Here is a 576,716-nt window from a genome sequence, read left to right as displayed (position 1 = left end):
GTCGTCAGGTAAGCACAAGATGTCGAAGAGACGTCATCGCTCTTCCGACTCCCCCCGACGATCGCGCAATGAGGCCGGGGGTTCAGATGACACCGCCCACACGGCTCCGTCGGAGTCGCGGGCGTCGCGGCCTGCTTCATACCCTCCGGTCCCTAGGAAGGACGTGACTCCGGAGGAGATCGAGCGCTTCCTCATGGCCATGAGGTCGCTTTCTCCTCCGACGGGCTCCGCGGCGCCTTCGGGCCCAGCGGACCTGTCCGGGGGCCCCAGCCGGTCGGGTGCTTCGGCCCAGACGCTGACGGGTGCTTCGGGCCTGGCGCTGCAGGGCCCCGCTGGATCAGCTTCCGGATCTGGGTCGTCGTCGGTTGACCTGACGACCTCACCGGCGCCGATCCCTAGGGTGTCACCTCCGGCGCCGCCTTCGGGCGACGCCATCCCCGATGCCTCCCTCGATCCGGTTCCAGCATCGGAGCGGCGCCGCTCACGATGCCGCTTGGGGAGTTCTACTTCAACGAACCGGCCCCATCCTTTGACAACCCTGACTAACAGGAAATAGGTGATGAGGAGTATTCGGAGGGGTCTGAGGACCCTCTGACACGTGCTTGTCAGTCCCAGCAGGACGATACAGGCAAACTTGGGAATGCCAGTGGTCTGGACACTTCACCTGACACTGGCTTTGTCTCACCTCCTACCGTGGCTATGGAGGAGGGGCCTTGAGCTCCCCGTCGCAGCCGTGAGGACTAACCTCCTCACTGAGGTCCTTAAACCGCTGTCAAGCTCGGCCGAGTCTCTGCTGCCTTTTAATGAGGCCTTATCAGACATTCTTCTGGGCACTTGGTCAGGCCCACTACAAGTCTGCCTGTAGATAGGAACATGGCCAGATGCCAACGCCCGGCCCCGGACGACCATTTTTTCCTGTCTACCTATCCCACCCCGAGAGCCTGGTCATCCAGGCCTCCAACTCCCAGACCGCATCCTGACGGCTCCGCCTGATAAGGAATCCAAGAGGTACGAGCAATACGGCAAGAAGGTATTCTCCTCCCTGAGATTGGGACTGCGGTCTTCCAACACCACATGCCTCTTTGGCCGCTACACCCACTCTACACCCACGCGCACTGGGCGTGCCGATTGCACGCCGAAGGCACGCCAAAGGGAAGCCTGTTTGCGCCCGTCCGAGCCTGGACCGCGCCCAGCACCAGGACCCCTGGCTCTCGACGAGGCCAGCGCACCCAACGGACACCCTCCACGCACTCAATGCCGGCTGAAACTCCGCCTGCTACTGAGCCAACCCGAAACGCACCCACGAACCCTTCACCTGCCAAGACTGCAAATTCACCTGCCTCTGACCCGGTTCTGCACCCGCCAAGCCTTGCACCAGCAACAACCACCTCAAGTGCATCCTGCTGAACACCCGCTCCGTCCACAGGCACACCGTCGAACTCTGGAACCTCCTGGACACAACAGCACCAGACATTGCCTTCCTCATAGAAACCTGGATGAACGCCCCCCCCCCCTGACATCGCCATAGCTATCCCGGACGGCTACAAGATCACCCGGAGGGACCGAGCCAACCAAACCGGAGGGGGCGTAGCCATCGTCCACAGAAACACCATCCGAGTCACAACCAACTCCGACGACACACTCTCCGCCGCCGAACACCTCCACTTCCAGATACACACCGACCCCAGAACTACCCTTAGAGGCACTCTCGTCTACAGACCCCCGGGACCGTGCACACAATTCAACGAAGCCATCGCAGACTTCGTCAGCCTGCACGCCCTTATCTCCCCAGACTACATCCTCCTAGGGGACCTCAACTTCCACCTGGAGAACATCACGGACAGCAACACCACCACGTTGCTGGACAACCTTGCCAACCTCGGACTCAAGCAACTGGTGAACATCCCCACCCATTACGCCGGCCACACGCTCAACCCCATCTTCTCCTCCAGCAAGCACATATCCTTCAGTCACTCCACCGGACTACACCGGACAGATCACAGCTGCGTCAACTTCAACTTCAGGAGAACCACGACCCACCACCACCCGCAACAGGTTCCCCGCAGAAGCTGGAGCAAGATCACCGCCGACCAGCTCACCACCTCCCTCAGCCAGAACCCCCCCACCAACACGACAGACCCCACACAGTGGCTCACCAACTGCGCCGACGACCTCGCACCACTGAAGAAACCACCCAGCAGACCCACCAGACCCGGCAGCAAGAAAGCCTCGTGGTTCACCAACAACCTCAAAAACTCCAAGAAAACCTGCCGCACCCTCGAGAAAGCCTGACGGCATGACCAGACAACAGGAAACATGACAGCCCTCAAGAACGCCACCTGCAAACACCACCAGCTGATCCGAACCACCAAAAGGACTACATTCAAAGAACGACTAGACAACAACACCCACAACAGCAAGGAACTCTTCAGCATCGTCAAAGAGCTCTCCAATCCCAGCACCTGCAACAACGACATCACACCCTCGCAAAACCTCTGCGACTTACTAGCCTTGTTTTTTCACCGCAAGATCGCCGACATACACAACAGCTTCGTAGCACAGACCACGCACCCAACCACCAAACCAGCGCACCCAACCACCACCCTCTGCACCTCAACCTCGGTCAGCACCGAAGACACCACCCGCACGATGAACACCATCCACTCCGGCTCTCCTACCGACCCATGCCCACACCACATCTTTAACAAAGCCGACTCCATCATCACACCCCAACTCCAGGACATCATCAACAGCTCCTTCGCATCCGCCACCTTCCCGGAGAGCTGGAAACATGCCGACCTCAGCGCCCTCCTGAAGAAACCCACCGCGGACCCCACGGACTTCAAGAACTTCCGCCCCATCTCGCTCCTCCCTTTTCCTGCCAAAGTCATCAAGAAGACCGTCAACAAACAACTCTCCGCCTTCCTCGAGACAAACGGATCCCTCGACCCCTTGCAGTCTGGTTTCCGAGCAAACCACAGCACCGAGACCGCCCTCATCGCAGCGACCTATGACATCAGGTCCCTGCTCAACAACGGGGAAACAGCTGCCTTCATCCTCCTGGACCTCTCAGCAGCCTTCGACACTGTATGCCACCGCACCTTGATACAGCGCCAGAATCCAAGGAACGGCTTTGGAGTGGATCTTCTCGTTCCTCGCCGGTAGAACCCAGAGAGTCCGCCTCCCGCCATCCAGATCCGCGGCCACCAAAGTCATCTGTGGTGTCCCGCAAGGATCCTCGCTCAGCCCACCCTCTTCAACGTCTACATGAGCCATCGCACGCCGACACAACCATAACATCATCTTCTACGCCGACGACACCCAGCTTATCCTCTTCTTCACCAAAGACCGCGCCACCGCCAGAGCCAGCCTCCAGGAAGGAATGAAAGATGTCGCAGAATGGATGAAGCTCAGCTGTTTGAAACTGAACTCAGACAAGACGGAAGTCCTCATCCTCGGATCATCCCCCTCTGCCTGGGGCGACTCCTGGTGGCCCCCTGCCCTGGGCACCGCACCCAAGCCAACAGACCACACACAACCTGGGCTTCATCCTGGACTCCTACCTCTCGATGACCAAGCAAGCCAACGCCATCTTGTCATCCTGTTTCAACACCCTGTGCATGCTCCGAAAGATCTTCCGGTGGATCCCCACCGTAACCACAAAGATGGTCACCCAGGCCCTCCTCACCAGCCATCTGGACTACGGGAACACCCTCTATGCTGGAACCACAGCCAAACTCCAGAAAAGACTCCAGCGCATAGAGAACGCCTCAGCACGACTCATCTTGGACATCCCTCGTCACAGCCACATCTTCGCCCATCTGAAAGACCTGCACTGGCTCCCCATCAGCAAGAGGATCACCTTCAGACTCCTCACCCACACACACAAGGCCCTCCACGACATGGCCCCAAATACCTCAACAGCCGCCTCACATTCTACACACCCACCCGCCAGCTCTAATCCGCCAGCCTCGCCCTCGCCCTCACCCTCACCACCGTCCCACGAATTCGCAAAGCCACTGCCGGAGGAAGATCCTTCTCCTACCTGGCGGCCAAGACATGGAACTCCCTCCCTACCCACCTATGGATGACCCAGGACCACCTCTCCTTCAGGAAACAACTCAAGACCTGGCTGTTCGAGCAGTAACGACCCCCCCTCCCAGCGCCTTGAGACCCCAGCGGGTGAGTAGCGCGCTATACAAATGTGTTTGATTGATTGATTGATTGACTCTCTGTGGGACACGGTCATGGACGTGCTGCCAGAATGCCCGGCGGAGGTCAGGGCTAAACTCACCCAAGCCCCTGCGGAGGGTCGAGATGCAACAAGTTTTTCCATCCGGTGTGGGCTGGATACCACTGACTCACTGGGCAGAGCGATGGCAACGACAGTAGCGATTCGTCGCCACGCCTGGTTGAGGTCCGCCAACTTTTCGCCCGATGTCCAGAATACACTCATGGACATGCCGTTTGATGGCCGTCGCCTTTTTGGCGACAAGGCAGACCATGCGCTTGAGCGCTTTAAGGACTCCAGGGCTACGGCCAAGTCCTTGGGCCTCTCGGCCCGCACCAGCAAACGGGTGCCTTTCGCTCTTTTTGTGGCCAAGGAAGGGGCGCCCCCACACGTGCTGACAGCCACGTACCGCAGACTAATTTTCAATGTGGTGACGGCCGTGGAAACCGCCGTGGCGGCGGTCGGGGACAACGGCGAGGTCAGTCCACACCTACCCCTGCAGCATCCGCCTCAAAACCCTCCTAGTCCGAGCTTGCAGGCCCATGTGACGCCAGTGGGGGGCAGGGTTCGCCATAACCTCCTCCACTGGCGCACTGTCACATCAGACAGGTGGGTGCTGCAATTCGTCCGAAGGGGCTACTCCCTCCCCTTGGAGGCGACCCCTCCAGCCATGCCACCACAATACCACCGTGTGTCGGGGGATCACTTGCGACTTCTGCAAGAGGAAGTTACGGCCCTCTTGGCCAAAGGGGCCATTGAGCGCGTACTTGGGCCAGAAGTAGGGTGTGGTTGTTACTCCCACTACTTTCTGGTGCCCAAGAAGGGCAAAGGGGGCCTACGCCCTATCTTGGATCCACAGAACGTCAACGACTTCTTCCGGAAGGAGAAATTCAAAATGCTGACACTGGCTCAGGTCTTAGCTGCCCTGGACCCAGGAGACTGGATGGTAGCGGTGGACTTGCAGGACGCTTATTTCCACATTCCCGTCCTGCCGGCCCACCGGCGCTACCTGCGGTTCACGGTAGGCCACGAGCACTTTCAGTTTACCGTGCTCCCCTTCGGCCTTACCGGCGCCCCACGGGTGTTTACGGAGGTGATGGCGGTGGTCGCAGCTCATCTGCGCAGGTTAGGGGTTTCAGTCTTCCCCTACCTCGATGACTGCTTGTTGAAGGCGGGCTTGCCCCAGACAGTCGTCAGCCATCTCCAGACGACGGCAGACCTCCTGCACCAGCTGGGGTTCTCCATCAATGTGCCGAAGTCACACCTGTGCCCCTCCCAGAAGCTCCTCTTCATTGGAGCGGTTCTCGACTCGGCGCAGTTTCGGGTTTATCCTCCAGAACAGCGGGTTCGGCATATTCAGGCTCTGATTCTGATCTTTCAGCCTTTATCCCGAGTCTCGGTCAGGTTGACGCAGCAGCTTCTGGGACTGATGGCCTCCTGCATCCTTCTGGTGCATCACACACATTGGCGGATGCGGGCTCTTCAGTGGGACCTGAAATTTCAGTGGGCTCAGCATCAGGGCAACCTGTCCGACCATGTCCTGATCTCAGAGGGCACTGCGAGACAGCTGCAGTGGTGGCTCACGGACCGCGATTAGATCAGCGGCTAATACCTCTCCCTTCCCCAACCGGAGCACGCAGCCCCTCCAGGGTTGGGGAGACCACATGGGAGAGGTGGAGATCAGAGGCCTCGGGTCTCCAGCGGAGTCCCGGCTCCATATCAACCTTCTGGAGCTGCGGGCGATTCGTCTAGCACTGAAGGCGTTCCTCCCCTCTGTCCGGGGTAGTGTAGTGCAGGTGTTCATGGACAACACCACCGCCATAAGGTACTGCAACAAACAGGGCGGGTGAGGTTGTGGACCCTCTGCCAGGAGGCTCTGTGCCTCTGGCAGTGGCTGGAACATCGGGGCGTGACCCTGGTGGTTCAACACCTGGCAGGTTCTCTGAACGCCAGGGCGGACGAACTCAGCCGCCGGTGCATGATGGATCATGAATGGCGTCTGAACTCGGACGTGGCGCAAGGTCTCTTTCTGCAGTGGGGAGAGCCTTGGTTAGATCTATTTGCCACCGAAGAGAACGTGAAATGTTATCAGTTCTGCGCGTTGGAATTTCCAAAGCGGCAATCGCTCGGAGACGCTTTTCGCCGTGAGTTGAGTTGCGGTCTGTTGTACGCCTTTCCGCCTATACCACCTCTGCCCAGAGTGCTGAAGAAGATCAAACGCGACCGGGCCCAAGTCATCCTTGTGGCTCTGGGCTGGGCACGAAGGTACTGGCTCGAGCTACTCAGTATGTCAGTCGATCCCCCGGTGAATGAATGAATGAAAATAGATTTATTGAGCGCAACTAAACCCAAAGGCATCAAGGCGCTAAAGATGGTAAAACTGTTTGGTCAGAAGGAGTGCGAGCAGGTTATTGGTAAGCTTCCTGAAAGAGCCAGGTCTTAAGTGCTTTGCGAAAAAGGGCATGGGAAGTAAGCTCCTTGAGGTCATCAGGTAGAGTGTTCCAGGTCCTGTTCAGTTGCCTCTTCAGCAGCAGGGGACGGTCCTCCACCCAAACCTGTCCAGTCTCCACCTCCATGCTTGGAGATTGAGCGGCGTCAGTTGAGGCCATTTGACTTGCCTTCTAAAGTCTGTAATGTGATTCTGGCAGCCAGGCGTCCCTCCACAAAGTCGGTATACGCCTGCAGATGAAACAGATTTGTGGCATGGTGCACAGAAAAGGCTGTGGATCCTCTCTCTGCCCCTCTTTCTGAGGTTCTTCTCTTCCTTCTTTCTCTTGCCCAGCAAGGCTCTGCTCTGTGCACTATCAAGGACTACCTTTCCGCCCTTTCAGCCTTTATAAGGCTGCCTGATCAACTAACTTTGTTCAAGTCCCCTATTGTAACACGCTTTCTGAAAGGCATCAGACACATGTTTCCCCTTGGTCCGTTTGTGATGCCTCAGTGGGACTTGAACCTTGTTCTTACCTATCTGATGTGCGCTCCCTTTGAGCCACTTCACAACAGTCCTCTCCGCCTTCTTACTCTGAAGTCTGCCTTCCTGGTTGCCATCACCTCTGCCATTAGAGTGGGTGAGCTCCAGGCTCTTTCTTCCAAACCTCCTTTCCTTTCTGTCCATCCGGACAAGGTTGTGTTGCGGACTAGACCCTCTTTCCTGCCCAAGGTTGTCACGGCCTTCCACATCGGGCAGTCTATCACCTTGCCCACCTTCTTTCCCCCTCTGCATCCCTCAAAGGAGGAAGAGCGGCTCCACTGTCTGGACCCAAAACGTGTGCTTTCATTCTATCTAGATCGCACACACCAACTATTTGTTGGCTACGTGGGCGCTAAGAAGGGACGGGCGGTACACAAGCGGACCATCTCTCGGTGGGTCGTCTTGTGTATCAAGGCTTGTTACTCCTTGGTGAAGAAGGAGCCTCCGGTTGGGCTTAGGGCCCATTCCACTCGGGCCATGGCGGCTACCACTGCCCTGGGTCGGGGAGTCCCCTTCCAGGACATCTGTCAGGCAGCTCCGTGGGCCTCGCTGCACACGTTTGCAAGTCACTACTGTCTGGACAGCCAAGTCCGGAGGGATGGCTTCTTCTGACCGTTCAGTCCTTCAGGACTTTCTGGTGTGATTATTGGTTCGCAGATACACCACCAGGGTTGGTATTGCTGGGGTATCTATTCTAAGGTAAGGAATCTAATACTAACCTGTTTCTTTCAGATGAACAAGTTACTTACCTTCGGTAACGATATATCTGTAAGAAACAGTAGTTAGTATTAGATTCCTTACCGCCCCACCAATCCCCGTTTCTGCGAATCCGATATCTAGGGTTAAGGTCATTCCCTTTCAGGGGCCTAGTTTCAATGGCACCAGTGTTGGTTTTTAACATGGCTCTGCGTTTTTGCCACGGAAAAGCTGTGTATAAGAACTGACGTCAGCGCGCGGAGGCGGCGTCTAAGTACTCCAACAACGTCATCACGGCGCCCGCGACGACGGAGGCGGAGCCGCGGATATATCTTTACCGAAGGTAAGTAACTTGTTCGTTAGGCACTCTCCTTGCAGAACTGTAATCATTCAGTCAGTACCTAAGTATTCATGCAGCGAAGTAGGCCTTAGGACATGGACTGGTTCAAACCCCTATGCACTATGCATGCAGTCTTCTATCCACCTGCACATTTGTCTTTCATATCTTCAATTCCCCAGTCTGTATCCCTACACTTCCCGGAAACACTCTCTCATTGCTCTGGCACTGTTGAAGTGACCCATTTAGCGGTATGTACTAATCATTCACTGCGCTAAAACTTAAGCACTTATAGATTCACTCAGACACTCTGTTTACAGTACTGTAATCATTCACTCAGTAACCAAGTACTCATGTAGTGAAGTAGGCCTTTGGACAAGGACTGCTTCAAACCCGTATGCTGCATGCATGCAGTCTTCTATCCACGTGCACACTTGTGTTTCACATCTTCAATTCCCTAGTCTGTATCCTTACACTTCCTCCAAACACCCTGTCACTGCTGTTGCACTTTTGTAGTGACCCATTCAGCAGTATGTACTAATCCATTTACTGCAGTAAAACTCAAGCACTTATATATTCACTTAGACACTCTCCTTACAGTATTCTAATCATTCAGTCAGTACCCAAGTACTCATGCAGCGAAGTAGGCCTTAGGACATGGACTACTTAAAACCCCTATGCACTATACATGCAGTCTTTTATCCACTTGCACACTTGCCTTTCACATCTTCATTTCTCCACTCTGTATCCTTACACTTCCACCAAACACTCTGTCACTGCTGTTGCACTATTGTAGTGAGCCATTCAGCAGTATGTGCCAATCCATTCACTACACTAAAACTCAAGCACTTATAAATTCAGCCAGGCACTGTCTTTGCAGAACTGTAATCATTCAGTCAGTACCCAAGTACCCATAGCGAAGTAGGCCTTAGAACATGGACTGCTTCAAACCCCTATGCGCTATGCATGCAGTCTTCTATCCACCTGCACACTTGTCTTTCACATCTTTAATTTCCCAGTTTGTATCCTTACAGTTCCACCAAATACTTTGTCACTACTATTTCACTGTTGTACTGAGCCATTTAGCAGTATGTACTAATCCATTCACTGCGTTAAAACTGAAGCACTTATAAATTCATTTAGGCACTCTCCTTGCAGAACTGTAATTATTCAGTCAGTACCCAAGTAGTCATGCAGCGAAGTAGGCCTTAGGACATGGACTGGTTCAAACCCCTATACACTATACATGCAGTCTTCTATCCACCTGCACACTTGTCTTTCATGTCTTCAATTCCCCAGTCTTTATCTTTACACTTCCAGGAAACACTCTCTCATTGCCCAGGCACTGTTGTAATGACCCATTCAGCGGTATGTACTAATCATTCACTGCGCTAAAACTCAACCACTTATAGATTCACTCAGAGAACTCTGTTTACGGTACTGTAATCATTCACTCAGTACCCAAGTAGGCCTTAGGACAAGGACTTCTTCAAACCTGTATGCTGTATGCATGTAGTCTTCTATCCACGTGCACACTTGCCTTTCACATCTTCAATTCTCCACTCTGTATCCTTACACTTCAACCAAACACTCTGTCACTGCTATTGCACTATTGTAGTAACACATTCAGCAGTATGTGCTAATCTATTAACTGCACTAAAACTCAAGCACTTATAAATTCAGTCAGGCACTGTCCTTGCAGAACTGTAATTATTCAGTCAGTACCCAAGTACTCATACAACGAAGTAGGCCTTAGGAGATGGACTGCTTCAAACCTCTATACAGTATGCATGTAGTCTTTTATCCACCTGCACACTTGTCTTTCACACCTTCAATTCCCCAGTCCGTATCCTTACACTTTCACCAAGCACTCTGTCACTGCTGTTGGACTGTTGTAGTGACCCATTGATCAGTATGTACCAATCTATTTCCTGTGCTAAAACTCAAGCATTTATAAATCCAGTCAGGCACTCTCCTTGCAGAACTGTAATTATTCAGTCAGTACCCAAGTACTATACATGCAGTCGTCTATCCACCTGCACACTTGTCTTTCACACCTTCAATTCCACAGCCTGTATCCTTACACTTCCAGCAAAGACTCTGTCACTAGTGTTGCACTTTTGTAGTGACCCATTCAGCAGTATGTGCTAATCCATTCACTGTGCTAAAACTCAAGCATTTATAAATTCACTCAGGCACTGTCCTTGCAGAACTGTAATTATTCAGTCAGTACCCAAGTACTCATATAGCGAAGTAGGCCTTAGGAGATGGTCTGCTTCAAACCTCTATACAGTATGCATGTATTCTTGTATCAACGTGCACACTTGTCTTTCATGTGTTCAATTCCCCAGTCTGAATGCTGACTCTTCCACCAAACACTCTGTCACAGCTGTTGCACTGTTTTATTGATCTATTCAGTAGTATGTACTAATTCATTTACTGCGCCAGAAATGAAGCACTTATAAACTCAATCAAGTACTCTCCTTGCAGAACTGTAAGTACCCAAGTACTGATGCAGCTAAGTAGGCCTTAGGACATGGACTGCTTCAAACCTGTCTGCACTATGCATGCAGTCTTCTATCAACCTGCACACTTGTCTTTCACATCTTCAATTTCCCAGTTTGTATCCTTTTCATTTTCAGGAAACACTCTGTCACTGCCCTTGCAGTGTTGTAATAACCATTTCAGCAGTATGTACTAATCTATTCACTGTGCTAAAACTCAAGCACTTATAGATTCAGTCAGGCATTCTCCTTGAAAAACTGTAATCATTTAGTCAGTACCCAAGTATTGATGCAGTGAAGTAGGACTTAGGACATGGACTGCTTCAAAGCCCTATGCACTATGCATGCAGTCTTCTAATAACAACGCACACTTGTCTTTCACACCGTTAATTCCCCAGTTAATATCCATGATGTTGCAGCAAATACTCAGTGTCTCTCCTTGTACTGCTCTAGTGATGCATTCAGCACCATGTACCAATGCATTCACTGCTCCAAAATCCAACCACTTATAAATTCATTCAGGTACTCTTAGTTCTTGAAACTCCTTTGCAGTATGTATGCACTTCAGGTATCAGCTACACACTTATTTTTTATACTTAGTCATTGTAGATTGTATTTGTTTAGTAATAGAATAGTATATTTTATAGATTTATTTTTATAACATTATATATATTTTGATAATAAATTCTATTTATCAACACTAAAAGAAATGAATCATTCCTTCAAAAAGTGAAAAGAGGAAACAACATAAAAAAGCTTATCATTTCAAGAGAAGTCATCCACAAGATTTACCTGAACAACAATGTTTGGAGAAAAAGAAAAAAACTCCTGGCAAGACAACAAAGGATTTTCTAAAAAAAAACTATCAAACACTAAGAATAGTGTGGGGAATGTGAAAAATAAAAAGAATGTGTCTGCAACAAAAAAGAAAAACAAGAGAAAAAAACAGAAATGATGGGAAATCATGTTCTAATGTAACACTGTATAGTAAAAGAAGGAACAATCAATTTCAGGAAATTAGAAAAAGAACGTTTTACAATAGAGTTGTCATAAACTTATTGAAGGATATGAAGAAATGTAAAAGAAAATCAGCATTTTATAAGAAGAAGAAACATATTGAGAGTATTTTTGAGAAGGCTTTTGAATGAAAAAAGAAAATTTGTATTTTAATAATCAATAGAATTCAATCACTAGATAAGCCAATTTATATAATGAAGGCCAAAAGTAAGTGCGAGAAGATTAATTAACAGAACTAATTTTTCTGATTTTTTTTAGGTGAATGGAAACACAGTTCAAGTTCTGAGCCTTTTTTTAATGAAGAGAGTTATCTTCAGAGTAATGATTTGTTGCATGCAGTAGACACCAGTGGTCGAGCTTATGAGGTTAGAAATGGATGTCCTATTGAGAAAGAGAAAATTGTTCCCAGAAATGCAGAAGAGGTGTTAGCTGATGAAGTTTTAGGGAGATGTCCTGAAGCTCCAGTGTACACTTGAGATTGCAGTAGTATTTGTAATGTACGACCGGAATCTATTAATTTTTTACGCAATTTCTTACGTAACTATACTAAGAAAAGTGTTAAACAAAAGATTAAGATATTGCAAGGACTAGACCCTTGCAGACTGAGAGAAAATACTGGTTTGCAAGGTCATTCTCTGGCTTGTCTTTCTAAAAAAGTATGTCGAAGTGTTTTTTACCATTTCAGGATGTTAGCAGTACATCATACTCAAATGAGGAAATTAGTCAGAACATTGTATTATGCAAAAAGTCCAGCACTAATGTTAAAAAAGTTGAACAGTACTCTTCTGCGTGGATCAGTATCAGATGCAAGGAATGTTTGTGAAGAAATTGAGGTTAGTTACTTTGGTCCTGAGCAAGAAAAGGCAGAAACTGATTTTCAGGTGAAAGGCCAAATTATTCTTGTATTTGTTGTCGACGAACTCATTATAAAAATCAGACTAGGACTGTTGATCGTATTTGTTTAATCTTTTGTTTGAGAGTGACTTGTCTGGACTTTCATATGCAGTCAACCATATATTGAAAACAGGTGTAATTCTGCAAAATGTTTCAGCAAAGGAATTTATGGATAAAGTACACCAGAAAGATAATGTTTTGGAAACTCAGCTGATTCATCTCATGGCATGTCAGTGTGGTAATAATGAGTATACTGGTACCATCGTCATGGAGAATCTAAATGTATGCTAAGGAACTTAGGAACTCCTACATTGTACCTTACTCTAGGCTGTGCTGAATATGCTTGGGAGGATTTATTTCAATTTCTTTGAGAGGCAAATCCAAATATAGTATATATTGAATACAAGTCACCTGGAAAATTGTGCTCTTTGGATCCAGTTGATGTATGCAGATATTTCAATCATAGATTTGAAGCTATGATGTCTTTTTTCACCAATAAAAAAAATCCTCCTCTTGGAGAGGTTGTGGATTTCTTTTGGAGAAAGGAGTATCAAGCAAGAGGTGCTCCTCACATACATATGCTAATATGGATCAAAGATGCCCCCAAATTTGCAATAGATTCGGATGATACTGTGTTGTCTTTTATTAAAGAATATGCTACATGTGCAATATCCAGAAGCACAGAAGAAAAGGACTTTAGACAACAAGTCTAACGATTCCATACCCATCATTGTGGGAAATACTGTCGTCGAAAGTACAAGTCAAATGAAAAGTTTTATACCAAATGTTGTTTTGGTTTTCCACATTCTGTAATTTCCAAAGGAAGAGTAAGCAGTTTTATGTCAGCTGTGCGACATACCTTGACAAGAAAGTCTCCAAAGAATACCTATAATTTGAGAAGAAGTGAAGAGTCAAAATATATAAATGATTATAATCCAGTTATTCTGTCCATGTGGAATGCTAACATGAATATTCAATACGTTGCGGACAATTCCATTGCTGTTGCTCGATATGTAACATCCTACATAACAAAATCAGAAAAGACGGAATTGAAGGAAATGTGGAAAGAGATTTCTCACGAGAAGAGTCTAAGTAAGAAATTATACAGTTACAGTTTGAAGATGTTATCTCATCGAAAAATCGGAGCGTATGAATGCTCAGATCGCTTATCATCTGCAAGTCTATACTCCAAATCTAGAAGAATCATTTGGGTGAGTCTAGGTCTTGCTGCAACAAGAAATCGAGTACATAAATCTGTACAAGAAATTGAATATTTAGCTGAAAAAGAGCCGGAAAGTACAGATATTGTGAAAACAAATATGTTGGATACATATTATCCAAATAGAAGTCATCATCTTGAGAACATTTGTCTCTATGATGTGCTGCAAAACTATACTTTTGAATGGAATATTACAGAAAACATCAATAATGGTATATATGCTGTGATTGGTTCTGAAGGATGTTTGGTGAAACAAAGAAAAGGAAATTTGATTAATCACCGAAAACTGAGTTGCGATACTCCTGACAAAAGAGAATTTTACTATTTAGCTCTTTTGCAACACTTCAAGCCGTGGCGTTCAGAATTGGAATTACTTGGAGATTTTTAGAGCTACGAAGATTCGTTCAATGCAACTAAAGATGTGAAAATGTTGAACAATGAAATTGGGCAAGAAGCTACAATTGCAGCTAAGATTGCTAGAAACGGTTCTCAAGACAGTCAACCTTCTGTTCCGTTGAGTCAGGATCCACTAGGAGAACCAATTTTTCAAAATGAAGCAGCAACTGCCATGGATGAGGTGGAAACAGCAACGTATCAAGCTCAAGAAGATGTAACAAACTTAGGAAACTTAGAAGAACAACAACATTTTTTTTTTCACAACCAAAAAGAACAACTAAATTTTGAGCAAAAAGAAATATATATCACCAAGTGAGAGAACAGATTGACCATGGATTACTTCATGAAAAGAAAGAGTGCTCATGCACGTCATTTCAACCTATCCGAATGTACGTGAGTGGACAAGCTAGAACAGGAAAACGTTTTTTAATTAAAGTAATTACAACTTTTCTACAGAAAAAAAACATGTCTTGTGTTGTCACTGTTCCAACTGGATTGGGAGCACACAATATTAAAGGAATTACTTTACATTGTTTACTAATGCTACCAGTAGAGCATGATAACAAATTGGAATACCACAAGCTATCTGGAGAAGCTTGTTGTGAAGTTTCAAGAGTCTTGAAGAAAATGAAACTTCTCATTATTGATGAGGTAAGCATGGTATCAAACTTAATGCTTGCCTTTGTGCATTTAGGAATGCAGCAAATTCTTAAAACAGAGTACGACCTGGTATTTGGAGGAAAACTCGTTATAGTTTTTGGAGATCTACTACAACTTACTCCTGTAAACAGACAACCAGTATTTAAAACACTTGCGCATGAAGATACCAGAAAGTCTTTGGGTAGCATTGGAAATGTTAACATTTGGTCATATTTTGAATATAAGGAACTTATTACAAATACGCGACAGGTAAATGATGCTGATTATGGAACTATTCTTCAAGATATAAGAATTGGAAAATTGACTGAACATGGCAAACAAGCTTTACAGAGACGATTCCTTTCCAATTTGTTTCCAAATGAAAATATCGTTCCTGAGAAAATGTATATGAGAATTGCAGAAAACAAATCTGTAATCTGCTTAATGCCAACACTGCATGAATGTTCTATATTCAATGAGGAAATTTTAATGCTGGAAAATGACGAAATTATGAAATTGGAAGCTATTGATAAAATAGAGCATGAAGGAATCACTATTATTTTGACAGAAAAGTTGAAGAGAAAATTGGATTCTTTAGAGAAATCGATATCTAAAACTGCTGGTTCAGAAAAGAATCTATATGCATGTATAAACTGTCGGGTAATTTTACAACAAAATTTGAATGTGGAAAAAGGTTTAGTAAATGAAGCAATGGGTAAAGTTGTTGATTTTGTTAATTATCTAAATAGAGATGGTATTGAATTTTTGAAAATCAAATTTGATCAAATTGAAGAAGTACAACAATTTAGTCGTTGTTCAGCTCGGCTTTTTCTTGTAAAAGATTTGTATGTTCGCAGAAAACGGTTTCCTGTTTCTTTGGCGTATGCGGTGACCTCAAGGTTTAAGCGTAGATAGTGCTTTGGTGAATATTGGAAGTACTGTGTTTAAAGAGGGTATGGCATATGTTGCTTTGTCCTGAGTCAGAACTTTATCTGCATTGTACTTGATTGATTTTGATGAGAGAAAGATTAGTGCAGATGCAAATTGTGTGAAAGAGTATAATAGGTTAAGAAGAGAATATGCTCCTAATTTAGGTCAATATCCTGTATTTGAAAAGCGTGTGGTAGGTCAAAAAAGAAGATATGAGAATGTCTGTAGTGAAGGTACAGGAAAAGAAAAAAAACAAGATAAAGTTGTGATTGCAAGCAAAATGAAAAAGGACACTGTTGAAGAGATTGTTGGTTATCAGTTTGAATTCTGGTGTCAACTGCTATGCTAATGTAATTGTTAATGTTGTTTTTTTCTTGAAAGTTTGCAACAGCAAATTGTTGAGAATCGGGAAAAAAGATTTTGTTCTTTGTTGTATTCTGTTTATGAGAAATGTAGTAGTCATAAAAGTAAAATACAAAGTGTTTCTGATATTCGAAATGTGTTGGACATATGTTCTTGTTGTACTCAATTCATGCCGAATATTCGATGGATGAGGGACCGACTGAGGGCACTGCACATGATCAACAGTTGGAATGTTGGGGTTGACCAATGTGGCCGGGAGGGTAGGGTTGGTAATAATAGTCACCACAGCTTCCAGGGGTATGGGGGGACTTCACTCGATATGCCCTGCATACCCTGCTTGTTAGCGGGTAGTGCCTCAATTGCGGGCGTGTCAACCATGCTAGGGGCTTTCAAACCCAGTTCTTGTTCGGCGTTGGCAATCTCTTTAGTAAGAGCCCCCACAGCAAAAGATAAATAGGATAATATTGATTTTGAATGTCTAGGCACTTTGGCATTTTTTCCCTCCTCCTCGCAGTTAGGGGCTTTCTTGCGCTTACCCATTTGTGGTAGTTGTTGAGGGGGTGGCCCCGCCCCGCCTCCTTCTGCCTCGGACTGCCAAAGACTGCCCCGCCCTTGTCCCGGGCTTCTCCCGGTCACTCCAGCGCGCGACTCGCGGGGCGAGTGGCGTTCCCTGCTAATGAGGTGCCTCCGGGCGCGTGTCAGGCATCACAACATCCGCGTCCACCCCCGGGGCAGCTGGGTGATGTAGTTCCTCAGCTGCTGCTGCACCAGGTGGATGGCGGTGAAGGAGCTGGCCATTTCCCTCACGGCGCGTTTCTGGTGCCTCCAGGACAGGGTATCGCTCACCCTGAGACGTTCCCGTCATGGCAGGCGTGGTAAGCTCAACAGTGGCCCCCAGAGCGCTTCGGCACTTCCTGCTAATGAGGCGCCTCCGGGCGCATGTCAGGCGTCACAACCCTCGCGTCCACCCCCGGGGCAGCTGGGTGATGTAGTTCCCCAGCTGCTGCTGCACTGGGTGGATGGCGGTGAAGGAGCTGGCCGTTTCCCTCACGGCACATTTCTGGTGCCTCCAGGACAGGGTATCGCTCACCCTGAGCCGTTCCCGTCATGACAGGCATGGTAAGTTCAACAGTGGCCCCCAGAGCGCTTCGGCGCTCCCTGCTAATGAGGTGCCTCCGGGCGCGTGTCAGGCGTCACAACCTCCGCGTCCACCCCTGGGGCAACTGGGTGATGTAGTTCCCCAGCTGCTGCAGCACCAGGTGGATGGCGGTGAAGGAGCTGGCCATTTCCCTCACGGCGTGTTTCTGGTGCCTCCAGGACAGGGTATCGCTCACCCTGAGCCGTTCCCGTCACGGCAGGCGTGGTAAGTTCAACAATGTAACTGTATTTTTTCTTGTCTTCCACAGATGCTAATTTTATGATATATACTTATTTTATTATTCATTACTTTTAAGGTAAGTATAAGTAACTATAAAAAATGGTCAATTGGCTGTGCTTCTACACAGCTGAAGAAACAAGAGATGGATGGAGTTCACATGTGTGCAAAGATGGATTATATCTTTTAAAGATATATGATAAAGTTAATATGCATACTGTGTGTCCCTGGGGACCCACTATCTCAGAAGATATATTAAAAAAGTGCCGGAGAGTTTTATTACAGAGACCTACAAAATGAGACATGGCTTCAGAACAGCTCTCTGCAACACACCTGTATGGTATTGAATAGAAAGACATGTTTGGCTAGTAGAGACCAGGGACTTTCAGGATAAAAAGAGACCAAATTTCTCAACATAAAATACGTCACAGAGTGTGTTTTTAAATACTCTTTCATATTTACAAAAACAGGATAAGTTACTGTGTGTAGGTTTTCTTCTATATGTAAATATGTCCTCATCATACCCAATACTTTGTGTTGAAGGGGTGTTCTATAGGTGTTGCTGTGTTTATTTTGGACATACATAAGCAATGACTAGTTTCTAGTTTTGTTAAAAGTTGAGTACTGGATAGTTCTTTAAGGATTGATGTGTGTGAAAACACATGAAGTATTCAAAAACTAGTGCAGAATGGTACCTAAATACACACAGATTCACAGTGTTATTCTAGACAAGCAACAGTATCCCTTGCATTTTACTAAAACACATTTACTAGGTTGGAAGGCGTAAGGTGAATAGACATATTCTACATTTTTTAGTACTGCATTTTGGTATAAGAGCCTGAGTCATTTTCCATAGTCATAAGGAGTGACTGGTTTCGAATTTTACGAAAACGTAAGAACAGGATATCTTTATAAGCAATTATATATATATAACCTTATGAACTACTAAAACTCTACTGTTGGAATGTTATTAGACAACTGTATTTACATAATATTTTCTTTGGGCCAAAATAGTTGGTAACCCTACTTTTGTATTATGTAGTAAGAAAACTGTTAAAGTGACGTGTTTATGTTTTTGTGCAAGGACCTAGAACATAACAGATTTGTTATGGATAAAGAGGAGAATATTACAGAAGAGACATTGAAAATGAGCAACAGTTTAATTGAACTATAAAATCAATCTATAAAAGGCAGCGCAACTGATTCAGAGGACATCAGTACTGCAGATATCACCTGTGAATTTGAAAATGAAAGCAATGATGCTGATTTTTTGGAAGCAGTGGATGACGTAGAGTTACTGGTAGCTACAAACTCTGAAATGGCAAACCAACAGTATGATATGGAAGAAGTACCAGATGAACTTCTTTTAGAAGCTGTGCTAAAATATGAAGTGTCTGAAGAATAACTTCACTGTTTAATAATAATAAAGCATTCAGCAGTATGTACTAATCCATACACTATGTTAAAACTGAAGCACTTATAAATTCAGTTAGGCACTCTCCTTTGTAGTGGATCAGCCACTTTAGTGGTCTGATGCTCTGTGATGACCCTCGATCACCACCATTGTGTACTGACTTTAGTGTGCTATGTACCCTAGCCTTAATGTAGGATGGTCTTGCATATGCCTATTTCTCTTCTGTTCTATACTCTTGCTGTTTTTAAGTAGAATAATCTTGCCAAAGAATAGAAGGTATGGGATGTCGAGGTACAGTGTTATTGGTGATGGTGCACACATGTGCTCCATAGTGGATACTGAGGGATTAAGTGCATAGTGTTATTTGAGTTAGGTGGATTAGGACTTTAGCCTATTGGCTTTGACGTGGTCCAATATCATTCTGTTTTCCAAGTAGTAAAGGCCTATGCTTGAGCAACTCCATATTCTAAACTGCAGCAATCTTCTGAGCCTCTTTAGGTGAGAGGTTATATTTTAGTTTCCATGTGTTGTTCACCAGCAGTAAACCAGAGCGGACCGGTTCTTTATCAGAAGAATGTGCTCTCTCACTGCCAAAGTCATAGCAAAACACTTGGCCAGCTGTTTGTTGTGCTCTCGGTACGAGGTGGTACAAGAATCCAAAGAGAACTGTAGGCGGAGTTAGCTAGAAACTTTGAAGCCGCATTCTATATTAGAGAAAGGGGGCCCGAGAGAGGGTGAGATGCTGGTCTGGTGGTTTGGCGGTCTGATGATACATCAAGGTGCAGACGTGCAGTCGTGTTTGTGGAACAGAGAGTACTGACCCAACCAGAGAGGGAAAGAGAGACGGACCCTTCTTCAGATGCAAAGATGCCTAAGATGATGGTGAGGTGTTCCATGTATATCTAACTTTATCTAACTATGCCTTTTATTTTAAGGTTTTATGTATATGTATGTGTTGGTGATTGCTCTAAATGTTTACTGTGATATTTAGTTATTTCTTCTTCCTTGTCATCCTATTATCATGTAATAAAGAAACCCTAGAGCATACAATTTGTTTGTATTCCTTGTGAGGGAAGGTCGGGACCCTTTTTTACCAAGTACTTACAGAGGGATGGGCGATTCCCCTCTAATGGGTAATTGTTGATATGAGAGGGAAATCGGCTCCCATCAAGGATGTCTAAATTTTAATTATTCTATCCAATACATTGCTAGGAGGAGCATGCGCTGTGTACCCTCTCAGATGGGGAGGTGTTGTGATTTGCTGCATACCCTCTCAGATGGGGAGGTGTTGTGACTTGTTGTTGTTATTTGCGAGCTCCTCGGCAATGGTCTTATATGTTGTTAATGTTTATTCCTTTCTTGGGTACGTATTGTGAAATGTGGTGTCTTTCTGGATCCTGAGAAAGGATGTGGTAAGTAATGGCCTGGTGACCGACAGAAGCACCACAACATACAGAGAAGTAGGTCATTACACTCCTTGCAGAACTGTAATTATTCAGTCACTACCCAAGTACTCATGCAGCGCAGTAGGCCTTAGGACATGGACTGCTTCAAACCCCTATACACTATGCATGCAGTCTTCCATCCACCTGCACACTTGTCTTTCACATCTTCAATTCCCCAGTCAGTATCCTAACACTTCCATCAAACAATCTGTCACTGTCCTTGCACTGTTGTAGTGACCCATTCAGCAGTATGTGCTTATACATTCACTGTGCTAAAACTGAAGCACTTATAAATTCAGTCAGGCACTGTCCTTGCAGAAGTCTAATCATTCACTCAGTACCCAAGTACTCATATAGCAAAGTAGGCCTTAGGAGAAGGAGTGCTTCAAACCTGTATGCTGTTTGCATGCAGTCTTGTATCCACTTGCACACTTGTCTTTCACATCTTCAATTCCCCAGTCTGTATCCTTACAGTTTCACCAAATACTCTGTCATTGCCCTTGCACTGTTGTACTGACCCATTCAGTAGGAATGTACTAATCTATTTACTGCACTAAAACTCAAGCTCTTATATATTCACTTACACACTCTCCTTACAGTACTCTAATCATTCATTCGGTACTCAAGTACTCATGCAGCGAAGTAGGCCTTAGGACATGTACTGCTTCAAACCCCTATCCAGTATACATGCAGTCTTCTATCCACCTGCACACTTGTCTTTCACATCTTCAATTTTCCACTCTGTATCCTTACACTTGCATCAAACACTCTGTCACTGCTGTTGCACTACAGTAGTGACCCATTCAGCAGTATGTACTAATCCATTCACTGCGTTACAACTGAAGCACTTATAAATTCAGTTAGGCAATCTCTAAGCAGAACTGTAATCATTCAGTCAGTACCCAAGTACTCATGCAGCGTAGTAGGCCTTAGGACATGTACTGCTTCAAAAGCCCAATCCAGTATACATGCAGTCTTCTATCCACCTACACACTTGTCTTTCACATCTTCAATTCTCCACTCTGTATCCTTACACTTCCACCAAACACTCTGTCACTGCTGTTGCACTACGTAGTGACCCATTCAGCAGTATGTACTAATCCATTCACAGCGTTAAAACTGAAGCACTTATAAATTCAGTCAGGCACTCTCATTGCAGAACTGTAGTCATTCAGTCGGTACCCAAGTACTCATGCAGCGAGGTAGGCCTTAGTACATGTACTGCTTCAAACCCCTATCCATTATACATGCAGTCTTCTATCCACCTGCACACTTGTCTTTCACATCTCCAATTCCCCAGTCTGTATCCTTACACTTCCAGCAAACAATCTGTCATTGCCCTTGCACTGTTGTAGTGACCCATTCAGTGGTATGTACTAATCATTCAGTGCGCTAAAACTCAAGCAGTTATATCTTCACTCAGACACTCTCCCTACAGTTCTTTGATCCTTCAGTCAGTATCCAAGTACTCATGCAGCGAAGTAGGCCTTAGGACATGTACTGCTTCAAACCCCTATTGAGTATTCATGCAGTCTTTTATCCACCTGCACTCTTGTCTTTCACATTTTCAATTCTCCACTCTGTATCCTTATACTTCCACCACACACTCTGTCACTGTTGTTGCACTACTGTAGTGACTTATTCAGCAGTATATGCTAATCCATTCACTGTGCTAAAACTCAGGCACTTATAGATTCACTCAGACTTTCTCCTTACAGTACTGTAATCATTCACTCAGTACCTAAGTACTCATGCAGCTAAGTAGGCCTTAGGCTATGGACTGCTTCAAACCTCTATGCACTATACATGCAGTCTTCTATCCACCTGCACACTTGTGTTTCACACCTTCGATTCCACAGTCTGTATCCTTACACTTCCAGTAAACACTCTGTCACTGCCCTTGCACTGTTGTAGTGACCCATTCAGCGGTATGTAATAATCATTCAGTAAGCTAAAACTCAAGTCATCAGTGATGTCATGAGAGATTTCACTGACCATGTCATGAGTGATGTAAGTGACATCATCAGCAGTGGATTGCGGGCGCGCAAGTTATAGTTAGCTGAACTAACTATAAAGGGGTAATTTCAATGGTTTTGTATGAGTGAAATGTCTAGCTAACTATAACATGTGTAAAACCTATGTTTTTTTCAGTGAATTACTAAAGTTTTTAAATGCTAATTCCTAACCTTAACGTGGCTGAAACCTATGGTTTTTTCAGTGAATTTGCAAGGTTTTTTAAATGCTAATTCCTAACTATAACGTGCCTTAAACCTATGTTTTTTTCCGTGAATATATATATATGTTAAGTATATTTGTAAACCGCACTATAAGTTTCTAGGGTATCCTAGCACTGAGCAGGTGTGTGCCGCTATGCCTGCCTGTGGTAAATTGGTTAATCGAAAGGTCAGGTCTTCAGCTTTTTGCAGAATTCAAGAAGAGAGGAGGAGGCTCTGATGTGGAGTGGGTGGTAATTTCAAAATTTAGGAGTGATGTAAAACAACAACCGCCCTCCTGATCTACTTCTGTGTATGAGTGGACTGCATATCGGAGGTGTCTGAATGGCTGGTGGAGGGAAATGCAATAGTAAGGTAGATGGAGGCTACGTTGTGTAGTGCCTTAAATGTGTGATGAGGAGTTTGAAAAAAGCTATTTTGTGTATGTATATCGGAATCTAGTGGAGCTCCCTGAAGATAAGAGTGATGTGAGTTCTGTGTGGGAGTTTAAGGGTGAATCTGGCTGCCAGGTTCTGGATTCTAGTGAGTTTCTTGGTGATCCCAGCATAGAGGGTGTTTCGAAGTCCAACTTAATGGTGGGTAGAGTGTGAGTGACAGTTTTTCTAGTGTTGCTTGAGAGTCATTTAAAAATCTTCAGCATCTCCAGGGTGTGAATGCGGGATACAGTGATGGAGTTGAGGTGCTTGGTGTGGGTCCAAGTTTGACTGGCCACAAGTTAGAGTCTCATGTGAGGGATTCTAGGAGAAGATCACTACTTCTGTCTTGTTGGTGTTGAGCTTGAGACAGTTGGCTTTCATCCAGTTAGTGATGTCGGTCATGTATTCACTGAAGATTGAGGCCAACCAATGAACCTTGAGGCACTCCACAGATGAGTTTGTGGGCTTCCTAAGAGTAAGGTGCCAGGCTGACATTGTGTTTAATCCGTTAAGAAGGAGTGTAACAAGCAGAGATCAGGGGTCCTTGGATGTCAATCTCCTGCAGCTGCCTGATGAGGGTGGGATGTGATACTGTTGAATGCTGCAGTGAGGTCCAAGAGAATGAAGGTCGCAGTGTCTCCTCTGTCAAGGTTCATGCAGATGTCGTCTGTGGTGGCAATGAGTGTTGTTTCTATTCTGTGGTTGGGCCTCAATCGGCACTGGATGATGTTGAAGAGCTGGTAGTTGCTGAGGTGATTGGTGAAGTGTCGGTTGAGTAGTTGCTCTAAGATTTTTGCCGGGTATGGTAGGAGAGAGATGGGCTGAATTTAAGCTTCAACTTGGGCACCTGTTTATATCTGTAAGTGCTTCCTGTTGAGGTTTAATTTTTGTGACAGGAGCATCGTGCCAGAATGAATCCTGCCTGCATATTTATCCACAAAGATGCCACCGTATTGTGCCATACCTCTACTCTACTGGAGTTCTTTCTACTGGCTCATCAGTAAGTGCTACCTCGTTGGGTAAATGTATAGTGCTTTTGCTACACTACAGCTGTGTAAAGGGCCAGATGAGTTGTCTCCAGTGACCACGTATGTCTGTAACTTTGCCACCGCGCAGAAAGGCGCCGAGGTCCCTCGAGTGAGCTAGCCATCATAGTGAGGAAAGGGTGGGAAGACATTGCATACCCAAGTGTGTGTGTGGCGGGGCCAAACGGGCGGGGCTTCTATGAGAGTTCACATGCCTCTTGTTTATAAAGCGATTCAGAAAAGGGGGTGGTGATGAACAGAGTGTCTGAATTAAGCAGACCACTCTTACCCAGTCCAAAGATCAGGGCTTGATCCATCACCGTTATTTAGCTCACTGCACCATCCCAGCTCAGAACCTGGCTACATGCAAATTAGTCTGTCCCTGGCCCAGTGCATCATGGGAACAGGGCAGACCAGACTACCAAGCCAATTCTTCACTGGAAAGGAGACAAGCCCTTTATAAAGGGTCAGCGACCGATCAGAGCAGCAGATGAGAAGAAAGCAGCGTCCTGGTCACAGGAAGTACACGGGGATTGTGCTCGAGAAACTCGTGGATTCAAAGACCTCCATCAAGGATTACATCTAATTGTAGGCGGTAGATATAGGGAACGTGCTCACTAGATGTTTGGGCTGATTATTTGAGCTTCAACTCGGGCATGTGCAAATAAATCCGCCCGCAAGCAAATTTTTGGCAATTTCGGGACATTCGCGGATTGCGAAATTGCCGGAAATTCGCAAATTCCGCGAGCGGAACTGATTTTGCGCCCATACTTAATATGGAGGTGATTTTGTTACAGAAGAATTCAGAGAGCTTGTTGAATGTTCTTCTGAGTGGGTCATGTTGCTGGAGGCAGCAGGAGGCCTGGTGAAATCTTTGATTATGGCAAATAATTCCTTGCTGATGTTAGTACCTGTGACTATGTGATCAGAAAGACCTGTATGCTTAGTATTTTGTATCTTTGGGTGGTAGTGTCTTAGAGCTGATTTAAAGATGTTGTTATCTGTTGTGTCTTGGCAGTACCATTTTATCAGCTTGAGTTCCTCTGTTTACCAGCAGTCCTGTTGTCACGCTCTTGCTGTTGGTTTGCAATTGAGGGGAGTCAACTGTCGGTGTGTGCAGTGATTCAGGTGTCGGTAAATTGCTGGTGTGTTTGTGTGCTTGGGCTGGTATGTGGAGTGGGTGGAAGCCAACTCCTCTTATGTGCTACTTTTTCAGCTGCAGTGGAAGCTTCCAGAGCTGGTCGGTCTATGGTGGTGTGGGAAGGGTATGCTGAAACGGACACTCGCTCAATCTGTCCAACTCACAGATACAGGCTTGTCGTATCTGATGGTTCAGATTGAAGATAAAATCAAGTCCAGTAGGTGTCCGGTGGTGTGGGTGGGTGAGGCAACATGCTGGGTGAGGCCAAGGATTGTGAGGTTTTCTAGAAGGGCAATAAAGTTTGGGTCATTGCAGTCTTCTAGGTGAAGTTAAGATCTCCAAGGAAGATGCTGGTGTCGATGATATGGAGTGCGATGAAGTCTGTGCTGTTGCTGGCAAAATTGGAGTGGGGTCGTGGTGTTCTGTATACGAGTGTTCTGCCAAGGGAGCTGTTGGCTACGCTCTGTATCATGAACATGATGTGTTCCATGTAGCTGGTGACAGTGAGGAAGAACAGATCCGGAGTGTGTTTGTGCAGTAGGTCCCATATCTCCTTGGCATGCTTGGTCAGTGAACAGATGTTTAAGAGCCTGCAAGAGAGTGTGTCGCATTTTGTGGGTAGTGTTTGGTCTGTGTGAGTGTGAGTGGATGGCTGGTGTGTGTGAGTGTGATCGACTGGGGGTTGTGTGCTGTTGGAGAGAGAGTGGCTGGTCTGGGGTGTTAGAGATTCATCAAACCATGCCAAAGTTACCAGTAACTGCCCAAATGTCTTTAAATAATGCCAAATGTATTGACAAATGAACAGTTTTTAAACCTCCCCAATTGTGTCTTGATTTGATGAAGCTGCATGAATTTAAAATCTCTATAGTATGGTAAACATTTTAAAGCCCTCATTATGAGTTGTACATTATTTTCTGATCCTGTCTGAACTGAAGTTTGCACATGTATCGAAATTGCAAGTTTTGTGATAATTAACACACCCAATGCACTTTTCCCAAGGTAAATTTTGGCAGATAAAATATGCCAATATTTACAGAGGACAAATGGCCAGTACATACAGGTATATGCAGATTTTGGTAAGCACAACACCAAAATCCTCATTTTATACCCCATTGAAAGTGAACGAATTGGAATAGGAGATAATTGTCACAACTTTTGAAATTCTGATACCCAGTGATAATTATTCTATCTACAGCTGGGAAACTCGTAAATGTGAGGCAAATTGTCAGGGAGCACAGACAGGGGTGGGCAATTCCAGAGGTAATACTTCACAAGATGACTGGACAATGTAAATACCAGGCTGCTCAAACGAATACTAACAGTACCTACAGAGTATCCCTCCTAACCTCAAAACACTGGGTGCAATGAGAGGAAGTGCTTGTAAAACCAAGATGAGTAGGGCAGCAAAATGATAGCTATCACATTGTGACAGCATGATACAAGGGCTGTTGTAAATGAATCTCGAACCCTAGTATAAATTTCCCGATTCATGCCCTTATATAGGTATACTTTATCATTTCCTCATATTTAGGCATAGAAATCATTACCATATTTGGACTTAACCATACAGCCCAAATACTGCATGGATACTTCCACTAAGCTCCAAGAATTAACAACGTTTTCTTGGAAAAACTCGCCTTCAGCAGCCAGGGACTTCCCCCTGCTTGAATAATAAGTTCTCCTAGAACTTCCGGCGTTTTCCAAGAAATGAGCCTTTGAGTGACGTTATTAAGTCCAAACATGCGTCAAACTCGGCACCTTCAAAGTATAAATATGCCTTGATTTGCCTAAACAAACACACAGTGGTTTGGAGCAGATTGACTATCTACTTGCCGGACGCCCTGCAGCAGCAAGTGCTGAAGGAAGCTGACCCTCCAGCAGACGCACTGCGAGACTCAGCAAGAGAAATCCAGCTCCAGTGTTCCAGGCTACCCTTGCGGGTATCTGGGAAATCGAGTCCCGAGAACGAGATACAAGACCTCCTTCATTCCAGACCCAAAGGTACGGAGCATGTTAGACCTCTTAGAGAATTATTGGAATCAGATTCCTGGCAGAGAACTCCTAAAACTTAAGCTACTCCTCTTACACTTCCTCCCTCGTACTAGACTAGGTAAGGTACACCAGGTTAGGCGTATTGCGAAGAGTATTTTCAGTCATCCTTTTATCACTGTAGGTATTTTATGTATTTTATACATTTTATGCACTTTATAGCTTAGAAACCATATCATGCTTTTACAGTACTACTTTATAATACTGTTCGTAATATATGCATTGTACTTCATAGTAAGCTTTACTATTGTAGCAGTTCATTTTCAATGCTTGAGAAAGAAGCCTGTTCAATAAGTACCTTTTTATTGAAAACGCCCATCTCTCTATTCCTCTTGCACCTCTGGTGAAACTAAGCATGCACGATTGACTGAGGGAAATAGTTATCTATTGTTTCCGCGACTCTAGAGATTTGATTTCTTATTCTTGGGAAACGAAGTTGTCATGTTTTATGTGGTTGTCATAAACTAATCCCTTCTTGTTTATTTGAGAAAGTTTCTAGTGACCTCTGAGCTAGCTGGAACTCACAATTAGGTCTAATAAACCCGGGAGAGACCTAGTAGACCTCAGTACTACGTCTAAGCTACAGGATATATTATTCCAATGCGCAGAGCCTATTGGGAAAATAGGAACTACACTACATTGCGCCCAACATTTGGTAAGGCGATGATTTAATGCTAGATACTAGAGTTACTCAGTCGTGCTTTTCACACAGACCCCTCTTTCCCTTAAAAACTCCAATAGACGTCTGGAGTGGGTAAAAGGGCATACTATCTGCCAAAACTTAGTAGGACAAGAATCCTATGTATTAGTTTTCGGTTTATTATTCAACGTTCAAGGATGCAGTGTTCCAAAATATTGTGCACCTAATCTTTGCTTCCTTGGAAACTTGTTCTGCAAAACTTTCAGTAAATAAAAATATGAGTGACGACGAAAGGGAGAGAGCTAGAATGGAATGAAATGAAAACAGATTTATATAGCGCTACTAAGCCCAATGGGCGTCAAGGCGCCTAACCCAAAAGAAACTAGCTATTACAAATATACACTCACTGTGGGTAGGCCTTGAAAAAGCACATGGTTCTGAGCGCTTTTTTAATAAGGGACAAAGAAGGTTGGATCTTGATCTCCAGAGGGAGAGAGTTCCACAATCTAGGGGCGACAATGGAAAATGCTCTACTACCCCAGCATACCTTTCTAGCACGAGGGACCACAAGCAGATTCATCTCCGATGATCTGAGGGATCTACTAGGCATGTAGCGAGTTAGAAGGGCACCTAGGGGGTCCAAAGGACCATCTGCAAGAGCTCTGTAGACCAAGCATAAGATCTTAAAGAGATCCTCAGTTGTATGGGGAGCCAATGCAGGCTGCTTCTGGCCATAGTGGCAGAGGATGCATTAGGAAGAGCCAGAACAAATCGAGCAGCCGCATTCTGTACGACCTGAAGGCGCTGAATGAGTCCCTTGTTGGAGTCTGCATAAAGTGCGTTGCAGTAGTCCAACCTGGAACCCACTAATGCAACCACTGTCTGCTTGCGTGCTATTGGAGAGAGATAGTGAAGAATTCTTTTGAGGATTTTAATGACTCCCCAACAAGTGGCCACTGTTCGATTGACCTGTAGAGTCATGGACAATGATGTGTCAAATATTACGCCGAGGTTTCTGGCTGACTGGGAAGGAGATGGACAAGTTCCCAAAGCTGAGGGCCACCACTCATTGGACCAAACATCCTGGTCTTTGCCAAAGACCAGAATCTCCGTTTTATCGCCATTCAACTTTAGGGAGTTCTGGATCATCCAGTCCGAGACTGTCTGCATGCAGATCCTAAAGTTGGTGGCGGAGGTGGAAACAGAGTGGGCCAGAACACCATGATTTTGGTGTCATCGGCGTATGACACAACCTCCATCCCCTGAGATTTTACTAGCCTCGCAAGGGGGGCCACGTAGATGTTAAATAGGGTCGGACTCAAGGCCGACCCTTGTGGCACCCCATACTGCAAGGAATTAGCAGGGTAGAGGAACTCGCCAAGCATGACTCTCTGCTCTCTAAGATGTAAAAAAGAGTGCAGAAGGTTCAAGGCCGGACCCGCAATCCCTGCCTCCCTCAAGCGTGATGTTAGCGTAGAGGGAGACAGGGTGTCAAACGCTGCTGTGAGGTCCAGTAAGACCAACACCGTGGTTTGACCCGAATCCACCTTCAGGCGGATATTGTTTACCACTATAGTGAGTGCTGACTCCGTACTATGGGCCTTTCTGAATCCATGCTGGGAGCTATCTAGGAACCCAGACGAGTCCAGAAAGGTAGAGAGATGTAAATTCAGGTGAGATTCGAGCATTTTTGCGGGAGCGGGTAACAGGGAAATGGGTCTAAAGTTCTTCAGCTGTTCCGGGTCCAGGGTGGGCTTCTTCAAAAGAGGCTTCACTATTGCCCTTTTCCAAGCTGAAGGAAAGATGCCTTGAGTTATGGCCCCGTTCATCAATTCAAGGAGGGGCAGAAGAAGAGTAAGCCTGCAGTCCTTCAGAGTCTTCAGAGGACATATTGTATTGCTTGTGAAATATTTATTTGCTGAGTGCGTCTCGAATGCTTGTTTGTCGAATGGTTATTACAGAGTGCATTTGGGAGTGCTTTTGGTCTCGACTGCTGCCAAATATCGTAGCGCTTTGACTGTGCGCTTTCAACCGCTAGCCACTGCTGCAGAAACTTTAATCTCCCCCATAGCGCTCCATTGTTCCCACTGCCTGTGCCCCAATCTCGCCCTGCCTTGCAGCATTTGTTATTGTTGCTGCCATTTTGTTTGTTGTGCCGTCCCAGACCGTCCCTCCACCTCGCTCCCGCCTCCCAGCGTGCCCCTCCCACCCACTGAAGCTACAGGCCGTCCTCGCCCTCGTGGAGAGCTGTGACCATCCTGTCCTGCACAGAAGCGGTCGCTCCCATCACCTCCTCCACACCTGGTATCGTAGCGCTTGACTCTGCCACTGCGCTTTCAACCGCTAGCGACAGCTATTCTTTCGTGCAGTTCTGGGCATTGTATTGCTTGTGAAATATTGTGTTGCTTGGGAAATATTTATTTGCTGAGTGCGTCTCGACTGCTTGTTTGTCGAATAGTTATTGCAGAGTGCATTTGGGAGTGCTTTTGGTCTCGACTGCTGCCAAATATCGTAGCGCTTTGACTGTGCGCTTTCAACCGCTAGCCACTGCTGCAGAAACTTTAATCTCCCCCATAGCGCTCCATTGTTCCCACTGCCTGTGCCCCAATCTCGCCCTGCCTTGCAGCATTTGTTATTGTTGCTGCCATTTTGTTTGTTGTGCCGTCCCAGACCGTCCCTCCACCTCGCTCCTGCCTCCCAGCTGCCCCTCCCACCCACTGAAGCTACAGGCCGTCTTCGCCCTCATGGAGAGCTGTGACCATCCTGTCCTGTACAGAAGCGGTCGCTCACATCACCTCCTCCACACCTGGTATCGTAGCGCTTGACTCTGCCACTGCGCTTTCAACCGCGAGCAACAGCTATTCTTTCGCGCAGTTCTGGGCATTGTATTGCTTGTGAAATATTGTATTGCTTGTGAAATATTTATTTGCTGAGTGCGTCTCGACTGCTTGTTTGTCGAATAGTTATTGCAGAGTGCATTTGGGAGTGCTTTTGGTCTCGACTGCTGCCAAATATCGTAGCGCTTTGACTGTGCGCTTTCAACCGCTAGCCACTGCTGCAGAAACTTTAATCTCCCCCATAGCGCTCCATTGTTCCCACTGCCTGTGCCCCAATCTCGCCCTGCCTTGCAGCATTTGTTATTGTTGCTGCCATTTTGTTTGTTGTGCCGTCCCAGACCGTCCCTCCACCTCGCTCCCGCCTCCCAGCGTGCCCCTCCCACCCACTGAAGCTACAGGCCGTCCTCGCCCTCGTGGAGAGCTGTGACCATCCTGTCCTGCACAGAAGCGGTCGCTCCCATCACCTCCTCCACACCTGGTATCGTAGCGCTTGACTCTGCCACTGCGCTTTCAACCGCTAGCGACAGCTATTCTTTCGTGCAGTTCTGGGCATTGTATTGCTTGTGAAATATTGTATTGCTTGGGAAATATTTATTTGCTGAGTGCGTCTCGACTGCTTGTTTGTCGAATAGTTATTGCAGAGTGCATTTGGGAGTGCTTTTGGTCTCGACTGCTGCCAAATATCGTAGCGCTTTGACTGTGCGCTTTCAACCGCTAGCCACTGCTGCAGAAACTTTAATCTCCCCCATAGCGCTCCATTGTTCCCACTGCCTGTGCCCCAATCTCGCCCTGCCTTGCAGCATTTGTTATTGTTGCTGCCATTTTGTTTGTTGTGCCGTACCATACCATCCCTCCACCTCGCTCCTGCCTCCCAGCTGCCCCTCCCACCCACTGAAGCTACAGGCCGTCCTCGCCCTCATGGAGAGCTGTGACCATCCTGTCCTGTACAGAAGCGGTCGCTCCCATCACCTCCTCCACACCTGGTATCGTAGCGCTTGACTCTGCCACTGCGCTTTCAACCGCGAGCAACAGCTATTCTTTCACGCAGTTCTGGGCATTGTATTGCTTGTGAAATATTGTATTGCTTGTGAAATATTTATTTGCTGAGTGCGTCTCGACTGCTTGTTTGTCGAATAGTTATTGCAGAGTGCATTTGGGAGTGCTTTTGGTCTCGACTGCTGCCAAATATCGTAGCGCTTTGACTGTGCGCTTTCAACCGCTAGCCACTGCTGCAGAAAACTTTAATCTCCCCCATAGCGCTCCATTGTTCCCACTGCCTGTGCCCCAATCTCGCCCTGCCTTGCAGCATTTGTTATTGTTGCTGCCATTTTGTTTGTTGTGCCGTCCCAGACCGTCCCTCCACCTCGCTCCCGCCTCCCAGCTGCCCCTCCCACGCTCCGCCCCTCCACTCTCCATTTATGACAGATGGACCCACGTGCAGCGTTCACGCGCAGCGGTCACGCCCCATGCGCGCTGAAGGTGCGCCAAAGGTAAGCCGTCAATGCCCGTCCACGCCTGGACCGCGCCCAGCGGCAGACCCCCTGGTCCTCGCAAACCTCACGCCACCCGCATAACGTATGACGCCGCCACCCTCTTAGCCCTTAACCCCGGACGCACCCCACAATGCTACGAAGCTGCCCCAGGAAGTACCCACGGTCCCTTCGCCTGCCACTCCTGCAAATTCGCCTGCATCAAGACCTACACCAAATCCTCGACCTCCAAACACAGCTCCGACTCCAACCACCTGAAATGCATCCTGCTAAACACCAGCTCGATCCACAAACACGCCACAGAACTCTGGGACCTATTCGACACTGCATCACCGGACATCGCCTTCCTTACAGAAACCTGGATGAACGCATCATCAGCACCCGACATCGCCATAGCCATCCCGGACGTGTACAAGATCATCCGAAAAGCCCACACCAATAAAACAGGAGGCGGCATCGCCATCGTCCATAAGAACACCATCAGAATCACGACCTGCTCCGACGATAACCTTGCAACCGCCGAACACCTCCACTTCCAGATCCACACCGACCCCAGGACCACACTTAGAGGCACCCTCATCTACAGACCACCAGGAACCCGTAAACAATTCAGCGAAGACATCACTGACTTCATCAGCCCACATGCCCTCCCCTCCGAGAACTACATTCTACTGGGAGACTTCAACTTCCACCTAGAAAAGAAAAACGACAGCAACACCACCACCCTCCTGGACAACCTGGCCAATCTCGGACTCAAACAACTTGTTGACACCCCCACCCACTTAGCCGGACACACGCTCAACCCTATCTTCACCTCCAGCAAACACATCTCCTTCACTCATACCACAGCTCTCCATTGGACGGACCACAGCTGTGTTCACTTCAGCTATTAAACGACCACAACTCACAACCCCCCACAACCCATTCCTCGAAGAAAATGGAACAAAATCACCACTGACCAACTCCTCACATAGCTCAACCAAAATCCTCCAGCCCTCTTATTGGATCCAAACGAAGCTGCCACCAAACTCAAACAATAGATCACTCACAGCGTTGACGAATTAGCACCCCTAAAAAACCACCAGATCAAACAAGGCAGCAAAAAGGCACCCTGGTTCAACGATGACCTTAAGAATTCAAAGAAACTTTGCCGCACTCTCGAAAAAACATGGAGAAAAAACCCAACCACTGACAACCTGACCACCTTCAAGGCAGCCACCCACTAACACCACCAATTGATCCGATCCACCAAGAAATCAGCATTCAAGGATCGACTCAACAACAACGCCCACAACAGCAAGGAACTATTCAACATCGTCAAAGAATTTACCAACCCCACCGCAGCCTCAAACGACATTACTCCCTCCCAAGACCTCTGCAACTCGTTATCCTCTTTCTTCTACAACAAAATCGCCGACATACATAACAGCTTTAACAACAGTTCGAAAGAACAGCCCACCCCAACAAACTTCCAAAACCGAAACGCTCTCTAACAACCTTAGCGCCTGGAACCCAATCACCACTGAAGACACCATCCGCCTAATGAACTCCATCCATTCAGGTTCGCCAACGGACCCCTGTCCCCACCACATCTTCAACAAAGCAGACTCCATCATCGCACCCCATCTCCGTGATGTTCATCAACTGCTCCTTCAACTCCGCTACCTTCCCGGAGAGCTGGAAACACGCCAAACTCAGTGCCCTCCTGAAGAAACCCACAGCTGACCCCTCTGAGCTTAAGAACTACCGCCCCATTTCCCTCCTCCCATTCCCTGCCAAGGTCACTGAAAAAGCCGTCAATAGCCAGCTCACCGCCTTCCTTGAATCCAACAACTCCCTCGACTCTTCACAGTCCGGCTTTCGAGCCAAACACAGCAACGAAACCGCCCTCATTGCAGCGACAGATGACATCCGAACGCTGCTGGACAACGGAGAAACAGTTGCCCTAATCCTACTCGACCTCTCCACCGCCTTCAACACAGTCTGTCATAGCACCCTCATACAACGACTCAGCAACGTCGGAATACAGGGAAAAGCCTTATACTGGATCATCTCGTTCCTCGCCGGGAGAACCCAGAGAGTCCGACTCCCCCCATTCAAATCAGAGGCCACCGAAGTCATCTGTGGAGTTCCACAAGGATCATCACTCAGTCCCACCCTCTTCAATGTTTACATGAGCCTCCTCGCATCCATCGCGTGACAACACAACCTCAACATCATCTCCTACGCTGACGACACCCAGCTGATCCTTTCCCTCACCAAGGACCCTAACACCTCCAAAACTAATCTTCATGAAGGCATGAAAGAAGTAGCCGATCGGATGAAAAACAGCCGCCTAAAACTTAACTCAGACAAAACTGAAGTTCTCATCCTAGGATCTTCCCCCTCTGCCTGGGACGACTCATGGTGGCCATCGGCCCTGGGCACAGCACCCATACCCACAGACCACGCACGCAACCTGGGCTTCATCCTAGACTCCTCCCTCTCGATGACCAGACAAGTTAACGCCGTCTCATCCTCCTGCTTCAACGTACTCCGTATGCTCAGAAAAATCTTCCGTTGGATCCCCACCGAAACAAGAAAGACTGTCACCCACGCACTGGTCACTAGCCGACTGGACTATGGAAACACCCTCTACGCCGGAACTACAGCCAAATTACAGAAAAAACTCCAACGCATCCAAAATGCATCTGCCAGACTCATATTGGACATCCCTCGCCAAGCTCACATTACCGGACACTTGAAAGACCTCCACTGGCTTCCTGTCAACAAGAGAATAACGTTCCGTCTCCTCACCCATGCTCACAAGGCCCTCTACAAACTAGGACCGAATGCCTCAACACACGACTGTCCTTCTACACACCCTCCCGCCAACTAAGATCCTCCAACCAAGCGCTTGCCGCAGTTCCGCGCATCCACAGGTCCACCATGGGAGGAAGATCCTTCTCCTACCTGGCGGCCAAGACCTGGAACTCTCTCCCCACCCACCTCCGCCTCACACCGAACCACATTCCCTTCAGAAAGGAACTTAAAACCTGGCTATTCGATAAATAATGCACCCCCTCCCACAAGCGCCTTGAGACCCTATGGGTGAGTAGTGCTCTATACAAATACTTGAACTTGAACTTGAACTTGAACTAGGACATGGGTCAAGAGGCGATGACGATTTAGTCCGATCCAACAGGAGCTCAAACCCTTCAAGGGTAAGTTGCGGGAAATAAGTAAGAATCTTGGAAGGGTCTCTCGGCTAAAATTCTAGATTGACCAGAGTTTGGAGAGAGGTACCCCCCAAGGTGTTCCTCTTAGTTTCCAAAGCAAGATATATATCTTCAATTTTCTTATGGAAAAACTCAAAGATATTGTTACATAGCTCCTGCGAGCCCACAACTGGATCAGGCACCTGAAGGGAGCAGAGGGAATCCACGATCTTGAAAAGCTCCCTAGAAGAAGTAAGGGAGGTGGTGAGATTAGAGAAATACTCCTGTTCTTCCCTGAAGACACTGGCTTTGTAATCTCTTATCAGACACTTGTGTGCCTCCCTTTCAATAGGATCCCAGATCTTCCTCCATCTTCTTTCTTGTCTTCTACAACTTTGTCTCAGAAGTCTTAGTGATTCTGTGAACCATGGGGCAGAGGGTTTGCGACGAGCCAAGTATCGATAAGATAAAGGGGCCAGTTCATCAACAGTTTTAGTGATGGACCTAGCAAGCCCATCGGCTGCCTCGTCCACATCTCTCACAAGAGAGTACTTACTGGTCTCTATATATGGAACAAGGGCTTCATTGGTAATGTTCCTGAAACTCCTTTTCGGACCTCTGGTGTTGGTGGTTAGGACAGATAGTTCTGCCGGGCCATATACTAGTAAAAGAGGTACGGCCATATGATCTGACCAAACTAGAGGCACCGGAGTACCCACTGAAAGTCTAGAATCATTAGTGAATACGCCGTCTAAGATGTGACCCGCACGGTGGGTCGGGCTATTCACCAGTTGGGTACACTCACAGGCTCCAAGATAGTCCACCAACATAGCAGTGTCAGTGTCCCTTAAGTTTTCCAAATGAAAATTAAAATCCCCTAGTATTGTCAGATGGGGTTTACCAAAATAAGGTTCAAGAATCCTCAGAAGGTCCCCGCTGAAAGCAGCTCTAGGACCAGGAGGTCTATAGATAAGGATTCCAGAAAAAGAAGCTGAGGGGGCACATAAAATGGAAAAATAAAGTGCCTCAAAAGGATCCGAGGCCACTGACAAGGATTTTATCGTACAGGGCAAAGAAGATTTACATAGAACGGCAAGTCCCCCACTCTACGTTTAAATCTACCCTGTCTGAACAATTTGAAGCCTTCGGGAATGGCCAGCAGTAGATCGTGACCCGACGACTCAGAAGCCCATGTTTCCGTCACAAACATCCATTCCGGTTGTCTGTCCGACACGAACTCATGAAACGCGATATTGTTTTTGATGAAGTAGTGTGAAGTAGTGTGGCTCACTGGTTAGAGGCGGCAGACCCGAGAGCAGAGGACGGCCCGGGACCAGGGTTCGATTCCCGGCGCGGCAGGTTTCTGGACCAGGGTCAGTGGACTCAATAATTCTCTCGCCTCGGTGCCCACTCTGATCAGCGATCACACTCGGCAACTCTGGGCATTAGCTTGCCTCATCTTCACTAACGGCCCCACCAGACCGCCGGGGATGCCTGGTCTCACCCTGGAGATACCCATTAAGGGACCATCTCTCAGGGAAGCCAGGAAGGGTTTCGCAGCGGTCGAAGCGCCTTGGGACCCTACGGGTAAGTAGTGCGCTATATAAATGCCAATACATTTACATTTACATGAGAGACCTCGCGTTAACCAGGAATCCCATTTTAGCCGTCGTGTCCCCAGATGAAATTGAGGCATTCAAAGAACTCCTTTTAGAAGAAACAGATGGTAGAAGAACCGATTTACAGGTGTGACAGAGAGGGGAGTGTATTACACCCTCGCGAGAGAACCTGTTGGTACAGGGCAAGTGAGATGGTTTAAGAGCTAGTATCTCCAATAGGGAGTAATGATAGGTTACCTGCGGAAGTGTGCGAGAGTGTCCAGCGTCCAGCCCGTCCTCAGCGCGGATGGGCGCAGACAGGCTGAACTCAGGCGTAACTCCGGCGGAAATCCGGCGTCCCCGCTGCGCATGACCGCTGCGCGTCAGCATGACCTCCTTTTAAAGCCATCTAGCGTCCTTATGATGACTAGAATGAGCGAGGTCCCAAATGGCACCGGCAGGCATCCCCAGGTTCGCCCAATATGGCCGCCATGGAACGATCAGAAGCCGGGAAGAGGGCCCGCCCAACAGCGGTGGGGTTCAAACATTTATAGTGCAAGTGGGGGGGCTAAGAATTAAAAACAGGGGATAATGCTCAAAAGTAGAAGTTAAATCAAATACAAAATCAGGAAGTTTAAAATATCGCAAATGGCCGCTTTTAAGTCAGGGACCACCCGCAATGCGTAGATAGCGCTTAGTGTCAGCTAGAAAGAGAGAGCGCCTGATTTTCCCTCCTTTTAAAGCCTTCTAGCATCCTTATGACGACTAGAATGAGCGAGGTCCCAAATGGCACCGGCAGGCGTCCCCAGGTTCGCCCAATATGGCCACCACGGAACGATCAGAAGCCGGGAAGAGGGCCCGCCCAACAGCGGTGGGTTATAAACATTTCTAGTGCAAGTGGGGGGGGCTAGGAATTAAAAACAGGGGATAATGCTCAAAAGTAGAAGTTAAATCAAATACAAAATCAGGAAGTTTAAAGTATCGCAAATGGCCGCTTTTAAGTCAGGGACCACCCGCAATGCATAGATAGCGCTCAGTGTCAGCTAGAAAGAGAGAGCGCCTGATTTTCCCTCCTTTTAAAGCCTTCTAGCATCCTTATGACGACTAGAATGAGCGAGGTCCCAAATGGCACCGGCAGGCGTCCCCAGGTTCGCCCAATATGGCCACCACGGAACGATCAGAAGCCGGGAAGAGGGCCCGCCCAACAGCGGTGGGTTATAAACATTTCTAGTGCAAGTGGGGGGGCTAGGAATTAAAAACAGAGGATACTGCTCAAAAGTAGAAGTTAAATCAAATACAAAATCAGGAAGTTTAAAATATCTCAAATGGCCGCTTTTATGTCAGGGACCACCCGTAATGCTTAGAAAGCACTCAGTGTCAGCTAGAAAAGAATAGAATAGCAGCTCAAGCGGTGTTAGATGACACAACTCCCCAACAAAATGACCCGGATGCTATATTCATCCCGGTAAATATAAGGAAAACCATAACTATAAAACTTATAGAAAATGGGGTATCATCGAGAGGTGGTAAATTATATTTGTGATAGAGGCACATGAATATCGACAGACAGAGTTATTCTATTCATGGATTACTTTTCCACAAGCAAATCCAGTAACACGGGAGTTCCACTACTACAAAGCAGAGGAACCTCCAGCGGAATACGCTCCTTTAGAGGATGTTGAAATTCCACTAACTTGTCAAGAGCATCAGCTCTGGTTTAATGGCACCCTAAAACATCAAAATCATATTACCAGGCTCGGTCCACTAGGTAGACCAGGAGCTACACGGCCGGTACTAGCCAGCTATACACCACATCCTGACATTGAAGAAATGTCAGATTGAGAACTTTTAGCTCAACTAAAACAATTAATAAAAATACATAGACAATTGTTGGTTCAATATGTCATGAGGACTTTAACATTCCAACCAGCAATAAAAATTCCACAACACACCCCGTACCAGGGGAACATAAACAAAATTACACCACAGACTATACAGTCAGTCATTTGCAAGTTATCCGCCAAAAGGGAACAAATTCCGTTTTGGCTAGCACAAAAAACGACTTGAGGCAGTATTTCCCAATAGTACACCTCCTGAAAAACACAGAATTCTGACAATCTGTTTACCAATGGGGATTGCACCGCATGTGGAGGACTGTGACACTTGGGGTACAGTCTTTGCTTCAATCTACACAAAAACACATGGTGTACCGTCCATGGCAGTAATACCAGAAGTTCTGAGACAAATTCAGAATGAATATGGCCCAAAACCATCCCTAAATCTTGGTATGAAATTACTGAAAGATTTCAAACAGGTCTCAGCTATATTATTAGCTAACATTAGAGGTGAAGCAGCATCCGTGGCAATCCGCCAGAAGTTAAAAGAAACAGATATAGCAGACCAACCAAATGAACTTGCAAGAATTATTGAAAAATCCTATGAAGAATTAGGTAGAGATAGTTTGGGTGGAAAACCAGTAAAACCCGAATTAACAGAAAATCCTAAAAAGGTGTTTATTAAAAATAATCTCACAACTCCAAAGAAGAAGTGGGAGAGTAATAAACAGTCTCTTCCTAGAGAAAAATATTCTCAGCCCAGAGGGAGATCTCCCCAACAGAGAGACAAGTCTCCCCAAAGGCCGCCCTCTGAAAAAAGATATAATCTTAGAAATAGGGATAATTTGAAAAAACCTGATAGATATCAAGATGATGATACACGTCCCTCTCGACCTTTTCAGACATCCTCGCAGAAATCGGAAAGAAGAGGACGATCAGAACACAAAGAAGAACGCGTCAAGTCCAAAGACAAAGAACCTGTTCACCAAAATAAAAAGGCTACATTTTCGAAAAAGAAGGTAGCAAGCATAAAGGTCAGACATGCTGAGGATCTTGAGGACACAACTCAAGAACGGGGAGTGGGCTCAGACAGTGCAGCAGAAGTAACCATAGTTCGCAAGATCCTGAAGGATCATCTGGAGACAGTGGACTTGAATAAATGCATTCAGGTTGAAACTGCAGACACCAGGGTTAGTGTACCCCATAAGTTATATGAAGTAACACTCCGGATGGAGGAGGACATAACTAGAAAAATAAGAGCACTCTTTTGCGAGAAGCTCTCTAAGGGCTATGACATTCTTCTAGCTGAACAAGACTGGCCACCTGAATTTGTAAGGGAGTTCCCACATGGCGAAGAGATAATTACGTACGCATTCTTACAATCTATAACACATTTGGATGAAAAAGGTGTGCAGCCGGTTTCCCTTTTTTACTGAAAAGTATCCCACGTTGCCCATCACAAGGCTTGCACCCAAAGAAATCTCACTGAACAAGAAGAAAATATTTACTAAAACGGAATCACTCACACGCAAGATAAAACAACTACGTTTGTTACGCCAGACGGTGTGGCTGGACAGGATAACGCCAATGAATGTTGATGTATTATGAATGAAGGATTTAATGTACATTGGTTCACATTTGTTGGTATTGTGTACTTACAAACAGTACACCAAGTCGGATTTGATCAAAATAATATTGTTGCATCATGGGAAATGTAGGAACTCAGCGCGAGGGGGAGGTGGAACACAGTGACCAATTACGTAACTTCACTGAAGGGGGAAACAGGATGGGACGAGGAATAAGAGGGACGGAAGTGAGGGCGTGACGAATGGTTTTTGAAGATGTAAGTTAAAGGAGGAGAACCGGGTTTTAAACATCACGGCAGGTATGAATGTTTTTCCGCTAATAATGATATACTAGTAAAAGAAGCATAGAACAACTAAGTTTGTTGGTCACTGGGTTTATAGAAGGAAGATAAGAGAGAGTAACAACTAGTCTGTTTAAAAGCAACATGGAAAAAGGTGGAGGCACCATTGTCATTGTGTTAAAATAGCAGAGAAGTAGCGTTTGAGGTTATTCAAACATGTTTAAAATAAAGGGTTGTAGCCATCCATGATACTTAACACTGAACAACAATTGAAGAAATAATAAGTGTATGTTATAGATGAAATCAATGTACTGCTCATATGCACATGTACTTTAAACTAATGGCATATATTTTTATCGTTATCCGTAGTTACCCCTGAAGAAGGGCATTTGGCCTGAAATGCATCAGGTTTTTAATAAACACTGCCTGGAATGTACAATGCACTAGTCATGTTTCAGTATGAGGCCTCGGCACGACAGTAACATTAGAAGCTTGGGAAATGGCATAAGGACGGTTGCGTGCGAGTGGATGAAATGTTGAGAAACACTGGAAGTTGAAGACTGAAAACGATAATGAAAAAGACATATTACCTGTTAAAAAACGTAACGAACTTACGCGGAAAATAAAGCGCATCACAGCAGTGCGACTGGACGTGGGGCTACATGTTGCCCCACACTTTGGGTTGAAGAGATAATTATGCCAGCCTTTGTCATATAGATATATATAGCCTGTACGCTGTGTTAAGTTAGCATGAGCTTTTATAGGAGTTTAAACGCCATTTTACCTTTCTGCTGCTTTTGCACACGACACATAGCTGTTGCTTTAGCTTTGAGCCTAGTAGAATGTTTTTTTTTTTATTTTTATTTTTTGAGAACCTTTATTTGTGTAGATGGTTGAATACAAATACGGGCCTACAACCCAGAGGGCGGCCACGGAACAAACTGGAAAGCACCAACATCAGTAAAAAGTACGGAGTGGTTACGCAATACTACACAATGCTGCGAGTCCGCAATGCTAGCTGAATAGAACCACTCGGCAAAGGATCAGAGAAGGTTAATTTTTATAGTAAGAGATTAAAGGATCGGTTGTATAATAAGCATCCTGCGCACACGGCGGGGAACAAAACTAACAACATTTCAATAGGGAGTCCGTAAATCTGTCATCAGAAAGGTCCAAAGCGTGCAGGCCATAGATACCCTTGCAATTATTCTTCAGTAGTGTCCACCCGTAACCTCATGTGCCCAAGGACAAACAGAACTTCACTCTCATCACAGTAAAAACCATCAGAGAGACGGATAAAATTGCAATCACTATACAACCTGACCCTGAAAGTAAAAGAAATCAAAGGAAACTAGGAGATAGGAAAAGGGGGACTCGAAGTTACTGTACCCGCCCCACGGCGATACTGGCGATCAACAATCCAGACAGCAAACATTCTTAGAGGCGGGGCGGTTAGGACAGGATAAGCAGAACCTGAAAGTACCTTATTATGTAGGAATACCCAATCCTCCCCCCAGTCACTCACCCCGCGGGAATCACGCACAGACTTCGAGACCCAAGAAAAGGACACAAAAGAGCCATAGAAACAAATAACTATCTAATAGACCCCCTTCCACCCGCCCCATCCTGCCTGTCGCCCTAAACATGAACCCGAAATATAGAATGAGATAATATAGGGAAAGGAAAGAAGACAGATAAAAAGGAAAAAGGGAAAACCAGGGGGGAGTATACCATTTAACAGGGCGCACGGCCCCCACCCCCCGCCCATACAAACAATTAGTGCAGCCCAAAACAAAACTAGCAAGTTTTCAGGTAGCCATACATGTTAAGGATTCGACAAATTATCACAATTTGAGGCAGTCCAGAACTCCGTGCTCCGAGCAGCAGTCCTCCGGGTTAAGAACCAGGCTCACCCCAGTCCTTTCTTAGCTATCGCCACAATGTATTTCGAAGTAGCGGGCATAAAACAAAGCGGTGAGAAAAGGCCGTGGAACAGCCGCTGAACAGCCAATGGAAGCAACCCATGAGATCTCATCCGATGATGGTAATACAAAAATTGTGCACGGCAGTCATGTACACCAGTGTCAAAGATCACCAGCAAATCTTCCCGCATGCGAACCAAGACATCGCTTCCCCCACTAAAATGCGGGAAACAAACAGCAACCACCTCGGGCATGTCCGCATCTCTGAGGGACGGCCTGGGAGTAATGGCAGGCACCACAGTGTCGTGCAAACAGGATTCTCGGGCCAGGGTCACTTGCCAAATCTGCAGCGCTCGTAGGACGTCGACAATCGTGGGGTCGCGTCCTCCAGTGCAGACCCCAGGACAGTGCAGAGGTACGGCATCAACATCCCGGGGCATTCCACGGCATACGGCCTCAGCCGCCATTTTGAGCTTTCAGCGCCATCCCTTCGGAACCAACTCCTGGGGTGGGCTCACAAGCAGGGCGCCCGCGGGATCCCCCTCAAGCACCAGAACCGCACCCTCGATGCAGAAATGAGAACCACCAAAAGAGGAGGGATCCGCCGGCGCCACCGCTCCGCTGGAGCAACTCTCCGCCACCGAGCAATGGGTTTCGGAATGGCCGGGCAAGGCAACAAAGGGGGGAGCCACCAACACGGCGTCCCCCACACACAACTTGCTGCACCTCACCTCTGGAACACCGGACGGTAGTCCCAGGCGCGTTCAGTTGCCTCTGGCCTTTTCGCACAACGGCATCTTCCGGGCGGCCTCCATCCCCCACCCGTGGCCGCCACCGGCAACGTCTCGCCGGCAACTCGCTTAAAGCAAGGCCCCGGTCTCCACCCCACGGAGGCCGCACTTCCCGAGAGGACGCTGCTGTGGAACCACCGAGCGCCGGATCCACCAGGACGGGTTTTAAGTGTCAGCAGGCCTTCATCTGTAAAATGTTATCGTTTTTGGGCAGGATGGGTGGCAGGATAGATGAGTTTGGGCAGGGAGGCCGGCGGAGCCGAGCTACCGTGCGGCCATCACGATGTCGAGCTTGGCTCCTCCCCCCTAGTAGAATGTTTTTCATTCATGCGAGAATAATATGTTGTTACTCTGATATCAGCCTTGCTTGGCGAGCTGTGTCTGTACAGTGAGTGCAGAAACCTTCAAGGATATCTCAACACAGTGGTTGTTGTGAGCACTGATCTTCGCACGTTCCTAGACATAACATACATGCAGCTGCAGCCAAGTTCTGGCTTTAGGCTCGTTTTATATTGCTTTACACGAGAACATAAACACACACTTGATGGTGCTTCGCATACAGAGAGCTGGTGGCTGATGATGTTATCCCTTACCACTAGGATCTTGAGGTATGGGACCGCTCTGCTAAAACCCAAAGAGACCTTCTTAGATATAATATAATATAATATCTAGGGAGGGTGAGAATTAGGTTTTGTTAAACCCTATTCATTTTAGCATAATACCATGCTTTCACTGTTTGTGTTCTATGGACTAGTGACTATGCTGATTACTTTGTTTCTTATAATATGTTTGCTTGTATTAGCTAAGATACTGCGTTTGAGAACCCTGCATTAGTGATTAAACATTTCAAATATGCACGTGTCCTCTTTTACTCCTTGTTCTGGATTGAAATGATGGTATAACGAAAGAGTGTTCATGTGTTCCACGTTACCTGAGGTGTACTAAGTCCATGATCTGGTTTGTCTAAGCATTGGGAGTTTATGATGACCAATGAGACACTGTAGCTAGTCTGGTAAGGGATTTTTGGGTACTAAGGTGAGTTTTGGCACACCCTAATTCACTGAGGTTCCAAGCCTCTATGCACAGTTCTGTCTGAGCATGGAATCCCTGAGACATGGCGCCCAATCGTTGGTGGTCTTATTACAAGATACTTGAGTAGTACATCATTCAGTCTTTAACCCCTTCACTGTTGTTTCCGGTTAACGGCGGTGTCGGACAAACCTACCTGAATTCGTATAGGTCCTTTCAAGCTTGAATCTTACTAAAACGGTTTCATTGAGTTCCTACCCAGTTGTGCTACAAAGTTTCCTTTGTACCTTTTTTTTTCTGTGTCGCTATGGCTGCGGTGGACATTGCGCAACATAGCCGCATTGCGGTGCACAATCATTTGCAGAATTATAATGTCCCCGAAGATGGTATGGCCCTGATCATGGTGGTGAGTGCAGAGGTGGCTTACCCGTATGAGATTTTCTACTCATGGGTGACCTTCCCAGCTATGAATGCATATACTCGTGTGTTCGACACGTACACTCCCACGGCTGTGCCAGCAGAATATGCACCATATTGGGCACTTGGCCTATTTTGGCTGGATTTACGCCTCATCCTCAGCACAGAGCATGTAACGTGGCTGAGTTAAGATGACTACATGTGGTTGCAATTAGTGTGATTAGGTCGTCAGTGCAATACATTGCCTTTAATCTCCAGGGCAAGGCCCGGGTGGTGCGGCGCTTCCTGCCGGACAGGGCGGAATGAAGCTCAGTCCCGTTATGGTCAACGCTGCAATGGGCAAGCGCCTCCAAGAGAAGGATGATTTTCCTTTCTGCTTGCCGAAAGGTTTGACCAACTGGAAGCAGTATTTCCTAAAAAGGTCTTCTGGTGAGAAACACAGGATTCTGACAATTAGCTTACCGAAGGACTTGACCCCTGAAGTCGGTGACTGTGAGACCTGGGGAAAGACATTTGCGGCGGTCTACACGAGGTGTTATGGCACTCTGTCTATGACTGTCCTGCCGACGGTCCTTAAACGTGTTCAACATGAACACGGACCAGAGGCTGCGGTTAAATTGGGTATGCGTCTCTGTGGCGCCTTTGATGTGGTTTCCGATGTCATTCTTGCTCATGTCAAGGGGGATGCGGTGAACTTTCAGGTTGCCAATGCTTTGCAGGCGATTCCCGATGCTGAAGAACCCCGGCAGTTGGCGAGGATTATCGTGGCGGCTTATAAGACCGTGGGCCGCAATAGTAGGGGTCTCAAGCCTTTTTCTACTAAAGAGACAAAACAACCCCAAGGGCAGAAGTCGCAAACCGATAACCATCCCAAGACCAAAAAACAAAATTGGCCTAAAAAACAAAAACAGGGAAAGCAACAACAACAACAGAAACAGGAGTCTCGTCCTACGTCTCCATTGCCTGCGCCTACAGAACGTGTTTATGACTTGCGCGCTCGTGCGATGATAAAATCACCTCATCGTTTTCAGGTTTCTGACCAACGCTCTCCTCGTTCTTTTCAGGAGTCATCGTCCTTTTCGACCGGTGGTGGAGGAGGCGGCAGGGGTTGGAGTGGTCAGCAAGGACGTGACCAGCCCCGCCCGAAAGACGGTAAAGGCAAGCAGGACGATTCTACACCAAAGATACCCCAGTTTCAGAAAAACAAAGTCGCCACATACAGATATGCCACAGATAGTGAGAACCCAGCTTCGGAATCTGACATGGGCTCTGACCTTGCTGGACAGCGCGGCAGAGATTACCATAGTGCGAGAGGCCCTGCGGCCACTACTGAAGGTGACAGCGACTGACCATTATGTTGTTGTGGAGACAGCTGACACTAGAGTAGCTCCCCCTGACAGACTCTATGGAATTGTCTTATTCATTGAAGGTGACATTCAACGTACCATAGAGGGGGTCTTTTGGGAGAATCTTACGACAACTTATGACATTTTGTTAGAGGAGGCTGACTGGCCCCCACCTTTTGTGCTCGCGGCTCCAAGAGGGGAGGAGGTAATCCTACCCAGTTTCGGGCACACTGCCTCGAAGGAGCATGCGCTGACTTTTGCAGAAGAGTGGGCTAAAGCCCTCGCGCCGGCTCTGTACATACACACTGTGGATGGGATTCATTTTCCCACGACCACGAAATTCCTTTGCGGTCTATGCCTCAGCCTCAACCTCAATATCCCATAAAGCGCAAAGCGAAGGCTTCCGTTGCAGAAATCCTTGATCAATTGGAATATCAAGGTGTAATTGAAACTCGTGTGTCACCGATGAATAACCCTCTTTTTACTGTGACCAAGCCTGACGGTTCATATCATTTGGTATTGGATTACCGGCATTTAAACTCGCATTGCCTTAACTGTGCAGTACAGAATACTCACAGCTCTGCTTTAGTGGAAAGTCTCGCGCGTAAGCGGTTTAAAACCACGCTTGACATTTCCAACGGTTTTTATGCCCACCATTTGGATGATCTGATTTCCCAATGGACCTCCTTTCCTTGCGGCGGTGTCCAAAAAACATTTCAAGTGTTTACCGATGGGCTACAAATAGTCCTGGAGTGTTTGCTGCCTGGATAGTCTCTCTCTTAGAGAGAGTAGACCCAGAAGCTTGTTCATATGTGGATGACATTTATCTCATGGATGATGAACTGTGGGAGCATCTGTGTCGAGTTGACCGCTTAATTTGTAGCTTTGCGGACTACGGTTACAAATTTAACTTTGCAAAATTGCACATTGCAGTGTACACAGTGTTGTTCCTGGGCTACGAGCTCAACAATGAAGGTCGAGGATTAGCTCCTCACTTCTTGGAGAAATGCGCACATTTGCGCGCTCCGACAACCCTGAAAAAATTACAGTCTTTGCTGGGATTTTTGCATTTCGGGAGGACATACATACCTGAATATGCCCAGCGTATCAAGCCCTTGTATGCTTTGATACAACCAAATTTTACAAAATCAAACTGGCTGCCTGAGCACTCGGCTATACTACAATCTTTGCAGGCCGATCTGCTCGCTTCTAAATACTTATTGACTCGTGATAATCACACCAACCTGGCGATAAGAATCATCCCTGGGACTGTGGGTTTCACATACCTTGCTTTTAACGAAGGAGATACAGTAACTATTGCTTACAAGTCACACTTGTACACTTCGGCTAGAATGCGATTTTCCACTGTGGACAAAATTTTGATGGCTGTACAGATGGCGATTCTGAAGGAACGCGCTCTGTCACAGGAAAAATGCATGTTGGTGGTTACCCCCTGTCCTGCTTTGGAGGCAGTTACGAAAGCCAGTGTACCTAATTCTAAAGCTTTGCACCATCGGTGGATACAATCGGCAGCATCATAGACGTCTCCGGATGTCACGTTCATTTTTTATGCCTCCTTACGGTCGCAGGAGTTTTTGCAATATGAGTTTGTTCATCCAGCGCCTTTGGCTATGCGGCCTTTGGAGGATTTCCATTGCATCATATACACTGATCGTTCGGCGCAGGTTGCGCATGGTTCTAAACACGCCTACGTTTCCGCATGCACCATTGTGGTGGGTGCCATGGTGAACGATGAGTTCAAGTCCAGAGTCGTGCACACGCAGACTCTAGGGGACTGCGCCGCACAATTGGCAGAGCTTTGCGCTCTGATGCTTGCATTGGAGTACGCTGATCCTAGTGTGACGACTCTCATTCGTAAGTGATTCTTACTACTGTGTCCAGTCTTACAATGAGAACTTGTTCTTTTGGATTCAGAATGATTTTCGTGATTCCAAGGGTAGAACAATAAAACATAAAATGATCTCAGTCCGAGTGGCTGAGCTTAAAGAGCAGTTGCCACTCGTGTTTGTAATTCATACTCTCGGTCACCAGCGCGTGGGAGTTCACCCTGTTGGCAACTTGCTTGCTGATGAAGCAGCGAAATCAACAGTATCAACATATTTAGTTGCAGCTGTCACATGGTCCAAAAGTAAGATTGATGATGATATCTTGGCGGCTGTTGCTGCCACTGAGAAGGGAGGTAAATATCCTATGGGGTTCCCTTCGAAGTACACATACCACTTAAGTCCCGATAAGGTTCCTTATGTGAAAAATTCTGAAGATGGGGAGAGGTTGATTCCCAACTTGGATCGCAGAAATACACTGATCACAGCGGCTCATGAAGGTGTTGCGTCTGCGCAGGCGGGTGTTTCAGCCACTGTGTCTCAATTACAACAATGTTTTGGTGGCGGGGACTGTACAAACAGATGCTTGACTATGCCCTTCAATGTGACATTTGCCAGCAGATTAAGCCTTCAACTGCTACTCGTCCGCCCCAAACACAGTTGTTCATTTCTAATTAACCATTAGGTTGTGTTTATTTAGATCACTGTGGTCCTTTTTCTTCTGATACTGCGTATAAGTACATCTTAGTAGCAGTTGATTCATGTACACGCTTTGTATGGGTCTGGCCTCAACGCAGCGCTGTTTCACGGACTGTCATCAGGGATTTGCATGTCTTTGTAGGAATTTTTGCCTGTGGTACCTTCCATTCGGATCTGGGTCCTGTTTTTGCCTCTAAGGCGTATAAGGATGCCATGGCTTCGATGGGGGTCCAAGTCAAGTTTTTGTCTCCATACCGGCCTGAGGGTAATAGTCTTGTGGAACGAATGAACCATGACTTAAAGCAATCACTGACTGCTCGAGTTATAGGCACTGGCAGAAACTGGCTGGCCCATCTTAATGGCGTGCAGCGTGCTCTTAATAATCTCCCTAGAAGGTCTCTGGGTGGGCAGACCCCATACGAAATGCTCTTTGGTATCAAGATGTATGTCCCGGACCTTAACCGTTTAGACACCGTTGGTTCGGCTGCCTCCTTTGACGTAGATGAGCATTGCAATGTTTTACAGACTCTACAAGAGACAAGAGACAGTCTTGCAAAGGAACATTTGCCCTCCACTTCGGATGATGCATTGCAGATCCCGGTAGTTGGCTGGCTACTCCAAGTTGGAGACCTGGTTCGGGAAAAGATCGATAACAAGAAGGAATTTGGTCCCTCATACCGTGCTCCGGTTCCCGTGCTTGGTGTGAAGGGCACAAGAACAGTCATTTTACCACCACTTCCAGGTAGTAAAGAGAACAGGTATATCTCAATTGACAATGTCAAAATACACAGAATGACTGATTCTTCTTAGCATGACACTGGCAGTCTTATGTCCTTCGATGGTGGGAAATTAGGTATTGACCACTGCTTCGGATCGTGCACCGGAGGTGGCCCTTGAGATCCCTGCAGTTTCAAGTCCTTTATTGAGTGCTTGCCTGTTACTCACCTTGATGATACAGACTACACCTACCCAACTGACTTATCGATGCCTGATTTGCAAACTCATTTAGCCACAGAATCCAGATTTTCATTTGACACTATTTCACATACTTCAGGGTAGCCCACAAGGCTAGGAGCCTACGCGACTTTGTTTAAAAAACATTTCTTGATTCCCCCTTGGACTTATATGTGGCTGGGGCTTTTTGCTCTCTATCTTTTTATGTCAATTGGTTTTGTGTTTTATTTTTTCCGATTTATCAATGGACATTATGTCGAGGAGAGAACATGCATTAGACATCTGAATGGAACTTTGGCTCCCCACTCCTCATCACATTCTGCCCACAGATTGAAGAGAACCTTGGCCTTTGTTGACATCACCGCATGGCCTGTCCTGGATGGGATAGCCTGGGATGCAGTTAAATTTCAAATCCATGGCCCGACTGAAGTTATTAATGTTCCTAATGTGCTTAGAGTTAACATGGGGGATGTGGTTTAACAAAACATACGTTCTGATGATCAGAATGTTCAGGCCGTAGAGGCTTTGTTTTCTGATTTGAAATATTATGCTGCCTTTGATGCTGAAGATTTATATTTAGAATCTGCTAATTATGGTGATTTGTTCTGCTTCCAACATTTTGGCAATCACTACTTACATAAAACTAATTCTAGGAGAAGTACTGTGAATTATACCCAGTGGGAACATTGCCCGGCTCCTTTAAGAGGCAGCTTGAATACATTTTTGAAAAAGTACACTTATTTTACTGACTTTAATCAGTCCAATCCCGCTTAATTTTATTTTAAAATGACAGATAAATCCATGTCCAAAGTTAGACTTACCGATACTAAGTTATTGTATTCAAAGTCCTTTCTAGACCAGCTAGCTGTTGGTGGCTACGAGTTGTGGAAGGAAACTATTGACCTTAAATCAGTTTGGCGTTCTAAAAGTTGGCAGGTACGATGCACTGAGGCTTTGCACTGTGCATGTCTCATCCCAAATCATATGTTGTTTTTTATTTCTACCATCTCACAGACAACATGCTTTGGATTGGCTACTTCTAAAAAATTAAATGCTCCTTCCATCCCTGATTTGGAAGAATATTCGGGTTGGGAAAATTCAACTAATTTTTCAATTAGAGAGTTGCTGGCCCATTGCTAAATTCATCCTTTAACATATCCAGTTTGGATCCCAAGGGTTGGTTGATGTGGCACAGAAGTGCAGATTCGTGTCAACACCGTTTTTTGGGTCTGGCTGAGGGCTTTACACAGGCCAGAGTAGATCCCAGTTTTGAGAGTGACCATTCTGTAACCACCTATTCTGTGGGCAAATTGGGTCAGAATTGGCTCAAACACTCTACATTGGCATCAGTCAAACTGCATTTGCCTAAACTGACTGATGAGGTTGACTTGAATGACTTCATAAAGGGCCCGGCTAAAGGTAGATCTAAAAGATGGATCTATGCCGTTTATAATGAACTCTGGAAAACATCACAGATTAAAGCGGCTACCCGCCTTAGGGCTATTGATCAAGCTAATTTAGAAAAAGTGCTTGCAGTAGTGGATAACAGCATTAACACCCTTTCCTCCCGCATTTACACATTGGATAATATTGTGTCATCTGTTGTTGAAATTGTACAGGATGAAGTGTCTGTTTTGTACCATGTTTAAAATCAATTGCGTTCTATTATGCAGTTTGCGTGGACCCTGCAGACACTGAAAAATGGAAAAGTGCCTTGGAATTACATTAATGTCTCAGCTCTATTTGCCCCTTTTAATTTGACTGAAAAACAACGTTTGCTTTCAATGAGAGATGCTTCTTTTTCCATGTTACATATTGAACGCTTGGAGTCTTTACCCTTTTCAGTGGCAGAGGCCACTGCTGCTACGTGGCTTATCCATGGGTTAATAACTTTACCATTTGCACTTTTCCAGTTTACAAATTGCATGAAATATTTTGCCATTGGTAGATACGAGCCTCTTGGTAGATCATATTTACATGAAGCCTGGGCACTCCCTTTCACTGGTAAAACACAAAAAGTCCCTAATTGTCTGGGAGTGCCCTCTGTCGTGGCCCTTTGTTCCTAAAAGGACCTAGCGTAACTCCAACACAATTGTTGTGTCACACCTGGTCCTGTCCTTCGACCTGGACCCCACTGACAGTTATGAGAACAAGACTTAACTACTCGAGGTCCTATAAACACATTAAAACTTGCAAAAAAACAGATATATTTCATGTGGCATTCAAAAAAAGTCTAACTGTATTTGTGTCATTAAAAATAAAAATTTATTAAAATCTCATTACTTTACAGTACATCACAGTTTGCATCATTATACGAAAACATTACAATAAAAACCAAAGAGTCGACGCAGCGTTTCGGTGTCTTGACCTGTGTGTCACACCTTCTTCAGGACCGGTTTAAAATTCACTAGAAAGAGAATGCCACAATTATACGACACGACAGAGGGCACTCCCAGACAATTAGGGACTTTTTGTGTTTTACCATTATCCTACCCTGTCCCACATTGGCATATAGGGGATCTCCCTCTTTTTTTCTTGTACACTCCCTTTCACTTACAGATGCCTTAGGGACGGAAAGGACGTTTATCTGAAAGGGGAGGAGTGCACTGAAACACCAGATCACTCATTAATGTGTAGACACATACAACTGCATGGCTCTTGTAATCAGGAACGGCCTAATTTAGCGTGTGTTTTATAAGGTACACCCATGCCCACTATAGTCCCGACTTTTACTTTATTAGCAAATGGTAGTTATTTTCTTTTAAATACTGATAATTGCTGTGGGCATTGAAAGGCATAGCTTATGTTGTAACAGTCAGTGAGCGTGTGGTTTGCTCTAAAATTGTGTTGTATCCACCCACGCCTGGGAACCTGGATGTTTCCATCTGACCGAGGATTCTGACCTTGAAGTCAGAGTTCAATAAGATGAGCAGAATAAGAGCCTTATTGTCACAAAAAGAAGTTGCACTGACATCTGCTCGCGAAACATTTGTCCTTCACGTAGCTAACACTCACACAGAAGTGCATGCTTTATTAAATACTGACCTTCCTTTACATTTCGGTGAGCTGATTCATACAATCTTTAACGCGTCCTCCACTTCAAGGCTGGCTCATTTTTTTAAAGTAGTGAGCAGTGGTCTAGTGTCTTCTTTCCAAAAGATTCTATGAGTCATTCCTGTTTTCATCCATTCGATCTTTTCCAGCCTATTTGGTGGATTTCCCGTTTTACTGGCGCTGGCTGCTGGCTTTTTGTTGCTGTTTTGTTTTATTCAAAATGGATGCCCGTCCTGTGTTCGCAGATGAGCTGGCGCAGTTAGCACTGTTTCGGAACAGGATGCTTGAATACTATGGTGCGCTGCCCCTTGCCACCTTAAGTGCAGCATATAGATTATCGTTTCGATTTTCCTATTTCACCTGTGTCCAGCCTGTCTTTCATTGCCTGAGCTGCGATTTCGACTGGGCCCTGGATTTGTGTCTCTGCAATTTGGTGTCTCCTGAAGTGGATTTTAATCATCTCATGAGTCCCTTAGTTACTCATGAATTGCTTTGTTCTAGCGGAGTGATTTATGGCCTTTGCAGCGATGCATGGAGTACTGGGTCGTTGGAATATATTCGCAGCGGCGCAAGATTTCTTGGCACACAGCTTCATTGAAAACCCACCGAGTTTTCCTCTGATGGTACTAGAGGCTCCAGTAATTGAAGAGCATGTATGTTCTTTCTCACTATTGAATTGGATGGCTGAGTTATTTTCGGATGATAACAGTGACTTCCTTTTGGAAGCGGTTGCTGCCTATTTTGCATACTCAGTTTTAGGCTGACTCCTATTGAGGCCTATAATGTCATGATTATTTCTTTCTCTCAAAATTTTTTTTTTTCGAAATTATGATGGACAATTTTTTATATCAGACCTTTTGGCTTTAATAACAGTGGACATTACATTGTCATGCTGGTGAGATTTTGGTTTTTTGGGCGGACTAAATTATTTTTTCTCACCTACTCGAATTTGAACTGAATACTTTATTGAACTCTGCTTTCAACATTGAGTCCCTTATCTTATCTTTTTTTATCTTATCCGTGCTCGTATCAAGGGAGGGTGTCATATAGATATATATAGCCTGTATGCTGTGTTAAGTTAGCATGAGCTTTTTATGAGTTTAAACGCCATTTTACCTTTCTGCTGCTTTTGCACACAACACATAGCTGTTGCTTTAGCTTTCAGCCTAGTAGAAAGTTTTTGATTCATGCGTGAATAATGTTGTTACTCTGATATCAGCCTTGCTTGGCGAGCTGTGTCTGTGCAGTGAGTGCAGAAACCTTCAAGGATATCTCAACACAGTGGTTGTAGTGAGCACTGATCTTCGCACGTTCCTAGACATAACATACATTCAGCTGCAGCCAAGTTCTGGCTTTAGGTGCGTTTTATATTGCTTTGCACAAGAACATAAGGACACACTTGATGGTGCTTTGGATGCAGAGAGCTGGTGGCTGATGATGTGATCCCTTACCACTAGGATCTTGAGGTATGGGGCGGCTCTGCTAAAACCCAAAGAGACCTTCTTAGATATAATATAATATTCTAGCTAGGGAGGGTGAGAATTAGGTTTTGTTAAACCCTATTCATTTTAGCATAATACCATGCTTTCCCCGTTTGTGTTCTATGGACTAGTGACTATGCTGATTACTTTGTTTCCTATAATATGTTTGCTTGTATTAGCTAAGATACTGCGTTTGAGAACACTGCATTAGTGAATAAACATTTCAAATATACACGTGTCCTCTTTTACTCCTTGTTCTGCATTCAAATGATGGTATAACGAAAGAGTGTTCATGTGTTCCACGTTACCTGAGGTGTACTAAGTCCATGTTCTGGTTTGTCTAAGCATTGGGAGTTTGTGATAACCAATGATACACTGTAGCTAGTCTGGTAGGGGATTTTTGGTACTAAGGTGAGTTTTGGCACACCCTAATTCACTGAGGTTCCAAGCCTCTATGCACAGTTCTGTCTGAGCACTGAATCCCTGCGACACCTTCTCTAATCACATTCCAATTCTAAAAAAAAACATATGCCAGAAAATGTGCAGTAGTCCGAGCTCCAGCATTATATAAAAATCACGAGGATGGGATGAGGATTCTCCTCACCATAAAATCCAGTTAAAAAACCAGCCCACTGCACAAAGGCAGGACCCAGTTAAGCAAGAAGCTAAAAAACAGGTCAGGGAGATTTTGAATCAACTTGAATACCAAGGGGTGATTGAAACATGCACCTCGTCTATGAGCAATCATTTGTTTCCTGTATCCTGTATCCAAACCAGACAATTCCTATCGTCTAGTATTGGATTACAGACACTTAAACTCTTGTTGCAAAACAGTTGCAGTACAGAATTCACACAGTGCAGCACTGATGAATAACATTGTGCGCAAAAAATATAAAACAACATTAGATATTTCAAATGGATTTTTCAGTCAAAATATTGCACCAGAAAGCAGGCATTTGACCGCTTTCTCAATTTTGGGGAAACAACGACAATTTTGTCGTCCCCCCCAAGGATTCAAGAATAGCCCAGGGTTGTTTTCAGCAAGAGTAACGGAGTTACTCCAAACGTACGATGATGAGGCATTATCTTATGTCCATGACATTTATCTTACAGATGACGACTTGGACAAATACTTGAAAAGAGTGAACACCATAATACTTGGGTTCGCTTCTGAGGAGTATAAATTCAATATTAAAAAATCAAGAATTGCCCACCTCAATGTCATATTCTTGGGATATGAGTTGTCAAGTGAAGGCAAAAGCCTAGCAGCAGTTTTTAAATGACACTGTGCAACAAACATCTTGTCTTGGCATAGCAAAAATAAAGGATCTAAATAAACCGTCTATACCAAAGCCCATACCTGAAAATAACAAAACCACAGAAGGGGAGATAGACGTACAATATGTTTTCAAATTGAATAGAACTAGTCCTAATTGGAAAAAAATGTTAATCTGGCCCACAGACGCCAATAACTGTCAAGTTAGATTCCTGAACAAAACACAGGGTTGGATTCTTAACAGGCCAGATCCAAGATACTCCCAGAGACAACATCCAGGGATAGTAACAACATATAGTGTAGGGAAACTATGCCCTGAATTGCTGAAAACTTCTACACTTCCAGAAATTAAACAACACTTGACTTTACTTAAAGAAAGCAACGATTTGTGAGATTTCTTATTAGGACCTCGCAAACCACGGCAAAAACATTTCATATACACCGGTATATATGCTGCGTACAACGAAGCTTGGAAATTAACACAATTAGAAACTGCAGAAAGAATACGAGAAATTGATCATATTAACTTGGAGAAAGCTCTCTCTGTAGTGGACAATGGGTTAACTACTCTGTCCTCCAGAATATATTCATTGGACAGCATTGTATCCTCTGCAATTGACATAATGGAGCAAGACTTGCTAATGTTACAACATGGCCAGTCTCAATTACGTTATATAATGTAGCTTGGCTGGACATTGCAAATTTTGCGTTCAGGCTACGTGCCATGGAGGCTTATCAACACAACATCATTGTTTATTGGGTTTAACCTCGCAGATAAACAAATCTCTTTGGCACAAAGAGGAGCAGACTATATGGTGCTGAGCATTGAAAAACTGGAAAGATTACCATTGACAGTTTCTGAGAAACCTGTAATAGAATGGATAATTCATGGCACCATCATGATTCCAGTGACGATTTTCTAATTTCAGTATTGTCTACAGCATATACCAGAAGGCCTGTATGAAAGGTTGGGTAAAGAATAAATTAAGTCAACATGGACATTACCATATACACACAAATGTTGGAATAAGGGGAAAGAAGTATTCCTTAGTGGGAAAAATTGTAAAAATTCACTAAGTGGTACACTTCTGTGCCAGGGTATTAATTTACACGGAGCCTGTGATGGTTCTACAAATAACCTTTCATGCCACCTGTACGGTACTCCCTCCACACTGATAGAACCCGTTTTCAGGCAGCTATCCAATGGCAGTTACGTTATGTTGAATGACCACAGCTGCTGTGGAATGGTGCCAGGAAAAGTTTATCTGGTTAGTGTGTCGTCCATGGTCACTTGTTGTATGCAAGTATTGTATCCAACTCGCAAGTCAGACAGTAAGACGGCAATATGGCCTTCACTGAATATCTCTTCTATACGAATTGATACTTTAAGCAGACCAAAGTCTATTCTTTTGGAAAAATCTGTGCTACTGACATCATCAAAAGAAACAAATGATCTGCAAGTTGCAAGGACATCTGCAGATATACATGCATTATTATCAACAAACTGCCCTGTACATTTCGCAGAAATGTTAAGTTAAATATTAAACATGTCTGATACCAGTGGCATCGCACATGTATTTAAGACGATTTTTTCGGGTCTGTTAGCACCATTTGAAGCAGTCCTCAGCATTTTTCCAAATTTCGTGCACTCTGCGTTCGGCAGCCTGCCTCTCATCTTGGGACTCATAGCAGGAATACTATTTTTATTTCTTCTGCTCCAATATGGCAAGTCCAGTAACCGGCGATACTCAGAACCTCATGGAACAAACAATGCGTGTCCAGAGGAATTGTGAGAGAATAACACAGATTCTTGGCTTGGTTCGTTTAAGAGATCAGAATACGACATGGCTTCTCTCGTTCAGACCAATCTGGCAAGATTGCATCTTACCTGTTCTACGATGCCTGCTTTGCTGAGAGGAATGCGTGTTAGATATTTGTCTTACACTTCCATCAGTCCTGCCATCGGATGTCGACGCCTTGCTACGTCCGTTAACGACTCATGCATTGTATTGTCCCCATCGGCTACAAATCCTGATGACGGCATTCATTGAGATCTCACCAGTAAGTCTAACTGAGGGTGAGGTACGAGAAACACCAGGCACACGGGTACCATCTGATATGACCATTGCTAACGCGGCAACAAGAGCTGACAACAATTCTTCTCATCTATGCACATTTGGTCTGCTAGATCAAGTGGTTTCACTTTCACCTACTGTGGTAGACGATTTCTTTGCCAGCCTAGACAACCTGATGTTTTCTCCTGACAACGAGAATAACTTTTGAATCATGCACACAGTGTTCTCTGAACTCTGAAATTTGGACTTCATTTTTAAAAACAAAGACTTCTAACATTTGGAACTCTATTTTTCACAACAAATTGAATTTTTTCTCTTTCCAAAACATTGAACTTTTTGCCACAGACTAATTTGTTTAAAGTAGAACTATTCCTAGAGAACAAGAAATTCAAGTCATTTTTGAAGACTGACTAAAATAACTATTTGGCCTCGTCCCTATTAATAGAAAGATTGCTATGACATGCTATGTTATGAAATGATCTCGACTTTTCTTCTGTATTTAAGAGACGTTTTCATAAATATAATCTCATGATTCTTTTCAAATTGCATAAATTAGACTAAAGCTGTATGCTTAGAAATTCTTCCCTTAAGTATATTGCGTACTATAGAAATGCTAAAAATATTTTTTCTGCATACTCAGTTCAAATGCATCTTTATGTATTGGGGTGGGATTGTAAACATTAGCTTAAGATATGTTCAGTGCTTGCTAGGTTAGCTTTATTGAACTTAAAATCGTGGAGTGGGTGTTGTAAATGAATCTCGAACCCTAGTATAAATTTCCCGATTCATGACCTTATATAGGTATACTTTATCATTTCCTTATATAGGCATAGAAATCATTACCATATTTGGGCTTAACCATACAGCCCAAATACAGCATGGATACTTCCACTAAGCTCCAAGAATTAACAACATTTTCTTGAAAAAACCTGCCTTCAGCAGCCCGGGACTTCCTCCTGCTTGAATATTAAGTTCTCCTAGAACTCCCGGCATTTTCCAAGAAATGAACCTTTGAGTGCCGTTATTAAGTCCAAACATGCGTCAAACTTGGCACCTTCAAAGTATAAATATGCCTTGATTTGCCTAAACAAACACACAGTGGTTTGGAGCAGATCGACTATCTACTTGCCCGACTCCCTGTAGCAGCAAATGCCGAAGGAAGCCGACCCTCCAGCAGACGCACTGCAAGACTCTGTCATTTCTCTTGCTGAGAAATCCAGCTCCAGTGTTTCCAGGCTACCTTTGCGGGTATCTGGGAAATCGAGTCCCGAGAACGAGATACAAGACCTCCTTCATTCCAGAACCAAAGGTACGGAGCTGATTAGACCTCTTAGAGAATTATTGGAATCAGATTCCTGGCAGAGAACTCCTAAAACTTAAGCTACTCCTCTTATACTTCCTCCCTCGTACTAGACATAGGTTAGGTACACCGGGGTAGGATTATTTAGAAGCACCAGTTGAGTATTTTCATTCATCCTTTTATCACTGTAAGTATTTTATGTATTTTATACATTTTATGCACTTTATGGCTTAGAAACCATATCATGCTTTTACAGTACTACTTTATAATACTGTTCGTATTATATGCATTGTACTTCATGGCAAGCTTTACCATTGTAGCAGTTCATTTTCAATGCTTGAGAAAGAAGACTGTTCAATAAATACCTTTTTATTGAAAACACCCATCTCTCTATTCCTCTTGCACCTCCGGTGAAACTAAGCATGCACGATTGACTGAGTGAAACAGATATCTATTGTTTCCGAGACTCTAAAGATTTGATTTCTTATTCTTGGGAAACAAAGTTGTCAGAAACTAATCCCTTCTTGTTTATTCGAGAAAGTTTCTAGTGACCTCTGAGCTAGCTGGCACTCACAATGAAGTCTAATATACCTGGTAGAGACCTAGTAGACCTCAGTCCTACGTCTAAGCTACAGGATATATTATTCCAATGCGCAGAGCCTATTGGGAATATAGGAACTACACTACAGGGCCAGATACCATGCCCACTAATACAAATAGAATATGATGATATAAAAACAACTGCTAATATTGACACCTTTCACTTAGTGTTGTCCATCTCTATGAACTATAAAAGTACTTTTTTGCATTGTAATACTAAAAATGATACTCATCTATCAATAAACGGAAAGCAAATTAGGCTGTAGAAAATTATCCTAATCACATTTTGGACTCAATTAAATTTTCTTTAATTTAACAATACATGGTCTTTTTTTAACAGTAGTAGTGAACAATTAAAAAAAACAGAGGGTACTATATTTCACATCATCCCACCAGCACTGGGTTGTCCTTCATCCTATTGGACTATGTTGGCCCCCAGCGTTCGTCGGAGCCACACTGCACTTGAGACGCATGCCTTGTGGTGCCCGTCACACACAAAAGTTAGCGCGCTATTCCAACACGCTTCTTCCTGCTGGCTCCGTATTGGTCACACTGCAATTAGTGGTAATGGGAGCCTGCCAGCCCGGGAGATATAAACATGCTCTCCACCCGACTACAATGCCACAAGTCGGGTTGAGCAGGAGCCAAGTGGGTGCAAGTGTGGGTAGGGACCCTTGACGGAGTAAATGGTTTCTTATTTTCTTGGGGATTTGACGTGAAGAACTACTGGCAGTAAGAAGCAAATACTGATTAGATGTCTTCACTTTTAGTTTTATTCTTTACTACCTAACTACTTTAGGGTTTGACTACAGGGCCACCCATTTGACCTCCTGCCCCCGTGGGGTCATATGTTCCCAAACTTTGGGTGAGACAATATGAGAAACAAATCAGTTTTTAGTTTGAGCCTAGCAATGCTGCTTGCTTTGCCAGGCATGCAGTATATAGTATAACGCAGAGGCTTCCTGGAAGCTCCGCCCACTCTCTGTGCATCTTTTCGATTGGCTTAGGTCCTAAATGCTGCCTTGCGATTGGTTTTAGACTAGTTAGTCCCTCCTTATGAAGAGCATGTCATTATTTGTATCTTTCCATGGTTACTGGTCCCTTTACTTTCAACACTATTTTCTTTCCTATCGCCCTCCTCTTCTCCCGCAGTCCATGACTTCTGCCGCTGCTCCCTCACTCTCGTTCGTGCCTTTTTGCCTGCCCGCCTTCAGTCCCATTTCCAATGCAATAGGTCTCGCGTAAATGCGAGTCCTACTGCATTGCAAATGCTTGGTTTTTTTCTTCTTTAGTGGCGACTGGCCTTGTTACAAGTGCCCTGACACGTGGATTTATTTATTATTTGTCCGACGCACTTTCTTCTTTGCTTTGAATGGTGCTTCGCTGTTTCTTAGTTGCCTGTGGCCGTTCTCGTTCCCTTTACGCAGATTTATGATCTTCTCCTATCACCAGGCCTATGTCTGTGTGACTTTGCTCCCACCCCATCCCGTTTTCCATGTTCATCACCTCCTACCTCCCTCCTTCTTTGATTTTTCTCGGAGCGTGTTTTTTTGTTTTTGTTTATTAAAATATTTTATTTTTTATATATGAATCAATAGGAGACACGCCAACGTCAACGCTGATCTCAGGGGCGGCCTTAGGCATGTGCAAGCTCTGCACCTGCACAGGGCCGCCAAACCCCAGGGGCCACCACGCCAATATACATCCTTAATAAGATAATCCTCTGAGGATGGACACATATTTGCGCGGCGGCCCCTGGCAGGGATTTGGCTGCCTCCGGCTCTGTTCCACTTCCAAACACCCTGACCACCCCCTCTTCACTGGCCTCCGTGCCTGCGTTCCTCCTGGTTCCAGATTGGTTTATTTTTTTCTCTACCCTTAAACCACTGCTAGCCCACTGCATTGCAAACAAAATGAAGAGAATTCGAGTACATGAATCTGGTTATTCGAAAATCCTACTAGAAGCAGCCGCAGGTACTGATCATCTAACGCCTTTTCTGGACGTTTTATTAAAACACCTTCCTGAGATCCAGGGGGCTCCACCCCGCCCGGACCCCCTCTTCCAGGGCCCCCTACCTACGCTTCCTGCCCAGGACCGCCATGAGCCTAGAGCCGTCCCTGCTGATCTCCAATCTCTGTGGTGTTAGGATAGCAGTTGCCGGAGGTCTCACGCGCTCCTCCTTTCAGCACGCTATGACAGCCTTATTTCTTCCATGAGGCTCACTCTGCTCCACTTTACTTGCTGCACGGGCCACCGTTCTTCCTTCTGGTTAGTATTAAGCCTCCTTCCTCTGCCTTTGTTTTGTTCTTACTCCCCTCTCATTTATATAACTCCATTTACTTTCAGTAATGTCAAATACCTTGCAGTTCTATTTCCTCAATACCAAGGTTTCCACTTCCGTGATCATTTTATGATTTGCTACGTTTTTTTCGGTCTCACCCTCTGCTTGATTGATCTCTGCTCTGTAAAATTAACTAGTAAAACTGGGGTTATATACAACCCTTTTAGAAGATAATACAAAATATTACAGACAAATAAAGAAACCCTTCTGCACATTAGCAAGAACGTAACAGTGGGTTTGAGGCGGCTCAGATTTGCAAGTAGAACCAATGAGGGCACGGCAGTAGGCTCTACCCCCAGGGGAAAACAAACATTTGCAATGCAATAGGTCTCGCATTTGTTCTATTTAGAGTTATTGGCATTGTAATGTTATTTCCGATTTTTGTGTTTGTTTTGTAGTGTCGATGTATGTGGTGTATAGTCTAATTAGAAGAGTTAGATTAGAATGGTTGTTGATTTAGTGCTGATGTATTAAGAGTTGTGTAGTTTATTGTGTAGCAGAATTATGTGGTATGGTGAATAGACATATTTAAGAAGTGAAGAAAATGAAATATAAAGGAACAATTAGTGGTGTATGTAGTTTATGGAGGTAGTTATTGGTATCAAGAGAGAGGATGAGAAATTTTGTGTAAGAAAGAAGGAGTGCATAGGTAATAGATGTTTCAAGAAGTATTTTTCTTTATTAGAAACTAGTTTAAAAAGAGGATTATTGTTAGTGTTTTGTTAGTGATGGTTTGAAGATAGTTGTGTATGAAACGTTGTGTAAAGATGTGTAGTTAAGTATTTTATTGATGTGGTGATATTGTATGTGATAGTGAGATGGATGAGTGATAGAGTAGTAGAGAAAGACAAAGGTATAAGACAAAGGGGTATTTGGAGGGAGGGTGTGAAATGTATTAGTGAATAGTGCAAGATGGTATAGGAAGGTAGTATATGTTTGTAGGTAGTAAGGAACAAAGATAGACAATGTGATGGAGGAATAATATGGTGTTATGGTATCTGTTGCTTAACATTTAAAGGTGTATTTTCCCAAATAATTCCGTAAAAGGCAATAAAATGTTTTTAACTAGATTTTTTTAAATTTTTTTAGACAAACATAGCATTTAAAAAATGTTTCTAAAAAGAGCGTGTTAGACACACAGACAGTGTCAGACAGACAAACAGTGTCATACAGACAGTGTCATACAGAGTGTCACACAGACAATGTGTCGCTCAGACAGAGTGTCACACAGAGAGGGTCACACAGACAGAGTGTCACACAGACAAAGTGTCAAACAGACAGAGTGTTAGACAGACAGTGTTAGATTGGCAGACAGCATGTTAGATAGACAGACAGACAGAATGTTAGATAGATAGACAGACAGAGTGTTAGCTAGACAGATAGACAGTGTTGAATAGACAGACAGAGTGTTAGATAGACAGAGTGTTAGACAGATATAGTGTTAGATAGTAGATATTAGAGTGTTAGACAGACAGATTGTTTAGACAGACAGACAGACAGTTACATAGGCAGACAGAGTGTTAGAAAGATAGCTAGACAGACAGAGTGTTGGATAAACAGACAGTGTTAGCTAGACAGACAGGCAGTGTTAGACAGACAGAGTGTTAGACAGGACGACAGAGTGTTAGACAGGACGACAGTGTTAGATAGACAGACAGAAAGAGTGCTAGACAGACACAGTGTTAGACAGACAGACAGAGTGTTAGACATACAGTGTTAGATAGACAGACAGGGTGTTAGACAGACTGACAGGGTGTTTGACAGACATACAGAGTGCTAGATAGACAGACAGAGTGCTAGACAGATTCGTAGACAGACAGACAGAGTGTTAGATAAATAGATGGACAGACAGACAGAGTGTTTGGATAGACAGAGAGAGTGTTAGCTAGACAGACAGACAAAGATTTAGATAGACAGACATAGTGTTATACATAGCGTGTTAGACAGACAGACAGAAAGAGTGTTAGACAGAGTGCTGGTTAGACAGTGTTAGACAGACATACAGTGTTAAATAGACAGACAGGGTGTTAGACAGCCAGACAGAGTGCTAGATAGACAGACAGACAGAGTGCTAAATAGACAAACAGAGTGTTAGATAGAAAGATAGTTTTAGACAGGCAGAACCTTAGACAGACAGACAGAGTGTTAGACAGACAGAGTGTTAGACATTTAGAGTGTCTATCTAACTGTGTCTGTCTAAACACTCTGTCTGTCTATCTATCTAACACTCTGTCTGTCTGTCTAACACTCTGTCCATCTGTCTAAGATTCTGTCTGTCTAACACTCTGTCTGTCTGTCTAACACTATGTCGATCTATCTAACACTCTGTGTGTCTATCTAGCACTCTGTCTGCCTATCTAGAACTCTGTCTGTCTATCTAGCCCCCTGTCTGGCTGTATAAACAGAAATAGTGTGAGATAGACAGACAGAGAGACAGAGTGTTACATAGACAGACAGAGTGATAGACAGACAGAGTGTTAGATAGACAGACAGACAGTGTTAGATAGACATACAGTGTTAAATAGACAGAAAGAGTGTCAGATAGACAGACAGAGTGTTAGCTAGACAAACAGAGTGTTAGATAGACAGGCAGACCTTTAGATAAACAAACAGTGATAGACAGACAGAATGCTAGATAGACAGATAGAAAGAGTGTTAGATAGACAGACAGTGTTAGATAGACAGAGTGTTACAGACAGACAGAGTGTTAGATAGACAGCTAGACAGAGTGTTGGATAGACAGAGTGTTAGATAGATAGACTGTCAAGGTTGGCACTCTGCAGGATCCGTTCGCCGTGATAAAGCTCCAACTCCGGACCTCCCGAACACCCTGATATGTAAACACAAGGTGTTCAAGTGATACGGTGTGGGAAAAAACCCCAAAGGGAAAAAAACAGGAAAGGAAAGGAAGGGGACTGCTGGGAAAGGGAAGCTGTAAAACAAAGTGCACACAGGTTAATACAATTCCTCAAGCCTACTCTCATTAAATTATCGCTAAATAGAAAGGAATGTCACCTGCCCTGTTTATGCTTCTGAGCTTCCAACCAGCAACATACTCCTTACACCTTCCTTCCTTAAACAACATAAAGACCACCATTAGTTTATACTGTTTATCTTTGCAACATGATTCTATGTATGAAACACTAAGGAAATGTACATACCCCTGGGGAATTAAACACCCCGACATAAAGCAGCAATTGTTAGTTTAGGCACTAACGTGCCTACAGATCCTCTCCTTTAGGTAAGTGATTCAATGTTATCAAACCAACTCCCAAGGTGATTCCCAAGCAAACAATCCAGATTTCCTTATCCACACCGATGGAAAACAAAAGTGCAAAGAAAAGTAATAAGACAAACCAAACACGGTAGGGCTTAGTTCCAGCACTACCGCAGCCCGCTTTGGTATTTGTATTCCAAAATAGAGCTCCAGGCGTCATATATTCATGACGGCAATGCGGAGGAGCCCCCCCTGCATTCCGCCACTGGACTGACCCACTTGTCCACTGATAACAGCGTTCAACCGCTTTCACATCCTCCCTCACGGAGAATTGCCTTAACAAGCCCAAACAAAACGAGAACAGAATATCTCGCAAAGTCCAAGAGCTAACCACTCTTCACAAATTCCAGCAACGCCCTAAACAGGAAACGCTGAAACGTTACTGGTTCGAAGTCTTCTCAGCATGCAGCAGTTGGAGAAGACACAGCCTCGAGGAAACCATCTGAGAACGCGGGCCAGCGCTCCCGCAGGTAAACGGGTCAAAATCAAGTTTGCTCACTTCCCGGCCCGGACTCACTATATCCCACAGCAGCAAAGGCTCATGGGAGATGTAGTCCGAGGCTCGGTCATCATGGGATATGTAGTTCAGGTAGGCGCGAGTCTAAACCCTGACATAGACAGACAGAGTGTTAGACAGAGAGACTGTTAGATAGACAGACAGGTTGTTAGACAGGCAGAGTGCTAGATAGACAGACAGACAGAGCGTTAGATAAACAGACAGTGATAGACAGAAAGCTAGATCGACAGACAGAGTGTTAGATAGACAGACAGTGTGTTAGATAGACTGTGTTTGATAGACAGAGTGTTAGATAGACAGAGTGTTAGATAGACAGTGTTGGATGGACAGATAGAGCGTTAGATAGATAGACAGAGTGTTAGACAGACAAAGTGTTAGCTAGACAGACAGACAGTGTTAGATAAACGGACAGAGTGCTAGATAGACAGACAGAGTGTTAGACAGAGTGTTAGCTAGACAGACAGACAGAGTGTTAGATAAACAGACAGCGTGTTAGATAGACAGACAGACAGAGTGTTAGACAGATAGAGTGTTAGAGAGAGAGTGTTAGACAGACAGACAGAGTGTTAGATAGACAGACAGGTTGTTAGACAGATAGAGTGCTGGATAAACTGACAGACAGAGTGTTAGATAGACAGACAGAGTGTTAGATAGACAGAGTGTTAGACAGTGTTAGACAGACAGAGTTACACAGACAGAGCGTTACACAGACAGACAGACATTAGACAGACAGCAGAGTGTTAGATAGACAGAGTGTTAGACACACAGAGTGTTAGATAGAAAGACAGCGTGTTAGATAAACGGACAGACAGACAGTTAGACAGATAGATAGACAGTTAGATAGACAGACATACAGTTAGACAGACAGACAGTTAGACAGACAGAATGTTAGACAGAGTGTTAAATAGACAGAAAAAGTGTTGGACAGATAGACAGAGTATTAGATAAACAGACAGACAGAGTGTTATACAGACAAGCAGACAGACAGTTAGATAGGCAGACAGACAGTTAGACAGACAGACAGTTAAACAGACAGAGTGTTAGACAGATAGACAGACAGATTCACAGAGAGTTAGACAGAGTGTTAGACAGTTAGATACACAGGCAGACAGTGATGGACAGACAGACAGAGTGCTAGACAGACAGACAGAGTGTTAGATAGACAGACAGAAAGACAGAGTATTTGATAGACAGACAGAGTGTTAAACAGACAGACAGATAGACATACAGACAGTTAGATAGGCAGGCAGACAGACAGAGTGTTAGACAAACAGACAGACTGTTAGATAGACAGACAGAGTGTTACATAGACAGACAGTTAAGATAGAAAGACAGTTAGACAGACAGACAGTTAGACAGGTAGGGTGTTACACAGACAGACAGTGTTACACAGACAGACAGTTCAATAGACAGATAGAGTGATGTTAGATAGACAGACAGAGTGTTAGATAGACAGACAGAATGTTAGATAAACAGACAGACAAAGGAAGCGAGAGTTACATATATACATAAAAAGAGAGATACAGACTGAAAGAGAGATAGAGAGAAAGAGAGAGCTATAGGTAGATAAACAGATCAAGAGACATCTATGCGGATGTCGAAACTTTATGAAGAAGTCTTTCTGACTTTCTTTACTTGCTCGCCAGAATTCAGGGCAAATTATCCCCACCACTTAAAAAAACTTACAAGCCCCCCACTGTTGAGCAAATGTGACAGGAAGCAGAGGGCAGTGTTTGTGTGTAGAGAGTTTAGTGTGTTTGCAATGGGGCAGCATCTGAGATTTGTCGGAAAAATGAACAACATTCTGCAATTGTAAATGGGATAACATGGCTTACATGTTTCAGCCCCTTCCGATTGTAATTCATCACAATTTATATCTAGAATTGGAACATGAGACACCGTCCCATCAATAATTTTGTAAACCTGGTTTCCATCCCTGTTGCACTTTTCAGCCTCGACATTGCAGTGGTCCTCCTGGGTATCACAGCGGTGCCATTCAAGGCTGTGCAATATCTTTTCATTGCTAGGTGCCCCCTTCTGTGACTTGCCAGGGTTTACCTGGAAACCATGCCTCTAGTGCTTAGATATGGCTTTAAAAAAAGTCCAGGCCAGCTGCTCCAACTAGGCCGATCGGGGTCTAGTACTATATTGCAATCCGAGTCTGGCACGGGTTTAACCAGGCTCGAATGGTTCTGGAGTGGTGCCATGACTAGCACGGATTGAGAGGGGAGAGGCCTGCACCTAGTCTTAGGAAGAATAAAAACAAATAATACTTTAGAATCTTTTGTTTTGGGGCAAACTGCTTGTTTCATTTTATAGTAGCGCTTCATTTCTAAAGTCCAAAAAGCAGCTTTGCACGTTAAATTCTTTACCCGGCCTCCCCCTGCATCTTGGTCAGGGTTCCTTATATCAGGAATCTTCGCGCTTCAAAAGAGAGCTTTAGGACTAACTGGTCCAGAGCCGCACGAGGAAAAGTCTCTGCGTCTAGTGCTGGCTCTGACCCTGGACTGATATAAGGAACCCTGACCAATTTAGAAACAGAGTGTTTAAGAATAACGCCACTAAGTACTTCACAAGTAGTGTAAGTAATTTATTTGTTTTCCTTTTTGTTTGTCCTGACGAATGCTCCACAGACCCGGCTGGGCGAAGTTGAGCAGAAACATTTCGACTTTGTCATATAAGTGATAGAAAGAGATCCAGTAACACGATCTGAAATTATACCCACTCATTTTTAACAACAAAACCTCACCATTTTTTATTAAAGTTCGCCCGTGGTCAAGTTTTGCCTTTTAGACATAACCCTCTAACTTCCCTTTTTTCTTTTTTGGGGGTGCCCTTTTTATCTCTGGACACTACTACCTATACCAGAGGTTGCCTCAGGTTGAGGCTGGCATGAAGCACAAATTTGGACACCCAATGATAATGCCGTAACGCGTATGTGGGGCGGATAAATGATATATACCGCACAACTTACATAGCGTTTGTGAGGGTGATTCAATCCAACCTACGGGTACGTAGTTACAAGTCACCATTCTCTCACTTGATCATGTGGTATATAGAATTGGGGAACTGAATGGACCAGAATTCCTCCTCCCTACCTGCTGATTATGAAATAAACTGTGCAGCAGCAACATAAATGCAGTAAACGAAGAAGAAGAGACTGACTCTCTTCCTGCAAGGGTAACACTGATCCAAGTTCTTACAGCTGCTGTTTAATCTGACTTGCTACAGAAGAGACGGAACTGACTCGCACAGGTGTAGAAAAGTCAGACCAGCCTCACCTCCTCGTTGAAGAGAGTCAATAGACTGAACTGACCCACCCACATGCAGTAGAATCTGAACTAACTGACCTCCATGCATCAGGGACTGAACCGGCTCCCCTCCCTGCAACCAGAGATAGAACATGAATTGCCTCCCTGCAGCAGACATAGATATGGCCTACGTCTCTGCGGCAGGGGCTAAGGGGTGACTGTCTCCCTCTACAGAGTGGAGGCTTCCCCCTGCTATGAAAGGAAGCATGACACTCCCTGCAGAATACGTGACATTCGGATCCTTCCATTCTTACCTAGCTTCCATAGTTTGCTGTGACTGTCCTTCCTGAATGGAAAGGTTGCAACCCACACACTTCCCTTCACTAATGAGCACACAACATACCATAAAATGTGAAACTGACACCTCCTGATTACCACCGCTCCACTCTGCAGAACAAACACCTCCGTCCAGCAAGGAGGTACTCTCATTGATCAGCGGAGTGATCCTGCAGTAGGGGCTGACAGAGGGGCGGGAGGTCCCTGCCGCACATAGAACTCGACTGTGGTGCCCTCAAGGGGTGTGTTGGCAACCAAAGAAGCAAACAGCGCTCCTCTCCCACAAGAACTGTCCGTCTCTCCCCTGAGGCTGCAACCCACAAACCACCTTGGCACAGACAAGACCCAGAGGAGGACCCCGAAGCATATGTCACTTCACCACCAGAAAGACTCATTTGTTTTTCTCTGTTGAGCCTGTCTTCATCTGCACTTTAGAATTAACAGGACTGTCAAGTGTATGTCTTTAGTGTACTGAATTGGGCTTGAGCAGGACCCTGTTTAATAGTGAAATATGTCTAGCCTCAGTAGACGTTTATCTTGACTTATATAACAAGTATTGTCACAGTCGATAGGCCTCGCCTTTGGGACTCATCAGGGCTTAATTTGTAAAAGGTTAAGTGCCAGCGCCAAAAGTGTTGTCCGGACACTGCGGCCTTTGCTACTGAGTGCTAGGGTTCAAATACTAAGCCTGTGTAGTCTCGATTCTCCTCATGTCATTGTCTCCTCTGTCCAATCACAGGCACTCCCTGCCTTTTTATCTCACTGTTGGAGTTCTTCTCATCCCTATTTTCTTCTTTGGCCATTGTTTTTTCTCTTCCTCTTCCTTTCTTCCTTCCCTCCTTTTGTGTTTTTTTGCTTCTTCCTCTGGGTTAAAATTGGATGAGGAAAAATAAATACCATATCCCAAAAATTTGTGCTGGTGGGCCCCACCTGCAATCACCTGCTCAAATTAATTAGTGAGATGTTTTGGCTTTGCCAGTGCCTTTTGTCGATTCTGTATGGCCTTGAAAGAAAGCTTTATGTGCTGCTGCTGTGCACATTTGACAAAACAAGCATTGGCATAGCCAATAGGTCTTGCGTTTGAGACCTTTATAAGTGTTTAGACATGCAACAGTTGATGTTGTTGCACCAAGGATATTGTACTGCATAACTAAATACTTATGAGGTCCTAAAGGCAGAACCTATTGGCTATGCCAATGCTTGTTTTTGTGTGTGATGGCTCAGGCGCAAGCATCACTGTCAGTAGATAAATTGTGCACAGTAGGGGCAGATGGCCGGACCAAGAGTGTCACGCGAGTATATAGGCTTCCTGGAAGGAAAAGTACACCTTCAAACTTTTTTTTGTAGACGGCTTTCAGTATTTTATATTGGCTTATAGAAACATTTGGTATTGGCTTGGGTTCTACAGGAAGGACAGAACTGGCAAATAAACCACCTGAGTGGTACAATCACAATGTATATTTAACCCCTTGCATGCCAGTGACGGAATCACTCCGTCACGAGACACAGACGCGCTGTGCTGATGACAGAGTGGTTCCATCATGGCGCGGCCACTCACCCACACTGCAGCGATTCCGCGCCTGCGCGACCGTTTTATTGAGCTGGTGGGGCCATGACAGAACCACTCCGTCACAAGCACAGCGCGCCTGTGGCTCGTGACGGAGTGGTTCCGTCACGAGCATCGTGGCGCCGAGCGCTCCCCCTCCCTCCCCCCCAGCGCCGCGGCGGAATTACCACTGTGACCGAGGGGTTAATCATGAAGCGCACTTTTAATGATATATGTGCATTCAGAAATCAGTTTCTCAAATGAACTAGTATTTTGGTGTTTTAGTGACAACAGTCTGTTGTGAAGAACAAGTTGGAAACACACAAATGCTGCAGTTTTACGAGCTGCAGAAGAACAGTGACACTGACTTGAAGTTCCCATTATTCTGAACCTTGGTCAGGACTTTGTGAAATCTAGAAGACGACTAGCATGTCAGTAAATCAGACAGGTGGTGTGGCTGGCTGGTGCCTTGGAAATGCCAGTCTAGCTGGAGAAGAGTCCGCCACTTGCAACATGTTGTTTCTCAGCTCTACATGCCTTGTAAGTCGCACACCTTGGCGCTTATTCTTATTTTCCCATAGGCCTCTAGCCTTCTGGAGATACTGTGCCCACTCACATATGTTGCTAGTGGCTTGGGTCTGCTGTGAGAACTTTGCTCGAGTATTCAGACATAGTGTATTGTGTACAGACAGATTGGCAGTCTGTAGTTAGTTTTCCAGAGACTGGAGTCATTTGGTTAATTTTTAAGAGAAATATTTGCGATTGTTAATTCTAATGAATCGTTTTATTTGAGGTGCATATTCAAAAGAGGGAATGCTACTATAGTAATGTTGAGGGCTTGTAAACATGGTCTTTCTACAAACCTGGCTCAATGAAAGTAGGGTACTGATTAGCCTAGGATTTGGCATGGGCATGCAGAATACCATTAACAGTGACCCAATAAAAATCAGAGCGAATTGCAGACAGTTCTGCCGTAGCAACGTTCCACCATTTAAAGTGAGTAAACAACTGAAATATTGTTTGTGCAAACCAGTCCACTATGATTTGGAGTGCCAGCAGTTTCACAGGTACTGAGAACGGTAATCTTCCCTCTCCCCATCCCTCAGCATCCCCTTCAGGGGCAGCATGCACTTTAATAACAAGACTCAGTGGCAGTGTGCATTACACTGGTGTCTGTCCTGCACTGACGTATGTCAGCTATACTCCGGGCCACTGGAATTATGTGTTTGTGTAGGCGCGGCCTTTTTTTGTATAATTCGCAATTTGCCACATTAGCCACATAATCTATCATCTACTGTATAATTGCAGATTTTAAATTCAAATCTGTTTATCGAATTTTCTGAAACACAGGATGAACAGTACATGTGCATAAAAGAACAGTGGCAAAATAAACAACTATCCAGACAGAAGATTTTAAAATAAAGTAATGATTCTAGCTTAAAGGGTCTAAAAGTTACTAAAAACGCAGCAACACATTTTTACAATATTTGGGAGATAAACCAAACCTAATGATGCTCAACCTATGCCCAGACACTGCTAATCAATCAATCAGAGACATTTATAGAGCGCACTACCTACCCGTGGGGTCTCAAGGCGCTAGGGGGGGGGGGGGTGCCGTTACTGCTCGAACAGCCAGGTCTTGAGCTTCTTCCTGAAGGAGAGGTGGTCTTGGGTCAGGCGCAGGTCGGCCGGGAGGGAGTTCCAGGTCTTGGCGGCCAGGTAGGAGAAGGACCTTCCTCCTGTTGTGGCTCTACGGATGCGTGGGACGGCGGCGAGGGCGTGGCTGGCGGATCGGAGGTGGCGTTTGGGAGCGTAGAAGTTGATTCGGTTGTTGAGGTAGCTCGGGCCTTGATCGTGTAGGGCTTTGTGTGCGTGGGTGAGGAGCCGGAAGGTGATTCTTTTGTTGACGAGGAGCCAGTGCAGGTCTCTCAGGTGTCCGGAGATGTGGCTGTTCCGTGGGATGTCGAGGATGAGTCTGGCTGAGGTGTTCTGGATCCGCTGGAGTCTGTTCTGGAGCTTGGCGGTGGTTCCGGCGTAGAGTGCGTTGCCGTAGTCCAGTCGGCTGGTGACGAGGGCCTGGGTGACGGTCTTCCTGGTCTCCGTGGGGATCCACCAGAAGATCTTCCGAAGCATGCGCAGGATGTTGAAGCACGACGAGGAGACGGCGTTGACTTGCCTGGTCATGGAGAGGGAGGAGTCCAGGATGAAGCCCAGGTTGCGTGCGTGGTTCGTTGGTTTGGGTGCGGTGCCCAGGGCGGGGGGCCACCAGGAGTCATCCCAGGCGGAGGGTGAGGAGCCCAGGATGAGGACCTCCGTCTTGTCTGAGTTCAGTTTCAGGCGGCTGGTCGTCATCCACTCGGCTACCTCTTTCATCCCTTCGTGCAGGTTGGCTCTGGCGGCGGCGGGGTCGTTGGTCAGGGAGAGGATCAGCTGGGTGTCGTCGGCGTAGGAGATTATGTTGAGGTTGTGTTGGCGAGCGATGGCCGCGAGGGGGCTCATGTAGACGTTGAAGAGGGTAGGGCTCAGCGAGGATCCTTGGGGGACGCCGCAGACGACTTTGGTGGCCTCTGACTTGTACGGTGGTAGGCAGACTCTCTGTGTTCTTCCGTCGAGGAAGGAGACGATCCATTCCAGTGCCTTCTCCTGGATTCCGACGTTGCTGAGGCGTTGCACTAGGGTGCGGTGGCAGACCGTGTCGAAGGCCGCGGAGAGGTCTAGGAGGATGAGGGCCGCTGTTTCTCCGGTGTCCATCAGGGCTCGGATGTCGTCGGTGGCGGCGATGAGGGCGGTCTCGGTGCTGTGGTTGGCACGGAAGCCGGACTGTGAGGGGTCGAGGGATCCGTTCGTCTCGAGGAAGGCGGCCAGCTGTTTGTTGACGGTCTTCTCGATGACTTTGGCTGGAAACGGGAGTAGTGAGATGGGGCGGTAATTCTTGAGTTCGGTGGGGTCTGCCGTAGGTTTCTTGAGTAGAGCGCTGAGTTCGGCGTGCTTCCAGCTCTCGGGGAAGGTGGCGGTGTCGAATGAGGAGTTGATAATGTCCCGCAGGTGGGGTGCGATGACAGCAACGGCTTTGTTGAAGACGTGGTGAGGGCAGGGGTCGGTCGGAGATCCGGAGTGGACAGAGTTCATCATGCGGACGGTGTCTTCGGTGCTGATCGGCGTCCAGGCTCGGAGGGTGGTGGTGGGCGGCGTTGCTGTGGTCGTGGCGTGGGTCGGTTGGGTGCTGAAGCTGTTGTGTATGTCCGCCATCTTGTTGTGGAAGTAGGAGGCGAGGGAGTTGCAGAGGTCTTGCGATGGGGTGACGTCGTTGTTTCCGGCATTGGGGTTGGAGAGCTCTTTCACGATGTTGAAGAGTTCCTTGCAGTTGTGTGCGTTGTTGTCCAGTCAGTTCTTGAAAGCCGTTTTCTTGGCGGTGCGGATCAGTTGGTGGTGTTTCCGGGTGGCGAGCTTGAGGGTGGTCCTGTTGTCCGGTGTGGGTGCCTTTCTCCAGACATTCTCGAGGGCTCGGCAGTTCTTCTTGGAGCTCTTGAGTTCGTCGGTAAACCATGGGGCTTTTCTGCTGCCGGGTCTGCTGGGCGGGGTCCTCATGGGGGCGAGTTCGTCTGCGCAGTTGCTGATCCACATCGTGAGGTTGTCGGCGGCCTGGCTGGGGTTCGCTGAGCTGGCAGGTGGGTGCTGGCTCAGGGAGGTGGCGAGTTGGTCGGCTGTGATCTTGTTCCAGCTTCTGCGGGCAACCTGTTGCTGGTGGTGGTGGATCGTCGTTCTTTTGAAGGTGAAGTGGACGCAGCTGTGGTCCGTCCAGTGGAGTCCTGTGGCGTGGCTGAAGGCGATGTCTGTGCTGGATGAGAAGACGGCGTCGAGTGTGTGTCCGGCGAGGTGGGTGGGGGTGGACACCAGCTGCTTGAGTCCAAGGTTGGCGAGGTTGTCGAGCAGGGTGCTGGTGTTGCGGTCATTGTTGTTCTCCAGGTGGAAGTTGAGGTCCCCCAAGAGGATGTAGTCGGCGGAGCGGAGGGCGTGCGGGCTGATGAAGTCTGCGATGTCCTCGCTGAATTGAGTGCGTGGTCCCGGGGGTCGGTAGATCAGGGTGCCTCTGAGGGTGGTCTTTGGGTCGGTGTGGATCTGGAAATGCAGGTGTTCGGCGGAGGTAAGGGTGTCGTCGGTGCTAGTCGTGATGCGGACAGTGTTCCTGTGGATGATGGCGATGCCTCCTCCCATCTGGTTGGCGGTGCGGTCCCTCCGGGTGATCTTGTAGCCCTCTGGGATGGTGATGGCGATGTCGGGCGCTGAAGAGGCGTTCATCCAGGTCTCCGTGAGGAAGGCAACGTCCGGGGCTGTGGTGTCTAGGAGGTTCCAGAGTTCAATGGCGTGTCTGTGGACGGAGCGGGTGTTGAGCAGGATGCACTTGAGGTGGTTGTTGTCGGTGTTCGGCTTGGCCGGTGCTGGTGCTGGGCAGGTCTGGATGCAGGTGAACTTGCAGGCCTGGCAGCTGAAGGGTCCGTGGGTGCGTCGTGGGGTGGCTCGGTAGCATCCTGGGATTCGGCCGGTGTTGAGTGCGATGAGGGTGGCGGCGGTGTACGTCAGGCAGGTCGGCCGGGGTCCTCGTGGGCCAGGGGTCCTGGCACTGGGCGCGGTCCAGGCGCGGACGGGCGTAGATGGGCTTACCTTTGGCGCGCCTTCGGCGCACAATCGGCGCGCCCGCTGCGCGTGACCGCTGCGCGTTCGCACGGTCGCCATATATGGCGAAGTGCGCGGGGGGGCGGAGCAGCTGGGAGGCGGGAGCGGGGAGGGTACAGAAAGAAAAGGGGCGGGGCTAGCAGTGGTGGCGGGAAGCGGGGAGCGGGGAGGGATGAGACGGGGCATCAGAAGGAGGCAAACCAGGAAAAGCAAAGGGGGAGAAACAAAATGCAATTAAAACAGCAAACAGCAAACTTTAACAATTATAGATGGACAAAAAACAAAGACAAAGTCAAAGACAGGGGCACAGGGCAGGAAGCGAGTGCAGACCACGCGGCCCGGAGGCAGGGGGCGTGGTCTCGCGGCAGAGACGGGGCAGGCGAGGCACAGAGCGGGAAGGCACACGCAGCAGCTGGTGGCCATGCGGCGCGGGGGTGTCCTAGTGCTAGGTCACACTCGAGTTTAAAAATGAGAAAATAATGAATACTATCACAGAATGTACCACATGCTGCATAATTTACCTTTTCTTGCCGCTTAATTAAGTCAACCCTGCAGCACAAATTGGCCCTCTGCTGCTGCACAATTCCAGTGGCTCTGGCTATACTTCAGTTAGCCTCGGGCAGCGGTTCACAATTATGACATGCTGGCAGTGAACTACTTTAAGCAAAATGATATGCATCTATTGGCAAAATACACAACTTTTTTTGACACATCCAATTTAACTCGCTTTTATATTTCTCTACAACATATTAATATTGCTGATTGAAGAGCAACTCGATCAATAATAAATAATGCTTTATAGTAGGGTACTGATTGTTGCCCGTAACTTTACATATGTTTTTATTTTAAATTGTGTCACACCACCCACTTGCAATGATTTAAAAAACAAGTGAAACTATAAGTCCTACAGTACTAGTTGCTATTCTTGTTGCTAGAACCCTAGTACTCACTGAAGGCAGCACACATATTTGGGCCACTTGAAGGAACAAAAAATTACACTACTGGACTATACTCACCAATAGCCCATATATCGTATTCATAAATAATAAGTCAGTCGGCAATGGAGAAGGTTCAATCATTTATTCTGCAGATACAGGCCCTGACAGGGGAGCCTCAGTCTACATGACCCTCGAAGGTGCGCAGAGGAGACTGGTTACACACAAGCACAGTAAAGCATATATACGATTCACACATAGCATGATATCACCTTACTAGGAAAGATACAACTTGTCAGTGAGCCAACAGGAAGACCCATATAAGGCACAATTGATTGCTAGTAGCTGAGCCTAAGCTATTCCAGGGGCAGGTCAGTAAGGTGCCTCCCTTTCTATCTGTAGCTCAGGGAGGACAGGAACGGACTCTGCTAGAATGTGCGCATCCCACAAGAAGGGCAGGTGTGACATTGGGTTTCCCTCAGCTACAAACTATCGAGTAAGGCAGACAGCTAGGTCTGCCACAGTGGTTTCAAGCAGAAAGCCTAGTCACGTGGTTTCTGGGAAACCACGTTAGGAGAGAAGAGAAACGAAACAAAATGGTTTCGGTCCTACCAATAGGTTTGGGCAGCACTACAGTGAATCACGCCTGACAATAATAATGCTATGTGAATAAAACAATGATACCATGCAGTTATAAGGTTATATTGTATATACTAGGCCAATAATATGTATTCATTCTATTCATATCCCATTAGACAGCCCTTTTGGCCTATTATAGCCAATATAACTAAATCTACTCTACAAACACACCCTCATCGATCTGCATTAGATCTGAGACCTCCTTTTGAATCATCTGTTTGTCGATCTTGGCCTGCCGAGAAACAGTCAAGGCAGACGTTATTTTGGCAGCACAGAAAGAACAGCAGGCAGGGCCACAATGGAGACATAGGCAGCAAGTAAATATGACTCCAAAAGTTCCAGCAAGAATCATAAATATCTTCCAACCCGAGGTAGATAAGAGACCCCAGAACCATCCACTAAGAGACCAAGTACCATTGTCGACATGCGCTTCACTAGCTAACCGGTGTAGTTTCTGAATACCAAGGTGTATGGTAGGGGCTGAATCAGGAATGAAAACACAGCAAGAGCTGCCGATCACGCGACTGGCTCCGCCTCTATCTGCTAGGATGACGTCAAGAACCATTCGGTTCTGGAGCATAACAAGCCACGTAGCCTGAAGTTCAACAGTAATATTAATAAGTGGAGAAGTGTGGCTCAATGGTTAGAGCGGCAGACACTGATGCAGAGGTCTAGCCCGGGACCAGGGTTCAATTCCCCGCCTCGGCGGGTCTTGGGCTCAAAATTCCACGGACCTGATAATTCTCGCCTCAGTGCCTATTCCAATCATGGAGTCTCACTCTGCAACTCTGGGCTATAGCTTGCTTAATCTCCACAACGGCCCCCGCAATGCTAAGGATGCCTGGCCTCCACCTTGGGGGTGCCCAGGAGTGGACACCTCACAGGGAAAGCCAGGAGGGGTTCCACAGCGGTATTCATACAAGCGCCTTGAGACCCATGCGGGTGAGTAGTGCGCTATACAAATATCAATTTACATTTACATATTAGTCAAGATCCCAGTGGTGGTTTGAACCACGTTTTCCACGATCCTCGACAGGCATCTAATACTAAGGCTATTGAAAATCGGTCCCCAAAAGGGAGTCAGACCTATAGAAATATCTTCGAATTGTTGCACGGAAGTGTCCGTCTGATCAGTACTATCAGTATCAAAACTCCTAATACTTCTATTAGATTCTATTTCTCGTCAAACTAGTTGATGGGTCTTATGATAATCAGATGAGGCAATATACACGGGGGTGTAAAGAAATGAGAGGTAACACCGCCCTGCCCATTCCCGAGGAAGCCAAGTATATGCTTTTTCACTGCACACACGAAATATACATTTGGGGGAGTAATCACAGGAGGAGTACTGAATGTATGTAAGACATATGTGTAATTACATCTATCGCTTCCTACCCTAACATGACCTCGACCCTGTCTGCAAAAGGGGGAAGTACTATTTATAATGGGGATTGGCAAAGCCTTATCATTAGTGACATTTCGTTCCTTAAAATGCTGAAAATACATGGTGGAATTCTCCACAGTTGGAAGTCAACAGAAAGGGTGAATGTAAAGAAATAGGACCTACAGTGAAGGGTAGGGGCTTAGAAACGGGGCTTACCACAGGGATTCCAGAGAATCCTACTGATACGTGATTTTGGCCAGACAGAGCAGCCCCTGGGACCAGAGTATGGCAAACTGAGCTATTCCTTGCCCCAGTATCCACTAGAAATTTTCCCTACGTTCCCAACAGTTCCCCCTGTACATAAGGTCCCTCCTGGTCAACTGGTACTGCAAAATGCCCCCCGCTCTGTCCTTGGCTGTCTCATGCATAATCCTGTCCGTGGTACCCATCATCCCTGTAATTTTCGTTGTAGTACTGTCTGGCTTAGGGGTTGTCAAAATAATTTGTTCGAGAATCCTCACGGTGCATCTCTTCTCGTCTCATACTGTTACGATCTATATTCCCTCAGCCCCTTCCTCGTCCTCTATTACCTCCATACTTGGCCAGCCAAAGAGGGCAATCTGCCTTCCAGTGCCCTTCCTGTTTGCCAATGTTCGGGGGACCTCCTCCACCTCTTCCTGCCATTGCTCCCCTCTGGAATGAGCCACGCCCTCCCCGTCCTGAGGTCTGTCCACTGCTAACCTGCTGTACCAGAACCCTAGTCTTCAAGTCTTTTGTTTTCTTTTCTGACTTTTATTTACTTTCATTCTCTCGATGTTCATAATATTGAGCCATACTAAGAATCACTGACGGGGTAGCCGTAGTCCACATGCTCTCGGCTGCCTGGAGACGGGACATAACTTCAGGGAGCAAATTCGTAACAAACCTATTCACAAACAACCGTATCCCACCTTCCGTGAATAGGTGTTGCCTACTAAATCTATAAAGACTTTCTCAAACCTGGTAAAGAAATCTGACACGCTTTCATCCTTTTTCTGTCTACAGGCCATCAATTTGTACCAATCAACTTTTCTAGGAGGGAGGAGAGTTTGCATATATGTAATAATCTTAGCTGGTACTGCTAGTACCTCGTCTCTAGGTTTTTCCCCGGGTTTTCGTTCTTTGTCCCAGGTTTTCAATTGGTCCCATGTTCCTCCAACTCGACGGCATGGTCCAGGTCATGTATTTGTCTCCAAATGTTTACCGGGATCAAAAGGCCAAAGAAAAGCTCAATATCAGGCATTGTCATGATAGCGGAATTGGCGGCCTCAGTCAATTCCTTATAATAAGCAGTGGGATTTTTACGGGGAGTCGGGGAGCTGAGCTTTTAGAGCAAGGACCTCGCTCCGTTTCCAAGGGGTATAAACCCATTGTTCCTGAAGCCTAGTATCTACGCGTGCCCTAGTTACTTGGCCACCGGCATCCCTTAATTCAGGCAATTCAGGATAAAAGAGGGGATGTACCTCTCTCATGGGGTGCTGTGCTCCCCAATCAGCGCACTTCCGGTGCATTCATTCGCGATACGGCACCAGAATTGCTACGTTCTGATATACTTCGTCAGCTTGCAATTGAAATTTAAAAGCTTGATCTCTGATATCGTGCAGCGTCTGAGGAGGTATTCCTTCCTCGAAACACTGCTCCCATAGTGATATCAATTGGATTGCCATATTCTCCAATGCCAGCTGCTGCGCAACTGGTTCAAAGTCTTTCATGGTACTCCAAATATCTTCCAAAGTATAAATGGCGTTCCGCATCCACTGGGATGCTTGAATCACTATGGCCTTCCTTTCTTCAGTACCCAGTGACGACCTAGTGTAGACTCGCTGATCAATCAAGTCCGGTCTAAGGCGTTTGGGTGTAGTATCTAGACAAGCCGTGTATCGGGGATCTATAGCGGCTTGAGTCATAGGCGAGAGAAATACAGGGTGCGAAGGGGAAGGGACAGCCGCGTCCGGCTGCAGGGATATCAAAGGTGAGGTAGTTGGTCGGAGAGGGGGAAGTAACGCACTTCGCACTGATCCATCAGCAGGGGCCGTGGCAGCCGTTACCGATGCTCCAGCGGCCGATGCTGCTCCTTTCTGACCCGTTCGTAACAAAGGCACGGCTGGATACAATCCTTGTGGGGCATAAGGAGGGGGTGGTCGGGCTTCCAATAATTCCTCAATTTCATCCCCTATCTCTGGTCGGGCCACATAACTTTTATCCGTTTCTAGGCGAAACTGCCTATCCATTTGTGCGATATTTTCTTCCACCTTCCCTTTATCATAAGATATAGCATTCTGGGTGACTGTCTGTCCTGATATAAGCTTTCCCAATTTCTCTTCTCTTATTCGTCGTCGTTTTGCCTCCTTCAACCACAGGTTCAAGGAGTCAAACATTGACTAACCGCTTTTCTTCATAAACAGTTTGCTTTGGATGTAATTAATCTTTTTCTCATCAAATGACCCCGTTAGAGCCTATTGCAAATCAGAATTATCCTTCGTGTATTTATTCCAAATCGTATTAAACAAAATCGGTGTAAGACCATGTGTCACATACATATCAAAACTGGGGCTGCCTTCGGGAGGGGCAGGCTGTCTTTCTTCCAGCCGTTTATTTCACCGACAGCAGCACCCAAAACATATCTTACTAAAACAAGACATTGTAATGTTCACACAATTTTATTCATATACTCCAAAAGTCATTCCCATTCAGACGCGTCCTCTTCACCATTCACACTCTAATATTCCTCTATTTTCTTGACATAATGTGCTATAAAGCGTCACAAGGCAACAACCCTTTTCAGTACTAAATACATATTCTATGCAGATGACATGTCTTCAGAACAAACAGAGCCCGTCGACTCCTGTTCGGGGAACCGATTCAACAGAATTCCAGACCAACAAAATTCAACAATCAACAGGAACAGTCGCTAGACTGTTCTGAGATCATCTGGTAGGCGAACCACGAACCCTCTTACAGGCCATCCCATGGTCCTGTTCTGGTTGGGCCGGGCGTCTGGGCACACAGCTCCAGAACTCTAGCTTACCCAGTTGCTCCCAGGGCTTTCCCGAAGAGGATTAACTCAGTACCCCGCTAAGGGACCAGGTGTAATCTCAATTTCTCACCGAATAAGTCCGTGAGGCGTCTACACGCCCAGCCCCTTCGCAGCAACATCAGACCCTCAGATTCCCTTGTGGTCCGGCTTCCCCGGCCACCTTCAGAATGCAGTTAACCGCTACCGAGGAAAACACTTCTTCCAAGTGTTTCGTATCCGAACACAATCTGAAATTCACTCACCTGGTGCACTCAGTTCGATTGCAAATTCTCCACTGCCGACTCCTAGACAGACCGACACAGTCTGTTCTTCTCTCAGGTTAGGCCCGTAGGTCTCCGGCGGAGGGTCTTCAGCAGCTGGGAGGGGTACTGGACTTGAGAGTGGAATTTCTTGTTTTCGTAGCATCAAACAGGTGTTTCAAATCAGGATTCTCTTTCCGTCCACCCACTCGGCCAGAACTCCTCCCTGTCCCATCTACTCCTGTTTACAGGAGGGGACGACCCTATCGCGGAGTCCCGGCGGAGTCGCCAACTGAAGGAACAAAAAATTACACTACTGGACTATACTCACCAATAGCCCATATATCGTATTCATAAATATTAAGTCAGTCGGCAATGGAGAAGGTTCAATTGTTTATTCTGCAGATACAGGCCCTGACAGGGGAGCCTCAGTCTACACGACCCTGGAAGGTGCGCAGAGGAGACTGGTTACACACAAGCACAGTAAAGCATATATACGATTCACACATAGCATGATATCACCTTACTATCAAAGATACAACTTGTCAGTGAGCCAACAGGAAGACCCATATAAGGCACAATTGATTGCTAGTAGCTGAGCCTAGGCTATTCCGGGGGCAGGTCAGTAAGGTGCCTCCCTTTCTATCTGTAGCTCGGGGAGGACAGGAACGGACTCTGCTAGAATGTGCACATCCCACAAGAAGGGCAGGTGTGACCTTGGGTTTCCCTCAGCTACAAACTATCGAGTAAGGCAGATAGCAAGGTCTGCCACAGTGGTTTCAAGCAGAACGCCTAGTCACATGGTTTCTGGGAAACCACGTTAGGAGAGAAGAGAAACAAAACAAAATGGTTTCGGTCCTACCAATAGGTTTAGGCAGCACTACAGTGAATCACTCTAGACAATAATAATGCTATGTGAATAATACAATGATAACATGCAGTTATAAGGTTATATTTTATATACTAGGCCAATAATATGTATTCATTCTATTCATATCCCATCACACTTGGCAGGAACAGCTTGTCGACCCACCCATCCATTCAAGAATGCTGTTGTATAGACTGCCTAGGCTGTCATTATTCAGTTTCATTACTCTACTGTGGAGGTAAGCTGGCCAATGTCACCATGGCAGTCCCTTAACCCTTTTGATGCTCATGACAAAACGGTTCCGTCATGAGCATCGGTTGAGCTGTGCTCATGACGGAACCGTTCCGTCATGACCACACCCATTTGCATTGGGGCTCAGCACCGGGGGTAAATCGGGGCCGCACAGATGAGGTTAAGTACATCTGCTATGATGATAAAAGTCAAGTCAATAATAACTTTTTTTAGGTCAGTTTGACCTTAAAAGGACGTCTGAAATTGCATACAATTCATTTACTTTAAAACAATGTGGATAAAAAGAGATAGAGCAAGATTGGATACATACAATAAAAACTGTTAAATAAAACATATAAAAATATGACTTGACACAAATGTGTGGTGTGATGTATTCAGGCAACTCCAGATGAGGGAATCGGATCATATGTAACAATAATTTGATCGAAGATGGAAACAGTACTGGAATTTGAAAGTGCATGTGCGAGCTGTATTAATTAGCAGGTGACAGGTTCATTTATCAGAACTTGATCTTAGCCACTAGGAACAAATTCTTGGAAATAACAAGCCAATATAACAGTAAAACCAACATGTAAATAGGGTGCAGCAATACAAATGTTCTCAATTTTACAGTGGTGATGGAAGACCCTTTAAAATTCCTCATTTAATTTATGCAAAGCTTTGCACCTTATTTTTTGTACTGATTTTAAAAGTGCTCTGGGGGTACCCCACATTGAAAATAGAAAACCTGCTAATGAGTATACTATCGGGATACTAGAATCGTATTTCAATATTCTAAAAGCCTTGCAGCAGTGCCTGGTACCAAGGCTTCTACAAATCTGTACCAGCCACCGTTTTCTCGCTTCGTTGTAACCAGGGCAGCTAAAAAACACATGGAGGGCTGATTCTGTGGGGCAGTTACATGCCGGGCACCCCAAAATTTGTGTGCCCCCCCACGTGTCCGTAAAAGAACGGAGTGGCAGGACCCTGTGTCTGAACTGTAGATAAAGCTTTCTTGAAGAACACTCATCACCTCTCTAAGTTCCTCCCTGTATTCTGCAAGTTCTGGACCCACAGGCGCCGCCAGAATAGGAGGGGTCTGAGGTTGGATTCGTCGGCTATAGCCCTTATGCCCAGATCCAGTCGGAGCAGCGTAAGAGGGGTTCTCTGTGGGAGGCTAAACAGTTGCATGAGGAAGGTGTTTTCTGTCTGTGTGAGACTCTAAAACCTGCGATGTCCCCATAATTCTGCACCATACAGCGCCCCCCCGGCTTGGACCTTGTACATTTTTATGGCAGAACTCACGGGTTTATGGCTAGATTTTCAAAAAACCTTCGTTAAGCCCCCTGATGATTGCACCAGGTTCAGGGTTGATTTTTTAATTTGGGCCCCCCAGTCCATAGATTCTGTAATGGTGATGCCGAGATAATCAAAAGAGGGAACTCTCTCTAGGGGCTTGCCATTTAAAGATGGATTTGGTTCAGTGCTTTTGGCTGAGTTAAACGCCATAAATCAGTTTTTTTGAAGGTTGATTTCAAGCCTTCTTTTCCTACAGAACGCATCAACTCTATTGAATACCCTCTGTATCCCCATAGGCGATTTAGATACAAATAGAGTGTCGTCGGCAAACATCATAGCTGGGATTTTGCGTGATGCCAACTTAGGGACGTCTATATCTTTCTCAGTGAGCAGAAAGTCAACTAGCCCATTTATGTAAAGGCTAAAGAGTGTCGGGCGAGTACGCATCCCTGACGAACACCTCTATTTACGGGAATGGGGGCCATACGTTTTCCTTCCTTGCCGTATCTAATTTGGGCATAATTTCCCTCATGCGACTGCTTTATAACTTGACAAAAGTAAGGCGAAAGCCTCATCTCATGGAGAACTGCCCACAGTTTCACCCTTGGAACCAGGTCAAATGCGGACGTCAGGTCTGCAAATATAAGGCAGAGGCTGCCACCCTCCAGACACACGATCTTCCAATGTAAAATATGTAGCCTGAGGATTTGATCCAGTGTGGACATTTTTCTCTGACCCCAGCCTGTAGGGGAGTGAGTATCTTGTGTTCCTCAATCCAGCTCTGCAGACGGAGCAACAACACGTGTGTGAAGATTTTTTGTATAATATCTATAAGGCTTATTGGCCTGAAATTTGTTGTTAACAGTGGTGAGCCCTTTTTGTATAAGAGAATTATTTCGACACCAGCCCAGCTAACAGAGATCTTTATACCTTCGAGTATGGCATTGAATAGTACCCAGAGATATGGTGTCCAAACAGTGGGTTCACTGAGGAATAGGTCCCCAGGGATCTTATCAAATCCGGTAGCTTTACCCGGGGCTATTTTGGAGAGGGTGCCAGTTATCTCATTTAGGGTTATAATGTGGGTGTCATCCGAAGTTCTGTTGGTGAGCACGAATGCAGTTGGGTGATCGGTCCCCGCTGAACAGCCCCTGCTGGCTGAGTTATCCAGTGTCTCCCCCCTTGGATAGAGGGACTCAAAATGGTCCCACCATACATCTGCCTCCAGGTTTGGCTCTATCGGTGATTTAACATCGGAACTGCCTGTGTTTTACCACTTTCCAAAAGGTCCTCATGTCACGGGCACCCAGGGAGCTTCTCAAGGTGTCCTACTTGTCACTTTCCCATCCCTTTTTAGCCTCGTTGACACTGACCTTGTTGGCCGCTCTAGATATTTTAATTATAGGGCGGTCATTGGCCTTCATAGATGAAATCAGGGCTGTTTTGGCCTTACGGCATTGGTCGTTATACCAAGGGTGGGGGGGTTCCTATTTGGTCTGATGTTTTTTATAGGAAAGAAGAAATCAACCCTGATTGCCATTAGCCTAGTATGGTTCTGGGGGACCATATGGGGCTCGATTCTGGTGCCATTAGTAGGCACAGAATTTGATGCAGTCCTGAATACCGGCATAATAGCTTCATACAGGGAGCCTAGTCTATCTTGGGACTGGTTTATATCTGCCCAATGCACTCTCCTCCTACAGTTTGAGAGGGACAACCTGTCATCAGTGGGGGAGAATACACCTGTGGCACTCCCGGGATTAGGCTCATTTAGTTCTAATTCAAGGACGTTATGTTCACTATCATGTTCTGCCTAGACTTTAAAGTCAATTACCCTAAGCCAGGATTTAGAGTCAATTACAATGTAGTCCAGTAAGGAGCCTCACCCATTTCTAGTGAAGGTGTAATTGCTAGATATATCGGATTGTGTTCTTCCGTTACATGCCCTTAAAGAGTATTTTAGAACAAGGCAATTCATCTGCATTACCAGAGGGGACCAAATTTTAACTGGTGGACACGTAGTCTCCGGGATGGCCCAGTACTTTTCTTCTTCACAGAGACTGTCCTGGAGCATGCCATCTGATGGCTCAAACTGGCAATTGAAATCCCCTCCTATGATCACCATGTGGTTATCAGCAATGGTGGCTAGAATTGTCATTAGTTCCTCAAGTGTTTTTGACTCTTGACCCTGGCTAATTTGTCTAGGGTATACATTTAGAAGGGCTATGGAGATCTTTGGGGAAAGTGCAAAAGGTCCCACAGGATATCTTTTGAAGATGATTCTCTCTGTTTTGCTGAACAGCCTAAATGAACTCCCACCCATGTGCTTAGTCCTCCCGAAGGTCTCCCCTTTCTACTAGATGTTGCAGGAATATTAAAGGTAGCAAAACCCATTTTTGAAACGTCCCCTCTTGCCCACGTCTCCTGGAACAAGCAGATCTCATGTTGATCGATGAAATGGCCCCATTCGGGGTCGTCTGTCTTACTATTCAGGCCTGCTAAGTTCCAGGATAAGACCTGCAGCCTTGGGCAATCAGGGCAGTTAGTTTTGTTGGCAACTGAAGTGGTGGATTGGGGGAAAGGCCCACAGGGACCGGAATCAGCTTTTGTAAAGGTGCCTCTGTTCAATAAGGGGGATTGGTTGCAGGTCAGGGTCATGTTTGGGCCCTCATGAGTATTTCCTGTGGAGCCGCTCATGCTCCAACAGTGTTCTCCTTCCCCTGGCAACGTGCAGTGCCCTGTATCATTCTCGTGGGTCTCAGTTACTATTAGAGGGCAGCCCAAATGCACTTCGGGGCTATTTGCCTGCACCTCAAGTCAATCCACTCCTTCTAGGCTGCTAAATCTGTTTGTTGTGGTAATATTAAAAATTGGTTGCCTTGGCCAGTAGTGATCCAAGGCAGCTTTATTATAGCTATAGTTTTCATGTCTCCGGCCCCACCCATAGTGCCTTGTATCTTGGTGAACCCTCTCTGGGGTATAAAAATAACCCAGTGGGAGGGCTTGAATAGTACCCATTTGTCTCCCATCCTCTCTATTTAAAATTTCTTGGACAACGCAAGGGTTTCTGAAATTAATCACTATACAATCTCCTTGCTTGTCCTTAGGCCTCCAACCTAACCATCCAACTCTGCGTGTGGGTAAGATCCCACCTGTATCGTTGTACCAGATGTTCCTGTGGTTGGCTAGCCATTGCATGCATTTGTGTTTTAATTCTTGGTGTGGTTCAAGTTGGCACCTTCCAAGCTCGGGATGCCTACAAGGATGAGAAAATATTGGGTTGAAGCCGGAGGGAGGTTTATAACTGGGGAGGGAGGATTTTCTTTAGTAGCTTCTGTGCATGTGGGCAAGTCTACCCCTACCCATTGTTTGTTCAGCTACCATTGCCTGCTGGGTTGTTGGAGTAAAGGGGGTGGATTTGCTCTATTAGCATTGGTGATGGGGGGCCTCTCTGTGTTGGCGCTAGTGGGGGCTGTTGGTTGCTGTCTCTCTAGATTTGGTGCTTGAGTAGCTGGGCAATCATTATGTTTGGTGGCTAGAGTGACCTTTGTGGTGTCCACGGTAACCTGCTCTTGGGTTCCAATATCAGGTCAAATATTCCCAGGTACTGCCCCCCTTTTACTTGTTCAGTCATTAAGGAGCGGGGCTAACTGGTCGACCCTTTCTATGAGTGATTTGAATTCATCCTTGACTATGTCCCTCACTTGGATTTGCAGATCCAACACTAGCTTAGTGACCAACACTGGCTGTTCGCGGGCTGTTTCAGTACTCTTTATTAGTTCACCCATCCCAGTGTTCCTATTGACTATTTTCTCTCCCGTGGCTTTCTTCCTTCTTGCCGCTGTTTTTGTTTGTGGTTTAGGTCTCCCTTTTATAGTGGATTGTGTAGGTGATTCCACCCTGGTTTGGTCAGAGTTGATTACTTCAACTATTGGGGTTTGAGCCCTGGGCGAATTGTTTATCAAAACTCCTGAGGTTTGCGATGTGTAAGAATCTGCCATAGGAATCTCCAAGTTGGGGGTCAAGGAAAGATGTCTCTCTGTCCGCTCGATTTCAGTGGCCACTGCTCCTAAAGCCTTTTCCAACATCCTATCTATAGAGGTCAGTTTGGTTTTAGGTTAAGGCATGGGAAGCGCCTTTTGTTTCTTTTCTGTACAGACTCTTTTCCCCATTCTACTTTGGTTCTAACGATTGCCTTTTATACTGTAGATGATTTAATTTGGGTACTAATAATTAACTTGGAACTCGGGTTGAAGGGAAGGCTACTTGGAAACAACTGGCACAAAAAACATAGTGCGTGAGTGCTCACACATAAAGTGCAAAGTGCAAGTGCAGTATACCAGATGCAAGAAGCAATAGTGCAAGTGCGGACGTGCACGCAGAAGTAGCCCCAGTGTGAGTCAACGTGGGTTTAGCAGAACTACCAGATACGAGTGCCTATGGGAAAAGGCTCTATCTGCAACCCGATCACTTGGGGCATTCAGCAGACCAGTCAAATTAGTTCAAATCCAGTTTAAAACCCAATGTTCTGGTGGAAATAAAGTCCTTGAAATACAGGTTGACTAAAAAGTCTAAATGCAATCTAATAATTGGTCATTGGTTCTAGGAAAATGGTTAAAAACATAAAACCTTATTTAACAGTTCCATTCAGTCAACCCTGCGAAAGGTTGCCCCCGTTAATTAAACAGTCCGTGTAGGTTAATGGCAGCGTTGACAAGAATGCGGACCCCCAGGGGGAAGCGGCAAGGGAAGCAAGACATGAGGGAATGAGGGATATGTCTTACCGGCTTGACCTCCGATTGATTGTGGTACCAGTTCCATTGCCTAGGACAAGATAGCTTGTGGCCCAGTGAAGCAGCCAAGGGGGGTGTCCCAGCCCAGCTTCCTTTGGTCTCTGATAGGCCCGCCCTTGGCCTGGGCACGCCCGCACGTGTCCCGTGCTGTGGGAGGTCTGCTTGCCGGTTATCGCCCCTCTTGGCGCCGCAATGACATCCTTGATGGGTGCCCAGAAGTGCCCGCCGAGAGTTGGAGTCCTTAGCCTGGAGCTATTCCCCTCATGGCAGGATTTGCAGCTGAGTGCCTAGTAAGCCGTTCCCCTCACGGCTGATGACAAGCTGCTGCCCTGGAGAAAGCGTCAGGGAGGTATGGAGAAGCTGTTCCTTTACAGCAGTGTCAGCAACCTGGTAAGTGCGTCCCGCGCCACGGGAGGGCTGCTCGCCGGTTATCGCGCCTCCTGGTGCCAGAATGACATCCTCAATGGGCGCCCAGCAGTGCCTGTCGGGAGTTGGAATTCTTAGCCTGGAGCCGTTCCCCTTACGGCAGGATTTGCTGCTGACTGCCTGTTGATAAAAGGCATTTGATGGGAGCGATATTGCACATTTATTTGCAACATTTATTGTTTCCACATAAAACTACTTGAATATAACTAGCATACTCCAGGGTAAAAGATATAGCCATTATTCCTATATCTTCTGAGCCTGACTCTTGCTCCCTCGGGGTTCTGACCACCAAGTGTCTTTTTGGTTTAAATAAATAAAAAAAGATTGCTAAAGCGCTTTAAGCCACATGATGGTTGGTGCCTGCCAACTGAGTCCACATACATACAAACCATAACCATGAGTAAACGAAATTGCCATTTACAGCGCCAATAGCTTTAACTGCAGCAAATGCAAGACCCATTGCATTGAAAATGTTTGTTTTAATAGCATTTCCCTATATGCGTGTATGCAAGAGAGAGCCCTGCCTCCTGTGTAAATGTTGGAAGTTTAAAGCAACATATAACTTGGGCACAAAACGATGAAAGATAAATATAGCATAGTATGTTATCACGTATGAATTCACCTCCTAAATATTGTGTGAGGTGAGCGTACAAGCACCAGAAAGGCACACATTGCAGTGATCTGCAAGTCAATGCTTATGTTGAGTTGCATGGAATGAATTTGGAACAGTCACTACACACAATAGTAAGGTGCATGAGAAGTTGTGCATGCCACATTTTAAATAGCCATGCAATGACACATGATAAAGGTACAGCACCATATGCAGAGCTAAGAAATATATACGCAATCTGAAATTATGTTCTGTTTTACCGGGTCACACCAAGAGTGATAAGTATAATCTGCCGGGTCATGCAGTTGTTAATCGCATGCTACACATGATTAATCAATCACGTGAATTCCTGCGCCACTGGGGGAGTGTTCCATAGTTGAATCCACCCTGACGAAATCCCCAGACCTTTTTAGACCTGTTAGAGTAGGGCTAAAACATATTGGTTGACCAAGGTCATAGCATCATTAAATCCTACAGTCACCTTTCATAATTTAGTGTTTACTGTCCCCATCGGCTCAGCGAATACAGGGATACCTTAGAGTGGGTGAGGGATTCTCATCTTCTAGTTACACCCCCTGGTTTCCTTTTCTTTAAAGGACTCCCTGAAATACAGTTGAGTCCACCCTGACCTTACAGAGTCAAAGTGAACCCGATGATGAAGCATGACACTAATAGAGTGTGTGAGGATTGCATATAAAAAGTTACTTTTACCTTTCCCTCTCCCAGTGGGGTGGAGTCTAGGTATGGTAAGCACTTCCTCCCATTGCGCCCAGTGCTGTGAGGTTAGGAGGGATACTCTATAGGTATTTTTAGTTCAGCTTTGGGAGGACGTATTCCCCTTCTCCTTTCTTAGGTTAAAAAAATCTCCCACCCTCCAGAACTGGTGAGTGTTCTCCACGCTCCCAGCTCCTAGGTTCTAGTACTCAAATGAATACTCTGTTGTCAGGGATTGCTCGTATGCAGAGCCAAAGAGAGAGACAGGAGACAATCAAACGTACAGGGTAAAAGGGTTTGCACAAAGTAAGGCAGGTACTGGTGTATAAAAAGGGGTTATTTAGTAGCTTAGGGAAAGCCCTTTGGAATGGCACCAGCAGATTGCTCTTAAGAAAAGTCATGTAGCAAAGTAATAGATTTTGACAGCTGTTATCGAGACTGATGCACTAAGAGCAAGGTGGACCTGGGTGCAATAACAGAAGTCTTTCCCTTACACGATGAGGAAGAAGACCAAGCCAGAGATCACACTGTAAATGGATAGGGAATTGTAACAAAGAGCGGACCGAATCTGAATGGAACAGAAATCCAGAGTGGAAAGAATAACCAGAATACAGGATAGACAGAGATCAAGAGCTGGAAACCAGGCAACATGAAACAACAGGAGACAGAGACTGAAGACAGATACTATATTAGCACTAGCTCACAGAGCCATAGAGATGACAAGGACAAGGAGTTATGAACATGGCTTAAGAAATCTCCAGCAAGACTTCTGATAACAAAAGCAGGCTGCACGCAGGAGGTATGGGGGCACAGGGAATTTTAAACTAGGAATCCTAACAAGGAATTCAAGAATGTACCCAACAGGCTCTTGAACCAGTAATGCAATGTCCTGTTAGTACATAGAAAAAATACATCAAATTTGAACACGATCAGAACAGTAAAACACAAGTGGGCTTGTGTCCCCAGGCCTAGTTCTTCGGGGTATTATGACATTGGACTCAGTAAAATCACCAAAGGATGTGGTTGCAGCAGCACCTAAACATCATCCCTCTGGCACTCAATGCTCCCCTATGAAAGACCTAGTCTGCACTTCTGTCCCCTACTCCCCATATTTCACTCACTCGCCCTATCCCATACTGGGCCCCACACATATTTAAAACCAGCTCAGAGAAAGTGGTATATGCATTTATTAAATCACAAAGAACTAGGAATTCCTTGTGCCTCTATGACTGGTCAATTTGACTCAACAGAGACATTTCTGATTTATTGAGGTTCACACGTGAATTTCCCATACCGCTTGTACTGTGCAACTTATAGCCAGTTCTTACGTGTCTCTTCAATTTCATGCATATTTTCCAAATTGTGCTATAGCTATAAGGAATACAAAAATACCTTTATCTACTTTCAAGATGTGCAAACCTTTCAAAGCCCACCTGACAGCTTTCTAAAATACTAATATCCCTCCTCCGCTTCCCACAATGGATGTATGACGGTACCACGCGTACTTTTACAAAGCGTACCGTTACCACGCTACTTTTACCACGCAAGTCGTTACAACGACATGCGTGGAGGGGCGCTGGATAGTAAATTATTGAATTTACTATTCCAACTCCAGTCCCCGTGGACTCTAGGGAAAGGAGTTGGATAGTAAATTAAAGTATTTACTATCCTGGAGCGCCCCCCAGCGCATTTCGTTGTAACGACCTGCGTGCTAAAAGTAGCGTGGTAACGGTACCACGTTGTAAAATATGCGTGGTAACCGTTGTATACCTCCCACAACCCCTCCATCCCCAGATCACTCATCTATCTCTTGCCATACCCCCGAACAAGTCTCATCTGCCCTCACCATTCACCCGCTGTTTCCCTGTGTGGCTTTGGCATAAGTGTTGTCGGATGCCAGAGAGAGCAGAGTTTCCACATAATCTGGCACCAGGCAACCTCTCATTCACACAATGAAAACAATAAAAACAAACAACATACGGAGTAAAGTTCTACATTAATGTCAAGATTGCTGTAAATCAGTGTGTCAAGACTTGCCTAGCCACTAGTCAAAATAGAGGGAAAACCCCAAAAATCATGTCAGGAGGTCAGACGCAATGTAAACACTCACGTTGGAAAAGACGTCATGTGGTTCAAATAATTTTCCTTAAGCGGTGTTTAATTGAACTCCAAAATAGCAGCGTAAACATGGCTAAAGGAAAGGGACGCGGCAGAATGCAAAGTTGCCGGTCTAGTGTTTCTTCGCTCACAACCGATGCAGCAGGTGAGGCGCGCGTTCTGATAACGAACTGCGCACTTCAACTGGAATCGTCCACGAAGTCAGAGTGAAGTTCCGGAGTTCCGAGTTTTCCAGAGAAATCTTCAATTTTCATCCGAAAGGGTTCAACATTCGCACGCGCAACGAGGGACAAGAAGCAAGAATCTTCACGCCTCATTCTAGACTGTAATGAACTGCTTTTGAAGCGTCTAGCGTCCTCAAGTCGAGGCGTTATCAAGTGACAGAACTTATACGCCGGAAGCTGTTTTCTTTCTTCTATAGTTTACTCATAGCTAGGGTATTGTGTCTTCCTGGAACGCTATATATTTTTGTTGTCGAGCCACGGAATGCTACTTTAAATGGACTTGTTACAGAGCACATCCCAACTCTGTCAGGTACATCTTATATAAGATCAATCATAGAGTCACACTAAACAATTTCCGTAAAATATTCTTGATAGCTAATGATACTGTGTTTTACATAGGTTAATAGAAAACCCGAGTTCAGTTGAAAATTAATAAGAGAGAAGCAATTGCCTGTGGTCAAAGGGTAAGCGTTTTGATAGAGTAATAAATGACTTTGCATGTAAAATAAGTTGCATGAAATTAAATAGGGTTTCCTTACAGGTGATAACAGAAGACCCAGAACACCAATACGAAGAGTGTACTCCATCACTCGAGGGCAGCCTCTCTTCTCTTTTGTTATTTTATCCACTTCCCCTTTCCCTTCTGTTTTAGCGGTTACTTTGACATTGCAGTGTCGGGTGACTTCTGAGGCAGAGGGGCGTTGGGACTAAGCGTTGACTCCTGTGGATTCATCAGGCCTTCCTGACAGATTGAAGTGCCAATAATATCCACCTGAGTCGACATGGCAGAGGGGATCAGACTTAAAGGCGTTGGCAGGAATTCTGGAAGGGTTGCAGAATCAGTTAACCCACTCTGTTGAGGAGAATAGAGCGTTAAGAGAGGAGGTTAAAAGTTCCCAACAGGAGACTCACCAAATTAAATTAAAAATGGAAGAGTTGTTGGCAGGTACCACCCCTTTGCCTGGAATCCATTCTAGTATGAGTTCAGCTTCTGAAGTAGCCACACAAGTAGTTCATTCAGTAGCCCCGGTAGTGCCATTGGCAAACCCAGAGAGATTTAGTGGGGATCCACATAAGGCCCAGATTTTTCTCACCCAGTGCTCATTACATTTTCTATGTCGGGCAGTGGTGTTTAAAGAAGATCAAGTTAAGGTTGCTTTCATGCTGTCGTATTTGAGCGGTGATGCCGCTGCCTGGTCTATGCCTTTGGTCTCTCGCAATGACCCAGCCCTGTACAATTTTGATCTTTTCAAAAAAGATTTTTTGAGAATCTTTGACAGAAGAACTGCTAACCAAGCTATCGACAATGAACTATTAGACCTTAAACAAGGGAATCGAGACTTAGTGGCCTATATTGCACAGTTCAACAAATTAATTGTGGAAACAGATTGGCCAGAAGAAAAGCGCTCAGCAATTTTTTATCGAGGGCTCAAGGACGAGCTGAAAGACGCTTTGGCTCAGATACCGAAGCGGCCGCAGGACATTTCAGAATTGATTGACTTAGTCCTCTAACTTGACCACCGTCAATTCGAAAGGAGATCCAAGAAAAATAAGGATTTTAAACCCTACGTTCCTCGTTTAGACCGGATCAAGTCGGAGGGCAACAAGACGGAAGTCAACACGAGCGAAGAACCTATGCAAATTAGCTCCATCAGGGGGCCCTTGTCTAGAGAAGAGAAGGAGAAGCGGCGCAACAATCAGCTGTGTTTGTATTGTGGTACTTCAGGGCATTTTGTAAAAGAATGCCCGAAAAGACCAAAGACAAGTCAAGGGGTGAAAGACAGATTCCATCTGTAGAAGGAGTTGCCCTGGTGGGATGTTGCAATGAGTCATCTCAGGAACCTCAACAATTGATTAACACATTACAGTCGACAGCGCCACATCTCACGGTCTCATTCACGGTGAAATTTGGGCTCCAAGAAATCCAGGGAGTCTCGGTCATGATCGACTCTGGGGCCACCGGAAACTTTTGTGATTTACGCTATGCTCAGGAAATTGGAGTCAGAACCATCAAGAAGAGACATCCAGAAATAGTAAAAGCTGTTGATGGTACTAATCTCACCTCCGGTCCCATCATTAACAAAACAGAAACTTTGGAATTGGTGGGGTTGCAGGGCCACCGTGAGTTCATAAGATTCAATCTTATAGACGCCCCACAATTCCAACTCATTTTTGGATTGCCATGGTTGTCGGAACACAACCCTTCAATAGATTGGGAACGAAGAACAGTGAAAATGACTTCCGAACATTGCCTGAAGAATTGCTTTTCGAGAATTAAGCCTAAAAGTGAATGGTCACCGGCTTCTCAGCTCGCTCAACTTGGCAACAGGATTTGTACCACTATAACCCAAGAAATTCCCCAAGAATATAGTGATCTTGCTAATGTGTTTGATAAGAAAAATGCAAAGAGACTTCCACCTCATAGAGAATATGATTGCAAAATTGAACTAGAACCCGGAGCTGTGTTACCGTGTAGTCGCATTTATGCGTTAACAGAAGCCGAGAATGTATACCTGAAGGAATACTTGGACGAATATTTAAAGAGTGGATTTATCCGGCCGTCCCAGTCCCCTGTGTCATCGCCTCTGTTTTTCCGTCCAAAGAAGGATGGCAGTCTTCGGACCTGCATTGATTACAGAGCGTTAAATCAAGTTACCGTAAAAAACAGATACCCCCTTCCTCTAATTTCTCAGCTGTTGGATCAAGTTAAGGGGGCCAAAATATACACCAAACTTGACCTTAGGGGCGCGTATCATTTGGTAAGTGTGGCCGAAGGTGACGAGTGGAAGACGGCCTTCCGGACCAAATACGGCCTGTTCGAGTTTCAAGTGATGCCTTACGGACTGAGCAACGCTCCAGCCGCGTTCCAGCACTTTGTTAACGACGTCTTGCGGGAATTCTTGGATCGAGTTGCGGTCGTTTACATCGACGACATTTTGATTTTTTCAAATAATGTCCAGGAGCATGTGCAACACGTACGTGCTGTGTTACAGAAGTTGCTTGAGAACCATCTCTACATTAAGTTAGAAAAGTGCTCTTTTCATTCTGATCGCGTGGAATTCCTGGGTTTTGTGTTGTCAGCCGACGGCGTGGAAATGGATGACTCTAAGGTTCAAGTCATACAAGAATGGTCTTCTCCAAGAAGTGTAAAGGAAATGCAAAGTTTTATTGGGTTTGCTAATTTTTATCGCAGGTTTATACCCAATTTTTCTGATAAAGATTCACCTATCATTCAACTATTAAAGAAGGGGAAAAAGTTTGAGTAGTCGGATGAGGCAGAAAAGTCGTTTCAGACTCTAAAGAAGGCTTTTGTTACGGCTCCAATTTTGAAACACCTTGACTCTGAACAACCATTTTATGTAGAAACAGATGCGTCAGACTTCGCCACGGGAGGCATATTATCTCAGAGAGACAAATTAACGGGGCAACTCCACCCGGTAGCCTACTGATCGAGAAAATTGTCAGAGCCAGAATGCAATTACTCCATAGCCGACAAGGAGTTGTTGGCGGTGAAAGAAGTTTTTCAGGACTGGCGTCATTACCTGCTGGGGGCGAAACATTGTGTGACTGTATTCACAGATCACCGCAATTTACAATTTTTGAAGTCCGCTAAAACTCTTACGCCACGACAGCTGAGATGGTCTCTGTATTTCTCGGAGTTCGACTTCGTAATCCCCTACATACCGGGATCTCAAAATGGCAAGGCAGACGCCTTGTCAAGATTGAATTCTCCTGAAGAAACTAAAACTTCACGTCCAGAATTAATCATTCCCTTGGAAAAGGTAATAGGAGTTATCCAGTTGGAAGAAATTACAGAAGAAATTTTGAAGAATCATTCCACAGAACTCACAAATTGGTCTATGTCCGACGACAAGAAAACCTTGATTAATGGCCTTCCCTTTTATGATGGCAAATTGTACCTGCCATCCAAAGAAATGCAGGAAAAGGTCTTAAAAAACTTTCATGATGATCGTCTTGCTGGGCATAAGGGGGTCAAAAAGACTCTGGAACTAATAAAACGACATTTTTGGTGGCCTGGCATGGCAGCTCAGGTGGGACAGTATGTAGCAACCTGTGAAGTGTGTATTAAAGGAAAATCTAATCGAAGTGCTCCTCACGGCTTATTACAGCCTTTACCTAATGCTCCAGGCCTGTGGCATACTGTGTCATTAGATTTAATCGTAGATCTTCCACCTAGTTTGGGGCATGCAGTCATTCTGGTGCTTGTTGATTCCTTTTCAAAGATGGGTCACTTCATTCCCCTAAAGGCTGTCCCCACTGCTCCTCAGTTAGTTCAACTGTTCAATCAACATATTGTACGAGCCCATGGTATTCCACAAATCCTCATATCAGATAGGGGTACGCAATTCATATCCAAATTTTGGAGAAAATTCATGCATAGCCTTGGAATCGACACACGATACTCGACCAGTTACCACCCAGAAACGGATGGTCAAACGGAGAGAGTCAACCAGGAGCTAGAACAGTATCTTCGGCTCTTTCTGTTGGAACAGGAGAGTAATTGGTCTGAGTTGTTGTGGTCGGCAGAATTTGCCTATAACAATGCTGTGCATGATTCCACTGGGTATTCCCCGGTCTATTTAAATTCAGGAAGACACCCGAGACTAGTTTTGGGCAAAATGGATACAACAGTGCCTGCAATCACTGAAGTCATAACCGATTTAAGAGTAGCTTATGATAAGGCCCAGAAGAATCTAACTAAGGCTAAAGAGTCATACAAAAGACAAGCAGATAAAAAAGAAGAGCAAGGTCAAATTATGAGGTGAATGATGAGGTGTGGCTGTCCACTAAACATTTGAGATTAAAAGGGAACAGGAAGTTTCAACCCCGATATTTCGGACCATTTAAGGTGTTAAAAATCATAAACCCAGTGGTAGTTAAGTTACAACTTCCAAAATCATTAAAGATACATCCAGCCTTTCATGTTTCCCTACTTAAAAAGAATCCAAAAAATGTTAGACTTAAGGTGGCTCCTTCTCCCATAGATGTAGAATCTGGAGAAGAGTTTGAAGTTAGCAGGATTCTAGACTCTAAAATTTCCAGAGGGAAGTTACATTACTTGGTTGAATGGAAAGGTTATGGCCCTGAAGAGAGATCCTGGGAACCTTCTTCAAATGTACATGCTCCAAGATTAGTCCAAACCTTTCATAGAATGTACCCTACAAAACCAAAATTGGGGGGCCCTATTTTGGAGGGAGGTACTGTCAAGACTTGCCTAGCCACTAGTCAAAATAGAGGGAAAACCCCAAAAATCATGTCAGGAGGTCAGACGCAATGTAAACACTCACGTTGGAAAAGACGTCATGTGGTTCCAATAATTTTCCTTAAGCGGTGTTTAATTGAACTCCAAAATAGCAGCGTAAACATGGCTGAAGGAACGGGACGCGGCAGAATTCAAAGTTGCTGGTCTAGTGTTTCTTCGCTCACAACCGATGCAGCAGGTGAGGCGCGCGTTCTGATAACGAACTGCGCACTTCAACTGGAATTGTCCACGAAGTCAGAGTGAAGTTCCGGAGTTCCGAGTTTTCCAGGGAAATCTTCAATTTTCATCCGAAAGGGTTCAACATTCGCATGCGCAACGAGGGACAAGAAGTAAGAATCTTCACGCCTCATTCTAGACTGTAATGAACTGCTTTTGACGCATCTAGCGTCCTCAAGTCGAGGCGTTATCAAGTGACTGAACTTATACGCCGGAAGCTGTTTTCTTTCTTCTATAGTTTACTCATAGCTAGGGTATTGTGTCTTCCTGGACCGCTATATATTTTTGTTGTCGAGCCACGGAATGCTACTTTAAATGGACTTGTTACAGAGCACATCCCAACTCTGTCAGGTACATCTTATATAAGATCAATCATAGAGTCACACTAAACAATTTCCGTAAAATATTCTTGATAGCTAATGATACTGTGTTTTACATAGGTTAATAGAAAACCCGAGTTCAGTTGAAAATTAATAAGAGAGAAGCAATTGCCTGTGGTCCAAGGGTAAGCGTTTTGATAGAGTAATAAATGACTTTGCATGTAAAATAAGTTGCATGAAATTAAATAGGGTTTCCTTACAGGTGATAACAGAAGACCCAGAAGACCAATACGAAGAGTATACTCCATCACTCGAGGGCAGCCTCTCTTCTCTTTTGTTATTTTATCCACTTCCCCTTTCCCTCTGTTTTAGCGGTTACTTTGACATTGCAGTGTCGGGTGACTTCTGAGGCAGAGGGGCGTTGGGACTAAGCGTCGACTCCTGTGGATTCATCAGGCCTTCCTGACACAGTGCATACGTTTTTGCTGAATTCATCAGCAAACTTTCCTATGAAAACAAAATTGAGAAAAACTTATTTTTAACCTCTGCATGAAACTACAGAAAAATAGGTATGCAGGACCTTAACCGCATTCGCAAAGCGAATGCCAAATTCAGTGCAGCTCAATCCGCGAGGGCCAATGTTATAGGTAAATTAATACATGCTTTTTTCAATGAAAATGTTGGCTACACTGAAGCTATACTGTGGTGACTATATTAAAAGAAAGGAGTAGGGTATCTAGCCCTACAAATTGAATAAAACAAAGTCATATAATAATTAATTAGAAAATAATGACCTGAACAATACTCTTTTTCTTTATAAAATAAGCAAACACAACGTGTTGTTGCTTGGTAAAGCAAACTGTTACAATAGATTAGAAAGCATGTTCTCCATGTCCTTTGAAAATAAAGATTCATTCTCCTCGAGGAGGTTGGCCGTACAGCCATATAACACCCCAAAAATATTAAAATTAGCAATTCATATACTAAACATACAAGGATCTATTTTTTTATTTTTTTATTTTTTTTATTTATCTTTCTGGTCAACGTTATGATATACTTTCCCTTTAACGCCTTTAAAGCACAAGCTTTTTGAACATCCATCCATCAATCCAATGCTTCAACCAAATGAATCCATTACTCCACTTATTCTGTTCTTTCATCAGGTACTCTGTTGACTGCTCTGCAGTGGGAGAAGATGACTCTACTCCTTGCCTTATGGCTTCACCTGTGGATCTTCCCTTCTGCTGTTGCTGATGCCACCACATCAACAGGCTGCCAGCTCACGTCACCCAACATTCAAGTTTACTACAAGGAAGGGGATATTATGTTTGGGGGACTCTCTCCAGTTCATCAAACCATTGTTCCTTCTACATCGTCCAAGCTCTTCACTAAACCACCTGGTGATAGGCGCTGTGTAGGGTAAATGCCTGTGATTTCCAACATATCATTTAGAGTCTGTCTGTTCTATGCAGTGTGCTATAATTCTACATCTCTACACCAAACAGCAAAGACAATATAACCACATTAATGTGCCCTTAAGTCGTATCTTAGGAAAAACAATAGTTCAATAGGACATTAAACAATACCAAAGAACAATATGTCTCCATTAATTCAAGACACATTGTGATGTACTCATGACAAGGCAGAAATATATTATGAAAAAAGGAAAAGCAGGCAGTAAATACTGTATAACAATGTGTTCAGTATTTGTGTTCTTTATATCAAGTCAAAGATCACTTTATTCGATTAAATAAAAATCATAAAAGTATGCTATACAAGTACATAAAACATCATACAAAACTTTAAAAATACTGTACATTTTAAAATTCATTAACAGTGCATATAAAATGACCCAGTGCACAGGAATTTCATCGTTATATTTAAATAATTCATGAACCCGTTTTTAAGAGTATATGAAAGATGGAGCAGAGCTTGGAAGTTAATTCATACTACCAGGTATGGACATACATTTACATTAACTCCATCTAGGCTCATATGAGATCTCTTCCGTCTAGCACGAATAGAAGCAATCAAAAAATTGGCTACACAGAACATCACTCGATGATTTTCCATTAATTGTAGGAACAGCAATGCAGGTTTCACCTGTAAGAACCCCATTTCCCTCAGAAGAGGCTTGATGTACTTTACCCTACCTTCCGAGAAGAAGGGGCAAAAAAAGATAAAATGTAACAAATCCTGGTCGGAAAAATTTTCGCATTCACATGGAGCATTTTCCATTGGCGTGCACCAATTTTCATATTTACCCAACAGAAAATGTGCCTGGTTGAATCTAAATTTGGTTAGCAACCAACGGTGATAGGGACGTGTGACAGTAGTCAAATATGGTTGCATTGACATTGAACTGAGCAACAAAAAATGTGATCTTACTGTCGATTTAGAAATTTCAATCGACTCTCGCTCCATTTCACGGCACCTAATGAAATTCTGTTTTACCCAGTTTATGTCATCTTCATTCAGATTTTCCGGATGTAAGTATAATTCCGGGCGACCCAGGAGTGCGGTAGATGTTTTAATGTATGCCAGCCACTTGATATCAGCCACTCTGTCCCGCCCCAAACAGTCCTTAATAATTTTATGGTTCAGTGTTAGTTTGGGGTTAAGCCAAGTTCTGATCCATAATAAAAGCGGTGCCATGTTTAACATGTCCGCAATATAGCCCATACCCAGCTCTACATGGACCGCAAATGAGGAAGTGGATTGGGGAAGGCCTAGGAGGGCTCGCAAGAATTTGTTTTCCTCTCTCTGGATCAAAGTTAGGTCTTTATAACCCCAAATTGCTGCCCCATACCTGGCTATGGCCATAGTTTTAGCTCTGTAAATCGCCAAAATGGCCTCAGGAGGTTTCCCACCCAATCTTTTAGCGAAGCCAAGTATTGCAGCCGATGACTTTTTCACTGCTACTCTTTTATTTGCCACTTGGGGGGCCCAGCTGCCCAGGTCATCAAACACTACACCCAGATATGTGAAAATTTTTACTTTTGATATTACTGAACCATTGCACAAGAGCGTCTTGGTATTATTCTTCCCTTTCCCCACAAACATCACATGCGATTTCTCCACATTAATTACGAGTTCCAGGTTTTGCATAAAATTCCCAAAGGAGTTTAAGAGGCGTTGCAAACCTACGGGAGTCCTTGACAGCAGAACTGTATCATCAGCATATAGTAATACTGGTAATTTAGTACCCCCCATACATGGGACGTCTGCAGATGCCGCCGCCAAATTTACACTTAATGCATTAATGTATAAAGAAAATAATATTGGGGCCAAAATACACCCCTGTCGTACTCCCCTCCCGGATTTAAAGTCAGCCGTGCACTTCCCATCTTGTGACATGCGTATAACCGCTTTCAGGTCCCTATGCAGATCGGCCATGAAGTACACCAATGCCTGGTCTAGGCCCATATCCAGGAGCATAGTCCACAGTGTTCTTTATATCATTTGTGCACATTTTTTTTTTTTTAGGTAAGGGATCCAGTGCTCACATAAAAGTGAAAAAAGAGTGCATTGATAAGTGATATGAGAGAAAAACATGCAGCACACACAAAAGACATATGAATACGTTTTGGGTTTCGCCTGCACAAAACTTGTACTGTGCTTGAGAAATCTATTGTTAATATATATCTTAAAAGGGGCTTACATCCTGCCCCCTTTTAATAGGTTCCTGTGATTGCCACTTACTTTTCCTCTATATCTATTAGCTTTAGCATACTTGTTCCTGTTCTTTCTTGTGTGTTTGCTTTCATCAGTGTCCTGAGGCCCAAGTACTGTTTACATTTGCTTTTGAAGCGGATATATTTCTTTTAATTTTAAAACGTTTAGTCTACTTCTACTGAACCCCAAGGGCTGCCAGAGCGCTTCACAAACATTGTTGTAATATAACAGCAGTAAACCTTTGCTTATGTAGATGTCAATGTCCTCCGTCAGCAGTGGGCTCCTGAGCGGCCTGGGTGCCTTCCTGGTTGCCTAGCAACCTTACTCCATGGAGTGGGTCTGCTCATGGCTTCCCCGGGCCAGGAATCCCAAACCATCTCTATAGAAGCTGATTCCCAGCCCCGCCTGCTGCTAAGCGCTTTGCTTTTCACCAACGCGGGCTCCATTTGCAAGGTCTGCCAACAGCCAGATCAATGCTCCTGGAGTCCGAATGTCCTACTCCAGGGCTGCAAGGCCGGATCTTGTTTTTAAAAGTTGAGAATGTCACACAAGTGCATTGTTGGGGAAACCATCTTCATGGCATGGAGAACTATAAATGATGCCCATGCCAATTAGGTCTCAATGAAGACGACTCATAATCATATAACCCATCTCCCAATCAGTGCTCTGGAAACATTAGTTAAGTATGTAATACACAGACTACCCTATTGACAGCATGCTATCAGCTGCTGGTGCTGAGAAGCAAGTGTACTGGGTGAGCTCAATGCCTCATGTTTTACCCCTATGGTGCTTGTGGTGGCATCCGTGAGGCAGATTTGCGAAGGCAGTATCCAAGAATATGGAAGCTGAATGAGTAAACATAGGGAAATACAGACATTTATATATAGAACTACAGAAGGTTATAAAAACCCTTGTGTATTTTTCCTTTCTTTCAAATTTCATCTCAACTGTAGGGATCTTTCATCCAAAATACCTACTCCTTTTGTAAAGAATGCTGAATGATTGTATATCGGTGCTTGACCGGTTACTTCTCCATAGGGGTGGCTGTGCTTCCCCAGAACTTGGGTGTGGCTAGAGGGTCATAGACTGCTCAAGTCTGTACATGAGTACAGTAGTCATTGTCAGGAGGTTTTTAGAGACACAAAATATGCAATTCCTACACCAATTCTGTCAATAAGGTATTTTTATACATGCCACTTTTTTATTTGGGTCTTAAGAGTTTAGAATCTTTATAATATCACCTCTGTCCCCATAAATGCACACACTCGGGGTACACGAAGACTCGTAGCTAAAGTGATGAACATGCATTCAGATGAACTGAATTGGTTCACACATCCAACCTCATTTTAAAATGGATTTAGATCAAGCGATCTTCCATCATAGAGGTGATCTGCAATAACTCTACATCGCCATTGTCTGATTTCTCACTTTCCGGTGCCCAATCTGATCTTTGTGGTGCTGCTTCAAAGTCCAATGTTTTTGTGAGATCACTCTTTGTCTTTCCTATGCCATGTGGTTATTTCTTCTAACGCAACTTGTTGTTCCACCCTAGCCTGCTCTAATGTTGGCTTATCAGAGTTAGATATCTCTTCCATCACAATTCTTTTATTGTTCTTGCCGCAGCCCATTGTAATGTTGTCCCTTATTCTCGTACACTGCATCGCAGACAGTAAGGTATTATTATTTTCATTAAATCTATCTGTGTGCATGCACACCTTTTGCATGTCACACCTTTACCTTCTGGCACTCAGTAACCCCTTTTCAAATATTACTTTCTCATATCAGTTTTACACCTGCTCACCAAGCTTAAAGATACAGCAACAACAAAAATATTAACAACAACATAGGTGAAACCTAATGCATTTACCAATGCGTGTTGCTAATATTAGAGTTTGGAGAATGGATTCTAAAGACATCCATTGTAGGTGGCGCTTTGCCCTCTGGCAATATGAGGTCCTCATCAGGACGGGGCATGAGCACCCAGTATCTGGGATGAAGGTTGGGCGGGAATCAATCCCAGAACAAGTATGTCCTGCAACATAATGAAGGAATAAATCCTAGGGGATCCTGGAGTGCCCCTCTAGAAGGGAACAAGCTGTCCTACTTCACATCAATTGAGCCAATCAGCTAAATTGGAAGATGGCTTCCAAATTGGTCCGGTATAAGATAGGCCACCTCACGACCAATACAATTTGGCAAACATGAGTCTGCAATGGAGCAGAACGGCATGTAGATGCCGCTGTAATCCAGGCGAACATCAGGCTGTGTCACATCAGTATGCAGTTTGGTATGGATCACTAACAAAAATAATAAACATGTGCAAGGCATTAGACCGACAGAATGATTACTGAATTCAGATACCTTCTTGATATGGTTATTACTTCTGTATTAGGAGAGTATTCAGTAAGTCAAAAGGGGAATCCCTGGAGTCAACTTATTCACCTCACCCCCGTGTCAACAGGGAGAAGGACCTATAGTCCACTGTGTATCAGGGAATATATAAGGATTTCCACAAAGAAATAAAATCGTTCACAATCTAATTTTATTAAAACCATATATCTAAGCAATAAAATACAAGACAATTTAATACAAAACAATTTAAAATCCAAGGAATGTTCCTTGAAACGATCATAAGCAATTGAAACCAATACTTTTCAGACACAATTAAAAAATACACAGAACCAGTAGAGACATGTGTATAAGATTTCAGCAGTTACTAGACAATAAACATAAGACAAAACAATATATCATGACAAACCCCTCGTATCGCTGTGGCTACCGAATGTCTCTGCCACTTTGTATCAATAGATCCACAGGCCTAAAACATTTTAACTTCTGTAAACATTAGTGATAGTGTTGAGTATCCATCTAGTGTTTACCAGGCCCTGATTGGATTCTTTATATCAGAAAAAATGCGTCGACGCGTTTCGGTGCAGTACATTTGATTCTGTGGCACCTTCTTCAGGACTTCTCTTGTTGGGGTTTCAAGAAGCGGTTAATTACACCTTATCTGTGGATGTATAGGAAGAAAGGTACGGAGTCATTTATCGTACAGGATACCAACCATTCTTCATTCAGTATACTATGACTATCTATCTCCTAGGTGGGTGCTTGTTGTTATGTTAGGAGAGTATTCGCCCAACACCAACATAACTTCTTCTTCAGCGGGAGATAAGTACATTATGAAAAACTCAACCGGCCCAAAATCGCATTTAAGTCTCATTTTTATATGTTTTAAGACAGCAGGCATTACATTGTTTTCAACATCATCGAACGGTATGTAAGGAGATGGTAAAATCCTCACCGTAAGCTTGGCAAGCATGGGTTGTTCAATGCTACCATTTAATTGGAATAGACTATCAAACCAAGCAATTTGTGGGTGTTTGGCTTGAGGTTGGAGACAAGATGAACTAAACTCTCTACATTTTGAATGCAAAGTTATCCTTTGAAAATTCAGAGGCAGATTTACTAACATTCTAAGTAGCTTAGCAAGGGAACTTACTGCAGTGCGTTGCATGAAAGGCATACATCAGAAATGTGGGTCCGTCCACATTGTTTAAGTCTTGTACTGATTTGGGAAAGGGACGTATCCCTGTACTAATTTTTCCCTAGCTCTCCTCCTTGATTTTGAATACATCAGAAATATGCCATATTTACAAAGATATGGTGCATTTCTGCTGCATTTTTGTGCTGGCGGTCTGTGTGCAGCCTAGCGTCAATGCAGGCACCATTGCACCATGAGGCAAAGGTTCCTGCATTACGGGCAGGATTGTTTTTGTGCAGGAAGGGACACTTCTTTCACAAAAACAATTCTTAAAGGCCTCTGCTATGGCTCCATTTGATGTGTGCGTGATGCCTGATCTGTCTAGTATTGTCAGTACCCATGAGCATTCCTTATCCTGCCTGTCCAGACATGCCAGAAGCTTACTGGCTTTATCTCCATGTCATATAGGTGTCACTGTGTCACCAGTGCATGTTTACATGCCAGATCCTCTGCCAAGGCCAGCAGGTCCTGTTGGCGTAGCTGCAATTGGCACCAGTGCTTGGCACCCCTCGTGACTTGGGCCACATCCTCTAGTTCCTCGATTTCCTTTATTATGGAACAGCACTGCAGTCTTGTTTCTTTCTTCTTCCCCCCGTGTGAGCACCTGAGCCCTCCTCTGACCACTGTCTTGAATGCCTCACACAGCGCTGATGTGACCGAGCCCTGATTTTCTTTGCAGTATGTCGGCACATCCACACAGTTTGTCCTGTGTTTTTGCCATCCCGCAGGTACCAGCTTGCTGGTACTCACGACTCTGCAAAGGGGTCACCGCAGATGCTGCTCATGTTTCCGGTGAAGAGAGCTGTGATCTCTAATGTCCTGCTGAGGGGGACTTTCTCCGCTCCCTGGGCCAGTCTATGGTCATCATTCACTGTCCTGCCTGCCACTCAACAACCCTCAAGCCAGTCTCATGTCTCCTCTGGCATGGCAAAGTGGCAAGTCTTTCCTCAACAATTGCTTTTAGCTTGGTGGAGAAAAGCATCATGTACTTGACTTCTTTGGCCTGCAATGCTTTTTTAACTTCATCAACGTTTTCAGTGCACCTGCAGGGTAACGTCCGGAAAGAAGCACATCACAGCATTTCCCAAGTGTAGTCATCCAGCGATTAAACAGTCTGCAATATTGCATCTCTGTAATTTAGTATCTGTGCTATTATCGTACGCAGAGGGGCCCCAAGCTTGGGGGAGGTCCCAGCGATCGGAGGGCCCTCTCAGCAGAGAAGAAGTTGAACAGTCTTTTGGGTTTGAGCTTATAGGCCCTCCAGGAAAAGGTCTATGCTAGGACCCTCTGCCACTTTAGGGATGCTCACCATTCCTATGTTGTTTCTCTTGGCCCTTCCCTCCTCACCTTCCAGCTTTGCCACCATGTTGGTACTCTGGTTAAGACCTGCAACTGTTCCTCTACTCAATTTGTTGTTGAAAGTAGTCAGTTGGTGTACGTCTCTGCCACTGCTACTTTTTTGGATATCTATGGTTAATGCGCCAAGTTTTGGCTCAATAGGTGGTATAGAGCCCCGTAGATACTGGATTGCAGCCATTATGGAGCAGAGTGAGACCTCCCCCCGCTGCAGTCCTCCATCTGCCCCTCCACCATCTGCCCGCTGTGGCTGCGTGCCAGCGAAAGAAATCTTTACTGTGTACTTATCCAGCTGTTTTGTTGCATGGACCAGTACCTTGCGGGAGCCGAGTAGTGTCACTTCAGGCAGTGCCCAGGGAGTCCCTCGACGCTGTCTGCACCCCACTGCCCCCATGGCCACTCCTCAAAATGGCAGTACAGACTCCAATCATGCAGTAAGTTGAACACACACAGTGCTGCAAGTCTTCTTTAGTATTAGTAAATATCCGCTAGTTCTCCTTTGTGCAGGCAGTGTCCAGGTGCCACTTCTGTGGGTAAAGTGTACTTTTGAGTAGTGGCTGGTAAATGTTTTCTGAGGGGGCACCAGGAGTCCGGGTGGGCCCCACTGCTTGAATAGTTGCCGTTGCTCGGGGGGACAATCTTAATTCCAGGGGCAGAGCAAGACACCACCCCACTTCAGATTCGATGGTCTTCCCCCACCCCTAGTCTCTCCGGAGGAGGTAATGCGTGCAAGCGAGAAGCCCCTCAATCAGCCTGGTAGTCTATATGAGAGGCAAGAAGACGCAGGGCTCTAGGCTGGTCAAATGTATCCTCTAGCCTCCACTGTTGACCCTAAACCATCTCCTGTCACGCCACACTGGCAGCACTATCTTGATCAGCCCCAAGCTTATTTGATCAAAGTTGTTAGGCCCCAGGGCCTGCTGTCTCACAATAAAGCCTTCCTTTCTGGAATGCACTCTGAGAGCCAGGAGCTCCACTATCTACCAATTTCAGATAGAAAGGTCAATCTCATCGCAGCGGGGCCCTCCGCCGCCTGACCCAGGGCAGGTCCTCCCCTCCTGCTCACAATCTCTGTAGTGACAGGCAGTTTCTGGTTTAGCCACCAGCAGCTGGGCAAGTCTCCATCCAGCAGCGCAAATCGATCTCAGCGCCTCTTGGTCTCTTACCAGCCTATCGTAACTGAGTCCACCATGCACAACCTCGGCTCGTTACATTCCGTCAATGTACTTCCTTACATTAGCTATGGCTGCTGCAGTTCTATTGTGATCCTTCCTCTCTTTCAAGAACCAGAGCTTCAGTCGGGTCTGCTATCTCCGGGGCTTCGGTGCCGGGCCATCAGGTGAGCTGGTCCCCCAGTGATTATTCGGTGTCCAAGCACAGCAGGAGGGGTAAGAAGAGGAGAGGGGGCAGGGTCCCCCAGTCACTGGTCTGAATCATCCAACTCCCTACACCGTGTTATTGGGCCTCTCATGGCCCATCTGCCATCTTCATATGTCGTGTAGAGCAGGGATCCCTTTTTAATGATGCTGGGATCAAAGTTTTGAGAGTTTTATGGAATTGCACAGTTCTGGCAGGATTGTACACAGATGTCAGGGGATTTCTACCAGGCGGCTTTGGAGCCTTTCAAGCTTGCAGACATCCTCACCAGCAGCTAGTCATGCCCCGATATTTGGAAAAGTCTTGATCTGGTTCATAACCAGAACTGTACAGGGAGGTCAGAGTCTCCTTCTACATATGGGTCGCTTCTGGCCTTGCACCCTTTGCAGACTCTCGCAGACAGACTTGCTTCTAGGTTCTAGGAAGACCCTCAGATCTTCTAGCAGAAAGTACTGACTACAGAACATGTCCTCCCCTCTGGGATACTGGTTGTCTGGCCGACACCAAACCTTAAAACACAGCAGTACTTTGAGTGCTCTGCGGAGAACTACCTTTTTTGTTTGTGAAAAACTTGTAACTGGACCAAAATAGGGTGATTTGCATCCCATATATATATATAAATTCTTTAGAAAGGGGATGTGAATCCACTGTCTAAAGTTTCAGAACTAGTTTGGGGGTGGTTCTTTTTCAAATGTCCTTTTTTCACCGTTCCTCATATACATCCTTTCTGCACAATGTTGGCTCCCGCAACAGCTAGCAATGATGCTGGCTCCTATCAAAAACAAGGCTACAATGAAGGGGCTACAATGCAACTTGCTTCTGTCCACTAGTGTGGCGGTCAGTGAGAATTCAGAAGAAACAAACATTAAAGTACAACAACTCCCTTGCTAAAAAATCTCATGTGCTTTCCACTCATGTCTGCTGCTTTCCCCACCCAGTCCCAAAAACCTGAGATAAGGGAATCACACGCACCTCAATCAGGGATTCCCTTGTGCTCTCTATTCCAGTATAATAAAAGTATACTCACCCTACTGCATCAGTCGATGCTTTTTCCAATTATTACAATTGAAAAGGACATGCAAGTAATGAAGCACAAAGATGGAAACAGGAACGTGTTTAAAATCAAATTACATGTTGATTGGAGCAAAGTCGTTGCTCTGGGTTAGACTTGCTTTTTTTTTTAAAGAACTGGCGTTATGCAATTGACTTTTTATGGTCTGCTTTCTTTTGAGTGCAGTAATTGGAAAAACCGAGGATTGGAGATACACATTGTGAGTGTGGTTTCGTGATTTTGGAGTAGAATAAAAAGAAGCTGCCGATGGAGGGAGGGTCTGATTCACAAAGGCCTGATTCACACCCACTTTGTAGTAAATGTGCAACTTTTGGTATTTGCAAACTCCGGGTCTGAATCCAAAGGGCTTTCACAGTTGTGGAGGAGTTTTGGCACCAAGGGCTCAATCCCCACAATGAGAATCATTGCAGAGAATCCAATCCGAGTGCCAGGACTGCCCCATGACTGGGGCGCCTCGACCAAGAGTGAGGAGGCCATTTGTGAATCTGGCCCCTTGAGTATAAATTTACTAAAAAAGTGCAAGTTACATGTCTACAGCCCCAGAGTAATGCACTTGCTAATTCTTGTGAGTGTGTGTGTGAGTGACATCTCTTACTAAACCCTTCCCTGATCCCCTGTTACTTCTCCCTAATCCTATCCCCTTTAGTAGAAAATCTGCCTTTTTTTCCCATCCACTACCCTGTGTCCCTCCCACATTGACTACTAAGATCTATACTTACATGTGCAGAGACTCAGCCGTCAGGACACTTAACTCAGTTCACATAATTATAGGCAAAACATATATTTTGTAGTATGTTTTGTAGTACTTTTTTAGTACTAAAAACATACTACAAAGTGCAGTTTGAGAATGAGGCCCTCCTGTTTTTGAGAGCTTTAAATGTTGCCAGTCCTACTTCGGGTCCATTAACGGTAAAAGCAATATGTAACATTTTGTGTAAATGATAAATTGTAATCTTTATATCATTATGATTTATCTTTTATTTATTGAGGAATTACTCCCAATGAAGTTACAACCAGAAGCAAAAGCATTGAAAATGATAATGACTACAGTGAATGTTTTCAATTAAGAAGTTCAAACATAGGAGGGTACAACTTTGATGCTGTACTTGTTAACTGATTTGACAAGACTAAAAATCATGTAAACAATTGATTTAAAAATAATGTAAGTAAAAAGAAGTTGTTTCCTGAACTTATTCATGAACACATTGGGCTCGATTCCGATCCGGTAAAATGCGCTCCGAATCGTCGTACGGAGCAATTTTCCCCGTACAAATCGTACCTGTACACGTCCCCATACGTACGACGAAGTACGATCCGTACCAGGAGCCAAAGACCGTACGAGTCCTACAGGACTCCGTACGACTAAAATATCCGTACGAGTATCACTCGGAACCCGCTGTACGTGACATCGCTACGGTTCACGGCTGGTTTTTACGACCCAGCAAGTACGATTCGTGTCAGGTACGCAACGTACAACCCATTTTTTTACGGGAGCTGGAAACAGCCGTAAACGCATAGTTTGCGCAGTAACAAGTACTGAACACCCCCCCCGGGGACGCCGCGTACCCTCCATGATCGCCGGGGTACGCGCCGTACCCCTGCGATCATGTGGGGTACACGGCGTACACCCAGCGTACATGGGGTTCGCACCGTACCCCATGTACGGTGGGTGTACGGTGTGCACCCCATGTACGCTGGGTGTATGCCGCGTACCCCACATGATCGCAGGGGTACGGCGCGTACCCCGGCGATCATGGGGGGTACGCAGCGTACGGTGTGTATGTGATTGAGCGCTTTTCCGTATGGATCGCCCTTACCTGACGCGGACCGTACGAATAGCGTCCTGATCACCCGGTCCGGATCGTACTCGCCAGGTCGTACGGTGTGTTTACGAGTCGTACGGAAACGGCTACGAATACGAATCGCACGGGGGATTTTTTTTACCGGATCGGAATCGAGCCCATTGTGTTGTGAGACATCTCAACAAGGTGTTCCTGTTTATAAAGGTTTACAGACTTTTATCATTGCTGTATGAGAGTATGAACGAAAGGTAATTTTCATTTCATTTTTATTTGTAACAGCTTTGATTTAGAAACTTACCAATATGTCCTTGCCATGGTTTTTGCAACCAATGAAATTAACAAAAATCCTGCAATTCTGCCTCAAATCAACTTGGGGTTCCAGATTTATGACTCTTGTCATTCTGAAGCAGCTGCAATTGAGGGGACATTATGGCTGCTATCAGGGCATAGGACGACTGTCCCAAATTACAGCTGTGCGGCCAAATTAAAAACATCTGCCATCATTGGTGATCTTCCATCTGCATCAACCCTTCCTATGGCGAGAATCCTTGGTGTCAGCAGGTATCCTCAGGTATGATATGGACTCAAATTGTATTAGTAGTTCAGTAGCGATTCACTATAGCGTATTTCTGTAGCTATGGTGCAGTGAGCTTTCATACACTGAAGTATGTTTCATATTTATGTTTGCAATGCCTTCTTAATAATTGCTTCTGTGAGGCATATTGTTTAAAATATTTGTAATATATTCCCAATTGCATCACCTAAATTTCCTCTATTCCAAGAAAAATGTTGATGATGCAGTATTCCTGGTCCATAATAATGGTAATACCTTCCTAATTCATCCCCTACCTTGCTTCTACAGTAAGGAAATGATTAGTAATGTAAAATATATTTTTCTTTTTATTATTACTAGTGTAAGCATCAGTGTTTAAATATATGTAGGAAAAGCCAATCCTTACTCACCTTCAGCCACTGGAACATTTTGGGTAATTGCTGACATGTGCGATACAGAGTTTAGGCAACTAAGAATGCACGCTATTGTAAGTGAACACTGATTATTACAGTGCCAATGCACAGAATTCACCTTCAAACCAGAGCTTTTGGTTTGGTGCTAGAGATGATTGGTTTTGACTCCGTTTAATCTGTGTTTTTTTATCTCAGAGCTGCATTGCTTTTGTTAATCACTAGCTGTAAAGCACAGTTGATCATCATTCCCTGTGCAACAGTTTCAGGGACTTTTTTTTTAAATGAACTAATATTTAAAATGTCTCATTATATTTGAGTATTACTAATTTGTAAATTTATGTTGTGCCCCTAGACCTTTTTGGTATGAGGGTAAGGTCAGATAACTGACACATTCTGACATTCTGGAGTATAACACATATTAAATAGATAATACAAATCAAACAAGTATTAACAGTATTAATATGAATATGATAGGAAAGGGACTAAAAGTGTATATCAGATGGGATCAGCACTGAAGACAGCTACTTATTGGGAAGATTTAGTCTGACAAAAAGGATATTGTAATTGTTTGCGGAAGAACATGAGACTAGGGTTTGGGATTAACATGCTCTTTAATGATTTCCAGATACTTGCTCTTGAAAATGAAAGATGTTTAACCTGTAATTTTATGATCCTAGGGTATTTGAAGAGTGTTTTGTTCCTACTGTGCAGGTGTCTTTAGCCACTAGAAATGTTGAGGTAGTCAGTAAGGTTGAAAGGAATGTTTAGATGTTGTGCTTTGTACTTGAGGATTCCCAATATGATCTCACCTGTCACCTCATTTCTTAGTCAATGAAGGGCAGAAAGAATGGGTGTAATATGGTCATACTTTCTCAAGGATGAGAAGAGTCTGACTTTAACATCAACCATGGCATTCAGTGGGGTAAGAGATCATTTTGGCAGAACTGCCAAGATTGCATTACCAAAGCCATGTTGTGATGTAATAAAGCCTGAGCATCAACCTTTAACCTCATAGCTGCTATTAAACATTCCTCCCCAGTGCTGCGCTGTCCATTAGAACTAGTGCTGAATGGACGTTCAATGGTCGTGCGCAGCACTGGGGAGGTAGTGCTGCCGCCGGCCAATGCACCGAGGCAGCACTTAAGGGGTTAATTGTTCAGATGTCAACAATGGTATTATGTTCTTTAGAGAGAAGCATTGAGTATGAAATCTAGAGAGACTATGGTTGTAGAGAAGAACAGAATGACAGCTCTTTTAGTAGATCAAGTTCAACATTGTTTTTGGGTTTCAGTGAAAATAAAAAAAAATAACGTTGGTGGTCATCAACCCTTGTGGGCTGATGAGTGCAGTGTAATGTGATGATGGCATGTATCAATGAGGTTTTGGTATAAACATATTTACAGCACATTGATGAAGCAAGACTTTGGTATACTAACACAAATTGAACTCAATGGCTCAAAGTAAAGATTGAAAAGCAAGGGAGTTGGAACGGAACCATTATGAAGTATCTTATCCCAAACAGGAGTGCAAAGACAACTTGAAGGACCAGGTACATATATTCGTAGGTTAGTACAGAATTAAGCAAATAACCTGGAGGTTAGCATACAACTGCATTGCCAGTTGAAATCACAACATTTCAGCCCACTCTAGAACCATCAACTTCCTAGAACTGCTCCAAAAACTACAAACCTTTATCAAAATTTACAAAAAGAATGACTCAGCACCCACTAGTTATCATAGTTTCTAATTATAGGCAAATCAATTAAAGGTATAGAATGAAATTACAACTAAATCTCATAATCCACAGTCTCATTTGGAATTTTTACTTAAAAGTTTATTCCTTTATTCATGATCTTCTAATTGTTTTAAATGTCTTCTCTTTATTTAATCATAGACAACACATTTCATCCTGAAAGGACTTCTTCAGGGATACAAACACTTGAAATATATACAAAATTTAAAATCAATATATAAAAGCAAATCGACATAATACAAAATGCGACAAAAAACATACATTCAAAGAATCACCATATTGGTTACAATCATAAGCAGTAAAACATAATTTTAATAGGAGGAAAAATATAGACGTTCTCTACATGAAGGGCTATATTCACTACTATATTCACTATTCACCACACCATGCACAGCTTTCATGGTTATTACATTATTAACCAGGATTACCGTGAGGCTAAAAGCCATAGAACTATTTACATACAGATTGCCAGAAGTTATGTTCATTCTAATCACCATAAAACTAATTGTCATAGCATAACTGGGGTAGAGACATTTAATGGGGGACATAATCAATTTACTGGTATGGAAAGTGTTTCTAAGCTATTTAAAAAAAAGTGTAGACCTAAAATCTCCTTAAGTTAGTAATCAACATGAGTCCACAGCCAAATTATACCTTCAGCTGGTGTCTTCCTCTGAGTGAAATAGTAGTCAAATTAATCTTCCTTGCGTTGAAAGTAAGTAACGCCTTTGAACTTAGAACACTCTATGTTCTTCCTCCAAAGACTATGGTGTGTAAATGTGTAGTCCCTAAAGGCAAAAAGACCCTTTTGCAGTCTTATAATAAGTGTTAAGCCAAAGCTTTAAGAATAAGGATAAAACATAAGTACACTGTTATGAGTGCATATTAAAAAAAATTCCTCATAGTGCAAACCCTAATCTTCATTGACTTCATAGGTGATACAAAAATCATTAGACACAACTCAACATCCCCCTTTTAAAAAAAACGAAAATACCATGCAATCCAAGAAAACTTATTTGAGAAAAGAAAATCCTTCACGTATAATTGAAAGGCATACTCTTCTTACAAACACTTATCCAAATCATAGAACTTCCCAAATTCTCTACCCACAATTTACCTGGCCTAGAACCTTCCTTCTCAGAAGTTGTGCCAGAAAATGAATGATGCCTGTTCATTATGTCACCTTTTCCACTCACTCTTTGAACTCTGACTGCACTCCCATATTTAGGATCTCCTTTAGGTACATGTCCAGGTTTCTTAACATGTACACAATCCTCTACTTAAAGTTTACTGGCCTTGACTCTCTTCCAGGCATCAAAATCTTTTTTGTTTTACTTAAGTGAATCCCACTCTTGCTCTCACTCCTACATCAAGATCTTCCACAGTGATACTCTGCCTAACCCACCTAGACATCCAACATAGAAAAACATTTGTGGTTGAGCTCTTCACGCGTAACACTTTAAAAGGAAAAACCCCAGTTTCAAAATATGGTGTGGTGCAGTAGATCTCACAGCATTGACTACAATGCAATTTTTAGCTAAACCCCACTATATACATTGCCCCAACACTCTATGTATATGGTTGACATAACTATTAGTTTAGGGTTATACAAAGAGCTTTTTGATTGCCTAACACCAATCGATTTTAGACATTCGGACACTTCAGTTCTGACAAACTACATGCCATTGTCAGACATTAATTTCAGAGGAATATTAACTCTCAAAAAACATCTTTGAAAAAAACAACTTATAAGTCTTTTATAAACTTAAATTCAGGCTATTTATGTGATAATCTACAGGTCATAAAGCAAACCCAGTATTCGCTGGCAGTGAATTGCAAGGCTAACTGGATCAACACCTAACTTCTCTCATGGTACAGACAGAAGATCGACTGGCTGGAGAGGAGGTGAACTTACTGTATGATTCGTGTCGCAACTGTTACATATGATGCACCCCAGAGTAACGATTTCAATATCGTTGTCCATATTGGACCACCCATAAATTACCCTAAAATGCTGTTTGGTTATTGTGCACCCCAAATGTCCTTTGTTTGCACTTGAAATCTAAGCCATACTCAATTTTCCTAGAGGTATAAGTTTATAATTTCTCATCAGCACATCATCTTCCATGGTCAACTCATCGGAAACCTTTTCAAATGGTTGAAGACTAACAACAATGTTCCTGTCCCTGGGCCACCCTAATTCACTAAAACGCATCACCTCACCAGGTGCCTGATCTTCAAGTAATACTGTGCTTCATTCTTTCTCTAACAGCTTTCAAGGGCATTGTAATCATCACTCTTACCTTCCACACGACCAACTTTAATTGGGAAACATGACAATTAGTCTGTACAACCATTTTTTGTCAACAGGTATATAATAATAATAATAATAATAATAATAATAATAATAATAATAATAATAATAATAATAATAATAATAATAATAATATTAATACCACATATAAAGCACATGGCTACTTCCAATGAAGTGTCCCAGAGGTAGTGGGCTTGTTTCAGAGATAAAGAGTTGTCCATGCATAAGGAATCAACTAGATTCAAATAACCAAGTTTTCTGTTTTTCCTAAAAATCCTCTCAGAAGGAGCCAGTTGGAGTTCCAACAGAAGTAAGTTCCTGATTTTAGTGGGCGAATAACTAAAGGCGCAAACACCAATTCTTGTTTTTTTAAATCTTGGAGCCGTAGCCAGTTTAGTATTGGCCAACCTCGGAAATACACATTGTGGCATAAGAGGTAACCCTATTCTGTAAATAGGATGGGCCTTAAAATGACAGTGCATTAACATAGTAACAAAGAGTCTTGAAAGGGATTCTCTGTTTCACCAGCAGCCAGTGTAACTTCTTTAATGTGGTGCTGATAGAAGATCCTCTTGGAAGACCAGCAATGTTTACGCCGCTGCATTCTGCACCCATTGTTGCCTGTTCAATCGCATTTGGGTGACCCACAGATGAAGAACATAGCAGTAATCCAAACAGGATCTAACCAGGGCCTGAATTACTGTTTTCTGAGCAGACTCTGGGAGAAAAGGAAGAACTTTATTCAGAGGTCTTAACATCCCAAAGCTCTTTCCAGCAAGGGTGGTGATTTGGCATCAAAGGAGAGTTTCTCGTCAAACCAGATGCCCAAAATCTGCACCTTGGGTTTGGGAGCTGGTAAAAGGCCAAACATTTCTGGCCATCATGCATTTGACCAGATATTATGGTGTTTGCCTAGTAGCAGAACCTCAATTTTTCCAGTAATAAGTTTTAAGCCACTAATGGCCCAACCACAGAACAATGTCTGAAAACATGTGCATAGGGAGGAGGTCGTTGAAATTATACTGTAACAATTTTGTCAAAAGTCTTGTAATCCTAGGGGTGAATTCCTTCACATTTCACACTGACTATAGGTATTAATGGCTTGTAGTCAGTCCATATAGTACATTTCTTTACCACAAGTAGATTCTCAACTTTGTGATTGGCAAAGAACATGCCAATACTTCCCTTTCAATAACTGAGTAATCCATTTCTGCTTCCTTCGATACTCGAAAATTATATAACCAATGATTTTAGCTCCTTCAGCATCTACCTTCGTGAACATGGCCCCAATCCCAACGTTACTGGCATCAGCTTCCAATATGCACAACATATCAGTGTTGTAAGGGTTCAATATCTGAGAAAATCATCTGATCCTTGTTCTAAATAAAAACTTTCTGACACTTCGAATTCCATGAAAATGTTACACCTATTTTCAGTATGTTTGTCAAAGGTTTTATCCTATTGCCATAGTCTTGGATAAAACAGGCATATATTTCACAAACACCAAGGATGAACTTTAATCCAGCCTTATCACTAGGAGCAGGAGAATGAACTATACTCTTAACTAAACTGAGTTTGGGTTCAAACATGTCCCAAGTACTCCTATTTGTACATCAGAAAAACATTTTTTGACATCTAAGCACATCACCATGTTCCTAACATTTGCTTTGTTGATGTATGTGTTGTTCTGCCTCTGAATACCACATATATACTTTGAGAAGCCTTAGCCAGCACACGACTGCCTACATTTAGATACTTGCATCTTTTTCTTAACCACTCCCTGGTGACATTTAGCACCCACACCTTCCTCTCAGTGATCACCCTTGGTTTGGCGCCAGAGACTCTTCATGTCACCCAGGAATCTCTAGCATGCACTCAGATTATACCAGTATGCTCTCCTCTATCTACCATCAGTGACCCTTGCTGGTTCTTACACCCTTTTAGGTGGCCAGTCGAGATCATCAGTTTGCCTGTTGATACAACTAGCAGGCCCTCAAAACCTCAGAATATCTCGGAGACTCTTGGCTGGCCTTCAGACACTAACTACCTGCTTTCAGTATGATCATACTTAGTCAGGGTGGGCTTTATTATTTATTTGATTTATTTATAAAGTTTAATATAGCGCAAACAAGATCCCAGGGGATATCATAGCACTTTACAATAGGATGGAAGGAAGGGCATACATGCAAGATCAACATCAAATAAGAATAGGCAACAAGACCGAACACAAAATTACAGGACAATTGCGTCAGGGAGATTAAAACATTAAGCAAATATTTATCGGGTTACGAAGGGTGAACCAATTTGTGGTAAGGAAGAGCAGTACCTAATGAAGGTACAATGGTTGTAGGATCAAAGAGTTCGAGCATGTTAACTAGCCCAATTAAGGTAAGAATATGTTCATTAGGAATCTTTTTGTTTCCAGTTTGAAAGCAGTCGTTGAGGAGATTCTATGTACTTCCTGTGGAAGAGAATTCCATATCTTTGGCCAGAGAAGGCTCAGTGACACATTCTCTTTTTGCTAAGCAATAGTTGTTTCAGGAGGAAAGTGTTAGCACTTTTTGAGGCACTATCGCCACAGGACAGTTCGAGCTTTTGCACTAGATATCTGGGAGTTTTGAAATGAAGGGTTTTGTGAGTCAGAACGGCAATCTTTAACTGAATTTGGGCTTTGTAGGGAAACTTTTAAAGCCATTTTAGGACTGGGGATATGTGCTTATTTCGTTTGGCACCTGTAACCAGTCTAGCTGCAGTGTTCAATGATGCCCTTAGTGGAGCCAGGGTGTATTTGGGTAGGCCACAGAACATAGCGCTGCCGCAGTCTAACCTCGGCATGACAAGCACTTGGACCACCTGTATGAAATCAGTTTGTGGAAGGAATGGTTTGATCTTTCTGAGTGTCCTCATCAAGTGGTTAGCTCCCTTGCATATATTGCTGATATGATTTGTCATATTAAGGTGCTTGTCCAGGGTGATTCTGAGAGATTTGGCTGAGTCTATGATGAGAGGGGTGCAGTTGAAAGCTGTGAGGTGATTCACCAAAGATCGAGCTTAGGGATGTGATTCGGAGGAGAGATGAGCAGGAACTCAGTTTTGGGGGTGTTGAGTAGGAGACAGTTCCCAGTTAACCAATTTTGCGTAAACTTTAGAGTAGTGTTGAGTGAGATGATGTTATCTTGGGATGAGATTTTCAGATAAAGTTGCGTATCATCCGCATACATGTGGAAGAAAATGCCTGTGGAATTTAGTAAATGTGCTTATGGTTCCAAGAAAAGGTTGAAGAGGATTAGCATTAGGGCGGACCCTTGGGGGACACCCATAAGGACTGGAGACGGTTGGGAGAGGGTGTGGTTTGCCTTGACTCTTTGTGATCTGTGGTGGAGGAAGGACCAGAACCATTGTAACACCAGGCCAGAGAAACCCATCCTGTTCTTCAGAATGGATAGGAGGCTGTCGTGATTAACCGTGCCAAATGCGGAATAGAGGTCTAGGAGGATCAGGAGGCAGGATTCGTTTAGGTCAAGCATTTTTAAAATGTCATCCATAACGTGAGTGAGAGCCGATTCAGTGCTGTGCCCCTTCTGAAAGCCATATTGATGCTGGTCCAGGAGTTGGAAGTTCTCAATGTGAGCACAAAATTGGGATTGAACGCATTTTTCAAGGAGTTTGGCTAGAGTGGGGATGTTGGAGATAGGGTGGAAATTATTGAGGTCAACTTTGTCTGCATTAGTTTTTTTAGTATAGGTGATACCTGAGCTGCTTTTAGGTAGTCAGGGATTGTGCCTTGTGATTGAGAAGTATTTACAATCCTTGTCTGGGTGGGGATGAGTACACTCTTGATTTCTTTGAAGATGGCCGATGGCAACGGGTAAATGAAGTGGTTAGACAGGTTTATATTCTGAAGGATCTTGTTGATGTTTTTTTCACTGAATGGGGTAAAACTGCCCCATGACTCATTGTTCTTGGTATTCAGATTGGTAGGTTTGTGCTTTACTAAGAGGTCAAGGGATGGGGCAGACCCAGAGGAAGGCAGTAGGGCCTTTTTAGAGGCGAGCTCAATGGTGATGAGCCTTGATTTCTCAGTAATGAAGGCAGCTAGATCATCACATGAGGGTGGGCTGCTTCCAGTCACAGTGGTCGGGACCTACCACTGATTGCTGTTTAACCAATTTGAAAAGGTGCTTAGGATGGTTAGCAGATTGATCGAGTTGGAGTCTGAAATATTCTTCCTTGGCGCTCTTGATTTGTTTTTTGTAGAGGCTCCTAACTTTCCTACGGAGTTTTAGTTGGTCCGAGGACGGTTTGGCTCTCCAAGCTCATTTAACTGCCCTAAGGTTGTGAAGTTCTCTGTTTGAATTGTCGTTGTACCAAGGCTTGGATATTTTTGTTGATGCATTTTTTGTTGAAGTGGAGCAATGCCATCCATGATTTTAGAGATGGTTGAATAGTAGGAGTCGGTAGGAGACTGAACCACCACCAAGTCAGTTTGGGAGGAGGAGAGGGCAGATTTACAATGAAAACACTTGTAACTATGAGTGGCAGAAATGCCTCTGTTATAGCTCTGTTTGCAATTGTGCCGCTCATAATGGGGACATTAGTCATCAATATATTGCAGTTAATGACATGACATAGAAATTCCCTACTGATTAAAACCATTTAAACAATAATAATATGTTATATTATTTTGATCCCCAACATTAAAGAAAAAAACAATGTTCCTATGCATTTTTTTCAGTAAGCTGTCGTGGAACATTTGCAAGTGTTCCATAAATCTAGGTTTCTCACTGGCTGGGCTTTCAAACTGGTCCTGGCATTCCATTGCGGTTGCAGTGATACACCTGGTGACAAGCACCGTCTTAAGACTTGTGTCTGAATAAAGAGACATGGTGGCCATTTACCTGTTTGTGTTGACTATGAAGAATGCAAATGTTTTCGTGACAAGTTGCAAGGCTACCTTGTACTATTAGGCTAACACCAACGCAATGAGAACCTATGTGCGGAATATATGCCCTATTATACAAACGATTGGTCACTTCACCTAAGGAATTTATATAGCAGACCTTAGCTTCCCAAAACCTGCTAGCTGCTGTTACCTATTTTCCAAATAGCTGCAATTAAGCACAGGTGAAACGAGCCATGCTCGTGTGGATTTAAGGCCCCAGTGCCAGTGGGTGCTGCCTGGAGGCTAGAGGATAGCAATACAGCAGAGGAACGCAGGCCTGTGCATTCCAGCGATTATAAAGTAAGTCCTATATCATCATGAAACAAAGCGATAACTGAGAATACTGTTATGGAAGCCCAACTTCCTTCAGATATTGTCTGTTTAATAAGTGGAGAACTGGATTTGTGAGAAATTGTGCTGGCTTTTCTCTTCAGTGAAAGACAAACTGTGAACATATGACTGCCTCTTGTCAACAGGTCATATACTCCTGTGATCTTCTCTTTTGGGAGTTCCTGTCTGTTCAGGTGACTTTTTCAAGGAATGTTAACTTTTATGTTTCAATGCTGTGCCTTTTTAACAGAAATGGTTATCAGTGATAGACAATGATATACATAGTGTATCTATTTCGCTATCTTTGCATTATACTATAACCATTATACAATAGAACAGAAAACACACGTGTTATTAGTTGCCCATATCCTGCTTTGAAATCTGTGAGTTTGCCTGCTACAAATCAATGACAGGTACAGCAGTGTTATCTTCTACTTTGCACCTGTGTTTGTATCTTACTTATGAATGTCCAACACACACAGTGATTCTTTCACCATGTTTCTGATGCAATATGTCACTCCTCCCATTGAATGGGAGGAATGGATATATTGTTGCTAAAAGGTAATGATTTCCCCTAAACAAGAAACAAAGCCCTGTTACTTAGTGTTTTAGGGATATGCCAGCACTTATTTAAATACCTTTCAACTGCAGTAAAAGCTCAAGGGATAATTATACCAAAAGTTTATAAAGAAGCCAAAGTAAGGTTAGAAACAAGATTTTCCAAATCAGTTAATGTCGCTATGAATCATTGCCTGAGGCCCGCACCACTTTCCTGTTTGCCCACCTGGTGGCTTCTCTCATTGTGACCCTGCAGTGGTGGGACTCAGTCCCTCAGTGTGCATCCGTGCAGAGAAGAAGGGGTCAGACACCATTGAATTGGTGAGAGACTCTGTCAGCGCTGGATGCTGATACTGAGCCATCCATGGCCTGCAACGCTTTTCTGTTTACCCATCTGGTGGTTTCTCTTGTTGTGTGCTGTGCGGGTGTGGGACTTTGTGCCCCAGTGTGCACCCATGCAGAGGAGGAGGTGTCAGATGTCATACTAATCGGCAAGGACTCCCACGGGACGCTAAGACTGGGCTGTCTGAGGCCTGCACTGCTTTCCTGTTTGCCCACCTGGCGGATTCTCTCATTGTGGCCCTGCTGGGGTGGGAACTCGATCCCCCAACATGCACCTGTGCAGCAGAGGAGAAGGGGGCCAGATGCCATAAAATCAGCGAGGGACTCCCGCAGCACGTGTTCGCAGCCGGAAGAGGCTGGGCTGGGCCACACCTCTTGGCTCCATCTTTTGGCGGACACTGCAAGGTACAAGCAATTCCTCGGCTGTAATTCCACCACCGACTTAAATTAGTCCATTGTTTTCTTGTCAGCAATTCTCAGTGACTCATTGGGTTTGATTCTTGCAAAGAAGTAGCTATGGGGAAACGCAACACAACTCCTGTGCCACCTACCACAAGTACTAGTTGATTGATTTCTGCAGCATGCTTTTGGCGTAATAAGTAGAGAAATTAAGCTTGCAGAGAGAAGATTGTCCTTGTCTTCATCACTGCTTCCCCATATGGCCATTGTACAGGAACCAGTGGCTCCAGATGCAGCGACTCGGCAGGCACTTCAAACTATAGTCCCGCTTACCCCAGTTGTCTCCGCTAATCATCCTCAATCTTCAGACGAAAATGTGGGCGAGGAAGAAGGTCGGAAGTCAAAGGATGGGTAAAGGAAAAGAGCAGAGGCTGGTACAAAATCAAAAAAGCAACAACTTGCTCCTCAGAAATGCCTGCAAAATTCTGGACAGGATCAAAATATGTTGATTGAAGGTAGGGCCTCACCGCAGATTGAGGAGTTTCACTGTCACATTGCAATCATTTTTGCAGATGCTCTGAAACCTTTAATGATTTGTTTGGGGAATATTGAAGATCATCCCCTGTCCATGATTAATGCTATCAAAGAGGGGCAGCGGCCAAGCCCTCCTGAGAAAGGGTTGGCGACCCAGGAATCTGACCATCTACAAGCAAAAGAAGTCCATGCTACAGGGATCTTATCTAATGCTTCTACAGACCCTCTAGAAGACCTTAGTCTTTGCCACCGTACTTGCATTTATAGGCTTACAGATAAGCAATGTGAATGGAGAGATAGGAGTATAGACCTCCTAGACTTAGCCCGGTGCATCAGCACAATTATACTCCTAGGACTTTGAATATAAAAAATTGACCGCAGGCTGCCACTTTTCCTAAGCCTAAAGGTGTGCCTCAAAGTTTGGATTTACCTCCTGAAAGCATATACCATGGTCCTTGCGGGAGTTCCCCCCTTGACAGAAGGCACATATTAGAATTGTCAAAGCCTTATAAACAAAGTTGCCTGTTGGTGCACAAGAACGAAGTTTGCCATCTAGCAGTTACTAATAAAATAATAATGGCCCGCAGAGTAAATTGGGGTGACCCCACAGTAAAATCCATAGAGAGGGATTATGTAGTTCTAAATTTAAAAGATCCTGAGTACATCCATTTCTTACTTTCAAGCTTGAGTATTATGAGTATAAACTCTTGTAAAATAACTAGGACACTTTTATTCACGCCCCCAGGCTACCTTCCCAATGCGCAGCATAGTCGAACACTGAGAAGTCTGCAAAGATCACCACCTCCAGCATTATTTGTCCATCCTAACTGATTTGGAGTATTATCAGGGCAGAAAATGACTGATGCCTGGAGCTCTCCCTCATAGCAGGTTTAACTGGCGTTCTAGTTTCTTTCCTGGAACATTGAGGGGGGTCAGGATAAACTTAATAATGATGATTAGGTGACTACATCCAAAAGTATGACATTGTATACTGACAGGAAACTTGGGCTATTGACTCTGTTGCCTTAAATGGGTTGAGATCTTACTGCTCATATGCAACACCGTCACTTGCTGGGAAAGGATAGAGGGGTTTTGTTATCTTTTTGTCATGTGCTATTAGAAATGTGAAGTTTATATTAGTAGCATCTAGCCCATGTTATCAAATTTTACGTTAACATCAACACCTGGGATAAATGTGATTTTAATAAATTTTTATTTGAACTACTTTTCTTCACAGCCTATTCAGATCATAAAAGAATTTGGGAGGATACTCTTGGAGTCTGTGCACAGACAGGGAAGCACAAACATTTGAGTCATTTTAGCAGGCAATTTTGACATAAGCAAATGCACCCATAGTGGGGATCGTATTTGCGTGCTCACCAATGTTCAGGGGGACACTATCAGTCACTTTTCACATTCAATTTATGGAGAATCTCTGAACCAGATAATATTAACATGTAATCAGGTTTTTGCTTCCGATTTTTATGTCCAGGGCAATCCAAATCCTTCCACATTTACAGGAAGGGGCATGGGGAGCACCATAGATTTCGTTCGTTTGACAAATGTCTTTGTATATAACCTTGGGGTGCCCTCTCTCACACAGCGATCATAACATCATCCTCATATGCTTTGCAGTTGACCTGTTCCCTGTGGCATTAAACACAAATAAGTTGTTTGTCAGCTACTCTGTGAAAAAAGGGGTGTGAATTAACTGGAGCAAAGTTGATTCAGATATGTTTCCAAGGGCCAGATGTACGATCATTAAGTTTAGCGAGTTACAAATTGGGCAAAATTGCGACTCGCAATTTGCAACTCGCTAAACTTGATGTACAACACTGTCTCAGACACTGTTTGCAATGCTCAATGGGGTCAAAAATTGCATGCCTCATGAATATTAATGAGACTGTTGCAATTTGCGACCCCATTGGGAATGGCTAGCACTCCCAGGGATGGTGGCCTGCTGGGGCTAGCACTGCAGACCACCATGTCTGTGACTGCTGTTTTAATAAAGCATCTTTTTCTAAATGCAGCTTGTTTTCCTTAAAGGAAAATGGGATGCATTAAAAGAAAAATGAAACTTTTCGGTTTCATTTTTTAAGGGCAGGCAGTGGTCTCTGGGACCACTACCTTCTCTTAAAAAATATTTGCAAACCCATTCATAAAGGGGTCCCCTGGGGACCCCTTCCTGTGTGGCTTAGCACCCTTTTGATAAGGGTGGGAAACCACAAATGTTTTGCCACCGCAAATGTGGTTGCAAAACAGTGGTACATGGCAATTGCTATTAGGAAGGGATGCCCTTGGAATGCTCCTTCCTTATAGCGAGTCGTTAACCATATTTTGTAAGTCGCTATTAGGTTAGCGAATTGCAAAATAGGGTTAGTACATTCCCATGAGGCACAGGGTCAGAGCTGATTTGCATATAGCCAGTGTCTAACCCAGGGTGGTGTGGAATGCAAAAAAACGATGGATTTAGGCCCGGATCCTTGTACTGGGGTGAATGTATGACATTGTTCAACATTCTGTCCATCAACTGTGTTTTTTGCAATTTTCACCCCGAGTGTGCTGGGTATACTCAGACGTGAGTCCCAGGCTCTCCACACCACTGGAGTCAAGCTATCCAGGCTGATGAAGGCTGATATCCAGAAACCGGTCCTTGGATGCTTGATTCCGGTCTGGGAAAGACATGGCTTGGTAGTTCGGACTGGACTGTTCCCATGAGGCACAGGGTCAGAGCTGATTTGCATATAGCCAGTGTCTAACGCAGGGTGGTGTGGAGTGCAAAAAAATGATGGATTTAGGCCCAGATCCTTGTACTGGGGTGAATGTATGACATTGTTCTACATTCTGTCCATCAACTGTGTTTTTTGCAATATTCACCCCGAGTGTGCTGGGTATACCCAGACGTGAGTACCAGGCTCTCCACACCACTGGAGTCAAGCTATCCAGGCTGATGAAGGCTAATAGCCAGAAACTGGTCCTTGGATGCTTGATTTCGGTCTGGGAAAGACATGGCTTGGTAGTTCGGACTGGACTGTTCCCATGAGGCACAGGGTCAGAGCTGATTTGCATATAGCCAGTGCCTAACCCAGGGTGGTGCGGAGTGCAAAAAAACGATGGATTTAGGCCCAGATCCTTGTACTGGGGTGAATGTATGACATTGTTCTACATTCTGTCCATCAACTGTGTTTTTTGCAATTTTCACCCTTAGTAGAATTGTGGCATACAATTTATATGTAAATAAGTCACTGAATGAGCACCCTATTAAATCTTGGTTTAATCCCGAATGTCCAGCTGCTCTTAAGGTGTTAAAGAAGGTTACTAACAAGGCTCCATGCAATATAGATGATATCAGAGAAGCTAGTTATAAATATAAGCAAGTTCTGGGGAATAGGAGGCATGAAATCATAATGAAGGCTTGGGAAGCCTTAGAAAAAGCTTCTCACATGAAAGACAGTAGATATTTTTTGGGAACCAGTGAATCGGACTTTCTTTGTGGGCAATCCAGCAAACGGTTTTGAGTGTCATATCCCTATACAAGATTGGAGCAACCATTTTAACTATGATCTTAATCCAGATTGTAAGGGGGACGGTTCTAGGACAAATTCGCTAGCAGTTAAAGAGGATTGGTTAATAGACATCATATACTAAACCACTTTATTATTTACTGAGTTTAATTTGTCTACCGGTTTTAATTAGTAGACAAATTATACTCAGTAAATAATAAAGTGGCTGCTATTAGAGTATATTGTCTATCTAAATTGCACTAGGTCACACTGTGAGGTGTGGCCTGTTTCACTTCACTTCACTGCACTGCCTCTTTTTTTGGACACTTTCCTTTCCTTTGAAACACAATGACCACCAATGATGACAAAAGTGGGCACAACTGGTGAGTACCGAGCACTGGCCCTGGTGGTGGTGCACATGTGAGGGGTAATTTTGCCACTGTCACATTTTTCGTAGCACTGGAAGTGTGAATGATAGGGGGTCTAGTTAAAAGGAGAAACTTAACCCTTTCCTGTTTTGGCAACTGTCTTTTATAAAGTTTTTTTATAAGGATTGTGTTTAGCAAAAGTGCTAAACATGTTGCGGCTACCTTATAGGAGTTTTTTGAATGCTATATGATAAATCATATCACACACGGTTTAGAAAGCAATTAGGAGATATGCACCTTTGAAACCAGGTCTTGTTGTAAAGATTATTTTGTGAGTAGAGGGCGGCCTGTTGTTTCTTTTTCGCTCTTAGGCTCCTTTTGTGAACATACAATTTGATTATGCCTGTTTATTAATATACATTATACTACATTTATAATGCACTTACCTTAAAAATATTTGTTATCAATGTATGTCAATCACTTTCATCAGCAGTCCTCGTAGCATGGTGAATTGGGTTGTGTGGTGGTAGTACTTCCTCTCATCAGAGCTGTCAACATTCGGTTGGATAGGAAGTCCCTTTGTGGTTTCTATGTAGTGCAACACTGCACAAGTTACTATGATTTTGCAGGTCACTTTAGGTGAATATTGCTGAACCCCAGCACATTTATGTAGGCAACAATATCTAACCTTTAAAACTCTCAAATGTCTTCTTGAATGCTGGCCTGGAAAGCCTGTGGGCAACATTGTATCTTCTTTGGCTATACTTGTAGCATTTAGGTATGGGGCCATGATCCTGGTACGGAGAGCATATCTACTGTCACCAAAGTGTGTCTGTTAATTTTAACAGCATTGCATTCAAGAAAGTACACAAAAACAGGAAAGTGAACTCTGTGAAATGCATCCTTGTGTAGCTACGACACCCCAATAGCTACCAGAAGCAAAAAGGTGAAGGCAGCAAAGTACTTAAACATTTGTAGGGGTAGATTCACTCCTGTTTGAGTCCATAGACAATAATAGGTCTAATTCACCAATGAGATCTAAAACAACATTGGTGCTCAGCCTGTACGCATATGAATCAGCCTGCGAGTATGAAGTGACTCCTGTCTTTGTCTTCTAATCTCCTGGTGTGAAACAAAACCCCTCATACTCCTAGTGTAGCCATTCTGAAAAAGGTATTTCCTCTCCTCTTTATAGTTTGCTCCTAATAATCATCTGTTCTCACTTGATGCTAATTTACATATGCAAAACCCCTTTTTTTGCGGCTATTCACAATTTGCAAATTGTTAATACATTCCATTGAGGAAACTCAATTTGTAAATACGTAATCAATATTTTCAATTGCAAAAAAGTGAGTTAGTAATATTGAGGTTGCATCACTATTTTTGTGAATTGAACTGAAAACCGCATTGATACATTTCATATGTACCTTTTTTGCAGTCTAAAACAATTTGCAAGTGCTTTATGAGTCTGAAAACCTTGGTACGTCTGCCCCTTGATAGGATATGACCTATACATGTGAAAAAGATTAAAGGCGGTCTTTGAGATATCTACGTATAAGTTATTGAGAGCTGTTTTTAGCTAGAAGTAATGTGAAAAATGTGTATGATGGAAGGTGGAACAAAGTAATTAGTTATGCAAAAGACATTGTTGCATTTTTAAACATGAACTCACTGAGGTGAGAAAATGCCTATCTTGCCAATATATAGATTTACCTGAATGTTTGATCACATAATTGTGCCACATTGAAATTAAATGAGACTCGTTAATACAACGAGGAAGTGAAGTATCCGCCTTCAACAAAGCTCTAACAGTGGATAGTATAATATTACTGTATGTTTAAGTTTTGGAAATAGACATAGATAATAAGGCTGATAAGAAAAATGCATAAATTGCATTTGACTGCACCAATAACCATGTAGGACAGGGAGCTGCTAGCCTTTCTATACCATAGGAATCCTTTTTTTTTTGTTGAAGTGCCCAATGATAAAGTTGAAAATTAGATAGAAGAACTCTACCATTCACTGTAGAGCAGTGGTCTTCAAACCTTTTAATGCTTCCCCCCAATACAAAAAACATCATTGGGGCGCCCAGATATTTTCACAGTTATTCTAATAAATTGGCAATGTTTAAATATGTCTAGACTGATTTAAACATTACAGTTAAGTTCTGTTAAAAATGAGCAGAAGAGGCAAAACAGAGGGCAGGAAAATGAGCAGTAATGGCAAAACAGAGGGCCTTAATATGAGCAGAAAAAGGCAAAATAGAGATCAGAAAATGAGCATAGAAGGCAATACGGAGGGCAGAAAAATGAGCCGATATGACAAAACAGAGGGCAGCAAAATGATCTATTAAAGTCAAAACAGAGCAGACGAGGGCAAAACAGAGGGCACTCAGACATCTACTCACAGACCCACACAGAGACTCATGCACCCTCTAACGGACCTATACAGCTACTTTGAAAGGTTAGAAGTTACAGTTAGGAAATAAAATGTAAAAACCTTTGAAATTCATTTAAAAAGCAAAGGTTACATGGATGTTACAGTAAGGAAAAAACATATTTATTTTAGAAATTCACTTAAAAAAACAAAGGTTACAGGGACATCACAGTTAGAAAATAGAATAAAAAAAATCCTTTATAATTCACTAAATAAAACAAAGGTTAAAAAGACGTTATAGTTAGGTTCAGATTTCCCTTGCACAAAACCTTAGAAATTCAGCAGTCATAGAAACCTGACTAACTTACGCCCCCGCAATGCACTGCTTATGACCTCACATATTATATCACTCATGACATGGTCAGTGACATCACTGATGAATCTCAAATGATATCACTGATGACCTCACTGAAGACATCATCTATAAAACCACTCACACTCACTCACACACCCACACAGCCTCTCATATACCCACTCACTTACCCATACAACCGCTCACTTACCCATACACCTACTCACACAGCCACTCACTCACTTATACAGTCATTCACATAGCAACTCAATCACCCATGCAGCCACTCATACACCTACTCACCCACCCATACAACAACCCATAGAGCCACTCACCCCTCCATACAGTCAATCACACAACCACTCAGTCACCAATACAGTCACTCACACAGCCACTCACTTGCCCATATAACCACTCACACACCCACTCTGCACCCATGCAACCTTTCACAGATCCATACAGCCACTCATACAACCACTCATATAGCCACTCACACCCACTCACCCACCCATACAGACTCTCACAAACTTCCTCACTCAGCCACACAGCTAATCACAAGGCCACACACTCAACCATACACCCACTCAATCATTGATACAGTCACTAACACAGCTACTAACATACAGATTCAGACAGCCACACAGCTGCTATGTTAGAAATAGTATCACTCATTAGTAGTTCAGAAAGAATAGAAGTTTAACATATGCACTAGTATGCATCTTTAAGTCTCAGAAAACTTTGACAAAACACTATTACTCACTGAATGATGTCATCAGTGATGTCATTGACCATGTCATTATTGATGTAATATGTGAGGTCATAAGCAGCGCATTGCAGGGGCATAAGGTAGCCCAGGTACCTATAACTGCTGAATTTCTATGGTTTTGTACAAGTACAAAGTTGTCTTTGTACATGATTGGTAGATCCAAAGTGTGTGTGTGTCTTTCACAGGATCAACACATGTCCCTTTTGTACTTCACAACAGCAGCATACAACAGTAAATATGTCATAATGTTGAAATGTCCAAATGAAGATAAAATAGTAAAGGAGCCTAAAGCAAATGAAAACCCCCTAAATATATTTGTATGACATTACAAAATAGACACACTTTTAAAAATGTTGAGGTCACATTTTCTAAAAACAATCAAAGATAAACAATGTTAATCAACACAGTAGTCTTTGCCCTGGATTTACCTTAACCTACCCTTTCAAAAAAATGTCTAGCACAGACGTTTATTCTCATTAGAGTAATGTGAATATATAGGTGCCAGATCAATATCGGAAACCATGTTGTATCCTATTGTATGAAATTTGATATATATTCTTATTTTTTTTAACTGAAATAACAGTGAATTGGATTGAATATATATACTTTCATTCATGTAAAGAAGTTGTCAATAACATCTTGACATAAGTCCATTCCTTCCTCTTAACCACTGTCATCTTTATTTGGCATTTCAACATCTTCACTTAGTGGCTCATCATGGTCTTCTTCCTCTGCAATGTATGGGACGTTCCATCTCATGTCTATGTTGTATAACATGCAGCATGCAATGTTGATTTTGCATACCTTATCGGGTGATTAGGGGAGGGTTCCAGCAGTTTTATCCAGACTTTGAAATCCTGTCTTTAGGAGCCCAAAAGCCCGCTCCACTGGCCTCCGTCTTCTTCTATGGGCCTCATTGAAGCAGACTTCCCCTTGTGTTCTTAGATTCCTCAACGCTGCTAACAACCATTGCCAGTTAGGATAAGCTGAGTCACCTATCTGAATTGAAAAAAATAAAAGGCAACATTTTATGTAGTTTTTTTATCATTAAACTTGAAATTATAAAATAAATGTATAGACAGATTGCACATACCAGCAAGCCAGGCCCTCTCAGGTCCAAGTTGTGATATTTGCAGGGGTATGGTGCTGTTGCATAGTACAAAGGAATCATGTGTTGATCCTGGAAAATGTGCGCACACGCTTATGATGTACAAATCTGGTAAGCACACAACTTGCATATTGATTAATGGAAGATTTTCTGATTGCGGTATTCTTGTTCTCTGCACTGTGGTAGCATCAAGGGAAAATCAATTGCTGCAACCGCATGTGGTAGGTGACGCTAAGTATAAATATCTCTATTCAGATAAAAAAAATACTTATTTTGCTGAAACAGTTTGAAGCTGTTGATGTTTCTCAACTTTGAAGAAAGAACATTTTGTAACACAGCACTGAAGTTGGTTGTGACATTCCACGAGATACTGCAACAGTGTATTGGAATGATCCTATGACCACAAAAAGGAGTACTGCCATTAATTTCACTATTGGTGTTATTGCTGTGAGATTCCTTTTGCGAGGCAGAATATCTGGCTCCAGCTGATGACATATATCAATAATAGTTCATTGGAATGTTTTGATTAAGTACCATTCTTCCATGGGGGAAAGGTCTGGAAATGGTCTCAGATCTTTAGGCTATCGTAGCCTCACTCTCCCTGGGTACATATGTCTGCAATTAACAATACAAAAATGTGTTAGCATATTTCTCTAACATATTTTTTAAATAAAAAACACATTTCATTTAGTTTTTAAAATACATTTTTTACAAAATTGAACACATCATTAATTCATTTTCTTTTTCTTTAATTTAAATTTTGTTTATGTCTATTTCTTGGTAAAAATAAATGTGTAAATAATACATTTTAATGTATTCTTTACATATTCATTTTTTTCCAAACATTGTGTCAACTGAACTGTATATTAAACTAGACAACTATCACATTCAACCACAGTAACACACTGCATTATACTCTTTTTGTCAAAACAAATGACTACCATTAGCCTTTTGTAAACTATTCATCATTTCCAGTGGGGATGACACATTTAACATTCACAAAAACCCATTTTCACAATCTAAAATGGCAAACGCCTGAAATTGCTGTCAGAATCTTTCCAATGATATGGAAGTCAGCAGAAGTTGACCGCATAGTGGGTGTGAAACTGTATGACAGACACAGCTATAGGCTAACGCGTGTTAAAGCATAGTACAAAAGGTAAAGTATGCATCCATCTCTGACGGCAATCTTGCCCATCGTGTAGATGTATGCATTGTTTTCAGAAAAGCTCACTTGCCTCCTAACAGTGCAACCAATAACACCTACTCAACTTCTACTGCTGTTTCTGACCTGTGGGAGCCACAATGCCAGGAAAAGCCATAGACAGGGACCCAAACTTCTCACCAGAGGAGCTAGAGTTGCAGGCTACTGAGGTCCTGTCCCTGTACAGCCAGCTGTTCGGCTCACCAGTTGAACAGGTAAATGGTTAAAATGAAAATGTAATTCTTTCTAACTTTTTTTTATTAAAACACAGGTTGTAATGTCCATTTTAGTTCCTGAGTAAAGTGTAGTGATTGAAGTAAAGTTTGTGTTTTTTTATTACATATAAACATTATGGTGTGTATTTCTAAACACATCACAATTATACAACACCACAACATTAGTATCTGTTCTGTGTTTGACGTCCTATTTCCTTTTGGTGTGTGTGTATGCGACGCTGTTGAAACTTTTTAATAATGCTGGTAATAGATTTCTCCAAATTGTGTTCTATCAATACAAACAAACAAAAAGTCACAAAATCTTTTTTCTTAATACTTTGTATCCACATGTCAACTTCCACCAAAAGAAGGACATCTGGAAGGTTATCACTAAAAGAGTGAAGACCCTGGGGGTCTACAAGCGGTGCAGTATTAACTGCCATAAGCAATGGGAGGACCTAAGACACTGGACCAAGAAGTCAGCAGAAATCCAGCTCAGTCAGTCCTCCCAACATGCGAAGCATGTACGCTGCACTCTGACTGCCCCTAATGGATTGCATACTTGCGGTGGCCAATGCTCAGCTTGATGGGCAGTTTAGAGCCTGACAGCAGCATCAAGAGAGCCAGTTTGCTTGAGCTTTTTATTTTAAATAAAAATTGTAACTGCAACAAAATATGGCATCAACATAAAGGTTGACACATGTCCAGCACATAAGAAGAGTTCTTGGCGGTGTAAGGTTTGCACACGGTGTATGGTGATGTGTTTTGTATATAATGTTGTGGAAAATAATCTATACTACTATTATAAAGAGAGAACTTGCACCTTTGGGCAAGGTAAACTCGAAAACTACACCACCAATCTGAACACCCAAAACATCATAGAAAACCTCAGGGCAAGCAGAAGGACATAGGCTACATAAGAATAAAAAATAAACGTTTAAAATATTTACAAAGAAAAAAAAGTAGTCCCTTGCAAGTAGCGCCGGCCGCGACGTCTGCGTGATGGGAGTAGCGTCCTTCACAGCAACAGGAGGAGCGAGGACATGATTAGCGTCTGAGTGAGGGGAGGAGCGGAGTTCACCACAGCAACAGCAATACCGAGTGGTGAGAAGCAGAGGAGCAGTGGCAGCGCGGGGAGGTAAGTCGTGATGGGGGGGGGTTTACATAGCCGGGGCAGGAGGGGGGGGGGGTTTACATAGCCGGGGCAGGAGGTGGGAGGCGGGAGGCGGGAGGCGGGCGGGCGGGAGACTCGAGACGGGAGGCAGGCGGGAGACTGTAATGCTCGAGTTCGGCACACAGGGATGCTAATGCTGAGCAGACACCAAACAGATGTACGAATGGTTTTGAAGTTTTAAATACAAAAAGGTATTTCCCCTCGATCATGTGCATCTGATATTTATCGTTCAGCTACCAATAGACGACTATAATTACATACCAACAAATTAGCATTGCTCAACACTCACATTACGCAATGCTGATTTCACTCTCTCTTTACTCCCCCAGTGTTCGTCCCTTCCGGGTTCTGCTTAAAGCTACATCATGACATTGATGGGGGAGGGTGCTAAATACTCGGAGCTCTGGCAGCCTTTCCTGTCCCTGCTCGCCACAGAGTTCAGAGACATCACTGGGAATGAAACGCAAATGTGTATTCCTTGAGAAAATGACCTTCTGTCTCAAAGTAAACAATATCTTCCGGATATTGGGCAGAGGAAATAAGTTACGAGGAATATACAGAAAAAAATAGGACATCTCATCAGACATGGGTTTTATGACTACATAAAAACGCATTCAGAGAAACGGATATACGGTGAAATGCTAAGTGCACAGATGGCATTAAAATTGAAAAAGAGCGAAATTAATGATTAGAGGGATAGGAAAAAACAGGATTGCAATGCAGTCTGCTCGCTTCTAAGTATGTTATACAGGCTTCTGCATTTGAAATTCAAATGTGTCTTTTTATATATGCACAATGCTGCCACCAGCCCCTTTCTGCCCCAGGCAACGCTGGGGCGGGCTGCTAGTATCAATATATTTGTTATCACTACCAAAGGACTGTTGTGAGCAGACACATACCTGCCTAAGATAATTTTACACATGAGTCTGTTTGATGTTCTAATGGACAGTGGTATAAAAAATGCCTACATTTTTAATTGTGTCAGGTGTGAAGACCCATCACAATTTTGAAGGATGTTAAGTTAGCTCTGTTGTAGGAGGCATAGCATAAAATGCACTTATGATACAGAGGATGGTTCAAACATCACAATTGTGTGTTGGTATTATAAAGAAACAATAGTGAGCATGTGAGCCAAAATGACTAGAAACTTAAGATTAAATGGCTACCCTTTTTAAAAAAAAACATATTACAAATAAGTTTTCAATACAAAATAAAATGTTATTTTTGTTACAAGTGACAGATTTGAATGAGTTTTACTCCTTCACAAAGGTGCATGTTAGCCAGTCTGTTGTTTGAAAAAGTGAATCTGATAGGCATACATTTTTGAAAAAACTGACTGGAATGTGGACACATTTGTGAAACATTAACACATATCCCAAAACATTATTTTGATGTCCTTTGGTATGTCCAGATGATAAATCAATAACAAACAAAAATAGGTTACTTAAAGGCACTTTTGCAGATTTAATGTGCCGTCACATATATGGCAAAGTAGCCCCTTTGGAAACTCAATATCCGGCACAATCAAATGACTCATTAGGATATTTTAGAAGTGCGTCAAGGTTTAATCTTTTTAATATTGTGATTTGCATTTTTTTATTGAAAAACTATATATGAATCAGTGAATTTGGAATTTACTGTAATGTTGTACCAATTTTGCCTAAAATGAAAGCCAGAATATTTTTTACTTTTTTTCACAATGGTAAAACAAAATAAAAATAACTTAGGATATTTTGGAGTAAATCTGAAAATGATTTAGCAAATATTTGTGACATAAGTTTACTGGTCAAAACAATAAATCAGAATCATTTACAGGTGTTGAACAGTACCTTGAGAGGATTAAAAATTGTTAAGAGAATTGATGAAAAATAAAATATGTGCAATAATGGGAAATAACAACACTCCCTACATGCAGGAGATAATGATAAATATAAATCAAAGTTTAAAACCTTGAAGCATGTGAAATTTGAAAAGTTGGAAAATGCTTTGAGAAAATAATTCATGACAAGTTATATTTACACAGATGCAATAAAACTATTTTATATGTCTACCTCATCTTCAGGAGCAGGCGATGGGGAAGTTGCCCAAAAAGGAGGGAAAGCAGCTGGCCACTGTGTTTTGGGTGGTGAAACATCTGACAATGATGGACACAGTGGCAAGTAGGGTGAAGGGACTGGAACAGAGGACACCAGCTCGCCTTAATCTTCGGAGGCCTCTACAAGTGCCTAGTCCCTAGCGGTGATGGATCCTACAGGAAGTATACCAAATTCATCTTAGTCTGCCAACCAGATACCCATCTCCACTCTCCTTCTTGCTCCCTCTCCCAATTGGCCAAACCCTGCCCCTTAAAAGAGCTGGGTCTCCTTTGCCACAGGCACCTCATCCCCTGCCCCTATCACTGTGCTGAGTGAGGAGGCTATTAGGCTATTGGCCATTTATGCAGCATCCCTGCAGGCCAGATAGTGAATGGCATCCAGGGCCTTAGCTGCCAAATGCAAAAAACGGTTGCATTTCTGGATGCCATTCACAGTTCAAGGCCTGCCATGCATCGATCACTTGCAGAAAATAGCCTCCTCACTCACCCCAGCCGCCCATCTTGCCCATCGTCCTCAAGCATTTGATTTTGTAGAATCAAAGAGGGTACATCTATAGGGCGATCCTTTGAAAGGTTCAAACTTTAACAACCTCCAGCCAACACATAGGGTTTACCTCCTGAGGAGGATTTGCCCCTAACACCACGGACACCTCCTGTAAGTAGGGAAGTAGGGTCTTTGGGTGTACAAAATTGCACCACTCAATCAGTCCATTAAATAAGAACCCAGGCTAGGTTGTTGGTGGCACCAGGTCATATGGCTTATCCTTTCCCAAGTAAAACTGTGCGTTTGTTGGGCAACTTAACCATCTGAACTGTGCAAGACTGATTCTGTGCACACCATAAGGATATGTTGGCGGATGTCCTACTAGCTCCCAGAGCACCATCTGTACCCCTAACCTTACAGGGAAACAAATGGATGTGCAACCTCAGAACATGACAACCCTGACACCTCAAGGAAATCATGGTAACAAATGTAGAATCCTTTCGCTTAGTTACCTATACATACTCAAAGAGATATACAAGCAATGCACAGTAAAGCGTTTCAACAGTTATTGAAGCATTGTGATTCTTGAGTAAAATACTTGTGCTGCAATAATCAATAGAAGGAAACAGAATAACGTGTTTATCATTTTGAGAATGGTGAAAAAATTGATTAGTTACACCATTTTGCTTATTATAGAGAATATATGCTTGCATACAAGTACTGTACTATATTGTACTCCTGCCTAGTGCATCCTATCATGTCTAGGGTATGTAAATCTGCCAAATCCCTGTAGGGGGATCTAACTCCCCGTTACCTGTGGGTTAGTGTCATCAAGCTGCCCGTGTTGGTGATGAACTGGACAGCATCCTTCACATGAGGTAAACAGGAATCATCTGAACTGTAATTCCAGCACTGATCAACCTCTAAATGCCAGCAAAATGCTCCTCTGTCTAAACAAAGGATTTGTGTTATATATATATATATATATATATAGATATATAAAATAACATCCTCCATGTTACCGTTTGGAAGCCACAGCCAGGCCGCTGTTGTTTGCTCTATTGTGATAGGTCTGTCGCTAAGCAGCCAAAACAAATAACGTCTTGCATGATGAATTTAGCCCTTGTACAGAATGTTCAAGGTGTTCTGATAGAGTGCCTACGAAGTGATAGTGAAAGCAAAACTGAGTTCGTAGAACATTATCGTGTATGTGCACACAGATGAATGTGTGTCAAATGTCATCCAGTTCAGAGAGAGAAGGCAACTTAAGAATATGAGCATGTAAAATGCAGGCCTGGGTGGAATTCGAGGAGGGCTTCTACGTGGAACTCCACAGAGTAAAAAGAAATTCTCTGCCTTGCTACGTGGAGTCCCGCTAGTGGGTGGAGTTTGCCAGTGCTCTGGTTTGCATTGCGATGGGAGTGCGGAGTGTGTCCTTGTGTTCTAAATCGCGTGCAAATGGCACAATGGAGTCTCCATGGGCACGGCCATATTGTGTTTCTGCTCTCTTTTATGGTGCTGGGCCTAATCTTAATATCTCTTTAATCTATCTAATCCGCCTCATTTAAAACGTATCTACCTCTCATTTCCATATTTTATATTTGTGTGTGTCTTTTATGTTTTTGGGAAATCTTTTTGTGTTTTTCGTGAATTTTATATTTTGTTTATTATTTCCCCTTACTTTCTAATTTCTTCTTTTCTTCCCCTTCCTTTTCCTTCTTTTCTTCTACCCCACTCAGCACCATAACAGAGGGGCAGTTTCCTTGCGGGCAGCACAGCCGCCCAGGTGTGCAGCCCCCGGTGATCTTTTTAGAGAAGGAGGTGGCAACACTATTTTTTTGGCGCAAACCCACCTCCGCTCTATTCTGGCTGCAGGAGGCAGGCTTGGTAGTGGATACGCCCTGCGGGAGCATCGGCTACTTGGAGGATAGTGCATGCAGCGCACCAGCCAGGATCGGCGCACCGCCCAGCAGCTGATGTAACACTGGGCGGACATTTTTGACCGCAAACAAGACTTTCTCAACCTGCAAGGTGTCGAGATTCCGGTGCTCGTGAGTATATTAATTATTTGTTGTGTTTGTGTTTTACAATGGTAAAAAATAAATTCCAAATAGCATGCTGCTTACACTAAGAGGTAAGTTATGTGTAGTTTATCCTGATATATTATTGTGTCATCCAGTTTCTAGTGTTTGATAGGCAGGTGCTCAGCGCTACTCAATCGTACTCTTCATTGGCCCTGGTTTTAGCTGATTAATTAAGGAGCCCTTGCAGACTGTTCTCCTGTCACTATAGTGAATCAATGAGTAGCGCATTCTCTCTGTGACTTTTGTTTCTGTAGCTCGCAAAGTTCCAAGTTATTTATTTCACACTGATGTGTAGTATGCATCACGTCCTTTGTCCTGGTCTAGCGCAACCAGATAACCACAGTTGGCGCTTTCTGCTTCTTGGCTTTTTATTGTCACTTAAATCTTCAAAATTGCATATATCCCAATCTACTGATTGGATTTTTGTCATTTTCGTCTTAAATTATGTCTTAAATAATACTTTATTTTTGTAAATTGGTGCATCTATGCATTGTAAAAAAGGGAGATCGAGTTGGTCAATTAAGGCGGTTGAGAAATAGTAATAGAATCAAAGATCATTCACTGCAATGATTTGGTTCCAATGTAGTTTTTGTATGGGCAACTCAATGAGAGTCGAAAGACTCGAGTCAAAACTAGCAGTACTGTAGATGATCTGTTTTAGTGAAGTTCCATGTGACCGCCCTTGCTTGTTATAAAAAAAATTGTGGTGATTATAAAATGAATCGCTAGTCTATTATTTTATCTTTTTAATTTCTTTCTTCAACACCCAAGCATAAGCACAAGAAGAAGGACATTACTGAGGATCCGGGGGGAAGTTAGTCAGCTGGTACGGACCACCAGTGCCTCTGCCAAGGGCTCTGCTGATCCCAGTAAGTCCTTTCATGATTGTAGCGGACTTCTTAGGGTAGGATCTTGATGTATTGGAATGTTGGTGCTGTCTATCATAAAGATTCAGATAGCAATCCCAAGTGAGCTAGTATTATAAATAAAATTCACCATGCATGTTGGTTGAGAAGGCTTTCCTTTTCCTGCTCATGCTCTAACACAGTTGAGTTCACAACCCCCCTATGTAGTGTGCTGCTGTCTCGTTCATTTATAGTTAGAGTATACAAGCAGTTTTCATTAACCTTGCAGCATGGCTGGAAAAAAAGAATGAGGCTCCACTCTCATTGCATTTGCCAACTAATGCCACATGTGTTTCATTGACTATTATTCCACCCCTGACTTGTCTAACTTTGTGAATCAACTGCCCAGAGAGATATTTAGCAGCTGCTACTGTGCTGACTGAATGTAGTGCTGTATTGCAGTTGTATTTGGGGTTGTGTATCTGGTATCTAAATTATTTGTAATGTTTTATACTAGCTACACAGAACATTGTTGATGCCGGCTCCAGTGCCATTGTAGGAGGAAATGGTCAGTTGGAGTGGGAGAAGCAGGAGTAGGGACGGGCACTGGTAAGTCACATAATTTCTTGAAACTACTATGCTCACTAGCTATTGCCAGGGCATCGTCATCAACATATGACTGTTAAGTGAACACCCCCCCAGCTTTACCAGCCACAGCTGTGGTTGAGTTAATATTATGGTCTCTAACAGAAGGTTAAAAGAAAGGAAATGGTATATGAGTGAAATGGTGGGTTGGTGAAAGGGTGCGTGTGTCAGTAAAGGGATGGATAGGCGAAAGGATGGTTTGAAAAAAGGGTTTGGCTATTGAATGGATGGATAATGGATTGGATTTTTTTCTGAAAGACTGGATGAAAGAGAAAGTAAAGCATAATCATGGTGGCTATGGGTGAATTAGAATGAAAGGATGAATTAATATTTGGATTGTTTGGATGAATAAAGCAATTCAGTTCTTCTCAACAGGAGCATGCTGATCACCTACTTTGCTTTCTTGGTTTATGTAGTGCTGTCATTCAAAGCTATGGTTCTAAGTAAGGTGTATTTTTTATTCTTTCTTCTACTCCCTTGACTCGCTGTATTTGTTAAGTGAGCCTTATGTATCCCATCCATTATTCATCATCCCCCCTCCTCCCAATGGCATTTTTAACCCTATGACCGAAGTGCAGTATGGGCCAATTCGTGACTGCAGTGTTGGCTGTGTAATGTGTGCCTGCTTCAGTTAATGCAGCATTTACACTGTTTTCAATGATTCGCAACCCGAACACACAAGGTGTGTTATTTCCCTTCGCCAACTCCTTCACCTCTTAGTACTTCACTCCTTTATATTTTTCTATGTTCTTCCGTCCCAGCCTATCAAATTCGAAAATCCATTCTTAGCATGTGCCATATTTAATTCTATAGCCATGTGAAGTAAAGTGATTCCAGAATATATGTCATGGTTTCCCATAACAGATTTATTAAAACTTGTTCAGATTTTCCCATTTGAAATTGTACAGTTACTGAATAAGTCAAAGATGATGAATCAATGATCAATGTAGTGGCCCCTCTATTCTATATCAAAAAAGCTCTACCCTACCTGTCTAATTCCTCAACCTTATCCCCTGCCATAGAGTAAATAAAGTTTATTTTCCTTGCTTACTGCCCGGTGAATTAATTTGTTGGAAATATGTGATGGTGGGCGAGGCCACAGAGTAAAGAGGGAGTAAGTACATGATTTGATGTCAAGTTTGACATATGTGATACACAATGACAAAAATATATTTACACATTTTGAGGTCACATTATATATTTTTTCCCCAATGCCTACTTTCTCAGAAAGTATAATATATTGATATATGCATTTCATACATGAGGTGTGTGATGTATTTTATTTATTATTCATCTGCCTCTTTGGAGACAGGGTAGAAACAGAAATGTATTTGGCGAAGAGCTGGGCCATTGGAATAAAAAATAGATAATTGTCAACTACAGCTGCAGACAGTAGCAAACAAGCCAACGCGCGGGCTGGCAATGAGCATGGTTTCAGTATTTTAGCACAACACCCAACTTGTACTTCATATAGGGCTAGATGTAGGTAATTCCCATTTACAGACTCTTAAATACCGAATTTTACAGAATCGGTATTTAAGAGTCTGTAAATGGGAAGGGGGCAGATTTTGGTAATTCCGAATTTAGGAATACCGAATCTGTAAGATTTGGTATTTACCGATTCAGTAAATACCGAATTGGTATTGCCCTTTGATTCCTATGGGCCTTGAAGCCCATAGGAATCAATGGGAAATACCGATTCGGTATTTACCGAATCGGTAAATACCAAATCCTGCAAGGGTGTAGGGGGTGTCACTTTGACACCCAAGAGCACCCCAAGTACAGGCTTGTGTGACATGTGGCACACATACATGCTCTAAGGGCATGTCTGTGTGTCACATGGCACAGGTGTGCATACACAGATGTGCATGCACACCTGAATTCGGTATTTTACCACACAATAGGATTGTGTGGTAAAATACCGACTCTTAAGGGCCTCTGGCACTCTTAGGAGTGTCAGCTACATATGGATTTACCGATTCGGTAAATATACAGATTTGGTATTTTACCGAATCGGTATATTTACCAAATCGGTACAATTACCGAATCGGTAAAATTACCGATTCGGTAGGCCCCCTACATCTGAAAAGTCTAATACCGGTCGGAAACGGCCCAAATCGGCCGTTTCTGACCGGTATTAGGGCTCCTACATCTGGCCCTGTGTGCATAATGTCGTACCCATTAATGAGAGGTAATTTATTTTTCAACCGAAAGTGTCTGACTCTTTATAGTTACTTGAAAAGCCTTTAGAAGACAAAAATAATCAAAGTACTGTTTTTTAATCCAGTGATGTTATTCTACCTAATTTTTATGCAAGAAAGGCATGTGTGGGTGTAACATAAAGTTGGCCTTGTGACTCTCCTAATCATAATCACATCAAATTCCAGTGGCCCTAGGGGACCAACAATGTACTGCTACTGTGCCACCTAGTAATTTAAAACAATTGTTTGCACAGAGCATTAGGTGTAATTTGTCTTTTTTGTATTTATCAATATAGCCTCTCCTGCTGATCCAGCCGGACCTCCCACCAGGCAGGAGATAGCAGCCCATTTGCAGGGGCAGAGGCTGGAGCATATCTAGCTAGAATATCGGTGGCTGGCGGCCCTGGAAGGGGAGGTAGAGAAAATAAGTGTCTTTCTGCCCACCCTCAGTGCAGGCGGTCCCCCTCAGCCACCAGCCTCCCAGCCATACCATCACCGGCGCCGCCACCAGTCAACTGCTGCCAACCCCTACCACACTGGCAACAGGCCCTTGCTGCGCCGCATCCCGCAGCGGCTGAACGCCATTGAGTACTGGCTCACGACGATGGAGCAGAGACGCCACCAGCTCTAGATCAATATCCATAATGCCCTCTTCTAGCCGTTTTAAAAAATATATATATAAGTTTTGGGGGAAGTACTTGTGTTTTTTTTTGGCCAGGGTGGAGAGGTATGGAGGGAGGTGGGACTGGAGTGACTTTTTCCTTGGACATTTTTTGTTTTGGGTCAGTTTTGTTTAGGGAGAGGGTGGGCATGTTGTTTGGGTGGAGAGGGAGGGTTTCTTTGAAAATAAATAAAGGGGTAAAAATTTTATTCAATCTAAAATTAATCCTTAAATTGTTAGTTTTACTTTTATTTGCACTGCTATCTTCAGCTGTTTTTACTCAGCCTGTTTGTGTGCTTGTACCTTAAGAGAGAGTGTAGTGCTTAGTTATAGAGTTATAAATCTCCAACTATCTTGACCATTAGGAGGGATGCTGCCAAAGTTACCTATACTGTCTATAACAACCTAGAAAAACAACAGTAGCAGTTAGTTTCTTATTTACTAAATTAAATTTCATCCATACTAGTTCTTGTACATGAATTTAGATGAAACAATAACAAGGAAGGCATCACAACTTCACACACGAGATCCCACTTCTGTTTCCACCCAGGTGAGCTCCAACTGTAGGATTAATCTGAATGATTGATTGATTTATTGATTATCCATCAGAGGCAACTAAATGGAAATAGAAAGACAGAGTTAGTGGGTTATATATTTATCAAAGATTTACAAAGAATTGAGACTACACGATGAAACAACAAGAATGACAGTGCTACACAAAATAGCAATACTGGTAAGTCTTGGCTAATGTGGAGCTAGTAGTATTATTTGTGAAATCCTAAAGGGATAAAAAATTGAATCAAAGTATGGAGTGAACAAGCTTAGATTGGGCATTTACGGTTACGCAACACACAGCCCACATGATGATTCTGACGACTGATGTTCTACATTCTGCATCTAAAATATGGATCACTTTTCATGCACACATGGGTAACAGGGCAAATGTGGGCTATTGCTTAGATGATCCTGTATTAAGTTTATGTTGCTTTCACCACATCTGCCCCACCAAGTTTGCTATCCATTGATAGTGTAAATTAAGCCACACCTCAATAATCACACAGGTCCAGGGAAGAGGTTTAGGGGTTTGATGAATGAATGGGAAAGGGGATTTGGGGAAAGGTTTGACAAAGACAAATACTACAACACAGGGACAACATTCAGCTGGGCAATGAGCACCAGCACATCATTTGCCATTAATCTGTTGTTACAAGGAAACAAAAGAATGAGTACAGATAAATGCATTGCAAACAGTCCTTCCGCTCCCGAGACCCAAGTTATCAGATATCTAGGCTCTGTCTTCAAGGTTGGGGAGTGAGCCCACCTGCCCACTTCTCTTAATATGATTGTTAAAAGAAAAATGATACTGTGCAAAATTAGGTGGTGCATCTGTATTCTCCTCACGAATGTCCAATCTTTGGTGCCTGTCTGGACTGGTCCAGTAGGTAAGCATGAGTGTTATTGAGCTTAGTCAGCTTTTGCATTTCGTTCATGCATAAGACTAGAAGAAAGTCTGTGGATTGTAAAAGAGAAACTGTATTTTAGAGTCAAGGAGAAGGACAGAAGGAACCAAGCTTCATGAGGAGCGTATTGAGAAGACTCTGAGGTAGAACAAAAAAACAAGAATGAGACTCAGAGTTTGATTTTTGCCACAAGGCCAACACACACACACACACACACACACACACACACACAAACACACAGGTTGTTTGTCACAAACGCACCTCTCTCTATTCCATATAGCTGAGTACCCGACCTCAGACTCTTGGTTTACCTTTGAACTGAGGTTGATAACTTCTTGCTTCTAGCTGTTGATGATGTAGTCTTGCAGCTCCCACCCTTACTTCTTTCATGATCCTCCTCCTGACTTTGAGTAATACGGAATTTTACATAGGTTTTTGTATGCTAATTAAAGTGACTGTTGTGGTCTCTGAAGAAACTGAAAAAAGAGAAGACCCTACAATTGAAAGGGCCAATCACCTCTGAGGAAAAAAAATGATCGTCCACTACCCCAAACATTACAAATCAATAATCATCTCAAGAGATTTCCGATATTACAGTTCAACACACCCTCCTTCACTGTCAGCCTTCACATTAATCATCATTTACAGTCACTTGCTAATCTGATCACTTATAGGTGCAATGGTGGTAGGTACACTATCTCCCCTTTAATGCAAGCAGCAGATTGGAATTTGGCATTCTTGACAATCAAATGATTGTCTGGGGCAGCCATCCTAGATGATGAGATATACAGCAGGAAAATAGGAGTGGACCATACAGGTTTATTAATTTTTGCTAAGTAAGTTTGTGAAGGCCAATGACCTCTACAGAAAACATTATCACACATCACCCAGGCCCCAAACATTGGAAATCAATCATCTCATGCAAGTTCCCACGTTCCCACATTACATTTCAAAACCTTCCCTCGCTGTCTGCCACCACATGAATCAGAAGTCATCATCATCACTCACACAGTTACTCACCATTGCAATAGTTGAAGTTACTTCTTCCATTCCAAGCACGGGTACTTTATTGTATAAGGTATTCACTCATCTTGGATTTAGGAAACACATTGGAATTTGGTATTGGCAGGCAGTCTTGTAGATAATAAATGATCTTCTGGGGAAGAACTTCTAGTGCTAAGTGTTGCAAAAAGGGATAGGCAATAGGCATTTGAAGGAGGCAAGCACTGTCCCATCGTCATGAAGGAATTGTGTAGGCTTCTTCAAAACACACTCGTCCAACCACAATACGGCAATATATGCGGCTAATAGAAAAGGTGGGGCAGCATGAATCTGATAAAAAAATAATAATGTTCCTCTGGCTACATTTTTTTGTTGTTTCTTTGTGAAAATAAAACTCATTTAATGAGTAAAAATTGAAAAGTTCCATAGGGGCACTGCCATACTTAGTCCGGAAAGGAGAGTTCATCTTCAAACTCAGGTGCTTCACCCAAAAGTTAGTTAGCTAACATGTTTGATTCAATGTCAGTCCAATCACCCTCCTCCTCATGTGCTGCTGAATCAGGAATGGTGTAATTGGGTGGTATAAAATGTTGGTTCATTTTAATCATAGCAAAACACACAAGATGATGGACAGAATGTTGCACAATGGCAAAACATTCACCCCAGTCACAGTTCTGGGTTTAATCCATCGTTATTTTTCTCACCAAGCCACCCCAGTTCAGACATGGCCATATGCAAATCAGTTTTGATCCTGTGCCTCATGGGAACAGTCCAGACTGAACTGCCAAGCCATGTCTTCCCTGGACCGGAATCAAGCATCCTAGGACCGGTTTCTAGCTATCAGACGTCTTCAGCCAGGATAGCTTGAGTCCAGTGGCTTAGTGAGCACGGAACCCACATCTGGGCATACCCTTCCCACATAGGGTGAACAGCAAAACACACAAGATGATGGACGGAATGTTGCACAATGGCAAAACATTCACCCCCAGTCACAGATCTTGTTTTAATCCATTGGTTATTTTTCTCACCAAGCCACCCTATTTCAGACATAGCTATATGCAAATCAGTCTTTACCCTATGCCTCATAGCAACAATCCAGCCTGAACTGCCAAGCCATTTCTTCCCTGGACCGGAATCAAGCATCCTAGGACCGGTTTCTGGCTATCAGCCGTCTTCAGCCAGGATAGCTTGACTCCAGTGGCTTAGTGAGCATGGGACCAACGTCTGGGCACACCCTTCTCACATAGGGTGAACAGCAAAACACACAAGATGATGGACGGAATGTTGCACAATGGCAAAACATTCACCCCAGTCACAGATCTGGGTTGAATCAATCTTTATTTTGCTCACCAAGCCACCCCAGTTCAGTCATGGCCATATGCAAATCATTCTTGACCCTGTGCCTCATGGGAACAGTCCAGCCCGTACTGCCAAGCCATGTCTTCCCTGGACCAGAATCAAGCATCCTAGGACTGGTTTCTGGCTATCAGCCATCTTCAACCAGGATAGCTGACTCCAGTGGCTTAGTGAGCACGGGACCCACGTCTGGGCATATCCTTCCCAAATAGGGTGAACAGCAAAACACACAAGATGATGTACGGAATGTTGCACAATGGCAAAACATTCAGCCCCAGTCACAGATCTGGGTTTAATCCATTGTTATTTTAGTCACCAAACCACCCCAGTTCAGACATGGCCACATGCAAATCAGTCTTGACCCTGTACCTCATGGGCACAGTCCAGCCTCAACTGCCAAGCCATGTCTTCCCTGGACCATAATCAAGCATCCAAGGACCGGGTCCCTTGCTCACTACGCCGCTGGAGTCAAGCTATCCTGGCTGAAGACAGCTGATAGCCAGAAACCGGTCCTAAGATGCTTGATTCTGGTCCATCATTCCGTCCACCATCTTATTTGTTTTGTCATTTTGATCATAGTCAATCTCTCCATGGTTCGTCTCACTGTAACAACTGCACCAACTGCACTGAACACACTTTCAGCAGACACTCTGGCGACAGGACAAGCCAGAAACTTCCTTGGCAGCCTGCTGAGTTCTGGCCATTGGTCCATCACCCCATCATGGATTTTGATTCACATAAACCTTTTTTGGATCATCCAGATACTTCTGGAACATCCTGTGAATGGTCATTAGTGCTGCAACTTTCTCAACCTGTTTTGACATTGCCTCTGCACTAGGCTTGAGCCTTGTCAATTGAAACCAACACAATGCAGAGGTTGGGTCCTGTCCTTCTGTTGTTGTGGTTGCCGGTGTTCTGGTTGATGATGTTGCTGGCTGTTGTGAAACAAGACTGCTCTCTCTGAAAGTTGAAGGCAGCACCCCAGAACTGCCGGGCGGGGATTTGAAGTCCCAGCCATTCTTCTTCTAAGTCTCCAGCTTGTACTACAATCCACCTCTTGTATTTTAAAACATCCCTTTCAGAAAAAGGAATGAAAGTGGATAACTATTTTGTACCATTGATCAAGAAGTGTGGCACAGATATACGCTTTAGACTTGATGCAGCCTTGTATTACAAGCCAAATGAAGGATTAAGGTCTCAACCAAGGCATGCGCTTCAGTATTTTCACTCACATCTGCGGGGGCTAACCTTTCTTCTTTACCTGGTCCTGCAGGAGATGCAACAATGGGATAGTTTGGCCAATTGTACTATACCCCTTGCTAACTTCATGTGTGAAAACCTTGAAAGGGAGAAGCATCTGTGAAAGGCTTTTGACCAGGACCTATTTGCCGCATCCATGGTCACAGCTTCCCCAACTGCAGCCCATCCTCTTTGATGACATAGTCATTGGTCTGTTTGTGCTGCTCAAACAGACATTGCAACATGTAAAAGGTTGAGTTCCAATGTGTTGGCAAATGCTGTATCAGGTCTTTGAATGGTGCTCTAATATTATGCTGAATAATCGATAACTGTTTCCAAGCTTTAAAAGAATAGCTGAAATTAATGTAGATTCATCTGCAGGCAGTCGGTATGTTGCTGACAATGTCTTCTTTTTTGAGGAAGTCTTGTACCAACTGGTTGATACAATGGACCAAACACAGGACCCTGAAATAGCCTCCATCTGAAATGGCCTTGACCATGTTACTGCCATTGCCCGTTGCAACAAATCCAATTCTGGGACATCTGAGTCGCAGCCATTCATACACCTTGATGTTAAATTCCTCCAAGGTGTTTACAGTTGTATGTGATTTCTCCATTGCGAACATGGCCACTGTTGCACGCAGTGGAACGCTCGCTAAACTTTCTTTAGGGCTAAGATCTGAAGAAATCTTTTGCTTTACTCCCACAAAAGAGACCCAATGTGAAGTGATGCACATGTAATCAGTCACCTGGCAACGTTGGCTGGTGGACGGTGTGAACAACACTGTGCTGCAAAGATTCTCCAACCAACTGCTGCACATCCTAATGCAGTGCTGGAACAGCAATTCGCGAAAAATAGGTCCTTCTTGGTACCTTCCATTTTGGGCAGATAGGTGCCACAAATTCTAAGAATCCCACTCCTTCTACAAAAGAAAAAGGGAGGAGGTCCAGCGCAAATTTTTTTGCCAACTTCTCATTGTACAACCAGGCAGTTGGGTGTTTCTGCTCATAGGGCCTCTCCTGTCTAAACATGCCTGCAATAGTTACCTGGATTGTCTTCTTTTCTTGGGTCACTGAAACAGGCATCTTTTGAGAAATAGATGTTAGTTGTAGACTCAATGTGCATAGAGGTGGGGCAGTCACTGCATGCCGTGGTGTCTCCATCTCACTCTGAATATTGTGCCATTGTGAAGTCACAGAGATGGGTGGATCTGCTGGTGCACTGCTGGGGACAGGGCTGCTTTGCATGAAGATATCACCTTGTTCCTCCTCATCGCCTTCTGTAATTATTGGGCTTATAGCTGATGTTTCCCGGCTCTCTTCACTACCACCACCACGTTCAGCAATTTTTTAAAGATGCTCCCCCCACTTGATTGTGTGGTTCTTTTTTAAATGGGTCGTCTGGCCTCCAGTACCATAATGGCTTACCTAGATGAGCATTTATGTGCTAAATGGTGCATACTGTAATGTGCTCCCCCTCTTTGGTAACCGTAAAAAAGTCTCAAACTGGAAAGGAGTACTTTTTTATTGGGCTACTGCCAATGCCTAAAGATGAACTGGAGGTAGGTGGGTATATCGTTGATTGCACCTGTGCTTCTCCTGAGGCAGGGTTTGGTGCATATCTCAGCTGGGGCTTTGCAAATATGAGAGCTGGTGGCAGTGTTACCTGTGCCACATACGTGAGAGCAGGTTGAATAGCAACGTCGGACTCCTCTGTGTCACCTTCCACCATAACTACCACATCATCATTATCCTCTTCCTCATCTCCTTACATAAGTCAAAGTCTTTCAGGAAATGTTCTTTTCTCTTGCCTCTCCTGTTGTCTCCTGGACTCTGTCTGGGTCCACTCCATGTTCCTATTATCATCATTAGAAGTGATGTTTGGAGAAGATTGTGCAGTATTATCCTCCTTTTCCTTGCTGGAGATCTGGGAACCAATTATTCTAAAAGACGAGGGTCAACTTCTTGCTCGGAAGGAAGATGTACCTCCTTTCCTGCTCCAACATCAGGCAAATGTACTATTGGTGGCTGCTCTCCACTTTACATTGTTTCCTGAATTGATTGTATACTACTTTGTGAAAGGGACAAATCCAATTCAACATCACTACTCTTCGGCGTTGACATGTTTGCACTGGCTGCCTTACTGACAGACATGGTCCTGGGCTTAGGTTGGGGTGGTGGTGCTGTTGATTCAAGAGTGCTGCTGTCAGCTTGCTCACCAGAAGCCAGTGCGGCATGCACACTTTCTGGTCAGAATGCCAGTGGTGGAAATACGTTTCTTCTTCTCCTCCCCACTGGCCACTTTCCTGGCAGCACCTTTATTTGAGGCCATCTTAAATCTGTCAGTTTGCCATGGCACTTAGCTTCACAAGCGGAAGAAATGCTTGTGTTGCATAGTCAGTTTTGTGTCAGGTCGAGCACAGGCCTTCTTTCTGGCAGTACTGTCGGTGATGTCTTTTCTTTTGTGTACCTAAAAGCAAACAAGCAGGAAGAACACCAGTGAAAAGAGGCATTGATGCAGTTCAATTAGTAGTACAAACGAACAATATCATGTATTGTGGTTACTTAAGTTATTTTAAATAATTAGCAATACAATTAAACTGCCATCATTCTCAATCATCCATACAAGCCTATGGCAAAGGTCCACACTCGCTGGACACACAATATGGCTGCCAGCCAGTGCCACATGATCATCAATAACAACAACACTGAGCAAGGAGGCATGGCCACAACAAAGAAGACATGCAGGCCTATTGCAAAAACACACTGGCTGGATACACAAAATGGACACCAGCAACATGGTCACAACAACAAGAACCAGCAGGGAGGCATGGCCACAAGCAAAGAAGACATGCAGGTTTATGGCAAAAGCACACTGGCTGGCTACACAAAATGGCAACCGACCACATGGTCAAACAGCAAGCAAGGAGGTATGGCCACAACAAAGAAGACTCAGAAAAAGGGGGTGGTGATGGACAGAGCATCTGAATTAAGCAGAATACTCGTACCCAGTCAACAGATCAGGGCTTGATCCATCACCGTTTTTTAGCTCACTTCACCATCCCAGCTCAGAACCTGGCTACAAATTAGTCTGTCCCTGGCCCAGTGCATCATGGGAACAGGGCAGACCAAACTACCAAGCCAATTCTTTTACTGGAAAGGAAACAAGCTTCCGGGGACCGGTTTCTGGCATTACAGCCGTCTTCGGCCCGGCTTGCTTGAATCCCGATGGTGCAGTGAGCAAGGGACTCATGTCTGAGCATACCCTACCACGCTTGTGGTGGACAAAACGATTCAGAAAAAGGGGGTGGTGATGGACAGAGCATCTGAATTAAGCAGAATACTCGTACCCAGTCAACAGATCAGGGCTTGATCCATCACCGTTTTTTAGCTCACTGCACCATCCCAGCTCAGAACCTGGCTACATGCAAATTAGTCTGTCCCTGGCCCAGTGCATCATGGGAACAGGGCAGACCACACTACCAAGCCAATTATTTTACTGGAAAGGAAACAAGACATACAGGCCTATAGCAAAGCACACTGGTTGCTACACAAAATGGCCCCCAGCCACATGGTCACGCCCTTATGCATCAGTTTTTCAACTTGCTTGTGAAATCTGAAATATAAAGTCCATAAATTCAATGGTATATATGTAGCAGACAATGAAAGTAATCCTTCCAGCTCCAAATCCCAATGAAAAGTGATCAGTGGTGGGAATGCAGCACTTCGAGCAGCCTCCTGGACACGAACATGAAGTTGAGGTCTCTGAGACATACCTTCCAGTTTGATTTTTTTTAAATGGCTTCTTGCACAAAAGAAAACAACTCCAACTGCCAAATTGAGAAGAAAATCCACTACAAATGCCTTTCAGCTGCATCTCCAGCAGAAAAGCTGCTAGATCGCTCCATTTGCAATCACAATTGGCACCAAGAATAATAGATTGGCACCGGCGTGGCAGGAAGCCGTGCTCTTGAGAGCAAAGTCTTGTAGGAGCTCGCGAGCAGTGCAAGAAGTCTTGCGTGCACTCGCAAGCGGCCTGAGACTCTTGGCGCTCGCCGTTGAGAGATAAAACCAAACTTGAGCACTTGAATGGCGGATTTCAGGAACTCCGCATTACTCCACGGAGCGGGGAGTGCCCGGATTTCGCAAACTCCAGGAGCAGAGCGGAGTTTACTGACCCGCCTTAGTAAAATGGCTTTTCTTTACCAGGCCTAATGTATCCACGTAACACTTAAGCCCCACCTCAGGTCCCTTTCTCAACCCACATCCCAACTTCTAGCGCCAGCACACTCACTTCTTTTCAGGCACCCACTCCAACAGACACACATAAACACAAACAAACAAACAAATGCACAAACAACATATGCACACTATTGAGACTACACCCAAAACCACAACTAGCACACACCCAGAACCACCACAACCACCATCACACCCACAACCACCATCACATCCACAAGTACCATAACCTGCACCACACCGATACCCACCACAACCACCACCGCACCCACAACCACCACCACTCCCACAAGCATCACAACCATTACCACAAGCCACCTTCATACCCACAAGCATCACAACCACCACACCCCAAATCACTACCACACCGACGGGCACCACAACAACACCAACCACCTCAACAGCACACTCATCAAAACAAACACACTCACACAAAAGCACACCTCTACCCAAGACACCCACCAAAACTAAATGCAAACACTCCCCCAAAACCAAACATCATCCAAAAAGCACAGATCCATAAATACACAGCATATACCAGACTCACATGCAACTCTCAAACATACAAACACAGGCACATCACGTACTCAAGATCCCTCTACCTCCAAAACCTAATCCTCTCCCACCCCTCCTACCATTTCTACTACTCCTGAATTCACCTCTCACTTGTCCATAACCCCTGTCAAACCCAAACCCACCCCTCCCAAGAACGATCTTTGAGGTTCCTGCTCTATGACCAATAGATGCCCCTTCCTGAGGTGGCTACCCCTTGGCAGAATGTTTAGGAGGCAAGTTATTGGCTACAAAACCACAGCCTGTAGGACTTGGAAGCCCTTTAGATCTCCTTCTAAATAATTGTTTTCAAAAACACTTCGAGAGACGTATCATCTTTATGGATACAAAGATTTAAATTTTACTAAGGGAACACCTTGCAAGAACAATTTGCGTTCTGCACAATGATTAAGCATATTAGCTTCATCACAAAGAGGTATTTCCTCCTAGTGATACTCACCCAGCTTTATGTGGGTGACGACCTCACCTCGCCCGGCAACCGCTCGGGAAATTGAGGCCCCGCTCTGATGTGTAGAGAAAAAAGAGGGCACAGTAGGTGCATAATCCTGCTATGTCCAGCCTAATCGCTATATACACATATACCCCAATGGAAGTGTGATAGTAACCCCTCTAAACTGCCAAAAATGCTCCTATCAATCTACCAATATAAATTAAAATAGTAGGTAGATGTCCTAAATGGGAGAACTGAGGTAGTAATATGAATATTACAATGGCAACCCAGTGACTATTGTAGTATGAAGCACTGGGTTTCTATGATATCAGCAGCAAAGGACTGCCGTCATCCAGGAATAGACCCAAGTTTACAGTAAGTCTAGGCACTGTAAATATCATGAAGGGTAGCTGCAAAACCTAAGCAAACGACCCAAACAATTTTTAGTCAAAACATACTGTCAAGGGTAATCTCACACCCACTCGCTGCTCGCACTGGCCATGTAACTAAGAAATACCATTCACCAATCCCTACATGCTTGCTCAGCTCACCTTTCCGTCGGTGCCCCACGTTCAAAATCGAGCGGAAGGGAAGGCACCGACGGGTTCACCTGGTCCATATAAGTAACAGAGCTTCATTAGCTCATCAACCAATAGGAACATGTGACATTGCCGTGTGAAAACTAGTCGGCAAATGACTCCGTGTGGTGCGAAAAAAAGGGGAGGGGTGGTGGGGTGGGTGTTCTCACCTGCTTAAGTGGGAGGCTAATCTCTAGGGACGCTCACAGGTTTAATCAGTCGATTCCGGCACTAATTTTAACTGCGCATGCGCAGAGGTGCTCAAGGATACCATTGAGGGAACACTGTATTTTTGCGCATGCGCACAACTGTGCAGAAACGCCGAGAGGCTCTCTACCAATAAATGTAAAACACCTCTGTTATGTACAGCGCAACATCATTCAACGTGCCTGTGTTATACATCTGCTTAGACTAAAAGCAAACAAATTTAGAACTAAAGGCAAGAAAAGATTGTAGACAAGAAATAATAGAAAGAAAAACTCCTTAACTCTCTTATACTACAAACATTGTGTGGTCAGACTACGATGAGTCATCACAGTTTGCAGAGGCAAAGAGATAGAAATCCTCTTAATATAATTAGACAGTGTCCATTTTGTATGTTGAAACAGGGGGACAATGCTATAAGCGATGGGGTTGAAATTAGAGTATTATAAAAGTTGGTATGGTTTAGACACTTGCTTATCCAGACTGTATTCTTGGTACGTCTAGGAAGTACTTTAATAAGTGCAATTTGCTGGTAATTTAGATGGTTACGTAACTGGACAGGCTTGGAACCAGCCAAACAGAAATGGGCAAAAGAAAAGGCAGCAAGCGAGGGGAAACATACACAATTGAATTGGGTGAGCTTTGCTGATGCAAACAGTAGATGAGTTTACATCTGGAAATAACGACCCGCAACGGAAAGTTGCTCTAAATACGAAAAAACAAATGTGCAGGGGGTCAAAGGGGAAATAATTTAACGACCTGTCGACTCATGCCCCTAGGAACAAGGTAAGAAACACACGAAGAGAAGACCAGGTCTGAAGTGGTGTGGTGTCCAGAGCGGTGAATGTGGATCACAAGGGAAAGTGTGTGAAAGAAAGGATTGAGTATAAACTAGGCCAAAAGAACCATCAGACCACCCATGTTGAAGTAATCAGGGTTCCCAAGGCCTACATGTCCCGAAGATAACCCACTTACATTCAAGAACTGTTGGCACGGAAGCTGGAAAAGTCAAAGAACAAGTTTATTAAGACCCCATGGGGTGGTGGTACACTCATACAGCACCCTTCGGTAATGCAAGAGGTATCACACCGAACATCGGTGTGACCCTTCTTTTATATGATTCTACAGGTAATAAAACGTACACGCTGCACAAAGTTACAGAACATTATGTACATATAAGGGCATATTTTGGAATACTGCCAGCTCATTGGAGGGTTTCAAACCCACTGGTCAGTTTATGGCGCATTCCTGAGGAACGACTGGTCAGTTTGAACTGCGCATGTGTGGCTTGACCAGTACTAAAAATAGCCTGTTGCTGGGCAGACTGAAGTGGTCAGTGGAACGGACAACGGACTAAAAGGCACGCCGGCCACGAGGCCGTTCATAATCTAAGATGGCCGCCAACACATACAAAATGGCGTTTCTACATATAGCTAATTTAAGCGGGAATCGTGTAGCAAAGCTAAGCGCTAACCCAGCCATCGTCAAAATACGACAGACGACCCTTTTAGCGTTTAGCTGAAGCTACCTCATAGTGGACATAGTCAGGGTGTTCATCCTCTATGTCAATTAACATTATTTGTGTTACTTCTTTATGAAGCATCATTTTGTCATGGCCAAGAGCTCGTCTCGAGGGTACACAAACTGACAAGCACATAGAACAAAAAACTGGGCCACACTGGATACATAAGCAAATAGAAAACAGAATTCCCACAATAATACATAGAATCGTTAACAATTTCCATCCCCAGGTGGTGAGTATTGACCAGAACCATCCTGACAGAGTCCAAGTACCATTATCTGGATGTATTTCAGCCGCTATCTTATGTAGTTTAGTGATGGCATCGTATACAGAAGGTGAATTATCAGGAATGTAAACGCAACAGCTACTTCCGATTATTCGACATGCCCCCCCACGATCAGCTAACACTACATCCAGAACCATCCGATTCTGAAGCGCAACAATTCTAGAAATCTGTACTTCTTCAGTGATATTTCCAAGTGCAATTGCGGTATCATTAGCCACAGCCTCAACAACACGAGTTAGTCGTCGGATCTTTCGACTGTTCAATGCTGCCCCAACGAAAGAGAACAAACCCAAATTGAAGTCCACATATTGTTGCAAGGCAGTGTCCATTTGGTCAACATCATCCAAGACAAGGGAGCGTTTATCACGATTTAAAACAAAGTCGTGATAGAGGATGTAGTTGTTGTGATACATGGGTGGGGCAATGAATACAGGCGGCAATACAAAAGACACGTAGCAAGTGCCTGACCATCCCAAAGGAAGCTGATGATAACCCTTCATTCCACAGATGAAGTAAGTATTTCGGGAGGTGACAAACGATATACCAGTAGGACTATCAAACGTAAGTGTAGTGTTACATTCACTTCTCCCAACAGAAATTACACCTTTATTACGTATACATAGGTCTGCCTTGGTAGCGATAACGTTGATAACATGTGCACTCGATACATTGATATTTCGCTGGTTGCTATACATTCGTGAAGCAGACACATTGTCAGGGCGGTACTCCTCATATTCAAATCGAGTACCCTCAGCTTGTGGATACCCATCCCGATCATGATGACACAATTTATTCAAACGAAAAAGCACTCCCCCTTTTGTGGGCCATCTCAAAGTAAAGAGGAGAGTATAAAATGCATTACAGGACCCATTATGCGAAAACGGTAGGGGGATGAGTGGAGTACCCCCTTTCTTCTGATGCCCAGGCAACATCCCACACACCCAGCAATTTGAAGTGTTTGTCATTTGTGTGTATGATGTAGGATCTGAATAAAACTATTGTTCAGATAAGTCTGTCGGTGCCGTTCTTCATGATAGGGCAGGGTGAAATGGAAATGTTCAGATGGAGCCGGGGTAGTTGGCAGCAAATGTTCACGTGCAGGTACCACAAGTTCGACTACCCAGGCTATTACCGCAATAACTACGATAGTCAGAACAAAGAAAATGGCACCCACGAGTCTCTTATCTCGTACTGCTGATAATGCCATAGTTCTGAAAACCTTCACTGAGTCTCAATAATTCGATTTAGTCACAAAGTTTCACATACACATACGTGTATACCTAAAAAAGAAAAATGTGGTGCTGAACTCCGAGGTAGCCGCTGTTTTCTTCTCCGGGCCAAGACGGGTGTCGCTACACTGGAAGAACTGATCCCCCCCCCTCTTGGAATTCCCGGTTTCCGTTTCACAAACCTGGAGCTGTAACCAACCAGTTCAAAAAGGCAAAAATCTTCTTATCGAGGGCGCAAGTTGTAGCGCTCTCGTCCGGCAACAGTGTGGTCCGGGAAGGCTCCCTCAACTTCGGCCGACGTCACAACTGGGCTCTTTTCTTTCTCCAAGATCTCTTTGTAGTCAGTCAACACAGCCGGAGTCACCAGGTCCGGAGAGACACGGCGACAATGTGTCGAATGCACCCACCGCTTCCTGTTGGTCACTCGTACAGCGGTGCGGGTTGCAAGGAGGACCTGTTCGGGGCCCTTCCACCTGGGCTCCAGACTGCTTGCTCTCTCAAAGGAGCGAATCATCACGTAGTCACCAGGGCGGAGATCATGGCCCTCTCCAGTAGAGTTGTCAGGGAGCGCTTCTCGAACCTGTTGGTGAATAGAGAGCAAATCATTTGTTAATCGTGCCAAATAATCATTCATCATAACACAAGGCACATCATGTATTAATCGCGGCTTGGGCACCCCCCAGATATTCATAGGGCGCCCAAACACCACCTCATAGGGCGTAAGGCCAGTTCGTGAATGGGGTACTGATCTAAGAGAGAGTAGTGCTAGCGGCAAAGCATCTGGCCACTTCAACGATGTAGACGCCACAATTTTGGCCAGCTTAAGCTTCAACGTTGCATTGTACCGCTCGACCAGACCTGCTGACTGAGGGTGGAATACAGTGTGGAACTTCTGCTGAATCCATAACCCCTTCAGTACATATTCCACAATCTTTCCAACAAAATGAGGCCCATTATCGCTCCACAGAAACTTGCAAACTCCAAAGCGAGGAAAGAATTCCTAAAGCAACACCTTAGCTGTTGTCAAAGCCGTGTTGTCTTTCGTGGGGTAGGCCTCAACCCATTTGCTAAAAGCACATACCACCACTAGGACGTACTTCAGGTTATTGCAGCGCTCAAGTTGGATGTAATCCATTTGGAGTACCTCAAATGGGGCAGAAGGTGGAACGAACCCTCCTTTCGGAGCATGAGTCCCCTTTCCAGGATTGTGTTGCAAACATACCAGGCAGGTCTGCACTACTCTCTTTGCAGTATTAGCAATCTCGGGATGTTCCCAAACTCGTGTTAAGAGCCGAGTGATTGCAAGAGCTCCGACATGCGCCAGTCCATGTGTCATCTGGACCATCGCCTGCAAGTAAGCTGCAGGCAATTTCCACTTTTCCATGTCTTTGCTTCTCCAACAACCCTCGTCATCTAGTACCCCATCTGCTGCCCATGTCGCAAGTTCAGATTCAGTAGCTGATTTTTGAATGTCTAATATTTCTGCTCTAGCATCACTCCATCGCTCAGCCTGTGATTGTACCACATACATGGGGGAGCTAGTTCGGGACATAGCCGTTTGTCTAGCTATGCTGTCTGCAAAGGCATTTCCTTGACCCACTTTATCCGTAATCTTTTTGTGGGCACTGCATTTTACTATCGCTACTTTCTTTGGGCTTAGCAGCGCATTTAGGAGATCACGCACTAGTTCTCCGTGCATAATGTGCTCTCCGTGAGATGTCAAAAACCCACGTTCTCTCCAAAGTACCCCAAAGTCATGTGCCACTCCAAAGGCGTACCGGCTGTCCGTGTATATGTTCACACATAAACCAGCACTCAGTTCGCAGGCTCTTGTTAAGGCTATCAGCTCTGCTGCCTGAGCCGACTTTTGTGGTATCCTAGCTGTTTCTACCACTGTCTTAAGTGTCGTAATCGCATAGGCTGCGGAAGTCGTACCATCTGGCAGCCTCAAACACGATCCATCAACCCACAGTTCCCCATCCACATCTGGAAGTGGGACATCCTGTAAGTCAACACGACCCTTTGTCTGTTCCTCGGTCAGGAAAACACAATCATGATGTTTTTCTTCCTGACCCTCCTCAGCCCGATAGGGCAATAAAGTGGCAGGGTTCAAAGTAGCGCATCTTTTCAGTGTAATGTGTGGCGCCAAAAGTGTCAGCTCATATCCTGTTAGCCGTGCACTCGTGAGGTATTGGGTCTTTGTTTGGTTCAACAGAGCATCTACTGCGTGAGGAACTAACACCAACAGTTTATGTGATAACACTATTCCCTCACTCTGTCGTATGGCCACTGCTGTTGCTGCTACCGCTCGAAAACACCCAGGCAACCCTCGTGCTACAGGATCCAGAATGGCAGAGAAGTATGCACATGGTCTCTGCTTATCCCCGTGTAATTGCACTAATACTGACAACGCACACCCATCATTCTCGTGCACGTACAATGTAAAAAGTTTCGTGTAGTCTGGTGTGCCTAACACGGGTGCGGAACAAAGGGCCTGCCTCAACTGTTCAAAAGCCTTCTGACATTCATCTGTCCACTCAAGGGGCATTGGTGTAGCTTTGGACAGTAATGCTAGCAAAGGTTTTATGATATGTGAAAAACCCATAATCCATTGTCTACAGAAAGACGTCAACCCTATGAAGGCACGAACATCTCTCTGCGTGCGGGGGACTGGTGTGTCTAATATTGCTTGAATTCGATCAGATGTTAATGCACGCCCCTCCTTAGACAACAGATGACCGAGGTAGGTCACCTGAGGTCTACAGTATTGAAGCTTCTTCTTCGAAACCTTATGATTATTCTGTGCCAAAAAGGAAAGCAACGCAAGTGTACTCTGTTCACATTGTGCATAAGAGTCGGCAGCCAGCAGAAGGTCATCCACATACTGGATAAGAGCAACGCCAGACTGCAATTTAAAGGAATCCAACTGTCTTTTCAAAGCCTGACTATAGATGCTAGGACTTTCACTATATCCCTGGGGAACACGACAAAATCTATACGATTTATTATTTAGCGTAAAGCCAAACAGGTATCTGCTATCAGGATGAACAGGGATAGAAAAGAACACATTCTTTAAATCAATTACACTAAACGTGGTGGTCGTTGGTGGAACCAAAGTAAGCAGGGTCGTAATATCGGACACCACCGGGTATTGAGGAATGACAATTTTGTTAATCTCTCGCAAGTCAATAATAAATCGATAGAGTTTGCCGTCAGTGTCTCTCTTAAGAATCGGAAGAATAGGACTGTTGCAAACATTATAAGGGACCTCCTCTACAACCCCTGCAGAAATCAAATCCTGAACAATATGTGTCAATGCAATTTCACCTTCTCTCGAAATCTTATACTGTGGCACTCGTGGTAGAGGGGCCCCCTCCTTAACAGTAATATGTATCGGTGGAATACGCATCTCTCCCACATCCGTATCTGAGATCGCCCATAACGTGTGCGGGAGAGAGGCCAAAGCTGAAATATCTGAGATTGCGTAAAACCTGTCGGGGTCAGGATAATTGTCATTCAGGATAACCCGCACTCCCTCCGGAGCGCAACGTATTGTCGCTCGAAAATATTTAAGCAAGTCAATACCCAGTATATTGTCTGGGGTATGGGGTGATAACAAAAATTGACCAAAACTAAAGTATTTGTCAAGACATAGTGCAAGGGGCTTGGACAATGGGCTGGGGGAGGGTGTGCCATCAAACCCTACACATGTAATCATTTCGCCAGACAGGGGAGCCCTCGGAACCAAGTTTTTCGACAAAGCGCTACGGGTAGCTCCTGTGTCGACTAGAAATTGATCAGTAGAACCCAGAATACCCGCTGTTACATATGGACCCTGCTGATCTACCGGCACTTCAACTGATTCCTTACCCCATCCTACGCAGTCCTATGCATGCACATAATCCTGGTGTTCCACATTCTCTCCCTCTGATATTGATTCCGCCTATCAAACGTATTTCGTTCATCCTGGCCACGGCCCCTCTCCTCAACCTTTCCACGATCACCTCCGCCACCTCTTTGTCCTGTCATCATTGGAAACTGAGGTTCCATATGTTGGGGTGATACATGAGTTTCGCAAGTACACTGTATGATATGGATGTATTTCATTCCCAACCATGGGTGTACACCCCGTTCTTTAAGTTGCAGTAGCATATTTTCTTATAGGTCCTGATGAAAGCTAGAGTAAACACTCTTTTTAGCTGAAACTAGTCGACCACTTTACACAGAGCAATTATGTAGTTTCACTCACTTACTACTAGGCGCACCATTTAATTTTGACACCTACACATTCTCCTCAGTTTAGGTAGTCAATTTTAGCGAGCACTTTTTCTAGAGCACTGCACTTTTTCCAGATTATTTTGAGCAGGACTGGGCTGAAATGTGGCGCTGTATTTTCCTGCACCGTCACTTGACGATATAGGCGGTACATGGAGCGACCACCAAAATAATTTCCATATGATGATATACCGCCACATGGGTGGTCTGATGGTTCTTTTGGCCTAGTTTATACTCAATCATTTCTTTCACACACTTTCCCTTGTGATCCACATTCACCGCTCTGGACACCACACCACTTCAGACCTGGTCTTCTCTTCGTGTGTTTCTTACCTTGTTCCTAGGGGCATGAGTCGACAGGTCATGAAATTATTTCCCCTTTGACCCCCTGCACATTTGTTTTTTCGTATTTAGAGCAACTTTCCGTTGCGGGTCGTTATTTCCAGATGTAAACTCATCTACTGTTTGCATCAGCAAAGCTCACCCAATTCAATTGTGTATGTTTCCCCTCGCTTGCTGCCTTTTCTTTTGCCCATTTTTGTTTGGCTGGTTTCAAGCCTGTCCAGTTACGTAACCATCTAAATTACCAGCAAATTGCACTTATTAAAGTACTTCCTAGACGTACCAAGAATACAGTCTGGATAAGCACGTGTCTAAACCATACCAACTTTTATAATACTCTAATTTCAACCCCATCGCTTATAGCATTGTCCCCCTGTTTCAACATACAAATTGGACACTGTCTAATTATATTAAGAGGATTTCTATCTCGTTTCCTCTGCAAACTGTGATGACTCATCGTAGTCTGACCACACAATGTTTGTAGTATAAGAGAGTTAAGGAGTTTTTCTTTCTATTATTTCTTGTCTACAATCTTTTCTTGCCTTTAGTTCTAAATTTGTTTGCTTTTAGTCTAAGCAGATGTATAACACAGGCACGTTGAATGATGTTGCGCTGTACATAACAGAGGTGTTTTACATTTATTGGTAGAGAGCCTCTCTGCGTTTCTGCACAGTTGTGCGCATGCGCGAAAATACAGTGTTCCCTCAATGGTATCCTTGAGTACCTCTGCGCATGCGCAGTTAAAATTAGTGCCGGAATCGACTGATTAAACCTGCGAGCGTCCCTAGAGATTAGCCTCCCACTTAAGCAGGTGAGAACACCCACCCCACCACCCCTCCCCTTTTTTTCGCGCCACACGGAGTCATTTGCCGACTAGTTTTCACACGGCAATGTCAAATGTTCCTATTGGTTGACGAGCTAATGAAGCTCTGTTACTTATATGGACCAGGTGAACCCATCGGTGCCTTCCCTTCCGCTCGATTTTGAACGTGGGGCACCGACGGAAAGGTGAGCTGAGCAAGCATGTAGGGATTGGTGAATGGTATTTCTTAGTTACATGGCCAGTGCGAGCAGTGAGTGGGTGTGATTACCCTTGTCAGTATGTTTTGACTAAAAATTGTTTGGGTCGTTTGCTTAGGTTTTGCAGCTACCCTTCATGATATTTACAGTGCCTAGACTTACTGTAAACTTGGGTCTATTCCTGGATGACGGCAGTCCTTTGCTGCTGATATCATAGAAACCCAGTGCTTCTTACTACAATAGTAACTGGGTTACCATTGTAATAATCATATTACTACCTCAGTTCTCCCATTTAGGACATCTACCTACTATTAGTAATTTATATTGGTAGATTGATAGGAGCAGTTTTGGCAGTTTAGAGGGGTTACTATCACACTTCCATTGGGGTATATGTGTATATAGCGATTAGGCTGGACACAGCAGGATTGTGCACTTACTGTGCCCTCTTTTTTCTCTACACATCAGAGCGGGCCTCAATTTCCAGAGCGGTTGCCGGGCGAGGTGAGGTCGTCACCCACATACAGCTGGGTGAGTATTACTAGGAGGAAATGCCACTTTGTGATGAAGCTAACATGCTTAATCATTGTGCAGAACGCAAATTGTTCTTGCAAGGTGTTCCCTGTTTAGATGGTGTTTGTTGGGTTATGTGGTTTCCTGTGTGAATATAAATACATTGTATTTTCTGTTTTTTTTGACAGGGAGAAGATCTTTGTCCTGTCATCATTGGAAACTGAGGTTCCATATGTTGGGGTGATACATGAGTTTCGCAAGTACACTGTATGATATGGATGTATTTCATTCCCAACCATGGGTGTACACCCCGTTCTTTAAGTTGCAGTAGCATATTTTCTTATAGGTCCTGATGAAAGCTAGAGTAAACACTCTTTTTAGCTGAAACTAGTCGACCACTTTACACAGCGCAATTATGTAGTTTCACTCACTTACTACTAGGCGCACATTTTAATTTTGACACCTACACATTCTCCTCAGTTTAGGTAGTCAATTTTAGTGAGCACTTTTTCAGGAGCAATGCACTTTTTCCAGATTATTTTGAGCATGACTGGGCTGAAATGTGGCGCTGTATTTTCCTGCACCGTCACTTGACGATATAGGCGGTACATGGAGCGACCACCAAAATAATTTCCATATGATGATATACCGCCACATGGGTGGTCTGATGGTTCTTTTGGCCTAGTTTATACTCAATCCTTTCTTTCACACACTTTCCCTTGTGATCCACATTCACCGCTCTGGACCTGGTCTTCTCTTCGTGTGTTTCTTACCTTGTTCCTAGGGGCATGAGTCGACAGGTCGTTAAATTATTTCCCCTTTGACCCCCTGCACATTTGTTTTTTCCTATTTTAAAACATCCCAGTATTTCAGATATAAATAGTACCCAACAAAGACACTGTTCCTGAAAGGAGTATTTTTCCTGTATTATCGGGCAAAATAGAAGGGTTGTTTCCTTTATGGTATGCTCATGATAGGATGAACAGAAAGTGACTTTTCTTGTAGTCGTGGCTGTCCAGAAAGCAAGCCAAAGCATATCAATAAGGGAGACACATCAATGACTTGAAATGTGATTTCTCCCCAGCTGAACCGCCCTTGTCCTACCAATAGAACTGGTGTTTTGGATTAAGGCCCAAATTCCAAAGTACAGCCATCTACTGAAGGAATGGCATCACTAACATGTTTACTTACGAAGGGTAACATCTTTTGCTTTGCATGAAGAATGTATTTGAAAATGTTTGTGGATTCCAAAATTCATGAATACGACACATGCGACACATGCGTAGATAGGTGAACAACCCTACTGATGGACGAACATTACTAACATTGGGAAAAGTGAAACTAAAAGTCTCAAATGCGTGGCACTGTTTCAACTGAAGCCAGGCACTCTTGGAAAGTTAGCCATGTCTTGAAGTTGGAAGCACAGCTTTATAATACAGAAGGAGCAGGATCATAAGGCCCGCTACACATGTTGATATTCACATTAGGATTACATTGTGATGCTACAAGGCACACTACTAACATATATCAGGTTATGTATTTTCTATGGATAGTTGTGAATAAATGATGGGATAAAAACCAAATGCTGTGTGTTGGGAACAAGATTGCACTGCGTTTCAAATCATAAAAAAATACCTGACCCTTTTCATGAGTTGTCTTATGATAGCTACTGCGCATGTCTGTCGGGTCAAACACACAGCAGCCTGTTTATGTCAGTTCACAGGTTTTAGATGACCAGGGAGGAGTTTGATTCAACATTTCAGGCCTTGATGTTAAATACATTTTGCAACCACTTACAGGTTTTAGATAAATAAATTATTACTACTAGGAGTACAAGCTATGCACAATAACTGACTGACTTAGACAATAAAATGCTAACATAATATGTTATAAAACGAAAATGTGATTTTCTCCCAACTAGATTAGTTATGGTGCAGGACTCTCCATACTGAGTGATAAAATGCAATTCCCTTCATTTCTCCGGACTCTTGCAAATGGAAACTATTTGGCCCAGGCTTTCATCGAGCTGTGTCTTCATTTTGGATGGACATGGATAGGAATACTGGCTTCAGACAATGACTTGGGTCTTGAGCTTGGCCAAAATCTACTGAAATGGGCTCCTCACAGTGGAATTTGTGTTGAATTCTATGAAACCTTAGCCACAGTGACAACACAGAAATCATTATCTCATGTGGTCAATGTGATACGACGATCTACGTCAAGAATCATAGTGTGCTTCACCTTTGCTCCTCAGATGATCCCTTTTTTAAGAGAAATCTCTGCACAGAAAATTGTTGGCAAAGTTTGGCTTGTTAACACCAGTTGGGTTTCTTCTCCAGTTTTTTCCCAAAAAGACTTATGGCCAATTCTGCATGGCACAGTGGGATTTGCAGTATATAGTGGGGAAATGCCAATGTTTAAGGAGTTCCTCTCCAGCATCCATCCATCTAAGTTTGCTGATGATATCTTTATGAAACAGTTCTGGGAGCAAGCTTTTAGTTGCCAGTGGCGGGAAGATTTGAATAGCACAGTTGCTGAAAGTGAGACGGATGGAAAGAGATTCTGTACTCAGAAAGAAAAACTGGAAAGTCTTGATGAGTCAGCTTATGATGTGCATAACTTCAGGTTCACTTATAAGGCATATACCGCAATCTACGCCTTAGCGCAAGCGCTACATGATTTGAAATATTGTATACCTTCAAGAGGACCATTTGCTAACATCACCTGTGCTGATTACCCAGAATTTCAACCTTGGCAAGTAAGAACCTCCTAAATCTATAACTCAGTGTGAATGTATTACTTATTTTCAATTTGGTATATGTTAATTTCGAGGTCATGAAAAACTAAATGCATTAAACCCAAAAATCCCATTAAAGACACTCTGTCACTTACAGTATTTTAAATATAACTGCACAAAGTGAGCACTGCAGCATTTACTAAACTATTTCAATCCGTTTAGCTGTGTAGATAGTAGACTTGGAGTCTTCTGCAGTCTTTAGTAAATGTTGAGTTGCCCACGGTTGTGACAGTTATTTTCCTTGTTCTGGGATTAACTATTATGATGGCAGTTTGCGGCAAGCCATGACCCAGACCCTTGTAACAAAGATCCTTGATCCGCTGGGAACATTTTATTTTTGAGTGGTGGCATGCAAATCAATTTCTGTGCATGCTATACAGTGTTTAATTTAGTTTTTCCCCGTGGTTGCAGGTGTGGCCCATTGACAAGCATTTTTGGGGGATAGTGTTGATTTTTCCTTAACAGACTTTAATCCAGAGCAGGAGAGAGAAAAACAACACAAAAGGGGAATGTAGAAGGAAGAGAAGCACAGGAACTCAGGGGCATATTTACAAAAAGTGACGCATCACAACGATGCGTCAAAAATCTTGCGTTGTCGCTGCGACAACGCAATTCGACTCAGATGCGGAAAATCTTCAAGGTGACAGACCTTGGTGTAACACGGTAGCCTGTGTCAGAAAAACTGACATAGGTGCCGCAAAACTGCTGCAAGTCAGCCTGACGGAACTGCAGAAAAAGTCACGTAAGGCTGATTTGTGGCACGCAACGCCATTCCGACAACACTGCGACAGTTCACACTGCATGAAGTGGCAAAAGGCACCCGGGAATCCATGCTATTCTCCACAGAGGACCTAACAATGGACCAGGAAGATAACCCCAGTAGCCAGGACCCCCTGGCAAACACCTGTAGCAGAAGCCCAGATGCACAAGCTGAGACTGGGGAAAAAAGGAAACGGTGGTCCAACTTCAGTCTAGAGGAAAATGAGATACTGGTGACGAAGGTCAGCAACTACCAGCACCAGCTCTTTGTCAGTTCCAAGCTGCCTCTTGATAAAAGAGAGGTTATATGGCAGAAAATCGTCCAAAAGATCAACAGCGTAGGCCAGTCCAAGAGGACTGTCATGGACTGCAAAGAAATTTGGCATGGCTGTAAGTACTGGACAAAAGAAAAGCTTGCAGCAAATCGGAAGGCAGCCTCTCAAACTGGAGGAGGCAGCCCAGCAGACCAGGAGGTCCTGGATGACCTGGAAGAGCGGGTGGCACTGTCATCCCACAGGAAATCATAACTGGAAAATCTGGAAAGGACAATGCAGGTCGAGGTTGAAGAGCAGACAACTGGTAAGTCACAATAAGTGCACAGCTGTCAGTAATGGGTCATAGTGGTGATTGCAGCTAGAAATGTCCCTGTGCCACAGTCTGACGTATGCATCTTGTTGTCCTTATACTTTGTCAACAATCACAACTATTCTCAATGTAAGTTAATCACATATGACAATCACATTTTGAAAATGTCAAATCAGCACTGCCATGTTCATATGTGATGGAGCAGATATACTGGACATCATTTATGAAGGGTCTTGCACCACCTGTACCTCACTTTTGTGAATGTCCAAAGTGAAGACCCATTGGTGCAAGGACTACACAAATGACGTTCACAAGGTGACGCATATCCCTACATGCGTAACTTAGGTAATACAGTGGAACGTCGTGCTACATCTTGCCTGATCTTTCTTGAGGTGTGCCAGTGTGTTGGGGTAGTTTGAGATCAATGGTTGGCGGACGTGTGCAGCAGGGTCCTTATATGTATGGGTTGGCGTAGTGGTGGCCCAATGGACTCAATGATAACCGATTAGATGGCCTGGATCCATTTATGTTGTGGATCAATAATGGTGATGGTGTATGGTGGGCATGGTGAATATTTGACATTTACAATGATGGTTGGTCCAGGTGAATCCGGTGGTGTGGCTGTAGTTGAATCTGTCTACTGGTGGAGGAGATGTGTTTGACTGTGTCTTCTCCAATGTGGCTTGATGTGGCTAATAGCTGCTTCAGTTTGATGTCAGGAAGTTCACCCAGGAGGCGGTGGTGTTCTGGTCACTGGGGTTGTCCAGGTGGAGCTAGAGTTTTCAAAGTAGGAATGTTGTTGGTGAATGGGAGAGCGTGGTGTGCAATGATGTCTACAATGGCATTGGTGAATGGGTGTCCATGGGTCCATGGCCCGGTGTGTTGCAAATGAAGGTGCCAAAGTGGATGTTGTTGTGCTTGGTCTGGTATTTTAAGTTGTGTAGTACCGCTGGGTCATTGGAGTATGTGGTTAGTTGGAGTGTATTTCTTTCTTGTAGGAGATGGCAATCCCACCTCCTCGATGGACATGGTGGGCCTTGCAGCTAATTAAGTAGCTCTCACTGATGGTCATTTCTGGTAAAGAACAGAGGTTGATACATGTTTTTGTGAAGCATGTGACATCTGAATAGGTTACAGCAAGAAGGTGCCACATTTCTGCAGTGTTTATGTATAGGGACTGCATGTTGTGGAGGATGCAGTGGAGCTGGTTCTGTGGAGTGTTAATTGGCTGGGTGGCACGAGGCACAGGTGTGTTGATGTGGCAGAAAGTATGTTTGGAGTTTCGACTGGCGCATGGTGCAAGATAAGCATACCGTCTTGCAAGATGGCAGGTGGCGTTGCTTCCAGAGTAGATTGTGAGGAGAGGAGGGTGCCTGTGTTGCAGCAGAGGAGTGTATGAGAGGAATTGTCCTTGCTGGTGAGTGTGGTCCAGGGGCAAATGGATGCAGACGGTCTTATCCATGGCTTGCCTTCGTCATGGGAGACGTACATTACAACACAGTTATCACATTGGAATGTCAGTTCAAAGTAAATTCAGGCACGCAGTTCCCTTCACATTGCATGTCATATCAACGCATTGTGATGCAAGTAATGGAGATTCATCATTTCCAGGTTAGGAAAGGCATTCTGGTGTCAGATAAAACTGTAAGGGAGTTTCCATGTGATTAAATATAACATTTAGGGTGTCTTGTGGGTTAAATAATTAAATATAGTGTTATTTTTGTCTGGATAAAATCAAAATTTGTATTCATTTTGGGGTAAAAAATGAAAGTTTGTGTGTCTTCTGGGGTAAAAAAAATTAAATGAGGATGTCTTTGGTGGGCAGAAATGAAATTAGGGTATCCTTTGGGTAAAAAAATGATATGAGGGTGTCTTTTGGGGCAAACAAATTTAATTAGGGTGTCTTTTGGGGTAACAAATGAAAATAAGGGTGTTTTTGGGAAGCAAACAATGAAATTAGGGTGTCTTTTGGGGGCAAAAAATGAAATGAGGGTGTCTGCTGGCCTCAAATGTGACACTTAAGGTGGTTTTGGGGGTCTGAGATGAATCTCAGGGATCAGGGGTTGTTATGTGTTACAAGTGTTTCTTTTAGGGTTGCACTCACTGCAGTGGGAACTGTAATTTACAATGCTACCCTATCCAGCTATTTCTCCACTGTTGCAATAGGATACCTCTTTTTATACATTGTATTGGAATGCAATGTAATGGTATGCATTGCAACCATAGATATTCCTTTGGTATACTACTGGTCTGCCTGCTGTGCATGGATGCACAGCATCTGGCATTGAGAAATTATGTTGGGGCACTGGACAGTTGGGAGGTGGAAAAAGCCTGAAAAGACACTGCAGGGGGCATGGATGTGGGTGCGTGTATGTGTGAGTGGGGTTTGGCATCACATTACAAAAAGAAAATTGCAACAAGGCTTTGTCCTGCGTATTCTGTGCTCCTGCTTCTCTGAGTCTGCTTTAAGGAACAAGAAGCAGTCAGCCAGGCACCCTCACCAAAGTGAATCACACGGCCGCAATGTGGCATTATATTTGCTCATGTACGCAGGGACATTGTGTTCAGACAGGGGCTTGAGTGGTAGGCATGTTCTCCATGCGTGGTGTAATGCTTCCTGCATTGCAAACAGGGAAGTGCACATGACTGTTTCGGGCGGACTGAGAGGTCCGAAGAAACAGTCTTTGTGCACTTTAGTGGGCATACCACTGAGCCCTAGGCCCACTTGTGAGTAGAGCAGTCCCAATTAATTAAATTAATTCTGGGTTTGTAATGCGCTAGAATTGACTCCCGAAGGAGTATCTCTGCGCAGTAGATTGCTGGGGAACCCGTCCTGGCTTTCCCTGTGAGATGGTCCCTACTGGGTATCTCCAAGGTAAAACCAGGCATCCCCGGCATATGTGGGGGGCCGTTGTAGAGATGATGCAAGCTAATGCCCAGAGTTGCCGAGTGTGATCCCTGGTTAGAGTAGGCACCGAGGTGAGAATTATCGAGTCCGCTGACCCTGGTCCACGACCCTGCCACGTCGGGAATTGAACCCTGGTCCCGGGCTGTCCTCTGCTCCCGGGTCTGCCGCCTCTAACCAGTGAGTTAATTCTACCTTTAGTTTTTCTTTTCTGTGTTAATTCTTGTTTAATAGTATCAGTAATGGTCGTATAGCTAAAAATAATTTGTTCAGGTGTGGAATTGGAGTCTAAGCAGGTGTAGACTGATGGCAAGGCTCTCTTTACTACCCTTGCTGTCACTAGCTCTTGGTCAACCTTACCCCATTTTAGGGAAAAGCCATTAAGCCTATCGATGTTCAAATAGCGTTGATCCAGATTGCTCCAATAGTCCACATCTACCGAAGGTGAAGGACTGCTTACAGTCATACTATTAGGAAAGTGATCACTTAAAGGGCTAGTAATTGTCTCAAATTTTAAGAGTGTTGGTGTACTACAATGGGGGTGAGTATATAATCAATTAAAGTTGTCTCTCCTCTCCCATTAAAGGTTGGTGCAAAAGGAACTGGGGGGTTGACCAAATCATTGGCAAACCCTAAATCCAGAGAGGCCATAAGTTTGTTCATTCGCTCTCCTATCTTCGTATGTACAAAGTGTGTTGGATAATCTCCTGCCTCATCCTGAATCCCGCAAATTTTTAAATTACTATTTTTGCATAAGGACAAGTTAAAATTGCCACCCCAGATCGTTACTAGCAGTTTGTCAGAGTGCATTGAACCTAATCATTGGATTAAGAATGATACCTTGTTTAAAATAACGATTAAATCGATTGGGTTTACATTGTTATAAAAGTTTACCAGACAGTAAACGGACATCTTATTTACAAACATCAGAATTACCTGGTAGTTAGTTTCTAGGGCCACTACCTCAATTTTTTCCATGGGCAAGATGTTTGAAATATACATTAATAAACCCTCTTTTGGCCTGCCAGCCGCGGATTGTATAGCAGTTGAAAAAAAGGTTTTATATCCTAAAATGTGAGCAGGAGTACAGAGCCAAGTTTCTTGCAGCCCTATTATGTTGTGCTTAAGCACTAATGACAACCAATTTTCATCTGCAAGTAGAAATGTATTAAAGCACATATACATTTTTTGGGATTTTTCTTTTTTTTAAAACACGTAAACACACACTAAAGGACCCACCACCCCTAAATATTATAAAAATACTCTATGAATAAAAAAGAAGTAAATATATTAATAAGAACACCTAACTAACCTAACTAAACTAACTAAGAGTACCTACATTAACAATGATAACTCTACAATAAAATTAATCCTAATTATAAAACAATACACAATATATGACAATGTGTACAAGCAGCCCTTCAGATCAGGCTAATGAGATGGTCCACACTCTGCTTCATTTTGTATATTTTGTACCACATCTTAGCCATCTGTTGCTCAAGTCCATCCATTTTTTAAAAAATCCACATCTTGGCTAGACATTCTATGTCCGCAACACTGTCCTGACATAGAGGGGAATGTATTGACAGCTCCTGGTGCTGAGGTCGAGGCTTTAGATGGTCCAGGATGTTGGTCTGAAAGCTTGCCATTCTTCCTATTCTTGGCTGGGGTGTTGGTATTCCAGGTATTAGCTGCCTTCCGCTTGTCATACAGGCGAGAGTTCCATCTAAACCCCTTCACTACCTAACAAATGTGTGAGCATCAGGTCTTCAATATGCGGAAAAGCCTTTTCTCTTCTGCACTCATGTTATCTATATGAAAAGAAGGACACATGTGTTAGTCAATCTGTACATGACTGACAAATGTAGTTAGGAAATGCATGCTATCATTTGCGATGATTCCAACATTAGGGCCAATCATCCGATCACTGCTTGGCACACACAACCAATACAATACCACTCAGTTGGTTCATCACATACTGTGCAGTCTTCTGAATGTGATGATTCTTTGAAAATCATTTTCACACTTAAAAACTAATCAATTTATGAAGAGCCAGAGAAATGAGAAGCCATTTAACATACATCATGGCCTTTGATCATTTCCACCAAAAATGACATTATCTGGCTCCCCATGTACAAATCATGCAGTCATGTGATCCTTAATCTGCAACAACAGCTGAGATCAGACAATGTCACAGTGTGTCGTGGATGAAGATCATCTTTTCTAGACATCTATGCCACTTGACCGTTCATTTCACACATCCACAGAGTAATGAACTGTAGTAGCAATTTCCATGTTTGAAAATATATATGTGGTTGGTGTCTCAACAATGATGAACCTCAGAGATGATGACACTACTCATGTTGACTGGCATACAGCATGTCATGTAGTACTAGCAGGGTGAACTACACCTGAGCGTATTTATCAAGCATACATGCACCTACCTTAAAAACGTTGACTTGGTTTTGTGTATATTGTTCAATCTATGACACACAAAACATAGCTACAGTTTGATTACAGCTACTTAGTCCTCACGATAATGGACCATGGATTCATTACAGCATCATGAATTAAGTCTTACGGAGTAATGATTGCGAGGGCAATTTTGGAATACAAGATGTGCCACACTTGTGTGATGACTCAATTAAATATTGTTCTTGACACAGCCCAAGGATTACCCCATCCAAATACATAAGGCAGACTGCCATTCCTATAGCTCATTTGCATACAAATGAGTATGGTCTATGGATGTCGTTTGAGAGTGCATCATTGATCAGGTATTCCTAGTAGTATATATCAGACATTTGAGGCATGGATGACAAATAACAGTCAAATAACTAAACTTGTTCACACTTAAATGTCAAAATCGTGAAGAGACATATGACAATGATGAGCAGTGAGCATGGCCAGTTTGTGCTTGGTTGTTCTCTGTGTTATTACATTGACTCTATGTGAAAAAGCATTGCAAACCATGTGCTTCCCTAGACCAGCTGATTCCGACCTTGCACCCACACTACAACCCAGGAACACCATCCTGTTCAACGATTGGGCACAACACCACTACTAAGCATGGGCGTAAAATCCGTTTAGGTCGCGGAATTTGTGGATTGTTTGCAATTTCGCCATCCGCGAATCTCGCGAAATTGCAGAAAAGTCAGCGAAATCGCGACGGATTTTCAAAAACTGAAGTACATAAAGCACTTACAGGGTTACAGCAGGTGCCCAAGTTGAAGCTAAATTCTTTGTAACCATTTACAAAATGGCTACAAAGAACTTGGGCACCTGCTGTAACCCTGTAAGTTCTTCCTGAGCAGCGCCTCCAGAATGGTTGCCTACTTGCAACTAGTCTCTGACCCTGGTCTGACCATCGAAGCAGGGTCAGACAATAGTTACAAGTATCGCACAATGCTCCAGTCACAAAAATTAAACCACAACAGGAAGCACTTACAGATAAGGAAGCAGGTGCCGGACTTGAAGCTCAAATTCAGTAACACATTAACCAGCCCCCTGTTGAGGCTGGGCAGGTGTGCTTTCTCCCCATAATCTACAGTGGTGAACCAGAGGGTGCTGTGATGAACCAGAAGGTGCAGTTGTGAACCAGAGGGTGACAGTGATGAACCAGAGGGCGGCAGTGGTGAATCAGAGGGTGGCAGTGATGAACCAGAGGGTGGCAGTGATGAACCAGAGGGTGGCAGTGGTGAACCAGAGGGTGGCAGTGATGAACCAGAGGGTGGCAGTGATGAGCCACAGGGTGGCAGTGGTGAACCAGATGGTGGCAGGGGTGAACCAGAGGGTGACAGTGGTGAACCAGAGGGTGGCAGAGATGAACAAGAGGGTGGCAGTGATGAACCAGAGGGTGGCACTGCTAAACTGCCCGGGAGCCCTGTGGGTGTGAGCCCCCGCGCTGCTGAGCTGCCCTGGGGTTATGAGCCCACGCGCTACTGAACTGCCCCAGGGCCCAGTGGGTGTAAGCCACCGTGCTGCTGAATTGCCTGGGAGCCCTCTGGGTGTGAGCACACATTGTGCTAAGTGCCCCCCTGCCCCCAGTACATATATACCCGTACCGCACAGCACCATTATGCTCTTGCACCATGAAGTCTGGTGCCTGGATGCTCCTGATCCGTGTAGGTGGTACCACCGTCTGGTGCAGTCAAAATGTAAAGTCATAACTTGCTACACAGCACCAATAAACACGTGTCCCCCCTGGCACCGGTATGCTTATGTACCAGGCGTGGAGCACCCGCATGCCACTGCACCCTACTTCCCAGCACCAGCACATGCCTGTACAGGGCAGTTTAGTATGAGATGGGACATTGTCCAGCAGCAGTAGCTGCATGTTCCTGAACCCACTGAGCAGGATCAGAATGGCTTTGTACCAACACGTGCAGCAGAGCGCCATCCCCGTGTAGCTCCTGTGAGCAGGAGGCTGCTTTCTCCTCATCTGCTGCTCTGCTCGGTCTCTGACCCTTTATAAACAAGATGCATGTGAACTCGCATAGAAGCCCCGCCCATTTGGCCCCGTCCACCACACACTACAGGTATGAAACGTCTTCCCGCCCGTCCCCACTATATCGGCCAGCTCACTCAAGGGACCTTGGCGCCTTTTGGCACGCTGGCAAAGTTACAGGCACACGTGGTCACATATTTGTGCAAATGGCACAAAAATCCATGAGTTCGCGGGAAAATTCGCGAACTCGCAGATTTTTTTGCCATTTCGCACAAATTCGCGGACCGCGAATTTGTAAATTTCCCCCATACTTAACCACTACCCACATGTAGTAAGGACTGTGTTAAGCAAAAAAGTGGCAGGCTGTGATGCTGTGTTCTAATCCCGAAGAGACTCAGTTAAATTGCAGATTAACAAAATGTTTTGATATAGCGGCTAAAAGACTCACGAAACAGCCGCATGGCTCACCTAAAGCATCTGTCAAGCCACTACTATGCTTGTCCGCATGAGTAAATTGACCCTACAACTTTTAACGGTCTTTACCTAAATGTAATCAAGACTTTTATGATCTTACGGAGTGTGACCACCATCCTTTTATTACATGTAAATAAGGCTTTTCTTATAAATGTAAGTTTTTTAACATTGTGAGTTTTTATTAACTGTACAATAAACAAATTCAAATTCAGTACCCACATGTAGTGAGGACTGTGTTAAGCATGCCTTCTTCCCCAAACATCAGCCATCTGATGCTGCAGTGTCCACTTGGCTTCTGCTACTCCAGTCTAAGTGGAAATGGAACTCCATTTTGCATTGTGGTTTGAGGGAACGCCTGTCTGACACTTTCATGGCTTTTAATACGTCCACATATGTCTCCACACAGTACAACATTCACAAGGTGTTTCAGCATGGTCTTTGAACTTTGATGTAGTTCAACAAGTTGAAACTGCAGCTGGATTTAGTGGTCATACTATAGTTGCCCACATACAGAGTCAAGGTTCTAACCTTGCACATCACCAACATCACAATCAATGATGAATGATACTCACTGGTAGCTTTGGGGTCGTCAAATGTGCCAACCTCCCTCTTTGTATGTGGCTGTGGTAAACCTAAGAAACATGAACAGATGTACAATCATGTTGGTATTCCAGACATATGTACATTCTATGCAAAATAAAAGTTAGCGTGACACATGCATGTAATTACCAGACCATGTAACTCCTTTCACATTAAGTACAGCAATGTAGTGCCACCCCCACCTGGATATTGTAAATGCTGGATACAGTCCACATCAAACTTCACTGAGTGTGAAACAAACATGTGTAGCATCCCTGTGAGTTTGCATGTGCTTCAACAGATTCATAAGACATGCCCTTACACAGACACAATTGTACAATACCGTAAGTTTGTCTGGTCCCAATAATTGGTCCGTGCATGCACATGTATACACAGTTTTTTTACGTGATGACTCACAATAGTTCTTTGACTCTCTACATGCTTGCAGCATGTTAAACTCTATCTTGTTGCCTGATTGTACACTGATTGGATCTTGCTTGTGACTTTTGCATTGTTTATTGCACATGTCTTGTTGTTCTTTTGACTGCCTGCTTCTCCCTCTGTTCCTCATGCTGATGCACCCCCAGCGCCTCCACCCTGACGATTCAGGAGCTTCAGCTGCACATCTGAAACCCCTTCCCAATTTGATGCATGTCCACACAGCAGGCATGCACAGTATTTGATCAACAGCCAAACCTTTCTTCAGCTGTCAATAACCCAAACACAACCAGTGCCAGAGATCATGTATCTCCCAAATCCCTCAGCTAAAACTCAGCAAATGTCCAGGCACTGTACCAGTGAATTCATTCAGAAATGCAACCTGTACACACAGAGCTACAACCATGGACTGTAATCCTGACTAGATCAGCACCGGGTTTTGTGCATGGTTCAAATCATCAATTAGATGTTAAATAATTGTATAATTCATACCACATGATGACCCGATATATATTTTCACTTTCTTTTTTATTACATTATTATTTTTTTTGATTTTTCATGAATTCATTGCCTTTTTTTCCTCTTTAAATATAAAATAAATAAACTTTCATACAGATATATTGTTGCACATATATAAAATACAAAAAAGTAAGTATGATACAAATTTCTTTAAATTACAATTCAGAGTTCATGATTGTATACAGAACCAAAATTCCATTCAACGCGTTTCGGCTATGCCTTCCTCAGGAATTCTGTATATGTCTCATGAGCGTTAACTAGAAGATGAAAAATTATACCAATTAATATATTAGTTCTACAACTATTGACATCTAACAGATTGCTTTGATTATTTTCTCTAAGTCTTTTATATGTACACTTTTTATTCTTAGGACACCCTATCATTCAGGGGTGGCTCGGGTTTGGCTCTCCCACATACTGATACCACTCAATTCCTAATATGTTGCTATACATTAATTACAGTGCATTATCATCTAAAAAAACATTCTGTACATTACTACCATTTACTATACATTCGCAACAAGTGTTGTTCCTATTTGCAAAGAATATATTTATCTCTCCAGTATATACAATCATTTCTCAATTGCTATTTCACTTTTGTACTTTGGCATACAAGGCTATAGCATTACTCCTAAATTAGTCTATGATCATAGATATTCATTCTAGATAGCCTATCCATGATCATTAACTGGAGCTTGATTCTAGAGTCGTAATTCCTGCAGATAATGGACTAGTCTTTTTCCTCTGGTCATGCGGTTCTAAAATGTCAATCGGCCGAATATATGCTACACATTTTCATGATCAATGTTTATACTCCACAATGTGATTCTAAGGCACAATGGCTACACTGACAGTTTAACTTAGTTGTCACAAAGAACATGTGTTTACCTACATAAAACATCCAAGGTTATATATATTGCTTCTGATCCTATTATGTGTTTCCCAATAAATGCGTCCAATATATCATATTCTCTCATTAATATCGGGACCCTCATGCAATCTTGCATAATATACGCGCACTATAGTACCTGTATATGATTCTCAACATAACAAATCCAGTGTAACGATTCCAAGCGTGAACTGTATCAAAGGTGCAAAGGCTTCTGCTTAGGGCATATGTTTCCTTTATAGTTCACTGCTGAAAGGAGAGAATTGGCGTAAAATATACGAGGGAGCTACTCGGCCACTCGAGTTTAAATAACAAAGACCCCTTTAAATACTAATATACTGATACACATCTACATTTTGATGCCGTAGCTTTGTCTCTTTCGTCATTAATTATATCAATTTTCGTATATTCCCAACATTTTCTTATATTTAGTTTTTTTCTGCATATAGGAAAACAAATTATCGCACATTAGGAATGGACTCTTTTTGTTTATGTTTTCCTTATTCTATCTACTATGTAAAACAGTTATTGTCGGTACCTGAAGCTTGCAATTTGGAACAAACCGGTATTCCTGGCTAGTGCTTCAGTTATAAGGCTTCTTCAATTAATTTTTAGGCCATGTATATGTTCTGCTGTATAAAATAAACATGAGCCAATCAATATATATTTGATATTAAAATTTATCCTCTATTTGACCTTATCTTGAAGACTCGTTCAATTGACAGAGTACCCAGATATGCTTTTAATATGCAACAATCTAGTCATTTATTATCCATATCGGGCCCCCGCTGTATCCCCATAGTCAATGTTAATCCTAGGAGCTACAGGCGATCTTAAATGCGGTTCTAATCCCTATTTATCCTAGCTTTTTCAGTCTAAATAGCTGTGGCGACTTACTTGCTGCATTAAACATTCTGGCATCTAGGCTCTCCGATGTGCGGCCTCCTATAAAATTGTTACCGCTCAAACTGACTCTTTTTAAGGAGTCTGCCGATTGCGCGTCAAACATTACTAAGTCTCGCGTGACTGCCGAGCCCGTATGTTTGGCTAATTTCTATGGGCAGGGTCTGAATAAAAGCTCCGCCATTTTGAAGAGGGGTGTTTATGTTTGTTTCTCAAGGAGAAAGTATATGATGGTATATTTATACTAATCAAATACATATAGGTTTGATGCGTTTACGACAACTATATTTCTGTTTATTTTCCATGAATTTTTTAAGTATTGAAATTTGTAATTTGAATAGGGACTTCAGATCGTAATTTAACCTCGGTTGTAAATCGGGTCCCAATGCCAAACCTCCGATTCTATTAACATTTAGCTATGAACGCTTAGGCATTGCTGGAAACCATAATAGCAACATTATTCTGCCATTCAACATTTAATGAATACATGGGAAACACATTACACTTAGACCTTGCTTAGATATTGCTGAAACACATAATAGCAACACATACTGCCACTTGATATTTAGAGAATACATAGGAGATCCATGACCCAATATTGTAAGTCTACAATAATGCTTGTTGTAGCATTATTGTAGCATTATTGTAGACTTACAATATTGGGTCATGGATCTCCTATGTATTCTCTAAATACGGCGGGAAAGACCCATAGAGGAGGATCTCAGACTTGTCCTCGTTACATTTAAGTTGAGCTCCTGCCAGTCATTTAAAAACTGCTGCAAGACAGTTTTTGGAAACAACAGGGGACAGATCGTTATCCTTCCACGTGAAGAGGAGCTGGGTATCATCTGCATAAGCTATGATCTTTGCACCCAGCTCCTCCGCCAAATGAATGCGAGGCGTAGCATATACATTAAAAAGGAGAGGGCTCAGGGTTGAGCTATGGGGGACTCCGGTGCTGAAGAAAACGGAGGCAGCCATACCTGCTGTGTCCTATTCTTTAGGAAGGATTTGATCCAATCCCATGCCCCCCCAGAAATTCAAATATTGGAGAGGCAGGCCAGAAGTTGGCAATGTGACACCATATCGAAGGCGACAGAGAGGGCCAATATTATCAGGGCCGCTCTGCCGCCTGAATCTAGGCATTCCCTAATAGCCTCTGACATCTCAACCAGGGCAGTCTATGTGCTATATGTGGCCCTAAATCCCGACTGGGCTGGGTGGAGGGCACCAGAAATCTCCACGAACTGGGAGAGTTGTTTATGTCACTTGATTGATGGGCCCAAAGCTGTCCTGGATTGTTTGAATCTTATCAGTAAAGAACCCGGACAGTTCCTCGCACCAAGAATAAGAAGCAGGGTTGGCAATTCGTTCCGCACAAGGCTTCAGGAAACTCTTGACAATGTTAAAAATTTCTTCTGAGTTCTTTTTTGACTAATCAATACGCTCTGCGTAGAAATTGCATTTGGCTATTTTGATGTCAGCATAGTAATCTTTCTGAGATTTCCTGAGTACTGTTTTTGCAAGTGGGCAATAGGCTTGTCTCCAACTGTGCTCTAGCTTTTTACATAGCCGTTTTAGCTTTTTAAGCTCATCTGAGAACCATGGTTTGGACAGAGTGTTTCTTACTCTCCTATTCCCCAGAGGTAGTGAAAGATGTTCTACAGCCTGTGAGAGCCTGTTGTTAAAAACCCCAGAGGCAACAGCCAAGTCTTTAGAAGCGGATTGGCATCTGTCTAACAGGATTTTGCTGAGGTCGGCTGGCTCTATTCGTTGAGGATAACTATTGTTAGGTGACCTCATGGTCTGATAGGAAGTGTGTATGGACCAAGAGAAGTGAATAAAAAAATGGTCATACCACGAAACAGGAAGTGTATCCTGGACATCTAAAGGAAAGTTGGAACATACAGCATCAAGGATGTGCCCCCCTCTATGAGATGGTGAGTTTACCCATTGGGTCAAATGAGCCAGATTCAACAAGTCCTAAAGTCTCTAGCGCCGGTGGTCTCCGCACAGTCTAAATGGATATTTAAAATCCCCAAGAGTAAGACATTCGTACATTGCAGAGCTCTGGGCACAATGGCTTCATCTAGGACCTTAAAAAAGGCGCTGGGGAGGATAGATCAGTATGGCCCCCACCGTGCAATGAGGGGATAGGGTGAGGGAGCAGTCCAGGGCTTTGCCCTCACCAATCGTGATGGGGTTCTGCCTACATAAACTCCCAGGTTTCTCTGAGCACTACCGCAATTCCATCACCTCTGCCTATTTTGCGGTCTACCCTTGCTATTTTATACCCCATAGGGATAGCCAGGGCAATGGTTGGTGCTGCAGATTTATTAAGCCATGTCTCTGATATGAATAAAATATCTGACTGAGTGTCAGATAAAAGCTCAAAGATGTCAAGAGCATGTTGCACCATGGACCGGGCATTAATAAGGGTGGCTCATATACACTGGGAGTTCTGTGTGGCCATAGGAATGTTGTTTTTGAAAATGGTGGAGCAGCAGTTCTTCCTGTACTGGAAAATGTGCTGCTGTAATGTGCTATGAATATGGTCCAAGACCATCCATTGCTGCCTACACTCACCCATGTGGAACCCCAGAGTCATAATTTCTGCCCAGCTGTAAGTCAGGCGATCGTTTGACAACCCTGAGAACACGGGCAGCATAACTGGCGCTGGCCCCTTCCAGGACGCTGACTGGCGCAGAAGGACTTGCATTAGGCGCGCCTTCGGCGCGCCAGCGGCGCGCCCGCGCAACATGCATGCTTTATGTAGAAATGCCCCCGACAACTAGAGCGCGTGCTCAGCAAGATGGCGGCCTAGTTTGTCCACCGGGATTCCCCGTGATGCGTGGTGGGTGGAGGAGAGTGAGCACTCGATTCCCGTTAAGAAAGGCGGCCAGTTATAGTAGCAGAGTATGAAAGCAAAAGCATTCGTTTTCCGCTTGTGAAAAAAAACACTGTTAACAGCAGAGTCGGGTTTTAGAAATGAACATTCGTTTTTATATATTTAAAAATCTGTAATAGCAGCAAGTACGTTTTTTAAACTTAAAATTAAAATAGCAGCACAACTAAAGGAATGTCTCTCACACACAAGCCAAGCCGAGTCAGGCAGCCTACTAAAACCACCTCTCTCCTTCTAGCGCTGGCGTCTGCGCAGCGTGCATCCTTTATGTAAAAATGCCCCCGACAACTAGAGCACGCACTCAGCAAGATGGCGGCCTAATTTGTCCACCGGGATTCCCCGTGATGTGTGGTGCATGGTGCATGGAGGAGAGTGAGCACTTGATTCCCGTTAAGAAAAACCAGTTATAGCAGCAGAGCATGAAAGCAAAAGCGTTCCTTTTCCAATTGTGAAAAAACACTGCCAGCAGCAGATTCAGTTTTTAGAAATGAACATTCATTTTTATATATTTAAAAATCTGTGATAGACGCAAGTACGTTTTTTAAAATTAAAATAGCAGCACAATCAAAGAAATGAATCTCTGACAGAATATTGACGGACAGAATATCGACCTACAAAACATCGACGCTGAAATATAGAAGGCACGTATATCGACACCCTATCTACAACATGGTAAGTACAAAAATATCGAAACCAAAATATCGATGTTAAAAATATCATTTTATTTCTGTAACAAAAAAAGGAAAATAAAGTAAATAATACTTATAAATAAAATAAACATATTTAAACATATTTAATAATGTTTAAAATGAGTAAAAAATACATATTTAATAATAACACTTTAATTAAAAATAAACATAAAATGTATAATTTATACTTAATAATAATTTTGAATAATTATTTTAATTACTTATAAATTATTAAAAAATATGTTTAATTACAAATACATCTACACACATGAAATGATAAAATAAATAAAAATACATAATTATATTTAATAAATTAAAAATATTAAATATACTTTCAATATTTTTAAAATTAATGAAATACAACATTGTTTAAAATAATACAAAACATATTAAATACATAAATAAATAAAACAACTATTTAAAGTCCCAAAAAAACTACAGAATTGAAAACATTGGATAGCGTAGAACGTACAATTACTATTCCCACTCCAGAAAATTCTACAGTAGGGAAAGCGTTAAATAGCGTAGGGGTAAAAATTACTATTCCCACTCCAGAGAGTGCAACAGTAGGGAAAACGTTGGATAGCGTAGGGGTAAAAATTACTATTCCCACTCCAGAAAATGCAACAGTAGGGAAAGCGTTGGATAGCGTGAGGGTAAAAATGACTATTCCCACTCCAGAGAGTGCAACAGTAGGGAAAGCGTTGGATAGCTTAGGGGTAAACATTACTATTCCCACTCCAGAGAGTGCAATAGTAGGGAAAGCGTTGGATAGCGGGTGGGTAAATTTACTATTCCCACTTCAGTGAATGCAACAGTAGGGAAAGCGTTTGACAGCGTAGGGGTAAAAATTACTATTCCACTCCCAGAGGGTGCAACAGTAGGGAAAGCGTTGGATAGCGTAGGGGTAAAAATTACTATTCCAACTCCAGACGGTGCAACAGTAGGGAAAGCTTTGGATAGCATAAAGGGTAAAAATTACTATTCCAACTCCAGAGTGTGCAACAGTAGGGAAAGCGCTGGATAGCGTAGGGGTAAAAATTACTATCCCAACTCCAGACAGTGCAACAGTAGGGAAATCGTTGCATAGTGTAGCGGTAAAAATTACTATTTCCACTCCAGAGAGTGCAACAGTAGGAAAAGCGTTGGATAGTGGGTGGGTAAAAATTACTATTCCCACTCCAGTGAGTGCAACAGTAGGGAAAGCATTGGATAGCGTAAGGGTAAAAATTACTATTCTAACCCCAGAGGGTGCAACAGTAGGGAATGCGTTGGATAGCGTAAGGGTAAAAATTACTATTCCAACTCCAGAGGGTGCAACAGTAGTGAAAGCTTTGGATAGCGTAGGGGTAAAAATTACTATTCCAACTCCAGAGGGTGCAACAGTAGGGAAAGCGTTGGATAGCCTAGGGGTAAAAATTACTATTCCAACTCCAGAGGGTGTAACAGTAGGGAAAGCGTTGGATAGCGTACGGGTAAAAATTACTATCCCAACTCCAGAGAGTGCAACAGTAGGGAAATCGTTGTATAGCGTAGAATTTAAATATAACACTCATTTTTATATTTAAAATAATGTATAATTAAATTTTTAAATAAATCTACATCATTTATAAACAATTAATAATCATTAAAAGCAATTACAATTGAATAATTAATTAACAATAAATTAACAACAAATACCAATGAATATTAATTAATAAATAATACTCACCAATTAATAAATATTAAATAATAACATAGTTTTCATTAACAAAAAATTAATAATTATTTAAAATTAATTCACAATAAAAAAATATTACACAATAAAAAAATTCCATACCAAATAATACTTTTTATGAAACATTGAATACCAATTAATTAAAAATATTTTCCAAATAAAAAAAATTACTAATTAAAATATTAATTGCCAATTAACAAAATTAATTACCAATTACAAAAATTATTTCCAATTAAAAACATGAATTACCAATTAAAAAAATTAGGTAACAATTAAAAACAACAATTCCCAAATAAAAAATATATCGAATAAAATAATTAATTTCCAATTAATAACTAATTATAAATAAAATATTTATTCATTACAAAAAAATATATAAATCATTAATTTATTACAATTAAATTACTTCCCACCCAATTCCCCTATAAACCCACAACCCGCTACAGAAATAAAAACAACAATTAATTAAAATGAATTTATAATTCTTAAAAATTATTCATTAATTTAGTATATTTAAATTACTTCCCACCTTATTCCCCTATAAACCCACAACCCGCTCTAGTACTAAAACATAAAATTTACTTAAAAATAACATTATTAATATATAAAAATAGTATACATATAATTTAAAACAATTAAAATACTTAACAAAAACATATTACAAATACATATTAAAATACATAAAAATAATACAAATATCGATATTAGTAACATCGAAATTAGTTACATCGATATATATGCTATCGATATTACTAAGTTCGATATTACTTACATCGATATAAAAAAATTCGATAATACTTACCTTAGGGTCGATATTCTGTCCAACGATATTCTTGACATCAATATTCTGTATCTTCGATATTTTCAACTCGATATTTCTGTAGGTCGACAATTAGGAATCGATATTTAGTCTGTGTACCCAAAGAAATGTCTCTCACACACAAGCCAAGCTGAGTCAGGCAGCGTACTAACACTCCCTCGCTCCATCTAGCGTTGTCGTCCGCGCAGCATGCAACCTTTATGTAAAAATGCCCCGACAACTAGAGCCCGCACACAGCAAGATAGCGACCTAGTTTTTCCACCTTGATTGCCCATGTTGCGTGGTGCATGGAGGAGAGTGAGCACTCGATTCCTGTTAAGAAAGGCCAGTTATAGCAGCAGAGTATGAAAGCAAAAGCATTAGTTTTCCAATTGTGAAAAAAAACCACTGTTAGCAGCAGTGGTTTTTAGAAATGAACATTCGTTTTTATATATTCAAAAATCAGTAATAGCTGCAAGTACATTTTTTAAAATTAAAATTAAAATAGCTGCACAATCAAAGAAATGTCTCTCACACACAAGCCAAGCCAAGTCAGGCAGCCTACGAACATGACCTCGCTCCTTCTAGCCCTGCACTTCCAGATCCAGGCCAGCCCAAGGATAACCCTGTGAGGAACCCTTGGCTACAGACCATCCATAACTTGTACTCTATACACCACCTACATTGCAAACATAATTGCACAACATGCCGTCACATACATTTACTACATCTTGTAACATATCTCAACTCACAGCTTGACAACCTCAGTGACAACTTGTCACCACCTACAACCACAAGCCAGGGCAGAACATCACCGCATGCACTACAGCCATCCCACATAACTCCCATAGACTGACCAGCAAGGCTTAAACCTCCATGTCAGCAAAACATTTACATACAAAAATTCCTAAATGCACTCCCCAAAGGAACAGACAGAAGATGAACATAGAACAACTAAAATCAGCCAAAAACCAAAATGCCACCAACACCTTGAACAACACAAACTTTGCTGAAAATGGACCCCACAAATGGATCTCAAAATGTGTAGATGAACTCGCACCAATATGTAACACCAACACACAGCAGCATAGGAAGCCAAAATGGTTCAAGGCCAACCCACATAAATTGTGACACACATACAGATGCCTTGTTGAGAAACAGAGTAACAGCACATCCCCTGAAGACAGATCCAACTACAAGAACACCATATTTGAATTCCGAGACACCTCTGACTTACAAAAAGGTATTCAATCCCACACTCGATCCTCACAAACTCTAGCAAGGCAAGGTAACTATTTGGCTTCATAAGTTATTCTGGCAAAACACACATGGATAATACAGACATCTCACCCTCCCAGGACCACTACAACAAGCTCTGCTCATACTTCTACATGGATGTCATGTGACTCTAAGACAAGTTCAAAGACCAGACACAGGTCTCTGAAACCACACAATCTTCAAGAAACACCAGCTACCCCTCCATCTCATCCCTAACAATAATCAGCACCCAAGACAATGCATCTACCATGAGAGGCATCCACTCATGATCACAAACGGACCCCTGTCCCACTCCTCTTTCCCAAAGCTGGGTCAGTCATCACTCCAGTATTAAAAGACTATGATCAACACCACCGCCAAAAGTGTCATTTTCAATGACAAGTGCGAATAACTCTGACCCACAGTCAATTAAGCGTGGGCGTAAAATCCGTTTCGTTTGCAAAATTTGTGGATTTTTGGCAAATTCGTGATCCGCGAATCGCGCGAATTTGCCCAAAAATCCGCAAATTCGCAAGCTGCGGATTTTTTTGCTTGGTCGCGCTTAAAAAATACAATATCGCACGGGCTGCGTTGACTTACCGTGATTCTGAGTCCGCCGAGTTGTTTTTCTCCCGGTTTGCGTGTGCTGCGCCATTTTGGAACTTGCTGCGTGATCACACGAGAGTTTTCCGACCGCGGTCCGCCATCTTGCACAGCGAGAGTTTTACAATGTGAGTACGTCATAAGGGCCCGCGATCACGCATCGCGGTAGTAAACAATGCCGAACGCTTAGATGCGGAAGATTTGAACAGCTCGCTTTCCCAAAATTGCAAAAATTGCAATTCTGCACAAAAAATCCACCGCAGGCAGCATAAACCTTCTGAAAATGATGATTTTGATCAGAATAACTCCTCAGATTGACATTTGGCTGCACTTTTTGGTGCAAGGAATTCATTTTTGGGGGGTGTGGGAGGAAGGAAGTGCCCCAGAGTCTCCAACATCCTGTTCCTGTCCAGCAGGCTCCTCCCAGTGCTTTGTCCATGTCCTGGTCACTTTTGATTTGGATCTGGAGCTGGAAGGATTACTTTTTGTGGCTGCTGCTGGATATTTGTATTTGAGGACTTTTTGGACTTTGGAGTTTGGATCACCTTTGAACTTGAGATTTTACAAGTAAGTTGGTGTTGTTTGTTTGGGGCATTGCAGTTGCTGCAACTACAGTTTAAAAACTTTTTTCACAACTTTAAAAAAATATATATTGGGGTAGCCACAGTATTCAGTAGGCCCAAGGGTAGTCATGGGTGCATGATACAACTGTTTCTGTGATTTTTTCAAATTTAATTCTCATTTATGTCATGAAATTTTAGCTCACTGTTATATGTTGGTTTTTTTTTTTAAAAAATGGGCGTGCTTGTAAAGCCTCACTAGCCAGTAGGCCCAGGGGTAGTGAGTGGTGCATGGACCAAGTCTTTCTGTGGGGTGTCTTTAATTTAGACATCATTGAAGGCATGGATGGCATTGGATTGTGGTGATTTTTGTGTGTTTTTCGACTTTTTGGGGTGTTGTTGGGTCCTGGCCATGTCGTGTTCTAATCTAGGACCCCGATCAATATTGTGACCTTATGCCCCTATACGGCTATAATCCTTCCATACCCCTATAATGGCATAAACGATCAAGAGCCATATTTCAGAAACTCGTCTCTGGCCTAAAACTATCAGAGCCATATTTCAGAACCTCGCCTCTGCAGCTCATTACAGTAGATGACATAGCAGAAGCCACTATCTTAGATTCCTAGATTACACTCCGAGTTCTTCAACAAGATAAAACCCCCCACAACCTGGGGAAGCCCCGCTTGCTTTGTTTTTATTAGTAATAGAACTCTAATGAGCACTGTAAGAACGACCGGTTCCGGTGACATCTTTATTGACGTCTAATGTCCAGTAACTTACGTCAAACAAGGCACCTTCCAGGTATAAATACTACCAACGTTGCCTTAAGCAAATGCGATGGTGTGGTGAATACAGGAGCAGAACAGCTGCCCCTTGCAGAGCCCAGCAGATGCGAGAAGCCCACGGACGCTGCCTCTCCACCTCCTTGACGCACTGAGAAAGACGCTGTCTTTTCTCCTGCCAAGAAAATCCAGCTCCGGCGTTTCCAGCCTACCCTTGCGGGTAACTGGGATATCGAGTCCTGAAAGGAGATACCAGCCCTCCAACATTCTATTCCAGAGGTATGGTGTTGACTAAACCCTTAGAGAGAATTCTTGAAGCAAACCCTTGGCAAAACCAACTTAACTAAACTGCTACTTACTTACTCCCTCCCAAGTATTAGGCTTAGGTCAGGTACACTGGGGTAGGCGTAGTTAGAAGCACCAGTTGAGTACGATAGTCAAATGTATATATGAATGTATATATTTTATTCATTTTAACCATTGTATGACTAAGAAACCATATCAATGCTTTTACAGTATTATTTCCCAATCATTTTACTGTACGCACTTTTTATAATAACGAGTCTTGCAATTGTGGCAATTCATTTCTCTTGCATGAAAAGAAAGACTGTTCAATAAATAATACCTTTTATTGAAAACACCCGTCTCTCTATTCTCTGCATCTTGGTGAAAGTAATCTGCACAACTAACTGAGTGAAATAGCTGTCTATTGTTTCACACAACTCTAGAGATTGACTCTTATTCTGAGGAGCAAAGTTGTCATGTTTATGCGGTTGTTGGAAAACTGAATCCCTTCTTGTCTGTACCAGGGAAGCTGATCACTTCTTATTCAGTCAAGAAAGTTTCCAGTGACCTCTGAGCTAGTTGGTACAAACCCAATTAAGTTTAGCATAGTCAGTAGAGACCTGGAAGACCGCACTTCTACGTCTACACTGCTGTTTATGTTATTCCAATGCGCAGGGCCTATAGGGAAAATAGGAACTACGCTACAGCCATGTGGGTGGGGGCCATTTTGAGGCCTGGTCCAGGCAGGGCCTGGCCATGTGGGTGCGGGTCAAGGGTCCATTTTAAAGCCAGGGAGTGTGCTTTGAGCCATAGGCCTGCACCCAGCCTGCCCTGCTTTCACCCATTATGCCCAGGGGTAATGAGTGGTGCATGGACCAAGGCTTTGTGTGTGGCCTCTGTGAATTTAAACATCATTGAGCGCATGGATGGCATTGGATTGTGGTGATTTTAGTGTGTTTTTCGACTTTTTGAGGTGTTGTTGGGGCCTGGCCATGTGGGTGGGGGCCATTTTGAGGCCTGGTCCAGGCAGGGCCTGGCCATGTGGCTGGGGGTCAAGGGGCCATTTTGAAGCCAGACGGCGTGCTCAGGCCTGCACCCAGTTTGCCTTGCTTTCTTCCATTAGGCCCAGGGGTAGTGAGTGGTGCATGAACCAAGTCTTTCTGTGGGGCATCTTGAATTTAACCATCATTGAGGGCATGGATGGCATTGGTTTGTGGTGATTTTTGTGTGATTTTCGACTTTTTTGGGTGTTGTTGGGGCCTGGCCATGTGGGTGGGGGCCATTTTGAGGCCTGGTCCAGGCAGGGCCTGGCCATGTGGCTGGGGGTCAAGGCGCCATTTTGAAGCCAGGCAGTGTGCTCAGGCCTGCACCCAGGTTTCCTTGCTTTCTTCCATTAGGCCCAGGGATAGTTAGTGGTGCATGGACCAAGTCTTTCTGTGGGGCGTCTTGAATTTAAACATCATTGAGGGCCTGGATTAGCATTGGATTGTGGTGATTTTTGTGTGTTTTTTTTACTTTTTGGGGTGGAGTTGGGGCCTGGCCATGTGGGTGGGGGCCATTTTGAGGCCTGGTCCAGGCAGGGCCTGGTCATGTGGGTGGGGGTTAAGGGGCCATTTTGAAACCAGGCAGTGTGCTTTGAGCCATAGGCCTGCACTCAGCCTGCCCTGCTTTCACCCATTATGCCCATGGGTAGTGAGTAGTGCATGGACCAAGGCTTTGTGTGGGGCCTCTTGAATTTAACCCCTTCCATGCTGATGATGGCCCCCTTCCGTCATGCATCACGGTGCTCGTGTGCTCATGACGGCTGGGGGCCGTCATAAAGCCATTCATTCTTTAAAAGCCTAGCACACGAGCAGAATCGGCCCAGCATGGAAGGGGTTAAACATCATTGAGGGCATGGATGGCATTGGATTGTAGTGATTTTTGTGTGTTTTTGACTTTTTGGGGTGTTTAACTGATGTTCCTCTGGCTTCCATTGCTTTTAGGTGCACAAGAGAACCATCAGTGCCAGGAAGAAGTCCTGCAGCGGTGTGTGCAGCACAACGCCATGTGACGTCATGTGTGGCCACAGACAAGACAACTCTGCAACTCATGCACCTGCGGCCTGCTCTTCTGACATCTGAAGAAGATGGGCCCAAAGAAAGGTGGGCGTAGCGCCTCTGCGAAAAAAGTTGCCAGTGCCGCTGCCAGTAAGAAGGAATAGAAGAAGCAAGTGGCACCACCTACCAAGGAGACCGGTGGGCCCACCAAACACCTTTTTTGGTAAAAAAAAAAAACTACGCCTGCAGCAGCAGCGGTGTCCGAAGGGGACCAAGCTGGCAGCAGCACCTCCGCTTCATTGGGCTCAGTGCCACCACGCCAAGTTAGGTCCAAGGCCATGAGTGCTGCTGAGGCAGCCACTTTAGTTTCTCAATCACCATCTACCAGTGATGTTGGCTCATCATAAGAAAGTACCATCCTATCAACGCCGGGTGTAACTCAGCTGACGAGTGTTCAACAACCACAGCCACAACGACAACCACAGGTGCAACTAGTACAAGCGCAAGTACATGGGCAAGGAGAGGCGCAAGTAGAGGCGCAGGGAGAGGTGAATGGAGAGGTGCAACTAGAGGTTCATGGAGTGGCACAACTGCCTACAACGCTTGTTCCTCCAGAAGTAGCGGCACATCAGGAAATTGATATTCAAGCGAAGGTATCATCCGATAAAGCCACTCCTCCTGATGATCATCCATTGTCTTCCAGATCCCCAGCAAGAAAAAGGTCAAGGAGGGCTACTACTACTACTACTACAAGTCCTTCTTCAAGCCCCCTTCATTCTGATGCCCTTGATCTTGATTGGAACCCACCAATGCACTCTGAGAGTGAGGCACGCCTTGAGCCGACAAAGGTAGCTAAGCCTAAAAGGTAGGTTCCCGCAAGGCTTCCACTTATGGGTGATGACGAAGAACAAGAAGTGGTGTCTTCTGCTGCTGATGAACAGTCTGACGACGACCCAGTCATCACAGTCGTCACTCCAGCCCCAGCAGGCATGCAGCAGACAGACATTTTCACCCTATCCCGAATGGCTGCTGAGCGGGATGTGGGTGGCGTGGCACTGGTACCACCACCAATGCAGTTAACTACAACAACACAAACACAACCATATTTTTTAGGTAGTAGGGCCGGCAGGGACCTCCATCCAGCTCGACCTCCATTACCTCAAGTAGTGGTGCTGTAAGTGAACAACAGAAACTAATTCAGTCACGCCCATCCTCCACTTCATCTGGCATTGAAACTCAAAGTAGCACCTCCCCCACCAGCAGACCCTAGTTTGGGACTTCTTTACTGTTGGCCAAAAGGCGGAAAACATGGTTGTTTGTTCGATTTGTAAAACATAAGTTAGTCGGGGTAAGCTTGGTACCAACTATGGTACAGGAAGCCAGAGGGGTTATCTCAAAATACACCACACTATCAAGTGGGAGGCTCACCTAAGTAAGATCCAGGATGCCAAAAGAAAAACAAATCCAAATGTATCCATTGATATTGCATCTGATGATGACGAGGGGCTGATCGTGCAGGGGGAAGTGAAAAATGGACAGACATTTTTTCTGGACACCCAGTACCCCTGTCAGCAGCACTGCAGTGGTAGTGCCCATGCCCTCTACCCCTGCAACATGTATGAGACACACTTGGGCCTAGATGTATCAAGATTCCTTTTTGCAAATCTTAAATAGCGATTTTTTGCGAATCGCTATTTAGAATTCGCAAAATGGAATGTATGTAAAAAATTGCATTTTTTTTGCGATTCCTTACTTATCTTTATTTGCGAATTCGCATTTTGCGAATTCGCAAATAAGGAATAATTCCCCATGCATTCCTATGGGCCAGGAGGCCCATAGGAATGATTGTGCAGTAATTCTCAAATTGCGAATTCGCAATTTGCTAATCGCAATTTGAGAATTATTTCAAGGGTGCAGGGGTGTCTCATGGACACCCTGCTGCACCCCTGAAACTTACATGTGTGTGCATATGGCACACATACATGCCCTATGGGCATGTATGTGTGTCACATGCCACCTTCAAAATAGTCAAATTTTGTTTTTTAAAAGGATTTCGCAAATTAACACGAACCTCAAATTGGTGTTAATTTGCGAATCCTTAACCCAAATTCGCAATTTTAAAAAGTTTCATACATGCCATTTAAGGAATCGCAAAATTGCGATTCCTTAAATGCATAAGCAAAATAAGGAATCGCAATTTTTTGCGATTCCTTATTTTGCTAATTTCTGATACATCTCAAAAGATGCTAAATGTCCGTTTGCGATTCCTTAAGGCCGAAATTCTGCGAATTTCGGCCTTAACGAATCGCAAACGGCTTGATACATCTAGGCCTAAGAGTCTGGGAGAGACACTAATGCGAAAAAGTACATCACTGGGCCTAAATGGTTTGAAGAAGTCATCATCATCATCACGTAAAACGATCCAGCCCACCATTAGCAGAATGTTTTGGTCGGAGGCGCCATTTGAACGCAACCACCCAACAGCACGTCTGTATAACGCAAAGCTGGGTAAAATGTTAGCGCTGGACCTTCTCCCTTTTTCTTTCATGGAAGGGGTGGGTTTTCTAGAGTTTGTGGAAACAGTCTGTCCTAAATGGAAGGTTCCTAGCCGGTCCTATTTTGCCAGAGTTGCGGTTCCAGCACTACATCAAGATGTGCTGGAGGTGATTGGGGCAGCTTTGCAGAAGAGTGCTGTTCACACTATCCACCTGACAGCAGACATGTGGACCAGTTGCCAAGTCCTTGATTACATGTGCATCACTGCACACTGGGTCTCTTTTCCAGGGGTTAGAGAAAAGATGTCTGCAGATGTTGACCCTGCCACAATTTTTCAAGTTAGTCGGAAACATGCAACAGTAGCTAAGTTTGCCATGGAGAAAACTCATACTGCACCTAACCTTTTGGAGGAGTTTAATAGGAAGGTCTATGAATGGCTGCATCCAAGAAATCGCATAGTTGGTTATGTTTCCACGGATAATGGCAGTAATATAGTTAAGGCCATGCAGCAAGGTGACTATTTTAGAGTGTCGTGTTTGGCGCACAGTATTAACATCGTGGTGCAAGATTTCTTGAAAAAAGAAAACACAGTCAGCAAATTACTCACCACCTGCCGAAGAATCTGCACACATTTTAGCCATTCTTTTAAGGCCCGGAAGGAGCTGAGGAGCATTTAACATGATCGTAGACTGCCAATCAAAGGACTCATCCAGGAGGTGGCAACGAGTTGGAACTCAACCTTTTACATGCTTGAGCGTCTGTCTGAGCAGTGGGGGGGTAATAAATGATTATGTCTATAAACTGGGTTCTACTATGAAAGACATGAGGCTAGAGTTGGAGGAATGGAAGCTAGTTGCAAGCCTGACAGACATGCTTCGTCCTTTTGAGGTCTTCACGCGTGAAGTCAGCAGGGAGGACTGTTCTTTGGGCAAAGCTATCCCATTGTTGCGCATGCTAAAGCAGCAACTGAAGGCTGTGTCTTCAACGTTCCGAGATGAGGCTGAAAAGCAAGACGCATATCAGTTGGCGGAGAGGTTATTAAGCCGCCTTGTTGCCAATGAAAGGCTTAAAAACATACATTCAGAACAACATTACATATATGCCACTATTCTAGATCCACGATACAAAAAGGCAGTGGCCAGCAAAGCATTAATTCCTTTTGATGAAGCAGATGTTTCAAAGTACAAACATTAGCTAGCTGTGTCAGCCACTCGGTTCGAAAAAGAGCGGCAGAAAATTCAAGGAGCCGGCGGAAGTACAACTGAATCAGCAGGCCATCCGGCATCAAGTTCCACTTCTGAATCTGTGGCTGAAGGGAGTCACTTTCCCTCACAGCCGTTAACGACACCAGCAACTGTATCATCATCCTCACCTGCACCAGGCCCAACCATAATATTGTCGGAAGCGGATTGGCTAACTCATCAAGGGTTTGCTCGTTCCAGTGCTGCAAAGGCCACAGATGGTACGCAAAGTGGAGCAACCATCGAGAACCTTGAGTGGATGGTGCAGGCCTATCTGGATGACCCAACAGAGGTCTTTGTTAATCAGAACCCATTGCTGTATTGGTATAGAAAAAGGGCTCTATGGCCACTGTTCACCAACCTGGCTCTAAATTATTTGTCTTGCCCACTCGGAAGCGTGTCTTCTGAACGTGTTTTCAGTGCTGCTGGTGCCATTGTAACTTCAAAAAGGACCCGCCTCTTGCCCAAAAATGTGGAGAGGTTAACACTCATCAAGATGAATCAGCACTTCATACCATCAGATTACAAAATACGTGAATGCACGCAGGAAGAAGAAAACACCGACTTAGGTGACGGATGTACTTCTCTTTTAGCTGACCTACTACCGTCTCAATTCATAGAGTTTGAGGACGAGCTCTACTTCCCTGACACCGAGGCCTGAAAATGACTTCCTTTTTTTTCGTCCTTATTCACTTTTATTCCTGTGTGTCTTTCTTTGTTTTGCAACTTTTACCACAACAAAACTCTAATCACCTAATCACGACAAGTCCATCAGCAGCACTGTCTTCATCTTATTTTCCTTATTGATTTGAAGGTGCCGCAGTCTGCATTCCTGAGGTTCACAAGTTCACAACTCAATCATGCTCCTCTATCCTCCTCCTCCAGACTCCCCCTATCCATTTCCATCAAGGCAGATGGATGGATCACGAAGAATAAAGAAACTTTGTCTTCGTAGACGAGTCCCCTCAAGTGGGACTGAAATTACTGACTGACTACATGCTTGCTGATTGCTGACAGAGTTACTTCTGAAATTGACAGGAGAGGCTGCCCTGTTAGGCCCTCATTTTCCGAAGAAGATGCGGACAAAATGTAGAACAGGTAATGAATAAAGAGAAGATGGCATGCAGTGGACAGCAATGGCTGTCTGGCTCTGATGAATCCAATTGCTGTTTGTTTTTTGGGCATATGTCTTGTCTTAGTTATTATTTAATCTTTTACACAGTAATTGTAACTCATGTCTACTATTCTGGTTTTTTTTACCTTGTTTAATTCAAATTGTACTTCAACTTCAGGGGCCACTATGTTGCATTTTCCAATATGCAAAATGTCCTTGGAGTGGACTCACTTACCAATATACCATGATGATTGATTGAATAATATATCTTTTTTCTTTGCAGTCACTCACTGGGATGGATGGATCATCAGCGTCGGTTTACAGAAGAACTATGGCCAGTTTGTGAGTGGCAAACAGGTACACCAGTCTACAACAACTACTACAGCAGAACTACATGTCTGTCTATTCGTGGTTGTAGTCGTCGAGGGCGAGGCAGTGTACTGTTGCTGTTATGGCAGGCAGAGTCCACTCCACTCCAGACAGCAGTTCATGTAAAATTGGGGCTGTGTGGCTTGCTGCATGCAATTAGATATGCTTTGTCTGTCTCACAAAGGGCCTAGGTATGCTACATCAGGTTGCTTCACTCAGTGGTGCCTGCCTTGACCGTCTGCATGGCCCTGCCTCAAGCTTGGGCCAAATATCCGTTATGTTTGCGAAATTTGCTGTTTTTCGGTTTTTCGCGAATCTCGCGAAATTACCGAAAATTCACAAATTCTTGAGCGGAACGGATTTTTGGCCCATGCTTGCGGCAGGGCCATGCAGATGGTCAAGGCAGGCACCACTGAGTGAAGCATCCTAATGTAGCATACCTAGGCTCTTTGACACAGACAGACAAGCATATCTAGGGTTTAGGGTTCAGTGCGATGTCCTAGGGTTTTTGGGTTTAAGTTGGTAGGGTTCCAGCTGAGTCTAGGGCTCAGGGCCCGTTGCAGGCTCGTTCATAATGATGTTGGCAACGTTTTAGGGGGGTTTGGCATTCTTAGGTCCAGAATTGGCAGAATTTTGGCCTTTTTTGGTGTTTTGCGGGCGTGTGTGTTTGGGTGAAAAGTGAAAACTAGTCGTAGACCTTCTTCTTCTTCTTCTTTGAAGAGCGCAGTGGTTCGATTTTGTTCTGCCTTGCTGAGATTCTTGGGAATCTCTGGAACAAGTGTCCAGGTAAGTTTCAAGAGGATCGAAGTAGTGGAAGTGCTGAAAACAGCATTTTTTTTGGGAACAGCACAATTTGCCATGTTTTTTCAATATACCAGTATTGCATGTTTTGGGGGGGCTGTTTGGGGGTGTTCTAGATTTGTGGGGGTGAGTCGGGGGTCTTGGAGCACTGCTGGGAGGACTAATGTTGTTCTAAAATCACAGTTTACACTTTACACCTAGCTTGAGGGGAAAGATCCGCAGATTTCGCCCACACTTATTTATCCTTGAAAAGGAGACTCAGAGTACGCACTTTCGAAATGATGCTTGTATGTATTGTAAATTTGTAATACTGTCGACTCTGAAACTGAAAGTGTTATTTTTGCACTACACAGCGTACCTTATATGTTTTTCTCCGTGGTGTTTTAATATTACCTCCTGTTTTTCCATCAACAATTAGAGGCCGGATTTTACACTGTGCAATGGCAAAAAGGATGAACTCAGGCTTACAATTAGCGACCCGCAATTCAGCATCGGCCAGGCAGGCAGTGGACAAGGTGTCTTTTGGTCCCCAACATTGATAGCGTCAGATGGAATGGAGGAGTACCGCGAAAAAGAGGAATGGCTGGATGCATGCAACTTCCCAAATTCAACAGGACAACTACAACAACCTACAGTTACAGAATCCATTTTCATTTCTACTTATCTTTTAAGAAATGTTATTGCTCTGTACTTCTATGAATGTGACTCTGTGCATTTGTTTGCTCTCTGCTTCAATTCATCCTCCAGCCATTGTATACTTTTGTCTTTGCTATTTTTTAAACTAATTTAATGTACTAAGTGGTTCTTCTCTCTGAGGGCAGATAGGCAAGTGAAATTCCGTAATTACTGCAGCCCTGTACTGTCACACTGTTTCTTCATAGTTAGTACATTGTAGAAAGTACTACTTACTTTTCAGTAACCTATCCATTTAGCAAAGAACTTCATGCATGCAGTAGTGCATGCACTTCCTGTATGTCCCTCAAAAGATTTATGGATAGGTTCATATCCAAAGATGTGTTTACCTTCATTTGTTGTTTGTCCATGTTGTGCTTTTTTTTCCTCTCCCCACAAAACATTCCCCACAAACCCAAACCCCATCCAAGTTTTACACCCTAACCCTCTTCCCCCGGGCTGTGTGGTTTTCATTGAGGTGTGAGTAAATTACAACAATAATTCCACACACTTGCTGGGGAGGATAAGGTGCAAGCAACCTCCTCAAATCAAGCCAGCGCTGTGCCTAGCTCTATACTCAAACACGAATCACAGGTAAGATAAGCATTTTGGGGAGGTAGAATAATGGGCTAGGACTCGGAGGAGAGACTGACAGTAGTACTAGTAAAGTACTAGTAGGCCAAATGAATTCACTAACTCTGTTAGTGGCACTTTTGAACATTTTTGGACGTTTTAGATAATTCATGCTGGTAAGTTTGAGGAAACCAAACGTGCCGTAACCCCCGCCCACCACCCCACAAAATAACATCAAGGCGTACACTATGTTGAAGTATGTAAAATAAATAATTGTATTAACCATAACAAAAATAAACTAGTCTCAACCCTCCCTAACCCAAACAATTGTCCATTTCAAATAGCAAATAGTCCTCTGAAAAGTTCCAAATCCCCAACTCCTGATTCCCACCCTCCCCCCCCCCAACAGTCTTTAAAAAAGGGGCAAGGGACAGTCACTTCCTCCGGCGGGGTCCTGTAGAGAGGTGGTCCTGCAGCTCTTTGCGGAGGTCCCGAAGCTCTTTGCGGAGGTCCCGAAGCTCTTTGCGGAGGTCCCGCATCTGGCGTTGTTGTTTCTCAGCCAAGTGCTCCAGGAAGTCCACTCTTTTTCTGAGATGGCGCACACGTGTCATCCAGGCTCTGGGGGGGCAGCAGTTGTTTTTGCTTCTGTGTGGCGGCGGCGGGAGGCTGTTGGGCCACGGCGCAGTTTAGCTGGAGGTTGCTGGCTGGTGGACCCGGGGGCACTGGAGGAGGATGCAGTAGTTGCCTTCTCCTCGTCCTGCTCCCGAGCCCACAGCCGCCGATATTCAGCTCAAATGGCCTCCAGCTTACGGGCCTTGGCCCGGATAGCCATCTCCTTCCGGGTGAGATTTTGTTGCGAAGCATCTATATGAAGAAAGAAAGAAAAATACTGTAGCCAATAGTCTTTAACATTAACTCAAAATAATTCATCAGAAAGTTGCCTCACAGTCAGTAAAACTAGCAACTTGCAAGCACAGTATAACATTTTGGCATGTATCTTTCCGCCGTCTTTGTAGGCCTGCGACATTAGTGAGAGTTTCAGGAATTCTACTAGCAGCACTATGAACTCATACTACATAGTCAGAGAGTCAGAGACTACACCAATCTTCTTTTTTTCTCTTGTTTTGCAAAATAAATTACTTGTACGTGAACTTGTGGTAGCCTAGCCGGCAGCATAATGCCAGCTCACTCAGCTTTCACCCAAGAAAAACAGACACAACCCATGATGACGCAGACTCGCATTACTTTAAGCAGTACATGCAGGTGGTGATAGGGAAGCTCTTACTTTTCTATAGGGGTGGCACTGGCCATACTCGGTTACATCAAGGGCTACTGCTCAATGTAATTTATATTTCGCACTGCCCCCCGGGCCTTGACTACTACAAAAGGAAAATGAAGATTATTCATTTCTGATGCTATGTTCCTACCGATCACATGATCTTTGCTTATATGATGGATGGCTTTAGGTGCTTTGTTTTGATAGATTGAGTGAACAACAGCGATAGTCCACCCATGACACAGCTGAAAGAAAATTATTAACATAGGGAGTGAGTGTGGTACCCATAAGTGCAGGAGGAAGGGACTTTAGTTGATATAATGTCAACTATACAATACATTGACAATATATGCTGTGTTTGCAAAGTAAACTACTGTACTGTTAGTCAAGGGAATATTTCTGAACAATCACAACTTCTAGTATTTGGATTTCCTCAGCTTTGCTACTCTGGCACAGACATGCTGTTCAAAGTAACACTCTTCATCCACTGAGCGTCTGCTCTACTACATACCCCTCTGCTATCTATGAGGAAGAAGAAGATACCATCCAGGCTCCCAAAGTAAACGTCTATCATTCTTCTTAATGTCTCAACTGTACCAAGTTTACTTTTTCTCAACAACCAACTAACACCCTTTTCATTTTATTAGGTAAACCACCGTCTTGACTTGCATTTGAGTTTGATCCAAATGATATATTGCAATGCACACCACACATGCATTTTCCTGATTCACCCACACATGCAGTCATCTTTTCTTTCTCCTCCAACCATCCTTGCTTCAAGCAGCCATGCATGTGATTCCTTCCTATCAGCCACCTCTGCCTGCATTCAAAAACATGTATCATTTTTTACAGTCATAAATGTTATGACTCGCTCGTCCTTACTTTCGCCCTTCTTTCTCTTTTCGTTCTTCACATCCTTTAACCACATGCGTGCGGGGGTTATTTTTGCGCTGTGCGGCTTTTTTCCAAAAGCCGCGTTAGATGACGAGCTCAGCTCGTCATCCGCACACGACCACCGTGGCTGATGATGAGCTGAGCTCGTCATCAGCAGCGAAGGGGTTAAGTGCATCTGATATGACTTTGCTTCACGATAAAAGTTTCCCAGCTGAGTTGAAGTCATAGAGGGGGCCATTGCTTACCAAAGAAATACCGCCGCTAATGCTATGGCTAAGTCAAGGTTGACTGTCTTCTCCGTGATTGGCAAAAATGTACTTCTAAATTAGTAACTGTTCTTAACAGTACAGTGTACTTGTACTAGTGTACTGTCTACTATACAGTACATCATATACACTCCTTTATGAGCCTACTCAAAAAAGTCAATAAGTAAGGAGTATAATAATTTACCACCGTCTGCCACCTCTGAGCCTTCCCCCAACTCCTCCTGGCGGGACTTGTTGTGGCGCCGCCGCATCACCTGTAGTGGACCCTCCACACTGCTGGCCCGGCACTGGTGTTAGGTGCCGCACCCGATGTTGTGACGTCTAGAAAAAAACATGTAATATTTTCAGATGCCATACACCACCCCCTATGTCGTTTCGTAATGAAAGAAAATTTTAATACATAACCAATTTTTAATTATTGGAAATAAAACAAAGTGATGGTTTTGGGGAAGGTGTTAACCTTTTATATGGTTAGCCATTAAATGCTACACTTTTTGGCACAACTGATGAATGCTGGCTTTTTACCGTGCACCATTTTTATAATTACAGACAGAAGATTCCATTGCCCTTCTGCCAACAGATCAATTCACCCCCTACCCCTCATCACCAGCAGTACTTTAAGTACTTTAAAGAAGTTGGGGGCTCACGCACAGTTATTCTAATAATTATATGTGTTAAGTTATATTGATTCAAGGGAATGTTGTTTAAACTTTAACGTCATCTATCTCATCACCAGTGCTCGCTTGCAATACTGCGCTATTAAAAATGAAGAAATAGTTTTTAATAGTTATTTGAAAATAAAACTTTAAAACTAACAAACACTGTGTGGTTTTTGTTCACGACTGAGTGAGCGGAAGGGTTTTAACTTTGAACTGCTGCACTGTGCAGGCATGTTTTGTGACTCTGATAGGTCGGGACTCGGCGGTAGTCTTCTTCTGTTCTTCTGGGTCGTAACGTAATCATTGGTCAGACACACTAGATAGTTGGTCAGGGGATTGGGGGTTCAACTTCTGTTTGGACTGAGGTATTTGGATGTCAAACTGCACCTATCATCAACAATGTCCGATTTCTCTTGCCCATACTTCTGTATGTGCAGAATAGTCCCTGAAACACTAGCGGTATGGTATTTGCTCCTATCATATCAAAAAAGCAAACTACTAGTTTATTCTTGTTGGACACATTGACATTTTGTTGTTGGAAATTGTCAAAGCACTTACATTAAGAAGACTGGAATAGACAGCAAGGGCAATCCAGAGGACTGCACTCAGTGCCTGGATCAGAGTTTTGTTTAACACCGTTTGCCGACTGGGCAAGCTTAGCTACCTACACAGACCGATTCATAATAATCGTAAATAATAGTAGTAGCACAGAGAGTAATGGTAAAGGCAGGATAAGAATGTAGAAACAGTCTACAAGAAGATCAAAGACTATTTTGTAAAAAATAGAATTAGGAAACTATTTTGAATGAATAGGACCTGTAAAAGTTAGGGAAGTATAATTATTAATATTAACAACAGAAGAACTTACTGGGGCCAGCAGAAGAGCCTGCAGAGGACTGTTCTTGCCCACCTTGTTCTGCCGGAGATTCACTCATCTTGCCAATGGGAGGTGCTGATGATCATGAAATAAACACAAACATGGATGATTGTTTTTTTTAAATATTTGATTTCTTTGACCACAATCTAAAATTATCTCCGGGAAACAAATTGCCAACAATTGCACTAGATGTATTGATTGACCTAACTGATCTGGTCATCTAGGATAGATAGTACAGTATTGCTGGATTCGCACACCGTCTACTTGGAAAGTTATGTAAATCACTAACTAAACCAACAACAAAAAGGTTCTACTATGACTGCCAGCACTCAACAGCACACGACGTTGCAGACACAGTCCGTCATCATGATTGCAGACCACTGAAAAAATGTCCAACTACTAAAAAACATGTCAAAATATACTCAACCTATCAATCCACCACTATCTCTTCTTACTGGCAGCAGGAGTACAAAGGAAGGACTAGACTTGAGCCTCTAGTCTCTCTAGCATTACGCAGTTCTGCTTTCAAATAAGCACAAAGTGCAAACAAGTAAGCATAGTAGCAACACCACTGAGCAGGCAAGCAACTGCAACCACAGAAGCTATACAAACGTTAAATTTACCTGCAATGTAATCGAATCGGCAGCATTCTTGCTCTTTGGGAAAAACATATATTAGCAATATAACAAAGAGCAGAAGAAAACAAAGTAGTTATTAAATAGCTACTCACCAAGGCCAGGGATCTCACACCTAGCAGGTGGAGCAAGTCCTGCTCTCGGTCAAGGAGGTCCGACCACCGGTGCGTCGCTTGATGGTAGGTGCGCCGGACCCTCGACTCCCAGGTCTCATTGTAGTCTGGTTCTGAGACCCGTAATGTTGTCAGAAGAGAACTAACAATATCTTTTTGTTTCTCACTGTCTAAATTCTTTCCTTACCATTAACAGATGTGGTGATATAAATGTATGAGGATGAGTGAGTGAGTATAATTGGAATGGGTGTATACAGTTGATCTAATTCAGGAGGACGTTTTACATACATATATAAATATATATATATATATTTTTTTTTTGTATGTGATAGATTTGAATGAAAAACAAGATGGCCGCGCCCATTGAGGACCGCATGGGTATGTTCGCGCGATATTTCCCCCACAAGCACGCAAAAACACACGCGAACACGTAATTGCGTCCCCGCACACAATGCAGCTTGCAAATAGCGCCCGGAAACGGAAATGGAAATACGCAACATGCACAAGATGGCCATGCCCATGTACGACCGCATGGGTAACTTCGCGGTCCGTGCGCTGCAAGCGGCCCGCGAATACGCAAAAAAGCCTGCGAACGCGCAAAAAAAAAGTATCCGCAAATTCTCACAAATCTGCACATTTTGCGGATCGTGAATTCACACATTTTGACCATACTTACTAACAATCATCAGCCTGCGCAAACCCCACCCTGAACAACTTCATTGCAACTGTAAAGACCTGACTCTTCAACTGCATGCATATGCTCCGCTGCATATTCGGACCCTCACATGTGAGTAGCACACTTATAATTTCAATGATGAGTTGGTTGGTTGATTGATGCCTCATGCTTACATAGACATCCAGACTTATGTATATCATGAGATTTACACAAGATAGGGCCAGATTTCCGAGAGAGTGCCACAGTGAGGCACCACTAGCCCTTTGTTTGCAACACACTGTGTAACTTTCTGAGCACTTGAATGCAACAGGGCCAATTTGCTAGATCCCTGTGCCACCATTACTTCCATTTTGTTGACGTACTGGTGGTGCCTTGTCCTGCTCAACATTTACAAGGACATGAAAATCCAGCCTGCGTGACTTTCCATGCCCTTGTGAATATGCCACCTTTACACACAGTAGTTTGTGTGGAAAGGATGTTCCATGGGTGTTGCAGTGGGTGTTCCCACGCAACACCCATATCCACTGATGCATTGCCAGACTTACAATAAAGCGTAAATCTGGAAATGTGTCAGAATGCGACACCACCCTAGGGGTGGGTAGCGGGGTGCAACAAGGAGAAATGTATTCATTTTCCCTTGGTTTTTTCATCTCTCAATGCGTGCTGGATTCTACAGCACACATTGGAAGAGGAAATCACCTCAATTGTTTCTTTTTTGTGCAGAAAGGTGCCCCTTCCTGCACAAAAACAATCTCCCCACGCACAGGCAGCCTTGCACCTTGGTTCAAGGTTGCCTGCGCCAGCACATGGCAGCAGTTTGTGTGCCAGTGCAGGGGTAAGAAAACAGATGTAACATATTGTTGTAAGTATGTTGCATCCCTGCGCTTCGAAACTAATGCTGCTTTGCACAGAAAAATGACTTGATGCACCGCGCAGCTTTAGGTTTTGTAGATTGGCCCTATAGTTTATAGCATCACAGAAATATTTCCACCTTTGGAACTGGTGCTTGTGTGTGTGCAAAAATACCATTGAAAAGTCAACATCAGATATATTGGTTACAACATATGTGTCTGTAACCACACAACATGCAATTAGTTCCTTGGGGTCAGATGTATTTTCTCTGATACCATTGCGACACTATTGAATCTATCTTAAAATATGGACATTGCAATGTTTGGCATTGCTGTCCACCTCTTATAAAACCAATATGACTCATATTACAAATGTGCTTACCAGTTGGCCCACCGGCCTCCAGGCTAAGATTGTCCAGCAAGTCTCCCTCGCGGATAATCACATCCTGCCAGCAGTGTTTGATTTGGTGGGGTGTGCTTTGCACATCAAATATCCTTGCGAGCTCGTGCTGAACCCTGCTCCACCTCTGCTTGCGTTCAGGTGCTGGGTAGCCCTTGCTCACCCGGCCCTGTGCTGATCATTTGTGGGAGGAAATGATACATTTGCCAGATGAGGTCACCAGCCTGCCTGTTGGACAGGTTCTTGGACATACTGGACAGGCTCAACTATGCGTTGTAGTTAGTGTAAATGAAACTTAAAATAGTTAGAAAGGAAACCGTTTGAAAGATAAAATACAGAAAAATTAATTTACCCCACCCGTATAATAATCCTACACCTTACTACCCCTATTAAACACACACACACTCCAAAATACAACTATTTATACCACACACAAGACTTACAAGTGACAAAATACAGACCAACAAATGTAAAAACAATACACAGGGCTGACAAAACACACTCCAAAATCCAATCTCAATCTCAGCAATCCACACCATCCTCCTCCACCAAGCACACTCCTAGAGATAGTAAGAGAAAGTGAAAGTAAATGTGTACTTCCTGGTTTCCAACATTTTTGAATCATTACATCATTTCCTGTTTAGATGCAACACGTTTTGACATTTTGCGTCATATTTCAGATGATGCGTAGTGTTTTTGACGCAACTGCCAGTTCATTTTACATCTGCATACATGACGTTTCTCTGTTTTGCGTGTGTTTCCTGTTTGTTGCGTTTGGCATCATGCTCTAACATGCATTTATCAATACAAAGCCTGACGGTTGTAACTTTGTATTGCGCTTTATTCAGATGCTACCCGTTTTTGATTATTTTCGACACTTTACGGTCGGATGCTACACATTTCAGGTGTTTTGAGTGAGTCAAGGCCAATTTGTAGATGCTTGTGACTTTGTGACACTTTACGGTTGGATGCAACACGTTTCAAGGGGTCCGAGTGAGTCAATGCAGATTTAAGGATGCTTTACGCTTTTGACTTTGCAACACTTTACGGTCGGATGCAGCACAACTCAGGGGGTCTGAGTGAGTCAACGCCGATTTGAAGATGCTTTACACTTGGGACTTTGTAACACTTTACGGTCAGATGCAATACATTTCAGGGGGTCTGAGTGAGTCAAGGTAGATTTGACGATGCTCTACGCTTGTGACTTTGCAACACTATATGGTTGGATGCAACACGTTTCAGTGCTCTGAGTGACTCACCCCAGATTTATCAGTGAATAGATGGATATATGTGGTGTTGTGCAAGGGATGTGTCACGTAAAGTACATGTGTGTATTCCATCTCAACATGTTGCATGAGTTAATGATGAGTTGTGTTGTTTTCTGTTACCAGCATTCACTTACATCATGGGATATGTGTAAATATTATTGAGAAAATTGATTAGTTTGTTAGTGGTACTTTTAAGTTGCACTTGCACAGCAGGCGGACAACATTGCATCATGCATCATTGGCACTGCCTGCAGTATATTTGTTACCATGTAACAGCGAGGATCCATGTGGCTTCTTTTCAGCCCCCTTGTGGCACTGCTGCACCACGTTTCACATGTCAAAAACGTGACACATCAGCCGCACAAGGGGCTTTTGATTTTTCTCCTGTGTTTTAATGAGTGATGGCCGGTACCACTTTCTGCAGCTATGCATGTCATCCACACCACACAGACATCCTTAGATCATGGTGCGAGAGTGCCAGAACCACCGCATGTCAGCTGTTTGTGCACAATTGCAGGTTAGTACACAACAATGCAACATATCATTGTGATAATGTAGCATTCCCGTGCTCCAAAAGCCCCACAGCTTGTCACAGTCAAAGTGCTTGCCCTGACATGCAGCAGCAGTTTCATCTTAATCTGCACATATATATTTGTAACTTAAGACCTGGGAAGCAAATGGACACACAGTTGATGCTCCTACGTAACTTTTTATTGTGATATTAGTGCATATGGGTATACAAAATTAGATTTGCTACATCATGTGCAGAATTGTGTGACAATTGTGTGCAATGTCTTTTCCATGCTGCAGTGTGGTATATGTCTTGTCCTTTATCTTCAGCTTCATCATCACCATCATCCATTTGTTCAGGGGGTTGTTCCACTTTATCCCAGGGCAAATTTGTTTTGACACATATGTTATGGAGTATGGCACATGCCATTATCATCTTGCACACAGTTTCTGGAGAAGAGAGTAGCCTTCCACCTGATAAATCTAGGCAACCGAACCTGGACTTAAGCATTGCAATGCTTCTTTCTATGATTTTTCTAGTTCTGCAATGGGCATGGTTGTATGCCTTTTGCACATCAGTCTGTGGATTTATAAATGGTATCATCAACCACTTCTGTCGGCCATATCCTTTATCAGCTGTAAGTGGAAAGTAAGTAAAATGTGTTACTTTGGGGGATATCAGTATACATGGCATTTGTTGTACATCATATTTGTGAAGATTTTAATAGAGAATTACGTTGGTGCCAATTACATGTTGTGTTTAAAGTTGGTGGTCGGATTTTCGTGCCCCTTGCACTGACATTGCATCAATTTTTGTGATGCACAGGCAGCGCATTAAAGTGCCCCATATTTACAAAGACAGGAAAAGCCACCCTGTGTGGCTTTTCCTGTCCTTGCTAATACAGCCCCTTCACACTCAGCACTTTCCGTTAAAGGTACTCACATGGGTGCTGCTGTGGGTGTTCGCACGCAACACCCATGGAACAAGACTAATTTCCAGATTTAAGGGGAATGATAAATCTGGAAATGCATCTGAATGCTACATTACCCTAGGTGTGGCGTAGCAAGGCTCAATGACGAAAAATGTTTTCATTTCTCCTCTTTTTTTCTGTTTCAATGTGTGCCGCATTCTACAGCACGCATTGGAAGAGGAAAATGCCTATAGTGATTGTTTTTGTGCAGGAAGTTTCCCCTTCCTGCACAAAAACAATCTCCCCATGATGCAGGCATCCTTGCATCATGGTGCAAGGGTGCCTGCGCCGGCTAGTGGCAGCTGTTTTTGCACCAGTGCAGGCGAGAGCACAGGAATGCGACATATCGTTGTAAATATGTCGCATTCCTGTGCTTTGGAAGTGCTGCAGCATGGCACAGCCAAAGGGCTTGCGTTGCAGCGCTGTGGTTCTTTCTTATAAACATGCCCCATAATGTTTTGGTTGGTTGCACAATTTCCAACATTGTATATAGACATAAATGCACATGTACATTCTATTTGGATGGTTTGCTATTTCCATGCATTCCTTGCAATGCATTGCACCTTTCAATAGTTTATTTGTTAGATGCCATGTGTGCATATGTCTACAGTGTGACTTATTGAGCTACACAACTTTATGTAGGATAATTGCATACATTCCTATCTGGTGTCCCTCGGACCTTTAGCTTATGCTACTATATATGTATACTGCTTTGCACTGTATGTTATATGGTTATAGTCGATATGTGGTTTTGCATTTTCACAATGACTTTTTGCATCATTCGGACACAAGGCATATAATGTGACAGAGGGATAGCTATTCTTGCAGAGTATATGCCTTACCTGTAAGGAGCCCATTGCCATATTGTCCATTTTGGAAACTGTCATTGATAATGCTGTTTCTGAATATATATGAATCATGCACACTCCCAGAATATTTGGCAAGTACAATCATGTATAGTGCCCGATGGTCCACAATGGCCTGGACATTGATGGAGTGTGTGTGGTGTTGGTTGCGGTATAGGTGTGAAGTTGCAGCAGGTGGTACAAGCTGAATATGCATCCAGTGCATTGCATCAAGCACATGTGGGAAGCCAGCAATGGCATAGAAGCCTTGTTTAATGTGTATCTGCTGCTGGGGTGTGTCTGGGAAATGGATGTGCTGTGTTGTCAGCTGAAGGATGGCATCCAAGACAGAAGGGAGAAAGGCAGAGAAAGATGCATGTGAGACTCCTGCCACTCGTGCTGCTGTTGTTTGAAAAGATCAAGAGGCCAACATGTGTTAAACCGCCAGTAGCTTTGCCAGTGGTGGGATGTTGCTGATCCTTTCATTTGGAGTCTGTAGCAGTTGTGTGATCTGCCGCAGCAGGGTCACAATAGATGCTTTATTAAGGTGATACATTTTAATGACTTGTTCGTCCCAGAGTCCAATGAGGGTTGTCCTTTGACAGTAGGTGCTCTCCCTTCTCCTGTGCTACCTTTGTGGTAATGGCGGAGGGTGAGGTTGTGGGATTTGTTGTGGGGGTGGTTGTCGTCTTCTTGGTGCAACTCCCAGCTGCAGGATTAGGAGGTCCATGTTGCCTGCTCTGCTGCAAAACTGCTCAGCTGCACTTTTTTCCAATTTATGTGGTACTTGCATCATTTCCTGCGTGTGGGTTTATGTGGCATAGGCTTGTGAGTGCATTTTCAAATTTGCATGATGCATTTTATAGATGCGTCGCTACGGGGGATTGTTGTAAATATGCCTGCGTCGGAAATGCGTTCATTTTTGACTGGGAACACCTACCTTGCATATCTTAATACTTACGTAACGCAGTGGGTAGCGCGCAGGTCCATTACGTCGCATCTCCGTTTACGTGATGCATCGCCATAGATGCGTCACCTTGTAAATTCTGTGCAAAAAAAACCCACTGATGCATCACGAAAAGTGACGCACCAGTGGCACAAGGGGCTTGCAAATCTGCCCCTCAGCGTCAAAGGGAATAAAGACAAATCTGCAAAAGTGAGATAAATAGACAAGGCATGCATGGTGATAGATTAAAGAGGGATGAGGTGGAATTAAGACTGCCCACCCCTGGTATTCAGCTTCCCGACCTTCAATAGCTCCTGCCACGGAGCATCTGAACAAAACGTTGGGCCCAGCCCTTATTCTTTTGCAAATTAAGCACTGTGACCTTCATCTATTCCAAAGCTTGTGATTTTAGGCTCTAAAAAAATTTGGTGGTCTGTCCTTTGCCAGTTAGATAAAAGTCTGACCCTCCAAATTAATGTTTCCAATCCCAGAACAGTAAGTGACTCTGCCATCGGTAGCACAACATACTGCCACCCTACAAATGGGCTTGTGGTACTATTAGCAGAGCAGGTTTCTTTTACGAGAATTCCTGTTGTCCCCCTCCTCTCATTAGACCTTTGCTTTTACATGATACATGAGATCACATAGCAGCATTGAATGGATCTAGGATATGTATACTTTTCTGATCGTAGGTCTGCCACTGTGATTATATAATAAAAGTGAAATTGCAGCTCTGAAGAATCTAAATGTAGACTTCCAGGCTAAATTTGTAATATGCGTATCAGCACATCTGAGAAAATCTCAAAAAGGAGTTCCTCTTCTCTCTGAAACCTGATACTTCTCACTGAGAGGATTGCCGATGTGCAGTGCCGATGTCACACGCCGAAACTGAAGTGAAGCTGTGGGGAAGCTGAGTGCTGAGTGTTGAAAGCTGATGTCTGTGGTCTCCCGACCCTGCCCCCCCTAGTTTGGATTCTGGTTTGTTTTCAGTGGGGGCGTGGGTGCAGCAGCTCTGTTTAGCCGGAGTCAGACCCGTATTAGGGCTCAGGAGATTTAGGAGTGTTGTTACCGGCAGTGGGAGGCAAAACCCTATGGTCGCGGTCCTCTTGAGGAGAGGCACAGAGGCGGCCAGAATTAGGCTGGTGCGGCTTGCACCTACGTGGGGGGACAGGTCCGCAAGCCACAAGCTACATGTGCCAAACACCATATGTCTCTTGGCGTACTAATACCTGGAGAGGGGTACCGAAGTGCTCTGTGACTGTGCTTTTGTGACTTTTATGATGCACGCTGGGGCTGGGGAGGATTTTTGTTGCCAGCCTGTCAGCCAGCCAGCCCAATTTCAAAAGTGCCTTGAAGTATTCCATCTCCATTTAAGCTAATTTTTTGGGATTAGTGCCCTAATCGGGATGTAATGAGGATTTACAGAAAGCTTTTGCCCTCTATTTTATTATTCGCTATTTCAACTCAACTAAGTACAACTAAGTACAAACCGCCCAGCTGTAGAATTGTAGAATTGTAAAAACTGTAGGATATGGCAGACCTATGGCAGGACTCGTACTAAGGTCCAGAGGGAAGAGAGGTGATTCTCTAAGTTTATGATAGTAGAAAAAAGCTCAGCAAAATAGTGGACAGCTGCTGAGCGGAAAGTCCCACTGGGTAGAAGAGAGCTGGCCCCTGGCAATATAGGAATTTCCTACCAGGGAGACTGTACAAACAAATGTGTTAAAGGGGTTGGCAATACAATAATTTCTAATCCAAATTCTCAATCCTCCTTCACCGGTAATGGAGGAGGTTTATCTATAAGCAGTCGGTTAATCTCTAAGCACCATTATAAGTCAGCATGAGGGAGAGGTGGCCTGTACCGTGGGGTACAGGCAAGCCCCCAAGAGTGGCACAGCAATGGTTCTCCCCCTATATGAGCTAGAGATCATCCAAATAGGTCACCAATACCAGGGATGGACCTGGAGTTGCAAATGGCCTTAGGTCCACCAGTAAGCAATCCTTTACGCAAGCTTGAGCCAGAGCCTGCTATATCTATTACTGTCAGTGGTACTTCCCGTTCAGAAGCAGAGAAGACTCAGGCTTTGAGTCAAAGGCAGAAGGCAGATAGGCCAGTTGCTGGTCTACCCTCTTCCCAGTGAGATTTTGTTGCAAAACATTTTAAAGTTTGAAGCCCAAGTTTAAGACATGGTCCAAAGGAAAATGTGGAGGAGGTGATCTCGGTCAAAAGTCAAAGTTAAATGGATGTTTTAAAATGAAAATGGAAAAATTAAAACAAAAAGAATAGGAAGGGAATTAAGGTGGTGTTAGGGGGCGCTATTTCCCCTTTTCTGAATACCCACTCCTATGTGCTCCAGAGAAAAAAAAAATGGTGGGAGACATTTACCCATTGGATGAACTTGATGTTGCCATCCCAATAAAGAGTAAGAAGATCGATGCAGATGTTCTAAGTTCTCTACCTGAGGGTTTTGACCAAGATCTAGGGGACATTATTTTGTCAAGTCTCTCTAATCTGAGGGAGCCCCAGAGGGTTTCTGGGGCAAGACCCCCAAGATGTTCATCATCCCCAATACGTATGATGGGAGTTGGGATGGGTGAAGTGCTGATTGAAGCAGTAGGCAATCTGCAGCGGGAATGTATATCCATCGCTAAACACGAAGAGTTTGAGGAATCCACAGTGGGTTATGTGAGGGGACTGATGAAGACAAACAACCCAGCCAGGAATACGAACATGAGATTAACTCCCTGGGAAATGTTTCTGACTTTGCCATAGATTTATCAATACTAAATCCTCTCTCTCTTGTTGTCTGGCGTTTAGGGCTCCGAGCGAATTTCCCGATTCATGCCCTTATATAGGTACGATTCATATTGCCCTTATATAGGCATAGAAAGCAATCCCTTATTTTGAAATAGCCCATGTAGACCAAATACAGGCATGGCTACTTCCACCCATACCAAAGGTCACAACGATTTCTTGTAAAATTGGCTTAAGCAGTTAGGTTACTTCCCCTTGCTTGAATATTGATTTGTCCAAGAACTCATGTACTTTGCAAAGACCAACTATTCCCTAGGAGTTCTTTACTGACATTATTATGCCCGACTTTACGTCAATCTATGGCATTCCTAAACACCTTCAAGGTATAAATATACCTTCACTTGCTATGGCAAACTATGGTGGTTCGGAGCAGTTCAACTATCTACTTGCCCGACGCAGCTCGTTACAGCAAGTGCCGAAGAAAGCCGACCCTCCAGCTGACACACAGATCAAGAGACTGTCTTTCTCTTGCCGAGAATCCAGCTGCGTTGTTTCCAAGCTCCCCTTGCGGGGTGTTTGGAAATCGAGTCCTGAGACAGAGATAGCTGACCTCCTTCATTCTAAACCAAGGTATGGAGCTGTTTAGAACCTAGAGAAACCTTTGGTAGATTCTTGGCAAAAACAACCAAACCTATGCTACACAATACTTACTTCTTCCCGCATACTAGACTTTGGTTACGTACATTGGGGTAGGTCTATTTAGAAGCACCTGTTGAGTATTTTTAGTCAATTTTATTTATGTATGTATTTGTATATGGCTTAGAAACCATACAATGCTTTTACAGTACTATTTTATAATACTATTCTCGCTGTACACATTATACTTTGCAGTCTGCTTAACGATTGTAGCAGTTCACTTCTCTTGTATCAGAAAGAAGACTGTTCAATAAACCTTTTTATTGAAAACACCCGTCTCTCTATTTCTCCATAAGCTCTGTTGAAACGAAGCATGCACGATTGACTGAGTGAAATACGTATCTATGGTTTCTGAGACTCTGGAGATATATTTCTTATTCTTTGAAAACAAAGGTGTCATGTTTATGCATTTGTCAGAAACGAATCCCTTCTTGTGAATTCGAGAAAGATTCTAGTGACCTCTGAGCTAGCTGGCACTCACTATTAAGTTTAATATATTCAATAGAGACTAGTCAATCTCAGTCCTACGCCTAATCTATAGGATATATTATTCCAATGCTCAGAGCCTATTTGGAATATCAGAACTACACTACATGGCACCCAACATTTGGTAAGGCAGTAATTTAACACTAGATACTAAAGTAACTCAGTCGTGCTTTTCTCAGAGACCCCCTTTTCCCTAAAATACTGCAATAGACGTCTGGAGTGGGAAAAGGGATAAAATATCTGCCATAACTGAGTAGGACGAAAAACCTATGTATTAGTTTTTGGTTTGTTCAACGTTGATGGATATAGTGTACCAAAATATTGTGCACCTTATCTTTCTTTCCTTGAAACTTGCTCTGCAATTTTCATGAAACAATGTCGGTTAACGGCGACAACAATGCAACCGGTGGAGCTGAAGTAAATCCAGCAGCTTTTGACATAACAGATTTCCAAGAGACCGACCCGGATGCTATAATCATCCCAGAAACTTTAAGAAAAGCCATCACTATGAAGCTTATAAGAAAGGGCCTATCAGCAAGAGGCAGTACAGTAGTTTTTGTGATAGAGGCACATGAATATAATCAGACAGAGGTATTCTATTCATGGATAATCTTCCCTGAAGCAAATCCATTATCAAAAGTGTTCCACTTCTACAAAGAAGATGAAGCTCCAGGGGAATACATTCCTTTCTAGGATGTTGAAATTCCACTAACATACCAAGAGCATGCGCTCGGGTTTAAAGGCGCCCTAAAACATACACATCACATTACCAGGCCCACTCCATTAAGTCGACCAGGAGCAACATGGCTAGCTTTAGCCAACTACAGACATCACCCTGACATTGAAGCAATGTCAGACGATGAATTACTAAGTAATATACAGAATTTAGTAGAATTATATAGTTAAAGGTCTTTATTAAAAACACTCTTACTCCTCCTAAAAAGAAGTGGGAGAATACTAAACAAACTTCTAAAGAGAGTGTTCTCAATCCCGAGGTAGGTCTCCTCCAAAGGAGCCCTCTGAAAAGAGGTATAACCTCAGGAATAGGGATAATTTGAGAAAACCTGATAGATATCAAGATACTGATACAAGTTCCTCTCGTACCTTTCAGAATTCCTCACAGAAATCGGAAAGAAGAGGACGGTCAAAACAAAAAAAAGAACGCATGAAGTCCAAAGATGATCAACATGTTCCAAAAAATAAGAAAACTCAATTCACCCAAAAAAAGGTAGCAGGTCTAAAAATCAGAAATGCCGAAGATCTTGATGACACAACTCAAGAACGGGGAATGGGCTCAAACGATATTCGACAGCGCAGCAAAAGTCACCATAGCTCGCATGAACTTGAAGGATCATCTGGAGACAGTGGACTTAAATGAGTACATCCAAGTTGAAACTGCAGATACCAGGGTTAGTGTCCCATATAAGTTATATGAAGTAACAGTACGGATGGAGGGGGACATAACTAGAAAAATAAGAGCACTCTTTTGGGAGAAGCTCTCTCAGCGTTATGACATTCTCCTAGCTGAACAAGACTGGCCACCTGAATTTGTCAGGGAGTGCCCACATGGTGAAGAAATCATTATGGCAGATTTCTCCAATCATATTCCACTTCATACAAAATATACCTATGCCAGGAAATGGGTAGTAGCCCAGGCTCCTGCATTATATAAGAATCATGTAGGATGGGATGAAGATTCTCCTCAACATAAAATCCAGTTAGAAAATCAACCAACTGCACAAAGGCAATATCCAGTTAAGCAAGAAGCTCAAAAACAAGTCAGGGAGATATTAGATCAACTTGAATGCCATGGGGTGATTGAAACATGCACCTACGGCAATTGCTTGCGTGTCATTGGGCGGCCGACACGGCAACAGTAAGGAGCGTTACAATAGGCTCTGAGCCATTTGCTGAGTCATATGTGAGAACGAAAAGATATGTATCAACATGCCATTTGAAACTACAAAAGAGTCTATGTTCGAAGTACCTGCCAGAAATAATTATGAATGAGAGTAACTTCTATTAGTAAGAGTATTCCCCAACTATAAACCTGGTCTCCTGGGAAGTGAAAGGTTATATCTGGAATGGTCCTGAGGAAGGTGGTTTTTCAGCTTCAAACCCACCGAAACACGTGTCGACCTAGTGCGGAGTCTCGTGTTTTGCACTGAGATTATATTGTTGGCAGAGGCTCTCTCTTGTCCTATACAACTCTACTGTGTACAGATATTGTGTGAGTGTAGTTGATGTGAGATTGGATGTAATGGAATGATTGATTTATGACTGTGCATATTGAATGGTATCCAGGGGTGTTTTGCTGTATAAACCTGTTTTGAAATTTTTCTATATTTGATTTTGTATCTACCTTACTTGGACAGAAATGCATTCATGATTATGAATTGTTTACCACGTATATGCCTTTAATATAAATCATATGAAATAATGCGATAAAAAGAAGATATTTACCTTTTGATAAATATGAATAATGAAATAAGATAAAAAGAAAGAGAAGTGCATTGAGAAAATAAAAAGCACAATGAGATGATCTTTGTCTTCACTGTTGCACTTTAAAAACTGAGGTATGAAGAATCTGAATAATGTCGTATGGAAAAGTGTAATGGTCAATGAGGGAAAACTTTATAGTGTTGTGATTCAAACATGCACCTTGTCCATGAACAATCCTTTGTTTCCTGTCTACAAACCAGACAATACATATTGTCTAGTTTTGGATTACAGACATTTAAACTTGTGTTGCAAAATTTTTGCAGTACAAAATGCACACAGTGCAGCACTAATGAATAACATTGTGCATAAAAAATATAAAACCACATTAGATATTTCTAACGGTTTCTTCTCAAAACTGATTACTCTTGAGACTACAATACCCATGATGCTCTAAAAAGCACTTGCAATGATCAATGTGATCAGGTGACTCATGGGTATTGTAGTCTCAAGAGTAATCACGCATGTGCCAGGTGACTAATTAGTTTTCACGTAAGGGGAGGGGAAAAGGAGGGATTTTAACGTACGCATTAACTGAGGGTTCGACACACGGGAGATACAAGCCGAAAGGCTAGGAGAGAAGGCAGAGAGCAGGTATGCTAAAAATCGGGTTCGTTCATGAATAGGATATTTGCTAAACTAAAATTAAAAGCCCAGCATAAGCAGTTAATAGAATGTAAAATGTTAGTTATTCATGAGGAGAGAATTGCAACAGCTTTAAAGAAGGCTTGAGTGTGCACGTGTAACTTCTTTTTCACGCAAGGAACTTGTTTAAAGATACATAACGAGCGGGATTTAAGATGGAGATAAACAGAGTTGTTCCAAAGTTAAACACCGGAGGGAAGGAGGGGAGTAAACAAGGTTTTACGTGTGCCCGTTTTTAGAACTGTGTAAAAGGAGGATTAATGTTCAAAGGGTTTATGGAGATTAAGCACCTTGTCTAGTAATGCGACCGAGTATATTTGTCACAAAGTTAAACTCATTTTTGAAATCGGTAGCATGGGTTGGTATAATTCATCTTTTTGATTACAATTGTGATTGATGCTATGCAATAATTACGCAAATACTTATACATTTTCCTTGTAAACTGTTTCCTTGCAGTAACCCCTGACGAAGGGCTGGAATCAATAGCCCGAAATGCATTGGGTTTTTAATAAAGAAATGCTGCTCTGAACTACTATCTGTATTTGGATCATATTTGCGCAAAAGCCAGGATGGGCACACGCAGATACGAGAAGCTTTCCAAAATGCATTATGTTTTACATGTGGACAAAGAATATGTGATGAAGTCTGTTCAACACTTTGGATATATTTGGATTAATTTGAAAATGGCTGAATGTTTAAACAGTGCTTGGATATGGTATCCACTTCGCAGTGCATCTGGGTGTGGAGCGTCAGTTTGGCGCTCCCCATGTTCGCATTAATTGAAGTGCTTTCAGGGCATAGCACAGCCCAGTTTTGCACGCAATAGAGGAGAATGTCGTAGAAGAATGGAATAGTTAAAACAAAGATAAAAAATTTGGTGTGCATACCACCTCATACATATTTTGGCTCTAATCATTGAGCCACACTTCTCCAGAAATGTCTGCAAAGTTTACAGATCATGAATGCTTAGAAGGTTCATCAGTTTATGAACAAATGTATTGATTTAATCACTATGGTCATCATTTTTTGCATAAATTTGCAAATCTCAGAAATACATTTACTTATAACCAATGGGAACATTATTGTACGCTGTAGGAAGGTACCTCCTGACTATGGTTGCCCCCAACTTTTTGCCCTGTGTTTTAGCTGGTTTTTGACATAGTCGACCTGGGATCCTGCCAATCAGGACCCCAGGCCTACTGCTCTCTCTTTAAAATGGATTCCATGTACCCTAGGTACATTTCCAATTGGTACTGGGCCACCCTATCAGACCCTGTAACTCAGGGCATGGGTGTACCCAGGGCTGCCAGGGGCTGCAGCATGTATTATGCCACCCCTGGCTGGCCTCCTAAATTTGACACAACTGGCTGCATGACAGCTGGGGCAAAGTCGTGTAATCACCCTTTGCTGTAGGTGTAGTATACCTATACCTAACCCTAAAATGGACACACAGATTCCTATCAGTCACTCCTATGGCAGGCCTTAACAATCCTGAAGGCAGAGTGCTTGGAATCGTGTGAGATGGTGCTCTGGCATGAGCTGAGCCTGTCTGCAGCTTGCGGAATCAAGTCCTAATAGCTGTTCCATGATATCGCATACCATATACTCTTAAGTGCATTATAATCCTCGCGGTTAAATGCTATCTTTGGTATTGCTTTATCAAAACATGTCGAGTAAGGTGTCATACGAATTGGAATACTAACCCCTCGCCAATTCTGGCGACGGGGTTAGCATTCCACCCTTCTAGAGGGACACGACATGTATGTAACTGTGAACCCCGGTTAAAGTTAACTGAAGCCTCAGCTCCACAAAATGGATGCTGCCACCACAGACACGAGTCTGACCCCCTGCAGCTGGGAGTCCTTCCAGCGAGGGGAGCCTGGACAAAGGGTTTCCTGTCAGGGGCGGTGCTAGCACCGTCCCAGACATGGTTTTGTGTATCCTGGGTAGGCAGGGCTTTACAGGAAGGTGACTGCTGAGTGGCACCCCGGTGCTCACTACGCATAGGCCGGTCTGAACCAGTTCCAGGGGCACACCAGCCCCTGGCCTGGGGAAGTCCGGCATGGCTGAGGGGTGTAACCACCCCCCACCTAGTCCCACCCATAGGCAGGACCTAGTCACCGGGTCAGCCCCCTTTTTTAGTATAAAGATGGGAGCGGGCCCCCTGTTAAAATTAGATCATCTTTGGAATCAAGATACCACTTTCTTCGAAAGGACTTCACGATTTCTTCTTCAAGATTCTCCCTTGTGGCTAAGGAGTAGTCACCCTGCATCCGCAGGCACCATCCTAAAGAACACCGCGGTCTGCTGCAAGTCCTTCATCACGAATCCGACGACCCAGCTCGACGAGACCCGGCTTCCCTGGCACCTCTGACCTCTACTCACCTCTACAGCCCAGCTGAGAACCGTGAGTGCGACGAGACCTCAAGGGACCGACGATCGCCAAGACTGCACGACATCTTTACTGCAAGCCCACCGTGTTCTCACATTGGTGAGCAGCGGTTGGGATTTGAGCTTGCTGTTGTTTTACCACACGTATCCTAAGAATATCTTGTTGAAAGATCACATAAGTACTGTTAGGTACACATAACTAAAGCTTAGAATACTCTGAGTTCTACTGAACCAGCTGTTGTAGCTCCTCAAGGCTTAGCACACCTTGGCTGCAACTCTTAGCAAGGGATCAGTAGGTAAACACATAGTGTAGGTAGGTGCATCACTTACACCACACTAGAATCAGCATGTCAGACAAAGGAGGAAACTCTGAGTATCCCCTTGTGTCAGTGGACCCTCCACAGGTCCTTACTTCAAAATATGCTGCTCTTAGCTTCCATGAGATGAGACAAGTGTGTACTCTCAGGAAACTAAAACAGGGGTATAACCCCACCACTTCCTTTCTGATTGGTCTCTTAGAGGCTTATGATGCCAGTAGGGCTGGTAACCCAGACCCTTCTAATCCAGAAGGAAGTTTGCCCTCCTTACAGGGACCCTTTGATAGCCAGGACCATCCCCTCCAGGAAGCAGATGATGCTGAGGATGAGGATGATGACCAGTTGTCAGGGGGTGAGGCAGATATGGGACAGGTAGAAGTCAGAAGACTAACCAGGTCCAACTTAAGCAGACATGAGATTGGTACTGGGGGACCCCTGGGGCCACTCTCAGGTCAGCTTAACATTGGGAATGGACGAGTTAGGTCTCTATCAAGAGGCTCCAACAGATCCTTTCGAACCAATGGCTCTCTCAACTCTTCTCACAGAGGGATGTCTTCCCCTAAGAGGAGAGTGTATGAAGCTGAAGAAAGGGCAGTCAAACTGAGGATTGAAAGGGAAGAACTTGCCCTGGCCAAAGAGAGACTTGCCCTTGCTAGAGAGCAAGAATTATGTGGGCTACAGCCCACTGGTGGCAGCAATAAACCTAGCAATAGGGAAAGGAGTTTTGATACAAAGCACCTGAATAAGATAGTGCCCCCCTTTAAAGAAGGGGATGACATCCACAAATGGATTACTGCTTTGGAGAGAGCCTGCACTGTGCAGGGTGTTCCCCAAAGTCAGTGGGCAGCTATCTTGTGGCTCTCCTTTGATGGTAAAGGTAGAGATAAGCTCCTCACCACAAGGGTGGAGGATGCTAACAATTACAAAATCTTGAAGAATACACTGGTTGATGGGTTTGGTTTAACCACTGAACAATACAGGATGCTGTTCAGAGACACCCAGAAAACTCAGTCTCAAGATTGGACTGACTTTGTTGATTGTGCCACTAAGGCTTTTGAAGGCTGGCTACTGGGTAGTAAGGTTACTGATTTTAAAGGATTGTATAATCTAATTATGAGGGAGCAAATCTTAAATAATTGTCAGAACCAGTTATTACATCAGCACCTGGTAGACTCTGATCTGACCTCTCCACAGGAATTGGGTAAGAGGGCAGACGAATGGGTCAGAACCAGGGTTAGGCCTAAAAACCAGGGTGGTGACCAGAAAAAGGAATCAACCAAGCCTCAAGAGAAGGGTGGGGATAAATCCAAAGAGAAGACTTCCCAAGGGCCCCAAAACTCCAACAAGGGTGGTGGGTCCCAGAACACTCCTTCAGAACAGAAGAAACCTTATTGCCATACCTGTAAACAGGTGGGCCATTACAAAAGTGATGCCAGTTGCCCTAAAAATGGTAATAAGGGAAATATACCCCCAGGTAATACTCCTAAACCTCCTGTTACCACTAGTGGTAATCCCCCAGGTGGTGGGAGTGCCCCCAAGAATGTGGTGGGCATTACTTTGGGCAATCAGGAGGACTATGGCCTAGCCAGGTTCCCTGACCACACTCTTGTCTGTGAGACTGGCATGGGGTTTGCCAACTTCACTACTGGACCCCACATTTTGGGAAAGTATAGACAAGAAGTTTTAGTGAATGGTCAGAAAGTTGAGGCATTCAGAGACACAGGGGCCAGCCTCACCATGGTGAGTGACCATCTGGTCCCCTCTGCTCAACTGACCCCTGGTTTTACTTATCAGGTGACAGACATTCATGGAGTGAAGAGAAGGCATCCCATGGCAGTAGTCAAGCTCAGTTGGGGTAATGTCACAGGGCCCATGAGAGTGGCAGTGACAGATAACCTACCTGTAGATTGCTTACTGGGGAATGACCTGGAACTCTCAGCATGGGCTGAGGTGGAGCAAGAAACTCACTCCAGAATGATAGGCCTATCCAGACAGGTTAGTGGGGCAGTAATAGCTACAGCCCCCGTCCAAGCACCATTCCTCCCTGAAAAGGTTGGAAGGGCAGTGGTAGCCACTGCCCAGGCTCAGACAGACTTTCCAGAACAGGATAGGAGGGCTGTGACAGTCACAGCCCAAACACAAACTGAGTGCCCTCCTGAAAAGGTTGGCAAGGTTGAAATGGTCTCAGCCTCTACTCAAACAGATAGTGAGGTTGTGAAGCCTGAAACAATGGCTCACTCCACTCAAACAGAGAGCATTGAGGAGGAAGAAGAGTCTTCCCCCTCCCAGACACTAGGTGAGAGCCAGCCTCCTCAGGGAACTGACTCTACCCCTGTTGAAGGAACTGCCCCAGAGGTAGTCAGGCCTAGCCTGGCAGAGCCCCTGATGGCAGTGGACCCTTCCCAGGTGGGACCCAGTCTGGAGCAGGTAACCTGCACCTCTCTACCCTGCCTCAGTCAGCCCAGGGCTGAAGAGATCAGGGAGGCCAGTGGTGGACCCAAAAGGGCCCCCTGTCCAAAAGAACCCCTTAATCAGCAGATTAGGATCACTGAAGCTGGTAAACCTAGCCAAGTGAAAATAGAACAGACTCCTGAGGGATCCCCCTTAAAAGTAGTTAGGGAACTCCCACAGCTGGACACTGTTGGGCACAGCCAAACATGGGCCCTAAAAACCCCAGACCTGACCTGTCCCTCCAGTAAGCCAAACAGAGGGACTCAGCCTCCAGCTTTAGGTAGCCAGAGGCTGACCCTGAGAGCTCAGTGCATCTCAGCTAAAGAAAGAAAGGCACACATGATGAATGGTGATTGGAGGAAGTTGAGCCCAAAGGTAGAGGAGCCTCACTTCAGTACTCCATCCCAGCATCAGCCTTTTACTTTCCCAAGACACACCAGAGACAGAGATTCCCTATGGTGGAGACCCTCAGATACCCTTAGGGTGAGGGGTTGCCTAGTGGACCATGACACAGGGGGAAACCAAGCCAGAACTGGTCCTTCCTTATATGGCCACTTAGGTAATAGAGGCTTACCTGGACAAGGATAGCCTTATCTCCTTTCGTTTGGGGGGGGGGTTGTGTAGGAAGGTACCTCCTGACTATGGTTGCCCCCAACTTTTTGCCCTGTGTTTTAGCTGGTTTTTGACATAGTCGACCTGGGATCCTGCCAATCAGGACCCCAGGCCTACTGCTCTCTCTTTAAAATGGATTCCATGTACCCTAGGTACATTTCCAATTGGTACTGGGCCACCCTATCAGACCCTGTAACTCAGGGCATGGGTGTACCCAGGGCTGCCAGGGGCTGCAGCATGTATTATGCCACCCCTGGCTGGCCTCCTAAATTTGACACAACTGGCTGCATGACAGCTGGGGCAAAGTCGTGTAATCACCCTTTGCTGTAGGTGTAGTATACCTATACCTAACCCTAAAATGGACACACAGATTCCTATCAGTCACTCCTATGGCAGGCCTTAACAATCCTGAAGGCAGAGTGCTTGGAATCGTGTGAGATGGTGCTCTGGCATGAGCTGAGCCTGTCTGCAGCTTGCGGAATCAAGTCCTAATAGCTGTTCCATGATATCGCATACCATATACTCTTAAGTGCATTATAATCCTCGCGGTTAAATGCTATCTTTGGTATTGCTTTATCAAAACATGTCGAGTAAGGTGTCATACGAATTGGAATACTAACCCCTCGCCAATTCTGGCGACGGGGTTAGCATTCCACCCTTCTAGAGGGACACGACATGTATGTAACTGTGAACCCCGGTTAAAGTTAACTGAAGCCTCAGCTCCACAAAATGGATGCTGCCACCACAGACACGAGTCTGACCCCCTGCAGCTGGGAGTCCTTCCAGCGAGGGGAGCCTGGACAAAGGGTTTCCTGTCAGGGGCGGTGCTAGCACCGTCCCAGACATGGTTTTGTGTATCCTGGGTAGGCAGGGCTTTACAGGAAGGTGACTGCTGAGTAACTCAGTCGTGCTTTTCTCAGAGACCCCCTTTTCCCTAAAATACTGCAATAGACGTCTGGAGTGGGAAAAGGGATAAAATATCTGCCATAACTGAGTAGGACGAAAAACCTATGTATTAGTTTTTGGTTTGTTCAACGTTGATGGATATAGTGTACCAAAATATTGTGCACCTTATCTTTCTTTCCTTGAAACTTGCTCTGCAATTTTCATGAAACAATGTCGGTTAACGGCGACAACAATGCAACCGGTGGAGCTGAAGTAAATCCAGCAGCTTTTGACATAACAGATTTCCAAGAGACCGACCCGGATGCTATAATCATCCCAGAAACTTTAAGAAAAGCCATCACTATGAAGCTTATAAGAAAGGGCCTATCAGCAAGAGGCAGTACAGTAGTTTTTGTGATAGAGGCACATGAATATAATCAGACAGAGGTATTCTATTCATGGATAATCTTCCCTGAAGCAAATCCATTATCAAAAGTGTTCCACTTCTACAAAGAAGATGAAGCTCCAGGGGAATACATTCCTTTCTAGGATGTTGAAATTCCACTAACATACCAAGAGCATGCGCTCGGGTTTAAAGGCGCCCTAAAACATACACATCACATTACCAGGCCCACTCCATTAAGTCGACCAGGAGCAACATGGCTAGCTTTAGCCAACTACAGACATCACCCTGACATTGAAGCAATGTCAGACGATGAATTACTAAGTAATATACAGAATTTAGTAGAATTATATAGTTAAAGGTCTTTATTAAAAACACTCTTACTCCTCCTAAAAAGAAGTGGGAGAATACTAAACAAACTTCTAAAGAGAGTGTTCTCAATCCCGAGGTAGGTCTCCTCCAAAGGAGCCCTCTGAAAAGAGGTATAACCTCAGGAATAGGGATAATTTGAGAAAACCTGATAGATATCAAGATACTGATACAAGTTCCTCTCGTACCTTTCAGAATTCCTCACAGAAATCGGAAAGAAGAGGACGGTCAAAACAAAAAAAAGAACGCATGAAGTCCAAAGATGATCAACATGTTCCAAAAAATAAGAAAACTCAATTCACCCAAAAAAAGGTAGCAGGTCTAAAAATCAGAAATGCCGAAGATCTTGATGACACAACTCAAGAACGGGGAATGGGCTCAAACGATATTCGACAGCGCAGCAAAAGTCACCATAGCTCGCATGAACTTGAAGGATCATCTGGAGACAGTGGACTTAAATGAGTACATCCAAGTTGAAACTGCAGATACCAGGGTTAGTGTCCCATATAAGTTATATGAAGTAACAGTACGGATGGAGGGGGACATAACTAGAAAAATAAGAGCACTCTTTTGGGAGAAGCTCTCTCAGCGTTATGACATTCTCCTAGCTGAACAAGACTGGCCACCTGAATTTGTCAGGGAGTGCCCACATGGTGAAGAAATCATTATGGCAGATTTCTCCAATCATATTCCACTTCATACAAAATATACCTATGCCAGGAAATGGGTAGTAGCCCAGGCTCCTGCATTATATAAGAATCATGTAGGATGGGATGAAGATTCTCCTCAACATAAAATCCAGTTAGAAAATCAACCAACTGCACAAAGGCAATATCCAGTTAAGCAAGAAGCTCAAAAACAAGTCAGGGAGATATTAGATCAACTTGAATGCCATGGGGTGATTGAAACATGCACCTACGGCAATTGCTTGCGTGTCATTGGGCGGCCGACACGGCAACAGTAAGGAGCGTTACAATAGGCTCTGAGCCATTTGCTGAGTCATATGTGAGAACGAAAAGATATGTATCAACATGCCATTTGAAACTACAAAAGAGTCTATGTTCGAAGTACCTGCCAGAAATAATTATGAATGAGAGTAACTTCTATTAGTAAGAGTATTCCCCAACTATAAACCTGGTCTCCTGGGAAGTGAAAGGTTATATCTGGAATGGTCCTGAGGAAGGTGGTTTTTCAGCTTCAAACCCACCGAAACACGTGTCGACCTAGTGCGGAGTCTCGTGTTTTGCACTGAGATTATATTGTTGGCAGAGGCTCTCTCTTGTCCTATACAACTCTACTGTGTACAGATATTGTGTGAGTGTAGTTGATGTGAGATTGGATGTAATGGAATGATTGATTTATGACTGTGCATATTGAATGGTATCCAGGGGTGTTTTGCTGTATAAACCTGTTTTGAAATTTTTCTATATTTGATTTTGTATCTACCTTACTTGGACAGAAATGCATTCATGATTATGAATTGTTTACCACGTATATGCCTTTAATATAAATCATATGAAATAATGCGATAAAAAGAAGATATTTACCTTTTGATAAATATGAATAATGAAATAAGATAAAAAGAAAGAGAAGTGCATTGAGAAAATAAAAAGCACAATGAGATGATCTTTGTCTTCACTGTTGCACTTTAAAAACTGAGGTATGAAGAATCTGAATAATGTCGTATGGAAAAGTGTAATGGTCAATGAGGGAAAACTTTATAGTGTTGTGATTCAAACATGCACCTTGTCCATGAACAATCCTTTGTTTCCTGTCTACAAACCAGACAATACATATTGTCTAGTTTTGGATTACAGACATTTAAACTTGTGTTGCAAAATTTTTGCAGTACAAAATGCACACAGTGCAGCACTAATGAATAACATTGTGCATAAAAAATATAAAACCACATTAGATATTTCTAACGGTTTCTTCTCAAAACTGATTACTCTTGAGACTACAATACCCATGATGCTCTAAAAAGCACTTGCAATGATCAATGTGATCAGGTGACTCATGGGTATTGTAGTCTCAAGAGTAATCACGCATGTGCCAGGTGACTAATTAGTTTTCACGTAAGGGGAGGGGAAAAGGAGGGATTTTAACGTACGCATTAACTGAGGGTTCGACACACGGGAGATACAAGCCGAAAGGCTAGGAGAGAAGGCAGAGAGCAGGTATGCTAAAAATCGGGTTCGTTCATGAATAGGATATTTGCTAAACTAAAATTAAAAGCCCAGCATAAGCAGTTAATAGAATGTAAAATGTTAGTTATTCATGAGGAGAGAATTGCAACAGCTTTAAAGAAGGCTTGAGTGTGCACGTGTAACTTCTTTTTCACGCAAGGAACTTGTTTAAAGATACATAACGAGCGGGATTTAAGATGGAGATAAACAGAGTTGTTCCAAAGTTAAACACCGGAGGGAAGGAGGGGAGTAAACAAGGTTTTACGTGTGCCCGTTTTTAGAACTGTGTAAAAGGAGGATTAATGTTCAAAGGGTTTATGGAGATTAAGCACCTTGTCTAGTAATGCGACCGAGTATATTTGTCACAAAGTTAAACTCATTTTTGAAATCGGTAGCATGGGTTGGTATAATTCATCTTTTTGATTACAATTGTGATTGATGCTATGCAATAATTACGCAAATACTTATACATTTTCCTTGTAAACTGTTTCCTTGCAGTAACCCCTGACGAAGGGCTGGAATCAATAGCCCGAAATGCATTGGGTTTTTAATAAAGAAATGCTGCTCTGAACTACTATCTGTATTTGGATCATATTTGCGCAAAAGCCAGGATGGGCACACGCAGATACGAGAAGCTTTCCAAAATGCATTATGTTTTACATGTGGACAAAGAATATGTGATGAAGTCTGTTCAACACTTTGGATATATTTGGATTAATTTGAAAATGGCTGAATGTTTAAACAGTGCTTGGATATGGTATCCACTTCGCAGTGCATCTGGGTGTGGAGCGTCAGTTTGGCGCTCCCCATGTTCGCATTAATTGAAGTGCTTTCAGGGCATAGCACAGCCCAGTTTTGCACGCAATAGAGGAGAATGTCGTAGAAGAATGGAATAGTTAAAACAAAGATAAAAAATTTGGTGTGCATACCACCTCATACATATTTTGGCTCTAATCATTGAGCCACACTTCTCCAGAAATGTCTGCAAAGTTTACAGATCATGAATGCTTAGAAGGTTCATCAGTTTATGAACAAATGTATTGATTTAATCACTATGGTCATCATTTTTTGCATAAATTTGCAAATCTCAGAAATACATTTACTTATAACCAATGGGAACATTATTGTACGCCACCAAAGGGTAGCTCAAAAAAAAATTTGGGCAAACTTCCATACTTTCCAGGGTATAATGTTTCAAATCCTGAATCATTTTACTGTGAAAATTTTAATAGGACAGGAATGAAAAGTATGTTGACAAATACAAAGCAATTTTTTTCTGCAGCCTTTTATGCTCAACTGTCTACATTAGGTTTTGACTTTTGGAAAGACACCATTGAGACAAAAACTGTCTGGGGCACAAAAGGCTGCAGGTGCAGGGATTAAAAGCTTTATTTAGAGCCTGCATCATCCCAGAGCAAATAATGTTTTTGAATGACACTGTTCAGCAAACATCTTGTCTTGGGTTAGCCAAGATAAAAGATTTAAACAAACCGTCCATACCTACACCTACACCTGATAGTAGTAACACTTCAGAGGGGGAGGTCGACGTACATACTATTTTGCTTCACAACAGAACAGATCCTGAATGGAAAAAAGGTTAATCCGGCCCACAGACACAAACAACTGCCAACATAGATTCTTGAACAAGACACAAGGGTTCAAATTCAATAGGCCAGATCCAAGATATGTTCAGAGACAGCATCCAGGGATAATAACATCAGACAGTGAAGGGAATCTGTGCCTTGAGTGGCTACACAAGTCTACATTGAATGAAGGAAAACATCACTTATCTTTGCTTAAGGATGGGGCTGACCTGAGGGACTTCTTACAAGGACTGAAAAAAAACGAGTCATAAACGTTTTATATATGCCGGTATCTATGCTCTTTATAATGAAGTGTGGAAGATTACGCAAACTGAGACTGCAGAACGAATACGAGAAATTGATCGTATTCATTAAGAGAATCTCTCTCTGTAGTTGACAATGGGTTAACGACTCTGTCATCCAGAATATATTCTTTGGACAGCATGGTATCCTCTGCCATAGACATATTGGAACAGGACTTGGTCATGTTACAAAACCTTCATTCAGGCTAGATGCCTTGGTGTTTAATCAACACAACGTCATTGTTTTCTGAATTTAATCTCACAGATAAACAAATCAAATTGGCGCAGAGGGGAGAAGACTATACAGTGCTGATCATTGAAAAACTGGAAAGATTGCCATTTACAGTCGCTGAAAATCAGCTATTGAATGGATAATACACAGTACAATCACTCTGCCTGTTACAATTTTCCATTTTCAGTATTTTCTTAAATCATATACCAGCAGGCCTATATGAAAGGTTGGGTAAAGAATACATTAAGACATCCTGGGAATTACCTTACACACACAGATGTTGGAGTGGGGGAAAGAAGTGTTTCTTAGTGGCAATATTTGTGAAAATGCACTAAGAGGTTCTTTCCTATGTCAGGGTATAAACTTACACGGGGCCTGCGATGGTTCCTCGAACAACTTATCCTGCCAACTGCAAGGTTCACCCGCTGCAGTGATTGATCCAATTTTGAGGAAACTTTCTAATGGAAGTTGCATTATGTTTATTGATCACAGCTGCTGTGGCATGTTGCCAGGTTTAGCCTATCTTATAACTGTGTTAGCCAGGGTCACTTGCTGTATGCAAGTATTGTTTGCAAAAAGTAAGACAGACCGGGAGTCACCGTTATGGCCTATACTGAACATCTCTTCTATACGAATTGATACTTTGAGCAGAATGAAAGCCATTATTTTGCAAAAAACTGTGCCATTGACCTCGGCCAAAGAAACCTGTATTCTGCAAGTCACAAGGGCGCTGCTTCTTTGCCGCCCACCGCCAGAGGAGTCATTTGGGCAGTCTTGCTGAGCCGGTTGGGAGCAGAGATCGCCAGCCGGGACCACATATCCCAGCATCCACTGCGGCAGGAAACTCTGCCCACGCTACGCCACGCGTGCCAGGAGGTGCTTAAAATCAACGCAGGGCTCCTGCAGCATGGGATGCGCGTGGGCGAAGCCCGGGCCAAGGGCGGGCCCGTCCGCACCCGTCATTGCTCGACAGAGGCTGGGCTGGGCCACAGCTCTTACATCTACTTAAAGGTACAGTACCACAAGGCTTATTACGCAACCTAATTAGGATTGCTACCCAGATGGAGTGAGGAATCTGTCTAGGACTGCTTTGGAGCTGGACATTTGTATGGTCATAATCCATCCTCGTTGGACTTGATCTGGGAAGGACTTTTTGTTTCCTCTTTTTATGTGTCTCTATTGCTGTACTGAATTTAATTATCAATTTCTCTAATTGATCGTGCTTATAAACTGGGTGGGTCCATCAATTTACACGTGGTACCTGATAATGGGGAAAAGAAAAACACTGTCTGCCCAGAACAAAAAGCAAAACAAAAAAGGGGACCACTCATGCCAGTTGTTACTTAACTATCTTACCGGTGCTGTAGGTGCCATAGAACGGCAGATTAACATGGTTGAAGAGGCATTGAAACCAGGGGTGGATGAAATTAGGCAAGTGGAACTGGGCCCTGGGTCACATACGTTACAGAGTAGTAAGCATGGAGATAATGGCTGTGTGGTCAATATTTCTGACCACATGTCATGCAGTGAGCAGGATTTTGAGACACAGCTCCAACCACCAAGTAAACGTGCAAGGAACCCGAGTGATTGTCAGGTTTTTGATGAGGTGGAGACTGTTGATGAGGCTGTTGATCGTTCGAACATGGAGAAGCCCTTTCCTAGAATAAGTAAAAGGGCCACTAAAGGGGTTAGATCTTCAATATCTAATAAAACGGGAAACTGGGAGAAATTGTTAATGAGCACTAATATGCGTACCCAGACAGAGGTAGGAAAATTACAATTAAAATTGGATGCCTTGGATAATTTTATAAGGGACAGCCTGGGCAAAATAACATCTAGAATAGGCTGCATTGAAGAGTCCTTGACTAAATGACTAGATATTTTACAACTATCTATATCAGGCAGAATAGGTCCTGCCATGCCCATTCCTAAAGAAGACCAACAAACTACCAACCCAAATAGCAATTGTATTGGCGCTGCTAGAGTTAGTCAGATTACACCTAGTAACCATAGTAATCACATTACGGATATAACTCTGACTTGTAAAGTAATTACCCATTGAAGCAGCACTGCTGCGGCTGTGATTAAGCCCCCAATAGTTCCACTCTTGCAGACCCCTAGTAACTTAATTCGGATGCAGGGGTCAGAGCGACAAATGCGTATTGACTTACCTCCTGCTGCTACTCCGTAAGTAGTAGTTTTAGTCAACGTGCCTACATTGGCAGATGATAACGGAGAAACATGGGAGGCTCTGAGGAATACATCTCTGCAATGACTGGGTATGAGGACTGGCCTAACTGAAAAACTATTTCAAGAATTTAGGATGGTAAGTACAGTGGGATGGCTAGGAAATGCACTTAAAATGGAAGAAGGGGACTGTGTTGTGCTGTCTTTTAAAACACCACACTTTGTGAGACTGATCCTGAGTAGAGCGAGAGATTTTTCAGGAGGTTCGCATATTAGCGTAGTTCCCCTGGGATATTTTTACCAACTCATAAATTGGAATTTTTCCGGATCAAATTGAGTACGTCCGACATCACTGTATAGGAGACAATTTAACATTCCTCCCAAAACCGCTTTGATAGTCTCAGTCATTTGAATGAAATAGATTGACTGAGTACCGTGGCACACAGGTATCCTGTTATAAATAACCCACATGACCCTAACTACATGGGCTGTTTATCATCTAGTCTTGATGGTCCTATAGTGGAACAATCTCCCCAAAAGATACCAGTGGGCAAGGCTACTGTATTCGGGGATAGGCCGGATATCGTTAGCTACAAGGGCTGTCTATTATCCAGTCCTGATGGTTCGATGGTGGAACAACTCCCCCAAAAGTTATCAGTGGGTAAGGTTATTGCATCTGGGGATTGGTTGGACATTACTATGCATTCCTCTATGTCTAATATTGAACATTCATCAATCCCTATGATTGCAGAAGGACTTGGAAGAGTAACAGCTAGTGAGGCAAACAACTCGAAATGTGAGATTATGTTTTGGAATGTGGCTGGATTGAAAACTAAAGCGACAAATACATTGTGGGTAGATTTTGTGAATAAGTTTGAGTTATTTTGTGTACAAGAAACCTGGGTGGAGGAGGCAATTTGGATGTATGATGTTACAACGCATACTTTTACAATGCATACCTTTACAACACATTTTTTACAATGCAACATCCATTACAACTCATGCCATTACAACAAATTTTTAAAAACTACCTTTACAATGCATTCCATTACAACGCATGCTACCTTTACAACGCATACCATTACAATGCATACCATTACATTGCATGTATGGTAAGTATTGGATAGTGTAGGGGTAAAAATTACTATTCTAACTCCAGGGGGGTGCAACAGTAGGGTAAGTGTTGGATAGTGTGGGGGTAAAAATTACTATTCTAACTCCAGGGGGTGCAACAGTAGGGTAAGTGTTGGATAGTGTAGGGGTAAAAATTACTATTCTAACTCCAGGGGGTGCAACATTAGGGTAAGTGTTGGATAGTGTAAGGGTACTATGCGTTGTGATGGTATGCGTTGTAATGGTATGCCTTGTAATGACTGCGTTGTAATGACATGCGTTGTAGTGGTATGCATTGCAGTGTCATGCGTTGTAATGGTTGCGTTGTAATGGCATGCGATGTAATGGATGTTGCGTTGTAAAAGTTTTGTTGTAATGGTAGTGCTTTGTAAAAGTTGCGTTGTAAAGGTTTGTTTCCCAGCAATTCATTTATGTGGATATAAGACATTTAACACTCCAGCAATTAGATCGGCCCATGATAGAGCAAAGGGGGGACTTTGTACTTATATTTCCATCTATTTAATGATCAGGAGGATTGATTTGGTGGTTAGTAACAGCTATTACCATGTTACTCGTATGTATGCAGACCAGATCTTTTGTGTGATTTTACTAAATTTTTATTATAATGCTTCTCCTGGAACATTTGAGAAACTGTCTCTAGATTTAAGTCGGGATATGAATAACTTGCAAGGCTGGAAAATCACAGATGTTTTCATTATTTGGGGTGGAGATTTTAATTGTTCCCTATGTCAGAAGGGGGATAAAGGTTTGTGTGGACTGGATGATGGAAAAGATACTAGTTCATCACACTTCTCCCATTCGCTATTTGGCGAGTTTTTGAATAATACTGTATTCACCAATGACATGGGTTTGCAAATAGCCTATGCTTGCCCGAGGTTCCATTTAGACCAACTTTTAATGGTCGAGGTGTTTTTTCAATAATTGATTATATACTGATATCTAGCAGACATTCCTCCCGTATTAAGAATTTTACAATCCAGGATATTGCCCTAAGTGACCAGTTTCCGCAAAGCAATTAATATCCAGGTCTCTAGAAAGGAACTTAATAGCAATAGAAGGAGTAAGGAATTTATAAATGATATTGTGCTGTGTAGGCAAAATGGGTGGACCAAGGTCAACCCTGAGGATTTTCTCATGAAGGTTGTCAAGATATGCAAACAGAGCTTCCTTGCTTGCCTTGATAAGAGTTCCTCACATTTAGTGCTTGTAGAAAATGTTATGGTTATTTTAGCCCATATTTATTTATTTATTTATTTTATTTTATATCCATTTATATAGCGCATTATCACCCCAGGGTCTCTAAGCGCTTGTACAAAAAGAAACCGGCACTACCGAAAGCAAATAGAAAACTTACAACACACCCCACGCTTCCCAAACGAGTATGGTTTTTAGCATTCGGCGGAAGGGCAGCAAATTTGACTCCTTACGAAGATTGGTTGGTAGTTTATTTCATGCTGCAGGAAGCAGAGTGGAGAACGCCCGCCCGCCCAAAGTGGACAGGCGGAAACGTGGATTAACCAAAAACGTGGCTTCAGAGGACCGCAGCAGCCTAGCAGGGATGTAGCCGGATAGTCTGGTTTTAATGTACCTGGGAGCGTTACCATAGAGTGCCTTATGTGTGATACACAATCCTTTAAACAGTGCTCTCTGTCTAACAGGGAGCCAATGTAACTGACGCAGGAGAGGTGAAGCATGTGTTTTCCTAGGCTTCTTAAAAATCAGCCTCACTGCATCGTTCATTACTATCTGAAGCCTCGCGAGTTGTCGCTGTGGCAACCCTATATACAGCGCATTGCCGTTGTCCAAACGTCCCAAGATCATAGCTGACACAGCACTTCTAAGCGTAGAAAATGACAGCAGATGAGAGATCTTGCGAAGCTGTCTCAGAAGGCCAACACATGTGTCTACCACCACAGACACCTGTTTCTTCATAGACAGATTGCTGTCAATATGGATTCCCAGGCTTTTCACCATGGTTGCTGGTTCCGGTGTCCTGCCCAACTCCTTGGGCCAAAACCTGTCATCCCAAGGGCTGCCCTGGATGGTTATAGGCAGCACCTCGGTTTTATCCAGATTAATCTTCAAGGAGTTGGCGGACATCCAGTTTACCGTGAACCTTAAGATGTTATGCAGCCTGGTTTGTGCTCCTGGTGAATCCTCTATTTAGATGACGATCTGCGTGTTGTCAGCATAGTTGAAAATCTGACATTCCATCTGGTTGAGGGCTGAAATCAGAGGCTGCAGGTAGATGTTAAAAAGGAGCGGTGAGAGAGCCGAACCTTGCGGCACTCCACAGGTGATGGCCGCTGATGTTGATACTAGGTCGGACAGCTGCACCTTCTGCGATCTATCTTGCTGGAAAGAGGTGAGCCAACCTAGAGCAGGCGCCCCAATGCCCATGTCTCTCACACGCGACAGCAATTGATGATGACATACCGTGTCAAAAGCCGCGGAGAGATCGAGGAGCACCAGGGCCCCGGGAATCTTCTTATCAGCTCTACACCTCATTTCGTCCAGGATGGACACCATCACCAGCTCCGTACTGTGAGGAGCCCGGAAACCAGCCTGATTTTGCTCTAGCAGATCATTGGTCTCCAGGTGCTTTGAAAGGTATGTCAGCACATGCTGTTCCAGAACCTTTGCTAAAAAGGGTAATTGGGCGATGGGTCTAAAATTCTTCAAAATTTTAGTATCCGCCCCAGGCTTCTTAAGCAGTGGAATCAGCCTGGACTCCTTGAGCATAGCTGGAACTTGTCCAGTTTCCAAGGATTTGTTTAGAAGATTGAGAACATCCTTTTCCATCCCTGGCATAGCTAGCTTGAAAATCCTCGGGGGGCATGGATCCACATAGGAGCCTGATTTTATCCTCGCTACTAGGCTAGCTAGCATCTCCTTTGTAATCAAGGGGAAGGTATTCAGGGGGGTATCAATTTTATGACTAAGAGGCGTAACTTGCAGCGGGCATTCTAAAACGGAGGAGCAAGAGATTTCTAGCAGGAGATCTTCAATTTTGTTAATGAAAAAATCCTGGAATCTTTGACAATCCTCCTGTGTAAAATCAGGCCTCTGCTCCTTATTTTTTCTCAGTTCCGAGAGCACCCTGAAGACTTCTTTCTGCGGGTATCAGGCTGTTGCTATCCTAGTCTCAAAAAACTCGGATTTTCGTGCTAATATAGCCCTTTTATACGAGGCCAGCTCTTGCTGATATAGACTCTGTGCCTTCGTATTATAGTTCCTCCTCCAGGCTCTCTCAGCCTTCCGAAGGGCCTGTAAGGGCCATATAAAAGATGCCCTCTGGATAAACACAAAAACCCATGTTAAACATATTAGGGGGTGGTTTGTCTCTGTCTGTACTAAGGCACATACTAAACTTTAATATGCCCTAAAAGCCAGAGTCAAAAATCACAATCATATTAGGGAAGCCAGAAAGAGTTATAAGACACAAGCAGCAAGGAAGAATGCACTAAAGGAGCAGGCATGGTCCGCCCTACTTGAGGCTTCATTAAATCATGATTCTGCTGCATTCTGGAAGGCGGTGAATGCACAGTTCTTTATGGATAAACCTAATGCAACTATAGAAATTACCATTACAGAGGAGTGGGTCCAGCACTATTCCAAACTCTACTCTATCCTGACAGTGGATAAACAAATATCTGAAGAACAGGCGTTCTCTCCTACTGTTCATAAACTTAGTATTTATTTTACGCTGAGTGAAGTGACCAGGGCTATCCAATCCAATATGGGAGGAAAGGCACCTGGTCCAGACGGTGTCCCGGTGGACATCTACAAAAATAACGAGGCATTATGGGGTCCCCTTTTAACTCAACTTTTTAACGCCTGTTGTTCTTCGGGGTTTTTAGTGTCTTGGTATGAATCTTTAATTATCTCTGTTTTTAAAAAGGGCGATAGGGCGACTCCAGCCTGTTATCGCCCTATATCCTTGTTGGATTCTACTGTAAAAATCATGGGCGCGTGATTTTATACAGGCTTCAAACATGGGCGTTGGAGCATTTAATTATAAGTGATATCCAGTATGGTTTCCGTGAGGGTTTGGGCACCGTAGAGCAGGGTCCGATCCTTCACATCTTACTGGATACATACACTTAATGAAATTGATAAAATACTAGTCAAGGAGTACAGGGATCTTCCTTCGGCAGCTACATGCTTTATCCCTGCACTCCTTTATGCGGATGACGCAGTCTTGATGGCCCGTACACCAATAGGCCTGCAGAGGGTGGTAACTTCCTTTACACAATATATGACTAACTTAGGCTTATCCATTAACTGTTCTAAAACGTTTTCTATGAGGTCCGGACCTGGGGCAAGTAAAAAGAAAACTCCTACTTTTATTAACTCAAAGCCCATTGAGAACACAAATACATTCTCGTATTTAGGAATTTTAATTGACCAGTCAGGTAGTTGGTGTAGTGCAATTAAGGCTAGAAGGTATTTATTCTGTAAGTAACTAATGGCAGTAACTAATCTTTGTAAGAAATTGGGTAAACGTTCACCGAGTGAACTGTTAACTATTTATAGGGCTAAATGTGTAGCAATTGCCACTTATGGGGCAGGCATTTGTGGATACGCAAATGTTAATGCTCTCCAAGTAGCAGAAAATATTTTCATCAAGTACCTGCTGCCTGTCCCAGAAAGTACTTCTAATTCTATTTGCCATACCGAATTGGGCATGCCTTATCTGGAAGATGTGATAAGAATACAGCCCACACTTTTATGGCATAGGATGTGGACCACTGAAGAGGCTGGTTTCAACCGACAAATTCTAAAAGATGCATTAGGAATTGATGGGACCAAAAATATAAGGTGGCTAAACTATGTTGAGAAGTTTTTTATGCAACTAGGTCACAAAGAATATTTTAATGATCCTGTATATATGTGCCGGGTAACAAGAAAAGATCTTAAGGGAATCTATGATGTATTTAAGTGAGTACAGAATTACGGTTGAAATAACAAAAACCACGGTGGTGGCACACCCTCTTATTTTGAGCCCTGACAAAATACAGCCCTCTTTAACATTGACCACCAAGGATTTTGATAGATTCATGCTAACACGACTAAGACTCAATATTCTACATAGATGTTTGAGTTTTCCTGAGGTGAATAACTGGTCAAAGTCCCTTGTCAATTATCCATGTAATGATTTATCAGCTCAGTCATCCATTCATATCATGTTTTTTCTGCAAATTTTACATTATTCCAAGAAAAAGGTGGATTGTCCCTGTGCTAAAGAGAATGGACCTGCGGCAATGTTATCTGGCCTTTTTGGTGACACAGAATTTAGACAATGTATTCTTGATAGCCTCTGTTTCTGCCTTTTTAAAAAATATTTTTAAATTGCGTTAATCAATCAGAATATGAATTTTATGTACATTCCTACTCATTAATTGATGTTTATATTCGTAATTGTCTATTTTGTTTTATTACATGTACTTTTGTGGTTATCTTTGTGTAATAACCGAATAAAGTTCTTTGATTGATTGATTGACTTCTGCAGAGATACACACCCTATTAACTACAAACTGCCCTGTACATTTCTCAGAAATGTTAAGTCATATCTTAAACATGTCTGATACGAGTGGTGTTAATTATACATGTATTTAAGATGATTTTTTGGGGGACTTTTAGCACCCTTTGAAGCAGTCCTAGGAATGTTTCCAAACTTCGTGCTCTCTGTATTTGACGGACTGCCTCTCGTTTTGGGAGTCGCAGCAGGGATACTATTTTTGCTCCTTTTGTTCCGATATGGCAAGCCAATTTACCAACGATACCCAGATCACCCTGGAGAACACTCTTCTGGGGATGAAGTGTTGTGAGCGCATAGTCCAAATTTTGGGATTAACTCATTTAAGAGAGTTAAATACCACATGGTTTATGTCATTCAGACCAATCTGGCAAGACTGCATCTTACCTGTTCTAAGATGCCTGCTATGTGGAGAAGAATGCTTGTCAGACATCTGTCTCACACTCCCATCAGTCATGCCAATGGATGTTGATTCTTTGCTGGACCCAATAAAGGCCCATGTGCAGTGTTGTCCCCAGTGGCTACGAATTCTGATGACAGCATTCATTGAGATCTCACAGACGCAACATGCTGACAGTGAGGTACGAGAGGAGAGCAGCACGCAGGTACCATGAACTTGAATATTGCTAACGCGACCAATGCTGACGGCGATGCTTTGCATTTTTCTGCAATTAATCTTCTTAACGAGGTAATCCAACTTTCACCTACAATGGTAGACAAATTATTTTCTGACTTAAAAGATTTGATGTTTTCTCCTAACAATAACACTTACTTTTGATTTGGCACACAGTGTTCTGAGAGACTGTGAATTCAACCTTCATTTTTCAAAACAAGTTTCTAACTTTGGAACTCTGTTTGTTCTATGAACAAACTTTTGTTTTTCCAAATTTGTATTTTTTGGCACAAAGTAATCCGCTCATAGTAGAACTATTCATAGAGAACTAGAATTCTTTGAAAAGCTTCCAAGAGACAATATTTGACCTTGTCACATTCAAACTGTTTTATAATCTGCCATGGAATGGTGTCCACTTTTTCATCTGTATTTAAGAGCCATTTCATAAATGTATTTTTATGATTCATTTGGATAGCATTTTTCTTTTAATTAATTGAACTATATGCTTTGAATGAAACATTGCTTTAAATGCGTACAGCACATATGCTTTTAGCGTACAACCAGTACCAATGCATTTTTATGTATTTTTGGGTGGGTTTTAACACATCATGTTTAGATATGTTTTAATGTTTTTAGAACTTAGTAAGGTCATACATAATAAAGTGGAGTGTGTGTTGTGTGGCGTTTAGAGCTCTGAGTGAATTTTTCCAATTCATGCCCTTATATAGGTACGATTCACATTGCCCTTATATATACAGGCATGGCTACTTCCAAGCGTACCAAAAGTCACAACGAATTCTTGGAAAATTGGCTTAAGCAGTTAGGGAACTTCCCCTTGCTTGAATATTGATTTGTCCAAGAACTCATTTACTTTGCAAAGAACAACTATTCCCTAGGGGTTCTTTCCTGACGTTTTTATGCCCGACTTTACTTCAATCTATGGCATTCCTAAACACCTCCAAGGTATAAATATACCTTCACTTGCTAGGGCAAACTACGGTGGCTTGGAGCAGTTCGACTATCTACTTGCCCAACGTAGCTCGCTACAGCAAGTGCCTAAGGAAGCCGACCCTCCAGCTGACACACTGATCAAGAGACTGTCTTTCTCTCACTGAGAATCCAGCTCCAGTGTTTCCAAGCTCCCCTTGCTGGGTGTTGGGAAATCGAGTCCTGAGACAGAGAGACCAGACCTCTTTCATTTTAAACCAAGGTATGGAGCTGATTAGAACCTAGAGAAACCTTTGGTAGATTCTTGGCAAAAATAACTAAACCTATGCTACACAATACTTACTTCTTCCCGGGTACTAGACTTAGGTTAGGTACATTGGGGTAGGCGTATTTAGAAGCACACGTTGAGTATTTTTAGTTAATGGTAATTATGTATGTATTTGTATATGGCTTAGAAACCATACAATGCTTTTACAGTATTATTTTATAATACTATTCTCGCTGTACGCATTATACTTTGCAGTCTGCTTAACAATTGTTGCAGTTCACTTCTCTTGTATGAGAAAGAAGACTGTTCAATAAACCTTTTTATTGAAAATGCCCGTCTCTCTATTTCTCTACAAACCCTGTTGAAATGAAGCATGCACGATTGACTGAGTGAAATACTTATCTATTGTTTCCGCGACTCTGGAGATATATTTCCTATTCTTGGGAAGCAAAGTTGTCATGTTAATGCGGTTGTCAGAAACTAATCTTTTCTTGTGAATTCGAGAAAGTTTCTAGTGACCTCTGAGCTAGCTGGCACTCACTATTAAGTTTAATATATTCGATAGAGACCTAGTCAACCTCAGTCCTATGTCTAATCTATAGGATATATTATTCCAATGCGCAGAGCCTATTGGCAATATAGGAACTATACTACACTCTTATGCAAGTAACTTTCCAGGGCATGCTAAAAGCTCTAGTCCTGAATAACACTCAGAATGTTAAGTTTATAAATCTGCTTGAAGCTATTAGCAAATAATTAAAGGATGAATTTAAAGAGATTCCTGTAGGAGAATGGATAAAGGAGTCTATTTTGAAAGCTGGTGTTTTGTCTACCCCCTAAGATGAGGTATACCCCCATAAGGGGGTCACAAGTGGTCGTATTTTTGTCTGAAGACGTCACTATCAAAATTTGAGAAGGGGAAGTGTTTTTGGAAGAAAAAGGTTCTATCAAGGTTTTGTGTTGTTTCTATGTGGCCATGGGGGAGAGGGAGATACCAGGAAAGGATGGGAGGAAGAAATTGTAAGAACTGGATATGAGGCATAGCCCCTCTTAGTCAACCCCTTAGTCAGCACGCAAACTCCCCAAGTCTAAGGGGTCCCACAATAGGGAATAAAATGCAAAAACTGGAAGAAAAGCTATTACAGAGGGGCAATCGAGTAAGAAAGATCTAGATCGCAAGGTAAAGTTTATGGGGAAGGGAGAGGGAAAAGTAAGGTACCCGTAACATTGAAGGTCCTCTGGGGAGATTTTTTCCACATACGATAGGTTGGAGTACAGGATCTGCTAAAAGAAGATCTTCTAAAAGAAAATGTTATGCAAATCTTACTAGTGTTGCTGTAGATCAGGTTGGAAACAATCGTGAGCAGATAAGACCTCCTGTGTGATTTCTAAGGGTGCAACCTAAATATTAGGAGCCAGGTAGTTAACCAGCCCGTTAATAGGTCAGAACTGCTATAGGTATTTGCTAATATTAAAAGATTGCAGAATGCCTCTACAAAGGATTTGACACTGGTTGGCTTTAGGGAGGTCACGGGGAAGAGATAGGCAAAGCTATGTTTACTTAAAATGAAACAAAGAATTTAGTGGAAGCAGCTAGTTAAGCCTTGGTGTCAAATGGAATCGGTCTTTTAAAAAAAAAATGAGGAAATGGAGTCAGTCCCTTTTCTATGTGAAAACGGTGAGCTAAAACAGAACCAGGTTTAACTTATCAGGCCTTCTGACCAGAGACAGAGACCAGGTGCTGGGAGGGGTTGGCAGGAACATGATGATTCGCAAGAAAGGATAGTTACCATAATCTTCATTAATGATAGACCGCAGGATTTAAGGAACCATAATAGGTCCCACCCCTGGTAGCTCGATGAGCAACAAAGGGAAAATGACCATGCTGCTTTGGGGCAGGTCCGATCGAGGAGAGTGAGCTGCTCTTTCAAAATTGCTCTGGACAGTTGCTTTCCTCCATGGACAAGTGGTGGGGTCGATGAAATCTATTGGTAGAAGACAGGGCATCCACAGCCAGTTCGCTTCCTAGTATGGAGCTTTCATGGATTTGAAACATTATGGATATGGAAATTCATGGAGAGATTTTGAAGAATTATTCAATTTTGTTCCTTCAAGAAACCTGGCTAGTGGAGAGCCCCACGGTGGAGAGGTTTGTTGCCATAGTCTAAATTGCTAGGCCTCATTAAGAGGAAGATCCATGGGTAGATCACTCACCCTGGTTTTAAGTTTGCTGTGGGAGAAAAGTAACAAAGCTCCAAACCACTTGCTTATGGGTTCTTGCTTGTTCAATTGACCTTTATGTCAATATGGAGGGGTTAAAGCAAATGATATGTTCAAATGTGTATGCACCACCAATTTGTCCTCTCCTTGAGTGTGAGCTGATGAATTTGGTTAATGATATAAAAAAAACTCTTTTGGGATGTCCCTGATGCATTCTAAGTGGTGGGGGAATTTAACCAACTATCAGCTATTAAAGATCTTGATGAGGTTACAAAAGAATTGCGTTTAGCATTAAATATCCCATAGAGTATTTATTCTGAAAGCCCGAGGGAAGGAGGTGCAAAGGTTTTGCAATATTTAGTGGAAATGAATTTGATTAATGTAAATGGTAGGTGTCAAAATGATATTCCAGATGGGAAATCATTTAAGTATGTTAATAGTAAACTGCCTATCGACTATGTGATGGTCCCAGTTCACTAGGGAAACGTTTTTAGAGTTGTAGATATGGGTCCCTGCGATCATCTTCCCCTTAGCCTGGAGTTTAAAGATGCACTTTCACCATGTCCATATACTATAACCTGTTTGGAGGTGGTTTACCACAAGGAAATCAGAGTCCAGATTACGGTAGATGCATTCCAAGTCCTGTAGACAGTGGGTTTTGAACCCTTCTCCTTAGAACTAGGCCAAGATGCATTAAATTGGTACGGTATGCTAATAAAGAAATTACTAGCTCAATTTAAGCTGGTAGAAGGAAGTCCACACCAAGGAAATGGTTCAATGGATAAGAGGAATTCTTAGTTTGATAATGAATGTCAGGAGGGTGGTAAATAGGAATCACCACCACTTGACGTTAAATCCAAATGATAATAGTCTAAGAACAGAAATGATTGCCTTGAAAGCTGTCTATCAGAACTTATGTGCTCATAAAAAGAGGGAGTTCTGTAGGTTAAACTGGGAGGCAATGTTAGCGACAATGGCAGACAAGGATAGTAAACGGTTCTGGCGACAAGTGAACTCTGTAACCCTCTCTTCTGCATCTTTGTTAGAGGCTCAAAAGAAGACTTGTTCACTTTTACCTCTGCTTTATGTAGGGGTAGATGGACTCCCATTGTGGATATTTAAAAAAGATCCAAGGAAGTGGGGATCCATCCTGAGCAGATTTTTCCAATGGATAATGCTGATAGGCTGCCTTCTAGAGGCTTGGATGGGGGCTACAGTGAAGCCTATTCATAAAAACGTCAAAATGGATCAGTCTGCTAACTACCGTCTGATCTTTCTCTTAGACATCCTGTCCAAATTATATGCCCAAATCATGTGTTAAAGCACTTATCGGCCTGGGCTGTTTATACTGCAGTAATTTCAATGGAGCAAGGAGGCTTTAGGCCGAAGCATTCTACAATGGATAACTGTTTCACATTGTGGGGAGTAGCAAGGAAGTCAATGAAGTTAGTAGGTGGCCTTTGTTTCTGCTTCATTGACTTCCAAGCGGCTTTTGACAAGGTAGAAGGAGATATGCTTTGGAGCAAATTACAGCAGTGGAAGATATCTGGGTCTTTGTTGGACATGGTGATAAGGCTGAATAGTGGTAATTGGGTTCAGATTGATCTTGATGGGCTTGGGAATCTGACTGGGAAAATTCAATTGGAGAACAGCTTGTGGTAGGGGTGCCTTCTAGTACCCCTGTTGTTCAGTCTGTTCATCGCAGACCTTCCCCAGATGCTGCTTGCTTCACACAGTTTTCACTAAAGGTTGGAGGAAGGCACATTAGTTGCCTCATGTACGCACACAATCAGGTGGTGATGGAACTGACACCCTTCGGGCTGCAACGGAAACTAAATGCCCCAAATGCTTACTGCCTTGGAAAAAAAACTAACAATAAATGTTGATAAGACAAAAACAATGTGTTTGGCTAGGAGGAAAAATACATTTGCATTGTTCCCTGGTAATGGAGGGTTAAAGCAGGTTGGTGAGTATAAATATTTGGGGCTAACCTTTTCAGATGCTCTTAGATGGGATAAACAAAGGGCTACTCACAGGCTTGCCCTCTCTGCAGTAGTGAATGGGGTGGAAAGGTTTGACCCTAAATGTGATAGTCACACCTTAGAGCTATTAAGCAAAGTTATTCAGGGTAAGTTATTATAGCAGGCCTTATATGGAGCAGAGGGGTTGACTTTTGACAGGCGAGTCGTATGAGAAGGGTTAGAAGGTAATTCCCTAAAATTGCTTCTTGATCTCCCTAAAAAATGCTATGATCCAAGCTGTAAGGAGGGAATTGAGAACTGTACCCTGGAGTGAGCTGGCTGATGCCAGAGACGTGTGCTTTTATTTGTCTCTTGAGGATTGGGGTCCAGGCAACAAATTGTTGAAGCAAATCTTACTGGAGATAATGATATCTTTCTCTGGGAAAAGGAACCCGGTGACAATAATGCTAAACCACTTGAACTTTCCAGAGAGTTGTAAAGAAGGAGGGGAAGTGGCTTTGATTGACCAGATAAAGAGTACACTCAGGCTAAGTGCCACAGAAACTAGCTAGACAGAGGATTTGTATTATCTCAAAATTAAGAGGTCAGCCATTCATTTCTTAATTTCACAGGAGAGCACTGACCTGTTCCTGTAAGAGTGGTAGGAAATATTGTGAGTCATTTATTTTTGGATTGTGTATTTTTCACTGAGGAAAAGAAAAATTTACTTCAGTCTGTGTTTAAAAAATACAGGATTCAAACTAGGGAAATGGGGCTAGAGCTGATTCATAGTCCTAGATTCCAAGATATAGCTATCTCCTGTGTCAATTTGTATGTAAAAGCATAAAGACTCAGCTGATGTTATCGTCCAAATAGTGTTTAAGATCTAGGTCTGGGGGTTGTAATTATAGTCAGTAAAGTGAAGTCAAGTAAATTAAAGCATCTTATAATAGGAAGGCTGTGAAAAGCTGCTATGCATATTGTACTTTGAATCCTGCTGGGGTTATATATACTGTTTGTTATTGGTTAAATGCACACTGCACTTCAAAATGCTGATGGGGTAGAATAAACTGTTTTTCCATCGATTAATTTTTTACTATTTTTAGTGAAAGGTTTTAAATATATGTGAGACTTTGGACTATGGATTGTATTGGGTCTGGGTGGGGAACATTTTAATGTTTATATAGTTGAAACTGTACAATCTATAAGTAGTCGCGGCTGAAGGATACAACCATGCATTGTTGTTTTAGGTTAATAAAATTGTCTGTTTTTTCTTTTTTTGTTAACTGGAAATGTATGTAATATTTCTATAAGAATGTATTTCTTGGACATAAAGTATTTCTGAATCTGACACTTCTCACTATAATCGATTTCCTGGATTTGGATCATAGTTGACTCAGGTCACAGACATCAAAATATTTCTCCATTCCCATAAATGAGGGCAAAATAATCTGTCCAGTTTAGGAAGCAAAAACAACAGGAATCTATATATAGAATCGTACCAATATGCAATTCTATATTCAATGGGGGCTTTGCCTTTTTTTCCCAGCCCATAAGCTCTTATCATGGGCACATGAACCAAAGGTGAGGAAGCCAAGAACAACACCAAGAATGTATGCATCTCCTTACTTGTTCTAAAAATGTCGTTTCAGCTCCCACAAGCCATCATGTTCAATCCTCCATTTTGCTCAGCACGTCCTGCCTTGTCTTTGGAAAATGTATACAAATTCTGGTATCCTCCCACCCAGCTCATGCTCTCGCAGCCTCCCCACCACATATTAAAAATCATGGAAAGAAAGGAAATTGCTCTGGCTTTCCCTACTAGCCTTTTGGCTTTGTCATTTTTATTAGCAAACTTTTATTGGTGGAAAACCTGGCTGACCATCATCAATCTATTAAAAAACATTGACTACAGCAAAATCATTTCTTTGGTCTGCAAAAACTCATTTTACTATAGTAAAGGGAATGGCCAGGACAACGCGGGCAGAGCCACTTGTGCCAGAACACCCCAAGCGTAACCATGCTTGCCTGCACGACGCATCTGCCTTAAGCACTCATATGCGTGGTTAAGGCAGATGGTGCTGTGGTGTTCAGGATGGGCGGGGAAGTGTTGGAACAAGAAGCACCAAATACAGACAGGTTAGTGGGGCTGGGGCCGGGTTTGGGGGTAGTTTTTATGGGTGTGTTTGGGGGGAGTTTTTATGGGTGGGTTTGGGGGGAGTCTTTAGGAGTGGGTTGTTCAAGCAGTAGCAGATCCCCCCCCAGCGCCTTGAGACCCTCTGGGTAAGTAGTGCGCTATATAAATATGATGATTGATTGATTGATTGATTGGTTTCTGGGCTCGGGGCAGGGGGGATCGAGTAGTTATTTTAATTGGGGGAAGGGTTTCATGCCTCAGGGCAGAGGAAGGGGTTGGATAGTTTTGGAAAGGGGGAGGTTTTTAGGGCTCATTGTGGGGGAAGGGCGCTGGAGGTAGTTTTAATGGCTGGGTTTGGGGGGAGTTTATAGGAGTGGGTGGAGATTTTAGGGCTCAGTGCAGGGAGGGCGGGGTAGTTGTTTTAATTGGGGGCAGGGTTTTAGGCCTCAGGGCAGTGGAGGGATTGGGGTACTTTTAGGGACAGCGCGGGGCGGGAGTTGGGATAGTATACGGTAAAGGGCAGGGGGAGGGGACGGGATAGTTTTAAGGGCAGGGCAGATTTTAGGCCTCAGGGTGGGGGCAAGGTAGGGTTCAGCTTTTAGGGCTTAGTGCAAGGGGGCAGAGGAGTGGCGACCTTAGCCACACATACCCACTTACAATCCATGCGCTTGCAATAAAAATGTTTGGCAAAGGCATGTGTGGTAAAGGAATGCGCGGTTTGGACTGCATTGCAGAGGCATGCATGGTTTAGCCCAATGTGCCTCTGTCATGCAATCCCATAGTAGACCATGGCACTAAGAGGAACTCCTTTGTGTGTGGATATGCTCTTTGGTATAGGGCAGAATGCCTTCACTCATAGTGGAGTTATCTAATGGCAGAAGCGGGCTATCCCACTGCCCTATGCGGTATTCTGTATGAGGCAGAATAAAAGTAAATGTGAATGACACAGCAACAGAGCAATTAAAGAAAAGGACTGGCTGAAAGACCATATTCAAAATATAATACATATAATTTTAATAAAACAAAAGTCTTGGCTAGTGCTGGAACAAAATATATCTGTTCTCATACAACAATCCTCCCTCCTCCATACGTTTAAGCTCTACCTCTCCTTGCAGGTACATCACACCAATGTACATTGATTTTGATTAACTGCTGGTGTGACCTCAAAGAAATTCACAACATCAGCTAAAATCTGAGGTTTAGGCTAATGACTGTCTAGTAAACTCATATACAACAGGATCACCAAACCTTGCTTACAGCTTTGTGACATTGGTTATCTTCCTATAATAACAAAATATACCAGTCTATACAACATATGACCTCGAAAACTAAACAAAACAAGATTATGAGGAATTGTTGTTCTTCCTCCCTTATTCAGTTGTCACCTTCAAACGGCTACAGGATGCTGCATTTGGCATTTATGATTGTCTCAAAATATCTTCTCCTGTGAGAGTGGTGAAAATGTGGTGGTTATTTTATGAGAGCCCTGTGTCACTTTTGCGCTAAATCCATACCTCCGGAGGTGAGGAGTAACGAGGAGAAATATGTTTATAACTCCTTGTGTTTTCCTTTTTCCATGTATGCTGCTTTCTGCAGCACACAAAGAAAGAGGAAACGCCTTTTAGGATTGCTTTTGTGCAGGAAGGTGGCCTTTCCTGTACAAAAACAATCCTGCATGCAACAAAGGCACCCTTGCACCATGGTGCAAGGGTGCCTACGTTAGGGCTAGGTTGCCAAAACAGCATCAGTGCAGGGATACAGCACAGGAAGGCACTGTAGTGCATAAATACGGTGCATTCTTGCCCTTTCACTTTGGTGTAGGGCAGCGCAGCAAGGTGCCTGACTGCACTGCCAAATGCCAAAATCCCCAAAATTAGGGGCATGGGGTATAAAAACCCTGCAAAAAGAGCACTGAACGAGGTAGTCCAACCATCGTCTCAAGAGAGTTAACTCAGAGGATCAATAGGAGTTTCCCGAAGGACACACTTTTAATAAATAGTGCCAAATGGTGCATTTTGTGCCATTCCAAGGGTATCAGTTCAACACCCGTACGAATTATAGTTCTGAAGGTACTTTCTTTCTTTTTTTTTGTTTTTTGTTTTTTGTAGAGCGCACAGATGCCCCAGCAAAGGGGCGTCCTGGCACTAACAGGACAGAAAACCGGACAAAAGCAATACCAGGGACAAGAGCACAACAACACTAGGAATCCAAAGGAAAGAGGAAAGTTTTAACAGCCTTCCTGAAAGCCAAGAGTTCGTCAATCGCACGGATATGAACGGGAAGAGAGTTCCATAACCTAGCAGCAAGCACTCTAAAGGAGCGGCCGCCGGTCCTAGACCTCTTGAAGCGCGGAACTGTAGCCAGGTGTAATCCTGAGGACCTCAGAGACCGCGTGGGCGCATATGGAGAGATGAGATGCTCCAGAATCTGAGGAGAAGAGTGTTTCAGGATTTTAAACGAGAGCAGAGAGACTTAAACTTAATTCTCTGAGCAACAAGGAGCCAATGGAGCTTATGAATAGTTTTTTTGGCCGAACAGAATCTTGGTAAGCCTACCCGGGCCCTTGCGGCAGCGTTCTGAATGCGTTGAAGTCTAGAAAGTTCAGCCTGATTAGCTCCAAGCAAAAGAGAGCTCGCGTAGTCCAACTTGGACAAAATCGTAGCTTGTACTATAAGCTGTCTGGTTGGAGCATCAAAGAATTTTAAAATGGGTCTGAGCCTGCGAAGAGTCCCGAAACACGTGGCGGCAACTTTTTTAGTATGGGTAACAAAACTAAGTTTGGAATCAAGCCAGACCCCTAGATTATTAACCTCGGTAGCAGGGATGGGGATCGGACCGAGCCCAGATGGCCACCAATTGTCACCCCAGAGATGACTCTGCTTGCCGACGATGAGCACCTCGTTTTTTTTGGCGTTCAATTGAAGGTAGTTATCTGTCATCCAGCGAGCCACTGATATGAATCCCTCACGGAACTTAGCTGCCTCAAGGTCGGAAGCCCCACTTATTGCAACCGCCAGCTGCGTGTCGTCAGCGTAGGATACCATAGTCAGGTTCCAGCATTTGGCGACAGCAGCCAGCGGCTGCACATAGAGGTTGAATAATGTGGGGCTAAGAGCCGAACCCTGCGGAACTCCCTGGACAATAGGATAAGTTTTAGATTCGAAAGGTGGAGTGGCAACCTTGAATCTATGACCAGATAGAAAAGATCAAAACCATTCGAGTGCCACATTGTCGACACCTGCCTCACCCAAACGCTGTAATAAAATAGCGTGGGAGAGCGTGTCGAACGCGGCACTGAGATCAAGAAGCACCAGTGCCGCAGTATGACCAGAATCTACCAATGTTCGTAGGTGTTCAACAATTGAGAGTAACGCAGTCTCGGTACTGTGGCCGGGCCAAAACCCATTCTGCGAAGGATCTAATATATTGGCAGAATGGAGATGATTAGATAAGATGGTATTGACATGGGCCTCGGTCAGTTTTGCTACCCACGGGAGAAGGGAGATGGGACGATAGTTCTCCAATTTCAGTGGGTCCAGGGCAGGTTTTTGTAAGATGGGAGTCACCTGGGCCTGTTTCCAACTACCAGGGACAGAGCCTGAAGACAAGGATAAATTAATACGGTCACGTAAGGGAGGGAGGCAGAATGGAGTAGATTCTCTGAATTGGGCAAGTCGTAGAGGATCCATTGGTGAACCTGATTTAACTTTCACCACAAGTTTGTTAAATTCCTCCATCGAAAGCTCTGGTAGATAAGTCAAGGACATAATTGTTTTCAAAGCAAATTTCTGTTTCTCCAAAGACACAGTAGAACCAGGAAAGGATCAGTAAATGGCCTCCACCTTTTCAACAAAAAAAGCGACCAGATCCTCACAATGGGAGGCGGACCAGATCTCAGCAACTGGGACTCTACTGGCTGTCAGATCCTTAAGCACCTTGAATATTAGTTTAGTCGGGTTAGTGCTGGTACTAAATTCAAGAGAGAAGTAAGCAGCACGTGCCTTACAGATCGCTCTATGGTACTTCTTAATCCTAGTAAGGTACTGAATTTTCCTTTCAGGCTGATATGCCTTACAGGCTGATATGCCGTAATCTCCTTAAAGGGTTTATTACTTCATGGTCCACAGCGCAAGCTTTACTTCAAAAGTAATTTTTGTCGTTCTTTTCTTTTTTTATTGAGCACTGTATTGTAATCAGAACAAACAAAGTTCTATACAGGAACTTGAAGACTAGCAGCTAATCATTCGTAACGGAGAAGAAAAAAGAAAACGAATACAAGAAATCCAATTATACTCCATCACAAATAAAATATGATTTGTATGACGTAAACTTCTGCATTGTTTACAATTTTTTTTGTTTTTGTTTTTAAGCTATTTAAAGCAGTTTACTGAAACTTCACATCTGAATATACACAATGAGTATACATTTATAAAGATGTTAGCTTCAGATATTCATCTAATTACACCTGCTATGCCCAGATTTAATTTGCTCGATATAACAGTCAGCCACCAACATCTGATATCAAACTTAACAAACTAAGATAGATTCTATTCATATAAAGTGCAGGTGTGCTGAAACACTTTGAAGGAAGCAGGAAAAATAAATAGATAATAGATAAATAAATTTATTTTTCCTCATTAATTCAGATTTAATGGTTTGAGTGAATTATCTTACATTTCCCTAAAATTCCTAAAATTATGAATAATAAGATTGCTCTTAATTATTATAAAGTGAAACAGTGCTAAAGGTTTATTCTAGCCTGATAATATTAAGTAAACTTCCAATTTAATCATTTAAGTAAGTTACCCTTCGTTTTGCTCAAGTTTCTAAAATTATGGATAATAACATTGCATTTAAGCGATATAAAGTGAGAACAGCGCTAAAGTGCTTTGATTTTTTCCCTTGCTGAGTAAGTAAATTAGACGATCTAGAGTTTATCTCATATTTCTTATGTAATAATTAATCAGTTTACTTTCTTCTTTTGCTCCTTTTTTCCCCCAGAGAAGCCAAAAGGAGCATATAAATTGTTGCTATCAATCCTCAAGTTTAAAACATTATGGTGAAGCCTCTGGGCTTGCTTCGCAGTGCTGATCCTCCTAATAACCTAAAAAAGTCCTGAGACGAACACAAATGGCAGTAGTGCTTGGCCATTATAGACTAAGTTAAAGACCTCCTATAATAATCAATTCCTGATACCAAAAACCCCTTATCTAGTGAATTAAGACTTTTAGTAATAAAATTCTAGACAAGTTAAATCTTTTATATAAAGTGTGCAAACATGCTTGTAAAATACCATTGTAAAAATAAGAGAGGGGTAGGGAATGATTTTCCCTGATAATTTCGAGCTGTTATGTATAGATCTAAGCCGCCTGGCAGCCGAGGAATCGTTTCCCCCAACCGTACCCGCTTAGTGCTAATATTGCCAAATGTTGCATTTTTTCATTCCCCCTACATGTTTGGCATAGGCCTCTTCAAAATTCATAGTACGAGACATTTATTTCCTCCATTCTACTATCGAGGAAGTCTTATCTGTCCTCCAGTTCTGAAGAAAAAGGAAGAGTGCAATAGATAGCGCTATTGTAAAAATATTATGAGCATTTGTTAAAGATTGGCTGGCTGTAGAAGTACCAAATAATACTAATTTGGCCACAGGCATAATCAAATGATTAATAGCCCTGCTGATTCTTGGCACCATTAATTAAGTGTGGACAAGAACAAAATGTATGGAGCCAACCCCCGTGACCTGCTTGTGATAGCAGCGGAAACAGTTATTAGGCACCATAAGATACATTCGATGAAGATGTTCTGGTTTATAATATGATAGCCATCTAGACAAACATGCCAGTCTTTTCAAATTAGCTGCCAGAAGGGATTTATTTCCTACATCTGCAATTAATTGCCAGTCGCTTGCTGGAACACTACATTCAGTTTTCTCCAGTACCTATGATAGAAAAACTGCTAAATCCGGCTTTGCTGAGAGATTCTGCAGGAATCTATAGCAATTACCTATTCCTAATAATTGGCTTATAACAAGTACTCTGCTTTCGTTTGAATCCCTTGATTTACATCTTTACATTGAGCCTGGAGAAGATGTGGGATCTTATTAAAACTTAAAAAGGGTTGTACACATTACGGGCCAGTCCGTTCTCGTGATTACCGCCATGACTAAATTTTCAATTGTCTAAAAAGTCACCCAATGTTTTGAATCCTGCACAAATCCAGAATCTAATTTCCTTCTCTGCAAGGGACAATGCTCTTATATTTACTCTCCTGCAGCTGGACTGGACAACCATTAAAAGGGGTTTCAAAGACTTTCCCAATGCATTCATCCCCAGAAATATCTTAAAGAAATGTATAGCTTGTTTTTTTGGTAACTTTGCTGATGTTATAAAAACTGGTAACCTTGTGGCTGATTAATGTATAATTTTCTCTAAAACAAAATACTTATCTGACGCGTTAACCCGATTTAAATAGCACAAAAGTGCATCAAGTAGTGCTGCCTGATAATAAATACGAATATCGTGGCATGCCAAACCACCTTAAGAATTATCAAGTTGAATCTAGATCCTGAAAAAAACTATTGGGAACTTTTATAGGAACATAAGATAATAAAAAAATGACTAGCAGTAGAATCGACATTTTGACCAAACACCTGATTTTGAATAACATTTTGGTATAGTTCAAATGAAAGAGACTAGAGAAGTTGTTTGTAGCAGCTATACCAAGGTGTCTAATTGGGAGCCCTACCTTAGCGCGAGACTGTAATGATAACGGGAGATCGTCAAATGCAACGTTCAAAAGCAACAGTTCCGATTTAGTCTGATTGACCTTGTAAAAATCTGTAAAGATTGTTCTATATTGTCATTATTGGGGTTGAGATATAGAATCATGTCATTGGCAAATAATTTTAGCTTTGCCATCCCCAACATTGGGGGCTTTATATTAGCCCTGCTGCGAATTTGCATTGCAAGTGGTCCTTTAAAGAAAGTAAATAAAATCGAGAAGAGGGGGCACCCTTGGCATGCGCCTCTTTTGATCCTATTTTTCCACCAGCTTTGCTTGGGTGCCATCCAATACACATTGGTTAGCATCGAAATAACCTCAGGAGGAAAACCAACTTATCCTGAACTATAAAATAAGGCATCCCATTTTATCAGATCGAATTCCTTCTTGGCATCCATCCTCATCACTAGGGCATTTACATGTTTTTTGAAAAAAAATCTATGGCCTGAATCAGAGTCAGAGTCAGAGACAAAAATACTTTATTCGATTAGTTAAAATCATAAAAGTATACTACAAACACACATAAACACATATAAGCACATATAAGGCATATAAGGCATATGGAGACATATAAAGAAATATAAAGATGGGGGTAGCATTTCATTCATATTTCAACAATATGGTTCAGGGGTGTGGTATACATATAAAAATTATTTTAAAAGACATTAAAAAACATTAAAAAGAACAATTATGAAGGGAAAGTAGGGGGCAGGTGTTACATTTACATTTTCCTTTTTACTTATACTTTTTAAAGTAGATCAACCCCTTGATACAACCTCACATTTATATTCTATAAGTAATTCATTCATTGGCAATTTCAGAGAACATTTAAAAACTATATGGTGCAAGTTATTTATACAAATCTACAGACATCGGCTGTGTAATACTACACCTATATTTACGTGATTCAATCAATATTTAAGGGGTTCATTGATCTGAGACGTTTAGCTCTCATGGCTGCCACTAAAAAACTTGCGACCCCATACATCACGATAGGGGTCTCCATAATTTGTAAAAACAGCAATGCGGGTTTCACTTGCATAAATCCCCTATTTCTCATCAGTGGTAGTATGTATTTTTTTCTCCCCTCCGCAAAAAAGGGACAGAAAAATACAAAATGGGCCAGGTCTTGGTCGGAGAAGGAATCACATTTACATGGGATGTTATCCCTTGGTTTATTCCATTTCTGGTATTCTCCCAGAAGAAGGTGCATCTGGTTGAAACGGAATTTGGTGAGAAGCCACCGATGATACGGCCTGTTCACTACCCTTAAATAAGGCTGGATGGACATGGTACATACAACAATATAGTGAGCCCTCACAGTAGTTTTCTCAATTTCTTGTGCTTCTCGCCACAAGTTCCTGGACTCTAAAAATTGTGTTTTGATCCATGTAACATCTTCATTGCACAGCCTCTCGGGGTTACTATACAAGTCAACACGGCCCAGGAGGGTAGCAGCAGACTTAATATAGCTTAGCCATTTAATATCATTAGCTCTATCTCTCCCCATGCAGTCAGTAATAATTTGTCGGTTTAACGTCAGGTTTGGGTTCAACCACATTTTCACCCAAAGAAGTAGTGGGGCCAGGTTAAGAGTGTCTTCGATGTAACCTTGCCCTAATTCAATTAAGACAGAAAAGATGGGTGTGGATTGTGGTAACCCCAATAATGAACGCATGGACCTATTCTCCTCCTTCTGTATCAGGGCCAAATCCCTGAAACCCCAAATCCCAGCCCCGTATCTAGCCAGAGCCAGGGTTTTGGCTCTATACAGCTTGAGGATGGCTTCCGTTGGTTTACCCCCCAGTCTTTTAGCGAAGCTCTGTATCGCTCCAAATGACCGCCGGATCGCCATTGCTTTATTAACCACCTGTGGAGTCCAGGTGCCCGTGTCATCAAAAATGACTCCTAGGTATGTAAATGTTTTAACTTTGGTTAAAATCACTCCATTACATCGCAGGGTTTTGGTGGTGTTCTTTCCTTTCCCTATGGACATAACGTGTGATTTATCCATATTTACAACCAGGTCTAGTTTTTTCATAAATGCTCCAAACGAGTCAAGGAGCAGCTGTAGACCATTAGGGGTTCTGGCAATGAGGACCGTGTCGTCGGCGTACATCAATACGGGCAACGGTGATCCTCCCATCATAGGTATATCTGGGGTAGCAGTTTTTAAGACGGAATACAGGGAATTAATGTACAGGGAGAATAACATGGGGGCCAAAATGCACCCCTGTCTCACCCCTCTACCTGATCTAAACCCCTTAGTGCACTTGCCACCTGTAGTCATCCGGACCGATGCCGTCAGGTCGCTGTGCAGAAAAGCTAAGAAATTTATCAGAGCAGGGTCTAGACCCAACTCGGAGAGAATTGTCCACAGCTTCGACCTATTTACTAAGTCGAACGCTGTGGACAGATCCATAAAAGCAAGGTGGATTGACCCGCTGGAGGCAGCAGTATATTTAGAAACAGTCATGTATAAGTTAAGACACTGCTCCTCAGTACCCCTCCCTGTTCTAAATCCATATTGCGTATCACATAAAATTGCATTTTCCTTTTCCCATAAGTTGATTTTATTTAAAATGACTTTGCCAAGAATCTTAAATGAAGAATCGAGTAACGATATAGGTCTATAACACCTGGGGTCACCCCTTTGCCCCTTCTTAAAAATTGGAATAATAACCGAGTGTGACCAAGTGGTGGGAGTGTCAGTCAGATTCATGCATGCTAAATTAAAAACATTCGCGAGTACTACTGACCATATGTGGGGATGTGCTTTATATAAATCGGCGGGTACCCCATCCGGGCCTGGGGCTTTCCCTCCGGCAGTATTTTCGATTGCATTTAATACTTCTTTTACCAAAACCCTTAATGGCATGTCTGTAGGTACAGAATCTATAGGAGTAAAAGGGGTAGTAAGGGACTTGCTTCCATAGATGTTTTCAAAGTGATCTAGCCATTGTTTCTCGGTGATATTAGCCTCTAATATCTCATTCTCGTTACCACTAAACAAAGGAGAGTTCACTATTTTCCAGAATTTTGCACTGTCCCTTAAAGTAAGGTTGTCATAAAGTGCTTCCCAGGCCTTATGTTTTAGTTCTTTTTTACGAGCCTCAATCCTACTCCTATAATCTTTCCTCAATTTGGACACTTCAGTTATATTACGAGGCTTACATTTAAGGGCTTCTAGAAGATTTTTATGCGCCTTTGAGCAATCGGCATTGAACCATCCCTGTGCCAATCGTGGTTTATCAGATGATTTGATTGAGAGTGCCTCAGCAACACTTTTGCATATGGTACCAAAAGCATTTGTAACATTTCCTCCCATTGACAACGGATCCCTACATATGTTAAGTTCCACACTTAATTCGTCACACAATTTAATAAAAAATTCCTCGACATTAATCTTAGACCATTTAACCCGTCTACCTTGGTCGTGGGCCCGGACTACTGTAGGGTATGTTGACTGTTGGTCGTAATTTAATACAGTAGGGTTTATGTTAGACAATTCCATAACGACCGGGTTATGGTCACTAAATGCTGTTATAATGGCGTTATATGAAATAACATTCATGAGGATACTAGGTGACACAAAGATATAGTCAATGATAGTGTTACTACCTCTCGCACTATATGTTGGCACTCTGTCTTTCGGGTTCGCAAAAGCGGGTTCAGACATATCCATATCAATCAACAATTCTTCTAGAGCGCCCCCCTTAGCAGAGTGTTCAAAGTGCGGGTGAGTCAAATAGTCATCATCATAGAAATTTCCGTTATAACAGTTAAGCTGACAAAGATGTATGTTAAAATCACCAAAAACAATGTAATAAACCAAAGTAGTTTGACTCTTCTTATAATTGTTTAAAAAATCAGTCAACATTAGGATGTTTTCACCTCCTTGAGACCCTTCTGTTGAATTATAAAAATTGACATATAGGAGTTTTTCCCCCGTATTCATCAAGACCTCTAAAATGAGACAGTAAGGGGAGTTGATATCTATAATTTTCATCACCCCCATATGATTTATTGAGGTTAATAGTGCAAGACCTCCCTTACTTCTGCCTCTATTAGACTTTTGTGCAGCTTTAAAGTGGGATACGTATCCTTCTACCCAAAAGTTGCATTCAGTGTCCCATGTTTCTTGGAGTGCAATCACTTCATGTTGCTTAATGATTTCAAGCCATTCTTTGTCATCTCTTTTAGTTTGTAGGCCAGAGATATTCCAAGTCATTAGCTTCATGGTTCTTACAGCCCCTTTAGACCCAGAAGGTTCCTGCTGCCCCATCTTGGTGCCCAGTCAGATGTTTGTATCCAGGTTTGTGAGAGCATCAAAGCGGTTACATAGCTCCAGACCTGGAGTCAGAGCTGCTTGATGTTGACTGTCTAGGGAAAGATGTGAGCTAAGGGGTAGAGTGGCCCAGCTGGCTAGATGCACTTTTTGTCTTGGGATATTTTTCCTATGAGCTAAGTCCCGGGTGGTTTGTTGTGTCGGGCGAGGATAGAAAAAGCCCAGTGGGACTGCACGTATTTGCCCTTGGATAATATCAGTTGCATCCCAAAAGAGTCTTGAGCAGACGTGTGGATTCCTAAAGTTAATGATGACACAATCATCATGGAAGCGTTTGGCCGTCGGGCCCAGCCAAGTAACTCTTCTCGCCAAGCTAACATGTGCAGAAACATCACTAGGGCCTGTGCAGTTTTTGTCACACCAACTCTTTACGTTATCCAAAAGAGTTAGTTGAGTTTCTGATTCTCCCGGAGTAAGTTTTGGGACATTCACCAGGACTGCCACGAAAGGAGTTGCCTCAGGGGGTAGGTACCATAGGCTTGGGATACAATCCATGCCCCGTTCTCTTGTGAGATGTGTTGTCTGTAGCCCCTTCATTTACCTCACAAGTAATGGAGTCCGAGTTGTTCTGTCTGCTGAGGTGCAGAGTGTTTCCGGCAGCTTTGGGATTATTTGTAGGAATCACTGATGGAATGAGCGGCAATTGTACTGTTTTGGGCATTGTATTTCCAGTATTGGTCACCTCCATTGGTTGGCTGGTGTGCCCTGTGGGATGCAGTGGATCCTTTACTAGATGCTCTGCCACTTTTTGGAGCAACAGGGAGTTCATCCTCTCACATCGGGTTATAATACCTGCTACACAGTCTTTCAGGGTTTCTACTATATCGCTTGAGATCTTAATAAGTGTGGATTCAATAGTATCAGTTAATACCCTTTCTATCATATCCTTAATAGAGCCTTCAAATTTAGTTGAGGCTTGTCGTGATTTAGTAGTGGCTCTATATTGTAAGGGTAAAGTTTTATAAGATCTCGCTCTTTTCCTAGTTTTGCATATCTTGACATCCCCCACTAGTGCTTGGGCGCGCACAGGGGGTCAGATACCTCAGTGGAGTGCTCCTGATGCACTGGCTGTTGAGCATTAAGTAGATTGTCACAGGCACTATTAATAACAATGTTGGGTTCTAGGGGAATCCTTAACTCATTGTGTTCAATAGTAGCCCCCTCCAAACCAAGTTCCCGTTCTGTCTCAGCAATTTCCTTGTTAAGCTTCCCAACAGCAGATGTAAGATATGTCAGGATACTTTCGGGAGCACTAGTTTTACGTGCAATTTTAACTTTGCTGGTTCCCCCTGTGAGCGATGTCTGGAGTTTTCTCTTACCCATGTCTGGAGTGTAGATGTTAGAGGACCGGCCTGTCCTGTCCTCTATCGTCCCCTGACGGCCACAGACGGCCCGCCCTCTGCCCGGGCTCCGCCCGGCGCTGCCCGCGCGCGTCCCGCGACGCAGAGGAAGCCTCCCTCTCAAGTACCGGCAAAACCGGATGTCGCCGCTAGGCCCCCTGGGAGCTGTGGTCTCGAGCCGCTGGCCGCGTGATGGAGCAAAGCGGCGCGGCGAGACTGCAGCGTTGGTGACCCAGGAGCCTTCGTTTGCCAGTAAGTAGGTAGCGTGTTCTCCTTAGCAGTGTCGCCATGTTGTAGGTCTCTCCCCCGCTCCACCGAGGAAGCCTCCCTCTCAAGTACCGGCAAAACCGGATGTCGCCGCTAGGCCCCCTGGGAGCTGTAGTCTCGAGCCGCTGGCCGCGTGATGGAGCAAAGCGGCGCGGCGAGACTGCAGCGTTGGTGACCCAGGAGCCTTTGTTTGCCAGTAAGTAGGTAGCGTGTTCTCCTTAGCAGTGTCGCCACGTTGTAGGTCTCTCCCCCGCTCCACCGAGGAAGCCTCCCTCTCAAGTACCGGCAAAACCGGATGTCGCCGCTAGGCCCCCTGGGAGCTGTAGTCTCGAGCCGCTGGCCGCGTGATGGAGCAAAGCGGCGCGGCGAGACTGCAGCGTTGGTGACCCAGGAGCCTTCGTTTGCCAGTAAGTAGGTAGCGTGTTCTCCTTAGCAGTGTCGCCACGTTGTAGGTCTCTCCTCCTGAATCAGAAACGGAGTATTTGAAGACATTAAACGCCCTGCCACAAACCCATTCTGATCTGGATGTATTCGTTTTTGTGCTGCTGGAGTAACACGACTAGCCCAAAGCTTCATTAGCAATTTAAAGTCTGTATTGAGCAGACTGATCTGCCAGTAAGAATGCAGAGATTTTGGATTCTTGTCCTTTATAAGACATGATACTATAATTGCTTCTTAAAAGTGTGAGGGGATCTTGCCCCTGCTTTTAATGAAATTAAATAGATAGACTAAAATGGAAAAAGCTTGCTTGAAAATGTTTTGAAAACTTCTGGGTATTCCGTCATTTCCGCAGGCTTTTGCATTAAATTTAGGGCTTGTTGAATCTCCAAAGAAGTCATAGGCCTCAACATCACCTGGAAATTCGATTCGGATAGACGGGGTAAAGTCAATGAAGCCTAATACAGATTAATAGAGCCAGAAAGTGCGTTCCGTCATGCTCTTTGGCTACGGGTCGCGTCACATCCGGTTTGCTGACCACAGCACTGGTTTGGCCAATGCGGTGCTGAGGAGCTCCTTGCTAGTACACGGCTGGAGACAAAGGTGCTGGTTAAATCGCAGGAATCGCAGGCAGCCGCCACACATTGATGTAGGCTGGGCTGGGCTTGTCCTGCTCAGCCTACATCAATGTAGCCACATCACGCCGCCATTCCTGGGATTCCTCTTCGAGCTGAGCTGTGCAATGACTATGTAGGCTGGACATTGGTTATCAAGGAATGATTGTTCAGGCTTTTTCCAGAAGTGCTTTTACTCTGACTTCTGTGCCTACGAAACAGTGAGATCCATCAAGGATGTAGCAGTTGGTATACAGCCCTGCCATTATGATGAACTCAGACTGTCTGGAGATGCTTGGAGATGGAACTGTCTGAAGCCGGACCATGAAGGTCTGATTGTAAGGTAGGAGGTGGGTTTTTTTTGGAGTTTTTCTGGGTCATTTGTTAAGGGGGTCCTGTGTAGAGCTGGTTTGGAAGTGCCTCATGCCTCCAGCATGGGCAGTGAGCTAGTGTGGTAAAGGAGGCGGCCCCTCCTAGGTGTCAAGTGTAGCTTGTTGCCACTCAGCTCACACACACCCCTCGCCACCCTCCTCTAGTGCTCTAGATTTTATACAAGTTTCAACCTCACCATAGGCAGGCATCAAAAGTGGCTGACTGCAAGCTATGGGGCACTAAAATCCCACACCCCAGCCAAAAATTCAAGGACTAACAAAGCACTGAAAACATGGGGTGGCAAAAAACAGATTGAATCACTGAGCCCACTGAGCCTAGAGAACCACGAAGAAAATAGTGAGGAGTGCAACAAAAGTCTAAATCTGAGCGACTCGTGTTACTGATTACCGGCTTCACCTGAGTTGGGAAAAGCAATCGGCTCACTGAGCCAGGATTATAAACTCTTACATTTTCAGAAAAGACCTTCTCTGTAGGATGTTGTTGCTATAGTAAATATACACTCTCCAGAGGCACTAGCAAATTTACAAGCTTACAGCCTCAGATCTAAACCCTCATATCCTCTGTTTGGCCAAAGATGGCAAAGATCATAGCACAGGTAGTATATGGCCCTTTGGGGGTGGTCCAAGCTACACAACACATAGCTAAATTCCTCCCATCACCAAGTCCATCGCCAGAGGAAAGTAACTTTTCCACGATTTCGACAAATGTCAAGGGCATCTTAAAGGGCAGTCTGAAAGTCGAAAAGCAACTCCCAAAACAATCGTACAAGGCAAAGGAACATTGCAACCGGAGTTGGAGATAAATAAAGAATTTTGAACAGAAGAAGTTGTAGATAATCTCCAATCACAAGTTACTCTGAGTAAAATTTAGCAGGGAATAAGACAATTTAGAAATGCACAGGAAAAAGCTCACACAGAAGTCAAGGGCCAGCTAGAAAGGATTAATGAAAATATCTTGTAGCTAAATTAAAAACTAGCCCTTGCAGAGTAGCGGATCTCTGAACTCGAAGATGTCCCGAAAAAACTTGAACATTGTCAATCTACACCTAATAGAGAGCTGGGGGAAATCCAGATCAAGTTTGAAGAGTTTGAGAAAAGGTCGAGGTCAAATCTACGTTTTATGGGCATCCCGAAGGTCAGTAAACGAGCCAACATCCCATTAAATGAATTTCAGATCTCATTCAAAAGTATGTGATCCCAGGCGAGCAGTCCATTAGAGACTTTCACTCCATTATAAGAGCTCATCGCGTCCCATTCCATCAGTAGACTAATGCAAAATATCCACACACATTCCTTGTTAATTTTTGTGACTATCGCATAATGGAGTTGATTTTAGCTGCTGCTATCAAACTAAAGGGTTTCCAAACAGAAGACAAGTTTCAGATCAACATCTATTCCAACATGTCAGCTGCAGCCACAAGGCGTTGTCGTAAATTCAGAACATTGCTTAACGAATTAAAGAATCAAGCATTTCAGGCGCCCATAGTCCAACATTCTAAACTAAAAATACTTGTCAAGTGACAGTTTCCGATTCTGTACTCAGTGGAGCAGGCGAATGAAATCCAGCAACAGAAAAATTAGGACTGTAATTGGGGGGGGGATCTGAGCGGGTTGTGGATGAATGGATAGCAAACTTCCAGCCTTTTCTTTTTTCCTGTTTTTTTTTTTAACCTAAGTTATGGCGGTCACCACTGATGTGACAACCTATGTGCCAAACCAAGGCACATTATCTTCAACATCACAGGAAAGGGAGCAAGACCTATCCCCTCTTCATTTGGGTTCTTTTTGGGGTTCACAGGGGGTCTTCAGGGTGGGCTGCCTCGGTGTCGCAGGGTGCACTTTTTAGTTAGAAAAATGAGCAGATGTAACGAGGTCAGAAAACAATTACCAAACTCTATGCAACAAAACACTAGTGTCAGTAGAAGGATAGGTAAGCAAAACACAATAATAGTCTTATTCTGTCTTAATCTCTAAAAGGCAGTATTTAGAATCTTGTATAAACTTTATCATCTTTTATCAGCTTATTGGTCTACCCAATAAGCGAATGAAACAGATGCCCTCATAAGGATTTACGATCCTGCCCTGGGATCTGCAGGCTCCCAATTTGCGGTAGAGACTTCAATGTTATACAACAGTTAGTGAAAGATACCGCCAACAAGAATAAAAAGCAGCTCTAGCCTAAAACCAAAAAGATATTAGAAGCATAAAAATCGAGCTTGCAGTTAATTGACCCCTACAGAAAGGACTACCCAGAAGGTAGACGGTATACATTTTTTTCGTACAGATTTACAACGGTGTCACAAACTGATTTTTAAAAAAATATCTAAGTCACAAAACAGGGGCGGAACGGACATCCCCTCCAATGCCTTTTTAGATTCTTCCCTGGTCTCCTTAGAGGTCAAAATCAGGTCAAAAGATAGGGATAGATCCAGATGGCAACTTGACAGATCTCTGCTTTCCGATCCCCATTGGGTGGAGGAGACAAAGCAGTTCATTTTGGAGTTTTTTACTCTTAGTTACAATACAGCTCAGTTATTTCCTATCTGGGAGGCCTTCAAAGCAACTTTAAGAGGGAGGATCACAGCGCTTAAATAAAGAAAATACAAGGAATGTATTGAGCAGATTGCAGGCCTACAGTCCACTTTAGAAAATACTCTTAGAGTTAGGGAGCAAAATAACGGGCTCTAGATGGAGCTAGGTTCAATTGCCTCTGCAAAGCAAAATCTTAGAGATATTTTTACTCTAGAAGAAATCAAAAAGTTGAATAATTATCAACAACAAATTTATGAGTAGAGTCAACACATCAGTAAATTTATCGGCTAGTCAACTAGACCAAAGAAAGAGAAAGAATTGGTTATTTCTTTAGAACATCCAATCACAGGGCAGAGGTTTACTGACCAGGAAGAAATGCAAAAACATTTTCTTCAACATTATTCTGATATTTATCAGACTGTATCCTGACTCCTGTATCCAGGAGTCTTATTTTTGAGGATTAAAGTGCATTTTACTGTCGTGTTCGTTAAAGATATCCACTACAGTTGATACTTTCTATAATCTAGGTGTGTACTGGAAGGGAAGTCTGCCACCCACTTCTTTTCATTGTTTCATTCTGTCCTTTTGTTTATCTGACTTGGAATCTGTTTATGAGGGGAAGCGTGTGGGCTTGAAAAACTACTCAGATATCACACAAAATGCCTTAAATGGCAGAGGCATTTCACACTGTAGACAGCTTGCCTCAGGTTCAAGGACCAACTTACACTAATCCTGCAGACTGGAGGCTCAGGTGAAAGTTACACATAGTGATAATAAGGTCATAAAAACTGCAGATGAGGGCAAGGCCTGGTGGTCCAACATGGTGGACGTGCTGCAAAGGAGCTCATGTAGCCCTATAACAATCCATTGATTAACCTGCTGTATCGGCCTTCAAATCTATACCTCTACCCTATGCAGGCGTCATTTATACTTTGCTCTTCCACTAAAGCTACTTTTCAGTCACCCCCCCCCCCCATATCGGTCCGGAGCGGAGGCGTGGCTACGGTCTGGTGACCCCAGGCCCCAGCTGAGAGGTGACACCGGAGCGCAGGACGCACTGCCATGACGGAGACCTGGCATGCTGTGAAAGACGTGGTGCTGCCCTGTGGAGCCTATGAGGTGATACAGCTGGTGGCTGATAAGCCGGGAACATCACAATTGTGCTGTGTGTGGCTGGTGTTCAAGATTCAGCAGCTGTGCTGGGCCGAGGTGCGTCTACTTTCAAACCACACAGCCCGGCAAGGTGAGAGGGGAGGCCTGATTGGGGGCTCGTGTTCTGGGTCACCTCTGCCACCAAGTAGAGCCCACCGATTCATCCAGCAGCGGGCGGCAAGTGTGGCGACGCGGTTACAGCTGCGGGAGACGCTGCCTTTTGCCTCTACATCGGCGGCCATACTGGGTCGTGAGGTGTGCACTGCATTGGTCCGAGCGGCCAGAACAATATCCCGGCTGCAGCACCCTTGGTGGTTGTCTGCCTGTGCTGGGTCCCGTCTGCGAGATCAGTGCCACGATACAAGCGGTGAACTATAAGGGACTAGACGGGCTGGAGGCGCTGGCGGGCACCCCCCATACATTGTGGCTGGCTGGAGACAGTGCAGATACAGGAAAATGGCCCTCGGCCTCTCCCCTCGTGAGGTGTTTGCCTGCTTTGGTGACGGTTTGTGGGGGTAAACTGCAGCCGTAGGCCGGGTCTTTGACCTCAGCAACATCACTACATCGTACGGACATCCTACACCAACTACACGTGCGGCAGCCTGATATTGGAGGTTCGCCTTCGTACTCCGCATACAAACTATCGCCGTCCCTCACCCAATAGATGCAAGTGGCCTCTGGGTGCTCTGAGGATGTGGGAGCTGTACCGCCAAATATTCTGCACGATCGAGCCACCATCCTGGTTCAGTCCAACAGCATCACTTCAAATTTAGCATCCCCATAGGGATTGTTCCCCCACCAATATTTCCAGCATGAGTAAAGATAAACTCCGCAGCGTGGGGGCAAAGCAGAGCACCATAGACAAATATACTGGTACCATGGCCCAGGAGTCGAATCCAGGGGACCTGATGTCATCCATGCCTGACAATGCAGCTATACTAGCAGCCATGAAGCAGTCCAGGGACATGCTGGAGGCCAAGATTAGAGTGGTTGGCTCGGATGTTATGTTACTCAGGCAAGATCTTCGCAATGCAGTACAAAGCATAACTGAAGCAGAAACCAGAGTGTCGACGGTTGAAGACGTGGTGACTTCTCTTCAAAAGAAAGTGTCCACACTGGAGATAATGTAGATTTTCCAAAGCCTGCTGAAAAGAAAATCTGGATTTTATTAAGGACACGGAGGCTAAGATTAGGCAATCTTCTTTTATTGCCAGCTCACACAGCAGCAACAATTAGAAAGAATTCAGAACATTGAGAACATTCTGAACATCTATGTAATCCAGCAACAGGCAGCCATTTTCCTTCTTTTATTCTGCGCTGCGAACAAAATAAACTTTAATCCCAAGAAATTTCTGCTAAATACATCCAGGAGAAGAAAGAATCAATCCATGGCCAAAATTGTCATTCTGAAAGAAAGAATAGGTAATACATTAGTATACCCGGGCGGGTATAAGCGGTGGGATAATCTGTGTCCCTAATAAAATCCAGCTTTTCTTTTCAGCAGGCTGTGGAAAATCTACATTTTATGGCATGACACGGAGGCCAATATTATGCAGGTTTAAAGTGAATTCAATACATTATAAATTACATTAGACATTGGTTTAAAATATCAACTTTTAAACATGCTTTCGTTAGACCAGTCGGCTGCATTAAAATGTCTTATAAACTCCCTCCCAAGGTAAAAGCTGTGGAGGCTGAGGCACCTCTAAGTGAATGAGCTCCAAAAATAGAGGTGTCCACACCCCCTTCAGTCATGACGTCTTTCACCCATCTAGCTAATGTAGGGGGGGGAAACTGCTTTGTGAGGTTTTTTTATGAGATATAATAAGTTGCATGATGTTGTTCCTCAAATTAAGGGTTCTCCTTTCATATTCTTTCAAACATTGCACCAGACACAATCTAGGATTTCCAGGAAAGTAAGGGTAGATAATGGTTGAGGAAAGAGTCTTAGTTCTTCTTTTAATATAGAAACAAACTCCTTCAGGTTGATAGGCCCTACTGTTGACGTCTAGAGCTCTAATATCAGATGTACATCTAAAGGAAACAAGGCATAGAAGGGTTGTGAGTTTATAAGAGAGTTTTTTAAGTCACAAATAATAATTATCACCCCAGTTGTCTAAAACCTGAAGGATCAGTTTAACATCTCAAAGGGAGGTGTACTTAGGGATCGGGGATTTAAGGACCCTAATGCTTCTTATAATTCTCCTTGTTAAAGTGTTCTGACCTACAGGAAGTCCGTCTATCAAGGAATGACCAGCAGAAATAGCTGATCTATAGATGTTTACTGTCCTATAGGATAAAGCAGATGCGAATAATTCTGTAAGGTAATTTATTACATGGACTGCATCAGTTGAAATGGGATTGATATCCCATTGAAAACACCAGCAAATCCATTTATTCCATGCCAGTCCATATGCTTTTCTTGTGTGTGCCATAAGTCCATGACTCAGATATGAGTCTGAAAGCATTTTGTGAAAGGCCAGGTATTTCCCACTGTCTCCAGAAATCTTCCATGCCATCAGTGTGAGTGAGCTTTCTTCTATTAGATGATGTATTTCTCCTCAAGAGCCCAGAACTAGGGTCTGGAATTGGGGAATTAGTAGAGGGAAGTCTATTGACATTTCTAGAGTTACAGGGAACCATGCCTGGGATCTCCAAAGGGGAGTCACCACTACTACTGTTTCCCTGAATCTCCGAGTATGTAAGAGGAATCTGGGTAGCATGACAAATGGTGGGAAGGCATATGGCCTTAGACCTCTCCAATTCTGTCAAAAGGCGTCCACCCCAGCAGTTTGAGGGTCTGGTTTCCAGCTGAAAAACTGAGTCAGTTGGGTATTCAGCCTGTCTGAAAAGAGATCTATGTTGAAAGAGCCCCAAATGTGATGGATGTGCAGGAATATTTCCCTGTTCAATTTCCAATTGCTGGAATCTTTGAAATTCCTGGAGAACCAGTTGGCTACTCCATTGCCCAGACCAGGAATGTGTTGTGCTACAACTGTAATTCCTTTGTTTAAACAGTAACCCCAAAAGTCCTTGGCTAGGTCCGCTAAATCTTTTGAGTGTGGACCTCCCATCTTGCTCACATATTGGACTGCTGAGATGTTGTCTATGCGAAACATTACACATTTCATCTTCTCTTGAGTGAAACTCCAGACTGCGAAGGAGCCCGCTAGGAGTTCTAAGCAGTTGATGTGCATGTTTCTCTCTTGATCTGACCAACGTTCTCCTGTCGAGAAGAGTCTGCATCTCACTCCCCAACCCTCTAGGCTTGTGTCTGAATCTATCACTAATTCAGGTTCCTCCCCGAATATTGCTATCCCATTTCAAGCCTGTGCGTTCTTTAGCCACCATTCCAATTCCTCCCTCGACTCCTGATCTAAGGACAACATTTGGGAGTATGAATGATTTATGTGGAGGCATCTCCTTATTAGTCTTTGGAATATTGCTTGGACGGTAGAGGATAAGAGACCCAGGATTTTCGCTAAGTCCTTTAGTGAAATAGTCTTTGCTAATAAGACTTTCTTTATTTCCTTTCGTAACTTTTTTAACTTGCCTCTGGATAGGCAAAGTTCCGTGTGGAGGGTGTCTACAACGAATCTCAAGAATTGAGTGTCTTGTGCAGGGGTTAGGCATGATTTTTTTAGATTTATCACAAACCCTAACTTTTCCAATATTTCTATCGCCCATTGAGTATGAAGAGATTCGATTTCTTTTGATTGACCCATTATTAGGATGTCATCTAGATAGATAATGAATCTTACCCCTCTCGCTCTTAGCCATGTTGCTACCGGTCTGAGTACTTTTGTGAAGCACCAGGGTGCCGAAGAGAGACCGAAGGGGAGACTTGAGAATTCCCACATCTTGTTTTGCCACGTAAAACTGAGATACTTTTGATGAGGGGGCCAAATAGGAATAGTAAGATAGGCTTCTTTGAGGTCTAGTCTCGTTAACCAATCCCCTTTTTTCTTAGGAATTCCCTTAGGAGATAAATGCCCTACATTTTGAAGTGGCGGTAAACCACCCATTCGTTCAAATCTTTTAGATTTATGACAGGCCTCATCTCTTTGTTCTTTTTCTCTACCAGAATTATGTTGCTGACAAATCCACCCCTGGGGTGAGTTGCTTCCCTGAAGGCTCCTTTGGCCAGTAAGTCCTCTGCCTTTTTTGTAACTAGTTTCGAGTGTTCTTGAGAGAATAGGATTTCCCTTGGGATTTTGTTCTGAAAAGGAATGTCTGTGAACTCTATATGATACCCCTTGACCGTTTGAAAAACCCAAGGGTCCTGTTTACTAGGTTCCAGTTTCCAGAGAATTGGGCTAGTCTGCCTCCCACCTTAATAGGGAAAGTTAAAGGGTCTTTGAAGTGACGTACCTGATGAGAATCCTCTTTGTCTTCTATCACCTTGGTTGTTTCTGAAGCGACCTCTTCTTTGTCTTTGGAGGTAGAAGTTGGAATAGCCATAGGAATGGAAGGATCTATTCCCTCGAGGAAAGTAGGGTCTGGAGGAAGGTATACCGTGGCCGGGGAACCGACCCCTTGCTTGCCCGGCCCTTCCAAAAACCCTATATTTGAAAACTTTTCTGATCTCTTTTTGTGATTTCTGTATGGAACTAAAAATTCCAACAAATGTTGCCATTTCCTTTATGAAGTTGTCGCCAAAAAGTTGGCCTTGAGAGGAAGCTCCCCCTTCTATATTCGCAAGTTCTATGAGCTTTGGGTCCAGTTTTAAAAGGATACTTTTCCTTCTTTCATTTGATAAGGCCGTGTTTGCCTTTCCGAGAAGGCAAACGGCTCTCTGTGTCCATTCTCTCAGTTCTTTTGGCTCAACCTTGCCATCATTTAGGTAGGCATACTCAGCCATTTAGAAAATCTTAGTAAGTGGGCCAATGATGTCAAGAAGTCTGTCCTGTGTAAGATGTAATATGTCATCAAAGGACGACATATTGAAAATCTCTTGAATTTTTTAGTGGTGGTGCAAATAGTGGCTGCAGTGCAGTGTAATTGAGAAAACAGTCAAGGTAATAGCAGCCTTAATGCACTCAAGAATCAATGGTGATCAAAATTAAACCAACGCAACACAATAAATCAAAACTTTCACAGCAGTGTGTGCAACCGGTGAGAGGCCCTGCAAGCCTTCTGTAACATGGCACAAGAAAAAAGTTCTAACTATGATGTATTAAGCTAAATACTACATCTATAACTGTATTATATAATTGTTGAAGCGTCCCCACGATGCCTTTTGTAGTGCATTGGGTCATCCCAGATAACTGTCTGGGAAATTTTTTCTTTAAGAAGTCTGTCCTGACAGGACTTTAGGCCTCCCTCCTGGCCTCTTCTAGGGTCTTTACCACTGTTGGTAATGAAAGACACCACTTTTGGGTTGAGTTCTGGGGTTTTAGCAATCATATCAGGGAGGGGGAGGGCATTCAGATCGTAGGCGCGATCTAACCTCTTTAGGTATTTCTCTTCTCAGCCAAAAGATAATGTATTTGGCAACGTGTTGGGATGGGGTCCACTCGGGAGAGAGGGGGTGTTTTATCATCAAGGGCTAGAACATATTATCCCCAAATGGGTCAATAATTTTGGACCCAGAGGCCGAAGACGCCTCCTCAGATGTCCCCTTTTGGCTAATTTGAGTATCTTCGTAATCTGAGTTGAACTCTGACGAGCAGGATAAATCGATCTCAGGTACGCAAGACCGATCCTCATCAGATTCACTGTCATCCGTAGTGTCAAGTGCACTGAGTCTATCCCCAGCGTCATCCGGCATATCTTCAATGACCCCTTTTGATTTTTTGGATTTTTTGCAAGGTTGTTCAGAAGATGGTCTTTTCTTCTGAGATTTATCTTGCCAAGAAGAGCAACCAGGTTCGCTAAAAGGTTGATTAGAAAGGCTTTCTATCTTCTTATTGATGGTGTCATCCAGCGACCCCATCAGTTTACCTAAGGCCCTAATTACAAGATCTTCTACTTTATTTTGAACTAATGAATCTAACTCTTGCTCTTGTTCTGACATTTCCCTTTTTTTATTAATTAAGTTAGTAATAAATAGTTAAGTTAATAAATAGGTAAATAATCAGTTGATGCTAGTTAAAAAAGATGTTTTAAGATGTGTTAAAGCTCCTATTAATGTGAATTTGGTTAAAGAACTGGGCAGCAGGGGGCAGTCAGTGCGAGAGATGTAGTCTTACTCGAAGGGAGTGCCATTTGAGGTTGGATTAAGGCTTTGAAGCTGTATTCAAAGCACTCGTAAGGGTCTTTCCTCTAAAAGACCAAAACAAGGCTTGAATCTTCAGTATAGGGAGAGAAGAAAAAAGAAACCTCCCGGTGCGGTCGAGTTGGAAGTAGCAGCCGCACCGGGTTCGGGGCGAGTATCCAGTCCCAGGAGAGGAAGGTAAGGGGGTGGTCTTCCGTCCAGGAAACTGAAAGACTTGCTTATTTTAATTCGCGTAAGCGCCGGTAAGAGCCCAGGTGGCGTGAAACGCGATAAATTGTAGAGTGCGCGCGGGGTTGCAGAGAACGTCAAGAAGGGTCTGGTAACACGTGCTGAAGACACAAAAGGGCACGCACAAAGAAATAACCTCCAATTTTTGGGGTTTCCTGAAAGCTGGGAAAGTAATGATATGGAGGGCTTCCTGGTTAAACGGCTTACTGAGTGGCTCCCCACTGGTCTACTGGTCCTGCTTTATAATCGAGCGTGCACACCAGGCCATGCTGCATAAACAGCCGCCTGGTGCCCACCCCAGGTCCATCATTGCCAGATTCTTAAATTATAAAGACAGGGATGTTATCCTGCAGCAAACTAGACTCAAGGAGACCTTCACCTATGCCTCATATTCTATAATGATATTTTCAGACTATACAAGTCTAGTCCAACAGCACCGACAATCCTTTACGGAGGCCAAAGCTCGACTGCGGAGTCTGAAAATCTATTATTGCCTACTGTTTAAGGCCAGACTGCGGGTGTCATATAAATCGCTGACACACTTCTTTGAATCACTTGAAGAGATGTTCCACTGGACAGATGAAGTCATCAAGCTCAAGCCACACACTCTACCTAGAATAGACTCAGACTCGTCGTCGGTGGGGACCGGGTCACAGGATCTTCCAGGCTATTGAAAAACAATGTCACACATCATGCGCTAAGAGACGGTCCAAGATTCGCAGTAAGTCCCACATCCGAACAACACAGGACACAACAAGAACAACAGCATTCTAATTCATTCCTGCATCAAAGTGCTGCGCACACTGCCAAAGGCATTATGCCATGGGTTACTTTTATTAACTCTTTCACTTGACTCTGAGGACACTTGTATGTACAAGGGAAGCTCTTTTCGGTTCCATTGGCAGAAGGTAGTTCCTGACACCCTTTGAAGTTGGGACATCTATCATGGAGAGATAGATGCTTCAACATTCATGAGGTATTGGGGTGAGAGGGAGGGGGGCTGGGGTTTGGGATCATTACTGTTTTTGTTTTTAGTGTCATTTCTCCACAGTATATATGCAATGTCTCCATTAAGTTTGTCATCTATGCATTATCTCCCATCTACCTACATCACTGTCAACTACACCACTAGATATGTCCAAGCTATCTGATAGGTGACCGCATCGTCAGCTGGAACGTCGAGGCCTGATAGATAAGGTCAAGAGGGGGGCTCTACTGTGGCAGGCTAAGCGTTACGAAGCCGACGTCTTGCTTCTGCAAGAGACACATTTACTGGGCAATAGGACACCATGCTTTACGCAATTTGGGTATGTACAGACCTTTCACTCCAGATTCACTGAAGGCTCACCGGACGTAGCTGTAATGATTCACCACAGAGTCCCCTTTCTTCACCATAAAACATGGTTGGATCCCCAGGGCAGATACATTATAGTCACTGGCGCATTGTATGGCTAGCCGCTCGCTCTAGGCAGTGTATATGCCCCTCCGCCATTAGCATGGGACCTAACAGAATGCCTGATGACACTATGGGCAGTAATTCCCTCGGGCCTGAGAATAGTTGGGGGCAACTGGAATTACATTATTTGCCCCCATGAAGACAGATGGCGCAGCGCAGAGAGATCAACAGAAGCCCACAAGTTGAAATTATATCATCCTGGGACCGGTGTCTGGCTAATCAGCCGTCATCAGCCAGGCTAGCTTGAATCCAGTAGCAAAGTGAGCAAGGGACCCACGTCTGGGCATATCCTGCCAGCTCAGGGCAAACAAAGCAAAACCAAAGGGGATGATGGATGGAGTGTTGAACACTGCAAGCACTCACCCCCAGTCAACTGATCTGAGTTTAATCCATCATCATTCTTTAGTTCACTCCGTCACCCCAGTTCAGACATGGCCATGTGCAAATCAGTCCCATAACATGTAGATAGGTCCTCCATCTTGAGTCCTCTTCCTCTTTCTTCGCGCGAGTCACGCTCCCATATTATTGATCCTGTTTTGGACCGTCATTCCCTGCCGGAAAAACAACAGCGTAAGCGTAGAAGAAAACCCAGACGCTGAAAGCACTTAATGCAGCATCACCATACACTGAGTTCAATGCAATAATATTCATCAAGAATCAATTACTTACTGCAGTATGGGTGGGAAAGACTTCCGAAGGAAATCGGGCGGGATAATCCTCGCTTCCACGTCCTTAATAGAATTGAAACTTACCGTTACTAGGTTAGGCAAATTTTGATTCTATGTCAGGACTGGAGGCTTCGGATTATGCTAGTTCGAAGCTTACTTACCACCAAATGTGCAATATCCACCACCGGCTTGAAATAAAACCTCTTAAAGGTGGAATTCGAAGACCAATCAGCCGCACGCATCAAGTCTGCTCTAAACAGGCTAGTGTCAATACCTGCCTCTTGCATGACCCATCTCACCCATCTAGCAATGGTGGGTGAAGAGACCGCCTTGTGTGGCTTTCGTAAAGCAATAAGTAATTGACATTCGCCCGGAGGACGAATTTCCAAGGTCATATCTTCGTACGCCTTCAGGCATTGAACAGCACACAGCTTGGGAGTGTCTACAAACGCTCAGTAAGAAATCGACCTCGATGCAGATTTCGTGCAACGCCCTATAGTAAAGGTGACCCCGTCCGGGGAGAAGACCCTTGCCTTGACATCCAGGGCCGGAACATCCGACACCCTACGACAAGAAACCAAACACAACAGCATGGCCAGTTTGGCCGACAACTCTTTCAAAGAGAGATAGGCATTAGGCTGCCAAGACAGAAACCAATTCAAGACGACATTAACGTCCCAAAGGACCGAGTAACGTGGTTCCAGAGGCAATGAGAGATGTATACCCCATGGGAGTCGACAGACAAAGGGGTGTTCACCAACCGGAGAACCTTCAACTGGGTAATGGGCAGCCGAAATCGCTGAGCGTATCGCGTTAATGGTGCAATAGGCTAGCCCTTCTGAAGCTAACTCTGCCCAAAAAATTTAAGATGGGAACAACACCCGCGACCATGGGATCCAAGTCCCGTCGAAGACACCAACGCACCCACCTATTGCAGGTGGAACGGTAGCGTTTCGTAGTACTGACGGCCCAGGCTTTGGACATGAAGTCCTCAGCTGATCTCAAAAGGCCCTGGAGCGACCAGCATCACCTGAAAGTCACCATTCCATGAGTTGAAGAGACCTCTGAATTATGAGGTGATGCGACTCCTCGTCCGGATTCAGAAGAAGGTGATGAAATCGGGGAAGTAGGATTGGAAAATCCCAAGAAAGTTCCAGAAGAACCGGAAAAAAAACTTGAGACATCCAAACTGGCGTGATCACCGCCATCTCCGCTTTCTGGCGACGCAGTTGGGCCGCCGTTCGTACCACCATCGAAAAAGGAGGAAACAGATACGCTTTTTCCTGACTCCAGTCTTGTAGGAAAGCGTCTGTGGCCTCCGCTAGAGGGTCCGGCCTCCAGCTGAAGAATCGAGGAAGCTGATGGTCCAAGCGGGTTGCAAACAGGTCAACCGAAAAAGGACCCCAGAGGCTGTTCAACCACTGGAACACCCAGACGTCCAGTTTCCACTGGCTGGAATCCCACAGATGTCCGGAGTGCCAATCTGCTACTTGGTTGGCTCGGCCCGGTAGGTACTCCGCTGTCACGGAGATGTGATGAGCCAGACAGTAGTCCCAAAACTCCTTCGCCAGATTCGCCAAATTCGCCATAGCTCGGGACAAAGGACCGCCTAGGTAGTTGACGTATCAAACCGCCGAGACATTGTCCATCCGCAGGATGACGCACAAGCGCACTGAGTCCCGGGTCCAGCAGCGCACTGTGAAAGACCCCGCCAGTAACGCCAGACAATTGATATGCAAAGCTTGTTCTTCTGATGACCAGGCACAGCCTGTGGAGAAATCCCCGCAGCGGGCGCCCCAACCCGACCTGCTGGCGTTAGATTCTATCACCAGATCCGGGGAAGACCCAAAGATCGCACGCCCGTTCCAGGTCTCCATGTGAGTGAGCCACCAAGATATTTCGTCCTTCACTTCTGCGGATAGGGGAACCAACTGATAGTATGTCATACCTCTTCTGAGGTGCTGCGCCTTGAGACGCTGGAGAGCGCGGTAATGAAGGGGCCCCGGGAACATTGCCTGGATGGATGAGGAGAGAAGCCCTACCACCCTGGCAATCTGATGGAGGGAGGTGTGAGATTTGACAATCGTCTGGCGTAACACATGTCTGATCCTGGCCATCTTCCGGGACGGGAGGCTCAAGGAGGCTTGGAGCGAGTCCACCACAAAGCCCAGAAAAACTACCCTCTGCAAGAGAGAGAGGACAGACTTGTCTTTGTTGATGACAAAGCCCAACCCCTGAAGCAGGGAAACCATCTGCTGGAGCTGAAGGCCCAGCTGCTCTGGACATTGGGCCATCAAGAGGATATCGTCCAGGTAGACAATCATCCAAACACCCTGACTCCGTAGGAACTCCACGGCCGGATGGAGCAGCTTGGTGAAGCACCGAGGGGCAGAGGAAAGTCCGAACGGAAGGGCCGTGAACTCGACTACCTGACCCCTCCAGGTGAATTGGAGGAAACGACGGTAAAGAGGATGGCTGGGCACTACCAAGTACGCCTCCTTGAGATCCAGGTGCACCATCCAATCGTTCGGGAGAAGTACGTCCCGAAGAAGATGGATCCCCTCCATCTTGAAGTGCCAGTAGACCAACCATCCGTTGAACTCCTTGAGGTTGATAACCGTCCGCTTGCCACCGTCCATTTTTTCCACCAGGAAAAGGTTGCTGAGGAAACCCGCCGGATGTTGAACTGATCGACAGATGGCCCCTTTGCGTAGCAGTTCTGAGACCTCTCCGTCGATCAGTAGTGCATTCGCTTCTGAAAACAAGATAGGGGCAATCGTAAAACTCTATGTGGAAGCCGTGGATCGTTTCTAAGACCCGCGCGTCTGCCGTAATCACTGCCCAAACACCTGAAAAGGCTGCTAGCCGGCTGCCAATGCGCACCTGTTTTGCAGGAATAACACTTACCGCCTGAATTGGTGTTTCTGGAATTATTCTTGAAGCCTCCCCGGCCTCTGAAGCATTGACCCCGGGTGGGGTAAAAGTTTTTATAGTTAGCCGAGGTGTTGTATTGCCCTCGCCCGGAGCCTTGACCCTTGGTAAAGTTCTGACCACCTCGGCCGGTCGCGAGGCCCGAACTGCGACCGGGCCTACGAGAGAAACATTGTTGGAAGACTCTCTTAATGCTGTACTGGGCCTTGTCCAGGGAGGTAAAGGTCGATACGAACTTGCCTAGTTCTTTAATGAATAGATCTCCGAAGAGTCCCCCTTGGGCCACCGCTCCTGCCTCCGAGGAGGCTAAGACCCCCAACTTTGGGTCTAATTTAATTAGGAGTGACCACCGCCATTCGGTCGAGAGGGCGCAGTTGGCGTTCCCCAAGAAGATGACCACCCTCTGCGCCCAATTCGACAGGACTTCAGGCGAGATTGTGGCCCCTGTCACCTTCGCCTCTTCTGCCATGTCAAGGATCTTAGTGATGGGCCCTATAGCGTCCAGCAGATTATCCTGACAGGAACACCAGGAGTGGTCAGTACCCCTGCGAGGATCCTTTACAAACTTTGCAAGGAACGTGGCCATCTTGGAGTCCAGTTCGGGCATCATAGCCACCTTGCCCTCTAACGTAGGCCGGGGACATTCTCCCCGCAGACAACTCCTTGCCTCCTTCTCAAGAGGCTTGCGAAGACGTCCCAACATGAATTTTGCCACCTTGTCTCCGGGGGTCCAGGCCACGGACTGCAGATGGATGATCTCATCCGGGTCCAGCATCCCAGTACTATCCTGAGGCCCAGTGGCAGCCGTGGTGGACGGTCTCCACGAGCGTACCGAGTCCTCGTCATCATCAGTGTCCGCCGCTGACATTACCCCTGGCGAAGAGGGAGCCGTCCTCAAAGACACCGAGGGTTCCTGGCCCGATGGTGGCACAGTGGTGGGAGAGGTTGTTTTGGCCAAAAATGCATCGTGCAGGTGTTCATAGGCATCCCTGTCCACACCCTGCGTCCGCACAGAGGCTCCCTCCCTGCAAGGCTTCGTCGGGGCGGGAGTCTCCTCCGCCGGCGCAACTGCGTGACCCTGCGCCAGCTTCGCTCACTCTTCTACAATGCGGAGCGAAAGGCGGTCCTCCATGGGGCCCAATATCTCCGTGACACATCAGTCGATGGAGCTGTCTATCGCATTGTAGAACTCATCATCATTCAAATAGTGGTGTTCCTCCTCCTCATAATACCCCTCTTGCTCCATGGCTGACAGCATGTACACTGCAGGGCCTGGTGACAGGGAACACAAAGACACACAAGTCCCACCAAGGGTGAGGAAGGCTGTCTGCAATAGACCAGATATGTGAAGGCCTGAGGCCCTACAAGAATTCTGTCCGGTTGGAAACCAGAATGAAGGCAGCACCCCCTTCACGGCCCGCAGTCCTCCAAAGGACCTGGTCAGAGACGCCTCCCAGCGTACCGGTTCAAATGTACTACACAGGGCTCCTGGCCACTTTGCGACCTCTGCTAGGCCCAACGCGGTAAAAACCGCAATGTACTGTTGTTTTCTGCCGGCAGGCGCTCAATACAGTATAACCGCAGTACCGACCCCACGCGGGGCGTAAGCAAAAGAAGGGGCAAATACAGACCCAGATAACTGGGCGTTCAAGGTGAGGCGGTGGCCACCAAAACACAGGAGAATCACGTGAGGAGCGACGGAACGCTCCCGCGAGTTAAAAAGGGACTCTGTGGGGGCAAAACAAATCATATCATAAGCAATAACCCCACACAGAGCCCACCTTTGGCGCACTACTCGCTAGTAATCAAAATTAACAATGCCAGAATATACCACAGGAGAAACAGAAAAAAGGCAGCAAAGAAAGAGGAAGAGGACTCAAGATGGAGGACCTATCTACATGTTATGGACACTGTTGAAGGACTAGTATTGGACTCTACTTATATGGAATGATGGGAGTGGTAGTTTGTTGGACACTACAAATATGTGTGTTTTACTGTTTAATGCTTTCTTTACCTTGTTTCAGTATATATAAGCATTTGTTGAGCTTTTCTGGGCTGCTGTGAAATTTGTGAAAATAAAGAGCGAAGAAAGGAAAAGCATAATCCGAAGCCTCCAGTCCTGACATAGAATCCTTACCTTCGAAACCAGAGGAACCTGGCCACAACATCCAGCCTGGAAATTTTGTGCTCTTGCAAAATTTGCAGAGGATGAAAAGCTTGGAGCCCAGGTGGAAAGGTCCTGAACAGGTTTTGCTGGTTACACAAACAGTTGTTAAAGTTGCTGGTCAAAAGAACTGGGTCCATGGTGTACACTGTAAGAAGATACCTTTGCCGTTGCCTTATGACCAGTGGGTCAAGGAGGGAATAGGAAACATGGAATGTTAACAAGTGCTCAGGTGTCTGTCTTTTAGGGATGCCCAGCTAACCTGGACACAAACAGATAAGGAGAACGATGATGTTCTGAACGAGGCAGTCCCACCAGAAATAGGAGCTATCCAAGAGCCTTTGCTAGGTACAATTTACATCCTTGGATGAGGACCATGAGATCTTAAGAAGATGGAACTTATTCCAGTGTCTACAATGGTACAGATGATATGGCCCTGGGATTGGTACTGCCTTTGGGTGTACCATGTAAATATGCTAAACCTAAAACAAGATGGGTAAAAAGGACATTAACAAAATAATTCTGTGAGGGAGTGCCCAAAATAGAAGTCAATAATTATAGTAATGGTATCACATTTGGCTACATCCTTTCCTCTATTTTTACACTGGGTGGTACATCCATGGCCAGGAGTGGGAAAGCTAAAGAATATTTTGGATGCAAGGTGCAAATCCTATCCAACAATACAGTAGCAGCTTTGCGCTGCAACAATACTCTGTTAGAAAGCATGAAGGTGTATTCGTAACAGACTAGATATGCAGAGAATTTTATTTTGGCCTAGAGTGGTGGGGTATGCGCAGTGGTTGGCGATCAGTGTGTGGTTGGTATCTAGAATTTGGAAAAGAATATAACGAAACACATTATGGATATTATTGAAAATGTTAAGGGAATAGAAAGTGGAAATTGGAATTGGTCTCTTTTCGGCGGTTGGGGTTGGATTCTTGAAAAATGATTTATCTTATAGTAGTTTTAGTACTCTGTTGCATTCTTATTCAATGCCTTCCTTTCTGTTGTTCGTATAGTGCCACTATCTTCACGCCAAAAGCAGAAAATTCCAGCCCATGTTACCAATGATCCTATGATGCTTCAGGGAGACATTGATGATCTTATGAATATTGATGAAGGACTATTCAAAGAGTCATCTCTCCTTGCTGTTTCACGGTCTGATGTAGAATGTAAAGAATGTCCAAAACTTCAGTGCAAAATACGTTTTTAGTATCTGATTCGCTATTGGCTTCTGAAATGTTAATGTTGTTATAATCATGCTGCACATATATACATCGTATCCTTTTCTCTTGTTCAAAAATGTTTTTAGCTCATGCTAAAAGGAGGGTCTGCTAGATTAGACCCATTGCTGTGAGTATAATGCAATGTATAATTTAGCATTGGTTACACCATTTTCTGTGTCTTCCATTTTGTAAGGAGATCGAAACTAATCCTTCTTCTGTTCCGAGAAATGTCTTTTGCTAAGCTTTATTTCTGCCATAATGAACAGCAAGTGCCAGCGCATAGCTTTCCTACTAGATAGAGGCCCTCTCCCAGCTCAAAAAAATGAAAAGGAGGGAAGAGGAAAAGTAGAGTCCATTCGTTTCCCCTTTCTAAGTTACTGGTAATCAAAAGAGAATGGACACTGGTATCCGCAAAAAACCAATAGTTTTTTTGTATCGAAAACCCTCATAGACTTCCTGGGAAATGTCAAAGCGGTATATCTTTTCTCCGCCCCATCAGGAGTCTTGGCATAGTCATTGGGTCTACGATTGACGTGCAAAATGCCTGCCTCACCCGAGGCTACTTCTGGTATTTTGCAGGAGTGTCCAGAGATGAAAAAAGGAAATTTAAAAAAAGTAATGGCTAGATCAAAAAATGGAAAAACTTTAATGAGTGCAAAGAAATAGCCACTCTTAATAAAAGATAATAGTGATATATGAGTAGCTGAGTTATGAGGCTACTATATCATTCCAGAGGTGTCGACATGTTTCAGCTCTCGGGGCCCACAGGGGTCAAGGGAGCTTTCGTCAGGACAAGAAACAAACATAGAACAAAAAGAATCGCTAAGTCTAACACACACACCTTATGTGTGAGTTACATTCTAGAAACGCTGGAATTTCCAAGCTGTAAAGAAAGAAAAAGCTGACAGATACTACTATCAATTGATGCAGTAGTCAAGCTTGGCAAGCATAAGTACACAATGATCACGCATTCATTAATGCTAGTAAGGACTAACCAATATTTTGAGGCTAATCATTAATTAAAAACACAGAGAGGGAGTAGGAGAAACAAAGAGGGCTGGTCAAGGAGTGGTCATATGGTACTGCCCATGGTGTTATGTTGGACAGCAGACTCGGTAATAGATTTTGGTTATGAATAGTTTAACCTTAAGGATACCCAGGGAAGGGTTATGATGGAAACTGGTGACTGCAATATAAGTGTTGCTTCCACCGTTAACTCGCGTACTCAGTTTTGTAGGGGCAAAAAATCAAGAAGGCAAATTATAGAATTATATTAACCCAGTTTGAAAAAATGGAACAGTGTTCCTCGACGTTACAATCGTCAGCAGCCTATCTTGTGCATGCACTCATGTTTCTAAATTAAACATACATATCACAGTCTGTAGGTACGGCACTAGTTCTACCTATGGTGGGTTGATTTTCATAGTCATGTTTTAAAGAACTGTTAGTAAAGTGCTTCATAGCCGGTGAACAGATTATCCGTTCCGCCCCATGCACGACCCAAAATGTTATCTGGTGCAGTCCACAGTCGGACTTCAGCGGGGAGTCAGGGTCGCGGCTGGAATTTGTACTAGTTGGAAGACAGAGGCGTCTCTCGTTAGTTGTGAGGGCTAGTCTTACCTTAAGTCTTGATGCGGATGATGTAAACGCCATTCTTACCCATGCGGCGTGTCTCTAGCGCCTTGTGCTGACTCTGCCCCCGGTTATGGGCGGGTCTAAGGTCACCGCTCTTTTATCGTGGTCATAGGCACTGAAAAGGGACTAGTATTTCACCAGTAAGATGGTGGGCAATTGTAAGTTAAACTGAAGGTATTACCATTACTATACACAAGGTATTACCATAACTATACACAAAAGGCGATTATTGTTTTAAAGCTCATACATCAATATCATGGAATTGTTGACGATTTCTAGCCTGATGGAGAGCTGCGGAAAAATCATCAGAATTGAGCAGTATGGAGTGAGCCTCTGTTACGTTGAGGTGTTTGACTAGAGGATGACAAACTGAGATACAGTTTATATCACTTCTACATCATGAGTACAGTTGGTGCCACGGAATATGATCATTCATTCCTACTTCATCAGTTTTCAGACGATCAACCCATCTTTGTTCTTTATTGAAAAGGATCTGTTCAGCATTGTGGTCTTTCACTTGTAACATTTCCAGTACAGTCCATTTCAAATCGTCACATGTGTGACCTGCTTCCACAAAATGTGTACATAATTTTGTTGTACTTTTTTTCAGCCTGACATTACTCCGGTGTTCCCCTATCCGGAGTTTGACTTTTCGGCAAGTCATGCCGACATATTGTTTTTGGCAGGGGCATGTGATAAGGTAAATCACGTGTGTGGAGTTGCAATTTGTATGGCTCCTCTGAGTCCATAGTAAATCGTCATTCAATTGCAAGGTCTTTGTACAAGTGGTGAATTTGCAGACTCCACACGTGCCACATGGATAATGTCCGGTGACTGGCATCATATGTACATCTCTCAATGTTGTTTTGTTTGACATTTTCTTGTTGTTTATAATCCTCCTTTTTGCTGCAGTTTCGCTTGTGTCTCAGGAATTGGCTATATGGAAGATTGTCCCGTAGGGGACGGGGGTGATAGCTGTAATAGGACAGCAAGCAATTCTTAGCTGTCGGTTTTGTAAACGAGGACATTTACAAGCGAAAGTACTGTGCCAAAAGTTGAGAAAGAGGAACTACACACCGGCCATAATATCAAAATGTGAGAAACGGGCAAAACACCAACCCAGAGACTGCCTTTTACAAAGTACGACCAGAGAACCAGTCAAAGATCTGGTCACATGTGTTACCACTTTCTGTCCAGCTACTTATGATGTCCAGAGACTCATAAAAAAGAATTGGCAGATCTTAACCTCAGGAACTCTGAAGTGGCCGAAGCCAAGGTTTGCAAACAAGAGAACAAAAAATATCAAAGATGTCCTTGTCCATACAAGACCTAAGAAAATGTCAAACAAAACAACATTGAGAGATGTACATATGATGCCAGTCACCGGACATTATCCATGTGGCACGTGTGGAGTCTGCAAATTCACCACTTGTACAAAGACCTTGCAATTGAATGACGATTTACTATGGACTCAGAGGAGCCATACAAATTGCAACTCCACACACGTGATTTACCTTATCACATGCCCCTGCCAAAAACAATATGTCGGCATGACTTGCCGAAAAGTCAAACTCCGGATAGGGGAACACCGGAGTAATGTCAGGCTGAAAAAAAGTACAACAAAATTATGTACACATTTTGTGGAAGCAGGTCACACATGTGACGATTTGAAATGGACTGTACTGGAAATGTTACAAGTGAAAGACCACAACGCTGAACAGATCCTTTTCAATAAAGAACAAAGATGGGTTGACCGTCTGAAAACTGATGAAGTAGGAATGAATGATCATATTCCGTGGCACCAACTGTACTCATGATGTAGAAGTGATATAAACTGTATCTCAGTTTGTCATCCTCTAGTCAAACACCTCAACGTAACAGAGGCTCACTCCATACTGCTCAATTCTGACGATTTTTCCGCAGCTCTCCATCAGGCTAGAAATCGTCAACAATTCCATGATATTGATTTATGAGCTTTAAAACAATAATTGCCTTTTGTGCATAGTTATGGTAATACCTTGTGTATAGTTATGGTAATACCTTCAGTTTAACTTACAATTGCCCACCATCTTACTGGTGAAATACTAGTCCCTTTTCAGTGCCTATGACCACGATAAAAGAGCGGTGACCTTAGACCCGCCCATAACCGGGGGCAGAGTCAGCACAAGGTGCTAGAGACATGCCGCATGGGTAAGAATGGCGTTTACATCATCCGCATCAAGACTTAAGGTAAGACTAGCCCTCACAACTAACGAGAGACGCCTCTGTCTTCCAACTAGTACAAATTCCAGCCGCGACCCTGACTCCCCGCTGAAGTCCGACTGTGGACTGCACAAGGTAACATTTTGGGTCGTGCATGGGGCGGAACGGATAATCTGTTCACCGGCTATGAAGCACTTTACTAACAGTTCTTTAAAACATGACTATGAAAATCAACCCACCATAGGTAGAACTAGTGCCGTACCTACAGACTGTGATATGTATGTTTAATTTAGAAACATGAGTGCATGCACAAGATAGGCTGCTGACGATTGTAACGTCGAGGAACACTGTTCCATTTTTTCAAACTGGGTTAATATAATTCTATAATTTGCCTTCTTGATTTTTTGCCCCTACAAAACTGAGTACGCGAGTTAACGGTGGAAGCAACACTTATATTGCAGTCACCAGTTTCCATCATAACCCTTCCCTGGGGATCCTTAAGGTTAAACTATTCATAACCAAAATCTATTACCGAGTCTGCTGTCCAACATAACACCATGGGCAGTACCATATGACCACTCCTTGACCAGCCCTCTTTGTTTCTCCTACTCCCTCTCTGTGTTTTTAATTAATGATTAGCCTCAAAATATTGGTTAGTCCTTACTAGCATTAATGAATGCGTGATCATTGTGTACTTATGCTTGCCAAGCTTGACTACTGCATCAATTGATAGTAGTATCTGTCGGCTTTTTCTTTCTTTACAGCTTGGAAATTCCAGCGTTTCTAGAATGTAACTCACACATAAGGTGTGTGTGTTAGACTTAGCGATTCTTTTTGTTCTATGTTTGTTTCTTGTCCTGACGAAAGCTCCCTTGACCCCTGTGGGCCCCGAGAGCTGAAACATGTCGACACCCTTGGAATGATATAGTAGCCTCATAACTCAGCTACTCATATATCACTATTATCTTTTATTAAGAGTGGCTATTTCTTTGCACTCATTAAAGTTTTTCCATTTTTTGATCTAGCCATTACTTTTTTTAAATTTCCTTTTTTCATCTCTGGACACTTCTGCAAAATACCAGAAGTAGCCTCGGGTGAGGCAGGCATTTTGCATGTCAATCGTAGACCCAATGACTATGCCAAGACTCCTGATGGGGCGGAGAAAAGATATACCGCTTTGACATTTCCCAGGAAGTCTATGAGGGTTTTCGATACAAAAAAACTATTGTTTTTTTGCGGATACCAGTGTCCATGCCCTCTCCCAGCTGTCTGGTATTTTGATCATAGCACAGGGTGAAACTGCTGTATCAAGTTGTGCAAGATATGGGAGCAGAAAACTTTTTGTATGTGTCTTTCTCTGTTCAGCTACAGTTGCCTGGAAAATTCCATTGTGGGCATGCTTTTTGACTAACCATGCAATGTATAATGTATCCATGCTTGTGTTTCTTTAGTTCCCTCAGTACCACTACCAGACACTGTGCTGACTGTGCTCTGCTATGAGTGTATATAAATGAACAATTATTGGTATATATTCTCCACTGTCTCTCCGACTCTTCATTTGGTATGGAAGGCTGAGAGGTGGTCAGAGGTGACCCGGGTGGCCTTAAGCGGGTCACTTCCTTCAGATGGGGGATAAACATCCGATTTGTTTGGTAGTTTAAAGACCTCCATGTTGTCAGTGCAGCACCTACAAAATAAAAATATAAGGGGATTAGTAAAGAATAAATGACAATTAACCCCTCGGCTGCGCTGAACATTCCGCGCTGGTGAGGAACATTATATTGCACGGTCGGGCCGGAACGTTCAGCGGACGTGCGCAGCACTACCGAGGTAGTGCACACGACGTCCGCTGAACGTGCGCCGCACAGAATGGGTTAACAAAAGCATCAGTTCTATAAAATTTGTTTTATATAGACTCACTAATACAATTGAGTAGGAAAGCACGCTTTGTGACAAATTTGATAACTTGATTGAGGCAGTTACAAACATATGTAATGGGGAGGAGCATGGCCATGAGCGAAATGGGAACTTTCCAAATGGCTCATGCGCTCTGCCTATTGTGGGGGCTGGCAATCTCAAATAATGGCCACTGTAACCCGGGAAGAATCGCTAGGAATTAGAGAAGAGATGGACCATGCCACTTGCTCACCCCTGTTGTCTGCAGCTGCCGTACAGCTCTCTGATGTCGCAGCATGGAGAGAGACCTAGTGACATGTAGAAGAACATTTGTGCACCGGCTTCCAAATACCCGCTGTGCAGTGCAAACAGAGGGGCAGGACCTACTCCTTTGCCTGGAGGGGCTGGTGCTACTGTATCTCTTACAACCCTCAACACCTTAAGCCACTTCCAAAACTTGTGTATGCTCATTGCTGCACCTGGCCCTGATGCTACAGATAACGAGATGGGGTAGACAGATGAACCATTACTTCACATCTGCAGGGCAACCAATTGAGGCCTTGGAGAGCTAACCAGTCACGTAATTACCTGCACCACATTGCCGTGCCTGAAGAACCTGAGCCACTGACTGTGATGGAGATACTTGTGCTGCTGTGTCTCTTTCACTCCCTGATACAGTAAGTCGCCCCCACTGCCTGTACCTACCCACCACCCTACACAACCTGGGGCAGCGTGTGTTAAGCAGATGCACACACTCCCCTGAATTTTTTGGAGGAGCTTGGGCCACAATCATCACCCTCTCTTGGATGCCTGGTAGAGCCCCCAGAATCACATGGGTGCCATCTTTGATTGGGAGGGGAAGTGGAGTCTACTGCAATTACCACTGCTCTCCTAAACAGAAAGCCTCTCTGACGCCTGATATATCCTGCACCTCCCCGTCCCTAGGTGCATTATAGACCTTGAACATCTACTGCTCACAGAGGCCCCCCACGCTTCCCCCCTCATTTTATTGGAGGAAACTGTAGCCCATATACGCTTCAGAAAAGCCTAGTGCCAAAAAAAACAACCATATAAGCAGCATCTTTTTTCCAAAATAGTTGCCACCAATCTCAGTGGTTTCATTGGATTTCCTAATTGCGGAATTCACCGAAAGGTTACCATGAATGCCGTGAAAACTTTGACCTCCTATATCAATCAGGAAATTTAAGGTATTCCTGCAGAACTTGTGCAATTCAGATTGCAAATAGACAATGCAGAACAATGCCTCACTGCCTTAGAAAGCAGGAATGCTGCCACTCTGGGTTGGGACGATCAGCTTTAGAACCTGCGGGGAGAAGGTCCAGATTTGGAAGATAGGAGAAATAACATCAATTTACTAGGGTTTGCAGAACTGAATGGGGTATTGAATCTGATCTCCTTCCTCACAGAGCTTCTACCCACGCCAAAGGACCTGAAATCTCCTCTATCACTTGGATTTCAAAGGGCACATAGACTCCACTTAAGAAATCGTCATATAGGCTCAACCCATGCACCTGTCATAGCATGCTTATTGCCCCAACAACATGCCTGGTCATTGCTGCAGGCCTCTAAGTGCTCTGGCCTGTTAAATTACAAAAGTAATGCTATGTCTCTAGCAGAAGATTACTCCCACAATATCAATGTTGTTAGGAAAAAACTAATAGCACCAGTGCCCCACAATTATGGCTCTCAGCTATTGCCATTGCCCTACCTTTTGTGCTACTGCCCGGGGGACCTAAAACACGGGATGCCGCATCACCTTTTCCAGCTTCTAAACGCGGACCGTGGACTGCCTGGACTACACCATCCAGAGGGCAGTGCGGTCTCGCGAGACGAGCTGTGCCAGTTCTCACCGGGACTAGAAGAGCCGCAGGGGGCTTCCGCAGTGCGGGATGCCATTTCTCTTGCGGTTATCATCCCTATAACCGCTCTCAGTCATTGCCATTGCCGTACCTTTGTGCTGCGGCCCGGTTGGACCTAAAACACGGGACCCCGCATCGCCTTTCCCAGCTCCTACACGAGGACCTCAGACTGCATGGACTACACCATCCAGAGGCCAGTGCCGTCTCGCGAGACAAGCTGCGCCAGTTCTCACCGGGACTAAAAGAGCCGCAGGGGGCTTCCGCAGTGCGGGATGCCCTTTCTCTTGCTGTTATCACCACTATTACCAAGAGGGGCTCTTTGGCGGAGATCTTTTTCCAACAGCTGTATGGATGAAGTGCGGCCAGAATGGATTAGTAGACGTTGAAGGGTGAGTTAAAATAAAGCTAGGGGTACCGGGAATGATTTATTCGGGTGGTCCGCTGCTTTGATTAAAAACAATTTTCTAGAGGAAAAGGCTCAAATTTTATGTTTCCAGAGATCCTCCAGATTGTACTATTGTCCGGTCAACATGTTTCTCGCTGGCGTTACTTGAACAAGCGATTCTTCAGGACCAAAGGGACTGTTAAGCTAGTGTCTAAAAAGAGGAAAACTGTCTACTCTGATACCCTAATGTGTAGTGTGTGTACAGAAGTGTGGGTACAAAACTCCAACAACAAGGGATGAAGGGAATTGGAAGGGAAAATATCCCTATATTACCCTTCTTCTATTGAAACCTGTGTTAAGTTGTCATTACCTGTTAAGGAGAGAGGAAAGGCAAATCACAACAAGGTATATCACAACAGGGTATGTAACCATCGCATCAATGACTGTATATCTTGTGTGGGTTGCATGCCAGTGTCATATTTCACTATTGTGTATCAACACCATACCACACTCTCATATGTGAAATATTCAGTGAGAGTGATGTGGAAGGGAATAATAAAACATATATACAGAGAACAATAAAATACCAAATCGTTATGGTTTGCTGCAGCATATCAAAACTCACCTAAAAAGTGTAATGGACAGATAACAGTATCCAGCGGGTAAAGCTTCAGGTTGGATCTTAAACCGCAAGGCTATGTATAGGGAGGAATCTAGGTTAACTATTAATCAACATTAGATGGTGTGTTTGTATTGTAGGTCACAATGTCTGTTAGATTGTTCTGGTTAGCCTGGATACTCCATGTCACGGAATAGACTATGACATACATAAGAATGAATTAATCTCAGGGAATTGGAATAGATGTTCATGTATGTGATAGTTGTAAATGTCTGTGATAGTTGACAGCTATATGATTACTAGGTACCAGCCGGCACTTGTATTGGGTTCCCAGGTGGACTGGAACTGGCGTATGGCCAAGGTAAAGTGTGTACATCTCTCTTTTCTTATTGACGGTATAGCCTGGGCAAACCAATTCTCTGAAGTAGCAGTGGCATACATTACAAAGAAATCGTAATGTGGGCTTGGAAATGAGTGGCATCAGTAGTTAAAAACGGTATACACCTGTTACAACGCATTTGTTACAACGCAATACTGTTACAACGCGACTTTTACAACGCATACCATTACAACGCATTGCGCTGGGGGGCGCTCTAGGATAGGGAATAAGTATAATTTACTATCCAACACCTTCCCTAGGGTCCACGGGGACTGGAGTTAGAATAGTTAATTATACTTACCACTATCCAGCACCTCAAAGCGCTATGCGTTGTAATGGTATGCGTTGTAATGGTCGCGTTGTAACAGTAGGTAGTTGTAATGGTATGCGTTGTAACATGGTACATCCTTTAAAAACCCTCGGAGAACTAAGTACCAGTCGGTACTTGCATAGGGATTTCAGACGGACTAGAACAGGCATACGTCCGGGGTCACAAGGTTTTTATAGTACATATATTTTGCCAGAGTGGAACCCTCGAGAATGTACCCGTTGCCAAGTTTATTTCGGGATTTGGGCATGATTGAAGAATTAAACTAACCCGAGTCCATGGAAACATTAATTTCAGGAGTGTCAGAGTGTAGGCTAAAGGGATTCAATATAGATGTTCGGTATGTGAACGGAGGAAAGCGCCTGCCACGGGGTTTAATGCAAACCAACACAATTTAAATGTCAGGGGACCAGCAAGGACGGAGTCGCGGGTCTATGAGTTGAGACATTACCTGACAGGAGCAATAACTAGGAACTTACTTGGGAGTGCTTGAGTTGCGTTGATAGTGCCTACCCCTCGCCGCTGGATCCGGCTGGAGGCGGAAGGTGGGGTCGGGCCGCTTATAATGGTTAAAGTCTGCACGTGGTTTTGAAATTAGTGCAGCGGCCATCTTTTAGTGTCTAATCTAACGTGAGTTATCACGCTAAACTGGGATCATTTTCTTGCCACAGGTTATGGGAGTTATTACTGAGAGTTTGATCGGTAAACCTCTATAGTAGAGTTGAGATTTCGGAAGATTATATTTATAAAGGTTATGTTTAATTGTCTAACCTAAAGTGTGGCAAAACGCTAACCTGGGCTTCACATTCTTGCGATGCGATTTTTAGGACTGGTAACTAAGAGTAGGATCGATTAACTCATAAGTTAAAGTGAGACCTCGCAAAAGTTATTTTTAAAGTTAATTTTAAAGGTTAGCGCCGGAGCCGTGCTCTGTGTAGTAGCTAATACGTCACGTAATAGTTGGCGGCCATCTTAAAGTATATAGCCCAGAGTTGTGTGTATAGGTGGATGGGCTACTATGAGAACGCCAGTAAGGTATATCCATGTAATTCTGAGTTGATTAATCAGTGACGCCAGGTAACACATAGGTACTGATATTTAATGGTTTAGAAAATCATAAACAGACCCTGGCGGGTCAATCTATAAATCATCTCAATGCCAATTTGACGTGCCAATGTATAAATCATCTCATTGCTAATTTGAAAACTAAGCCAAGACTCTCATTGAGGGGATATTTGGGGCCAATGTATTAGACATCTCATTGACAAATTGGAAAATAACCAATGCTGAAAGAATTTTTTATTTCGGCTCTGGGGAAGGAACCCGTGTGGCACAGGGTTACTAGACATTAGTCTATATCAAGTGTATCTAGAATGTTGTTATGTACAGGTTGGAAATGCTCAGAGGCTGCTCCAGGGGATGTCTTCATTCAGGCCACAGCTGTCTGATGACAATCTGTGAATCCAACGTTGTTCTTTGTAGAACAGGCTCTGTTTGGATATCTTGTGGTTTGCTTCAAGTATCAACCAATGGAGGGAATGTGGGATATGGTTCAGTTCTAGAAGGTGCCTGCACATCTTGGTGTTATTTTTCTTGCACCTGAAGTTACTTCGGTGCTCCAAAATTCTTGTTCTCATGTTTCGGGTCGTCATGCCAATGTAATAGAGACTACACGGGCATATGATCAGGTAAATACAGTTTGAACTGTAACAATTAGTATGACCTCTAATTTCCCACTCAAATGAATTTGTCAGGGTAATGCTTTTGTATTTTCTAGTGAAGGGGCATGCTGCGCACCCCCCACAGGGATAATGGCCTCTTACAGCTTGTAGATTCCACAGTGTTGTTTGTCGGGTTGTTTGGATTGCCTCCTTCGGTCTAGTGTGAACCAAGATGTTTTTGATATTTTTAGACCTCTTAAAAGCAAATCTCGGTAGGTCCAATGTGAGTGTCCCTGTGTAAAGTATAGACCAGTGGCATCTCACAATTTTTCTCAATTTGTTCGATGCCGGTGTGTAGGTTGTAACACAGGTTATGGGTTGATTGGCCAAGGGGTCTCTTTCTTTTGGTTCTAAAAGGCCCTCTCTGTTGTTATTCTGTGCCCTTTTCCTACATTTCTTGATCTCTCTAGTGGGGTAACCACTCTCTTTTAGGTTCCTTGAGGGAATGGATGACTCAGTCTTGCAGTTGGCCATTGTGCTACAAGTACGCCGTATCCTGAGAAATTGCCCAAACAGTAAATTGTTGCGTAAGGTAATTGCATGGTGGCTAGTGTAATGTAGCAAGCTATTACGGTCTGTGCTTTTCTTGAATAAAGTAGTGCCAAGGGATCCCCCTTCGATACTTATTTTAAGGTCCAAGAATGCAATGTCTCTGTTGGAAGCCGTAATAGTGAATTTCAGGTATGGGTTAAGATTATTAATCCACCCGAAAACATCTGTATATGATTCTTCATTACCTGCCCAAAAAATCAGGATGTCGTCTATGTATCGTTTCCATAGTCTCATGTTGTCGTAATAGGGATTTGTCATTGGTGATATATGGTTCTTTTCAAAATCAGCCATGTACAGACATGCTACACTGGGGGCTACCGTGCTCCCCAAACAAGTACGTTGAGTCTGATGATAGTACTTGCGTTTGAACTCAAAGTAGTTCTCGGTAAGGACCTTTTCTGCGCATTCCATAATGAATGTGATCGATGTTTGTGACATCCACTGGGTCTTATTGAGTGCTGCCTCAATAACTCCTAGGGAGGCCCTCTGGGGGATGTTCGTGTAGAGGGCCTCTACGTCAAGGGTTATAAGGTAGTCAATAGATGAGGCCTCTTCATAGTCCTGCAACAGGCGTAACAAGTCTGTCGTACCCTGAATATAGGATGGGATTTGTTTTACCAGGGGCTGCAGAAAGTGGTCACAAAATTGTGATAAAGGTTCTAACACTGAGTCAATCCCAGAAACAATAGGTCGTCCAGGGACTGGTGTAACACCTTTGTGAATCTTAGGCAATGTATAAAAATACGGGACCCTAGGATTCTTTTATACCAAGAAATCTGCCTTCTTTTTACTTGGCCAACCATGACATTCAGCTGGTTCCACCATACTAGTGATGGACACAGTGAGGCGATCTGGGGGGTTTTGTGCGATGCCCATATAGTATTGGGTGCCATCTAATTGCCTTTGACATTCTATGTCGTAGTCTTTGGTGTCCATTAGTACTGTCACGCCCCCTTTGTCTGCCTGTTTGATGGTTAGGGAGGGGTCATTGGCCAGTGTATCGAGAATGTCCCTTTCATCCTTGGACATGTTGCTGAAAGAGGAAGTCCCAGTTAGGTTCTGGACATCCTTTAGTACAGCTTGTTTGAAGGTTAGGACCTCACTGGGTACCATGCCGCTGTGAGGGATAAATGTCGATGGATTATGTAGCCCGGAGTCGTCACATGTTTCCGGCGGCTTCCCATCAAAGAAAGCCTGCAATCTGATTTTTCTGAAGAATTTCTGTAATTCTACAGTTTGTAGGAAACTCAGTTTTTGGTGTCGGGACAAATCCAAGACCCTTTTGTAGAACCCGCTCTTGTTCAGGGGTTAGTTGATGAGAGGAAAGATTTACCACAAGGCTTCTTTCTTGCTCGTTTTGCTCCGAGTGTCCATTCCTTGGGGTGTTGTGTCTTCCCACTGGGCCCGTTTGTCTGTTGCATTTCCTCTCTTTCGCCCTCGCCCTCTGCCCCAACCTCTGTATAAAAAAACACCGGTTTCCCTGGGGAGCAAATTGGCAAGGGTATTGTGGGCCGAACTGGGGCATTGCCTGAGGGAATGGAGGATATTGCCAAAGTGGGTGTCCCTGATACGGCATTTGTGGGTGAGGCAATGGATATTGTCCTCGTCTGCCTCCTCTTCCACCTCTGCGTTGGCGGGGTTGCCACTCATCCCCACTGGAGTTACTGTTGCTGTTGGACCCCTTCTTGAGGAGTTGTTACTTGAATCAGAAAGGTAGCCCGTACCTGATGGGGTGTAGTCCGCTTTAAGGTATGGATATACTTTTTCTTTATCAAAACGTTGGATGTCCTTTTGCAATTTGGTGACTTTTTGCTTCATAAAGTATTTCTTATGTTCACTAATATCTTTGTTGATCTCAGCCAATTTGGTTTTAAAACCCGGGTTGGTGACAGCGTTTTTGAGCGTAGCCTCTAATGCCTGGATTCGTTCCAGTAAAGCATCAGCTAGACGTTTGGAGGTGTTAACAATCAGGATCAGTAGGTCGTGTGTACACTTCCAGGATATCTGGGACCATTCAACCTTAAATTGGCCATCCTCCCCGAAAATTCTTGGGAAGTTTTTTACAATCAAACCATTCGGGGCTATATTGGCCTTAAAATATTCTGCCATTAATGCCCCGGGTAAGCTGACCCTTATCCATTCTCTTTTTAGGTCCGAAAGGCTTTGCCAGTCAGCTGTGTTACTTCCTGTCGCGTTATCATTGTCCAAAGTTAAAATAGTAGGAGTTCTGAGGATAGCTGCAGCATCATCCTCCCCAAAACTGAGGCTCTGACCATCCATGATGTGGAGCAGGGTGGACAGTGGGGGAATGATGAATTAGTGGAAATACAGGCCCAATCAGGATGGAGATGAGACAACTTCTTTTGAGCGGAGGTATTGGGAATGGGGGACAGAAAAAATCTTACCCACCTTCAGTTTAAATATACTTCTACGGTGGCAAGCCGTGCATAGGGTATGATATCAAAAGAGAGGAGTAAAGGGCTATTACTACTTAATCATAAGTAGAAGGTCCAGCTACAGCGTGCCCTAAAAGGATAAGTTAGTACAATAATTGCTGTGCTGTTCCTGGAGAGAGAGGGGAGGACAAGACCAATACAACGTATGATGCGAATGGTGTTGGTAGGGTAAAGAAAGTTAACCCTGGGGATCCTTTTTGTTTGATTTAGTGCCCTCACACATCCTTTTAGGTGTCATGCTTCATCATTTGGGCCTGCTCCTCGTTGGGTCGGCGGTGCAATACCCAACAGGAAACACCTCAAAGAGGGGCTCTTTGGTGGAGATCTTTTTCCAACAGCCGTATGGATGAAGTGCGGGTGTGGGGCCAGAATGGATTAGTAGACGTTGAAGGGTGAGTTAAAATAAAGCTAGGGGTACCGGGAATGATTTATTCGAGTGGTCCGCTGCTTTAATTAAAAACAATTTTCTAGAGGAGAAGGCTGGAATTTTATGTTTCCAGAGATCCTCCAGATGGTGCTATTGTCCGGTCAACATGTTTCTCGCTGGCGTTACTTGAACAAGCGATTCTTCAGGACCAAAGGGACTGTTAAGCTAGTGTCTAAAAAGAAGAAAACTGTCTACTCTGATACCCTAATGTGTAGTGTGTGTACAGAAGTGTGGGTACAAAACACCAACAAGTAGGGATGAATGGAATTGGAAGGGAAAATATCCCTATATTACCATTCTTCTATTGAAACCTGTGTTAAGTTGTCATTACCTGTTAAGGAGAGAGGAAAGGCAAATCACAACAAGGTATATCACAACAGGGTATGTAACCATTGCATCAATGACTGTATATCTTGTGTGGGTTGCATGCCAGTGTCATATTTCACTATTGTGTATCAACACCATACCAGTAGTGTGCATTCACTCTCATATGTGAAATATTCAGTGAGAGTGATGTGGAAGGGAATAATAAAACATAAATACAGAGAACAATAAAAAACCAAATCGGTATGGTTTGCTGCAGCATATCAAAACTCACCTAAAAAGTGTAATGGACAGATAACAACAGTATCCAGCGGGTAAAGCTTCAGGTTAGATCTTCCACCACCAGGCTATGTACAGGGAGGAATCTAGGTTAACTATTAATCAGCATTAGATGGTGTGTTTGTATTGTAGGTCACAATGTCTGTTAGATTGTTCTGGTTAGCCTGGATACTCCATGTCACGGAATAGACTATGACATACATAAGAATGAATTAATCTGAGGGAATTGGAATAGATGTACATGTATGTGATAGTTGTACGTGTATGCGATAGTTGACAGCTATAGGAGAACTAGGTACCAGCCAGTACTTTTATTGGGGTTCCCAGGTAGACTGGAACTGGCGTATGGCCAAGGTAAAGTGTGTACACCTCTCTTTCCCTATTGACGGTATAGCCTGGGCAAACCAATTCTCAGAAGTAGCAGTGGCATACATTACAAAGAAATCGTAACGTGGACTTGGAAATGTAAGAGTGGCATCAGTAGTTAAAAACCCTCGGAGAACTAAGTACCAGTTGGTAATCGCGTAGGGATTTCAGACGGACTAGAACAGGCATACGTCTGGGGTCACAAGGTTTTTATAGTACATATATTTCGCCAGAGTGGAACCCTCGTGAATGTACCCGTTCCCAAGTTTATTTCGGGATTTGGGCATAATTGGAGAATTAGACTAACCCGTGTCCATGGGAACATTAATTTTAGGAGTGTCAGAGTGTAGGCTAAAGGGATTCAATATAGACGTTCGGTATGTGAACGGAGGAAAGCGCCTGCCACGGGGTTTAATGCAAACCAACACAATTTAAATGTCAGGGGACCAGCAAGGACGGAGTCGCGGGTCTATGAGTTGAGACATTACCTGGCAGGAGCAGTAACTAGGAACTTACGTGGGAGTGCCTGAGCTGCGTTGATACATAAATAAAAAGTTTATTTATTTTATGATTTCGGAACTCATATGAGGTCCACATAAAAGAAAAAATACATGATAAAACTGGGCATCAAAACTTTTGTCTAATACAGATTCAAGAAACATTTAAAAAAATTAAATAATTTGAAACAAAACATTTTATTTGGAGGATTGTTCAAGGCCTCAATAAAGGTAGCAGCAATTAAAATATTCAATTGGAGACAAATCGGTCTTAACCATTTGCGCCTGTGCGACATTAGAGCAGGTCAGACAAACATAACGGGCATCAAATCCTGATTATTCATATTACAAAAATCACATATGGCGGATGAACCATACCATTTTGATAAAAGTGATTTTAAGGGGAGTAAGTCCTGCCTCAATAGAAGCACAAAACGCCTAACTCCGTGAGGAATATTCCAGGAAACATATGGTTGCGCTTTCCTAATCATACAGGAATCAATAGTTGGAGTGGTACCCTTGTTCTGAATGCAAAACTCTCTGTCTAATCTAAACCCTAATTCCCAAGATGCAGATTTTAGAAGGGATTTCAATTGATATGACGATAAAGAAAATAAGACTTCTTCATCTAATTGTAAATTATTCACAGCGTATCTAAACATTTTTAGGATCAAGGAATGATCATTAAGATTCCCCAGTAGCTCAGATTTTATAAGATATCGTAACAAGCCTGGTTCACCCTTAGCCAGGTTAAAAGCCCAGCGGACGTACCCAGCTAAACCTTGCACCCAGCTGCTACGTAAACCAAGTTCCTGTCTAAGAGCAGCTGTAGAACTAGCTGTATTGACAGAAAGAAGGCTACGTAAAATTTTACCTTCAGTGGAGTTTAAAAAACTCCAACATTTAATATCAATTAATTCCGTTCCATATAATAGGGAGGCGGGTATTTTTGCTCTAAATACCTCCAACAATATCGAAAGATGTCTTCTGCCGGTGGCCTTATATAAGGACACTAAGCTCATTCCTTGGACAATAGATTTCCGGATGTTGTTAGCTATATGAGCTTTTTCACTTAAATTGCTCATAACAATTTTGCCAAGGAAAGTATAAGATTTTACTGTTTCTAATTTTTGGCCCCCCACAGTCCAAAGAAAGTTCACATATTTGAGATTTTTCCTACCCGATAAACACATCACTTTACTTTTTTCGATGTTTATTATCAAGTGATGGTTTCCCGCATATTTGTGTAATGCATGCAGACGATTGTTCAAACCTTTAGGCGTTAAATCAAGAATTAAAATGTCGTCTGCATATATAAGACATATAATTGGCGAACCCCCCAAATTCGGAGCAATACCACTACTTGCAGAAAGAGCTTGGGGTAAATCCGCTATACATAAAGAGAACAGCAAAGGACCTAACAGGCAACCTTGCTTTAACCCATTAGATGTAGGAATAATTTTGGACAGACCTCTTCCCCCCCCAACAATACTCTGCACCAGGTATCCGTATGCAAAGCACGGACCAATCTGATGAGAAAAGGAGGCATCCCCAGATCGAATAGCTTTCTCCACAGTACAGATCTATCCACTTTATCAAAAGCTGTGGAGAAATCGATAAAGGCACCATAAATACATCCTCCACGAACCTTCACATATTTCTCTGTTAAAACTTGGAGTGCAGTCAAATTGTCGAGGGTGCCATGCCTCTTCCTAAAGCCGGTTTGTTCATAAGGCAAGATATTAGTCAGAGATACCCAATCGTTAATTAAATTAAGGAGACATCTTGCAAACACCTTGCCAATAGCGTCTAAGAGTGCAATTTGGTGATAGTTCTGAGGAAGATCTCTAACTCCCTTCTTAAAGAGAGGAACTAGAATACTTCCTTTCCAAGATGTAGGAAAAATACCGCTGATAACACAAAACCTGAACACCGGATAAAGAATTTTACTCCAGAGTTCACAATGCTGCTTTAGAGCGGAAATCGGTATCTCATCTGGGCCCATCGTGCCTGAAGAGCGCATGCCCCTAATCGCTAATTCAATGTCCTTTTCAGACGGGGAATCACAAGGGAGAATGCCCTCATACAAAGGATCAATATCCAAATGCAAACCGTTAGAACTATACAATTGCTTAATATATTGGACCCAAATCTGCTCCTCGATGGAGATAGACGTGGAGCGGGATCTAGAGCCACAACCTTCGGCAATTAGGGACCAAAATGTCCTAGCATGGCCCTTATGGGAGGATTCCCGGAGAATAATCCATAGAGAATCCTCCTTATCTCTTTTTAATCTAGCCCTCATCCTCGATCTCCTTCTTTTTAATAAGACCAATTTATGATACCGATCTGTATTAAATAGTAGGTATTGTCCCCTTAGCAGTTTATTTATTTCAATGTTTAAATGTCGAAGCGGTTTGGGGAAGACTAAAGGTTTTTTAATAGGAGAAACTATCCTAGCAGTAGAGGTTACTAAAGCCAAAAATTCTGAGAACCCCAAAAGTACCCTCCCGTCCCATTGGGACAAATTCTCTACAGTGGATACCAAAAGGCTCAGTAAATTCTTAATAGCCCCACAGTTCCAATAGCATTTCCCTGACTTAGCTCCAAAACTCACAAAGTCAGAATCAATATGCCAAGGATCCGACAGGGGAGGTTTAAGATCGACTGTAAGAGAGAGTACCTTGTGATCACTCAATATAGAGTCGATAACCAGTATATCCTACATAAACGGAAAAAAGGAAGTAACAGCCGCCACATAATCAATAATCGAATCTCCATTTTTTGATTTATGAGTAAAAGCGGCAGGGGTGTCAGATGGAAGTCTACCATTTAATACTATACAATCCACTTTAGAAAGACCATCCAAAAATAATTTCCCTCTTTTGTAGGACCTGATATTCGGCGGAAATAACGCTTGAGCAATATGAAGAGATTCTTCCCTAAACTTGTTCCTAAATAAATCAAGGTTATGATTAGAAATTTTACAGTTAAAATCACCCAATAACAATACATAAGGAGGAGAAGGATCATCCATAAGTTTATATATAAAAGAAAAAAGCGACATTAGGCCAACATTGAAGCAGGTATCAGGGGGAATATATGTATTTATCAAAACCAACAATTTATTTGAGCCGTCTTTGACCAAGTTTTCGAAAGTTATTGCCTGGAACAATTTATTCGGGTCTATGAAGTGGGAGAAGTTCCAATTCATTTTATTGGAGAGTAAACATGCTAATCCGACTTTTGCATGGCCTCTCCTGGAGGGCAGTGCACTACTATCTAGAACGAAATAATCTTTATCCATCAAAAGTTTACTGTCCACCCAAATCTCTTGCAGATAAATAATATCTGCTGCTAAGGATTTTAAAAATAACATTTTATCAGGATTATTCTTTAAACCCGCAATGTTCCAAGAAATAATCTTTAAATCAATGTTAAAAATGTAAATTAGATTTAAGGGAGGAAGTGGATTTGCTTGAGAGGACACCTGGCAGCCAACTCCATTTGGATAAATCATTCATTGAAACTGGTTTAGGAGGAGGAGGATTTTTATACAATACTTGGCATTCATTATTTGCTACATGAATTTTTAAATCCTTAGTCTTAGTAGAGGACCAGTCTGAAGAAGAAGACTTAACTCCATGGATGGATAACAAATTAGTGGACAATGTAATACCTTTTTCCTTATTAAAGAACGGGGCAACATCTATCCCTCTAATTTGTAGTTCCTCTGCCCAGTTAAGGATGTGATTTAAAACCAATTTAGAGTGAAACTTGACTCTGGCTGTTGTCCCCATAGCAGAGATCATAAGTGTTACCAAGTCCAAGTCTGAATTTTGAATTAATTTCAGACTTTCAATATCTTGGAAACACTTAATAAGTGCCAATCTATTTAAAATAAGATCGGAGTCAAAAAGGGGAACAAAATCCAAAAAGGCAGTATCACTTTCCTTCACCTGGGAGGATAAACAGGGGACAGGCTCAATTGCACGAAGGTCCTGAAAAGGCATAGCAAAAGGATTAAGAATTAGAGGTGAAACATTTACGGGAGAGATTGGTTTAACCGGATCTATATTTCTCAAAAGACCTTTAGGGGGAATAGTAGCAATCACCTGCGCCCCTTGGGATACCCCAGGTAAGTCATTCAAAGAATTAGGAGAAGTAGGCGATGGCTCTTTCTGGCGAGATTTTTCTAAGGGAGACTCATGGTTATTTTCAAAATAGAGTTTCTTCTGACTTTTTTTTATACAATCTGCGAACAGGTTTCCTTTTTTTTACTCTATTCTTTTTTTGCTTTATAGGGGCTACCTTAACATTGTTTATTGGGGGTTCAATGGGAGTCTGTTTTCCCATCTTTAAATGTGAAGAAAATATAGGAAATACAGGGGGCATATCTGTATTTTGAGTTATAACAGAATCTAACATGGGTTCTATCACATCATCCAGGATGGCATCATCCAGGATGGCAATACAATTACTTCCGGCAGACATTGCATTAGGGACGTTGCGATCATACGGGATACTTGTCAGATTATTTCCGATCCGCTCATCGGATGCGGGTTCATATCCTTTTGGGATGGATCTAAATTTTCCATCTCCTTGGGAGACATATTGACTTTATTTTAATTCGACAATAAATTGTCCGACTCAAGATGTGACTCAAGAATGGACCCCCCTTTTTTGTGTAATAGAACCCTAAGGATTTGGGTAACCGTATCTAGGACACAATCAGAGCCTCCAACAAATTTCTCCAATAAACTGAGAATGGAAGATAACAAGTATTCCAAAGAAGACATAGTTTTAGAAAATAAATTATCATTACCAGTTGGGGGACTAGATAAAAAGTTATTCAAATTAGTGTCATGATTGGGTGATAGGTTTAGTTGGGGTACAGAAAGATCTGACGTATTAGAAGGGGTACTACTGTAGAGGTGAAGCCTAGGGATAATGGGGACTTCATTATCGATTGTAGTAACCATGGCTTTGGCTTGCACGGATTTTGAATACCTCTTTTGCACCCGTAAGTCAATATCAGGCAAAGTGAAGTCACCCTCCAAAATTGGGGACTTAGACTGAGAAGGGCCAGGGGAAACTTTTAGTTCCTCTACATTTGGAAAAAATAAAATATTTTCTGTTACTTCAGGTGATTTTTTAAACAAATTCTTAGAGAAATTTAAATCATTAGCGCCAGAAGCCCCATCATGCAAGGTATTCCCTAGATGTAGCGATAATGGGATATCAGATAAATTATTAATGTCTTTAGTAGAGGGAGGTGGTACCTCAGGTTCTACGCCCTTTAAATCAATGGGATTTACAACATCAGATGACATTTTCTCTTTTCCCCTTTCCCATAAATTAAACAATTGACATTGACCTTTCAGTTGCAGAGTAGAGTTAATTTTGTTCCGCAGGGGATTAGATTTTGTTTTAGAACCTGTCCTCCCCACTAATACTCAACCTGAGCGGAGTTTTTTTGCCGTCATATTAAAAACAAACAAAATTCCAACAAGAGAGGACAAATATATTACAAAACAGAAATATTAAACTCAAATTAAGGAGAAAATAGGACCGGAGGCTAATAACTGAATACAAAACCCAAAGGGACAGGGCCCAGCCCACCCTACTTCAGCCTCTGACGGCCTCAGACGGTCCCGCCCTTGTCCCGGGCTTCTCCCGGGACGCTCCTGCGCAGCGGTAGATAATGCTTACTATATAGGAGGGGGGAAGAGGGCAGTGGGCGGGGCAGGCAGGCAGGGAGAGCGGATCAGCTGTAGAAGGTGTATCAGACAGGGGCTCCTGGGAGACGGAGTCCCTGTGCAATCAACGCTCGCAGCCCTGTTGTGCCCTCGCCGTTCCCGTGCACACTGATATGACAGGAGTCTTTATCCCGCGAAGCGGGACCCGCGAAGCGGGTCCGGCAAGCTGTTGGCCGGGTCCTCGGGTAGGTAAGCAGACACAGTTAATCTCCTCACAGAACACAACCGCTTTCAAACTGCAGCAGGCTTTAATCCTTCGTGGGCGGTAGGTGGGGCAGGCAGGCAGAGAGAGCGGACCAGCTGTAGAAGGTGTGTCAGACAGGGGCTCCTGGGAGACGGAGTCCCTGTGCAATCAACGCTCGCAGCCCTGTTGTGCCCTCGCCGTTCCCGTGCACACTGATATGACAGGAGTTCTTCCTGTTTCAGACTACAGAAACACAGAGTCTTCTTGGTGAAGTCAAAGATCGTATTTATTGGCTGCAGCCAGTAACAGGTATCCTAGAAGTACAACACAGTGTATGTTCTCAGGAGACTGCTCAATCTTACAAAGCCAGCCTTCTCTTTTTATACAAAATATTATGCTTTAGGCAAACATTCCTTATTTTACAGTTGACCATTCACATATTTTCACTACAAAGAAAAAGCAGAGTCATGATGACAAGCCCATAATCAATTACCCGGCAAGGGCCAGTATTTTCATCAGATATCGCCGGACCCCCAATAAAAACGGGCACCTCCTCCTCGTAAAGCAAGTCATAAAGAAAGAAACAGGGACAGGTGTGTGTGAGATTAAGCATGGTTTGTGTGCGATGAAAGGTTTATGATATGTTGTGCCTTGATACTAATCTCATTCGGCCACTGGGAAAGGAACTGGCCGAACAGGTTTGGCTTCAGGCAGTGGAGTCAGCTTGCCCAGGTCGCAGAGGAGTCAGCAAAGGTGTACGTGTCCTTCAGACTCGTTTCTGGCCTTAGTCATTGGGCCTATGTGAGGGCAATCACAAAATGGATGCTGTTCACAAAATGGAACCCGAGGGTTCAAGACAGAAACTCTGATTTCAGGGTGATTTCGTCACCCGATTATGACGAAATTGCTTGTGCATAATATTCTAATCATTCTCGGTCTGATGATACCAAAATCATCATGATACGACGATGTTTATAACACGGGTCCTGAATTTTCAGTACCACACCTGTACCCCTAGCTTTATTTTAACTCACCCTTCAACATCTACTAATACATTCTGGCCCCACACCCGCACTTCATCCATATGGCTGTTGGAAAAAGATCTCCGCCAAAGAGCCTCTCTTTGAGGTGTTGCCCGTTGGGTATTGCACCGCCGACCCAACGAGGAGCAGGCCCAAATGATGAAGCACGACACCTGAAAGGGTGAGTGAGGGCACTAAATCCAACAAAATGGATCCCAAGGGTTAACTTCTCTTTACCCTAACAACACCATTTGCAACATACATTGTATTGGTCTTGTACTCCCCTCTCTCTCCAGGAACAGCACGGCAATTGTTGTACTAACTGACTGTCTGAATGAGACTTTATTTATTTTGGAACTTGGTTTGGCTAATGAATTAGTGGTACCCCCAGTTCCACTCACTCAGACCTTTAATGGTAGAGGAGCTTCCACTACCATAGATTTCATATTTGAATCAAGTAATGCTGCGTTCGGCATCTTGACTTTTAAAACTCATGACAATGCTACCAGTGATTACTTTCCTAATAGTGTTATAATGTCTTTCCCTCATAATCCAGATAGGATTAATTTAGTGAGAACATACGGTCAGAAAAATCAGATTTTGAATAGGCTGAATGGGTACTCGCTCAAGTGGGATAGAGTTCACCCACTTGAGATCACAACAGAGGTAGTAAAAAACTCTCTTAAGTCAATAGAGAAATGTTTAGAAATCTCCTCTTCTCATCAAGAGATCTTAAGTAGTTTTGCGGTTATAACAAAAGCAGTAAATGAAGCCCTGTGTATTCAACCGAAAGAAAGAAAGGGAAAAACGAAAGGGTGGTTTAACAACGCGAAAGCAGACTCCAGCTTAAAATCAGCCTTACACGAAGTAGAAAGGGACAAACAAGAAATTACCTTCCTCAGAAACGTATATAATCGGGCAATAAAAACAGGAAAAGCTGAATTGAAACACGAATTATGGGTAGAACTACAAAAGAGTTGTATGATGAAGGATAGTACCACTTTTTGTAAAAACAATTAAATCTCCATTTCTGTCGGAACCCAGGGATAACTCTAAAATAGAAGTAGCCGTAGATGAAACACTCTGGGTAGAGCATTTCTCGCAGATATTTGGATCAATTGCCAAGGAAGAGAGTGTCCTAAAAGAAAAAGAGAGGATAAATCCCCATCATAAATACACATTTTCCCCATTGCACTTGACTTTACCCAGTCGGAAGTGGAACTCGCCTTAACGGCTAGCAAGGGGGGAAAGGCGCCAGGCCCTGATGGGGTCCCAGTAGAACTTTTTAAATATAATATGGATCTGTGGACGCCAATATTGGTTCGGGTACTGGAAGCCTCATGCACAGTGGGGGTTCTTGAATCATGCTCAGACTCATTCCTGGTCCCGATATTTTAAAAAAGAGATCATCAGAGCCCATGTTGTTACCGTCCCATATCATTACTAGTCTCTTTGGGCAAAGTAGCGGGACATACTATTCTTGCTAGTTTACAACAATGGGCAGATGACAGTAAGATACTGTCAGACCTCCAATTTGGGTTCAGGAAGGGTCTGGGTACCACGGAGCAAGCCCTTAACTTGACCCTCTTAATGAGTAAATATGTGAATGTTGAGGGGGGTAACTTGTATATGGCTTACGTAGATTTAACTGCAGCCTTTGACTGCATTAGCCATTCGAAATTATGGACTATTTTAATAGATTTGGGGCTAGAGCTTTCCTTGGTGACTTTTTTTGCGTGAATTGTATTCAAATGTCACGACCAGGGTGAGGTTCGGATTAGGAGGGGAACTTACGGCCTCGATTAGAGTGGAGAGGGGTGTAAGGCAGGGTTGTGTCCTGGCACCCTTCCTCATTACACTTTATACTAATGGCCTGGATGACCCATGTTGGAAGGGTGCCAGGACTTACCCTTCTCGCAAAAAGGCCTAATACCCGCTCTACTCTATGCGGATGATGCCGTGATTATATCATGAACCCCCCCTTGAACTACAACGTGTACTCAATAGGTACCACAGCTACATGGCTAATCTAGATTTAAGAATTAACATAAAAAACTTTTGTAATGATCTTGGGGCCTAGACGCAAGAAAAGGAGAGATATTTTTTATTGAAAATACCAAAGTGGAGAACACTAACACTTACCCCTACCTAGGAATTTTAATTGACGACAATTGTTCATGGAGGCAAGCAATAGAGATCAGAAAGCTGTTATTTATGAGGGCACAAATGCTTTAGTTAATTTTGTGCAGAGACTTGGTAAAGGGCCACCGGCGGAGATGATTCAAATTTATCAAGCTAAATGCATTAGCACAGCGATTTATGGAGCTGGGGTGTGGAGTTTTGGAAAGGCGGACACCCTTCAAAAAGTAGAGAACAGTTTTTTGAGGTTCCTCCTCGCGGTCTTACGAGGTACTTCGACCTTTTGTTGTTATTTGGAATTAGGCCTGCAATACGTCACTGATATTGTGAAATTACAACCAATTCTTTTGTGGCATCTCTTTTGTCCTCTACAAAAACAGTTTTTAACCAAGGGCTACTGAACGATTGCCTCTCACTCGAAAATTCACATAAGATTTGTTGGCTCTTATATGTTAAAAACTTTTTATATGATTTGGGCCTGGAAAGATATTACCATAACCCTCCACTGATATCATAGATTCCTAGAAAAGGGCTAAAAAAATTATGCTTGACTCATTTGGGGGAACTGCGCTTGGTTACTGAGGCAACTAAATGCTCAGTTTAACATTCCCTATTAATTCAAACCACCCTGGCCATACAGCCCTATTTAACTTTTAATTTGAGTGGTTATGAAAGGTTTTTTTTGTTGACCCGATTTAGGATGAATATATTTCATCACCTGGTAACTTTTCCCAAAATCAACGATTGGTCGAAGACGCTAATAACCTGCCCCTGTGATGAAGTATCTACTCAATCATCGATTCATGTGGTCTTCTTTTGCAAATTTTATAAAGAACCGAGGAAGCATTGGGTAATACAGATTTTAAAAATTCTGGGTCTACGACAATGTCGCCCTGCTTGCCTTGTGTTGCAACTTTTGGAGTTAGAATGTCTTGCAAAAAATATAGCCCAATTTCTGAAGTTCTGCATCAGACGTAGGTCAAATTTAGAATAGGACTGGCGCCGTATATATTGTTTTTAGGTTATAACTGTTTCTGTTTTTTGGCTTGTACTCCAATGATTCATATGAACCTTTTTAACATTAAGTCTGAATTTTAGCATTATATATTGCTGGTATGTTTATCATGTTTATAAGTCATGTAATTTTTATAATTATTTATTATTATAATAGGATATGATTTTAACTATGAACTGTTATGATTTTTCTAATTGTGAAAACCGAATAAAGGAATTTTTGATTTAATTTGATACTTCCACGATACCAATGTTGTTAGAAAAAAGCAAATAGCACCAGTGCCCCACAATGGAAATTGAACATATGGTAGGTACAGCTTACGTGATCCAGCCATAATGATTCTCATGGTGGACAGAGCGACCCGGGTATTTATTGATCGTGGTGAACTTGAGCAATTTCTCTGAGATATGAATGACACCCAAATGGGTTCAAATTATCACCTGTGGGACACCTCCCCACTGCTTAACAATGTCACAGGTGCTTCACCAACCTCACTGGCCCCAATTTCCCTCCCACTCCCAGACACTCTGTACGAGATAAACAGAGTGAGATGGCCAGCCCCGGGCCATAGAACAAATGTAGACCCTTGGCCTAATCCATGCGCATTCTGTTCCAACTCTCTACAGAACCTCTTTGGTTATCACAACACTCCTATGAGACTTTAATACCATTCGACAGTTTCATAGTGCAATTGCTTTTTATCCTTGCTTACATGGCCGAGCCACCCTCATAGAAGTTATGCACTTGTTAAAAGTTTTAGGCACAGTGTTTTCAACCTCCTTGAGTCTACATACCCAATATTTGTTCTCCCATAGCTGGCGGTAAGTCCTAGACAGCATTGGCTGTTGTTGGGCACAGTCTCCTCACCCTGACTAATCCCATGTCTACCAAAAGACCACTCTCTGTTTGGTCGTTCAATGTCAATGGGCTCTCCTCACATGGAAAGCAAAATAATGTTCTTACCCATGTAGCCCCTCAAAAACCTGGTATCATCATCAAGCAGCAACCACGCCTCTCTGACACAGAATCCATCAAGGTTCAAAGGTATACTACTCCCCATTTCACCACAAGCATCTGGAGAATGCACATGCCCTACATACTTCATACAACAAGAGAGTAGTGGCCATACTCATTCATAAGTCCCCTAAGGAGAAAACTCTACAGACTTAGACTGACCTTGGAAGGGAGCTATGTCTTTGTGAAGCTCTCCATTCAGTACCATGTCATGGATCTTGGCTCTATATATGCTGCCAATATACAAAAAGGAGCCTTGCTGGCCCATATTAGTAGACTATGTACAATGTTTTCTAAACTCCACCTCTTGATAGGTGGCAACTGCAACACCACTTTAGACCAAGCACTAGATAGATCGGGGAGGCCAGACTTTTGTCAAAAATAGGGAAAAATGGTCCTTAAGGACTTGATGTCAGACCATGGACTAGCTGAGCTGTGGCATCTGGCTATCCCACAGAGAGAGACTAGACATTCTTACCCTGCACGCATGGCACAGAGACACACATTTATTTATCCTTTACCAGCTATACTCTCCCACTAAATTTCTGTCAATGTACCATTAAAACCCCAGGCTTCTAAGATCACGCACTAACGTTGATCCTACTGGGTCACCAGCTTACCAATCCACTACCCAGAATATGGTGAATGCTTTTTTTACAGTATAGACAACCTCAGGGCAAAATGCCTCTATGTTCACAGGTCCAAGATTTCCTGGAGCTAAACACTGGGTCTGTCATTGCACCACAGAGTCTGCGGGCAGTTGAAAAAGCATACATCAGGAGACTGATAATACAACACACTGCAGCACAGTGTTAATAGCTCCGTGATACACTGGACAAGCTTGAGCAAGAAATCCATGCTTATAGGTTCTCCCCCTCAAGTGATCAGCTTTGTCAAGAGCAAATATGATCATGTATATCACCAAGGCAGAAAAAGTACTATTTTGCATTAAGTCTAACAACCATGAGGCGGGCGTCTACTTCCACTATGGCAGAAGCAGAGAGTGAATAATACAGCAATGTCTGCTATAGGTTCTCTTACTGAATGATTGTTATATTGCCCTTTGGATATCACCAAAAATATATACTATACTCAGCTCTACATGTTGGAATATCCTTATCACTCCCCAGCAGAAGAAATGTTTATGTCTGAAGTATCACTGCTACACATCATCAAGCGATCACGAAAGAGGAGGCTGTGACAGCCATTAAACAAATGTCAATTGGAAAGGCCCCAGGAGACAATGGCTTCCTGATGGTCTTCTCTAAATTTATGGCAGACAAGATGATACCTCTCCTGACCAAGGTGTTACAAGAAGCTACTTTTGATGGCCTATTGTAGCCAGAATTCAACAAGGCATTCATATCTCTGAACCTGAATCCTGATAAAGATCATCTACAAACCTCCAGCTACAGACCTATATCACTTCAGAGCAGCAATATAAAGATGTGGGCTAAAGTCTTCACAATGGTGATGCCCCTGCTCATTCAGAAAAAACAAGTGGGCTTTGTCTCAGGATGTTCCTCACTAAACCACTTAAGAATCCTGCTCCACCTGTTGTGGCAGGTTCACAAAGATCAAGAACTTAAAGTGACCATGTCCATCGATGCAGATAAGGCATTTGATTGAGTGGAGTGGGGTTACTTGTATCGAGTCATGACAGAAATGGGGCTAGAGCCCAAATTTTACAGGGTGGTACAGTCATTTCATTCTACACACTTGGAATAGATCAAATGTAATAGCTACCTTTCTGAGAATCTGCCTATTGGCAGAGGTACAAGGCAGGGCAGTCCTCGTCATGTTATGCATTCACCACATAGGCCATCTTTTCTAGGGAGATGCGATGAAATGATTCCAAGACTTTCTAGATTAATATAAACTCCCACATAACCCGTCCTGTAGATACAGGCAAACATTTTTGCAAACCTACCAAAAGACAGGTAGATAGGACCTGGTTGAATAACTTCCAAATGGACTTCGAGGACAAAGTGTGGTTGAAGATTCTGTTGACTCACATCAGATAATTGTGAGATGTACATTTGGAATACAGCTACTTCAAATTACTACACAACTGGCACTGGTCACCCCATCAACTATACAAGGCACACCTTGAACAATCTTTGCAGTGTGGTGCTGTGTTTCGATGGGAGGAGAAACATTGCATATCATTTGGTTCTGTCCCAAACTATTGACTTTCTGGTCCACTGTCTGCTTCTCATTAAACCTTACTGGAATAACACATATTCAACCCTCTGTGGATCAAGCAATCCTGCAAAACCTTGACAATGTTGGCAATTTGACCATGGGAAGAGATGGTAAGCATTGTCTTTAGTGATGGCGAAACTCTGCAGCCTGTGAAAATGGAAAATGACCACTGTGGTGACCATGGAGAATGGTTGGATGTGATAAGTGCCTTTGCCTCCTACAAGAGAATGATCTATAAACTGAATGAGCAGCTCCGTGCCTTTGAGGAAATATGGACCCCTTTTTCTCGACTCCTTGTCAACACCATGTGGGCCTTGAAAGCCATGCATGGATAGGGTCTTATCTTTGGCACCCCTCTCGAAACAGACTTTAAGTAAATTCTTAGAATCTAGGGAGCCTACGTTAGCCGGACATCAATAAAATTACTGGGAAGTAGTCTACTATTTAAAAACAAGAGGGATGCCTTTCACTATTTAAAGGCAGTCATTAGCCGCTTAGCTAAGGACTTCTCATCTCTATATACCTCAGGTGTACCATGGTACTACTGTAGTCACAGATATACCTAATTGTTTTTAATTCAAATCATTTTTATTGAAAATTTTGGAAAAAAGAAAGAAAAGACAATACAATAAATCTTCCATTACATAGATTGATTCAACCATAGTAGTAAGTGACGTCTACACAAAATCAAAGAAAAATAAGGACAAGTGTGTCTGATACATCAAAGCTAAGCAATCAGCAGGAACATTAACCATAGTGCAAACAGAGGTAGAATATACAGTCAGTGGAGCATACGGAGGTAGAATATTCAGTCAGTGGAGCACACATAGATAACACACATTTGCAAGTCTACATCATGGGGGATCAAAGTGGGAGGACGATGCGTCTAGAGAGGACCATAACTTTTTGTTGGAAGGTTTCCATGTAGCTGATTGCAGCGCTGGGTTATCTGCCCCTCTCAAGAAAGAGAGCCACTCTAGCCAGATTTTAAAATTGACCTCTGCAAAATTTTTCCACTTACAGAGGATGACCTTGCATGCCAGCGTTAACATTACATCTAAAAGTTGTCGGTCATGTATGTCTGGCAATTGTGTGTCTAGTGTACCTATTATGATATAGATACATTCCTTTACAGGTTCAATTCCAAATATCTGGTGGATATAAGCAAAGATCTTCTCCCAAAATGTTTGTAATAAGGGGCAGTCGAAAAGCATATGTGCTAGATCCCCGGTTGTTGTCTGGCAATTCCAGCAATTTGGCGTGTCTTTCAGGTGGCATTTATACAGCCTCTGAGGAGTCCTGAATGCTCTGTTCAGCAGCATGTATTTCGTCTGGCAGAGGATTGGGGAAACCTTATTGGACAACGCAGTATTATGTATTACATCCCAGTCTATCACTATTCCTGTTGAATTAGGTTCCGATTCCCATTTACCTTCCACTAGCCTATCAGATTTCTTGGGCATGGGAAGGAGTAGCTTATAGATTCTAGACACTAAATGGCTAGCATGGGTCAGAATTGGCATGCGCGTCATAAGCCAAGGTGATTCGGTAGTAAGGGCATGTTTAGAGATGGTGGATTTCAGTTTCAGGAACTGGTAAAATTTCATGGGTGGCAAGTTATAAGTCTTCTGCAATTTCGAGAAAGGGATGGATTGTGCACCATTGTAGAGGTCTTTAACCATGTTAATGCCTTTTTCGTCCCACAGATCCCAATAGAGGGTTTTGCCATCTATCTTAAACATAGGATTCCTCCACAACGACAACAAGGTAGATTTTTTGACTACGGAGTTAGTTTTATGGGATTGGTCAAGTCTTTGTAGGGCTCCCCTAGAATTTAATAGGATGTATTTGGAGTGAGGTAAGTGTGTTAAATCCATGGTAAGGAGGGCTGGAAGGGGTGCATGTGTGATGATAGAATTTTCAATAGTTAGCCACACTGGAACATAGGATGGGGAGTCTACCAGCCAAAGAACACCCTGTTTGCAGTGGAAAGCCGTCTGATAGTTCCTGAACGAGGGGAGGCCCAGGCCGCCTTTCTCTTTTGCTAGTTGCAACTTTTTTTAATGATATCCTGGCTCTTTTCCCTCGCCACAAAAACTCTCCAAACAGCTTATCCACTTTCTTGATAAAGTCGTCCATAAAAGTCATTGGGAGCATGCTAGCTAAGTAATTAACCAGTGGTGTGCACATCATTTTAAGAGTTTCAGCCCTACCCCACCAGGAGAGAAACTTGGGTGACCAGCCGTCCAACACTGTGAATATCTTTTTTAAGGTCAGCTCCTCATTCATTTTTAAGGTTGATATTAAGTCTTTCCCGAAATCCAGACCCAGGTATTTAAAATATTGTGGTTGCCAAGTGAGGCCAGAGGTTCCGAGTATGTCTTTATTTCCGACATTATTCAGGAGTTTGACCTCCGTTTTGTCCTTATTCAGTTTATAGCCTGAAACCCTAGAGTATTCATCAATAGTATTCATTAGCGCAGGAATAGCTTCATCAGCTCTTTCCGACATAATGAGCACATCGTCCGCGTACGCAGTTAGTTTTACAGTACAGCCATTGAACGGCACGCCAGTAATGGCATCGTTATGCCTTATATGATATAGGAAGGGTTCAATTGCTAGCAAAAACAAGGACGGGGAGAGAGGACATCCTTGTCTTGTTCCCTGTTTTAGACAGAAAGATGAGGAAAAGGAGCCACCTGCTCTAACCTTTGCAGTAGGGCAGGCGTACAAAGACATTACAAGTTTTGTGAATGTTGTGCCTAAGTTGAATTTGTGTAACACTGCTTCGAGAAAAGCCCAGTCTACCATGTCAAAGGCTTTTTCGGCATCCAACGTGATTGCAGCTGTGGGGGTATTTAGAAGTTTTGCTTTCTCCAACACATGAGCCAATACTCTAGTGTTATCGCTGGACAGTCTATGTTTTAAAAATTTAGCTTGAGATGGGTGTATCAGGTTAGGGAGGACTCGCTGGAGTCGGGCTGAGAGAATCATAGCTAGTATCTTACAATCGAGATTAATCAAGGAAATTGGTCTGTCATTTTTTGGCAGGGATGGGTCTTTGCCCTCTTTGGGGAGTACCGCTATAATTGCCTCCGCCAAGGTACCCTTCACCTCACCTGTGTCAGTAATTTCTTGGAACAGGTGAAGAAGAGGATCTATCAGATCTGATGCAAAACCTTTGTAGAATTTAGCCGTAAAGCCATCAGGGCCAGGTGCTTTTCCAAACTTTGGGCCTTTGATCGCTTTCTCTACCTCAATCGCTGTGATTGGGTCATTTAGACTTCGTTGTTCCTCTGATGACAGTTTTGGTAAGTCGCATTCATTTAGGTAGTCCTGAATCTTACCCTCTTCAACAGACGTGTTCTTAGCATATAGGGTTTCATAAAAGTCTTTAAAGACTTCCGTTATTTTGTGTGGATCTGAATGGCCTACCCCTGCAGAGTCCTTAATAACATTGATTGAGTTCATCTGTACCTTGAATTTTAGGTAGGCGGCCAGGCTTTTGCCCGCCTTATTAGACTGAATTACATACTAATATAGAATGCACACCCACAATAATGAGGAATTGTGTATCTATGTCCGCATTGATCATACATTTATGTTTACAATTTAAATGATTCATATGACGAAACGCTACGGTATGACAATGCCCGAATATCATTAGTATTTGGTTATAAGACTTCCAAGATATCTTTTTGGTTATATTAAGTGACTATACTGCTATAATGAATTCATTGTCCTGTATGTAAACTTATTACAAGATGTCTCCCGCTTTTCCGGGATGCAAACATGTGCACGAGGGTGTTGGGTTTTATCAAAATGGCTGACAGCACCACGAGACGAGCGTGACCAAGCCGTAATGGCGAAACGTGTCGTGGAGATTTGTTCATCTGCCAAATAAATTCTTCAAACTAAGAAGCCCTGGGTGTCCTGTTTTTCTTCAACATTGGGAAGAATTGTGGAGCGAATAAATAAGCCTGCTGGTGACTACAACAGGACCGCCCAAGACAGCCTGACTCTTCTCTTTTACCAGCAACAGTGGAGAATATATATATATATATATATATATATATATATATATATATATATATATATATATATATATATATATATATATATATTCACTGAAAAAACCAAAGGTTTCACACCAGTTATAGTTAGGAATTAGCATTTAAAAAACCTATTAAATCCACTAAAAAACCAGAGGTTTCACACCAGTTATAGTTAGCTGGAAATTTTACTGACATAAAACCATTGAAATTCCCACGTTATAGTTAGTCGGACTCACTATAACTTGCGCATGCAATGCACTGCTGATGACGTGACATATTACATCACTCATGACATGGTCAGTGACATCACTCATGACATCACTGATGACACCATCCAGTGAATGTGTGTCTTTCTGAAAAAAAATATGTTTTATATATGTATATGTAAAGGCCGATGGAAGAATAAATGTTTAAATTATTGTCTTAATTAATGTTTTTTTTAAAAAATGGATTGGTTAACTGGCTTATTAAGTGTATCTTAGTGAATACATATATTGGCGAGTAATATTTAAATATTTAAATATATGTATCAGTCTTTCACTTTGTGTATAAGTGGCTATATGGGTTGGTGAGTAGCTACATGTGTGTGTATATGGGTTATTATATTTTTTTAGTATCAGTATGAGTGTCTGTATGGTTTGGTGGGGGTGTTACTTAGCACATAGATGTATCAATGACTGACTCACTGTTTGTATGTTTTTTGAAAACAGCATATGTGCAGGACTGGATGAGTGGATGAGTGTGTATATGTGTGTGTTACGGATTGAATGCCTGTCTCACTAGTGTGTTTATCAGTAACAAGATATATTTTAATCTAGTATATGTGAGTATTGATGTATATAAGTCAGTATATGTGAGAGTGAGAGATTGTAAGAGTTCCTGTTTAAATAAGTATGTGTTTCTATAAGAGATTGTTTAAGAGAGTACATATGTGTAAGTTTCCTTAGAAGTAAGGTGGTAGTGTGTGTAAATCTTTATATGCAAATAAATGGATATTTATTAGTTTATTTGCATGTGTGAGTATATGTGTGAGTAACTTTTTGATGATTGTTGGTGTGTAACAGGATGAATAGGGGTATTACTACATATGATGAGTAAGTATATGTATGAGTGACTATATAAAACTGTTGGTGAATGTGTGAATGTGTATATAGATGGTGAAATTACTGAATTGGTTGTTGTAACTGGTATGAGTATATCCACTTTTTTGAAAATGTTAGTTTCTTTTTTTGAATATGTGTTTCAAAGGTTACTTTACAGTGAAAGGAGGTCTGTCACTGTGTCACAAGGATGGTGTCATCAGTGATGTCATGAGTGATGTCACTGACCATGTCATGAGTGATGTAATATGTGACGTCATAAGCAGTGCATTGCATGCGCATGTTATAGTGAGTCCGACTAACTATAACGTGGGAATTTCAATGGTTTTATGACAGTAAAATTTCCAGCTAACTATAACTGGTGTGAAACCTCTGTTTTTTTCAGTGAATTTAATAGGTTTTTTAAATGCTAATTCCTAACTATAACTGGTGTGAAACCTTTGGTTTTTTCAGTGAATTTCAAAGGTTTTTTAAATGCTAATTCCTAACTATAACTGGTGTGAAACCTTTGGTTTTTTCTGTGAATTTCATAGGTTTTTTAACTGCTAATTTTTAACTTTATATAGGGCTTCATACCTATGTACTTTTTAGTGAATTTCTAAGCTTATTTTTTCGCAAATGTCTATAGCTGAGAAAGGTATGTTTTTCTAAAAATGAACCCTATATTGTATATTAAGATAATATTTTTGTTTTAAAATAATATTTTCTTTTTTTTTGTTGGTGCGCTCCCGGTGCGCGTGCCGGTGAACGCCCCGGTGCGCGTACCGGTGCGCGTCCCGTCAGCGCATCAACAAAAAAAAAAGAAAAAAAAAGTATGAAGGAGTGACTATGAGGAATGGGACAGAGAGAGTGGTGTTAAGAGAAAGAGAGCTAGAGGGAGGAACACAGAGGGACTGTGTAATAGATAGTAAGACAGAGAAAAAGTGTAAGAGGAAGTAACTGAGAAAAAGAAAAAGAATAAGGGAGCAAAAGAAGAGAAAAAATAGGAAGAAGACTTAAGCAGAGGTTCTGGGAGAATGTGAATGGATGATGAAAGTAAAAGGAAGGAAAGTTAAGTATTGGGAATGACAGATAGTGACGGAACCAGAGAAAAGGAACAGCGGTGACGGAGGGAATGAAAATAGCAGTGAGTGTAAGTAAAGAGGAGTGAAAGAGGGTATATATAAGTGAATAAGGGTAAGACATGGGGAGTAACAGAGAGAAAGAAGAGAGAGAGTAAAAGAAGGAGTGTCACAAAGGAACTAAGTGAACCAGTAAAAAAGGTAAGTGAAGGAGTGTGGATAAGCAGAGGTACTGAAAGAAGTTGAATGTGGTAGGAAGTAAACATGGAGGATAAGAATAAGTGAGGGAAGCAAAGTAAAGAAACAGGGGTGAGGTAGGGTGAGAGAAAAATAGTGAAAATAAAACAAAAGGTGATAACAAAAAACATTTTTTAAACACACTTACCATATAATTAATGAAAACTTGTATCTGTGAAAGATAAAAGAAAAAACACGTTATAATTACTTAAAAATATATAATAAAATAGAAGAAACAGTGCATGAGGTTTAAAAATCTACAAAAGTTTACTAAGAAATGAAGCAATAGTGAAGGATACAAAAAAGAAAGAAAGTAATGTAGTTTGAGAAAAAAGAAGGAAAAAGAAATAGAAAGAGAACAAATTCCTAAAGGTGAGTAAGATACTAAAATAATGTAAGATATCAAAACAAAATCAGTAAAGATAAGAAAGTAAAAGGAAAATGAGTGAAAAGGAGAGGAGTCTGAATGAGAAACTATTAATAAAAAAGAGAAAAAGAAGATGACTGAGAGTGAGTGAAGTGAAGTCACAGAGTGAAGGGATGAAAGGAATGAGGTTATTATAGAACGATGGATAAAACAGGAGTGAGAGAGTAAGTACACAGAAAAACAAAAGGACGGACTGAGTGAACAACAGTACAATGAGTGCGAAAAAAAGGAGAAAAAGAAAGAGAGGGTAAGAAAACTAAAGCAGTGGTACTGAGAGAATATGAAAAAGATAAAAAGTGGTGGAAGGAAGAGAGACATGCAGACAGTTCCAATTAAATTGAGAAGTTGTGAATGAAGTGCAGTAAAGAAACAGCGATGAAAAAAGAGTGTAAATTAGTAAAGACAGGCAAATAAGGGTGAAAATGGAAAATTAGTGTGAGACAATGTGAACACAAAATAAATTACACAATGCAAACTACACAATAACTTCTACAATATGTTACATTATTTATTTTTGCTGTTCTCAGAATATATTGAATTTCACTTAAATTAGTGAGTTCAAAGTCTTCATCATTTAACAGCGGGAAAAAAAAACACAATCTAAAAGATTGTGTTTAAAAAAAACCATTCAAACATACATCTCATATATGTACACTAATCTTTGATTCACTTACTTTTCCGTGAGGCCAAATAGAAGATAGTGAAGGTCCTTTTGGTGGGAAAAAAGTCTGCTGTGCTCTATAACTTCCATTTCATCGACTTCCTATGAAAAAAGATCTAAGAACATCATACCTTACACTTTCCTCACGGCCAATTTGTGTCAGATATATCAGTATTTATTACTTTGAGATCCACTTAAAGTATGTACATGAGATAAATAATTTAAAATATTAGATTAACTAACTAACTAACTAACTTTTAGTATTTATTCCTGACTTCAAAGGCCAATTCCCTTTAATAAAACTTTGGTTTTAAAAACACTAGATAAGAATTTGTAGAGTCATAAGGCAAACGTTGTTTATAAGTTAAATGAGAATCATTGCAGTAACTCCATCCTTTTTCAGATTTTAAGTAGCATGTATAATGTCCTGAGGTTGTCGAAGAACCGTCATGATAAATAATAGCTTCAGTTGTAAAGGTTCTTCCTGAAATTGATAACTGAGAAGCCACAAAATTTTTAATAGAAGTTGTCAATTTAGTTCCATCAGGTCTACATCGTTGGAAAACTAAAATGATATACTGCCCATAACTTTGTATAAATAATGTGGACAGCATTGTACAGTTACATTGGGTACACACCATATTATGATCTGCTGCTTTAACTACATTTTTAAATGACACTGATTTACAGTCAGGTAAAGTCAAATATATAAATCTTTCAGTGTCTATTCTAGTAGTACTTGATAAACTACAATTGAGGCAGTCATGCTGCCATTGATAAGAAAGGCTGAAAAGATTTTCTACATCTACACCTTCATCTTCCAAAACACCAAACATATACATTAAAAATTCCTGACAATCCTGCTGAATGTTCTGTGAAAATTTATCTTGACCAGAACACATATCTAAAATATTTAGAATTTTTGTTACACTTTCTATTTTTGCTGTATCACTGCTACATTTCTCAAACACAGAATTCAATAAACCACACAATCTTTGATCCCGATTTTCAACAATCTGTTCTTGTAAACTTTTAAGGAAAAAAACAACATTAACCACTACATTAGCATAGCAGTTGACACCAGAACTATTTTCAAACTGAAATCCAACAACATTTTCTTCACAATTCTTTTTCTTCCTGTTTTCAATTACATTTTTCTCTACTTTTTGTCTTTTTGCAACTACCTCACTGCAATTATCCTCATTTCTTCTTTTTCGGCCTACCACACGTTTTTCAAACAGAGGATATTGAGGCAAATGTGGAGCATATTCTCTTCTTAACCTATTGTATTCTTTAACACAATCTAGATCTGCACAAATTTTTGTCTCATCACACTCAAACAATTACAATCCTGATAAAGTTCTGACTCGGGATAATGCCACATATGCCATACCCTCTTTAAACACAGATCTTCCAATGTTCACTAAAGCATTATCTACACTTAAACCTTGAGATTTATGAATTGTTACTGCATATGCCAAACATACAGGAAACTGTTTTCGGCGAACATATAAGTCTTTTACAAGTACAAATTTAGCAGAACCACGACTTATTTGTTGTACTTGTTCAATGCCATCAAATTTTATTTTTAAAAATTCAATTCCATCTCTATTTCTGTAATTCACAAAATCAACAACATAACCCATTGCTCCATTTACCAGACCTCTTTTAACATTTAAATTCCTTCTCAAAATGATACGACAATTTAAACACACATTCAGAGTCTTTTCAAAACCAGCTGTTTTAGAAATACTTTTCTCTAATGAATCCAATTTAGGTTTCAAATTTTCAGACAAAACAATTGTTGCACCCATGTGCTCTATTTTATCTATTGCTTCCAGTTTCACAATCTCTTCATTTTCTAACTCTAACATTTTGTTGTTGAAGATGGAACATTCTTGCAGAGTTGGCATCAAACATATCCCAGATTTCTTCTCAGTCATTTTTTTTAAAATATTCTCTGGAAGAATGTTTTCATTTGGATACAAATTTGAAATTAATCGATCTTGTAAAGCTTTTTTCCCAAGATCGCTTACTTTTCCAATTCTTACATCTTGTAGAATATTTTTATAATCTTCATCCTTTGCCTGTCGCATATTTTGAAGCAGTTCAGCATATTTAAAATTTAACCATATATTAATGTTTCCAATGCTTCCAAGGGACTTCCTGGTATCTTCATGTGTGAGCATTTTAAACACTGGTTGTCTTTTTACTGGAGTCAACTGCAATAGATCTCCAAAAACAATAATGTGTTTTCCTCCAAATAACACATCATACTCTGTTCTAAGAATTTCTTGCATTCTCAAATGCACAAAAGCAAGCATTAGATTTGAGACCATGCTTACTTCATCAATGATAAGAAGTTTCATTTTCTTCAAGACTCTTGAAACTTCAGAACAAGCATCTCCAGATAATTTGTTGTTTCAATCTTCTAAGTTCACTCCATCCTCTTGAGCTTGTTCCATAGCTCTTTCCACCTCATCCATGGCAGTGGCAGCTTCATTTTGGATAATAGGTCCTCCTAGTGGATCCTGAGACAATGAAGTAGAACTCTGACTATCTTGAGAACTGTCTCTAGCTATCTCTTCAGCAATTGTGGTTTCTTGCTCCATTTCGTCATTCAACATTTGCAGATAATTTAGAAAAATAGGACATACTATGGTATCCTTAGTTGCATTAAAAGAGTCTTCATAACAGAGAAAATCTCCAAGTAGTTCCTCTTCTGTACGCCATGGCTTAAAGAGTTTTAAAAGAGCTAAATAGTAAAATTCTCTTTTGTCTGGAGCTTCACAACTCAATTTTCGATGATTAAACAAATGGCCTTTTTTCTGTTTCACTAGACATCCTTCATAGCCAATGACTGCATATTTTCCCTTATTGATATCTTCTGTGATGTTCCTCTTATAACTGTAGTTTTGCAGAACTTCATACAAACAAGTGTTCTCAAGGTGAGTACTTCTATTTGGATAGTATGTATCCAACATATTTTTCTTCAAAATATCTGTACTGTTTGGTTCTTTTTCCGCCAAATATTCAATTTCTTGTACAGATTTCAAAACTCGGTTTCGTGTTGCAGCAAGACCTAGACTCACCCAAATGATTGTTCTTGATTTGGCATAGAGACTTGCTGATGATAACCGATCAGAACCTTCATATGCTCCAATTTCTCGATGCGACAACATCTTCAGACTGAAACTGTATAATTTCTTGCTTAGACTCTTTTCATGTGAAATGTCCTCCCACATTTCCTTCAGTTCTGTCTTTTCTTTTTTGGTGATGTAAGATGTCACATATCGAGCCACAGCAATAGAGTTGTCAGCAACGAACTGAATATCCATGTTAGCATTCCACATGGACAAAATCACTGGGTTGTAATCGTTTATGTACTTAGATTCTTCATTTCTTTTCAAATTTTATGTATTTTTGGGAGATTTCCTCATCACAGTATGTCGTAGAGATGACATCAAATTATTTACTCTTCCCTTAGAAATCACTGGTCGTGGAAATGCAAAACGACATTTCGTGTAGTACTTTTCCTTGTTTTTAAATTTTCAACGACAGTACTTTCCACAACGATGAGATTGAAAACGTAAAACTTGTTGCTTTAAACTATTTTCTACAGTAGATTTTGGAACAGCACATGTTGAATACTCTTCAATGAAACTCATCACTGTTTCATCTGAATCTGATCCAAATTTGGGTGCATCTTTAATCCACAACATATGTATATGAGGAGCACCTCTCGCTTGATATTCCTTCCTCCAAAAGAAATCCAAAACCTCTCCAAGGGGAGGATTTTTTTTGTTGGTAATAAAAGACATCATAGCTTCAAATCTATGATTAAAATATCTGCAAACATTCACTGGATCCAAAGAACACAGCTCTCCAGGTGTTTTCAATTCTATATTTGGTATGTTTCCATTTGCCTCTCGTAGAAATTCAAGTAAGTCGTCCCATGCATACTCAGCACAGCTAAGAGTGAGGAACCATGTAGGAGTTCCTAAGTTTCTTAGCATACATTTCAATTCTCCATGACGACGGAACCAATACTCATTGGTTCCACGTTGACATGCCATGAGATTGATTAGCTGAGATTCCAACATACTATCTTGCAGATTAACTTTCTCCATAAGGTCCCTTGCAGAAACATTTTGCAAATGAGCTCCACTTTTTAGTATATGATTAACTGCATAAGAAAGCCCAGACAAATCACTTTCAAACAGTAGATGAAACAAATATGGAATGCATTGACGAAACCTTGGATCTTCAGCATATAATCTTAAAGTCCGGTATTCAGCTGCAGGAATTTGAACTGGTCGATCATCATATCGTCCACCATGACCTGTTGGAAATAATTGTGGAAAACAACAAGCTTCCAAACTTTCTTCCCATACACTAATGGGACTTCCTTTTGCTGCTTTCATTTGAAACAAGTCAATTGCATTTCCCATTACTTCTTTGGAATGCAAAGGATGAACAGTATAATGTTCATATATTTCTTCACTTCTAGACACATCAACTTTTTCAATTTGACCAACTGAACAATCACTGTCTTCTTCTGTAGCTGTTTCCTCTGCTCCAACACTTACATCTTTGTAGTACTCATTGTTTTTGACCAAATACAACGTTGCCTTTTTGACTTTTCTAACATCCACTGAATCTTGCCAGATTGTCTTACTCTTTGTCGGAACCCCATTAAGTAGAATACCTAGAGGATCCTCTTCTACTCTTTCTATACCAATTGTATCAATATTTTTCTTTACATCTAGAGGCAAATAAACAACTCTTCCCTTTAATCCTCTCTGTAAATCTGATGGAGGCAATTTCCCTGTCTTAGGCTCCATGCGTACAATAGCCTGAAAAGGATGGACACATTGAATCAAAATAGATTCATAAGTATTTAGATCCATCAATTCAGAAGGAATATCTATCAACTGAAGATTATTATGAACTGCTCTAGCAGGCATTCTATTTTCATTTAATTTTTTTAAACAATAATTACAAATACACTGATCAAAACTCAAATCAAAAGAATTCTCCACCAACAAATAACTTACAAAATCCTTCCATTCACTATTATTTTCCAATTCACTTTTTGCATATAAATCAACTAACCTAGTCTGAATCTTATAATGAGTCCGTCGACAACACACACAAGTTAAATTAGGCCTTTCACTTGATTTCACCTTAAACTTGGTAATTTCCTCGTCAAACTTTTCTATACTTGAAATCTGTCCATTGTCTTCCACATTATCATCCATTACTATATCTATTTCTACACTGTCCTCTTTGTTCCCAAAATAACAAAACTCAATTTCTTCACAAATAGTCTTCACATCCACTTCAGATCCATGCAAAAGAGCACTGTTTAACTGTTTAAGCTTAAGTGCTGGACTTTTTGCATAATACAGCTTTTTCACTAATTTCCTCACCTTATTATGATGCACTGCTAACATCCTAAAATGATGAAAAACACTCTGACATACTTTTCTAGAAAGACAAGCTAGTGAATGCCCATGCAAACCTGTGTTTTCTCTCACTCTGCAAGGATCTAACTCTTGCAAGATCTTCATTTTTTGTTTGAGACTTTTCTTACTATATGTACGTAAGAAATTTCGAAGCAAATCGATTGAATCCTGTCGCACACTACAAACACTACTACACTTCCATGTGTACACTGGACCCTTAGTACGTCTCCCTAAAACTTCATCAGCTAACACCTCTTCTGCATCTCTAGACACAAGTTTCTCTTTTTCCATCACACAACCATCTTTCACCTCATATGCTCGACCACTGGTGTCAACTGCATGCACCAAATCATTTTCCTGAAAGTAACTCTCCTCATTGAAAAATGGCTCAGAACTTGAACTATGCATCCATTCACCAGAAAATACTTCACAAAAATTACTCCGATTAATAATTCTTTTCCATCTACTGTTCGATTTGAAAACATCAATTGCCTTATTAAGTATCCTAATTCTATTGATTATTAAAATAAATAATTTTTTCTTAACTTCAAAAGCCTGATCAACAATCTTTTCTACACTTTTCTTTTTCTTGTAAAAAGCAGCTCTCAGTTTACTTTTCTTATCATTTTTTAGCAAATTTAAAACTACCCTATTGCGAAACATTCGCCTACGAATGTCCCTAAAAAGATTTACCCTTCTATTGCTATCCATTCTCTTCTCTCCTGCTCCAATCGAGACATTTTTTGTGGGCCTCTCCTTCCTTTTTAGATTTGTTGACTTTTTCTGAATATTCACATTAGCAATATCATTTTTTTTTCTACGACATATGTTGCGAAGAAAAGACTTAATTGGCTTACCAGAAGCTTTTCTGGTGTTTTTTGAAGTAGTTGTTGTAGAGGATTCCATAAACTCTGTTGTTGATGTTCTCCTTTTCCGTATGGTATTTTTGATAATTTTTTGCCTTGAAGGCATTTTTGCTTGCTTTTCAGAAGTTGATTTGAATTTGTTGTTCTGTAAAAAAAAAACACATGAAAGACCACTATTAGCAAACAACAAAGTAATGTCAAAAAGCAAACAATATAAACAATAAATTGCAACATATTTAAATTTATACAATAGCAACTCAGGGCTTTATTTATAAAGGCCTTGCGCCACCAGTGCGTCACTTATTACCCATGTTTAAAGTGATGCATCACCTGCACAAGGCAATCATAAAAAAGGTCCAAATGCAAATACCAATCAATTGCACCCAAAAATCGTTTTTTGAATAACATATAAGAAACACTGCGCAGAACCTATGTACAACCACTCAATATCAGCAAACAAAGTCAGGGCCTTATTTATGAAGGTCTTGCGCCACAAGAGTATCACTTATTTCCCATGTATAAAGTGATGCACCAGTTGCATAAGGCAATCATAAATAAGGGCCAAATGAAAATACCATTCATTTGCACCCAAAATCGTTTTTTGAATAACATTTAAAAAACACTGCGCAGAACCTATGTACAAGCACAGAATATCACTTTTGAAAAGTCACTGTTTCCCCAAATACAAATCCTCTATCTTTCAAATGTTGATATCAAGCATTATCAAAAATCCAAAAACAAATCAACAGCAAACAAAGTCAGAGCCTTATTTATGAAGGCCTTGCGCCACCAGTGCGTCACTTATTACCCATGTTTAAAGTGATGCATCAGCTGCACAAGGCAATCATAAAAAAGGGCCAAATGCAAATACCAATCAATTGCACACAAAAATCGTTTTTGAATAACATGTAAGAAACACTGCGCAGAACCTATGTACAACCACTCAATATCAGCAAACAAAGTCAGGGCCTTATTTATGAAGGTCTTGCGCCACAAGAGTGTCACTTATTTCCCATGTATAAAGTGATGCACCAGTTGCATAAGGCAATCATAAATAAGGGTCAAATGAAAATACCATTCATTTGCACCCAAAATCGTTTTTTGAATAACATTTAAAAAACAATGCGCACAACCTATGTACAAGCACAGAATATCACTTTTGAAACGTCACTGTTTCCCCAAATACAAATCCTCTATCTTTCAAATGTTGATATCAAGCATTATCAAAAATCCAAAAACAAATCAACAGCAAACAAAGTCAGGACCTTATTTATGAAGGCCTTGCGCCACCAGTGCGTCACTTATTACCCATGTTTAAAGTGATGCATCAGTTGCACAAGGCAATCATAAAAAAGGTCCAAATGCAAATACCAATCAATTGCACCCAAAAATCGTTTTTTGAATAACATATAAGAAACACTGCGCAGAACCTATGTACAACCACTCAATATCAGCAAACAAAGTCAGGGCCTTATTTATGAAGGTCTTGCGCCACAAGAGTATCACTTATTTCCCATGTATAAAGTGATGCACCAGTTGCATAAGGCATTCATAAATAAGGGCCAAATGAAAATACCATTCATTTGCACCCAAAATCGTTTTTTGAATAACATTTAAAAAACACTGCGCAGAACCTATGTATAAGCACAGAATATCACTTTTGAAACGTCACTGTTTCCCCAAATACAAATCCTCTATCTTTCAAATGTTGATATCAAGCATTATCAAAAATCCAAAAACAAATCAACAGCAAACAAAGTCAGAGCCTTATTTATGAAGGCCTTGCGCCACCAGCGCGTCACTTATTACCCATGTTTAAAGTGATGCATCAGCTGCACAAGGCAATCATAAAAAAGGGCCAAATGCAAATACCAATCAATTGCACTAAAAATCGTTTTTTGAATAACATGTAAGAAACACTGCGCAGAACCTATGTACAACCACTCAATATCAGCAAGCAAAGTCAGGGCCTTATTTATGAAGGTCTTGCGCCACAAGAGTGTCACTTATTTCCCATGTATAAAGTGATGCACCAATTGCATAAGGCAATCATAAATAAGGGCCAAATGAAAATACCACTCATTTGCACACAAAATCATTTTTGAATAACATTTAAAAAACACTGCGCAGAACCTATGTATAAGCAAAGAATATCACTTTTGAAACGTCACTGTTTCCCCAAATACAAATCCTCTATCTTTCAAATGTTGATATCAAGCATTATCAAAAATCCAAAAACAAATCAACAGCAAACAAAGTCAGAGCCTTATTTATGAAGGCCTTGCGCCACCAGTGCGTCACTTATTACCCATGTTTAAAGTGATGCATCAGCTGCACAAGGCAATCATAAAAAAGGGCCAAATGCAAATACCAATCAATTGCACCCAAAAATCGTTTTTTGAATAACATGTAAGAAACACTGCGCAGAACCTATGTACAACTACTCAATATCAGCAAACAAAGTCAGGGCCTTATTTATGAAGGTCTTGCGCCACAAGAGTGTCACTTATTTCCCATGTATAAAGTGATGCACCAGTTGCATAGGGCAATCATAAATAAGGGTCAAATGAAAATACCATTCATTTGCACCCAAAATCGTTTTTTGAATAACATTTAAATAACACTGCGCACAACCTATGTACAAGCACAGAATATCACTTTTGAAACATCACTGTTTCCCCAAATACAAATCCTCTATCATTCAAATGTTGATATCAAGCATTATCAAAAGTCCAAAAACAAATCAACAGCAAACAAAGTCAGGACCTTATTTATGAAGGCCTTACGCCACCAGTGCGTCACTTATTACCCATGTTTAAAGTGATGCACCAGTTGCACAAGGCAATCATAAAAAAGGTCCAAATGCAAATACCAATCAATTGCACCCAAAAATCGTTTTTTGAATAACATATAAGAAACACTGCGCAGAACCTATGTACAACCACTCAATATCAGCAAACAAAGTCAGGGCCTTATTTATGAAGGTCTTGCGCCACAAGAGTATCACTTATTTCCCATGTATAAAGTGATGCACCAGTTGCATAAGGCAATCATAAATAAGGGTCAAATGAAAATACCATTCATTTGCACCCAAAATCGTTTTTTGAATAACATTTAAAAAACACTGCGCACAACCTATGTACAAGCACAGAATATCACTTTTGAAACGTCACTGTTTCCCCAAATACAAATCCTCTATCTTTCAAATGTTGATATCAAGCATTATCAAAAATCCAAAATCAAATCAACAGCAAACAAAGTCAGAGCCTTATTTATGAAGGCATTGCCCCACCAGTGCGTCACTTATTACCCATGTTTAAAGTGATGCATCAGCTGCACAAGGCAATCATAAAAAAGGGCCAAATGCAAATACCATTCATTTGCACCCAAAATCGTTTTTTGAATAACATACAAGAAACACAACACAGGACTTATATACTAGCATACAATTTGACTTCTGAAACATAACTATCTGCTTCCAAATATTCTCCATAGAGCAAACAAGTCTCTATCTAAATTAAATAAATCATTACATACCTTTACAAATGCTTTGGGAGATTGAAAACAGTGTCAGACACACACACCAATTTCTCTTTAGCAGAGCAAAAAGTGTGCACTCAATACACTGAAACCTAGACTGGCATAGAAAATCTCTAACTTTGTACACATATGCCTTAATTCAACCAATCAAAAGTCTTCCCTCACTATTTTCAAACCAACACCCTTCCCCCTCTCAGATCTTTCTATCTGTTACCATAGCAACTCCCTCCTAACTGAACTCTCAGGTTCAAAAGTTTATTCTACAATGTTGCAAATTAACTCAGCAAGTATGTTTGACCTCTCAATACACCAGCTTATCCAGGGTATTTTAGCTTTTAGTGACTTTTTTTAACCATTCAAATTGCTTCTTTCACACAACACAACCATACACCCTAACTTTCAGTTTTCAACTATCTGAATTCACCAATCATTGCTTGTGATTCAAGAGCAGTGAAACTCCACAATTATTTTTTTGTAAACTCCTACTGTTCCAACTGCCATTTCATTCCTACACTTCATCTGACTGCACCAGAACCTTCTCACATCATGTATTCTGTATGGATTATAGGACATAGCTACATCCACTGGGCTCAAAGGTATGCAACTAGCAGGAATTATCACAACCTTGATTTATCAAATGTGGAAATCAAGTGGATTGGCCAGAGAGGATTAAAATGTCATCAATTGATACCATTAGTGAAAACCTTTTTGCATCTGCCAAGCCCAGACCTCTTAATAGTGCACTGTGGTGGAAATGATTTGGGCACTATGACTGGGGTTGGTCTGGAAATGCTCTTAAAGGACACCTTTCATCAATTGATGACACTTTTTCCACAAACTGCCTTGGTATATTCAAATATATGCCAAAGACAGAAATGGAACTGGTCCAACCAATTTTGTCCACAATTTGAGAAAGCACGGAAACATGTGAATAAATCTGTTTCTGCTTACATGAGAGACTATGGAATGGGTTCAATATACAATAATAACTTGCGTTACAACATGCAAGACATCTACAGAGGAGATGGTGTGCACTTCTCATATGAAGGAAATAGAATATTCCTCCTGAATTTAAGACTGTGCATTGGAACCTACTTGTAGGTACCTAAATCAGCCACAGAACCCAAAAGCTCTTTTCAGAGCTACCCTACCTCTGATCATTCAAAACGTTTATCTTTTTCTAACTTTTTTCACTATTTTTCACCAAAGTACGGTCCCCGGTACGCTTACCGGTGCGCGTACCGGGCGCCCCCCCCCCCCCCCCGCGAAAAATTTAAGATTTTTTTTTTTTTACGTTTATGAGCCTCCTAAGCCCCCCTCAGAAAACCTAGAGGGTCAAGAAGTCTCTACCGTGCCCCCTTCTAGCCATACCGAACATTGTTTGCCCTCCATCTTGTGTCTCAATTGTACCGAAACACAAAATGGAGGACTTCCGTTACGCTGCTGGTGCGCATACCGGAGCGCGCACCGGTAAGCGCTCCATAAAAAAAGGTGGGAAAGTAATTTTCAGAAAAACCACTGGAGACACTTTCATCAAATATAGAATAAGCCTTACTACATAGCAGTCCCTACCTTTTGCCCAAATTTGGTGGAATTCCATTGAGACATTTAGGCTACAGGCCTGTCTAAATATCCTGAGGTAAATTACATAACAAAAACACATATGAAATGTTAGAATTTACAACCAATTAAAAAGTTTCTTTCATTTTCTACGATTATTTCCTGACATTTGATTGGTTATGTACAAAAATATATATAAAAGAAGAGAGGGAAACACAGCCATTTTGACTACTGCTTCCAGAAGTACATTGGAAAACAAATACCACTGACAACTTCAACTGATCTCTCCAAGGTAAGTTGTTATTTTGGAAGTATGTTGTACACTTTAAGTTAATTTCTGGAAAAATATTCTGTTAGTTATATACTATCCCTCTGTAATAGTTATAGATAGAGATAGACTTCTCTGTAATAGTTATGGATTGAGTTACGCTTCTCTGGTATACAGTACCCTAACTCTACTAATATAGTTAATTTGTATGCAATTTTCAGAAAGAAAATGGAAGGAGAAAATCAAGCAAATATTACTTCTATCGAAGTAAAGGTGGAAAAACCAGAAGAGCAAAAAGATGAAGTTGATTTCATGGATGACTCTTTGGATCAACAGTTTATTGAATTTTTGGAACAAATGGAATCATGTACTTATAATTATGAGGAAATACCAGACAATATTATGTTACAAGTTTTATTAAATTATGAAAAAGAATCAGAGGAATAAATTTATATTTAATAATTTTAAATTGTTTGAGACAATATTCATTTTTAAATGTAATTCATAAAGTATTACCAAAATAATTACATTATAAAATGAGACTTATAGTATACTGTGCAAATTTTTTTCTGATACAAACTAAGTTTACTCATAGTTACTACCTTTCTCCCACTATATTATCACCTATGTATATTTTACACCTCTTTTTCATCATAAGGGATCAGGATAGACTACCCATGATCCCCTAGAAATTCTCAGGGAGTGCTTAAAAGATCTGTTTTGCTTTCCTGACAGACTATGTTATGGATTCGATATACCACAATAACTTCTGTAACAACACGCAAGATATCTACAGTGGAGATGGTGTACATTAAATTTAAGTCTCTGCATTGGTACCTCCATGTAGGTACTTAAATAAAAAAAAAAATAAAAAAAAAAATATTGATGAACATTAAAACTTTTTAAGGTGATTATTTTTCCCATAGTACGCTCTCCGGTGCGCTCCCCGGTGCGCGTACCGGGCGCCCCCCCCCCGCGAAAAAAAAACCAAAAAAAAACCGAGACCCCGCGGGGCCCTTTAATAGCCCCCACATCAAACCTAGGGAGACAGGGGGTGTCTACTCTGCCCCCTTATGGTCTTTTACCCCTTTGTTTTGACCACCTCTCATGTCTCGATCCTACCGAGACACAAGATGGCGGCCGCTCCAGACTGTTTAGAATGTTTACAGACACCCAACAGCCAATAAGCTTTCTGCGCGCAAGCCGCGTGGCGCGCCCGGTGCGCGTACCGGTGCGCATACCGGAATGCGGCTATAGATATATATATTTTATTGAACCTAAATTACTCAAAATCCACTGGAGCACATATCTTGAGACATAGCAAAGGCACATCGGGCTACCAGTCCCTACAATTTTGCCAAGTTTGGTGTAAATCCATTCAGCCGTTCGAGCTAAAAAGTGAAATCGACCGCCCTATGGAAATTAACATGGGGAAAACGCGTTTTGGGACCCCCCTTTTATCTCGGCCCCCGCTTTACGTATCCCCCCCAAACTTTCAGGGAAGGACCAGAGCACCGCGAGGCCATTTTGAGGAAATTTTCAGGCAGATTCATCAACCGGCACCAAAGTTATTCCAAATAGAATTTTGAGATTTAACATTGAAAAAAATCCTAACTATAACTACCTACTGGCGACCGCCAGTAGGAAATATATATAAATATATATATCTATATATATATATATATATATATATGAACACAAAATTGTAGCTGAACCCTTGCCTCGATCTCGGCGGGCTCACGGCAGGGGTAGCCACCCCCTTCAAATCAACACGCTTCACCCGCGTCCTCCTCCTACCAGTTTCGGAAAGAACGACACAGGAGCCGTGGCCTCAATCAATGGTGCAGTTTAATGCTGATACAACGTCCGACGCGTTTCGGAGTAAGCCTACTCCTTCATCACGGGCAAACTTTGTGTATCACAGTGTGAATAATAAAGTAAAAAAACATGTCACGTGATAAAAACATAAACAAAATACTTTGCCTTTGTACAATTTTCAAATAGTGTTTGTACTATTATTTAAATGACTGTAAATCACATGTAATATACTCGGCTGTTTACCCATTTAAATTTAAATTAGGTGCACCATTTGTCAGAATTTAAATGCATGATTTCGTGTTCCTCTACGGCCTCGCGTGAAAGTTAAGCCACGGGTCATAAGACAATGCTAAACACGAATGCTGGTAAAGCCAATCAGTTCAAAACCATATTAGACAAGTTAATTTAGTACTTGAGGTGATGAATGGGGTAGGAACCATCAAATCTGTGTTGGCCAAGTTATCGATTGGGTCCTCATTCGGCCCACACACTTCAGCTAATTCAAAAACCGTGTGTAATGTCTCAATGTCGCCTATTTGAAGGCCCACATGTTCACTGACTTGTTCACCAATTGTTTTCTCCCTCTTATGAGAGAACCACTTTTTAAGTTTCAACTTACGTATATAGTGGAACAAGTCAATTCTTGATTCAGTGTAGGTAAAATAGGAAGTCGGGCAAAAGGATAGTCCTAACATTAATACCTCCAATTCATTTTCATTAAGAATATAGTTAGAGAGATTTACTTTGCCTTTATCATTGTCTTAGGTGTTGCAAGTACTCATTCAACATTGACTGATGAGAATTCAACCTTGGCATCCTACAGTGCACCAGCCCACTGGGGCTTTAAACAGAGACTGTTTTTTCATTTGAGTGATTAATGTCAGGCATGATAATAATTAACTTGGATTTAGCCCACTTGGGCATTATTTCTGTTCAGTCCCCTTGACACTTATTTTGGTAGCCCACTCGGGCAACACGCTGTGACAGCTATGCTTTACCAGCTTTATTTGCAGTGTTCTGATAGCACCTTAAAATTTGCCTCGAGTATGCGGTAACCCGCGTAGCCTGGGGGTTTGAGCAACTGCTTATTATTTTCTCCCGGTCGGATGGCAGGGGTTCGATTCTACCCGCACCGGAGGAGGTGCATGTATCATGTTTAATTTTGATTAATTTTCGACACTTGGTTACATCACCTCAAGTACTAAATTAACTTGTCTAATATGGTTTTGAACTGATTGGCTTTACCAGCATTCGTGTTTAGCATTGTCTTATGACCCGTGGCTTAACTTTCACGCGAGGCCGTAGAGGAACACGAAATCATGCATTTAAATTCTGACAAATGGTGCACCTAATTTAAATTTAAATGGGTAAACAGCCGAGTATATTACATGTGATTTACAGTCATTTAAATAATAGTACAAACACTATTTGAAAATTGTACAAAGGCAAAGTATTTTGTTTATGTTTTTATCACGTGACATGTTTTTTTACTTTATTATTCACACTGTGATACACAAAGTTTGCCCGTGATGAAGGAGTAGGCTTACTCCGAAACGCGTCGGACGTTGTATCAGCATTAAACTGCACCATTGATTGAGGCCACGGCTCCTGTGTCGTTCTTTCCGAAACTGGTAGGAGGAGGACGCGGGTGACGCATGTTGATATATATATATATATATATATATTACCTACTGGCGGTCGCCAGTAGGTAGTTATAGTTAGGATTTTTTTCAATGTTAAATCTGAAAATTCTATTTGGAATAACTTTGGCGCCGGTTGACGAATCTGCCTGAAAATTTCCTCAAAATGGCCTCGCGGCGTTCCGGTCCTTCCCTGAAAGTTTGGGGGGGATTCGTCAAGCGGGGGCCGAGATAAAAGGGGGGTCCCAAAACGCGTTTTCCCCATGTTAATTTCCATAGGGCGGTCGATTTCACTTTTAGCCCGAACGGCTGAATGGATTTCCACCAAACTTGGCAAAATTGTAGGGACTGGTAGCCCGATGTGCCTTTGCTATGTCTCAAGATATGTGCTCCAGTGGATTTTGAGTAATTAAGGTTCAAAAAAATATATATATCTATAGCCGCGCTCCGGTACGCGCACCGGTACGCGCACCGGGCGCTTACCGCGACTTGCGTGCAGAAAGCTGATTGGCTCTGGGATGTCTGTAAACATTCTAAACAGTCCGGAGCGGCCGCCATCTTGTGTCTCGGTAGGATCGAGACACGAGAGGTGGCCAAAACAAAGAGGGATATGACCATAAGGGGGCAGAGTAGACCCCCCTTGACCCCCTAGGTTTGATGTGGGGGCCATAAAAGGGCCCCGCGGAGCAAAAAAAAAATAAAAAATTTTTTTGATTTTCGCGGGGTGAGCGCCCGGTACGCGCACCGGTACGCGCACCGGTAAGCGTACCGGGGAGCATACCATGGGGAAAAAGAATGACAGTTTTAAAAGTAGCTGTTTAAAAAAAAAAATGTTTTGTTGTTTTTTTTTATACATACACATACATATATATATAAATGCATATGCATATATATATATGCATATATGTGTATATGTGTGCGTGTAGAGAGAGGTAGAGAGGTAGAGGTGTAGAGGTAGAGAGGTAGAGAGGTAGCGGTAGAGAGGTAGAGATTAGTAGAGAGAGAAGAAGAGAGAGGTAGAGAGGTAGAGAGTAGAGAGTGAGTAATAGAGAGTAGAGAGTGAGTAGTAGAGAGTAGTAGAGAGCAGTAGAGAGAGTAGCAGAGAGTGAGTAGTAGAGAGTAGTAGAGTGAATAGTAGAGTGAGTAGTAGAGAGTAGTAGAGAGTGAGTAGTAGAGAGTGAGTAGTAGACAGTAGTAGAGAGTAAGTAGTAGAGTGAGTAGTAGAGAGCAGTAGAAAGTGAGTAGTAGAGAGTAGTAAAGAGTGAGTAGTAGAGAGTGAGTAGTAGAGAGTGAGTAGTAGAGAGTAGTAGAGAATAAGTAGCAGAGAGAATAGTAGTGAGTAGTAGAGAGTGAGTAGTAGAGTGAGTAGTAGAGACTAGTAGAGAGAGAGTAGTAGAGAGTGAGTAGTAGACAGTAGTAGAGAGTGAGAAGTAGAGAGTGAGTAGTAGAGAGTAGTAGTGAGTAGTAAAGAGTGAGTAGTAGAGAGAGAGTAGTAGAGAGTGAGTAGTAGAGAGTAGTAGATAGTGAGTAGTAGGGAGTAGTGAGTAGCGAGTAGTAGGGAGTGAGTAGTAGAGAGAGAGTAGTAGAGAGTAGTAGAGTAGTAGAGAATGAGTAGTAGACAGTGAGTATTTGAGAGTAGTGGAGTAGGAGAGAGTAAGTAGTAGAGAGTAGTGGAGAATATTCCAAAGTTTGGCACAGCACCACTTTCACAATGAGTCCAATCAAATCATATCACTTAGAGTCCTTATTGAAGCGCTGAATCTTGGTGTATATTCAAATGCTTTTATTTTCCTTAAGTTTATGTACCACAGCCAGCCGAAAGGTTTCGTTCTGTACAACAGAACTTCTTCAGGGCGTTCTTATTTCCTTCAAGTTATGTCGGTATCCAGTTGTCATATAACTAGATATTTCTTCCAAATGTTAGACGAGACATAAGTATATTCTTATTCAAAGTGACTAGGTATCAATTTTACCCACACAATTCGGGCAGACTTGAGTAATTTATAGCATCCTCAAAGTCAGTCTTTCAAAAATTCCAAAGTATAGGACATGATAATCCAAATCCAAATGTTTCTCAAGAAAAGTAATTTACAATCGTTCGGAATATCGGTGTTTGGGCAGATATGATCCAGGGACCCCCAGTATGCAAGGGGAATTAGTCCCCCCTCTACAAACGCGCCAGTGGCCTGCATTGCAGAGAGGTGTAACAAGGGTGTGGCCTCATTACACTTCTCTGCAATGCAGCTCCCTCGCGGATACTGGAGGCTCCTGGTGGACCAGTTGACCCCAGGGACCCCCAGTATGCAAGGGGAATTAGTTCCCCCTCTGCAAACGCGGCAGTGGGCTGCGTTGCAGAGAGGTGTAACAAGGGGCATAGTCTCATTACACCTCTGCAATGCAGCCCCTGGTGCATACTGGAGGTTCCAGGTGGGCTAATTGGCCCCCAGGGGCCCCCAGTATGCAAGGGGAATTAGTTCCCCCTCTTCAAACATGCACGGGGGCTGCGTTGCAGAGAGGTGTAAAAAGGGTTGTGGCTTCATTACACCTCTCTGCAATGCAGTCCCCTGGCGCATACTGGAGATTCCTGGTGGGCTTTCAGGTCTTATATAGTTAGGAATTAGCATTAAAAAAACCTTTGAAATTCACTGAAAAAACCATAGGTTTCACACCAGTTATAGTTAGGAATTAGCATTTAAAAAACCTTTGAAATTCACTGAAAAAACCATAGGTTTCACACCAGTTATAGTTAGGAATTAGCATTTAAAAAACCTATTAAATTCACTGACAAAACCATAGATTTCACACCATTTATAGTTAGCTGGAAATTTTACTGACATAAAACCATTGAAATTCCCACGTTATAGTTAGTTGGACTCACTATAACTTGCGCGCCTGTAATGCACTGCTGATGACGTCACATATTACATCACTCATGACATGGTCAGTGACATCACTCATGACATCACTGATGACACCATCCTTGTGACAGAGTGACAGACCTAATTTCAGTGTAATGTAACGCTTGAAACACATATTCAAAAATAGAAACAAACATTTTCAAAAAAATGGAGATACCCAAACCAGTAACAACAACCAATTCAGTAATTCCACCATCTATATACACATCCACTCATTCACCAACAGTTCTATATAGTCACTCATATATATATACTCACTCATCATATGTAGTGATACACCTATACATCCTGTTACACATCAGCAGTCATCCAAAAGTTACTCACACACATACTCACACATGCAAATAAACTATTGAACATCCATTTATTTGCATATACATTTATACACACACTACCACCTTACTTCTAAGGAAACTTACCCATACTTACTCTCTTAAACAATCACTTATAGAAACACATACTTATTTAAACAGGAACTCCTACAATCTCTCACTATATATACTATACTCACTTATATACATCAATACTCACATATACTAGATTAAAACATATGTCGTTACTAATGAAGACACTAGTGAGACAGTCATTCACTCACTAACACACACATATACACACTCATCCACCCATACAGTCCTGCACATATGCTGTCTTCAAAACACATACAAACAGTGAGTCAGTCACCAACCCCTGCAGCCACTTATACACAAAGAGAAACACTGATACAAACATTTAAATATTTAAACAATACTCGCAAATATATATATTCACTAAGATACACGTAATAAGCCAGTTACCCAACCAATTTTTTTTGTTTTAAAAATCCATTTACACACTTATTTAAACATTTATTCTTCTATCGACCTTTACAAATACATATATAAAACAAATTTATTTTTCAGAAAGACACACATTCACTGGATGGTGTCATCAGTGATGTCATGAGTGATGTCACTGACCATGTCATGAGTGATGTAATATGTGACGTCATCAGCAGTGCATTACAGGCGCGCAAGTTATAGTGAGTCCAACTAACTATAACGTGGGAATTTCAATGGTTTTATGTCAGTAAAATTTCCAGCTAACTATAAATGGTGTGAAATCTATGGTTTTGTCAGTGAATTTAATAGGTTTTTTAAATGCTAATTCCTAACTATAACTGGTGTGAAACCTATGGTTTTTTCAGTGAATATATATATATATATATATATATATATATATATATATATATATATATATATATATATATATATATATATATATATATATATATATATATATATATATATATATATATATCTCCAAAACTAACAGTCCCAACTTCGGGAAAGAGCCAGATGAGACCACCATCATGTGCAACAGATGTTTTATTTCGAAGGACAGCATGCCAGCAAACGAATCCTTTGAAGTGCAGAAATCATACCAAATTCTAGCCAAACGCGTTTCGAGTTGCTCTCTTCATCAGTGGCTTAATGGAAGTGCAGGGGGAAACTGTTTAATGGTGCTTCTGTTCATAAACGTCTCCCGCCCTGTTGGGCGTGGCTCCAAGGCCTTCTGGGAGACATAGTCCACACCAACTTGGAAACCTAAGTAGGTACGTTGCCCCCAACACCAAATGTCCAACAATAACGGTGCACCTTCCAAAGTCTCTTTGCCCCGCTTTGTTGCTGTGATTCCTGAGGTGAGCACACACTTTACTGCATCGGTGTGCGTTCATTCTCCTCCGCTTCCCGCAGCATCTGATGATGCCGCCGCGGACCTGCTCAAAACAGCAGTCGGCTCTCTCCCCCGACCCGGGCAGGCCGTTGCATAAATCCAAAACTAACAGTCCCAACTTCGGGAAAGAGCCAGATGAGACCACCATCATGTGCAACAGATGTTTTATTTTGAAGGACAGCATGCCAGCAAACGAATCCTTTGAAGTGCAGACATCATACCAAATTCTAGCCAAACGCGTTTCGAGTTGCTCTCTTCATCAGTGGCTTAATGGAAGTGCAGGGGGAAACTGTTTAATGGTGCTTCTGTTCATAAACGTCTCCCATCCGGTTGGGCGTGGCTCCACGGCCTTCTGGGAGACGTAGTCCACACCAACTTGGAGCAGGTCCGCGGCGGCGTCATCAGATGCTGCGGGAAGCGGAGGAGAATGAACGCACACCGATGCAGTAAAGTGTGTGCTCACCTCAGGAATCACAGCAACAAAGCGGGGCAAAGAGACTTTGGAAGGTGCACCGTTATTGTTGGACATTTGGTGTTGGGGGCAACGTACCTACTTAAGTTTCCAAGTTGGTGTGGACTACGTGCAAGACTTCTGACACAAGAATCACCCTTCAAACTCGACGCGTTTCATGCACCTCTGCATTTCATCAGGAGCAGGGCTTCATAACTGCAGGCTGGCATGTCCGTTTTTTAAAGCACGTGAATGATGTTCCAGTCTTCGCCTCAGTGGGTGTGGCCACGCCCGTGGCCTCTTGGTATTGGTAGAGCTTTGTCTCTTGCCCCAGTGAGTCGGGTGCCGCAACATTCTATTTAGAATAACTTTGGCGCTGGTTGATGAATCTTTGCAAAATGTTCAAACTTGATGAGGCGCTCCGGTCCGCTCTTATCCTGTAAGTCTTGGGGTGATTCGTGAAGTGGGGGCTGAGAAAAAAGGGGGTCCAAAATCGCGTTTTCCCCCTGCGATTTCCCATAGGACCTTTAGCTGCAGCTACAGCCCGAACTGCCGAACAGAATTACTCCAAATTTAGCAAGGAGGTAGTCCTCAGTTCAGACTTGTGCCTTTTTCATAAATGGTGTCAATGTGTTCGGTAGTTACTGAGAAAATTACAGTTAAAAGTACATATATTTCTATGGCCGCGGTGGATTCGCGCACCCTGAGCGCACCATGAGCGCACCCTCCCGATCACGGGCTGAATGCTAATTGGCTGTCATGTGGTTGTCAACATTCGAAACCAGGAAGTGTTGGCAGCCATTTTGTGCCTCGGTAGAAGTGAGGCTGAAAAAGTCAGTGGAACAAGTGTGCAAAATGTATAAAGGGGACAAGGTAGAAATACCCTGACCCTCTAGACCTGCTTAAGGGGTCCAAGAAGGGGTCCAAGAAGCACTCCCTGGCCCCCTCAAATGTATATCTATATTTTTAAAATGCAAAGTGTGTGCAGGGTGCACAGATCCTGCTGTAAAAAAAAATAGAACGGAGGTTCTTTTATAATTACCCCCTGGGGGCAAAATTATTCAATTTAAAGGGGGCCCAGAGGGAACCACCCTCCCCCCCGGGGCTATAAAATAAATTGTTTGGAGGGGCTTAAAAACCCCTCCCAGTATAATTTGTGGGGGGCTCAATGGCCCCCCTAAGCCCTGAGGACCACCATCCACCGGGGCTTGATGTATTTTGGGAGGGGAGCTGCGTGGCTCCTCTCCTGGAGCCCTCGAGGACCCTGGGGACCGCCACCACCCAGGGTCAGCTCCTGCAATGTCCTGGGGTGCCCACCCCCAGGACACTCTTGTTTGCTATGAGAGGGCGGGAGTCTCCCGCCCCCCCATAGCAAATGTGGTTTGGATTTTGAAAGAGAGAGCAGGAAATCCTGTTCTCTGTTTATAAGCCCCGGGGGTTGTGGTCCCCGGAGATAATAGTAATTAGTGATAGGGGCTATTTTTTTTTTACTGTAAAATTAGGAGTGACACACCCAGTGCAGTGCTCAGTGCGGCCCCTGGTGTGCACAAGTTGGATGCACGATTCATAATCTGTAGGGTGTGCATCTCCAACGCGTTTGGTGCATGACCTCTAAGCATTTGGTGCACAACTGTGGCACATTAGGTGCGCGGCTCCATGCAACAAAAAACATTATTTTTCAGATATACATCAAGTTTATGTGTTTAGTTCTTAGGTGGCTCTAAAAAGAGCCCTTGTGTTTATTGAGAGATTTTAGAACCTACAAGTAAGTACCTATGCAGAGTCTAAAGTTCAAGAGGAAGACTCTGTTTCCCTCATCTGTAAAATGTACACCGTCTCTCCTATAGATGCCATCCATATTGAAACGCAGATTGTTGTGGTAAATGGACCCTATTCTATAGTCTCGGAGAAAAGCAGAAACATATTTATTCACATGCTTCCTAGTTTTCTCAATCTGTGGACAAAATTGATTGGAACAGTTCCATTTCTGCCTTTGGCATATGTTAGAATAGACAAAGGCAGTATGGGGGAAAAGTGACATCAATTCTCCAAAGGTGTCCTTCATAAGCATTTCCAGACCTACCCCAGTCAAAGTGCCTAGGACATTGCCACCACAGTGCACAATTATGAGGTCAGGGTGTTGGAGATGCAAAAAGGATTTAACCAATGGCATAAATTGGTGCCACTTTAACCCTCTCTGTCCAATCTATTTAATGTCTACATGTGAGAAGTTGGCCTGATATATGATGTTTCCAATTCTGGAACCACCTTGTATCAGTCCAAACAACCCTTATGGTGTCTGGTTGTAAGTCAACCTTATTAGACAAGCTATCTTAATGGTAGCATAGACTAAGCAGCCTTAAAGGCTTAACTCAAGAGGTCGTGTTAAGTGAGCTGTTTTACCAATCACAGTCCTGTAATATCAAATGAAAGGACACCACACAAGTATATATTATAAAAATATATGTATTTATTTCTAAAATAATCCCCAGTACTCTTTATGAGCAAAGGGGCACAAGCGTTAAATCAAAAGCACAGCATAACATACAAAGTTGCACAGTTATGGATGAGGGCGGGTGGCCACTCAAACCATATATTAGAAAAGTGGTATAAGAGATACCAATCGAACAGTGGTTAGGCCTAGGGCCTAGGGAATCGCTGGGAGCAGTCGGGACTAGCAATGCTGAAGTCGGGAAAAGCCCGCGGGATTCGGGTGCAACGCTTAAAGCGCGGCTTGCACCAATGCAATGTCAATGGTCCGTAAAAGTTACACAAGTAGAGTTTAAGGATACTTCCACTGAACCTAGAAGGACCAAACTTTAGACACATACCCTAGAGGTGTGTACCAGTGTGGGAACACCGGCGTTGCAATGTTACCTCACCCACAGGAAGCGGGTGCATAGGGTCGAAGTGGCGTCAGGTTTTGTCACGCAGGTTCTTGGTGCTTGAAGATGAAGATGCTGCAGGCGATGTGAAGGAGAAGTGTCCGGTGTGATCCAAGGGTGGATCAGAGTAGAAAAGTACCTGAAGCAGAGGGGACAGAGTCTGGGTCACTCAGCAGTGACCAGAGTGGAACCAGGACGGAACCAGGCAATGTTGGGCGCAATCAGGTGGTTGTCGAGGAGCTTCTCTCCGCTGCCACGTGGGCTCTGGGGCATCTGCGATGTCCAGGAGCGGGTCACTAGCTGTCCCATGCAGGCTCTCACCGTCGGCGCTGTCGGCTTCAAGATCGGAGTCAACAACACTTGGCAAAAGCAATCCACGCGGGATTGGGAGATCGCTTCTCACTCAGACCAGGAGGCTCCTTTTCAGAGGAGCTGGTGCAAGTCTGGAGCAACCAGAATCACAAGTCGGTTTTAGGTTTTCGTCGGCACAGGGGCCACAAGCCAGCTGGCAAGTGACCGGGCCATCGCGTTGAGCCAAAGAGAGCAGAAGGGCCCCACGCAGCACTCGTCGAGTGTAGAGGGGTGAGCTTCGTGCAAGAGTGGCTCAGGGTTGGGGCTTCTCAAACCCCGGTGTACAGCTTCAAGGGTCACTTGTGGGCTGCACGGTCAGCGTCTCGTGGTCTTTTTGAGGATGGCGTGCCCCACGCTTCCGGTCGCCTCCACAGGTCCCAGCTCTGCAGGGACTGTGGATCGGGCTGCAAGAAGGCAGGCAAGCTTGATCTCGCCGATCTCTGTCGCTCGAGTTCTGGCGGGAACTGCAACAAAGCCGGAGTTGAGGTGCTGGATGGTACCTGTTTGCACAGGGTGGTCACTCCTTGACCACAAGGGAGATTCTTCAGTCTTTCACGTTGAGTAGGATGTCGAAGGGTCCAGAGTTTCGTTTCTTATGTTTCATCAGGATAATCTGAGTGCGTTGGCACTGCTCCCATTCTTATACCAATCTAGGGGGCTGGATTACCTGCTAGGTCCCCTCCTATGGGTGGGATCCAGGAAGGGGGTGGATACACCCCTTTCCTTTTATCCAGGCCGCGCTGGGACAGGGGCTGGTGTGCCCCGGCCGGATTATGCAAGGGGCAGCCTTGTGCTCCCCAGGCAGTGTCTGGTTTCTTTCAAACCTCCCTGCTACAATCCACTATCTCCTGTCTGGGGTGGTGTGACACCTCCCTGTGACACTAAACCCTTTGTCCAGGCCTCCTTGGCTGAGTTTCGGTCAGCTTCAGGAGGTCAGACTCGTGTCTGTGGCAGAAGCATCCATTTTGTGGATCTGAGGCTCTTTTTAACCTCATCGCTGCTATAGGAATTCCCCCCCTTTGCTGGACATTGCAGAACAGGGTGTGGTAATGACGGAACCATTCCATCATCAGCACAGCTCAACCATGACTGATGACGGAATGGTTCCATTACAAGCATCGAAGGGGTTAAAATCAACCGCGTTTTAGCAAAGTAACCTTGTCGTCCCCCTCTAGAGGGGTGGAATGCTACCCCCGTCACCAGGACTGGCAAAGGGGTAGTATTCCAAATCGTATGACACCTTACGCGACATGTTTTGATAAAACCAAACCAAAGTTACCATATAACCGCGAGGATTATAATGCACTTAAGAGTATATGGTATGGCATATCCCGGAACAGCTTAGGGAATTGGTCCCGACAGCTGCAGACAGGCTCAGCTCATGCTAGAGCACCATCTCACATAAAACCAAGCACTCTGCCTCCAGGATTGTTAAGGCCTGCCATAGGAGTGACTGATAGGTATATATGTGTCCAGTTAGGTTTAGATATAGGCATACTATATCTAAGCAAGGGGTGATTACACCACCTTGCTCCAGATGAGTGATCAGCCAGTTGTGTCAATTTTAAATAGCCAGCCAGGGGTGGCAAAAGATATGCTGAGGCCCCTGGTAGGCCTTGGATGCACCTATGCCCTGGGCACCTACAGTGCTCTGTACAGGGGCTGATAAGGTGACCCAAGCCAATCTAGTTATGCACCTAGGGTACATGGAATCCATTTTACAGAGAGAGCAGATAGCCTGGGGCCCTGATTAGCAGGGAACCAGGCCAGCTAAGTCGAAAACCAGCTAAACACAAGGCAAAAAAATCTGGGGTAACCATAGTCTGGTAGCCACCTTCCTACACCTAGGTCTTTGTGAATTCCTTTGTTTTCTGCATACCTTTGGCTCCAGAACATATAGCTGTGTCCCACAATCAACACTCTAAGCATCTTGAAGGGAGGTCTGTATGCACTCAGATGGTCTCTCTAAATGAAATGGCAGTTTGAAAACTAAGATTTTTTTTAAATGGTGGATAAGATGAAGTTTTGAAAAAAGAAAAGAAATGATTGGTTGTTTGACAACATTTTACAATGAAAACTAGGGTGCAAGTTTCTGTTTTTTAAAAGAATGATTCTTATTGGTTAACAAAAACTGATTGAAAGGAACATTATATACAATAAGCTGATATGTTGAAAAGTCAAGCACACTTGCTGTTTTGATTAGCAACATTGTGTGGTGAGCTTTTGACCTGTGTGCTCAGTTAAGTGTTCCATGAACTTCTTCTATGGTAACAGGCAGAAGGCAGATTGGGGGTAGGGTTTAAATGTGTGTCAATTGGAAAGGGTTGAAATGTGTAACCAATAGAAATGTGTGTTTGCTTTTGAATGAATGTGGGAAGCAATGTGATTTGATGTTTAGGTGTATATGTGTTCAAAATGAGAGGGCAACTTTGCCATTCTTTGGTTTTGGTGAGAGGTGTACAGCACAAAGATTCTGTATAAGAAAATCTGGGGTGTGACTGACATACTTCTTATTCTACAAAACAATTTTAGAGGTGAGTTATGAATTTTAAACAATCTAATTGATTGTTTTTTTTGCCCACTGTTATGTGATGAGTACGATTGAAATCACTGTTTCTAGCGAAATTCAATATATTCTGAGAACAGTAAAAAAGGCAAAGAAATTACTTTGTAAAATGTTAAAATGATGCTGTGCTGTTAAAAATGTATTTTTACATGTTATAACTATTTGTAGTTTTCTTTTACAGATCCTAATTCTAAAATATGGAATGTACTATATTTTACATTAAAAAAGCAACTAAATAAAATGTGTAGCGTTTTTTAGATGTATTACTGCTGAGGTAAGTTTAAGTAAGTCTTAAAATGCACAATGGCCTGTGTTTGCACACAGGAGGAAGGACTACATTTGTGCCAGATAATTTCATTGCAGACAGGTATCAAATAAGAGACAGCTTCAGAGCACCTGTCTGTAATATACATGGCATAGCACACAATAGAGTCATATGGTGGTCTTGTAGGCCCTGGTAATTTTAGAATTATAAGAAGTAAAACTATTTAACCCAAAGCACATCACTAAGTGGTTTTGCACGTCACAGTAGGCCCATCCCTTCTCTTCAGTCATATATAAAGATGTGCTATAAGTTTCCTAAAACGTAAGTACTTATAAATGTATCTTGTTCTCAGTTAGCAGTACAGATATTTACTCCTATATTAAGAATTGGCCTAGCCATTAACTCTCTTTCTTATTTACAAGGTGAGGAAAAGTCATTCTGTATACCTTTTGTGTTCCATGTAAATATAATCTCATCATACACACCACTTTGCGTTGAAAAGGCGTTCTATAGGTTGTGCTCTGCGTGTTTGCACAGAACAGTCATAGAACAAGACATATGTCCAGTTTTATCAACAATCATGAATCTGGCTATGTTTGTGAATGCTGCACCATCTTCCAATTGGTGTAGCAAAGCACAACAAGGAGAAATGTTTTCACTTCTCATTTTTTCTCTTTCAATATATGCTACAATGCCCAGCATATATTGAAGGAGAAAAATTCCTTAACTGATTGTTTTTGTGCAGGAAGGTGTCCCTTCCTGCATAAAAACAATCTCCGCATGACACGGACATCCTTGCACCATGGTGCAAGGGTGCCTTTGTCACCACATGGCTGCAGTTTAAACAGCTGTGCAGAGCAAAGCACAGACCTGCAACATATTTATATACATATGTTGCATCCCTGTGCTTCGGAAGTACCACAGCTTGCTGTAGTTAAACAGTTTACAGTGTCATGCTGCAGCACTTCCTTATAGTTCTGCACCACAAATCACAAATGCATCCTTTCAGTCAATTATGCACTACACATACATTAATCTAAACTTTCACTCACTAGCATGCAAGTTTTGCTCTTTTTTTAACCAGAGTAGGTAGTTCTGAAATTTTAGTTTTTTGTTTTGTAGTTTTGTATTTTTTTTGTTTTTTAACACATTTTCAGATTTTTTTGGGGGTTTTATAAGGAAAAAAAGACAACTGCAGGAGGAAAACAATGAACTTCAAGGGAAAAAAAACTAGCACTCAACAAAGTGCTCGACAAACCAAATCAACAGACTGCTTTCCATAGCAGAGCAATCTACTACACTTAATACAGTGTACAGTGTATTTTTGCATTGGCAAATTGAGGACAAATGTTCACATTTCAAGAAGACGTAGCAGCAGCAGAGGTGCTATGAAATGCAGATGGAGTGGTTTGAACCGATCTTCTACATTCCTCCCTCACCAAGTTCACAGGATGCTGTGTTTTTTAGATGTTTCAACATACTTGTGGTCCCGCAAGAGTATTTCTTATTGGCGTGTCCTCTTGACAACAAACTTTTGCAGATTTTGCACATCACCTTCACTGCATTGACTTACTTCTGTCCCTCTGGGAAAAAAAAAAACTTCCAAACTACAGAGCTGTACCTCTCACGAGTTGGAGGTACTGGAACACATTCCTCATTTGAAGAGTTGTCTGAATCAGGTGGTAACTCCTGTCCTTAAGCAATTGTAACTCATAATAGTTGTCCAATTTGCCAGAAAAGGTTCTTCTCAGCAGAGAGATGTTTCTCCCAAGAAAGTCTGGAAAGAATGATTGAAATGGGTGGGGTCCTTCAATAGATACAATAGGAAGTGTTATGAACCAATCAAATCTCTTCTTTTCTGGTCACGTGGGGTACGCGTAGGGTGCGCGTATGCAGTGCATACGCAGCTCGCACCCAGTGCGACTTCACAAAATTGCATTTATAAGTAATGTAACTTTATTGAAAGTTAAAGAATATTATTTTTATGACTAGCTCAGATAATGTCTTGTCTTATTTTTTATATTAAATATATATACGTTTTTGAATTAAAACATTTCGCAGGGGTCACGCACCCATCGCGTCCAATATGCATATGACATCATGCACAACTGCGCGGCCGGCGCGTCGCTTAATACGTACATGTTGCATATGCACTACAAGTCGCGTACCAGTCGCATAGCGTCCGCGTTGGGAACGTCGTACTCGTCACACACCCCACGCGGATCCCACACAACAATCCTAAAATGGCAGACTCGTTCCACGCAGTGAACGAGAAGGGTGCAATTTGGTTGCGCGACTCCAAAAAAATATATTAAAGAAAATAATATAAATATATTTAAAAGAACATAAAATAATTACAAAAATATACATTTTACATTTTTTGAAAAATATATTTTTATTAAAAATGTCTACTGTAATTTAAAAAATAAGATATCTAAAAAATAGATTAAAAAATGTAGTAAAACAATATGAAAAAAAATATAACAATTGATACATTTAAAAATTATCATTGAAAAAAACCTTAGAAATTCACTGAAAAATTTAATTAAATGTTTTAAGTGTTACCCGTTTGTTCCAATCAAGATGGCTTCAGGTGTGCCATACTTTTGTCATTAGTAAGGATGTTAGCGCTCTTGTTGTTCTTTGCAACACTCTGGGAAGCTGCAGTAGTACACAAAGGAATCAACTGACAGTCTCTGCCCTTGTTGGATGTACATGTTTTACTGAGAATGTCAGACTTCATTATCACAAGACTGAGAAAGATAATGTGAATTTACAGAAAATATACTCTCATTTTAGCTCCTGGAGCACCTTCCAAACCTCTATGGGACACGCATGAGAAAATAGTTTTCTCTCAAACATGATTCATGATATCCCAGCAGAACGCTTTTTCACATGGTAAAATCACCATAGAACGTACCACAATTTCTAAAATGAGTATGGTACCATCAACAAATGATTTATAATGTAATTAAAGTCTTAAAACCTTTTATTAACTGCTATGCTTTTTAATGAGGTGCTATCATGTATATTGGTCCCAAGATGGCTGCCAACACTTCTTGGATGAAGTGCTGACAGCCAATCAGATCTCACGATGAGATGTGTCATTAGGCTCCGCCAGATATATATGTACTTTTTTCCTTCGATATCTAAAAAACTGCTAAACAGATTTACACCATTTAAGCAAAAGGTACAAGTCAGAAATAAGGACTACCTCTTTGCCAAATTTGGTGTAATTCCGTTCAGCAGTTCAGGCTGTAGCTGAGGCTAAAGGTCCCTATGGAACATTTTGGGATCCCCCTTTTTGACAGGCCCCGCCACATGAATCATCCCGAGACTTTCAGGATAGGAGCGGACTGCAGCTGGCCATTAGTTTTGAAAAGTTCGAGATGATTCGTCAACCGGCACCAAAGTTATTCCAAATAGAATGTTGCGGATTTCCTATGAAAAATAGGACCTAACTATACCTAACTACTGGCGACCGCCAGTAAACATGACAACTTTGTTTCCCAAAAATAAGAACTATGGGGCATATTACCAAGCAATAGCGATAATTATCGCTATTGCTTGGTTAGAGACAAAAATTTACCGCTGAGCTGCGGCGATTTTTACGGCAAATAAACCTTGGTATTGCCAAGGTTTATTGCAAATGCGATAAAAATCGCCGCAAATGAATGAATATCGCTGAAAAGTCAGCGATATTCATGCATTACCGAGCTAATGCTCTTAGCCATGTTATCCACCTCCTGAGGTAATTGGAATTTTTATGGTCAGGTATGTCCCCTAACGCGTACCCCATCGTCTCCATGTACGAGTCAAAGTGCATGTAACTTCCCTCCGCAACCGAATTTGAAGACGCAAATACATTTGCGTCCAACGTTAACATGTCCTCTATCAGATCCACCATAAATGGATTGATAATTCAGTTTCTAAGTATGCCGTGCCACCGTCTTTACATGGTGCACTTTCACGTTTTCCTGGCTCTTCTGAGTTAGGCCCTGATTCCTGCCATTGAACCACTTCCTGTCTCTGTCTCCGAAAGCTGTAACGTGGAGATGAAATGCATCCCTGACCTCTGTCTTACTTCCTGCCAAGCGAGCGGTGCCTGGCTCAGCCTGGCCTGCCTGCCAAACAGTATTTTGCCTTCAAGTTATCAGCGTAGCCGGCTCAGCCTCCTCGAAAACACATTCCTGTCTAGTGGAATAAGTAAACAGCTCCCCGGCTGCAGAGTAAAGGGCCAAGCCTTCCTGTCCTCCTCATGTAATTCATTGCTCCCCTTACCATGGTAGGCCCTGGCTCTGCGCATTTGCACTTAGACCCGCATACATTTAGTATAGAATAGCCTCTGCCCGAAAGACCTTTTACTCCAGATTAAACATCCTCCAAATACAAGATATCAGACATGCTATAGGAACAGGTCGATCTGACATGCCAGACGTCTGTCTCTTCTACTAGTGTTAAAAGTCAGACTCTTAGCTTCCTCCAGATGCACGTCAATCACACGTCATATTAGCTGCGCGCGCATTCAGGCCACAGGTTTCAGCTGACTCTGCAAGAATTCTCTAAGCATACACCCACTTATGACACTTTTCTGTGACGTTCCTAGTTCACACCTCTGTACACACCCATGTTCACGCCTTTTTGCTACGCACATGTGTTCTTATCATATACATTTCACTTGACACGCCTACTGTATGCATTGCTATTGCCTCGTTATACTATATATGTCATGTACTGTTAATAAATCGTTGACATCTTTCCTGACATCTTCCCTTGCATATCCGAACCCTTGTATTGATGGAATAGATCTCCATTGACTCGAGTCATTTCTGAATTAAAGCCCTTTAAGACTCAGACACCCCGGACTCTGCCTCTCATTTTATTGAGCTATTCTTTTATTTGTAATTATATGGCAAACTCGTATAAGGTAAACAATTTACCACATAATTTGGCGCCCGAATAGGGACCCCTCCCCCACCCCACGCGCCGGTGATGCGTCGCAGGCCTTGCCCCCTGCCACGGCCGTGACGGACCCCATGCGCATCTGCAGGATTTCCTGTATCTCCCTCAGGCCCACGGAGGTGACGGAGACTGCGGTCGACATCCAGACGAGGCGGTGAGGAGTGCGGAGGATCCAGACCAGAGCCCAGCCGAGAGAGCAGTGTCCGAGGTATCGAGAGGCCCACCTGTAGTGTCGAGGCGCATGCGTAGTGCGCAGCAGAAGCAGTGATGTCAGTCCAGTCCAGTCGAGTTTCCGAGGCCTTCCGTTCCGTGCTTCCCGGTGAGTACCGTTGCTGGGGACGCATCAAGACGGGTGCATTAATTTGTATCCGGTCAAGACGGGTTTGGGTACACAGATCCGGTCTGCACTGTTTTAGCAGTGTATCTGTGCTGTTTAGCAGTACATCGAGGTTTTCTTGTATTCAAAGGTTCAATTTTGTTCTCGTTATAGAATTAGTGGGTAGTCAATATCTGTTCGAATTGTTTCAATGTGTTTGATGTCGTGGTATGAGTGACTGTTTGCATATTTTGTTGTGTTCATTGTGTTTGTGTCCAATTTAGAGGCTGCAATGCCTTTATTCTCGAAGTTACGACAGATAGGGACTAGGAAAGGGATTTTTGAAGAAGCAGTTCCCATCCCACCCAGGGACACTCCTGGGCATTTTATGTACCACAAGCACGGCTTAGATGCCATATTATATCTAGACTTGTGGGTGGATTATACGAAGGACTTGGCAGAGAATCAGAGATGGCCCGCTACAGGGACATGGGATGCCGAGTGGATCATGAGAGTAGAGGAAGCATTATGGAAAAAGAAAGCTAGACAATCACAGAAAGATGCCATTGAATTATGGCGTAAAGAATCACATAGACGGACAGAGAAAGCACTCAGAAAAGCAGAGAAAAGTAGAGAGGATTCCGAAAAAGCTAAAGAAAAAGAACTACTAGAAGAAGGAGAACGAGTTAGAATGGAACAACACGATAGACAGAGTAATGGCATTATGACAGGACTGTATCCAGTCCTGGCCGAGGGCCTGCCCAAGGCGACCCCGGAAATACCGAAAGATCTGCCCCCTCCATTGGTTCCGACTAAATTACGTCATAAGACCGCAGCAGACATTTTCCTTTCTTCCTATTTAGATGACGTAGCTCCCGCATATACCAATGTAACTGCCCATGTACCCGTACCACCTGCTGACAATAACCTACCCCACGATAATCTGCCCCCAGGTCCGCAACAGCAAACCCCTCCCGCACCACTTCCCGCTCCTGTTGTCACTTCCCCTGTTGTTCTCCCTGGTATTCATCCGCTTAATCCTTTTGGGCCTGGCGCTGCTCAGGGCCCAACCCCGTTACAAATACCGACCCTACAGCCAGGTCATGTGCAAGCCTCCGCCTCAGGAGGTGCTACAGGAGGTTATCGTACCCCGCCACAGTTACAACGAGTGACAATGAGAGAATTCGCAATGTCGCGAACACCTAAAGGAGCCCCAGCCGAAAAGCTTAAAGAACAGCTTACAGATTGTAGATATGACACAGTGCCTGGCAAAACAGGACCCATGTTGTTAGCGTCCCTACGTTTAAGACGTGTTACGGATTATTTGATATTGCTACCAGAAATGCCAGACCATTTAGACAATATGTATCATTTTATTAGAACAGGAGAAAGACCGGAGTGTGTTGGTGAAGCCATGTCACATCAGAAAGTTGAGACTCAAGGTATAATAATGCGATTTTTGGTTAATTGTTTGATAAGGGAACAAGATCAGCCCAGTTTTCCACAAGGAGAGATGGATAGATTGACCAGATGGAGTCAGAATATTGCAGAGGGTAAACATGATAGAGAGAGATGTGTACATGCTATGGTTAGAAAGATCCGTAAAGAAATAATAGCAATACATGCCCGTCGAGAATCTGAAAGGCAACTCGAGTCAGAGGAAAAGGACTCCTCAGATGAGGAAGAACCAGAGAATACAGCAGAAACCTCGCGACTAGCAAATAGAGACATGATAGCATATGTAGGTAGAGAGAAACTCCCTAGACCATCTCCTCTTGATCGGCCCTTTGACAGACCCATTCGTTTAGAAAACAAGAAACGTTACCTTTGTCCGATACCAGAGCGGTATTCCCTTGAGCATATATTCCAAAATACTGATAAAGTACTGAAAGACAGAGTAGGTTATCACGAACTCAATACTTTACGTGATCAGGAACTAGCCCGGTCCACAGTACAGTGGGCCGGGGATGACAGCATATACAAAGACGATTCAGTAGTGCAAACATTTTTAAGTCTTACTCCAGAAGAACAGCGATTAGCTGGTATATACATGACCCAACACCTTATTATACAGTATGAAAACCAAGCATCTGATCCAGGTCCGTTGTACAATTTATTGCAAGACTTACTCCTGAGAAGATGGAGAGGTCTAGGTACCGATCTAATTGAAATAATTTTAGAACAACGTCACAAATATAGAACTTTCTTGACTCCACATCTTGTTTCCGTTCCACCCCCAGTCAGACAATCGTATCACCTAGACAAACAGAATCCTTTACGAGAAGTGCATCCAATCCGAAAACCTGATGATACCCTTGAACGTGTGTTCGTATACACGCCCATAACTAAAATGGAATTATTGGAAATGAAGAAAATAGTGCCCAGTCATGATAAGGACCCTGCAGGTTTCCACCGTGAAATAAAGGATATGTTACTCATGGGAGATTACACCTATCCCGACATTATGAAAATATTGAAAGTGTTACTGCCTGCCGGTATTTACGAGAAACTAAAGGAAAAAGAATGGGAGGTGGGAGACAAAAAGATCAATTGGGCTGAATTAGAAACCGAAGAAACTGGTCGAACCCCGGTTTTGGGACTTGGGGAGAAAACTAAAGCATTACCAGGTTTATTAGTACAGGTTCTGCCAAGATTGTTGACAACCAAAAAGGAGGATTGGGATGCCATCTCAGCCTGTAAACAGAAACATGATGAAGACACTAGTGATTTTTATTCCAGATTCGAGAAATGTTTCATTATTAATAGTGGCCTGAAAACAAGTAGCGAGTCATATCCACATCTATTCGTAACCAAATTGGTTGAGAATTCTTTGCCCCAGGTTAAGAACCGTGTATTGAAAGTCGAGAGTACATGGCAAGCCAATACGCCATCCCAAATGTTACAAATGTTACAATACCACCAGAATAGAATTAGAGAGGAACATGATCACGAACAGAGACGTATGAAAGACACGAAAATGAAAATGTTAGTTGCTCAGTCAGTTCCAGCAGATGGTCAGAAAAAGGGCGCGACACAGTCCAATAATTCGACGGCTCCCGTTAAAGGGACATGTAATTATTGTAAACAGCCAGGTCACTATGTAAACGAATGTACCGTTCTGAAACACAATATCGCTACAGGTAAAACTAAAGAGAGACCACGTCCGCCCAGACAGGATCAGGTCCAACAACATGTTCCACAAAATGTACAACTTATGCATGTTCCACAGCAGGCCGTAGCGATACCACAGCCCCAACCCATTGCCGCGACTCAGCATGTCACACAACAGATGTACCAGTATGCCCAATCTGACTATCCCGATTATCAGCAATACACATGAAACAGCCTAGAGAGGGAGGTTGGCTTGCCTCTTATTGAAGTTCCTGTAGATCAAGAGGGTCCTTATGTACATAGTCAGGTATTAGGGAAAGATAGAAAGTTTTTGATTGACACAGGGGCAAGCAGAACAACCATCAGTCATGAAGAGGTTCCAGGGGCACCCCTCTCAGGCTCACAGAATGTTTCCCTTGGATTTTCAGGAAAGCCTATTGTTAATGAAGTATCGAAACCTGTTCCCCTTGCAGTTGGTCCATTGTCCCGTACTACAGATTTATTGCTCACGAAATCATGTCCAGAAAACTTGCTTGGTATTAAGACCCTGAAAGCTCTAGGAGCTGTAATCTGTTGTTCTCCGGAAGGAGTCAGGCTGTTCCTTCGTGACTTCAAGGGCCATTATGTGTTGAGAGATTTTGATCCCAGGTTACAGAATGTTCCTGCACATTTATGGGCGAAAGGCCCCACTGATGTAGGTTGTATGCACATTACTCCATACCGGGTCACACTCAAGCCAGGAGTTATACTACCACGAATCCGACAATACAAGTTACCACCAGATGCTGTAGTGGCTTTACTGAAAATCATTGACGAGCTCATTGCACAAGGAGTGGTTGTAGAAACCGACTCCAATGTTTGTAATTCTCTTATCATTCCGATTCTTAAACGAACTGATCCAAATGCACCTCCAGTTTATCGATTGGTGATTGATTTACGTGAATTGAATAAATGCATTGTACCACAGTATCCTGTGGTCCCAGACATCTCTTCATTATTGACAGCCATTGATTCAGAGGCGACGTTCCTTACTGTAATCGATCTGAAGAACGCCTTCTTTAGTGTCCCCATTGACCCGGAAAGCCAGTATCTTTTCGGATTCTGTTTAAATGGCCGAAGCTTCAAATTTGCACGCGCCCCTCAAGGATTCACAGAAAGCCCCAGCATCTACAGCCAAGCATTGAAACGACAACTTGACAATATACACATGCCTCCTAATACTGCCCTTTTCCAGTACGTCGATGATCTATTGATCACCGCCCGAAGTGAACCAGAATGTGAACAAGCATCACTGACAGTTTTGTTTTTCTTGGCGGACAAGGGAAACAAGGTGTCTCCTTCGAAGCTACAATTCTGCGCCCAGCAAGTGGTGTACCTCGGGCACTTGCTGTCCAAAGAGGGGAGACAGCTGACACCAGATCGTATACAGTTGATTGCACATCTTCCACAACCCAAGACATAGAAAGAAGTACGAGCCTTTATTGGACTCACTTCTTATTGCAGACAATGGATTCCACAATATGCATTTCTAGCTAAACCTCTTATACAGTTGACAACACAAGAGGCAGCATCTTCGGCTGTCCTCCCTTGGACTCACGAACATACACAAGCTTTTGACGAATTAAAGAAAGCCTTATCTCTAATAAAAGAGAGAGGGACCCCAAACCCAAAGGGATAGGGTACCAAAATTGACGTTAGTCAGACAAGAATTCCCTTTGGGTGAAAATGGCAACAGTACAAAAAGTACTCTCAAGCATACAAACAACAATTTACAACGAAGCAATGTAGATAAACACGATACAACCTCCCTGTGTGAAAACACTCTCAAAACATTTCAAATTATAAAAACAGTTTATTAAAAAACATCACATTAAATAAAAACAGAGGTTCGGGAAACATATAAGGACGGTGTAATATTCAATACAAACAACAACATTCAATAAAAAGGAGTGTACAAGAAGGTGAGGGTAGAAACCATTCACAGAGAGACAACAAATTTGGTTTCCCCTTTCGTATTTTTTCTAGATTCACTCCTTAGGCGTCGACGCGTTTCGGCGGTGTAAGCATATTAATCCGCCTTCATCAGGACAGTGAACAATATAGTTTCCCGAATAAATTCTGCAATTACAATAAATCCAATTTTAGGTTTACCAATTCATAATGTTCGGTAATCAGAAAATCGCAATATTTTAAAACATTCTAATGTGATTAATTCATTGCATCGACATATTTACATTGCTTCAAAGACAGACTACATATATATCAAACATCTTATCAGACTCACTAACTTGCATATTTGAATAACAACAACTCAATGATTCCAGTTTTACTGCAGCAATCCTCGAGTCTACTACTGTTTCCATAGTCAGGTTTAATCTAGACTTCAGGAACTATTGGCCTTCTTTGTAAATACCATGTTAGAGCATTTTGGGGAGGCTGAGGTGGCACAAGATAGAGAACATTGGTACATCACCTACCTCAGATGTATGCGAGGTGTGGCCTGTATTGCATGGGGTATTCCGCCTCCTATGCGCCAAAGCCAGGAATTCGTCCAGCGAATTCTTTTTTAAAAATTGCGTTCAAATACGCATTAAGGTACCTATCAATGGAAGGATAGTTTATAGAATAATGTTAAGTTGCCAATTTCAGAGCTGTATTGCAGACAGTTATGTACCTTTTCATATCTCGTCATATGTGCTCTATTCAAGACAGTGTGGGCTTATAGTTAAACGCCAATGTTCTTATGCGCTATGTATGTTACTTTCTTACACAGCTGCTTATAAGGTAGTTAATATTCAGTTTAGAGTTTGGTAAAACAAATATTATCTTGTTCTCAACATATTGGTTTCCATTCTCATTTCTAGGTTAGAAACTCTGTCATTGGCGGGTTCATTAACTAAAACCGAGCAGTCTTATCAGGTACTTACTCTGTGGTGTTCTAGGGCGTAAACACGTCTTTATGGTGGTATTTTGTCGGTTGAATGACTGTACACTGTAAAGAATACGTACACAAGCATGAGAACTCCGCCTGTTAATTTTGGTGTTTAAGAAAAGCGGAGTAGTCTGAGCGGGATACTTACAATTAGTTAAAAATGCTAGTGCGTGAACACGCAGTAGTAAAGAATCACGTTATCAGCTTCGTTCCTGATTCTTCGCAATTCGATTACAGGCTGGGTCCCGAGGTTTTAAAGCAGGTACCCGCTGTCAGGGGAAAATCTCCTCTCTGATCCCTAAGTGATTAAACAAGAATAGGACGCCGTGTTAGAAAAAGCGTGCTCGCTTCTAGAAAGCGCAATCGGCATCAGGCGTGGCCCCTTCCCGCTATCGGCCTACCTTGGATTGTGGGTTGACGGACGTCCTGCGTGCTCATCTACGAATCACCGGCTAGCGGCGTGTAGACGAAATACATGGATTTAAATACCCAGCCTTACGTGTGTGTTTGCTAATGACAAGGCGGGAAAAAAGTAAAACGGGAAGAAAGACTACCCGTAATTCTTGATCACAGACGCTGATTTTGGTACTTGCTTATTTGTCTAAAATTTTTTAGAAGAATTTAAACTGCTCTAGCGACTCATAAAAACATTGTATTTAAGGTTTATTTATATTAAAAGAACCCTATCGTTCTGCAAAAACGGTACAGGAAAAAACTTTATTCCACAGAGCGCGAAGATAGCCCATGAATTGGCATTCGCCAGTAGATAGGCCTTTCATTATTTTCGCTGCCTAATTTACTCATTAAGGTGGCAGATTATTTTTATCCTTTTTGTCTCCTAGTCATCATCAAGGTAGAGTAGTTGAGCTTTTAGGTATAAGAAGTAGAGGTATTAACACATGTTACAGTGCATATAGTTAATAGTTTTATATACTTAGCCTATGACTAAATTCACAATCAAGTTCTTTGCGAGATTACAGACACATGTTACACAGCATATATTTTAGCTCTGACTAGACAAACAGAGACCAACGGGATTCCAGTGTAATCCTAAATGGCTCCAATTATCTTTTCCCATTCCTCTCTGGAATTTAGCCCTCTCTTCACAGTGTCCAAAAAAGAGATGTACCACTGCTCCCTCTCTTTTCTCCTAGCTACCAAATTACCACCACGTTTCCCAATTTTTATCTTCTCCAGTATGGTCCAACCAAAATCTGAGTCTTTATGACCCTTTTCAATAAAATGCGCTACAATTGGGGCAGTGATTTTTTTCGTTCTAAGCAAGCACCAGTGTTAGCAACACCATGCTACAGCAAACCTTTCACACTTTTTGTCACAGAACGCGATGGCACAGCGTTGTCGGTTCTCACTCAACTTCAAGCAGACAAACACAGACTGTGTGCTTATTTTTCGAGCACGTTAGATCCAGTAGCCCAGGCCTTGCCTGCGTGCTTAAAATCAGTTGCAGCAACAGCTCTAGCAATCAGACAAAGTGATTCCATTGTATTGGGACACCAATTGACAGTACAGGTTCCACATTCTGTAGAGGTTCTCCTAAACAGAACACAGACCCAACACTTGACTATAGCACGACTGACAGGTTATGAACTGACGTTATTCCAACCACACATAGAATTCAGACGTTGTAATACACTGAATCCTGCTACACTTTTACCATCACGCACAACAGATCCTACTCCACATGACTGCGTAGATGTAGTTGACACAGTTACGAAACCCAGACAAGACTTGACAGATGTCGCATTACCCGATCCAGACCTGACGCTTTATGTGGATGGCTCATGTTTGAGAACAAGTACAGGAGAGTTGGTAGCCGCATATGCAGTGACCACTGAAACGGAAGTCATAGAAACACATCACATTGACACCCTGTCAGCCCAAGCAGCAGAGCTCATTGCTCTGACCCAAGCCTGCATACGAGCCAAGAACCTTAGAGTAAACATATACACAGATTCACGTTATGCATTCGGAGTCGTACACGACTTCGGTGTTCTCTGGCAAGAAAGAGGTTTCCTGACCTCTCACGGAGCCAAAATCCAGCACGGTCCCCTCATTCAAGCACTGTTGGAGGCAATACATTTGCCTACAGCCATAGCCATCATGAAGTGTAAAGCACATACAAAGGTAACAGACAAGATTTCCCAGGGTAACGACTTTGCAGATCGGACAGCGAAACATACAGCACAGACTCATACTCATACGACTGATGTGACAAAGACTGACGTATCATCACTGACACACAGCATGACAGTCAGGGACCCCGCACTAGATGTTATTGACATACAGACACATGCTACTTCAGACGAAATCAAGAAATGGGCTGAACAAGGAGGGGTCCAGACCGAACAGGGTTGGATGACGAGGGGAAAGACCTCATGGTTCCTCCCCGATTCTATGGTTCAAGTTATCATCAACACTGCACATAGTCCAGCACATTTAGGTGAAAAAGCCATGTTAGACAGTGTACAGAACCTTTGGTTCAACAAGCATTTACGAGCAGCAGCAAAACAGAAAGTGCGTACCTGCATGATCTGTTGTCAGTTCAATCCAGGAAAAGGGATTCCCGTAGAGCGAGGTGGATTTCATCCTCCTGACTATCCTTTTGAAGTCCTCCAGATGGATTATATCCAGATGGAAAGATGCCGAGGATTCAAGTATGTCCTCGTAGTTGTATGTGCCCTATCCCGATGGACAGAAGCATATCCCGTCTCAGATTACACTGCCCCGACCACTGCCAGGCAGCTGGTTCGTGAGTTCTTCCCTCGATACGGTTTGCCCCGTGTCGTGTACTCAGACAACGGTCAGCCATTCTCATCTGAATTTATGAAGCAGGTCTCGCTTCTATTGGGGTACCAGTGGAAGTTTCACTGTGTCCGACATCCAGAGGCAGCAGGTCTAGTGGAGCGCCACAATCAGACTCTGAAAACTCGCCTTGCAAAAGTGTGTAAAGAGAAAGGCGTAGATTGGATAGTAGCATTGCCAGTTGCACTGTTTTATATGAGAATGGTAGCCCATTCTAGGACAGGGCTATCCCCGTATGAGGTGGTCTTCGGTAGACCTCCTAATATGTGGGGGACGCCTCTGCCGAGAAAAATCACTGATGTTGAAAGTACTATGCTGACAGATTACCTTGCTTCCTTGATGTCTGCACTACAATCATGTCGTTCACAGGTTGCAGCAGCCTTCCCAGACAACACCAAGGTGAAACCACATGAACTGGTCCCGGGAGATATTGTAGTCGTGCGCAACTTTGACAGGACGAGCCCTTTGGAGCCCCGCTGGAAGGAGCCGAAGATTGTTTTGTTAAAAACCCGGACTGCTGTGAAACTGGAGGGGCGGAAAGGCTGGGTGCACTCCAGTCATGTGAAAAGATTCCATGGACTTCCGCCAAACCCTGATTCCCAGAACTCTCACATACCAGAGACAGATACAAAACTCCCCCTTCGAGAGAAAACTCCCCAAGAGGAGTACAGACAGAAATTGAGGTCTAGTAAGTCAGACAGTTTAATTGTTTAAGTCCCCTCCTGGGTGAAGCGGTTAGGCAGTTTCTGACAATGTACAAGTTAGACCCACATAGAGAGAGAGATAGACAGGAGATCTTGAAAACTAATCATTACTGTAAAAATCTCCGTAGTAGGTGCATCTGCACCCTGATTATTATGTTTCTTCTGAGTCTTACGTTAATTGGCATCAGTTTGATGTTGTACATGTATTTTCCGATTGCACATTCTTTTTCTAATGGCACTGCAGAGCACACGTTTAGTGAACTACCTCCACACGAACTGTCTTATCGACTTGCGCTGCGCAACAATACATTCATTCGTATGTTACACCATTCTCACCAGATCAACAATGCTACTAACTGTTGGATATGTGGCCGACTCCCTCCCTATCAGAACTACAAGGGAGCTCTGCCCCTCTTTCCTTACCCGTTTACTCATAATGGTTCCTGTGGTGCATGGTTTAGTTTAATATCCTCCTTAGACACTGAATCAAGGGTTTCCCAAGGCAAATGGATATGGGGGAACCTGAACACAGTCATGAACAAAGCATGTTTCCCAGATGAAGAAGGTCTCCCACAAATGACAGGGACCGATCTAGAAAATGAAGTGCATGGATTAGGCAATTTTACACTCAACCTCATGATTCTAAATGTTCAGTCAGAAACTAGTCCAGACTTGCCATCCATATCAGTTTTACCAGCTAAAGGTGTATTATGCGTCAGAAAGAATGGTTCAGTCCATCTAGGCCATAGTGATTGCACTACTGTGGTCGAATTCAGTGATGAAGGCAAGTCTGCATTCAAAGCTTCCCGACATTCCTATTTCATTTGTGGTCATACAGCTTATGTACGTTTACCTCTAGACTGGGATGGTACTTGTTTCATTGCATTCTTATTGCCACCAGTTTTTCTAGCCCCATCTGATTATCACAGAAATTCCCGTCTCAATCTTGTTAGGCACAAAAGAGATCTTTCATTAGTTGATTTTACTGAAACTGCATGGGAACAATATACAGATTTCAATAAAGGATTCTTTCCCTATTTAGGCACAGTCTCTAATAGTAAACTAATACGCAAATTAACCAGAATTCTCGAAGCAGTAGTGAATGAGACTACTTCAGCTTTGGGCAACTTAACAGAGGAGCAGTCTGCTATGAGACTTGTTGTTCTTCAGAACCGCCTTGTCCTTGACGTCATCCTGGCCGATAGGGGCGGAGCTTGTAGAGTCATCGGATCTAGTTGTTGCGTGTTTATTCCTAATAACGCGTCATCAGTCTATAAGGCTATTACCCGACTTCATGAAATTGCCCATCAGATACACCAGAACCCAGGCTCCTGGACTTGGTCCGGATGGCTCTGGAGTGTAATAACCGCCTGGGGATGGAAGCTATTGTCATTCCTAGGGATTATATTGGCCATTGTGTTCAGTTGTTGTTTATGTCTTCAATGTGGGCCAGCGATTTGCGGCTTGTGCGCCACAGCTTGTATTCCCCACTCAAGTTCACGTTCCCATTCCCGATTAAAGAAAGAAGAGCAGATGATGCGATACGGACAGATAGATGGTCTCATGAAAATAGATATATCCTAATGGGTCCGTAGGGGACAAGGAGGGAATGAGGTAATTGGAATTTTTATGGTCAGGTATGTCCCCTAACGGGTACCCCATTGTCTCCATGTACGAGTCAAAGTGCATGTAACTTCCCTCCGCAACCGAATTTGAAGACGCAAATACATTTGCGTCCAACGTTAACATGTCCTCTATCAGATCCACCATAAATGGATTGATAATTCAGTTTCTAAGTATGCCGTGCCACCGTCTTTACATGGTGCACTTTCACGTTTTCCTGGCTCTTCTGAGTTAGGCCCTGATTCCTGCCATTGAACCACTTCCTGTCTCTGTCTCCGAAAGCTGTAACGTGGAGATGAAATGCATCCCTGACCTCTGTCTTACTTCCTGCCAAGCGAGCGGTGCCTGGCTCAGCCTGGCCTGCCTGCCAAACAGTATTTTGCCTTCAAGTTATCAGCGTAGCCGGCTCAGCCTCCTCGAAAACACATTCCTGTCTAGTGGAATAAGTAAACAGCTCCCCGGCTGCAGAGTAAAGGGCCAAGCCTTCCTGTCCTCCTCATGTAATTCATTGCTCCTGTTACCATGGTAGGCCCTGGCTCTGCGCATTTGCACTTAGACCCGCATACATTTAGTATAGAATAGCCTCTGCCCGAAAGACCTTTTACTCCAGATTAAACATCCTCCAAATACAAGATATCAGACATGCTATAGGAACAGGTCGATCTGACATGCCAGACGTCTGTCTCTTCTACTAGTGTTAAAAGTCAGACTCTTAGCTTCCTCCAGATGCACGTCAATCACACGTCATATTAGCTGCGCGCGCATTCAGGCCACAGGTTTCAGCTGACTCTGCAAGAATTCTCTAAGCATACACCCACTTATGACACTTTTCTGTGACGTTCCTAGTTCACACCTCTGTACACACCCATGTTCACGCCTTTTTGCTACGCACATGTGTTCTTATCATATACATTTCACTTGACACGCCTACTGTATGCATTGCTATTGCCTCGTTATACTATATATGTCATGTACTGTTAATAAATCGTTGACATCTTTCCTGACATCTTCCCTTGCATATCCGAACCCTTGTATTGATGGAATAGATCTCCATTGACTCGAGTCATTTCTGAATTAAAGCCCTTTAAGAATCAGACACCCCGGACTCTGCCTCTCATTTTATTGAGCTATTCTTTTATTTGTAATTATATGGCAAACTCGTATACGGTAAAATATTTACCACACTCCCATTGGATAACATGGCTAAGAACTGCTCAGGGCAGGTGTTAGCTTTTGGAGATATTCGCGCTTAGCACGAATATCTCCAAAAGTTGGTAATAGGAGCTAGAGATGTTAGCAACTGTTTTCAGTCGCTAACATCTTGGCACGCCCACTTTTCATGTCATTAGTGATAAATATCACTGACATGCAAAGTGGGGCCCAAGATGGTCGCTATCTGCTACTAGCTGTCGCTAACTGGTGTTAGCGACAGCTTGGTAATAGGGAGATAATTTTATCTCAGCTTTCTTGGCTTTTAAAACCAAAAAAGCGGAGATAACCCCCCTTGATAATATGCCCCTCTATCTCCAGAGTCGTGAAAACAATAGATAAGGATTTCACTCAGTCAATCATGCATGCTACGTTTCAACAGAGCTTGTAGAGAAATAGAGAGATGGGCGTTTTCAATAAAAAGGTTTATTGAACAGTCTTCTTTCTCATACAAGAGAAGTAAACTGCTACAATCGTTAAGCAGACTGCAAAGTATAATGCGTACAGCGAGAATAGTATTATAAAATAATACTGTAAAAGCATTGTGTGGTTTCTAAACCATATACAAATACTTACATAAATAACATTGACTAAAAATACTCAACTGGGGCTTCTAAATACGCCTACCCCAATGTACCTAACCTAAGTCTAGTACGTGGGAAGAAGTAAGTATTGTGTAGCATAGGTTTAGTGTTTTTGCCAAGAATCTACCATAGGTTTCTCTAGGTTCTAATCAGCTCCATACCTTGGTTTAGAATGAAGGAGGTCTGGTATCTGTGTCTCAGAACTCGATTTCCCAACACCCCGCAAGGGAGCTTGGAAACACTGGAGCTGGATTATCGGTGAGAGAAAGACAGTCTCTTGATCAGTGCCTTGAGGGTCGGCTTCCTTCGGCACTTGCTGTAGCGAGTTGCGTCGGGCAAGTAGCTTGTCGGACTGCTCCGAATCACCGTAGTTTGCCATAGCAAGTGAAGGCATATTTATACCTTTAAGGTGTGTATGAATGCCATAGATTGACGTAAAGTCGAGCATAATAACGTCAGGAAAGAACCCCTAGGGAATAGTTGTTCTTTGCAAAGTACATGAGTTCTTGGACAAATCAATATTCAAGCAAGGGGAAGTTCCCTAACAGCTTAAGCCGATTTTCCAAGAAAACGTTTGGTACGGGTGGAAGTAGCCATGCCTGTATTTGGTCTGCATGGGCTATGTCTAAATAAGGGATTGATATCTATGCCTATATAAGAGCAATTTGAATCGTACCTATATAAGGACATGAATCAGGAAAATTCACTTTGTGCTCTAAACACCACACAACATGACAACACAGCAGTCTCCAATGATATAGTAAGAATTTGTATTCTTGTTTGCTTCGAGCCCTGACGTGTTTCGGCAGGATCCCCTGCCTTGATCACATAAGGAGTTTGTTTTACCAAACACATTTAAAGTAAAAGTATATCACTTCACATGACCTTTTTGTAAGAGAGTAGGGTCTGCGTCCTATGGTTACCCCCAATTTTTGCTGTGATTTTCTGTTTTTTCGACTTTAGTCTGGCTGTGGCCCTAGTAATCAGGCCCACAGCCTAGCTGTCCTCTCTCTGAATTGATACCATGTACTTTAGGTACATACCAGATTGGTTACTATGTTACCCTTGTGAGCCCCTGTATAGTGTACCAAAGGTACCCAGGGCATATGTGCAACCTAGGCCTACCAGGGGCTGCAGCATGTATTGTGCCACCCCTGGTTTGCCTTCCAAACTGACACTACAGGTCTGTTCACACAGCCTGGGTAAGTTGGTGTAATCACCCCTTACTTAGATATAGTATATCTATATATACATATAGACACATATACCCCCATAAGTCACTCCTATGGCAGGCCTTAACAATCCTGGAGGCAGAGTGCTTGGTTTTATGTGAGAGGGTGCCCTAGCATGAGCTGAGCCCCTCTGCAGCTTTCGGAACCATTTCCTTATAGCTGTTCTATGATATAGCCATAGCATATACTCTTAAATGGATTATAATCCTCGCGGTTAATGCTAACTTTGGTTTGGCTTTATCAAAACATGTTGTGTAAGGTGTCAAACACTTTGGAATACTACCGCCCCCCTCACCAGTTCTGGCAGCGGGGGTAGCATTCCACCCTTCTAGAGGGAGAAGACATGTAGTCACTGGTTTACCCGGTTAAAGTTAAACAGAGCCTCAGCATTGCAAAATGGATGCTGTTGCCACATACACGAGTCTGCCCTCCTGCTGCTGGACGAAACTCTGGCTGGGGAGGCCTGTACAATAGGTTTCCTGTCCAGGGAGGTGCTGGCACCTCCCCAGACAGGCTCTTTGTGTATTGGGGCAGGGAGGGCTGCACTCAGTGAATGCTTTCCAGACACTGCCTGGGGCACACTAGGTGCGCCATGCATTTCCCAGTTCAAACCGGTTGCTGGGGCACTCTGCCCTAGCTCTGGCATGAAACTGGACAAAGGGAAAGGGGTGTAACCAGTTAACCACCCCCTTCCCAGGTCCACCCATAGGAGGGACCTTAAAGTTAGTCCAACCCCTAAACTTGGTATAATTATAGGATCCCAGTCCCTAGGATTTTAGATTACCCTGGACGAAACTCTGAAACATAAATCCTGGACCTTCGACATTCCATTTCGACTGGATGATGGAAGACATCTCCCTTGTGGTCAAGGAGTGACCACCCTGTTCAAACAGGCACCAACAGCAACTTTGCCAGTCTGCATTTTCGAGGCTCCTGCCAGATCTCGAAGAATCTGCAACACAGGACATGGACTTCCAGACATCTCTGACCCCGACCTTCACTCACAGCAAAGCTGAGACCCGTGGCGGACACGAGAGATGTGGGACCAGAACTCCTGGACATCCTGCATTTTGCAAGCTGCACCTACTTTGCGAGGTATCTCGAAGTTGTGCATTTGGGTGCTTTAAGCCCCAGATCCAAACACCATTTGCTCTGAAGCTCAGAGGCCCCCACTCTACGCTTTTGCATTTCAGCTTGATGCGTCTTTGGGTTCCTTGCCCATTGGCTAGTGAGCCCTCCAAAGACTTTTCTTTGAATCAAACTTGCTTTCCTGGTTGCTCTAGGCTTGCTTCAATTTCCCTGCAAAGGAGGAATTCCCCAGACCTTGCTGGTCTGCACCAAAGCCAATCTTGACATCCTGCGTGGGTTGGGTTTGCCAAGGCTTGCTGGATCCAATCCGGATGCCAACACTGCAGTCAGCTAGATCCTTCATGGGACAGCTCGAACCCAGCTCCTGGTCATCGTTGACACCTCCTGGTCCTCTTGGCTGAAGAGACAATCTTCACCTTTTCTCCTGAAATCACCCGACATTGGCTGACAGCTTTTCATTGCCATCATGGTCTCTGGCAAGTGACCCAGACTCTGTCCCTTCTGCTTTCAAGTTCTACAGATCTTTGATCCGCCCTTGGATCCACCTGGACACTATTCCTCTTGTCGCCTTCAGCACTTCTTTGCAGATCTACATTGAAATCGACGATGAAACCCAACACCAAAAGAGACCTATGCACCTGGCTTCCGTGGGTGAGGTAACACGAGTACTCTGGTAGTCTCTAGGGTATTGGCACTCCTAGTGTCTAAGTCTGAAAGGGTTCCATCGTAGTTCATTTAGAAGTGTTCTTAAATTGTAAATTTATAACTTGTTTGATTCCCATAGAAAGTCAATGGTAACCCGCAGCTGTTTTTAGTCACTGCACGCGTCTCCTGAGGGCCTCCTACATCCTAACCTTTGGTTGTTTAGAGTAGCCCCAACGATTCCACAGGCCCCAGGCCTGCTTTCTAATTCTAACGTGGTTCTCATACCACTATTTTAGCATATGGTTTGTGAGGCCCCTAGGGCAAAACGTATACTCTGCAACTTATCATATGCTAATTAAGTAACGTGTATTGTACTTTTACCTCTGACCTCATAAAGAGTGCAGAGGGGTTGTGTTTAAAATAAATACATATATCTCTAATATATTCCTTGTGTGGTGCGCTTTCATTTGGTACTCAAGGGATTATAATTGGTAAAACAACTCGCTTAATTCGCTCTCTGAAGTCTTAGCCTGAAGACTGCTCATCACTGCTACCCCTAGGATAGCTTTCTATAAGGTTGACTTTACAACCACCATCAATAAGGGTCGATTACACTGGTGCAATGTGCCCACTAGAACTAGTGGACGACATATTCCAGGCTAACTTCTCACACTTATGGACATAGACAAAATACTCCATTCATTTTCAAAATTACAACACTCACAAAGGTATACTTAACTTTTATTTGGATTACATAAGCACTGCTTTCCATTTTTTTCTTTTTTTGTAATTATATCATTTTTTTGTTGTGCTTTGTGATTTACTATATTTTAGATTTTTTCTCAGATGTGTATTTTTTCTTTTCTTTTCTCTTTTTCTATGTTAAACGTTATTGTTCCACTCTCTGACACATCCACGAGCCCAGGAGTGTCTTCTGTTCAATTTAATTCAGTGCAATATGGGGGGTAGTTCATAACTGTTTAGTCTCTGTAATGTAATGTCATCCTGACACTTTGTGATAGTTTTAATCTGGATTTCCGGTTTGATATTATAATGTTATTTTAACATCTTAATACAGAGATGAAGACACCTATACCATCGGAAATGCACGCATGTTCCACACCGTATTATTTAGTAATGTTTCTAAATAAATTCAGTGTGCAAATGCTTTCCTGTAGATGTGCAATTTAAGCAAGGTAGCAGCACATATAAATGTGTGTGCAAAGCCGCATGTGTAGCCAGGGCAGATAAATTTATGGCAGCATTCTTTTGTGCAAATTTCACAATAGGAGCAGATAGGCCTCCTGTTGCAGCATAGTATCTGATGAAGGCTTGTAGAATATGTTTTGTATATGTCAATTGTATTCTACTGGTGTGCAATATAGGCAATGGATCAACTTGTATAAGTGTGCAAAATTACACTAGGTGGTAGCAAATGCAAGTGCTTTCCTATGAATGGCCAAACAATGCAATAATAACCCTAGAGGTAGTGCAAAAATACAATAGCAGGTGAAATATCCAACATAATGCAAAATCTTCTCAAACAATCATGCATATAAAAGATATACAGTACAATAAGAGCCTATACCCTAATGCAAAATTGGAAATACAGTACACAATTGTGTGCAACTTTTTCAAATAGCAACTCCTAATGCTGCAGTAAGGCAATTGCTAAAAAACATGTATATAAATATAGACATATAAGTGCACAGCAACTTTCATTAAAAATGCAATTGATTGCACGTTTGTAAGAACCCGCTTAAATTTTTTTTTATATAAAAACAGTCATGATTTGATAGGTATATAATCTAGGTCCCCCTCAGCACAACCTAATTCAATTAGTGGTACCAATAAAAGTCCAAATACAGTACTCTAAAACTTTTCCTAATCATCAAAATATATATCTCAAAAACATCCCTTCAAATGGCATCCTCCTTACAGTGTTGAATTTCACTTAAGGTCTATTCTTATCACTCTTCTGCCCTCCATACCTTATCCTAAGTGTACACATAAATCTTCATCTTAATTTAAGCAATTAGGGGCCTTAGAATCAAACATTAAAATGTACCTAGATTCTAGTTGTCTCAATTTTCTTTCTCGATTTCTCCCCCTCCTTCTTTTGGGGACCGAATCAATTACAAAATAGTTCTTCACTCTTTCCACCATTTATTTCATTTATGGGGCGAGCAACTGGCCATGCCATATTTTTCAGCTGTTACTGCATTTTAAATCTCCGTTTCCACCTCCTGGTCATTGCTTTTTTCCAATTTGTCTATTATCCCAAATATATTTAGATCTTCAATTGTTAGATATCCTATAGGTTGATCCTCTTTTTACATTCCATCTTGTCTGGTCCTATGGGGCTGGTTCTCAAACATTTTTTTTAGTTTTAATTTTCGCATGCACTTATAAAAATCAATACGTGTTTATGCATAATCAAAATTTGTGCGTTTACAGAAAGATAGACCCAATGCCAAACATTTGGTTTCTTCTTCAGTCAATGATAGGTTAGAGAGGTTCACTACAGTGGTAGATGTGTGTGTTTTCATTTGTTCTGCCTGTTGTTCTGTGTATTGGCCCCTGAGTGCAGTTCCATTCCTTCACCTCCTTCTTGGGCATTTTTTCTGTAACCCTGACCTCTTCACCCTCCTTGGGGTTTCTGTCTTGTAGTGAGGGTTACATCCCAGTCTAAAAAATGGAAGTCTTCTACTACAGTTCTTGGCCTCTCTGCAGTATTTGTTGAGCTTCCACCCTATTCTGACTCTGTATCTACTTCAGAACTCCATTCGGAGCTGGTGCCTCCTGTATTCTTCTTTTCTTTGTTAGTCGTAGATGGTGCAGAATTCTTTGACCGATCTTGGCGACACATTGTGTCAAAGTGCTTAGCGAAGGTATAAATTAGTACCTTCTGGTAATCTAAGCAATCCCTTGTAAACTTTATCGCTTAGTGAGTTTTGTTTCTAGTTCTTTTTTAAACTTGACGATATTCTATATATGAAAAATTACTATTGAAGTAAGTGTCATCATGCAATGTATTTACCATAATGCATTGGGGCAAATTGTGTGGTGGGATGTGAGGAAGTCTGCTCCCACCCTTTGTCTATATGTTTGTGTGTGAGTGTGTGTTTGTGTGTGATTATTAATTTTTCCAAACGTTACAACCAGAAAATACAAAAGACTCTAGACAAGGCACTTTGGGAAGCACTACCTGTCACTGCAGTTACATTCTGGTAACTACCAAAGGCTAAGAGTTGAAAAGAACATATTTCTTGCACATGATGAGTTGGTATGGCAGCATTACTTCGATTGGTGTTCCATTCAAGAAGGGTTGGAGCAATTAGGTCTAAAGTAACCTGACTATTTAGCCTATATATATCAAATATATCCTCCCAGGCTTGTTCAAAAAAGGTAATTCTGATCCCAAAAATCCTTTCCAATCTCGTCCCATTCTGCAGACCAGCCAGCATTTGCATCCTCCTTGTCATCATATACAAATTAGCAATTGTGAATGGGCTTTATTCATTATAGGGCTGTTAATATAGGTTGCACCTGATTATCACCTGATTCCATTTGGTGCTAAATTACATGTGCAAAATCATCATTCTGCAACTAGTCACAATTAACGATTCCGTCATACCTACAAATAACAAATTGCAATAACAATTCACTGTTTTGATCCACTAAATTAGCGATTTCGTTTTTAGTTGGTGTTCAAACATTTTGAGACAAAATGACTTTCTATCATTAAAAAAATCCAATTTTAGCAGTCGTAACCAGTTTCTTTGGCAAATCATTAAACCTTTGTACATCTAGTTCTTAGTTCCTAGCACAGCCAATGAGTCACAAAAGAAAACAAAGCATATTAGAAAGAATGTGATAAAGCGAAACTCCTTTCCAGATTCTTATAAAACATTTGCACTCATCAAATTCAAATAGCAGAGGCCCTTCCTGTTTATTATGTGCAAAAATTTGCCAGGAAATTTACAAACACTATTAATTGAATTGTAATAAGGAACATCTCTGAAAGGAGCATCACTGATATAATCCCTATCGTATCAGCATCAGGTACACAACAATATTCTTGATGACACGGAAAGCTCCTGTGCGTAACACTTGGTTGATAGTAACACACAACACACTATTGGGATACAAGGACGATAGGTGATGAAGGAACTGTGTTGATGTTTAGTGGCTACTCATTCACTCATGGATTCTTGGGAAATATAGTAATTGAAAGATTATTCTTATACTAAAGCTTTTGCATAATGAATAGCATCTAGTCTTTCAATATTATTATGGTGAAGAGACAATTTTTCCTTACAGCTTGTACACTACTTGAAGAATGTCCGGACAAAGACTGCGGCTGGCAAAGAGATTTTTTTTGACAAAAATGGAGATTTTCCACCACTTGCCGATTTTATTAACTGGCAGGTGACCTCAAATGACACAAGCCGGATTCTGAAACTGGGTAGCTATGAGGATAATGCATTGAAGGGCCAGAAGCTCATCATCAACAGCAGTGCCATTGAATGGGGTTGGGAGTTTCATACGGTAAGAAAAAACAGGTTTCTCAAATACAACTCTTTATTCTGCATCACCAACAATTTACACCAGCACTGTGAAAATGTTACTTGCTGATGGAAACAGCCCATCTGTGAAAACATTTGGTATGAATGGCTCATGTAGAGAGACACTAGAGTGATTAGCCGGATTCTTATACAGTAAATGTAAAATGTACATTGATACTTGTATAGCGCACTACTCACCCACAAGGTTCTCAAGGCGCTTGTACGAATACCGCTGTGGAACCCATCTTGGCTTTCCCTCTGAGGCGTCCATTCCTGGGCACCCCCAAGGTGGAGGCCAGGCATCCTTAGCATTGTGGGGGGCGTTGTGGAGATTAAGCAAGCTATTGCCTAGAGTTGCAGAGTGGAACTCCATGATTGGAATCGGCACCAAGGCGAGAATTATCAGGTCTGTGGAATTTTGAGCCCAAGACCCGCCGAGGCGGGGAATTGAACCCTGGTCCCGGGCTAGACCTCTGCATCAGGGTTTGCCGCTCTAACCATTGAGCCACAGTAACTCACTATTATAATGTAGCCACAGTTGTTAACAAAAGCTGTTACCCACTGTTGCTACGTCATAAAGGAATTCCAGGCTTCTCTAAGAAGCATCTCTGAGAGGCTGTCACAGAAGCACCGGAGAGCAGGGAGCATAGCTTATGTATAGGATAGATGGAAAGGTGCGGAGATCTAGTGGGGTGGTTGGTAGGTGGAAAGGCATCTAAATCTGATTATTCACTGCTATGACGTACCAACAGTGGTTATCAAAAGCTGTTACCCACTGTACCTACATCACAAAGGAAATCCAGGCTGCTCTGGTAGGACTATAACAGAGCCTGTCATTGCAGCACTGACAGAGCAGAGGGCACATCTGGGTGGGGGAGAGGTAGGAGAAGGAATGCACAGAGGGCGTTGGTGGTGAGTGACAATTTTCTTTTGTATACAACAAACAGGAAAGGCAATGGTATGTATGCTCCCTCGTTACTCCTCTGTCCATGCATAGTACTGAAATCAGGAGCAGATGATTTGATGGGTCATACATAAAATACAATTATGTATGGATAACGGTGAATAACCGCAATGTTTTTCACCTAAGGGATCTAAGTGATCATAGACCACTCCAGCTTCGCCCTCATTGGCTATGTAATGTCACTCAGAACCCCTTGTGAAAAAAAACGTCCTGTTCTTCACTGTTCTTCATCTATACTTATATATATTATGTTGATACAGTATATTGTTAATAGTGTAAAGGATAAATTGAAAAGAAAGCAATTAATTGAAAATGACACAATGTGCTCATCAGAGTCCATATTTAATGCAAAACAATATTTAATGATGTGTTAATTTGTTTTAATCCTTATTAGGTTTTGTAACAAAGAACAGTGAGAAAGTCTCTTTACATGTCAGCTTATCAAAAAACAAACATTATTCGTCTTCAGTAATCATGGAGGTCAAATAGGGTAAAGAGCTCTCTTATCTGGTGAGAGTGAGTAGTATGTCCTCAACATAGAGTAAGGCATTTACTTTCACTGTTCATATATGGATATCCCTGATTGAATCTGTTTTGTTATGGACTCTTGCAACTGGTTCTAAAGCTAACAAGAACAATGGTGGGGATAGAAGACAGCCCTGTCCATTCCCCGGTTAACCTCAAAAGTAGATGAAAGGAAAACTCCACAATACACTTGTCCATTGAACCATTATAATGCCAGCATACCTTACTTATATAGTGAGCAGACAACCTAACCCATTCTAGCAGCTGGAAAAGGCATCCCCATTCAGCAAAGAGTATTACATTGAAGAGGACATTCAGATAACTTGCACACCTTCTTACATAGCCTTGTCACCTCACCTGCCACTTTTTATTAACTATAGCATGCCACTGTACCATGCAGTGTGTTCAGGTAAATCATATAACTTGAGATGTCATAAGTATTGTTATTAATGTATTAATTTCACATGCTCCAAAGAATGTAATATGCAAGGGTATAGATAGTGCATGGAGCAGGGACGAGTTATAGTTAATGTAGTGTGGCGAGTAAGGTGAGAAGAGAGTGTACAAAAGTCCACAAGATGTCTGAATTTTAAGGTGATACATAAGTATAAATATGAGCTATAAGTATGACGTATATCACTTTGAAAACGGTGCTTAAATGATAATTTAAAGATATAAATATAACTGTAGAATTTCTAATGTTTGTGCAGTTTAAGTTGGGTTTCTATACCAAACATAAAGAACGTTTTCTCAACTATAACTTATCTTTAACCTTTGTTCTGTTTTTAGGAATGTCAATCGTTTTTGTAATGGTAGTACCAAGGGCCCGATGTAGGAGCCCTAATACCGGTGGGAAATGGCCGATTTCGGCCGTTTCCGACCGGTATTAGGGTTTTCTAATGTAGTAGCATGCTTTACAGAATCGGTATTTTACCGAATCTGTATTTACAGATTCGGTAAAATTACAGAATCAGTAAATACAGACTCGGTAAAAATACAGATTCTGTAAAAGCACATGTAGGTAGCACATCTTTGAGTGCCGCAGGCCTTTCAGATTCGGTATTTTACCACCCAATCCAATTGGGTGGTAAAATACCGAATCCAGGTGTGCATGCACATCTGTGCATGCACACCTGTGCAATGTGACACCCAGACATGCCCTTAGGGCATGTCTGTGTGCCACATGGCACACAAGTCCGGAATTGGGGTGCCAGAGGGTGTCAAAGTGACACCCCCTGCATCCTTGCAAAAATCGGATTTTACCTAATCGGTAAATACCGATTCGGTATTCACCATTGATTCCTATGGGCTTCAAGGCCCATAGGAATCAATGGGGGATACCGATTCTGTATTTACCGAATCGGTAAATACCGAATCTTACAGATTCGGTATTTACCGATTCTGAAATACCTATATGTGCCCCCTTCTATTTTACCACTTCTTAAATACCGAATCGGTAAAATTAGGTATTTTAGAAGTGGTAAAATAGATTTACCTACATCTAGCCCTATATGTGTAATATTGGTACAGTTTAGTGGTGTGGAAAGGAGTTGTGAGAAAACAGGCTTTTTGCAGTTTCCCCCCTTCTTATTACCCCATTTTGGGCCACTATTTGCAGGTTTTCAACTTTGAGAGTGTACTGAGGCCTGCTGTTCAGACCTCCGTGACAGTGTTATTTCTTTTTCAAAATGGTGTGTTTAATTTGGTGTCCCCAATTGGCAGATGCTGACTTGCTTAGAAATTCCTAGTATATGGTACCCAGGTAGCCTGGCATGTAAGGTTGGCTTCCCACACAGAAGCTGCTGCATTGATTGTACCACTCTGGTTGTGACAAAGTGAAATCACGACATTCAGCTGCCATTGCAGACGTAGAGGCTATGCATGCACTGCACACACAACTTTGTCACTACCACTAATGTCAAAGTACACCAGTACCTTTACTATATATTTACGTTTTCTCTATGGCAGGCCTATGAGTCCCTAAGGCAAGGAGCTGTTTATTGTTAACATAGACGTATATATTTGATATGTATGTACAACAAAAACCTAAAGTATTGGTGTTTTATGAGGACAGTTAAGTAATCTTATAATGTAATTGCAGGGTTAATGGTTGGCACTTCAATGCTTCTAACTCCTGACTGAGGCTACCTAACCATGTTATGTCATGTATCAAATTGAAGGGAACATTACATGTGACTCACTGGTTCAGTCAACATTTTGTTAAATTGTTGAATGTATTGCTGGCAACTTTTGTGAAAGTTGGCATTTCTTAACTCAGCTATTCCAGTGCCTTTGCAGAGGAACTGGGATTGAGACAGGGTTCTGCCTTCCTGGGAATACATGTGAACAACTCCCACGCCAGTAACAAAAGCAGTTGCCATACTGTAGGTGTGACCCCCTCCCCGCAGGATGGACTGCTAAGGGTGTTAGCCAAAAAAGCAGGCATCAAAGGCGATGCCCCCTTTGATGAGCTGGTGCAACAACACTTCTGCACAGGAATAATTTTGTTTCCCCTAGACAAGGTAGAGACCGGGCCAAGGAAAGGAAACCCAGTTTCAGAACCAGTTTTACGTGGGCTTACAAACCGTGTTAGCCATTCCCCCGGAAGGGGGTTACCAAGGTCCTTATACTTGGGGAAAACCTCAGCCATGTTGTTTGTGGCATTAAAGTTGCACTCTGGGATAGCCAGATGCCACAAATTACCAGAACTGTGTCATCAGATAGGAGGAGACCTTCTAGCCCATTGGCTATTGACCAGGTTGTCCCCTTTGGCCATTTACTGGTATATAATGGGTACCCCTGACACCGAGACTTGAGTACTCAATGGTTTTGAACAAGGACAAGAGGGAGATCACTTTGCACTCATTGGAAGTACACAAGACAAGGCTGCAATAATGGCATGAGTGCACTTGCTGCACTTTGGGCTGGAGCAGTTTGGACCCTTTTCTGGGGACCTAGCTCAGGGAAAAGTTGATTTCCAGCCCCAATACGAAGCAGAGCCTCTACAGGCAAGTTGGCTAGACCCTCCAGAATGGCACTAGGGACATTAAAGCTGGAAGAGCCCAAACTGTATTTCTGGTAGTCATTGCAACTCTTTTGCTGCTACTGGAAGCAGGGCACTTTGATGGACGATTTAGAGATAGCCAAAAGCTGCACCCAATTCTACCGGCCACAAGGGTGTTGGTTGGGATCAGATTTGTCCACCCCAAGGGACACAAGCCCCCACCAAAGATTTGCACTGTGACCACTGTGTTGCAAGAATGGAAGGTCTGCATCAGAAGCTCTTTGACCCCTGCATACCTGACTTCGTGGGACTCCGAGATCCATGGCTTGAGTTGCCTCCACGTATCCGTGGACCGAGGAATTGACCAGACTTCACCCCCATGCTTCACATCTGACAGGCACTCATTGAGCTATATGACCTCACAGCTGAGGAGTACAGAGTAAAGTTGAGGTACACTGCAAAGGGGGCTACACAAACATGGGTAAACCTTGTAGATGGATCTGTTAAGTCACTGGAGGGCTAGCTAAAAATGTAACCAGGTTGATACCTATGAGGGTGTGTATAATTTATTTGTGAAAGAACAAATTTTCACCAATTTTCCTCAAAGAAGTTATATCAGCATTTAGTAGCTTCCAGATTTGGGCAAAAGGGCTGATGAATGGGTTTGAACTAGGCCTGGGCGGTAAGTTTCGTTCCGCTCAGAGAATTTGCGATATTTTGACATTTTCTCGATCCACGGAGAGCACGAAAATGTAAAAACTTTTGCAATCTACAGCGAAACTGGCTTTTTTCTTGTTCGCGCTTTATAAATGCGCTCTCGCGTGCACGGTAGCGACTTACCGGGTTCCTGCGTTTGCCGACGAGTTTTCCTATCCGTTTGTGTGTGCCACGAGATGTTGGATTGTTGGTAGCCGTTTGCACTATCCCGCGCGAGTTTGCGGTCGCGAACACATTATTTGACCCGGAAAAGGAAATGGGTATCGCGAGCAAGATGGCCGTGCCCATTATCGACAGCATGGGCAAGTTGGAGATAAATTTCCCCACAAGCATGAAAAATCACATCGCGAAAGGGTGGGAAAAGCAATCTCCGCATCTTCGCGAAAGTTCCAAGTGCTCGCGAAGATTTTGAGCAATTTCGCAATAATTTGGTAAAGTAAATTTCGCAAATTCCGCCCACCCCTAGTTTGAACTAGAATTGGAGAACTTGAGTCAAGCTAGCCTGGCTAATGAGGGGTGATACCTCGATTCTGGTCCAAGCATGCTTGTTCCCGGTCCAGGGAGGACTTGGCCTGCCAATTTAGGCTGGACCGTTCCCATGGGGAGCAGGGTCAAGACTGATTTGCATATGGCTGGTTTAAACTAGAATGGCACCGGGAGCAACATAACAATAGATTTAGGCCCATATCTCTGTGTTGGGGTGAATTTTTGTCGTTGTTCAGCAATCTGTCCATCAATTGTTCTTTTTGCATATGTCACCCCGAGTGGGATGGGTATGTCCAGACGTGGGTCCCATGCTCTACATGCTACCGAAGTCAATCTAGCCTGGCTGATGAGGGATGATACCTCGAAACTGGTCCCAGGATTCTTGTTTCCAGTCCAGGGAGGCCTTGGCCTGGCAGTTTGGGTTGGACTGTTCCCATGGGGAGCAGGGTCAAGCCAGATTTGCATATAACTGGGTTTAACCTGGAATGGCATGGGGAGCAAATAAACAATGGATTTAGGCCCATATATCTGTACTCGGGTGAATGTTTGACATTGTTCAGTATTCTGTCCATCAATTATTCTTTTTAGTGCTACAATTCCCAAAAAGCATCAGGGCGAAGACCCCAAAGAGTATGAGGTTAGGGCCACAGAAGGCAAAGGAGAGCAGTAGTAAACCAACCAAAGAAAATTCCTCCGAGCCCCAGAACCCTAAAAAAGAGGCCAGTGCATCCCATCCCAAATCTAGTAGTAAGCAGAGTAGTGAGGACCCTAACCTTAAAAAGTTCATAGAAGGTAGGCCCTGCTTTGATTGTCAGAAGGTTGGGAACTACAGAGGGAAGCCAGCTTGTCCCAAGAAAAAGGTAACCACTGGAGAGGTCAGTGTAGCCTTAGAGGATAATTCATCAGATGTTGATATCCTAGTTGGTTTTGATTCGGAAGAGGGCCCAGAGGGTGAGTTGGTGGTTCTTGAGAGTAGTAAATACTTTCTCCCTATAAAGATGAATGGAACCCCAGTCACTGTCCCGGGAGATACCTGTGCCAGTCACACAATTGTGCATGACAGGCTGGTGCCTCCACAGCAGTATTTGCCAGGAGATAGTAAAAGAGTTGCTATTGGGTGTGTGGCTTTAGAAGTCAAGGGTTCACTTAGCTGGCTCCTCCTAGATTGTCTCCTTGGTAATGACCTCCCAGAGGTTGGTCTAAGCCCCGTGCACTGCCTCACCTAATGATTCTGGAGGTGCTGTTCTTGTAGTTAAGAAAGATTGGTCCCAGAAGAAAGGAAAAGAAAGAAAGGTAGGAATGAGGCAACTTTTTGGAAATGTTCCTGTGAGCCAAGGGGCTTCTACCCCAGTAGGTGTAAACTCACAAAGTTGGCACTAGTAAGGCCTTACCTGTTCCCCAAGAAGTCCTGGAAACTCAGGCCAGTTTTCTGCCCAAGGTTGCAACACCTGAGCTAACAGAAGAGAGAGTGGAAGAATGGTGTCTGCCACAAGATGTGGTATCCCCCACTCAGAAAAAGCAAAAGGCCACCCTTATTGGTCATGGTGGGGTTACTCCCATTATGGATAACCTCTGCAGGTAAGCTATGTCTTGCCCTGGCTAAGATCGGGTTGGCAGAGGTGGGTAACTCTGGCCCAAGGAAAAGGAAAAGGGGGAAGAAAACAAAGAGTCAGTTAAAGTCCTTTTTTAGATGGCTCCTGTTAGAATTAGGGTTGGTCAAATTGCCAGTGTGAATGACCCTGTTAACAGGATGTAAGGCAGAGTAGGCCCTGCAATACTGACAGCCAATTTTCTGCATCCGTCCTCGCCTAATGCCTAGGAGGTAGTTGAGTTCTCCCTGGAGTATTAACGGAGGAGGTTGTGTGAAAAAAACTGGCTTTTTGCAGGCTTCCCATAACGTTTTACCCCATTTCGAACTACTATCTGCTGGTTTGCGACTTTGAGAGTGCACTGAGGCCTGGTCTCCTGACCTCAGTGACAATGTTCTTACCTTTTCAAAATGGTATGTTTAATTGGGTGTCCCCAATTGGCATGTGCTGACTTGCTTATAAACCATATCATATAATATACCCAGATCCTCACAGGAGTCTTATTAAGTGGAGTGAGGAAGAATATAGTGGAGGATAGTGTTGTAAAATGTACTGTGATATAGTATATTTTGTTATACTGGACTGGAATAAAGTTCAGTTATTGGAGTTGCATACAGTGGAGCGGCGTGCACTGAAGTCAGATACAGTAGAATGGCGTATATTGCAGTGGGATAGAGTGTAGTGGCATACAGTGCAGTGGTATATTTTAAACAACCTATTACCATTTTTTTGAAGTAGTAATAGGTGAGCGTTTTTGTTTTGAAAATTCTATTTATTAGCGACCTCTGTTTTAAAAAAAACTGTATACCTTAATTACTTTGCACCCACAAGAGATTATTTATGGGTGGGTGAGTGAGTGAATGGATGTCTCAGTGGTACGTGTGTGAATAACTACATATGTGAATGTTGGAGTATATAAATTACTATATGTGAGAGTGAATGATTGTGAGAGTGGCTGTATGGATGAGATACAAAGCAACTCAGCGGCCTGCGCCTGATAACACTGGTAGGGTGACATAAACCCTGCTGCTCTTAAAGTGCACTGGTTGTCAGCTGGCCTAAACAGTGGTCAGGGACCTGCCCTAAGGGCCTCCCATACCTGCCTGTTTGTTGTGGCCCCTGGCCCATCGATCTCCATTGCATTAGGCCTTCTGCTACTTGCACAATGATTTGGAACATAACTAACCTTTACGATTGCAGCACAGAGCCGGCCCTGGGGGTCTCATGGCCTGGCCCTACTTCAGCGACTTGAATTTTCTGGCCTCATTGTTCCTGGCATCCTTCTAGGGCATTGTAATTGCACATGGATTTGCCAGGCTTGATTATGCCTGTATAAATCTGCACTATTCATTGGACGCTGGCTTGATCTGATGCTTCTCCTCTGTGATTACAGCCTCCTGGTTACCTGCTCTAATTAGCCTGCCGGATGCACAGCATATCGAGTGACACCCCCAGGTGTTGCCAACATCCTCCTTTTTTTCTTTAGCCAGCCCTACCTGAATGCTAGAGGCTTCTCGGCATGTGCCCCTTTAGACATGGTGCACAGTGACCTAGAGCAGAGCATGATACCATTTCAAAAAGTGACTGACACACCTGAACAGTTCCCTATATGGAGGTGGGTACAACTGGGAGTCCTTTATGGTAAAGTAACAAGGACCCCTGTATGGGATAGATTTCCTGGGTCAGGGTAAAGCAATTATGTACAATTGATTCTTCATATATTGAAGATTTGTCTTTTTAAACAAACTTCCCTTTCTTTTTTTAACCATGTGTATTATTGAATATGTTCATATCAATTTTTATAAATGTAATTACATTTTCCATGTTATCATACAATATTTTTCTTTGAGTCTTTTTCTCCTTATGGTGTGTCTACCTCCCTGCATACTTGTTTCTGCCAGACATTGTGTGTTTTTTATTTTGCCTGGGCTTTTACCATTACAACTGGGAGTCCTGACACTGGGTTGTTCTCTGGAGCTGATGTCATCACTGCAGAGCTCCGAGTTGGAGTCTGCGCTATAGATGCCAGGTTTTATGCTCCTACTGGCCACCTGGAACGCATGGGGGAATGCTTGGACGATCAGAACACTCAACTGGATTATTCAGACTACCATATTTCAGGCTTAGAAGACAGGGCCACAACGAAGGATAAGCTACTGGAGAAGCTGGGACTCTGCCTGCAAGACGGAAGCCATCATAAATGTAGATTTGGAGGCCAACGGTTACAGCAACAATATCTGCATATTGGTTGTAGCGGAGTCAACCAGCACCAGATGACTCCACCTGTTTGTAGGCCACCAGAATTTTACACCACCTTTGTTGTAGAACGGGCCCATAGATCCATTGGCCCGCGCCCTTCATCCAGCACACCATTGCGGCCAATACTCACTAGGCTTATAAAACATACAAAACCAAGTGATTTGCAATTGACGACCTGCACATCAAAGTGTCTCCTTAATATATTAGTTCAGCAACAGTAGACATAAATCAAATGTTGAGTGCAACTTAAGTGTCCAACGCTCATCCACCTAGGGTGTCAAGCTCTGTATCCACAAAAAAGTGAAACAGATATCACTTTAACAAAAAACACTAGAGCACATCATGTTGAAGTTACTCTCATCCTCAGTGCAGTCTGCACTCTTCTTCAATCAATGTTATTGTATTAGAGAATTCACAAACAATAAAAATCACGTAGTTTAGCTCAATCTGATTTTATTCCTTTATATGTCACAGAGTTCCACAGCCGACGTGCATTTTTGCCCTGACAGGGCTTCCTCAAGGCTCACTAGCGATATGCTGCACACCCTGTTTGTCTCTGAATACATATGTTTCAGAAAGTTAAATGTCCAATATCCAAAATACTTAGTGAAAGATTCACATTGACATCTCCGCACTGAATTGCGCACTTATAGTATCCTTTTAAGATCCCATGTGTTCATCCTTGTAGTGGAGCCATAATAAGTTCCCTCACACGCGGTGAACTTGTATTTAGCAACCATGCATGTCCATAACGGAGTTGTGTCACTAGGCTTATAAACTTTCTGGAACACAACACCGTCCTATGACTAGCACATAAAAAGGGCCAACTCCAATATCTGTGATGTGTGATCTTCCTTTTTATAGCGTTCACAATGGTGGTACAGGCGGCACGCCTCAAAAGTGATGCCACCAGCACTACAGACACTTGAACAGTACTACGGTATGCTCTATCCAGCCCGCCTTTGTCAAATTTAATGGCAAATCCTGCTTTCTTGATACACCGGAGGACCCCTTGTTTTTTGTAAACGCTAATGAGCATTCACCTTCGAGACACAAAATGGCTGAGCGCTCCCCTCCTGACCACCATGCAGCGGTAAGTGTCAATCTGTTATCCCCCATATTGAAGCTTCCAGATGTTTCTAGATCGTTTGTTGGTCCCCTCTGTCACCTTTTGTGAATACATCACAAGAAATCCCACAGCTATACATGCAGATGAATTCCGGAGTACACTTCACTGGTGAAAATGTTTGACTCATCTCCACATTTGCTCCTCCCAGAAAGGAAAACGGGGGCCGCTCTGCCCCCCGCACATATGGCAGGGCACCGGCCCCCTTCCCTGCACCCTTGGTGGTGGGGTGTGCCCCTCCGCCGCGTCGTGATGACGCGGTGGGTGCGCCCCACCACCGATTGGTGCCGGCTCCCGCATTGACCCGGAAGCAATCTAATTGCTCCCGGGTCAAAGGGGGGGAGACAGAGGGGGCAGGCCAGTTGGAACTGGTCTGCCCCATAAAGGTTAAAAGGCCGGGAGAGCGCGGAGGCGCCCTCTTGTCCCCCTGCGCTCCTCAGGCTTGCATCATGCTCTCCTGAGGGCTGATTAATCTTTGTTGTTTGTATTTCAGGAGGTAAACGCTATCCGAGTACACAGGCAGGCCTGCGTTTCACTGCTTCTGTCAGGCCGCCGGGCTAAAGTGCGCTCGCCCAACACCCAGGCTAGCTGGTGTGTCGCGGTCACAGTTGCGTGGTGCTTACGGCCAGCCGGTGTGCCTCCAACTTGATACAGGTAAAAGCCAGGCAGGTCCTGGTTGGTACAGGAGCACATCATGCTCATAGGGTTGGCGTACGTGTGGTGGGTTACTTGTCGCAAGGAAAAGGAGGATGGCTAGTGGACGTGGCGCTAAACGTACCCACATGGAGCATATGCTGCAGGGCATGATGCGCAAGATGACAGCAATAGAACGGAGATTGGGGTAGGTAGACCAGTTAGGTAAGAATATGGCGGAGCTCAGACAGAGGTTTGATGATTAGGTAGGGCCATCTGGGAGACCCAAGTGAGTAATAGTGCCCCCACAGTCTAGGGGGGATTTGGATGCTTTGCCTAACTGGGTGAGAGCCAGGAAGGGTAGCGGTCGGGTCCCCAAGACACATGGAGAAGGGGGGCAGCCTGGGGTGGTCCCTGAGGGAAGGCTTACACCACCGTTGGCTCCTATACCTACTCCCCTAATTCCAACAAGTTAACCGGTGACACCGGCTGCGGCCACACCGGCGCCAGCACCAAACATAGTGCCCTTGGTGGTACCAGGGGTAGTTCCAGTTGTACCTGTATCGAACCCGGCACCTAGCCTGGTATCCGACACGAGAGCCCCCATCCCAGTCCCAGCACCTCCAGGGGTTGGTCAGGTGCCCCCTGAGCTGGCAGCGCAGATAGCGGCGGTACTCCCCTGGCTAGGGATTGGTGGGATGTTACCTTCTTCGGTGGGCGCCAAGGAGGTGGGAGATGATCCCTCAGCGGAGGCCCAAAAAATGGTAGCAAGGATCATGGATGCTCGTGGTGGTGGGGGGGACCCAGCGCACCTATTTCTCCTCAAGCATCATGTTTGGGCAGTGACACTGGAAAAGATAAGATTTGTGAACCAACGCGAGTCGCTGAAAGTAGTAAGTAGGGGGAATTGCCAGTACTAGGGGAAGGTACAATACCCTCCAGGAAGGAAAATCTGGCCCAGAATGTCACACAAGAAGTGAAGGATTTGATCTGGGAGGGCAAATATGTCAATATTTTTTCTTTGCTAGTGGATAATAGGGAAATGGAGTATGCTAGGAAGTAGAAAGACTGGATGTTGCCTAGCGAATGGCGGGGGAAAATGGCAAGATTCAGGGTGGAGGAGACATTGATCAATTGGATCAGGAACTTTTCGGTGTTCATGGCAATTACAGCGGAGCAATCCCCTAATTTACAGGCAGAAATGGCATGTACAGCAGGGCAACCATGGACCACTGGGCAAAGTTGGAACAAAAATCACCCCGTCAAACCCCAGCAGCCCTTTCGACCAGCACAGTGGGGTAGCACAACCACTAAGTCGGGGAGCAGTGGTGGGCGAAAAGGGGTGTGCTGGGATTTTAACAAGCGTTCATGCACCAGGGCACAAGGCACTTGTAAGTTCAGGCATGTATGCTCCATTTGTAACCACCCTGAAAAAACCTGTCGCACAGACAGTAATGCCACTGGAAACGGGGGAAGAAAGAAACAGGATTAGGGGGGCAGCCGGCTGGTAGCTCATTCATCCATTGACGCTCTGACTATGACTCCGTGGCTGAACAGGTACCCAGACCATGCCTCTGCGAAGATGTTACAGGAAGGTTTTTCGCAGGGCTTTAGGATCCCAGTGGTGGGATAAACCGGAACACCAGTATGCAGGAATCAACTCCCAGTTAGGCACAACCCAGAGGTGGTGGCGACAAAAATATCTAAAGAGCTGCGCCTGGGCACGATAGCGGCTCCTTTCAATGACATTCCTGTGCCTAATTTTGTTTGCTCGCCCCTTGATGTAGTGGCAAAGAAGGAGGAGGGTGAATACAGGCTCATTCATAACCTGTCAGCACCTAGAGACGCATGGTTAAATGACGCAATAAATTCAAATATTTGTAGTGTTAAATATGCGTCTTTCGACCAGGCAGTGGTTATGTTGAGAAATCTTGGTCTGGGGGCCTTGCTAGCTAAGTCAGACATCGAATCTGCTTTTAGGCTATTGCCAGTTCATCCATTAGATCAGCATCTGCTAGGCTTCTCTTTTCAAGGTAAATTTTATATGGATATGTGTATGCCCATGAGTTGTTCCGTTTCATGCGCTTATTTTGAGAACATTTGTTCCTTTCTGGAGTGGGTTTTTAGGCAAACGATAGGACACCTTCATGTCATGTATTACCTTGATCAATTTCTCTTTCTTGGGTCGGCGGGCTCACGGGAGTGTGAGTGGGAATTGCAGGAACTTTGCGTGCTCATGTGGGCTTTTGGGGTCCCGCTGGCACCAGGAAAGATGGTGAGCCCAGCAACCACATTGGAGTTTTTAGGCATAGAATTGGATTCAGTGGAGGGTTGTTTCAGGTTACCGAAAGTCAAAATCACGAAGTTTAGAGCAGCTCTCCAGCAGTGTTTGGCCAAAGACAAAGTGACGCTGCAGCAGTTACAGCAGACTGTGGCCAATTGAATTTCGTACTAAGAGTTATACCCATGGCGCGCCCCTTCTCCCGCTCAATCTCGCAGGCCATGACGGGCTTGCAGGAGAAACACTAAATTGCCAGCCGAGGTCCGCCAGGACATGCGTATTTGGATCGCATTTCTGGAGGGCTTCAATGGCAGAGTGGTGTGGTGCGGTCCCCCCACGACGTTTACAGAGTTAGGTCTATGGACTGATGCTGCGGGCAGCGTGGGGTTTGGCGCCATACTTGGAAACAAGTGGGTGGCCCAAAGGTGGCCGGTTTGGTGGGAGGAGAGTGGCTTGAGAGCTAACATCAGTTTCTTGGAGCTATTTACAATCTGGTTTGCATTAACAGTTTAGCCTGATCAGTTGTGTAATCAATTGGTAATCTTTTGGTCAGATAACATGACGGTAGTTGAATGTGTCAACCAGCAGGTGGCACGGTGTAAGTTTATACTCCGCTTGCTGAAAAAATTGTGCTGGTTTGCATGAAGCTCAATGTACAGTTTAGGGCTAAACATGTCCCTGGGGTGTTAAATAACGCAGCTGACGCACTCTCTTGCTTTAAGATGCAGGTATTCAGGGAACATCTATCATCAGCAGAGGCGACGCCTGCACACTTTCCCGCAACACTCTGGCAAATTGGTGCCCCCAGCTACAGAACCTCGTGGCAGCTACCTTAGCGCCCAGGACCAGAACAGCTTACGAAGGGGCGTTTTTATCTGTTTGCTCCTTTTTGGGATGGAACTGGTCAGAAAAATGGGATCAGGAGTGGGAGTTCACTCAGTACCTAGAGGCTTTACATAAGGAGGGGCGCTCAGCGGCGACAGGGGGTCAGAGATCCTCCGAATAATTTCATTGTGCGGAAGGCACTAAAGGGGTGGCGGCGCCTACATGCAACCACTGCAGATTTCAGGCAACCGATAGGTTTGGAACGGCTGGCATCAGTATTGAATGCCTTGTCTGACACCTGCAGTTCATCAGGGGAGGTACTCTTGTTCAGAGCTGCCTTTACTTTGGCCTTTTATGGGGCATTCTGGGTAGGTGAACTGGTGGCTAGCAGCAAGCAGGACAGGCTAGGGGGTGTTTGGCTGGAACACACAAAGGTATTGGGCGATATGCTGTTGATTACCATAGGTAAGTCAGAAACTGATCAAGAGGCTCGGGCGATAGGCTGGTGCTCCATCGGGCACAGGACAATCCTTGCTGCTGAGTGTTCCATGTAGAAGCCTTTCTCAAACAGCGAGCAGGCGAAAAGTAGGGAGCGTTGTTGATGCATGCAGACGGTACCCCACTGACCAGGTTCCAATTCCAACGAGTATTGGCAATGACAATGGACAGGGCTGGTTTCAATCCAAAGGAATTGGGACGCAATCCTTCAGGATAGGGGTGGCCACTGAAGCGGCTGCTAGAGTGTTGAATGTGAGCAGTGTAAAAAGTATTGGGAGATGGTCTTCCAACTGTTACAGGCGTTATCTACGTACCCTGATGCCTGTCTTTGTGTATGCTTCTATTTCAGTTTCTCCAGCCTGTCATGCAGGCCGGGAACTGTTGCCGGATCACCAACAGAAAGTATCTTCAGTGCGGCAGACACAGGAACAGATGAAGGACACTCAAGCGGTGTGGGTGGTTGGTCACTCATTTGTGAAGCGCATTAAATCTGTTTTCTTTTCAGGTAGCTATAGGCAGGGGGCAGAACAGGGAGGTGTCAAGGTTTCCTTTCATGGTAGGGGGGTCCATGCCTCAGTCGGTTTAGAGGGTTCTTTACAGAGTTGCTCAATAGATACACCCCGCCGCCCACAGTGGTTATCATACATCTGGGTGGCAATGATCTGGTGAAATTGGGCAGGAGGGTCCTGATGGAAGAGATAATTTCAGTGATAAACTGGCTAGCTAAAACACGCCACGGTTGTACAATAGTGTGTTCTCAGATGATTCCTAGGCTCAAATGGAGTGGGGGGGATTCTGTCAGGGCGTTGAATCACTCGGTAAAGAGGACTAACAACAAATCACCTCAGCTGCAGAATATACCACATGGGTGTGTCTGGGGGGAACAGTTCTTGCAAGATGGGGTCCACCTGACCAGGGCAGGCAACAAACTTTTTCTGGATAACATTATAGCATGGTTGGGAGGGTTCTAAGTAGGCATGACCTTTCAGAGGAAGGGGGTTAGGGGGGCCAGATAGTCGGTCAACTATGCTGGCCTGTGGCGTTAAGGTCATGATCGGTGACCAGTCAATTTAAGGTCCTTAGGGGGCGTCACCATTCTTGAATGGGGTCACCCAGGGGGAGGGGCCATGTGATCTTTCCTACAACTCCAGGGGCAATACATCCGCTTGGTTGGATCGGTGCGGGGGAGGAAGTCACGCTTTCTTTGGGCTGGTTAGCCAACCCGCACATGCACTATGACGTCCTAAAAGGCGCACAGGGCAACGGCCCCCCTGTTGGTTAATGGAGTTCATGAAGCATACAGGGGTAACCGGGAGGGGGGGAAGTACCCTCTTGGTAAATGGGCTCTCTGCGCATGCGCACTCATACTTGAGGGCGTAGCTGGTTAATAAGGATTTGACACTGGTTAGCGACCTTGCCGTAGGCCCTAAAGTTAGGATATGCAGAAATTTAATAAGTAGGATGTTAGATTTGGTTAGGAAACATGCTGTATTAGACATTTGTTAAGGGTAGCACCTTTGATACCTGTCTACATGGATTGTAATCTAATGTCGAAGTTTCTGTATTTAAAATGCTTGTGTAAATATTGTTTATTTCAAATTTTTAATTTGTTTTCATGTTTTAATAAATGCGGCTGGGGGGTCGTGAGGCCCCCCGCCTGCCAAAGAAAACTCCTTGCATGTCCAATTGCTTTAATTGTTTAATTGTGATGGTGCACAAGACAGGGAAGGGGGTGGTCGCTAGTCCTGACCATAAGGAAAAGGGGGGCCGCTCGGCCCCCCCACACGTATGGCAGGGCGCCTGCCCCCCTTCCCCTGCACCCTCGGTGGTGGGGCGTGCCCCTCCACCGCATCGTGATGGCCCGGCAGGCGCACACCACCACCGATTGGTGCCGGTTCCCACATTGACCTGGAATCAATCAAATTGCTTCCAGGTCAAAGGGAGGGAGCCAGAGGGGGCGGGCCAGTTGGAACTGGTCTGCCCCCATAGGGGTTAAAAGGCAGGGAGAGCGCGGAAGGCACCCTCGTGTCCACTTGTACTCCCCAGGCTTGCCCCGTGCCCTCCTAAGGGCAGATTAATCTTTCCCACCCATCAGCCCCTGAAGAAGATTCTTGGTTTTGTGTGTGATTGGTCTTACCAATTTAGGTTTATTTTGCACTGTAACTGTTTGTTGGTGTGTATTTCCTTAGGCCTTTTCTCCTGTTTACAGGCTATAGTATTAAGTTATGCTCATTGTTGCACAGTAATGTAGTGTGGACACTCTTTTTCCTTAGGCCTTTTTCCCGTTTACAGGTAACATAATTGTCGCATTTATTGATAGTCCTTGGTCAGGCGGTAAGGTTATGATCGGTGAGCAGTCAATTTAAGGTGCTTAGGGGGCGTCACCATTCTTGAATGGGGTTGCCCAGGGGGAGGGTCCATATGGTCTCTCCTAGAACTCCAGGGGCGGTACATCCGCTTGGTTGGATGGGTGCAGGGGAGGAAGTCACGCTTTCCTTGGGCTGGTTAGCCACCCCGCACGTGCACTATGACATCCTTAAACAGCGCAGAGTGCAAGGGCCCCCTGTTGGTTAATGGAGTTCACAGAGCGTACAGGGGTAACCGGGAGGGGGGGGGTACCCTCTCAGTAAACGGGCCCTCTGCCATGCGCACTCATACATGAGGGTGTCGCTGGTTAATAAGGATTTGACACCGGTTAGCGATCTTGCCATAGGCCCTAAAGTTAGGATATGCAGAAAATTAATAAGTAGGATCTTAGATTCGGTTAGGAATCATGCTGTTTTGGTCATTTGTTAAGGTTAGCCCTTTGATACCTGTCTACATGGATTGTAATCTAGTGTCGAATTTTCTGCATAAAAAATGCTTGTGTAAATATTGTTTATTTCAAATTTTTAATTTGCTTTCATGTTTTAACAACTTGGCTGCTGGAGCTATTCCTCTGCTCTGCTGGGCCATAATAAAAACGGGTGTTGTCATGATGAGCTCAGCTCGTCATGAGCACCTGAGAGGTATATGCCATGACGTCATGAGCACCGAAGGGGCTAATAAATACGTCCGGGGGGTCGTGAGGCCCCCCGCCTTCCAAAGAAAACTCCTTGCATGTCCGGTTGCTTTATTTTTTAATTGTGGTGGTGCGCAAGACAGGGAGAGGGGTGATCGCTAGTCCCTTTTTGATGGGTTATTTTCTTTTCGGGTACTTCTAATGAATTTGCTAGTCTTATTACTGCCTGGTGTGGGTGGAGGGAGGGTTGGTTGTTGGTGGGTTGTTTGCTTTTTTGAGTCTGCATCCATCAGTAGCAAAGGGCACAGTGTGCACGAAATGTTGACACATTCTAAGTATATTATTAAATGGTGGTGACAAGTAACACTAGGATGTCCGCAGTGGCGTCTCGTTCTTCTCATTAAACAATATAGGCCGCAACAACCCATAAAGGTAAAACACGTTTTGTAATACCTGACCGGACACGGCACAGAGAGTGCCTTCTTAAAAGAGCTGCACGCATTTGCATCCTCGTGGGGCCCGCACTGATATTTGTCGGGCTGCAGCTCTTACTCATGTGGGGTCTGCACACTTTATAAAAGTCTCCCCTTTCATCTTTCAGCCAACTTACTAGATGAGGACGGTCGATAGCCCCTGGAGGTTGGCACCCTGGCAGGGCTGCGAGTACAGCTGGTTAACATATACGCCCCAAAAACTGACATTTCTGTTTTTTTCAGCCACTCCTATCTCTGATAGAACACATGGAACCTTGCCACATCATTCTGGGTTGTGACATAAGCTACTTCTTGATCCTTTGCCGGGCACCAGCACTGACACACCAACGGAGGCACCATGCTCACTGCGCATCCTCTGTGACATCCGTGACACATACATGCTTCATGATTACTGGCACCTGCACCACCTCTAACCCCCTGCATACACAATTACTGCGCTCCCCAGGACATCTGGATCCACATTGACTATAGGGTTATATTTACCTCACTTGCCTCGTGTCTAAGCAACGTCTCAGACCTGTCTGGTCACTCCCCGGTCCAAGTGGTGTTAGGGATTCCTGTCTGAGGGGGCTTGGAGTGACAGTGGTGGTTCCCTGGCATGACATTGCACAACGAACTGTTCCATTCTGAACTCCACTCCGCAGTTGAAGAATATTTTTTTTGCTTAAGGCTGGTTCAGTTGCCTCACAGGCCACATTTTAGGAGGCAGTTGAGGAGTGATGTGTGACATACATAGGAGCCTGACTCTTTTAGAAGCAGAGTTGGTATTTCTGGAATGATTGGATACCCAGTAGCATCACAGGCCACAAAAACTCAGGCCCACCACTCTGCCTGCTGAATATTGTGATCTTCCTGCAACTGGGCGGGGGCAGCATGCCTACATTAATTAGACTTCTTCAGCCACTCAGAGGTAGCTGTAACATCCTGGAGATGCAACTGGCTGACCGAATGCAGGTAACTGATGTTCACACCTCATTGCTTAGCTATTACATGGCCTCTACACCTCCTGTTTGGCTGGGGGCACTGCCGACCTAACAGCCTATGTTGCAGGGATGGCAATGGGTTTAGCTTACGAATGCCCAGCAACAGTTCCTAAATGAGCTGATTTCAAATGAGAAGATAGTTTAAGCAATTCATTCACTAGAAGTCTCCTAGGCCCGGGCCTAAATGAACTTACTGGGGCCTTCATAAAAATTTTAAGCACCTTTTAGCGCCTCATTTACCGTCTCATTTACCACCATGTCACTGATGATCCTCCTATGTCCCCAACCAGTGGCCCGGAATCAGGCAAATGGCTCACTTACGGTTCCTTTTGCTGTTACTGGAGGACACGCAAGGCTGCCCTCTGTTTCCATTGCTCCAGGAGAAAGGCCTGCATTGCGGTTTGCAATTCAAGCCAGATCCCCTGATAATCCCACTACCTCTGATACTCCGCTAGAGAGTAGGATTTGGAGGGTTTTCCGGCCTCAACATCAACTGGACCGTGTCTGAGCTATTCCCCCTTGCAGATGCCACTTCACCTTTGCACAGTGAGATCCTGGCTGTTTTCTTGCAACGTCACAAAGAGCAAGTTAGACAATAGATAAATTGACCACTCAAGTGGCATTGTGACTCAGTCTTCCCCTCTCAATGGTTGGTAGTATCCCAATGTTAAAAATATTGGTCCTCCCCCAGTTGTCATACCTTTTTTAAACATGCAGCTTTTGGCGGGCGTTGCTTGGCAGGATGTCGGAGGGGTGCGAGTTGTTAGCGCAGCAGGCGATCCAGCAGTTGAGATCTGTGGCTGCAGAGTTGGCGTCAGTCCTGGCGCTGAGAGGGTCTCGGCGTATGGTGGTGTTGAGGAGTTCACGGGTGATCTTACTCCAGTTTCTTTATGGGGGTCTTGGGCGGGTGTTGGGTGTGGTGGTGGTGTTAAAGATGAAATTGACGCAGTGGTCGTCCGTCCAGGGCGGCTGAGTTATGTGGCTGAACCGGATGCTTGTTCATCCCGTGAAGATAGGGTCCAGGGTGTGTCCAGCTCTGTATGTGGGTATGTCGACCAGCTGCTTCAGTCCGAGGTCAGTGAGGCTGTCGAGGAGAGTGGCGACATGGGGGTCGTTGCTGTTGTTGAGATAGAAGTTGAGGTCCTTGAAGTAGTTGTAGTCTGTGGAGGTGATGGCGATGGCGAGGGGTGCAACAAGCTCGACGATAGTGGTTGTGGACTTGGTGCAAGGGCCCGGTGATCTGTAGATGAGGGTGCGGCTGGTCTGGATCCGGAAGTGGATATGTTCTGTATTGGAGTGGGGGGTCGCTTGTGCTGGAGGTGGATAGTTTAAGGGGTGTCTTGTGTGCGATGGCAAGTCCTCCACCTGGGCGGTGGAGGTGGTCTTTTCTCTGGATCTTGTAGCCATCTGGCATGGCAGTGGCGATGTCGGGCCGGAGGTGGAATTGATCCAGGATTTTATGAAGAAGGCCACATCGGGCATGAGGGTGTCGATCAGGTGCCAGAACTCTAAAGCATGTTGGTGCAGGGAGTGCATGTTGAGGAGGACGCAGGTCATGGTGTTGTTGGTGCGTGCGTCAGGCGGGCCTTTGAAGCACCAGCGGCACGCCCGCTGCGCTACTTCACAGCTGTCTCCATTATCTAGGGGAGGTGAGTGGAGGGACGCTCAGCTGGGAGGCGGGAAAACGGGCGAGAGGCAAGTGGAGGGGCCGCGTAGCAGAGGTAGGAAGCGTGGGACGGAGACGGCGAGTGAAGACATAAAATAAGATGGAATCACGATACACAGCAGGTGAAGAAGGAAAAGAACAGAATGAAAGGGCACACTATTTTAACAATGTTGAAACAGGAACAACAGCGCAATTAAATAACAAAAAAATCAGAGAGCAGTACTTCGGCAGCAGCAGACTCGAACACACAAGTCGGGGGCCCTGAGGCAGCAGTAGATCGCAGGAGCTGTCGCCGAGAGTGCCCGCCTCTGACCGAGGTCAAGGTCTTACACTCCTTCATACTCAAACTATGTCATCGTTCTCATTCACTTGCATTAATCCCCTTTTATTTCTAATAACTTTATTGGCATATAGGTATATCACATAAGCGAGGTATAAAATGGGGAGTCCTTTAATAACTTTCCCTCACCCCCCCCTGCCCTGCTCAGTATATATAGATCCAAATTGCAGTACTTGTTCAAAGCTCTCAGAAGTGTCTGAGTAAGAGCAAAGGCAATGACAAAGAGTCTTTTGGGATTTTTTTCCAGAGGTAGGACTAACGCACACAATGATATTAAATAAGGTATGTATCTTACCTCAACAATAGTTTAGCTATACAGGAGGAAAAGCTGTATACATCATCTTCTTTAACACCCATTCTAATGTATAACAATTTTAACCCCCACCCCATAACCTGCATTTGTGTTATGCCAGCACAATAAAGAAAGGGAGCAGAGCATTTTAAATGATTCGTGGTTACCCTCATATTTTTAGCGATCAGACACTGTTAGTTGTTCCCCCATTGACAAAACCTGGGTGAGAGGTTTTGACACTCTCACTCAGTTGAATCCACCTTTTCTCTTACTTTCCCTCACTCACTCACTCATACTCCATTACTGACCCTCAATTTCAGTCATCCTCACTCGCATTCTCCCACATTTGGACTCTTCTTTATTTTGCACTCACTCTAAATCACTTTCTCACACACGCACACACATACACACACACCCACACACACATGTTCACCCACACAAACAGCCCCACACAGATATGAACACACAAACAGCATATATATAAAAGTGTTTTATTTTACTTACTTCAGATGCCAATGAAGGTCCTGTTCCAACTCCTGTTTCATTTGTTTTAATAAACTAACTTTGAATGTCAGACTATCATTCATTAATACAGTAATTAAAAATTAACAGAAAACAAAGAGGGTAACGCCCTGATGCCCAAAACAGGTCAAGGTACACCTGTGTTCTTGGCATTGATTTTTCCACTTCTGAGACAAGGAGTCTCAAAAGCAGTGTCAGGGTTTGCAAGCAGTAATCCACTGCTCACAGCTGGGATTTCGGTTGATATGATATAATGCTTTAAAACAGTGAGTTGGCAAGTATATGGACATATTTGTAGATGTCCACAGAGCTTCATGTTCTGCTGAAACCTGTTTCCAGCATATAGATATAAGAAAATTATACTTCCATAATTTTTGCTTGGTTTAGCTATTGTCAAGATTATGCTGCTTTTGCCTTACAGATCTGTATTGATTTGGCAGATGTATTGTATTACTACTTTCACACCTACCAATGTCCTTGATCTTCAGGTACCTGTCTCCATTTGCAGTGAGCCTTGCCGACCTGGTTATAGAAAAGCAGCAATTGAAGGGAAGCCTATATGTTGCTTTGAATGTATCTTATGTTCAGATGGGAGCATTACCAACCAAACAGGTGGGTCACATTAAGATATATTTAAAGAATTATAAACCCTTTGAAAAACTACATGCAGGGAGGTCAACATCCTTATTTTTGATCTATCTTTAAGGTCAGCTTTAGCTTTCTCAAATATTGCTTTTCCAAAAAATCATACATTATATACATGCAGAGCTGTTAGTAAGAGGGCTATGTTCATTGCTCTGTTCAATTATCATTCAGAGTTTAGTTCTGTCCACTAAAGCGTGCTAGGTTTTCCATCTATATTCATGTGTCCCATACACTTTGAGTGACTGCATAAATCCTGTGCGCATTGTTCACATTAGTGTAAACGTTGTTCTTTTCTCTTGAACCACAAATCTGGTTTAAAGCATGTTTTTTACATGTATTAATATTATTTTTTTATATCAACTTTAAATAATGACAGTTCAGTTTGCCTCCGCTTTGGATACCCACTTTGATGGTGATTTGTTTTCCTTTTAAGTGCTGTTTTTATAAAGTACTCAAATAGCAGTGTAACATTGTAGCTACCTGCAATTTGAGTGCCTAGATAGGTGGTAATGTATTCTTATTGCATTCACAAATAAGATTAATAAAATACATGGCACAAATGAAAGTCTTATTGTTTAATGAACATCACCTGTAACATGGCCACATCAGTGATTTTTTAAAATAAATATTAAAAAGCTTTTTGCAACAATATGGTGTCACTCTTAGGGGCCTGCATGTTTTTCTTTCATTTGGTGGCACATGCTTGCAATTAAAAGACCTAACCTGTTAACTAGTGCTTGCTACTGTCTGTTAATGGCACATGGTGTCAGTGCAGGGCATTGCGATGCACAGTGGAAAATAAGTTATCTCAGTTCAGAGACTGAAATTGGGTCATTGGTTTCAATCCTAGTAAAATAGCTCAATGGCTGTAGCATTTGTTCAGAGACCCATGCCAAACCACAGGTCACAGAACACAATAAGGACTCTTTCATTTTTCACTTTTGCATAAAAGGGTAATAATAATCCCTATTGCAAAGGACTAAGAGACAATTCTGCCTTCAGTGTGGAATTTGCATGACACATTCTTTATTTGACTGCACTTTGTTAAAACTGCTTAGTGGATATTGTGTCTCTTGAGGAGATCTATGGATACCTTGCAGATCAAAGACTCAAAACCAGCAGAGGTGATTCAACCTCTAAACATTCTGAACTTAAAAACAGAAGGAACATTGAGGTATGTGAATTTGAGAGCTAATATTTAAGGCATGGAAGGACTACTCTTCATGTGGTGTCTGCAAATAAAAAATTAAAATATAACTCAACTGTTCTTCATCTGATTTGGCAGGATATTTTGGCGGATTATTGGACCTTCCCCAAGGATCTGAACTGCTCACCCTGTAGATGTGATGATGATATGTGATTCTCATCTTAAATACACTTCTTCTTTGAATATCTGACCTCATGCTATTGCAATTTAGGAATAATATTTCTTTCAGTATCCATTAGCATAAATTATAATGAGATTGTGTCACAAATCAAAGCATTAACACCACTTTATACCACCCATTATTAATAATAGGTGAGACATAGGATCTAAACTTCAATTATTCTAAGACCTAGCTCTTATATGTTTCTGGAAGATTTAATTGATTGATTGTGTAGACTTGAGAGTACATTAATGGAATCAGTATCCTAGTTATTCACTTGCACATGTTTTGCTTGTGCACTCTTCTGAATTTACAATTCTAGTTGAATATATTAATATAATTCCTGTGGTTCGTCTGTGTTTTTTTATGAGTCTTTGCGAGACTGTGTGCATAATTAAAACAGTAGACATAATGAAATGTTCCTCCACCAGTAACCCAACAAATCATTTGCAGTGAGGATTACGAATGTAAGATCTATGGAAACAAAGATTTTCTGTTTAAAATAGGAGGTCACCAACTAGATCTTTGGATGTGAAAAGATATTGGAATCACCACTTGTAAAACTTGCACCTTTAATTATTCAAACAGTAAACCATTTCTTAGATACAAATTCAGACTCTAAGGTCTTTTACACTGTTTGGCACATAATATGACTATTTGTTCCATGGAAGCCAGGTATTTCCAGGGATCAGCTGACAAGGAGGTCCAGGTTCAAACAGAAGAGGCACCCATAATTCATGAAAAAGCATACTTTTATTTTATTTGAAATGTATAAGGCGCCCGATTGCCCCAGGGTGGCTTGGTGCTAGCATATTCATGAGTCCACTAAAAACGAAAGAAAGAAACACAAAGGGTTACAGGAGAACTGAGAACAGCCAGATTTTTAAACTGCTTATGGAAATGAAGAAAACTATCCTGAATATCAAAATGCATGGGCAGTCTATTTCAGAGATTACAGGTGGAGTAATGAAAACTCTGACAGTCCCAAGCAGTTCTCTTGATTCTAGGCGTGATCACTAAGCCTTTTTTTAAACTTTATTTACCATTTTTTACATGAAAAGAAAACAAAAACTATCATCTGGTACACTTCCAGCATTAGACAGTGAGTGTAGAAAATAGTACCACTTGCGGTGCGATCCACTTGGCCATATGACATTGGTTTAATATAGAATTATGTGTCATCGTAGAAAATCTCCAACATCATATCAAACCGTGTAGTATGTGGGAGTGTCTACCGCGTCTACTGGTGATAACTAAGATATGGTAAATCATTAAGTAAACAACGTAGTATCCCCTCCCCCCTACCCATCCCTGCAAATCCCATCGCAAAGACATTTCCCCTGTAATGATAAAAAACCATGCAACATCAACCATTTTTTTTTAAAGTAATTTTTATTGCAGACATACAGCGCCCAGACCAGGATATACATATTCTTGGCAGTATCATGATTCATAAGCATCAGCTTTGCCCGAGTTGTATACACAGCTAATGAGCCCACAACCCAGAGGTCGGGCGGCGATAAATTGAGATCCGGCTTGCCTCTCCAACTATAGGCCAATCTCCCTGCTCCCATTTCCTAATAAAGATCATGGAAAAATGGGTGACCCGCTCGCTCTCAGGTTTTCTGGAGAACATCGGTTGGTTTGATGATGCACAGTTTGGCTTCCGCCCCGGGCACGGGACGGAGTCGGCACTGATAACCGTATTGGACAACCTTCGTTCGCGTGTCGACAGTGGTCGAGCAGCCTTTTTAGAGGAGATCTATGGATACCTTGCAGATCAAAGACTCAAAACCAGCAGAGGTGTTTCAGCCTCTAAATATTCTGAACTTAAAAACAGAAGGAACATTGAGGTATGTGAATTTGAGAGCTAATATTTAAGGCATGGAAGGACTACTCTTCATGTGGTGTCTGCAAATAAAAAATTAAAATATCACTCAACTGTTCTTCATCTCTTTTGGCAGGATATTTTGGTGGATTATTGGACCTTCCCCAAGGATCTGAACTGCTCACCCTGTAGATGTGATGATGATATGTGATTCTCATCTTAAATACACTTCTTCTTTGAATATCTGACCTCATGCTATTGCAATTTAGGAATAATATTTCTTTCAGTACCCATTAGCATAAATTATAATGAGATTGTGTCACAAATCAAAGCATTAACACCACTTTATACCACCCATTATTAATAATAGGTGGGACATAGGATCGAAACTTCAATTATCCTAAGACCTAGCTTTTATATGTTTCTGGAAGATTTGATTGATTGATTGTGTAGACTTGAGAGTACATTAATGGAATCAGTATCCTAGTTATTCATTTGCACATGTTTTGCTTGTGCACTCTTCTGAATTTACAATTCTAGTTGAATATATTAATATAATTCCTGTGGTTCTTCTGTGTTTTTTTATGAGTCTTTGCGAGACTGTGTGCATAATTAAAACAGTAGACATAATGAAATGTTCCTCCACCAGTAACCCAACAAATCATTTGCAGTGAGGATTACGAATGTAAGATCTATGGAAACAAAGATTTTCTGTTTGAAATAGGAGATCACCAACTAGATCTTTGGATGTGAAAAGATATTGGAATCACCACTTGTAAAACTTGCACCTTTAATTATTCAAACAGTAAACCATTTCTTAGATACAAATTCAGACTCTAAGGTCTTTTACACTGTTTGGCACATAATATGACTATTTGTTCCATGAAAGCCAGGTATTTCCAGGGATCAGCTGACAAGGAGGTCCAGGTTCAAACCGAAGAGGCACCCATAATTCATGAAAAAGCATACTTTTATTTTATTTGAAATGTATAAGGCGCCCGATTGCCCCAGGGTGGCTTGGTGCTAGCATATTCATGAGTCCACTAAAAACGAAAGAAAGAAACACAAAGGGTTACAGGAGAACTGAGAACAGCCAGATTTTTAAACTGCTTATGGAAATGAAGAAAACTATCCTGAATATCAAAATGCATGGGCAGTCTATTTCAGAGATTACAGGTGGAGTAATGAAAACTCTGACAGTCCCAAGCAGTTCTCTTGATTCTAGGCGTGATCACTAAGCTTTTTTTTAAACTTTATTTACCATTTTTGACATGAAAAGAAAACAAAAACTATCATCTGGTACACTTCCAGCATTAGACAGTGAGTGCAAAAAATAGTACCACATGCGGTGCGATCCACTTGGCCATATGACATTGGTTTAATATAGAATTATGTGTCATCGTAGAAAATTTCCAACATCATATCAAACCGTGTAGTATGTGGGAGTGTCTACCGCTTCTACTGGTGATAACTAAGATATGGTAAATCATTAAGTAAACAACGTAGTATCCCCTCCCCCCTACCCATCCCTGCAAATCCCATTGCAAAGACATTTCCCCTGTAATGATAAAAAACCATTCAACATCAACCATTTTTTTTTAAAGTAATTTTTATTGCATACATACAGCACTCAGACCAGGATATACATATTCTTGGCAGTATCATGATTCAAAAGCATCAGCTTTGCCCGAGTTGTATACACAGCCAATGAGCCCACAACCCAGAGTTCGAGCGGCGATAAATTGATATCCGGCTTGCCTCTCCAACTATAGGCCAATCTCCCTGCTCCCATTTCCTATTAAGATCATGAAAAAAAGGGTGACCCGCTCGCTCTCAGGTTTTCTGGAGAACATCGATTGGTTTGATGATGCACAGTTTGGCTTCCGCCCCGGGCACGGGACATAGTCGGCACTGATAACCGTATTGGACAACCTTCGTTCGCGCGTCGACAGTGGTCGAGCAGCCTTTTTAGTGCTGCTCGACATGTCGGCCGCGTTCGATACGGTCTGCCATCAAACCCTTATCAGAAGACTGGAGGAGTGTGGGGTCACAGAGAGTGCAAGAGATTGGCTGACTTCTTATTTGGGTAGCCGGCAACAGTCGGTATCGCTTCCTCCATTCCGCTCGGAGCCAAGGAAAGTTGGACAGGGGGTCCCACAGGGCTCGGCCATCAGCCCGATACTTTTTAATCTGTATCTTCGCCCCTTGGTCCAGCTTATAAAATCTTTCGGTGTCTCGGCTTTTAATTATGCCGACGATACCCAGCTGGTTTTTTCTTTGGAAGAAAACAATGCGGTCCCGCTGGAGACATTTCATCGCTGTATGGCAGCCACAGCGGATTGGCTATGGGCCAACTCCCTCCAATTTAACAGCTCAAAGACGGAGGTGCTCCATTGTTCCATTGACCGAATTCCACGGATCCTTCCAGAGAACTTTTGGCCCTCCACCTTTCCTGAACCAGTAACGGCGGCGGAATCAGCTCGCCACTTGGGGGTAATCTTCGGCCCAAATCTACAGCTGGATTTGCATGTAAATAAAACCATCTCTACGTGCATGATGCTGTTATGCATGTTGCGTAAAGTTCTGCCCATTCTCCCCACCCAAGCCAGGCCAGAGGTAGTCCGCAGTACTATTTTAAGTTGATTAGACTACTGCAACGCGCTACTTCTGGAGGCCCCAAAAAACCTGGTGGGGAAGCTACAACGGGTGCAGAACATGGCCGCCAAGTTGGCTCTTTCTCGCTCCAGGTCTAGCTCCTCCACTCTTGCTCTAAGAGACTTGCATTGGCTTCCGGTGCACCTGCGAGTGGTGTATAAAGCCGCGTGCCTGGTGTTTAAGGCAGTACACCAACAGGGCCCAGTACCACTTTGTGACATGTTTGCCTGGTACTCCGCCTCACGGCCCCTCCGTTCCTCTTCGGCAAAACTGCTGGTGGTCCCGAGGTTTCAGAGAGTTAGAATGGGTGGCCGCTCATTTAGTGTTGCAGCGGCCAAGCTCTGGAACTCCTTGCCTCTTTCTCTGAGAAGCCATAAGGACTACCTGCTGTTTAGGAAAGCGTTGAAAACGCACCTTTTTCCGAAAATTGCCTGAGCAGCGAGGAGTGTAAACGTCCCGAAGTTCAAAGCGCCAGGATGCCCTTTGGGTGACAGGCTTGCGCTTTATAAGTACACAAAATAATAATAATAATAATAATAATAATAATATTCTGGATGTCGTCTGGTTACAATGTTGCTAATCACTTTCAATCGCATTTAGTTGTGCATGTCTACTTTTTCGCCCTAACTTAACTACTCTATGTAAACCCCCCCGCCTAACCTCACCCCAACTCACCCCGAACTCCCCTACCTCCCGCCTCCCCCCTCCACCATCCGCTCACGGGTTCCCACGGTGTTGTGTGTCAGGATGCGCTACATGACCCGTCAGTTATGAAGTCTGTGTTCCACCCAATTGTATCTGAGTGCTGTTCCCGTGTGTGCTAAGGGATTCTTCATCTTCCGTGACCATAGTGTCCCTAAGGGCTTGTACCATCACCTCCCATGCTGTAGCTGTCTCTAATGCTCTAGATTCAGGGTCCCTGCGCGCTAACTGGTATCTATGCATGCTGTCGCATGCTGCCCACTTCAGGAATTCATTATACCACTTCCTGTACGTCGGGCCAGTTTTCGCCTTCCACTGTCTAGTTATCTCCCTTTTGGCTACCATCAGTCCCATGTCTACAAATTTGCTGGAAAGCTTATTTTTGGGCGTATAGGGGGAACCAGTGCAGAAGGCAGACCGCCGAGTCAAAATCGATGACCCTCTCCGTCACTTCGTTCAGGGTCTCTCCTATGGCCCGCCAGTACTCCCGAAGGGCCGGACAAGACCACAGCATGTGCTCCAGTACCGTCCCGTCCGACCTACAATGCGGGCACTCCGATACCGCTACCCCAAAGTATGTCTTAATTCTGCCTGGGGTCATATAGGCCCTATGCAGTACATAATAATGGATGAGTTGAAATCTCACGTTCATCGTGCTGTTACGTGCACTCCTCACCAGCCGGGCTCAGGTCGTTTCAGGAATATCTTTCCCCAAATCCGTTTCCCACTTAGCTTTTAGCGTCGTGAGGGGCGCCAGGTTTTCACGGAGCATTCTCGAGTATAGACAGGTCACCGCCTTAACCGTCCCCGCCGCCATCATGGCACACTGACAAACCATAGATGTCTCGGATTCTGCCAGCCCCCCACCCCAGTGCGCTTGCATTGCTCTAATCACCGCCGAGTGCAAGAGAAACCCTCCGCGTGGTAGGTCAAACCGGTCCAGGAGGTCCTGATACGGTAGGAGCGTTCTGTTCTCATAGAGATCCCCTACCACCTGCAGACCCGCCTCCTCCCATCGCTGCAGACTGGACCAATCGCCCCCATGGGGCAGCGCCGTCAGCATGCCCAGGGGAATTTCCGGGGTGTATGGGTGTTTTATACCCGCCCGTCGTTGGGAGCGATTCCAGGAAAGTTGAAATGTTTGCTGCTCCAGGGTTATATAAGCCAAGACATGTCTCGGCGTGCCTCTAGTCGCCTCGTGGTCAGGGCCTCTGTACACTCTCGCCACCTCTTGTGTAAATATCTGAAGTTGGGTGGCCAAATAGTACACTTCAAAGTCTGGCACCGCCAGCCCACCCTCATCCTTGGGACGGGTCAGCGTCGCCAGAGCCACTCTGCATCTGCCCGCCCCCCACAAGAACGAAGTCAGCTGGGACTTAAGTTGGCGGAAGAAGGAGCTGGGGATCCACATCGGGAGTGTCCGGAAGTAATATAGTAATCTCGGTAGAGCCACCATCTTCAACAGGGATATGCGGCCGGCGACGGATAACGGAAGCGTAGCCCAAAAGGCCATGCTGCCCCTCAGGGCTCGCATACATCGCCCCACATTGCCTTCGAACAGGTCGTCTGCGGTGCGATATATGTAGACCCCTAAATATTTAATGCAGGTCGGCTCCCAGTTCAACTCAGGGCGGTGGTCAGGTCGAGCAACATCCTTCTGTAGTGGAAATACACTTGTCTTCGCCCAATTGACCTTCAGACCAGAGATTACCCCAAACCGCTCCAGCAACCCTTCCGCTCCCTCTAGCGCTGTCGAGTCGTTTTCCAGGAATAAGAGCAAATCGTCGGCATACAATGATATAAACTGCTGGCCGTCGTTACTCCCTATGCCCTCGAAGTGTCTGCCCGTTCGGGCCTCAGCAGCCAGTGGTTCAATCGCCAGTGCGAACAGTAAAGGGGATAAGGAGCAGCCCTGACGAGTGCCCCTCTCCACCGGATATTGCTGCAAAACTAGAGGCCCTATCCGTACTCTCGCCACCGCCTCCGAGTATAGTACCTTTGTCCATTTAATATAACCTTCTCCAAGACCAAAGCAGGCCATAACCTTATATAGGTAGTCCCACTCTAGACTGTTGAAGGCCTTTTCAATGTCCACTGATAGAACCAGGGGACCCCGAGCCATTGTCTGCGCGCTCTCCAGGAGCCGTATGAGCCTCCTAATGTTAATGGTCGTTTTCCGAGCTGGGATGAGACCGTTTTGATCCGCGTGCACCAATCCGGGCATATGCTGCAGGAGTCTAGCCGCCAAGATGGAGCTCAGGATTTTATAGTCCGCAGTGAGCATAGATAGCGGCCGGTAAGATGAAGGAGTGCCGCTGTCCCTACCCGGTTTCAGGAGAGGTATCATTCACCAGCGCCTCCCGCATTGATTGTGGGAGGCGGCCCACCGTCACAGCTTCCTTGTATATTACCTGGAGCCTCGGCGCTAGGATGTCTACATATTTACTATAGAATTCAATAGGCAGGCCGTCTAGTCCTGGCGTTTTGTTGCGAGCCATTCGTTTGATCGCCCCCCTAATCTCTCCCAGTGTGATGTCGCTCCCCAGATCCCTCGCCTGTTCCTCCTCCAGCTGGGGCAGCTGAAGGCCAGATAGAAAAGCCTCTATCGCGCTCTCACGGTCCCCCTGCCCACTTCTATACAGGACTGTGTAGTATTTTTGAAAACCTTCTAATATCTCCTTCTGAGTATGACAGGTGTGGCCCTCCCCGTCTTCCAGTGACAGAATAAGGGAGCAACGCTTCGTGGGGTCCGCCAGCCACGCTAAAAGTGTGCCAGCTTTGTCTCCCTCCACATGAGCTCTGAGCATATACGCACGGTGGTCTAAAGCACGTAGGCGTTCAACCTCCGCCGCTACTGCCTCCCTAGCTGTGCATACCTCTTCTTGGAGATCGGGGCGACCGGGACGCTTCTTCTCCACTCCGCACAACTTAGAGTCTGCTTTAGCTACATCATCCAGCAACACCCGTCTTGCACCCACATACTTCGTTATGCATTGGCCCCTCACTATCACTTTAAATGCATCCCATTCCATCGCTCTGGTGGATGTTGTTCCCCCATTATCAGCGAAATATTGGGTTATTCCGTCCTCTAGCGCCGCGTAGAAAAGCGGGTCCTCCAGTGTCTCGGGCCTCAATTTCCAGGTCGGCACTAGGGGTATTTCAGTCGTCCAGGCCAAATTAATATTAAGGGGATTATGATCCGAGATCGTCCTCGAGAGGTACTCCGACCCGGTTACGGACGGCAGCACATCCTGCGAGCACAATATCGCATCGAGCCGGACATGCAGGTCGTGCAAGCTAGAAAAATATGAGTAGTCGCGGGTCGCTGGGTGGTGCGCTCTCCAGATATCTGTTAGATCCCAACTCTCTTGCCATTCCCGTCTACCCTTCGTGAGTCTATGCACCGGGGAGTCACTTAGTGGCGGATGGGATCTGTCTAGGTCTGTGTCTGCTATGGAGTTGAAATCGCTGCCCACCAATACCGTGCCCGCTAGGAAGTGTGCCAACGTCCCTGACAACCCCGTCAGAAATACCATCTGCTCCGTGTTTGGGGCGTATACGCTGCATAGGGTGATATCCCTGCGCCTTAACTTGCCTTCTACCACCACGTATCTCCCCTCAGGGTCCACTAGGTGTCGTGTTGGTTGAAAAGGTGGCCCCGCCCGAATCCAAATCAATGTCCCCCTAGCATAGGCTGAGTAGGAAGTATGGAAGACCTGCCCTCTCCATCTCTTCTGAAGAGCCACCCCTTCCTGCTTCGTGAGATGCGTTTCCTGTAGCAGCGCAAAATGGACCCCCCTCCTAATTAAGTAGGCGTGTACTTTATGCCTCCGTTGCATTGTATGAAGTCCCCACACATTCCAGGTCATGCACTTCAACAAACCCACATTAGCCATTGTCTCGAAAAGCACTTCGTTGTAGCACATCACATTGCAGACCCTCACGGATGGTGTCCCCCGCCCCAACTCCCTCGAAAACGTAGATCAGTACATCGCACAGTTTGCCCTGCGCTCTCCATTGCCGAAAGTGGAAGTTACCCCCAACAAAGTCACCCCCCAGAACAGGCCCCAATATTGAACTATTAGTTCCCATCCAAACTAAGCAACTTCCCCAAACTGTGTTGCTGTAACACGGTCGTAACCGTGGGTGCCTTAAGGTCCAATAGAGCGCAGCCTAGGCCAAAAGGGGACCGCGTGAGTGCCCCCCCCGCACTCCCAGTTAATCCCCATCATGGATACCAAGCATGCAACCCAAATTGCAATCCCCGATCATCTCACTGTGCTATTAACGGGATCATTGGTGTGGCTGCCCACCGCCCTCCAGCTGCAAGTCAAGTGATCAGGATAGTGTCCGATGACTGTGGTGTCACCAACGGGCCCTTGGCCCCATGGATCCCTGATATGTCCGAGTCTGAGCCCGAGGCAGAGGCATGAGTCTCAGTGTCCGTATTCTGTTTAGAGTGGGAGCCTCCAGATCTCAACAACGTTCCTGCTGCCTGAAGCGCTGCTTTCCTCTCAGCCTCCGTTTGAGTAGCCGTCGGTTTCTTTGCGCCTCGCCGTCCCTTGCGCAGTCTCTGCGATTTTCGGAGGCCCGTTTTCGCCTTGTCTCGTTCTCGCTCCCTTTCCTCTTGTGCCTTGGCTCCATCAGTACCCGCTTTATAAGGGTCCCACCATTCCCACGCCTCCGCTGCCGTGGCAAAGAAATGTGTCCTCACATCTACCACCACTCTAAGTTTTGCCGGGAGAGCAGGGAGTATGATATTCCCTCCGTCCGGAGTTCTTTTTTGAGCGATAGGAAGGAGGCCCGCAGCCGCTGCGTCTCATAAGTGAAGTCGGGATACAGAGTCACTCTGCTATTCGCCACCTGAAACGGGCCAGTGGCCCGAGCTCTCTGTAGTAACAAGTCCCTGTCCTTATAGTGCAACAGTTTTGTGATAATCGGCCTCGGGGGTAAACCGGGTTTCGACGGTCCTGAAGGAACTCGGTGGGCTCGCTCTATAGTAAAGAAGGATGATAGGGCCTCCGGTGCCACTACGGAGCCGAGCCAGGTCTCAAGAAATTCCACCATATCCTCCCCCTCCTCCTTCTCCGGAACCCCTACGATACGGACGTTGCTGCGTCGACTTCTATTTTCCGCATCCTCCGCTCGCCTCTCTAGGACTTGGATCCGATCAAGGGCATTTGTTAATTTGCTCTCAAAAGTCTTGTGTGAGGGCACCAGGTCCTGCAGAGCATCCTCCGCTTCCTTGACCCTATCCTTGAGTTTATCATGGTCCGCTCGCAGTAGAGGCCACTTGTGCAATGTCTTGCCGCAACGTGTCCTGGGTGGAGGCTATGGCTTCCAGGATACTGTTTGGTAGCTGCTGTAGCTCCGAAGGCTCCTCCAGGTCACCGTCCGCCATGTTCGAGGCCGTCGCTCTTTCGGCCTTTCCCTTCGGCTTCACCATATCGCGCCGTCGCTTCTTTCAGGAACGTTATTAATGTTTATTTGGATCCTGGTGCCGTCATTATAGTTCAGAGCTAGGCAGAGGGCTCGCGTTGTCCTCGCTCTACTCAGTCCCAGGCCGCTCCTGAGCCAGCAACCAAAGCGCTGGGTCATTCAAGGTCCGTGATGCGCTGTGGACTCAGCTGGTCGTGCGGGCCAAAGTCAACTGCTGAATCGTCCTTCGGGGCAGCCCAGTGCCAGGATTTCGCTCCGTTGTCATCAGTCACCAACCCTCTGCTGGGCTCCATTTACCAGCCTCCACCGCCATCTTGTCTATCTTTAGCTCTCGGACTGGCGGGCGCGGTGCACAGGCCCTCCGTCCAGCGTTCACTCTGATCCACCCCCAGGTCACCAATAGTCACTCAGTGGCGATGTCGAATTGTGGGGTCTGGATCCAACAGGAGGATCGGCTGTGCCGCGGTCAATCCGCCTTCTCGTTCGTTCTGTGCGTTTTCACACCTCGGCCGCCATCTTGATGAACGCCTTTGTCTCGCATCGATTAAAGACGATTCGCTGTTCTAGCGTCACAAAATCTCCAATCTGCTCCGCTGGTTGCTCCTTACTTGCCCCCCATCGTCCTCCAGCAGATCCCCTCCTTTTCTGGGGTTATCGCAGGGTTTTTAGCGACGATTGTCAGGATGTTAGTGGGGATCGGCGCGGAGCTCCGGGCTCACGCCGCCATTCCCTCCAGCGTCCAAGCCACGCCCCCCATGCAACATCAACGATCCAATATAATGAGGAGTATTGTTCAAACGTATGCATTGCCAAATGCGAACCCCTCAATAGGTGGTATACACTGGGGAGAGGTAACGCCTCGTTGATTCGCTTGCCTATTGAAGTCATCGACAATTTACTAGAACAATTGTGCTGTGGCCCCTTTTCCGAAAAGTGTAGAAAATAAGAATATCATTCAAATCCCACCAAATAACCCTCAGAGATGCCAATCAATCTGACGTGAATAGTTCAACGCTGGCTGCCAAGCCACTTTGCGAGGGACTGTCTACCATGACAAGGGCACTTAGTCTAAGGGAATAGTTGTGCTCCACTGGATATTTGGTTAGATTAGTAGAACTTGTTTAGTTGTAGTAGTGCTACTCGGAAAGGGGTGACCCTAACAACCCCTTGACAATGTATTGTTGAGCATACATTTACAAAATAGAGAGACAAAACCTGTGCACACACAAAAAATATAAACAGTTGAAATCTTTTTGGTATTCTTGGAGACAATAAGGAATGGTAGTCAATATATGTTGCACTTGTGTTTATTGCGCCAGCCGACACGTGTTTCATTGGAGTGGAGTACAGTCCAAATCTTCAGGGCTAGATCCTAATGGAAAAGGTGGATAATCCCACACGATTGGTGATAATTCCGACCCAGTCTGGGTGTCGGTAGATATTTCTGTAACAAGGCCAGGGAAGTCCGGACGAGCTGTGGCAAAAGTCCAAAGAGACTAGTCTTCTGCCGGTAATAGGTCAGGACCAATGTGGGCGGAATATAGTAGCAAGATATTTGCTGGACGGAAGGACTGATAGTAGTTACTGTCTGAAAAGTCCAAAGGTGTAGATCTGAGTCAATCTTGTTATAATGAATAATTGGTTAGTTGAGTCGGAACGGGAACCGCTCCCTCAATGGGAGCTCTGTTCAGGAAAGTGCCCTTGTCAATGGTCCCGGAGCTCGAACCGGCGTCCTCTGTGATCTGATCGGTGCACCACTTTGCGGTGGAGACATACCAGCAGTCGCCCCACTCTGTGAGCCCTCGACTCTTTTGGAGTCTCTGCAGAATTCCCGAATAGCTGTTGCTGTGTCAAATAACCGAGCCTTCCCAGCAATGTCGACTCTCAAGAAGGCCAGGTACAGCATGCCTTCATACCCACAAATTTCCTTCGTGCCTCCTGACACCATTGCTGTAAAATCAGGAAAGAGCAAACTAGGAGCACCCTGCCAGTCTCAAAGCAGTGTCACAGTTGCGGAAGTTCAATAGGCGAGCAATAATTGGTCCGGATGGGGTGCCCGGGGCTGGGTGAGGATCAAGTAAACGATATGCCCACTCAACCAAAGAAGTTGGTGTGAATGCCTCTTTACCAAACAGATCTGTGAGGAAGGTCTCCACGAACAGATCCATCCTGCCAGTATTTGTGGACTCCGCAGCTCCTAGAATGTGTAGATTGTTATGTCGGTATCTCGCTTCTAAGTCCTCATTTTTCTCTGCTACAGTCTTTTTTCAATTTTCTCCAAGCAGTCCAATCGTTTTACTGACTGCACTGCCCCATCCTCAAACCCTGAGACCCTGCCCTCTGTGGTATCCAAAAGCCTTTCATGAGCATCTAAGCTTGCGCCCATAGTGTCAAGACTTTTTTCTAAGGAGTCAAAACGTCCGTTCAAGGATCTAAAGCCTGCTCCCAATTTATCCATAATGACCTCAGTTCCGTGGGGGGGAGATGGCAACAAGATCTTTTTGAATGCCTCCCTCAGCCATGTTTGAAGTTGAAAACGACTCTTGGCCAGTATCCTTAGGAAATTGGAGAACCCTCTGCTTAGGGTCTTTCCGCACCATGCTGCGTGTACAGGCATACCCATATTGCCACCACCTTGGGACTCCCAGCTGCCAATAGTGTCCCCAAGTGCAGGCCCAATGGAAGAATCAGTAGTGTCAAAAACGCTGGGAACGATTAATGCAGAATATAGTGATTGGCAGTCAATCGTTAGGTGGTTACAGGGACACCGAGTTCCTCACTCTTAACACCAAAGGCCTGTTTTTCCAATCAATTTACATCATCCGGTCTTGCTTTCACCGTGATGGCCTTGCCCCACAACCTGCAGCAGATCAAATACTTTGTAGCGAGGTGGAAGCCTTTAAATCATGGCGTCTGCTTTGTTGCACTTTGGATTTTGCCCCACATGTGCCCTGATACTCCTGCACCCACACGCCACCTAGCCACCTGGCCAGGAGGCCAGCCCCCAGGCTCACCCACAGCCCCTGAAACCATGGGGCCTCCGGGGGTGAAGAGGACTCCGCGTTGGGGCTAAAACAGGATACAAATTTGTGTGGCGGGCTCAGAGTCTACTTACCAGGCAATTTCGCAGGCCATCCTCCATCAGGATTTTCCCCTACAATGCGGCCTCCACACTGAAAATATTCAAGCTCAGGGGCAGTCCGCACAGCAACAGATGGTGCCCGGGGCGGCAAACAATATGCGCGTCGGGCTCCGATTACCAGTCTCGGCGCTCACGTCGGATCTTGGCTTACGGAGCAATGCAGAAACACAAAGGATGAGGCTGCTGGGCCTCACCCAGGCCTCCAAGGCCACCAACGTCACTGTCCGGATCTCAGACTCTCGGCATCAGAGCAGGATCTGTTTGCTCCTCGGGTTATTCTCTTGCCAGCATCCTCAGTATGTGGGCAGGATGATGATTTTTTCAGGCGAGGCGATCCGGCAGAGCTACAGAGCTACATGGCAATCTTGGTCGGTAACCTGGCCACGCCTCCGTATTAATCTTTTAGAGGAGTACCATGTACATTTTCTTTTCTGTTTCTTAGGAGTTCAACTTGAAGCTATTCTTACCCATCTAACTAACAATGCAGCTATCAAACCAAACAGCAACGTTCTCCATTTTGCAAGAGATTGGCACAACAATCTGGGTTTTATCAGCATTTGATGCTGTGGCAAAACCAAAAGAATAAATTAATTTAGCCACAGTGAGCTCTAAGCCTTTAAACAGCATAGGGCTGAGGGATGACCCCTGAGGGACCCTCCAAGGCAGGTTAAAACATTCAGAATTAACCCCCCAAAGGCCACCTTTTGTTCTTGACCTCCTAAGAATGATGAGCGAAGATCAAAGGCTGAACCAGTAATCCCATTATCAGCCAACCGCACCAAAAGGACTACATGGTTAACCATATCAAAGTCCACAGAAAGGTCCAAAAGGATCACCCTCTCAACATTGTCTCTTTTCTGAGACTGCAACCAAAGTAGCCAAACTGGGCCTCATTCAAAATTATATTTTTCTCTAAAAGTTCTGACAAGATTTTATTCAGATGTTTCTCGAAAACATTTTGCAGGGAAGGGTAACCACGATGTATGTCTGTAGTTATTCTCAAACATAGGGTCCAAGACCGGCTTTTTCAAAAAGGTTGGACCAAGGCCTCATTCCATTTGACAGGAAAACAGCCCTCCCTAATAAAAGTACAAAGCACAGAATGGCAGGTCAGGGCACTCAAGTCAGGGCACTCAAGGCCTGCACCAGTAAGTGTGTATTTTTAAACGTATGGCGAATATGGTAGTGCAAGAGTTAGGAACGTGACCGCCCTAGTTCCCACAATTTTGGGTGACCAAAAACACAAGATACAGAAAGGCTCAGCACATACCCCGAAGTAAAGATTAATATCAGTTAATGTACAACAGTATCAAACTTAATAATTATCGAACATGATATAATCTCCCAAAGAAATTATTACAGACTGCTAATTCTTATGCGTATAGTATTCTTCTTTTATTCTTTTTTGATGATGCTACATTGGATTTAATTAAAAACACAATACAAATTCATAGCCGACGCAGCGCATTTCGTCCCCACGGGACTTCTTCAAGGTTTTTTGTTTTTTTATTTATTTCATGATCGTAATGATCAGAGTTTGAGTTCTGATTTATTGTATCTCGATGATTGTAACTCTTCAGACTCGGACACCGGATCGAACGTCTTTTCTCTCTTTGCTGAATTTTGGGGCAACAATACTCTTTGGAAGAGCATACAAATTTTAAAAAATCCACAGAAAAAAAAGTGGTGCTCTTTATCATACGAATTGAACTTAAGACACTGACATATTATTTATTGGATAAATCAGAACTCGAACTCAGATTATTTCATGTTCGATCATTATTAACTTTGATACTGTTGTGCATCAACTGATATTAATCTTTACTTTGGAGTATGTGCTGAACCTTTCTGTATGTCCTTAATAATAGTATTGAATGGAGGTGTTAGAACTGGGCAATGTTAGGTTCCATCTCATGCATCACCATGGATGGACAGGGATCTGACAGGCCCCTCACTTAGTTTGCCTAAGTATCAGGACAACTTGGTCTACAGTTTTGTTAAACATTTTATTTAGGATTTTTCAAAATGAAAACAGGAAAGAAAAAGAAATAAGAAAGGAAAGAGCATTACAGCAGTAATTTCGAAATGTACACATAGCAAAAGTCACAGAATATATCGCAATCAATGTAACATTAAGATGCAATGTACATGTCATTTTCATTGCACGATTAACAACCCACAAGTACAATGTCACACAAGATTTATTACATGCCCCAGAGACCATTTCCTGATCTTTGGCTGTGGTACAACCCGCCCCAGCCACCTAGCCCACTCTTCTCTTTGCCCCTTATGTCAGAAAAATACTCAGCCCATACTTGTCTATCTAATTCTGCTTGGGCATCATCTTCTTTGACCAATAGATACTGTCGGTATGGTTCCCAAATATCTTTAGGTTGACATTTAAGAGGCATCAATGCATTATAATGTTCAGGTTTCCAGGTCAGTGTGCCAATCTATTATAGTAAAACACACAAGATGATGGACGGAATGTTGCACAATAGCAAAACATTCACCCCCAGTCACAGGTCTGGGTTTAATTAATCGTTATTTTCTCACCAAGCCATCCCAGTTCAGACATGGCCATATGCAAATCAGACTTGACCCTGTGCCTCATGGGAACAGTCCAGCCCGAACTGCCAAGCAATATCTTCCCTGGACCGGAATCAAGCATCCTAGGACCGTTTTCTGGCTATCAGCCGTCTTCAGCCAGGATACCTTTACTCCAGTGGCCTAGTGAGCAAGGGACCCATGTCTGGGCATACCCTTCCCACATATGGTGAACAGCAAAATATACAAGATGATAGATGGAATGTTGCACAATGGCAAAACATTCACCCCCAGTCACATATCTGGGTTTAATCCATCGTTAATTTGCTCACCAAGCCACTGCAGTTCAGACATGGCCATATGCAAATCAGTGTTGACCCTGTACCTCATGGGAACAGTCCAGCCCAAACTGCCAAGCCATGTCTTCCCTGGACCCGAATCAAGCATCCTAGGACCGGTTTCTGGCTATCAGCCATCTTCAGGCAGGATAGCTTGACTCGAGTGGCCTAGTGAGCAAGGGAGCCACGTCTGGGCATTCTCTTCCCACATAGGGTGAACAGCAAAACACACAAGATGATGGACGGAATGTTGCACAATGGCAAAACATTCACCCCCAGTCACAGATCTGGTTTAATCCATCGTTATTTTCTCACCAAGCCACCCCAGTTCAGACATGGCCATATGCAAATCAGACTTGACCCTGTGCCTCATGGGAACAGTCCAGCCCGAACTGCCAAGCCATGTCTTCCCTGGAGCGGAGTCAAACATCCTAGGAACGGTTTCTGACTATCAGACGTCTTTAGCCATTGAGGTAAGTGAATTTAAGAGCTAATATTTAAGGCATGGAATGACTACTCTTCATGTGGTGTCTGCAAATAAAAAATTAAAATATCTCTCAACTGTTCTTCATCTGATTTGGCAGGATATTTTGGCCGATTATTGGACCTTCTCCAAGGATCTGAACTGCTCACCCTGTAGATGTGATGATGATATATATTCTCATCTTAAATACACTTCTTCTTTGAATATCTGACCTCATGCTATTGCAATTTAGGAATAATATTTCATTCAGTACCCATTAGCATAAATTATAATGAGATTGTGTCACAAATCAAAGCATTAACACCACTTTATACCACCCATTATTAATAATAGGTGGGATATAGGATGGAATCTTCAATTATCTTAAGACCTAGCTATTATATGTTTCTGGAAGATTTAAGTGATTGATTGTGTAGACTTGAGAGTACATTAATGGAATCAGTATCCTAGTTATTCACTTGCACATGCTTTGCTTGTGCACTCTTCTGAATTTACAATTCAAGTTGAATATATTAATATAATTCCTGTGGTTCTTCGGTGTTTTTTTATGAGTCTTTGCGAGACTGTGTGCATAATTAAAACAGTAGACATAATGAAATGTTCCTCCACCAGTAACCCAACAAATCATTTGCAGTGAGGATTACGAATGTAAGATCTATGGAAACAAAGATTTTCTGTTTAAAATAGGAGGTCACCAACTAGATCTATGGATGTGAAAAGATATTGGAATCACCACTTGTAAAACTTGCACCTTTAATTATTCAAACAGTAAACCATTTCTTAGATATAAATTCAGACTCTAAGGTCTTTTACACTGTTTGGCACTGTTAGAACTGGGGGTCTCTAGTTGGCAGAGGTAGGTACCACTGTCCAAATAGGGACCCTTGCTTCTAGTCAGGGTAAGGAGATAACCCTCTTAGATAACCCCTGCTTGCCCTCAAGGTAGCTTGGCCTGAGCAGTCTAGGCTAACCAGAGGCAATGCGTTAAGTATTTGTACCAACACTCACAGTAACACAGTGAAAACACCACAAACTGATTCCACAACAGTTTAGGAAAATAAAGATATTTATTCTAAACTACACAAGACCAAAAACGTCAAAAATCCAACACACAGTTCAAGGATATGGTTTCAAAAGGAGTTCTTCAGGTTGTAATCAAAGTTCTTTAGGTTGCGATCAAATAATCCACAGATGCGTGAAAAGTTCACAGTTGCGTCACGTTTACTCACAGTACCTTTTAGATGCAACAAAGTTCCACAAGCAGGAAGCTAGTACGGTGGAAACAAGCGATGCGTTACTCCTGAGACCCTGGGGAGCGATGAATCCGGTCTGTATGGGGAGGAAGGCAGCATGCGTGGATTCCGGTGCGTAGGTTCCGTAGGAAGTCTGTTCTCGCAAAGGCACGATGCGATGATCTCGTAGGGGCTGCGACGATCTCCGGGGCGACGATGCGCGGTCCAGCGGTGATCCTCTCACTCGCAGCTCCTCGATGTGATGTTCCTGCGACGATGTTCGCAGCGACGTGATGCGGTCCGCAAGCAAGCGGTGCGGCACTCTCACCCAGACGACAGGCTCTGCGACGACACTCGCAGCGATGTTCGATTCTCCCGCACCGGTCTGGTGCGTCCCGCAAACGAAGGGTGCGACGGCTCCGGCAGCGATGTCAGGCGCTGCGCCGATCTCGACCTTCGTAGCGGCGGGAAACTTCTCGCACTGTCGGGGATGCGCTCCGCAAGCGAGCGATGCGACACTTTTCAGCTTCACAAGTCTCTCAGCTTAGTCTCAAGCTTCCCAGCTCAGGTTCAACTTCTAGAGGCCACACAACTGGATCAAGCACTCTCAGAAGGACAGAACTCTCTCAGCAGAGTTCAGGGAGACTGGGGGTGAAGTCCTTTTCCTCCTGGGACTTCGGAAACAGGGAGCCAGCTCTTCTCAGGCCCTTGGAGATTCCTTACAAGACAGGGGACACAGCTCACAGCAAAGTCCTTCCCCTCTCCTTGGCAGCAAAGCAACAGCAGGTCAGTCCAGCAGAGCAACAGCAGGACAGTCTTCCTTCTTCAGAGTCAGCTTTCTCCTTGGCAGAGGTTCCTTCTTGATTTCCAGGATGATCTAATTTTCTGTTGTCAGGGGTCCTGTACTTATACCCCTAAAGTCTTTGTTCTCTCTGTGCATGTGGGCCCTGAGCCCAGTCTGAACCAGTTCTGGGTGGATCCTGAGCACTTTGTTTTGCTGGCTGCATCTTTCCTTTCAGAGTGAGGGGCAGGGTCCTCAGCCGCCCAGCAGGAGGTGGAGCCAGCATTGTGGCAGGCAGGCACAGCCGTATTCAGCCCAGGTGCTAACTCCTCCCACCACTCAGGTAGCAGTTGCTTCATTCAGCCTAGTGCTGACTCATCCAGCCTCTGGGGGAATTCCCCAGCCCCTGTCACTCACAAACCAGACAGTCAATACACAAACAGGCCCAGGCACACAGAAGGGTCAGACAAGAGAACAGCAACTTTCTAAAAGTGCTGTTCTCAAACACAGGATTTAAAAACCACCTTTCCTAAAAGATGTGTTATTAAATTCTGAGTTCAGGGATACTAGATACTTATGTCCTATCTTGTTCCTATGGGAAGAAATGCTGTTAACCACTGTAGCCAGCATCCCCCATGTTAACCTATGGAGCAAGATAGCCTTACAATAGTGAAAAACGAAAATGGCTGTCATTCACTACCAGAGCATGTCACCTGCTCTAGTACATGCTCTACCTTTCACATACACGGCACCCTGCCCAGGGGGGTACCTTGGGCCTTCCATAGGGGTGACTGATGTGCACGAAAAGGAAAGGGTTAGGCCTGGTCAGCGGGGACGCGGACCAGGAGGACATGGCAGTTCTAAACTGCCCGTAGGTGCTGCAGTGGCAGGCCCAAGACACCATTTTAGAGCTACTCCTGTGGGTGGCACAATCAGTGCTGCAGGCCCACTAGTAGCATTTGTCATCACCGGCCCTGGCACACCCAGTGCACTTTACTAGGGACTTCATGGTGATACAAATATGCCAAACATGTATATCCAATCAGAATAACAATTTACATAGGGAGCACTTACACTCTGGCACTGATCAGCAGTGGCAGAGTGTCCAAAGCATCTAAACCAGCAAAAACGAATCCAGCACAGCATCAAAAATACAGGAGGCAGAGGCAAAAAGATAGGGGTAATCACGCCAAAGATGTCAGGTCTAACACGTGTCCCCTCCAGCTGAAAGTGGGGAGAACTACCCACCCTCTTGGGAGTTCTCTTCACTAAGGCGGAAAAACCTGGACAGACCATCAGCGTTGGCGTGTTCTGTACCAGGGCGGTGTTCCACCGTAAAGTCCATTCCCTGTAGGGAGATGGACCACCTCAACAGTTTTGGGTTTTTTCCCCTCAAGTGCATTAACCACCTGAGGGGTCTGTGGTCGGTCTGAACACGAAAGTGAGTCCCCAACAGGTAGGGCCTCAACTTTTTCAGAGCCCAGACCACAGCAAAAGCCTCCCTTTCAATCGCACTCCACTTCTGTTCCCTGGGGAGTAGCCTCCGACTAATGAAAGCTACCGGCTGGTCTCCATTCTCTTCAGTGGCTTGTGAGAGTACTGCTCCCACACCATGCTCTGAAGCGTCCGTCTGAACTATGAACTCACTGGAAAAGTCAGGTGCCTTGAGCATCGGTGCTGTGCACATCGCAGTTTTCAGGGCATCAAAAGCAGTTTGGCAGGCGTCAGTCCAGTCAACTCTTTTGGGCAACTTCTTGGAAGTGAGTTCTGTCAAGGGGGCGACAATGGTGCCATATCCCTTGACAAACCGTCTATAATACCCGGTGAGTCCTAAAAAGGCTCTCACCTCTGTCTGGGTCTTGGGGGGTTCCCAAGCCAGAATGGTATCAATCTTTGCCTGTAGGGGCGCCACCTGGCCGCTCCCCACCTGGTGTCCCAAATACACCACAGATCCCTGCCCTATCTGGCACTTGCTGGCCTTGATAGTGAGGCCTGCCTTTTGCAGAGCCTTCAACACTTCGCAGAGGTGTTGCAGGTGTTCCTCCCACGTGGAGCTGAACACCGCAATGTCATCCAGGTATGCGGCGCTGAATTCCTCCAGCCCGGACAGTACCTGGTTAACCAGTCTCTGGAATGTGGCAGGGGCATTCTTCAACCCAAAGGGCATGACACAGAACTGGAAGTGCCCCTCTGGCGTCGAAAATGCTGACCTCTTTTTGGCCCCGTCAGTTAAGGCAATCTGCCAGTACCCCGAAGTCAAATCAAATGTACTGAGGTACTTGGCAGCTCCCAACCGATCCACGAGCACATCAGCTCTGGGGATAGGGTGTGCGTCAGTCTTCGTGACCGCATTGAGCCCACGGTAGTCCACGCAAAACCAGAGTTCTGGAGGGCCACCGGGGGTAGCAGCTTTCTTGGGGACCAAGACCACTGGGCTAGCCCAGGGACTGCTGGAGGGCTCAATCACCCCTAGCGCCAGCATCTTGGAAACCTCTTTCTTGATGCTGGCCCTGACCTTGTCAGCTACCCTGTAAAATGTTTGCTTCACAGGCAGACTGTCTCCAGTGTCCACGTCATGGACGCACCAGTTGGTGACTCCTGGGGTCAGGGAGAACAGAGAGGAGAACTGACCCAACACTTGGCGACAGTCACTCTGCTGTTCTGGGGTCAGGGTGGGCAAGAGGACCACACCATCCACTGACCCATCTTGCTCTTTAACTGCCAGGAGGTCAGGGAGAGGATCGCTATCCTCTTCCATTCCTGCATCTGTAGCCATGAGCATGGTTACTTCAGACCTCTCAAAGTGTGGTTTGAGGCGGTTCACGTGCAAGACTCTCAGGAGCTGCCTGGGAGTCTTCAGGTTAACCAGGTAGGTTACCTCGCTCTTCCTTTCAACCACCTCGTATGGCCCAGACCACTTGTCTTGGAGCGCGCAAGGCTCCACTGGCGCCATCACCCACACTTTCTGCCCAGGTTGAAATTCGACCAGAGTGGTATTCTGATCGTACCATCTTTTCATTTCTTCCTGGCTTGCTTCCAGGTTCGCCTGAGCGAGTTTCCTGAAGCGTTGTGTCTGGTTGCGGATGGCCAGCACATAGCTGAACACATCCTGGGGGGTTTTCCCACGGGACTTTTCCCAACCCTCCTTCACCAGCGAGAGAGGTCCTCTGACAGGGTGGCCATACAGGAGTTCGAAGGGACTGAACCCTAAGGACTTCTGAGGTACCTCCCTGTAGGCAAACAACAGGCATGGTAACAAGACGTCCCACTTCCATCTCATGGGCTCCGCTAGGCCCATAATCATACCTTTCAGGGTCCGGTTGAACCTTTCAACCAACCCATTTCCTTGAGGGTGGTAAGGAGTGGTGAACTTATAAGTTACCCCACACTCCTCCCACAGAGACTTCATGTACCTAGAGATGAAGTTGGTACCCCGGTCGGAGACCACCTCTCTGGGGAACCCCACACAGGAAAAGATCCCCATCAATGCACGGCCCACCACGGGTGCTGTGATTGTCCTGAGAGGGACTGCTTCCGGGTACCGGGTGGCATGGTCCACCAAGACCAGGATGAACCTGTGGCCTAAGGCTGTCTTAGGGTCCAGGGGCCCTACGATATCTATGCCCACCCGCTCGAAAGGGGTGCTCACCACTGGGGAGGGTTGAAGGGGGGCCTTCAACTTCATTCCAGTCTTGCCACTAGCTTGACAGGTTTGGCAAGATCTGCAAAAGGAACCGACGTGCTTCCTCATCTGGGGCCAGTGGAAGTGGGTGACAAGCCTGTTTAGGGTCTTGTCTTGCCCCAGATGTCCTGCGAGAGGCAAGTCATGAGCCAGACCCATTAGGAAGTTTCTGAAGCGCTTGGGTACCACCAGCACACGGGCTGCACCGGGTTCAGCAAACTTAGGCTCGCTATAAAGTAGGTCACCTTCCCAGTAAACATAGTGATCTTTGACTGCTCCACCTGCTGCCTGATCTACAGCCTGTTGCCGCAGACCAATGAGGGAAGGGCATTCCTTCTGCGCCTAGCAGAACTCCTCCCTGGAGGGACCACCCTCTTGCTGCCAATGGGTCAGCTCAGGTAGGTCTCCCAGTTCAGCCACCTGTTCCCCTGTAGGTTCCAGGGCATCCCCCTCAGGTTCTGCTTCCTCCTGGACCGTGGGAACGGCTGGGGCGGGTTTCCCGCGCCCTCTGCCTCTTCCTCTCCTGGCAGGTCTCTGGGCCACTGTTTCAGGCTCCAGTTCTGCTGATTCACCCTTACTGGCTGCCATAGCACGCGTGGTCACGCAGATCCACGCAGGCAGACCCAACATCTCCAAGTGAGTTCGGTGTTCTATGTCTTTCCATGGAGAACTCTCCAGGTCGTTACCTAAGAGACAATCCACAGGCAAGGCATCACTGACAACTACCTCCAAAAAACCAGAGACTCCTCCCCATTCAAAGGAAACCTTCGCTAGCTTGCAGAGGCGCACTGAGCTGTCAGCGGCCACTACAGGGCGGAGTACGCCAGGGACGATTTGCTCGTCAGACACCCACTGACACCTCACGAATGTCACACTGGCTCCGGTGTATCTCAGTGCCTCAACCTCCCTCCCATTGATGGTCACCTTCTGCCCATATTTCTTAGTGTTAGAGGGCAGTAAGGTTTCCGGGACCATCTATCGGTCTCCTAGCGAGACAAGGGTCATGACTGCTAGCTCTCCCCAGTCACTAGAAACCAAATCCCCACCCAAAGCTACACTAGCTAACGCTGGGGCGGGAGCACCAGTGGGTGTGGGCTTCTTCTGGGGACATTTCGGAGCAATATGGCCCACCTCATTGCAGTGATAGCAGGTAGGGGGACCCTGGTTATTCCTCCTGTCTCTATTGTCCCGCCTGCCCTTAGAGGGCCATGGCTGTTTAGATTTGGGGGGTTGTGAATCCTTTTCCTGGGAACTATTTTGGGGCCCTTGTGAGAACTCCTTTTGGTTACCCTTGTCCCCCCCACTCTTCTGCTGGGGACCCTGCCCACCTTTGGCTGTGGTAACCACAATTCCTCTGTGGACCCTGGTACTGGTCCAGCGGTCCGCCTCCTTAGCAAGCTCAATGGGGTCTGTCAGCTTGCTGTCTAAAAGATGCTGGCGCAGCTCTGGAGCACAAAGACTACTCAAGTGCTCCCAACTGATTAAATGCAACAACCCCTTCAAATCAGTTACTTTACTGCCCTTCATCCAACCTTCCAGTGCACGCGAGTACCCATTCACACACTCCATCCAAGTCTCAGACTCTTTCTTCTTGGAGTTTCTAAACTGCAGTCTGTACTGCTCTGGAGTAAGGCCATACCTGAGACATAAGGCCTCCTTCATATTGGGGTAGGTCATGGCACCTGCCAACTCTAAGGGCTCTAGAGCACTCCTCCCAGAAGCCTCAAAATGTTTCCACAGGCCCGCCCCCCAATACTTATCAGGCACACCATTCATCTTCAATGCAATTTCATACGAAGTGAACCAGGCATAAATATCCTCACTCCTATGGTAATTCTGTACCAGGTCTTTGGGAATATATACCTTACCCCCATGCACTGGCTGTGCGCTGCCACCATTTGAACTGGCATCCACCTCCGTGTTTTTCAGATCCAGCTCTTTCATTCTCAACTCGTGAGCCAAAAGCAATTTCTTTTCCTCTAAGGCGCGGGCATTTTTGCTTTCCTCCGCCGCCTTCTCTACTTCCAATTGCTTCATTTTCATTTTCATGACCTCCAAGTCATACTCTCTTATTCTTTGATTTTCCTGTAACTCTTCTGGGGTGAGGCCCCTACTGGAGTGGTTGCTAGCAGCTCCTGAGCCTACTCTGCCCACTGGCAGATCTTTGCCTTGAAAAGCACTTCCCACATCCACAACATCATTTCCTTCTTGTGCCTCCCAATGGGTTTTCAAGATTCTCTGCAGCTCCTCCTTCCTGTAGGCGCTCTTTATGGGGCACTCAAACTGCTGGCAGAAGTACCTAAGATGCTTTACCGGGTAGGAGTACAGATCTTCAATCGAGAATTCCAAAGCTATCTCTGCTTCCTCACTGGGCGCCTTCCCATTCAGAGACATGATGCTTTTCGAAGAATTACTCAAAAATAGAACTCAAAAACCAATAGTATGCGGTGGCGTACTGGTCTGCACTCACTAGTGATGTACACCAATTACTGTGGGTCAAATACAAATACAAGTTCAAATCCCACCGCCTGACCACCAATGTTAGAACTGGGGGTCTCTAGTTGGCAGAGGTAGGTACCACTGTCCAAATAAGGACCCTTGCTTCTAGTCAGGGTAAGGAGATAACCCTCTTAGATAACCCCTGCTCACCCTCAAGGTAGCTTGGCCTGAGCAGTCTAGGCTAACCAGAGGCAATGCGTTAAGTATTTGTACCAACACTCACAGTAACACAGTGAAAACACCACAAACTGATTCCACAACAGTTTAGGAAAATAAAGATATTTATTCTAAACTACACAAGACCAAAAACGTCAAAAATCCAACACACAGTTCAAGGATATGGTTTCAAAAGGAGTTCTTCAGGTTGTAATCAAAGTTCTTTAAGTTGCGATCAAATAATCCACAGATGCGTGAAAAGTTCACAGTTGCGTCACGTTTACTCACAGTACCTTTTAGATGCAACAAAGTTCCACAAGCAGGAAGCTGGTGCGGTGGAAACAGGCGATGCGTTACTCCTGAGACCCTGGGGAGGCGATGCGACAGCCCCGCTGCAGCAGCGGGCGTGTGGCGACGAATCCGGTCTGTATGGGGAGGAAGGCAGCTTGCGTGGATTCCGGTGCGTAGGTTCCGTAGGAAGTCTGTTCTCGCAAAGGCACGATGCGATGATCTCGTAGGGGCTACGACGATCTCCGGGGCGACGATGCGCGGTCCAGCGGTGATCCTCTCACTCGCAGCTCCTCGATGTGATGTTCCTGCGACGATGTTCGCAGCGACGTGATGCGGTCCGCAAGCAAGCGGTGCGGCACTCTCACCCAGACGACAGGCTCTGCGACGACACTCGCAGCGATGTTCGATTCTCCCGCACCGGTCTGGTGCGTCCCGCAAACGAAGGGTGCGACGGCTCCGGCAGCAATGTCAGGCGCTGCGCCGATCTCGACCTTTGTAGCGGCGGGAAACTTCTCGCACTGTCGGGGATGCGCTCCGCAAGCGAGCGATGCGACACTTTTCAGCTTCACAAGTCTCTCAGCTTAGTCTCAAGCTTCCCAGCTCAGGTTCAACTTCTAGAGGCCCCACAACTGGATCAAGCACTCTCAGAAGGACAGAACTCTCTCAGCAGAGTTCAGGGAGACTGGGGGTGAAGTCCTTTTGTTCCTGGGACTTCGGAAACAGGGAGCCAGCTCTTCTCAGGCCCTTGGAGATTCCTTACAAGACAGGGGACACAGCTCACAGCAAAGTCCTACCCCTCTCCTTGGCAGCAAAGCAACAGCAGGTCAGTCCAGCAGAGCAACAGCAGGACAGTCTTCCTTCTTCAGAGTCAGCTTTCTCCTTGGCAGAGGTTCCTTCTTGATTTCCAGGATGATCTAATTTTCTGTTGTCAGGGGTCCTGTACTTATACCCCTAAAGTCTTTGTTCTCTCTGTGCATGTGGGCCCTGAGCCCGGTCTGAACCAGTTCTGGGTGGATCCTGAGCACTTTGTTTTGCTGGCTGCATCTTTCCTTTCAGAGTGAGGGGCAGGGTCCTCAGCCGCCCAGCAGGAGGTGGAGCCAGCATTGTGGCAGGCAGGCACAGCCCTATTCATCCCAGGTGCTAACTCCTCCCACCACTCAGGTAGCAATTGCTTCATTCAGCCTAGTGCTGACTCATCCAGCCTCTGGGGGAATTCCCCAGCCCCTGTCACTCACAAACCAGACAGTCAATACACAAACAGGCCCAGGCACACAGAAGGGTCAGACAAGAGAACAGCAACTTTCTAAAACTGCTGTTCTCAAACACAGGATTTAAAAACCACCTTTCCTAAAAGATGTGTTATTACATTCTGAGTTCAGGGATACTAGATACTTATGTCCTATCTTGTTCCTATGGGAAGAAATGCTGTTAACCACTGTAGCCAGCATCCCCCATGTTAACCTATGGAGCAAGATAGCCTTCCAATAGTGAAAAACGAAAATGGCTGTCATTCACTACCAGAGCATGTCACCTGCACTAGTACATGCTCTACCTTTCACATACACGGCACCCTGCCCAGGGGGGTACCTTGGGCCTTCCATAAGGGTGACTGATGTGCACGAAAAGGGAAGGGTTAGGCCTGGTCAGCGGGGACGCAGACCAGGAGGACATGGCAGTTCTAAACTGCCCGTAGGCGCTGCAGTGGCAGGCCCGAGACACCATTTTAGAGCTACTCCTGTGGGTGGCACAATCAGTGCTGCAGGCCCACTAGTAGCATTTGTCATCACCGGCCCTGGCACACCCAGTGCACTTTACTAGGGACTTCATGGTGATACAAATATGCCAAACATGTATATCCAATCAGAATAACAATTTACATAGGGAGCACTTACACTCTGGCACTGATCAGCAGTGGCAGAGTGTCCAAAGCATCTAAAGCAGCAAAAACGAATCCAGCACAGCATCAAAAATACAGGAGGCAGAGGCAAAAAGATAGGGGTAATCACGCCAAAGATGTCAGGTCTAACAGGCACATAATATGACTATTTGTTCCATGGAAGCCAGGTATTTCCAGGGATCAGCTGACAAGGAGGTCCAGGTTCAAACAGAAGAGGCACCCATAATTCATGAAAAAGCATACTTTTATTTTATTTGAAATGTATAAGGCGCCCGATTGCCCCAGGGTGGCTTGGTGCTAGCATATTCATGAGTCCACTAAAAACGAAAGAAAGAAACACAAAGGGTTATAGGAGAACTGAGGACAGCCAGGTTTTTCAACTGCTTATGGAAATGAAGAAAACTATCCTGAATATCAAAATGCATGGTCAGTCTATTTCAGAGATTACAGGGGGAGTAATGAAAAATCTGACAGCCCCAAGCAGTTCTCTTGATTCTAGGCGTGATCACTAAGCTTTTTTTTAAACTTTATTTACCATTTTTGACATGAAAAGAAAACGAAAACTATCATCTGGTACACTTCCAGCATTAGACAGTGAGTGTAGAAAATAGTACCACATGCGGTGCGATCCACTTGGCCTTATGACATTGGTTTAATATAGAATTATGTGTCATCGTAGAAAATTTCCAACATCATATCAAACCGTGTAGTATGTGGGAGTGTCTACCGCTTCTACTGGTGATAACTAAGATATGGAAAATCATTAAGTAAACAACGTAGTATCCCCTCCCCCCTACCCATCCCTGCAAATCCCATCGCAAAGACATTTCCCCTGTAATGATAAAAAACCATGCAACATCAACCATCCTATATAATGAGGAATATTGTTCAAACGAATGCATTGCCAAATGCGAACCCCTCAATAGATGGTATACACTGGGGGGAGGTAACTCCTCGTTGATTCGCTTGCCTATTGAAGTAATCGACAATTTACTAGAACAATTGTGCTGTGGCCCCTATTCCGAAAAGTGTAGAAAATAAGAATATCCTTCAAATCCCACCAAATAACCCTCAGAGATGCCAATCAATCTGACGTGAATAGTTCAACGCTGGCTGCCAAGCCACTTTGCGATGGACTGTCTACCATGACAAGGGCACTTAGTCTAAGGGAATAGTTGTGTTCCACTGGATATTTGGTTAGATTAGTAGAACTTGTTTAGTTGTAGTGGTGCTACTCGGAAAGGGGTGACCCTAACAACCCCTTAACAATGTATTGTTGAGCATACATTTACAAAATAGAGAGACAAAACCTGTGCACACACAAAAAATATAAACAGTTGAAATCTTTTTGGTATTCTTGGAGACAATAAGGAATGGTAGTCAATATATGTTGCACTTGTGTTTATTGCGCCAGCCGACACGTGTTTCATTGGAGTGGAGTACAGTCCAAATCTTCAGGGCTAGATCCTAATGGAAAAGGTGGATAATCCCACATGACTGATGATAATTCCGACCCAGTCTGGCTGTCGGTAGATATTTCTGTAACAAGGCCAGGGAAGTCCGGACGAGCTGTGGCAAAAGTCCAAAGAGACTAGTATTGTGCCGGTAATAGGTCAGGACCAATGTGGGTGGAATATAGTAGCAAACTATTTGCTGGACGGACGGACTGATAGTAGTTACTGGCTGAAAAGTCCAAAGGTGTGGATCTGAGTCAATCTTGTTATAATGAATAATTGGTTAGTCGAGTCGGAACGGGAACCGCTCCCTCAATGGGAGCTCTGTTCAGGAAAGTGCCCTCGTCAATGGTCCCGGAGCTCGACCCGGCGTCCTATGTGATCTGATCGGTGCACCACTTTGCGGTGGAGACATACCAGCAGTCGCCCGCTCTGTGAGCCCCGACTCTTTTGGAGTCTCTGCAAAATTCCTGAATAGCAGTTGGTGTGTCAAATAACCGAGTCTTCCCAGCAATGTTGACTCTCAAGAAGGCCAGGTACAGCACGCCTTCATACCCACAAATATCCTTCGTGCCTCCTGAACCATTGCTGTAAAATCAGGAAAGAGCAAACTAGGAGCACCCTGCCAGTCTCAAAGCAGTGTCGCAGTTGCGGAAGTTCAATAGGCGAGCAATAATTGGTCCGGATGGGGTGCCCGGGGCTGGGTGAAGATCAAGTAAACGATATGCCCACTCAACCAAAGAAGTTGGTGTGAATGCCTCTTTACCAAACAGATCTGTGAGGAAGGTCTCCACGAACAGATCCATCCTGCCAGTATTTGTGGACTCCGCAGCTCCTAGAATGTGTAGATTGTTATGTCGGTATCTCGCTTCTAAGTCCTCATTTTTCATTGCTACGGTCTTTTTTCAATTTTCTCCAAGCAGTCCAATCGTTTTACTGACTGCACTGCCCCATCCTATAACCCTGAGACCCTGCCCTCTGTGGTAACCAAAAGCCTTTCATGAGCATCTAAGCTTGCGCCCATAGTGTCAAGACTTTTTTCTAAGGAGTCAAAACGTTCAAGGATCTAAAGCCTGCTCCCAATTTATCCATAATGACCTCAGATCCGTGGGGGGAGACGGCAACAAGATCTTTTTCAATGCCTCCCATAGCCATGTTTGAAGTTGAAAACGACTCTTTGCCAGTGTCCTTAGGAAATTGGAGAACCCTCTGCTTAGGGTCCTTCCGCACCATGCCGCGTGTACAGGCATACCCATATTGCCACCACCTTGGGACTCCCAGCTGCCAATAGTGTCCCAGAGTGCAGGCCCAATGGAAGAATCAGTAGTGTCAAAAACGCTGGGGACGATTAATGCAGAATATAGTGATGGGCAGTCAATCAATAGGTGGTTACAGGGACACCGAGTTCCTCACTCTTAACACCAAAAGCCTGTTTTTCCAATCAATTTACATCATTCGGTCTTGCTTTCACCGTGATGGCCTTGCCCCACAACCTGCAGCAGATCAAATACTTTGTAGCGAGGTGGAAGCCTTTAAATCATGGCGTCTGCTTTGTTGCACTTTGGATTTTGCCCCACATGTGCCCTGATACTCCTGCACCCACACACCACCTAGCCACCTGGCCAGGAGGCCAGCCCCCAGGCTCACCCACAGCCCCAGACACCATGGGGCCTCCGGGGGTGAAGAGGACTCCGCGTTGGGGCTAAAACAGGATAAAAATGGTACGGCGGGCTCAGAGTCTACTTACCAGGCAATTTCGCAGGCCATCCTTCATCAGGATTTTCCCCTACAATGGGGCCTCCACACTGAAAATATTCCAGCTCAGGGGCAGTCCGCACAGCAACAGATGGTGCCCGGGGCGGCAAACGATATGCGCGTCGGGCTCCGATTACCAGTCTCGGCGCTCACGTCGGATCTTGGCTTACGGAGCAATGCAGAAACACAAAGGATGAGGCTGCTGGGCCTCACCCAGGCCTCCAAGGCCACCAACGTCACTGTCCGGATCTCGGACTCCCGGCAGACTCTCGGCATCAGTGCAGGATCTGTTTGCTCCTCGGGTTATTCTCTTGCCAGCATCATCAGTATGTGGGCAGGATGATGATTTTTACAGGCGAGGCGATCCGGCAGAGCTACAGAGCTACATGGCAATCTTGGTCGGTAGCCTGGCCACGCCCCCAGTGTTCACTAAGCTTGATGAGGCTAATCGTATTAATTTTTTAGGGGAGTACCATGTACATTTTCATTTCTGTTTTTTAGGAGTTCAACTTTAAGCTATTCCTACCCATCTAACTAACAATGCAGCTATCAAACCAAACAGCAACGTTCTCCATTTTGAAAGAGATTGGCACAACAATCTGGGTTTTATCAGCATATGATGCTGTGGCAAAACCAAAAGAATAAATTAATTTAGCCACAGTGAGCTCAAAGCCTTTAAACAGCATAGGGCTGAGGGATGACCCCTGAGGGACCCTCCAAGGCAGGTTAAAACATTCAGAATTAACCCCCCAAAGGCCACCTTTTGTTCTTGACCTCCTAAGAATGATGAGCGAAGATCAAAGGCTGAACCAGTAATCCCATTATCAGCCAACCGCACCAAAAGGACTACATGGTTAACCATATCAAAGTCCACAGAAAGGTCCAAAAGGATCACCCTCTAAACATTGACTCTTTTCTGAGACTGCAACCAAAGAAGCCAAACTGGGCCTCATTCAAAATTATATTTTTCTCTAAAAGTCCTGACAAGATTTTATTCAGATGTTTCTCGAAAACATTTTGCAGGGAAGGGTAACCACGATGTATGTCTGTAGTTATTCTCAAACATAGGGTCCAAGACCAGCTTTTTCAAAAGTGGTAGGACCAAGGCCTCATTCCATTTGACAGTAAAACAGCCCTCCTTAATAAAAGTACAAAGCACAGAATGGCAGGTCAGGGCACTCAAGTCAGGGCACTCAAGGCCTGCACCAGTAAGTGTGTATTTTTAAACGTATGGCGAATATGGTAGTGCAAGAGTTAGGAACTTGACCGCCCTAGTTCCCACAATTTTGGGTGACCAAAAACACAAGATACAGAAAGGCTCAGCACATACCCCAAAGTAAAGATTAATATCAGTTAATGTACAACAGCATCAAACTTAATAATTATCGAACATGATATAATCTCCCAAAGAAATTATTACAGACTGCTAATTCTTATGCGAATAGTATTCTTCTTTGATGATGCTACATTGGATTTAATTAAAAACACAATACAAATTCATAGCCGACGCAGCGCATTTCGTCCCCACGGGACTTCTTCAAGGTTTTTTGTTTTTTTATTTATTTCATGATCGTAATGATCAGAATTCGAGCTCTGATTTATTGTATCTAGATGATTGTAACTCTTCAGACTCGGACACCGGATCGAACGTCTTTTCTCTGTTTGTTAAATTTTGGGGCAACAATACCCTTTGGAAGAGCATACAAATTTTAAAAAATCCACAGAAAAAAAAGTGGTGCTCTTTATCATACGAATTGAACTTAAGACACGGACATATTATTTATTGGATAAATCAGAACTCAAACTCTGATTATTTCATGTTCGATCATTATTAACTTTGATACTGTTGTACATCAACTGATATTAATCTTTACTTTGGGGTATGTGCTGAACCTTTCAGTATCTCCTTAATAATAGTATTGAATGGAGGTTTTAGAACTGGGCAATGTTAGGTTCCACCTCATGCATCACCCTGGATGGACAGGGATCTGACAGGCTCCTGACTTAGTTTGCCTAAGTATGAGGACAACTTGGTCTACAGTTTTGTTAAACATTTTATTTATGATTTTTCAAAAAGAAAACAGGAAAGAACAAGCCCTGGCGTTGCCAATAGGTCTCGCAGTAGGAAAGTTGGAGCTATTGGTTTTTTAAATGACAAAGCCCTTTATGTTTTTAAAATGAAAAAAAAATAAAAGGCATTGTTATTTGCAATTGTAATGGCTCCAACTTTCCTACTGCGAGACCTATTGGCAATGTGAGTGGTGTTGCGTGTGTGAGTGGACTTGCGTGTGTGAGTGGTGTTGCGTGTGTGAGTGGCATTGCATGTGTGAGTGGCGTTGCGTGTGTGAGTGGTGTTGCGTGTGTGAGTGGCGTTGAGTGGTGTTGCGTGTGTGAGTGGTGTTGCGTGTGTGAGTGGCGTTGCGTGTGTGAGTGGCGTTGCGTGTGTGAGTGGCGTTGCATGTGTGAGTGGCGTTGCGTGGGTGAGTGGCGTTGCGTGGGTGAGTGGCGTTGCGTGGGTGAGTGGCGTTGCATGTGTGAGTGGTGTTGTGTGGGTGAGTGGCATTGCATGTGTGAGTGGCGTTGCGTGGATGAGTGGCGTTGCGTGGATGAGTGGCGTTGCGTGGATGAGTGGGGTTGCATGGATGAGTGGGGTTGCTTGGGTGAGTGGAGTTGCGTGGGTGAGTGTGGTGTTGCGTGGGTGATAGTGGGCTTGCGTGGGTGATTTCCCTTTTAATGAATATTTATTTTTTTAATCATGGTGAGCTGGCCACAGATATTTAGCCCCTAAGCACCGACCATACCCTTGTATATAACCCCCAGCAATTAAGGTTGTTGCAGGGTTAGAAACAACTCATGCAGCATAAACACAGGCAGGGCAAAACAGTGGTTTCACAGCAGAATCGGCAGTCTGAAAACCGTAGCAAGGCACAGGGGTTGGGGGACGGGCAAGCAATGAAGAGACAGGAAAAAAATTAAATGGGGGAGGGGGGGGCAGGAACGATTGGAAAGCTCGCAGAGGAGGAGAGATAAAAGCTGCAAATGCAGTAATAGAGTGATAGATAGCAAATACAACTTTGCTCAGGGTACTTTATCAATAAAATAAATATTCATCTAAAAAAGTTTGATTGCAAAGCGTCCTGTCCAGCTTAATGAGTGCGTGTTGCAAGCCGGTCAATGATGCCACAGAAAGGGCTTAAAAGTTTCCCCTCTTCTATGTAAGGACATGGATGGCTGCGCACTCTATGCACTGGGAAGGGTGGGTTGAGGGAAACGTTGCATTCGTGCTCGGAGGGTGGGGGAGGGCTCAACACCAATCCGTAAGGTGAGAGCGCTCACTTTGAAGCTCCGTGGGCTCCTGTGGTGACCTCAAACAAAACAAGGAGGGAAAAAAATGGTGTGCCTGCAGAAATGTTGCGTGGGGAAAACAAATGTAAGCCTGGGGCCACGAATTACTTCTTAAATCCACTTGGGAACGTAACTGTCAACGGCAAACGGCTATGTGCGCCACGATAGCAAACAAGACAATTGTGTAAAAGAAAATTAGTTTTTGCAGCTTAGTGGATATTGGGAACGGGTTTAGACGCTTTAACCAACTGTTCTTAAAATCGAGCTTTATTTTCCACAGCACTGTAAGCATGAACACTCCAAGCAGACAGCCCACAGATGTGCATCAACAGACACACCAGTCACACCAGTCACTTAAGAAATATGCAGTGCACAACTGAGGCAGATCACAACAAGGTAGAAGAGTATTCTTCACTGTAGGATTTAGCATCTTTATCTCCAGGGAGCTATAAAAGCTGGATGATAAAAAAGAAACACTCTTAAATAATAATAATGATGATCCCCAGGCCAACGGGTCTGGCTTGCACTGGAGTCCTGACTAAAATATTTAATAAAATAAAAAGCCTGCTGAAAGTCGCGAGGTCTGGTGGCTAAGTGGACTAAGGCGTTGACTATACGGGCCTGTGTTCGAGCTCTTGGTCACAGGTTCAAATACCAGAGGGTCCACTTAGTCTTTCATCCTTCAGAGGTCGATAAAATGAGTACTGTTAAGTTGAGTAATAAACAGCTGTTATTCAGTGCCAAGATACCCATGGGTGAATGTGTGCGTTATAAATACACCTTATGTTAAAAAAATCACACATAAAAAAAGACTGCTTTATGTATACAATGCTCTATGAGATGAAAAACGTAATATGTGTTGAAGCCATGTACTTTTGAGGTGTTAAACAGACCCTCATGCTTTGCAATATAAGAGCCTCAAACAGTACACCAAACAGCCAACTGCATGACGTGAGAGAGAATAGTCCTCTGGGCAGAGTGTTAACCAACTCTATATTTTAAAGTTACTAATAATAGATCATGTAGACAGCTCCCTTTTCAAGCCAGAAAATATCAAAGGAGAATTATTCTGAGTGATAACTTTCATTGCTGACCTAGCAGCTTCTTCCTTACAGTCATGCTGCTGTACAACTTGGGTAAGAAAACATCGACAAAGTCAATTAATCTCTCATAGGCAAAACCTAGTGACTTTGCTAATGCTTGTTCCCACTTGAAGCATAAATGCAGCAGATGTATGTCCGAACCATGTGAGACAAAGCTGCTTGCTGACGATTTACAGCACGCGTTTTGCACTTCTGAAAGCATATGTAGCCTACGATTCTCGTAAGAATATAGGAGGGGCAATACAGCAGTTACAGATCAGAAACTTTTCATTTACAAACACGTCTCAGAAGGTGATGAAATACATCTATTGCACATCTCGTTTATGCTCGACATTTCAAAAGTGAGAAGCACTGCCTTCTTAATGTTTGCAGCTGCCGCTCTTCTGCACGAATAGTTTACCATAGAGCAACTGATTCTTATGTGAGGATTTCATATTTTTAGGTTATTGCCTAGTACCGAGTTGGTTTGGCATTCGTACACCACTGTTTTTGAGCCTAAACTTTACAGTTAAAGCATGGGGAATACGATTTCAAACCATTTTATGAGGGTAGAATACGCGGTACAATATATGTATACCATGATAGCAAGCAAGGACGTGGGAGGGGGGAGAGGAAGCAACAACAACGGAACTTCAAGGACACAGGAGGAGGTCAATCAACAACTGGCAAGTAATGACAGGGGAACACACTACGATGATGAGGGAAAAAGAAAATAAAGAACCTCAATTCCAGGGCGAGCAGCAGAAGGAAACTAATCAAAAAGAATGAATGAATTCAGTATTTATAAAGCGCGATTGTCACTCCCAGGGGAGCGTGCTGAGAGGTAAAAAAAAACAAGAAATAAAATCGAGAGTCCATGAAAAGAGAACACAGAGATGCAATAGTTTGCGGGGAGAGAGAGGGGATGTGCTGGTGTGGGAGGGTGGAGGTGCTGATGTGGGAGGAGTGCTGCTAGGGCAAGGCTGTGTTTGTGGGGAGGGAGAGGGGAGGTGCTGGTGTGGGAGGGGGGAAGTGCTGGTGTGGGAGGCTGTGTTTGCGGGGAGAGAGAGGGGAGGTGCTGGTGTGGGAGGGGGGAGGTGCTGGTGTGGGAGGAGTGCTGCTAGGGGAGGAGAAGCCTGATGCCGGATGGGGGCGGGAGAGCCTGGGAATGCGAGAGGCTGGGCTTGCATGCGATGCGCATGCATGTACATGCGAACTGCAAGAAAACCGCAGGGCTGAAAGCCCTTTGGTTTGACTTGTGTTTTGCCGACATGAATTCTCGCTCCGCTCGATGCGCTTGCGCGCATCGATAGGTCGCGAGACCTAAAAAGAAATAAGAAAGGAAAGAGCATTACAGCAGTAATTTCGAAATGTACACATAGCAAAAGCCACAGAATATATCGCAATCAATGTAACATTAAGATGCAATGTACATGTCATTTTCATTGCACAATTAACAACCCACAAGTACAATGTCACACAAGATTTATTACATGCCCCAGAGACCATTTCCTGATCTTTGGCTGTGGTACAACCCTCCCCAGCCACCTAGCCCACACTTCTCTTTGCCCCTTATGTCAGAAAAATACTCAGCCCATACTTGTTCTATCTAATTCTGCTTGGGCATCATCTTCTTTAACCAATAGATACTGTCGGTATGGTTCCCAAATATCTTTAGGTTGACATTTAACAGGACCGGCAAAATATTCACCCCCAGTCACAGATCTGGGTTAATCCATCGTTATTTAGCTCACTAAGCCACCCCAGTTCAGACATGGCCATATGCAAATCAGGCTTGACCCTTTGCCTCATGGGAACAGTCCAGCCCGAACTGCCAAGCAATGTCTTCCCTGGACTGGAATCAAGCATCCTAGGACCAATTTCTGGCTATAAGCCGTCTTCAGCCATGATAGCTTGACTCCAGTGGCCTAGTGAGCAAGGGACCCACGTCTGGGCATACACTTCCCACATAGGGTAAACAGAAAAACACACAAGATGATGGATGGAATGTTGCACAATGGCAAAACATTCACCCCCAGTCACAGATCTGGGTTTAATCCATCGTTGTTTTGCTCACCAAGCCACCCCAGTTCAGACATGGCCATATGCAAATCAGTCTTGACCCTTTGCCTCAAGGGAACAGTCCATCCCGAACTGCCAAGCCATGTCTTCCCTGGACCGGAATCAAACATCCTAGGACCGGTTTCTGGCTATCATTCTATTATAGTAGGCAAAGGGCCCACATCCACCTCATTGCAACTCTGCATTTAGCCAGCAGAAAACCAATGGAGGCCAGCTTACACACACCTTTTGCAATATTTTTATCAAACCCTAACAGAGCAACCAGCAGCAACTCTGGTATAACAAGATCCAGCATTTTAGCATATACAGCTAATTCCTCTCCCCAGGTTGAGCAAATTATTGGGCACTCCTAGGCCAGGTGTGTAAAGTTGGCATTCATCGCTTCACATCTCTGACATCTATCACCCTCCCGCAACCCATATTAATATAGCCTCGCTGGAGTGTAATAGGTTCTATGTAGATAATTAAAATGAAGCAGTCTATGTCGACCATTGTGCGAAATTGACTTGATGTTACTGAAACAGTGAGACCACTGTGCAATTGTAATTTCTATTCCTAGTTCTTCCTCCCATTCTAGTTGAAATTTCTGTTTTACCTGTATGCACTGCTTTTTGAACAGTACATAAAGTATTGTTATGCCGTGGTGTGTAAAGATCAACTGAAACAAATATGTCAGAGGCTTCATTTCCAGCGTATCATACATGTCTGGGCCGAATGTGAAATACATCATGCCCGGACATGTAATACTGAAACATGTCCAATGTAGTTACCCCTCCAGCCTGTGGAGCCACCTGCTTCCATGTTCCATCTACTTCATCATGTAACACGTCTCTCATTAGTGTTATTTTCGGTTTATGAAGGAATAGCATATCGACCCGGTCATTACTAAGTGAGAACTAATTACACCAATGTATGGACAGCTTGGGAGAGTATATTGGGGCAGATTTATGTTAACTGGCGCATCCCCAGGGATGCGCCAGTTAACATGCGCCACAGCTCCGCCAGCCATGGTGCGCCACAATCATTGACCATTTCTTCACATGAACACGCTCAAATGCTCAGCTCTTGTACCCCTACCTCAGTGCACCACAAGTCATGGCCCCTTCTGATTAAATACTGGGTAAATACTGGGTAACCTCTGTACTTGCTCTGGCTACCTCCATGATGCTTGGCAGTTGTTTGTGGTATGTTGGTGTTTTTGTTTCCGCTTTAATAGTGATCACTGTTCAAGTTGTTGCCAGCACCAACCACTCCCTAAGGGCGGGCTCATACTCACCCCACAACCATCCCACACAGGTATCACTGGATATGTGATCCTGGTAATAAAAAGGGGGTGGGCGCATGTGCCCATAGCTAGTTCCACTATCTATCCAAGTGTGTCCATGTGGTCATTATGTATAAATGATGCCCCCAGGCCCTACCACATTGCATTGTGCTGTGGAGAGCAGATGCAACCATGTCACCTCAGGTAGTGGGTAAGAGCTTGTACATGTAGCTAAGTCATCCCCCCTGTAAGCAACAATGTTGCAATTTAGCATATACCTGGAGGGTGGGCTAGCACAAACGAGTAATGAGGAGCACAAGACCACTCGGGGTACAGGATCATACATGGCAAGTGTTGTGTGTATCTTTATTGCCACAGCATGAGCCAAATGTTAGCCACATTAGCAGCACCAGTTCAGCCAGGCTTGTACTCCTCATCTGTGTCCGCACTATCCTTGCCATAGGCCTACATTCACGTGGCCCACCACCTTCAATGGCCAATATCACAGTGTCGTTGTCAGACTTGTGGATATGTGCAGACAGGCATGAAAATACTGTGCCATAGGAGTGTAAGTGATGCAATTGCTCAGCGCACATAAGGACTGGGTTCTGGGCAGGTAGGAGCAGCTATGGGGCAGCGTAACACACAGTGATGCCGCTCATATGCCACATGCCAGACATGTAAAAAATGAATCCCAAAGTCGCACTCATCCCACACCACCCCCAAAAAGCCACTTCAAATTTCAGGAATGCAAGCAGATTACAAACTTACACTAGGGAGGTAAGCTCCTTTGTCTGAACTATCAGGCGGAAGCACATCTGCACCTCCGACCTCGGAATTGCATGTGCACTGCAACGCCCAACAGATATTATAGCAGCTGATGCCAACTCCCACACTATGCACAGCCTGATGAGAGACCAACATATACACACCCCACACACAGGAATCCTTGCTCAAAGTTATCTTGCACGGAAAGGCCTTCACACTTACTCCCACAGCATCCCAGGCGTACAACCGGTGCACATTAAAACAACTCATTGATCCAAGATGTGCCATTTCATCCACAGAATTGGCGCAGGTCAGAACAGTGCTGCTTGAACAAGAGCCACTAACGCAATGGCCGAACATCCTGGACACGTGCACAACCCCTGTCACATGGAACTGTACTGTGCACAAATGCTGCATTTACTGGGGGCACTGGCATTGGCAGTGCTGCGGATCAGTTACCGGCTAAGCTTCCGCCTTGCCAACGTCACATGCGTTTAGCCTGTGTCTTATCTTATCTTATTATACAGTTAATAAAATCCGTAATGTGCAAACAATGCAATGCATGTTAGATTACAATGTTAAAATATGTAAAAACATGATCAGGTTCTTAATGCTGGGCGTTTATGCAGTGCAGTTAAAATGATATTGACAAACTTCCCAGCTCTTGCTAATGCCTGGGCTGAATTGTTACTAAAACACAAAGTCGATGCTTCGCTACAGTGTCTCAGTGATTGTTCCCGAAAGACAGGGATCAGTAGGCGACGTCGATCGGTGGCAAAGAATGGGCAACAGCTAAGCAGGTGGAGCCAGGACTCATGTTTATAGTTACAAAACCTGCAAATGGGCTGCTCATTCCACCGAGCCCACTGGGGGTTAAAGTCAAAGATTGGTAGGGTTAGCAGCCTCATGTATAATATTTTGTTACGAGTCTGGGGGTTGAGGGAGTAGTTGAAGTATATTTGATGTTTTCCCTTGATATATGATTCGTTCAAGGCAGTAAAAAGATCGTTTTTAGATAGCCCGGCAACGTCGGTCTGAAATGAAACTGAGATGATTTGTTTTGCGTTCAGCCTGTGTTGCATTGTTGATCATGCATATTCGAGTGGTCCATGGATGTCTGCCTATCCAACAGGATGGTAGCTGAACTGGATTTTTGACATGTGTGTGCGCCCCCTGTTGGCCCACGACCAGGAGTGTCACTGTGATACCCGTTTATGGGATGCCTTGATACTTGGCATACATGCTGGCAGCTGGACCTGAGAGATTGCACAAATCCTTGTGTGCAGTGACCACATTGAACCGCTCCCCTATTGGGCTGTAGTGGTAATTGGTGTAAGGGGGTATATGCAGCACATCTGTACGGACCTGCTAATGGATCACCTTGCTGTCCTGTTTGATGAAGTCGACAACGACCTCATGTTGGAAATGTTAGCCTACAAAGCTGCAATCGCTTTCATGGATGAGAAACTACGTACCAGCAGCCACAACACTGCACATGTCCCGATACCTTTTTTGCATTATGGAGATCTGGTCACATGTCCCACTGCAACAGTGAACATGGCTGCATTTACCTGGACTCCGGATACATGAGCGGACAACAATGCCGTTTAACACACACCTGTGAAAGGTGAGGTACTCCTCCGGAGTGGACAGTGGCGCTTGGCAACTTTCCTCATTCTGACATACAGCTGCATTGGTCTGCATGTTGTGGCGCTTATCTTGCCTGTACTGACATACAATTGCTAATAAAGTCTACACACCTTCACTTGTATTCAACTGTGATGAGTGTTTATTTGAATGACAATGTGTGTCTCAATGTCTATCTGGGTCACGGCCATACACGTGCATTGATATCATTACCCAGGGAGTACCTTTTTGTGGAATCACTGTCCCTACCTACATTCTGTATACTTTCATTCTTGATTGATCATGGTCATGACACATCTGTGTGAATTGGAATGTTTTATTCACATTCAGTGGAGTGTTGAAGCTGGACCAGCACAGGGCCATGCAAACGCCACTTTACAATGTTGGCCCGTGGAGGGCCATCCAGAGCCCTTTCGGGAATGACAAGTTCATAGGGAGTGGAAGACTACAGTACGCAGTGTGATTGCTGTGTCATTGGTAACCAAACCAAATATAGCAGTCCATGTCGAGGTCCAAGGTGAGTGTCGCTCAGTGTATAGGGGGACAGTGGGAGGTGTTCTTCCAGGGCATGATCCAGAGGGCAGAACCAAGCTGAGCCTGGCCATATGCCGGAGATGAATGCTACTACTTAATTCTAGCCATAAAGCCAGATTCATTATCATCTTCGTCCTCTGATGTGTCAGGTGTCTCACTTGGGGGTGATGGTGTTTTGTCTGCATAACTGTGTGGCAATGACACATCAAGTGACGGAGGTGTAAAATCTGCCAAACTGTGTGACACTGACACTTTAGGGGGAGGAGATGTGGATGTAGTAGTAGCACCAGCATCCATTCGCACAAGGCCATGTGGCAGCAATGCCATGATGAGGATCTGCAGGGCATGGAAGATCCCAGCTACATCTAGCTGGTGTGCAGCTGTGGCAAAGATTATTTCCGCCTGGATCTGCTCCAAGCTCTCCTTATGTGTCCCGACTCACTGATGACATTGCTGGGGCCACTCTGACTAGACAGTTGTTCTTGGCTCAGCGTCATGACTCCAGCGATGTCAGCCATGGCTTGTTGTGGAGCAAGAAGCGGACAGTGGGTGTCTGTTACGGACTGGGAGTGGTCCCTGATGGGGCATAGACACCCACGTATGGCATCTAGTTTGGCTGCCATGAGGTCGAACCCCACAAGCAGCTGGTGAGACATCTCCTCCTGACACCCTAACACACAGCGTTGGAAGGCCATGTGTTGGTTTTGGGGGTCCTGGGAGACAGCTGTGGTGGTGTGTACGTCCTGCTGTGTAGTCTGTGCAGAGTTGGGGTCTCATGGATGCAGCTGGGCTGCCGTGATCCTTGAGGTGGGGTGCCCAAGCTGTCCCTGAGCTGTTGGAGTGCGTTGTTGTAGAGGTTGGGGAGGTCCTCTTCATCATCAGTGCTGAGTTGTTGGATCTGCTCTTCAGCAGGTGTTGATTCTCCCTCTGCAATGTGAATGGGAAATGCAGATTGACATTGTGTTCACATGTATGTTCACACATTGTACAAGTTTACTGTCAGACTGCATGGCAGGAGATGCCTATTTGAAGTGGTACACTTGGCATTTCTACACCATCAGGGATGTGAGGTTGTACTTGTACATTGTCATCTCACAATTTCCTGCTATGCCAAATGTGAATAGCCATTTTCTACACACAAGCGGCAGCAGTCGTGTCCTCTGTTCTGTTGTGAAAGTGTTGCAGTCTGTACCACATTGCTGTAAATGATGGGGTGCTCTGTATCTTATTTGTGTGTGCTGTATTGTGGGTGAGTTGCCCCTTTGGCTCTGATTTGGCTGGCCCTTATCCCTTTCTGTCGGTGTGCCTTTCACTTATGTGCTTATACGTAGTAGTAGTAGTAGTAGTAGTAGTAGTAAAAGCTTTTATTCGACATTTTTTGTCATAAAGCCAACACACATATAATACACATACTTGTCGTTAAAAGAAAATTTGTTACAATGAATAAAACTTTACAAACATTCATATTGTGCAAAAGAACGCTGGTCGGTCAAAATGCAATTCTGGGCAAGCTCATTAATCGTGAGTTTTAAGGGGAATATACATACCAGGGTTTTTTTCCTTTTTTTTACTAGACCAATTCAATTTTTAAGAACAGTTATATACAATTGTAATTATAAATAGTTAAAAAAGCCAGATGATAAAAACAATTAATCCTACAATGACATTCCAAGCTTCTTTCTAATTATACAAACACCATGAAGAAACCTACTCAGACCAAATACTATTAGCCTACTGTTCGAGGATCTGAATATACGTTCTGCCTCTTTGTATGAACGTGTCCCCAGATTTTTACACAGAGGTATGATACATTTTTTTCGAGATGAAACATACAGTGGACAAAAAAAGAGGATATGAGCCTCATCTTCTTTCAGTTTTAAGTCGCAAAAAGTACAATAAGGATCTTTACTTACGCCTCCCCACCGGCAGGAATTTGATTTAATCTGTAAAACCCCGTATCTGAATTTGAGGAAGACAGATTTAGCCAGGGGTGGCTCAATTTCGTCCATAAAGGGTTCAAATGAGGGGTGATCCTTAAATTGCAAAAATGTGGACGTTAATTGTCCGGTGGCACGTTCATATACATGATTGTTCACATAGTTCCAGTAGGCAGATTTTACTTGGGTCTTACAGCTATTAGGCAAAGTAATAGATACAGCTGGTGTTTCCCAGAAATGTGATAGACCTATTTCTGTAAACCAGTAAGATACATGTCTCAGCCACTTTATTGTATTGAATGAATCCAACTCCCTGATTTCCAGTAAGCCTGCTCTATAGTTCGCTAGTTCCGGGGTAGACCATAATCGCACCCAGTAGAGCAATGGTCGCAACTGGCATAAAAATTCGGTGCGCTTTACATCAGTATCTAGGTAGACCGACACTAAAGGTGTTCTTAGGGGCAATCTTAATAAGCGTCTGAAAAACTTGTTTTCTTCAACGTCAAATGTTTTTTTGGAGTGAGGCCCCCAAATCTCGGCCCCATACAAGGCAGCGGATTGCGCTTTTGCTTTGAACACGTCAATCGCAGGAGTAATAGCTTTAGATGTGCTCCCACCATGAATCTTTAAGATGGGCAGTGAATTCTGTGTAAGTGTTAACCTGCTTTTGTCGAGTTGGTTGGCCCAAGACATTCTACTATCCAGCCTAATGCCCAGATAGTCAAATGAGTCCACATACTCGAGTTTATTATTATTTAGGGCCAAATTCTTCTTAAAAGATTTGGAGGGATTAATTGCCATATATTTCGTTTTGGATGAATTAATTTCTAACCCCTTCATTACACAATAGCTGTTAAATTTGTTTATTAAGTTTTGCAGGCCTTTGGGAGTTTGGGATATAAGGATGGTGTCATCCGCGAATAGTAGTGCTGTGACTGCCTCGTTGCACAATTTGGGTGAATCATGGTTGCATTGAGCTAAGTAGTGGGGAATATCATTTACAAACAATGAGAAGAGGGTTGGGGCTAGAACGCACCCTTGTCTCACCCCTCTTTTCACTGGAATGGGACGGGTAAGTTCTCCATTTCTACCCCACCTTACTTTGGCAAAGTTGTCTGTATGCAGTTTTATGAGATTACCCAACAAATCGTCCGGGACACCCATCTTCTTTAAACATTCCCATAATAAGTGGCGGGGAACAAGATCGAACGCTGAGCGTAGGTCCATAAATGCAACGTATATGCTACTCTTCTTGATATTAACATATTTCCAGCATATACACATAAATCTGTACACTTGGTCCACAGTGCTAGTCTTGGATCTGAACCCTGCTTGGTATTTGGAGAGGATTTCAGAGTCATCAATCCATATTAAAAGCCGATTTAAAATGTGTCTGGCAAAAATTTTCTGTAAAATATCGATTAAACTAATCGGTCTGTAATTCCCTGGGTTGTAGCGATCACCTTTTTTAAAGATGGTTATTATTTCTGCCCCTTTTCACGTTTCAGGGATCGGGGTACCCAGTAAAATTGAATTGCACAAATAATTTATATACGGGCACTATACCTCAATATTATGGGTGAATAAATCACCAGGTAGTTTGTCCGGGCCTGGAGCTTTTCCTGCCTTTACTGCTTTTATTGCACAGAGAGTTTCATTGATACTAAATTGCACAGGATTAATGCACTGGGTGGAAAACCCGAGGTCATTATATTCACCGGGGGGCCCTGCTTGATCATACAAACCCACAAAATGGTCAAACCAAACCTTTTCGTCCAGAAAGAAATCCCTATTGGAACAGCCTTTTTTGTTGTTTTTGGCTATTAAATTCCAGAAAGTGCATTGATCATGTCTCCTAGCGGCACTCAAAAGGTCTTCCCAGATTCGATCGTCCCATTCCCTTTTTGCATTAAGCATAAGGATTTTGTAAGCTTTCCTACACTCTCTAACCCTCAACTGGTCTTTAGATTTCACGGCAGTAATTAAGTTGGATTTTGCTAGATGGCACTGTTTGTTGTACCAAGGCGTTTCTAGTTCCAGATGCCTGTTTACATTGACTTTTTTAGTTGTACAACTTTTGCTCAGGAGGGGAGTTAGTGATTCCACTAGGTGGTAATGCATTTCCAAAACCTCGTGGGATCCCAGCCTTAGATTTGCATATTGGGGGACGATATCTGAGAAAATGTTATAAATTCCCATGAGTGTCTCTTCTTTTAATAGAATGTGGGCCATTTAATTGCCTTCCTGTTGTTAGAGACAACAACCTCAGCTACCCCGCTCTCACTTTCCGTCCCGCAATCTTGAGCCAAAAAAGGGTCAGATAGTAATCCTAACTGTAAAGGAAAGTGGTCACTCTCTGGTCTGTTCACGACCTTAAAGGCCAACAGTAGATACCAGAGGTTTGTTGAAATTAACATGAAGTCGATCAGGGATTTTGACAAACCTTTACAAAAGGTGAAATTGGCCGGTTTATCTGGGTCTAATCGACCGTTACATGCCCGCAATCCATGAGATACTGTCAGTTCGTAAATTTGCATAGCAGCCACTGAACATTTTACATGCTTTACATTATCTAAGGGGGGGATGTCAAGCGCTCTATCTTCATTTTCCAGTAGTTTTTCGAGCCCCATTATGGGCTCGAACTGGCAGTTGAAGTCCCCACCTATATATATTTTAGATTACGGCTCTATGTTAACTAAATAAGAACTGAGTTGTTCGATAACCATTGATGCCTCGTTTTGTGGGGAGGGTCTATTATAGACATTTATCATATGAACATCTCCCACATTTCTCGTGGTTAACTTAACACCGAGTAAATCGTTAGAAGCAAAATACAGAGATGATACAACAGCATCCAGAGAGATACTTGTCCATATTATTAGACCCCCGGAGGGTCTACCTCTTAGTGTTGGAGTTGCCCCCTTAAAAAACGTTTTGAAGCCAAGTCTATGTGTAATATTAATAGCCCATGTTTCCTGCAAAAGTATGATGTCATGCTCCTCAATAAAGGAGCTCCAATTTCTGTCGCACAGGTTTCTAGACAACCCTGCGATGTTCCATGACAAGATCTTTAAGTCACGCTTTGGCTTGCAGGGTTCTTGGCTGATTGGTTCTTGGTCAAATGAGTGGCTTGAAATCGGGGGATATCCCTCATTGAGAACCTCCGGGTTTGTCGATACAGGAACCTGATTCCAATGAACTTGGTTGTGCAAGGGACGTGAAGAGGAGCCATAAGCCTCAGTGCTGCCTTCAGCAGTTACGGCTGGCCCTTGTTGGTCGATTAAGGTACTTCTGGATATTTTCCTTGTTTGCTGTAACTTGTAGTGTTCATTCCCCACCTGCTGATCCTTATCTAATGGGTAAGCAGGCAGACCTTTGGGTGCATCCTCTTTATTTGTTTGTCAGTAACCCCACCATGACCAGTTCTTGTCCGATCCTGCAATTAACGGTGGTATTCTTTCAAGTGGTGTCGCAGGGTCAAAAAAGGAATATTTGTTGGCCATCAAGCCTTGTTGTAGTGGTACTCTGCTATCTTGTTCCCCTTGCATTGGGTAGAAATAACTAAGATCGCAGGTCCCAATTCCTCGGTTGTTGCTTCGTGGCTTTAGGCTGTATACAAGTTGGGCAACAGAAGGATCTTTAAAGTTCACCAGGATGCAATCCCCTTCAATGTCTTTTGATCTTGTTCCCACCCAACTGACTCTTCGGACATGGATGACCTGGCAGTTTACTGTATAGGGTAGAGGTCTATTTTCTTTTAGCCAATATAAAGTCTTGTTTTTTAACTCGTCGTAAGACTCCCTTTTATTGGGTTTCAATGGTGGGACCCCAGTGAGAACTACCACGTACGGTTGGCACCCTGGTGGAAGGTGTGCATTGTGGACCCTTTTGGGCATCTGCGAGACAATGCTACAGTCAGATGTTTGGGCATTGGAGTTGTTGCTAGTGGCTGTAGATTGCATTCCATTTGTTGGTTTAGTGGGTGCCTTAATTTCTAGGGTGGTAGTCTTTGATGTTTGTTTTGTTTTGCGTGGAGCCGGCTTTGGTGGATCAGCCAGGTTCGGTCTATCACTGGTCGTTGGATTTTTCCGGGACTCCGTACTCTGTCCTCCCTGCACAGTATTTGACCTGCTCGAGGCCACTGCCCTTTTTGAATTCACTGCCCTGTCTTTCATAGCTGGACAAGGTTGTTGAGCTGGTCTAGGTGACATTGGACTTTTCTCCGATCTTACAGTTTCTTGTTCTATCTTTGAGTGAAGTTTTACCAGCGTTTTTAGGGCAAAAAAGTTATCCAGAGTTATTTGTTCAAATTTGTCCAAGCGGTCTATTAACCCTTCCAGTTTTTCTGTTACTGGCTGCAATAATGATGTCATGAGGGAAAGGATCTCTTCCATCAGCTTTCCTGGTGCCGGTGTATCTACAGAATTGTCAGCTGACTCGATAGTCACAACTGTATCAACAGGATCTTTTAATTGATTACACTCCAGGAGTTCTCTGTGATCATTCCCGTTGTTCGTAAGTTCGTTTGCTACTGTTTTACTCTGGGCACCCGCATTCATATAGTTCTTACGTATTCTTTTTAAGGCTTTTAATCTATAGGCTTTACGTGGGGTGACCGGTCTTTTCCGTTTAACAGCTGCCCGCCCTGTCGTCTTGGGAGGTGACTTGAGGGTGTGGACTGGGGGAGCATCATGTATCATTACTAGAGGCAAGGACGGTGGTACTGAGGTTATAGTGTTTTTGATTTGGGCGTTCGTTGGAGTTATTTTTAGGGGTGCCTGGTCAGATGTAATTTCATAAAAGTCACTGGCCCGTCGTGTATCAACGACACATGGTTGTGTATCGCTAGGGATGATGACAATGTTTGATTCAGCTGGTATGAGGCTATTTGAGGGCGATTTGGCCTGTGCGAGAGACCCCATAGAGGATCGTTTGTGTGCCAGGTATTCCCGTGACAGTCTGCGTTCAGCTAGTATAATCTCCTTTTCTACCACTGACACCGCACGGGTTATAAAATTGTCCATAGTCCCTAACGTGGTGTTTCCCCCTCTTCGTGAGCATCTGCCTGAGCGTGTAGCCATAGGGGAAAATGTAGACATGTGCAGCAACTTTGCGCAGTTTAATGTGTGGTTTAAGCACTTTTCACAATGATCAGTGGGCTTACCGAAGTTGTTAGAGGGCTGGCCCGACCCGGCCCCTGCTGGCCCCGGACGGCCACAGACGGCCCGCCCTTTGCCCGGGCTTCGCCCGGCGTCCCGCAAGACGGGCTCTCACTTGATGATGTAGGCGAGGCAGTGGTGGGCGGGGCACTCATGGGGGCGCTGACCAGATGTCAGGTGGTCACGCAGGGACTCCTGGGATAGTGAGTCCCTGCCGCGCTACCCCTGCAGCCTCCTCCGATGTTTTCTCCCACAGTGCAGTCACGGCAAGCAGGCAGGATCCGCGCTAGTTGTAGTTGGTGGGTCCACCCACAAAGGCGAAGCGGCTCCCGCGCAGCGGGAGCGGCGAGCAGTCAATTTCAGAATCCGAGGGACAGGACGAAGTTCCGCAGCGTCTCTGGCTCGTTAATGGGACACACAAGGCAGGTGAGTCCGCTTCCTTTTACCGGTCTGCCGGTGGTGGGCGGGGCACTCAGGGGGGCGCTGACCAGATGTCAGGTGGTCACGCAGGGACTCCTGGGATAGTGAGTCCCTGCCGCGCTACCCCTGCAGCCTCCTCCGATGTTTTCTCCCACAGCGCAGTCACGGCAAGCAGGCAGGATCCATGCTAGTTGTAGTTGGTGGGTCCACCCACAAAGGCGAAGCGGCTCCCGCGCAGCGGGAGCGGCGAGCAGTCAATTTCCGAATCCGAGGGACAGGACGAAGTTCCGCAGCGTCTCTGGCTCGTTAATGGGACACAGAAGGCAGGTGAGTCCTCTTCCTTTTACCGGTCTGCCGGTGGTGGGCGGGGCACTCAGGGGGGCGCTGACCAGATGTCAGGTGGTCACGCAGGGACTCCTGGGATAGTGAGTCCCTGCCGCGCTACCCCTGCAGCCTCCTCCGATGTTTTCTCCCACAGTGCAGTCACGGCAAGCAGGCAGGATCCGCGCTAGTTGTAGTTGGTGGGTCCATCCACAAAGGCGAAGCGGCTCCCGCGCAGCGGGTGCGGCGAGCAGTCAATTTCAGAATCCGAGGGACAGGACGAAGTTCCGCAGCGTCTCTGGCTCGTTAATGGGACACCTCTGCTTATACAGTGCTGAGATGTTGCAGACTTGGTTAAATTGGGCTCATGGTCGGATTTGTGACTTTTGGGCATGATTTGTCCGCAGATGTGCTATACTTACTTGTGCATGTGTGCCATTGTGCCCATCTCCCCCGTCCCCCCAGTCCCTGGTTGTTACTCACCCTGTTGTTTTTGGCTCAGGTCATGTTGTGCAGTGTCCAGTCCAGTTGTGCCCACCGCAAGTTTTTTCCCGTTGGTGTTTAGATTTTTATTGCTGTCCAAGGACTTTTATTGCAGGCATTTGACATGTTGTTGGGAAACTAGCGCATGTTGCCACTGTGTTGAGAATGCAACGTTGACACAGACCTATTTCCCTGCGATAGACCGCGATATGAAAGATTCCGATAACCGATTTGGAGATGATTATTGCAGAATATCCCCCATGTGCATATATTGTTGTTAGAGTCATTCTGTGCTATCTGTGAAAGCACTGGTGAATGGTCAGAAAGGGTCCAAGCCATGTGTGTGCAATTTGATATTAATGGGAGTAAATCATTGGAGGCATACCAGTAGCCTATTCTGGTGTGTGTATCATAAACCAATGGCTAGTGTGTGTACTCCGTGGCCAGTGAGGCCCAATGCCACCAAACGTCATATAGCCGCTCCGCCTCTGCAATGCCGGCTATTGCTCTAGCTGCACAAGTTGGGAGACTAGGCGTCCCTTTTGACCTGTTCAATTTAGGGTTCTGTATGCAATTGAAGTTGCCCCCCCCCCAAAGTATAGGCATGTGTGTATACCTCATCATCTTGTGTTGTAATGTATGAAAAAAAAAAAATATTGTCATAACTTGGCCCATAGACTCCCACCAGAAGTACGCTGACATTTCCTTTGCAGCATTTGGCTAGCTTGTACCTGCTATCAACATCAACCTCCACGGTCTGGATCTGAATGCCTGTGTTTCTACGTACTCAGACCAGGACCCCCCAAGCATGGAAGGTGAACCCAGATGTTATACAAGTGCCTTCCATTATTCTGTGAGTTAATAGCTCGGTTTTCGAGGTGAGGTGCGTTTCTTGCTGAAATGCAACATCTATATTTTGTCTATATAAATAGCCCACAACTTTACGTATCTTTCTTTGGTCATTAAGCCCTCTAACGTTCCAGGACAAAAATCTGACATCAGCTTTGGCCTTATGTGGCTGTGACATGCGTTATCTAAATTATCCAAACTGACATATTTTGTAATATACATGTAACATTGCGTTTTGCTGTGTATTAATCCTGCTGACATATTAGGCATACTAACTGGAAAGCAAAATGAACATAACCCCCACACCCACCCACACCACATCAAAACAATAAGACTTGGATAAGCTATAATCCCGCAACAAACCTCCCCCCCACACAGCAATATACCTTCACTCTCAAGAACAATACTCCCACAAAAATTACCAAAGTGAAATACACACGAGGGCAGTAGCAGCCAGACCTGCGTTGTTATTGGATAGTGTACCGCTGCCCACCCATTTTGTTGCCAACTAGGCATCTAAGTAGCTGTACCATATTTCTATGTGGTGGCTGTACACAATATAAAACTTACCGTTTGATTACAGCTTGTCATCCACAATGGAAAAAGAACGGACTTAGTCCAACATACTTCGTAACCGAATCTAGAGTCTAAGGTACACTTACGAAACTGACATGCCCTACTCGAGTCATCTCTGCTGCTCAGTGTCCCTGTACATGGCTCCACACTCCTCTGATGCCATTTGTGATGATTTTTTTGCTTTTTCTACGTGATTTGTTTTTTTAGGATTTTCTGCAAATGGCTGGGGTTGCCATAGATTTTGGATCTGCCTTCAAAGTTCACCCCGAGTCTGTCTGGGAAGAGCATAGGGTAGTCTAATTGGAATTCCCTCAATTTGTGCTTGACCGGGCTAAATTTAGTATGCACCTCCTGTACCTGAAGTCTGGGAAAAGTGCCAGATCTGAACCTACATCCTTGAGCACTTTTAATTCTCTGGCACATCTCAAGGCAGAATCACTGTCTCTATAGTCAAAACTTCTGGCAATCAGAGGATGAGGTGCAGCGCCCAGAGGAGGCATGTGGTCCAATGTGCGGTGTGCCCGCTCTACAACGAAAACCTCAGAAAAGGTTTCACGGCCCAACAATTGCACAAGCAGTTGTTCCACAAAGATTTCCATATTGCCAGTGGCTGTGGTCTCCGGTAGATCCGGCATGCGCACATTATTGATTCGAGAGCGCACTTCGAGATCTTTAGACTTTTCCCACATTACTGACAATAACTTCGAACTTGCTTCTGTGCAGACCCTTTTTCAGTTTGTACGTCTTCTGTTTCCGATATCCTGGTTCTACCATATCAAGCCTGTAGGAGAGTAGGATCTGCTTACTCTGGTTATCCCCACTTTTTGCTGTGTTTCACTGGTTTATTGACTTTAGTCTGGCTGTGGCCCTGCTAATCAGGACCACAGCCTAGCTGTGCTCTCTCCAAATTGATTGCCTGTACATTAGGTACACTCCAGATTGGTTACTGGGTCACCCTTATGAGTCCCAAGTATATGGTACCTTAGGTACCAAGGGCATAGGTACCCCAGAGGCCTACCAGGGGCTGAAGCATGTATTATGCGACCCCTGGGAAGCCTTCTAAAATGGCACGACAGGTCTGCTGCTGCAACTTGGGTACGTTGGTACTTGCACCCCTCACTTATATTTAGTATACCTATATCTACCTATATATATAGACAAATATAAACCTATAAGTCACTCCTATGGCAGGCCTTGACAATCCTGAAGGTAGAGTGGTTGGTTTTGTGTGAGAGGGTGCCCAAGCATGAGCTGAGCCCCTCTGCAGCTTTCGTAATCTCTTCCTTATAGCTGTTCTATCATACAGCCATACCATATACTCTTAAGTGCATTATAACCTCGCAGTAAATGCTAACTTTGGAATGACTGTATCAAAAAATGTCGTGTTTGGTGTCAAACAATTTGACATACTACCCCCGCCAGTTCTGGCAGTGGGGGTAGCAATCCACCCTTCTAGAGGGAGAAGAAATGTACACACTTGTATTGTATTGTATTGTATTGTAATTGCATTTATATAGCGCTTACTACTCCTGACGAGGCGTCGAAGTGCTTTTTCGGCGGATAGCACACTACTCCAGGACCCACAGAGGATTAGTGATGAATTAGTATAGTGAAACATGCAAGTACATTTTAAGTGGTGTATAGGTTAGTCAGTTATTTGAATTTGGAATGATAGCAGAAGGATAGAGTAGGACAAAGGTTTGTATTTATTTATCGCTCGCTTGTTGACACATGCTATTCAGGGAGCCTATAAAGGATTAGTGGTGAATTAATATGGTGAAATATGAGGTAATTTCAGTGGTGGATATTAGTCTGTTACTTGGAGTGAGAAAGATAGGGGATGGATAAAAGGGGAAGAAAGATTTGCATTCATATAGCACTTGTTACCCCTGATGGGTGTTGAAGCGCTTTTTTGGCGAGTAGCACGCCTTTCCGGAACCCATAAAGGATTAGTGTTGAAAATTAGTATAGTATAAATATGAAGTAATTGAATAGTAGATATGTTATTCAGTTATTTGGGCAGTATATTAGTACAGTTAAATATGGAATATGGAATTTGAGAAGTGAACATGTTAGTCTGTTAATTTTGATAGAAAAAGGATAGTGGAGGGATAAAAGAGTGAAGGATTTTTTTTTTAAGCCAACTGATGGAAGGATCATTATACATATGTTAGTGATAAAAGGTGGACTGTTAGGTGTAATTACAGCAGGGGGAGTGTGTCTGAGTGGGATGTTGTTATTTATGGTGTTGATTGGCGTTGTGTTAGTAATGAGTGTATTGGTTAGTGTGGTATAGGATAGAGTTGTGTACTGTTTGTGGGTGATGGTAGATATGTGTGGTAATTGGGATAGTAGGGTGTGTAGATGTGGTTTGGTTGGGTTGGTGGTGCATGCTGGTACATTAATCTGTGCATAGTGTTTTGCGTGGTGTGAGTGTGTTGCTCTGTTTGTGGTTGTGGATGGTGTGGGCTGGGTATTGTTAAATGAGAAAAAGGGCAGCATTTCTGGCCCTAGTCCCGACCAGTCTTGAACAGGCCCAAACAGGCAACTGCCCTTGTCCTCTCCACCCTTACCCTCGACACCCGGGCTGAGACGCCCTAAGCCTGACCTTTTTTTGTAGCCCTAGTAATCAGGTGACCCCTTCAGCCAATGGGAACACCAGCCCTAAGACTATCCAATCACAACACTAGCCCTAACATCTAGAACCAATAGGAGACCAGGACCTTGCAGCCAATCTTAACTCTGGTTCAAGCTCCCAATCAGTTCAAAAACCCTGATCTCTACGTCCAATAAAAGCCTTAGCCCTACCACAAGTCCCAACCCAAGTCCAAGCAGCCAATGGTACAGGTAGCCCTAGTCCCTACTTCCAATAGAAAGCCTAACCCTACTCTTAGTCCCACAACTGGTCCAACAACCAATCACGAAATAGTTACTTCTAATTAAAGGTCTAACCCTAGCCCTAGTCCCACCCTACTCCCAACAACCAATAACCCAGATAGCCCTAGTCCCTACTTCCAATAGAAATCCCAACCATAGCCCTAGTCCCAACCCTGCAATGATTGAATCACAGACCGAGAAACCAATCAGAATCCTCAAATACCGAATCAAAGAGGACATTAACCCTAACCCAATAGAAACACCAGATACAACAACCAATCAGTGTACACATGTGCCAACCACCAGCACATCATATAGGCCCACATGCATCATTGTTTAATTTTGCACTTCCTAATTTGCGATTTTTAGGGAATCGCAAATTAGGAAATGCAAAATGGGATGCATGTACATTTTCTCAAAATATTTGAGAATCGGTAAAAATCGCAATTTTTACCGATTCTCAAATATTATGCGATTAGCAAAGTGCGAATTCGCAATTCCCATTCATTCCTATGGGCTAAAATGCCCATAGGAATGAATGGGAATTGCGAATTCGCACTTAGAATATAGCAAATCCTGATTGCATTTCAAGGGTGGAGAGGGGGGTTCAAATGACCCCCCCCCTGCACCCATGAAATGTTGTTTTCGCATCATGTTGCACACACACATGTCCTAAGGACATGTGTGTCAGTAACATGAATGTGTAAAAAATGCTTTTGCAGCGTTTTTAACACTTTTTGCAAATTTACCGAGTGGTTCAACTACTCGGTAAATTTGACACCCTAATTGCGAATTCGCAATTATAAAAGTAATCATGCATTGCTTTTAAGAAATCGCAAATTTGCGATTTCTTAAAAGCAATCGCATTTTTAGAAATCGCAAAAATGTTGCGATTTCTAAAAATGCTTGATGCATTCCAAAAAGCATTTTTGGAATCGCAAACGGCCGATTTTAAGGAATCGCACTGTTTGCGACTCCAAAAATGCTTGATGCATGTGGGCCATAAGGTCCCAGAAACCTAAAACAAGGTTTGCTGGCCGGGCAGTTGGAAGCTGCTTGCTCCTGTTCAGAATCTCCTAGGAGACAGACAGGCTCAATCCACAACTTTGGACTTCAGCAGGTAAAGGCTTCACTAACTCGAAATCTAACAATACTGTTTGAATAAAGCTGATACTCCCCCTGCTGGCCAAAAAACGAAGTGCACAGGCCCCAGTAAATACAGTTTTAACAGCTCACAGAAGCACCCTCTGATGTAGAAAATCCCTGTTGCTGGGGGGGGCGGGCAGGGGGGCTGGCCTCACTGGCTTGTGAACACAAAATGGTGGCTGGGGGTGCACTGTTTGAGCACACAGGCCTAAGAACAGAGCAAAGGAGAAATTTGGAGGGAAAACAGATTTATCACCAAGGAAGGAGAGGGACAAACTACAGAGGTTGGACTGCAAATCCCACAATTCAACACACTAAATGAAGGCAATCATGGGCAGGGAAAACCACACATTTAAAGAACACAACACAGGTGATAAAATATGCAATTACAGGCAGGCTAAAACTATAATTTTTAACTGTAACAACCACAGGCATAGACAGTAAACACAGAAAGTGCGGGCAGAGGAGGCCTGGACAATAGGTTTCCTGTCCAGGGAGGTGCCAGCACCTCCCCAGACAGGCTTTAGTGTATTGGGGCAGGGTGGGTTGCATTCAGTGAATGCTTTTCAGACAGTGCTTGGGGTACACAAGGTGTTCCTGTGTATTTCCCAGTTCAAACCGGTTGCTGGGGCACTCAGCCCCAGCTCTGGTGCGAAACTGGACAAAGGGGAAGGGGTGTAACCACCCCCTCCCCAGGTCCTCCTATAGGTGGGACCCTAGAGTTAGTCCAACCCCTAAACTTAGTATAAGTATAGGGACCCAGTCCCTAGGACCTTAGATTACCCTGGACGAAACTCTGAAACAGAAATCTTGGACCTTAAACATTCCATATCCACTGAAAGATGGAAGAAATCCCTTGGGTCAAGGAGTGACTCCCCTGTTCAAACAGGCATCAAAGAAGCGTCTTGCCAGTATGCATTTTCGAGGCTCCCGCCGGATTCCAAAGAATCTGCGACACACAAAAAATGGACTTCTAGACATCTCAGAGGCTGACATGAGTCCCCTGTGAAGCTGAGACCTGTAGCTATCACGAGAGATGTGGGACCGGTACTCCTGGACCTTCTGCACATTTGCTAGTGCATCAACTTCCTGAGCTTTCTCAAAGTTGTGCATTGGTCTACTTGTAGTCCAATCCCTGAGCACTTTTTGCGCTGAAGCTGAGAGGCCTACACTCCAGGAGTGTTCCGTGGGCCCGCTTCCTGCATTTCTTCTTGAGGCCCCTTTGCGATCCCTGGTCAATCGACTGGTGGGTCTCCATGAAGGAATCTACTTTGTTTCTTGGGCATCCCTGGTTGCTCCAGATGTGCCCTGATTCACCTCCAAAGGGAAAGTCCCTCAGACCTTGCTGGTCTGCTCCGAAGCCAATCTTGTCATTTTGCATGGGTTGCTGTTGCCAAGGCTTGTTAAGTCCAATCCGGATACCGACACAGCGGCACTTGACATCCGACATGGGACAGCTCGAATCCAGCTCCTGGTTGTCATTGACACCTCCTGGACCTCGTGGCTGAAAAGTCAAGCTTCACCTACATCACTTGACAGCACCCGACATCTGCTGGCATCCTCTTGTCGCCTTCACTGGCTAGTGACCCAGACTCTGTCCCCTCTGTTTTCAGGTTCTTCAGATCTCCAATCCACCCTTGTATCTATCTGGACACTCTCCACCTGGAGGCCTGCAGCACTTCTTTGCAGCTCTCCATTGAAAACGACGAGGAAACCCGACACGAAATGACACCTATGCACCCGGCTTCCCTGGGTGAGGTAACACAAGTACTTCAGTGCTCCTGCGGGTCTTGACTCTGGAAGTGTCCATTACTAAAAGGGTTTCACCGTAGTCCATTCCTTTTTTTTTTTTTTTTTTTTTTTTTAAGTTCAAATAAAATTTTATTAGGGTAAACAAAATTGTCATTACAAAAAGTAATATGCAATACAACAGTAGCGATAGGAATAATAAGCTAGGATAACATCATTAAGTTACATCAAAATAAAAAGTGAAGGGGAAAAAGAGGAAAAGGGTAAACAAAAAATAGTAAATGAGGCTTGGGATGAAAGGTGTACACTCGATGAGGCTTTATACTTCAGGAGACAATGCAAATATAAGCGGAAAGCTAAGTATTAAAGAAAAAGAGGGAACAAAAGGCAATTCATGGGGGTTTCGAGACCTCTTGCTGCGATGGGGGAAGGTGAGATGAGCGTTTGGCGCAAACATCCAAGTAAAGGGTAACAGGAAGCCACAACGCATGTCTCTTCGGGGCCAGGGTGATGGGATAAATAAATGCAGTATCTAATCTATGATTAAAACATACATTGAACCACCAAGCTTTAAACGTAATACCCTCAGAATTCTTCCAGTTAACAGTAATCTGTTGAAACGCAACAGCTAATAGCAAATCAATAATATGAACATTCATTTCAACTTCAGACCAGGAAGAGGACAGTGAACCGAGGAATATGTCAGTGATAGAGAAAGGGATAGAGGTGTGAAAGATAGAATTGATTTGATCCCATACTCTGATCCAGAATGCTTGCGTGAGAGGGCAGAGGAAAAGCATGTGAAAAAGCGTGGCATTGGGGGCGGAGCAAGACCAACAAAGGTCCGGAGTTGTAGGGAACCTTTTGTGAAGAAGAGAAGGCGTGTAAAGGAGTCGATTATAAAGAAAGAAAAGTGTTTGTGTAAGAGAAGCAGCTCTGGAAGACTTGCGAAGCTTAATCCAAATTTTATCCCATAAAGTGGTAGGCCAAGAGACTTCGAGTTCAGATTCCCATTGCGCCTCCACCGTAGTTTTAGGCCGGGGTAATGGAGGGTTGTGGAAGGAATGATAAATGGAAGACGCTGAGGGGTTTGAGCGCAATTGAGAGTGTAAAGAGGAAGCCAGTGAAGTAGAATTCGTAATTGGAGGAGAAAGGGAATCGTATGCGGACATGACCGCAGTCTTGAGTAATATATATTTGTGGGCAAAAGAGGATGGGAGAGAATAAAGTTCGGCTTAGAATAGGGAACGGTGTGAAGACAGAACCAGTAAAAAGTTGGGAAACCCATATTAAACCAAACTTGCCTCCAAGATTTCCAGTAGAAGGGTTTGAATTTGATAAGAATACTGCTATTATACCAAATCGTAGAGGTGAGAAGGTCAGCGATAGAAGAGGGAGGAGGTGGGGTGAGGGCTAAAAGTAGTTTCGCGGTGTATTTGTGGATTGGAGTGGATACAAATTGGGGTTTGCGAGAAAAGGAGAGATATTCGGCAAAGGAGAAGAAGAAAGAGAAAGGTGCTCAAGGTTAGCCCAAAGGGGAAGAGGTTCGATAGGATCTTTAAGCCAGATAGCGGCCTGTTTTAGAAGGAAGGCTTTATGATAAGCAGGAAAGTTTGGAAAATTAACCCCGCCTTCCACTTTGGGGAGGCGCAATCTTGATAAGGACATGCGCGGTTTTTTCCCCGACCATAAAAAGGAGGATAAGGTGGTGTTGATTTTGGCAAAAAATTTGGCAGGAATGGAAACGGGGATATTCGAAATGGTGTAAAGGACAATTGGGGAGAGCATCATCTTAATAGTGTCAAGTCGGCCCCACCAGGAAAGGTATAAGGGATGCCACCTGGAAGTGAGGTCGGATAACTTCTGAGTGCATTTAGTAAGACATAAGGAGATAGTATCCGAGACAGAAGGGGTAATATGCAAACCGAGGTATTTTATATGGGATGGGCTCCATTTGAAGTTAGAAGCCGCAAAATCAGGTTTAAAGGTGAATTTGGTGAGGGGTAGAATTTCGCATTTGTCGTTGTTCAATTTATAACCGGAAAGGTGAGAATATACATTAACTTCAGCAAGAAAAGCTGGGATGGAAACCGATGGGTTCGAAATGAAAAGTAAAATGTCATCAGCATAGGCAGCTAACTTGATTTGCGAATGGGATAGAGGGAAGCCGTGAATGTTTGGATTTTGACGTAATTTAGATAGGAAAGGTTCGAGAGCAAGGTTGAAAAGAAAGGGGGATAGGGGGCATCCCTGTCGTACTCCTCTGCCAAGGTTGAAAAAGGAGGAGATTAAACCATTAGCACAGACCGCTGCTCTAGGGTTTGCGTAAAGAAAAGAGATGAGGGAAATAAAATTAGGGCCAAACCCAAACCATTTTAATGCGGAGAATAGGAATGACCACTCTACTCTATCAAACGCCTTCTCGGCGTCAAGAGCAATTGCGGCTAGGGAATTACTGAAGCGTGATGATTTAGATAATACATTAAAAAGGAGTCTAGTGTTGTCTGATATGAAGCGTCCTTTAACAAATCCAGATTGCTCAGGGCCTAGGAGTTCTGGGAGAAAGGAGTCCAATCTGATGGCTAAAGATTTGGCATATATCTTGTAGTCAATGTTGACCAATGATATCGGTCTGTAATTCTTACAGTGTTGAGTGTCTTTCCCCTCTTTTGGTATAATACAAATATAAGCGTCAGAAAAAGTGCCTGAAGAGGCTCCGTTAGTTTTAAAAGACTCCAGAAGGTGAAATAATTTGGGCAGCAGAAGGGTAGCAAAATGTTGATAAAATTCGACAGTGAAACCATCAGGACCTGGGGCTTTGTCTTTCTTAAGAGATTGAAGTGCTGTGTGTAATTCCCGAACAGTGAGGGGAGTTTCAAGGGAGGTGAGGTCAATGGGAAAGTTAGAGGGAGGTTGAATGCTTGTGAAGAAAGTGGAAAGAGAGTGCTCAGAAGGTTGCGTGCCAGAAGAGTAAAGTGTGGAGTAAAAACGGGAAAATTCCTCTAAAATATCCGCATCCTTGTGTTGCAGAACTAAATTAGCATCAAAAACAGATTCAATATTCAGCTTATTTTGTTTAACCTTCAAATAGTTAGCGAGAACTTTCCCCGCCTTATTCTTCCCACCATAAAATTTCGAGCTGGATTTCAATAAGTACAATGATGCATCATCAGTAGACTGTTTGTTATAGTTCATTTTCGCATTAATAAGAGCTGTTAAACTTTCCTGTGTGTGGGAGGTATAAAAGGCATGTTCCAGAACTTTGATCTGAGATAAAAGATCATTGGTGCGTTTACGGGCAAGACTACGCTTTGTAGCAACATGTCTGAGAATAAAGTCTCTGGCTGCAGCTTTATAAGCGTCCCATATAGTGTGGGTAGCTAAGGTAGGGGTGTCATTTATAACAAAAAATTCGGTGGTAAACTCAATAAAGGAGGCCGTAAATTTGGGATCAAGAAGGAGGGTATTATTGAAACGCCACCGTTTGGGACCAGTGGATTTGGGTAATATGTCAATGTTAATCAGAACCGGGGCATGATCCGAAAACACAATGGGGCCTATTTCAGCTTGGGTGAGGGATTGGGATAAGTGGTGAGAGAGAAAAATATAATCAATACGTGACTGGGATTGGTGAACAGGGGAATAGAATGTAAATTCTTTGCTGGTTGGGTTGCAGAGTCGCCAGGCATCTATTAGTTTGTGCTGAGAAATGACATGTGTGAAGAGCTTATGGGATTTATTAGGGACAAAAAAAACTTTGGAGTTCCTGTCTAAGAAGGGATCGAACGGCAGGTTGCAATCACCTGCTAGAATAAAGTTGTCTTCAATGCATTGAGTAATGCGAGAGGCAAACGCATTCCAAAAAGTAGGGTTTCCACCTGTGGGGGCATAAACATTAAGCAAGGATAAAGGGACACCTTTAGAGGAAAGTTTGACATGTAACCATCTACCATCGGGATCAGATTCAAAATGCAATACAGAGTGAGAAAAGGACTTTCGAACTAGCAAAACAACACCATTTCTTTTGCCATCCCCGGGAGCTGAAAAAACCTTTCCCACCCAACCTCTTTGAAGCTTAGCAGCGTCAGTATCAGATAAATGGGTTTCTTGAAGAAAGGCTATATCTACATTCAGTTTAGCTAAATGGGAAAGGATTTTTTGTCTCTTGATAGGTGAGTTTAAACCTTTAACGTTCCAAGAAACAATGCGTACTGACATTAAGAGTAATTAGAGAGAGGGAGTGCAAATACGAAATGGAAGAAAGCCTCAGATAAATCGAGAGAGGAGGAGTATGAGAAAAAAGAAAAAGAAAGTCTGAAAAAGAGAAGGACAGATATAAGAGAATGGGAGAGGACAGTGGAGAAGAGGGGCGCTGGGAAATGAAAAGAAAATCGTGATGAGAGGAAACCGTAGTCCATTCCTAAGGGTCCTTATTCTTTAAAAATTTAACTCTAACTTTCGCCATAGAAGTCAATATTGATTTTCGGCTGTGTTCAGACACTGCACGTGTCCCCGGGGGTCTCCTGCATCCCTACCTTGGGTGGTTCCTGGTTGCCCCAGTGGTTCTACAGGCTCTAGGCCTGGTCTCTATGTTGAGAGCAGTACTTATACTACTTTCATAGTATATGGTTTGTGAGACCCATAGGGCAAAAAGTATACTGTGTGCTGACTAAGTTCCTGTATTGTACTTTTGCCACTAGCATCATAAAGAGACTAGAGGGGTGTATTTAGAATAAATGCATATATTTTTATAAATACCTGGCGTGGTGCTCTTTTCATTTGGTCATCTAAGAGATTATAAATTGGTAAAACAAGCTGCTTTACATTCCTTCAAGACTGAGCCTGAAGGCTGCTCTCCACAGCTACCACTGTAGCAGGGTTTCCGTTCTCCCACAGAACTGTGCATAGAGATCTAGAACCTTAGTGAGTTAGGATGATCCAAAAACTCATCTCAGTGTCAGAAATCTAGTTACCTAGCTAGCTACAGTGTCTCATGGATCATTATGGAATGATACATGTATTAGACAAACCAGAACATGATCTTTAGAATACCTCAGGAGTCGTGGAACACATGAACACTCTTTCGTTATATAATCATTTCAAACCAAAACTGAGAGTCAAGAACACAAGTGCAAGTTTGAAATATTTATTATTCAATGCAAAGTTCTCAAACGCAGTATCTTGTATAATACCAAAATGCAGATTATAAAAATCAGAGTTAGCAGCATAGTCACTAATCCATAGTAAGCAAAAGGTGCTAGCATGTTATAATGCAATTTCTATAGAAATCTATATCACCTATATTTCGCGCACCCTATCTAGCATATTATATTATATCTAAGAAGGTCTCATTCGGGTTTTAGCAGGGCGACCCCATACCTCTCAATGTCAGTAGGAGCAGTTCACATCAGCATCTACCAGTTCTCTTCATGCGCAGCACCAAGTGTCTACGTTCATTCCGTGTAACTCTATCTTAAACCCGCGTAGAGCCCAATATGTTGGCATCAACATTATTTGTGTTATGTCTAATGTCTAATGTGGTGCGAGGATCAGACTTCCCAGCAACCTTGTGTTAGGTTAATCTTAGAGTGTGCAGCTCTCAGTGTGCAGACAGTTGTACCAAGTGTACAAGGCAAAGCTGATAGCATAGGAATAACATATTATTCTCAAATAAAACACCTCACCACTTCTAGGCTGAAAGCTACAACAACAAGTACGTGTCGTGTGCAAAACTGAAGCCTGAAGGCAAAACGGCTGTTTAAACATGTAATACACTCATGCTAACTTAACGCAATATATGTAATGAAGTATCCATATGACACCCCCCCATTGGTCCGAGCACCGCCAATCATAAGGGAAAAGGCAATACTAAATCAGATACACAATTTGAAAGCAAAATTCAATAGTTTTGAGCTAAAATAAGCTAAAAATATGTATGAATGAATATGTATGAATGAATATGTATGAATGCCTACAGTGGCATCAAATCTAAAAAAATATCAAAAGTCTTGAACCAAAAGTCTTCCGCCCGGTTCAAAAATTATGAAATGTATGACCAGGTCGCATCCTTTCAAATGTTTGTAAGAGAAAAAACCAAGGCACTCATCCGATATCCAAAGTCATGTGCCACTTAGACGTTATCTCCAGCAACATCACGTGAGCGAACTCTCCATCAGCTGAACATAGTCCATCCCTCCAATTCAGCGAGGGGAAAGTTATATTTCACAACAAAGCATTCCTTCCAGGCATCTCACGATTGGAAAGTATATGCAAAGAAAGTTGCAACAGCCTCCAGTATGAAATCACTGCCATCATCCGAAAATAGTTCAGCCATCCAATTTAGCAATGGGAAAGAACATACGTGCTCCTCCAGCATCGGATCCTCCTGCAACGTCAGAGGACAACTCGGTGGGTTCACCAGAACGCTGTGTGTCAGAAAGGCATTCGCCGCTGCAGAGATCTCCCATTGGCCCAGAACTCCATTTATCGCTGCCAAGGCCATAACCCTCTCGCCAGAACAGATCAGCTCGTGAGCCACAACGGGACGCATTAGCTGATCAAAATCGACGTCAGGAGCAGTCCTCAAGCATAGGCACAAATCAATGGCCCAATCGAACTCGCAGTTTAGGCAGTGAAACACAGGTTGGACACACGTGAAGTCGGTGAACCGAAATGACAATCTATAGGCCGTGCTTAATGCTGCAAGCGGCAAAGTTCCATAGTAATTGAGCATCCGATTACGGCACAGTGTCAGGAGGCGTTGAACGGCGTCTTGCGCAGGATGGGCATCCATGTTTTATGAAGAAAAACACCAACAGAAAGCCTGCGGCCACAGCCAGCAATACAGGTATTCCACCAAACAAACTCCCAAAAATAGTGTGGAAAAACGTGGGAATGATACCAAAAACTTTTTCAAACGTAGTCACGAGTCCACTGCTTACTAGTTTAAAAAAGTGTGCCAGCCCAGTCGTTGAAGAAGCATTAAAAATCTGGTGTACCAGCTCGCAGAAATGAAATGGCAAATCAGTGTTTAAAAGCGCCTGCACCTCTGTGCGGGTGTTAGCTATGTGAAGGACATAAGTTTCCCGGGCCGAACTCAGGGTCACTTGTTTTTGAGACAAAAGAGCCCTTATTCTGCTTAAACCATTGAATTTCGCTTCCAAGGTTGGGATCCGAGGCCAGATGGAGACATCTGAAGAGCCATGCGTGGGTGGGTATAGAACATTCTTGCAGCACACTACACGCTCTGATACAGTAACTATATAAGCCACACCAATTAATAAACCACAACATAATTCGTTGTTTAAAAGCAAATAACTACCATTAGCTAATAATGTAAATGTGGGCACTACTGCTGGAACTGGCGTGCCTTTTAAAACACATGCTAAATTTGGGCGGTCCTGATTACAAGAACCGTGTAACTGAATGTGTCTGCATATTAATGAATGGTCAGGTGACTGTGTGCATTCCTCACCATTAAGATTCACTTCTTTTCCATCTTTCAGACATCTGTATGTGTATGGTAATGACCATGCCTCATGTAGGAATGCATTGCCTAGTGGCTCATATCGTCCTATAGCAATATACCGCATACAGTTAGTAAATTTATATAAGGGAAATGGTAATGTAATTAAACCATGAATAAGCCACGTGGCAGTGGTGGTTTCAGCAACAGAAAAAGGTAAGGATTCTAGCTTCTCAATATGTAACATAGAAAACGATGCATCACGCATTGAAAGCATGCGCTGTTTATCAGTAAGATTAAAAGGGGCAAAAAGTGATGAAACGTTCAATGAGGTCCAGGGAACTCGACCAGCCTTAATTGTCTGTAGAGTCCAGGCAAACTGCATTACAGAACGTAATTGATTTTGACCATGGTATAACGTGGACACTTCATCATGTACAATATCAACAACAGAAGAAACAATATTATCCAATGTGTAAATTCTGGAAGAAAGCGTGTTAATACTATTATCAACCACTGCAAGCACTTTTTCCAAATTGGCTTGATCAATAGCCCTCAGGCGTTTAGCTGCTTCGACTCTTGAAAATTTCCAAATTTCATTGTAAATAGCATAAATAAAGCGTTTAGACCTACCCATAGTTGGGCCTTTTATAAAATCATTTAACTCTATGTTTTCATTCAACTGGGACAGATGCAGTTTAACTGCAGCTAAAGTGGAATGTTGTAACCAGTTCTGACACAATTTGCCTACTGAATAAGTTGTAACAGTGTGATCTTGGTCAAACCTGGGATCCGGCCTGATGTGTGTAAAACCCTCAGACAAACCCAAAAAACGACTTTGGCAAGAATCAGAGCTTCTTTGCCATAAAAGCCACCCATCCGGATCAAAACTGGAAATATTAAAGGAGGAATTTTGCAAAAGTGCTTGTATCTGATTTATGGACAAGGTAGTGAAATTACTCCAACCTGAATATTCTTCCAAATCAGGGATAGTAGGGGTATTTAATCTTTTAGATGTAGCCAATCCAAAACACGTTGTTTGGGAAATAGTCGAATTTAAAAACAACATGTGATTTGGGATGAGACATGCACGATGCAAAGCCTCAGTGCCTTGTACCTGCCAATCTTTGGTACCCCAAACCGATTTAAGGTCAATAACATCCTTCCATAACTCATAGCCATCCACAGATAACCTTTCTAGAAAGGACTTTGAATACAACAATTTTGTGTCAGTCAGTCTAACTTTTGGCATTGATTTCTGTTTCACCTTGAAGTAAAACGACTCAGGATTTGATTGATTAAAATCTGTAAAGTAAGAGTATTTTCCCAAAAAAGTACTTGAGCTCCCCTGTAAAGGAGCAGGGCAATGTTCCCACTGAGTGTAATTCACAGGAACCCGCCTGGAACTTGTCTTGTGCAAGAAATGATTTCCATAATGTTGGTAACAAAATAAATCACCATAATTGACAGAATCTAAATACAAATCCTCATCATCAAAGGCCGCATAATATTTTAAATCAGAGAACAATGTTTCTACTGCCTGAAGATCCCAATCATCAGAACGAATATTTTGCTTAATCACATCTCCCATGTTTACTCTAAGCACATTAGGAACATTAATAACTTCTGTGGGGCCATGTATCTGAAACCTAACCGCATCCCACACAATCCCATCAAGGACAGGCCAAGCAGTAATTTGTACTGAATGTAAGTCTCTCTTTAGTCTGTGTGCTGAATGCGAGGAGGAGTGTGGGGCCAATGTTCCATTAAGGTACCGAATTCCTGTTCTCTCTTTCACATAATGGCCATCAATCAGGCGGAAAAAATAAAACACAAAACCAATTGACATAAAAAGATAAAGCGAAAATAGTATCAGCCAAACGTATGTCCAAGGCGGAATTAAAAAATGTTTTTTAAACAACGTGGCATATTTTGCAATAGTTGATGGTTTCTTTGAAAGTTCCGAAACAGAGTCAAAAGAGAATCTGGACTGGTTAGCCAAACGTGCATGTAAATCGGACATGGATAAATCAGCAGGATCTGCATAGGTCACCTCATCAATGTTAGTAACAGGAATAGTATTTAATAAAGGACTTGACATGGCAGGCATCTCGAGGGACACCTCCTGATCTGCACCGGATGTAATAGCCAGCACAGAGTGCCTCACCATGGAAGGACAGGATACAGCCGGTGTCATGCTATGAAGAATCGGCCACCCTGTGTGTCTTGACATTGTCAATAGAAATAAATCTGTTTTCTTTACGACCTGGAAGTGGTGGTAAAATGACTGTTCTTGTGCCCTTCACTCCAAGGACCCGAACTGGCGCTCGATATGAGGGACCAAATTCCTTTTTGTTATCGATCTTCTCTCGAACCAGTTCTCCAACTTGGGGTAGCCAGCCAACTACCGGGATCTGCAACGCATCATCCGACGTGGAGGGCAAGTGTTCCTTTGCAAGACTGTCTCTGGTCTTTTGTAGATCCTGTAAAACATTGCAATGTTCATCTACGTCAAAGGCCGCGGCCTGGGCCTGGCAGTCTGCACCATCAAGGTCAGGGACGTACATCTTGATACCAAAGAGCATTTCGTATGGGGTCCGCCCACCCAGAGACCTTCTAGGGAGATTATTAAGCGCACGCTGCACGCCATAGAGGTGGGTCAGCCAGTTTCTACCAGTGCCTATAACTCGGGCTGTCAAAGATTGCTTTAAGTCGCGGTTCATTCTTTCTACCACAGAATTGCCCTCAGGCCTGTAGGGGCTTGAAAACTTCACCTGTACTCCCAACGAAACCATAGCATCCTTATACGCCTTAGAGGCGAAAGCCGGACCCTGGTCCGAATGGAAAGCACCACAAGCAAAGATTCCCACAAAGACACGCAAATCCTTAATGACAGTCCGTGAATCAGCGCTGCGATGCGGCCATAACCACACAAAGCGTGTGCATGAGTCAACTGCTACTAAGATGTATCTATACGCAGTATCAGAAGAAAAAGGACCGCAGTGATCCAAATAAACACAACCAAGCGGTTTATTAGAAATGTACAACTTTGTCTGAGGCGGACGCGCAGCAGTAGAAGGCTTAATCTGCTGACAAATGTCACACATAAGGACATAATCGCGCGTCTGTTTGTACAGTCCCCGCCACCAGAACCTCTGTTGTAGCTGTGATACAGTGGCTGAGACGCCCGCATGCGCAGACGCCACACCTTCATGAGCCGCTGTAATCAGAGAAGCTCTGCGATCCGAGTTGGGAATCAGACGCTCTCCAACTTCAGGAATTTTCACATAAGGAACCTTATCGGGACTTAAGTGGTATGTGTATTTCGAAGGGAACCCCGCAGGATATTTACCTCCCTTCGCCGTGGCAGCAACAGCCGCCAAGATGTCGTCATCTATTTTGTTCTTGGACCTCGTGACCGCTGCAACTAAGTATTTTGATACCGCAGACTTCGCTGCCTCATCAGCAAGCGAATTGCCAACAGCGTGGACTCCCACGCGCTGGTGGCCGAGAGTATGAATCACAAACACGAGCGGCAGCTTTTCTTTAAGTTCCGCCACTCGGACCCAGATCATTTTATGTTTTATTGTGCTACCTTTGGAATCACGAAAATCATTCTGAATCCAAAAGAACAAGTTCTCATTGTAAGACTGGACACAGTAGTAAGAATCACTTACGATTAAAGTTGTCACACTAGGATCTGCGTACTCCAATGCGAGCATAAGAGCACGGAGCTCTGCTAATTGTGCGGTGCAGTCTCCAAGTGTCTGCGTGTGCACGACACTGGACTTGAACTCATCGTTCACCATGGCACCGACCACAATGGCGCAAGCGGAAACGTAGGCATGTTTAGAGCCATGCGCAACCTGCGCCGAACCATCCGTGTAAATGATACAGTGGAAATCCTCCAACGGCCGCATTGCTAAAGGAGCAGGATGAACAAATTCATACTGTAAATACTCCTGCGACCGTAAAGCGGCGTCAAAAATAAACGTGACATCCTGAGATGTCAAGGAAGTAGCCCACTGAATCCACCGAGGGTGCAAAGCTTTAGAATTAGGTACACTGGCTTTCGTGACCGCCTCCAAGGCAGGACACGGGGTAACAACCAACATGCGCTTTCCCTGCGACAGGGCACGTTCTTTAAGAATTGCCATCTGCACAGCCGTTAACACTTTCTCCACAGTGGAAAAACGCAGTTCAGCCGAAGTGTACAAGTGCGACTTGTAAGCAATAGGTACAGTATCCCCCTCGTTAAAAGTCAGGTACGTGAAACCCACCGTCCCAGGGATAATTCTTATCACCAGGTTGGTCTGGTTATCACGGGTCTGTAAGTAGTCAGAAGTGAGCAAATCAGCCTGCAAAGACTGCAGAATGGCTGAATGCGCAGGCAGCCAGCATGATTTGGAAAAAGATGGTTGTACCAAGGCATATAAAGGCTTGATACGCTGGGCATATTCCGGAATGTATGTCCTCCCGAAATTTAAAAAACCCAGTAAAGACTGTAATTTTTTCAGTGTTGTCGGAGAGCGCAACTGCGCGCACTTCTCCAGGAAGTGAGGAGCCAATCCCTTTCCTTCATGGTTAAGTTCATAACCTAGAAACAACACTGTGTACTCCGCAATGTGTGATTTTGCAAAGTTAAACTTGTAACCCATGTCTGCAAAGTTACAAATTATGCTGTTTACTCGACACAGATGCACCCAAAGCTCGTCGTCTGTGAGATAAATGTCATCCACATACGAACATGCAACTGGATCGAAACTCTCCAAAAGAGAGACAATGCGGGCGGAAAACACTCCAGGACTATTTTTATATCCCATTGGGAGTCGTTTAAACATTTTTTGTACGCCGCCGCATGTAAAACTGGTCCATTGGGAACTTAGACCATCTAATCTATGTGCATAAAAACCATTGGAAATGTCAAGCGTGGTTTTGAACCGTTTACGCTCAAGACTATTCACTAGGGCAGAGCCGTGAGTATTCTGTACCGCACAGTTACGGCAATGCGAGTTCAAATGCCGGTAATCCAAAACTAGACGATAAGAGCCGTCCGGCTTGTTAACAGTAAAAAGGGGATTATTCATTGGTGACACACATGTTTCAATTACACCTTGATATTCCAATTGTTCAAGGATAGCCGCGACCGAAGCTTTAGCTTCACGCCGTATGGGATACTGGGGTTGTGGCTGAGGCTGTGACCGTAATGGAATCTCATGGCTAGGGGACAATTTATCCCAGCCACACTGATTTCGGTACACAGCCGGCGCAAGCGCCAGAGCCCACTCTTCTGCAAAATGCAGCGCTTCCACTCTCGGTACAGTGTGCGCGAAACTGGGGAGGATTACCTCCTCCCCTCGCGGAGCTGCGAGAACAAAAGGTGGGGGCCAGTCAGCCTCCGAAAGCAAAATGTCATACGTATCCGAAAGATTTTCCCAAAATACCCCTTTTACTGTTCGCTGCATGTCACCTTCAATTAACAGGACAATTTCAAAAAGTCTTTCAGGGGGAGCAACATGTGTATCAGCTGTTTCGATTACAACATAAGTGTCAGTCGCTGTCACCTTCAACAGTGGACGGAGGGCCTCTCTCACTATGGTAATCTCCGCCGCGCTGTCCAGCAAGGTCAGAGCCCACGTCAGATTCCGAAGCCGCGTTCTCACTATCTGGGGCATATCGATGCGCCGTTAAGGCAGCGACTTTCTTCTTGGCAAACTGTGGTCTCTTTGGCGTAGAGTCGTCCCGCTTGTCCCCTTCACCTCGCGTGCGGGGCTGGCCACGTCCTTGCTGACCACCCCTGCCCCTGCCGCCCCCTCCACCACCGGTTGACGGAGCCGATGAGTCCTGAAAGGAACGAGGAGAGCGTTGGTCAGTTGCCTGATATCTGTCAGGCGATTTAATCGTAGCGCGATCGCGCAATTCATAAACTCGCTCAGACTGCGCAGGTTGCGAAGGTGTCGGACTAGAGACCTGTGTCTGTTGTTGCTGTTGGTTACCCCTATTCTGCTTTTTCGGCCAAGTTTGTTTTTTGGACTTGGGCTGTCCACCTGTTTCCGAAGACTGCCCCTGGGGCTGCTTCTTTTCTTTTTCAAGAAAAACTTTCGCACCCCTTGAATTGCGGCCAACCGTTTTATAAGCCGCCACAATAATTTTTGCCAGCTGACGGGGTTTCTCGGCATCGGGTACTAACGCCAGACCATTGGCCACTTGAAAGTTCATTGCATCCCCTTTTACATTGGCAAGGATAATACCGCAAACTGTCTCAAATGAACCGTTCAGGCGCATACCCAACTCAACCGCCGACTCAGGTCCGTGATCATCCTGAACACGCTTGAGGATCGCAGACAGGTTCGAAACTGACGGTGTGCCAAAGCACCTCGAGTAAACCGCTGCAAAAGTCTTACCCCATGTCTCACAGTCAGCAAGGTCCGGGGCTATTTCCTTCGGTAAACTAAGCGTAAGAATCCGGTGTTTTTCACTCGGAGTCGTATTAGGAAACACAGCCTCTAACTGGTCGAATTTCTCGGCAAGCCAGTAAGGAAATTCATCCGTAGTATCTGGCTTTCTGCCCATAACGGAATTCACCAAGACAGGACTGATTTTTAAACCAGCCTGTTCTGCTCGAAGCTGCGCACCTGCGGGGGCTGCGCCTTGAATATTACGACTAATGTAATGAACAAGCGCTCTAATCACGCCAACCGAGACCTCATGAAGACGCCTCAGGTCAGCCACGTTACACGTGGCGCGATTAGGATGAGGAGTAAATCCACCCAAGGCGGGCCAATTTGTGCCCGGAATGGACAAAGGACCTAACCTCGTAGCGTTCAAAGAATGGGGTAGGGCGCCACCAAACCAAACACCGTGCTGCCAAGCGTCAATAGGTACTTCCAGTGCCCTGTACGGAGCATAAGCTGCCGGTACTGCTGAGGCAGTGTATGTGTGATAGACACCCGAATTAGCGTCTACTTCCGGAAACGTCACCCAGGAATAAAACAATTCGTACGGGTACGCATGTTCCGCACTCACAACTAGAACCACAGCTAAGCCTTCAGCGGGTACATTATATCCCCGCAAGTGATCGCGAACCGCGACGCGGCTATGCTGCGCTATTTCCACTGCCATGTTAGCACAGGAAGATGAAAAACCAGACAAAGAACTGTGTGTAGCACAACTGGGTAGTAATTCAAAGAAACCGTTTTTTAGAAGAATTCAAGCTTGAAAACACCTATCACATAAATAGGCAGGTTTTTCCGACACCACCGTTTTCCGGAAACGGGAATGAAGGTGTCAAGGTCTGAATGATATACTACTCGAGTGTCATGAAATACGGCCAACCAATCCGTTGGGCGCCATGTAGCAGGGTTTCCGTTCTCCCACAGAACTGTGCATAGAGATCTAGAACCTTAGTGAGTTAGGATGATCCAAAAACTCATCTCAGTGTCAGAAATCTAGTTACCTAGCTAGCTACAGTGTCTCATGGATCATTATGGAATGATACATGTATTAGACAAACCAGAACATGATCTTTAGAATACCTCAGGAGTCGTGGAACACATGAACACTCTTTCGTTATATAATCATTTCAAACCAAAACTGAGAGTCAAGAACACAAGTGCAAGTTTGAAATATTTATTATTCAATGCAAAGTTCTCAAACGCAGTATCTTGTATAATACCAAAATGCAGATTATAAAAATCAGAGTTAGCAGCATAGTCACTAATCCATAGTAAGCAAAAGGTGCTAGCATGTTATAATGCAATTTCTATAGAAATCTATATCACCTATATTTCGCGCACCCTATCTAGCATATTATATTATATCTAAGAAGGTCTCATTCGGGTTTTAGCAGGGCGACCCCATACCTCTCAATGTCAGTAGGAGCAGTTCACATCAGCATCTACCAGTTCTCTTCATGCGCAGCACCAAGTGTCTACGTTCATTCCGTGTAACTCTATCTTAAACCCGCGTAGAGCCCAATATGTTGGCATCAACATTATTTGTGTTATGTCTAATGTCTAATGTGGTGCGAGGATCAGACTTCCCAGCAACCTTGTGTTAGGTTAATCTTAGAGTGTGCAGCTCTCAGTGTGCAGACAGTTGTACCAAGTGTACAAGGCAAAGCTGATAGCATAGGAATAACATATTATTCTCAAATAAAACACCTCACCACTTCTAGGCTGAAAGCTACAACAACAAGTACGTGTCGTGTGCAAAACTGAAGCCTGAAGGCAAAACGGCTGTTTAAACATGTAATACACTCATGCTAACTTAACGCAATATATGTAATGAAGTATCCATATGACACCACTAGGATAGCTTTCTATAAAGGTTGTCTAAACCTACCATCAATAAGTGTCATTTAGACTATTGGAAGGTGCCCACTAGATTAGTGGACATCATATGCCAGGCCAACTTCTCACATAGCCTTTCAGCGTTTTTGTTGTCCACCGTCTCCGACATTCGGTCCATACGGAAAGCCAATGAGTCTATCTTGCCATCATTAGAGGACAGGCTCCACTGCATAGCCGCTACAATTAGTCGTATATTTCCATTGTGTGCAACTTGGTTCTCATATTGCTCCATCATTGTCTGGCTGGGGTCTCAACCCTCTTGCGTGATGACTTGTGCTGTTCAAATTAGATCTTCATCTATGTTTTGTCGCCTTTACCCATGGCCTCCTCCCCTGGCGAAAGACAGACCAGCAGAGATCAGTACTGCGTATAGGGGTGGGCGGAATTTGCATAGTCGCGATCCGCAAGGCGGTAAAGAATCTTCACGAGCACGCAGAGTTCCTCGAACACACAGAATTGCTTGTTCCACCCTTTCACAATGCTTTTTTCCTGTTTGTGAACGCTGTTTGCGTGCTCGGGGGAAAAATCTTGTGAGCACGCATTTTGAAAGTGAGAACAAGCAAAAATTCTATGAAGCTGCTGATCGCGGAATTTTTGGCAATACCACGTTCTCTGTGGAACGCAAAATTACACAAATTTCGCAAATTCTGCAAGCAGAACGGAATTTACCACCCAGGCCTAACTGCGTATCGCGGTTCTGTCTATGACGCAACAGATTGTGTGGAAGTGGTCTGATTGGGTCTCGCCCTCCTTCCGCTACTTGAGTAACACGACAGGCCTAGCAGTGGTATACTATGTCACAGACAGGTACACAGTCACAGCCACACTATAAGCCTTGGCCTGGTCCCAAATAAATCTCCAGTAAAGTAGTGTTCAGCGTGTCGTTGTATAGATAGGGGCTGTTAAAGAAAGCCCTTTGTCCCACAGTGTAATATCTGCAGGTGGCAGAGGAGGTGTTCGCTGATGATCATCTTCTTCTGGGCTGGAGTAATGTCGGATGAAGAAGGGAGGTAAACCACACCTACGGCTGGCAGAGGGGAACACCTGTGTAATCAATCTGGCCAGTTTAATCACGGAGGCCCCACACTCAGGCACAGAGGAAGCAGTCACTGCAGGCCCCCCAGAGAGCACATTGAAATCCAAGAAGCCAAGGCGGTTGAATAGTCCAGGCCAGGACAGACGGCATGCACGTCAGATCAGGGACCAGGCAAGGGTGCTGCCATGGATAATTACGTGTGCCTCCCACCCCTAGTAAATTCCAGGAATATCCACATGTATGACAGGGATAGTTTGTATTAATACAGAGTGGACACAAAACCAACTCAGGCACGGCTGGGCAGTCCGCGCTGCCTCACCTCCTCTGCCACACAGGGCCGGACTGGGAACCACAACCGGCCATGGCAAAGAGCTCGGCCACCCCCAACTCCCCATTCAGGGGGGTTGGAGGTGCCGCCAAGCTCTTTGCCAGGCCGGTTTTCAGCAGATTTTGGTACAGGGCCGATTTTGCAGCTATGCTGCAAAAACGGCCCTGTAACAAAAACGGACCTCAGGGGCCCAAAACAGGCCCCACCCATGTGGCGCACTGGGGGATTGCCCAGTGCCCACTATGGCCAGTCCGCCCCTGCTGCCACAGCTCCAACGCAGTGCCAGATGCAGCTTTCTTTTCCCTGGACACCGGGGTCTCCGCGCCACGATCCGCTACCAAATCCACAGCCAGGGGATAAGGGTAAGAGGCCCCCACACCCTGCCGTCAAGGAAGCAGCTACTGGGATGATGCATGAACCTCTGTAACACGACCCCGGGGTTTCAATTTGCTGCACAGGCCTCAGCAGGGTGATCACTGTGTAGAAATCAAAACTCCTTCTTAGGGGTCACACTGATACTTAGTCCTTTAAAAGCTGATAAAGAATGTGGCACAGAAGCTGAAATATAAAAAGAACATATTTATTAAACTCAAATGAGTGAGACTACGTCCCACAGAAGCCTTAGCAACTGAATGAGGCAGTCTGAAGAATGCAGAAACCTGGCGCTTTATATATGTTTTAGAGTTACATAGTAAGCATGAATGCAAGTGCAGTCCTTTCTCATGTGAGCATACAAAAATGTCTAATATGGACATGCAAGTTCTACTTGCTCAACCAAGTGGGAGGAGCTAACAGTTTTCAGAAAGTAGTAAACACATTCCTATCTGAAACTAATCAGTAACAGCTGAAGACCCTACCGGGCATGTCTGGGCATGCGTTAAAGTGGAGGAGGCTAAATATATCCTGTTACTGGGCAGACTTCAGGCGCAGTTAACAGGAAGGTGGGACAAAGCACATGGTGAGCACATTGCAGCACATGGCAGACAAGATGGCTGCCAGAAATACAAATGGCTTTCACAAAGCAGATAAGATAACTTCTAAATACAAGATGGCTTCTGCTAACGCTAACCCATTGCTGCCAATTTACGGCAGACGGCCGTTTTAGCATTAGCTGAAGACATTCCTATGATCCAGTAGGAACATAGAAAACATGTGCTCATTAATTTTCATAATTTTATCAATTTCCTAATTCATTGCTAGGTGAGCATTTTCCATTCTAAACATTTCATTAAGGGTATGGGCAGGAATACAAAGAGAACGGGACATTGGGTCATAATTAACATACAGACAGTAGGAGAAAGTAATGACCACTATTACAAACAAAATTATCATTTTTCACAACCCTAAGCAAAACAGAATACTACTCTAAAACAATGTCAGCAAAACAATAAGAATCAGTCTCCTAACACCCATTGTATGCAATCGCACAAAAACCGCTTGTGCAACCACAACTATGCCCAGAGTCCGTTTAAAGCCTCTCTGGTAGGCTTCTATCGTCCATCAAATCTGCTTCCATTGTTGCATTGGGCCTCTTGATTCAGGCCTTCCATGAAAATAGTGCTTCTCAGTATCGGTTGGAGTGCCTTCCTGGCAAACACTCACAGCTCACTCGAAAGTCTCAATGTCTCAGTGCAGTGCACCAGTATCTCTCCTCTGCGGCAGACACTACAGATAGTGTGCTCTTCATTGATCATGGGCACAGATCATCTCGTGCAGACCCGGGTCTACATTCTCAAGCTCCAACACACATTATTCAGTGTCAGAGGACGCTCAGGCTGCTCTTTCATGAGCACCATAATGTAGTGCCTTTTGCCAATCTTGGATCCTCCCGTGCACTGCCCTTCCGTTGGAGCAAAGGAAAAGGCGGGGTGTGTGGCCAAAACTCAGGCCAAGAGGCTCAAGGGACCGCACACTGTCAGACGTTACCAGCACATGACAGGTAGCTTTTGCTCTTTTGCACTGAAACTCTGGTTCTGTGGCAAAACCAGATCCTCCATCTTCTCTGATGTTCAACACCTTCTGATGAAGCAAGCACAATGCTTTGAAGATACCATTGATGGCGTGCTGGCGATCGCTGTCCAGCCTTGTTACTTTCTGGGTGCTGGGACTGTATAGCCAAGACCTCCAGCCCTCATCTGTAGCTGTCACTGATGGGAATTAGGCTTAAATCAGCATTCTGCAGGTTATTATGACTTGATACCGCAGAACCTAATGACGTAGGAAATGTGACACAGTTGTTAGTTTCCTTCAATTTAGTACAAAAACTGTTCAATGTATTTAACAAGGGGACTGCAAGCAGGTGGCCTGCAATCTTGAAAGGAGTGGCCTATACACCATGGGACTATTATGATCTAAAATACACTGTCATTCTCATAGAATACAAAGACAAAGGAAGTAGGCAAAACAGTGCCTCTAACCTCTTCAATTGGATTTCCATGTGAGAGCATATCCTCTACCATCTAAGGGTAGATAGCTACATGGGAATTCTATATGAATGGATGTCCTCACACATAGTGACATCGTCTAATGGGGTAAACATTTTTTTCTCTCAATGATTAAGTCTAAGTGTTCCTAAATTCCTTATCTAAAAAATCTCAAAAGAGAAATCACATAATACAGATTATCAGGGACATGTGGATACCTCCCTTTTAATAATTGTGCATCAGGCGCACTATGCAATACAAAGGCTAATGATCAAAATGTGGAAACAAAAAGACAAGAACTAGAGAGTCCTGGTATCTCCATTATTAAAACACATCTGGTCCATCAAAAATTAAAGCAACAGAAAAAAGGAACTGAAAACCAAATTAGATTAGGCATTGAATTTGTCATATTAAAAAAAATAAACGTAAGGTATCTCCTATTGAAGTGGAAAACTTGTCTTACTACAGTACTGAGTCAGTTAACCAGTCTATCACTACCCTGACAGTCAGACTGGAAAACATCAAAGTAGGCCTAAAGAAATTTTTGGAAAACCAGTCCGGTCATACCAAAGGAAATTATACATAATATGGGGGTCCCTGATACATCACTGCAGCCTTGAAGTGTGAACCTGAACAATACACCAATTATAATAAATGGGCTGACTGGTGAAAAGAATATGGAAAAGGGAAATGGGGGTAGGACACAGCTAAAATCCCCAATAACTAGACACAATGAGACATCGATCAGGGGAGAAGCGGCAAAATAAAAATCTATAGGAAGAACACAAAATTACTCGGGTGATAGTCAAGTTTGTGACATAATACCAAGAGAATGGGTAATACACAAAAGTCAAAATAGTATACAAATTTTAACTCTACCGCTGGCCCCTACACCATATACAGTAATCTAGGCTAATATTCCACTTCCTTCTTCAAGGGAAAAAATGAAAAATTTAGGTCACCTTTAGCAAGAGCCACACATCTATAATTTCATCCTTAGGTCCAATCAAGGAAACATAAATCTAGGGCTGGCTGTTCCTAAGGGAAAGGGCAGTCATAGCTAACTGCAGGTGACACAATTTGATCCTGTATATCTCTTTTTATTTTTCTTCAATACTATTATAGCCAAATTGACATACACTGGTGAAGTGTTGTCTGTCTTGTTCACAGCATGAAAATATCATATCTGTGAAATTTAGTATCAGAGCAAATTCACCCAACTGTTGTGCAGCGATATGCATCGTCATGAAAATCCCTTAACAACACAGGGGAACTTGTAATAGTATAGGAAGCAACAACATAAAACAAAAACATGCATAAGATAAAAAACACACACATGCCAAGCCATCAGATATACGCGCTGTATATCAAGCACAAAAAGCATAGATCAAGTACAATAGCATATGTATTGCATGCACTTTATGCACTGTGAACCTGCAGCCCAAAACCCAATATTCTGGCCTGCTTAATTTGTCAGGCTTAAAATCGAAATTACATCAAAATTACTTTCTTTTACTTTCCTCACCCTCCTTTTGACAGCAGGTCACCAGTTAGTGGAGATCGGATGTCAAATACAACTTACTGTGTCGCTTCTGACACACAGGACCAGCAGGAACAATTCATAAAAGGATAAAATGCAAAAACATGAAAAATGCACGAACATTTCTTTTCAAAGAAGTCATAATAAAAAACACATCTTTTTTCAACATACTGCTGACACTGCACATAACACACAAAATATCAACTGTAACCATCCATCTTTTGTAAACATGCTACACCACCTTAATTTTGACTGTCCAAAAATAAAACTCTTTCACAGACACTCTGCGTGTCCTGTGCACCAACTCCCTTTAAGGCCCTGCTATTTTTTTTTCAAGGCCGGTCAGGAACGCACTTCTCGAAGACAAAGCGCTAATTGAATAGGCTGCAGATGTCGACGTGAAAGCCTCGCAATGTGCAAGCTTTAATTTCTGTTTGTCAGAGAAGCTTATCCAAGCAGTGATTTCTCCATCTGTTTTCACTTACTTCTAAACCCCCACCTCACTGACCTTAAGGTCAAAATCTGCCTTGCGCGCTCTGTGCTCCTCAGTCCCCTCTCTCTTCCCTCACTCTGAATCTGACAAAGACAAAAAGCCTTCCTAACTCTTTCTAACCTGCAATAATCAACCCTATTTAAAAAAACACATGTTATATAGATTACTTCTTTTAGGGGCTAAAATGTATTTATTCTTAGATTTATTAAAGCATTTACTGTGAATAATTCGCAGAACATAATAACATAACATACCAGCTTTAGAACAAATGTTTGCTACCACCCATGCAATGGTACTCATTTCATCAACCTAAAATGGATGAACGTCTCAGTAGGTCCAGCTAGAGTTAGAACCTTCAGCCCTGATATTAAACACAAACCTCTGCACCAGGCACATTGGCTCACTGAGCTATGAAAAGCAACCTTAAATGGTAACAACCTGTAAATTTGTATTATACAAAAATGTATGCATTTACTAAGGCCTGAGACACTTTAAAGCTATTGTAAATGGCAAGAATGCTGTTTAACCCCTTCGCTGCTCATGACAAGCTCAGCTCGTTATGAGGCACGGTTGAGCTGTCATGAACAATGGGAAAGAGTGGCCTGCAGCACAGGAGGGGAATTGCCTTAGCAGCGATGAGGTTAAATAGTCTATTTAACTCAATATCGAATTTGATATCTGGGGCACTTAAAAATAAAGATCCTACAATTGCACTACTTATTAATCATACTCAGAATGTTCTTTACAGATTGCAGAGATTGGGCATTAGATATATCTCATGTAATTCCTTAGAAAAATGAGTTTTTACTCCTGCTACTAGTGAAAATCCACATGCAAATGTCCTCATTATGCAGTAAAATACAACCTAAATTAAATTTAATTGCTAGGAGGTCATAGTATGAGTATTATGCTTTATAAATATTAAAAAACAAATTTAGAAGCACTTATTTTTAATAATTATTTTTCATAATTAATAATTATTTTTAATAAACCCAATCTTTTTTGATAATTCCACATATAAAAGCAAGCTGCATCCCTTGCCTATCATTTTTAGACGCATTCATTTATGAGCCTAAGCACAGAAGCCTAACTTAAAACTTGACAGATTTTCGCGCCACTTTTTTTTAAAAGGAAAATTATTATTTAGCATCAGAACCAAGAATATGCTTACAAAAATGCTTAAAGAGAGGAAAACTGCAATTGAAATGTCTTCCTGTGATACAAAATAATGAACCTTATTTTTGTAACCCTTTAAAACACTATTCTGAAATGCAAAGTTCCAACCGTGATTAACTAACGGCGAAGTCCTGGCTAAATAAACATTCTGATGTTATTCGTAGCCTTCAAAAAACAACAACTGCTTCCTTAACAGCAGTAAGAGCCCTGCACAGTGTTGAAACCTGAACACGGCGGCAGTCTTACTTAAAACAGACATTTCAAGTTTTAAAATGTGTGTGCAATAACATGCATTTGAATTTAGCAAAAATTCACTTTAGCTGAAGTGTTTGCGTGTTTACATGTAATACAATGTATGTAAGTAAAAACAAATGCTATAAGTTTATTTTTCTACAAAACACACAATTTATTTTTGAGGCCTTTCATATTCCTAGTGAATGTGAATTTTAATGTTATCTTTTTTAAGCATTTAACAGTTTGCACATATGCATTTTTACTTAGTCTATAAATTAAATTGCAACATATAGCTATTTTAGCATATGAAATGGTAAACTGCTAAATTTTTACCTAATCATTACTTAATATTAATTAATCTGACATTTTAATTAAAAGACTGAGAACATCAAAAACCCACAAACACACATTGAGCTCATTTCAGACATAAACAGAAAGGGTTCAAACACTCAGGACACACAATACAGCGCTTTAGCCATTTGTTTCATAAATAGCGCCATCGCTATTTACTTACAGAAGTTACACTAATCGGAAAAAGCACATAGACATTTAAACACACATTTAACCTACAGATCAACACATAGGACTGAAACAAAGGACAGCCCACAGACTGTATTAAACCAAACCATTTGTAAATACTAGTTGTAAGTCATATTTACAAGAAACGCTTCTCAATAGTGTTCCAAAAGACTGCAAAAAACAGTCCAACAGACTGCTGTATGTCCAAGAAGCCAAAACACACTCAATTAACTAGTTTTGGCTGGCAGAACACCAACAATTCGCTCTGCATATCTCCATTCATAAAAGTGCACAGAACAAAGGATCCTTATATGTATTATGTCCATATTTTAATTCCCTAGGCATACAAAATCACCAAGGAAGAAATATGTTTTTATACCTAAACCTATTTAGGTATTCCCTCTAGGGGAGCTGGCTAATTTAATTCACATCTCACTAAGGTACCTTCCAAAAAGCTACACATTCTTTGATGTGAGCTTGAAACAGGCATCCCAAAAAAATATTGCGGAATATACAATATTATACCCAAAGTAGTGCTTAAAGTACTCTTCGTACGTGCACCGTTCAAATTTCATACAAAGTAGAGAAAAGTCTCCTCATTACCTGCCTACACAAATTGCAATTTGCATATCTTACACATACACTTACACATACACATATGACTAGTCATCACATTCCAAATTGCCACAGCAAGCGTATTCTAAAACTGCCTTGCCACTCACAGGCTTCAAAAGCTCACAGCAAGTACTGTAAAACGGTTCTTACCACTCCCAGAGTGTCCAGGTTCTAACTGCCAAGTTCTGAATGACCTAACGGTCTTTTTTAGAATACTCACGCCAAAAATGTTCTCAGTCAGGGGTGACATCATGTGGAGGATCAAAATCAGGTAGATCAGAAACATACTGGGCTGCAGAGACAAAGAATCCCCAGAATCTCCGTGCACAGAGTACCTCCTTAGTAGAAACTTGTCTTGTCCTCCTCCGTAGATTTCTGTCTCCTGACAAGATCACTCCTTCAGATAGCCACCTCTCTGGTGAGTCCCACGTTGGCGCGCCATTTGTAGAAATCAAAACTCCTTCTCAGGGGTCTCACTGATACTTAGTCCCTTAAAAGCTGATAAAGAATTTGGCACAGAAGCTGAAATATAAAAAGAACATATTTATTAAACTCAAATGAGTGAGACTACGTCACACAGAAACCTTAGCAACTGAATGAGGCAGTCTGAAGAATGCAGAAACCTGGGGCTTTATATAAGTTTTAGAGTTACATAGCATGAATGCAAGGAGCAGTCCTGGCTCATGTGAGCATACAAAAATGCCTAATATGGACATGCAAGTTCTACTTGCTCAACCAAGTGGGTGGAGCTAACAGTTTTCAGAAAGTAGTAAACACATTCCTATCTGAAACTAATCAGTAACAGCTGCAGACCCTACCGGGCATGTCTGGGCATGCGTTAAAGTGGAGGAGGCTAAATATATCCTGTTACTGGGCAGACTTCAGGTGCAGTTAACAGGAAGGTAGGACAAAGCACATGGTGAGCACATTGCAGCACATGGCAGACAAGATGGCTGCCAGAAATACAAATGGCTTTCACAAGGCAGATAATATAACTTCTAAATACAAGATGGCTTCTGCTAACCCTAATTCATTGCTGCCAATTTACGACAGCTGCATCACTCACAGAGCCAGGTAGGATTCCAAAACCTCATGAGTCTGTGCTTCTTTCCCTGCGATGCAGACTCTACCACAATGGTGCCGTTATTTGTTTAGATAGCACTAATAATTGTAGGACTGTTGTCTGCGGCTGCCAGACCTCCCTCAAGGTGCTGCCATCTTAGAACCAGGTGAGCCATGCCCCCAACTTGGTCTACTGTTGAGGGGGAGATATTGCAAACTCCTAATAATCATCATATGGATTGCAAAGACTCATTGTCCTTGTGATACAAGGAACTACGAGGATCAAATTCAGTATAGATAGCGTCCACTTTCTCTTTAAAAAAGATGGATAGTTTATCACAGAACAACTGACTTGGCACGGACCATTTGAGGGATTGGAATTTGGATGTAATTGATCAGTTTTAAAAAGCTCTTTAGATGAATTTGCAACAAGGTTAATTGTTTCAGTATAAATGGGCATGTTTCTTTAATTAAAAGCTTTTTATACTCCTGGATTAAATGTGTATACCTCACATATTCATTTTCCTCATAATCAAGTCTCCAAGATTTTTAATCAGCATAAAAATGCTGTTCTTTATTAAGGCTCTTGACGTCTATCTTGACATCTCTTAATCAAGGCAACAAGGTTTGTTTTGTTGAACTAAACTCAATCAGTATCTACCTTGGTTATCTTGACCAGGCAAATGCATGTTTTGGATGACAATTGTGTCTTTATCTGACTCCAGTCATCCTGGACCTTGCAGTGCTAGAAAGGAAGCAGTCTTAGTATTTCAATTTTTCCTCGAGTACATGTTTGGTTGAGGAAAATCTCTGTGGAAACAAATGTAGTTTTTAGACTATAATTTAGGGCCTGATCTAGAGACTGCCGGAATAATGTTTGCTACATTTTGAGATCACTGCTGGGTCAGCAGTGATCTCTGTAACTTAACCGTAAACACCATCCTAGTGATTCCCTTCAAGGTATAAAAAGTTTGGTGTACAGGAACCATCAATTCTGAGGGCTGTCTACTAAACTTTAACAAACATTAGTTTTTCCAAAAACACACTCCCAATGTCGGATTTGTTATTGAAAAACAAAAAGCTAACAAACCTTACACACAAGGGGTTTTTTGCCTGGCTGTGTGATAAAGGATATCACGCAGTCTACCACAAATACTGCAGGCGATGTAATGCCTATCCTCATATGGTCCCGCTCCATAAGGCTTTCTGAGGAAGCCAAATGTTGACAGAGCCATCAGGGCCCACATAGAAAGAAAACTAATGGTCGTGGTAAACCTATATAGGACTGCTGGACTGTTATTTTTGCAGACAAAATACTTCAACCCATTTTTATGAAGTACCATTATACAATTATACATTATACAAATATAAGTTACCCTTTAATTCTTAATTTCCTCTAACCCTAGAGATCACCTTTTCATCCTCATAAAATTATGAGTGGTAAACATGCCTCTATGTTTAGTAAAGAGAACATCTACTAACAAGCCTTTACAGTCCTCCACTTCGAGTTCCACATCACTTATGAATGAGAACAATAACTGCTTTATTGAAATTAAGTAGCATATAAAATGTATTAAATGCTAATCAATCTGATTATTCAATTACTAACATTACTTTAGCTGCAGTTCATACTAAAGGGGTATGAGAAGCCAAGATTCCTTTCAGTTCAATCTTGCTATTTATGACAAACCAGTGTATCATCTTCAGTAATGTCAAGTTAATTTATTTTATAAAGTGCTGAAATTACCTTGAGTTGTCTTGGCGCTGGCTCCTTTACAGATCTACTAACTGTATCACCCTCCTCAGAACCCTTTTTATAAATTTAAAAAGCTAGGTTTTTAAGGGTTTCCTACAAACCAAGAGCCGTTCAATTGTTTTTAAATGCACAAGCAGGTCATTCCAGGAATTTGAAGCACCTGTTAAGGATTTGTATTTTGGAAATCCTAATTGCAGTCGAGTGGCTGTGTTTTGCATGGTCTAAAGTTAGTTTATATGTTTCTGTTGCATGTTGAATTAGAGGACATTACAATAGTCAAAATTTGAAAGCACCATCAGAGTGACTACTGTTTTTTGCAAAGAGGGAGTCAAAAACAAAAGAACATTTTTAATAGTTGTGACGGTGTAAGAAACGAAGGAAGAGACTACATTTACCTGTTCCTTGCAGGTGAGTCTCTTGTCGATAATCATTCCCAGATAACAAGTTGATTTGACTGGAATGGGGAAATACTGAGCCCAGAGCGCCACCAAGAATGAGACCCAGTGGCGGCTCCTCCACTAAGGCGGAGGAGCATCGTCCCACTGCCATGAAGCAGTAAAAAAGGATAAAATAAAATGGTAATAATGTAATATTATTATCATTTTATTTTGTCCGCCTGCTGCAACAGCTTTGCCTGATGGGTAGGGCTGCAGAGCAGGGGAGGATTGGTAAAATCCTCCTAAGTACACAAGGAAAGTTTGGCTAGCACTCTCGGGCTGCCCAAAATGGTCATGCAAACTTTCCCTGTAATACAACCTGCATGGAGAACATGCTCAGGCCCCCAGCTCCTGGCTGAGTGCCAAACCACTGTGCTCAGACCAATCACAAGGTTGCATTGCAACCCTGTGATTGGTCAGGGGAACCTGGCTATGTTTCCTGGAGTCAGAGACAGGGGCGAGAAGGAGCACAGAAACGGGACCCAGCAGCAAGGTAAGTGTATTAAGAAAACAATATTTACATTGTGCTCTATGCCCCCCACACCACCCCAATAATTGCTAGTCACCACTGCCACTGATGAGACCAGAATGAAGGTGACTTTCCGAAGCATTGATTTCTGTTTTATCAGAGTTCAGTTTAAGGCATTTGGTTGCCATGCATGTGTTGACTGCTTTTATACATTCTCTGAATCTCGAGTCTGTGTCTAGATCATTCTCCATTGGAGAGAATTTTTGTGTCATCTGAGTAGGAGATCAGTGAGAATCCAATCTACCTAATTGAGTTAGCTAAAGTGGAAACATAGACATTAAACAGGGTCAGACTCAATGATGATCCGTGTGCCTCACCACATGATAGTGAAAAGAAGTTTGATAAAAATATTGAGTGAAACATATTATCTACCTGTCAGAAGTGTATACCTCTGCCAACTAGAGACCAGCCGATTCTAACAAATAGTTATTCCTCATCTTAGTCCAATGATTGACCATTCCTGAGATATTCGAAGAATAGGGATTCTTCTATCTATCTGAATGTTAACAGCATTATAAAATGCCTATACAGATATGAAAGACTGCTTCATAACTTAGAAGTCTGTTGAATTCTCACTCATGTAGATACATATTTTCAAAGCCCACTATAGGAGGTAAGGGTTGGAAACTGTCTTGAGATATGTACATATTGAGTGTATTTTTGTCAGGGCCCAGGATCCCCAGGAACAGTATCCCACCATAGGCCCACCTATCAACAGCTCTCACTATGTGTATAATACACCAGAGGAATGGAGTTGTTAAATGGGGGAAGGTATTATAAGGGAGGTACGCCTGGGAGAGAGACCTGTGGAGGGAAATGGCATCAACAAAATATTCACAGCACTATGTGCAATCAATTGAAATTTCCGACAGTAGCACACTTAGGCCCTATTATGAGGTCAGTCGGAGGTATCTGTAGGAAAATAGTATCTGCTTCTTATGATTAGCCCCAATTTTTGCTGATGTCACACTGTTTTTGGCCCAGTTTTACTGGGATCCTGCTATCCAGGATCCCATGTCTATCTGCATTCTCCTGTAAATTGATATGCATGTACTTTAGGTACACTCCATATTAGATTTTGTGGTACCCTTATTAGTCCCTACTATATGGTACACCATATGCCCAGGGCATAGGTACCCCAGAGGCCTCCCATGGGCTGAAGCATGTATTGTGCCACCCCTGAGAGGCCATTCAAAATTACACGACAAGCCTGTTATTGCAGACTGTTTAAGCTGGTGCTTGCACCACTTAGTTAAGATATAAGTTCACTATATATATTTAAATCACTGCACTTAAATACTTATCAGTCACCATTCTATGTCTCTAAAGCAGTTCTGCTGACCTGGATCTCTGGCTCTAGAGCAGCTCTGTTGACCAGGTCCCTTGGCTTTAAAGCAGCTCTTCTGACTTGGTTCTCTCCCTCTAAAGCAGCTCTACTGACCTGGTTTCTCTCACTCTACAGCAACTATGCTGACCTGGTTCTCTGACACTAGAGCAGCTCTGCTGACCTGGTTCTTAGGCTCTAGAGCAGCTCTGCCAACCTGGTTCTATGGCTCTAAAGCAGTTCTACTGCCATGGTTCTCTCCCTCTAAAGCAGGTGTTCTGGCCTAATTTCTCAGTCTCTACAGCAGCTCTTATGACCTGGTTCTCAGCCTCTAGAGCAGATCTGCTGACCTGGATCTCTGGCTCTAGAACAGCTTTGCTGACCTGGGTCTCTGGTTCTAGAGCAGCTCTGCTGACCTGCTTCTTAGGCTCTAGAGCAGCTCTGCTGACCTAGTTCTCTAGCTCTACATTGGCTCTGCTGACCTGGCTCTCTCCCTCTAGAGTAGCTCTGCTGACCTGGTTTTCTCCCTCTAAAGCAGCTCTACTGACCTGGTTTCTCTGACTCTACCGCAGCTCTGCTGACCTGGTACTCTGGCTCTAAAGCAACTCTGCTGACCTGGTTCTCTCCCTCTAAAGCAGCTCTGCTGACCTTGTTTCTCTGGCTCTACCGCAACTCTGCTGACCTGGTACTCTGGCTCTAGAGCAGCTCTGCTGAAGTGGGTCCTAGGCTCTATAGCAGCTCTGCTGACCTGGTTCTCTGGCTCTAAATCAGTTCTCCTGGCCTGGTCCTCTGGCTCTAAAGCAGCTCTGCTGACCTGGTTCTCTCCCTCTAAAGCAGCTCTGCTGACCTGGTACTCTGGCTCTAGAGCAGCTCTGCTGACCTGGATCTCTGGCTCTACAACAGTTTTGCTGACCTGGTTCTCAGGCTCTAAATCAGCTCTGCTGACATGGTTCTATGGCTCTAAAGCAGTTATTCTGACCTGGTTACCTGGCTTTAGAGCAACTCTGCTGACCTGGTCCTTTGGTTCTAAAGCAGCTCTGCTGACGTGGTACTCTACCTCTAAAGTAGCTCTGCCGACCTGGTTCCTCTGGCTCTACTGCAGCTCTGCTGACCTGGTTCTCAGACTCTAGAGATGCTCTGCTGACCTGGATCTCTTGCTTTAGAGCAGCTCTGCTGATCTGGGTATCTGATTCTAGAGCCGCTCTGCTGACCTGCTTCTTAGGCTCTAAAGCTGCTCTGCTGACCTGGTTCATTGGCTCTACAACGGCTCTGCTGACCTGGTTCTCTCCCTCTAGAGCATCTCTGCTGACCTGGTTCTTTCCCTCTAAAGCAGCTCTGCTGACCTTGTTTCTCTGGCTCTACAGCAGCTTTGCTGACCTGGTTCTCTGGCTCTAGGGCAGGTCTGCTGACGTGGTTCTTAGGCTCTAGAGAAACTCTGCTGACCCGGTTCTCTTTTTCTAAAGCAGCTTTGCTGACTTGGTTCTGTGGCTCACTCCATCCACTCAGAATCCCCCACAGACCCATGCCCTCACCACATCTTTAACAAAGCAGACTCCATTATAGCACCGCACCTCCGAGACGTCATCAACTGCTCCCTCAACTCTGCAACCTTCCCGGAAAGCTGGAAACATGCCGAACTCAGCGCCCTCCTGAAGAAACCCACAGCTGACCCCACCAAACTCAAAAACTACAGCCCTATCTCACTCCTTCCATTCCAGGCCAAAGTCATCGAGAAAGCGGTCAACAACCAGCTCGCTACATTCCTCGAAACCAACAAATCCCTCGACTCCTCACAGTCCGGCTTCAGAGCCAAGCACAGCACTGAAACCGCCCTCATCGCAGCAACAGACGACATTCGAACTCTACTGGACAATGGAGACACAGTCGCCCTCATCCTCCTCGACCTCTCCGCAGCCTTCGACATGGTCTGTCATAGCACCCTTTTACAACGCCTCAGAAACATCGGAATCCAAGGAAGAGCACTGGAATGGATCACCTCGTTCCTCACCGGAAGAACCCAGAGAGTCCGCCTTCCACCATTCAAGTCAGAGGCCACTGAAGTCATCTGCGGCATACCACAAGGATCTTCACTCAGCCCCACTCTCTTCAACGTATACATGAGCCCCCTCGCGGCCATCGCACGCCAACATAACCTCAACATCATCTCCTACGCTGATGACACTCAACTGATCCTCTCACTCACCAAAGACCCTAACATCGCCAAAACCAACCTGCATGAAGGAATGAAAGAAGTAGCTGAATGGATGAAGCACAGCTGTCTGAAACTGAACTCAGACAAAACAGAAGTCCTCATCCTAGGCACCTCCCCCTCCGCCTGGGATGACTCTTGGTGGCCAGAGGCCCTTGGAAAAGCACCCATCCCGACGGACCACGCACGGAACCTGGGCGTCATCCTGGATTCCTCACTCTCGATGAACAGACAAGTCAACGCCGTCTCTTCATCTTGCTTCAACATTCTTCGCATGCTCAAAAAAACATTTCGTTGGATCCCCACCGAAACTAGAAAAACAGTCACCCACGCTCTGGTCACGAGCCATCTGGACTACGGAAACACCCTCTACGCCGGTACCACCGCAAAACTCCAGAAAAAACTCTAACGCATCCAGAACGCTTCAGCCAGGCTAATACTAGACATCCCGCGTAAAGATCACATCTCTGGACACCTGAAAAACCTCCACTGGCTCCCCGTCAATAAAAGGATTACTTTCCGGCTCCTAACCCACGCACACAAAGCGCTCTACGAAATCGGACCCGAATGCCTCAACACAAGACTGTCCTTCTACACCCCCACCCGCCAGCTACGATCCGCCAACCAAGCCCTTGCCACTGTACCTCGCATCAACAAAACCACCATGGGAGGTAGATCCTTCTCCTACCTGGCAGCTAAAACCTGGAACTCACTTCCCACTCACCTTCGCCTTACTCAGAACCACCTAGCATTCAGAAAGCAACTTAAAACGTGGATATTTGACAAGTAATTCCCCACCCCTCTCCAAGCGCCTTGAGACCCTTTGGGTATGTAGCGCGCTATATAAATTTATTGACTTGACTTGACTTGTTCTCTGGCTCTAGGGCAGCTCTGCTTACCTGGTTCTCTGGCTCTTAAGCAGCTCTGCTGACCTGGGTCTCTGGCTCTAAAGCAGTTTCGGTGGTCTTGTTCTCCTGCTCTAAAGCAGCTCTGCTAACCTGGTTCTCTTATTCTGCAGCAGTTCTGCTGAACTGGTTTCTCTGGCTCTACAGCAGCTCTGCTAACATGGTTCTCTGGCTCTAGATCAGCTCTGCTGACCTGGTTCTTAGACTCTAGAGCAGCTCTGCTGACCTGGTTCTCTGGCTCTAGGGCAGCTCTGCTGACATGGTTCTTAGGATCTAGAGCAACTCTGCTGACCCGGTTCTCTTTGTCTAAAGCAGCTTTGCTGACTTGGTTCTATGGCTCTAAAGCAGCACTGCTGACTTGGTTCTCTGGCTCTAGGGCAGCTCTGCTGACCTGGTTCTCTGGCTCTAAAGCAGCTCTACTGACCTTGTTTCTCTGGCTCTACAGCAGCTCTGCTGACCTGCTTCTCTGCCTCTAGGGCAGCTCTGCCGACGTGGTTCTTAGGCTCTAGCGGAACTCTGCTGACCCGGTTCTCTTTGTCTAAAGCAGCTTTGCTGACTTGGTTCTATGGCTCTGAAGCAGTGCTGCTAACTTGGTTCTCTGGCTCCAGGGCAGCTCTGCTGACCTGGTTCTCTGGCTCTAAAGCATCTCTGCTGACCTGGTTCTCTGGCTCTAAAGCAGCTCTGCTAACCTACTTCTCTTACTCTGGCTCTACAACAGTTCTGCTGACCTGGTTCTCCGCTCTAAAAGCAGTTCTGCTGACCTGGTTCTCTAGCGCTAGAGCAACTCTGCTGACCTGGTCCCTTGGTTCTAAAGGAGCTCTGCTGACCTGGTTCTCTCCCTCTAACGCAGCTCTGCTGACCTGGTTCCTCTGGCTCTACTGCAGCTTTGCTGACCTGGTTCTCGGCCTCTATAGCAGCTCTGCTGACCCGGATCTCTGGCTCTAGAGCGGCTCTGCTGACCTGCTTCGTAGGCTCTAGAGCTGCTCTGCTGACCTGGTTCTCTAGCTCTACAACGGCTCTGCCTAACCTGGTTCTCTTCCTCTAGAGCATCTCTGCTGACCTGGTTATTTCCCTCTAAAGCAGCTCTACTGACCTTGTTTCTCTGGCTCTACAGCAGCTCTGCTGACCTGGTTCTCTGGCTCTGGGGCAGCTCTGCTGACGTGGTTCTTAGGCTCTAGAGCAACTCTGCTGACCCGGTTCTCTTTGTCTAAAGCAGCTTTGCTGACTTGGTTCTATGGCTCTAAAGCAGCGCTGCTGACTTGGTTCTCTGGCTCCAGGGCAGCTCTGCTGACCTGGTTCTCTGGCTCTAAAGCAGCTCTGCTGACCTGGGTCTCTGACTCTAAACCAGTTTTGCTGGCCTGGTTCTCTGGCTCTAAAGCAGCTCTGCTAACCTAGTTCTCTAACTCTGAAGCAGCTCTGTTGAAATGGTTTCTCTGGCTCTACAGCAGCTCTGCTAACATGGTTCTCTGGCTCTAGAACAGCTCTGCTGACCTAGTTCTTAGGCTCTAGAGCAGCTCTGCTGACCAGGTTTACTGGCTCTACGACAGCTCTGCTGCCCTGAATCTATGGCTCTGGCTCTAAAGCAGTTCTGCTGACCTGGTTCTCTGGCACTAGGGCAGTTCTGCTGACCTGTTCCCTTGGCTCTAAAGCAGCTCTGCTGACCTGGTTCTCTCCTTCTAAAGCAGCCCTGCTGACCTGGTTCTCCCACTCTAAAGCAGCTCCTCTGACCTTGTTTCTCTGGCTCTACAGCACCTCTGCTGACCTGGTTCTCTGGCTCTAGAGCAGCTCTGCTCACCTGGTTCTCTGGCTCTAAAGCAGCTCTGCTGACCTTGTTCTCTGGCTCTAAAGCAGCTCTGCTGACCTGGTTCTGTCCCTCTATATCAGCTCTGCTGACCTTTGTCTCTGCCTCTATAGCAGCTCTGCTGAACTGGTTCAATGGCTCTAAAGCAGCTCTGCTGACCTGATTCTCTGGCTCTATAGCAGCTCTACTGATCTGGGACTCTGGCTCTAAAGCTGCTCTGCTGACCTGGTTCTCTCCCTCTAAAGCAGCTATGCTGACCTGGTTTCTCTGGCCCTAGAGCAGCTCTGTTGAGCTGGGTCTCTGGCTCTAAAGCGGCTCTGCTGACCTGGTTCTCTCCCTCTAAAGAAGCTCTGCTGACTTGGCTCTCTTTCTCCAGAGCAGCACTTCTGACCTGGGTCTCTGGCTCTAAAGCAGCTTTGCTTACCTTGTTATATGGCTCTAAAGCAGCTCTGCTGGCCTGGTTATCTCCATTTAAAGAGCTCTGCTGACCTGGTTCTCTGGCTCTAAAGCAGTTCTGCTGACCTCGTTTTCACCCTCTAAAGCAGGTCTGCTGACCTGGTTTCTCTGGCTCTACAGCAGTTCTGCTGACCTGGTTCTTGGCCTCTAGAGCAGCCCTACTGACCTGATTCTCTCGCTCCAAAGCAGCTCTACTGACCTGGTTTCTCTGGCTCTACAGCAGCTCTGCTGACCTGGTTATCTGGCTCTAGAGCAGCTCTGCTGACCTGGCTCTTTGACTTTAGAGCAGCTCTGCTTTCCTGGTTTTCTGTCTCTAAAGCAGCTCTGCATACGTGGTTCTATGGCTCTAAAGCACCTCTGCTGACCTGGTTCTCTCCCTCCAAATCAGCTCTGCTGACCTGAGTCTCTGCCTCTAGAGCAGCTCTGCTGACCTGATTCTCTCCCTCTAAAGCAACTATGCAGACCTGGTTTCTCTGGCTCTAGAGCAGCTACGCTGACCTGGTTCTCTGGCTCTAAAGCAGCTCTGCTGACCTGGTTCTCTCCCTCTAAATTAGCCCTGCTGACCTTGTTCTATGCCTCTAGGGCAGCTCTGCTGACCTGGTTCTCTGGCTCTAAAGCAGCTCTGCTGACCTGGTTCTATGGCTCCTAAGCAGCTCTGCTGACCTGGTTCTCTCCCTCTAAAGCATGTCTGCTGACCTGGTTTCTCTGTCTCTACAGCAGCTCTGCTGACCTGATTCACAGCCTCTAGAGCAGCTCCGCTGACCTGGGTCTCTGGCTCTAAATCAGCTCTGCTGACCTGGTTCTCTGGCTTTAGAGCAGCTATGCTGACATGGTTCTCTGGCTCTAAAGCAGCTCTGCTTACCTGGTTCTCTCTGTCTAAATCAGCTCTGCTAACCTGGGTCTCTGCCTCTAGAGCAGCACTGCTGACCTGGTTCTATGGCTCTAAAGCAGCTCTGCTGACTTGGTTCTCTGGCTCTAGGGCAGCTCTGCTTACCTGGGTCTCTGGCTCTAAAGCAGTTTCGCTGGCCTTGTTCTCCTGCTCTAAAGCAGCTCTGCTAACCTGGTTCTCTTATTCTGCAGCAGTTCTGCTGAACCGGTTTCTCTGGCTCTACAGCAGCTCTGCTAACATGGTTCTCTGGCTCTAGATCAGCTCTGCTGACCTGGTTCTTAGACTCTAGAGCAGCTCTGCTGACCTGGTTCTCTGGCTCTAGGGCAGCTCTGCTGACGTGGTTCTTAGGCTCTAGAGCAACTCTGCTGACCCGGTTCTCTTTGTCTAAAGCAGCTTTGCTGACTTGGTTCTATGGCTCTAAAGCTGCTCTGCTGACCTGGGTCTCTGGTTCCAGAGTGGCTCTGCTGAACTGCTTCTTAGGCTCTAGAGCAGCTCTGCTGACCTAGTTCCCTCCCACCGAAGAGCCCTGCTGACCTGGGACTCTGGATCTAAAGCAGCTCTGCTGACCTGGTTCTATGGCTCTAAAGCAGTTCTGCTGACCTGGTTCTCTGGCTCTAGAGCAGCTCTGCTGACCTGGTTCTCTTCCTCTAAAGCAGCTCCCCTAACCTGGTTCTCTCGCTGTCATTTGACATATCATCAGTGATGTCATCAGTGATTTCACTGACCATGTCATGAATGATGTAATATGTGACATCATCAGCAGTGCATTGCGGGCGTGCAAGTTATAGTTAACACAACTAACTATAACAGAGAAATTTCAATGGTTTTCTACAAGTGAAATTTCCAGCTAACTATAACACTCATGAAACCTATATATATTCACTGAAAAAACCATAGGTTTCACACCAGTTATAGTTAGGAATTAGCATTTAAAAAACCTATTAAATTCACTGAAAAAACCATAGGTTTCACACCAGTTATAGTTAGCTGGAAATTTTACTGACATAAAACCATTGAAATTCCCACGTTATAGTTAGTTGGACTCACTATAACTTGCGCGCCTGCAATGCACTGCTGATGATGTCACATATTACATCACTCATGACATGGTCAGTGACATCACTCATGACATCACTGATGACACCATCCAGTGAATGTGTGTCTTTCTGAAAAATAAATATGTTTTATATATGGATATGTAAAGGTCGATGGAAGAATAAATGTTTAAATAAGTGTCTAAATGGATGTTTTAAAAAAAAATGATTGGTTAACTGGCTTATTAAGTGTATCTTAGTGAATACATATATTAGAGAGTAATGGTTAAATATTTAAATATATGTATCAGTGTTTCACTTTGTGTATAAGTGGCTGCATGGGTTGGTGAGTAGCTACATGTGTGTATATGGGTAATTAGATTTTATTTAGTATCAGTATGAGTGTCTGTATGGTTTGGTGAGGATATTACTTAGCACATAGATGCATCAATGACTGACTCACTGTTTGTATGTGTTTTGAAGACAGCATATGTGCTGGACTGTATGGGTGGATGAGTGTGTATATGTGTGTGTTAGTGAGTGAATGACGGTCTCACTAGTGTCTTTATCAGTAACGACATATGTTTTAATCTAGTATATGTGAGTATTGATGTATATAAGTGAGTATATGTGAGAGTGAGAGATTGTAAGAGTTCCTGTTTAAATAAGTATGTGTTTCTATAAGTGATTGTTTAAGAGAGTAAGTATATGTAAGTTTCCTTAGAAGTAAGGTGGTAGTGTGTGTATAGTTGTATATTCTAATAAATGGATGTTCAATAGTTTATTTGCATGTGTGAATATGTGTGTGAATAAGCATGGGCGGAAAATCTGTTACGATCGCGGATTTTGCGGATTTTCGGTAAATTCGCAATCCGCGAACGCTCGCGAATTTACCAAAAATCCGTAAATTCGCAATCCGCGAACGCTCGCGAATTTACCGAAAATCCGTAAATTCGCTCGCAGTGGAGTTTTTTTTTCTTGGTGATACAATTTTGCGGCGCGCTGCGTTTACTTACCGTCATTCAGCGTTTGCCGAGTTGTTTTTCTTGATATTTTGCGAGTGCTGCGCCATTTTGGATCTTGCTGCAGGATCCCGCGGGAATTTGGCGAGCGCGATTACGTAATCGCGGCTTGCCAACTTGCACAGCGAGAGTTTGTCAACGCGAGTACGCCGTGATCACGTATCACGGTACTTCGCAATTGCGAGCTTGGAGATGCGGCGAGCAGCAACAATCTCGCACTCGCGAAAATACAAAATTTGCAATTCTGCACAAGAAATCCACCAGCAAGCAGCATAAACCTTCTGGAAATGATGATTTTTATCTCAATAACTCCTCAGGTTGACATTTGCCTGCACTTTTTTTTGCGAGGAGTCCATTTTGGGGAGGGGGGGGGGGTGGGAGGAAGGAAGTGCCCCACAGTCTTCAACTTCCTGTGCTTTGTCCATCTCCTGGTCACTTTTCATTTGGATCTGGAGCTGGAAGGATTACTTTTTGTGGATGCTGCTGGATATTTGGATTTGAGGCCTTTTTGACTTTCTTTGGATCACTTTTGGATTAGAAATTTCACAAGTAAGTTTGTTTGGGGCATTACAGTTGCTGCGACTACAATTTTGGAATTTTCGATTTTTGGGCTGTTTTGGGGCCTTTTGCCCAGGGGTACTCAGTGGTGGGTGCACTGAGTCTTTCTGTGGGGTGTTTTGAATTTAAACATCATGGAGGGTCTGGATGGCTTGGGATTGTGCTGATTTTTCTGTGATTTTCGTTTTTTTGGCCTGTTGTGGACAGGCCATGTGGTTGGGGGCCATTTTCAGTGCTGCTACAGGCCCTGGCCATGTGCTGTGAGGGAGGGGGCCATTTTGAATGCAGGCAGTGTTCTCAGGCCTGCACGCATTTTGCCTAGCTTTCATCCATTATGCCCAGGGGTAGTGAGTGGTGCAAGGGCCTAGTCTTTCTGTGGGTTGTCTTGAATTTAAACATCATGGAGGAGCTGGATGGCTTGGGATTGTGCTGATTTTTCTGTGATTTTCGTTTTTTTGGCCTGTTGTGGCCTTTTCACCAGGGGTAGTGAGTGGTGCATGGGCCTAGTCTTTCTGTGGGTTGTCTTGAATTTAAACGTCATGGAGGGGCTGGATGGCTTGGGATTGTGCTGATTTTTCTGTGATTTTCATTTTTCTGGCCTGTTGTGGACAGGCCATGTGGTTGGGGGCCATTTTGAGTGCTGCTACAGGCCCTGGCCATGTGCTGTGAGGGAGGGGCCATTTTGAATGCAGGCAGTGTTCTCAGGCCTGCACCCATTTTGCGTAGCATTCATCCATTATGCCCGGGGGTAGTGAGTGGTGCATGGGCCTAGTCTTTCTTTGGGTTGTCTTGAATTTAAACATCATGGAGGGGCTGGATGGCTTGGTATTGTGCTGATTTTCCTGTGATTTTCGTTTTTTTGGCCAGTTGTGGCCTTTTCACCAGGGGTAGTGAGTGGTGCATGGGCCTAGTCTTTCTGTGGGCTGTCTTGAATTTAAACATCATGGAGGGGCTGGATGGCTTGGGATTGTGCTGATTTTTCTGCGATTTTCGTTTTTTTGGCCTGTTGTTGTGGCCTTTTCACCAGGGGTAGTGACTAGTGAGTGTTGCATGGGCCTAGTCTTTCTGTGGGGTGTCTTGAATTTAAACATCATGGAGGGCATGGGATTGTGCTGATTTTTCTTTATTTTTTTTTATTTTTTTGGGGTGTATAACTGAACTGATGTTCCTCTGTCTTCCATTGCTTTTAGGTGGACAAGACTCAAGAGAACCACCAGTGCCAGGAAGAAGTCCTGCAGCGGTGTGTGTGTGCAGCATAACGTCACGCGACGTCACGTCTGGCCACAGACAACTCTGCAACTCGTGCAACTGCGGCCTGCTGTTCTGACCTGCTCTGAAGAAGATGTCCCCAAAAAAAGTTCTCCATAGCTCCTCTAGTAAGAAAGTTGCCAGTAAGGAGCAGAAGAAGCAAGTTACCAAGGAGGCTGGTGTGCCGGCCGCCGCGTTTTTTGGGAGTAAAAATAAAAGTACGCCTGCAGCAGCAGCGGGATCTGCTGGGGACCAAGCTGGGAGCAGCACTCCTGCTCCATTGGGCTCAGTGCCTCCACCACCACCACCACGCAAACTTAAGTCAAAGCCCTTGAGTGCTGCAGAGGCAGTCAGTGTACTTCTTCAATCACCATCGACCAGTGATGTTGGCTCATCGCAAGAAAGTAGCAGCAATGTCCCTGAATCAACACAGGTTGTTGTAACTCATCAGACAAGTGTTGAACAACCACAGCAGCAACAACAACCACATGTGCAAGTACAAGCCCAAGTACATGTGGAAGGAGAGGCAGCGCAAGGAGATGCGCAAGCAGAGGTGCATGGAGTGTCACGAGTGCCAACAATAGTTGTTCCTCCCGAAGTAGGGGCACATTAGGAAATCGACAATCAAACCGAGTATCATTTGAGGAAGCCACTCCTCCTGATGATCATTCATTGTCTTCCACATCCCTAGCAAGGAAAAGATCAAGGGGGGTGTCTACATCTTCTTCAAGCCCACCTCCTTCTGATGATCTGGATGAAGATTGGAAACCATCACGTCCGTCTGAGAGTGAGGCACACCATGATCTGACAAAGGTACCTAAGCGTAAAAGGAAGGTCGTCGAAAAACTCATAGCTATGGAGTGTGATGAGGCTCAACAAGAAGTGACGGATACTGCTGCTGATGAAGCCTCTCACGACGACGAGCCAGTCATCATAAAGGTCACTGCAGCCCCAGCGGGCATGCAGCAAAGAGACATTTTGACCCTAGCCCGAGAAGCTGCTGAGCGTGATGATGATGTCGACGAGGAGGCAATGGAAGCACAACAATCATTGGAGTTAACTAGTACACCAACACCTACCGCTTCCATATTTCTTCCTCGCAAGAAGGGATCTCCATCCACCACGACCTCAATTAGTGGTGGTGAAAGTGCAAAACGTACTGAAGTTCGGCAATCCACATCCTTCACTTCATCTGGCATTAGCAGCAGGACCACCACCACCAGTATTGCCGCCTCCTCCAGCCCCCAAAGACATTTCAAGTCTGCAGTTTGGGACTTCTTTAGTGTCTGCCCAAAAAAGAAAAACGTAGCCATTTGTAGCATTTGTAAGCTTTGAGTTAGTCGTGGTAAGTTTGGTACCAACTATGGTACCGGAGGTCAGAGAGGTCATCTTAAGAGACAGCACGCTGTCCAATGGTTTGCGCACCTACAGGCGATCATGGAAGCCCGAATTGCACGTAATGAAAACATTGATGTTTCATCTGATGATGACGAGGAGGAAGAAGACGTGTCAAACACTTCACTTACACCCAGTACCCCTGTCAGCAGCACACCCCATGTGAGCCACACTAAGAGTGTGGGAGAGAGTGATACACCAATGCGAAAAAGTTCATCAGCGAGCGTAACTGGGTCGAAGATATCATCATCATCATCCCCTAAATCCTTGGTCCAGGGCAACATTAAAAAGATGTTGTTTACAGAAGCGCAATAGGAACGCAACCACCCACTGACGCGTCTGTATAACACTAAGCTGGCTAAAATGCTAGCTCTGGACCTTCTCCCTTTTTCTTTTGTAGAAGGGGTTGGTTTTCTAGAATTAGTGGCAGCGCTCTGCCCTAAAAGGAAGGTTCCTAGTCGGTTCTATTTTGCCCGAGTTGCGGTTCCAGCACTACATGAAGATGTTCTGGAGGTGATTGGGGCAGCTTTGCAGAAGAGTGCTGTTCACACTATACATCTGACAACAGACATGTGGACCAGTGGCGCAGGCGCTGATTACATGTGCATCACTGCACACTGGGTCTCTTTTTCAGGGGTTAAAGCAAAGCTAAACGCAGGTGTTGACCCGGACCAAGTTTTTAAAGCTGCTCGGAAACATGCAACACTAGCCATGTTTGGTTTGGAGAAACGTCACACAGCAGAAAATATTTTGGATGTGTTTAGCACAAAGGTCCTTGACTGGCTGTCCCCCAAAAAACGCCAGATTGGTTATGTTTCCACGGATAATGGCGCCAATGTAGTTAAGGCCATGGAGCTGGGTGAATATTTCAGAGTGCCGTGTTTGGCGCACTGTATAAACCTGGCTGTCAAAAAATTCTTGAGTGATAAAGACAGTACAGCGTACAGGGTAGTGGACACCTGCCGAAAAATGTGCAACCATTTCAGCCATTCTTTTAAGGCCCAGAAGCATCTGAGGAGCCTGCTATATGAACGTCGAATGCCAGTGAAAGCACTCATCCAGGAGGTGGCAACACGTTGGAACTCAACCTTCTACATGCTTGAGTGTCTGTATGAGCAGTATACGGTACTCGATCACTATTTCTTAACACAGGGTACAGCTCAGAAGAAGGACCTGAGGATGGGTGCGGCGCAATGGGACATAGTTAACAGCCTGACACAACCATGCTTCGTCCTTTTGAGTTCTTCACGCGTGCAGTCAGCAAGGAGGACTGTAATTTGGGAAAAGCTATCCCATTGTTGTACATGCTGGAGCACCAACTGAAGGAGGTGTGTTCTGTGTTTCAAAAAGATGAAAAAAACCAAGACCCTTTTGTTCTGGCGGAGAAATTATTAGAGCGCCTACAAGGTGATGAACATCTTAAAATGATCCACTCAAACCAGCATTACATTTGCGCTACTATTCTGGATCCACGCTACAAAAAAGGCGCTGGCAGGCCAAGCATTCTTTCCTTTTGCTGATGAAGATGTTACAAAGTACAAACAGTGGCTAGCCTCCTCAGCCAAGAGGTTTGAAAGAGAACGGCAGAAAATTGAAGGAAAAGGCAGTACATCAGCATCAGCAGGCCATCCCCAGTCACAACAATCCACTTCTGCACCTGTGGCTGCGGCACAAGTGACCTCTCAGCCGTTAAAGACACCGGCAACCGGATCATCTGCACCACCAGACACAACAGTAACATTGGAGGCTGAAGAGGATTGGCTAGCTCGGCTTGGGTTTGGTTCTCAAAAGGTCACAGCAACAGCTAAGCAAAGTGGAGGAACCTTGGAGGTGCACCTTGAGTCGATGGTGAAGGACTAGCTGAATGACTCAACAGAGGTCTATATTAATGCTGACCCATTGGCGTATTGGCATGGGAAAAAAGAATTGTGGCCACAGCTCTCCAACCTGACTTTAAACTACTTGTCTTGCCCACTCGCAAGTGTGTCTTCTGAACGTGTTTTCAGTGCTGCTGGTGGCATTGTAACTTCAAAATGGAGCCGCCTCTCGCCCAAAAATGATCAAGATGAATCAGCACCTCATATCACCAGATTACAGAGTACGAGAAAGCACGCCGGATGAAGACGGGGTGGATAGCAACATAGATGAGGGAATTTCTTCTCTGTCAGGTGACACTGAGCTCACCCTGCCTGAATTCGCAAAGTATGATGACGAAGCCTTATTCTTATTCGTGGACCGTGACACCGAGCCCTGAAAATGAGACAATGAATCAATAACTTTCTTTTTCGTCCTTATTCACTTTTATTCCTGTGTGTCTGTCTTTCTTTGTTGTGCACAGTTAATATAATTCAAACTTTAATCACCTAATCACAAAAACAAGCCCATCAGCAGAACTGTCTTCACTTGTTTGCTTATTGATTTGAAGGTGCCGCAGTCTGCATTCCTCTGGTTCACAAGTTCAAAAGAACATGCTCCTCTATCCTCCTCCTCCAGACTCCTATTTCCATCAAAGCAGAGGGCTGGTTTATGCCTAATGAAGAAAGACTCAGCACTTGTGGGGGTGTTCTACTTCTTTGCGGGTGAGTTGACGGCTCTGGGGCCATTGCTGGGAAGCTCTAATACGGGATAAAAGTGGTTTGGACCAAATCCGAGGCAAAATTTTTTTGGTGTTTTTGCTGACTTGATTGCCTTTGAGGTGCTCTTTGGGGGGGGTTCCGGCTGTTTGTGGGTGAGTTTCGGGGTCTGGGAGCACTGCTGGGACACTCTAATCTTGATTGCATTTGCTTTTCAGGAAATCCGTGGTGGTAAACTGGAGTTATGGCATAGCTACACAGCGCGTTTGTACAGAAGGCCGAGAAATATTGTAAGTATGAGATTTTGCTTTTTGGCTGTTTGGGGGTGTTGTGCTTTTTGGCGGGTGGGTTGGCGGGTCTTGGAGCATTCCTGGGAAGGTCTAATACCGGATAGAAGTGGTTGGGACAAAATCCACGCTGATTTTTTTTGTGCTATTTCTGACATTTTGCTCAATGTAGCGTTTTCGGGGGCCTGTTTGGGGGGCTTCCTGGTGTTTGTGGGTGGGTTTCGGGGTCTGGGAGCACTGCTGGGACACTCTAATCTTGATTGCATTTGCTTTTCAGGAAATCCGTGGTGGTAAACCGGAGTTATGGCCTAGCTACACAGCGCGTTTGGACCGAAAGCCGAGAAATATTGTAAGTATTTGATTTTGCTTTTGGGCTGTTTGGGGGTGTTGTGCTTTTTGGCGGGTGGGTTGGCGGGTCTTGGGGCATTCCTGGGAAGGTCTAATACCGGATAGAAGTGGTTGGGACAAAATCCAAGCTGATTCTTTTTTGCTATTTCTGACATTTTGCTCAATGTAGCGTTTTCGGGGGCCTGTTTGGGGGCTTCCTGGTGTTTATGGGTGGGTTTGGGGTTCTGGGAGCACTGCTGGCTATGGATACTTTACTTTGCAAGAGGTTTGAAGCAAATCCATGGTGGCAGAGGGGAGTTAGGGCCTAGCTGCAGAGCGCGCGCATAGTGATTTGGGAAATTGGCAAAAAAATGACTAAGTCCCCATTTTTGTACTTTTGCTCTTTGGCTGTTTGGGGGTCTTCTACTCGTTTTCTCCTGGGTTGACGGCTCTGGGGCCATTGCTGGGAAGCTCTAATACCGGATAAAAGTGGTTTGGACCAAATCCGAGGCGGAAATTTGTTGGTGTTTTTGCTGACTTGCTTGCCTTTGAGGTGCTCTTTGGGGGGGTTCCGGCTGTTTGTGGGTGAGTTTCGGGGTCTGGGAGCACTTCTGGGACACTCTAATCTTGATTGCATTTGCTTTTCAGGAAATCCGTGGTGGTAAACCGGAGTTATGGCCTAGCTACACAGCGCGTTTGGACCGAAGGCCGAGAAATATTGTAAGTATGAGATTTTGCTTTTGGGCTGTTTTGGGGTGTTGTGCTTTTTGGCGGGTGGGTTGGCGGGTCTTGGGGCATTCCTGGGAAGGTCTAATACCGGATAGAAGTGGTTGGGACAAAATCCATAAGGAAAAGCCTTTTGGCACTTTTTGTAACTTAGGGTTCGTAGGGTTAGCCCTAGCAGCAGTATTGCATGTGTTTTGGGGTGTTCTAGATTTTTGCAACTGAGTTCTGGGGTCTTAGAGCACTCGTGAGAATGTGTAATTTAGGTTGCAAGTCATTTGAAGAAAATCCATGGTAGGAAAGGGGGGATTTGGCATAGTTAGAGAAAGCCTCTGCCACTATTCTTAACTTAGGGCTCGTTAGGGTTAGCATTATTTCTATTGCATGTGTTTGGGTGGGGGGGTTTTTGAGTCTTGGAGCGATGCTGGCTATGGATACTTTTGCTTGCTTGCAAGTGGTTTGAATACAATCCATGGTGGGTAAGGGGGTATTTGGGCCTACTTTTACTTTCAAAGTACGTTTTGTCACCAGTTTTCTGCTAGGCCTCGTTTTTTGAGATCTGATTGGTGGTCTTCTACATTTTTGCAACTGGCTTTAGTAAGGGTCTGGGTGGAGCACTGCTGGGAAGGTCTAATTTTGCTCTAAAACACAGTTTACAGTACACCTAGCTTGAGGGGAAAGATCCGCTAAATTAATTCGCCCATACTTATTTATCCTTGAAAAGGTGACTCAGACAGAGTACGCACTTTCAAAAATGTTGTACTGTCTATTAGGAAAATCAAAGTGTGACTTTTTGCACTACACAGCGTACATACCTTATGTTTATTTATCAGTGCTGTTTTTCGTTCAATAATTACAGGCCGGGTTTCAGTCTACAATGGGGAAAAAAGGATGGAGTCAGGCTTCACATTAGCGAGCCGCAATTCAGCATCCGCCAGGCAGGCAGTGTACAGGGTGTCTTCTGGTCACCAACATTGATGGACGAAGCGTCAGCTGGAATGGAGGAGTGCCGCTAATAAGAGGAATTGTTTGCTGCATGCAATTTACTTACCAAATTCAACAGGACAACTACAACAATACAGATACAGTATCCATTATTTTATTCAATGAGTGTGTGTGACTGCATTTCTTGGATCTCTCTCTGCTTCTTAATTGATCCCTACAGCCATTCTATATGTTTTACTTCGGCTATTTTTTTAACCTAATTTAATGTAGCCCTGTACTGTCGCATTCTGGCATTCACGGTTGTCGAAAAAACGACTTACTTTTCTGTAACAATGCATTCAGTAGTGCATGCACTTCCTTTATGTCACGTAAAAGATTTATGGTTAGCTTTGTAACTAAAAATTTCTTTATGTTCAATTATTGTTTGTCCATGCTGTGCTTTTTTTTTTTCTCTCAACAAAACCTACCCAAAAAGAAACCCCCATTCCTATCTATTTTACAAACCCTAACCCTCTTCCCCCGGGTTGTGTGGTTTTGCTTGATGTGTGACTAACTGACATCAATATTTCCACACACTTGCTGGGGAGGATAAGGTCATAGCAACACGCTGGTGAAGGAATCCGAGGATATATTCTAGGCTTACTCAGCTTCAGTACTATTTCTTGTAGTATTAGCCAATGTCAAAGAAATCCTATGCAAGTAAAAGTTATACTATAAATACTTTACCATTTGTTAGGCTACATTGTGGCACTGTTGTGGTATAGTGTACTGTCACCTGCTATATTCTCTATCGTACCGTTGTAATGCTACAGTAAGGACAAACCAGGTTTCATTTTCTTTTTTTCCATAGCCATGCAACTGCCACTGTGTCACACCACTAGTACCACCACAAGGAGGAGAAAATTTCAGCCGCCCTGGATTGCCACCTTAATCACCATTTCCCTTGGAGCCAGCCCTGGGCCTAGCCCTACTTTCAAACAGAAATTACAGGTAAGATAAGCGTTTGGTTGGAGGTAGTATAATAGAGTATTAGGAGAGACGAGAGATTGACGGTAGTACTACTAAAGTTCTTATAGTTCAGGACCTCCTGCTCCAGGTAGGACAGTCTGAGGGATAAGCGGCGCCGGCGTGCCTTGCAAATCCTGTGGGGGGTAGCTGCTGTCTTTGCTGCTCGGCGGTGGCGTTTGGCTTTGGTAGCCCGGCTCCGTACCGCTGGAGCACTGCGCTGGCTGGCAGCCCGCACGGAGGAGGATGCAGCTGTCCCAGTGGACGATGTTGTATTACCAGACTGCATCTCCTCCTCCTCCAGGGCCACCAGCCACCGATATTCAACGACAGTGGCATCCAGCCTCCGTTGCCGGGCCATTCAAGCCAGCTCCTTCCTCCTTGATGGTCTCTTGGATTTGGAAGGAGCAACTACATGAAGAAAGAAAGACATAGTCTGTAACCAATGCTCCTTAAGATTAACACAAAATAATTGAGCAGAAAGTTGTCACAGTACAAGTAGCAAATTGAAAGCACAGTACATAACTATTGAGGACAGTATCTATGTAACCTCCGACTTCTTCATCCTTGCTCTAACATTAGTGGGAGTTTAAGGAACAAATTCTACGAGCACTATGGACTTGCAGTCGACTATGACAGTACACCAGTCTTATTCTTCTTCTTCTCTCTTGTTTAGGAAAATTGGTACGTTATCTTATGCAAGCCGGCATAATGCCAGTGCAGTGAACTTGCACCTGATAAAAACAGACGCACACCATGGTGAGTGAGACAGACTTGCGTTACTGTACCGGTCCAGTACATGCAGGTGGTGAAGCTCTTACTTTTCTATTACGGGTGGCACTGAGAATACTCTGTTAAAAGGGCTACTGCTTAATTAATTTAGCTTACACCCTACAGTGCAAATGAGTATTAGAAAAGGAAAATGAAGAAGCTAAATAATCTGATTATCTATCACTTCACATGGGATGTATTTGATGACATATGGGATGACTTTAGGTGCTTTGCTTATTATTGAGTGAACAGTGATACACCCACACATGAATGACGTACTACTACTAAACTAAAGTTATTAAGAGAGGTAGGGAGTGTCCACCGTAATAACCGGATATATGCTGTGCTTGCAGTTGCAATACAAACTACTGCTACTATTCATGGTAGTATTTGGACATAATTACAACTTCTTTTCCTTGCCTTTCCTACACTGGAACGGACGTGCGGGTGCGGTGTTACATGCTCTTCAAAGTAACACTTAGTTCATCCAGTGACCGTCTACTCTCTCTAGATACACATATGCTATCTAAGAGTCAGATAGTACCATGAATGATCCAGGCATCCATCCATTCAAAGTATATGCACACATACAGTTTCTGTTTCACCTACCCAGGCTGTTCTCCTTCCACCCATTCTTGCTTCATCATTCACCCAGCCATGCACCATACCATATTCTTTCCTTCCCAGCCACCTCGGGGACCAAGCAAACACATATCATTCTTCTTTGCCAGTCATCATTACATTTCTCGTCCTTCCACACTTACTTACACCCTTCTTTCGCTTTTCTTTCATCCCATCCTCCAATTTCTTGGTCCTAGGGGATTTGAACATCCACTTCAATCAGGTATTAGATACCACAGCCACTAATCTGCTTAAGGACCTGGAGGCCATGGACTTGACTCAAAGGGTCACAGGCCCCACGCATGTTGGTGGCAATCTTCTGGACCCAATCTTTTCCAACTCCATAGGGCTCTTAGTAAGCAACCCCCTCCCAGTCCCTTGGTCCTACTATTCAGTCATATGCTTCTCATGGAAGCTGCCTTTAGGCATCCCCACCCCACCTCTTCACTCTTTCTCGACCAGGGTTTGGTCCAAGCTGGACAGAGAGGAGTGGGCAAATAACCTTAGGAGCACGGCCCCCCCGCTTAATGCAGATCTGGATGGGGCTAATACAGATTTTAATCAGTGGCTTGTTCAATCATTGGATAAGGTACTTCCGGTAAAAACTATGGTCAAGAAAAAAATCAATCATCACCAACCATGGTACAATGCCGAGCTTAAGACCTTGAAACAAACGTGCAAAAGAGAGGAGCGCCAATGGCGCAAAGGTTTTGACTCTGAGAAAAAGAACATCTACAGAGCATCCATTAAATTCTACAAAGCGGCGCTTACTCGGGCCAAAGCATCTTACTATGCCCAGAGAATTGAGACAGCCTCAAATGCTCCGAGGGAGCTCTTTCAGATTGCTAGGTCACTGTTAAAAACTCCTGATCCCCCTTCCTCCCCTGATCAAGTCGGCACCCGCTGCGAAGATCTGGCGGTTTTCTTCGACACTAAAATCAAAAAAATCTTGATTTCTATTCCCCCTGTTTCCTTAGCTGGCCCAGCCAGTTGCTCCGATATATTGGGAGGGAACGACAGGCCACGACTCGAGGCCTTTGACATCCTTAAGGAGGAAGCCCTCCCGGCTCTTATCAATTCTGTTAAAAGCGGGTCTCCACTTGATCCCGCCCCTATGAGCGTAATAAAATCAATGCTTCCTGTTCTATCCACACCCATTGCCAATCTTGTGAACTCCTCTATTAAGGCAGGAGTCGTTCCGAAGGATTGGAAATTGGCAATGGTAAAAGCTTTAATAAAGAAGCCCTCACTTGACCCCAGTGATTTTTCCAATTATAGACCCATCTCTCTTCTCCCGGGCATTAGCAAGCTTACTGAGAAGCACATCAACCATCAGCTGGCCTCCTTCTTGGAGACCAACAACTTGCTTCACTCTTCCCAGACTGGATTCAGGAGAGGGCAGGGTACCGAGACGGCGCTGCTGAGCGTGGTGGAGGAATCCAGGAGGATTCTGGACACTGGTGGGCGCGTGGCCATTATCCTCCTGGACCTCAGCGCCGCGTTCGATACGGTGAACCATGATACCCTTCTGGCCCGCCTTAACAACTTGGGAGTCACGGGGAGCGCCTTGAGTTGGCTCAAATCCTTCCTGGAGGGAAGGGCCTTCAAGGTGTTCGAGGAAAACATCTCCTCGTGCCCGGTACCATTGCAGTGTGGGGTTCCGCAGGGATCTTTCCTGAGCCCCACGCTGTTTAATGTGTACATGGCTCCCCTGGCGGGACTAGTGGCACCATTCGGGATCCAGCTGGTGAGCTACGCTGATGACACCCAGCTTGTGGTCTCCCTGAACAGGAACGGGTCCTCCTCTGTTAATCTGAGAATGTGCCTTGAGGTGGTCCCGGGATGGATGGACTAGTCTCAGTTAAAGCTAAATGGAGGAAAAACGGAGGTGATGCTCCTGGGGAAGGGAGCCTCCCTCGATGACTCAGAGGCTTGGCCACTCTGTATGGGATTAGGACCATTGCCGAAACCAGAGATCAAGAGCCTTGGTTTCTGGCTTGACACTGAGCTTTCCTTCCGTTATCAGGCTAGGAAAACCATGGCCACTTGTTTTGGATTATTAAGGATGATCCGTAAGATCCTCCCCCTGTTACCTGAGGCAGCAAAAAGGACACTTGTCCAATCTCTGGTTCTATCAAGGATAGATTATGGCAATGCCATCTACCTAGGCGCCCCTGCAGGGGTAATCCAGCGGCTCCAGATCGCACAAAATTTTGCAGCTAGAATCCTGACAGGCATTGGCCCTAGGATGTCGGCTAAACCGGCACTGAAGAAGCTCCACTGGCTCCCAGTGAGGGAACGGATTTCTTTTAAGGCCTTATGTATTACACATAGGGTCATGCATGGACAGGGTCCGGCCATTCTGAGGACCTTGATTAGGCCCTATAAGTCCCGGAGAGACCTGCGCTCAGATGATCAGAATTTAGCTGAGATCCCGAGAGTCCGTAGATCTAGGACCGGGGGTCGTCTCTTTTCTCTGAACGCAGCCAGGCTGTGGAATTCGCTACCCCCCCGCTTCGACATGAACCCAACCTGCTGATCTTTAGAAGGAAATTGAAGACCTGGCTTTTCAGCAGAGTATAAAGCTAGATTTATACAGTGATGTAAATAGTTCCTGATCCCGTCGCTGTGTACTCTCTGGGCTCCGTACAAGCGCTGGGATGCTCCTGAGTAGCCATGTGCTATATAAGAGTCTGAAAATAAAAATAAAAAAATAAAATAAGTTCATCTCAGTTCTGATTGGGATTCTTCTCGTTAAAAACTTCACAGCTAAGTCGAAGTACATTTAGAGGAGGCTACTACCTGGTTTATTTATAATACACCCGTGCAGAAAGCACACTCTGCAGTCTTCAATCTCAATGAGTAAGGAATATATAGCTTACCTCTGCCCGCCACCACCGTGTCAACCCCCACAGAATTGTCCGGCACTTCCACCGCCTCCTCCCCAGAGTTGTCCTCCTCGTCCAATGCCACCACCACCTCCGCGCTGGCCCCACCTCCAGATGTTCCACCTACAAAGTACATTTAATAATGTTAGAATACACCACTCACTACTATATAATATTTGGTCTAGGAGGAAGAAAGAAATGTGAAAAAAACAGTATATAATTTAATAATTTGTGACTGTCTACTCTAAAGTAAAAATGTCCCTTTTTCCAGGAAAGGCTGTTGTCTTGCTGCACTTTTTGGCACAACTGATGAATGCTTGCTTTTTATTTTTAACACGCACCACTTTTTCTCCTAACAGACAAAAGCTTGACTTCTAAGAACACGAGCAGGATCAAGTCCAAACCAGGTGAGAGCTCGGCTCGACCACAAGAAATGTATCCAATTAATCGTCAGCACTAAGCACTTTTCCATTTTCAGTTAAATGTTTACTTTTATGACAAACTTGATTTTAATAAATGTGTTTACTTTTAATAAAGCTTTTAAACTTAAATAGACTCTGTGGTTTTTGGTCCTCCAGACTAGAGTGGATGAGCTAAAGGTTTTGCAATTTTTTCAAGCAATAGTCCGTGCCTCTGACATCATTGGGGAATAATCATAATCATCGGTGACTTTGGGAGCTAAATGACTCTGCCACACTATCTAGTCAGTAAGGAGATTGGAGGTTCAACTACAAAGTCTGTTATCACTGAGGTATGTGGAAAGTCTAACAGCACCTATTATAATTGATAAGCTAAGCAATGCATTATTTAGTGTCCATAGTTCTGTTTGTGCAGATTTGTCCCTGCAACACTAGTAGAATGGATTGTCCTCCTATCCAAACCAAAAGTAAAGTAGTATCTTATTCTTTCTTGGTGGTCATTCACCTTTTTATTGTTGGCAATTGTCAAAGCATAAACATTTAGAAGACTTGAAAAGACATTATGGACAATCCCAGAGGACTGCACTCTGTGCATAGAGCTATTGCTGACTAGAATGGGAGTCCAATGGAATTGCCAAATGTGCAATCTTAGTTAGCTACACAGACAGACTAATAAGAATAATCTAGTAATACCACACAGAGTCATAGTCGAGGCAGGATAAGAATTTAGATCCAGTCTACCAGAATATCAAAGACGATTTAGAAAAAATCGAATGAGGAATGCTGGGAAAAAATAAGTACTCTATATTAAAATTAAAACTTACTGGGGCCAGCAAAGGAGCCCTCGCCTGCCCGATCCTGGCCTGCATCCTCAACAGCACCCTCCTCCTCCTCCTCCTGTTTCCTCCTCTTGCCCCTGGGGGAAGCTGATGTACAACATGAAAGAAAGAAAAACAGAAAACATGGATGATATTTGTCAACCACATAAAACATTTCAAAAGAACTAACAAAATATTTTGGCGAAATAGCAAATAGGCAACGGGATATATTATTGACCAATCTCATGTGGTCTACTACGTTATTAGTATTGCTTGATTTGCGGACCGTCGAATTGTAAACTTCTTATGTAACTCACTACACAAAGTACTAAAAAGGTTTGCCTAGGATTGGCAGGTAGCAGTCCGCAGCACGCGAAGTGACAGCCAAAGTCCACCGTGATTGCAGATCAGCGACAACACTAAAGTTTCCTACCACATAAACCAGTCATTAAAATACTCAAACTATCAATCCACCACCACTATTTCTTCTTATCGCCATGTGTACAAAGGAAGGACTGGACTTGAGTCTGTAGGGGCTGATTTAGAAGCCCCTTGCGGCTCTTTTGCTCCATTGTTGCGTGACTTTTGTGACGCAGCGGCAGCACAAAAGAGGCGCAATGATGCGGCGTATATTAACAACGTGACGCATATGGGAGATGCATCACGTTGTACAGTCCTGCGCCATCAAGGGACGTTCCGGTGCAAGGGAGGGCGTTCCTGCGCAGGAACGCATCCTAAAAGTGGCTGAGGGAAATCTACAAGATTTCAATCACTCACTTTAACGACAATGATGCGTGACTCAAACCCTGCGCCTGCTTGAAGCAGACGTACGGCTTGACGCAGCTTTGGGGAGATAGGGCACCCCAGAGCATTGATGGAGCTGCGCCATTGTTGCGACGCAACTCCAGCAATGCGCCGCCCTTACGGCACAGATGCGTAACGCTTTGGTGACGTTTTGGGCCCATGGTGCGCCGCATTGTAAATACGGCGCACCATGGGTGATAGCGGCGAGGCGCACAATTACTGGTATTCCCTGCTACTTTGCAGGGATGCGCCGGTAATTAAACATCTGAACCTTAGTGTTTAGCCACACTGGCCAATGAAATGAACACAAAATCGGAAACAAATAAGCATAGTAGCAACACTACTGAGAAGGAGAGCAGTGCACCTGAAAAGCAGAGAAGATTTTGAAATATGATATACCTACAATGTAATGAGCAGCATTATTGCTCTTGGTAAAAAAAAAAAATTGCAATATAATAACACAGCAGGAGAAAACAGAGTAGTAAAGAAATAGCTACTACTACTACTCACCAAGCCCAGGGATCTCGAGGCCAAGCAGGTCGAGCAGATCTCGTTCACGGGTCAGGACATCCGTCCAGCGGTGGGTGGCCTGGTTGTAGGTGCGCCGGACCCGAGAGTGGTGGTACATGGCCCGGCACACCTTATCCCACCGCTTCCGGCGATCCCGCATCCCGTACCCGCCTCCGATCTTGCCGCCTGCCATTGTGGTCCTGGGGAGGTGGAGCTGTACATAGAACAGTAGTGCGCCCACCTCCTCCGGGCTGAAAATCTCCCGGGGTGCGACTGTCTCCCCCCTTAAACGCCCTCACGGGGTGCGGGCACGGGGTGGGGACCCTTCCCCTTCTCGGGATGCTTCCCGGCTCCCTTCACCATGGTCTGGGCAGAAAGGAATAAAGAAAATAGAATAGGGAAGAGAAGAAAAGAAAAGAGTTTAAAAAAGTAGTTTAAAATTAACAAAAAGTAGCAGTAAACATAAAAATATAGGGCTAGAAAAATAGAGGGGTACATAATCAGTAAAATAGATTAAAAAAAAACTTCAAACAAGCAAAGGATGGCACAGATTTAGAGAGGATACAAGAAGCATGCCCAGAACCATAGCAATGAATGAGAAACAAAATGGCCGCGCCCGTTCATGACCGCGCAGGTAAGTTCGCGCGAGATGTTCCTCGCGAACACTCGTGAAATTGTACTTGCGAGCCGCACACTTTGCGAGATTACACTTCGCGCCCGGAAACGGAAATACGTCATGCAAACAAGATGGCCGCGCCCTTGAACGACCGCGAGGGTAACTTCGCGCCTTGCGCTACAAGCGGCTCGCGAAAACGCACAAAACCTTGCGAACTAACACGCCGCAAAAAAAGAAATCGCATATTCGCACTAATTCGTGGCTTCCGAATCCGATCTTGCGCGTATTTGTGCCCCGCGAATCCCGCGAAATTGCAGAAAAACGAGTTTTGCAAAACTGAAAGCAATCGGCAGGTGCAAGAGTTCAAACTCATCATTAGTAACAATTCACTGTAGTGCTTCCTGACTGGGGCCCCTCCAGAGTTCAGTTGCTAGTTGCAACAATTGTATGACCCTGCTCTGACCCTCACAGCAGGCTCATAGAATAGCTAGAAGTAGGCCACAAAGGTCCTGGAAAAAAAAATTGCACTGCAACAGAAAGCAAATTACTGATAAGGAAGCAGGTGCCAGACCTGGAATTTTGAAACAGTGACACATTTATAAACTAACCCCAAATTAATTCATGTCAGTTGAAGCAGGGCAGGTGTGCTTGCTTTTCCCCCGATCATCTACAGTGATGATGAACCAGAGGGTGGCATTGATGTAACAGAGGGTGGCATGGATGAAAGAGAGGGTGGCAGTGGTGAAACAGAGGGTGCTGGGAGGCTGTGATGATGAACCAGACGTAGCAACAACATAGTCGCGACCGTTGCGAGCCGACAAGTAAGTTCGCAATTGCGAACTAGTACCAAATCCTCGCAAACTGGCAGAAACCCTTGCGAACACACAAAAAAAAAATCAGAGAATTCGCGGATTTTACGGATTGCGAGTTCGCAAATTCGCAAAATTCGCGAACGCCAGATTCGCAAAATTCGCCCATGCTTATGTGTGAATAACTTTTGGAAGACTGTCGGTGTGTAACAGGATGTATATGTGTATCACTACATATGATGAGTGAGTATATGTATGAGTGACTATATAGAACTGTTGCTGAATGAGTGGATGTGTATATAGATGGTGGAATTACTGAATTGCTTGTTGTAACTGGTATGGGTATCTCCATTTTTTTGAAAATGTTAGTTTCTATTTTTGAATATGTGTTTCAAGGGTTACATTAAACTGAAAGGAGGTCTGCCAGTCTGTCACAAGGATGGTGTTATCAGTGATGTCATGAGTGATGTCACTGACCATGTAATGAGTGATGTAATATGTGACGTCATCAGCAGTGCATTGCAGGCGCGCAAGTTATAGTGAGTCCAACTAACTATAACGTGAGAATTTCAATGGTTTTATGTCAGTAAAATTTCCAGCTAACTATAACTGGTGTGAAACCTGTGTTTTTTTCAGTGAAGTTAATTGGTTTTTTAAATGCTAATTCCTAACTATAACTGGTGTGAAACTTATGGTTTTTTCAGTGAATTTCAAAAGTTTTTTAAATGCTAATTTCTAACTATAACTGGTGTGAAACCTATGGTTTTTTCAGTGAATTTCCTAGGTTTTTTAAATGCTAATTCCTAACTATAACTGGTGTGAAACCTTTGGTTTTTTCAGTGAATTTCAAAGGTTTTTTAATAGCAAATTTCTATAGCTATGAAATGTAATATTTTTTATAATGAATCCTATATTGTATATTTATGTAACACTATTTTTTTTATGTATATTGTTCTTGTTTTTTTATTTTTTTTGCCCTGGAGCGCTCCCGGTGCGTGTCCCGGTGAGCGCACCGGAAAGCACAGTCTTGCGGCGCGCCCCAGGGCGCTTACCGGTGAGCGTCCCATTAGCGTTTTGCCGCGAACGAAAAAATCATCGTGATGTATCGCGTAGCCGCGTCCGCGTGATACGCACGGCGTAAACGCACCTGGAAGCACTCGAGCGCATACGATCGCGCAACATAAGCATCCGACGCGCTTATGCGACGCGCCCGGGGGCGCGTAGCGTAAGCGCATTGTGTCATGTGACCTAAAAATAACACTTTTTATTGGTTCTGGACAGTTTTGGTTTCCAAATGATGAAAGCCTTGGTCATGTGACCTAAAATTAACACTTTTCATTGGTTCAGGACAGGTTTTTTTTCCTAATGATGAAAGCCCCCACCTTTTTTCCTCATTCTCACTTTGTACTTTGAGTGAAGAAGACCTGTACTTTTTTGGACTGAAAAATGGCTTCAGTAGCAGCAGCAGCAGGAGCATCTCAGCCACCACCACCACCACCACCACCACCAAGAGGAATGTCTGACATAATATCGACAGACAGAATATCGAAATACAAAAATATCGGCACAAAAATATCGAAATTAAAAATATCGTTTTTTAAAATGTATTAATAATAATGTAAAAGTAATTTTAAAATACATATAATTTTACAAATATTAAATAAAAATATTAAAACAAAATTAAAACTAATACATATACATTTAAAATAAATAAAACACTTAATAATTTAATGTAATTTTCTTTTTTTTAATTTCATTTAATTGATTTAATGTAATTTTTTTTATTTTTACCCTGTACGCCTGTACCCCAAAAACCCCAAACTGACCCTGAACCCTAAAAATATCCCTGTACCCCAAAAACCCCAAACTGACCCTGAACCCTAAAAATATCCCTGTACCCCAAAAACCCAAAACTGACCCTGAACCCTAAAAATACCCCTTTACCCAAAAACTGAAAACTGACCCTGAACCCTAAAAATACCCCTTTACCCAAGAACTGATACCTGACCCTGAACCCTAAAAATACCCCTTTACCCAAAAACTGAAAACTGACCCTGAACCCTAAAAATACCCCTTTACCCAAGAACTGAAAACTGACCCTGAACCCTAAAAATACCCCTTTACCCAAAAACTGAAAACTGACCCTGAACCCTAAAAATACTCCTTTACCCAAAATTAATTAATATTATTTAATTACCAATTAATTATTAATTAACAATAACAATAAAGTAAATATATTAGCACATTAGCTGTAATTAATTTAATGTAATAATTAATATTATTTTTCCCAATTAATTAATTAAGAATTACAAAAAATTATATATAAAAAAATTACTCTAATTAATGTAATTAACTAATTAATATTAATTAATTACCAACTAATTAATAATTAAAAATATGTACAAAATTATATTAATTAATTAACTAATTAATATAAATTAATTACCAATTAATTATTATTTAAAATATGTACAACCATATATTAATTATTTAATTATTATTAAATTACTTCCCACCCTATTCCCCTATAAACCCATAACCCGCTACAGAACATATTTATCAATTAATCAATTAATTAAAATTAATTAAAATATATTCTCAATTAATTAATTAATAATTCCTACTAATTAATAATTAATTTAACATAATTAAATTACTTCCCACCCTATTCCCCTATAAACCCACAACCAGCTACAGTAGTAAAAGACAATATTTAATTAAATTACATTAAAAATAAATAATAAAACATAATAAATACAATATAATATACATTAAATTTATTTAAAAATTGATATTAGTAACATCGAAGTTATTTATTTCGATATTATTGACATCGATATTTAAAACTTCGATACTACTGATACTATACTAATATCGATATTAAGACTGTCGATATTACTTACCTTCGATATTTTGTCCCATCGATATTCAAACTTCGATATAATTGTATATCGAAATTTAAAACTCGATATTTTGTCTGTGTACCCACCAAGAGGACCACCACAACACCACACTGGTGGAGATGAAGAAGAGGAAGAGGAGGAGGAGGAGGAGGAGGAGGAGGGGAGGAGGACATTCCTGCCAGAAGACCATACCCCATATAGGCCAAAGCAACACATTGTATGGGATTTTTTTTCCATCCCAAGTGGCCAAAAAAAGGTGAATGCGCCAAAGGTGACTTGCCTAATCTGTAACATGGAACTTTCAAGGGGGAACCCTAACAAAAAATACTCATTTGGCAATAACACCATGATTGGCCACATGCAGCGCAGGCATCCCAACAACTATGCTGCGGCAGAGGTCCGAGAACTGGCCACAAAAGCTCCCCAATCTTCACCCAGCACCTCCAAAAGAAAGCAACCCACTCCATCGGGACCAGAGACAAGGGAGATGGTCCCAAACATACAACCCCAGTTTGGGCAATACAAGATCACTTGTATATTTTGTGGTAAGACCATCACCTATGGTGAGCAAAGCATAAAGCTCATCAACCGTGCTGGTGACAACCACAATTTCCCCAAAAAACAATAATTTTTTCCTGATTTTTTTTGCTCCAGTTGAGCCGTTTACAATTCCCTGTTTTTTGTTTCTCCCCATAAAAATAACAAAAAAACATATAAAATTGTTCATTAAAGCCAAAACAAGTACAAAATGTTAAAAAAATAAAAAAATATATAAAACAACAAAAAGAAGAAAAAAAACAGTTCTTTTCACAACTACCTCCAATTTATACAAAAAAAGGCTACATTTTTTAAAAACTCTGTCATTCTTTTTCCCCCATGGTCCGCTCCCCGGTACGCTCCCCGGTGCGCGTAGCCCCCACATCAAACCTAGGGGGTCAGGGGGGTTTACTCTGCCCCCTTTTGGTCATTTTGTTTTTGCCACCTCTTGTGTCTCGATCCTACCGAGACACAAGATGGCGGCCGCTCCGGACTGTTTGGAATGTTGACAGACACCCTAGAGTCAATCAGGTTTCCGCGCACGAACTCGCGTAGAGCGCTGGTTCGCGCCCCGGTGCGCGTACCGGGGCGCACTTATAGATATATATATTTTTTTTAACCTAAATTACTCAAAATCCACTGGAGCACATATCTTGAGACATAGCAAAGGCACATCGGGCTACCAGTCCCTACAATTTTGCCAAGTTTTGTGGAAATCCATTCAGCCGTTCGGGCTAAAAGTGAGGTCGCCCTATGGAAATTAACATTGGGAAAAATATGTTTTGGGACCCCCCTTTTTTCTCGGCCCCCGCTTGACGAATCCCCCCCAAACTTTCAGGGAAGGACCAGAGCGCTGCCAGGAAAATGTGAGGTAATTTTCAGGTAGATTCCTCACCCGGCGCCAAACTTATTCACAATAGAATGTTGCGATTTCCCTATTCAAAATAATCCTAACTATAACTACCTACTGGCGACCGCCAGTAGGTGATATATATATAGGTATATATAGTTAGGACCTAGTTACCATAGGACATTCGGAACATTCTATTGGGAATAACTTTGATGCCGATTGAGGGATCTGCCTGTCATTTTCCTTAAATTTGCCTCGCTGCGCTGCGCTCCTTCCCTGAAAGTTTCGGGGGGATTCGTCAAGCGGGGGCCGAGAAAAAAGGGGGGTCCCAAAACGTGTTTTCCCCATGTTAATTTCCATAGGGACATTCTGACAAGGCTACAGCTCGAACGGCTGAACGGAATTATACCAGATTTGGCAAAATGGTAGGGACTGGTATGCAGCTATGCCTTTTGTACGTTTGGGGTAAATCCCTCCAGCACTTCTTGAGAAAATTGAATTTGAAATTTTTCAAATGGCATTTTCTGTGGGTCCTTTAGACACGGCTACAGCCCGAACGTCTGAACGGAATTACACCAAACTTGGCAAAATGGTAGGGACAGTAGTGCCTTTTCTATATTTGGTGAAAATCCCTCCAGTAGTTGTTGAGAAAATTAATTTGAGCAAATTGTATATCTATATGCGCTCAACATTCTATTGGGAATAACTTTAGTGCCGATGAAGGAATCTGTGTGTAATTTTCCAGAATTTTGGCCAGCTCCGCTCCGCTCCTTCCCTCAAAGTTTCGGGGGGATTCGTCAAGCGGGGGCCGAAAGGGGGGTCCCAAAACGTGTGTTCCCCATGTTAATTTCCATAGGGACCTTTAGACACGGCTACAGCCCGAACGGCTGAATGGAATTACACCAAACGTGACACAATGGTAGGGCCTGGTATGCAGATGTGCCTTTGCTATGTTTGGTGAAAATCCCTCCAGTAGTTGTTGAGAAAATTGAATTTGACCAAATTATTTATCTATATGCGCTCACCGTACGAGCACCGTACGCGTACCGTACGCGTACGTGCGCATACCCTTACGTGCGCGAGCGAGTTTCTGATTGTCTGGCAGTCGACTGTCAACATTCCAAACTGTCCAAACCAGGAAGTGTAGGCCACCATCTTGTTTTTCAGGAGAACTGAGGCACAAGAGAGCCCAAAACAAGAGTGGAAAACACAAAAAGGGGGCAGGGTAGAGACCCCCCAACCCTCTAGCCCTTCTCAGGGGGTCCCAAAAGGACCCCCAAGGGCAAAAAAAAAAGAAATTGCGGGGTACGCGCACCGTATGCGTAGGGTAGGCGTACCGTGCGCGTACCCCGCGATTTAAAAAAAAAAACTTTTTGCACTTGGGTGTCCTTCTGGGACCCCCTGAGAAGGGCTAGGGGGTCAGGGGGTCTCAACCCTGCCCCTTTTTCACGTTTTCCACTCTTCTTTTGGGCTCTTTTGTGCCTCACTTCTCCTGAGAAACAAGATGGCTGCTCAGGTGGTCCCAGAAGGATAATAACATAGAATCAGCATTTACAAAACCTTTGAAATTTATTGAAAAAAAATATAGGTTTCACGCCTGATATAGTTAGGAATTAGCATTTAAAAAACCTTGCAAATTCACAGAAAAAACTATAGGTTTCAAGCATTATATAGTTAGGAATTAGCATTTAAAAAACCTTGCAAATTCACTTAAAAAACCATAGGTTTCAGGACTTATACAGTTAGGAATTAGCATTTAAAAAACCTTGTAAATTCACCTAAAAAACCATAGGTTTTGGGCCTTATTTAGTTAGAAATTAGCATGTTAAAAACCTTGCATATTCACTTAAAAAACCATAGGTTTCAGGCCTTATATAGTTAGGAATTAGCATTTAAAAACCATTGAAATTTGCATATAGTTAGTTGTACTAACTATATTTCGCGCACCCGCAATCCACTGCTGATGATGTCACATATTACATCATTCATGACATGGTCAGTGACATCACTGATGACATCTCAAATAACATCACTGATGACATCACTGATGACATCTTATTTGACATCACTGATCACATCACTGATGATATCATTCATGTGATAATACAATGCACCTCCTCACACTCTAATATAACCTTTGATACACCCAGTGTTAAATACAGACTACCATTCTTGAAACCATTGACACACCAATACCAGTTACTACATACGCACTCACTGATTCCTAGGTCTACACACATATTCACTCATTCACCCATAGAATCACGCATACAAACAGTCACTCATCAATACAACACTATCATATGCACTCATACACCTATACAGACACTCACACAATGCCACTCATCCATGGAGTTACTCACACACCTAGTCAGTCATGCAAAGAATCAATCACACTTCCATTTCCTCAACAATACAGTTATACACACAACACCTTACTTATTCAAACAAATACTAACACATACTTACTCTCTTATACAATCACTGATACAAGTACACAATGATCCATATAGCCACTCGCACATTCACTGGCTCTCATGTATAGTCATTTATATATGCCAACTCTCACATGCACTGTGTTTTACATATGTACTTACTTGCACATGTAGCACTGAGATATCCATTCACTCACCAACACACCCATGCACACAGTCAACCGCCCATATATCTGTTTCCACATGCACTCTTGAACTCATACACCTAGTGAATCAACTTCTCACACATTTATGCACAGAGTCACACACCTCCCAGCCACCCACACATACACTCAGTCTCCTATTCAAATACTTGGGCAACCAATCAATAACCCATATAGCCACTCATATAGCTACTGATCAACAAATGCAGCAACTTACACAACAACAGACATACTGATGCACACATTTAGACAGTTTAGTCACTAACCCATGCATTTAGTAAGACACATTTAATCACTCACTCATACAGTCAGTCACGCACCTACTAAATCCTTCATCCAGACACTTATACATCCACTCATTCTTCAATATGTAAAACATATTTAAACTTTACAAAAAACACACAGTCACTGGATGATGTCATCAGTGATGTCATCAGTGATGTCAAATGAGATGTCATCAGTGATGTCATTTGATAATAAGAATGAGCCCAACATATGCTAGGGCAACACCAGGATTTAATCCAATATGACAGGGTGCACAAGGCATGCAGAGTTCCAAAATGTTCTGGAAATGCCAGGCACACGCGTTTCAGCAAACTGCTTTCTTCAGTGCTGGTATGAGTTTCCACGCAGAGTCTCTAGATTGGGGAACTGTTAACCTTCCTATCGCGCTATCATTGGCTCGTTGTTTTGTCCCGCCTCCGCTAGCAGCTGTAGTGCCTCCTAACTTTCAATTAGGGCCAGAGGCATGCTGGCCCATGAAGTCCATGCGTCAACCCGTGCAGTGAGGGGCTGACTAACACCCAGTGGCGTGTCTCCTAGACCTTTAGTTCTCCGGTCCCAACTTCGATGAAGTAATCCTTGTAACCCGGTGTTACCCCTGCAGTAAGATACTGCATCCTCTCTCCCCATGTGCAGCGCATCTGAGCAAAATGCTTTTTGAGCCGTTTTTGGAGGGTGACACCCTGTATTTTCATACGGAACATCCAAAGGGTGCTGGTTGGCGTGTCACACCAGACCGAGAGGGCATGCCGGTAGCCGGTGCCTGCATACTGGCAAAATATACAAAACCAGTGCCCACTCCAGAATAGGAATGAACCCGACATATGCTAGGGCAAGACCAGGATTTAATCCAATATAACAGGGAGAACAAGGCATGCAGAGTTCCAAAATGTTCTGGAAACGCCAGGCAGACGCGTTTCAGCAAACTGCTTTCTTCAGTGCCGGTATGAGTTTCCACGCAGAGTCTCTAGATTGGGGAACTGTTAAGCGTCCTATCGCGCTATCATTGGCTCGTTGTTTTGGCCCGCCTCCGCTAGCAGCTGTAGTGCCTCCTAACTTTCAATTAGGGCCAGAGGCATGCTGGTCCATGAAGTCCATGCGTTAACCCGTGCAGTGAGGGGCTGACTAACAGCCAGTGGTGTGTCTCCTAGACCTTTAGTTCTCCGGTCCCAACTTCGATGATGTAATCCTTGGAACCCGGTGTTGCCCCTGCAGTAAGATACTGCATCCTCTCTCCCCATGTGTGGCGCATCTGAGCAAAATGCTTTTTGAGCCGTTTTGGGGGGGTGACATGCTGTATTTTCATACGGAACATCCAATGGGTGCTGGCTGGCGTGTCACACCAGACCGAGACGGCATGCCGGTAGCCGGTGCCTGCAGACTGGCAAAATATACAAAACCAGTGCCCACTCCAGAATAAGAATGAACCCGACATATGCTAGGGCAAGACCAGGATTTAATCCAATATAACAGGGAGCACAAGGCATGCAAAGTTCCAAAATGTTCTGGAAACGCCAGGCAGACGCGTTTCAGCAAACTGCTTTCTTCAGTGCCGGTATGAGTTTCCACGTAGAGTCTCTAGATTGGGGAACTGTTAAGCGTCCTATCGCGCTATCATTGGCTCGTTGTTTTGGCCCGCCTCCGCTAGCAGCTGTAGTGCCGCCTAACTTTCAATAAGGGCCAGAGGCATGCTGGTCCATGAAGTCCATGCGTCAACCCGTCCAGTGAGGGGCTGACTAACACCCAGTGGTGTGTCTCCTAGACCTTTAGTTCTCCGGTCCCAACTTCGATGATGTAATCCTTGGAACCCGGTGTTGCCCCTGCAGTAAGATACTGCATCCTCTCTCCCCATGTGCGGCGCATCTGAGCAAAATGCTTTTTGAGCCGTTTTGGGGGGGTGACATGCTCTATTTTCATACGGAAAATCCAATGGGTGCTGGCTGGCGTGTCACACCAGACCGAGAGGACATGCCGGTAGCCGGTGCCTGCATACCGGCAAAATATACAAAACCAGTGCCCACTCCAGAATAAGAATGAGCAAGACATATGGTAGAGCAACACCAGGATTTAATCCAATATAACAGGGAGCACAAGGCATGCAGAGTTCCAAAATGTTCAGGAAGCACAGCCAGACGCTATATATATATCCTTTGTACGATGCGCCCTTTCTGGACCATAAATGAGGCGCACACCAGGAGGAAATTTTGTCAAATTTTATTCCACAACATAAAAACCAGACAGATGCGTTTCAGCTACACGCCTTTGTCAATGTCGGGGAGGTAATGTTTCCAACTATATTTATTTACTAAACAATAAAGTTCATGCAGTAAAAAAAATGTTGATTAGTTGAAATTAAGGAGGGACAAACAGTCAATCCTGCATGGTGTGAATACGGGGGCCATTTTGTAATGTACGGAGAGTGTATTTTGATCCAAATGTTGCTCCACATTGAATTCATTATCAGTTGTTTCTATATACATATATACACATCTTATTTACAATGATATACCACAATTAAAAGGTATAATTCATGCTTCAGTGTGGCTTATCAAATTCACTGCATAATGCATTTCATTGCTTTTTGATAGTTCACCATTTGAACAGTTTGAGTCAGAGACTTGTAGTCCCTGTTCTACCAATCTAGCCCTGGATGGGTGTACAGCCTTACCACTGGTTATAGACAATACCATCCTTACATTATATATTTGGCAACCCTCCTCAACTAGGAAAATCTAGGTGTAATATATATATATATATATATAATTAACCTGTGCTTAACCCTTGATAGCTTGCCACAAAAAGCAGTCAGGCTTAACTTAGAGGCAACTTAGAGACAATATTTAAAGTATATACGCAGCACACAAGCTGTAATAAAGTGAAAACACAACACTAAAAAAGCCCACAGAAAATTAGAAAGATAGCGAACATTTTAATCAATTATTTGACACCAACACAACCAAAATCCAATCAGTAGATCCATGAATTTAAAATTTTTTTTTTGTAAAAACTAACCTTTTGAATAAAGGCTTTAATTTAGATGGCTATATTAAACCTATTTTAATTTTATGGCAATATATGACTTCAGCAAGAGACTCACAAGAGCGAGTCTAACAATTCCGCATGTGCACACCGAGGGGGAAGAACTTCCTGTTGCGATCTTGCAGATCGACCGTGAGACAGGTTGTTGCTAATAAAGTTGGTATTAGGACTTAATATGTTGTGCTTTTCATGGTTTTTATGGTCTGGCAACACTCCTCCAATTTAATAAAGCCAGGACCGCAAGAGTAAAGAGACACACTTCTAAGAGATATTATTGGTTAAAATGAATGTTGTGAGAATCTGGGTTGTTGGTTGAAACAGGTGTGAACCCTTGGGCAGCGGCAGCCATAATCGTTTGCAGGGTGAACCACAAAAATCACTAAATTAACCTATGATTAAATCTGGGTAGCTTGGCACAAAAGGCAGTCAGGCTTAACTTAGAAGCAATTTGTAAAGTATTTATGGAGAACACAAACCTGTCATAAAGTAGAACCACCACATAAGACAAATCCCAAACCAAATTAGAAAAATAAAGTATGTTTATGTCTGGATTTAACCCCATCTGACCCCGTGGAATGCACCAGAGACTTCCCCGCGTTAAATCCTTCTGCTTGTTCACAGCTCACGGACAGAGACAGTGAGGAACCCGGAACCTGCAACTTCTCTGGCTTCTGGCCCTTTAACCCTGGGGCCGGCCCACTACCAAGCCCTGCCCCTGAAGACGTCAGTCCGGAGGAGTCATCCAATTTAAGGAGGTGGCCACCCCATCAGGAAGTCGTCGACAAGGATCAGGAAGAAGCCGGTGATCGAGTTTGGCAGGAAGAAACCCCGGAGAGAACATCCCACGCTGCAGGTGCTACACCTGACCTGTAGATGACGGCCCAGGAGCCAGGAGGCTTTCCCCACGCAGCGCCCTGCCACATACTGTTGAAGCTCAGTGTTTAACTGCAAGAATAAAAAGATCAATGACAACAGTAAAATAAACAATTCACTCTCAGCATGTTTGAGTATGCAAGATTTATTGGGAACCCAATTAGAAAGTAATCACAATGCAATATACGTGCACACGGAGACCTCAGCAAAGCTCACTGAGTGCCCAATTGGTATGACAGTGCAGACATTTTATAGGTATAAGCCCTCACAGGATGGGCATCATAGCATAAGTAATCTGGATCAGGCTATGACCTGCTAGACCAATCAGTGAAGTGCACATATGGTGTGATACCCTTTTAAGGCTCGAAGTGTGCCTACACCCTAATATTGTTACCCACGTGTCATCTACAAGAGCAGATTTGGGTTTTTCCCTAAAGGTGAAATCTGCGTTTCTAGTGTACGTGGATTTTGGCACGTACTTGACCGGCTAGGGCGGGTCATGTTGACATCTTTTACTGGAGATATGAGGTTTAGCAATAGCAAGCTAAAAGCTGAAAGCCGGCATGTCATTTCTCGGAAGCCTTGCGTTTGTTCTGCACGTTGCAACTGACTGAGACTGGCTTGACACACAGAATGGAGCGTGCGACCATTCTGTGGGTTTCTGCTGGTGTCTTTCTTTAGTAGTTCAAAGAAGACTATAGGCCTGAAAACATATGTATTTGGTATCATATAAATGTCTGCTTCGTCATCCCCAAATCTGATACTAAATCATATGTTAATCAGAAGTCATTCATCTGTATCATCTCCTGTTCCTCATCCTCAACCTCATCCTTATGAGTGTGGTGTGGTGAACCACCTTTCCTGAATATGCAGTTGGCACAGGACCTGAAAATTGCTGCACAACAAGATGGGCATATTCTTATCAGGAGGCACAGTGTCAAAAGAGCTGCTACCACTATTATAACTGCCTCAAGTATCCATGAGCCCCAGCCTGTGAACCATTTCATCACATCTTCCCATAGACTACCTGTGTGTATCCCGTGGGCCTCATCACTTATATCTTTAATTTTTTTAATGGCTTTTATTATACTCCCACTGTTATCCGGAATGAATACACAGCATTGGCTCTGAACCAGGGAAGATGCTGGGGAAGACGCCTCATGGAGGACGGAACAGACTCCTCCCTCCTTGGCCAGAATCATATCGAGAGCAATCCGGTTTTGAATTACGACAGCCCTCATCAAGGTGAGCTCTTCTGTTATATTTCCTAATTCATCAGTAGTAGAGTCCGCTAGATCTTCAATCATCCTGGACAACTGGTGTATCCGTTCTGAAGTACAGATATTGCCTAGTATTGGAACCATTGCCCCAACACCTGTTAACAAGTGGTCTACCCGAGCGGCCGTTCTCTTGGCCCTCACCAGTGTCATCTTTGTTTTTTCTGCTGGCACTAATTTTGTGAAGTGGGTCATTTTTGGGATGATGGATGCTAAGTAGCAACTTCCATACCATCCTGGGGGCAGGTAGAAGTATGCCCATGGACCACAAACAAAGAAAAGGCCTTTGTAGCCTACCAGACCTGGTGACGGCTCGTCACAAGTCCTAACTCGAGTTAGTCTGGTTGTGTGGTTACAGCTGGGGGGGAGAAGGGGTGGACTAGAGTAGGTTTTGCTGTGGATGGCTCACGCTATAGACCAAGGCACCACCCACCACATGCCCAGGCAAACTTTATACATCATAATAGATTTTCCTGCCTAGACCAGGTCGACTGACCACAAACCAGGGAGACCTCTTCCAGTCCTGGGAAGATGGTGGATGACGCTCAAAGTCGGGTGGGAGAGAGTATAGCCCCTGTAACTGAACCTGGCCTGCAGGATAATGCTAAAGTTGAGGTGCAAAATCGGGTGGGAATGGCTGCAGCCCCTGCGACTGAACACGGCCCGCAGGATAACGCCAAAGATCGATCACTTAGCAGTGGTGACAGTCTGGGCTTACAGGGTTCTTATGACAACATCGGGACTGACCATATCCTGCAACTCGGGGGGGCGGAGTTGGCTGGTCCATCCGCCGTCACGGAGTACACTACTGCTTTGCCAGGAATTTATCCACCCACAGCCTCTGGACAACCCCCAACTGTAGGTCAAGGCCCTTTACCAATAGATCAGGGCTTGAGAATTGTTTCATGGAATGTAGCGGGCATTGCAAATAAGGAAGGCACACCGGAGTGGGATCATTTAGTGGGCAGTAGCGACATCCTCCTCCTCCAGGAAACGTGGGCGAGGGACACCGCAACTAGGAGCGGGTTTGAAGTATTTGAAATCCCTGCCAAATGGGGTGGGAGGGGGAGGCCGTCAGGTGGTCTGGCAATCTGGATCGCGAGCCACGCTGGGTGCCAGGCGGAACAGGTGCACACGTTCTCGCAGGACATCCAGTGTGTTCGGCTCACATGGCCTGGTAAACCATCATGGGCTATTGTGAACGTCTACTCGCGACCGGTTGCCGCACCAAACGAATCGCCAACCCTAAACGACCTGTCCTCCTTCCTGGGGCAACTCCCGGGAGATCTCAGGGTGGTGCTTGGAGGAGACTTCAACTGCCACTTTGAACCTTTGGAGGGCATGTCGGAGGGTGCCCTCACGGCCGAGGATGATTATTGGGGGGTCCCACCCTCGTCTTCCCCCCATCCCAAAGCCTGGTCCCCCCTTGCAATACAACTTATGTCCCTTACCCTGAACTACGCACTGAGGGCTTGTAATGGTCGCACCCCTTCCGACACTCCCTCAGTGTGTACTTTCAATAGGAGGGGTCATGAGGCGAGGCTAGATTACATCATGTTAGACATTACACTCTGGCCCAAAGTCCTCGACTTTAGGGTAATAAACAGGTCAGATAGTGACCATAATGCCCTTTGTTTAAATATCCAGTGGCCCATCCATTTAGCGGGCAAAGTGGTAGAAAACCCAGGGGGAGACACGGGGGAATTGGTCCTTACAACCAACAGGCGCAGGGTCAAGTGGGGAAAGCTTGTGAGCTCAGAAGAGACCATTAGCAAGCTATACGAGTTGGCACTCCCAAGGTTTATGGAGGTGGATGCACTTCTAAACGCACCAAGAACCCCGGAATACAATGAGAAACTGGGTGATATCCATCAGGATCTTGTAAGAGACTTGGCTGAGGTATTCTACCCGGTGGTGCCCAATAGAAAGAAAAAGACCCATGTTCCCACCTGGTATACCTCCTCTTGTAGGGCAGCAAAGACTGAGCTCATTGCTGCAATAAAAGAGGGGACAAATAAGGCCAAGGTACGTGACCTGAGGAAATACTATAAAGTTGTGTTAGCGACTGCCAGGACCGAGTGGGACTGGAATCACTGGCATGATCTTCATGATGCCCTAAAAGTCAGGAATTCCCGCAAATTCTGGGCCCTTGTTAATAATGGCATAGGGGAACTCAAAAAAGCAGTGGAACCCAATATTGCCCCCGAGGTTTGGGAGGCCCATTTTGGGGAGCTCTATCAAGACACCAACCCCTGCCCTGACACAGCCCTGTTGCGCCCTGTGGCGCACAGGATTGTGAAATGGAACTATCCCTGGGGGAAGTGGAGGCAGCCCTGAAGCACTTATCATCGGGGAAGGCGCCAGGTCTGGATAGGCTACCTGGGGATCTGTTTAGGCATCACATGGACATCTGGGGCCCATACCTTCTTATTCTTTTCAATGCCATCCTAGGAGGTATGTCAATCCCTGGGTCGTGGCTGGGGGCAGAGATTGTTCCGATCCATAAGAAGGGATCTACTCTGCTCCCCGCCAACTACAGGCCTATTAGCCTAATAGATGTACCCCAAAAGCTCTTTGCGCGCCTCATCCTTAATCACCTCCTGGACTGGGTGGAGGACAATGACATCATGAGCCCCCTTCAGGCTGGCTTCAGAAAGAACACGTCGACCATGGACCAGATCTTCCGCCTTCTTCTCCTATATTGGAAGACTGTAACTATAGAGGGAGGAAGACTGTACATGGTCTTCGTGGATCTGAGGTCAGCCTTTGACCTAGTTCCCAGAGGGAAACTTTGGGAGGTTCTGCAGAAGCTAGGAGTGCCCCCCCACCTCCTTAGCATTATCATCAGGCTGCACGAGAACAACTATGCACAAGTGAGGTGTGGGAGGGATGGTAAGCTCTCGGGCAAATTTCCGGTCCGCCGAGGAGTCAGACAGGGCTGTGTCTTGGCGCCGACCCTGTTCTGCCTTTTCATCAACAGTGTCATTCAACATCTTGACACTGTTGAGGACAATGATGCCCCGGTTTTGGCAGGCAGGAGGGTTCCGGCAATTATGTTTGCTGACGATACCCTCCTGCTTTCCAAATCCCCCATGGGGATCCAGAGGGTTGTGAATGGTTTTGGCCTTTTCTTTCGCCAACATGGGTTGGAGGTCAACACAGATAAAACCAAGTTTATGATCTTCAATCCCCCTGCCAGAACCAGACCCAACCCAAAACTGGGGGAAGTCAGTCTTGAGAGGGTCTCGACCTTTATATATCTGGGGGTAACGCTACAAGAAAACTTAGCTTGGGACTACCAGATAGCGAGATCAAGGCTGAAACTATCCCAGCTAGCAGGCGCACTCCTGAAGGTGGTAAATAAGTCCACCTTTAAGCCTGTAAGCCCGGCCCTTGAAACATACAGATCCCAAGCGAAGGCAGCAGCCATGTATGGCAGCGAGTTGTGGGGTCACAAAGCAGGGAAGGCACTGGCAGCGGTGGAAAATAGCTTTCTGAGACGCCTACTTGCTCTCCCGCAAGGTACGCCACTCCTCCCCCTAAGATTGGATTTGGGGATACATTCCATTGCTGAAGATCTCCTATCGAAACCCGTGAAGTTTTGGCACCGGATATGGTCTACCGAGGAACTGTATCATTACAGGCAGGACCTTACCCATGTACTGAGGCTGAATGGTAGCAACAATATCCCTTGGCTGGCCTATATTAAATCAGAATTGTTCAGTTTGAACTTGCCAGACCTTTGGGATGATCCAGCTCAGGGTTGCCAAAGGATCACGCGTAAAACTCTTGCCCAGCTCTACAGAAACAAAAATTTGGCTGACATGGATAATGCCCATATTAGCGGCACCTTGACGGGACGTTTTATCGAATCCAAAAATTCTTACCTTTTTGAACCTTTTATGGATTTTATCTTTCCTCTTTTGGCGAGGAAACTGTTTCTGCAATGGAGGTTTGGCACACTCCCCACTAAAGTATTCACCCATAAATGGACCATAGGGGGTGACAAACTCTGTCCTTGCTGTAAAACCAAAGATGAAGATGATTTGCACATAATGTTTGTTTGCCACGCGTACCAGAGTCCCAGGAAGCGCTGGATAGCACCGATGTGCCGAAACCTGGGTTTTCGGGAGTATCAACACGCCTACAGGGTCATGAAAACTAATACCCTGGGACATATTGTCTTTGCTGTTTCAAAATTCCTGATGGCAGCTTGGATAATAAGGAAGAAAATGTCCCCCTGAACTGGTACAACTGTGCACTCCTTACCCCATGCAGTCCCTCCAGACTTTTTATATATAAATACTGTGTATTATTTATACTGCATTTTATTGTGTATATATGTATTGTATTTTATTGCATCTTTTATGGCCTATGTGGCCGAAATAAAGAATTTTTGGAATTGGAATTGGTTACAGCTGCTCATTCCCATGTAAATCTGGGGAACTGCCTTTATGGGTGGTATGCCTTTTATCTTGTTTATCCTGTCCTCGCAATCAAATAGGCTCTGCTCTCCTTGAGCGACCTCCTCGAAGGTACATCCAAATGAGATGCACTCCTTCCAATTGTCTTTGGACAGCAGTTCTGAAAGAGTATATGTTCTGGTAGCTCCCTTTGGAAGAACTGGCACTCTTTTGGGTGTTACTACTTCTTCCTTGAGGATGCAGGAGGGGGCTGGAACTTCCCCTACCCTGAACCTTGGTATTTTCAAGTGGCCTGCTTCTATGTCATCCCAACCTGCCCTGCCCCTCCATTCCTTATTTCTAGAAGCCTTGTCAAATCCTTTCAGCATCTCAAAGTCTCCCTTCGTTGGCTGCATATTCATACAAGGGATCCTCTTAGGTCTGGGAGGGGGGTCTGTTGTCCTTCTGCTATAGCTATAGCCATTGCTACCGCCGAGATCATCAGTAAGTATTTCAGATGAGGGTGTACCTATCGATACTGACACAGACATGCAGTGTTGACTTTGTAACATGTCTCGCAAAAGGACACAGCCTACATATTTGGGTAATGGCAGGACGTTGTACTTTAAACTATGTGTGGTGTCTGTGGGCAGGTGTGTGCAAACATAGCAGTCAGATATATTCAAAATTGTCACATACAGTTTCAACATTTCCACATATTGGTTCCCTTCGTAAGTATCCCACAATCCTTCTTTGTCCCCTTTATTCACATCCACCCCCACACCAGTAATGTTCATTGTTATATTTTGTTCATTGTCTCTTGGTGTTTTTGTTGGCTCAGTTCCATCACTACCATCCCCCACCCTTCCATTGAGGTGTGGTATTTCAAGCTTAGCAGAATATGCTATTATAATTGCTGTTACTATAACCGCTGGAACTGGTAACAATATTGCAAGAATCACTGCTCTCCAATTACATGTGTGTCTCTCAGTGGACTGCATGACTCTGTACAAATCTTTCCCTTCCCTATGCTATGTAATCTTCTTGTGAATAGGCCCTAAATTTATTCTTGGTCCACTCGGGCTTGTGAATAGGCCCTACATTTATTCTTGGTCCACTTGGCGCTATGCTAGCTGGCCCTTAGAGTCAAGCATTTAACCACTGCTCTTCTCTCAATTTTTAATGTCTCGAACAGGTCTAGGACCAGTGACTTCTGTTGCAAAAGCGGCACAATGGATGGTGTTCAAGGTTTTGAATAATGCTAGAACCAGTACTCTGTATCACAAAAATAGAACTATTGAGAATGTCAAAACGTAGGTCTGTTAACTCTTGCTCAGGAATTTGCTCTTGGCCCGCCGGAAATGAAATGTCATTGAAAATCAAACGTATTAGCTCACTGAGCAATAGCGGCCTCGGTACCAGCAGGGTCAGAATTGCAGTTATGTCTTTTCCCAGGCATAAAATGGTTAATTGTATCCTGGACCGTTGTCCGCAGGCTTGTATTGACACAGATCAAAGTCTATTTGTCAGGAGAATTGCATTTAGCCAGCAGTCCGATGATCATTAACTTCCTTGTTCATGTTTCTGTTTGCTGTGGGAGCGAAGGTGGTATCCTTTGCTGGGCTCGGCGGCTGATATCTGAATCGGTTGCGTCCTTTCTCCGTCCGTTACTTTCTTCGTGTGTGACGCATGAATCCACAAAGCTATGCCGTCACACTTCACCGCTATGGCCGTCGTGAGGATGACTTGTCTGGGCCCCTTCCATCTCGGCTGCAAGCAATTCCTCCGTGTGTGGGCCTTGACCCAAATCAGGTCACCAGCTTTTAGGTCATGGGTTGGTGGCGTCGTGGCCTCTGGAAGGGACATCAGAACCTGGCAGTGAAGGTAACGTAAGACATGGGTTAACTCTTTACAGTAACACAACAATAAGTCGTCCATTACTGACAGGGGGGCTGTTGACATATGGCCTGGTATTTGCATTGGTCGGCCAAATACTATTTCGTGGGGACTTAACTTTGTTACTCTGTCTGGGGTACATCTCATTGCTAGAAGCGCTAGAGGCAGCGCGTCTACCTATGAGAGGTCAGTTGACGCACAGATCTTTGCGATTTTATTTTTCAGAATTCCATTTCTCCGTTCGACAGCCCCTGCTGCCGGCGGGTGATAGGCGCAATGTAGCCTTTGTTTTATGGCCAATCCCTTGCACAGTCCCTTTATGACGTTGGAAATGAATGCAGGCCCATTGTCGGATGCCAGGAGGGAAGGTACCTCAAATCTTAACAATAGCTCCTTAAGTAGACACTTGGCCACGCTCTGTGCATCACAATTTTTGGTAGGGTAGGCCTCTATCCATTTGCTAAACATACAAACGATGACCAAAACAAATCTATATGACTGGGTGGGGGGCATGTCTATAAAATCAAGCTGAAGGCTTTCAAATGGTCCATGGGAGGGGGGGGGGGAAGTGGCCAGGCGCAGTTGGGATACCTTTTCCAGTGTTGTACTGCGCACAGACAGCACACTGCTTGCACAGCCTTTCTGCTGTCTGGCGGAATTTTGTGTTGTACCAACACTGGGAGAATAATTCGACCATAACATCACGTCCCACGTGTGAGGGTCCATGGAACAACCTACTCATTGAAGGGAGCATGGTTGAAGGCAAGCATATCCTGCCATTAGGTCCTACCCATAGCCCCTCTTCAGTTTGTTTGCATCCCTGTTGCTTCCACTCCTCTCTTTCATTGTCAGCGGCCTCCCTCTGAATACGTATTGGATCAAAATGCAGTGAACCCTTACCCTCTTCTGTGTCTGTCTTCTTGCCTACTAGTTGTACCATAGCTCGCTCGCAGCCTGTAAGCGCTATTCTCTCTGCTTCTTGGTCAATGAAAGCATTGCCTCTGGAGATGGGGTCTTTTGATGAAGTGTGGGCAGCACATTTTATTATGGAGAGGTAGTAGCAGTGCTTGGGGGAGGTCACAAATCAATTGTGCATGCTGTATTTGCTGGCCTGCTGATGTAAGGAACCCCCTCATTGACCATAACTGGCCAAAATAGTGGACCACCCCAAAGGCGTACTGACTGTCCGTGTATATATTTACTTTCTTCCCTTCAGCCCATGCACATGCTCTTGTAAGTGCCACAAGTTCAGCTGCTTCTGCACTTTTTGCTGCTGTCAGTCTCCCTCCTTCCAACAATTTAGTTGGTGTGCCCACCGCATAGGATGCTTGTAGTACTCCTGTGACATCCCTTAAACATGACCCATCTACAAATAGATCTCCTTGAGCATCTATGAGCGGTGTGTCTTTAAGGTCTGGTCGTATCTTAGTATGCCTGTCTATGGCCAATGCACAATCATGAAAGGAATCATCTGAATCGAAATCCTCCAGCTCATGCTCCGTGGGTAGTAAGCATGCAGGGTTCAAAGTGGTACACCGCTTGATGATAATGTGTGGTGTCAGGAGTACCAACTCATACCTGGTGAGGCGTGCATTTGTGAGGTGCTGTGTCTTAGTGGATGTCAGAAGTGTGTCCACGGCGTGGGGCATATGTAGCACTAGTGTGTGTCCTAACACTAAGTTGTCTGACTGTTCCACTGCGAGTGCTGCAGCAGCTACTGCTTTCAGACACGGTGGGAGCTCTGCAGCCACTGGGTCTAGCGTGGCAGAATAGTATGCCACGGGGCGGTAGAAAGCTCCATGTTTCTGAGCCAAGACCCCCATTGAGCACCCCCCTTCTCGTGGCAGAACAAATGAAAGTCTTTTCCATAGTCTGGTATGCCTAATGCTGGTGCTTCTTCCAGTCCCCTTTTAAGCGCATTGAAGGCTGCCTCGCATTCTTGTGACCAGTGTCAGGTATGCCTTTGTGTGTCAGTGCCTGTAGGGGTTTTGCAATGAGAATGAAGTTTGGTATCCAATGGCGACAATATCCTGCAACTCCTAAGAAAGCTCTAACTTCCTTCTGAGTGCGGGGTCTGGGAAAATGTGTTATTGTCGAGATTCTGTCTGGCAACAGTTTTCTTGTTCCTTCTGTTAACTCATGGCCTAAGTATTTCACAGAGGTGAGGCAAAAGTGTAACTTCTTTGGGGAGACTTTGTATCCCTTTAATGCTAAGTGGCATAGGACAGCGAGGGTGTCCTTTACACAAGCCTCCTTTGAAGGTGAGGCCAATAGCAAATCGTCAATATACTGGATAAGTGTGGACCCCTCCTTTAGTACCAGAGAGTCTAAATCTGTTTTTAAGGCATGTGTGAAAATGGATGGTGACTCTGTATAGCCCAGTGCCAGCCTTGTCCAACAAAATATTTTTTGTTTAAAACTGAAGGAGAAGAAATGTTGGCTGTCAGGGTGCAAGGGGATGGTGAAGAAGGCGGAGCTAAGATCCATCACGGTGAAAGTCGTAGCTCACACAGGTATATTAGATAATATTGTCGCTGGGTTTGGGACCACTGGGAAAGATGGCAAGACTATTTTGTTCAATTCTCTGAGGTCCTGAGTGAATCGATAGACAGGGGCCTCGTTCGGGCCCTTGGATCCCTTTTTCACAGGAAGTATAGGGGTGTTACATTGACTGTATTGAATCTCTCTTAAAATTCCTTGCTTCAGAAGGTCTTTTATAACTGGTGCGATGCCCTCCTACCCTTCTTTTGAGATCTTGTATTGTGGCACTCTTGGGAGAATTGCCCCTGGTTTCAGATTTATCTGTACCGGTGGGTAGTTCAATACCCGCCCTACGTCATTGGCACTTGTTGCCCAGACCTCTGGCGGCACACAATTGCGTAATTCTAGTGGTATTTGGAGGTCGGTGCTGGAAGGAGTGCATTTCATAAAGGCTTGTATCATTAAACCGTTTGCCTTGCTCTCTAAAAAGACCCCTGTTGGTGAGCAGTGTATGGTGCATTGTAATTTGCATAACAGATCTCTCCCCAGCAAATTCACGGGGCAGAACCTGCTAAGAATAAATTGGTGGTGCAGTGTTATCGCGCCTACTACAAACTGTAGTGGCTCAGTAAGGTATTCTGTAATAGGTTGGCCAGTCATGCCTACTGCGGTTATCGTAGTAGTAGAAAGTGGAGCTTCAGGCGTTGTTAGTGCCTTCAGCATTGATCTTTGAGCCCATGTGTCAATTAGAAATGGAACAACCCTGCCCAATACCTCTCCCTCTACATATGGTCAGGATTGATCTACTAATATTACTGGTACTATTATCACGCAGTTTCCCACTTTCAGGCATCCCTAGAATGGTGCTGGGGGTGGGGGTGGGGGCCAGTCATTCGTTACTGGAGTCCATCCCTCCCCCCCTGCCCATTGCTGCTGGGACTCATTTTCATGTGGCGTGTTGTCTCGGTACTCTGTGTGCCAAGTGTAGTTGGCGTGCTGGTGTCTGCCCTCTTGCCGCTGTTCTGTTTGTACCTACTGTCCTCATTTCTTTTCTTTAATATTGGGCAATCTGCTTTCCAATGATTAGGGTCCTTGCAATAGAAGCATGCTGTTCCTTGGGGTGGCAGGGAGGTTGATCTGCTGGGTAAGGAAGGTGTTGTACCGGTCTGCTGTCTTCCTACGCCTCGCCCCCCCCCCCCTCTGCTCCTTTCCCTATCTCTGCTATTGCTATAAAACCGTTCTTGTGCTACCATTAACCTGACTTTTTCTTTCTTTAATTTTTCTGTCTCCATTGCCTGCACGCTAGCCTGGAAATCTGCGCAGTATTTAGCCGCTGATAGCACTTTTTCAATTTTCTCCTGCTGCCAACAGACGAAAGAAGTTTGCAGGTGTGTCCTGATGGGTGGTGCAAGGCCTTGTACAAATGTAGTTACCAGGGCTGGCATTGCATCTCCCATGGGGTCTTTCAATCCACTGTTCTGCCTACGTACTTGCAGGAGGCGGTCAAAGTATGCATTCACACTTTCATCTTTCTCCTGTTTGGTACTTGTAATTTTGCTCCAATCAACCCTATCTTCCGGTACCTTCTCCTTCAAGTGTTCCACTACTTTTTTGAATAACTCCTCTACTTCTGGGCCTGGCGTCCCTCCTTTTCCCCACTCTGGTTCAACATCTGGCCACTCAATCTTTCTTTTACAATCTTCCCACAGATATTTTGGGATGATGATGTTAAATAGCGTGTCGAGGTCACGCCACAGTAGACCTCCCAATGCTGTCATTCTGCTAAGCTCTTCGTACCACATTCTGGGTTCCTCTCTTAAATGGGGAAAGTCTCTGCTGAAGGTGCTAATGTCTTGCCTTGACCATGGGACATAAACATATGCTAAATCATTTGGCGCGCTGCCAGGTGGTGGCGGTATCTCTCGTAGGGGCATGATAAGTGATGGGACCTCTGTTGTCGTGGAGTTGCCTGTTGTGTTGGCTGTAGAGATGGAGTGGGCCAGAGAGTGAGCTACGTCAATTACTGCACATGTGTGTATTAACTGCTTCCATTGTTGTAATTTATCTATAGCATATTCAAGCGTGTCCTGCAACTTAGACTCCTCCCATGTTATTAAATCTGGGTCTGTGAATCCGAACTTCCCTACCTCCCAATCATATTTTTCTGGAAGTTGGGCACGACTACTTGTGGTCGTCTGGGCGTCAGCTTGCTTTGCGTATGCTAAGTGGGCCTGGGGTGTTTTGTTCATTAACTCTGCTCGTGCTAAGGACAGTGTTTTCTCTAAATAACTCCTATGCTGTGGTTGTATAAAAGAGTCCACAGTTAGTGAGCCCTCCACGAGCCGCTGTAGTAGCGCTTGACAATTTAAAGAATCACTTTTTAACATCAGTTTTGGTGAATTTGGATTTAACGCCGAAGCTCCTCCCACCATCCCCCCCAAACTGCCTCTTCTTTTGTTCTCTGGAGCTGACTCTGTTTCTGTTAAACACTGCTCTAGTGTGGAAATATTGTGTTCTGTGTGATGGACATATGTAAATGCATCCCATATTAGCGAGTGCCATTGTTGTTTGCTGAATGAGTCATCCTGTGATTCATCCTCAAATAATTGCTGCCACGGTCTGTCTATTAGCTTAGGTATTTTAACCTGTTTTTTAACACATTGTTTGAGAATACTGTGTTTTTTCTCGTTGTAGTCTGAAGCGGCTTTGACCGCTATCCCTCTTATTAGCTTCAGCGTACCCAGGTCTTGGATAGACTCCAATTCCGGTCTCGCAACCTTATCTTGCAATGCTCTGTGTACAAAAGTTATGGCTGCCTTTCGTTCCTCGGGAGCTAGCTCAGTGTGTTCTGACTCAGGTGCCTGCAGCGGTGAATCACCACCGAGGCATCCCAAGAGAATATCTTCTAAGACTTGGTCTTCTGCTCCTGCCCCACATTCCAGCTCATCTTCTTCTTTAATTTGTACACATGTGAATGCGCCTATTGTATCTAATTGCTCTTTTCTCCATCTGCCCTCCAATTTTGCCTGTAATATTTTTTTTTTAATTTCCATAAGTTAGCAGTGGACCTTAGATTTGACTGCGCTTGTTGAACGCATGTCGCTTAACACAGAGTCCCAATTATGGTACGCCTCCCATTCTAAACTTCTAATCTTCTTTCCCTTTATATTTAACATCTGGCGCACGTATGATAGTTTGGCCATGTCATATGTGCCATTACATGGGAATTGGAGATCCTTGTTTTTAGCTGTCAGATCATGCCACTTATGTGTGTACATTATTGAGCTTAAGCCTCTCTTTATAGCTACATTATATGCAGGTGAGTTCTTGGGTGGGGCTGGCTGAGCCGTATTTAAATTCTTTTTACTATTGAGGTTTCCCATGGTTGAGCCGTGTGTAGCAGCTAGTCCTAAACGCTTTACAAATACCTGTTCAAGTATACCAGACAGATGGGTTGCAGGGTGGACTTCAATAGAGTAACATGTGACACAATAGGTTGACAGAAATACTTCACTTATATTTCAGCCGCACGGTCGTTGCAAGAGGGCAACAAGAAAGCCATACATCAATCACCCCAACAGGTTATGTATGCCAATTCACCAAAGCATTTTCACAAGGGAGAAAAGAAGCCAGATCCTAGTTTGTTTATTTGGGCCTTGACGGCCTGTGAAAACAGGTAAGGTAGGAAAACAGACCCTGTCTGAGGCTGTGCCACAGGGTGCTGGCATTCAACAATAGAGCGATAGTGGTGAATTGTTTCGTTCAGTTCAGTCAATCACATAAAACATCTAGGACAAATACGGGGATCCTACGCAGCAGCGCTGTAGAAAAAACTTTCTGTGCAGAGAATGTGTGTGGGTCTGCTGTACTTAGTCCCAAAGAAGTGAGGGGAATATTAGAAATTCTATCAAATTTTCAATTTTTAGAGAGGTACATTTTAATCGGTCTTTCCAGCCAGTCCCTTCCAGTGGCCAGGAGATATTGTGGGCGGGAGTACTTATTTGGCAACGTTGGTAACTGGGTGTGTGAGATGGAGGTTTTCTACCAGATCTCCTTCAGTAACGTTCTAGTATACAGATTGAATCAATAAGCCGGCAAAGGTAACCTAGAACCTAGCCCTAGACAAAAATACTCCACCTTCCTAGCAATATTTGGCCACTACATAGGCCAAGCACATCACAAGTACACAATAAAAAAATGCAATGAAACCTATAATTATTGAGAAAAGAAACACTGTTGTACCAGGCGTCACACCCCCCTCTTCGTGCCGAGGATATTCCCTAGGCACGAACCTAGAACCACCCTGGCCCCTAGGTGGACGTCTCCAGGGGGAGGGTGGAGGCGGAACCCAGGCAGGGCGACGGAAGTCAGCCAAAGAGCCAGGAGCGCCTGGAGCGTTCCTCATAAATGCCAAAATATTAGGCCAGCTGTGCGTGGGCGATGGTGCTGGACCCAGGCCAGGGCTCATGAGAACAAATAAAATCACGATCAATCAAATACACAGTAGAAACTAAATCTAGTAGCCAACCTGGACACTCGTATCGCGATACTTAACAGGCACATACACTATGTGCCAATCTGGGGAGCGAAACTGCCATGCCCTAAAACGGCGAGCTACCTGCTACCACCCACAGGGGAGCACAAACTGCCACAGCTCACAATGAGGGGCCAACTGCTATAACCCAATACCGGAGAGTTAAAAATCCCCTCCCAAATGTACTCACCGGGCTTTGTCTAGTCTGTTAGAGCATACCGACATTCACTGCACCCGATGGGAATGGTCTGGCGATGGTATCCCACATCCCAGCTGCCGGTGACTCTCTGCGGCGGGGGTGGGGGTTGCAGACCTTTGCCCTCAATGGCTGGCCAAGGGCCCACTGACACGAAATCACCAAAGAGCTACTGCCGGCCAGGAATCCTGCAGAAGCTTGCCGTCACCAGCCAGCCAGGGAACGCAGGGGACCAAGGCCAGACCCTATAGGATAAAAAAAATGTATGGAGAAAAGGCAGTGGACTTTAGGCAGCAATGACAGAGGTGAACACACGCCCGTGGCACAGAACATAAGAAAGGTCAACAGCACCGAGGGCTGGAGAAAAGGAAAGAGAGCTAGACGGGAGCTACCTCCCGGGCCGTGTGGTGACAAAAACACACGTAAACCATCAGAGCCAGAAACAGCAGAATGAAGAAAGTGATCAGAAAAGGAACCACGAAAGACATGGAGTCTGAACAGGCCTTGTAAATATCCCCAGGACACAGGCACACCTCGTCAGACATAGACAGCCAAGAATAAGAAGAGTCAGGAGCAGAAACACAACACAAGCGTGCCGAGAGCGAAAAGGAGCAGGACAACACCAAAGACAGCAAAGAGGCCACACACAGATCATCCACCGGATCCGACCCCCTCCAGCAACCAACCAGGCTGGGGAGAGATAACAAACAGAACGTTATCACTTCAAATCCCCGCCCTCAGATGGGTGCCGAAGGGTCCGATCACCAGTGCTCTGTCGGTGTAGCCAGTCAGCTGTAATGAGTCCGCATTCTCTCCACCAAATGTTGAAGCTCAGTGTTTAACTGCAAGAATAAAAAGATCAATGACAACAGTAAAATAAACAATTCACTCTCAGCATGTTTGAGTATGCAAGATTTATTGGAAACCCAATTAGAAAGTAATCACAATGCAATATACGTGCACACGGAGACCTCAGCAAAGCTCACTGAGTGCCCAATTGGTATGACAGTGCAGAGACATTTTATAGGTATAAGCCCTCACAGGATGGGCATCATAGCATACGTAATCTGGATCAGGCTATGACCTGCTAGACCAATCAGTGAAGTGCACATATGGTGTGATACCCTTTTAAGGCTCGAAGTGTGCCTACACCCTAATATTGTTACCCACGTGTCATGTACAAGAGCAGATTTGGGTTTTTCCCTAAAGGTGAAATCTGCGTTTCTAGTATACGTGGATTTTGGCACGTACTTGACCGGCTAGGGCAGGTCATGTCGACATCTTTTACTGGAGATATGAGGTTTAGCAATAGCAAGCTAAAAGCTGAAAGCTGGCATGTCATTTCTCGGAAGCCTTGCGTTTGCTCTGCACGTTGCAGCTGACTGAGACTGGCTTGACACACAGAATGGAGCGTGCAACCATTTTGTGGGTTTCTGCTGGTGTCTTTCTTTAGTAGTTCAAAGAAGACTATAGGCCTGAAAACATATGTATTTGGTATCATATAAATGTCTGCTTCGTCAGTACCAGGAGGTTCGTGGCTAAAACAGGTGCGTGATCAGCTCCGGGGCTCCAGGGGTAGGGTAGAGAAATCCCCGCTGGGTGGTGACTGAGCAGGGCGGGTTCCGTCCCGTAGCGTAACAGGCTCTGCACCGGATCCCGTTCCTGGTGTTAGTATTCCTCGCCCCCACAACCCATAGAAAGCGGTGGTCCCACACGTCCCCCTTCCAGGCACCCTAAAGACTGTGGCCTGACAGTGAGGCTTTGTTTTTTTTTCGTTTTGCACGCCCGACCAAGCGGAGGAGTCCGTGGAGTGAAATGCGACCCTTGACCCCGCGAGAGGCTGATTCTCCAAAGAGAAGCAATAGGACCGGAGGAGACTTCCGTTACTGGCTTTATTTATTTATTTTTGTTTTTTTTCCTCCCAAATAACTTGTACCACAATATATATTTGGTACTCACTCTACAATCTAGTCTCCTGGCCTTATATTGCCCTGCAACACATGGTGGAGAATGCGGGCATAAGGCTCCATAGAACACAAAACCACAAATGGAGGCTCTCATACAACTTTTAGTTGAGGGACAAAGGAAGCTCAAATGGGCCGTAGAGAGACAGTTGTCCAGTTCCCAAGAGGATAAAGACACCTTCAGGGATCAGATGAGGGCCCAGATGGATACAACATTATGAGTGGCCGAGGAATCCCCCTCTTCCAGCATGGCCCAGAAAATAACTCGTAGCTCTGCAGCTGCGCCTACCGTCTCATTGCAGAAATATATACCAGGAGAATATCCAGATGCCTTCCTACTATATTATGAGAGGGCCGCAAGGGCATCAGGGTGGCCGTAGCAAAATGGAAGTTTTTCTGGCACCACTCCTGAACGGCGAAGCCCAAGCAGCCTATCAGGTGGCCAATGCGGGAGGAGTCACCCCATATGAGGAAGTAAAAGCCGTAATCCTTGACCACTTGGGGATGGATGCGGAAGCTTACCTTTTAAGGTTTCGCCGAGAGAAGGGGGTCCCCGCTGACACTCCCAAAACATTGTACTTTAATTAAAGCTTGCAGCCTAGAAATGGTTTCGACCGAATGAACAGTCAAAAGAAGAAATTATGAGTGCCATAGTGTTGAAGCAGTTTCTAGACGCCCTTCCCTAAGCCACCCAAAGGTGGCTAAGGCAGCATGCGGGCCTCACGATGGAGAGAGCTGTGGAGATGGCAACCTCGTTCGCTAGGGCACAGCCAAGAGTCCTCTCCTGGGAACCAGAAAAAGGAATGAGGTCCAGCACCTTGCCACGAAGACCACTTAGGCCTATTAATGAGCCAGAGAAAGTTAAAACCCCAAAGACTGAGCCCATCATCCCGAAACAGCCACAATACTTCGAATGTGGCGAGTGGGGCCATATTGCCCAGGTTTGTCCACGGACAAGCCTATGGATGTTAGTTATATGCCTCGTAACCTCATGTACACCACCAAGATGGGGGCCTGTTACTATGTAAGTGTCACTGTAAATACACACGTGGTCACCGCCTTACTTGATTCAGAGTGTTGCCAATCTATGATTAGGAGTCATTGGGTTTTACCGGAACAGAGGATCCCAAAAGGACAAGTGGCAATACGGTGTGTTCATGGAGATGTCAGGGTCTACCCTTCCGCCAGAGTTCCCATCCTTTGTCAGGGAAAGGAAGGTCCCACGCTGGTTACTGTGGGTCTCATGGATAACCTACCTGAAGACCTTATATTGGGAACAGATAATCCCAATTTTCTCTCTCTCTTTCTGAACATTATACATACTTCGAACAATACAAAATGCTCTTTCCTGACCCAGGAACCGTGGGAAATAAACAAGAACTTTTGTTGGGCCCAAATCAATGATGCTTCCCTTACCCATGCCTGGCAAGAGGCCAGAACACCTCATCCAGGATGCCCCTTGTCTTATCCTTCTTTTTCCATTCTGAATGACTTCCTTTACAGAATTGCTAGCCCCACTGCCTCCCCGCAGCTTTTTTTCCCCGTGAATTCAGGGATCAGGTTATGTTTTTGCTCACTCCCACTTGTTGGCTGGCCATGTCGGAGCCCAGAAGAATACGGAGAATATCTTACGATACACCTACCGGCCAAGTATATATGCCCAGATAAAGAAGTACTGTCAGGAGTGCTCTGTTTGCTAGTTAAAAAATACATATCGCCCTCAACCAGTATCCCTACAACCTTTACCTATCATTGGCCAGCCTTTAGAATGCATAGGAATGGACCTCATAGGACCCCTTCCTTGGTCCTCCATGGGATATCAGTATGTATCGGTCGTAGTATACTACTGTACCCGCTTCCCAGAGGCCTCTCCTCTTAGGAGCCCCACGCCTTCGGTCATTGCTGACAATCTCTTGGAGTATTTTTCCAGGGTGGGGTTTCCACAACAGTTATTGATGGACCAGGGAACACCGTTTGTCTCAAAACTGATGTCTCAGGTGTGCAAGCTTCTAGACGTAAGACACATCAAAACGTTGGTTTACCACCCACAGACAGATGGTTTGGTAGAGAGATATAACGGCTCCCTGAAATTAACCTTGAAGAAAATGCTAGCAAGTGAGGGGAAGGACTGGGACCGTCTCCTGCCTCTGGCTCTCCTTGTCATTCGAGGGAAGGTTCAAAGTAGCCTAGGATGTTCTTCCTTTGAACTCCTGTGCGGTCGGCAGCCTAGAACGCAGCTAGAAATGACGAAAGAGACATGGGAGAAAGAAGAGAACTCAACCCAAACCCTTCTTAATTATTCGCTACATCTACGATCAAGGATTGGTAAGCTAAGAGATCTGGCCCATCAGAATCTAGAAAAAAGCCAGGAAAGACAGAGGTTCCAATATGATAAGGGGAAGAAATGGCGTTCTTTGCAAGTCAATGATTGGGCCTTTGTTTTGTTACCTTCCTCCCTTTCTAAAGTAAGAAGCGAATGGAAGGGCCCTTACAAGGTGGTAGAGACCATTGGACGCACCACCTATCACCTCCAATTAACACCTCAGAAAACTCAATCCTATCATATCAACCTTCTAAAGAAATGGCTTGGGCCCCCTCCCCAAAATGTCCAAATGTCAGGTCCTGATGAAGAATACCCCTGTACCCTAGAGGACCTTGTCATAAATGCAGAGCTCCCTCCAGAGCAACTTACTGAGCTGTTAAATCTGCTTCTCCCCTTTCAGGAACTCTTTTCTGACAAGCCAGGAATGACTAGTTTAGTAGAGCACAGTATAGACACCAAACCAGGGATTGTAATAAAACAAAAGCCCTACAGAATCCCGGCAGCCACAGGGCAGCCTTTAGAGGAAATACTTAAGATGTTACGAATGGGGGTGATCCAGCCCTCGCAAAGCGAGTGGTCATCACCTATTGTATTGGTTCCCAAACCAGACGGCTCCAATCGTTTTTGTATTGATTTTAGAAAAATCAACGCCATTTCCAGACTAGATGCCTATACCTTGCCCCGGGTGGATGAATTAATCGAGAAACTAGGGGATGCCCGATATATCACCACCCTAGATCTAACTAAAGGTACCTCTACAGGACAGTGATCAAGAAAAGACTGCATTTGCCACCCCTGATGGTCATTTTGAGTTTACTGTTTTGCCCTTTGGATTGCATGGTGCCCCCGCGACTTTTCAGCGTTTGATAAACAAGGTCTTGCGGTCACATCCGTCATACTCCTCTGCCTACCTCGATGATATTGTGATTTTCAGTCCCTCATGGCAAGAACACTTGGAACATTGTTGTCTGGTGGTGCAAGAGCTGAAATCCGCAGGCCTCCACATCAATGCAAAGAAGTCACATTTGGGGTTCCATCGCGTGAAATATCTAGGGTACCTGCTAGGAAACGGGTGCATCGAACCCCAGAACGAAAAGATCAAGGCCATTACCGAAACACCAGTCCCTACCACCAAAAAGGAAGTCCGGGCCTTTTTGGGTCTTCTGGGGTATTACCGACGGTTTATTCCCCAATATTCAGAGATAGCAACACCGTTAACAGATCTATTAAAGAAGAACACTCCTGGCCACCTCCTGTTGCATCCTTCTCCTCACGTACTTGACATACTAAAAAGGGCGATCACCAGTGGTCCAGTATTAATATCTCCCAACTTTGACCTGCCATTCATCCTACAAACTGACGCCTCTGCCATCAGCATAGGGGCCGTCTTGTCCCAGATAACACCCGGCGGTACTGAAAGACCTGTCCTCTTCATTAGCCGGAAACTGTTTCCCCGAGAACTGAACTATCTGATCATTGAAAAGGAATTTTTGGTGGTCAAATTGGCTATTGAAAAATTACAATACTATCTGGAGGGTAAAAAGTTCCGGTTGTATACGGACCATGCCAATTTAATATGGCTGAGCAGGAATAAGGGCAACAATCCACGTGTTATGCGGTGGTTTCTGTCACTTCAAAGTTATGCTTTTGACGTCTGTCACAGAAAGGGGTCTGATAACTCTAATGCGGACTTCCTTTCCCGGATACCTTACGTCCCTGAACAGGACTATTCATGGGGGGGTGTGTGTCAGGATTTAACGCCATCTGACCCCGTGGAATGTGCCAGAGACTTGCCCGCGTTAAATCCTTCTGCTTGATAACAGCTCACGGACAGACAGTGAGGAACCCGGAACCAGCGACATCTCCGGCTTCTTGCCCTTTAACCCTGGGGCCGGCCCACTACCAAGTCCCGCCCCTGAAGACATCAGGCCGGAGGATTCGTCCAATTTTAGGAGGTGGCCGCCCCATTAGGAAGTCGTCGACAAGGATCAGGAAGAAGCCGGTGATCGAGTTTGGCAGGAAGAAACCCCGGAGAGAATGTCCCACGCTGCCGGTGCTACACCCGACCTGAAGAAGACGACCCAGGAGCCAGGAGGCTTTCCCCACGCAGCGCCCAGCCACGTACCAGGAAGGTCGTGGCTAAAACAGGTGCGTGATCGGCTCCGGGGGTAGGGTGGGGAAATCCCTGCTGGGTGGTGACTGAGCAGGGCGGGTTCCTTCCCATAGCGTAATAGGCTCTGCACCTAATCCTGTTCCTGGTGTTGGTATCCCTCGCCCCCACAACCCATAGAAAGCAGAGGTCCCTCACTTCCCCGTCCCAGACACCCTAAAGACTGCAGCCTGCCAGTAAGGCTTTGTTTGTTTTTTTTCTTTTTGCACGCCCGACCGAGCGGAGGAGTCCGTGGAGTGAAACGCGACCCTTGACCCCGCGAAAAGCTGATTCCCCGAAGAGAAGCAACAGGACCGGAAGAGACTTCCGTTACTGGCTTTATTTATTTATTTTAGTTTTTTTCCCCCAAAATAACTTGTACCACAATAAATATTTGGTAATCACTCTACAATCTAGTCTCCTGGCCTTATATTGCCCTGCAACAGTTTATAATAATTATTTGACACAAAACTTTCAATATCTGGTTGAGCTGAACCAGGACAAAGTCACAAGTTCATGTCAATCACGATGGTGTGCAGGTCAGCCACAGGGGGATGTTAGGAGCAGGGAGAGCGTCGTGGGAGGTTGCCAGACTAACATGCAGTACAGGCCAGTCATCGCAGATGTGCACTGCTGAGCTTCATGCTCACAGTCCCCATGAATGGTTGATGCTATAGGGCGAAGGGCAGGACTGGTGGAGCGGGCATTGAACTGCAGTGCAAACTGCCATGTATCAGCCACATATAACCCAAAAGCTTTCATACAGATCTCTGAGCCACACCAAGGGTTCAGGACTTGAGGTGCACCACTTGGGGATCAGGATTTCACTTAAGATATGTTTAGATGCTTGTGCAGGATGTTTGGGAGCTTTTTATTTCCCTGAGACTCAGATGCAGGAGGCAGGCAGACTAGCCCTTGGAGTTGCCCTAGTAGCCCTGGCTGGGTTTAAGATGAAGTTGTAGGTCAAGTATTATTTCCCCAGGCAAGTGAGCAGGAGGGTAGAAAGGCAGCATATCAGCATGGCAGAACAGGTCATCAGGTCCAGCAGAGTGACTGTCCTTTCAGAAGCACAGCATTCCATCTTCCTGACAGAGTATCCAGAGGTACAGAAGTTTACTGAAAAGTTGATGTCTGAGGGTCCTATTTTAATTAACTGGTGCCCTGGTTCTGAAAAGTGGGAGAATATTTTAGACAGTGGGTTGGAAGTGCATGGATTGTCCTTAACCCCTTCCATGTGGGGCTAATTCCCCCGCGGAGCGGGGGGAGGGGGGCCGTGCAATGCGCCGCGGTGCTCAAGACAAGCTCAGCTTGTCACGCTGCACAGCGTAGCTGTGCTTATTCCGAGCTGAGCTCGTCATGACTCCGCCCACTTAATGGAACGTCCCACACAGGAGGGGAATTAGCCCCGTGTGGACTTTCCGCGGCGGTTATGACGAGCTCAGCTCGCCATGATCGTCAAACTGGTTAATTCCCAGCCCTGACCCTAGGCTGCTTGCAATGACAATGTGGGGTTCTCAGGTCCTTTGTGTAAAGGCAGAACAAAGGTTATTCAGTTGTAGGTGGGACGGTGCTCAGCCCCCAATTCCAGCCAGCAGATAGCCCATGAAGGCACACCTAATCCCTTTGTTGTGTAACTGTCTGGAAGAAATAGACAACATCTGACTGTCAGGTACACCCAGTCATGTGACCCAAGAAAGGCAACACGCACAAAAGGCTATAGACAGAGAAATAGCAACTTTCTAAATGTGGTATTTATAAAATTGTAATCAATCAATGGTATCATTACATAGGGCTTTTCATTACAAATCAAAGATACCACATATGACATAGCTACCAGCTCCCGTTTGGAAATTGTAACTTATCTAATGTAACAACAAATCCCCAATGTTATCCTAAGGGAGGGGTAGGCCTCACAGTAGTGAAAAACACATTTTGGAGTCTTTTTTACTATCAAGACATGTAAAACTTAAAAGTACATGTCCAAAATGTTCATTTCACAGCAATCTGTGCAATGAGATACCAAGAGCCTGACTTAGGGGTTCCTTAAATGTAATAATGGAAGAGTTTATGGTTTGGCAAGGAGGTTTGAATGCCAAGTCGACAAGGCAGGTTAAAACTGCATTCAGGTGGCAGTGGCAGCCCTGGGACAAGTTTGAAGGTGCTATTCAAGTGGGTGGCACAATAAGTGCTGCAGGCTCACTGGCAGCATTTAGTTTAAAGGCTTGGTATATGGCATACTACTCCACAAGGGACTTATAAGCAAATCTAATATTTCAGCTCTGTATGTCCCAATTTAACCATGTATTAAGGAAGAGAAGACTAGCATTTCCGCACTGCCTTGCAGTAGGTAATTGCACAGAGTCCTAAGGCCAATCAAAATTAATTCAGCAACATAATGGAGGGTAAAAAGGCTGGGGGAAAATCACCTGAAGGCTGACAGGTCTAACTATGTATATAATCCAGTGTTGTTTGCCACTGCATATGTATAGGTAAGGCAGTGGCCTCCCTCCAGAGACAGAATAGGTACGAGGGATCCCATCCCCTAGGTCTGAATAGCATTGTAAAGGGGAGGGGTGTACGACAGCGCAACCCTTCTCCACAAGCCTCAAGCCTCAATAGACTGCAGGGCACTCATCCCTTTGGGCCTATATTTACTTGAAGTGGGGGGGGTTTATGGGCACTGCCTGAGACTGTAAAAGCACTGGTGACCCCATTCCAGAAGTCCAGCTCAAGTCTGTGTCCTGGGGAGCCCACAACCAGGACACAGTAGTTTCCCTGCCCAAAATAGTGTGGGCAGGGAAACATATGTCTGTTTCCACCTGGTGGGAGCAGCTTCAAAGCTCCTGTCAGGTGGAAGCAGAAATGCCTCAAGGGAACCTAAACAACAATAAGAATGCCAGTACTGATCCTTTATTTAAGTTACTTTAACCATAGATGCATAGACCACAAGACAATACACCCAAAAGCTCATTAGTAGCTTTTATTTCAAATGTTTTTTCAATAATCGACTCCTACAGGGAACACAAAACTACATGTGATGAACAACCATGAAATATGAATACATTTAGACACAAAGACTGGTGATAAATCCAATTAGATTCACATAAATTCCAAGACACATTCAATCTAACATAACACACTCATTCATTCTCATTCAATCACAAAAGTATACACAGATTCAAACCTCACTTAATTATACAAAAATAGATAATTAATTTAAGAGCCATAATTCATTTTACAGTTTAAAATTACAAGAAGTTCAAAACAAACCGGGCACATCTATAAAACTTTTCATAAAGTACATTACAGTCTTAAGTCCACACTATATTCTTAGCTAAACAATTATCACTTTTATGAGGATTCATATTTGTTTCTAATGTCAAGAGACACTCTGATAAAGCTAAGCACAGCACTGCAAATCTCTGGAGTTGACAACGACAAAATATACTCATAGCCTTCTTTGTAGTAACGAGATACGAGGCTTAACAAGACAGGCTTAATAAACCTGTTTCTTGCATCCTTGTACAATGCACAAAAAAGAATAAGATGCAGACTGCCTTGTGAGACCCTATTATTACAAGGGCAAGGGGGTAGCCTCTCACACCACCCCCCTTGATTTGGGAAAGCAAAGAGATAATGTAAAGAATTTAAACTAAACCTTGTCAGGAGAAAACGCCATTGAGTGTGGTGATATGTGACAAGTAAAACTGCTGATACAGCTCGTCCTTCCTATATACTGCGTTCTCACCATTTCTCAGAGTGTCTTGACTGGAATAATAAGCTTTTTTGATTATTAGTTTATAATCTTTACCAGCCATATCTGGACTTTGGAACATGTGCCCTAACCCAATTATATTAAAAGTGTCCCTGACATATCGAAGCCACAGAATATTCATGGAATGATCAAGTTTAAGGCAGTCATACAAGATTTCCTTTGTTAATTTGAGCTCTTCTGACTGCCAAATTTTAGACCATAACAACAAAGGCGACAAATGAATAATTTCACTCACAAAAACGATGCCCACCTCCCCATGACAGAAGTTATTAGAGGTACCTGGTGGGACACATAGCAATCGTTTTAAAAATGTGTTTTCCATGACTTGTATTTTATCACATTTCTGAGTCCCCCATACACCTGCCCCGTATACTGCAGCAGAGAGACATTTAGCTTTATATAAAGTTATTAATTCTCTGATCGGTTTTTGGCCCAATTTGCTAGCAAAGCGAAACAGAGCCTCGAACGATTGTGTAGCTTTTTCTACCCTGACTGATATTAAAGGGTTCCAGTTTAACTTTTTATTAAAAAGGTTACCAAGATTATTAAAATTGTCAACTTTTGCAATAATTGAGTCCCTTACCATGTACCTACGAGATTTTACACCTTTCGGGCCGCAAGTCATAGCGAACGATTTAGAAAAATTAACATTGAGGTCTAAACTACCCATAAAGGCCAAAAAGGCAGCTAAGGTAATCTGCATGCCATTGGAAGTAAGGGTCATTAAAACCGTGTCGTCTGCGTAGGACAACATCGGTATCCTTTTACCATTTGCTTGGGGGAAGTCGGCTCCACTATCTAGAAGAAAACTTTCTAAACCGTTGGTGTATACCAGGAATAAGAACGGAGCCGAAATACAACCCTGTCGGACACCTTCGGTGGATGGAATTAAGTTTGTCTTCTCACCTCCTGGGCCAAATCTAATTTTCACTGCGGTGGCAGCATGGAGTCTACGGGGCAAGGTCACTAATGATTCTTCAAACCCCATGTTTTCCATCATTTGCCACAACTTACCCCTACATACAGTGTCGAAGGCACTGGATAAGTCCATGAAGGCCAGGTGAATACAACTATGCTTGGCCCCCATGTACTTCCCCATAATTATTGCCAAATTGAGACACTGTCAGTGGTTCCTTTACCTTTCCTGAACCCGTACTATGAGTCCACTATGGTACCTGCGGATTCTGCCCAAGCTTCAAGGCGTGCCAATATCACTCTACCTATTAGTTTACACGAGGCGTCTAGTAAGGATATCGGCCGGTAGCATCAAGAATCACCCTTATCGCCCTTTTTAAAAATCAGTACTACTACCGCCTCATGCCATGAGATTGGGATACGCCCCACCACAATTGCTCTAAAAACGTTTAATAACAATGGTGCCCAAACCTCCGGGTTATGTTTGAAGAGATCTAAAGGTACTGAATCCGCCCCAGGAGCCTTTAATGGAACGCCCATCCTCAAGGCAACCTCTATCTCCGACAAGGTAATAGAGAGGCTAAGTTCTTTAGCTGACTCCAGATTAAAATCTCCAACCCCATCATCTATAGTCAGCAGCACCTCGTTTGGGTTAAAAATGTTCCCATAGTGTAACACCCAGGTCTCCTCCAGAATGTGCACTAATATATTGCCCTTGTCCCCATTCTTTAAGAAAAGTCGATTTATTATTTCCCAAAAGAACCTACTGTCCCTCAATTCTGCCGCTTTTCCAAGATCTTCCCAGGCTATGGCCCTTAATTCTGATTTTCGCCTATCAATTGCGGCTCTATACTTTTTCCTAGATTTCCTGACAAGCTCGACGTCTCGGGGTACCTGATGTAAAGCCTTTTTTAAACTTGATTGTGCAGCAGAACACTCTCCATCGAACCATTTAGGTCCACTTTATTTTTCCCCCTCACAGTTTTTAAGAGGTGTGTAGCCACATTACCTAAGAGTTCTTCAAAATTTCTAATTATTACATCCGGTTCATTTGTGGGCATCAGACAAGCTTCTATACCCGCCTTATTTTCCTTGAAAATATCCAACTCCAGTTGCCCCCCATTTACCTTGTTCCACTTCAAAGTTACTCCCTGGTTCTGGCTATGTATTATTGGTTGTTCCGGGGTTTGACTACTCCCAACTACAGGGTTAAAACTCACTATTAGGGGGTTGTGATCACTAGCAGGATTTACATCAACCTGGAAATCCTTAATAAGATGAGCAAACCTGAGGGAGACCAAAGTGAAATCAATTGTACTCGTCGCGCCCCCTGATCCTTGAAAAGTGGGTATGCCCATAGGTCTAGAAAAGCTAGGCATTTCCAGGATACAGATTTCGTTCATCATGACAATGTTGTTTAGGGCATCCCCCTGTTTTGTATGAGTGAAATGAGCCAATGGCTGATCACTTGAATCCAACATGCCACAAGCTCTTGTCCCACTAAATTTGCACAATACGCAGTTAAAATCGCCTATCCATACAATAAAAAGGGGGAAAACCTTATTACTCACATTAACAATCTCGTCCTGTAATTTCTAAATGACCGTGGTGGAGTTTGCATCAAATATATTATAATACCAGTTTATTAAGAGCAGCGGTACTGGGAATAGAGCCTTAATCATAAGAATTTGATACCAAGGGGAGTCAGTCAATAAGGTAATCTTTATAAGATTATACTTTACCGGCATGGCTGTTATAAGACCACCCTTAGCTCTTCCTGATGGTACGGGCTCAGCATAAACGTTAAACATTGGAAAGCCATCAAGGTTAGAATCCATTCTATACCAAGATTCCTGGAGGCAAAGTATATCGAAGGACTGAACAAATTTTAACCATGTCGAGTCCTCCAACCTCCGAGACAAACCAGCTATATTCCAGGAAATTAGACGAAAAATGTTTCCCTCAGCTCCACTAATTCCATCACCTAAGGAGATTGTCACTTTTGGCGTGGGCATACTGCTCTCAACCTGTATTGTTCCTATAGTATTAGTCACCACCTCAGAGGGTCGCTGTAATGGATTTATTGGATGCTCTCTACTAAGCTGATTTAAACGAGTATTAACATATCTGTCAGCCAACGATACCGATGGCAAATGTTCTACTTGGCCATTCCCTCCACCATGGGCCACTGTATGAATTGTTAGGATTTCATGAGAATAAGTTATTGTATTGCTGGCCCACTTGACATGAAGGACTATATCTTCAGCATCACTGCTCTTTATTGGGGCAGAAGTCCTAACCTTAACCTTATCCATATTAACTCCGGCCCCCTTATTTGAAATACAACCATTCCAGAGTCAATCCACACCCTCCATGCCCTTAAGGGGATCGAACCTGTTTCTTAAGGGTAAATGATGGGGAAACGTATCCAATCTATTATTAATGAAGTGTCTGCCTTCAGCAAAGTTCTGTGACAGGGATAGCAATCTAAAATTCACGTGGAGGAAAAAGTATTGGAGGCCTATCGATTGAATATCTCCTAACCGACCAAAACTTCCTACGTATATGGTCTACAACCCATGGATCTCTGAAGTTAACAATTATGCAATCGCCCTCAAGGTCTTTTGTGCTCTGGCCTATCCAATCCACCCGCCTCGCACCTAAAATCTCTGTATTAGATCCCGGGGGGTTTTGCCTATTCCTATTAAGCCAAAAGATGACTTTATTCCTAAGTTCTCTATCTGATTCGCGGGATTCAGGGCTTAGTTTTGGCACCCCTGTTAAAATAATAGTAAAGGGAGTTAATTCAATAGGGAGATTCACCGAGAGAGGCTTCTTTTCTGTTGATTGTTTACCAAAGAGTACACTATTTGAAGTTAAAGCCTTAGTGGGGGGAGTCAGCCTTTGCACAGTAGGACATGAAGTTTTCTTAATTGCAGCACTCTTATCCCCCGAGACTGGTTGCACATGCTGACCATCAACAGTTTTATTAGCCAGTGAGTGTGTTACTTTAGTGGGTTTGGCCCTAGCTGCTGTAGCCTAAACCTAAACAACAATAAGAATGCCAGTACTGATCCATTATTTAAGTTACTTTAACCATAGGTGCATAGACCACAAGACAATACACCCAAAAGCTCATTAGTAGCTTTTATTTCAAATGTTTTTTCAATAATCGACTCCTACAGGGAACACATAACTACATGTGATGAACAACCATGAAATATGAATATATTTAGACACAAAGACTGGTGATAAATCCAATTACATTCACATAAATTCCAAGACACAATCAATCTAACATAACACACTCTCTCAATGACACACCAAACACACTCACCCTACTCGGTGCAAAACAACAAGGGGGACAAGTATACCACCTAAGAAACACCTTAGATTCCAAACAAAACTGTGGTTAACTTTCCAAAAAGATTTTTCCCATATGTACACCCTATACAATATTTACACTGCTATACAACCAGTGAAATATTTACAATAATTGGGCATAACACAAACAAGCATAATTTACAGAACCACTGTTTGGCAAAATCTGTAGTCTACGCGTTTCAAATCCCTTTATTCTTGGGATTCTCCTCAGGAACAAAAACTGTAAAGTAAAACAAAAAAATGGTATTACAAATGCCTATTTAGAGACCAAAAAACGCTCACATCTCGCCTGGTGCTTCAATGTCTGCTTACCTATTCAGGAAAATGCCACAAGGTCTAGTTTCAAAGTCTCTGTGGAACAACCAGGAGGAGAAAAAGAAAGAGAAAACGGAGGAAGGGGGAAGAAGAGGGGAAGAAGAGGGGAAAGAAAAAGGAAAAGCCAAAGTTCAACAAGCCGTAAATGGAACAGTCAACCCCTTTACCGGTTTTCCAAGTCCTGTAAACACTTACTTAGTAGTTGCCACCTTAAAGGATTCTTGAGTTGTTGGACTTAATGTTCTAATGTGCGGTGATGACAGTATCCTGTTCATAAACAGAAAAAAAGCGTAGGCTTGACTCCCTTCATGACTTATACAAATGAATGCAAACAACCCCTTATTCTAGAGCTCTCCAATTGCTCTAAAAACATTACATACCTTCACGCGCTAACCGGTGCATTGAGGAGACGCAAGCGCCCTCATTGTTGTTTCTGGACACAGCACCGGGCTAAACGGACCACACCTACCGGGCAGATAAAACGACTTCGCGCCTCCCGCTTCGCGGGAGACGCAGCACCCTCATTGTTGTTTCTGGACACAGCACCGGGCTAAACGGACCTGAGGAGTTCCTTGACAGACGGAGCAACGGGCGGACATCAGCGCGTGGGACTCGTTGTCCCGAAAGACAGCAGCGCGCACAGCCCTGCCCCCATTCTACCGGATATCTTCAGCCTGCTACTTCCGCCCCGCGTGACGCGCACGGGCAGTGCCGGGCTGAGCCCGGGCAAAGGGCGGGCCGTTTGTGGCCGTCCAAGGACGGAAGAGGCCGGGCCGGGCCATCCCTCCGATATCTATCATGGGGAAGAGAAAGCAGCTCTGTCGTGGCGATCATGAAGGTAAACATGCCAAAATACCCAGAAAATCGGAGTCAAATATTTCGTATTTAACTTCTGCTGTGGGGGTATTGACTAAGGAAATTGCCAGTGCAGAAAAGGAACTGGGGTTGGCTTCAGCTTCTATCGACCTGGCGCCAGACAATGCTCCTACTTGAACTCATTATCGTTATAACAAATCCCTCTCTCACAGCCAATGCATTGGATGTTCCCCATAGTTTGCCTCTCCCTACCACCAATCTTAAGGCCCAAACCCCCGCGATCCCTCAAACCAAGTCTACTCGAAAGAGAAGGTCAACCACAAAACTGTCCAGGAGGAAACATCCCCCGGGGGTGGCTACCCAGCAGGATGGTAGCCTAAGGGACCTTGTCACTAATTTTATAGAGGCCTTATTTACCACTAGACTGGAGCCCGCCTTGGTGGCCATTGCAAAAGACATTGTGGACACACTGAATGAATGTGTAGCGGGGATATTGGGCAAATGTGAGAAAATTGATGCTTTTCTAATACAACAGGCTGATCGTAAGGCGAATATGGCCATCATCCAGAACCCAATCGCTATTGACCCCTGTGATAATACTCGAACGAAGGTCAGGGAAGTCTTATGGGGTAAAAGCCCAGATAGTGTGTGAGCTTTGTCTACTGGAGGGTCATCAAGGGAGGGGAGCGGGAGCCCTAACTCCAGAGCCAGTAATAGGAGAGATAACAACAGAGATGGTTTAAGGCAGGGCCGCCATAGGGACTGTCATCTTCAGCTACCCCCTGTGGCCGCCCCGTTGGTGGCCGTATTTACAGGGGTTCTCTCTGGTATGATGGGCCACAATGAAACAACACATGATGTTATGATACTGGCTAGACAATGGTGTTCTCAGTTCTGTAGTGGAGGCACAGACATCACAAGTAGTGTGATTATGGCAAGAAGGGTTAGTTGGATTGGGTGGCGCCCAAAATGCATTCCAGGGGACTGTGTGGTGGTCAATTTCAATGATCAGGCTAGCGCCCAAAGACTGTTCTGGGATGCCTCCGACCTGACAAATAAGGGCATTAGAACCCTCCCTCTTGGGTTCTTCTATCCCCCAACCAGGTCCCCAGGACCACTTTACCGTCCACTGGCGCAATATCAGAAGTGGCCCACAAGCATCATACTGTACAGAGACCTACACAGGAGCACTCTGGGAGGGTGGTTGGGGGATCCGCGAGTATATCTTCTAATGCACACCAGAGCGGTCCCTCCTTAGTACAGATAAATCTCTCTAATCGTTTCGCTCCGTTGTCCCCAATGGAGTCGAACGACTGACTACCTTCCTGTTTGGCAGAGACGAGGATTGAGATAGGCGATCAGAGGCATGTTTGTACATTTCTGACCTGGAATGTGGCGGGAATTAGATCAAAAATAAAGGATCCTATATGACTGGAGTTTATTAGGCATTACATGATCATTGCCCTCCAAGAAACCTGGGATATCTCGCCCAGTGTTTCACTGGATGGCTATGTTAGTTTTGTTATCCCCGCTGTTCAGGGGCCAGCAGGAAGACCTAAAGGGGGGCTACTTCTACTTATTCCCTAAATCTTGCAGAGACTTTTAGACTTTCCAAATTATCGAATGGACTGTTTCTGTGCAGCATAAATTCTTGATAATTAAATGTTATAACTCGAGGGAGGGCTCTCTACAAAATGAGCACCTCATTAATTTAGAGCATTTTTTTTCAGCATACATACAGGAACAATCCCCTACCCCAGAGTTGGTACTCTTGGGTGATTTTAATATACACCCCTGTCCCTGGGAGTGCTACAATGATGTTCATGGCGGGCTACCACCCGAGGGGGTACCCCATTTCGAGCACAGTAAGGAGGGAGAGGCCCTTGAAGCCCTTCTCGCCAATTTGAATGTATTTGAACCAGGGGTTGGCAATGGAGAGGCAAGAGTCCCCACATTTATAGGGCGAGGAGCATACTCGGTTATTGACTACATCTTTTTATCTGCTGGTCCTTTGGACAAAATCTCAGCCTACGGTGCAGTGATCTCAACTTTCAGCGACCATAATCCGGTCATGCTGACAGTTGACCTCGGCATTGGTAGGCTCGGGAAGGAGTTAGGGGGTGGGGCTCCAAAGGATTTGCCATCCACCGACCAGGGGAGAAACATAAAATGGAACATGGTTGTCCCAGAGACCTTCTTTGAGGAGTTGGCGAGTAAAATCGAGACCAATCTGGCGGTTTGCTTGGATGACACCGCTCCAGGAGCAGACGTTGTCGCGGCTTATGTAGAGCTGTGCAAGCAGATCGCCAGGGATCTAGAGGGTGGTAAAAGCAGACATATTAGAAGGGCCCACAAATGGTTCGACAAAAACTGCTCTAGGACCCATGGCGCTCTCCTTGAGGCATTAAAACAGAGACCGAGGAATAGGGCACTAGTTGCACAACTTTGCAAGGAGTACAAAACTGCCATTGCAACGCGTAAACGTCAAATCAAGGAGGAAGCCTGGGAAAATTTGCAATCCATTGATGTGTTGAAGGACAGCAGAAAGTTTTGGGCTATCATTAACCAGCCTTTCTTTTCGGACCAGGACAACTTGGACACGGATTGTGTTATCCCTGATGATAGTTGGCTTTTACATTTTAAGGGCATCTATGAAACCGATCAGGGGGGTCTCTAATTGGACGGAGATGCTCCTTTTGAGAATGACATACCAGTTAGGTTTCACCTGGCGGAGGTAGAAAGGGCGATAAGAGAGACTACCAAACACAAGGCTCCTGGCCCAGATGGGGTACCTGCAGATTTGTACATCCTGTATCCACAATTTTGGGCTAAAATCCTGACTAATGTGTTCAATGTCTACCGCTGGTTTTCCACCATCCTGGACCTCATCTGTCATAGTACCTATCTTTAAGAAGGGGTGTAGAGGCGACCCGGCCTGTTATAGGCCAATTTCATTGCTTGACTCTGCCGTTAAGATTATGGGCAGAGTCATACTTAAGAGAGTGGGGGAATGGCTGGCAGGAGAGGGGGTCCTCTCTAACCTTCAGTACGGATTCAGAGAACACCGGGGCATCATGGACCAATGCTTAAATTTGCACCTCCTCATAAGTAAATATACAGTTGCAAAGGCCTGAATGAAGCTTTGGTTAACTTTCTGGGCTTGCTTCATCAGGACCTGTCGGCTTCTGTCAGGGTTACGAGGGAAGGACGGTGCTCTGGTAAATTTAGTTCTAGAAGGGGAGTTAGACAAGGGTGTATATTGGCCCCCCTTCTTTTTACTATCAATATTAATGCCCTTGAAAAATCCCTGGGTATGGCTACACTGGACACACCACGTATAGGCGGATCGGGTATCCCGGTTCTCCTATACACGGATGATGCCGTCCTACTGGCATGCACGGGCCTGGGCCTACAGAGGCTGCTGGACCATTTCGGTAGTTTCATGGAGGCCCTGGATTTAAAAGTTAACACTATTAAATCCCATGCAATGGTGGCCGGAGCGTAGAATAAGAGCTTGAAGGTGAAAAGCTTTAGGTGCAACGGAACGGTCCTGATGAGGGTACCTTCCTTCCCCTACTTGGGAGTTCTTTTCGATGTGAAGGGTAACTGGGGCCCGCAAATGAAGTTAAGGAGTAACGTAGTTGCAAGATCTACTACAGCGCTCCTGAACTTTTCTAAGAGACTGGGAGCAAGACCCATGGAGCCTATACTGAAGATCTATAAATAAAAGTGCCTAGCGATAGCATCCTATGGAGCGCCAATCTGGGGTTATGCAGCTACGACCAACATACAAATCGTAGAAAACAGGTGTTTTAGATCTCTCCTATCACTCCCGCAAACATCCACCACATTTTCAATACACTCCGAACTGGGCCAGGGTTATATCTAGGACCAATTAAAGTTGGCACCGCTGATCTGTTGGGCTAAAACTGGGCTGAACGAGGAGCTCACCCTTAACCACCTAACTCTGAAGGATTGTGTTGCCCTGGAGAATGCGGAGAGGGTCCCATGGCTGTCGTATTTTAGAGCGGCATGCGTCAGGCTGGGGAGACCCGATCTGTTTTCTTTGCCGCAGGGCATCAACTAAGAGGACATAGGGTGGATTAAACATAGCTTTCTCAGGTTGTTGGAGGCAGAGAGGGAGGAAGAGGAACTCAGAAAACCACTAGTTAGAAGGGTTTATGGTTTATTAATTTGTCCATCTATTGAACCATATTTGTTGTATGTCACCAAACCCTTTCATCGCTTTCTGCTGGTAGATTTCGATTTAACCTTATCCATCTCACGCTGGGTATATTCCCTAAGTGGGTGAAACCGGAAGATGCCCCACCATGTTCCTGTGACAATTTTTCCATCCAGGACACTCTCCATTTGGTAATGTTCTGTGATCACTACTTGGAGGTGCGCAAACAATTTTTAAAACCTATTCTACGTGAACTTGAATTCATACAAGTAAGGCCCGCCCTTATGCACCTACAAATGCTTATCTCCATTCAGGTCACGTACAGTGTAGCTAGCTTCTTGGTGGCCGCAGCTCGGATTAATAACAGAAGACCCCTGTACTTGTTTTTACCTCTGATGGACTAGCAGGATTTTTGGCTACAAATGTTTACATTGTATGATGCACTTTATACTGTCCGAATGCCATTTTACAAGGGACCATTTTTAAACTTTTCTTAAACTTTTTATATTTTTAAATTTGTATATTGTACATGACATTTTTTTAAACAAAATCATCTTTGTGCATATATATGAATTTTAAGAACTGAATCTGTACCGTCATTTCATATTTTTATTGTCTGGAGGATTGTTTTTCTTATACTGCTTTCTTTTATGATTTCTATCAATCGAAATAAAGAATTATTGGCTGACTGACTGACTGTACAAAAAGGGGTGGTGATGGACGGAGCATCTGAATCAATCAAACACTCACACCCACTCAAAAGATCTGGGTTTAATCCATCACCGTTCTTTAGCCCACTCTGCCACCCCAGTTCAGACATGGCTATATGCAAATCAGTCTGACCCTGTGCCTCATGGGAATAGTCCAGCCCGAACTGCCAAGCCATGTCTTCCCTGGACCTGAAACAAAGCTTCCAAGGACCGGTTTCTGGCATTCCAGCCGTCTTCAGCCCAGCTTGCTTGAATCCAGTGGCAAAGTGAGCAAGGGACTGACGTCTGAGCATACCCTGCCACACTTATGGCGGCCAAAAGCGGTACAAAAGGGGGTGGTGATGGACGGAGCATCTGAATCAATCAAACACTCACACCCACTCAAAAGATCTGGGTTTAATCCATCACCGTTCTTTAGCCCACTCTGCCACCCCAGTTCAGACATGGCTATATGCAAATCAGTCTGACCCTGTGCCTCATGGGAACAGTCCAGCCCGAACTGCCAAGCCATGTCTTCCCTGGACCGGAAACAAGCTTCCGAGGACCGGTTTCTGGCATTCCAGCCGTCTTCAGCCCAGCTTGCTTGAATCCAGTGGCAAAGTGAGCAAGGGACTCACGTCTGAGCATACCCTGCCACACTTATGGTGGTCAAAAGCGGTACAAAAGGGGGTGGTGATGGCCGGGCTGAAGACGGCTGGAATGCCAGAAACCGGTCCTCGGAAGCTTGTTTCCATTCCAGGGAAGGCATGGCTTGGCAGTCCGGGCTGGACTGTTCCCATGAGGCACAGGGTCAGACTGATTTGCATATAGCCTTTTCTGAACTGGGGTGGCAGAGTGGGCTAACAAATGGTGATGGATTAAACCCAGATTTTTTGACTGGGTGTGAGTGTTTGATTGGTTCCGATGCTCTGTCCATTACCACCCCCTTTTGTACCGCTGACTGACTGACTGGCATTGACCAATCCTGCTTGTATTAATCCAGTGGAGTTCTGTTCTGTAGATAAAACATATATGTAAATTTCAGCAGCCGATCAAAAAGCCTTGTCGTTTTGTTCTCCATGTGGATATGTTTGTAAGTTCAGCTTACCCACCATAGCATAAAGAGTTCCCTTTCGAGTGTGGTTCACAAACGCAATAGTATTAAGACGCGAACCTTTGCCAAACACGTTAATCTGTGTCATTGCGTCTCCAGAGTCTGGGAATTGTAGTTTCTCCGCCTCCAGTGCGCATGCGCGTTGGAGCTGAAACTAGCAGAATTCCGTATTATTGAATAGTTTCTTGTTACCCAAGAACACACACACGAAATGATGGAAACTGAATAAAGAATGAATATACAAATGCATTAATCAAAGATTTTTTACATTAAAAAGTTTCTGAATATTACAGGCCTTAAAATGTAAACACCTATTACCGGAATCCATGATAATATATCCTTAGTAGTAGTTTATATTCGGATGGAGATTCCCATTCATTCTACATCCGAACAGTGAAAAAAGTGAATAAAACTACTGTTCTGCCAAGTAAAACCTCAGGGAGTATAGCATGAATAGACTGGTCCCATCACATCGAATTTGACGTTAATGCTTCAAATCTTTGGTCCCTAGGGCAAAAAGCGGTAAGTGTACTTGAACTTTCACTACATGGAAGTCCCTGGCAAGGGACGGATAACAAAAGGGGGTACTAATTCACACAACAAAGCCCCATGATGGACTCCATGGGTTTTAACACCTAATCAAGTTGCCATTGTTATCTTCCCGGAACTCCACTCTGAGATCCAAATCATAACTTATATATCTCAGATAACTCATTGAGACCAGACACAGCCGTGTCAAATTTCACGATAAGAAAGGCTTTTCTTTGAGACAATTTAAGTTCCAAACCACCCCCTCGAGGGTCGCGCTCCACTTTGGAAATTTCGGTCCATCTCAAATCTCTTTCAGTATGAGACTTTTTCTTCTAATGATTCGAAAGGGGAGCTGTCTTTATTTTACAGTTTTTGGTCCTGAGGAGAATCCCAAGAATAAAGGGATTTGAAATGCGTAGACCACAGATTTTGCCAAATAGTGGTTTTGTAAATTAGGCTTGTTTGTGTTTTGCCCAATTATTGTAAATATTTCATTGGTTGTATCGCAGTGTAAATATTGTATATGGTGTACATATAAGAAAAATCTTTTTGGAAAGTTAACCACAGTTTTGGTTGGCATCTAAGTTGTTTCTTAGGTGGCATACTTGTCCCCCCTTGTTGTTTTACACCGAGTAGGTTGAGTGTGTTTGGTGTGTCTTTGAGAGAGTGTGTTATGTTAGATTGAATGTGTCTTGGAATGTATGTGAATGTAATTGGATTTATCAACAGTATTTGTGTCTAAATGTATTCATATTTCATTGTTGTTCATCACATGTAGTTATGTGTTCCCTGTAGGAGTCATTTATTGAAAAAACATTTGAAATAAAAGCTACTAATGAGCTTTCGGGTGTATTGTCTTGTGGTCTATGCACCTATGGTTAGATTAACTTAAATAATGGATCAGTACTGGCATTCGTCTTGTTGTTTATTGTAAAGGGCTCAGCCTTACTGATTTAGAGCCATACCCTTTATTGTTATCAAGGGAACCTAGGCAGGGAAGGCATGTCTGCTCCCATTCTGCAGGAGTTTTAAAATGTTCCCACTAGGAGTCGGTGCAGACAGCTGTTTCTTTGCCTGCAGTCTTGTTGGCAAAGAAACACATATTACTCCCATCTAGATGGAAGCAAAGAAAAACAGCTGCTCCTGCTAGTTGGGAGCAATGCCAGATTGTAGATTTAAATTTATTCGATAATGTTACTTACATTGAGTCTGCCCCAAAGCTAAGAGGGTAAATTACATGTTTCCCCATTATCATGCTGAAAGTTCAGATGTAATGAAGAAAAAGTTGACTTCTTTCATACGGTCTGAACTGTCTGCAAATAAGCAATTTCTGGAGCACGGTTCCCACTGTGCTGATGGAAAGCTTGTTGGGTCATTGTTCCAGAAAGCCAACACTGTGACCAGTGAATTCATGGAGCTGGCGTTTATACTGGCTAAGTGCAAATTATACATGAACTGGTAGATTTTTGGGGACTCTAATCTCTGGATAGAAGAACCTGATACTTTGGCTGAATACGAAATCACAATGCTCAAGGGGAAGACAAAAATATGTTTGTGTCAGCACAGTGTGGTAAAGGCATGGAAGTGGTAATGTTATTTTATCAGGATGTTGATCACAATGGTCGAGTAGTGGAGTGCCAATCAGAGAATGATTAAATGGAACAAATGATGGGTGTTCTTGACCACCTTTATAGTTTGAGCTGGAAATAGAATGCCTTGTCTCTGTGCCCTCCCCCTCTAATGGTTCCTCAAAATATGCACATGAAAATAGCGAACACATGTATTTGGTTCAAGAGACACGATCATCATAAACGGACATGCCACTAAGGTAACAATGCTATGGTGATGAATGGCTGCTTTAATAACCATTGGTATAAATATGGTATTGAATAAAATACTTCTTGGGCTGACTATTGAATATATTGTACACTTGAAGTACTACATTCAGTATAACACCAGTACTCTTGTCCAACTAATATGGTTGCTTTGTTATTTGTTAAAGAATTCCTGCGAAATATTGGTTGCTTGATGAATGTGCTGGTCAGGAGCTACTAATTTCAGAATGCCTCATAGAAGGCAGGATGGCCAGACTTTATTTACGATGAAACTGAAAATTGACTCACCAACTGCAAAAGAATGGGAGGGTTGAAATGCTTCAGTGTTGCAGCAATATTCCCTCAATACACAATATTTCTTCCTCTAAGTTCACTAAGAGCAGATAAATATTTTTGGTGAAATATGTATATGTGTATATGTTATTTTTAATTAAAAACCTAGAGGTGGCCTATGCAATGAATACATTTTGCCTGTCATTATGATCTACAAAATATAGTTCTCTTTTTCATTTATTGATCTTTTTGTGATCTAAGTTTTCTGTGTTTTTCTAGATTCTACCGATTGCATGAAGTGCCCTGATGATCACTGGACCAGTGACTTAAGAGACAAATGTATAGCAAAATCAATTGACTTTCTGTCCTTCGAGGAGCCTCTGGGTTCAATATTAGTGTTTATATCCATTTTCTTCTTCCTAAATTGTTCTTGCGTCTTTGGGGTCTTTTTTTGGTACCAGGACACTCCAGTGGTGAAAGCTAACAATCGCGGGATCAGTTACCTGCTGCTTGTATCTCTCATGCTTTGTTTCCTCTGTGCCTTGATTTTCATTGGCCGTCCCACGAAATGGACCTGCATGCTGCAACAAATCCTCTTTGGAGTCATCTTCTCCCTGTGTATTTCTTGTGTGCTTGCTAAAACCATCACAGTTGTCATTATCTTCAGAGCCACAATGCCCAATAGCAATCTCAAGAAGTTCTTAGGTCCAAAAGTAGCCTACAACCTTGTTTTGTTCTGCACTTTTATTCAAGTGACCATTGGGGTTGCTTGGCTTGCAACATCCCCCTCATTCCCAGAATACAGCACTAGCCCTGCCATTAAAGAGATAATCCTTGGATGCAACGAGGGTTCTAACATCTGGTTCTACAGCATGCTGGCCTTCATGGGACTCTTGGCCAGTGTTAGCTTCATTGTTTCCTTCCTAGCCAGGAACTTACCTGACAGCTTCAATGAGACCAAGTTCATCACTTTCAGCATGCTCGTGTTTGTCAGTGTCTGGTTAGCTTTCATTCCTGCGTATCTGAGCACAAAAGGAAAGTATTTGGTTGCTGTTGACATTTTTGCTATTTTGTCCTCAAGTGCTGGTCTCCTCTTTTGTATATTTGCCCCCAAAGTATTTATAATATTTTGGAGGCCAGAGAGAAACTCGCGAGAATATTTAACTTCACGAACAAAGGTAACTTCGAAAATGAACTAAAAAGTTTGCAATTGTACATGTGCACCTGTTTTTTTTTCTATGATGTGGAGTATTTAAAACACGTAGTAAATATGTAATATGTATGGTGTGACATCACTACTGCACATCATTATTTTGAATTCATGGGAGCTATGTAGAATTGAACACTTCCATAGTTTGGCGTGTACTAAGTAATATTGCATGTTGGACATTCCTGCTACATAATTACAGTAGATATAGTGAAAAGAAAACTGATGTTGGACTAACACTGATGATGGATGGTTTTGCAGAGAAGGCAGATTTTCGTCTTCCTCGTTAGAATCTGTTACAACGAATAATGCGTATTAATTGCAAAGAAGCATTGGCAAACAAATGACTGACTTAAAATACTTGCATCTAAACGTTTTAACAATTAATATAACTTCTATACAAAAGGAACCCAGTGACTAAAATGACTATATAGAAGCATCAATGGCCCCAAAGGTGAAAAACTGCAATACACAGTACAAGTAAAACCAATACAGAAGTTGGTCATCTCAGACCAAACAAGAGAGCTGCACCAAGGTGTGAGAGTCTACAAATCGGATGTCAATGCTATGTCCCACTCAACACATTGATACTCAAGCGAGGGTAATCAAGACAGCATCATCGGCTTGGGCACATTTGAGCATGCTGTTAGCATTTAGAAGAACATTTAGATGGAACTAAAAATCAACTCTTGTATTCATGTGTTTATTGATGTGGGCAGGTTGCTTAACATGTTCCATAGAATAGTACCTTCTTGGGAAATCACACATAGTTAACAACAGTTGTATAATAAAGATTCTCGCCTTTTTAAGTTTGGTGTGGAAATCATTCAAAAGATCAGTGCCTTTGTTTTACAAAGTTCATTGTAGATCAACTAGCATTTTTTACTGGTGCAGAACACATCAATCAGCTCCTTCCTGGAGTACATGAGACCATTAACAAATCAATTTAGGCAGAGGACAATATACTTCTTTTTGGTTCTAAGCACTGAGTTGGCTGTGGAATTAACTCTGATTTAGAGTTTGATTGAGAGGGTGCACCATTGCAACAGCAATGGAGTCCAAATCTTTCTGCCATATTGAAGAATGTCCACCTTATTTACAGGCGGGCAGACCTTAAGTATGTCAGTGATGTGGACCACTGTGTCTCCATTGCTGACATACTCTACCGATGACCTGAAGGTGTAAGGGTCATTGGAGGTTTAGAGACTCGATCAACTACCCAATTTACAGTGGGCAGTGAATGGCCAATCTTTACTGCCTCCTACATTCAGGTTGACCCTGGAAATTGCAAAATGAGCCCCACCTCATGGAAGGCAACTCCCATGAAGTGGAGGGTCATTCGCTTTTGTATTTTATTCAACTAAATACTGTGATGGCAGTTTCGCCCATTAATAGAAGATGTCTGATGGGCCAGAGGGTGCTCAATATGGTGGGTATAAAGTACTCCACCATACCAATGGAATAACCTCATCACCAGTATCTAAATCAGGCCCTAAATCCTTCAGTCAGTATGAAATTTACAGCTTTAACTCACAAATTTCAAGCAGTTGTTTGCCCGTCTGGCAAGGATCACTGTGAAGAGATTGGTGAAAGGGCATGTGTTTTTATGCCCAGTCAGAAACCTTTTTTATTTATAATGAATTGACTTCAAAAGCTGGTATTTGCACAGGAAAAACAAGAAAACAATGTCCCTGATGCTTGGGGGATTATCTCCCTGCATTTGAGTGCCTTTGGCGACTTTCATTGCCTAGAACCAGCATCACTCCTGGGCATGGAACTATACAGATAGTCAACAGTCCTAAACTACCAGTGGCCATCACTATGGCCAAGCAGCTCTCTGTGACCAAAAGTAAACCCTATCAAGGCCTTTGAGTTGCGAAGCCAGTTGAGGCTTCACCATTGTAGCTTCTTAATAATGAGGCAAGTGAACAGCGAGTTTAGGCCTCTAAATGAGGTCCAAAGTTCAAGAGCAAGATAGCAGCTGTGACATTAGAGCTACCTTCATCTCTTGAAGTGCGCACTGAAGCAAGATAAAACACCTCAACAAGCTATATGGGAAGCCCAGAAGTGGAGTGGGCAGACTCACTGGCATCTGAGGTTAGGAATTTACACCAATAAAGAACATATCTGAGGTACACCAATAGTCTTGCAGAGTACTTTGGTGCAGGTTAAAAACACAGATATGAGGGCCCTTTGTGAGATTTTCTGTCATATACAAACTAGAGATGGCAGGATTTCCCCTTGGAATCCTCCAGTGTACACATTAAGATATACATCAATGTAGCATCTTCCAAATGTTTATGATGTCACTGTTTTGGTTCCTCCCAGACTCGGTAGAGCCGTGATGTACGTGTTAGAGAGGAATGCAATGAAGAATTTATTTTGAATGTTTAAATTGCAGTTACACGCAGAAGAATAAAGATGTGTAATACTAAGTTCTGTGTGTGGCATAGTCATTGAGGGTATCCAGGCTGGGGTGGACATTACAATACATAAGAGCTGGGGTTAAACATACTGATGAGCCAGAGGAAAGGAGACTTGAGAGACTTCAACACTGACAGTATCTCAAATTTGGGGATGTATCCGTAATACTTTGAGCAGCTGACAGAAACCGAAGAAACTCAGACAGAATGGCTAACCGGAAGAGAATCAAGGGGATCCTACTGTTTAACCTCATTTGCAGGTGATGAGGCCATCCATGGGCATCATAGAGGGACTGTACTAATTAATGTTTGTGCAAAATGAGGGTGCAATCACCGGAGGTGTCGGGGAGTAAACCATTGCTATGCCTTAGAGAACAACACCTTTGTGAAATTATACATAAAGTGAGCAATGGTTGGCAGTGGAAGGGCATAAAAAGATATTCAAAGAGCTGCCAATAGGACAGAGGCAGTAAGAGCTGCAGGGGAAACAGCCTGTATAGCATGGTGTTTACCACGTTGTGCCTTATTACACATTTTTTACTATGCATCTCTATACCACATATATGCCTTTACCATTCATGCCTTTGCCACACATTTAAGGTACGTTGTGGGAACACTACCAACTTAGGAGTGAGTGGATGTGTGAGTACTTGTATGGGTCTCTGAATGGGATGTGAGTTGTTCTATGGGAGTGGAAGTGGGTATATGAGAGGTTGTTTCGGGATATTAGTAGGTGTCAGTGGTGCTGTAAATGATGCTATTAGTGATGTAATTTGAGATGGCATCATTGATGTCACTGACCATGGCATGAGTGATGTAATATGTGCGGTCATAAGCAGTGCATTTCGGGGGCGTAATTTAAAGTTATAGCTCAGGTAACTATACTGCTGAATTCCACTGGTTTTGTATGAGTGAAATCTGAGCCTAACTATAATGTCCTTGTAACCTATATATATATACATATATATATATACATATATATAAATATAATATATATATATATATATATATATATATATATATATATATATATATATATATATATATATATATATATATATATATATATATATATATATATATATATTATATTTATATATATATATATATATATGAAACAATCTCAGCTTTCTCTCGCCTGGAGCCCAGTCCTGGATACCGTCAGCGCAGAAGAAGAGAGGAGACCCAAAATGCAGGTGAGCAGTGTTTTTATTCAATAATGGAAACGGCGCACCTCAGCATAACGTTTCGGCCTTCACAGAGGCCTTGGTCACATGACGCATGCAAGGGAGGAGGCAACATTTAAAGTGCTAGTGCCATTCAAAATGTAACGCCATTGGTAGAATATGGTCAGATATGAGGTGCCCTCAATAATGTCTTGTAAAGGTAAATACCCAGGCAGGCTAGAAGTACAAGAGCTGGCTGAATATGGAGACAATATTCGAATACACAAAAAATGTCGTCCATAACACGAATTAGTGACCTTTATGTCCCACTCGTTGTTATGTACACAGCAATCCTACCCCAGGGCCCATAGTCATGTCATTCATAGACAAAGTATCGCTTTAAAAATGGGCGGTACAAATTCAGGATGTTTCAGATGGGCGGAGCCTATTCAGGAAATAAAAGAGTGCCGCCAGTTGCACTATAGTTAATCATTCTTGCCGAAACGAGGAGTCGAGGGAGGTCGAGGCACCACAGAACCGTAACCAAGGTAAGATCTCGGCTCACCACGCGAAAACCCCGTATTAGCTTAAACGTTACTCCGCAACCCGCATTCGATAGTATGTAGCCTTCTGTTGAGCTCTCCTCCGTTTTCTGTTAAGACCCGTTTGCAACCCGTTAACTTTTAGCTGTTCTCATTTTTCTTTTAAGTCCGTCTGAGACCTGCTAATTCTGGTTTCCCCTTTTGGTATACCTCTCTACTTTTAGGGGCCGTACTCTGACCGAAACAAACACCAGAGGCGCACAACAACAGCCCCCGAGGAACACGAGCGATTTAAAAAACACGCAACGGCTTCCATTGCCGCGTCACGCTTAAACAACCATCAGTGGCTGTTCAGGATCACGCCTGTTGTGATAAATGACAAATGTAAGAGACAAGCGTAAACACCAATAATTTAACCGAGATCTGTAGACCAGTAGAATGTCATCTCCAGAGCACACTAAACTTACAATCATGATTTCATTTTAGCCATAAACATCTTTGTGTACCAACCGCCATACGACGACGGAAATGGATCTGAACGCTTGAGATTTCCCTCCCTTGTTTTAAAAGAGATGACGAAGAGTAGTGATAGGTGGTAGTAAGATGGAGGCAGTGAACACTGACTAAACAGGTGAGATTGGTACCTGACATAATCAATAAATTGAAAGAGAAAGAATCATGTGTACCCTAGGTGATTTGCAATAGGAATTTAAATACCAATATGTTGCTTCCTTTTGTATAGTTATCACATACCGATTCCGGACTTTAAAAAGGAAAGGTGCCTTACTCCCTACAACTACTTTGTATCCTTCTGGTTATTAATCATTTTAGGTAAGAAGAGTTATTAAAACCGGCATAGCCTAATAAAGTGCAAAAAGCATGCTTTTGTCTGATTTCCTATTAGATATCAGTTTAAATCTTTATGAACTCAGTGAGTTACTAACGCTACAGTAACTTTGATATATTGATTTGTTATCCTTTTTAACCCCTTGGATAAATAGATGCGTCTCCCCCAATAACCGCCTACTCCATACTATCTATATCCTGAACCTGTCTTTTTATAACTTGATTGAGTAACATAAACTGAACATATTTCTATATAGGTCTTCCTTTATGCTCAGACTAACCCATTTGAAATGCTAGATAAAATACATAGGGAATAACAAAATAGGTCTGGGTCTAAATAGTTCTCAGTAAGAGTTAGGGTGACCGTCCTAGAATATTAGATTCTATGAATGACACACCAACTTCTATGAAGTTATGGCACATGTCTGCAATTTAAATGTTAAGGATAGAGTTCTGTTTGTAATAATCGTGAAAGATGAAATATGTATGTTTTTCTCCAACTACTTTTCTTAAATATGTTTTGTATCACTACATTAGTCTGGCTGAGAAACTTGATTAATTTTAAAAATAATTTTACTGTTTATAAGAGAGCAATGCACTGTAATAATAATATAATATAATAATAATCTTTTATTGCGTGATTTAAAAATAAACCATTGCAAGTACAAAACATTTAAAAAGTTCAAGATTGCATTTAGAATGTTACATTCATTAAAAGTCAGTATGTATAGATGATAACAAATGAAACTTCCATTTTAAAAAGTCATATTCATAAAAAGCCAGCAACAGCAAGTAAAATTTTGGCAGCATTATTCCAATGGGGGATCGCAAACTCTGGGCAGCTCAGCAAGTTTTTTTGCAGCGCGCTCCATGAATCTTACTAGCGCACAATTTAATTTAGTGTTCCTAGGGTCGAAACAGGCCAAAACTGCTGCTCTACAGCTTCTAATCATGTGTCTATTCCAATGATGCTTTAGTAGGGCCCGTCTCTCTGTCAACAGTAGAGGGCACAGGCATATGATGTGTATAATGTCTTCTTTGTGGGTCCCACAAAGTCGGCATTGAACTTTTCCATGTTCTCTTTTCCATTTTGGCTAATGAGTCAACAGGTTAATAACTCCCAGTCTCAGTTTTAAAAAACGTAGTTTCGTCCGAGCACTGAACGATGTAGTAAGGTACGGCTGTGGGATTAGCAAGGCATAGGATTGAAGGGTCATCCACCCATGACTTCTTTTTGCAAGGCTGGCTTTGTCTTCCACTATTGACAATTGTTTGGTGCTGATTTTCGCTAGCCTTTTAAATTCCATCTGACTAGCGTGCAAGTTCCAGAGGTCATTTAGGCACAGGGTTTTTAAGCCGTTTGACCAGTATTCATGTCCTGCTCGCCATGAGTTGTTATCAATGCTGGCCCACAAATGGTATCCTAAACTTCCCTCCTTTGATAACCTCAATTTGTGACAGCACACGAGGAAAGACATGGCTCTGGCCAATTGTTGTTTGCAGATGCCAAGTTCCAACCTAATTTGTGCCGGTGATGTATGGTTTGGTAATTTGAACACAGACCTGTAGATCTTAGTAATTATTTTATCTAGATGGTCACTATCCAATCCTTTTAATGCTTCGCTTCCGTAAGTTAAGGTAGGAATGATTTTTGCCTGAGCCGCCTGTAGTGTGGGTGCAAGAGTAGGGCCTTGTAGTTTCTTTTGAATTAGTCCGATTGCAAAAGCGAGTGCCGTACCCTTCCTTTTTTGCTCTTCTAGGTGGGATTTGTATTTTCCATTGTTGTTGAAAGTGACTCCAAGGTACCTTTGGCTATTTGATTCGACAATGCTTTCATTATTCAAAGCCCAAGACAGTTTCTTGACTTTCCTTGAGTGCACCGCTAAAATTTTCGTCTTCTTGTTGTTGATGCGAAGCTCATTGTCATTAGAGTAGTCGGAAGTAGCATCCAAAAGTCTTTGCATTCCGATCTTTGTTTTGCTTAACAGTACCACGTCATCAGCATATAATAGATTTGTCAGCGGCAAGCCAGATAGTTTGGGAGCGTGGGAGTTGACCTTATTAAGAGCTTCAGGGAGGTCAGCTAAGAAAAGATTAAAAAGAGTCGGGGCCAAGACACAACCCTGTTTGAGGCCTTTTTTCGTCGGAATCGGGCGAGACAATCTTGAGCCGTCCCCGATCTTAATTCTAACCCATGTGTCCTGGTGTAGGAGTTGTATGGCTCTTAGGAGGGCCTCTGGAATGTTAAGTCTGGACAACTTCTGCCAGAGTTTACTTCTGTTGACATTGTCAAAAGCCGCTTGATAGTCAATAAACCCCATATAAAGTGAACAAGAGCAGAATTTCGCTTGGTCAATTAAGCATGAAAGGGTCATGAGATTGACTGAGGTACCGGTGTTTATTGTGAAACCTGTTTGATTTGGAGGAATTATAGAGTTTTCATCTGACCATGCCCTAAGCGAGTTGAGCAGCACTCCCGCAAAATACTTTGCTTCGTTGTCAATGAGTGCGATGAGACGGTAATTCCCTGGGGATTTTTTGTCCCCCCCTTTGGAGATTGGTGCAAGGATGGATCCACGCCAGGAGGGCGGTATGGTGTTGTTTTGCAGACATGTGTTAAAAAGGGGGCTTAGTTTCGCAGCCCAGAAAGTTGCATCTTCCTTGAACAGAGCTTGAGGAATTCCACCTGGACCAGGCGCGCCATCCTTGCGTCCCTTTTTTATTATTTTTTCAATTTCGACCTTCTGGACTGTCGCAAAATTGACGCAGCTTTGGGTCGAGTGACGTTCTTTTGTTGGTGTCATTTTGTGGCCTAGCTTCTTTAAGGAGTTTGAAGTGTTCGGGAGAGGTTCCGGGACAATCTCTGTTTGTGTTAATGTGTCCATGGGAGGGGGATTTGGATGGTTAGTGAGCAGTTCCTGGTCATTAAAGTGGGAAAAAAAGAGAAATTCAACCCACTCTATTTCAAGAATGCTCGAGGAAGCAACTTTGGATGTGCGCCCAGATGCACTATTGATTGTGCGCCAAAACCTGGCAGAGTTGTTTGTTTTAATGTCATGCTGCAGTTTGGCCCAAAACAGGTTCCATTGACTTGTGCGTAGTTCACGTTTTGCTTTCTTGAGGTGATTGCGAGCCTCTCTCAATTTTATTATTTTAGTGGGATCCATTGGATCAGTTTTTAAAGCACGCCATAAGCGATTCATCGATCTTGTTGCAGATAGTATCTCAGAATTTGAGCGCGGCGTATACTTTTGATCAGTTTGACTTGTGTGTTTTGTTGGTTTCGCGAATCTGTCAGTAAGTTCAGTAGCAAATGTTGACCAGTTGGCACATATGTTGTCCGGGCACGTTTGGCGCTCAATTATTTGTTTAGCCTCTGCTGATATGAGTTGAAGATTCTTAAAGGAGCATTTGATGCGTTTGAGGTTGATTGTAAGGCTCTCAGATGGCAAGTCCTTTACCTTTTTGTGTTGTGTGAGGCAAGTCCTCAGAATAATTTCTTGCGGGCAGTGATCACTTTCTGTTCTGTTTCCAAGACAGTATCCTGCTACTTGATGGAGCAATGAAATGCTGACGAAGGTATAATCAATTAATGAAGTGCCTTTTTTCGATAGATAGGAGAATCGAGGTGGCTTGTCAGCAGGATAACGCCCATTTAAGGCTCTTAGGCCCAGATTTTCAAGGTTACCTTGTAGAGAACTTCCATGTGGATCGTCCTTGTGCCAACCAGGCTTGGCTTGCGGTGGGATCACCCAGATGCTATCATGTGATTTGGTGACCTCATTTTTTTGAAGGACTGACATTAACCACATGTTAAAGTCACCAGTGAGTAGGATTTCTGAGTTTAGAAAACCTGTTTGCACTCTTACAACTGACGCTGTTACTTCGTCTACAAAGGATTTCCTGGATGCTGTGTTTGGGCGGACGTAGGCATTCATGAAGATTAACCTCCAATTTTGGCCATTGTTCAAAGTAAGAGAGATTCCCACACATTGGAGGCGATTTGATGAGCCCGGAAGGTCCCAGGAGGTGACTGCATTTTTTGTTGATATATAGACTGCAAGACCGCCACTCCCTCTTCCTGGACGATTCAGTTTATGTGCTGGAATATGGTGGGTTTTAAAGCCTTCTAGGTGCTGCGGTGGCATAAGCCATGTCTCTTGTAATAAGAGTATGTCGAAACCCCGAAAGTAGGAAATGGTAGCGTTGTCCTCGAGTTTGCTCGTAAGGCCATTTATATTCCATGAACAGATTTTTAAAGGAATCTTTTCGTGGCAGTCCACCCTGCTGGGATGTCAACGTAAAAGGCGGGTTGTATTCAGGGCCCCAGCCAGCCATGACCATGAACCCACCTCGTCCTGATTCCTAGTTATTGTGATCCCGTCTTCTTTTGCTTTCCTCATTGGGTGGACAGAAGTGGGAGTTTTGTTGCATGCACCCCTGAGGACGGAGTAAACTGTACCCCTCCCTACACTTTTATGTTCAACACCACAGCTTCCCTGTAGAACGTATGGATAGCCCTCTTCCCTGCCCGGTTGTATCAGTATTCCCCATTGCTTGAAGGTGTCGATTGACCCTAGAATTTTGTTCATTGCCTCTGCGGTTCTCCAGGTGATCTTTGTGGATTCGTTTGATTGGCCTTGACATGGTGCAATGAATTCTACCGATATTATGTCTTGAGTGGTAATTTCGTCTGACAAACCTGACGCTTGTATCAGCTTTAAGATGTTACCCCGATTTAGGATGTCATGGCTGCCTTTAGACTTGTATTCTGGATAGAAGAGGGTAGAGAGGTGGTTCCCACTCTGCACTGTGCTATTTGGCCTGGGCATTGCCTCTGTTTTGTCCATGATTGGCAACTGCGCAATTTTTATCAAAGAACCCGTAAAAGGGATCTTGTTGCGCACAGAATTGGGCCTTTCATTGTTTACATGACCGAAATTCCAGTTTTCACTTGCTGGGAGTGCGCCCTGTTGGTAGTTGACACGATTTACTGTATCTTCCTGCTTTAAAATGGGGCCTCCAGGTGGCCTTGTCGCGAGACTCTGAGTATGATTCACATCTGTTTCATTCTGCTTGATGTGTGTGTTAGGGGGAGCCGAGTTGGTAGTGGTTTTTTGTTCTTTTGCTTCAATGAGCAAGCATTGTCCCGGAGGGGCCGTTGGTGGTTTCTTTACTGTTGGCGGGCTGGAAATGAGGCTCTTCCTTTTGTCACAATCCTGGTTAATTGGTTGTGCTTCCGTTGTTATTCCTGGGTCAGTGGGATTTCCTTGCTCATCGTCTCCAGAGACACCAGGACGTCTAAGGCTGTTGAACATCGGGTATAGGTTTAGGACTTGTTTGCTCCTTCTCATTTTATTTCGTCCTTTCCGCTTCCTCTGTCTTTTGACTTTTCCCGGAGGGTTTTCCTCTTCTTGCTCAATTGGGGAGAGAGGGGTGGAACTAACTCTGCTAGTGACCTGGGGAGATTGCTTTCCTCTCGTGCCGCCACCTTGCACCGTATTCTCTTCAGGTCGTGGGGAGTTGACAGCTTCTTCCTCTCTTAGCCTTGAATTAAAAACTGTTTTGGATTGACGAGCTTCGCTTGGATTACCTGAATCTGTATCGCTGCCATTTCCAGAGATAGGTGTAGCTTTTGCTATTTCTTTTAAGTCTGCTACAAGCTTTTCCATTATACCTGGAAGCGAACAAAGTTTCTCCACTATTGGTGAGCAATCGCATCCTTGCTGCGGGCGATCTACAGTTTCCTGGGCCCGTCTAATCAGGCTGTTTAGATTTGAGATCCTTTCGTCGATTTGGGCAACGTATACGGCAAGTGTATTTAGAAGGCTGATTTGAATGTCCATTTTATCAGCCTGGTAGAACATTGCATCTGCTGACTTTTGAAGGATAACAAGGGCGGTAGCCCATGCTTTTTCTTGTGAGGGGACCTCGCTTTTGTCCTGCCTTGGAGTTACTGGTGGCTTAGGAGGGCCAGGATTTGAGTTCCCATATGAATTCAACATTTTTGCCCATTCCGTCGAATCGAGGTAGGAAAGCTCCTTCATAGCACCCTCAGCATCATCTGTGTTCGTTACGATTTCAGTGTGCACTGGCTCAGATTTGCACACACGGTGTAGGTCCTGTTGGTTACAACCACCCCCCCCAAAGGAGGTGCCTGGATTTTCCGTTGCAAAGGCTGTATTGGTGCCCTTGATGAAGTGAAGCGCAGATTCACCGTTTTGACTGCACGGGATGCTGAAGCTGGCTTCAGGAAGCATTTGGTTAAGGTTTCCCAAAATGCTGTTTTTTTCTGCCGCTGGTTTTATGTTGATTTCCTTTATGTTGAGGCCAACGCTGGATATGGATAAAGCGAATCTGGATGGAGCAGAGTTGTGGCTACACGCTCTCAGTCTTGGGGGAGTCTTCCTTACTGGGCTCCACCTGAGTGCGGTTCGAACTGCCGTTAGCGGTTTGATGGAAGCTGTGGTTGACTTGTGACTGCATTGAGGAGTTCCTAATGCCCCATTTGCTGCGGGGCCCTTGGATATGATCACCAGTGGGCTTAGGGGAGTTGGAAGCCCAGTGATGTTCTTGTTGCTAGAAAAAACTGTTGACCCGGCGTCCTTTATGTAGTTGAATTTTGTTGTTATCTTTGGTTGATTTCCAATAGGTTTACTGGCCCTTGTATCAGGACACTTCCTGAAGGCCTGAGACTCGCTATCGATTGTGATATCGGTGTCGCTCAGCAGCAGAATAGGTGACCGTTCTGGGTCCGAGACTGCCCTCACGTCTCTCCCTTTGCTTTTCTTTTTCCTTTGGGGAGCAGTTATCCTCACCCTGCCGGATCTCATCTCAAGGCAGCAAAATAGATGAGGAGCTTAACTGAGGAAAGGCTCACAGGAATACTGCTGGACCTCTGCTACGGCAGAGCTTCAAACAGCTGCTACTGGCCACTAGTCGCTGGGCACAGGTCCCTTTTCACAAAGCCCAGATCACTGATCACTTGTTCCCGCTTTCTCTTCTGTTCGCCAGCCCGCACCCCCAGCACTCAGGGTGATGGCGGCGACGACGGTACAGTCTTTAGCCGTAGGGCTCAGTTTTTAGTGGGGACTGGGTGTGGGTGTGGGTATGGGAGTAGGTGTGGTTGTTTTCCGTCGTGTCCCACCAACCCAAACCCCAGAAGGCAAGCAACAGTTTTAGATAACACGAGCCTCAAACGCTGCACCCCTACCTCTTCGGGTGTGGTTCGGTCACAATACGTGATCCAAGGACTGGGTCCGACGCCTTGGAGCGGTCTTTTGAAGCAGCCGGACTCCTCCTGTCAGTACCCTCAGCAGACTTGGCTTGGCTTGGCTCGGCACAGCAGCTCGGCGCCACTCACACTGTCTCCCTAGCGCTGTCTCTCTAGCGCTGTCTCTCTCCCTGTGATACTGAGAGCACAGGGCAACCGGCAGCTTCAGGGAGTTATGGCCCGATTGGGGGGGCCAAGTGGGGCCAAAGGCGGCCCTGTCGGCCAGCTCCAGGTGCGGCCCGGTACTTAGAAGCCCAAAATGCTAGAAACGCCAAACCGCCGCCAAACAGCCTCTCGCAGCCGGTCCACTCTTCGCTCTGGCTCCGTGCTCCTCACAAAACGCGGCAGGCAGGCAGGCAGGACTCCCCCAGTCCTAAGGGCTCGCTTCACGCTTCACGCTTCACCTTCGCTTCACCTTCGCCCTCGGCCCCCAACAAAGCTTCGGCCCTGATGCAGCTTCTGCTCTGCTGCTCTGAGGCTGCTCCGGGGGCCGCGCACGCGATCGCCACCTAGCGGTCACAACTGCCAACTGCACTCAACTCTGGAACGAGAGCAATGCACTGTGATCTTAAATTTATTTAAATCTCATCGTTGTATTTTTCTGTCTAGAAAAATTGGCTGAACATCCATTTTTGTCCTGATGAAGACAAATGAATTTGTCGAAACGCGTTGACACACGACACACAGCCATATTCTCTACATTCAGAGAATATTATTGAAGAAAATGAATCTTTTTTATATTCTGTGAAGTCTTTTATATATTCTGAGAACAATCAAATGAACTTCATGATATAATATGTCTATTGTGTAATTTATTCAATTTTATGTATACGTTTATCTTTTACATCTATATTAAAGTATATCTTTTTTGATATCATTTCAGTCCATTGCAGTAATCATTTTTATTACATTTTTTGTGTATTCGAATATTGTCTCCATATTCAGCCAGCTCTTGTACTTCTAGCCTGCCTGGGTATTTACCTTTACAAGAAATTGTTGTCCCTGACCCAGGAGTCTCATCCACATCAGGGGGTCCTTGATACCTACAAGATAGTGCCCTCAATAATGGACATAGACAACATACTAGCGTTTAGAAGGCTCACATCCCGGGATAATCCCTTATGGAGTTTTTAACGAACAATTACACAATGTGCAAGATTTCATTAAAGTGCAAATGCAAAATGCCATCAACATTAGACATGGGCAACATTCTTGTGCTCGGAAAGCAACATCACTGGATAATCCCATATGGAATTTGAAAAAGTGCAAACTCGTCAATGTGCAAACCATCAATAAAGTGCAAATAGTGTCATGTATACAATTGGAGTATCAATAAATAACCATCCTATTGCCATATAAAACACAATGTTAAAATCAAAGTGTAAAATATATATATACATACATTATTAGTTGATATATATATATTGACCTTACACTATATACACTGGATGAGATATCAGGTAGTCAATACACATGGATGCATGAATGTATTTGCCAGTTCCTGAAATCGCAGCATCCTGACTTGAATATTTCCATTGCACAAACCCACAGTATGTCTGTGTCCTAAGGTGAATAGTGAGGAGAGGAGATATCATTTTCTAAAATGCCCAACAATATCGCGGCCTCTCTTCTTATTCGCCTATGTTGAGATATGCACACCTCATTTGACATTCAAAAATGGCATTAGCGTGAAAGTGAGTAATATAAATCAATTTTTTACTTTTTCTGTTTTGTTTTTTAGTTTTTTTGTATTTTTGCCTTTTGTTCTTTTTCTCATTTTGAGTACTGTTTAGCGTTTGTTGAACAGTCATGTAGCCTAAGCCTAGGCTACACTTCACAACTGGGTCAATTGCAACCCTAGACTTGCACAGGTCATGAGATATGCTGAAAGTGCCGTATACCACTGTCCAGTTATACAATAGGACAACCAAGCTAGATATACTCATAAGCAGGTCTGGATGATAAAGTCCTGCACAGTTATCGCTAGTGGCTCATTAGAGGGGTGGGAGATCCAGAGCAGGAAATTAAATCAGAGAGATAGATCAGAGACAGGTGTAAAAATCTTCAGTTGAGTTCAAACCCCCCGGGGCTCTGCTATCCATTTCCAGTATGTACCTGGTCTCCAACCTCCTGAGGGCACCCTCCCTATCTCCTCCTCTTCTCAGTGGGCCCACACTATCTATGGCATATTATCTCACAAGGGTGCTGTCGTTGTTGTGGTGCTCCTTAAAGTGGCGGGCCACCGGATATGCCGGGTCACTGGTGTTGATGGCCCTTATGTGCTGGAGTATCCTCTTGTGCACCTGCAGCTTGGTGCTACCCACATACCGCAGGGCACACGGACACTCCAGCACATAAACCACAAATTCACTTTTGCAAGTCAGTTGTTTCTTGATCTTGCGTGCACTGGGGGTGAACGGAACTGCATATTCTGTTTTGTTAAGCCCATGTTGGCATGCTTTGCAGGCTGAACATTTCCTCAAGCCCTTGCTCTTGTCTAGCCAGTTCTTAATGGTTGTAACCTCTGGGCTGGATTTGACTAGTGCATCTTGCAACGAATATGCTTTTCTATAGGTGATAGATGGTGTAGCTGGTATTTTGTCACCTATGACAGGGTCACATTTGATTAACCCCCAGTGTCTGGAAATGATCTTACTGAGCACCCTATGTTGCCTGTTGTAGGCCCAGATCAGTCTGGCTGGCTGATCTTGGGAGATAGTTGGCCCTGTAGTGATTTTACGTTGAAGGGTTTCGCTTCTTGATAGAGCATTGGCTTTAGCAATGGCCTTGTCAATTAGCCCAGAATTGTACCCCCTTGCCAAGAATCTAATCCTGCTAGCCTGCTGTGCTAGATGACATTGAGCTTCAGTGCTGGTCAGCCATCTGATACGCAACATCTCCCCATAGGGGATGCTGCGTATGAGATGGGAAGGGTGGTGACTACTGGCATGGAGTATCGTGTTGCCCGCCGTGGGCTTCCTATATAGCTTGGTTTCAAATTTGTCCTGTCCAACTGATAATGTCATGTCTAGGAAATGTACCTGTTCCTTACTGATATCAGAAGTGAACTGCAAGTTGTAGTTGTTACAATTCAAAATCTCAATAAATTGCTCAGCTTCCTGACGAGTTCCCCTCCAAACGAGGAACACATTGTCTATAAAACGATACCAGCGTACAATAGACCGCATGGCAATGTCAGAGTGTTCGCCAAAGAGGACCTGTCTTTCCCAATAGCCCATATGAAGGCAGGCATAACTGGGAGAGAAACAGGCCCCCATGGCAACACCCCTGACCTGCTGGTAGTATCTGTTGTTAAACATGAAGAAATTATAGTGCAAACAGAATGAAATCATAGACAACAACATGCGATTGTGATCTGCCATTAAAATCGGTCTCTGTCCCAAGAAAAATTCTGTAGCTCGTAGACCATCTTGGTGATTAATACTGGTGTACAAAGACGTAACGTCTAATGTTATTAGCCATAAATCAGGATCCCACTTTATATCCTCGATTTTGCGCACAAAATCATTAGAATCCTGAACAAATGACGGTAAGCTTTGTACATGTTCTTGCAAAAATGAGTCTACATAGATGGTTGTCTTTTCTAACAAACCCCCGCAGGCTGCAATAATCGGCCTTCCCGGGGGGTTGACCGGGTTCTTGTGAACCTTTGGGATTAGATATAGGACCGGCATGATCGGGTTGTCATTCTTTAGGTACTTAAGCTCATCCATGCTTAACAAACCAAAAGATCTCCACCCCATCAATAATGAATAGAAGTCTGCCTGGGCTTTCTTCACCAGGGTGATGTCACTGTGTCTATAACAATCTGGATTGTTCAATATGGAGAGGGCTTCTTCCATATATAGTTGTCGTGGCCATAACACTATATTGCCCCCCTTGTCTGATTGCCTCACAATGACATTTTCGTTTTGTTGGATGTTTTTGATGAGCTTCAAGTATTGATCATTCTGGGTGTATTTCCTACGTTTGGAGTTGAGCAGTTTTGAGTGCAGCACCTTGATTTCTTTAACAGCTGCATCATGGAAAATGTCGATATTGTCATATATCATCACAGGAGTATATGTAGAGCGTGGTTTGAACGATGTGAGGCCCCCCACCTTGTTTGTTGTTTGAGCCAAGGCTATATATATATATATATATTACCTTTCTAAAGGTCTCCAGTAGGTAGTTATAGTTAGGACCTTGTTTCTATTCAAAAAGCATTTTTTCTTTTGCCAACATCTTTGGCACCGGTTGACAAATCTTCACAAAATTTCCAAAACTAATGTGGCTCTCCAGTCAGCTCCTGTAATGAAAGTTTCGGAATGATTCACAAGCGGGGGCCGAGAAAAGAGGGGGTCCAAAACACGTTTTCCATTGGAATTTTGAAACAGGCTACATCCTGAACTGCTGAATGGATTGACACCAAATTTGGCATAAGGGTTGCCATTGGTTCAGAAAGAGACTTTTTTTAAATGGTGTAAATCCATTCAGTAGGTCCTGAGAAATAAACAAAATATCGATATCTGAGAACTGAGGAGTGTTTACGATCCCTCCCAGGCAAGAGCTTCACTCTGATTGGTCAACATATTCTGGTTTGGAGTGTTGGCAGCCATCTTATGACTAAGTAACTGAGTCACAAGAAAAAAGTGAAAAAAACATTAAAAAAGAAGAAAAGGGGGCAGGGTAATAACACCCTGCCCCACAGGCACAAAAAAAGCTTTTAAGAAAAGATATCAGCAGAATTCACACTGGGAGCGCGAATCCTGCTGAACATTTTTAAAAAAAAATAAAGCGTGGGCTCCCATGCTTTGTTATTGTTAAGCCCCCAGGACCTGGCCTTGCAGCCCTCCACCAAGAGCCTTTGATGGCCTTGGTGACCGCCTCCCCCATGGCCAGGGTCCTGCAGTGTCCTGGGTTGCCCACCCCCTGGACATTCCTGTTTGCTATGGCAGGGTGGGAGCACGGCTTCCGCCCTGCCATAGCAAACACTGCTTTGCTTCATTGAAGTGAAAGCAGGAAAACCTGCTCTCGCTTAAATGAAGCAAAGCAGGATTGCTTTTGAGCATGGGGAGCTGCATGTTAGCAGCTCACCTTGCTCAAAAGCAATGCCGGCTCCAGCAGGAGGTGGGGTGTCGGTGGGACCGTGGGGGCATTGGGGCTCCCCCCCACAGTCCCCAACCAAAAGGGCCAGCCATGAGGAATGGGGATCCAGTGCTAGGACTTGACCAGGAGGGGGACCGCACGACCCCCCTCCACGTTAATTTGAAAAAAGAAATCTGTGCCCTGGGGGATGGAGCCCCCGGGGACAGAAATGGGCCAGGGGAGGGGGCCACACAGATCCCATCATCACAAATATAAATGAACAAATAAAAAAACAGGTTAGGCCCCAGGGGATGGGGTGCCTGGGGCCAATAGTGGCCCAGGGAAGGGGGGCCACGCGGCCAGGAGGCGCATTTGCAGAGTCGTGCACGGTGGGGGCAGGCCTGATATAACAAGTGTGCAAACACCCCCCTGGCACATTGTAAATTGGGGGATTAAGTCCACTTCAATCCTGAGGGTCCCTGGGGGCAAATTAGCTCACCAGGTACCTTCGGTATAGCTGCGTTGCTGAGAGGTGGTCCGAGTCCACGTCCCTTTTTACTCCACTCTTCAAAAGAGACTTCTGGTGCATTGTTGGTCGGGCAATGAGGTCCTCTTGTGTCCTGAGGACCTCAGGACAGAAGTAGACTTCAACCTCCGAGCAGCAGTGCACCAGAAGCCGCGTTTGCAGTGTGGTGTAAAAAGGGTTGTGTCATCGGAAGACCTCTCTGTAACACAGCTCTGTGGCGCTTACCGGAGGTACCTGTGGGCTAGTTGCCCCCCGGGACACTCAGGAAACAAGGGGGCTTAATAGGGACATTATAGTTAGAAATTAGCATTTAAAAAGCCTTAGAAATTCACTGAAAAAAACATAGGTTTCAGGGACATTATAGTTAAAAATTAGTATTTAAAAAACCCTAGAAATCCACTGAAAAAAACACAGGTTACAGGGACGTTATAATTAGTTGGACATTTCACTCGGACAAAATCAGAGAAATTCGGCCATTATAGTTATTAGAGATGACTATAACTCTAACCCACCCCTGCAATGCAATGCTGATGAAGTCACATTTAACATCAGTCAAGACATGGTCAGTGACATCACTGATGACATCACTATTGACATCTCAAATGACATCACTGATGACATCATCCATGTGATAATCTGATGCACCTCCTCACACCCTAAGAAAACCTTTTATATACCCTCTCTAAAATACTGACTACCAATATCGAAACCATAGACAGACCAATAGCAGTTAGTACAAACCCACTGAGTGATTCCTAGGTTTCCACACACACATCCACTCAATCACCCATACAGTAACGCAGTCAAATTTCAAGTTTCAGGTTTATTTTATTTTGTTTGATTAATTAAAATCTTACAAAGGTAGATAAAATATCAAAACATTTTGAAATTATAATAAAACAATCCATCATTCCAATTTATATCCAAAAACCTGATTATATGCCATACATATTAAGTTATAAAGCAATTGATCATTTAGCATTTTTTTCAAAGACTTGATTATAATTTATACATGGTGGCTCAGTCCATAAATAATTCAAGTGAAAGGCTCCAATTAAATTACTACAGCTCGTAGGAATTTCCCAAAAGCTGAATTCATTGGTAAATCTTCAAGGTTTAAACATGCGATCAGTGCTTGCCTAAATGTCCTTACACTGCGTATATTAAACAGTCTCTTCAGTGTAGTTTTTCTTTCACTTTCCAGAGCCGGGCAGAGACACAGTAAATGAATAATGTTTTCTTGCCCTAATTTACAAACCCTGCATAGGTTTTTTTCTTCTGGTCTCTTCCATGGTGTTAAGTGACATAGTCCTGGCAAACAACCAAATCTAGCTTTAATAAAAATCTGTTTATTTTGCTTGGTCCACAATGTTTCTAAATATTTTTGCACCTTTTTTCCTTGAATCCATTTACGATTGGCCAATGCGTGATTTCTTTTTTCCAACATATCTTTGTCCTTTATCAAGGAAAGGTGGTTGGTAAGCTTATTTATCGTTTTTTTGAAGCTTTCCTGTGAGATAGTGGTATTCCAAATCGATGGTATACCAAATTCTTCTATTGACCTATTTAGGTAGGAACATACATGTACATTTCTGTTATTTTTTACTTTTTGCCACAGTAAACAAGATATTTGATTATCCTGATCATTTTTTATTCTGCTCCATGTTTTCAGTAATTGTCCTTTCCTTGTATATAGTTGATTATTTAGCCGAAATTCCAACCGGACCTGAGCTTGTGAGGCGTTCTTTGGCAGAGAAAATAAAATTCTATATGCTTTAGCGACAGCAGTGTTAATGATATCAGCATCTTTTCCATTGATTGCCTCTCTACCATATGTTAAAGTAGGGAGTAATTTTGCAGCAATTATTTTTAGAAAAGGGTGATAAGACAGGTCTCCTATGGTTTTCTGAATGATTCTAAAAGCCGCAACAAGGGAGTTTGCTTTCCTTGTAATAACCTGTTTTTGTAGCAGGAAGTTTACATTATCGTTAAAAATAACACCAAGGTATTTGTAGAGCAACTTGTTCCAGTTCTTTGTCTTCCAAAAACCATTTATGTTTAAATTTGAATTGCACATTGTTTTGTAATAACCATTACCTTGGTCTTAGCTTCGTTTATTACAAACCCATTTGCTTTTGAATACTTAAAAATGCTATCAATTAATCATTGCATTCCAATTTTGGTATGACTTAAGAGTATGACGTCATCAGCATACAACAAATTGCATACTGTTTGTATGCTAACCTTGGAGGATGTGCATTGACTTCGTTCAACATAGTAGAAAGATCGGCTAGTAATAAATTAAAAAGTAAGGGGGCCAAAACGCACCCTTGTTTTAAGACCGCTTGTTGTAGGAATTTCATTAGTTAGTATGCTTCCATCACCAATCCTCACCCTAACCCAGGTTTCAGAGTGCAGAATTCTGATAATTTTTAGCAAAATATCCAGAATTCCTTGGTTTTTTAATTTAGCCCACAGAAGGTCTCTCAATCAAAAGCAGATTTGAAATCTATGAAACAAAGATATAAGGGTTTTGTTCCTAAAATTGCCTTATCAATTAATACCGATAATGTTAGGATATTTGTAAATGTTCCAAGGCCTTTGATAAAGCCTGTTTGATTTGGGGGCATTTTCTGGTTCTCTGTCAAAGGCACCAATAAAATCCCAGCAAACAATTTTGCGTCTGTGTCTTGCAAGGTAATTAGCCGATAGTTTTCCGGCATTTGCCAATTTCCTTTCTTAAAGATTGGTGTTATTAGCAATCCTTTCCATAATTTTGAAATCAATCCACTCCGAACTACCTCACGAAAGACATCGGTCAAGTAAGTAGACCAAAATTCTGGTGCTTCCTTGTATAATGCAAACGGAATACCGTTGGGACCAGATGCCCCATCCTTCTATTTCTTAATCAGCTTGCCCACCTGTGAGTTGCTTATATAAATTTCATAGTCGCCTTCCAGGTCATCTTTTATCCTCTTTTCCTGATTTTACATTGATTATTTTCTGAGGTTTATGTGTTTAAAGGTTTAAAAAGAAACGTCACCCAGTCTTCTTCATTTAAAACAGACCCTACAACCTGCTTGTTTGGTCTTGCTAGACTGTTAATCAATTTCCAGAACTTCCGTGAGTTTGTTAAAGAACTTGCGTGGAATATTTTTCTCCACAGATCTTGCCTGGCTTTATTTTTTTCATTCCATATTAATTTCCTCAGATTGTAATTTGTGTTTTTTAGTAATACCCCTAGTTCCTCATTAAATGGAAACTTATTTAACTGTTTCCTAAGGCTATTTAGCGTGCGTCTGACTTTTCTTACAGTAAATGGGAGGTAGATGTTAGATTTGCTTATTTCACTTTGGGACGTTTGTTTTCTTTCTACGCATGATGTTTGTTCATTATAACTCACTATCTTCTCTGTAAATTTTTTCCATTGGTCTGTTACTGTTTTCATCCATGTTTCTTGACTAGTTTGTTGACTATGATCACTGTCCGAGACTTTGTTCAAACTGTAGGTTTTCACTTTATTGAAAGTACACAACGATGTCAGTGTGTAATCAATAAGTGAATTACAGTTACATGAATGGAATGGGCAAGCGGGTGGACTGTCCGTTGAGAATCTACCATTTAATATTCTGAGTTGCAGAGCTTCCATGTCCATCACAAAATGTCTCCCCGTTCTAGTTTGTTTATTAGTTATTCTGGGTTCCATTATTAGTTCCGGGATTTCCCATTGTTGATTTTGTGACTGAACAAAGTCGTCCAGCATAAAGGATATTAACAAGTTTATATTAAAATCCCCTGTTACAATGTAATCTGCTAAGGGCTCTTCCAAGATTTGCTCCAGTATGAAATTATTAAGAGCGGTACACATCTCTTTCTTGGAGGTCTGTTTTGGAGGTATATATGTGTTGACTAAGATTAGAGTTTTGTATGACCTGTTTTTGCAGGCTTTATATCGTAGCTTTACCGCAAGCAGATTTTTGTTATTCGTCTGTATTTGGTCATGTTTTGCTTCTTGATCAATCCATACAAATATTGCTAGAACACCACAGGGACGACCACATTTCTGATATTTGATTGCAGGCTCAAAGTATCCCTTGTAGTGTTTTAACATAAATGGCTCAATTGCCCATGTTTCCTGCA

General features: G+C 44.0%; 1 protein-coding gene across 1 annotated transcript; it reads left to right on the top strand.

Annotated features, from left to right (window-relative positions):
* Window positions 1–100,062: 100,062 nt before the first annotated feature.
* LOC147703550 (extracellular calcium-sensing receptor-like) lies at window positions 100,063–554,704 on the top strand. The gene is made up of 6 exons (XM_086929513.1): window positions 100,063–100,286; window positions 111,973–112,264; window positions 166,099–166,935; window positions 366,827–367,054; window positions 389,765–389,888; window positions 553,785–554,704. Exons 1-6 carry the CDS (start codon window positions 100,063–100,065, stop codon window positions 554,702–554,704), a joined length of 2,625 nt encoding a protein of 874 aa, XP_086785639.1.
* The last annotated feature ends 22,012 nt before the right edge of the window (window positions 554,705–576,716 follow it).

This window comes from Lissotriton vulgaris, chromosome 7 (genome assembly GCF_964263255.1).
Source record: "Lissotriton vulgaris chromosome 7, aLisVul1.2, whole genome shotgun sequence".
NCBI lineage: Eukaryota > Metazoa > Chordata > Amphibia > Caudata > Salamandridae > Lissotriton > Lissotriton vulgaris.
The sequence above is the reverse complement of the archived record's forward strand: the minus strand, read 5'-3'. Positions and strand labels throughout refer to the sequence as shown.

Bases quoted from the DNA above. Each gene is read 5' to 3' on its own strand.
- LOC147703550 (XM_086929513.1), top strand. From the start codon at position 100,063: ATGACTCTACTCCTTGCCTTATGGCTTCACCTGTGGATCTTCCCTTCT. The intron at 100,287-111,972 runs GTAAATGCCTGT...TATTTGTAACAG, and splicing joins GGTGATAGGCGCTGTGTAGG to CTTTGATTTAGAAACTTACC. The intron at 389,889-553,784 runs GTGGGTCACATT...GTGTTTTTCTAG, and splicing joins GAGCATTACCAACCAAACAG to ATTCTACCGATTGCATGAAG.